This window comes from Erinaceus europaeus, chromosome 21 (assembly GCF_950295315.1).
Source record: "Erinaceus europaeus chromosome 21, mEriEur2.1, whole genome shotgun sequence".
Lineage (NCBI taxonomy): Eukaryota > Metazoa > Chordata > Mammalia > Eulipotyphla > Erinaceidae > Erinaceus > Erinaceus europaeus.
In genome coordinates this window covers 7,396,303-7,833,648 of record NC_080182.1, presented here as the reverse complement: position 1 = coordinate 7,833,648, position 437,346 = coordinate 7,396,303, and the positions used below count along the sequence as shown (strand labels likewise).

Sequence of the window (437,346 nt, the reverse complement as noted above, 5' to 3'; positions counted from 1 at the left end):
AAAATACTGGTAGATGTCAAGTTTCAGATTCTGAGTTTTCCAGTAATTAATTATCTGCCAACTAATGTCATTACCTGTAAATATTTTAAGGAAAGTGTACACAAATAAGCTACACGTTAATAAAAATAAGTATTATATACAGATTAGCTAGATATTATGCAAAGCACAGTGGGCCAGATGTGCTATTACCAGTTATCTTTAGATTGAGATGTAGATGCTTAGTCAGCCTAGGAATGGAGTGGAACTGGTGTCCTGAAGAAGCTGTCTAGAAAGCCCCTTGGAAAATGAATTCTCAGGGGGAGCAGGCCCACTGTGCATTCCCAGCAGCCATGTCACTGCCATAACATAATGAAACTGAGTCTTCTCTGGTCAATGTAGCAGTCTTATCCTAGAATTAAGAAACAAGTGGGCAAAAATATATAGAGATAGATAGTTGTATAAATAATAGCCAAGCCGTTTCTATGACCTTGGAAGAAACACCACTGTTTCCAGTGGCAGGGAACTTTGGTGGTGGGAGAAGTGTGGAATTATTGCCTTGTTATTTTGTAAATCACAAATAATATAAAAAAGAAAGTGTATATATAACACATGCAAAGAACCTTTGGCCTACAAAAAACAAACAGTGAAAATATGTATAACAAGAGAATATAATACAAAATGGCACTTTGGATAACACACTTCAGAGATCCTTTCACATTAAATATGGAGGTGTGTCTCATAAAGAAATATAATCCAAATAAATGTGAGAAAAATTTCACTAGGCACAGTAAGGAGGGCCAGTACACTGGAGTTGTAAATATATGTTCTTGAAAATCTGCAATCATTGGCATTTAAAAATGTACTAACCAGAGATCCTGCTTAAATAAAGTGTGTGTGTGCGTGTGCGTGTGTGTATCTGATTTGTATCCCTCACAAAAGAGACCTGCAAGGTATACTTTGTATAGTGTTAGAACTCATACCAGGAAATAGTTTGGTGACGTTAAGTCAGCCCAGTACTTTGTAAGTTTGGGGAATAATCCTCCAGCTTCAGTTTTCTCACACATAAAATGGCATATATAACAGTGTGTTGTTTATTTAAAAATGATTTAAGTATCATGTTGGTTGTGAATATAAGCACTGTTTGTAAAGTGTGTTTATTGTGCCATAACTTCTCTTGTAACTTTTTCATAGGTAGATTTGAATAGAGACACAAAACAACATGGTTTCAACTAATCTTTTCTGAATAAAAATGGTAATATTTCTAGTCAGTTTTGTCTCAGATGCTAAACCAGTTGTATTCAGAGGATTTAAAATTATGATAAGCATTTTCCAGTTAATCCTAGTCACAAATAATTTAGATGTTAATCACTTTTATTGTAAAATCATTTCTGTTACAGCATGCTAATTGAAAAATTACTGAATATATATATGAATATATATTATTTGTAAATACAACAAAAATATAGATTAAGGAGATGTATTAAATGCACTTGAGTCATTAAACATATTTTCTCTGAGAGAGGGATACTGTAAAACAATCAGATTCTCATTTCAAAGGACTATCCATATATTCTCCTTGTAAATGTATCCATTATATAATTTAACAATATGTTTAAAAAGATAAACTCAAACTGTTGATTGGTTTAGGAATAATTGGTTATTTGCCATGTATTTCCCAGGGGGAAAGCATTACTGAAGTAACTGGTATTTTAATTTATTCCAATTTTCATGCCCATATTCATAAAACATTTTGTAGGATGACCACAGAAAACACCTACATCTTTTAGTTCCATTAAAATATTATTTTTGAAACTATTTATTTATTTATTTTCACTTTTGTTGCCCTTGTTTTTTTATTGTTGTTGTAGTTATTGCTGTTATTGATGTCATCGTTGTTAGGACAGAGAGAAATGGAGAGAAGAGGGGAAGACATGTGAGTTTAACCTGCTGTGTTACCACCTGACTCACCCCATTAAAATATTCTTAATGGATAAAAGAAGTCACTTAAATGTGGATTGTCATGCCCAGAAAATATAAAATTGAAGTAAATAGTAAAAGCAGATTAATGTTTCCGTAAGCACGTGTGTGTGTTTGGATTTAATACATAACTGTACTCAGTTTCAAAGTAGCATTTCAGTTCTGCAAGGGCTAGGGCTGTGTTTACTTAGTTTGCCATTCCATCCCACAGTTCAGAGGATTGCTGGGTATGTAACAGGTACTTAAAGATATTTTTTCACTAAGCTCCACGATTGATAGTGCCCTGGCGTCTGACAGAAGCAAATAAAAATCTGGAAGACTATAACATCATCCAACTTCTCAGATTATTTCTACAAATATTATTTCAAATACATGTCACCAGAACATGAATAAAAGATCCCCAGGCTGGGGAAGGAGCTGGTGATATAAACAACAGATGGGAGAAGCTGCCAATGCTGTGTGGGACAGGTGCTCCTGATCCAGGAAAAGAGAACGTCGCAGAGAATGAAAAAGACAAGCTGCAGCCTGGGAGGAAGCATTCGCAAAAGACACGTATGACAAAGGACTAGTGTACAAAATATAGAGAGTACGATTTTTAAGGAAACTTAGCTATCCCAGAATAATGTAAGGAATTATTAGTTTTTAAGCTAGAAAAACATGTGTTCTATTTTATGGGGGGGCAGGTATTAATGGGTTTACAGTACAGTTATCAACACATTGATTGGTCCAACCACTCATCTCATGATAATAGGAGTCCACAAGACAATCTCTCCCACCAATTAGATCATTTTCCATCATATTAAACCAGGACCTCAGCCCTTTCTATCCCTCCCTCACTCGCCTTCCATATTTTTCTAAGTTTTGGTGCAATATGCCACACCCAGTAAGGTATTAACTTCGTGTTTTCCCTTTCTTCTTTGTTTGATAAGTTCCACCTGTAAGTGAAATCATCTGGTATTGTCTTCCTCTTCTTTGACTTATCTCACTAAACATAATTCTTTCAAGTTCCATCCAAGATGTGGCAAAGGAGATGATTTCATCATTTTTAATATTTTTTTAATTTTATTTCTATCATTGTATTTATGTTTATTTACATTTTTTCTTTTGTTGTCCTTATTGTTTATCATCGTTATTGTTGTTGTTGTTGGATAGGACAGAGAGAAATGGAGAGAGGAGGGGAAGACAGGGGGAGAGAAAGATAGACACCTGCAGACCTGTTTGACAACCTGTGAAGCGAACACCCTGCAGGTGGGGATCTGGGGACTTGAGCTGGGATCCTTACACTGGTCCTTGAGCTTTGCACCATGTGTGCTCAACCTGCTGTGCCACCGCCTGGCTCCTTATTTCATCATTTTTATCAGGTGAGTAGTATTCTAATGTACAGCAGCTTTGTTAGCCAGTAGTTTGCCTTTGGGCATCTGGGTTTCTTCCAAATTTAGACTATTTCAGATTGTGCTGCTCTGAACATAGGCACATAGATTTCCTTGAGTAGGTGTTTTTGTTTCCTTTGAAAAAAATCCACAGGACAGAAATTGCTGGGTCATAGGGTAGGTCCATTCCCAGTGTTCTGAGAAATTTCCAGACTGTCTTCCAAAGAGGTCGGGCAAGCTTCCATTCCCACCAACAGTAAAGAAGGAAGAACCTTTTTTTCCTTAGTTGCTTCCAGGGTTATGACTGAGGTTTAGTGCTTGCATGACAAATGCACAAGTCTGCCAGCAGCCTTCCCTTTTTGTCCTCTTCCCTTTTTTTTCTTTTCTCTTCTTTCTTTATTCCTTTCTCTCTTTTTTTTGATAAAGACACAGAGAAATTGAGAGAATGGGGGAGAGATAAAGAGCAACACCTGCAGCGCTGCTCACCTCTACGTGTAGCTTCCACCCCCTGCCCCAGTGCAGGTAGTGACTCTAGAAGAAGAGCTTAACAGAAGTTGCAGCCCCACGCCAGATTTAGCTGAATGGAGTTTATTTATTAAACGATGTTAGTAAGCCGAGGAAAATGTTGCAAGAGGTAACCCCCCCCCCAAAAAAAAAGAAAGTCAAAAGAATCAGATATAGAAAATGTTGAAGTGGGGAGTTGGGCGGTAGTGCAGTGAGTTAAGCGCACATGGCGCAAAACACAAGGACCAGGGGAAGGATCCCGGTTCGAGCCCCTGGCTCCCCACCTGCAGGGGAGTCACTTCACAGGCAGTGAAGCAGCGCTGTAGGTGTCTGTCTTTCTCTCCCCCTCTCTGTTTCCCCCTCCTCTCTCCATTTCTCTCTGTCCTTTCCAGCAACAACGACATCAATAACTAAAACAGTAAAACAACAAGGGCAATAAAAGGGAATAAAGAAAGAAAGAAAGAAAAAAATGTTGAAGTGAAAATGAGATATAATGAGAAGATCTAAGGTAGGGATTGGGCAGTCCCCTGACCCTTGGTCATATATCCAGCCTGTGAACTCCTTTGGTCTGATCCTGCAAGGAAACTGCAGGCTGAATTCAAAATCCAGTAAATCTAGGAATTTTTCTCACAGCAACATGAGTTTTTAACTGCTAAGTCAGTCATTTGTATGGCCTGTGAATGATATTACAAATACCCAAATGGCCCTTGGCAGAAGATAATGTTCCCTACCCCTGCCTAATGCTAGAGTCTTGGGGGAAGAGGAGAAAGAGCATGGAGAGAAACAATGTTTGTGTGATCAACAGCAATGATCACTCATAGGTAATAAAAAAACATCCACAGGATCCTCAGGCCTGGCAAGCATCAATCAGTATACAAAGTTATCTCTGACTTGAAAAATACATGTAAGTGACTCTAGGAGAAGACAAAAGTAACTATATAGCATGTCTCCAAAGGAGCAACAGCTGGAATGATTGCCAACTTCTGGAAAGTAACACAGCAAGTAAAAGATACTGGAGCGATATTGTCATTGTGTTGAAAGCAATTAATTTGAAGCCTTGAAATATATATATTTCCAATGTTGTATAGAAAGAGAATGAGAGAGAATAATAGATGCAGGGCAGGGGCCGAACTTGGGTCCTCAGGTAAACCATCAGGTGCAATTTTAGCTCAAAATCTTTCCTACTCCTGTGTAGGTTGTTTGGTTGTTAGAGGACATGTATCTGTGATCTATGTGTGGATTCTGGACAACAGCTTCTTACAGAGTACTTAGTTCCTGCATTGACTTGCTGTTTTTAAAAATCAACTTATGGGCAACCAGGCAATGGCACACCCTACTGAGTGCATACATTATCATGCACAAGGGTCCACATTTAAGCCCCTGCACTCCTTCCCACACCTACAGGAGCGAAACTTCAGGAGTGGTTAAGCAGTACTGCAGGTATCTCTCTCTCTGCCCACTCTTCCTCCCTCCCTTCTCAATTTCTCCCTATACTTTCAAATAAAAAAAAAAAGAAAGGAAAAATCCTGGGAGCCATGAATATTTTTTATAGGCACCAAACCCCAGTGATGATACAGGTGGTAAAAAAAAAAAATTAAAAGAAAAGAGAAAGGAAGAAGAGAAAGACCTGTGAAAAAGTTACTAGTTTCGAGTTAAGCTAGTTTTTTTGTTGTTTGTTTGTTTTGCAATATTAGCATCCATTCTGAGTTGGGAGCTGTGGGTGTAATCATAGTAACTAGTGTAGATTTTGGTACCACTAGTAGGGTGCTACATAGCACTTATCTTCAGCCGTGACTCTGGCTCACAGGCAGATATAATTTAGAGGGGTTTGGATAGAGCTGGTGGGAGCCTGGTGTCCTCTGAGGAGGTGTGGGTGAGAATCCAAAGGAGGAGATGTGAAACAGAAAGAAAGCGTGATGGCTATGTGCAGGTGGAAGGAAGGCTTAGCAACACCACACTTTGCTAAAGCAGCAAGTAGAAGAGGAACCTGGCGGAATGGATAATTTATCTGAGGAGATTTCGCAGCAGAGTATGGAAGATGCCTCTTGGCTTTTTGCTGCTTATAATAAAATGCTAGGGAAGAGGATTAGCTGGGGGAAGGCTTGTTAAATTAAACAGAGCTGAGGCTGGCTAGATTCACAAAGAAAATTGCCTCTCTTCTAGGCATTTCCAGGATCCTCAGACTTAAGAGTGTGTTTTAGGATGAAGTCAGATCCTTTGGGAAGGTCCCCAAATTTCAAGGCAGTGCCTGCGAGAATTGTTTCATGAGAATGGAAATAATTTCTTTATGAACTTCGAAAGTGTGTTGTACTGTTTAAAAAATACTTGAAAAAATAGGTTTCAAATTCAAAACTACTAATTCTTAGAGCATGACTTTTACAGTCATGGGAAGGTTTTTTACAACATTGTATAAACTCACAATTGCAAAACTGTAAAAGATGTTTCAGTGTCCAACAATGGCCTAAACTCATTATTTTTCTCTTCCTAGCATGTACCATTTGGTTTATTTCATCTTCTTCTGGTCCTTAGTGTCCATTTTACAACCAAATTAAATCTGAACTCATGTTAATATAATCTCTCAAATAAAGAGTAACTTATTTGGGCATGGAGGACTACCTCGCCAGGTCGGATGTCTGCCTTTCCATGCAAGTACTCAGGTCCAAGTCCTAGCTCTACATGGTACTTCCACAGAACCAGGGAAATCTCTGGCTTGTGGTGTCTCTCTCTGTGTCTGTATCTCTCACTACCTGCCTTGATATCTGACAGAAAAAGTGGCCTTATGTACGGTGGGTGAGACAGCATGATGCTATGTCTTTCCTCAGAACTGCATATTGTGTAACTGTACCTCTAACCTCCTTGCCCTGCTCTGGCTGCCAAGCTGTCCTCTCCTTCCTGTCATCTTGGTTATTCTCTGTTTTCACAGATGTTTTGTCTTATTTTTATAGATCTCAGATGTAGACCAGGCAGTGGTCACAAAGATTCACCCAGTTAGTTAAGCATACACATTACAGTGCATAAGAACCTGGGTTCACAGCTCATGGTCCCCACCTGCAGGGGAAAACTTCATGAGCAGTCAAACAGTGCTGGTGGTGTTATTCTCCCTCTGTTTCCATCTCCCTCTCCCCTCTTGAGTTATCTCTGTCTCTGTCCAGTAGATAAATAAACTATTTAGATTCCAGATGTATGCAAGATCAAATGGCATCCGTATTATTCTGACTTACTTCCTTTACCATAGTGAACCTCCAGGTCTATCTATATTGTCACTAATGGCAGTATGTGTATGTGTTTGTGATGTGATGTGAGGTGAGGTACATGTGTGTTAAGTGATGTGCTGTGCATGTGTGTGGTGGTGTGTCCTGCATATCTATGGCTGCACCCAGTTCTGAGGCTGTCCTTTCGATGTCCAAGCTGCTGTAGTCCATTCAGCAAAGCAGGTTATCGCCCCTCTGTCTCCAGGATGCTTAAGGCACCATTCTCCTTACCAGACAGTAGCAACTGAGTGTTTTGAGACATTCTTGGAGCTCAGAGTTCTTCTCCAGAATTCTCAAGTGGCAAGCTCATGTTGTGTCCGGGCTGCTGGTGGACATGCCAGCTGTACTTCCTGTCTGCGAACAGCCTTATGCCATGGAGTGGAGTGGAGATATGGGTGTCTCCAGCTCAGCCAAGTTCCACTGCAATCTGCACTGCCTGGCGCTGCTGTCAGTGCATATTGGTCTCCACTTAGAGGGACCTAGCCAGTCCATTGGCTTTCTTAGGGGAGCCCAGAGGAACATTCTAGGGCATGTGAGTGGATGGATTATCCCTCTAAGCAGCACTGCCAAGTCACAGCAGAGTCTTTATAAATGAGAGAACAGATCCTGTCTAACTGAGGCCTTGAATGCAGTGAGACACAGTAGAGGCTGCTTCCTCTGCCTCTCAGGCACTCAGGGTCATGGCAGGGAGCCCATGCTGTGGGTCTGCAGATTTGAGAAAGCACCCCGGCCCACTTAGTCTGCAGTAGTGAAAATGTTGTTCTTAGTACTTGGGTTCTCCACATTTATAAATGGTGCCAGGCAGGTCAGATAAGTGCAGGGAAGGGACATCTCTCTCAGGACTTTCCTAAGCTCATTTAAAAGTCTATAGCTTCCTTGATGGGCAGACACAGGAGCCATCCCTGATGGCAGATCTTCTGTACCCCAAACCATCACAGACCTATACTTGTGTCCTGGAAACTCTGCCAGCCTTGGCTAATCACTCTGGTTCCCAACCAAGTGCAGCTTCCAAAAGCCAAGTGCTCCAGAATTTATAGAGCCAGACATTGCTTTTAAAAATGTGTTTAGCTCACATTAGCCCTGAAAGTCCTTCTCTTGCTAAGAGACTTATAATGCATTTCTACTGATAGCTCACTATTTCTGAAATATGTCATTTGTATCTGCAATCTGCTATTAAGACCCATCTATATGTATATGATCATTTGCAATCTGCGAATAGATATAATTAAATGTAGCCAAGCAAAGGCATGATGAGATTTGTGACATCTGCAAATTTCTCTTAAAACCACATATAATCGCCACTGATTAGCTAGTTATCAGATTTTTTCCCGCTTGTTCATACCCATACTTTAATATCCACAAATGTAGATTTTAAACACCCACAGTATGTTTTTTTTCCAATGCAACTCCACTAATATTTTGGGATGGGCCCAGTGAGTGAAATTGCTCATGTGTAAGCTGTGTTTAGTTTATCTTCTGACCAGTAATGTATTCCTGTTTTGATATTTATGACCAAATATGAAAACATATATGTGATATGGTTCCAATAATGTGTGTGAGGTACCAGGTGAAAGAGACTTGCAGGGACTCTGGGGTGAGCCAGGCTTTACACGTGGATGCAGGATGCAACGAGGGAAGCAGAGTACCTGTTTTCAGGAGCAAGGGGGTGCTCATATGTGTTCCTTAAAATACAGTGTGGAACATGCACAACTTAGGAGGCTTGCCTGCACTTACTTCTGTGGGAGAAGCAGTGTTTGCAGTGAGTCTCCAGGTACTGGCTGCATAGCCCTCTCCTCCCCAGCTCCTCTTCCTATCCATGGTAGTAGCTCAGAAAACCTATGCACAGCTCTTCTGATATGATCTTCAAAAACAATTTGGGAGCCAGGCGGCGGCACACCTGGTTGAGAGTACATGTTTCCACGTGTAAGGACCTGGGTTCAAACTCCTGGTCCCCACCTAAAAAGGGAAGCTTCAGGAGCCACCACTGATGAAGTGTTGCAGGTGTCTGTCTGTCTGTCTCTCCCCCTCCATCCCTCTGCCCTCTCAATTTCTATCTCTATAAAAATAAGTAAATAGTATTAAGTAATATTCATTTATTTTCAACAGAGAGAGAGCAAGAGAGACAACAGCAGTGCTCAGCTCTTGGCTTCTGAGGCCTCACCTCAGGAATATGGGTTTCACTACCTCTTGTCCCTGGTCTTTAACTCCTATAAAGATTTTTTTAATGTAAGAGGGAGTTTTGTAGGAGAGACAGAGAGAGGAGAGAAGTCTAATAACAGCATGGAAGGAGCAGTCCATAACAGCGTGGGAAGAGCAGGCAGTGTGAAGAGTCTAGGATCTGCATTGGCATCAGCCACATGACACTCTTTTTGACAAAATGGTTCAACAGCCAGAGTAGGGCCCAGGGCAAAGGATCACTGGACCCTGGTGGAAAAAAGTGTCATTAACAGGACAAAGAGATCATGCTCTTAACCAGTTTGGCAGCAGAAATCAAAATGCTGTGAAGGTGGCAGAGAAAGTCTTTCGAGATAAACCAGAGTGCAAAATGGATGGAAGTAGAGGTGATTGTGCTAAGTTAATTAAGTAGGAAAGTGAAAGACAATTACCTAATGCCTTCACTCACATGTAGACACAGATGATTTAAGGAAATGAACCTGCAAATAAATTGATAGTAACCAAATTTATTGATAAACTCTGAAAACTGTTGGCTTGGGTGGCGAAACTGCTGAATTGTACACCCCCAGGCATAGATGTGAAGCTAGGTCCCTGGAACCTTACAGTTCTGTAAATTAATGTCCTTTGGATAAAAACAAACAAAGGAATGAAAAAGAGATAACAGTGAAACTAAGGCCAAGAGTTAACTGACTATTATGTATATAGCAATAACACACACACACACACACACACACACCCCTTAGCTTGTGAAGAAATAAAACAAAAATTCTAGTAACAAAAGAAGCAAATTTTATTCCATGAAAAATTTTCAAATTTTAATTTATATGAAATGTTAACAATCAAGAAATGAGGTAAAGAAAACTGTCCCTTAATTGATGAACTGATCATATTTGATGTAGTTTATGTTAATGTGTAGAGAGGTTCATATTTATCTATGACTTGGCTTAAGGATCAAATGTAGATCCAAACTACAATGTTGTATACATGCTAGACAAACTTAGTAAAGACTATCGTGGGTCGAGCCAGGCAGATAGTATTATGGTTTTTACAAAGTCTCTTGCCTGAGGCTCTGAGATTGCAGGTTCCATCCCCATCATCACCATAAACCAGTGCTTAGCAGTGGTCTAGTCTGTAGTTTTCCCCTGTCTCATTGTATTTTTCATTAAAATTAAGTGGCTGACTGTTGGGACATCCTGTTGAACACACACATAACCACGCAAAGGACCCAGGTTCTAGCTCCTGGTCCCCACTTTGAGGAGGGAAGTTTCAGGAGTGGTGATTAAATGCTGCTGCAGGTATCTCTGTGTCCCTCTGTCCCACCCTCCTTCACCCACCATTCCCTCTAAACCTTTCTTTGTCCTATAAGAAAGAGAGAGAGAGCGCTATCAGGAGTAGTGAGTTTATTGTTCAGGCAACTCAGTCCCAGCAGTAACCCTGTTGGCAATATAAATAAATAAATATCTTTTAAAGAATGTCACGGGATATAAAATCACACCATTTATAATGTTTAAAAAAAAACTATAATTTTCAGATTAACTACTTGTTTAAATCATCTTCTCTTTCAGAATTTATTTTAAAAAACGTTTTGACAATCTAAACATAAGAAAATGACCAAATCAAGGATTATGTCAATACAAAAATAAAAACAAATGGTAGTTAACTTTCACTTGAAATTATTCAGTAATGTGGTGGACATGTAAATAGCATTTGGCTGTCTTGAAAGAATCGGAAAGGTTACCTGGTTCATTTTTCTGACTTTGAATGGAATGCTCCTCTTACAGAGTTTTATATTTAGAAACATGCTTAGACTATGTACACAAAGCAACCAGAGACAGTCTTTTGCCAGAGATAGCATAAAGGTTATACAAAAATATTTCAGCCTGAGGCTCCAAGGTTCCTAGGCTCTCCAGCACCACCAAAAGCTAGAGCTCAGCACTTTTGTGGTTAAAATAAAGTAGATAAAGTAAAATGTGGGTATAAGTTAAAATTTAAGCATGATATATTCAAGGAGGAGCACTGGAGTCAGTTCAGCTCTCCTGCACCTTGTCCCTCTGAGGAGGTAGCTCGGGCACAGACACGTGGCATTTGATGCGCCTGATCTAATTTTCTATTTTGTGAGTGGCAGAAACACTCTGTTAAAGTTGCTGCTCCATGTGATTTTATGTAAGAACCTAGCAGTATAGATGTTAAGTAGGGATTAACACACTGGCCTTCAAAATTCACTGTTGGACTGTCCAGTCCTGAAGCTTGATCAGCTTCATCTCTCCGTGTGTAGGGGACGGATGATGGCACCTCCCTAAGTTCCTGTAAAGATGAGAAATGGGGAATGTGTGATGTGATTCCATTTCAGATCTGAACACTTGGGAAGTGTTTCTACATGAGCATCTGATGAGTGAACAGTGAACGGATTGTGGGATACCTCAGTTTCCAATTTTCCATGACTATGAAATAGTTAATGAGGTTGGTAGGAAGGTCAGAGCTCAGGGCACTAATGTCTGAGCTGAACCAAAGGGACCATGCCCTGGCCCTGAGTACTTCATTTGACTGCAAATCTCATTTGGTCTCATTTTCTATTTTGTGAGTGGCAAAATGGAAATACAAAATAGAAAATGAGACCAGATCAGTATCAAATGAAAGTACCCTGGACATGGCATTACAATGTAAAGCAAACAAGATTCTTTTAGAAGGGCTTTTGACAAATCATGAGTGTTTTGTTGAAAATGGATTCCAGAAGAATTTAAAGATGGGTGCTGTCTTTGTTGATCTCACAGCAGCCTATGACACGGTCTGGCACCGTGGTCTCCTAGTCAAGACCTCAAGATGCCTGCCTCCATGGGTGGCCAACACTATATCGTTTCTTCTCCAAAATAGAAGATTCCGGGTGCATCTGGGTGACAAGTCTAGCAGATGGAGACTTGTCTCAAGTGGCCTCCCCCAGGGCTCTGTTCTGGCTCCTACGCTATTTAATATTAACATCAATGACCTCCCAGAAACTTCTTCAAGGAAGTTCATCTATGCCGATGACATCTGCTGTGCAACTCAGGCATCCAAGTTCGACATCCTCGAGGAAACACTCACGAAAGACATGTCTCTGATATCTGATTACTGTAAAAAATGGCGACTAATCCCTAGCACTGCAAAAATGGTATCATCTGTTTTCCATCTACACCATGCCTCGGCCTCGCGTGAGCTTAATGTGCAGCTTGGCGATACGAGAATCTGGCATGAAGCCCAGCCAGTCTATCTTGGCATTACTCTCGATCGCACTCTGTCATTTCACGAACTTCTCATAAAAACTGCAGCAAAGGTGGGCGCAAGGAATAATATCATTGCAAGACTGGCCAACTCCTCATGGGGCGCGAGCGCTTCCACACTACGATCATCATCTCTGGTATTATGGTATTCTACTACAGGATACTGTGCCCCAGTATGGTTCCATAGCCCCCCTGTCCACTTGGTTGATTCCAAATTATATTCCTCCATGAGGATAATTTCTGGAACCATCCATTGCACCCCGGTTCCATGGCTGCCAGTTCTTAGCAACATCGCCCGCCAGATATTCGTCGGGATGCGGCATCATCTAAGTTCATTTCCCACTTCTACGCTCGACCGGACCTGCCAATATACGCAGATATCTTCGCCCACCCTGTCCAACGCTTGACATCTCGTCACCCAATCTGGTCCCCTATGCCTACACTGAACTTCTCTGTTCCAGTCTCTTGGAAACAGAGTTGGCTGTCAGCTGAGGTAAAGAACAAACACCTCATCACAGACCCCTGCAAGCGTCAACCCGGCTTTGACCTAGCACGTTATGATTGGGCCCTCCTCAATCGCTATCGAACAGGCCATGGCCGGTGCGCCGCTATGTTCCATCGCTGGGGAGCCAGAGATGACCCGAACTGCCCCTGCGGCTACAGACAGACTATGACCCACATAGTCAACGACTGCCACCTCTCCAGATTCAAAGGAGGTCTCGAAACTTTACATCAGGCTCAACCTGATGCTGTTGACTGGCTACGGAAGAAGGGCAAACGCTAGAAGAAGAAAGTGTTTTGTTTGTTTTGATGATAATTTGTGACTTTCCAATTGATTTTTTTGATTACTAAGACCATTCTGTGTCTCTCTCTCTCTTTTTGCCTTTATTTTTCAAATTTATTACAAGCAATAGAATAGTATGATATGTCTATTTATTAAACCTTAGTTTTTCTACTTTAATTCTAGACAGGAAGACTGAACAATCTAATATTTTATATCTGTCTGACAGTCATCTAAAATATGCAAAACTTACCTCATTTTCCCCACTGCCCATGATACGATTTAACTCCTCCTCAGAGATATAACTGATACATATTTTTTTACTTTAATGGAAAATTAGTCCATGACTGTAAACTGAGTTTATGAAGGCAGGTATAGATGGGGCTTGTAGGCAGCAGGCACTGTGTGGCATGTGTGCCTGTGTTTGCATTTGCTCACAGTCAGATAGGTCTCACCCTTGAGCAAATGAAGAAGCCTCAATCTCTGTGCCCCTCCAGCAAAATGTACTGCTCATGTAGCCCCCAGATTTGTGAGGGGGTGTCTAGACCCACAGAAGGCCTTGGAGCCTCTGAGAGCAGCCCCTTCCTTTATCATGTAAGTCAGAGTAAGGGACTTCCCATGGCTGATAAGCTGTGGCTAGCTGTGGAGGAGCAGGAGGCTGCTGACCTCTAATCTAGTACTTTTTTTCTAGAGATGTGGATATGAAGCAGACTCACCAGTGGGAAGCCTTGTCCTCTCTGTGGTCATCAGCCAAGCACCTGGGGATGTACTGTTGTGCTCACTTGAGCATGGAGTGGGGCAGTGATGGAGGAGAAGCTCCAGGGGACCTGCCAAACACCTCACTATCATACAGAATCGCATCTAAGAAAAACAGCAGGAAGTTCTGGTCATTATCCCTGTTTACATTTCAGATTTCAGGAAAGTTCCTCTGTAGGACAGACTTAACTGGTGACTGTTTGAGGATACAAGTTCTGGAGATAGAGTTTCAAGCCAGCCATGTTTCAAAGAAAACCACCACAGACAGCATCTAAAAGTGAATGGTTCTGGTATCCCTCTGCTCAAGTTACAGCAGCAATCTTTAAAGGTGAATAAAGTGAGATCTAAGGTATTCAGGAATTTTTTTTCATATTATAATATCCTGAGAATCTCTTGCAACTCAGTTCCTTTCTTTACTGACTCCTATCAACCAAACCACTTGAAAACACGCAATTCTCCTTACTGTCAAGGTATTTGTAGAACAGTTGTTTAGAAAACTCTGTTTTTGTCTCTGTATTCCTGTCTTTCTCATTTTCTCTCTGTAAATCCCAGTTGAGATGGATGGATGGATGGATGGATGGATGGATGGATGGATGGATGGATGGATAGATGGACGAATAGATGGGTTTATGGACAGGTGAATGGGAAGATGACTGGATAGGTAAATATTAAGCTGCTTTATTGTATAAGTAGCACATTAAAGTTATGATCATAGATTTTTCTGTAGATTATAGAAACATTCATTCTTTGATTTCTCACTGAGTCAAGTTTGGTTCTGTCTTGGCACAATTATTAAAAGTTCACCCTTTACAGCATGTTTTCTTCACAAGCATTCCCGGATGCATGTCAAAGTCTTCATAGGTAAAGTAGACTCTCAACTACATTGCATACATTGACACCTAGGGGAAGCACTGATACACTAAACACAGATAAAAGATGGATAGGGGCTTGGAAATAGTGAGCCTGCTCAATTTAAGCAATGCCTACTGAGTAATACAGGCAAAAGTACCCCAGTAATTGCCTCCTTATTCCATGGTAGACATGACTGGAAAGTTCACTTTAGTTAATGTCTCTCTCTCCTTGTCCCAGATACAATAGTGAGATCCTGCTCAGAGAATTTTTATTGGACTCTGTTTGGGGTCTTTTAGGAACTCAATCTTGGTGGAGCAAGGTGTACCTGTCAGGGCAGAGGAACTTCTGCTTCCAATTATTTTTACCCTGCAGGCACTTCTCACAAAGGCACTTTCTTTTCCAAGTTCTAGTCATTTACCCAAGCTTATTTTTCCCCCTTTCCAAGATACCTCTTGAGACCAAACTTCTGACAGAATTGCAACTTGGTGACACTTGATATTACAAGAATCTCTCATTATTTTGGCTTTTTTCACTTCCTGACTTTTTTACACACTTATAATTGCATGCTTTGCAGTCTTTCTATTTAGATTAAAGCAATGTCCTTTAAGGTTTTTGGCCTCTCCTTTATGTCTGTGCTGATTATCAGGAAGAGAGGCTGCTGGTGTCTTGCTCATTTTTCATGTTGTCTTAAATTTAATCTTTTCTCTCTGCATTCGCTGTGTTCTGAATGCCACACAGGTTTCTGAGGACAATATGATGGCAGAGCATCCCCTTCTCTGCACATTTGTCGACAATTGCGTTTAAAGGGAAACTTTCCAGGGACAAGAGTGTGGGTGTGGATCGTACTTCATCTGTTCTCACTAGTATGTCTAAACAAAGCAAGAAATATTGCTTAGAGAGAGAATATTCAAAGGGATGCAAGTTCCAGATATGCCAACATTTTTGCATGATTCTGGAAACACTTTCCAGTTATATGTTTCAGCCAAATCAGTGAGAAAGTTAATCATACTGCAATATAATCAGCAAATCTACAATTTCTCTTGGGTCATATAGAAGGAAAATATATCTGGTTGGGATGGCAGTAAGAATCTGATTAGTTCTAAGACTCTCTTTATGATTGAGGATCTACTTAATCTTAAGACAGCTCTGCAAAGCTGGCTATCTGAAGATCAGGCCAGTAATACGTGTAACTTAAAATCATCCCTCCAAAGAGATATGTCTGCGCATACCTGGGCAGTGAAAAATTGACTAATTACAAGATTAACCAAAATTTGAATGTTTTAATTATCCAAAATAATGGTACAACTTCAAGCCATTTGAAAAGACCACTGGGATATGAATAATTTCAGCCTGGACTTAGAAGCTTTAGTCATAACATATACTAATTAAATATTATTTTTTAATCTTTAAATAAATGGAAATTTGATGTTAATTAAAGATCAGACTGTGAACCTAGAGATAGCACATATGGCCAAAGGACTTATCATGCATGGAAATCTGGACTTGAGCCCCACTGCCATGTGGAAGTACCACAGAATCGGGGGAAGCTCCATGAATGATGGAGCAGTCATGTACAAAAAAAAAAGAAAAAGGAAAATAAAAAAATGAAGAACACAATAAACTTTCAATGTCAACTAATACCACATAAGTCAGATTTTTTCAACATGAGATAAGGGAGACATTACAAAATGAAAATCATAGAGAAACCTTGAGAGCACTTGATAAGACATTTTTTTTTTGCCTCCAGGGTTATTGCTGGGGCTCAGTGCCTGCACCATGAGTCCACTGCTTCTGGAGGCCATTTTTCCCCCTTTTGTTGCCTTTGTTGTTGTTGTCTTGTTGTGGTTATTATTGTTATTGTTGATGTTGTTCGTTGTTGGACAGGACAGAGAGAAATGGAGAGAGAAGGGGAAGACAGAGAGGGGAGCGAAAGACAGACACCTGCAGACGTGCTTCACTGCCTGTGAAGTGACTCCCCTGCAGGTGGGGAGCCGGGGGCTCGAACTGGGATCCTTATGCTAGTCCTTGCACTTTGCTCCATGTGTGCTTAACCTGTTGTGCTACCACCCAGCCCCCCGATAAGATATTTTTACAACTTGAAATAAGTATAAAATATTCAGGCACTACCTATTTGCCCGAAACACAGAGAAATATTGCAGAAGTCACTTCATAAAGAACCATAAGAGTCTGGAGTGCAGAGACATCTGCTCAAGTTGTAACCTTCAGATGCTCCTTGGGTCTGAATTCCATTTTTTGCTTGCTGATCAGAATTAGAGTCAGTATAATCCTTGTTCTATAGCTGAGCAAAGATAGTGCTCTACAGTGTCCATTCAGGAACATGCTGACACCAGTGGGAGGAGAAAAAGACGGTAGATATAGGGTTGTTAGACAAGTCATGGTGTATTTTTTTTTTCTATGCAGAAATGTGTCAGGACTTTTCCAACAGCCTAGTAGCATCATCTTGGGACCAGGGCACATAGGACGTGGCTCTGTCATCATCTACATCTGACATAAATCCGGTCTGGATCCCAGTTTCTGTCAATCATGTGAAGACATGGCATCTAAGGTAGTACTCTAAAGATGGCATCTGCAGAGAGGTGCAGACTTAGATTAAAGGTCACTTAGATTAAAGACTTCCATCCTGGGTCCATGCTTCCAGAGGGATAAAGAATAGGAAAGCTTCCAATGGAGGGGATGGCATATGGAACTCTGGTGGTGGAAACTGTATGGAATTGTACTCCTCTTTTTTTTTTTTTTTCCTCCAGGGTTATTGCTGGGCTCAGTGCCTACACCATGAATCTACCACTCCTGGAGGCCGTTTTCCCCCCTTCTTGTTGCCCTTGTTGTTGTAGCCTCATTGTGGTTATTACTATTGCCATCATTGACGTCATTCGTTGTTGGATAGGACAGAGAGAAATGGAGAGAGGAGGGGAAGACAGGGGGAGAGGAAGATAGACACCTGCAGACCTGCTTCACCGCCTGTGAAGCAACTCCCCCGCTGGGGAGCCGGGGGCTTGAACCTGGATCCTTACGCCGTTCCCTGTACTCTGAGCCACATGTGCTTAATCCACTGCGCCACAGCCCGACCCCCACTGTACTTCTCTTATTCTATGGTCTTGTCGATCATTATTAAGTCAATTTAAAAAAAAGATTATACAGGTCCATGAAGGATGATAAATGACATAGTGGGGGTTGTATTGTTAAGTGGGAAACTGGGGAATGTTATGTATGTATAAACTATTGTATTTACTATTGAATGTAAAACGTTAATTCCCCAATAAAGAAATAAATTTAAAAAAAGATTAAAGGCTTTCTACTAGGTCTGACTTACAGATGTTGACACAGTTGCATGTCTTGTCTCATATTCCAATTCTCTGACACAGTTTGTCAGGGAATACCTGGTTTGTCCAGGATTCTTCTATTACAGAATCTCTGAGACATAAATGTTGACTTTCTTGCCCTTTTGTATCAAAGACAGCAGAGACAGGAAGTCATAGAGAAACATCTCTTGTGGCAAATGTGTGTGCTCTGAAAGGTGTCTCCAGGCACCTGAATAGGCCAGAGATAAGGACTCATGAGGACTTCCATTGCTAACCAATGTTACTGACTGAGCTAGATCTTCCCAACTAGTTGTTAGAACTAGTTATTAATAGTCCCTTTGTCTGTGGCTACAGTGGCACCCATGACCAGCAGCATTTGGCAGACAAATCTGTGGTTTCCTGTTCTTGGCATCCTCTCCACCCAGGATCCACCTAATATCCAAGAGGTATGATGACATGGCTCAACTTAAAGATGCTATTTATCATGAAATTCCAACTCTGCTGACAGATAGGATGATGGTCTTCTGCAGCTGCACCCCCATTGCCTTTTAACCAGGGTTCTGTCTCCGGGATGCAGGCCACCACCAACTGCCAGCCTGCCAACAAGTGATTAAGGGGCGTTGCGTAGAGGCGGTTTTCTCAAGGAAAATCAATACTGTCCTAGCCTCTGCATGAATGATATCTCAGGAAGCATCACAGACACCATCAAGAAATTCCACAGCCACCTTCCCCCTCACCTGCAGCTGAACTGGAATGTGAGTGTAGAAACGGGTCTGTGGCCATGGATGTTAGGGTGCAGGGGCTGCCCTTGTGGTGAAGTGCAGCATCCCTCCTTGGCTGTAGGGGAGCACAGTAAATGTCTCTTGTCACCTACTAGGAAAGGTACAATTCACAGCCTGACTCTGGGCTTTGGTCACAGACCTGTCACCTTGACCACTAGAGGTAGATAGTATCTTGGGACTCTAGAGGGAAGGAGTTAGACTAAATACTGGGAGAGAAGGTATTACCAGGGCCTTGCTTTTGGATGACTTTTTTTCTTTTCATTTTTCTTTTCATGAGAGATAGATGATAGATAAATAGATAGATAGATAGATAGATAGATGATAGATAGATAGATAGATAGATAGATGATAGATAGATAGATAGGTAGGGCGAGCACAGTATGGGAGCTCCCACCAGTACTGTGGAATTTTCATGTGGTATCAGGACTCAAATCTGGCCTGTTAGTATGTAAGGACATGCACTCTGTCTGATGAACCACATTCTGCCTCCCACCCCAACCCCCCACCCATTACTTAAAACCCTTTCATCTAATTTTCTGACATCATCCTTCAACTCAGCACGGGGCACAGCTATCTCAAATCCCCACTCACAACAAATGCTTAAGTCAGTGCTTGATTTTGTGTAGCACCAGAGATCAACCCCCAGGACCTCAGGCATGTGCATTCTCACTGGGTCACCTCTCCGGCTTAACATTTTTGTAATGTGAGAGAGACTTGCCAAGCAAGGGGCAGAGACAGTGGCATCTATGGAATTCTCCCCATGCCCATGGGTACCATGATGGAACCCAGAGTTCCAGACAGGGGAGGCAGCTCCTTGGCCACTGAGCCACCTCCCACAGGGAGGTGCTTTATTTTGATACTGTAATTCATTTATGTAAAGCACTTACCTTGGACACCTGTTACATACCAGACATAGTATGTAATCTGGGGGTGAAACTGTGATAAGAAAAATGAATACCAGAAAGGACCTAGGCTCTGAAACTTTTACCTGATCTCCCCCTTTTTCTAAGATTCCTTTTTTACTGGGGGAGGTTGGGAGAAACGTGGGGGGAGAGACTGACTCAGAACAGTGCTCTGGCACATTCAGTGCCCGTGGTGATTGAACTCAGAGTCCTTGGCTTGAAAGTTCAATGATCTGCCTATTGTCTCACCTCTCAGAACATTTCCTCTATGCTTTATTTGAATACGGGGGCCCTAGTTCTGTTTTTTTTTCTTTTTTAAATATTTATTTTTTAATGAGAAAGATAGGAGGAAAGATAGAAAGAACTAGATTATTACTCTGGTGCATGTGCTGCCAGGGATTGAACTCAGGACCTCAAGCTTGAGAGTCCAGCACTTTATCCTCCTGGACCACTATTTTTTTCCTGTTGTTTTTTTGTTTTTTTTTTGTTTGTTTTTTACTGGAGCAGTGATCAGCTCTGGTTTATGATAGTGTGGAGGGAATTGAGCCTGGGCCTCTGGAGACTCAGGCATGACAGTTTTTGTTGTTGTTGTTTGCATAATCACTGTGATATCTTCTCTAGCCAGTGACTCTGTTTTTCTAAAGAAACAATTTAATAATAATCTGTTGGACGAGTCTGGGTTAATGCACTTTGTTTCTTAGGATATAAATTACTGAGAAATTGTGGTCTCTTATTTTAAGTAAAAAGAAAACTATTTAGTCAAATAGAATAAAGTTATTGAGATAATTTTACAGCTAGTTAGTTTAAACACTCTTTTGATTATATAAAAATTATCTTTTAATAAAGAAGTATAAACAGTAATTTATGTGCTCCGGATTAAAATTATTTGGTATTGTAATAGTTATTATATATTCATTAGAATTTCCAAATGTTAGATGCACATAGTTTTGGTGAATTCGTTGAGAGCTTTTGGGGCCAGGTGGTGGCACACCTGGTTAAGCGCACATACTACAGTGCACAAGGACTGAATTCCAAGCCTCTAGTCCTCACCTACATGGGGGAAAGTTTCACAAGTGGTAAAGCAAGGCTGCAGGTGTCTCTCTGTCTCTCCCCATCTCTATCTTCTCCTCCCTCAATTTCTCTGTCTCTATCCAATAATAAATAAACAAATAATTTCCCCAGAGTTTTTCATTTGTGTGCTAAGTAGGGGTTTTTTAATGATTTTTTTTATTTATTTAAGAAAGGAGACATTAACAAAACCATAGAATAAGAAGGGTACAATTCCGCACAATTCCCATAACCCAGTCTCCACATCCCATCCCCTCCTCTGATAGCCTTCCCATTCTCTGTCTCTCTGGGAGTTTGGATCCAGGGTTGCTGTGGGTTGCAGAGGGTGGAAGGTCTGGCTTCTGTAATTGCTTCCCCGCTGAACATGGGTGTTGACTGGTCGATCCATACTCCCAGTCTGCCTCTCTCTTTCCCTAGTAGGGTGGGGCTCTGAGGAAGTGGCGCTCCAGTACACATTGATGGGGTCGTCTGTCCAGGGAAGTCTGGTCAGCATCCGGAACCTGGTGACTGAAAAGAGAGTTAACATACAAAGCCAAACAAATTTTTGAACAATCATGGACCTAAAGACTGGAATAGTGCAGATGTAGTGTTGGGGGTATTCCCTGCAGACTCTTGTGTACTTCTGCTTTCAGGTATATATTTTTCCCCTAGTTTATGGGCATGTGTGAACCTATGCTCTATCTCAGGGGACCTGGACTATATCTAGGTTTGGGGACTTTATTGGCGAGTGGAACACCTGGGATGGAATTAGAGAATACTATGAAAGGGAAGGTCTCACCCGAGTGATGAAGCTGAAGGGTTGTCATTCCACACCTGAAGTCTATGGACACAGTCTGAAGTGCAGCATGCTGGGGTGGCACTCGTTGTGTTGATTAGGTTGCGATCCGCGGACGCAATATTATTTGATTTGAATTGAGAGCAGCAAGACGAAAAGTGGGCCCCACCCTAAGGTTCCAGGACTGGGGGAAATATAGGCTCTATAGTGGAAATGTGAGGTTCCTGTTGTCTTAGGGTTCAAGAAGACAATGAATAGTTATTGCTATCATCACATTATTTGGTGATAGGGTTAACTTTGGAAAGTCCCTTTGATAGGGTTTGGGGTATAGTACCCAGCATCTTGTATATAGCTGTGCTGTTGGTTGCTTCTGTTCTCCCTGGTCTAGGCTTTTGGGAGAGAACATATCAAAGACTCAGCCTATGTATTAAAAAGACTCAGTCTGTGCTTTAAGAAGTTCTAGACATATCATCAGTTTTTTGCCTCTCATATTAATTAAATAGTGGTTTATATAATGTTTACACTTTAATAGGATTGTACATAAACACCACTCCCACCACCAAAAGACTGTGTCCCATCCCCCCCACCCACACCCACTCCCCCACCCTCCACAGTGCCGGGAAGCCCAATGGCCACCCTCCCCTTCACCACAGTGTTTTTACATTGGTGCCCTGCTCTCGATTTAATCAGATCCTGCTTTTAGTTTCCCTTTCTGTTCTTCTTTCTCAACTTCTGTTGATGAGTGGGGACATCCCATACTCATCTTTATCTTTCTGACTTAGCTCACTTAACATAATTCCTTCTAGCTCCATCCAAGATGGGTCAGAGGAGGTGGGTTCATTGTTCTTAATAGCTGCATAGTATTCCATTGTGTATATGTACCACAGCTTTCTCAGCCGCTCATCTGCTGTTGGGCACCTGGGCTCCTTCCAGGTTTTAGCTATTATGAATTGTGCTGCTATGAATATAGATGTACACACATCTTTTTGGTTGGGCATTATGGAATCCTTGGGGTATATCCCCAGGAGAGGAATTACTGGGTCATATGGAAGGTCTATGTCTAGCCTTGTAAGAGTTCTCCAGACTGCTGTCCAGAGAGGCTGGACCAATTTACATTCCCACCAGCAGTGCAGAAGGGTTCCTCTGTCCCCACAGCCTCTCCAACATTTGTTGCTGCTGTCCTTTTTGATGTTTGCCATTCTTACAGGAGTGAGGTAGTATCTTAGTGTTGTCTTTATTTGCATCTCTCTGACAATCAGTGACCTAGAGCAGTATTTCATATGTTTGTTAGCCTTTTGGATCTCCTCTGAAGTGAATGTCCTGTTCATATCCTCTGCCCATTTTTGGATGGAGTCATTTGCTTTTTTTGGTGCTAAGTTTCCTGAGTTCTTTGTATATTTTGGTGATTAGTCTCTTGTCTGATGTTTGGCATGTGAAGATCTTCTCCCATTCTGTGAGGGGTCTCTTTGTTTGTATGATAGTTTCTTTGGCTGTGCAGAAGATTTTCAATGTGATGTAATCCCATTGGTTTGTTTCTGCTTTAGTCTTCCTTGCAATTGGGTTTGTTTCATCAAAGATGTCCTTGAGGTTTAGGTGGGAAAGTGTTTCACCAATGTTTTCCTCTAAGTATTTGATAGTTTCCGGTCTGACATCCAGGTCTTTGATCCATTTGGAGTTGATTTTTATTTCTGGTGAGATAAGGTAGTTCAATTTCATTCTTCTGCATGTTACAACCCAGTTTTCCCAGCACCATTTATTGAAGAGAGCCTCCTTCTTCCATTTAATACTTTGGGGCCCCTTATCAAAGATTAGATGTATATAGGTGTGGGGGCTTATTTCTGGGCTTTCAATTCTGTTCCACGGGTCTGTGTGCCTATTTTTGTTCCAGTACTAGGCTGTTTTGATGATGATGGCATTATAATATAGTTTGACATCTGGGAGTGTGATGCCTCCATTTCTGTTTCTTTTCCTCAAGATAGTTTTGGCAATTCTAGGTGTTTTCTGGTTCCAGATAAATGAATGTAGTTTTTGTTCTATTTTCTTAAAGAAGCTTGGTGGAACTTTGATGGGTATCGCATTAAATTTGTATATGGCTCTGGAGAGAATATTCATTTTGATGATATTTATTCTTCCGATCCATGAGCATGGGATGTCTTTCCATTTCTTGGTATCAGTTTCTATTTCCTTGAAGAGTGACTTATAGTTTTCAGTATACAAGTCTTTCACTTCTTTGGTCAGCTTTACTCCTAGGTATTTTATTAATTTTGTTGCAACAGTGAATGGGAGTGATTTCTGGATGTCTTCTTCTTCAGTTTTAGTGTTTGCATAAAGAAATGCCACTGATTTTTGTACATTGATTTTGTAGCCTGATACCTTGCTATATTGCCTAATAACTTCCAGTAGTTTTCTACTGGATTCTTTAGGTTTTTCTATGTATACTATCATGTCATCTGCAAATAGTGAGAGTTTGACTTCTTCCCTTCCAGTCTATATTCCTTTGATTTCTTTCTCTTGCCTGATTGGAAGTTGGCAAGAACTTCCAATACTATGTTAAACAGTAATGGTGATAGTGGGCAGCCCTGTCTAGTCCCTGATCTGAGGGGAAATGCTTTCAACTTCTGTCCATTGAGTATGATGTTGGCTGTTGGTTTGCTATATATGGATTCCACTATCTTTAGGAATTTCCCATCTATTCCCATTTTTTGTAGAGTTTTGAGCATGAATGGGTGTTGGATTTTGTCAAAGGCTTTCTCTGCATCTATTGAGATAATCATTTGGCACACCTGGTTAAGTGCACATACTATAGTGCACAAGGACTGGATTCAAGCCTCTAGTCCCCACCTGCATGGGGGAAAGTTTCACAAGTGGTAAAGCAAGGCTGCCGGTTTCTGTCTGTCTCTCCCCATCTCTATCTTCCCCTCCCTCAATTTCTCTCTGTCTCTATCCAATAATAAATAAATAAAGAAAGAAAGCATTTCCCCAGAGTTTTTCATTTGTGTGCTAAGTAGGGTTTATTAAGACCTGGGATTCATAATGGAATGAATGTACAAGGTAATTTTTATGATCTGGTTTTGAGCCCCCTCTCCCTACCCACAATGGGGATGTTTCATGAGCGGTGAAGCAGATCTGTAGGTATCTGTCATTGTCTTCCCCTCATCGTCTTCCCTCCCTTCTCAATTTCTTTCTGTCCTGTCAAATAAAAATAGGAAAACAAAAAGGATTCATGATAACATTGGCGGTGAAAAAAAAAAAAAGGAGAAGAGGAGGAGGAGGAAAGGAACAGCATAAGAGTGTTGAGAAGCTGAATACAAAAGTAATTATTCCAAATTGTGCTGCCAAGAACATATGTGTACACAGATCTTTTTGGATGGATGTGTTGGGTTCCTTAGGATATATCCCCAGGAGGGGAATTGCAGGGTCATAGGGTAGGTCCATTTCTAGCCTTCTGAGAGTCATCCATCCAAAAAGATCTGTGTACACGTATGTTCTTGGCAGCACAATTTGTAATAGCCAAAACCTGGAAGCAACCCAGGTGTCCAACAACAGATGAGTGGCTGAGCAAGTTGTGGTATATATACACAATGGAATACTACTCAGCTGTAAAAAATGGTGACTTCACCGTTTTCAGCCGATCTTGGATGGACCTTGAAAAAATCATGTTGAGTGAAATAAGTCAGAAACAGAAGGATGAATATGGGATGATCTCACTCTCAGGCAGAAGTTGAAAAACAAGATTAGAAAAGAAAACACAAGTCGAACCTGAAATGGAATTGGAGTATTACACCAAAGTAAAAGACTCTGGGGTGGGTGGGTGGGTGGGGAGAATACAGGTCCATGAAAAATGATGAATGAAATAGTGGGGGTTGTATTGCTAAATGGGAATCTGGGGAATGTTATGCATGTAAAAAAAAAAAAAGAAGTAGAAACGCAAAGCAGAAATTGACTGAGTTTGGAGTATGGCACCAAAGTAAGAAAGCAGAAGTATACTATAGTTTGCAGTGAGTACCTCCCTAATACTTCCTCTCCACTTTTCCAAGCTTTGGGTCCATGATTGCTCAACAATTTGTTTGGCTTTGTATGTTAACTCTCTTTTCAGTCACCAGGTTCCAGGTGTCATCAGGATGCCGGCCAGACTTCCCTGGATTGAAGACACCACCAATGTGTCCTGGAGCTCAGCTTCCCCAGAGACCCATCCTACTAGGGAAAGAGAGAGGCAGACTGGAAGTATGGACCGACCAGTCAACGCCCATGTTCAGCGAGGAAGCAATTACAGAAGCCAGACCTTCTACCTTCTGCAACCCTCAATGATCCTGGGTCCATGCTCCCAGAGGGATAGAGAATGGGAAAGCTATCGGGGGAGGGGGTGGGATATGGAGATTGGGCGGTGGGAATTGTGTGGAGTTGTACCCCTCCTACCCTATGGTTTTGTTAATTAATCCTTTCTTTAATAAAAAAATAAATAAAAAAAAATAAAAAAAAAACAAAAGTAATTATTCAACACGAGTGCCATGTAACTGAAGAAATCAGTCTCCTTTGTAAACCACTGTAGCAAAATAATGGACGTCTTCTCTAAAAGGCCCTAGGAAGTGCAGGACTCTACTCCAGTGGAGCTCACTACATCAAGCAGCCAAATTGTTTGCAGCCTCATAACTCTCAAATATTCAAATTAAACATGAAGTGTTTTATGCTTGACTGAAACAGCTGTAATTAAAAAGAAAGAAAGAAAGAAAAGGAAGGAAGGAAGGAAGGAAGGAAGGAAGGAAGGAAGGAAAAGAAAGGAAAACCTGGAAAAGATTTCTAGTAAAGTAGCCAGTGGTGCTTTCTGTAGCAGTAGGTAACTTTGATGTGTCCAGGTATTCATGTTAGCTGCAAAGAATGCCACCCAGGGAAGATGATTCTCCTCCTAGAGGTACAGGAACAGTAAGGTTCCTGCTTTTTCTTTTTTCATGTGGTTCACAGGCCTTTTTGCAGCTGCAGCCTGAAGATTTCTAGAGTCAAATGAAGGCTTCATAACAGGCTGTTCAAAGTATTATTCATCTTGAGGGAATAGAGTTGTTTATGGTATCTGCCTATTTTAAACCCAATTATCTTAGGCTACACCAGGAATTAATAAGCCAATAAAATCCTGCCTGGAAATGTATTTTCCTAGCTTAATTCTAATTTGTAGGCTACCAGATCATATTTCTTTTAGCTGGATTCAAAAGCAGTCTTTAATGAAATAGAATAGAAAATTGGTGGGAACTTAAAACACTGGAGTCATGAGAAACAGATCCAGGGACCCTGCACTGTAAGATGGAAATAAGTTCCATAAAAGTAAACAGAATCTTTGTGAGAAGCCCCTACAGAATGGTAATATTTGTTATGGGGGGCATTGGAGTTGTAGCTTGTAAAATACATCTCCTAAATGTAGAAGCAGCCCATTAACTTCTTCTTATACCCTACTTCCATTTTCTGTTCTAAATAAGCAACTCTATTTGAGTCACTCAAATAAGCTGGTGTTCAAGAAGTAAGATGATTCTGTATCAACCAAACGATTGTTACAGGAATTAAAATGGCAACGGAAAAAAAAACATATAAAGCCAAGAACTACAACATTTTTCTTTCTTTTTGTTTTTGCCAAGCATTCCCTGGAGAGCATCCTTCCTGCGCACTGTTCTCACTACACAGAAGGACTTTAGGCTGAGCATCTAGGATAAAAAGCAAATGAAATGGGTCTATTGGTTTGACTTACTGTGGGCCCATGCTTTCACCCTCAGAAAGAGTAAAGGTGGATCAGGAAGGATACTGGTGGGAAGTTGGAGTCTTTACTCTTTGGCTGTCCCTGTCACAGCTTCCCAGCACCTGTGAGGCCAGAACCTTTCCACAGAATGCATCTTAGCATTTTGTGGAGGACTAGATTTGATCACATGTGGGTCTCTTCATCCCCACATCAGCACCTAGTTCTTGAATGCCTTTAAGCCCAGAGTCGAATTATCAAATACAAAGAGAAACCAGATTGTAGAGTCAGTCCTTGGGAGAAGGTAAGGGGGAACTAGACAGAGACAGAGAGGCCTGGCATTACCTGAGTGAAGCATGAGATACACTGTGTGTAGACAGTATCGGAACATGTGTTACAACCTAATTTAGGTTTCCTGCAGGAAGAAGTCTCTGCACTGTGTGCAGGAGGACATTTATTAATTAGAAACCAAAAGGTAATGATTGAGTGTGATGAAGACATTGAACTCAATGAAATATTAATGTGTCCCAGTGCCACACACATTCACCATGGTATAAAAATATGATTAACACTTGACCTGCTCTATTTACCGAACTCCTGAACTTCTTAAAGTCAATCAAAAGTGGTCCTTTAACATAATTGTTTTCAAAGCTTAAAGGGGACTATTGCCATTTCCACATGTCAGTGCCTTTCAGAAAGTGCTTTGTGTTGAAATTAGAATCTATTCAATTACAAAGCTAATCACATTTGACAAGGAAATGGATCACATAACTAAGTGAAAAGAATTGTGTCCCCTTACATAGGCTTGTGAATTTTTGAATAATATTTTGATTTTAAAACAAGCATTTCAATTTGAATAAAAGAATTGCATAATGGAATATAAGTAATTAAACCATAGAAAATGGTTTTCTTTACTTACTTTAATATCTTTTTTTGTGGGATCAATTAGATTTTGGAATGGAATTTAGTTCTGATTACAAAGTTGGTCAATTGGTCCACTGAAACAGCTCACTTGAATGGGATACTCCACCTCTCTGCTTCTATCTAAATAAGTAAATAAAATCTGATGTGCCTCCAAACATATCTGTTACTCCTAATGTTATTGCAGACCTTAGATTCTATGCATTTTATAGTATAAATGTGAAAGTACATACAGCAGTATAACAGCTCAGCTGATGTTGATGGATACCCTATGCACCAACAGCACATAGACATTCTAGATAAAATATAACAGTTTCATCATATAGATAATAGCATTGTCCATCTGGAAAGGAGAGGAAAAGAAAGAAAATTTCAAAATCCAGCAACAGACAAATTATTACAAAATTATTCCAGGTGGTAGAATATTACAAAATATTAATGATATTAATGAATATTAATGATACTCTATGTTTTCCCATAGGAAAACTAACGAGATCCCAGCGAGGATGAGCTCACAGGGAGATGTAACCTAGAAGGACCTAGAAGGACAAAGTGAAGTGAGTCCTCATAAGTGACAGAACATGGCCCCTGACCAGCAATGTGCTCTTCCCATCTTAAGGCATGCCATATATTTTTGCTACTTCTACAAACTAGTGAATATTTAATAAGGGCTCAATTGACTCAGCACTACCAAATTTACTCGAAGCAGATTTATATCACTAAGGAAAATGGGACATACCTGTCATTCTCCACAAGTAAAAGTGAACCCTTCAATATATCTTCAATGAAGGGACAATAAAATGGTAAATTTTTAAATATTTATTTTATTTTTCCCTTTTGTTGCCCTTGTTTTATTGTTGTAGTTATTATTGTTGTTGTTGTTGTTGGATAGGACAGAGAGAAATGGAGAGAGGGAGGGGAAGACAGAGAGGAGGAGAGAAAGATAGACACCTGCAGACCTGCTTCACCACCTGTGAAGCGACTCCCCTGCAAGTGGGGAGCCGGGGTTCGAACCGGGATCCTTATGCAGGTCTTTGTGCTTTGCGCCACCTGCGCTTAGCCCGCTGTACTACAGCCCAACTCCCAAAATGGTGATTTTTAATAAAGATTGCAGAATATCAATAAGTCAATGGAAGTTTAAAAATCAAATTTATAAGTATTGTATCTGAAAAAAAACTCCCCAATGAGAAAACTATAATCAATACATCACATATACTGCTCCTAGCTTAAGAAAATGAAGGGGTTCAGGGAGTTGGGCAGTAGTGCAGCGGGTTAAGCGCAGGTGGTGCAAAGTGCAGGGACCAGCAGAAGGATCCTGGTTTGAGCCCCCGGCTCTCCACCTGCAGGGGAGTTGCTTCACAAGCGATGAAGCAGGTCTGCAGGTGTCTGTCTTTCTCTCCCCTTTTTTGTCTTCCCCTCCTCTCTCCATTTCTCTCTGTTCTATCCAACAACAATGACATCCGTAACAACAACAATAATAACTACAACAATAAAACAACCAGGACAACAAAAGGGAATAAATAATTAAATATTTTAAAAAAAGAAAATGAAGGGGTTCAGAGGGATAGCCTACCATGGAGGGCAAGGGCACTCCAAGTTTTATCCCCTGTAGTACTCTTGGGAGTATGGTACCTGTGTATGATACCTCCCTTCTCTGTCCCTCTATGTTTTGTTTAAGTAAGAGCTATGCTTTGCATTTGTCTTGGCACAAATTAACACTAAGATTATCTTCCAAGGTCATAATTAAATACAACAGTTCTTCACAGTAAAAATATATAACCCCATGTTGTTGGCACAGCTGGTTGATTGTACATGTTACAATGTGTAAGGATCCATCATCGAGTCCCGGGCTCCCACCTGCAGGGGCAAAGCTTCAGGAGTGGTGAAGCAGTGTTGCAGGTGTCTCTCTGTCTTTCCGTCTTGATTTCTGGCTGTCTCTATCTAATAACTAGATAAGGATAATAAAAAAATGAAAAAAATACAGACCCACTGCCTTAGTTTGTTAAAATTAGATGAACATACAGGTCAGTTATGAATATGTCTTGAAGGCAAAAAGGACATGATTAATATACAACTAGGATTTCAGAAGCTAGTTCAAGATGACAAAGGGAGATGATTAAAATATAATTCATATTCAGTGAAATGGTCAATGCATTTCAGGATTTTTAAAAATTTTATTAATCACTTAATATTGATTTATAAAATTATAATATAACTGTGATATAATCCTGTACCGTTCCCACCACCAAAGTTTTATATCCCTATTCCCTCCTTTGGAAGCTACAATAGTTTTCCCTAGGCTGCAGATATGAGTTAACCATGTTTTTCTTTTTTAAAAAATTTTGATTATCTTTATTTATTTATTAGATAGAGACAGAAATTGAGAGGGAAGGAAGGTATAGAGAGGGTGAGAGACAGAGAGACACCTGCAGCACTGTTTCACCACTTGTGAAGCTTTCCCCCTGCAGGTAGGGACTGGGGGCTCGAACCTGGGTCCTTGCGCATTGTAACGTGTGCTCAACCAGGTGTGCCACCACCTGGCCCCAACTATGTATTTCTATAACTATCTATCTATATATACATTTGACAATTCTTTTCTATCATTCTGCCTTCTCTTCCTAAGCCATACTTATGCCTATTACTAATTATAAATGTCCTTTCTTTTTTCTCTTCTCTCTTAGGATTCTGTGCAGTTGGAGTTCAGAGCCCTCTGGTCATCTTTTCCTATCATTTATCCTCCTCTGGGAGTATGTAGCAAAATTATTTATGAAGTACAGAAGGTAGGAGTTCTGGCTTCTATAATTGCTTCTCCACTGGACATGGGTGTTGATGGGTCGATCCGTAGTCCCACCTGTTTCTATCTATTCCTTGTGGAGTAGAGCTCTGGAAAGGTGATATTCTGGGATACATTGGTGAGCTCATCTGCCCCTGGAAGTTAGGATGGAATCATGGTAGCATCTACATTTTGGTAGCTGAAAGGTGCTAAAATATAAAGCAGGACAAAATTATTCATGAACATGAACCAAAAAGTAGGAATAGAGCAGATGAGAATAGAAATATTAGTGTGAAAAGAAGTAAGGAAGTCCATATGTTCTTAGGGGCCTATGACTTTCATAATTTTTGCTTGAGTTTGATAGCTAACTTGGAGATGGAAAATATATTGTCTGAGAAGATGGTGTCAGAGTTGAGAATAAGGCTAGAAAGTTGGATTAGGGCAGAGAGTAGCTCCCAAACTTGAAGGAAATCTATAGATAAAATTAACTGTTTACCCCATCAATCTGACCCAGGGCCCATATATATTCATACTTAGCACAGAAACCTATATAACATCTGAGTCTCTGCTGGTCTTAGCTCACAGTTCATGGTTACAGCTGGGAAAATTGTATGCTACACTAATTTCAGGACCAGTCTTCCTGGAATGGCAGAGTGGAATGACCAAGCCTCCCTTCAGAGAGTAGGGCAGTCCCTACCATTGTCAAGCTACTGGATTGGCTTATAAGAGGGATTATGATGCTGTTCCTGACAGAACTGACCAGTGATGGTGGAGAGAGGGATCCATTCAAGGTCTAGGACCATCATATCTTTGTGGGAATCAAAGGATTCACTAACTGGGAGCCATTTCTGGATTTGTTTCTAAGAGAAGTTGTCAGGAGATGTGTGTGTGTGTGTGTGTGTGTGTGTGTGTGTGTGTCACTGGGGGATATGATTAAATAAATAGATTGATAGATGTGTATCAGGTCTGTGTATAATATATAGACACAATAATTACTATCTATGGAGTGATGCAAAGGTTTATACCCTCCATTTCTTACAAAAGGCATTTTATATTTGAAACAATGTAAAATCTGATTTTCCTTCAAACTTGTCAAGTTTGAAAAGATTTTTTTTTTCTTCGAGTGATGGGAAAAGTATATTTTGTCTGTTCACTGCTGTCATTCAGATTGGGAAAGAATGTCAAAAGGAACATGCAGGACTATAAGATTTGCAAGTTAATTGAGTGAAGGGTTTCTGGTGACCAGAGCAGCAGAATTCACTTTGATCTAGCTTTGGAAGGCTGAGCTCTGTTTCTTTAGTTCACTGTGTCCTAGGCATTGAGGCTGACCACTTCCTTTGTACAGATGAGTATGAGTTGTTCAAATGAGAATATGTGCCAATTAAATACATTCCATGAAATATTCAGTCCCACAGCAAATAATGATTCTCCAAAAGACACTATTAATTAGAACTATTCTATGTGATGGCCAGTTACTTGTAACATGAAAAGTTAGCGTTGCCAATAAAACTCTCCATGAGGTTGATGTTGGTGGGGTAATGATTCAGTTCCTTCCTGTTAGTGATGCTGATAGCTGCATTATGTGCCTATGCATCTCCATTTGTTGAGGACCAGGGAGGGGATTTCTTAGCAACACAAAAGTGTTTTGAACTGGGTATTAGTGCAAGTAGTAATTGTGAATAAGTCCATATATCCACAGATAGAAAACTGTGTCTTTATCCATTTATTCTTTTTGTGTGGCACTGGGATTCTCTGTGTGAATTCTCTGCTTATTGGCTTACTTTTTTATCCTTTTTATTTTAGGTAGAAAGGTCCACTGAAACAGCTCACTTAGATAGTATCTGCTTTGTCATGTGCATAACTCAGGATCAAGTCAGGCCCCCACCACATCTAAGAAAGTTTTTGGTGCTATGGCATCTCTCTCTCTCTCAGTCTCTTCTTTCCCTTCTTCTTATTTAAATTTTTATTCTCTTTATTTACCAGATAGAGACATAGAGACATCCAGAAATCAAGAAGGAAGGGAGAAATGGAGAAGGAGACAGAGAGACACCTGGAGCACTGCTTTGCCTCTTGCAAAGCTTCCCCCCTGCAGGTGACTGGGGGGCTCAAACCTGGGTCCTTGTGCATTGTATATGTGCACCACCTAGACCTGTCTTTTTCTCCTTCTTATTTTCTTCTCCTCCTCCTTCTTCTTCTTCTTCTTCTCCTTCTCCTTCTTTCCTCCTCCTCCTTCTTCTCCTTCTTCTTCTCCTCCTCCTCCTTCTTCTTCTTCTCCTCCTCCTCTTCATCCTCCTTCTTCTCCTTCTTCTCCCTTCTTTCTTCTCCTCCTCCTCCTTCTCCTTCTTCTCCTCCTTCTTCTCCTCCCCTCCTCCTCCTTCTTCTTCTTCTTCATCCTCTTTTTCTCCTCTGTCTAAAAAGAAAGAAAAACAGAGAGACTTCAGTATCAGAGTATCCCTCGTGCTTCTGCACTCCCATGTAGTGTCAGTGATTAAATCTGAGAGGCAAGCATGGCAATACATATGCTCCCATGTGAGCTATCTTCCCCCTCCACACCTTTATTTTTAAATGTTTTTATTTATTTATCATTGGATAGAGACAGAAATTGAGAGGAGAGAAGGAGATAGGTAGAGAGACAGAGAGACAACTGCAGCCTTACTTACCACTTGTAAAGCTTTCCCCCTGCAAGCAGGGACCAGTGGCTTGAATTTGTGTCCGTGTGCACTGTAACATGTGCATGTAACCATGTGTGCCACCTCCTGGACTCTCCCCACCTTTATTTTTTATTTTTGAAATTCTCTGGAAGCCAACCCCAAGACAATATGAAAGCAACTACCTAATCTGGCAGGTGCCATGAATACTGGTGGGATGATTAGGATGTGATGCAGGAGAAAATGGAAGCAAATTCAAGAAAACACCTGAGTTTCAGACCTTTCGTTCTACAATCCAACTCTTTAACTTGTGTAGTCCTTAAAATAATTCTCTTGTGGGAGGATGAAAGTGAGGTGTCTTGTCCATCATGCCTGGCCCATAACAGTGCATTCTACAAAGAGAAGGGGAGGCTGTATTAATATACTCTATTTAGGAAAATGTGTGGGCAATTTGGACAAAATGGTGCACATTGGTTCAGATTTGGCTCTTTAGTTCAGAAATTTCCACCTGTAATTAATTTCCCTTTGGTCTGTTAAATGCCTTGACTCTTCTATTGATCCTGTTCTTCAAGTAAGACTTCTTAAGTCCTCCTCCTCACCTTCTGCTTCCTTTCTTTCTTTTTCTTTTCCCCTCCAGGGTTATTGCTGGGCTTGGTGAATCCATGAATCCACCGCTCCTGGAGGCCATTTTTCCCCCCTTTTTGTTGCCCTTGTTGTTATAGCCCCATTGTGGTTATTATTATTGTCATTGTTAATGTTGTTTGTTGTTGGATAGGACAGAGATAAATGGAGAGAGGAGGGGAAGACAGAGAGGGGGAGAGAAAGATAGACACCTGCAGACCTGCTTCATCACTTGTGAAGCAACTTCCCTGCAGGTGGGGAGCCGGGGGCTCAAACCGGGATCCTTACGCCGGTCCCTGCGCTTTGCGCCACGTGCACTTAACCCACTGCACCAGCGCTCGACCCCCCTGCTTCCTTTCTAAATCATGCCTACATCTGTTACTAGGTGCCCTTTCCTCTCTTCCCTCAGTGACACAAAAAGAGGGTCCCAATCATAAAGATTTCAGTCTTGTGTATTCCTGATGAATCTGGGGTTCAGGGCCCCTGACCCTAATCTCCCCCTAACAATTCTGCCAGCAAGGAAAGTGCACCATGTGTTTATGGGTGAATTTCCTAAACCCTTTCTGAGATGATGCAAAGACCCAGTGTTCTGGATCTCTGGTCCAGCACAAAGCATTGGAAAACACGTGATATTGTTTTCCAATATGAAAAAAAAATGCCTTTAACTCAGAGGTGCATTTACTTGTTGCTGGCAATTTCTGGGATCATACCAAGATAGGAAGATCTGAGGAGTATTGATGGGGCATTGGCAGCGTCTACAACAAATAGCACATGCTTTAGGAATCTAATGCTTTTTTAATTAGTGATATAATAATGATCAACAAGATTGAGGGATAAGAAAGGTACAATTCCATACAATTTCCACCACAGAGTCCTGTATATCATCCCCCCCATTGGAAGCTTCCCTGTTCTTTATCCCTCTGGGAGTATGGACCAAAGATCTTCATGGGGGTGTAGAAAGTAGGAAGTCTGGCTTCTATAATTGCTTCTCCTCTGGACATGAGTATCGACAAGTCGATCCATACCCCCAGCCTATCTCTCTCGTTTCCTAGTGGGGTAGAGATCTGGAGAGGTGGGGTCCCAGCACACATTGGTGAGGTCATCTACTCAGGGAAGTCAGGTTGGCGTCATGGTAGTATCTGCAACTTGGTGGATGAAAAACATTAAGATACAAAGCAGAACAAACTGTTTAATAATCAGGACCCTAAAGGTAAGAAGATAGCAGATGAGATTTAGGGACTTCTTGCTGGAAGAAGCTAGGAATTCTATTTCAGGTATATTCCAAGGGGCCCATGACTATACTAATTTTTGACTGAACTTTTAAAGGACTATTCTGTGATAAATTTCAAAGGCAAAATAACATAGGTACAGAATTAGTTCACAATTTTATTTATATACATTCTGTTGATAGTGATATATATATATATATATATATATATTGCCTCCAGGGTTATTGTTGCACCATGAATCTACTGCTCCTGGAGGCCTCCCCCCCCCTTTTGTTGCCCTTGTTGTTGTGGCCTTGTTGTGGTTATTGCTGTTGTTGTTGATGTCATTTGTTGTTGGATAGGACAGAGAGAAATGGAGAGAGGAGGGGAAGACAGAGGGGGGAGAGAAAGATAGACACCTGCAGACCTGCTTGACAACCTGTGAAGTGAACACCCTGCAGGTGGGGATCTGGGGACTTGAACCCCATGGGATCCTTACGCTGGTCCTTGAGCTTTGCACCATGTGTGCTCAACCTGCTGTGCTACCGCCTGACTCCTTATTTCATCATTTTTATCAGGTGAGTAGTATTCTAATGTACAGCAGCTTTGTTAGCCAGTAGTTTGCCTTTGGGCATCTGGGCATCTTCACTGCCTGTGCGACTCCCCTGCAGGTGGGGAGCCGGGGGCTCGAACTGGGATCCTTATGCCAGTCCTTTTATATTCTGTATGTTAGAATGTGCAGGCTGCAGCATGCATACTATACTATTGAGTATCTACTGGGGTGAGCTACTTTATATCCACTGTCTGTACTTCTTAATTCATACTTGGTTCTTTCTGGCTGGCTGCAAATAGCTAAAAACCTGAAGGTACTTACGCCCAAAGAAATCTTACTGCCTCATATAAAAAGTGTTTCTGACATCTGCTGGACATGTACAAAGGCTTTCAAGCCCATGAATATGTTGACATTTGCAATCATTCATTCATACATTTATTCGTACATCAAAGTCATCTTTCTACCAGCAGAGTTTTAGTTTCATGGTGGTAGAGAAAATTCTGCTATTTTAAGAATAGGAAATGGAAATGCAACCTCTGGCCTAAGGGAATCTAAGATAATATGTTTCTTCACCTCATAATGTGAAATGTAGTGAGTTGGAGATGCCTGCTCTCCATGATAGAGTAAAAATACTAATTTGAAAGCCAAGTCCACAGAATTCATAGGAGGTAGAAATGATTATGACACATGCATTGGTTAAGTTTGGATATGCTCTCTGAAACTCTACATGTGCATCAAGAAGCATCCAGTTTCCAGTCGGTGAGCAAAACTTCTTAGGTTTCTGCACACAAGAGGTCTATCCTTTGCAGTAATCACCTTAGTTTCTCTCCACTCTAACATCTCTGGAAGACAGGACTCTATGCTCTGCTGGATTGTGGGTCCTGAGGTTCTCATTCACTTTTTATCTTTATAAAACTGAGAGAGAGGCTGAGGACCTTCAGTGAGAGACAAAGGAGCACCTTTTCTAGTAAGCAGATGAAGAGGTGACAGCAGTGATAGTGATGACATCACTAATGAGTCAAGGAAAGCATTCATCCTCCCTAAAGAATCTGCAGTAGGGGGCTGGGTGGTAGCACAGCAGATTAAGTGCTCATAGCACAAAGAACAAGGATCGGCATAAGGATCCCAGTTCAAGCCCTCAGCTCCCCACCTGCAGGGGGATCACTTTACAAGCAGTGAAGCAGGCCTGCAGGTGTCTATCTTTCTCTCCTCCTCTCTGTCTTCCCTTCCTCTCTCGATTTCTCTCTGTCCTATCCAAAATCAATAGCTATCACAACAATAACAACCACAATAAGAACAACAAAATGGGAAAAATAGCTTCCAGGAGCAGTGGATTTGTAGTGCTGGCACCAAGCCCTAGCGATAACCCTGGAGGCAAAAAAAAAAAAAGAATGAAGTAAATGCTAAATAATAAAAATTCAGAAAAAGAAACCGACTGTATCCCTTGTTCCCTCATCAGATTCCAACACAGATTGTCATATTTTTCGTCATCAAACTGACTACATGAAGAAACACTTTCTTAAGGACAAACAATTCAAGTCATCCTAGTAAATTGAAACTGGGGTTATTTAGGGCATATATTTTTGTAATCCTTCCTCATTATCACTGAATTCTGTTTATAATTGCATGTTTTTCAGTACTGTCGCCTCTAGTGTATTTAGAAAGATGGAAGTCTACTTAGAGTCAAAGGAAAATGTATGCATGAAAGACAGACAGAATTAAGGGGAATGGGATGATCCCACAAAATATGGCTTGCATGATGAGGGGAGACTTACAAGTGAGCAGATAAATTATCTGATGTCACCACATTTTTCACAAAACATTAAAGAAAGGGTGAAAGGTTGAAAATTAATGATTCTTTGTCTAGTGCTATCTTGCCTTTGTCATTTTGAATAATGCTATTTTGAAGGGACACTACTATTTTACGGCCATGGATTTACAGGAAAAGTGATACTGACACTTAGCTTCTGAGTCTTATGCTAAATTATGAAATGCCAAGAGAGGCATTAGTAGCACACAGTGCTTTTTTTTAGATATTGTTTCTGATTTGAACATTTTTTAACAATTAGTTTTAATCATTCACAGAGTATGGTCTCAATGTTGCAGTAAGCCAACTGAAGTGGGAAATTCTCTGTCATGGTTTAGTTTTGTCTCTTTAACCTAATGTGTGCACATCTCTGTGAGGGTAGATGAGAGGCATGTCCGATGTTTTGCATGTTTCCAGCTTCCTGTTGCCTTATTTATTGACTAAATGACACTTAAGGAAATCAGCCTTAATCCTACACTAAGCCAGGTGTGTAATCAATTTAGTCAATGATTCCCCCTCTGCCTTGCCCTCCCTCAGGTCGCTCTACTGTTGACAAGACTTGATTCAAAGTCTGTGCTTCAGTGTTGCCGACAGGTGGGTAAGCTTGTCCCATGTAATAGAAGCATCCGCTTAGGCACTTAGTCAATACTGTGACCTTGAAAACCTTCCAGCTCATTCACTGTCCGTAGTCGAAACAGGGTTACTTCTTCATTGTCTGACAGAGCCCTAACATACCTGGTTTCCTGGCTTCTCTTTAAGAGTGATTCGACACAGACAGACTTGGAATTCATTTTCCCAGTGCCAGTGTATCACAATCCAACTAGCACAGTATCTGTTAGTTTGTCTCCCTTCGCTGGTTTATACCACCTCTGGTAATGAACTTCATGCCATCATATTTTTAATTTTAATTTTTTTATTTTATTTATTCCCTTTTGTTGCCCTTGTTGTTTTATTGTTGTAATTATTATTGTTGTTGTCGTCGTTGTTGGATAGGACAGAGAGAAACGGAGAGAGGAGGGGAAGACAGAGAGGGGGAGAGAAAGATAGACACCTGCAGACCTGCTTCACCGCCTGTGAAGTGACTCCCCTGCAGGTGGGGAGCCGGGGTTCGAACCGGGATCCTTATGCCGGTCCTTGTGCTTTGTGCCACCTGCGCTTAACCCACTGCACTACAGCCCGACTCCCCCCCATCATATATATATATATATATATATATTTTTAATTCAACATGAAAGATAGCATAGAACTAATACTAATACACATGAAGCTTCTTTTTTTAAGTGGTAGTAATATTAAGAACTTGATAATTATGTGGCTTGGGGAGTGACATAGTGGTGGAGCTCTGGATTTGCAAGCACAAAGTCCCTCTTTTGATCCCTGCATTGGCTGCGTCAAATTGGTGCTCTGGTTCTCTCCTTTCTCTCTTAATAAATGCATGTGAAAAACGTAGCAGTTCTGGGGCTGAGCAGTGGCACACCTGGTTAATCACACACATTAGCATGTACAAGGACCCAGGTCCAAGCCCTGGTCCCCACCTGCAGGGGGGGAACTTCACAAGCAGTGAAGCAGATGCCTCTCTTTCTCTTCCTCCTTTCTATCTCCCCTTTCCCTCTAGATTTATCTGTCTCTATCCAATACAATTAAAAATATATTTTTAAAAAGATATAGTAAATATTAAAAAAATAAACCTAACAATTCTATCAGTTAGGTACTTAGGTATAATATACTACCCACGATTGTGAAGTGAAGATTTTGTTATGGTGGTGATTTTTATATAAGTTACTGATCATAAAACTGCCCACAAATTGTTCTCTGATGTGTCCTGGGTAGATTTTGCAGTGATTCTGGAAGGCTCAGACCTTTGTTGTATATTGAATTTAGAATTGCAAAGACTTGTTTCTCAGAAGTGGTGAGAGGATTGTAACTACAGTTCTGCCAACTCACCAGGCATGTCAACCCCCATGTCTACATGATAATAAACAAATGCTTGGAAGGAAATAGCCTAGTGCATAGGGTGCAGAGGAGTGCCGGTGCAAGAAAATGGAATTCCTCTCATAAAATCTTGCATTCTAGGGCTTCTTTAGAGTGTTGTCAAAATTCTTTCTGGCAAGGAGTCGGGCGGTAGCATATCAGGCTAAGCACATGTGACGCAAAGCACAAGGACCTGCGTAAGATTACCGGTTCGAGCCCCCGCCCCGGCTCCCTACATGCAGGGAGTCTCTCCGCAAGTGGTGAAGCAGGTCTGCAGGTGTCTGTCTTTCTCTCCACCCTCTGTCTTCCCCTCCTCTCTCCATTTCTCTCTGTCCTATCCAACAACGACAACAACAATAAAACAAGGACAACAAAAGATATTAAGTAAATAAATAAATATTTAAAAAAATCTTTCTAGCTATGGTATTCCTTGTTCCCCTGAAGGCAGCTAGACAATTTACTTATGGAGATTAGAAGCTAAACAATTTTCTTATGAAGATTGGAATTAGGTTCTAGGTTCATACTCCTGCCATTTGGAGAGCTGATCCTAGGTGAATCTGCAGTTACCAAGCACTGATGTCCTGTGACTGAGCCTAGGGTGTAAGGGTAGTGACACTTTGCGCTGCAGATTCAGGGTGACACCATGAGAAAACAAGAGTCCAGGCTCAACACGTTCAGTGGTTATACCTTTCTTTCAGTTGCAGGAAAGAGACCTGACTCAGAATTCAAAGAGAAATGAATGTGGAGAATTCTGAAACTGTAAGACAATTCTGTTGTGCAGTGAAATTGTACCATTATAAGACAATAATAGTTTTGTAAATCAAATTCCCTATATGAAGTAATCTATAGAAAAATATATGTTGACTCATAGTCAGAGGGATTTGAGGACAGTACATAGAATTGGACAGAGAACCCAGGAAATGAAGGGTTCACTGAGAACCTGAAGCTCAGTGACTCCAGGATTCTCTGTCTCTGACCTCTTATTCCTCTTTGTTTTGTATAATAGCTCAGACTCCTTCTGAACAGATGTTAAGGGCAACAACTTATTAGTGTCTTACTTGGAAAAGCACAAAAGGCCTCTAGTGAGTGTGATTTTATACCAAGGGAGAACTATGATGGGTCCATCCTTTGGGCCAATCCATATTATCTGGGAAGTAGAGTTTAACATTTTTAAGTCCTCCTCTCTATGACTAAGGGAAGCCTGTGTTGGTTCAGGGAGAAGGATAGGAAGAACTACGTGTGCAAAAAGAATACCAGAGTAAATTTCCAAGGAATGGTTCTTGGAATCACCCCCCAGCATCATTTTGAAGCACCAGGTGTGGAGAAGAGATTGGGACGTTGGGCACCAGGGACTTCTGGCATCATGAAAATCTCTCCCCCACCCTTTTCCTTTTCTCTTCTTTCCTCTTCTTTTCCTTTCTTCCTTTGTTTATTAGATAGCATAGAGAGAAAGTGAGAGGTGTGAGGAGATAGTGATGATTTCGAAAGAGAAACATTTGTAGACCTGCTTTACAGACCCTGAAGCTTCCCTCCTGCAGGTGGGTACCGACTGGGGGCTAGAATCCAGCTCCATGTGCATGGTGATGTGTAAGTTCAACTAATGGGGTGTGCCACCATCCAGTCTCCTATCATGGAAATCTCACGGTGCAGCTATGGACTTCAAACTCGTTTTTTTCTCAAATAAATTCCACGTCTATGAATTGAAGTGACTGACAGCTCATCTGTGAGAGGGGACCTCAGATAAAGTTGTGGAGGCTGCTTTTGCCTCTTCAGCAAAAGGAATGCTCTTAAGTCAATCAGCCCTGAGTTTGAATCTTGATCTCACAGGCTGAGATACTTACAGAGGCTTTCTATGTTTCCATTTCATCCTGACTGAAGGCATGGAAGGACATGGCTTTATTTAGAAATAAATACATTTAGGGGCTAGGCAGTGGAGCACCTAGTTAAGCATTCATTACATTGCACAAGGACACAGGATCAAGCCCTTGCTCCCCACCTACAAGGGAAAAGATTTACAAATGGTCAAACAGGACTACAGGTGTCTTTCTGTCTCTTCCCTTCTCTATCTCCCCCTCCTCTCTCAATTTCTCTCTGTCTTTATCCAATAATAAAGGAAGAAAGAAAGAGGAAAGAAATACATTTAATTCAAGTGTATACAAAGTGTTTGGCTGAGTATTTGATCCATATGAGCACTGAATAAATGTTAGTCACTACTTCCATTATTCACACAATATTCACTAATTCAAAGAATCCGGCAGTTGATGCCAGTCCTGTACTCTAGAGTCACGCAGAATTAGAAATCATCTCTCTCTCAAGACACTTCTGTCTCCCCACCTTCTTACCCAACACAATTCTATATTCCTTCATAGTTATTAGTGGTTCCTTTAGCTCTCTCTCTACAAGGTACAAAAGAAACATTTCTACCTGTCCAGGCTCAGAGATTAAGTGCCCTGCCATCTTAATTGCATTTTGAATAATTCCTAATAAGAAGAGACTGCAGTAGAGCAATGTGTTAAAAAAAAGTGGTGGCAGAAGGCAGAAGGGGAGCAGGGATGCAGGGCAGGCAGCTCTCAAAGCAACTGGAACATCAAAAGTAGTTATTGGGGAGCTGACCTGAGTTTTTCCTTTACCTGTGTGGTGAAAAATGAGTATCTGAAAATATCATCCCAAAGTGATGAATCCTTGGTGGGGGGTGGAGAAAGAGAATGTAAAATCAGGAGAAGAAGGAGGAGGAGGAAGAAAGAGGAGAAGGAGGAGAAAAAAGAAGGGAGGGAAGGGGAGGGGAAGGGAAGGGAAGGGAAAGGAAAGGAAGGGAAGGGAGTGAACTGATTCACCAATTAAAATAAAGCCTGCATTCATTCAGCTGAGACAGCTCAGCATCAAGTAGGCAAATGTATTTGTTGGATTGGTGTTTTTGACTGAATGTACCAAACAGATCGGCTACACAGCTGCTATTTTTTTCTGTCTCAATCTTATACACTATCATGAAGAATGACATCTCAAATTCATTTTAAATGGACATTTCAGAAATCCTTGGTTGACTAGCCTGACACTGTGGAAGAATTGCCAAGGTGGGAATTTTAATCATTGCCTTCATTCAGTTAAGGCATTTTCCAAGTCTCCTAGCCTGTAGACTTGCCCACAGCAAAACTCCAAGCAGTGTTTCTAAAGCAGTGGCAGTGGTGTGCCTGTGTATTTGTTCTATTCTTCAGCGTTGCTTGAGACTCTTTAAACAAATCATCAGTGTTAATGTTGTGCATAAATGCATCTGAAGATCAGTGGAATTAAGTTGGGACAATTTGAAAATGAAAACCCAAGTGATGCTATCCCCAGAGCTCAATTATCTGAGTTAGAAGTGTCTGTAATTGTAGAGCTTGGCACACAGCTGGCACGGGGCTCTGCTGTGCTACCACTCTCTCTGTCACCTTTCAGTTTCTATTACAATGCCTTCCGGGACACAGCTAATAAATTAATTATTGCAAAAGCATAGATAGCCTCCAGGCTTCATGGACCCGTGGACATTAGCCACAGTACTTCTGGAATAGATGTGTCATTTCCCCAAGGAAGCACTAACCATGTAGAGCTAAATGAGCCGTGTTCAGAGGACAGGCAGGGAAACAGGAGGGTGTGGGCATATTTCCTGGGGACAGTTTACTCCAGGAAGCACATTTAACTTAAGAGAAGGAGTCCAGGCAGGAACTACACTCAGCTGGAGAGAACCACCCTCCTAAGTAAGAGGCTGGTCTTTTTTTTTTTTTTTTTAAATAAATGTAGGGGGCAGCCTCACTCAGTAAACTCCTTTTAATAGCTGCATTTTAGGCAGTTAATCCACAGAAGGAAGTAATTAAATTTAATAGACGCAATCCTCATTTTGAGGATACCCTCCATTTGAAGTAGCAGGGGAGCATAATGAAGTCTCCTGCAGAGTAGGACTCCTGGAGAGAATGAAGGTGCCTTATCAAGCAAGCACAGACCCCGTCTACACAGTAACAATTACCTGGTCAGCCAGGGTTGCACACCATGTTTATTTCACATTATTCAATCAAAGCAGAGCATAAGGGTTAAGACTTGTTTATTTAGCTTGAATTGCAGTTGTAATTGGAATTGAATGACCATAGACCGTAAAGTTCACATGTGCCCAGAACAAAGTGAAAAAGTGGAATGATTGAATAGGTACTTCTAGAGGAAACTATTCTGAACTATACAGATATCTGAATTAGCAAGTATGTAGTATAAACTGTCACAATAAGGTTCTGTGTTCCCCTCATCAGTCTCATACAGTTAATCTACACTTCCTCTTTTTTATCCTTTTATTGGGGGGGATTAATGTATTACAGTACAGTCATTGACACATGGGTACATTTTTTTTTTAATTTTGTTAGTGACTTAATAACAACAACAAGAGCAACAAGGACTACAAAAATGGGGAAAAATGGCTTCCTAGAGCAGTGGATTCATAGTGTAGGCACTGAGCCCCAGCAACAACCCTGGAGGCAAAAAATAAAATAAAATAAAATGAATCACTAGGGACTGGGCGGTAGTTACCAGGTTAAGCATACATGGCATGAAGCACAATGACCACATAAGGATCCCAGTTAGAGCGCCAAGCTCCACAGGTCTGCAGGTGTCTTTTTTTCTCTCCCTGTCTTCTCTTCCTCTCTCTACTTCTGTCTGTCCTATTCAACGACAACAACACCAATAACAACAACAGGAACAACAACAAATGTAATAAATGGCTACCTCCAGCAACAGTGGATTCAGGCACAGAGTACAGGCACAGAGCCCCAGGGATAACCCTGGAGGCAATAAATAAATAAGTAAGTAAATAAATACATAAACAAACAATCCACTAAAGAAGTTAGTCATTTAAATCAAGGAGTTGTTTATATTCTCTTTTCTACTCTTACTTGAATTGTGAGCTCATGACACACTAACTTTCCGTCCAAGCTGTGTCCAGTTCATTATGTATCGAGCAAATGTGAATGAGAAAATAACTGGTCCCAATCTGGGGTCCATTTGGTGTTATCGTTTTAAATTCCCAACTGTAAGAGGATTGAAAGGATTATATGTCTGCCGAATGTGTCAGTCAGCGGTCTCCCTGGAATGTCTTCATGCTCAGATAAAACACCATAAGTATGAAGATGGGGTCAAGTGTACAGTTCAAGACATAGCTCCTGTTTGACCAGAACAGCTGAACAGAGGTGGGTCAGAACCAGACAGCACATTGAGGAGAAGCAAGAGGAAGAAGTGTCAAGTCAAGTTCAACCTCTGAACCAGTCACAGCCAGACTGTGAGGTCTGTCCTGGCATTTCAAGTCTCTATGCTTTATCCAGGCATTCTGCAAAATGCCCGTGAACTTATCTTTTGCTTGAGACACTGGGACGGAATGCAATGACAGAGAAAGGTCTTGCCCAAGTTGATCTCCTATTTAGTGAGCTAAGTCAGCAAGAATTTCTGGAGCACAAGTGACAGAAACAGCAGCTCCAAATGACTTGCTTAAAAGGGCCCAGAACAGTTGACATTGGGAGGAAAAATTGGGAAGTCAGACCATGGAAGGGACAGTGAGTTCCAGAAAGCTAGACTAAGGTCCAGAGAGAATGGTCTGTGAGTTGTGTCTTCCTGGGAGAAAGGCATCTGCAAAGGAGAACTGAGTTATCACTAACAGAAAAGATACTGAATGCTGGATAGGCAAAAGAAATGTTTATCAAAACGCACCTCTTACTCCTAGTGGTTTTTCATGCCTCCTCTGGTTGTAAAAATTTTATAGATATAAGATTATGATTTGGTGTCTAAAATTTTGTAGGTGTGCTTTTCTCCTTTAACATATATCCCTGTCTTACATGAATAAGATCTCATAAAAAGGAAGATAATTTTAATTTCAAAGTGAAATGAAAAAAAAAATTAGTGAAAGCATGTTTTCTTTTTTCCCAAAAGAAGAGGCCATGATTGTATTTAAAGTAGTTCTATAAATAAGTGTTCAGCAGTCATATGCAGAGCACTTTAGGGAAAGAGCAAGGTTCAATCCTATAGCTCATTCAGAAATAGCATTCTTGGATTGAGATGGCCCCAGAGAGGTTTATTTTCATAGATTTCTGTGCTCAGAGGAACAGCAGCTTTGACATAGGCTGGCAAAGAGACATTTAATTACTGAGTTTGGGCACTGAGGCTGTGGTGTTTTCCTTTTAGTTAAAGAAAACAACCATGAGATCTAACCAACCTACAAAGCTTTATTAAAACACTTTTGGATGGCAGTAGCCTCTTTTAGAAAGCATGGCTTTTGATTAGACCTTGAGTGTGAAATCAAAAGGGTCATGATTTTTTTTTTTTAATCTTACCCCAGCTACTCTGCTACATCTTTACAAAATTCAATTATTTCTACCCAGTGTGGCATAAGAAACATTTGGCAACTGATTAAAACAATTCTTAAAGCAAATTATAGTACTGTCAGAAAACAAGAAATCAGAATGTCAAAACACAAGGACATTTCTCTGCAAAATGTCTTGCTAGTGTCTTTGACAGACGATTTCTGTCTTCTTGTTATATTAGTTTCATTAATTTGGTCCACATCAAGCAAAAGAAAAAGAAAGACTCTTCATACATTTGCTATTTGCAATGAAAAAACCTTAAATGAATAATATTCCCAGAGATAACCAAATAGCCATGCAGAGAAATTTTATGCTTTAATTTTATCCAAGCTTACTCAGCACTGTAAAAATCTATGTACAGGTTTATGGCCATAGAGATCCCAAAATAACTGCAAATTTTTTTTTTTTTGCAGTAAAGCAGCATCTATAAAATTTCAGCTACTACTAATATGTAAATGTCCTTACTTGTATATTTTATTTATTGCTTGCTGGGCACAGGCAAATGTAACAATATGTAATTTGTAATATTTCCAATGCACATTCTATAAAGTGAGATTGTGAGTTGCATAGATATGACCCTATGTGTCTTAAAATTGTATTGTTATTTTGACTTTAATTTATATGTTATTTATACTTTGTTCATAGAAGGCTACATATTTGTCTCCTTTTAAAGCTAAAGAGAAACTCAAAGTCATATGTTATAAAAATGTGAAACTGAAGGCTAAAAGTGAGATAAAAATTACACATAAGAAATTTGGTTTCTTTTTTATCTTTACTTTTTATCTGTTTATCTTTACTTGTTATTTTTATCTACTAATGAGGGAAAGAGAGAGTAAGAGAGAGAGAGAGAAAAATATAGACAATAAGCCAGCCCATCTCTCTGGCATATGTAGTGTCAGAGGTAGAATTTGAGATCTCAAACATTTAAGTCCAAAGTTTTATCCACTGAACAAGGTCCCTGGCATTGGAAATTTATTTTTATTTATTTTATTTTTCCAGCCAAGGTTATCTCTGGGGCTCAGTGCAGGCACTAGGAACCCACTACTTTCAGGGTCTACATTTTACTTTTTTTTTTTTTTTGATAGGGCAGAGATAAATTTTAGGGGTGGGGAGACAGAGGCAGAGAGAGACAGAGAGAGAAAGAGAGAGAGAGAGAGAGAGAGAGCAAGCTATAGATATGCTTCACTGCTTGTTAAACCCCCCCCAACACACAAACACACATTGCACATGGGGAGTGGGAACTGGAACCTAGGTTCTTGCCCATGGTAATGTGTGCACTCAACCCTAAAATTTAGTTTAATATTGATATATTCTCTATCCCGCATTAAAATCCATCATGGAAGTCCTGTGATCAGGCCAAAGAAATCCACTAACAACTTGGGCTCCAACTTTGCACATATAGCAGCACTGGTTTCAATGACACAGAACCATGAGGGCAGTAACAGTAATCACTCCACATGGTAGAGAGAAACACAGAGAGAGGAAGAAAAACAGGGAGTCAGTCGTCATTGGGACCTTGGTATTGCTGTTGACAGGTCTCTGTCTCGTTGTTCATTACTTGTGTTGGACTGAGTATTTACCTGAAATAGAGAAAGATTATTAATTATGAGGCATTACTGTCATACCTATTAAGTTGATAAGCTTGTAAGTCAGGTCGTTTCTGAATAATGAAACTGCAGTTGAGAAAGCTGAATAGAGCAATGAATGTCATACTTCTGAACCAGGCTCAAGCCTGCCCACCATTGCACTGGGGCAAGCTTCATACTATGGTGTATTTCTCTCTTTCTTTTTCTCTATCTCTCCCTTTCTATCTGAAAAGGTTAGCCTCAGGGGCCAGGAGGTGACACACCTGGTTAAGCACACACATTACAGTGCACAAGGATGCAGGTTCAAGTCCCCGTTTCCCAGCTGCAGTGGGAAAACTTCAAGAGTGGTGAAGCAGTGCTGCAGGTGTACCTCTATTGCTCTCCCTCACTGTCACCCCCTCCCCTCTCAATTTCTCCTCATCTCTGTCCAATAATAAATAAATAGATAAATAAATAAATAAGTAATTTTTAAAAAATTTAAAAATAATGTATGGCTTTAATGAAAAGGTTAGGCTGGACTGATGAGGCCCTGTTGACAACAAAAACCAATAAATCAATGATATATAAATAGATGTATAATATTTATATAGATGTATAAAATATAGGTAGATATAAAGACAGATGTCCGGATGTATTGATGTGTGGATGGATGGATGGATAGATGGATGGATGGGTGGGTGGATGGATCCATTGATCCATGAATTTTTTGGAGGTTGTATGCATAGATAAATGAATTGGTAGATAGGTTAGTAAGTAGGTAGCAAGAAAGGAAGGAAAAGAATAGGTAGATAAGAGGTGGTTTCGGGTGGGGTTCAGAAGTGAAGTTTCAGGAATTTGGCCTTGATTCAGGTTCCAGTGATGTAATCGATGTGAAGTGACACCACACACACACACACACACACACACACACACACACACACACACACACACACACACACACACACCACACCTCCTTCCTTTGGAGTTGACTTTATTCCTTAATAGTTCACTTAGTCTATATGGTTACCCCAAATAATCTAGTGGTTTAATAGTGCTTTACGAGATTATAAGATAATAGAGGTATTAATTTCACACCACTTCCAGCACCCAAGTTCTGTGCCCCCACTTCCCCTTCAGAGGTAATTGCCATAGTTCAAATATAGTCAATCCATAGGCTTACATATTTATATCTTAATCCATAGGCTTACATATTTATATCTTAATCCATAGGCTTACATATTTATATCTTAGTTAGTATCTCTATTGGTAGATCTTCTTTGTGTGAGTAGCTACACAGAGCTCCAAGAATGAAGTTTTTTGTCTTAACTCACCTGTTCTCCCTTCCTATGGCTTCCAGGGTGAATTGGCCTGGCTAGTATCATATATCTGTCTCTGATCTCAGGGTTAAAGTTGGTCCTTTCTAAACCAAGTGGAATGAAAGCAGAGAGATGGCTCATCCCAGGAGACAGAAGGAGGTGCAGAACTTATATAATAACCAAATGCAGCCAGTTCCCACAACTGATTTGAAACATAGTAGTGGCAAAGCATGAGGGACTTAGATAGATAGTTCTTTCTCCCTTCCTTAGTCTTTATTACTGCCCCCGAGCTTCAGCTTTCATGTCAGAGAATATGAAAATTGTCGTCCACAATTTCCTAGTGGCCATCAGGCCCACCTCTCATAGACATAGCATCAGGGTTTACAATGGTTATTGGTCATTTTTAATAGATTCTTACCATTTAATGAGTGACTTAAGATTTCTTTACAGACTTAGGTCTTCAGGGATGTAGCCTCAGAGTTGTGCATGTGTGTATACAACTCACTGCATCCACCCCAAAGTTCTGACGTGTCCCTCTACTTTTATAACCACCATAGTCTTCATAAAGTCTAAGAGATAGTTTGCCTACATTTTTTGCAAGTTTATTTGCTTTATTCATCATATTCCACATGAATTGTTTTTTGCTTCTTATTTCACTTAGCATCATAACTTCCAACTTGATCCAGTTCATCTCAAAATATATATAATTTCATCCTTTAAAAAAATTTTATTGCCACCAATGTTATTGTTGGGCCCTGGAGCTCAGAGCTCCTGACAGCCATTATTTCACTTTTTTCTTCTTTCTTTCTTTCTTTCTTTCTTTCTTTCTTTCTTTCTTTCTTTCTTCCTTTCTTCCTTCCTTTCTTTCTTTCCTTCCTTCCTTCTTTCCTTCCTTCTTTTTTTCTTTCTATTTTATTTCACAGGGCAGATATTAAGGGGAGAGAGGAGAGAGAGAGAGAGAAAGAGAGACACCTGCAGACTTGCTTCACTTCTCCTGAAGCATCCCCCCTGCAGGTGGGGAAGTGAGAACTTGAACTTGGATCCTTGTGCATGGTAATATGTACACTCAACTGGGTGTGCCACTTCCTGACCCCCAAAATCTCATATTTCTTTTTAAATTGAAGAGTAGTATCCCATTAATTATATATCCCATAGCTTCTTTACAAGTTATTTTTGTGGCTATTTAGGCTGACTCCCTATTTTGACTATTGTAAATAGTTCACTTGTAAACACAAGGGTTCAGATGTCCTTTAGAGTTAGTTTCCTTGTGTCATTTGCCTGCATATCTCAGAGTAGTCTATTTCATAAGGCACTTCCAATTATATTTGCTTAAGGACTCCATACTATTTTTCATATGGGTTGTTCCAGTTTGTATGTGAGATGGGGCCACATAAAACAGGCTGGCAGAAGTGTGGCATAGGAATAGCTTAATGTTATATGTAGCTGAAAATATCAGGTCGGTTTTTATGAAATTTTAATTTGACATTTTAATTATATCTTTCCTACTCTAAGATTATTAAGAAACAATGTAAGCTAAAAAAACCCTACTGTGCTGTCTACCACTTTTATAATTACACTACAGTGATTCTTAAATTCTTTTATTAGGCTTATCTTGTCCTTTGTCTCTCCTTCCTGATAAACTATACATTTCTCCATGCTTATAGTCTCATGATGCCTATTACCTAGTCTCTCACAGGCACAATACAATACATTTTGCTTCAATGGAAACAAATTGTAAGCTGGTCCTTTCAAATCTCTACAGGAGTGCAACTAATGCAAGTGGTAATCTCGCTTGTGCACATTTAATTAACAGCCGTTCTTCATAGAGTCATTTTAGGTGAAAATTAATATTTGCGACTAGGGATCTTTTTGATTATGAGCTGTGGAAAATGTTTATCATGATAAGGTAAGCACAGTGACCTACTTTTGAATGGAAAGAGTATATAGATGGAAGGGATTCTCAGGTAAGAGAGTGGTTGTGAATCCAGATAAGTAAATCCCTAAGTTTCTGTTACATAGAGCGAGGTTATATGAACCTTCCCAGCTTCCAGTAAGGTGTGTGGTGACCTGGGTGAAGAAACTGAGGTAGAGACAGCTTCACAAACTACTATGTCACAAACTACTAGGTCTATTTTACCATGAGCCTATCCTATCTATTCTTGCAATTGAAATCAGGCAAGAAATAGATACTAGAAGAATCCAAATTGGATAGGAAGAAATTAAACTATCACTATTTGCAGATGGCATGACAGTTTATTTGGAGAACTTTAAATACTCTACCAAAACCATACTAAAATCATCAATATCTTCAGTTAAGTATCAGGATGCAAAAAATCACTATAAATGAATCTCTTTTGTTTTTATTAATAAATTATGAGCCAAATGAAAAGTGATTAAAATAAGCAATTCTAGTTTCAATTGAACCTAAAATTTTAACATATTTTGGAGTGAATCTAGCAAAGGAAGTGAAGGACACAAGGAAAATTGCAGGATGGTGTTAAAGGAAATAGGAGGTAGTATAAAGAAATATAAGAGGATCCCTTGTTCATGGGTTGAAAGAATAAAAATTGTCAGAATGACAGGGCCTGGGCGGTAGTGCAGCAGGTTAAGCGCACATGGCACAAAATACAGGGACAGCCACAAGGATCCTGCTTCGATTTCTGGCTCCTCACCTGCAAGGCAGTCAATTCACTGGCAATTTCTCTCTGTCCTATCCAACAACAACGACAGCAATAACAACAATAACAAAGACAACAAGGGAAAAATTGCCAAATGGTCATTTCTCCTAGATCAATGTATGAATTTAGTGAAATACCTATCATGATTTCAGTGATAATTTTCAGGGAAATTCAAGAATGTATGCAAAAATTTCCATGGTGTCACAGAAAAAAATCCATAAATATCCAAAGCACTTCTGAGATGTAATAGGGGAACTGGCGGTATCATACTCCATGACTATGATTTGTACTAGAAAGCAATAATAATTAAAATAGTGTAGTACTGAAAAAAATGGGTATTCTGACCAATGAAACAGAATAAAGAACCAGAAATAAACCCATACATATATGAATATCAAACAGAGGGACCAAAATAATTTAATGAGGCGGAGACCTTTGTGACAGTGCTGAAACTTCCAGGAAATATGTTCATGGAGTATTGCAGACACAAAGTTACTCCCTCAAAAAATAATAATTGACAACTATATCTGATATTTGAAGAAGCACTTTAGCCTCAGGTAGGTGCCCGCACATGTGTGGCTGGGGGTGATGGGGGTGAGAAGGGTCACACTGTGTGGAGTTGTACCCCTCTTATCCTATGATCTTGTCAATCATTATCAAATCAATTAAAAAAAAAACAATGACAGCCTCAGCAACCAAAAACACCATATTGGCAGCTACACAGTGGAACACAGAGATGGCTTTGAAAGAGGAGAACCTCTGGGTGTTTAAGGCTTCCACATGACTTCTGGGGCATGTGGAACTGCTGGCAAGAACTCATCATAGTTGCAGGGAAAATATATGGTAGAGAAGCTATGTGATCTGTTCCTGCAGTAAGGTAGACTCACAGAAAGGTGAACATGTCCCTGGTGGTTTGAGGCTGGCAGCTGACTGGGACAACAGGCCATGCTTCTTCAGATACACAAGAGAAGCAACCACTAGACAGCTAGCTCCCTGAGGTCTGAGTACAGGCTGAAAGTCTACAGAGAGACCCTATACCACCCCACAAGGACTTGAGAAACAACTGAAGGAAATAACAGGAAACACACTCCCACTCTTTACCAACTCCCTCCCCATCTAATATATAAACAAAGCAAAACCTGATCAATAATAACACCTTCTGGAACAACAACCAAAAGTATGCTAAATGTGCAAATAGGGACAGATTTCCAAAAACCAGAGCCCACAGAGTAAAACTTTAAAGGTAGAATCCAACAGATGAACTTCAGAAAATTATAGACATGGAGGACTTACCAGAGAAAGACTTTTTAAAAAGTCTTTAGGAGAGTTATCCAAGAATAAGCTTATCATGCAGAAAAGAATTATATTCAAGAATTGAAAGAATATTTAACTAAGGAGTTAGAAAATGCAAAAAAAATATTTCAATAAATGTTGCTGAGAAAACTGGACACACACACGTAGGGAAGTGAAACTAGGCAATCACTAAAACTTAACTCAAAATGGATCAAAAACCTGAATAGTAGATCTGAAACTATAAAATACATAAAGGAAAACATAGGTATCACACATCAGGGCTTTAACAAGAGAAAGTAAAACATGATTAAATGGAACTATGTCAAATTGAATTGCTTCTGTACATCAAAAGAAAATTCCACAAGTATAGAAATATAACCAAGCTATTGGTAGGAGGTATTTGCAAATCACACATAGATTGATATCAGACATCTGTATGAACTATATGGCTCAACAACAACAAAAAAAACTCAATAGAAAGTGGGTATAAAATCTGAATAGACAGTTTTCTAAAAAGATACAAAGATGACCCACACAATTTCCAGAGTTCCTCCTTGAAATCTCATAGGTGAATGAATATAGCCTCCCAACACCCACTCAACAAGACCTTTGTGGTTTTCATCCTTCGAGAATATCCCCTGTTGGTGGAAGTGATGAAGATCCAGCAGCTCCTTGCCTCAGAGATGGAAACATTTGAAAAGTTCATCAGGATTGTTAGCAGTTAGGAGCAGCACAGTTAAGAGAGCTGGGCCCACAAAATGAGAGTCTTTTCTTCAACTTAAAGGGGACTCTAAGCCAAATCACAAACTGCTCAATTTGATAGCGTTGCAGGGAGTTCAGAGTGTCCTGTAAGACTAGTTTGCAGCACACTAATATAAATGTTCACTTATTAAATTTAAGTGCATGTGTGTGCATATGCATGAGTGTGTGCATGTGTGTATGTTTATATGTGTATCTATGTGTCAATGTGTGTGTTGTGGTCATACCTTGAATGACGTTTCTGATGATCTGCAGCTATTTCCATTAAGCCTCCTTCGGAAATTGTAGAAAAGTACCAGAAAGTGTGCTGTCGGGAAGGGCTGGGCAGTTTTTCAGAATTCACTTGGCCAGTTAACCAAGTATGGACTATAAAGTCATATATCTCAGAAGAAGATATCATGAGACAGGTTAGTTCTGTTTTCGGGACTTGGCTGTGTGTGCTCTCTGCTTTGTTTCTGCACAGAAAGCATCTCTTGGGTTTTCAGAATCAGGTACAGATGCTCAGGTTTGAACCTCACCCTTCCCTGGTCATTACTCAGTGGAGAGCTAGCTTCTGCACTGTCCATAGCACTGGAGAGTCTGTCTCTGTGCAGCTAATGTGTTTCTATTCCCATGTGGCACTGACATTTGACTAAGTCAGCAGTCCATCCCTGGATATGGATTTGCCTGATCTCCTACTCCTGGGACCTCCTCACTCCTCTCCTCTCTCTACCAGTAGCTCCAGGAACCCCAGACTCAACTGCAAACAGAAGTTTAGCCAGGCTTCTGTAAATCAGGCTTTATAAGACCAAAACACTGATGAACAAGCTGCCATTTTATTGTAAGAATGTTAAGGTTTTTACTGTATACAAATTTGTGGGCACAGAGTGTCTACTGCATTTAGTGTTAGTTCTTTTCTGGAAAATGGAATTTTCCAATTGAATGAAGACTGCAACTGTTCTTCTCTGAGGGAACCACAGTAACTTAGTTAGTTGTTTTCATTGCTGTAGCTCAATTGTGAGTCATCTGTAATGTTCCTACCCCTGAGACATACCTTTGCGCTAGTTTTCAGCTGTAAAAAATAGGCTGTAAAATTACAGTGGTTTTGTCTATGCAGGTGTACCTTGCCTTAAGCAAACTGTCTTTATAAAAATAAGCATTTGTGCAAGAAAGTGTCTGGGCCCATTGTTTGCTTTCTAATTAGAATCTTTAGCTGAAGAAACAGTGTAGGTCCTCATCTGTAGGAGAGAAGTTTCATGAGCATTGAGACAATTCTGCAGGTGTCTCTCTTCCTCTCTCCTTCTCTTTTCCTTTATATTTTCTCCTGTCTCTGCAAGGAAAAGAAGAAGAGGAAAAAAAAAACAACAGACAAATGACTACCAGGAATGGTGGCTAGTCATGCTGTCACTAAACCCAGCGATAGTCATAGTGACAAATTAAAAAACAAAACAAAACAAACAACAACAAAAGAACATGAAAGGCTGCTAAAAAATTCAAAGTCTGGTACTTTTATATAGCTTGATTCAGCTTCTATATTAGGAGAGAAATAAGTATTAATCAAAAAATAGCAGTTAATTGGTCATTTAAATAACTTTATTTTCTGTCAGTACTGTTCTTGTGACATACACATACACACACACACACACACACACACACACGTTTTTTTTTTTTTTTTCTTTTTACCAGAGCACTGCTTAGATCTATCTTATCGTGCTGGGAACTTGGGGCCTCAGGCAGGAAAGTCCTTTGCATAGCCACCATGAACTTTATAACTTGTTACTATGTCCATAAAACAGTTCAAAAAGATGTTATTGTTCCTGTCTACACTGCATCATTCTTATATGAAGTACTGCCTAAGGTAAGATATTTTCTTTTCCTCTAAGACTGGGCATTTTTTTTTCTACTAGGATTATAGCTAGGGCTAGGTGCCAGCACTATGAATCCACTGCTCCTGGCAGCCATTTTTTTCTTTTCTTTCTTTTTTTTATTTGACAGGGCTGGGAGAAATTAAGAAGATGAGTAAACAAATTAAGCAGAGACTATTTCTAGAGAGGTACTTTATTTTTTAATGTCAAAAACAGTTTATTGTCTTTATAATATCAAAGTACCCACTGTTTATAGTGTGTTTAATATGTTCTTTATTATTCTCACTAAATATTAAAGTCCTTTCCAAAGCAAAAAAAAGAAGAGGAAGAGGAGTAAAAGAGAGGAGAGACACCTGCAGACCTGCTTCACCACTTATGAAGCCCCCCTTCCCCTGCAGGTGGGGAGTGGGGTCTCAAATTTGGGCCCATTAAACATGGACATGGTGATATGTTTGCTTATCCACTTGGGTCACTTCCCAGCCCCCTAAATAGAAGCTTTAATGTTAATCCAACTAGGAGGTTTACATACAATGATACATTCTGTTAGGGGGTATGTGCAATCTATATTGAGAACCAAAAGAAAAATTAGAAATGTACCATTGAACTTAAATCCAACAGAAAATCCTAGGGATTATTTTCAAAATTTCTTAAAAGCTCACACTTCATTTATTTACTAATATTGCTATCTATTCTATATCTAGAACCTTCCAGAATTAGTGCATGTCCAAGTCTTGTGCTATCGAGAGGCATTTTATTGGTTTAGTGATGCATTAATTGATTTTATGAAAGAGAAAGCAGAACACTTCTCCATGTTCTATGCTGGGTTTGAACTTGAACCCTCTTTCATGCAAGGTTTTTATTGAAGATTGCAGACTTAATTCATTTAGTTTAAAATATATTAATTTTGTATATTTTTAGATACAGAGATAAATTGAGTGGGTTGGGAGGAGAACTTGAACATGGGTCCTTGTGCACTGTGACATAGATGCCCTACCAGGTGTGCCATTGCATCCCCACCCCAAAGATGGAAGATTTTAAATCAGATGTTTTAAATTCCTCTCATCCTGAAGCTTGTAGGGAGGGAGCGTGGGAAAGGTCAGTTTGTTTGGTGAGAAGAGGTCTATGAAGCAAAGGATAACTGTTCGCTGGTCCAAGGATGAGGGCTGTTGGAAACCTCCTAGAAGAAGAAGGGATAGCTTTTCCAGACCTCTAGAATAAAAGACAGCATAAGACTTCCCAAGAGGTGCTCTTAAAAGTATCAAGTCCACTTCTGTCTCTAATGTTCTTCACTTATGCTCTAATCTTAACTCATTTAGAGATTCATGGGAAGCCTCCACTTACAGTAGAGTCCAGAAGCCAGAATAAAATAGATACAAGGACACTCAGTAAAAATAGCCACTACCCAAAACTGAACCAATAATAGAATCTGCACAATGGAATTTCACCATTTTCCACAAACCAAGTATATCTTTTGACAAAGGTCTAGATACAAATAAAATTCCAAAATCTGTCAACTGTACTGCACTGTAGAATGGCCAGCCCGCTCTGTATCTCATGAGTCCTTAAGATAGGAACAGTAATATCTGCCTTTAGGATTATGTTTTGCTCTCTCAAAACAATCTCTGTAATTTCTTTTCTTTCCGCCTTCCTGTCACTGGGTTATGTCAGTGGATCTTGGTGTCGGCGTGGCCCCACTATTCCTATTTTGCTCTTTATTACTTTTTGATAGAGTGTGTCCTGTTATGTCCAGAGCTGCAGAATACCCAAAAGATTACTCAGAGGGAGTCCTAACTAAGAGCCTGGAAGTCACCATCCCTGATCCCACACCATAATTGGCCAGTAAAATCCCCTCTCCTTAGGACAAGGGCCTTTTTACTAATAAGGTTTACTGAACATCAGGTGGACTTAAACTCAGCATATGAATAACTACTATTTATCAGAATCTTACTGATAGCCTCTTCATTGTCAAAGATTAAGGAAGGCATTAAATATCCAGGAGCTGTGGCTACCCAGTTGCTCCCCACCTCCCATGACCCAGCAATATCTGAGGAATATTCAGGTAGCTTTCTGGAAGCAGTCTTTCAGGTACTGGGTTAGATAGTAAATCTGGACTTGTAGACATCTGATATGAATGCTCTCCAACAATAGAAAGTTGGAGACAACTACACCACTGATTCACCACTTCTGAAGCTTTCCTTTTGTAGTTGAGGACCAAGGATGAACCCAGGTCCTCGTTCATGGTAGCATGTATGCTCCCCCTCATGTACCACTACCCAGACCCCTTTGTTTGTGGTTTCTAGGTCTAGTAAGTCTATAAACAATGATAATTTGATTTTGCTCCTAACTGTAAAAAATTGGTCATCATTCTTAAAAAACAAAAGTTCTCACACCAAATTCATGTTTGTAAGTTAACTGATAACTTTATCTATATGTGAAAATGTACTTTCTGTGCAAAACACTATACATGACATAATTATTATTAAAGGAAAATAATTTTCAAATACAATGTGGTAAGATAGAGTGACAGACCTGAATTAGATTTCTCCTATTGAAATATGGATATGAAATACTTAAACACAAGGTAGTTGAACACTTCAAAAATGGAAGCAGAGTAATGAGCAGTGATGAATGTGATATTTTCACAGCAGCATACAACATGGAAAGCAACATCTCCTTTTTCAGTCAAAGGCCTTGTAGTTGGTTGAAAAATGGGGCCCACAAAATATCCATGTCCAGGTTTCACTGACCAGGTCAGTATGTTAACCCATGTATTAACAAGATGTCACATAGTTTAGTGAGATGCAGTGATTGCTTTGTATTATCTGGGTGAACCCAATGTGAACTCATCACATGGTTCTCATGAAAAGGGGGGAAGGAAGGTTAAAATTTAGGGGAAGGATGTGGGATTGGCATTGAGAAGTTGTGGTAGACAGAGGCAAGGCTGGAACCTACGGCCAAAAAGCTGGAGAGACTAGAAATGAATTCTCTCCATAAGCTTCAGGACAGATGTGACCTTACAACGTCTTGTGTTCAGACTTGTGACCTCAGAACTGTGATAGGGGGTCAATACATGCTACATAAACTCTGGGGCATGCAGCTTTTGTTACAACTGTGATAGACACAAAGCAGGTCTGCTGTCCCCAGGTTTTGAGATGATCTCATGAAGGAAAAGACTGAAAAAGGCAAATAATGACACTAGATTGAGAAAGCCCAGGGCTGGAATGTGATATATATATGGTTGCAAGAGTAAGGCAGTTGATTATCTTTTTTAAATTTATTTATTTATTTTTTATTTTATTTAAGAAAGGATTAATTAACAAAACCATAAGGTAGGAGGGGTATAACTCCACACAATTCCCACCACCCAATCTCCATAACCCACCCCCTTCCCTGATAGCTTTCCCATTCTCTATCCCTCTGGGAGCATGGACCCAGGGTCATTGAGGGTTGCAGAAGGTAGAAGGTCTGGCTTCTGTAATTGCTTTCCCGCTGAACATGGGCGTTGACTGGTCAGGCCATACTCCCAGTCTGCCTCTCTCTTTCCCTAGTAGGGTGTGTCTCTGGGGAAGCTGAGCTCCAGGACACATTGGTGCAGTCTTCAATCCAGGGAAGCCTGGCCAGCATCCTGGTGGCATCTGGAACCTGGTGATTGAAAAGAGAGTTAACATACGAGGCCAAACAAATTGTTGAGCAATCATGGACCCAAAGCTTGGAATAGTGGAGAGGAAGTGTTAGGGAGGTACTCACTGCAAACTCTAATGTACTTCTGCTTTCAGGTATATATTTTGCAGTAGTTTATGGATACGTGTGAACATAAGCTCTCTCTCACAGAAACTGGTGTATATCTAGGTTATGGGACTTTGTTAGAAAGTGAACTACCTGAGATGAAATTAGAGTGTACTATAAAAGGAAAGGTCTCACCCGAGTAATGAAGCTGAAGGGTTGTCATTCCACACGTGAAGTCTCTGGACACAGTCTGAGGTGAAGCATCTTGAGGTGGCAATCGTTGCGTTGGTTAGGTTGTGATCGGCGGATGCATTATTATTTGGTATGGATTGGGAGAGGCATACGGGAAAGTGGGCCCTATCCAAGGGTTCCAGGACTGGGGGAAGTAGGGGCTCTCTAGTGGAGATGTGAGGTTCCCGCTGTCTTAGGGTTCAAAAAGACAGTCGATAGTTAATGTTATCATCACATTATTTGTTAATTGGGTTAACTTTGAAAAGTCCTTTTGTTACGGTTTGCTGTACAGTATCCTTTTTTAAATTTTTTAAAAATTTATTTATTACCTTTTGTTGCCCTTATAGTTATTATTGTTGTTGATGTTGTTGTTGTTGTTGGATAGGACAGAGAGAAGTGGAGAGAGGAGGGAAAGACAGGATAGAGAAAGATAGACACCTGCAGACCTCCTTCACCACTTCTGAAGTGACTCCCCTGCAGGTGGGGAGCTGGGGGCTCGAACTGGGATCCTTACATTGGTCCTTGCACTTGGTGCCACCTGCGCTTAACTCGCTGTGCTACCACCGGACTAGCAGTTGATTGATCATCTTATTACACATACAGAATCAGTACATAATTGTCAAAACCTACTGAATTCCTTTTGCAATAACATGAGATGAGCCTATAGTTTTGTGTACACAGGTTTTCTGAGATATTCGTAACACAATGTGTAATTCTCACAGAGAGGCCGCCTTCTTCATCGAGAGGCTGATCTGTCATTTTGTTTGTCAGGAAAGTCTTTCTTTTCTGTCAAAATGCCAGGTCATCTGGAAGTTAAGTCTTTATTCTCTGTTGGTTATTCTGGAATTAGTGGTTGGTATTAGTGCTGTTCAGTGTTGCATATTAAGTAAGTTGTAGTGAAGCCTCGCCTGGCTTCACAGAACTCAGTGAGATTGGCTGCATCCCAGAACAGTTTCTCTGTGTGTAGTTAGTAGTCTTCTGGTACTCATGGAATCTTCTTCTAAGGTGCTGAGCAGACTCAATATTTACCTTGTTGTCTGTGATTACACAGGGAAGACATGGTAAAAAAAAAAAAAATCTCTCCCCTGATTGGTGGTGTACTGTCATGTGATTTCACTGCACAGGAACAGACCTTATGGTTGAAATGGCTCCCTCTGAACCTCAGGTGGAGCACTGAGTGACAAGTCAGTGTAGAAAAGGTAAAAACAACTTTGTCCAGAAAGCTCGTTGCTTTGGGGAAAGAGAGAGATGTATCTTGGCTTCAGAGAAATCAGTGTGTGAACCACAGTGCTTTGTGGGGTGGGGGATTTCTGCTGCATTTTTAATTCTCTGACCTGGGTGGCTCCAATCAAACAGAATTTCATTCTTTTCTCTTGTGCTCCAGATGGGAAAAAATGTAAACAGCTGTCCAAGTGGTGACAGAGCCTTTCCTTCCACATTCTTGCATGTCATTATGTTGGAGATTTACTTTTTCAGCAAATTGAAACCTCTAAACCCAGTAATCAAAATTTCTCCCTCTCCCTCACTTTGTATTTCACCTCTCATCAATCGCTTACTTCAGAAATAGTTTTCCAGAGCTGAAGCAAGATGAGGAAGTGTAGTCATTATCTTATTTGCTGTTGCCAGAACCATCTAGCATTATGCTGTTTCCCATAATTAGCTCAGGGTACAGGCATGTAAACACACAGCCTGATGGGCAGCGTGTTGAAAAGCGGCATATTTTGGGTGGGGGGAGGCATGAGCTGTTTGGGCTTCTTGGACTGTGAGTTTTGGTCATGAGGACACTGCCAACATCTAGAGGAACCAGTGGTGGCCTTCTCAAGGAGATGCACATCTGTGATAGAAAAAGAGATTGAGGGGATGTAGACTTTTTTTTTTCTTCCAGGGTTATCACTGGGGCTTGGTGCCTGCACTATGAATCCACTGCTCCTGGAGGCCACCCCCTTTTTTTTGTTGTTGCCCTTGTTATTAGTGTTGTAGGATAGGACAGAGAAATTGACAGAGAAAGGAAAAACAAACAGGGTGGGGGGGAGAAAGACACCTGCAGACCTGTTTCACTGCTTGTGCTGCTTGTGAAGCAATCCCCTGCAGGTGTGGAGCCAGGAAACAGGATCCTTAGGCAGGTCCTTGGGCTTTGAGCCATGGGAGCTACTGCCCCGCACCCAGGAATGTAGACTTTGATTAAAACCAGCGGTAGGTTCTGCAGTAGAGAGATCACAGGACTTGCAGATGGGGAAGGTACTGGTTTGATCCCTAGCATTGCATATGACAGAGTGATATTATGTTTTTTTTCTCTCTATCCCCCCCCAAACTAATATTACAAATATGTTTAACATTGAAGATTTTAAGCCAAAGGGAGGTGGGTCTCCCCTTCGAGATAATGAGCTAGCTACACTTTCTTGAGAAGCAATACAGGGCTGGAAAGATAGCTCAATCATGGGTAGAGCACATGTTTTGCCATGAACACCCGAAAGCAGTGGTGCAGTCACACAACACCACCCCTGGCTTTAGAAACCCTCTGAAAGCATTCACAAGGCTTGTCTCCTCCTGAGAAGGAGGAAAAGTAACAGGTGTTGTCTGAGTGGACATCAGGTGGGCAGTGCTAGGACTAATAGGTGGGCAGGGTCACTGTGAGGCAGAGACGAATATTGAAGAGGCTGGGTGTCTGGCAGCAGACACAAAGCAGCCTGCTGCTTCACGGGAGTGTGAAAGCTCTCAATGGAACATTCTAGCTCAGGGAACCCTTACCTGGTTTCTGACCCTTAGCACCTAACTGCTTTGGAAAATAGTGACTTTGCTCTATTTTCCAAATAGAAAAAAAAAAGGGGGAAAGCACAGAGAGCAGTCCCACTCCTCCTGCAGCTGTCTGTCTCAGTGTTTCGACTCAGACAGGACAGTGGGTCTGATTATAGCCAGGAAACCAGCAGCACGCTAGAAAGCACGGGCATAACAAGAAAGGAGAAGAAGGGGTCAGGCGGTGGCGCTTCGCACGTGGTGAAGTAGGTCTGCAGGTGTCTATTGTTCTCTCTCTCCCTCTCTATCTCCCCATCCCTCTCAATTTCTCTCTGTCCTATCCAATAAAATAGAAAGAAAGGGGGGGAAAAGGGAGAAAAGGAAAGAGCCGTTATGATTCCCCTGTGGAAACACAGAGTGGAGCTTTAGCCTTTTCTTGTGCTCCCTGAATCACTGGAAGAAGCTGATGATTTGCATTAGAAGATGAATGGGGCATGTTTGTATCTGTGTTCCTGTGCTGGGAGGAATAAAAAGAGTATGTTCTGACTTTGTGCTTCTGTGTTCCACTAGCAACACAGAGAAATTAGATTGTGGAAGTTGTTCCAGGAGGCCATCCCCTGTGAAATGAGATGCTGTACCCGAGAGGGTGTTCCCACAGCCAGGTCTGATTCTCCCAGGGACTAGAGTCCACTCTGGGTGCCATCTACACACCTGACCCTTCTGGTGGGAATTAGCTACCATCCTCTTAGTTGTTTTCTTCTCTCCTCACCTGGTTTTTTCATGGCTGTTATCCAGAGAAGACTTAGTCCACTGATGCTTTGAACCACAATTCTTTTTTTTTTAATTTCTTTATTGGGGAATTAATGTTTTACATTCGACAGTAAATACAATAGTTTGTACATGCATAACATTTCCCAGTTTTCATATAACAATACAACCCCCACTAGGTCCTCTATCATCTTTTTCCATGACCAGTACTCTCCCCCAACCCACCCGTTCCAGAGTCTTTTACTTTGGTGCAATATGTCGATTTCAGTTCAGGTTCTACTTGTGTTTTCTCTTCTAATCTTGTTTTTCAACTTCTGCCTGAGAGTGAGATCATCCCATATTCATCCTTCTGTTTCTGACTTATTTCACTTAACATGAATTTTTCAAGGCCCATCCAAGATCGGCTGAAAATGGTGAATTCAACATTTTTTATAGCTGAGTAGTATTCCATTGTGTATATATACCACAACTTGCTCAGCCACTATCTGTTGTTGGACACCTGGGTTGCTTCAAGGTTTTGGCTATTACAAATTGTGCTACTAAGAACATATGTGTACACAGATCTTTTTGGATGTGGGTATGTTGGATTCCTTAGGATATATCCCCAGGAGAGGAATTACAGGATCATAGGGTAGGTCCATTTCTAGCCTCCTGAGAGTTCTCCAGACTGGCCTTGAACCACAATTCTTAACACTGACTTTCTTCTTGGAATCCTAAACTCACTAGTTGTCTTTGTTTCTGTCTTCCCACCACTCAGCCCCACCTGGCACATTAAATTTAGTGAATGTTGACTAAAGATTGGATGTTTGCTTTAACGATATATGGCATTCAGGATATCAGGATACCTTCCTCCCATGTGGGTGTAGATCTGAAAGCTCCTCCCCACCCCCACCAACAACCAGAAAGGAAGTCTCTTCAAGTGACCAGCATGCAGAATTGCCCATTATAATTTCTGCCTCTACTTAAGAAAGTTGATTGAGGGACTAGGCAGTGGTGTACCCAGTTAAGCACACATAATACCATTCGTAAGGACCTGGGTTCAAGCCCCTGCTTCCCACTTGTAAGGGGGACAGTTTACGAGTAGCAAAGCAGGTCTGCAGGTGATGCAGGTGATTCCCTATCTGTCTATCTGTCTGTCTGTCTATCTGTCTATCTATCCCTCCTCTCTCAATTTCTCTGTCCTATCCAATTAAAAAGAAATAGAAAGAAGAAAAAGAAGGAAAAAAATGTCCACCAGTAGTGGTGGATTCTTATTGCTGACACTGAGCCCCAGTGATAACCACAGTGGTAGAGAAAAGGAGGTGCTGGGTGGTGGTACACCTGGTTAAGTGTACATGTTAGAATGTGCAAAGACCAGGGTTCAAGCCCCCGGTCCCCACCTGCAGGGGGAAAGCTTTGGGAGTAGTGAAGCAGGCTGCAGGTGTCTCTCTGTCTCTCTCCCTTTTTATCTCCCCCATCCTTTTGAATTCTGGCTGTCTCTATCCAGTAAATAAAAAAATTAAAAGAAGAAAAAAAAACTGATTGACAGTTTAGTCAACTTACACAGTATTAGATTTGGTCATATTGAAATAAAAGCAGTCACACACAGGAAAAAAAATCTGGACTGGACTTAAAAGCCACACGTTCTGTTCAGATTGTTAAAAAAATATGCAAAGTACATGTTGTGACTAAATTGAAAAGAGACTAGTTATAAGGCTCCTCTAAAGATACTGAAGACACATGAGGAAGATGCAGGTGCGTGAGAGTATATGGTTATGAATTGGAGACCACCCCAGAAACTAGAGCCTTCTACATGATTATCAGAGCTTCCCATTCCCCATCTTCCCCAAACATGTCCAATTATCTCCCATCACTCCTGACAACGAGTTGTCTTGTTAAAGAGCTTGCAATTCCATTATAGATAAGCTCCAAATATTGATTTGTGCCTTTTATTTCCTGAGTCTGAGATATCATGGTAGGGCTAAAAATGTTCCAATCTCCTGATGCATGGCAGAAGAAAAAAAAATGGCCCCAGGGAAAGGCAAACCTCAGACACACACATGAAAGAGTGGCTGGATTCTGCTTCCCAAGTCATCCTGTGTCTAAGCAAGAGGGTTCTGTGTCTGAGCAAGAATGCAGGAGGTGCAGAAGTGTGCACAGTGAAAGGGCAGACACTGGGAAGCAGCGCTGGCTGATTAATATGCACGTGGGGGTGGTGATCATGTTGGTTCTCTTGCAAGAGGCCTCTAGAGCCAGACTGAGAAGTCACCTGGGGAGGGAGGAAAGCCATGCAAGTGTATGCATCCTGGTGTGTGTGTGTGTGTGTGTGTGTGTGTGTGTGTGTGTGTATGTGTGTGTGTGTTTCAGTGTGAGCTCCTGGGGTAGAACCAACAACTGTGAGTGAGGAATCCTCCTTTCTTACCTCTGTGCCTTAAGAAAGCTGAATCATGATGAGTTGCAAAGAGCAGACGCAGGCTGAATCCAGGAGGAGTGAGTGTGAGCAGGTCAGTTTAAATGGCCGCTGTGTATGCACTTGGCACCAGTGAAGCTCCTGTGGCAGGGGCCCTGCCCTGCCTCTGCCTGGCTCCTCAGAGCCTCCTGCCATTCTGATGGGGCTTTGTCTCCACTGTACCCCATGCTGGTCCGGAGTTTTTGTTTTGTTTTGTCTTAATTTTATATTTAAATATTTTTTATTTATTTATTGGACAGAAACAGAGAAATCAAGAGTGAAGGGGGAGATGGAGAAAGAGAGATACCAGCATCTCTGCTTCACCATGTGGAGATGGGTGAGGGTGGCTTGAACCTGGGTCCTTGTGCATGGTAACATATGAGCTCAACCCGTTGTACCACCACCTCGCCCCTCCTTTGGTCCAGGTAATGATAGCCTGCTTCTTAGCTCTTGGGTCAGGCATTTTTAACTTTGGAGTATTTTCCTTAAGTTCAGGTTTCCATAATCACTTTGTTCATTTTTCTACCAATGTTTTATATTTGATTTTAGAAAATGTTATTTTTATTTGAAAAGAAATTGTGGACACATTTAGGTTGTATTCTTCAACAGTATTAGCAATAAAGTTGAAGTGGAATAATCATCCAATAAGTGCAAGTGTGAATGACTTATTTAAATCACTGCTATGAAGTCATTTATATTTTTTCTCTAGAAATAAATATTTTTGGCCAACTTTTTTCATTATAGCTTTAATTTGAGTATAAAGAGACAGAAGTGAAAGAGAGACACCACACACTACTGGTTTATCATATGTGTTGTTGAAATGAGTATCGCGCAATATTGGGGCTTCTTCTGGTGCCTTGGCCATTCCCATGTTATGCTAGGGCTCAAACCCAGGCTGTGAACTTGGCAACGCGTGAACCCCTCCCCAGTGAACTTGTCATTAGAAGATCACTTTAACTTAATTTCTCCAAATGGCTCTTCTACCCAACCTATGCAGACTAGTAAGAGTATTGGCTGTCTTGGGCAATCAGATATTCTAGGATGTTTCCAATAACTGTGCTTAGTTAAGGTAGGTCTCTGATCTCTGATGGTGTTTTAAAGCTGGTGTTTTCTCACAAGAAAATCATGTAGTTAGTGTCACTGCTCCATTTCTTCCGCTTTCAGATTTGCACTAGAGTATTTTAGATCACTGAATAAGAAAAACAGTGTTAGAGAGGGGCCAGGTTGTGGCCCACCTGGCTGAGTGCGCACATTACCATGTGCAAGGACCTGGTCCCTACCAAGCTTCAGTGCAGTGAAGCAGGTCCGCGGGTGTTTCTCTGTTTCTTTCTCTTTCTATATCTGCATTTCTCTATCTATCTATCTATCTATCTATCTATCTATCTATCTATCTATCTACTTATCTATCTATCTATCTTTCCCTCTCCTCTCAATTTCTCTGTCCTATCCAATTAAAGGGAAAATTGTGTTATAAAATCCATAGGAGGCAGATAACACTGCGTTCATGGTAGAATTCACCTGAGCAGAAGTGCAGTCACTGTCTCCTTGCTCCAACCCACCCTGTCCCCAGGGCATCAGGGGTGGGGCAGACTCCAACTCTGGAGATAGTGAGGTGCTGTGCAGTAAGACCCCGTTGCCATGCATTAGAGCAGTAACTGTCCCCTCCGCATGCCTGGTGCAGTCCCATGGGCCCATGTGACTTGCTCTCTTGTGAAGAGGGAGCCCAGGTGCTGCCCTGATGGCTGGAATTGGTGTGTGGGTAATATCCTCCCCTGTCCTCTACTCAGCTCCTCAGCACACACCAGGCAGGGACCCACAGTGCAGGGATGAGGTGGAAGGACTTGGGCCAGCAGTGCAGTAACAGTGAGCAAGCACGGCCTTCCTTCCTCACCAGCTCCTCTCTGGCTGCTGCAGCTCTTAAAATCCTCCTGACTGGGGGCTGGGCAGTAGTGCAGCAGATTAAGCACACGTAGCATGAAGCACAAGGACTAGTGTAGGGATGCTGGTTTGAACCCCCAGCTCCCCACCCATGGGAGGGGGGTGTTGCTTCACAGGCAGTGAAGCAGGTCTGCAGGTGTCTATCTTTCTCTCCCCCTCTCTGTCTTCTCCTCCTCTCTCAAGTGCTCTCTGTCCTATCCAACAACAATAATGACAACAATAATAACAACAACAACAAAGTGGAGAAAATGGCCTCTAGGAGCAGTGGATTCGTAGTGCAGGCACTGAGCCCTACCAATAACCCTGGAGGCAAAAAAAAAAAAAAATCCTCATGACCACCAGCATCCTGTGTGCTCAGCAATCACTCAGGCAGAATTCCACAACATGGCCAAGCAGTCTATACATGCAGGGAGGAGACAGACGGAATACCCTTTCTCTCTGGGACCAAGTAGCATGGCGGGGGAAGGATGGCTTTAAGAATCAATAAGCAAGTGTTGTTTACCATCATGATTAAAAAGCAAGCAGGTGATTGACAGCTGGGGCTGCCAAAGCAGAGGCCACAGACCAGGAGACTTAGGCCTCATATTTCTGGGTGGTGAAGTCCCAAAACAGGTGCCCTTGTGCTTGGGTTCTGTCAAAGGCTTTTGTGTCCTGTCATGTTCTGCAGGCTTCCTGTGTCCTCCGGTGGCAGATGCAAAAGAGAGGGCAGGAGGGGGCTGAAGGAGCATTTTCTCTTTTTATGAAATCACCTTTGTGGTCTCAAATCTCTCCAATTCTTCCCTAAGGAAGGCCCTCCCCCAGGACCTCTCCTTTCTGGGGTTAGGGCTTCCACACACTGCTTTTGTGAGACACACAATTCAGTTCATCCTATTTCCCAACACTTAGGCATTAAATATATACTTAACAAACACAATCACGTAAAGAGAACAATTCAGCGGAAGAGGTGGTGGGACTTCTCAGCCACATGTTTTGGTTACCTATGAAATAAAATGCAGTAAATTGAAAATGTTATTATACAGATAAACACATGTAGGCATACATAAATATCAAGTGGAACAACTAGGAAATAAGTACGCACGCACGCACGCACACGCACACGCACGCACGCACACGCACACGCACACAGTATAAAAACATACTAAAGAGATAGCTCAGCATGAGAACATCAGCTTACATGCCCAGAGCCTCAGCACACTCGTTCATTTATTCCCGGGCACTATCTTAAGCCAGAGCCGGACAGTTTTCTGGTTCTTGTTCTCTTCATTCTCTCTCTTACAAAGTAATTAAATATCTTTAAAACATAAAAACTGTCCAGGAGGTAGATATTTATACGAAAAAAAGATGAAAACTCTAAGATCAACCCACAAAAGCCGGGCATATCATAATTTTTGGAAATAAAAACAATAAAAGGATACATTATCACAAAAGACAAAAATCCACCACACCTGAGATGCTTTTAGAGACTAGAAAGATGTAATGAAAATATAAAGGAAATATTTCAAAGGGAGCACCTGCACTCATCATGGTATGCTCTCCAAAAACCAGGAAAAAGTTCTAACAATTTCAGAAATATATATATAATCTAGTGAAATATTGAGAATCAGGCTGCCATGAGCTGTTGCCCCAATGAAACCAGTGTCTAGAAGATAATGCTTTCCAAGTCTGGCAGAAATTACTTTGACTATAAATCCTCTGCCAGTTCAAGAGCCAGTGCCAAATTAATATTTCTCAGACAAGAAGACTCACAGGATATATATGGCTATGTGTTGGGGGAAAAAAATGAAGGTGAAACCAAGAGAAAAGAGGATTTAAGATATGAGAATGAATGGAAATAATTTTAAAGTGCAATGAAAATAAGTCGCAGCTGATGGACAAGTTTAATTTAGGAAATGAAATTCTACAAGGATCTAAATTGAATGTCTTCACAACATAGAATGATGAAAGAATGAATTAGAATCTCAAAATGATAGTTACACAGTAACTGTCAATTGAAAAAAATGATATTTTTCTTTTCAGTAAGAAAAAAAATTAGTCATAAAAACACTTAAGAGTTCAAGATTCAAGTAAAAAGTAAAATAAAACTCACGTGTTTCTAAATAATTAGTGAGTTCACAAAAGAAAGGGATTTGTTTCCAAAAATACAGGAATTAGTGTTATTGAATGTCCTAGAAGCAGTGGACTTTGGAACCACAGGGGATAAGTGTCAGCTTTAACCAGTCAGATGGCTCTAATAGTTTCCAGTGTTTTAAATTAATTGATAGAAATCTCACAAAAAGTCTTAACTCTGTGTATTGAACAACAACAACAACATAAAAATATTACCATAAATGGCAAATGGGATAGCCTAGCTGAAGAAGGGAGCGTTGGAGAAAGTGAGAGAGACACAGTAAACCGTGACTAATCTTCTGCTTTGAGACTATCAGAGTAACATTTAAAACATGAAACCAAGTAATAAAACTTAGATTCATTTTATCTCCATTTCTTTTCCCACATGTTACTCTTTGGGTAGACAAGGCTTCAGATCCTTTGGCCCTTAACTCTCCAGTCCATTGACCATGTGCATTTCTGGACAGATTCATGCAGATGCCATTTTACAGCATTTGCCTTGGATGGAGAAGCACATTCTCAGCTGACTTTCTATTCCGGGTCCCATGGTCCTTTGGCTGTGGGGCATACATGAACACCTGTCCCACATTCACATATACACAGTTCAGAAGTGCGGAGGAGTACAGGTCCTCATGAGATAGGTTTTGAGAAGGAACTGATGGGTAAATGCTTATGAGACATTATTTCAACCTCAGGGTGCAGTAGGTCCAGAACCAATCCCTCTCAGACAACTCAATGACCCCTTGTTTCTACTCTTCATCCCCTACCCCTACTCCTCGAGTTCATATTTCTGGTTTAAGTCATTGTCATTGGTTTTGTTCTAGAGGAAGTCAAGGATAAGATGCTGGACATACAAAGTACAAAGGGAAAATGAACTATCAAGGGGGATTGCTAATCAAAATTGTGAGGAGGACATTTGAAATTCTCTAATACTCTTTATATAGCTCCAAGAAAATCAGCCGCGCTGATAGGTATAGGAAATGAGGTTAGCAGATAAAAGTACCTCATGATTGTACTCAGCAAAGTGATAAAATGAAAATGTATTACGCAGTGCAAGACAGACTGCCCTCCCTTACCATATTCTTGAGAGGACCAAGATGAGAATCCACTCACAAAAGATAGCCAAGGAAAGTCAGATGAAAGGGCAATCTACGTGGATGTGCTCTGTAGACCAGATTTGACAGTATTCCCTATGATGAAAGAAGACTTCTCAGTATCAACAGAAGTGATGGTATTCCAGAATGGCAGCAATTTCTGGCAGCAGTTTACTTATAAAGGCAAGTTAGATGCAATTATTAAGATTGGCAGCACACTGGAGTGACAGTCAAAATTTGTGAACTATAAGGATGAGTGGCAGTGACTTGCTGTACTCTTTCTGTAGTTTAAAAATTATAGGGAGGTAAAGATTGATGTTAGAGACGAGAGTAGTGGAGAAAACACATTCTAAGTTTGGATTCAAGCTTCCAGATGTCAGTTTCATTTAATGAGGTAATATTGGCTCACAGGACTTTTATTACTTTTACTCGTTAACTTATTTGATGGGCCAGAGAAAAATTGTAATGGAAAGGGGGGATAGAGAATGAGAGAGATAGACACCTACAACACTGCTTAGCTGTTCATGAAGCTTCTCCCCTACAGGTGGGGACCAGGGACTTGAATCTGAATCCTTGCATAATGGTAACATATGTACTCAATCATGTACACTACCACCTGGCCCCCACAAGACTGCGTGAGGTGTACAGTTTCATCTCTCTTCAGCTTGAAGCCACATTAGACCAGCCATCAAAGTACAAAAAGGTTGACCTAAGCCTGTGTGACCAGTGTATATATGGAATAGTTATATGGCTATTTCCCCATCTCCAACTGTGAAATTAGAGACATGGTCAGAAGATACTCTAATTTCTTTCCTATTCTTTATCTGAAGAATTATTATGGTGGAATACCCCAACTAGAAGATCCCTGAATATCCTAAACCCTAACAAAAATAAGAAACAGGAATCTGCACAGCACTTCAAAAGGGATTGTCAAAATTAACACTGCGTTCCAGGACTTAACGAATATAGCAGTGGTCATTCTGTTATTGTCTTCACGACCCCTGTATGACTTTCTCTACAAGAAAATCACACATGGACTAGAGAGTCTGTGGACTCGTGTATAGAATTGCAAGTACTCACCAAAAATTTAGCCTTTAAAATAATTTAAGTGTGTTATCTTTTCTGAAAAACTTCAACACAGCTTCTGACACTTAGACTACTGTTGGTCTCTTTTCATTTGAAGGATAGTTATGGAGACACACTGTGTCATCATAGGCTATGTGAACCTTCCATGATGTCTCATGTTATAGCCTTAGTCTACTTTTATTTTCTTGGAACCATGTAGGGTATAACAATAGTGCACTATAGTTTGATTATCATGATTGATACAATCAATGAAAAGGAGTAGTAGTTTATACCACCTTATGGTGGGGACTAAGCCCACAGCTCTACAACAGCTATGCTGACATCTTTAGGCTTCAATATACTGGCAACTTCTAAAGATATCTCTTTGGGGATTACGTATTTCACCTTCTCCTCTTATGAAGAGTCAGACCACTTGGTGCTTCTGGAATTTTGTGCTAATGTTTTATTGTCCCTGGAAAACAAACCAGCTGAAGGAAAAAGGAAAATATTTCACAAGCTTACACAACCATTCTGAGAATGTGAAATATTCGTGAGAGCTCAGACTACACCACAGTCTTATGTCCAATTTCAAGGGTGGTTTTAAATGGAGTGGTGAATGGGAGTATCTCTGGGGAAGCAATGGTGAGTTTATATAATCATTGTTCTTTGTATAAGAAGGGAGATGGGAACCTAAGTAATGAGTACATGAACTTCTGACATTAGTGAATGACTTATCTAAATAATAGTCTGCAAAGAATGAGAATAGAACATCAGGTACAAATCACAAAGAGTCTAGATATCAGACTCAGGGGAATCAGTTTGTCCAGAGAGAAAGGGGAGGGAGGGAAGGAGGGAAGGAGAGAGAGAGAGAGAGAGAGAGAGAGAGAGAGAGAGAGAGATTGATTCCTAAGAGGACAGATGCCTATGAGAAACACTGGGCACCCAGGTGAAGAAGATAGTGTTTTCTCCAACGTCAGTCATTATTTCTCTTTGACCACACAAGAGCTGATGTGGTGAGCCTTATGATCGCAGTGACCCTGACCATGTGGAAAGGAGATCATGCATGAACTCAACAGCAAGGACTTTCTCAACATGTTGTGACTTTCTCAACATATTGATGCCACTGTTGAGAGCTAGTCTGACTCAGCAGAGATCATTCATGCTGGTCTCCCCAATATGGCCCCATTTTTCAAGAAACCCAGACACCTATCTGATGGCAAGTTGATTCAAATGGACTTTATTCACCCTGAAGGAACGTGATTTATTCTTATCAGAATTGAAAGCTACTCAGGATATAGATTTTCCTTCCCAGCTGCAGTTCCTCAGCCAGCGTCACCATCTGTGGACATACAGAATGCCTAATCTATCATTATGGTATCCTATAGATCATTGCTTAAGCCCATCTCTTTGTATGCCAAAAGATGAGTGACAAAGGATGGATGGCAATGAAATTGTCAGCATTCTTCCCCATGATCCCTCATCATTCAGAAGCAGTTGGTCAAGTATGATGGAATGAGCCACTCAAGACTCAGCTCATGTGACAATTGCAGCAACATTCTTTGTAGAGTAGAGCCTACCCAGACTTCTCTACACTCAGAACCTCATGTGATATGCTGTAGTGTCCACAAAAAGAGACACTTAAGTCCAGGTAATGAGGGCTAAGTGATTCACTTCATTATTCTTACCATCATGTCCACAGTCCATTTACAGAATTTCTGCCTCTTCCCTTGCAACTTGAGACCCACTGACTTAGAAGATTTGAATTATAAATGAAGACTAAGGAACACAAAATAGTTATTTCTTTTTAAGTTGTTTTATGGAAAAATAAAAATATATAATGCAGTCATTGTCGCATGCCTACGATTCCATGTCTTCCAGACAGGTGCCTGCACACTGTTCCCACAAAATAAATATACTGACTCAAGTTTCATATCTTTAACTATTTCATTTTAGTAGACCCTTCCATGGAGGCCACAGTCATCATATTACTGAGACAGTTCAGCCCTCAGTTCCATCATGAGTGACATTTTATTCTCCAGGAAGGGGTCTTCAGGAAGCGCAACTCTCATGCCAGACTCATTCATGATACTATCTCACAGGTGTCACTATGAAGTAGTAGTTGTGATAAGGCACATGTATCAGTGAATGTCGACAAGGTAGGGAGTCCAGGTTTTGGTTTCCCTAGGGAAGAAAACCTGGGTCAGCTAACAGACAACCTTAGTAGCCAAGTGTCTGGGTAAAGGGGTGTGACATCTAGACTGGCCAGAGAAGGAAGGAGATGACAGACACACTCCCATCTCCAAGACTAGTTTTAAGAGGGATATGGATTTTTCCAGAGCCTCTTGTCTTTAAATGTTTACAAGACAACTATTTCATTCAATACCTAAACCGACTATGTCATTGATTAGACTTCATAAAATTTTGGAATAGATTTGGAATAGAACAAAATAGATACTATAGTTAATACATTTTCCAAGACCATTTCCGACCTTCTTGAACTGATGAAATATTCAGCCCAAAGATTCTTCTGCCCTAAAACAGATGCTTCCTAAAGTCTATTCTCTCACACACTCTAACTTCCAGCTGGGGTCCTCTGAGACTGTGGTGTTGAGGAGTGTGTGTGTGTGTGTGTGTGTGTGTGTGTGTGTGTGTGTGTGTGTGTGTGTGTACACCACAGATGTGGTAAATGTGTAGGAGAATTAAAGTCTACAACAGTCTTGGACCCACAGCAAATAGATGACTCCCCATTGGTACAGGATGGAGTTGAATGATCCCTGCTATGCCAACCTGACCACTAACATTTTCCCCTTAGTTCATCTTGTTTTTTAAAAAGAATTTTTAAAAATATTTATTTATTTATTTATTCCCCTTTGTTGCCCTTGTTGTTTCATTGTTGTAGTTGTTGTTATTGATGTCATCATTGTTGGATAGGAAAGAGAGAAATGGAGAGGGGAGGGGAAGACAGAGAGGGGGAGAGAAAGACACCTACAGACCTGCTTCACCACCTGTGAAGCAACTCCCCTGAAGGTAGGGAACCAGGGACTTGAACCAGGATCCTTATGCCGGTCCTTGCACTTTGTGCCACGTGCTTAACTGTGGGGAGGTGACTTCAGTAAGAGAAAACATCTGTATTTTCCAGGCCTTGTGGCATGATAAACCACCCCCAGACTTAGTAGTTGCAAAGGCTAATACTTGATTTTAATTCTTGTGTCTGAAAAAGTAGTTCAGTTTTTCTAGGCTGCTGTACCTTGGCCTGTGGATCTGCAGAAGTGACTCTACTCCAAGGCTAGCCAAAACAGGTTTGCCTATGAAAAACCCAGAAGAACAGGACAATGAGTGATAGAAGCTTTGAAGCTTAGACTATGCCATTAGACAAAACAAGCCACATGTCGGGTCCAAAATCTAGGGACCACCCTCACCCTCCAGTGAAACAAAGGCAAGAGTGACAAGGACTAAGAATAATAATATTACAGTCCACCACATGCTTATGAAGCAACACCAAGCACATTATCTGTGAAAGACAAGACCTGTGTAACATTTCCAGTAATGGTGCCTGTGGGACAAAAAAATAGACTCTACTGAATGCAAACTCCTCTCTGTGTCTAAACATCTTTACAACTTAATGCAGGATTTGTACCTTTCATACAAAAAGAAGACATAAAGAGAACAGGAGCTAAACTCCGAGTGATCAGCCAAGCTCTAGAGTTTGTATGCTATAGCCTCTTGCTTGAGTGTCAGAAACAGGATGCACTCATAATTACCATGCATGGAAGATCCTCTCAATCTCTAGAGTTAGAGAGAAAGAGGGGGGGAGGGAGGGAGAGAGAGAGAGAGAAAGAAGGGAGAATTGTATTAATAAAATACATTTATTTTTGGTGGGGCCCAAGCAATTTGCTCTGTAATTTAAAAAGATCTGGGTCTGGTGGCAGGTAATCCTCCTGAAATAGGGAAAGCCAGGGAGAGAGACTGGTGTGCCTTAGGATTCAGTGTTGGTGCAGCTGGTAGCAGGCGGTTCTAGAGGACTGGGTGGTTTTGCTGTGTCCTTCTACAGGCAAGGCACAATTCATGTCACCAGACACCAGGTCTAACCCACTCCCTGTTGTAAGTTGTCACTATGCAACAATTCCTCTATTTTTATATGGATATATTCAAGGACTTGAGCTGAATTATTGCAGTAGCTCTCTGAAATATACATTTCCTTACCCTGTGAAAGCAAGAGAATATATGTATTCCTCTCTGAAAATCCTCCCTTTGAAAGGAAATACATTTCATGGCGAAATGTTACTCTTTATTTTCCAGAGGGAAGTGACTTTTTGAATGTCTGTAGAATTATACACATGTAAAACAAGAAGATAATTTTTCATTGGTTCAAAATACTAACAAAATTCCTGTCACCCTTTCTTCAATGTTTTTTTTCCTGAGAGAATATGATGTGTTGTGAGCAATAGCTTCCCCTCCTGGCTCTGGAAGCTCCCCTACCCCCTGACCAAAAAGGAAAAACAAAAAAAAAGGTAAACCATTGAATGCTGCCATTTATTTTCTCAAAAAAAAAAAAAAGAATGGAAATTTGAGCTTCAGCTTTACATTCAAGACATTTTTTGAAAAAAAAATAATAGTTCAATTAGGACAACAGAGTTTATCCATCTTGTTAACCATCAGGGTCTGCAAGTATATCTTAGCTGTATTTTCTAGAGAACTCTTATAGGTGCTATTGATAAAGAAAGTGTTGCTGTAAAATTTCTTCATGTTGAAATGAAGTGAACTAATAATATATATATATATATATATTATATATATATATATATATCCCTGTTAATTTATATGGAGACATCTCCTAGTGTTCCCTGATCCTTAAACTAACCTACACACTCATCTATGCAGTCACCCCCAAATAAAGCATCAGACCTAAGCTCATTCTCCCAGGGAGTGAAGGTAGGCACACTGGGGTAAACCCTCTATTTGGAAAGGCCCCTCCGGGAGGGAGTTGGATATGCTTCTGCCTATCAGACCAGCTGTTGCACCAGCATTTACTGTCCTGCTGGTTGTAAAAGCAGACCCTTCTATGGGCTGAGCAATAGTGCATCTGGTGGAACACACACTTTAACAAGTGCAGGGACCCAGGTTCAAGCCCCCAGTCTCTGCCTGCAGAAGAGAGCCTCATAAATGGTGAAACAGCGCTACAGAAATTTTTCTTTCTCTCCTCCTCTCTACTCCCCTTTCCCTATCAGTTTCTCTGTCTCTATCCAACAGATGGATTAACTAACTAATTAATTAATCAAATGTTTTTTATGTAGGGATTTCCTAAAATTTAAAGGACTTCATGCAAACTTTACAAAGTGAGAGAATGCCTGAATTATGCTGAGGAGTAGAAGTCACCATGAATATTGTACCAATATTGCTTCCATTTGGTCTGTCAGCAGCTGTGTGTGTGTGTGGGGGGGGTTGGGCGAAGGTGGTGAGGCCTCAGATGATGAGGTGCAAGAACCTGGACCTCAGGGCCGGGCAGTAGGTCAGCGGGTTGAGTACACATGGCTCAAAGCTCAAGGACCTGCGGAAGGATCCTGGTTCGAGCCCCTGGCCTCAGAATTCTGTTCAGATGTTTTGGAAAGAAGAGAGACTTTGGGTTTTCTATGGTCTTTGGAACCAGGAACCAGGAGAGCAAAGGAAGCTGGAGCTGAGTGATGAAGGGATTCTCTAAAGTGCTGAGGAAAGAGTTTTGGTTCCTTTGGTGGGACTCAGTGCTGAGGCAATTTGGAAACAACTCCTGCGTTACCACCTGTGAGGTGGAGGGGCCTATGGGTCCTGCTGAGAGATGCCATTCCATCCAAGAACCAATTGAAAAGGGATCTGTGGCTTTGGTGTCTCAGAGACCTCACAGCAAGTGAGTCCTGCTTCACCCAGGGAGACGTAGTTCAGCAGAACTAAGTAGGAAGAAACGCTATACAGCTCCCCTGTCAGAAAGCACACTGCGTCCACAGGCTCTGGGCTGGCCTACCAGAGAGAAAGGTCAGACTAATCACAGGAAATATGCTGTGAGCAAACTGACAGAGTAAAATATCTCTCAGGATGCAGGCATATTTAGGAAAACACAAACCAGAAACCAAAAGTAGAAATGTCAAATATAATTCCAGTCTACAAGTCTAAGGGATATAAACAAATTTACAAGGGATTCAAGTTTGTCATTAAAACACACAGGTGTGCACATCATACAAATGCAGCTCAGAATGTGTGTGTTGCATATAATAAGACAGATAATTATAGACACACTTGCCTGTTCATTGGTGATTTTTATTGGTCACTAAAATCAATAACAACAATGAAATCTGGGTTTAATGTATGATAGACTTATCAACTTCTATTTTTTCCCAATGCCTGTGGTTTTTTCCAGTGCTTCCTTTTTATAAATAAAAAGAAAAAAGAAAAAAAATATGTATATAAATATATATATTAAAAGAAAAAAGACTACTTCTATCATCCTTATTTATTGTTTTTTTATGCCAAATTGGCATTACAAGTGTTCCCAGCTCTGAGCAGATTGCTTCAATAGAAAGAGAGAGAGAGAGAAGGAAAGAAGAAAATACACCATAGCACTGAATCTTTCCCCAGTTTAGTGGGCCCCAAGTTCAAATCTGGGTCTCACACATGGTAAATCAGGAACCTTCCAAGGTGAGCTATCATGCTGGCCTGTCATTTAGTTTATTAAACTCAATTTTATATGGTGTGCTTATAAGGAAAAATATAGAAGAGAAATAAGCTTGTTTGTATAGGTTGAAAGATTCTTTAAATACATCATTGTCACAATATAATTTTTAATATTTTCATCAGTTTCTAATCAAGTAATTTTTATTCATGATTACTTGTGATATTTAAAAATATAGCTCCACACTGCACCCACCACCAAAGACCTCCGCCTGCACCCTCCAATGAGAGCCACCATAGTTCTCACAAATTCTTAGAGACTATTTGCTTTGTCTTTGCTTTCCCTTTTTCAATTTCATGTGTTTCAGTTCTGTAGATTCCACATATGACTGAAGCCACCTGGGAGTTTTCATTTACCTCTTTAATTCACTAGGTATAATTGCTTTAATTCCCATTCATTTTTTGTCACAAAGAACACAATGTCATATTTTTGTTGCGAGTCGTACTCCATAAAGTATATATTCCATAGCTTCTTGTAAATATGTTTTTATTTTATGCATGTTTTTGAATAGAGATAGAGAGAAACTGAGAAGGAAGATGTAGACAGGGAGAGAGAAATATGCCTACAGCACTGTTGTAGTATTTCTGAAGCTTACTGCCTGCAGGTGAGGACATGGAGCTTGAACTCAGATCCTTGAGCATTGTAGCATGTACCCTCTACCAGACGCAACACAGTCCAACCCCTCCCATAACTCTGCACCCACTCATCAGTCAATGAGAGTTTAGACTGCTTTCACTCATTCACTACTGTGAATAATACATTTGTGAACATATGGGTCAATGTTTCCCTTTGAATAAGTGTTTTTATGTCTTTTAGATGCCTAAGAGTGTTACTGATGGATCATAAGGAAATTCCTTTTTTTTTTTTTTTTTTAACCAGAACACTGTTTAGCTTTGGCTTATGGTGGTGTGGGGAATTGAACCTGGGACTTAGGAGTCTCAGGCATGAGAATCTGTTTGCATAACCATTATGCTATCTACCCTCCCTCCTCCTGGTAATTCCATTTTTATTTGTTTAAGGACTCTGCATATATTCTTACAAAGGGTCTTCAGCAGTTTCTATTCCCACCAGTGTAATATAGTCTTTTTTCTTCACAACTTTGCCAACACCTATCATTTTCCGTTTTGTTGATGGAGGAAAATTCTCACAGGTGTAAGATGGAATCTCAGTGTAGTTTCAGTTTGCAGTTATCTAATCATAAGTGAAGTGGGACAGTCAAGTGGTTATAGATGGTAAGATCCCAGTGTATAATCCACACTGTGCCTGTCACCGAAGTCTGCACCCCACCCTCTAACCTTGCAAAGACAGCTACTCTAGAGTACTCACAGAGTCTTAGAAACAATTTGCTTTTTCCTCGTCTTCTTCTCCATCTCTTTTTCTTCTTCATCTTCTTTTTCTCCTTCTTCCTCTTCTTCTCTCTTTTCTTCTCCTCCTCCTCCTTCTCCTTCTCCCTCTCTCTCTGTCTTTCTTCCCCCCCTTTCCTTCCTCTTTTTTTTTCTTTCCTTATATTGCAAGTTCATGTGCTCTCTAGATTCCACATATGAATAAAACCATCCTCGGGAGTTGGGTGGAAGCGCAGCGGGTTAAGCGCAGGTGGTGCAAAGTGCAAGGACCTGTGTAAGGATCCCGTTTGGAGCCCCCATCTCCCCACCTGAAGGGGAGTCGCTTCACAGGCAGTGAAGCAGGTCTGCAGCTGTCTGTCTTCCTCTCCAGCTTCCTGTCTTCCCCTCCACTCTCTCTTTCTCTCTGTCCTATCCAACAACAATGACATCAATAATTACAACAATAAAACAAGGGCAACAAAATAGAATAAATAAATAGATAAAATTAAAAAAACATCCTGTAGTTGTCTTTCATTTCTTTACTTATCTCTCTAAGCATAGTCACCTCTTAGTTATATCCATTTTGTCCTAAAAGGCACAATATTGTTCTTTTTGATTGCAGAGTAGTATTCTATGGAGTAAATGGCCCACAACTTCTTTAGCCTGTCATCTGTTGACGGACATTTAGGTGCTTCCACTCTTTGGCTATTGGGAATAATGCAGCTATGAATGTAGAGTTGCATATGTCTGTTTAAATTAGTGTTGAGTGCCCTTTGGATAAAAGCCCAAGAGTGGCATTACTGGATCATAAGGTGTTTCCATTTCTATTTGCTTAAGGACTATCCATACAATTTTACAAAAGAGCTTTAGGAATGTACACTCCCACAAACAGTGTAGCAGAGTCCCTTTTCTTCCATAACCCTTCCAACCCTGTCATTTCCTGTTTTGTTGATATAAGCTGTTTATATATGTGGTACAATCTTAGTGCAGTTTTAATCTGAATTCCTCTAATGATATATGAAATAAAGACATTTCTTTATTTGTCTATGGGGCATGTGTATCTCTTCTTTAGCAAACTTCAATTATTTGGCCAACTTTTATTTATTTATTTATTTATTCCCTTTTGTTGCCCTTGTTGTTTTATTGTTGTAGTTATTATTATTGTTGTTGTCATTGTTGGATAGGACAGAGAGAAATGGAGAGAGGAGGGGAAGACAGAGAGAAGGAGAGAAAGATAGACACCTGCAGACCTGCTTCACCGCCTGTGAAGCGACTCCCCTGCAGGTGGGGAGCCGGGGTTCGAACCGGGATCCTTAGGCCGGTCCTTGTGCTTTGCGCCACCTGCGCTTAACCCGCTGCGCTACAGCCCGACTCCCATATTTGGCCAACTTTTAAATTTAATTTATTTTTTATTAGTGATTTACAAAATTCTAAGATAATAGTGGTATAATTCCATGCCAATCCAGCTACTAAAGTTCCTTAGCCCGCCCCCCCCCACACCCTTTTAGTGGTAACTGCCATAGTTCTGCCAATCCCATATATATGGGTTGGCTATATCTATGTCCCATTTTTACTCACTTCTACAGCCCTGTCTTCACTTCCTTTCTGAGACACGCCTACACATATTACAACTTCTGGGTGGCTTTCCTTTTTCCTCTTCACAGATACGTGAAACAGTTCCAGAGTTTTTCCAGTGTTCTCCAGATTCTCTTCCCTTTCAGTGATGTTATAATAACAAAGATTCCTGGTGACAGATTTTTAGGAGTCACAGTGGAATTGGGGTTTAGTGTCCTTTATCTTCCCCTAACATTTCCCTCTTCTAAGAGTATGGACCAAAATTATTTTTGGGGTGCAGAAGGAAGGAGTTCTGGCTTCTGTAACTGTTTTCCACTAGGAATGTACATTGGTGGGTCAATCCGTAGCCCTAGCCAGTCTTGTCATTCTTCCCCTAGTGGGGAAGGGCTATGAATAGTTGAAGTTTTGGGGACATGTTTGACCCATTTTTATTTGGTTATTTTTTTTCTTTTGGTGAGCTATATGATTTCTTTATAGATGTTTGGTATCAGTTGCTTGTCAGATATATGATAGGCAAGTATTTTCTTCCAGTGGCCTGTTTATCCTCATGTGGTTTGCTTTCAATGTTCAAAAGCTTTTTAGTTTGATGTAGTCTCTTGTTTTCATTTCATATGCCCATGGGACTGAGACTCCAAATACATCTTTGATGTTATGGTCCTGCAGTGCTTGATCAGTGTTTTCTTCCATGTATTTTATGGTCTTAGTCTAAGAGTTTGATCCATTATGACCTAATTTTAGTGTGTGGTGTTAAGTGATGGTCTAATCTCATTTTTATACATGTAAATGTTCACTTTTCTCAGCACCATTTGTTGAAGAGACCTTGTTTTCACCACTGAATATTTTTGATCCCTCTGCCATATATAGGTGAACATATATGTATGTGTTTGTTTATATGTTTTTGACTTTGTTTCATTGGTCCAAGTATTTTTTTTATTCCAGTACCACACTGTGTTGATTATACCAGAGCTTTGTAGTATAAACTGAAGTTGGAGAGCATGATATCTGCCCTGGACTGTTAGTGCAAATCTCTGTGTGAATACTTTCTTTTGGGAAAATACATATGTGTAGGGTACCTTGATAATAACATTTTAGAAAACTTCTAAATTGGTTTTTCAAAGTCATTTTAACACTTGATCCCTCTACCAGCCAAGTCTAAGAACCTCTTGTATTTTCTGTGTGCTTATTTCAATCATTTTAATGGGTTTACAATGGGCTATCTTAGTAGCTTTATTTTGTGTTATCCTGATGGATAATGACCTTATACACTTTTAATCTGCTTAAATTTCATCCAGATATCTTTGGCAAAATGTTGGTTTATATATTTTGCTAAATTTTACTGAGCTGTTTGTCTTCTTGTCAAGCTGTATAACTTACTTAGTAATGCATTTCGATGCCCCATCCTTTTTCATTTTGATGAAGCTCAATATTTGTATGTCTTTATTATACATTTTGGTAAATGAATATTGTCCTAAGAAATACTTGCCTATTACAAGGTCTTGTCTATTTCTTCTAAAAATTGCAAAATTTTATCTTTAGCTTTGTGCTGCCTTCCAAACTAGACTATTTGTGATATGAGGTGAGGGTCAAGGTTAATCTCTTCCAAATGAATATCCATTTGTTCAATTACTATTTACTGAAAAATGATGAACTTATAATAAACTTATCTTGACATCTTTGTCTAAGATAAACTGATTCTTCATGTGTGGATCTTAGATTCTGCTACATTCTTTACTCAGTTTTGCTGAGTAAACCACACAGGGTAATCAGCTTAGGTTGGCATCAATTTGTAAAATCAGAACCTTTATCAATTTTATTTTTCCTTTCTTGGTAATTTTGAATTCAATATAGATTTTACAGGCAATTGACATTTGCTACAAGAAAGCCTACTGATAATTTAATTGGAATCACTTCAAACCTAAATACCCTTTGGAGATAATTGATCTCTTAAGTTTTGTGTTCCATGAACATGATATGGTATATCCTGTTTCATTTTTTTCATTCAGTCCATACACACACACACACACACATACACACACACACACACACACACACACACACACATACACACACACACACTTTAGTGAGCTAATATTATTTTAGAAACTTGTTTTATCTCAGAGACTAAAGATTGAGAGAAAGAAAGGATACCAGCCAAAAGGTTTACGAAGGAATAGCTAGTGCGATGGAAAGAAAAAATCAACATGAAGAGGCAGTACTTCAGTGAGAGAAGCAGTAACTGCTAAACTGTGTGAACACTACTGAAATGGCAAGTCAACTGAGGACTATGTGTTGAACATTGGATCTTTCTGTGGGTAATCCAGTGTTTACTAGGACAAGATAAACCTCCCTGTGAATGAGGATAAGAAAGACAATCCGGGGCGGAGGGTAGATAGCATAATGGTTATGCAAAGAGACTCTCATGCCTGAGGCCCCAAAGTCCCAGGTTCAATCCCCCACACCACCATAAACCAGAGCTGAGCAGTGCTCTGGTAAAAAATAATAATAAAATTAAAAAATTTTAAAAAGAAAGACAATCCAATTAGTTTCTCAATGAATAAGAAAGGACGAATTGAGGATGTTGTGTATAGACCATTATTTCTAGGTATTTTACCATACAATGAAGCTGGCAGTGGAGTAGTAGCTGGAAGAAGATATGATGTGAAAATAGTTGTTGACTTTTGAAATGGGAAAAGAGCAGCCACTCTGTGCTGCAACGACACAAGAGAGGAAGCACTGGACTCAGGAGTGGCAAGCCTGGCTGCCTATAGGCTTTTGATGTGCAAGAGAGAGGTCTTGGCCTAGAAAGGACCTCTTGCCTTCCAGAGCAGCAGGGGAGAAGGCAGTCCTAACAGCTGTGTGAGTGGGGTTCACATGACGGGAGGATTTGAGATTTAAGTAAATGGGTGCTTTTTATATAGATGTTTCCTCTTTATGCATTATGATCATTTTTTCTCACTTCTTAACAGCAAAATGCATCCTGTTAGGTTTTTTTGTTTGTTTTACAAATAAAGAATAGCTTGCTTTCAAGAACAATTGTACATTTAAGTTTAAAACAAGATCTCAATGTTCAATTAAAATAAATACCCTCCCTATAAAATAAACTACTTTGTTTCTAGTCCATGAGTTACAAGGCAGAGTAGCATAGCCCTTTTTTTAGCTGACTTATGTTGATAAGCATCCTTTCTTTTCTCAGACTCCCTGAGGAGAAGCAAAGGAGTGACTGGTCTTTACCATAATATCTATCACAGAAGACTATAGGGTGTACCATAAATGTAGTCCTAAAAACCTGGCTCAGTAGATACAGCTTGTAAACTGAATCCAAAGATACCTTTTGAGGGGCTGGAGAAAGGGCAGCATGATTATACAAAAGACTTTCATGTCTGAGGCTCTGAGGTCCTAGGTTCAATCCCTAACACCACTAGAAACTAGAGCTGAGCAGAGTGCTTACTTTTCTCTCTACCTGTCTTTCTCTCTCTATCTCTCTCATTAAAAATAAAGACTATAACTCTTCTTCAAAAAAAGGTATCTTCTGACTTTTCCACATTTAATTTGTGGGTTTTGTTTACCTACTCTCCATTTACTTCATTGTATTATTTAATTTATATCATATATTCAATTTATTATTTAATTTACCTGATACATTTAATACATTATTCAGTTTACTATTTTAAATAGCTTATTCAGAACTTCTGTTAAATTACTTTTCATAATATATTGTTAAAATTTCGGAAGGCTCTTGTCGGCCGGTCTAGCTTCACGGGCAGGTAACAGAGACGCGGAGACAACGGCTGGGCAGGGAAGCTGTATTTCTTTATTCAGGAACAAGGATTCATAAACTAAGACAAACTAATCACCAAACAGAACTCTGCTATCTCTTTGCGGTGGCACAAGCACTCTCTCTTACTCTGGAACTCAGGAACTCTCTCTTACTCTGGAACTCAGGAACTCTCCAACTCTGGAACTCTGTCACTCTGGAACTCTTGAACTCTCGTACTCGGGAACCCTCTGAAACTCTCGCACTCTCGAACTCAGGAACCCTCTCTCGGGGTTCCTTGGGGCGGGGCCAAGCGGCCCACGAAATTAACTGGACTGATCCAATTCTCTTGGCGGGGGAGGGCTAGAACAAACCAATGTAAAGCATACGACAATTCCCCCTTTTCTTTTAACTAAATGGCTACAGTATCAAGGGTGTGGGGTGAACAGAAACATGTATCATACAGGCATTTTTAAAAAAGAAACTGGCACAAACATGGAGAAACATGTAAACAACAAGAACCAGTGTACTGTTAAGGGAAGGCCTGAGGGGGCCATATCTGCCTCTGTGGGCTAAACTTTATCAGCTTAAAAAAAAAAACATTTCTTGCCTCTGGGGGGTGTACTTTCTTGAACTCTCAAACTCTTCCACTGTGGAACTCTCTCTTACTCTGTAACTCTGAAACTCTCGAACTCTGGGGGGTTTCCTTTGGAGCAGGGCCAAGCGGGCCGCAAAATTTAACTGGACTGATCTAATTCTCTCGGTGGGGGAGAACTAGAACCCAATGTAAAGCATACAACAATAATAAGTTATACAAATTTTTAAAAAGCTAGTGGGAAAAATATTTTTCAAAATGTTTGTGTCTTAAGGATATATCTTCTTATCTCCCCAAAGAATGTGCCAGAACGCTTCATACACCAGCAAAGTGTTTTCTCTCCACCTTAAAGTGCAGAGCCACCAATCTCCATTTATTCCTCTCCACTTATGCCCTTAGATCAGTTGATTTAGAGTAGATGGAGACTTTACTAATATTTTACCTAGTCTTTTTTTTTTTTTTTGTCTCCAGGGTTATTGCTGGGGCTCAGTGCCTGCACCTTGAATCCACTGCTCCTGGAGGCCATTTTTACCCCTTTTTGTTGCCCTTGTTGTTGTAGCCTTGTTGTGTTTATTATTGTTATTTTTGATGTCATTCATTGTTGGATAGGACAGAGAGAAATGGAGAGAGGAAGGGAAGACAGAGAGGGGGAGAGAAAGACAGACACCTGCAGACCTGCTTCACCGCCTGTGAAGCGACTCCCCTGCAGGTGGGGAGCCAGGGACTCGAACTGGGATCCTTACGCCGGTCCTTGTGCTTTGCACCATGTGCACTTAACCCACTGCGCTACCACCCGACCCCCTACCTAATCTTTTTGTTTTGTTTCTCTAATCCTACCTATGAGTGAGATCATCTGGTATGCATATTCTCCTGGTTTATTCTACCTGGTATGACTCCCTCTAGTAATATCCATGTTGCAGCAATAGAGAATATCTCATCTTTTCTTATAGCTGAGTAGCACTTCATCATGTACAGTAGCACTTCATCATGTACCACATAGTACACAGCATCTTCTTTATTCATGCCTTTGCCTCTGGGCACTCGTCACAATTCCAGTTCTTGTTTCTAGTATATGACACTGCAGTGAGCATATGCGTGCATATATCTCTTCATGTAAGTATTTTTATATCCTTCAGATAGAAACTAAAAAGGTTTTCTATAACAAAAGAAAAAAAATAACAAAAAAAAACTATACTAAGTGAATGATCTTTGCATGCCATGCATCAGAAAAAGGACTAGTGACCAAGCTACATAAAGAACTCACACAACTCATCATCAACAACAACATCCAAAAATGGAGAGGACATGAGAACAGACATTTCATAAAAGAATGCATAATGGATGTCCAACAGGCACATACAAGTTCCTACCATCGTTGATGATGAGATAAATACAGACCACTATGGCATGAGATACCATTTTTCTCATCAACAAGTATGGAAACTAGCAGGTGCTCATGAGGATTTGGGGAAAACAAGATCCTTCTGCACTGCAGGTGGGGATGTAACTGGTCCTGCCCCTGTGGGCAACAATATGGGGGTCTCCCAGAATATTAACAAAAAAGAACACACCCTAGGATCCAACACTTCCTCTCTTGGAACATGAAAACACGCATCCAGTTGCTCTTAGATGCTCAGTGTATTTGCTCTTGATTACGTGACTGATGACGGGGCAGATGCTTGTGTTCTCTTGCTGTAGCCATGTCTGTCTGCGTCATTGCTTTCATAAGTCTTTAGCTTTTGTTCTATTACCAGTTTGTCCCTTCAGAACTTGTGATAAAACCCAAATGTAGTTTAAAAGTTTGGTCAAATTGGCTGTGCAGCCCAGACTGCTTTCTTTTCCTGACAGAGCTGGTTTGCAAACACATACCCTCTTGTCTTGGCCTCTGGAGATGACTGAATGCCTTCCTTGTGAGAGCAGCAGCAGTAGTAATTTGGACTTCTTAGATGCCACTTTCTTACACAGTTCCCATCTCTTAGAACTCTCATGCACGTATTTTACAAATACACTTAAGGAAGGATTTCACAGCAGTGCTGCAGACCCTTTGATTTTATTTCCCTTTTCTCCTGGCCCCAGCTAGGAGCAGAGCCTCCTCGCATGCTTCTGAAAGCTTGTGTTTAAATACAGTCCCAACCAGAGCAAACCCTTGACCAGTTTTATCTTTGCTTGCAAATGATAATGCAGTGGGACTAGGGAAAGAATTTTTTTTTTACTTCTTTCCTGTTGGAATCCTAATTAAGTAGTTAGTCTGACCCAGTTTTCAATGAGAGAGATTTCTCGATGACCCCACAGGACAGAGAGACCATCTCTAGTCAAAGAAAGGGGCGGGCAGACTGGGGGTTGGACCCTTCCAGCCAGTGACTGTCAGCTGCTCTCATTCCCTCTGCTTCTGCAAAGGATGATGAAGCCAGAACTGACTTTCCAGTGCCAGGACTATTCTTCCTTTTGCATATTCCAAACGGGAGCTTTGCACATGTGCCTCCAGAACTAATTGTCTGGGATCTGTCAGGAATGCTGCAGGAGAGGGGCGTATTTCATGCTGAAACCCAGAGAAGAGCCACGCAGTCCTCGGTGGGTGAAGGTTGGCAGTCCCAGCTGGGAGAGAGAGTCCCATTATTTCCCAGCTATAGAGACATCCCTGCCGTTCGCTTGTTCTGCCTGGATGCACGGCACGCCTGGCTGAGAGCTCCAGACAGAGTTCTGCAGGAAAATTGTCAAGAGCCTGAGACATTTCCCTGTAAGAGCTGTAAGTACAAAATTGTGCTGTCTGCTGCAACGAGATTGTTGCTGGGGGAGCTGCAGCTTTTCTTCCTTGCTATGTCTTTGTATTAACATAACAGGTAAAATCTGGGCTTGGGGGAGAAACCACTGCTTTCTGCCTGCTGTATTTCTAGGATTTTGATGCTTAAAGATGCATTTATTCTCTGGGAGAGGCAGTACACTGAATCTGTATTCAGGGGAGCTGAGGATCATGCCAGGGAGAAACTACAGGTACATTTTTCAGTGTTTCACTAGTCTTTGCTGCAGTAAAACTAATGTGCAAGATGAGATGACAGTGCTAATTCTGCTACTTTCCCAGGGCTGCCTGCCTTTTCTGAAGGGGCAGTTGGAAAAATGTGATTTCTTGGTGCTTTCTATCAAAGGGTGGGTGGGGGGTTGGGGTGGTGATTACAATGTCCAAGTGATGCTTTAAAGGATTGGTTATACAAAGTTTCCTTGGGAGAGGCGACAGAGGGGGTATGTGGAGAGGAGGGCTTGGTGTGAGGACTAAGCAAGCCTGAGATCATGGGAGCCCCAGGTTTTGGTCTGGCCTTTTACTTCTCTTCCGCCTTGTAGAGAATGGCTTCTGGAGTACCCATGGGCAGTAAGTAGTTTAGTTTGTCGGCATTAGGTACCTGTAATACTCTGGGACGTTACACAAGTTGATGGTTTGGAAATGAAACTTTTCAGAGCTCCTAGATTACCCAATACACTCCATTGTGTTAATGGGTGCTGTCAGCCTCAGGGGCTTGGGGGGGAACATGGGAATTCATGCTCTTCAGTATCTAATCGAAACTACTTATGTTTAAATAATCAACATCCTAACTCAGTCCTCCAAGAAACATTGAGAAAATGCCTAAACAGAAGCTAGACTGACAGAAAAGACAGGAAAGGCAGTATAATTAGACTGATTCAGTTGGAAAATTAAGTATCATAATTGTCCCTACAGTGGTATTGCTGTGAACAGATCTTTAAGACAGGAAGATATGTTAACTAAGGAATTGCTTCTTCTAAGCAATTTTTATTTATCTTATATCTTATGAGGTTATTTATCACCTTTTTTTTTTTGCAGTTGAAGATCCCACCAAATTGAATTTTTAGGAAAATATCTGAGCAGAATCCATCCCTTACTCATACAAGTATAAATGCACACAAGTTCTCAAAACATAACATATATGTACTGTCAGGCTTTATATAGCAAAGAGAAATAAAGCCATTTAGTCTTTGATGCATCTGTGATTTTTTTATTAACAATTATAGCTATGCATTCAAAAAATTTCAAATACCTAAATCTGTAAACTTTTCCACATGGTCATATAAATGCATAACTTACCATCTTTGCAAAATAAACCATCATCTATAGACTTCTGCTTTACATTCTACCACTGAACATTTCTAGTGAATAGCCAGAAAAAGCTCCTTTATATATTTTTTAGCATTCTCCATGTAACTTCCTCTAACAAAAACAAATTTAATTTGTCATGTAGAAAATCGTTACATATTTAGTCTGAGCTTAGACCAAAAAATAAATAATCAATTATCCTGTGAAAAGAATGGGAAAGAATTAAGTTATTTTCATACTTTTTTTTGACAAATGAATGTGCTCAATAGTGAAAAATGGAAATTTGTACCTTCTGCATTTTTAATAGGGAGAAGGGCATAAAATGTGTACTGATTTATCCACTTATGTACTTAATTTAATATCACCTTAATTACAATGCAGTACATAATATATACTCATTAAAATTAACTCAAGTTTAAAATTTTAATTAAAAAATTTAAAACTCAGAAAGAAGTCTTATCACACATGAATAAAGGTCAAGGGTTGTGGAGAATATCGCTGGAGATACCCATGTTTGGATTCAAGTGAAAATAGGAGAAAGAAACTTTACTAAGAAAGGAAACTTACTACATATTTTAATATTTATTTATTTATTTATTATGTATTTGTTTTTGCCTCCAGGGTTATTGCTGGGCTCCTTGTCTTCCACTGCTCCTAGCAGCCATTTTATTCCATTTTTGTTGTTGTTGGATAGGACAAAGAGAAACTGAGAGGGGAAGGAAGATACAGAGGGAGAGAGAAAGACAGACACCTGCAGGCCTGCTTCACAGCTTGTGAAGCGACCGCCCTGCAGGTGGGAACCTGGGGGCTTGAACTGGGATCCTTGAGCTGGTCCTTGTACTTTGCAACATGTGAGCTTAACCCAGTGTGCCACTGCCGGGCCCCCTTATTTTAATCTTTTATAGTCAAGTGTTTAGATGATATGATCAATGACACATAGACATTTTTAAAGAATGTTATCTTCCTTACAGAAAAGGAACTGTTGGTTTCATTTTTAATTTTTGAGTTAGATTAAGCAGTCAGTATAAAGGGAAGAAAAGGAAAATTAAAGGCATCTCCAAATTTCAGATATTTATTCTCCAAAGGAGAAAAATGGCTTTGTTTTATATAATCATATGAAACTATATACAATATAGATGTACCACATATGCAAGATATATTTTATATGTAATTATATGAAGCTATAACATTTTCAGAGAAATAAACCAGGAGTGAGCAACAACTGTGAAGCTAATAATAGTTTGAATTCATCTTTTAATTTTTGTATTTGTGAATAACAGTAGGCTACACGATTGTAGGATGACAGGGTATATATAGTTCCACACCACATCAACCACCAAAGCTCTGTATTTCCACCTTCCCACCTCCAAAGGTAACCACCATAGTACTTGCACGTCTTAGAAATAGTTTGCTTGCTTCATTGTTTTTTTTTCAAGCTTATGTGTATCATATCTCTAGATTCCACATATGAGTGAAACATCTGGCAGTAGTCCTTTCATCTCTTTACTTAATTAGCTAATTATAATCACCTCTAGTTCCATCCATTTTGTACCAAAGGACAGAATATCATCTTTTTTTAATCGCAGAGAAGTATTCCATGAAGTATATATCCCATAACTTTTTTAGCCAGTCATTTGTTGATGGACATTTAAGCTGCTTCGACTCTTTGGCTATTGTAAATGATGCAGCTATGAACATAGGGGTGCATATGTCCCGTCAAATTAGTGTTTCAGTGTCCTTTGGACAAATGCCTAAGAGTAGTATCACTGGATCATAAGGTATTTCTATTTTTATTTGTTTAAATACTTTCCATAATATCTTCCACCAGCAGTGTAGCAGACTTCCTTTTTCTCCACAACCTTGCCAATACCTGTCATCTACTGTTTGTTGATATAAGCCATTCTGTTAGATGTGAGGTATCTCAGTGTAGTTTAAATTTAATTTCTCTAATGCTAAGTGAAGTGAAGCATTTCTTTATGTGTCTGTGGGCCATGTGTATCTCTTCTTTAGAAAACAGTCTGTTGAGTTCTTTGGCTCACTATTTTATTGGGTTATTTCTATGCAGTAATTTTTTAGCACGTGAATTTAAATAAATGTCACATAATTCCTTGCTGTGGGTTAAAGAAAATAGCACATGCACTGTATGTATCACTTTCTCTATTCATTTACTACTGAAATTTTAAATATATTAGTAGTTTTACATTATTAAGATTTATAGTATTTGGATTCTGGCTTGATTCCCACAGTAGTCTACTTCAAATTGAAAATTATTCAGTCCAACTGGTCTTTGCCACTCAATACATCATTCCCTTCTTTTTTGCTGGGCTACCGTGTGGGTGCTTCTTCCTGGGAACGTACTCTGGGTTGGAGAAAACTTGACCGGAGCTAGCCTGGGCTGCTACTCATTCAGTGATGCGAGGGAGATGACTCAGGAACCAAACACATGGTGCCAGGAAATGCAATACCTTTATTGATCAGAGAGCCAAGGCTTTTAAAAGGCAGACCTGGAAGTGGCAAGTCAGAAATGGAAATGGCTAGGAAAGGGAGGCAAAAGGGGCTGGGAAGGTAGAAACTTTCTTAGCAATTGTTGCGAGGGTTTTAACTGGTAAGATTATTACTACCCCACAGGCAGGGAGGGTCTTGAGTGTAGAAAGAAGATAGATCAAAGGAATGGAATGGGTGGGGATCTTTCAGGTAAAACAGTGATTATGTAGATAGGCCATAGTATCAGGAATGTAAGGTGCTTTGTGAGGCTCCTCACAATTTCCCAACATCTCCCCTTTTTTATCTAATGGCCATAATATCAGGAATGTGGGGTGCTTTGTGAGACAGGGAGTCTTATAAGATGAAGCACACCTTTGGGGTTACTCCTGTCCCTCCTTGCTCAACCTCTCGGTAGAGAGAGAGACTGACAGGATAGACACACTCCTCAGGTCAAGCCCTGCCAAGCTCAACCACATCCTCAGAATTTCCTGACACTCTTTATTCTGAGGTATTTCTCAGATGGTCAGTTTCATAGTAAAATAGCACCCTACCAAATAAAAAGAACAATACCATCTAGATTTTCTGTGAACACATTTTTGTTTTTGTTTTTTGCTTTTATATGGGAGACAAGTTACATTTTTTGAATCAAACTAATTTTTCTCTCAAAAGGTTGATAAATGTTTGTAAGCAGTGAAGGGACTTTCCATTGTAAACTGCAAAGTAGGTTTTGTCTAAAATATCCACCCATGAATGTATTGTCTTCTGGAGAGCAACAGTAGTTTTTCAATGTTATCATTTTCCAAAATATGTCTTAGTGTTGTTCAATCTACATCTTTAATGAATATTGCTTATGGCACTGATTCGAGATTCTTATTATTTCAGGACTTATTTTTGTCCATGAATGGAGATGTATTGATTTTTGTTTCTCCTCAGTACCACCAATTATGAACATATTGGATCCCATTCTTCTTTCTCCCACATCTCTCATAGTATCCAAGTTTGTTTTCCATTCTATAATTTTAATTTCAATTCTTTGTTTGCCTGGAGTTCAATATTAAAGTTAAAGTTACCAGCCATCTAAAGGTGATTTTCAGTTGTATGTATTACATTGCATCTGATGTAGCTTTCAACTTTTATCATACTTTTTTTCTCTCTGTGTAATTTTACTTCTGTTATTCTCCTTTTTCCTTTTTTAGTATAAGAATTCTGCTTTATACAGGTTAAATCAGTGTGCAAGTATAATTTAAGCTTTTTCCCAAATCTATATGTGGATTTTCTTGAGATATCTATTTTTCAATCATATTTTTCCCAGTCTTTCCATTTGAACTTTCCCTTTCTTTTGCGATGAATAGGCAAAGCATAGAAGATTTTGCATGTGCTGAGATAATTCACTATGAAATTGTCGTTATGTATTTGCCAAACCCCATAGACAGAATACCACCCTGAGTCAACACTCCTATAAACTATAGTTTTGGAGTGTCAGTGAAACATCAGTATTGGTTTATAGATGGGAGCAAATTTTCAACCATGCATCTCGAGCTAGGGGTGGTGATAGTAGGGGAGGCCATGTGCCTGGGAAGAGGATATATGAAAAGCAGGGTTTTGGAATAGTCGAATTCTCCCCAATGGCAGGAATTTAAAGGGCTTCTCAGATTTCTTTGCTGTGAAGGATTCTGCAGTAATAGGATGTGCTTTTAGTATTGTGCTCTGGTTCTGTGCCCATTCATACAACTTATTTATGTGCACCACCACTACATTTTCCCCTTCCAATTGTTTCTGCAGAACATGAGAGAAATAAAAATCTAATGAGTTTTAAGTGGAAATCCTTCCATTTGGAAGAGTTCTCTTAAATGAAATTTTCATTAGAATGGTAAGTTTCATTATTCTTACTGACAAGAGCTGATCTACTTATTTGACTTTTTGTGCACTGTTACTTGAGGCCTGAATATTTCTTATGGTGAAAGCAGATCAGGGGATATGCTAGAGGGAAAAAAAAGTCACTGGGCATTCCTTCACTCTATTTTAGGTCTCATTAAGAAAGCCTTTGACCTCCTCAGTGTTTAACAATGAATCCTAAGGTAAATGAAAGTGAAATTTGGGTCCTAGTAAGTACATTAAAATGAGTGAGTGGTTTCAATTATTTTATGCCAGTAAGATGATAGTAAAACTTATACAAAATAGGTCTACTAAATGAATGAAATTACATAGACATCAAGAGTTCTCAAAAGGGAGTCGGGCTGTAGCGCAGCGGGTTAAGCGCAGGTGGCGCAAAGCACAAGGACCGGCATAAGGATCCCGGTTCGAACCCTGGCTCCCCACCTGCAGGGGAGTTGCTTCACAGGCGGTGAAGCAGGTCTGCAGGTGTCTATCTTTCTCTCCCCCTCTCTGTCTTCCCCTCCTCTCTCCGTTTCTCTCTGTCCTATCCAACAACGACGACAACAATAATAACTACAACAATAAAACAACAAGGGCAACAAAAGGGAATAAATAAATTAAATTAAATATTTTTTTAAAAAAAGAGTTCTCAAAGAAGCAATGACATACTCAGCCTGTGTATCCTCAGTTTCCCTATCATCGATGGAGATAATATCTCTCTTGATTTCATAGTGCTAACAAGAAGATTAAATGGTTAAACATGAGGAAGCATTGTGTGAGAAAGTCTTGAAATTAATTAGCACTCTTTGTATTGGCTACTTAATCATGTCACAGTATTATTAATATTATAACATGTATGTATGAGTTTGTGGGATCAATTAGGAAAAATAGTATCAGTGAAGAGCATTATAAACATCATCTAATCAATGATATTTGGTATCTAGTAGGGAATTAAGTTTGGAGGTGTAAATCATAATTGGATAAGAACATTTTGTTCAGAGAACATTTTACGAAGGTCTAGAGATAGTGCTCTTTGAATCCTTGAAGATTAGACATAGAAGTGGTATTCCAGCAATCAGACCTGCCCAAAAAAAAGGTGTAGTTATTGTTCTGACCATCAAGTATTGTATACACCGACACAGGAAAAAAAAAGTGTAATTTCTTCCATTAAAGAAACTAACCACAAAAAAGACCAGTGCACTTCTTCCCTGTACCTCCTAAGTTTTTCTTTCCATTTTTCAAATGAAAATGTTCATGTCTTACTGAGAGGAATGCCTGCACCTGGAAACATCAATAATAACATTTGAAACTACAGGAAAGAAACTGATCTAAAAAAATTATATCCTCCCACACATGTGGAGTCACACCTCCCAGAGAACCTCTCTCCAATTTCTTTCTTTGCATTGCTGCTTACTACCTTCCATTAAAGTGAATAGACGTTCTCCATCACCCTTACGCTTGCTTCCTCCTCCTGTGTGTTAGTTGAGCCTCAAATTAGATACCCTTTGCATCACATTTCAGAGAACATGAATGTCTTCACATAAAGCACAGAATAGCTCTGACCTGGGACTTTACTGTGCCAGTAATTCCTTTGTCCAAAGTAGCCTGATGGAGTCAGGGAGCAAAACTCCATAAGTTACAGTGCTGTCACTTCTTTGTGTAGGAATTACAGCTCTGAATCACGGGAGTTTTTCACAATCCTCTGGCTCTCCTCTCCCCTTCCCAGGTGAAGTACAGTCATGTCACCTGCACAGGTGAGTCAGAACAAACTCAGAGCCCTGGTCCCTGACCTTGATGGCAGCTCTGCTCTCATGGTGGGGTCATTGTCATTGCCTAAAACCCCTCTCTCTACATGCTCTGAAACTGAGTCTCTCCTGGTTGTCTTGCAAGGCATAGTCTCCACAGAGCTCTCCTTTCTCCTGGGTTCACTAATTCGGAAAACATTTCTGCCACACACCAAGGGGCTCTTGAAAATAGCTAAATGTGAATGAATATTGACTATCTTTATGCATGGAACAACTTTGGATAGAAATGTTCATGTTTCCTCTAAGAGCATGATCCCATGTCTTTATTCTTGCAGTTCAGTTTTCACTTTATTTTTAAACTGTCCACAATACTTATTTTGTCAATATTTACATTTATCATTATCCTGAACTATTTACACTTCAGTTCTTCTTGTGTACCTCTTGGGTTTGAGTAGTACAGTCATTTGAGGGCCATTCTAGAATCATTATAAATTGATTTTGGTCACGTTCTGAAATAATAGTAGTTTAGGTTATAGGACACTATGCTCTCTTTTTCTGTTTATTTTTTAATTGGGGTGGGGTTTAATGGTTTATGGTACAGTTGTTGATACATGGCTATAATTTCACATTTATCCATGATAAGTATCTCCATAGCACTCAGCTCCAGCCTCGGTTCTTTCCACCATCATGTACAAGGACCTCAAATCCCTCACACAACCTCAGTCCCCTTCTTTCCCAGAGTTCTTTGATTTGGTGCAAAACACCAAACAAAATCCAAAATCCAAGTTTTACTTTGTGTTTCCTTTTTCTTTCTTTTTTTCTTCTTCTTCTTCACGGGGGCTCAGTGCCTGCACTATGAATCCACTGATCCTGGAGGGCATTTTTTCCATTTTATTGGATAAGAGAGAGAGAAATTGGAGATGGAGAAGGAGAGAGAACGATAGACACCAGCAGACTTCCTTCACCACTTGCTAAGAGGGGCTTGAACCAAGATCCTTGGGCAGATTCTTGCAGTGCTCCCCTTTTCTATTCTTGTTTCTTAACTTCTGCCCATGAGTGAGATCACCCCATATTCATCATTCTCTTTCTCGATTATGATTCCTTCAAACTCTTTCCAAGATGAGGTGAAATGGTGACATCATCATTCTCAGTAGCTGATATAGATCTCAGAGCTTTCTTAGCCACTCATCTCTTGTTAGACATCTAGGTTGCTTTCAGATGTTAGCTATTACAAATTATGCTGCTATGAACATATGTATACATAGATTTCTTTGGATGGATTTCTTTGGTTCTATAGGGTATATCTCCAGGAGAGGAACTGCAGGATCATAGGATAGGTCCATTTCTCGCCTTCTGAGAGTTCTCCAGACTGCTCTCCACAGCAGTTGGACCAATTTAGATTCTTACCATCACTGCAGAAAAGTTCCTTTACCCCTGCAGCCTCTCCATTGGTTGTTGTTACTATCCTTTCTAACGTATGGCATGCTACAGAACTGAAATGGCATTTATTGTTGTTTTCATTTGCATTTCTCAGTAACTTTGAACATTTTTTCATATGTCTGTTAACCCTTTAAATTTATTATTTGGTGAATATTCTCTCCATATTTTCTCCCCACTTTTGAATTTTTCTTTTTTTGCTGAGCTTTGTGGGATCTTTATATATTGGATTGTCAGAAAATTTATAATGTATTGTATATAGAAATACATAAAGAAAATACTTTATGACTCTGAAATATGTCATGACTCTGAAAACCCAATATATTTGTTATTAACCATTTGTCTGATGTATGGCCTAAAAAGATCCCCCATTCCATAAGGAGTCTCCCTATTTTGATGGTAATTTGTTTTTTTAGAGATATCGTATGTGTTTGTTCACTGGATAGAGACAGAGAGAAACTGATATGGAAAGGAGAGATAGGGAGAGAGAAAGAAGACACCTGCAGACTTGATACATGCACACACACACACACACACACACACACAAACACACACACACACACACACACACACACACCTCCCCTCCCCACCGAGGGTGGGTACCAGGCTCTTGAACCCAATTCCTTACTTTGTAACACACATGCTTAAATTAACCAGGTATACCACTATCCAATCCCTGGTGGTGATTTCTTTTGTTGTGCAGAAGCTTTTTAATTTAATGTAGCCCCATTGGTTTTTTTTTTTTTTTGGTTTTGTCTTTCTTGTAAGTTGACTTAAATCATTGAAGGTGCTCTTAATTATTTTCTTCATATTCTATTTCATAATTGGGTAGATGTAGGTTTGCTTAGAGAAGATGACTTGTAGTTGAGTTACATCATCTTGAGCATAAGTACGTCTTACATTGTGGTATATTTTAAGGATTTCTTTTGACATTCATGTTGGTGGATTCCTTATAATACACACATATATGTGTGAATTTATTTTTAATTTTTCTCCACTTAGATTTTACAAGTATATGGTCTGTCTATCTTCAATTCTGGAAAATTCTCAATTTTCTTAATTATGTCTCAAAATTCTCAATTGTGCCTCCTTCTGCCCTTCATTTTCCTCTTCTGGATTATATTTGAATTTTCTTGTATTTGTCTCTGACTACATTTTTTTCCACCAGGGCTATCAGTGAAACGTGGTGGCAGCATGAGTCTACTTCTCCTGGCATCCTTTTTTCCTTGATCAGAGTGTCTATTTTTGTTTCAATACCAGGTCATTTTGATTACAGTGGTCCCATAATATAGTTTGAGATCTGGGAGTTTGATGCCTCCAGTTCTGTTTTTTTTTTTCCTTCTTAACATTGTTTTGGCAATTCTAGGTATTTTCTGGTTCTAGATAATTTTTTCTAACTTTTATTATATTTTATTTTTTGAAATTTGGCACGTTTTATACAGGATCTTAGTGTTCTGGGCATGGAGGCATGCACTTTTTCCATAATCTTAATTTAAATATTTGAAATAATATTTTCACGGAAATCAAGGATGGCTGCTCTTCTTCCTTAATCATCTTTTGGGACGTCACCAAGTCCTCTATGACATTACCTAATAAGAAATAGTTAGAAACTAGTTGTCGGGGGTCAGGCGGTAGCATAGCTGGTTGGGTTGTTTCATGAAGTGCAAGGACCGGCGTGAGTATCCCTGTTCAAGCCCCCAGCTCCCCACCTGCAGGGGGTTACCTTACAAGCAGTGAAGCAGGTCTGCAGGTGTCTTTCTCTCCTCCTTCCTCTCTACATATCTGTCCTATTCAACAACAACGACACCAACACCAATAAAAATAACCACAATAACGATTAAAACAACAAGGGCAACAAAAAGGGAAAAAAATAGCCTCCAGGAGCAGTGGATTCCTGGTGCAGGCACCAAGCCCCAGCAATAACCCTGGAGGAAAATAAAAAAAGTAGTTCTCTATCTTATTCATTGATTCTACAATGTTTACACTTAATAAAAATGCCATATTTAGTCCAAAAGGGCAGTTCATCCAATGAGAGAATGTGCTGGAAAACACACAGACTTTAGTTTAAAAGCTGGTTGGAGGATGCCATTAGTTTATATATACTTTGCAAATCCCAGCTAAGTTTAATGTGATGCAAATTCTTAATAAAACAGGGACAATGATTTGGAGAATTTGTTAGCTTAGCAATTCCTAGTGACAGGAAAAGCTAACTGCTGAACAGAACACTCTTCATATGACTTATGCTAAATCAATGTTGGTTTGTAATGTTTTCTTATAAGACAGGGCAAAAAGACTCAAATACAGTATTGTGGAAAGTTGCACATGATTGATCACTATTGTGTATCAGAAGTAAATCTAGACAGGCTCTCAGAAGAATCTGACATTTTATCTTTAACACTTATATATGTGTATTATTTCCAGACTTTATTTATTTGGTACCTGCTGCATTTGGATAACTACAGGTTCACCTTGGCAACTTAATGAACATCAGCGGTGCAAAGTGCTTGCTAGAAGAGAGCTCTTAGCGGAAGGTGTTTTTCCACCCAGGCATTTTTCAGAACTACCCATTGATGAAAACAGGAAGTGGGAGAGGTCACATAATAGTCACACTGCTCATGTCCTGTAGGCTGATACCACAGCAAATGAAAGAAAGGCCTTAACATTTTGTTGGTATGAAAATATGGCAACTACTCCGGGGTTGATGGAAGGTAGTTATTTGCCTATTTGTTTGTTATTATGCAATATCTTCTAGGCATTTTATGTTAATGAACAAGTTTTTTTTTCTAATTTGCTTTCCCCCCTTTTTGTTGCCCTTTTTATTGTTGTTGTATTGTTATTGTTATTGTTATTGATGTTGACATTGTTGGATAGGAGAGAGAGAAATTGGGAGAGGAGGGGAAGACCAGAGAGGAGGATAGAAAGACACCTGCAGACCTGCTTCACCACTTGTGAAGCGACTCCCCTGCAGGTGGGGGCTCGAACCGGGATCCTTACTCTGGTCCTTGTGCTTCGTGCCATGTGCGCTTAACCAGCTGTGTTACCTCCAGACCCCCAGTGAATAAATTTTTAAGAACAGTTCATTGTCAGTCTGTGGTGCTGAAATGCTAATTCTGATATCCCTATATGTCAGTTAACATAAAAGCAAAAAATGAACTCAACAGAGTTCTCTTGGGATTAGCACAATCAAACCAGCATGCAGCCTTTCTCAGAGATACTGTTCTTATACTGCTATATTTTTTGCACATTTTAATTAGTTTATTTATATTGTATAGATACAGAGAAATTGAAAAGGAAAGGGGAGTGGGAGAGAGAGAGAGAGAATGAGAGAAAGAGAGACTTGCAGCATTGCTTCACTATTTATGAAGCCTCCTCACCTTCAAGATGTGAACCAGAGACTTACAACCAGGTTCTTGAGCTAAAGTGTGCACTCTTCGGGGTGTGTCACTGCCAGGCCCCTGCTACTATTTTGTGCAAATAAAGTCTGTTTGCAACATCTCAAATGCTTTGTATGAATATGCAATGACAGAAAACAGAAAAACAGGTTGGGTTTGAAAAGTAAAACAACCTAGGCTTGAAGGATTGTTTATATTATAGGTAGTGACCCTGCTTTGTCATACAGAGGTCCTAGGTTCCAGCCAGTCCCCCAGGATACTGGGGAAGCTTCAGTGCTTTGGTGTCTTTTCATTCGCTCCTTCTGTGTCTCTCTTTCTGCCTGAAATCAAAGTCGACTTGGAGCAGTGTCTAGAAAATGTTTTAGGCAACTGCTTTGACCATTGTAGTTTCTTTATTTCATAAGTAAATATCCCTATTTTCACAGAGAAACAGGGAGCAACCACCAAAAAAATCACTTAGGCCATTGGAAACTCAAGACTCATAAATATGGTTTTGGAAGTCCTAAAATATATATTACTCTCAGTTTTTTAGCCCCTGGATATAACTTTCATTCATGCTTTCATTTCTATATAATATTATCGTCAGTTTGTTTTAAAATTCTGGTTAGTCTCGATTAATAATTTAATATGTAGAATTAGCAATATTATGATTTAGTGAAATGTGATCCATAAAATTAATTTTTAAGTTTAACTAAATAATTCATTAGAACACTGAGATTTCTCAGTTGCATCTTTGGAAATGATTTAAAAATAATGAGCAATGAGGGGGAGAGTGAAACCAGAGCACTGCTCAGCTCCAGCATATGGTGGTACTCAGGATTGGTGCTGTGACCTCTACATGCTGCGGTCTGACAGCCTGAACTATCTCCTATGCTAAATATAGCCTTAAAGCTATTCCAAACACTGCATTCCTGGGAATATGGGAACATTTCAGTGTGTCTTGTTACTAACTGATCGCATTCTCCTCCATGCTTGTTCTGAAGTCTTGGACCCTTACTCAGTCTTGTCTATATAGTTAGTGTCTGACTCATAAAGGGCTATTATTTTCACGAACATACTTATTCCACAAATATTCCATCGATGCTTCCTGTTGGATTGATAGCTGTACTAGGCATGTATTAACGGCTATGAACAAGACAGAGAAAAGTTCTATTGCTGTGAAATTAAATCTCTGATACACATGCTTAAATAAATAAAGTATTTCATGTGGCAATAAAGAAATAAAAAAAAAATAAGGGGCCGGGTGATAGTGCACCTGGTTGAGTGTACATATTACAATGCGAAAAGACCCATGTTTACGCCTCCGGTTCCCACCTGCAGGAAGAAAGTTTCACAAGTGGTGAAGCAGTGTTGCAAATGTCTCTCTGTCTCTCTCCCTCTCTATAACTCCCTTCCTTTTAATTTCTGTCCAATAAATAAATATAATAAAATTTAGAAAGAAATAAAATAATAAATATATAAAATATTTCTTTGTTCATAATTTTATATCTTATTTGAGAAGCAGGGATTGATTTTATAAATTAATTATAAATCACCTATCATGAGCACCAAAAGGGCCACAAAGAGTTAAATACAGAGTTTGTCATTAGACAGTTATCCCCTTGTTATCAATTATCTCATTTTGTGTCATATGTTTTAGAATCTGCCTAAAATTATAAAATAAACAAGAACCATGTACATATCATCTACCTATTCACATATCTTTCTAATTTCATACCCTGACTCTTTTACCTAAATGCTACTCGTTTTCATCAAGCAAATGGCACTTGTGGACTTGTGGATATGATAAAATGTGTTCAAAATTTGTAAACTGCATCAATTTTTTATTTTTAGTGACTGCAGTAAGTTACATAGCAATCAATGGGAGATAAAAAACAAACAGAATACCATTTAATTATTTTTACTTTTTATACTAGTCATATATTTGTAATACAAAAATCTTAAATGCAGAGAAATATGCATTAGTGACAATTCTGTGGGTCCAGACATGGTTCCCTTGTGGTCAGTACATGTGTGTGTTGATAAAATGCAACACTGAGATGAGCCTGTGTGTTCTGTTTTATAATCTGTTGTGTTAATTATCAGTGTCTGAGCATCTTCAAATATCATTAAGCATCTCCCTAAATGGGAGGACTATTCTCTCAGACAGGTGTGCCATATGTTTACCCAAACCAGTAATCAATCATCAGACCTTTAGTGTTCTCCACCTCTAACTCCTCCTGAAAAATGTTCTGATGTGTCCCCCTGCATCTGAATTTCCTGTACCCTTCTCTCATTGTTTCTTAAAGCTTAACTCCTACTGTTGCAATAATCATGTCAGAGACTTAGCTTTTTGCAGTTGTCAGTGTGCATATCACTAGATTGTCCTTCAGGAAAATCGACCAGCAGAGCATCCAAAATGGAGACCTTTTACCCACACCGGGAAGATACTGCTCCCTGACTAGATTTTCACAGCAGACACATAAATACACTATGTCAATATCAATCTACACTGGCTTTACCCACATTAGTACAAAGCCAAATACGCTTTGGTTTTCATTATTTATTTGTAATGAACAGTGGGTTACGAGAATATGAGATTACAGTATATAGATTTATACCGCACCCACCACTGAAGTTCTGTGCCCCCACCCTCACACCTCCCAAAGACAATCAACACAGTTCTTACAAAGTCTTAGAAATTGGTTTTTTTTTGGTGTGTGTGTGTGTCAAGTTCATGTATATCAGTTCTCTATTGATAGATTTCACATGAGTGAAACCATCCAATAGTTGTCTTTCATCTCTTATTTTGCAAATCATCATCACCTCCAAAGGACGTAGTGTCATCTATTATGGTTTCAGAGTAGTATTCCATCATGTATATATCCCATAACTTCTCTAGCTAGTCATCTCCTGATGGACATATAGGCTGCTTCCACTCTTTGGCTGCTGTGAATAATGCAGCTGTGAACATAGGGGTGCACATGTCCTCTTGAATTTGTGTTTTCATGTATTTGGTTAAATGCCTAAGAGTAGTGTATTGCTGGATTATAAGGTCATTCCACTGCTGTTAGTTTAGGGACACGCTATACAATCTTCCAAAGAAGCTAAAGCCAGATATGTTCTTAGACAGATAATGAGATAAGAGGGGCCAGGCAGTGGCACAACTGGTTAAACGTACACATTACAGTGCACAGGGACCCAGGTTCAAGCCTCTGGTCTCCAGTTGTAGGAGGCAAGTTTCATGAGTGGTGAAGTAGGGCTGCAGGTGTCTCTCTGTTTTTTTTATTCTCTATCTCCCCTATCAATTTCTTTGTCTCTGTCCAATAATAAATGAATAAATAAATAAATTTATAAAAGAAAGAAATTAAAAAGAGAGAATAAGAGAAGAGGGAGACAAAGAAAGATGGAGATATATATCATCACTGGTCTACCATTGATGAGACATACCCCCTGCAGGTGCTGCCATGTGGGTGGCAGGAGCTCGAACCTGGAACCTCAGGCATGGCGTAGTATGCGCCCTATCTCGTAAGCCAATTGCCCATCCCACAGGGTCAGATATTACATGGGTATTCGTACCATTTGTATCCACTGCGTTTGCTAAATCAGCCCATGTTACTTGTCTACGTTATCCACTGAGATTTTATGTCTTCTTCTTTTGCTCAAGAACTTTTTTTTTCTTTTGGCAAAATAACTAGTTTAGATATTACTGCTTTGCCATGTATGCAACCCAGGTGCGAGCCCAGCCCCCTGCACATTGAAGGACGTTTTGGTGCTGTAGTGTCTTTTACTTTCTCTCTGCCTCTCTGTCTCTTATCTATAAATTTGTTAAAAACTTCACCTTATATCAAGGGGACAACCCTTTTTATTCATGTCTCAAACTTTACCCCAGGATTATTATGTATGTCTGACTGCATTTTAGATGTGCAAACATGAAAATGTGCGGGCCCGTGTGAACTCAGTGTCCGCATGGACAGGGTGTAACAGATCACAGCTGTCCTGATCTCTACATACACAAAGTGAAACAGCCATGAGAACGACGTGAGCTAATGTTCCCCAGTAAACTTTTACATCTGCAAGTGCTCAGCAATCATTGTTCTGTGTCTGACTGAGATTAAATCAGTATTTTCCCTACATTTCCCATTTTCCCATCAGGTCACTAACAAGTCTAAATCAGTAATTATGACTTCTACTAAGTGTCCAGACTCTACTTTCCACTTTTCGCTCTGAGTTTTGTCTGATTTGTGTAGGTCCTCCTTCAAAGCCTGCCTCATGGGTGTAGGCAGCAGATATGTGAGAGAGACATACGTCTCAGTACATCTGCGCTCTCTGCAAACTTGCTGTTAAAATACCATCTGCATCCAGTGCTGTGAAATAGTGCCAGATTAAAATGATGACTAAGCTGACCTGGACTATATATATATAACTGCCCTTGGCACTCAGGAAGTTTCACAAGGAAGCAGTAAGGGGGGTTTTGTGGTCAGGATGCCATGGAAAAAGTTTTGAGACCATATTTTGGGATGCATGCCTAGGCTAGATATTTCAAGGACTTCATATAGCAGCAAGGTTCAGAAGAGCAGAGCAGTTGTAGGGGGGGTAGGCTTGGGAAAAAACCTATAATACCAGACACCAATGGGAATAGAAGCCATGTAAATTTTTCGGGAACATGGAGAATGTGCAGGGTGCATGATGACTTCTGCTTGAGATAGCTCAGACCATGTGAGGTTTGCTTGCTTCTCAAGTTGCACAGGAGAACTCCTGACACTTCTTGTTATGTTAGTTTAGCTGCATTTCATTAGTATGTCTTGCTACGTTTGCATAGGATGCCATTTTAGTTTCAAAGAAAATAATGATATGAGGCATTTGACTTTGCTAAACAGCATTTGGTGAGAAAGGTTTTGTTTTAGACCTGAGTAGATTCACACTTTGTTTGGCATATCCATAAAAAGGTTTTGAGCAAACATTTCACTATTAGTTTAGATTCATGGGATGTTTAATTAATCAAGTTACATTGTAGTAACACACACACACACACACACACACACACATACACATCCTGAATCTTTTTTTTAATAGAACCTCTTGCCCATTTTACACTGTGACTTATACTCACAAATCTCAATATATATGGGATTGGGTGGTGGCACACCTGGTTGAGTGCACATGTTGCGGTGCTCAAGGACCCAGGTTCAAATCCAAGTTCCCACCTGCAGAGGGAAAGCTTTGCAACTGGTGAAGCAGGTCTGCAGGTGTCTCTCTTTCTCTGTCCCTCTCTTTCTCCCCCTACCTTCTCATTTTCTAGCAGTCTCTGTCAGTCCCTGTTCAGGGCACCATTGGCTGGGCTGGGCTAGCTTCACGGGTGGTAGAGAGAGATGATCAGGGACTCATGGCTGAGTGGTACGCAGTTCAGTCTTTATTCATGTGGAATGCAGCGCAATCTAAGCTATCTCTAATCACAATCCTGTCCTTATATATCCTGAGGCAGAAGTGTCAGGTCCGAAGAGGATTACTTAGGATAGGGGTGGGGAGAAGGAAAAAGCGTGTAAGACAGTGAGGATTAAACCAATGCCCTGGAGGCAGGGCGGTGCTTAGTTAGCAGTGGTTATGTAAATAGAATACAGTGTTAAGCAGGGGGGATTAAACCAATAAAACAGAGGGGGTCTTAGAAGCAGAATTTAGAAGCATACCAACATCTATCCAATAAATAAAGATAATAAAAATAAATAAATAAATAAATCTTAATATATCTAAGTGGAGACAGCAGAAACACAGAGAAGAATGCATAGACCATCACACATGTGGACTGCTATGTTCGCAGTCTTATGTTTTGTGCCCCCCCTCTAGTGAAATATAATAGGGAAATCACACCATATGTGTGGAAGGTGTACACTGTAATGATTTGATACATATATGTCATGTATGTGTATGTCAAGCATGTTTCCTGTCCCCTTGCCCATTTCTGTGTGTTCTTCTGCTGGTGGCCACTTACTCGATATTGTTTGCTGTTGTGAATAATTTTGCAGCACTGACTCCTTGAGGTAGCAATCATTTTTTCAGATAGAAGCCCAAAAGGAGAATTGCTGAGTCACATGGTTGTCCTATTTCTGATTTTTTTTGAGGAGCCTCCACACTACTCCCCATCTTGACTGCACCATTTCACATTCCATAGAAGCCACATCTTTTCTGGGGAATGTGAGTCAACAAAGGCATCCATCTCCTCTGAGTGCATCCATCTCATAACCAACTGCCTGCTTTGGAAATGCTCATAGGAACAAGTGTTTCTACAAATTAAGGGAATCTTGCAGTGGCAATTAGGTACATCCCCCAGGAGTGATTTGAATCACTTGAGTTCACATTTCATTGGTTGAAGCAAAGTGCTCAAGGGATGAGGAAGTGAAATTTCTTACGTGTCTGAAAAGTGAGGATGGAACACTTGGGTGAGAAGCATCAATGTCCACTGCTCTGAGTTTCTCTTTTTAATATTTTATTTCTTTAATGGCAGAGAGGCAGGGGGGAGAAGAGAAGGAAAGCGAGAGAGAAAGAGAGAGAGAGAGAGAGAGAGAGGGGCAGAGAGAGGCAGGAAGAGAGTGTTTCTAGAACACTGCTCAGGGTTGGTTTATGGTGGTAGTGTTGGGGATTGAATGTGGGACCACAGAGCCTCAGGCATGGAAGTTCTTTGCAGAAACATTGTTGTCTCCCCAGCCTGCTTTGAGTTTCTAAGGAGGATTACTTAAACCACCCTTTTGCTCACTAATAAATCTGCTGCTAATGCAAGGCAGTGGCACAGTTGGTAGAGTGCACATGTTACCATGAACAAGAACCCAGGTTCAAGTCCCTGGTCCCCCCATGCAGGTAGCAAGGTTCACAAGAGGGGAAGCAATGCTGCAGGTGTCTCTCATTCTCTCTCTCTGTATCTCCCCTCCCTTCTCAAATTCTCTCTGACCTGTCAGAATACAATTAAAATAAGAAGTAAAAAATAAAAATAAAATAATCTGCTGTGTATTGAACTGTTTCATAGACTCTCCAGTAATTTTGTTTTATTGTGGTGTATATTCATTCCTTTGTACTTACTAAGAAGTGTGTATAAGTCATCAGCAACTGTTCTGCCTGCTGTGCATCTCACACTTTGCATATTTTTTCTTTTCATTTATATTGTGATTGATAGTAGGCTGTAAGATTGTCAGATTGTAGTGTATCATTCCATAGGATAGACAGCACCAAATTTCTGTGTTCTCTCCTTCCCACCTCCCAAAAATAACCAACATAGTTCTCACAAGTCTTAGAATTTATTTTCTTGCTTCTCCTTTTTTACAAGTTCATGTATACCAATTCTCTAAATTCCACATAAGAATGAAACCTTCCAGTAGTTATCCTTTCACGTCTTTACCTATTTCAGTAAGCATAATCACCTCCAGTTCTTCCCAGTTTATTCCAAAGAGCACAATATCATTTTTTATTACAGAGTACTATTCTAACTAATTGTACTCATTGATTGGCAGATTCATCTAGTTGGCGAGTTACCTGGATCCTTTAGCCACCCATGTCCATGACACTGCGGTCTTGGGGCTCAGAAAGATGTGTCTGGTCCTTAGGAATCTAGAGCAATTTTTTTTTTTTGTTATATTATTAAACCAGCACATCAATATCACCCATGGTCAGTGCCTCATGAAAAGCTCTGTGGTGCTGCAAGAAATGAAAGGATTGTATGCAGAAAGTAGGTGGAGGGTGTGTAGAGATGTGTAACTGGGTGCTGTGAAGTGACACGAGGAAATACATCCCTATGGAAGCAAGAGCAGAAGTTCAGGTGGACTTGACTTGAGCAGGGCTAGAGAAGGTTAGCACCTGACCTAGAGATGCCCGTGTCTCCTGTTCAGACTTTGTGTTTGAACTTAAGAAACTAGAGAAGGTGCTGAAGACACTTGAGAATAAAGGGGTTTGATTTGCTTGAGGTATTGAAATGCCTATCCTGTCCACAAGGTGGAAGCTTCATCTTCCCTTATTCAGTTGGTATCAGACTTGGCATCAGAAAGGAAAGATAAAAGGAAGGAGAGAGCAGTTCTCTCTCTCTCTCTCTCTCTCTCTCTCTCTCTCTCTCTCTCTCTGTGTGTGTGTGTGTGTGTGTGTGTGGTTTCTTCTCTGTAAACAAGGAAAGCTTGCTTACATATCACAAGTTGTGGATTTCTGTTGCTTATTCCACATAAAAATATCCACACAATGTTCAGGGAAAACATTTGGGGAAAAAATAATCAGGTATAACTATATTTTTTTAAACCAGAGAACTGTTCGGCTATGGCCTATAGTGATGCCTGGGATTGAACCTGGGACCTTGGAACCTCATGCATGGAAATTTTCTGTACCATCATATTCTCTTTCCCTGGCTCTGAAAACATTTTTAATGTTTTATTTACTATGTTAATTTTTATTGGGGGTAATGGTTTACATTAAATATAGCTATTGGTAAATGTGAAAAACATTCTCTTCCCCCAGCCTACGTCCTCCTCTACCCTCATGCACCAGGACCTGACTCTGGGTGGAACAGTCATTTAGATGATGTTAATTCTTTCAATCCATGAACATGGGATGTCTTTCCGCTTCTTTGTGTCTTTTTCTACTTCCTTGAAACTTCCTTTTTCCTACTCATTATTATCAGTATACAAGTCTTTCACTTCCTTTGTTTAGAATATCCAGGGAGTGGACTCTTTTATTTCATGCATTTCTCTATGCCTATTACAATTACGAGGTAAAGATGTACATAAATAGACTTACTTTTTTTTAGTGTAACTTCATGATTACAATGAACATTAGCTACCATGTAGATATTGTTTAGCCTGATTATTTCATTTTTTCTGACATGCAGTCTTCTAGCCCCTAATGATTATAATGATCTAAAAACAATACTGAGCCCCCTGGGTGTTGTGGTATTAGCAGTTGAGAAAAACAGTTAACCTGATTGATAAGCAGGTACTTTTCAGAGGGAAGTTACAGAAATACCTGTCAAATATACTAAATTATTTCAAACTATAATTATTCTAAACTATTTTTCTAAGCACTCCATTGTTACTTTGAAGACTAAATTTTAAACTGACTCAACTCCCTGTATAATTATGGTTTGAGTGCATATTTATTTGTAGCATAGTTAAGAATACTCATTTACAACTGCCATTCACATAGATGCCACAAATGCCACTTTTTATTGTGTATACTGGGAGAGGGTAAAATGCATAACCTTTCCTGCTCAAAATTAGATTGCTTTTAAAATGTACCATTAATCATATTTTAGACTTCCTCAAAGATCAAAATGAAGTGTCCCGGAATTTCATATGCTTCATGGCAGCAGCCAGCCAGTAGGTTGGCAACCTGCTTCTTTCCTAAAGTCCTGCAGCCTTGAATTTAGTGCCCTTGTGTGTGATTATCTGGCTTTCAGAGGTGTCACCCCAAGATAGGCAAATATAAGAGTTGTGGCCTGGCTGCTGAGAATAATGTGGATTGTGTGTAGAATTATTGAGCTGCAAATAGCTTGCTTCAAGAAGTTAGCTTTACCCTGGGTGAGGTTTGCTATTGTTAAGGAAATATTAGAAGTAAATAAAATAGCTGGGAAATGTGGAGGGAGTGGATCAAACACCTAAAAGCCATTGGGGAGCTTTCCATCTCAAGGGAACCTGCCAAAGAGAGGAGACCTCCTGTGGCTTCTCCCTGCTAGAATCTACTTCAACTCTGAGAAGAGCAAAGCTCAGCTGAATGCAGTGTCCTTGAGCCCTTCCTCTTGTCTTCTTTTGTGTTGGGAAATAACCTCTGGATTTCGGGGTAAGCTTATTTGATGGTTGAGTTGTTACTGAATCAGAAAACTAAATTGCTTATTGTGCCTATAAAAAAATAGCTTTCAGTTAAAATTTAGTACTGGAAAAAAATTAAAATTGGTTTTAAAAAATACCATGTCTTAACTAGCCTCAAGGAAGTTTCTAAGTGGAAAGTAAAGTCTGTGTCATACGAAAGAATGGCCTTGACAAGTACCAGATGGCTTAGTTCATTCATGTGGTATTAGATGACTACAGCAAACAAACTTACAAAAAAAAAAAAATAGCAAAACAGTAACCAAGCTGTCTTTTCAAATCTGTGAAAACTAAGGTGGTTGGGGTGGGGGGGGACTGGAACTTTGGCGGTGGGTACAGAGTTCAAATACACACACACACACACACACACACACACACACACGGAACTATATATCTCTGATTTTTCTTGGTGCTCATGGGACCTTACACATTTCACCACTCCAGTTTTTTGTGGTGGAATCAGTATGCAGATATCTGTCACGGAAAGGGGAAAGACTGTACCCATGTAACAATAGCTTTTTTTTTTTTTGTGAATCATTATTTCCCTAATAAAGGCATTAAATAAAGAGAAGAGGAAGAGGAGGGATCTCAGTCTAACCCTTTCCTCTTTTCTCTCTTTCCTTATGTTTCTTTACTGTCTGTGTATTGTATTCCTCCTAAGAAAGGATATTACAAAATTGAAAGAGAATTGTCTTTCCCTTGTCAATGTGAGACCTAGACATGGTGGCCTCAAACTGTGACTGAACAAAGAAAAAGGTTTAACTGTTGACAGCCCTCAAGGCTTTCTAAGAAAACCCTCAAGGTTTTCTTTGTCATTAGAATGTATTTAGCCTTGAGGTTTGAGAAGTTTTAGGGGAATGGGACACACATTTTAAAAGAAAAAATATTTTAACATCAGAGGCCTGACATTAAACTCACTTGGTTAGTGTACTTGCTTTGCTAGGTCCAGCACCCAGGGTCAAACCTGGTGGCCACCACAATGGAGGACCTATGGAGTCTTTGGTGTCTTGAAGTACTATGGAGTCTTCCCCTCTCACATTCTATCTCCATCTAAAAAAGTCAGCTCAGAAAAGTGGAGCCTCGTCAAGGTTATAAGAATTAATAAATAATTAAAAATAAATCTTGACTTCTATCTGGTATTGCAAATCTCCCTAGTATGAAAGTACATAAGGGAAAAAAATTATATATTTAGAATGGATGTGAATTTGATAGTGTGATGACTACAACTCTCATTTTTTGAGGGATTAGCCTAACTTGGTTTTTACAAGTAATAGTCCTTATCAAAGCAATGACTCCAGGGATAATTCAGAGTCCTTTCACCCTACATCTCTTCTTGGCACTGAAGAAATAACCTGTTTGGCCTTAAAAAGCTGGAGTCTGCCTCTGTGAAGCAACTTTTCTTTCTTTCTTTTTTTTTTTTTTTAATTTCTTTATTGGGCGATAAATGTTTTACAGTTGAAATAAACACAATACTTTGTACATGCATAACATTTCCCAGTTTCCCACATAACAATACAACCCCCACTAGGTCCTCTGCCATCATATTCCAGGACCCCCCCCCCCCAGAGTCTTTTACTTTAGCGCAAAACACCAGCTTCATTCAGAGTTCTGCTTAGTCTTTTCTCTTCTGATCTTGTTTTTCAGCATCTGCCTGTGAGTGAGATCATCCCATATTCATTCGTCTGCTTCTGACTTATTTCACTCAACATGATTTCTTCAAGCTCCATCCAGGATGGGCTGAAAACAGTGAAATCACCATTTTTTCTTTTTCTAATATTTATTTATTCATTGATTAGTTCATTATGAAAATTGCTTTGCATCACAAGAATGCTCTCTCTCTCTAACCCTATCTTTTTAAAATTTTTAAATATTTTGTTTATTTATTTAATTTTTATTTATAAAATGGAAACATGAATAAGACCATAGGATAAGAGGGGGGAAATCACCATGTTTAATAGCTGAGTAGTATTCCATTGTGTATCTGTACCACAACTTGCTCAGCCACTCACCTGTTGTTGGGCACCTCAAACTTTTTTTTCCCTCTTTAAAATCAGAATCATTCTTTGAAATGCAGATTCCAGTTGTAAGAAAAGGAAAAGCAGTACTTGTGGGTTGGATTAATAAACATTTCTCTGTACAAATACTGGTAGCCCAACTGTTATTTCTTTAAAACTAACAAACTTGGCTGAAATTCTGAATAAAAGATAAGAGACGTGTGTCTGTCTGTATGTTTGTGTGTCTTCTCCCTTATGTCTGAGGCTGCCTCTGGATGGTATAATTAGAATTAATTTGTTTATAATTAGCCTACAAGTGATCCTACCTAATTAGTTCTGAACTCAGAAAAATGATAGAAAAACTCAAATATTTTTTCTAGATCAAATGATCTAGAAAAAAAAAGTAGTAAAAATCAAATTACATTTTAGTTTTGATAAAAAATAGACATGTTTTAAGAACTAACAGGCATGCTGCTTTATACTACTTGGATTTATTAATCAGATAAGAATGCACTGTCTCTATTATTATACAATTCATCAGCAAGAAAAATAGCTTACATGTAAGATTTAGAAAGATGCAAATGTGATTAAAAACTTTTTAGGTAAGTGCCCAAGCAATAGTTTTATTTATAGTCTCCAAAATAGCTTTCCAAGTATTGTTAACTAATACTTTATCTTTTCAGAGTTTTTGGCTGTTTGATGATGCACATCTTTTAATACCTAGCTGAGATCCGAACAAGGTTTATCTTTTCTCAACTTATTATAAGGGTTTGTAAGTAAATGTCTTGTTACACCTGAAAATGAAGAGGCATATGTTGCAGAAGTTGTGATAATTTTCTTGGAAGAGAAAAGCTATAGAAAGAACTAAGAGGTTTGTCTACCCTACTATGGGAAGATAGTTACAGGCTGAGAGTATGGATTGACTTGCCAATTATATGTCCAGCAGAGAAGCAATTATAGAAGCAAGAACTCCCACCTAATGTACCCCATAAAGAATTTTGCTCCACACTCTCAGAGGGTATACGACAGGGGAAGTAAACCAGGACTCTGTTCTCCCATTCTACCAGGACCCTAAGCATTTGTTACCAGGAATCTTGTTTGTTTTGTTTTGTTTTTAATCATGATCTACAAGACCATAGGATATGAGGAGTATAATTCTACACAGTTCACACTACCAGAGTTCTACATCCCATCACCTCTGTTGGAAGCTTTCCTACTCTTTATCCATGTGGAAGTAAGGACCCAAGATCTTTATGGAGCACAGAAGATGGAAGGTCTGGTATCTGTAATTGCTTCTCCACTGGACATGGGCATTGACAGTTCGATTCATATTATCAGCCTGTTTCTGTCTTTCCTTAGGCTTTGGAGAGGTGAGGTTCCAAAACACATTAGTGAGGTCCTCTGCCCAGGGAAGTCAGGAAGGTATCATGGTAGCATCTGCAACTTGTTTTTATACCACCAATGAATGGGAAATGAATCTGGAAAACACCAGAGGAAGCCAGACACCAGTTCACTTATCTGTGAGAGGAGGCAAAAAGGAAAGACATTTGAAAGTATTAACAGCTGTAGGGGTGAACTAGAAAGGGAGTGAAGGCAGGACCTTTGCAAAAATGGAGGAGATAGATAGATAGATAGATAGATAGATAGATAGATAGATAGATAGATAGATAGGTATAAAGTCAGGCCATACTGGTGACCTTGGGAGAACTACTTCCTTTTCCAATTGAGGAGATGGGGCACAGAACTCATGTTGTGTGAACTGTATGGATTTATACACCTATTATCTTACAATTTTGTAAACCAGTATTGAAACACTAGTAAATAAAATGTAAAATGAGGTTTGTTTTCAGTAGGGGACAGTATAAGCCATGAAGTTTAGTTTGTTTATTAGGGAAAAGTAACCTTAAGTTGTTACTTGTTTGGGACTATGAGAAAAGAAATATGTAAGACAAAAGCAAAAATAAAAATATAGCTATAGAAGGCTTGTGAGCCAGGAGTATATCTCACTGGGTAGAGCCTGTTTCTTGGTATGTACAGGTCCAAGTTCAAATTCTAGCTCTACTTGGGAGGTACTGTGGTCTCTCTCCTTTTTCTGTTGGCTTCTGTCTCTCTATTCAAATAAAAAAGCATCGAAATCATACATACAGGAGGCCCAAGCTCTGCCTAACTAAGTAAATACGTGGAAGAAGAAAGTTTCTAAAAAGCAATCTTGACAAACTAATTTTATATGTGATATTATAAATAAGTGTAAGAATATTGCACCAAAGTAAAAGACTCTAGGGTGCGGGGGGGAGAATACAGGTCCAAGAAGGGTGACAGAGGACCTAGTGGGGGTTGTATTGTTATATGGAAAACTGAGAAATGTCATGCATGTACAAACTATTGCATTTACTGTTGAATGTAAAACATTAATTCCCCAATAAAGAAAAATAAGTAAATAAATACATGTAAGAAAATTAATCACAGTGAAGGAATATCCCTCTCTTATTTTAGAGGGATCTGTCTCTAATTCTTTGCAGGACAGATGGCCAAGCTTTTGTTTAGAGCTCATTGCCTGGAACTTCCATGACTGGTCTTTCCATACACAGGCCATTTAAAATGACCTAACTAGGAAATAAAGGCAAAGCTAGCAAGGTGGCATACTGGTTGTGCAAAAGTACTCTCATGCCTGAGACTCCAAATAAATCAAAGTTGAGCAGACTTTGAGTTATTCTTCTCATTCTCTCACCCTATCTCATTAAAATAAATTAAAATTTTTTAAATATTTATTTAGTTTCCCTTTTGTTGCCCTTTTTTTTTTTTTACTGTTGTTGTAGTTGTTGTTGTTATTGATGTTGTTGGATAGGACAGAGAGAAATGGAGAGAGGAGGGGAAGACAGAGAGGGGGAGAGAAAGACAGACACCTGCAGGCCTGCTGCACCAGTTGTGAAGCAACTCCCCTGCAGGCGGGGAACCAGGGGCTCGAACCGGGATCCTTACACTGGTCCTTGTGCTTTGTGCCACGTGCGCTTGACCTGCTGCACCACCACCTGACTCCCCAAATGTTTTTTTCTAAAAGAAACAAAGGAGTTATATGTTACTTAAAAATATAGTGTGACTCAGTCTGCTTAAATATAGTCTGTTGAAAGGTTCTAACCTGCGTCTCCAGTTGGTGTGACATTATTGTAATTAAGGGGCAGCATGTCTGTGAATAGTATGACAAAGTTGCCTGCAGGCATCATTAGCTCACAGCACCTACATCCTATCTTCAATTTCTGTCCAAAAAGGTTTTAAGTCTTTCCAGGTGGTAGACTCCTTCAAGGATAAATGTCTTTGAAACCTGGGATTTTTTAGGATGAGACACACAGATAATAAGGACATAAGCCAAGCCCTTGCTATAAGCAACTTGTTTTGTATGAAAGTCTTCAATTTCTGTCCAAAAAGGTTTTAAGTCTTTCCAGGTGGTAGACTCCTTCAAGGATAAATGTCTTTGAAACCTGGGATATTTTAGGATGAGACACACAGATAATAAGGACATAAGCCAAGCCCTTGCTGTAAGCAACTTGTTTTGTATGAAGTTTGTGTTAATTATACTATGTGTGTTAGATGTATTAAGTACTTGAGATGCTTAAATTCTCAGTATCTACCAGATTAGTTTTTTTGTACCTTTCAGTTTGAAATTTTTGAGGCATTTTATTTTTTATAATTTTAGTTATTATTTATTGAATAGAAATGGAAAAATTGAGAGGAGAGGGTGAGTTAAGCGGGAGAGGTGGAAAGAGAGACACATCTGCAGCACAACTTTACCACTTGTGTAGCTTTCCTCCTGCAGGTGGGGATTAGGAGCTTGAATCTGGGTCCTCGTGAATTCTAACCTGTGAGAGTCACCAGGTGAAGCTACCTGCCTCCTTAACTTTGTAATTAGTAACTGATTTTAATTGTGTTAGTAGAGGGAGTCGGGCAGTAGCACAGCCAGTTAAGCGCACAGGGCTCAAAACACAAGGACTGGCGTAAGGCTCCAGGTTTGAGCCCCCTGCTCCCCACCTGCAGGGGAGTGGCTTCACAAGTGGTGAAGCAGGTCTGCAGGTGTCTATCATTCTCTCCCCCTCTCTGTCTTCCCCTCCTCTCTCAGTTTCTCTTGGTCCTATCCAACAACAACGACATCAATAACAACAAAAATAATAACTACAACAATAAAACAACAAGGGCAACAAAAGGGAATAAATAATTTTTTTTAATGTGGAAGTAGAATGACTACTTCAGTTGGATGAAAGATATTTCACTTGGATAGTCCATTTGCTTAGTTATACATATAACCCAGGTTTCTATTATTAGAAATTTAATATTGATTTATAAAATTATACGATAGTAGGGATATAATACCATATGGTTTCCACCTCCAGAGTTCTGTGTCACTGATATGGGCTGATTCTACATCTATATCCATAGATATATATGTATATACATTTTCCCCATTTTTCAAAGGTCCTAGCTTCACTTACCTTTTTTTTTTTCCCTCCAAGATTATCACTGTGGTTTGGTGCCAGCACTAAGTATCAACTGCTCCTTGTCGCAATCCCCCCCCCCCATTTTATTGGATAGGACAGAGAGAAATTGAGAAAGGGTGGGGATAGAGAGTGGGAGAGAAGAATTGACACCCCACAGACCTGCTTCACCACTTGTGAAGCATTCCTCCTGCTGGTGAGGACCAGAATTCTTGTGTGGGCAGGTCCTTGTACTTAGTGCTGTGTACATTTAACCTGTTGAGCTACTGTCTGTCCCTGTCTTCACCTCCTTTCTAAAGTCACCCCCACACCTATCACTAATTCCACTTGTCTTTTTTTTTCTTTCTTTCTTTTTTCTCTTCTAAGAGAATAGTGTCTGGCTTCCTCTGGTGCATAACCCAGGTTTAACTCTGACCACTAAGTAGCTAAAGGAAGCTTCACTGCTGTGGTTTCTTTCTATCTCTGTCTCTGAAATAGTTGGCCTGGAGCAGTGAAGCCTTCGTGATGAACAAAAGGGAAAAGAAAAACTACTCCTTTTCTTAATGTTTTTATTTATCTTATTTTATTTTGTTTTATTTTACTTTATTTTATTTGCCTCCAGGGTTATTGCTAGGGCCCAGTACCTGCATTATGGATCCACTGCACCTGGAAACTATTTTTTCCCTTTTGTTGCTCTTGTTGTTGTTGTTATTATTATTGTCATTGCTGTCATTGTTGTTGGATAGGACAGAGAGAAATGGAGAGTGGAGAGGAGACAGACACCTGCACAACTTCTTCACTGCTTATGAAGTGACCCCCCTGTCGGGGGCTCAGACTGGGATCCTTTCGCTGGTCCTTGCGCTTCGCACTGTGTGCACTTAATCCACTGAGCTACTGCCCAACCCCTGTCTTTAACATTTTAAAATAAAATAAGTTAACATTTACTATTTTGTGAGCTTAATATAAAAGATCTGCATAGTAAGAAAGGCTGTCCTTGCTAATGTCCTAATGCTGATCAGTCAGAACTTTAAGGCAAGGAACACACTATATCAATTTAATAAATGTCATCAAAAAGAAAAATTGTAACACACCAAGTTATCAACAAACCTAATCATTTAACCTTGTTTAGTCTATTGATCTTGAAATAATGGGACATTCACTGTGGTGAAAGTCAAGATTTTTCTTATTTTACTAAGATTATAAAAAGGACAATAGCTATGGCTAAGTTAAACTTGACTGCTTAATGCTTTAAGAGAAACACAGTGTTTGTATCTGCACCACTGAAAATCTGATAGCTGTTTGCCATCCACAGTAAGCTCTGACCTGAGTTATTGGAAGAGAGCCTTTCCGTGGTTCTGGAGGAAAGCGCAGATCCTGATGTGGGAAGGCAGGGCCCTATCATGTTCTTAACAAGCAAGTTAGCTTTTTATTAATGGGGGCAAAAATTTAGAGCACAATAATGTAATCTTTTGAATATACTCTGGAACCTTTCATTGCTAATTTTGTTGTTTGAAACAAATGAAAGCTAAAAGGAAAACAACAACCATAATAGATAAAGAAAATGTCAAAGTAAAGCAAATGAGATCTTATCTGTCATTGACTTTTCTCTCCCTCCCATTTTAAAGGAGCTTATCTTTGTGCCTGTGATTTTTTTTTTTCTTTCTGTAAGCAGGGCAGGAGGTACCCAGCTGCTGTTGACTTTTGAGAAGGTAGAGTTATTTTGAGCCCATATTTGCACTGGATTCTTATTTAGAATACATAATATTTCACTTTACATTATTTATTGACTCTGAAAAGATCTGAAAGGGGGATGGATGTAAGATCTACAGAAATGTCATTTTTCTCATTCTCTCTCTTTGTATTTATTTATTTATTTATTTTACCAATTTGAGGATGATCCTCTGAGATAAATCTAAAGGGACAGCCACTAGGCCCATTTTTCTATTTATATGCATACACATGCTCTCTCTGTGTGTACAGCTCTATCAGCATTGGACAAAGGACACAAACAGACTCACATTTTCAATACCTCTGCTCATTCTGCCCTTTTATGATAATGTGTTAAATGTTTAGTTATTGTTATGTGTTTTTATTCCCCAGAATGTTCTTTTAGAGCTGTTTTGATAGCTGATCAATTTTAAGCTACCAGTGGATAGTGTTTTTAAATTACATTCCAGTATCGAAGCATTCATTTATCAATTGTGTGTCACTCTCAAGTATTTCAAATGGCCAGAATTGTTCCAGATCAGAGTCCATCAGAAAAAGCAGTTTCTAGTCCTTAGCACTGAGATTTACAGTAGAGACTCTAAAAAATTATGACCTAGGTCTTTTTTATTTTATTTTATTTTATTTTTATTTCTTTATTGGGGGAATAATGTTTTACATTTGACAGCAAATACAATAGTTTGTACATGCATAACATTTCTGTTTTCCACTTAACAATACAACCGGCACTAGGTCCTCTGCCATTCTTTTTGGACCTGTACTCTCCCCACCCAAGTCTTTTGATAAGAATGGGAAGAATAATATTTTTAGGTAATAATGTCAGAAAAGCAGAATTGCTTTGTGATTTAGGATATGCAAATATACATTCATATTAAAAGATTGACTTTGTAAGGTAATTCAGCTTAAAGTAATAGGAGAACCTTTAATTTTTATTAAGGAAACTACATTGAAGCAGGTATAACGTAGTGAGAGAAGTAGGTACTTTTTGTATTATTGTCAAAAAAAAAAATGCTTCTTGATCTAGGCTCCCATAAACTCATATAGAGCATGAGTGGCTGGGGGAAATCAGTGTTGTCATTGTTCCTTGGATGGTGGGCTGTGCACACATTCTAGCCTACCAGCATTTTTTAATAGCCTCTCACAGTTTGAGGAAAATAATTGCATTTGTAAATGAATCCCTCAGGAAGGTGATTGCCTTACAACGCATCCATTAAGATTCCCACTTCACCTACATCTCTAACAGATCCCTCTTTCCACCACTGTGGATCATCTTCATCAGGAACATCATTCTCGATCCACTTGTGGGCCTCTACAGAACCTTGCCCTCAGTGTGGAACAACAATGGTAGGGACGGCCCCACTCTCCAAAGGTAGTCTGGGTCAGCATACTCTGCCACTTGAGGAAGACTGGTCCTGAAATGAGTGCAGCCTAGAATGTTCCAAATTATGATCATGGAATGCGAGCTCAGACCTACAGAGATGCAGAGGTTACACAGACTCTTGTGTAACATATGGGCCCCAGATCAAATTGATGGGATTTACACTTAATGGTATTTTTAACTTTTCCCATATTTGGGAGCTACTCTCTTCCCTGATCCAGCTTTCTAGTCCTATTTTGAACTGTGACACCATCTACCCAGACAATACCTTTAGCCCACCCGCCTGTTAGTTGTCGGTCTCAGCCAAAAATTAGTAAAGTCATGGACCCCTTGGGATACTATCTTTTTCCAAAATGGAGACTCCAAATCTCATCTGATATGTTCTTGTCTTTGGGTTCTGTGTTATTAAACTATTTACATCTTAATGCTTTTCAGCCACCAAGTTGCAGATACTACCACGACATCAACCTGACTTCCCTAGGCAGACGACATAGGGGACCTGGAACTTCACTTTTCCAGAACACTGCTCCACTAGGGAAAGATAGAAATAGGCTGGGAATATGGATCAACCTGCCAACACCCATGTCCAGAGGAGAAGCAATCACAGAAGCCAGAACTCCTATCTTCTGCACCTCATAATGAGCCTGAGTCCCAGAGGGATAAAGAATAGGAAAGCTTCCAGTGGAGGTGATGGCATGTGGAACTCTGATGGTGGGAATTGTGTGGAATTGTACCCCTCTTATCCAATGGACTTGTTGATTATAATTAGATCAATAAAAAAGATGCCCATTTCATAGTCAGTATCCCCAAATACTTCTAAGTGTCCCCAGCTCATCCAGGGGAAAGTGGATAAAGGGAGAGAGGTAGCTGGCGTTGTGAATGATGAGATATTGGTCCTCCCACCCCTGACCCAAACCAGCACCAGGTTCTACCTCCCTGCTTCATCCTTCAGTCACTGTGACTTAGTTGGTTGAGATCCTCCCCTCCCTAGCCCATCTTCAGCAGACAAGAACTGGGCATATTTAATGGGCCAAGCTGGAACATTTATTTGAAAGTGACATGTCTCAACACCACCCTCAACCCCCACCCGTTTTGTAAAACTGGGAACTGGCAGTCCTACTTCCTGTGGTTGTTTGGAGTACTGTAATGGATATTAATGAATCTGGAAGTCCTAGCAAGTACCCCATAGATCATGCTTACTTGGTGAGGTGAAAGCAGTTAACTTGAGCAGGGTGTTGTTGAATTTGTTATGAGTGAGAGCTGGTTGTAGGTGGCAGAGAGAAAGTGTTGGCCCCTTAATGAGTCTAGTGACCCCATACAGTATTTGTCTTGACACCTATTAGAAATGCATGATATTCAGGTCAGACTCCTAATCTTTACAACAAGAAAAGCCACACATTTTAGCCGTAAAAGCACTTTCCTAATATTTTTATAGACCATCATATTTAAAAAATCTCTAACACATATATGGTATCATGCCACCCTTTTTTAAACAGGACTTGTCATGTTTTTTTTTTTTTACCACTGATTTAATAATGATCAACAAGACTATAGGATAAGAGGGATTACATATAATTGTCACCACCAGATTTCTATAACCCTCCCCTCTGGAAAACTTCCTTATGCTTTATCCCTCTGGGAGTATGGACCAAAGTTCTTTATGGGGTGACCTTCCAGAAAAGTAAGACCTTCCAATGGAAGGTCTTACTTCTGTCATTGTTTCTCTGCTAAGCATGGTTTTTGGCAGCTCAGTCCCATACCCCCAGCCTATTTCTGTCTTTCCCTAGTGTAGTCGAGCTCTGAGGAGCAGAACACATTGGTGAGGTCATCTGCTCAGGGAAGCATCTGCAACTTGGTCATGCCATCTTTTAAAGACTAATAAAATGGTGTTATGGTGGAATAGTGAAGCCTAATAGTGATTACTGTAAAAAATGGTGACTAATCCCTAGCACTGCAAAAACGGTATCATCTGTTTTCCATCTACGCCATGCCTCGGCCTCGTGTGAGCTTAATGTGCAACTTGACGATACGAGAATCCAGCATGAAGCCCAGCCAGTCTATCTTGGCGTTACTCTCGATAGCACTCTGTCATTTCACGAACATCTCATAAAAACTGCAGCAAAGGTGGGCACGAGGAATAACATCATTGCAAGACTGGCCAGCTCCTCATGGGGCGCAAACGCTTCCACACTACAATCATCATCTCTGGCATTATGGTATTCCACTGCAGAATACTGTGCCTCAGTATGGTTCCGTAGCCCCCATGTCCACTTGGTCGATTCCAAATTATATTCCTCCATGAGGATAATTTCTGGAACCATCCGTTCCACCCCGATTCCATGGCTGCCAGTTCTTAGCAACATCGCCCCGCCAGATATTCGTCGGGATGCAGCATCATCTAAGTTCATTTCCCACATCTACGCTTGACCGGACCTGCCAATATACGCGGATATCTTCGCCCACCCTGTTCAACGCTTGACGTCTCGTCATCCAATCTGGTCTCCTACGCCTACACTGAACTTCTCTGTTCCAGACTCTTGGAAACAGAGTTGGCAGTCAGCTGAGGTAAAGAACAAACACCTCATCACAGACCCCTGCAAGCGTCAACCCGGCTTTGGCCTAGCACATTATGATTGGGCCCTCCTCAATCGCTATCGAACAGGCCATGGCCGGTGCGGCACTATGTTCCATCGCTGGGGAGCCAGAGATTACCCGAACTGCCCCTGTGGCTACAGACAGACTATGACCCACATAGTCAACGACTGCCACCTCTCCAGATTCAAAGGAGGTCTTGAAACTTTACATCAGGCTCAACCTGACGCTGTTGACTGGCTACGGAAGAAGGGCAAACGCTAGAAGAAGAAGTGAAGCCTGTTAGAGCACAGGACTTCCATCCCTGTGGCCCAAGAGGTTACAGGTTCAAGCCCCAGCACCAGATCTGGTGGCAGTGAGCACTATGCTGATGTCTCTCTCAGAAAAAAAAATCTTAAGAACTAAAGGTAAATAAAAAGGAGATCCAGAGAGATAAATTGTTCAGAGTCAAACAGCTGTCAGCCAGTGAGTAGATTGAGGGCTCAAAAGCAACCAAGTTCTCCCCAGAACTCTCATCATTTCTAATCTGAGCACTGAGGCACCCCAGGGCACCCCTGTGACCTCCAGGGGCACTGTGCCTGTGAAGCCATGTACAGAGACACAGATGGGGAGGCTTATGCCCTCTGCTGCCTGGGCTGCTGCTTTGAAGAGATGTTGGTTTGACAGTAAGTCACTCTACACTCCTTTCCAGACTGCAGCTGTGTTGAGGTTGGATTAGCTGTGGTTGGCCATAATTGCAGTAGCTACCCTGCTAGATGGGAGATATGGAGCAGAAAAATAGTTAGTGGTACCCTCCAGGGATGGAGACCCAGGACCACATGGGAGGTGCAAATGCTGTGGTGTCTCTCTCTGAATTCAAAGTCTTCCCTGGAGCAATGAAACTGCACATGCACAGGACCTAGTCACACACACACACATATGCTTTTTTCCTTCAGGATATGCCTATCATATCCCTAAAATGTCAGAAAGAAAGTCCTTTGAGCCACACTACTTCATACATGATGCCCTCTGTGTTGATTTGGGTCTAGGATCGTGACAAAGGGCAAGTGAGCAGAAGTCTAGAACCTCCACCCCCAGCCCCCTTTGTCAGCCCCTGGGGATGAATGAGTCTTACAGTACAGGGTTCATTTTATCAACCCTCATCAGTACAGACAGACTATGACCCACATAGTCAACGACTGCCACCTCTCCAGATTCAAAGGAGGTCTCGAAACTTTACATCAGGCTCAACCTGACACTGTTGACCGGCTATGGAAAAAGGGCAAACGATAGAAGAAGAAGAAGTGTCTCTCATATCCAGATAGTTGAGACTTCTTGCAGGGCGAGTACCACACCGCTTCTAGGAGGAAGCATTGTTTGAACCAAGTATCCTAGGGATTCAAAGTCAGAGTAACAAGTGGGAACCAGGTCCCCGAGAGATTCAGAAAGCCCTCAGCCCTGAGGAGTGGTGGGAGTCTCAGAGGGAAAAATCAGGCAGGGATGAATGGGTGAGAAGGCCAGATGCACAGCACAAGTGAATAGTGAGTGCAGTGACAATGTGCCATGGCTCAGTAAGCGAACACACATTCACTGAGAAAGCACCTGTCTGCCCATGCAGCAGGCAGCAAGGGCTTCCAGGCTCCCAGACAGACAACACAACCTCCTTCAGACACTGGCAAGAGATGAGACTGGAAAGGAAGAGTCCGGTGAAGTCATATATCACCTTCGACTTCTAAAGAGGCAGGAGACGTTCATAATAATAAAATTCACAGTCTAATTACTGTGGATAACTTAGGAGCCAACTGCATTCACAAATATTGATATTATTCAAATGAGGTTCATCTTCTGGAAAGATACTGAATTGTTGTCCACTCCTGCTGAATAAATGAGAGTCATATGTGTGTTTTTTTTCCAGAATCGTAACTTATTCAGTTTATAGTCTAATTATTGGTTGAGAAGATAAGTAAATACCAAATTATTATAAGAAAAATGTAAGCCTGGGAGTAATTAATGCAATAAAATAGATTGCTCAATATTTGAGCAAATTCTTTGTAAATTTGAGGAAAAGGGCTTGATTTCTGAAGAAAGATAATAACAAATTTAGAAGGATGGAATTAAGAGATGATGGAAAATATTTGCAAGATATGGTTTTCAGATCAGTGATGGTGGCATGGAAACCCAGTTCTGCCTCAAGGATAGACTTGGGCACATGATTCTGTGTTTTCCAGAGGATGGACTTGGGGTATGGGCAAAGTAGGAGCTCTCCCATGCCCCTGGACTCATCCTAAATGGTGTAGATGTTTCTTTTGTATTATTTTTATTGATTTTAATTATGAATGACAACTCTGTTGGGTTAGAGGGGTACAATTCCACATAGTTCCCACCATCAGAGTTCTGTATCCCATCTCCTCTATTAGGGGCTTTTCTATTCTTTATCCTTCTGGGAGTATGGACCTAGGATCATTATGGGGTGCAGAAGGTGGGAGATCTGGCTTCTGAAATTGCTTCTCCGCTAAACATGGTCACTGGCAGGTTGATCCATACTCCCAGCCTATTTCTGTCTTTCCCTAGTGTGGCAGGGCTCTGGAGAAGTGGGGTTCCAGGACACACTGGTGAGGTCATCTGTCTAGGGAAGTCAAGTTGGCGTCATGGTAGCATCTGCAACTTGATGGCTGATAAATGTTAAGATATAAAGCAGAACAAACTGTTTAGTAATCAGGAACCTAAAGGTAAGAATCTAGAAGATGAGATTTTGGTTCTCTATTTTAGGAAAAGTTAGGAAGTCTGTTTTAGGTATATTCCAAGTAGTTGCCAATCATTTTCAGGTCATAAATATTTACACAGGGGACTGGGCAATAGTACAGTGGGTTGTGCACATGGCACAACACAGAGACCAGTGCAAAGATCCCAGTATGATCCCAGTATGAGGGGTCGCTTCATAGGCAGTGAAGCAGGTCTGCAGGTGTCTTTCTTTCTCTCTGTCTTCCTGCCCTCTCTTGATTTCTCTGTCCTATCCAACAACTACAGCAATAACAACAATAAACAACAAGGGCAACAAAAGGGAAAAATATTTACACATAATGGTACCTTATTACTAAATACACTCCAGAGTGACCTTGTAGCGCCATGCTCCTAACAGCTGTCAAGAGTGGCGGGGCAGGAACTGAGTTGGGCCACATGGTCCTCACCTGTAGTCCCCACTCACCCATCTGCCCTCCAGTAGAGATCTGCATGCTCACAGCCAGCCGCCTCTGCCCTGGGGAGCTGTAAGAGATGGTGTCCAGTTGGGCAACAGGGCATCTTTTAGAATTTTTGGGGGGGAGGGAGATTAATGGTTTGCAGTCAACAGTAAATACAGTTGTTGGTGCATGTGTAACATTTCTCAGTTTTTTGCAAACACTTTCACCCCCAGCCTAGGTCCTCCACCACCATCATGTACCAGGATCTGTCCCGCGCTCCCTCCACCCCTCCCCACCCTGCTAGAGTCCTTTACTTTGGTACAGTACAGCAAAACCAGTCCAAGAGATACTACTTGGTGTTTTCCCTTTCTGTTCTTCTTTCTCAACTTCTGTCTGTGTGTCAGAGCATCCCATCGTCAGCCTTCTCTTTCTGGGTTATCTCATTCAGCATAATTCCTTCAAGCTCCAGCCACATTGAAGTGAAGAAGGTGACTTTATCATTTTTTTAAAAATATTTATTTATTCCCTTTTGTTGCCCTTGTTCTATTGTTGTAGTTATTATTGTCGTCGTTGTCGGATAGGACAGAGAAGAATGGAGAGAGGAAGGGAAGACAGAGAGGGGGAAAGAAAGATAGACAGACACCTGCAGACCTGCTTCACTGCTTGTGAAGCGACTCCCCTATAAGTGGGGAGCCAGGGGCTTGAACTTGGATCCTTATGCTGGTCCTTTTGCTTCATGCCATGTGTGCTTAACCGACTTTATCATTTTAATAGCTGAGTTGTATTCCATTATGTATATAATGGAATTTTCTCAGTCAATCATCTGTTGTTGGACACCTACCTGGGTTGCTTCCAGATTTGGGCTATGACACATTATGCTGCTATGAACATAGGGATACACACATTTTTTGGATGGATGTGTTTAATTCCTTAAGATATATCCCCAGGAGAGGAACTACAGGGTCATAGGGTAGGGGCATTTCTAGCCTTCTGAGAGTTCTCCAGACCATTCTCCACAGGGGTTGGACCAATTTACATTCCCACCAGCAATGCAGGAGGGTTCCTTTACCCCACACCCTCTCCAGCATTTGTTGTTGCTATTGTTTCTGATGTGTGACATTCTCACAGGGTGAAGTGGTATCTCGTTGTCTTTATTTGCATTTTTCTGACAGTACCTTTGAGCATTTTTTTTCATGTGTCTGTTGCCTTTTTGGATCTCTTCTTTGGTGAATATTCTGTTCATTTCCTTTCTCCACTTTTAGATGGAGTTCTTGTTGTTGTTGTTGCTATTGTTGTTGCTGCTGCTGCTGAGTTTGGTGAGCTCTTTATATATTTTAGTTATTAGCCTCTTGTCTGATGTATGGCCTGTAAAGATCTTCTCCCATTCTGTAAGGGGTCTCTTTGTTTGAGCAGTGGTTTCTTTTGCTGTGCAGCAACTTTTTAAATTTGATGTAGTCCCATTTTTTTTTATATTAGTCTTCCTTACAAGTGGATTTGTAACATTGCAGATGCCTGTAAGATTTAGATGGAAATGAGTTATACCAATATTTACCTCTAAGTATTTGATCGTTTCTGGTATAGCATCCAAGTTGGCAAAGCCATGGTTTATACTACTGGTCAGATTTTCCCCCTCTATCTGGTTCTAACACTTCTGCCATGGCAGTCACAAGAAGGACGGAAGGTGCAAAGAGGAGAGTGGTGACAGTGAAAGTAAATGGTGGTGGTGTGGATGGAAGAGCTCTGTTCTTGTGTCCACTCTAATGAGCCTCTTTTATGTAGATATCTGAAAATTCAAGTGCAGCATATTACTGGCTGCTGCTTTTCTCAGCCAGGAAATTAAACCTTGGAAGAGAGAGAGAGAGAGAGAGAGAGAGAGAGAGAAAGGGAGAGAGAATGCAGAGTTTAGGATATAGAACATCTTCTCACCACCTCTATTATTATTACTGTTATTATTATTTATGATTACTATTGCCACCAGGGATATTACTAGATGTCAGTGCCTGCACCAAGCCTCAGGGATAACCCTGGGGGCAAAAAAAAAAAGTAAAAAGTCCAGGAAAGCAAAACAGAAGGGGTACACAGTAAATAAAATGCAGAGAGGAAAAACATCACACCAAGTGTTTTTACAGAATAAGCTCTAAGAAGGAAGAGACTCACCTTTCAGATCCCAGAGGACAGTGGTTGAGCTACTATGTGTCCTGGGAGGCAGAGATGCTGGGCCTGAAAGGAAGGTGACTTTACACCCTTTGGGCAGGAGTCCCAGCTCTACACCTTCTCCATGTGGTTCTGTCTCTGTCTCTGTCTCTCTCTCTCTCTCTCTCTCATAGAACCAAGAGAGACTGTGGAAATGCTTGTAGAGAATTCAATCTCGGGGACTTTCAAATTCTGGTCTTAAGATGGAAAAGAAAGTAGCATGAGTCTTGAGATACAAAACTGAGAGTTTAGATGGTCAGTCGTTGGAGAAATTGGAACAACCAAGTATTGTATGAAAAAACCCAAACCTAGAGTAGTCTTGATCACCTAAGAATCAAGGTCACCTGTCACAAATCATACCTGTAGTTCCAGATAAATGAATAAATACTTGGCCTTTCCAGACATCATAAGAGAGAAAGGATCTCCAAATAATTCATCACTATAAAAATATTAAAAAGCAATAAAATAAAACACCAATATGATCATAGAGATTATAAAATATTCTTCACGCATGCAAAGGAGGTTAAAGAACAAAAGAAGGTTGTGAGGAAAGTTATTACCTTGAAAAGGTTTGGACCAGGTTTGAGTCCCTACTGCACTGTAGAAAGCTTTGATGCCATATATGTATGTTGCGGTAATCATCCCAAAACACTAGACTAGAGCCGATCTTGGTGAAAGAGGGGGGTTTATTACACAGGTGTATAAGAGATCACTCCGGGAATTTTTCCCCACACCTTGGACAAGCACACAGTTTTATTCTCGTTACATTGCAGCCTCCCCCCAACACACACACACCCCAAAGGGGCAGAAGGAACAGACCAGATGGACTTATTTCATTATTTCAAAGTAAGCAGGAAACAGACAAAGGGGATCTTTCACATAATTGCTATACATGCTTCCAGTCTGTGGCCTTGGTGCAGGCAGAGATGGGGAGGCCTAGTATGTATCAGTCCTAAGCCAGCTGGATTCCTCCCTAGTCATCTTTATCTTCTATCGCTGTTTCTTGGTCTTCTGGCTTAGGAATGTCAGGGGAGGAGGGGCAGCAACTGCAGCCACTGTTTTAATTGCTGTGAAGACAAGCACATAGAAAATGCAGACTTACGCTAGATGTCCCGATATCACAGAGGAAATACAGTTCTTTACCAGGCACATAGCTCAAAATACCTACAAAGGGTGAATCAGGAGAGTATGCACTCTGCATTCATGTTTTCCATTTCATATATATATATATGAAAACAATCAGCCTGGAGCAGTGAAGCCATGGTAATGACAAGCAAGCAAGCAGACAAGCAAGCAAACCAGCTATCAAATAAATGGATTCAAGCTATATATAAATTAAAAATCCTTTTTGGATGCTTGGATTATGATAGTTAAAATAAAAGCTATTGCAGTAGTTAACTATGGTAGATTCTGTGTAAGAGTTACAGGAGTGGTGGAGGAGATTATGCGGAAAGAAGAGAAGTAAAAATGCGTTAAGAATGGCAGCAATAAGTCAAATGATTAGTGTGTGATCACAGTATCCTAGGGATTTTCTGAAGTATGGATGAGAAGAAATGTGAAAATGGTATAAAATGCTACCCAAGATTATCTTGAATATGAAGGCATCCTCCCAGAGTTCACAAGACACTGTCAGTGCTCTGTACAATAAATATACAAGATCCAGACAGGCTTATCCTAAACAATATTAGGGTAAGATGAAATCATCTTACACTCTGAAATTATTGAAAATGCATCTACAGTAATGAGACATGCAAGGGTGTGCTACTGTAACCAGTGAATGAACCCAGAGAGTCAGAAACATGTGGGAGCTGAGTGACAGGACAGACAGAAGCCAGCAAACAAACAAACAAACAAACAAAACAAAACAGGTAGTGAGGACAGTGCTTTGAAGGAATGGGTCCAAGGACAGCAAGGAGGGGCAGACCATTGGAAAGGATGGTCCATGAGGACAACTGTAGCAAGAGCCCTTGACAAATCAGGAAAGACTCATCTTAGATACTAAAACAACAGAGAAAGTGAAGAGCTGTGGAGAATTTAACTCGTGAAACATAGAAAGCTATTAAATAACGGAAATGAGGTCATATTACCTGGGTCTGCAGTAGACCATGATTACATAATCGTAATCATGAAAGTTCTCAATATAGATTGAAAATAAAAAAACCAGGACTAGAATCATGCTGTGAGATTTGAGGAGGACAGTAGGGATATGAATTATGTTGCCTCCTGCTGTGCCTGGGCATCAGATCTGTGATTCCGGTTGCTATTGTACGTGGGCAGTATTTATAGATATGGAGACCAGTGTCTGCGGAACCGCCAGGAGATTAAAGGTGCCTATAGATAGGGCAAGGAGACTTACAGTTGCTTACAAAAAGCAAGCTGCAATATCAGAGGAAGGAGATTCCTAATTTTTTTTTTTTAAATTGCGTTATCATTTTATTAATGATTACTTTTGGTGTACAGAAACATTTTTTTTTTCCTTTTCCTCCAGGGTTATTGCTGGGCTCGGTGCCTGCACCATGAATCCACCGCTCCTGGAGGCCATTTTTCCCCCTTTTTGTTGCCCTAGTTGTTGCAGCCTTGTTGCGGTTATTATTCCCATTGTTGATGTTGCTTTGTTGTTGGATAGGACAGAGAGAAATGGAGAGAGGAGGGGAAGACAGAGAAAGAGGGGGGGAGAAAGATAGACACCTGCAGACCTGCTTCACCGCCTGTGAAGCGACTCCCCTGCAGGTGGGGAGCCGGGGGCTCGAACCGGGATCCTTACGCCGGTCCCTGCACTTTGCGCCACATGCGCTTAACCCACTGCGCCACCGCCCGACCCCCGGAGATTCCTAATTTTTTGTTTTGTTTTCTTTTTTGCTGTTGTTCACAATCTTCTTGTAAGACTTGACATATATATATATATATATATATATATATATATATATATATATATATATGTATGTATATGTATAGATATATAAACTTTTAATGAGAATAAAATGCATTACTGTATGACTATTATTCTATCTTTCCAGCCCTAAAATACATTTTTACATAAAATAAAAGGATCTCTGACATTTTAAGAGTATAAATCGCTGTTTTGTTTTGTTTTTAATTATGAGTCCTGTAGTTGTTGTCTCCTGAAGTTGTTGACTTCACCACTTCAAGTCACCCTTTTCTGATAGAAAGAGAGGGAGACAGAGAAAGAAAGAGGAGGAGAGACACCAGTTCACTGAAGCCTCTTTCCCAGTTTTGTAGTACTTCCATGTGTACTTCCAACCAGGACTTGAACCTGGGTCGGGCCTATGGCAAAGCAGGGTCACTCCTGGTGACCCACCCCACTCTGTCTCTTACTCCACAATATTGTGTTTAAGAAGTACCTAAGAATATAGTAGCCAGAGAGATACAGAAGGTTAAAATCAGAGACAAAAATAGTGAATTTCTTTACAGGGAACTGGACACAGTTTCATTGGGACTGAGAATTAAGAGGCAGAGGTGCAGAGTCATGTGACTTGATGGTTAAGTACTCAAGTGGATATACAGTTTATCTAGCCTCTCTCTGTTTCTCTGTCAAGTTCCACAGTGAGGACATGAATGTGTGCAATGGGAGATTAATCCACTTCCTGTCAGCATCCCCCTAAAGTCACCTGCCCATAGGACTCATTGGAGAGCCCCAGCTTCCCACTTCAAAGATCTGTGTGGCTTCTTTATCTGCGAGTCCCCAGAACATTGCTCCTCAGGGCAGCAGAGAGATTGGAAATGCTACTTAAGCTGCCAGAGCATTTGCTGTTCTCAGAGGTGTTCTTTCAGCCTGTGGGCCACGCCACCTCCCACCACCCTCCTGCATCTTTGGGGGGTTCTACAGCCCCCAGTGCATGCTGCACTGTTTCTTGGAGGACCTTCAAGGGGCTCTGTGACTCCTTGTATCGTGCACACTTTGCCTCACTCATCCTGCTTCCTGTGACCATTCCCCAAATCCTTGTTGCAGAGTCACCTGTTGAGGAAAGCCAGTCTAAACCAGTACGTTCCACATTTTCAGGATTAAAGGATTAAGTGGTAGCACCCACACTGAGGAGCACTGAGAATGTAACAGAGTTCCAGGCACATGGGCATGCTTGATAAATATTAATTTTAAATTATGCTCATTGTACTTTAAAGGCAGAAAACTAGAGGAATCCTCTTGTATTGTCCTGATGAGAAAGAGAAGCCCTGGTGGAGTAGCAGTAATTCCCCAGAGCTCAGAGACTCAGTGAATCTACAGGATGTGGAGGGGAGCAGAGGCTTTGGTTTGAGGGACTCTCAGGACCTCTGTTGTATGACAGTAAGCAGTATGTCTGCAAATAAAGAATGGAGCACTTGTTTAATTTCAGACAAACACCAATTATTGGAGAGGCTGTGGGACTCTCCTACATTGCTAGTGAGAATGTAAATTGGTCCCACCACTATGGAAAGCTAGCAATAGACCTACTTTACAACCCTTCAATCCCTCTCCTAGGGATATACCCAGGGGAAGCAAAGTTGCCCATCTGAAGAGACCTATGCACATCTATGTTAACAGCAGTACTGTTTCTAATAGTCTACACTTGGAATCAATCCAGATGCCCAATGACAGATTAAGTGACTAAGTAGATGTGGCATATATACACAATGGAATATTATGCAGCTGTTTAAAATGTTGAAGTCACTTCTTTTGGTCAGAACTTGAAGGTATCATGTTGAGTGAGAGAAGTCAGAAAGAGAAAGATCAAACAATCTCACTCATAGGTGTACCTTAAGGCAAAAAATACAGCAAGGGAAAACATAGGGTGAAACTTGGACTGGATGTGGTATATTGCACCAAAGCAAGGCATTCTGGGGAAGAGGGAGAGGGATGAGCTGAAGGGGTGTTGGGGCCTCGGCTTGGCGGAGGGAGTGTCTTCAAGACACCTAGACACCTATCATGGGAGATAAAGGTTTGCACCTGTGTATAATAACTAAACTATAAATCACTAACCCCCGATAAAATATAATTAAAAATTCTTTTATTTCAATATTTATATGATAGAGATTTTTAGTAACAAAAAATGATAAAACTTGGGCCTGTGAAATAGCTCACTTGGTTAATGCGCTGCTCCGCCTTGCGCTTGATCCAGGTTCCAGTACGTCCCTTACCGTGAAACCTCAGTACTGTGATCTCTTTCACTGTTTCTCTGCCTCTCAGCACCTATCCGAAAAAATTTAAAACATGATGAAAGTGGGTCAAAGTATTATAGTGAGCACTGACTCCAAATGAAACAAAGAAGAGGCTTTAGTCTGTCTTAGTTCATCAGTGCATAAAATAGACCCACATAAGTCACTTGCCCCCACCCCCAGTGCATAACTCACTGACTCTCAGGTCTAAAGAAAGAACCCAGCCATGTCCCTTCCCCATCTTTTTCCAGCCTGAATTCTCTGTTTTCATTCTTTGCTCTCCTTGTGGTTATGATGACTAACACACATGCTGACATGAAAGGGAGGGACTTGTGTCCCAAACCAATTCAAGGCATGTTGCTTTCTGCACTGAACTGCTGACCACAGGGTATTTTTATACAGTCATGTCTATCTCATTTGTAATTTAATGGAAATGTTTGTTGCAACTCTAAAAGACATGGGTGAGTTAAGTTTAGCATTTAGGTTGCTAATGTTTCCTGCCAGACTGGTGACCTTGGTGTTAATAAGATGGCTGAATTCCAGTTCTTCCACAGAAAAGATAATTTTCCTCTTGCCCCTTTTTTCTTTTGTTTACAAATGTAATCTCTGACCTGTAAATTCATAAGGTGAGTACGGTCAGTAGCAATATTTGTATAAGCTCGGACAGAGAGGGTAAAACTCACCAACCCATCACCACACTTCCCCACTTTATCACTCATCCCACCCACCCAAGGAGGATTTTGTGAAGAAGCCCCTGTGACAGAGATGAGGGAGTTAGCTGACAGAGGGGTGTCCTCTCTGACAGATAGTGACAGGATGAATTCCCAAGGTGAATACTTAGTAAAGCGTCCATTTAAAGTAGATGCAAAACATAGTGAGACTTACTTTTGGAAGGTCTGATTTTAACTCTTAGGCTATTAATGACTAATTACATTTGAACAAGAGAAGCAATGTGTTAGAAAAACTGTATCTGTGAGAGAGAGACAGAAACAAGAGAGAGAGGAAGAGAGAGAGAATGTGTGTGTGTGTGTGCAGTAAGAAATGTCAGAATCTAAGGGGAATACACTCTTAGCCCCATTTGATTCTTATGGCACTTTCAAATTTAAAAGCTTTATTGACCACATCCTTGTAAACACTTCTTGTTATTTACATATGTTGTTATTCATAATTACTTAAAGCTGAGTTGTCTTTATCTCTGATTCTGAGGAACTTTGAGAGAGTGTCAGTAGAAGAATAGGTTGAAAACCTTGGAGCTTCGTATAGATGGAATGATACCATGTGGTACTGCTTTATGCCAGTGGCATTTTTGATTTGTCCATGTAATCCGTTACCTACTCCTAGGTACATCTATCATTAGTTTTTTTACACACTATTTCTGAATGTTTCAAAAAAAAATGAATAGGCCATAATTTGGTTATCCATTCACAAACACTTGGGTTGCTTCCAGTTCTCAACTATTGTGAATAAAGCCACATTTAACATTTTTCTTAGTATAATTAGGTAAACGTGTTCTTTGCATATACTTCCTATAATACCTAAAAGTGAATTCAAGCGCTATGTATTGTGTTTAATTTAATACATTTTTTCCAACTACCTTTGAAAACCATTGTGCCATTTTACACCTCGGTCAGAATATATGTGTTCACATTGCTACCAAAAAAGTTCATTGCGCAATGCTGACAAGATTTGCTTGTAACTCGTAGGTCATCTTGGATAGTTGAACTTAACATCTTAATATGCTTACGTTTTCCAGTCCATGAACAGGAGATATTTTCTATTTGTGTAGTTCTTTATTAGATTGATTTTCACACTTTGAGTATACAAGTTCTTACTCCTTTGGTTAAGTTTATTCACAGGCATTATCTTCCTTTGAATGCTACAGTGAATAGAATAGTTGTACTGTACTCATCTACAGACATATGATTCTTGACAAAGGGGCTCAAAACACCAAATGGAGAAATAAAAGCGTTTTTTAAAAATAAAAAGTTTATTTTTTACCTTTTGTTGCCCTTGTTGTCTATTGCCATTGTTGTTATTGTTTTTATTATTTCTGTCTTTATTGTTGGATAGGACAGAGAGAAATGAGAAATAGGCCAGAGAGGAGGGGAAGACAGAGAGGGGGAGAGAAAGATAAGACACCTGCAGACCTGCTTCACCACTTGTGAAGTGACCTCCCTGCAGGTGGGGAGCTGGGGGCTCAAATCAGGATCCTGATGCTGGTCCGTGAGCTTTCTGCCATGTGCGCTTAACACGCGGCACCACCACCCAGCTCCCCAAAAGTAACTTTAATAAATACTGCTGGGAAAATTGAGTATAAATGTACAGAAGAAAGAAACGGGACTATCACATTTAAAAAATCCTCCAAGTCATTGATCATCAAATAAATACACCAACCAGATACTACTTCATAGCCTGTGAGGATGTCCTACATTAGAAAGGACAGGAACAGTCAAGTGTTGGCAGAACATGGGGAGAAAAGAACCCTTCTACACTGCTAGTGGGTGTGTGTGGATTGTCCCAGACCCTGTGGAAAGCAGGAGACTTCAGAAAATTAGAAATGGACCTCCCCCAACATACCCCCTCCCTCATTTAGAGGAAAGAAGAGAAAATAAAATGCTTTTTAGGAGTGGTGGAGTCATATAGGTACTTAGGCCCTGAGACCCAGGATAACCATGGTGGCACAAAGAAAAAAAAAAAGGAAAGAGAGAGGGAAAGGGAGAGAGAGGGAGAGTGATAGAGAGAGGGGGGAGAGAGGGAGAGAAGGGAGGAGGACAGACAGACAGAGAGAGAGAGAGAGTGAGAGAAAGAAAGGAAGACAGGCAGTAGCACATGTGGCACAAACTGCAAGGACCGGCATAAGGATCCTGGTTCTTGCCCTGGCTCCCCACATGCAGGGGAGTCGCTTCACAAACAGTAAAACAGGTCTGCAGGTGTCTTTCTCTCCCCCTCTGTCTTCCCCTCCTCTATCCATTTCTCTCTGTCATGTAGGTACTATCCAACAATGACGATATCAACAATAATAACAATAACAACAACACGGGCAACAAAAAATGGGCAACAAAAATGGCCTCCAGGAGCAGTGGATTTGTAGTGCAGGTACAGAGTCCCAGAGATAACCCTGGAGGCAAAAACAAATGGAAGGAAGGAAGGAAGGAAGGAAGGAAGGAAGGAAAGGAGGGAGGGAGGAAGGGAAGGAGGAAGGAAGGGGAAAAGAAAAGAAATGTAAGTTACGGAATACAAAATAGTTAACCTGGATATTATGCTGCTTGTGTGCCATATTCAAGTCTGTTTCATGTGCTGCTTGTGTGCCATGTTCAAGTCTGGCTCCCACTGTGTTGGAAGAAGCTTTGTTGCTATGTGGCCCTTCCTGTCACTTGTCTCTGTCACTCTTTCTCTTTCTGAAAAAATCAGCTGGGAGCTATAACACCCTGGCTTCATACACAACTTGAGAGTTTTGAAGGGCCAGTATTTTAGCACGGGCTTTGAAATAAATCACCAGATGCACAAACAGGATTCAAAAGAAGAATCTGGGAGGATGGACCAAAGATCTCTATGGAGTATAATTATTTCTCTGCTGGACATGGGCATTGACAGGTCCATCTATACTCCCAGCCGGTTTCTATCTCTCCCTAGTGGGGCAGGTGCAGTTGCAGAGGGATAAAGAATAGGGAAGCTTCCAATGGAGGGGATGGGGTATGAATGGAACTCTGGTGGTGGGAATTGTGTGCAATTGTACCCCTTCTTATCCCAGAATGTTGTTGATCAGTATTAAATCACTAAAACAAAAAGATATGACTAATGATCCAAAGAAATGAAAAGGATATTTTTATGTCAACAATGTCAAGAAATTGAAAAAAATAAAGGTAAATAAAAAAATAGAATCTGGAGCTAGAGAAAGCAGCTCATTTCAGCCTCTTATGTCCGTAACTTTGGAGCAAGATTTTCTGAGAAGGTCTGTTTATCCCAGGCAGTGTCCAATTTCTGGAGAAAGAAACAAAATGCAGCCCACACACAGTCAGATGCCAGAGGCAGAGTGACTATTGTGCAAGTTCAGAGCAGGTCAGAATAGAAATGACAGCTAACCAGCCATACACCTTGTAAAATGATCTAAGAACTCGCTTGTACTTATTGCCCTTTGCAAATATTAAACAATAAGTCACAGTGGCAGCCAGGAGTTTTAAGTTTCAGTATTGCTTTATGGCTAGCAATGTTTCCAGAAGTTAGTTGGCTATGGTGTGAGTTTCTGTAAATCAAAGCCTTCTTTTCCATTCAATGTAATCAAAGTCTTGATCACCTATCCTAATGGTCTTTTGACCACCCCCATGCTCTGAGGTGGTATCTGCTTAGGAGAAAAGATTGAGGACCTAGGCTAGCCCCATATTATTATGTTGAACCAGATGTATTCTGCCTTTGGGGGTTATAATTTTTAGTTTGCTTGTTTTTCTATGTCCTGATACTCTTCAAATTATATTATTTCCTTTTACCCTTAGCTGCACTCCCAGCTAAGTAACTGGAATTAAAATTCCCTGGACTTGACTTTTTTTAAAATCAGTGTTGTGATTCTTGCTTAAGATATTTGTCTAATGTTCAGATGGAGAAGTGTTTAGAAAAGTTACAGATTTCATTAGGATAATTTGCTTGAAAGACTTTTTAAGCTGTTATGTAGAGCTAGCTGTCTGTCAGCACTTGGCGTTTCTAAAAGTATAGACATGTGCTCTGTTAACGACAGATAACTCATTCAGATAAATCTGGTCCCGGACTCACCACCTTTTCTGTCACTGTGTATTATGAAAGGAAGGGTTCTGTCTGCAAGGAATTTCAGGGTGGCACTCTTCTCTCTTTTTTTTTATTGGGGGGATTAATGGTTTACAATAAATACAGTTATTGATACATGTGTACAATTTCTCTGCAAAACACTCTCACCTCCACTATCGCGCACCAGGACCTGAAAACCCCCAATCCTTCTTCCCAGAGCCCTTCCCTTTGGTGCAATACCCCAAACCCAGTGCAAATTCTCCTTAGTGTTCCCCCTTTTTGTTCTCAACTTCTGTCCGTGAATGAAATCGTCCCACAGTCATCCTTCTCTTTCTGGCTTATCTCACCTAACATGAGTCCTTCAAGCTCCACCCAAGATGAGGGGAAGAATGTGAATTCATCATTCTTTTTTTTTTTTTAAAGAATTTATTTATTCATGAGAAAGATAGGATGAGAGAAAGAACCAGCCATCACTCTGGTACATGTGCTGCCAGGGATCGAACGCAGGACCTCATGCTTGAGAGTCTAGTGCCTTAGCCACTGCGCCACCTCCTGGACCACGAATTCATCATTCTTAAGAGCTGAGGTATATTGTATTGTTTATATAGACCTCAACTTTCTCAGCCACTCCATTCATCTGTTGTTGGGCACCTAGATTGCTTCCAGGTTTTGGCAGTTAAGAATTGTGCTTCTATGAATATAGGTATACACAGATCATTTTTCTTAAGCAGTGGATCTGATCAGCAGAAATGTCTGCCTATGTACTCTGTCCTAGGTCACTCAGTGTCTTGTCCTTTATTTCCTCCTTCACAATTATCACTTTATTATAATGACTCTTCTGTTTCCCTGTTTTCCTTAGCATCCATACCTTGGAAGTGGAATCCCCAGGAGGGTGGGACCATGTCTGCTCATTCATCTGAAGGAAGGGACTCCCACAGCAGGTCACAGGCCCCTCTGTGCGTGTGTGTGTTTGTAGCCAGAGGTTTTTGGTTGCAGACATTACAGTGCTGTGGGTATCTTTCTTTCTTTCTCTTTCTCTATATTCCACTTACCTCTCTTGGTTTCTCTCTGTTTCTTTTTTTTAAAATCATATTACTTTATTTATGTACTATTAAAAGGAACAGACTGAGAGAAGCACCAGAGTACCAGTTACTTTGGGACTGAGGGTTGTGCTAAAGGGGAAAGATGTTAACTTAAGGTTTGGGATTGATCAAGAGACATGAGAAGATCTACATGAGAAGAATGATGAAAATTTCCAGTGTTTTGACCTAAATTATGATTACACGGTGTATTCATGTGTCAGTTTCTCTCTGTTTCTATCCAATAAATAAGTAAGTAAACACAATATTAATTGAACGTAAGTAAACATAATATTCACTCTATTATTATTATTGCTATTGTTGTTATTTTTACCAGAGCACTGCTCAACTCTGGTTTATGGTGGTACAGGGAATTGAACATGAGACCTTGGAGCCTCAGGTATGAGAGTCTCTTTGCATAAACAGTATGCTATCTACCCCACCATATTCATACTTTATATATGATATATAAACTTTGAGTGTACTTTCTTTTAATTTTTCTAATTTATTTTTCCCTTTTGTTGTCCTTGTTATTTATCGTCATCATTGTTAATATTGTTGTTATTGCTGTCATTGTTGTTGGATAGGACAGAGAGAAGTCAAGAGAGGAGGAGAAGACAGAGAGGGGAGAGAAAGACACCTATATACCTGCTTCACCACCTGTGAAGTGAACCCCCTGCAGGTGGGAGTCAGTGGCTTGAACCGGGATCTTTACACCAATTCTTGCGCTTCACGCCATGTGCACTTAAACCACTGTGCCACTGCCTGGCTCTCGAGTCTACTTTTTTTGAAGTTATTTATCTGCATGTAAAACAGGAAAGTTGCAAATATCTGTTGTTTTTACTGATTGCTTAAAATACATGTCTGTGTCTGACAGAATAGTGTGCTGGTAAAGTGCTCTGTGTGTAACCCAAGTCTCAGCCTAGCCCCACCACACTGAAAAAAAACTTCGTCACTGTGGTGTCTCCCTCTTTCTTCTCCTGTGTCTATCTGAAAATGTTAGCTCAGTTAGGAAGCCCTGGAGAGAATCAAAAAGGAAGGGGAAAAGTTCACGTTTTAGCACAGCTTTATATGATCACGTAATTACCCTCCCCCCAAAACAGAAAATTATTGGGGACCAGGTGGTGACAGACCTGGTAGCACACATAGCGCTGGGCACTGCTGTATGGAAGGAACCGGTTCACACATAGCGCTGGGCACTGCTGTATGGAAGGAACCGGTTCACACATAGCGCTGGGCACTGCTGTATGGAAGGAACCGGTTCACACATAGCGCTGGGCACTGCTGTATGGAAGGAACCGGTTCACACATAGCGCTGGCACTGCTGTATGGAAGGAACCGGTTCACACATAGCGCTGGGCACTGCTGTATGGAAGGAACCGGTTCACACATAGTGTTGGCACTGCTGTATGGAAGGAACCGGTTCACACATAGCGCTGGGCACTGCTGTATGGAAGGAACCGGTTCACACATAGCGCTGGCACTGCTGTATGGAAGGAACCGGTTCACACATAGCGCTGGGCACTGCTGTATGGAAGGAACCGGTTCACACATAGCGCTGGGCACTGCTGTATGGAAGGAACCGGTTCACACATAGCGCTGGGCACTGCTGTATGGAAGGAACCGGTTCACACATAGCGCTGGCACTGCTGTATGGAAGGAACCGGTTCAAGCCCCTGCTCCCAACCTGCAGCAGGGACACTTCACAAGCGGTGAAGCAGGTCTGTAAATGTCTCTATTTTCTATTTCTCTCCCTCTTTATCTACCCTTCCCCTCTGAATTTCTTTCTGCCCTATCGAATAAAATAGAAAAAGGAATGTGGGGCCAGGTGGTGGCGCACCTGGTTGAGCACACATTACAGTGCACAAGAACCCAGGTTCAAGCCCCCGGCCCCCAGCTGCATGGGCAGAGCTTCATGAGTGGTGAAGCAGTACTGCATGTCTGTCTCTCTTCCTCTCTATCTGACCCCTCTTCTCAATTTCTGTCTGTCTCTATCCAATAAGCAAATAAAGATAATAGAAAGAAATAAAATAAAACTATAAAAAGAAGACAAAGAAATGCCTCCAGGTGGATTCATAGTGCTGGCAGTCCGGCCCCAGCAATCACACTGGTGGCAAAAAATATTTTCCTTGAGATCAATTTCTATTTTATTTAAATATATCTATTGTATAGCCACAGCATTATATAATGGACACAAGGAGAATATTTCATAATTTTGTGTAAGCCAAATTAAGTCTCAATCACAGAAATTAGTTGACTTCTAAACTTTGCAAGTCAGATTTGTTTATCGTGTTACTCACTGTCAAAAAAAATCATGTCCAATTTTATCTTTCTCTAATCAAGAAATTCATTTAGGACCATGACTAAATAACACTAACCAATAATTTGATTCACCTAAAAGAGAAGTTTGTGAAGTCTTGTCAGTTTCATTTGTTGTACACACACACAAACAAAATAATAGGCTGATTAAGTTCTCAACTTTGAATCTGCTACTTTGATGTGATGTATTCACTATAGATATTTGTTAATTGAATTCACATCTGCTAGAGGAAAAACAATAAAGTGTATAATCAGGGAGACTTTTGTGTTTTTCCAGAAATGTTTGGTGCAATAGCGGAAGTGATTGTCTCAGGGAGTATAATTTCGGCATTTGATATAGACATTCCTTTTCTTTGGTTGTATATATACTGGGCACAAAAACAAATGGCTCAAGTTCTATTGTGAGATACAGCAGCTGATATGTCATTAAAAATGAATGAGAGCCCACTCCCAGGGTCTCGAGGTGGACAAGTTGTATGGTTCAAAATAGATGTCTATGAGAATTATTCTATATGAATCACAGATTTATTTAACTAGTTCCCCTTTAGCTAACTCCAGTCTCTATCTTGATTTGTTATAACCTTCTCATTGGTTAAATTATAAAGAGAACTGATTTCTCTGAGTCAATTTCCTTCCTCTTGTATGAAATTAAAACTTTATTTTTATATGCTAGAGTTAGGATAAAGAGACAAGTGGAGAAGCAGAGAGAATTAGAACTTTGTTCAACTCTGGCATATGGTGGTGCTATGGGGGATTGAACCCGAGACCTGAGGCATGAAAGTCTAGTGAGCTATGTCTGCATACTCTTCCCAAACCATGCCTTATCTTTATTAAATAGGTCTGTTTCTTACATCTGAGAGCATTGTTTTTTTGACCTCAGCCTTACACCCAGTGTATCCTGAGTACTGTGCTAGGTACTGCTTATTCTGCTGCACTGATACCCAGAAGGAGAGACTCAGGAAGGTAATGAGGTAGATTGTGGGGTCACAGTGCAGAGTGTCCATCCTTCATTAATCCAGGAGCAGTGGTTCTGTGAAACTGCTCTGATTCTTTTCTAGACTATTTGGAAAACCTCCTGCTTACTGCCTCCTCTCTTTGAAACTCATCACACAACTGGTGTTCACACAGGCCAAAAGTGGTCACACAGAGAATCAGGGTTTGTCACAAAACCAAATCCCAGGGTTGTGGTAGAAGTTCTGCAGAAGCTTCTAGGGCTGGGGTCTTTGAGATTAGCAGTCACAGATTCTGCTGTGTTGCCTGCAAGGAGACAAACTCACTAGCTAAGGGACCTGATTCTTTTTCCTTTTGAATGTCAGCTACCTCCCACAGATACACAGAATACTAGAGAGTAAGATGTATTTGGTGTTTACTTCTAGAGTTTTTGATCCAATAAGCACAAGAACGTCTGATTTTTCCCTTGAGCAACCCAAACATACTCCAATTCTAAACTGAAAGATATTGCACTTTTAATAATTCAAGCTAGAAGTACTGTTAAGTTCCATAAAGCTATTTTTGAACAGGTTTTTTCATTTCTTATCTTGCACAGTCTTCATATCAGTGTAATAATAAGGAGGTTATGCCTTCTTTTATTTTCATGACTTTCTTTGTTGGATTTATGTAAATAAATAGAAGTGAAGACTGAATCAGATGCATTTCAGGAAGGATATTAGAATATTAATGCAGCTAGCATTCTTCCTGGGAACCAGTTGGGGAAAACTGTGTAAGCTTTAAAAGGGGGGAGACATGAATATACTGTCTTAAATATCTTCGGTGTGCCAGGTGTAGCACTCACTTCAGGGAACAGCTACAGAGAAGTGGGTGCCTGGGATCTCAGCACATGCTTCCATGGTTAAGAACCAATTAGAGGGGGGCCAGGTGGTGGCACACTTGGTTAAGCGCACACATTACAGTGTGCAAGGAACTAGGTTCAAGCCCCTGGCCCCCCACCTGCAGGGGGAAAGCTTCATGAGTGGTGAAGCAGGGCTGCAGGTATCTCTCTGTCTCTCTTCCTCTCTATCTTCCCCTCTCAATTTCTCTGTCTGTATACAATAATAAATAAAACATTAAAAAAAAAAGAACCAATTAGAGACTCAATGTCTATGTTCCTGGCTATAGATAGAACTCAAAATAGCGAATCCCAGGAAGCCTTCCATTGTGGCCTTACTCAAAATAATGGTGCACACAAACTGACCCAAAGTGGCAGATAAATTGGGATCTTTTCCCCTTCAGACAGGCAGGTACAAGCTGGGGGGGGGGGGGATGGTGTGAGCTTGTTTGGGGCTTCAGACTCTCTTGGCTCACTGAGTCAAGGCCTTTGGTCTTTATCTTTCCACTTTTTGTAAAATGTGGGCAATACTCTTTGCAAACATATTTACAGGATTTAAGTCAAAAGGTGAATGTTCAATGTACTCTGATATTCAACATATTATAGGACGTTGGGCTTTTTCTTTATCAATCGGTGTTGAGCTTTTCATTGTTTTTGTTTTTGTTTTAATTCTGGCAACAGTGTTGGTGAGCAAACCTGCATCTCAGAGGCAGGAGGATGAGTGTCACGTGATTGTTTCCTGAATGTGGATTGATCTTAGGTTTTTTTTTAATTTCTTTATTGGGGAATTAATGTTTTACAGTCGACAGTAAATACAATAGTTTGTACATGCATAACATTTCCCAGTTTTCCACACAACAACACAACCCCCACTAGGTCCCTTCCATCCTGTTCCAGGACCTGAACTCTCCCTGCCACCTACCCTAGAGTCTTTTACTTTGGTACAGTACCCCAACTTCATTCCAAGTTCTGCATAGTGTTTTCTCTTCTGATCTTCTTTTTCAACTTCTGCCTGTGAGTGAGATCCTCCCATATTCATCCGTCTGTTTCTGACTTATTTCACTCAACATGATTTCTTCAAGCTCCATACAAGATGGGCTGAAAACAGTGAAAACATCATTTTTAATAGCTGAGTAGTATTCTATGTGATATATATATATCACAACTTTCTTAGCCACTGTCTGCTGTTGAACACCAGAATTTGACTACTACAGTTTGCACTGCTGTAAACATAGGTATACACAGATCTCTTTGGATGGGTGTGTTTGGTTCCTTAGAATATATCTCCAGGAAAGGAATTTCAGGTTTATTGGGTAGGTCCATTTCTAGCCTTCTGAGAGTTCTCCAGACTGCTCTCCACAGAGGTGATGAGACCAATTTACATTCCAACCAGCAGTGCAGGAGGGTTCCTTAGTCTCTAGAACCCTTAGTCCCCACAACCTGCATTTGTTGCTGTGATCTTTTCTGGTGTATGACATTCTCACAGGAGTGAAATAGTATCTCATTGTGGATTTTATTTGCATTTCTCTTACAATCAATGACTTGGAGCATTTTTTTCATATGTTTGTCAGCCTTTGGATCTCTCCTATGGTGAATATTCTGTCCATGTCCTGTCCTCATTTTTGGATGGAGTCATTTGGTTTTTTTGTTGTTGTTGAGTTTGGCAGGCTCTTTATATATTTTGGTTTTAGCCTCTTTTCAGATATATGGCATGCCAAGATCTTCCATTTTGTGAGGTGTCTCTTTGTTTGGATAGTAGTTTCTTTAGATGTGCAAAAGCTTTTTAATTTGATATAGTCCTGTTGGTTTATTCTTGCCTTAGCCTTCTTTGTAATTGGATTCGTTTTATTGAAGACATCTTTAAAATTTATACAGAAAAGATTCCTGCTAATCTTTTCCTCTAAGTATCTGGTAGTTTCTGGCCTAAAATCCAAGTCCTTGATTATCTTGGAATTTATTTTTGTGTTTGGTGAAATATAGTGTTTCAGTTTCATTCTTCTGCACATTTCAACTCATTTTTTTTTCCAACACCATTTGTTGAAGAGACTCTCCCCATTTAATAGTCTGGGAACCTTTGTCAAAGATTAGATGTCCATAGGAAAATATTTTATTTATTTTATTTTATTGAGAGAGATGCAGAGAGAGAGAAACACCAGAGCACTGTTCAGCTCTGGCTTATGGTGGTTCAAGGGATTGAACCTGGGACTTTGGAGCCTCAGACAAGAGAGTATCTTGGCATAACCATTATAATATTTACCCCCTGCCTGACCTTAGATATTAATTCCTACATATTAACCAGTAGTTACTGAGGTCAAGTTCCAGTTCACACTTTTGAACAATTGTTAGGTAACAATTGTTACCAATCCATCCTGTGTTCATTTTTTTTTTTTTTTTTGGCCTCCAGGGTTATCTGCTCCTGGAGGCTATTTTTTCCCCTTTTGTTCCTAGTTGTTTATCATTATTATTTTGTTATTGTCATTGTTGTCGGATAGGACAGAGAGGAGGAAAGATAGAGAGCAGGAGAGAAAGGTGGACACCTGCAGACCTGCTTCACAGCTTATGAAGCGGCTCCCCTGCAGGTGGGAAGCTGGGAACCTTATGCCGGTCTTTGCGCTTCACGCCTTGTGCACTTAACCTGCTGCACTACTGCCCAACTCCCCTGCGTTCATTTTTATACCATAACTTTCTTTAATAATGACATCTGAATTTTATTCATTTTTATTGAGATGACGTTGGTACCCGTGTTCTCAGGGTATAGGTTCACACCTCTTCCTAATGTGTGTCACCATACCATGCCCACCACCAAGTGCCAATCTTCCTCCACCAGAGTCCCCACTGGGTCCCTTCCCCTAACAGCACTCTTCCACGTCCGGTGGCCTTAGCTCTGTGGAGTCTAAGTACTTATTTCCCTTTTACTTTGTCCTTTTGTTTTGCTTCTCCACGTCCTACATATGAGCGATCTCACCTGGCACTTGTGCTTGTTCTTCTAACTTATTTCCCTCAGCATCAGCCCCTCTAGTCCCATAGTCCCATCCATCCTCTAGCAAAGAGCATGATTTTATCTTTCTTGTGACTAACTAGTATTCTGTAGTGTTTATAGACTTCAGTGTCTTTTTTTAATTATTATTATTGTTAGTAGGGTTATCACTGGGACTCGGTGCCAGCACTACAGATCCACCGCACCTGCTGAACATCCCCCAACACCCCTTTTTTTTTTTCCTCCTCCAGGGTTATTGCTGGGCTCGGTGCCTGCACCATGAATCCACCACTCCTGGAGGCCATTTTTCCCCCCTTTTGTTGCCCTTGTTGTAGCTTCGTCGTGGCTATTATTATTGCCCTTGTTGATGCAATTCGTTGTTGGATAGGACAGAGATAAATGGAGAGAGGAGGGGAAGACAGAGAAGGGGAGAGAAAGATAGACACCTGCAGACCTGCTTCACCGCCTGTGAAGCGATTCCCCTGCAGGTGGGAGCCGGGGGCTCGAACCGGGATCCTTACGCCGGTCCCTGCGCTTTGCGCCACATGCGCTTAATCCACTGCGCCACCGCCCGACCTCCCCAACACCCCATTTTTTACTAGATATGAAAGAGAGAAATTGAGAGGGGAGGGCGGATATAGAGGAAGAGAGAAAAAGAGACACCTGCAGACCTGCTTCACTGCTTGCAAGCATCTGTCCTCACCCCCCAACCCCCCCCCCCCCCACACACAGGTAGAAGACAGGGGCTCAAACCCAGGTCCTTGTGTATGGTAATGTGCACTCAACCATGTGCACCACTGTCCAGCCAGATCCCAATGTTTTGATGCATCTATGTGTCATTAGTCACCTGAGTTGATACCAATATCACAGCTAGTATAAATTTTGACATCATAAACCTGTGTGTTGCATGAACTCATGTTTCTGCATTCTTTAGACATTTACTTACAGGAAAAGAATTACCAGCTCACTTAAATTGGGAGGGAGAGTGTTTTTCAGGCAGCTGTCATGGGGAGATGAAAAAGAAAAAAAACAGTTTTACCCATGTGTCAACAACTGTACTACAAACCATTAACTTCCAATAAAACAATTAAAAATGGTTTGTATTGCTACCAGCTATACAGAAGTGTCCTTGTTTCTACACATCTTTACCAGCACTTACTTCCCAGGAAGCCCTCCTCCCATGTGGCTCAGGGAATCTGGTGCTCCTCATCTGAGCAAAGGTCCAGTGCAGTAGTGTTGTTTTCCCTTCACGCAGGCAGACAGACACAGCTGGAGAAAGGTCTGAACTAATTTGGGGCTTCAACCGTCCCAAGTTTTGTGACCCAAAGCAATTGTTTTAGGACAGGTCAGTTGTTTCTGGCGTTTTTGATGTTGGGTATTCTCTCAGGGGTGAGGTGCTATCTCACTGTTCTCTTTGACTTGCATTGCCCCGTCAATAAATGATAGTTGTTTATCATTACTTCTATTAGCTTTGAAAACCAGGCCAGCAAAGTAGCTCAGCTGCAGAGTGTACCTACTTTTCCCTGCTCCTAACCCAAGCTTGAGACCAGTCCCCACTGCAATAGAGGGAGTTCTGACTATGTGGCGTATTCCCCACCCCATGACCCGTCACTCCTTTATTCATTTTGGACAGAGAGAAATGAAGAAGCAAGGGGGAGATAGATTCATCTGGGGCTTGGGAAACAGCATAATGGTTATGCAAAAGACTCTCCTGCCTGAGGCTCCTAGGTTCAATCCCCAGCATCACTAGCAGTATGCTAGCATCTCTCTCTCTCTCCTCTCTGCCTCTCTCTTATCTGTCATTAAAATTATACATATATATATATTTATATATATGAGAGATTCATCTTCAGCATTGCTTCACTGTTTGTGAAGCTTCCCTCCTGCAGATAGGGACCCAGGGCTTGAACTTGGATCCTTGTGCATTCTACCAGATGTGCCACAGTCTGGCCTCTGTTCTTTTTTTTTTTTTTTTCTAATTTGCAATAGTCAGCCAGGAATGGCGACCCTGGTTACAACAACAGAAAAGTTGAAATCCTTTTTAATATGGACATAGCTATATCTCTACCTATGCTTAAGTAGATATAGATATATCTCCTTAATGTGGAGCTTCATAATTAGTTGGAAAGGTCAAAGCTTAATTTTCAATATGGCTTATCTATTAAAAGCTTTGTCTTCTCTTTACTTAATGCAAAGGCCAATTGCAAAATAAGAAGATTAATTGGTAACACTGATCTCGGAACTCTGCTCGTGAATTCTCGGCTTCAGTCTAGTATTGATGAAAGGTGTGGGCTGGGTTCTTAGGTGTGTTCTTCACCCTATGTGCTGACAGACTGGAGGAGTTTTCCTCACTGCAAAAGAAAGCTGTCAGGCTTTCCAGCACTGTCTAACTCACTCCAGCAGGAGTCACAGGCATCCCTAGAGACTCCCCATACTGAGATTTGACCCAATTCCCACACTCACAATTGGGCTTATGCAAGCCTTCAGTGGTTTTATTCTCAGTCTGAATACCCAGTTCCCTTCTTGGAACTTGGTATTTCTTGGGATAGTCCCCCCATGATATGTTTTTTCTTTAAGAGAATGTGGGATCTTCCAGCCCTAATGGAGACCATTTTCAACCCAGAAAGTATATTTTCTTCAGGTGTGATGATCCTCTATTTGTCAAAGATCTGGGGTTCCTCTCAGCAGGCCCAGGCCAGTAATCAGCCAGAAACTGCTAGGTAAATGCAGTAAATGTAGGGTCCCTGGGGGGTTGGGTCTAGTTCCCACACTCACAATTGAGCTTATGCAAACCTTCAGTGGTTTTATTCTCAGTCTGAATAACCAATTCCCTTCTGATGATTTTTGGAATGATCTCTCAATGACACGTTTTTCTTTTAAGAGAGAGAGCAAGAGAGATAGGGGAAGGCCAGAGCAACACTCCAGGGCATACAGGACTAGAGACTAAACCTGAAACCCCAGACTTGCAAGTCTTGTGCTCCCAAAGCCAAATGTTTTCCTTCCATTCTACTATTGATACATTTCTTGCACCTAAACCCATGTGTCAGTCTCCTCTGGGGGGCACTGAAAGAGGAAGGCAATGTTTGGCTAACAGACTGAAGCACAGTATGCAGACAAGCGTCGTCTCCACTGTCTACACAAACATCATTCCATCCTTCTGTCTGCTGACTTACAACAGCCGGTACCTCCACTAAGAGCTGGGGAGGGCTTTTGTAATTAAGATGGAACTTACTATTTTTCTTTGTCTGTGGGGCTTCTTTGAAAGCAAGTAATAAAGCTGAAATCACAGCCCTCAAAGAACAGCCAGGGAGCTGAGAACTCCTGTTCTTCCATCGGGAGGCTGATCCTTGAACTTGAGAGGTAAATGGAATGGAGTCACAGAGCTGGAAGCTGTTCTGATCACCTCAGAGCTCATTCTTGACTTCCTAAAGGAGCTGAAGGTTTTTGTTCAACCTGTGCCTGTAGGTGTGTATCAAGTGTCCTAGAAGCTAGCACATGTGCTTGGGAGGGAGAGGGTAAGTGCTCAACTGCAGGGCACATGTTGCCTCTGGCCTTGTGGTACCCAGTGAGGTGGGCAGAGAAAGAATGGTCCCCATCAGTGCTGTGAGATATTTCCAGAAGAGCAATTTGGGGGAGGGGGGAGATTAATGGCTTACAGTTGTTGGTAAGTGTGTAAATTTTCTCAGTTTTCTGCAAAACTCTCATGTCCAGTGTAGGCTCTCTTCCACTATCATGCACCAGGACCTGAAACCTCCTCCCCCCCCTTTCCCAGAGTCCTTTACTTTGGTGCAATACCCCAAACCCAGTCCAAGTTCTCCTCTGTATTTCCCTTTCTGTTCTTATTTCTCAACTTCTGCCCATGAGTGAAATCATCCCACATCCATCCTTCTCTTTCTGATTTATCTCACTTCACACAATTCCTTCAAGTTCCATGCAAGATGAGGTGAAGAAGGGGAATTCATCATTCTTAATAGCTGAGTAGTATTCCATTGTGTTTATAGACCTCAACTTTCTCATCTGTTGTTGGAAACCTGGGTTGCTTCCCACTTCTGCCTATTGCAAATTGTGCTTTGTGGATGGATGTGTTTGGTTCCTCAGGGTATATCTCCAGGACAGGAATTGCAGGGTCATAGGGTAGGTTCATTTCTGGCCTGCTGAGAGTCCTCCAGATTGCTATCCACAGGAGGTGGACTAGTTTATATTCCCACCAGCAGTCTGAACATATTCTTGACTTCCTGCAGGAGCTGAAGGCTTTTGTTCTACCTGTGCTCTGTTGGTCTGCATCAGCATCCTGGAAGCCAGCCCCTGCAGTTGGAAGGGAGAGGATAAATGTTCGGCTGTTGGGCATGTGTTGCCTCCAGCATTGTGGTGCCCAGAAAGATGGGCACAGGAAGCCAGGTCCCCTCACTGCTGATGTGGTACTTATGGAGAAGCAATTCTTCCTGCAGCGTTTGCTCCAAAGTCTGCGTTGTGGGCTGGAGCTGTTCTCCTTGAGCTCGTGGTCCCAGGAGTGCTTCACAGAGGGGAACAGCCCCAGAAGGGAAAACCAATTAAGCATTTACACTTGGCTTTCAGCTAGGAGTACAGTCATCACAGCTCACTTAACTCCACTGAGCCAACCTAGAGAGGGAATGAGAGCGAACTCTCTGTGTGGCAGGGAAGCCCTAGAGCACATTGCCCTGCTCCCTCCTGGGGCTGAGTAAAGCCTGAGTTGGCCAGGAACTTTCAGTAAATGCTGTATCCCTACAGCAAGACCTTTGCACCAAAGTCAGAGTACCTTTGGCCTTCTCTCTCTCTCTCTCTCTCTCTCTCTCTCTCTCTCCTCTCCCTCCCCCCTCTCTTTTTTTTTCTCTCTCTCTCTGATGGGTAGTGACTGCTGGTCATTGTGCTAGGAATGTCCTGGACATAGTCATGGGGTGCTGGGAGTGACTTGGAAAGGAATGCTTCAGGAGAAAATGAGGGAGCCTAGCATCGGCATTCATGAGGAAGTTTGCATTCCCTATTTGAAAGGCAAGTCCCCGAGGCAATAGAAAAATCACCAACAATATCAGACCAGAAATGCCAACTCTTTTCTTTTTATTTCTTTCTTTTGTTTATTTATTAGATAGAGACAGCCAGAAATTGAGAGGGAGAGAGATAGAGAGGGGGAGAAGGAGAGAGACACCTGCAGCCCTGCTTCCCCACTCGTGAAGCTTCTCCCCTGCAGGGGGGGACCAGGGGCTTGAACCCGCATCCTTGGGCACTATAACAGGTGCGCTTAACCAGGTGCGCCACTACCCGGCCCCCCAACTTTTCCCTTTTTTATTAGTGATTTAACATTATTTACAAAATTATAAGATGATGGGGTCTAATTCCATATAGTTCCCACCATCAGAGTTCTGTCTCCCCATTCTCTCTGCTGGAAACTGCAATAGTTCTCCCACAGAGATATCTATCTATCTATATGTATATTTAGCATACACACACACCACACACACACACACACACACACACACACACACACACACACACACACATCACCCATTTTTCCTATGGTCCTGCCTACCCTTCCTTTCTAAGTCACCCCTATACCTATTACTACTTTTAGGAGTCTTTCTTTTTTCCTCTTCTCTCTCAAGTGAGAGAAACCATGCCTGACTTCTGGTATTTTCCAGATTTGTTTCCCTTTCAGTGACAGTATAAAAACAAGATTCCTGGTGACAGAGGCTTTGTGTCCTGGTGGACTACGGATACAGAGGTGTAGACATACAGACCTGAGATCAGGTGGCGTGAAGGAAAAGTACTGGGGAAAAACAGGTGTGTGTGTGTGTGTGTGTGTGTGTGTGTGTGTGTGTGTGTGTGTATTGTTGGGTGCAGGCTTGGCTGACTGGTTTGTGTGCATTCTGGGAGCTGGTGGGCAGGCTGGTCTGAAGCTGCAGACACACAGCCATGTGTACACTTCCTTCACTGGAAAACTGCCTAGCCCATCACCACCGGGTCAGGGCACTTACAGACTCCTGCCCTCAGAAAATCTCTTTGCCAATCTAAGAAGCCAAGAGTATTCACCCCAATGCCATTTCACACTTGAAGGTGAAGTTTAAGCCATCAGAGATCTAAACCTTGTTGTTTTCTAAATACACATTCTGGGTGTGAAGAATGACTTTCTGAGTAGGGTGTGTGTGCCTCACCTTGTGCTTGGCCCAGGTTAGAGCTCTGGAACTTCCTGGGGAGTGCTATGACATGAGGCAGATCTGGTGCCGTGACTTCTCTCTCTCAATGGAAATACACATGAAGACCCTGGGTCTTTTCTTCACCTGATCTTTGATGGAGCTTGAAGGAATCATGTTAACTAAGATAATCCAGAAAGAGAGGAATGTACACACGGTGATCTCACTTGTAGGCAAAAATTGAGAAACAAGAACAGAAAAGGGAAATGCAAAGTAAAACTTGGATTGGCTTTGGTGTATTGCAGCAAAGCAAAGGATTTTGAGAAGCTGAGAAGGGAGTGGGGAGGGAAAGTAAGGCGTTGGGGAAGAGGGGCTTTAAGATCCTGGTTCAAATTGATGGGAAGGAGCCAAGTTGGAGGTGAGAATGTTTTGCCGACACTTCTCATGAAGAGATGATAAATTGAGTTCACGCATCAACAACTGTACTATAAACCATTAACCTCCCCAATATAATTTCTTAAAACGAACAACTCTGTATGTTTTCCTGAAAATGAGTACTCCCATACCTGCCATGAAGGTGAAGGACAGGTACAGAGGTACGTGTGTGACTCCTTCCTTTCCTAGAGACAGCTTAATTCAGGGAGAATTCCTTCACCACGTATATTCTTACTCTTTGCTATTTGGATAATAGTCACAGGAAGGCAGCTGTTCCAGGTTAAGCCTCCCTAGTTCTCCTCCCCCAGCTTCAAAGATGGGGTGTGTCACCTCCCAAGGAGATAGTGGTCAGTTCTCTCAGGACTACAGAGAGGATGGCCGCTTTCAAAATAATGGACACCCCTGGACTGATTTCTTCATAGTAGCCCTGGAAGAAATGCAAGTCCCCCCACAGGTAAGATCCACTCACTCACAGTTTGGATTTCTCCTGTGTACAAAGACAGCACACACAGTTCTGAACATCAGAACAAGCAAAACACCACTGTGAACAAGCAAGCGTGCTGTGAAGACTGCATTCATCTCTTCATTAAGGATGCATTGATTAGTTGAAGGAAAGTGCAGAAATTTCCAAACAAAGGTCTAATAAAAATCTTTATGAAGAAAGGTTGTCAAAACCAAGAGAATGTTAAGATTAGATAAGTCCAGAAAAAAAAAATTGACAGCGGAAGCAAAGTGTCTCTGACATGTGGCTGTTTGGTCCTCTGTGAGCAAGGATACTGAAGACAGATATGATGGCCGCCACCTTTGAACCTGACTCTATTTCTTTATGTTTTATTTATTTGTTTATTAGAGACAGAGAGAATTGGAGAGGGGAAAGGGAGATAGAGAGGAAGAGAGACACCTGCAGCCTTGCTTCACCATTCCTAAGGCTTTCCCCCCGCAGGTGCTTGAACCTGGGTGCTTGCACACTGTAATGTGCGTGCTTAACCAGGTGCACTCCCGCCTAACTTCTGCACCTGAATTTAGAGAAGCTACTGTGAGCAGTGTATGGGAGTCAGCTTTTGCTCACTGTGACCAAGCTTCTGTCTTATTTCCATTCTACTAATGAGGAAACTAGGACTTAGGAGAGCTGAGGACCTGAGCTAAGCTGGCACACAGGTGGACAGAAAAGCGGGCAGTTGGCCGCAGAGCAGGGCATAGCTGCTGTGGCCTCTCAGAACAAGATTCTCCAACCCACAGAGGGAGGCAGCTGTTAGGCTAGTGATGAGGCTGTGCCCTGTGCCTTCTCAGTGCCATTGGGATGGGAGAAGGACAGAGTGTCTTCTGATTTGCTGGAGCCTTTGGAGCACTGGAAGCTGGAATCTCATGGAGAAACTCCTGCTCTTCTGTCTGGAAAGTTCTATCATAGAGTTCTCATGCAAACACCTTGCTTCTGAGACTGTTTCTTCTCTGATTATCACATAACCAAGGCTCTGAGTGGTGCTGTCACATGTGGGGAAGTAACTAAGCTGTTCTGTGCCAGCACGTTTTCTGAGAAAACCCTCGACCAGGCAGGTCCAGAGTCCATGCACTTTACCACTGGCGAATGGTTCTCCTTGTCGAAATGCTCTGGGCTGGTATTAAGCTGAAATTTGCTGCCCTGAAATCTTGCTCCTTTGGTCCCAGTTCTGCTCCCCCGAGACACCAATAATAAGTCTAATCCTTCTTCCATAAGACAGCCCTTCAAATATTTGAAGAGGGCCCTCCTTGGCTGCTCAGGCCTTTCCTCCTCAGGCTAAACACACTCATTTCTTTCCACTGACCCTCACATGCTCCCAGACACTTCATCATCCAGGCCCTGCTCCCCTGGAGAGAACTTCAATTTGTCAAAATCCCTTTAAACCATCATGTGTAGACGAGAAGCACAAATCCTTCACGCCACTGCACAAGTTCAGGAGGAAAAGCAGCACCTCCTTGATTTCGGCCGCTATGCTTTTATTTAAGCAGCCTGAGTTACCTCAGTGTTTGGGGCAACTGTGTCAGAAGATCGGCACGTTGGTTGTCTACCTTGTGTCTTGTCATCTTTGCTGTTGTTTCATTTTTGTTGTTATCACTTTGTATTGGCTTCACTGCTCAAAGCTTACTTTATTATTTTTTAAAATAGTTTCATTCTCTTTTGTCTAACATTTTATGAGTGATTTAATTCTAATTCACAAAATTACAAGATAACAGGGGAACAATTCCACAGTATTCCCACCATCAGAGTTCTGTGTCCCCATTCCCTTCATTGGTATCTGTAGTAGTTTCCCCAGAGTCACAGATGTGGGCTATTAGCTCTATAACTGTCTGCCTGTCTGTCCATTATCTATCTGTCACAGATATAGGTTGCCTATTATTTCTAGCACTATATATATTTATATACATTTGCTCACTTTTCCCCTATGGCCCTGCCTTCTGTAAGTCACACCTACAGCTGTTATTACTTATGAATGTCCTTCCTTTTATCATATTCTTTCTCTTTGGTCCTGATAGAACCGGGTTTCAGAGCTCTGGGCTGACTTTTTCAGTTGAAAAGAGAGCCAGAGAGAAGGGCTTGGGAGAGAGACACCACAGAGCGCCTAGCCTCCCCATCCCCCACCAATGCCAAAGTGCTCCCATGCCATGTACAGGCTGCTCAGATCAGATCATCTGCCTGAGAAGGCAGGTGCCCTCCCCGGTGAGCTGCCTCCCAGCCCCTTCTTGCTGTGTTCGTGTCTCACTTGAATTGCTGGGAACCACTTTCTTCACCCAGTGAGGTTGTGAATAATCTGACTGTATCACTTTCCTAAGAACGTGAGTGGAAGGCTGAAAGCACACTCACCTTCAACGCCACCTTATTAGACGCGGGTGCTTCTCTGGCCTCTGCTGATCCTGTTCATTTTTTTTTTTTTAATTTGGCCAATGTAGCAAAGCAGGAAAGAAGAAAAACTTCCTGAGTTATGAGAACTTTCCCTTAGGTTCATAAAAAGATTTTTTTTGTCTTTTAATGCTCCCAAATTAGTCTAGGTTACTTCCACAAACCAGAACCTAAACATGGAATATATGAAGAGCCAAAAATAGTATGTGAAAAATAATGTGCTTCTTGTTCTATACTTAAAAAGCTTATGCTAATTTAATGTTTAAATATTTACTTTGAGAGAGAAAAAGAGAAATGAGGAGGGGGAGAGAGGGAGAGACAGAGAGTGTTGCTCACCTGTTGGTATGGACCCACCTGACAACACCCTTGTCCAGTAAAGAAGCAATTACAGAAACCAGAACTCTCACCTTTTTTACCCTCAAAAGAAATTTGATCCATATTCCCAGAAAAGTAAACAAGTGGGGAAGTTGACCAGAAGGCTCTGAACCTCAATTCCGTTAGGATGCCAAGGGTCTATCACCAGGATTATAATATATATATGTATAATAAATATAATATAATAAATAATATATTCATATATAAATATTAAATATATAATATATATTTTAATATATATTAAAAGTGAGACAAGGGCAGGGGTAGATAGCATAATGGTTACGCAAAGATACACTTGTGCCTAAGGCTCCAAAGTCCAGGTTTAATCCCCTGTACCACCATAAGCCAGGGCTGAGCAGTGCTCTGGTAAAAAATTTTTAAAAAGTGAGAAAATGGGAATCGGGCGGTGGTGCAGTGGGTTAAGCGCACATGGCGCAAAGCGCAGAGACCGGCGTAAGGATCCCGGTTCGAGCCCCCGGCTCCTCACCTGCAGGGGAGTCGCTTCACGGGCGGTGAAGCAGGTCTGCAGGTGTCTATCTTTCTCTCCCCTCTCTCTCTGTCTTCCCCTCCTCTCTCCATTTCTCTCTGTCCTATCCAACAACAAAGCAACGTCAACAATGGCAATAATAACCACAACGAGGCTGCAACAACTAGGGCAACAAAAAGTGGGAAAAATGGCCTCCAGGAGCGGTGGATTCATGGTGCAGGCACCGAGCCCAGCAATAACCCTGGAGGAAAAAAAAAATTGAGAAAATACCAGAGGAATTCAGGCACTATTACACTTATCTGAGATATATATCCCAGTTCTGACACAGAGTGGTACCAGGGATTGAACTTGCAGCCTATGGTGTCTCATGAATGCAAGTCTTTTTATTTATTTATTTATTTATTTATTTATTTATTTATTTATTTATTTATTTATTTTTGCCTCCAGGGTTATCACTGGGGCTAAGTGTCTGTGCCATGAATCCACTGCTCTTGGAGGCTAATTTTTTTCCCTTTTGTTGTCCTTGTTGTTTTATCATTGTTGTGGTTATTATTATTGTTGTATTTGTTGTTGGATAGGACAGAGAGAAGTGGAGAGAGGAGGGGAAGACAGAGAGGGGGAGAGAAAGAGAGACACCTGCAGACCTGCTTCACCACCTGTGAAGCGACTCCCCTGCAGGTGGGGAACTGGTAGCTCCAACCAGGATCTTTACACCAGCCCTTGTGCTTCTCACCATGTGTACTTAACTCACTGCACCACTGCCCGATCCCCAGAGATAGACACCTGCAGACTTGCTTCACCGCCTGTGAAAGGACCTCCCTGCAGGTGGGGAGCTGGGGGCTTGTACTGGGATCCTTACACCAGTCCTTGCACTTAGCACTGTACCATGTGCTTAACCGCCTGAATCCTACATGCAAGTCTTATGTTCTAGTGGGTTGAGCTAACTTCCTGACCCAGTGAATATACAGTTTCACCACAATTGCAATTTTTTTTTCTGCTGTACTTTCTCCCACACACCCACCAATGGCTTTCAGTTATTCCAATGATTGATCAAAGGATCCATGGGATAGGGCTGAAAGGTAACTAGAGAAACTTCCCTCCAAGCCATTCTTTTTTCTCCCCAGGGGAACAAGTGATTTACTGACCAGTCCAGCCATGGGAGAGAACATAATGGTTCTGCAAAATATTTTCATTGCCAGGTGGAGGGTAGATGGCATAATGGTTATACAAAGAGACTCTCATGCCTCAGTCTAGAAAGTCTCAGGTTCAGTCCCCTGGACTACGACCAGCCAGAGCTGAGCAGTGTGCCCTGTTAAATAATAATATTAATTATTAAATATTTTCATTGCCTGAGATTCTGAAATCCCTTTTTAATCGCCAGCACCATCATCAGTCAGATCTGAGCAGTACTCTGGTTAAAATAATAATAACAATAGTAATACTAATTCTATATATGTTTTCTTTCGTGATTGACATTTTTATTAGTGATTTATAGAATTGACAGAAAAGTCATGACACATTTTTGCATAGGAAAACATAGAAAAATACATCATGCTCTTTCCAGCAATCCAATAATAATACTTTATAAAATTATATTCTTACAGTGGAATAGGTTCACTACCAAAATTCTGGGAACTACATTGGCCTGCTATGAGAAAATCATGACCTTGGTTTAATCCCTGTCCTCAATCTTTTTTTGTAAATAAAGTTCTGTTAAAACAGGCATTACACCTATTGATGCCTTCTTCACAGATGCCTTGTTGCCACCATAGTCACTTCAGTGTTGGTGACAGAGGCCAGGTGTCCTGCAGTGCTGTGAACACTATCTGACGCTTCATAGACTTGTTTCCCATGAGGCCAGGAGGTTTCTCAGAGGGTAGAGCACAAGACTTGCATGTCTGTGGCTTCCAACTTAGTCCCAAGTGCTGCATTTACAGGATTGGTGCTCTGTCTATCTTATGTGAAATAAGTTCAATACATCTTTAAAACAACAAGTGTGCAAATGTTCAGCATCTGTTTCTCAGCCTGGGCTGCAGAGGTTGGTTAGTTGTCCATCTATTCAGTTCCTCAGTCCTGATGGAAACGAGCGTGATTCCCCACCCCGTGTTAGAGGACACTAAACATAAAACAGCTGAGCTGGTGGCTGGAGCAAATCTTTGCTTCCATGAGTTAAAAGCCTAGGCTTCATGATCGACATGGAGACTTAGCCTGGAGCCTCACTGGGTGGCGGTTCCTGTTGAGGAGGAGGGAGCAGCTAACTGGGACTGTTCCCAGTCTCTTCCGGTGGGGTTCTAGACTGACTCCTACATGGAAGAATCACAAAGAGAGATGGTCATGTTTCAGGGAGAAGATCAGCATTTATTGGAAGAAAGTAAAGACAAAAAAGGAGAAGTTAGTATAAGCCATGTAGGCTTGTTGAGGGGTTGGGGTTGTAGAAAACATAATGATTATGCAAAGAAGCTCACATGCCTGAGGCTCCAAAGCCTGGCACCACCATAAACCAGAGGTGAGCAGTGCTCTGGTAAAAATAAAATAAAATAAAATAAAATAAAATAAAATAAAAAAGACAGGAGAGGGGGGTGGGAGAGAGACCCAGAGCCCTCTGGTCTTCCCGGCTTTCTAGTCCCCTCAGAGGAAGGGCAGGACCCTCAGGGGATGAGCTCCAGCCTTTGTCTCCAGGGGTCTCATCTGCCTCCATCTGCATGTTGTGGCCTTTGCAGTCAGGGAGGGAGGGAGCTGGGGCAGGAGATGCAGACACACTGGGCTGCTGGCTCTGCCTCTGGGCCTTCTCCTGGCTGCCTGCAGGAAGCAGGGAAGGGGCTGCTTTCTCTAAGCTGCCCTCCAACAGTCCTCATCACCCTAAAGCCAAAAGCACACAGACTGGACCCAAACCCCCTCAAAAGATACCCAGTGTAGGCTGTAAAAGCCCTCTGCTGCTCTCCCTAAATTCTGTCCTGAGACAGGAGGCAGCCCTTGTTTGGCTTGTTTGCTGACCAGTAAGGTGGTTCTTCCTGCCATTTTAGAGTGGAGCCTGACATGACAGAGCACCAGACCAGGGCCAGGGAAATGCCTCAGCAGCAGTGCACAGAATTTGCATGTCTGAGATCCCAGCAGATTGATTCCCAACATTGTCTATGCCAGAGCCCAGTACTGTTCTGGTCTCTCTTATAATAAATGGTGGGAGGGTGGGTTGATGGGGAGGGGAAGCAGTAGCAGCAGTAAGGACCCAGGTTAGGTTTAAGCCCCCTGCTCCCACCTATAATGTGAGTGCTTCAGGAGCTGTCTGCAGGTGTCTATCTCTCTCCTTCTCTATCTCCCTCTCCTCTCTCAATTTCTCAGTTCTATCCAATTAAAAACTAGGATAAAAAAAAAGGAAGGAAGGAAGAGAGGGAGTGTTGGTATGCTTCTAAAAACCCCTTCTGTTTCATTTGGTTTAATCCCCCGTTTAACACTGTAGTCTATTTACATAGCCACTGTTAACTAAGCACTGGCATAAAGGGCATAAAGGGCCTGAAGGGCATTGGTTTAATCCCCACTGGTTCATGATGTCTTTTTGCTCTGCCCCCTCTTGTAGTACACCCTGATTTGCACCAGTCACTTTTTGCTCCACCCTCTCTATGTCACATCCTGTTTCCACCCTACTTGGCGAGTTATATATACGATTGTGTTTTTAGTTTAGTTTAGTTTAGTTTTAGCTTAGCTTGGCTTAGATTGTGCTGCGTTCCGCATGAATAAAGAATGATCTCCGCTGTACCACTCAGCCATGAGTCCCTGGTCGTCTGTCTCCCATCAGTGAAGCTTAGCCCGACAAGGGAGGGAGGGAAGAGAAAAAGAAAAAATGGCAACTGGAAGTGGTAGATTTATATAACCCTGGTGGCAGAAAAAATAAATTAGTAAATACATAAGATATACTCTTTTAGGGGGTCGGGTGGTAGCGCAGTGGGTTAAGCACACATGGCATGAAGCTCAGGACCAGTGTCAGGATCCGGGTTCGAACCCCCGGCTCCCCACCTGCAGCAGAGTCGCTTCACAGGTGGTGAAGCAGGTCTGCAGGTGTCTATCTTTCTCTCCCCCTCTCTGTCTTCCCCTCCTCTCTCCATTTCTCTCTGTCCTCCCTAACAATGATGACATCAACAACAACAACAATAACTATAACAATTGAAAAGGGCAACAAAAGGGAAAATAAATAATATAGAAAAATTTAAAGAGATAGACTCTTTCAGATGACAGAGAGCACTGCACAGTCTCCATCCTCTCACTCTACTGGCTGTCACTATGAAGGACATTTCTAGGAGACTGTGTTGCCTGTCTTTGCCAGTTGGGCAAAACTGTGCTGGTGACAAAGCACAGGGTACACCTCCACTTGGCTGCACGGGGACTGCCCACAAGAGCCTGGTCATCAGCTGAAGGGGCATCAGCACGTAGCTCCGCTAGACCTCACTCTCCTCGGTTATGAAAGCAAACGCCACCTCGTATTCTCCACCTAATTTTTTTCCAATTTTGAAATTCCCTGAAAGTAGAGTGTTTCAGCAGTTCGAAAGTCAATTTCTTCTTCGTGCTGGTCTCCCTTCCTTCTGGAGCCAGAGGCATCTGACATAGACCTTTATTGATGCTGAGGAGATCTATAGCTTGGTCGAGCTGCTAATAAAAAAAAATGTAGACATGATTCTAACGATTTTCATAACACACATATTTGCATTTATTTCATGCTGTTAACAACTTAACATGTAATCATGCTTCCACGGAGGAGAGAGGCGATGCTTCTTCTGTGATTGCATTAAACACGCTGTGTTCTGTCTCCCTGCTAATCTGTCATCTATTATGACTGCCTATTTTGAGAGCTGGCATACCAATTATCACAAGTGATCGCGTTCTACTCTGAAAACAAAGAGTGTGATGGCACGATTCATCTTGCTACTTTGCCCAGCTTAATGGCAGTTGGGGGTTCTCAGTCTAAACCAGATTTTTTTCAGATCATAAATATTTCATTTTTTAATTTATTATTGATCCAGCTTGATAGTAAATAACTCCACAAATGCTGAGACTGAGAATCTAATATATATATTACAAAGCATTTTTTTTTCTCTTCAGTCAGGGTCTGGATTGGTATTGCACTAAAAGGAAGCAGTGCAGGCTACCTGAAGAAAATGGATTTGGGATTTTTAATTTATCTGATGCACTTAATTAACTGGTCAATTAAAAACAAAAGGGCAATTAGTGCCGGGCACATTTGTTCTGATGATGAACGTGGCATTTGAAGAGAGATCTTGATCTCGGCTAGGAAATTCTTTAATGTCAAAGCAGTACAACAGTAAGGAAAGGAGTAATAAGGTCCATTAAGACCTTTTCAAAACCATGGCACTCCCATGACACAGACAAGATGGCTAATGCTTTGGGGTCTCTCCCTCCACTAGGTCCCTTACCCTGTGTTCTGTTACCACCACCACCAAACGATCTAGTAGGAGCCTTTTTCTGAGCATCAAAGAGAGAAAATCTTCTCAGAAATCCAGAGGGGACAGGAGGGGTTCTCACTTCCCTGAGAGCTATAGCCTGGATGTGTTCATGAACCCAGTCACCCACACCGAGTCTTATCCAGGTAGCTACAGGTGTTTGAGGCATCAGGTGAGAGGGTGGGAAAGTGTGAACCAGGGGCCAGGACAGTCGGTGGCACACCTGACTGAGTGTACATGTTACCATGTGCAAGGACCCAGGTTGGAGCCCCCATTCCCCACCTGTCAAGGGGCTGCTTCACAGTGGTGAAGCAGGTCTGCAGGTATCTGTTTCTCTCTCTCTCTTCCTCTGTCTCTCTCTCTCTCCCCCTCTCAATTTCCCTTTGTCCTATCAAACAAAGTAGAAAGAAAAAAAAAAAGGAAGAAGTGGCTGCTGGAAGTGGTGGATTTGTAATTCTGATACTAAGTCCCAATGATCATGCTAGCAGCAATTAGACTAAATAAACAAATTAATTAATTTTTTTTTTAAAAAAGGCGATCCTCTTGCTTGTCTTCTGTCCTTTCCCAAGAAGCCAGAACATCTCCTGCATTTTGGAGCCTGTCTGTGTATGGTAACACCAGCTAGTCATCCTCCTGAGCCCCTTCAAGGGTCAGTTTCAGGTCACACCTGCCTCCCTCTCCTTCATTTGTATTCAATCAGATGTTCTCAGTCCCCAGGGCATAGAAAAGAGGAAACTCCCTCCTTAAAATACAATGAAACAATATTCTTTCTCTGATCACTCCCATGCTACCTGTGCCCCAGGTAAACATAGCAAGGGGTCTTCAAGATCCACCTGGACTTGTCCAAAGCACAGCCAACACCTACTGTCTCCCATCACTCCTGGACTGCTGGCGTCTGAGCTGGCCAGTGGTCTCATGGCCTGGGGCTAGACTGAATGCGGACATCTCACCTCTAAACACTCACTTATTCTGAACCAGAGGAAGAAACTGATTAGTTATCTGGGTTAAGAATAATGAGTATGGGGTGTGATCAGTTGATCCTATAAACCACACCCAAGTTGCACTCACCTATCTTCTGGGGTCAGGTGAGAGTGCAATACACACAAGGAGTGGTTATTTAAGATAGGGAAATGAATGACACAGGGCCCATGTCTTCTGCTATAAACATGGTGTTGGTATGCATGAGACCCCTTCTGTTTCATTTGGTTTAAATCCCCCCTGCTTAACACTATTCTATTTACATAACCACTTCATTCTATTTACATAACCGCTGTTAACAAGCACCACCCTCCCTCCAGGGCATTAGTGGTTCAGTGATAGAATTCTCGCCTGCTCCACCACCTCTCCTTGTCACACCCTGATCCTCTCCTTGTCACACTCTGATTTTCACCAGTCACTTTTCTCTCCACCCTCTCTATGTCACATCCTGTTTCCATCCTACTTGGCAAGTATATATAAAGACAGCATTGTGAGTTTAGCTTAGCTTGGCTTAGATTGTGCTGCGTCCTGCATGAATAAAGAGATACTGCCTACAGCTCAAACATGAGTCCCTCAAGCAGGTCGTCTGTTACCTGCCCGTGAAGCCAGCCCGGCGAAAACAACATAGCCCGGTGAAAACAACAACATGGTATTTTTTACTGAGCATGCATAATTGGGATTAGAGAAAACTAGAGTTCCACGTCCTTCACCTGAAATTCTTACAGCCCAGTGTGTTGAGAAATTCAGAAAGTATAAGAGCAGAGGGGCTGGGTAGTAGCACACCTGGTTGAGCCACCTAGTACTATGTGTAAAGGCCCACACTGAACCCCCCAGACCCACCTGCAGGGGGGAACATTTCACAAGTGCTGAAAAAGATCTGCAGGTGTCTTTCTCCTTCTCTATCCCCCCTCAATTTTCCTCTGTCCTATTGAATAAAAATGAAAAAGAGGAAGAAAAAAAAAGGCAAAGAAAGAAAGAAAGCAATAAGGCAGACATCAGTATAAGGACTTCCAGAAGCTCCTGTTGTTCTGCTGAAGTCCAGAGAGTATGTTCCTTTTTTTTTTTTTTGGCCTCCAGGGTTATATCTGGGACTCAGTGCCTGGACTATGAATCCACTGCTCCTGTCAGCCATCTTTTTCCCGTTGTTGTTGTTGCTGTTATTACTGCTATTGCTGCTGTTATTATTGTTTTTGTTGCTGCTTTTGTTGTCTGATAGGACAGAGAGAAATCTAGAGAGGAGAGGAAGACAGGGGGAGAGAAAATAGACACCTACAGACCTGTTTCTCTTCGAGCTGTGCAGCCACCCTGCCGGTGGGGAGCCAGGGGTTCGAACCGGGATCCTTACGCCGGTCCTTGCACTTTGCACTATGTGAGAATCATATGGTTTCTGGTGTGACTATAATCTCTGCTTTTGTAGTATGGAAGCAACCTTAGACAGTGTGTAAACAAGCAGTTGTGTTGGGATCCAGCAAAGCTTTGTAAACACAGAGGACCCAATCTGGCCAGCATCCTAGTTTGCTGATCATTTTCCTCTTTTAAGAAGGGATGTGCTACTCGGGTCCAGGTTGTGGTGCATTTGCTTGAACACCCCACACATCACCACGTGCCAGGATCCAAGTTCAAGCCTCCTTTCCTCACTTGCAAGGAGGGGGAAACAGTGCTTTATGTGTCTTTCTCTCTCTCTATCTCCTCCACTCTTAGAAACATGAGACACAATGAATCAAGTAGAATCAGGTGAGCTGACAAAGTACATTTTAATCAGGCAGATTAAAAGGGACAATCCTCTGGGCTCCACTGGAGCAGCCGGGGGAGTGAGCCCTGTTAGGAGAAAGTGCCCCACCTGGGGAAGCATGAGCATCCAGACCAGCCTAGAGGAGATGAGAGTCCTGGTGGTGGTGGTGGTGGGGGGGGGGGTCATGAGAGTCCAGACATGGGGTGGGGGTGGAGGCGGGGCTGGGGAACTTGAGAGCCTGCCCTGGGACAGCCTGGAAGATTTTAGTTCAGGACTATCTTCAGCTGTGTGGGATGACTAGCGGTCTTAGTTAGATTTATTTATTTACTTACTTATTTAGTTTTAGCTCCAGGGTTATCACTGGAGCTCGGTGCCTGGACTACAAATCCACTGCTTCTGGAGGCCATTTTTTTTTCCATTTTTGTTGTTATTGTTGCTGTTGTTGTTGTGAATGTTGTTGGATAGGACAGAGAGAAGTAGAGAGAGAAGGGGAAGACAGAGGGGGAGAGGAAGCTAGACACCTGCAGACCTGCTTTACTGCTTGTGAAGCAACCCTCCTGCAGGTGGGGAGCCAGGTGCTCGAACCAGGATCCTTACTTGTGCTTCCCGCCATGTGTGCTTAACCTGGTGTACTACTGCCCAGCCCCCCTTACTTAGATTTATGATGCTTTCAGGAATATTTCTAGTTGCCTGGGAAGACTGAGACTCAAGGAAGTCTCTCAAATATGTCTGATGAATGCAGGTAGAAGCAAAATAGCTTTCTCCTGTAATGTAGGAGAGCAGTTCTCCAGCATGTCCCCTTCAGTCTGGGGGAGAGAAGTTTTTTTTTTTTTCCTGTGTGGGTAGGGGGTCAGGTCTCAGTAATGCTGGCTTCATCTACCACTCTCAAATTCTCACTTTATTTTTATTTCATTTCATTTTATTTTATTTTATTTATAAAAAGGAAATACTGAAAGAACCATAGGATAGGAGCAGTACAACTCCACACAATTCCTACCACCAGAACTCAGTATTCCATCCCTCCTTTGATAACTTTCCTATTCTTTAACCCTCTGGGATGAAGGGAGGATGGACAATATACTCTATGCTCCACCAAAGGAAGATGGGTCCTGATATTGGGGCAGCTTGGAATTTTCCTACTCATGACCACAGAATGTGAGCTCAGATCTAAAGGGATGCAAAGGTCACATAGGCTCCTAAGCTGAATATGAGCCCCAGGTCACATATTGATGGGGTTCACAGTCAACAGTATTTATATACCTTTCCCATATTTGGGAGCTACTCTCTTCCCTGATCCAGCTTTCTGGTCCTTTTTCCAGCCATGACATCATCTCCCCAGACAATAACTTGGATCCACCTGCCTATCAGATTTCAGGTGCAGGGAAAAACAAAACAAATTAGTGTAGCCACAGGCCCTTTGGAATGTAACTAAAATATGCCTACTAGCTATCTACAAAATGGAGGACCCCCCCAAACTCTTCATCTCCACTATTCCAGCCTTTAGGTTCATGATTAGTCAACAACTTGTTTGGCTTTATATGTTAACTCTCTTTTCAGCCACCAGGTTTCAGATGCTAGCATGATGCCAACCTGACTTCCCTGGACAGACAATCCCATCAATGTGTCCTAGAGCTCCACTTCCCCAGAACCCTGCCCCACTAGGGAAAGAGAGGAAGGCTGGGAGTATAGATTGACCTGTCTCTCTTTCCTTTTAAATAAAATAAAAATAAAATGAAAAAGATAAAAAAAAACACTAAACTTGGATGTACTGCAACTGAGAGAGAGAGAAAGTTTATAACCTGGGAGAGTGGGGATTGGTCTGTCATCAATTCCATTTCTTTTTTAGCATACTTATACAAAGTTGAATTGAAGGACTTAAGGAACCTCACATTTAATCAGAGAGGTTCCCACATCCAGATATTGTTTTTATTTAAAAAGAAACATAAATTGGACCTGGTGCACCTGGCAGGACAGACATGTTCCCATATGGAAGGGCCATGCTTCAAGCCCTAGGTCCCTACCTGCAAGGGGGAGGCTTCACAAGTGAAGCAGTGCTGTAGGTGCTCACTTCCTCTCCACCCCTCTATTTCCCTAGTAATTTCTCTTTTTCTCTATCAAATAAATAAACAAACACACAATTGAAAAAAAAAACACCTAGTATTGGAATTTGGAAGGAAATTAACATGGTCCTGTGTGTAGCCTGCTGTTGGGGTGTCTGAAGTGGCTCATCTTGTTCAGGAAGGTTGTTTGGACAGGAGAAAGAGTCCTTCTGCCTTGCAGTCCCTATGAGGCAGGCAGCCTCAGCCAGCTGAGTCTTGAGCAGGACTCCAGCCTCAGGCCAGAGGGTGTTTGCAAGCACTCACACTCTCACTTGTTTACCTACTTTATTTATTTACCACCACTGCACTCAGCTCTGTCATCTGCAATGGCAACGCTGGAACTCCCAGTCCTTTGTGTCAGCACTTCACTACTTCCCCAGCCCCAGAAATGTGTCTGTAAAAACTTTGTAGAGCTTCACAGAGTTCTATGCACTTCAGCTGCGATACCTACACATACCTCCTCTGTTTTGCCTCAGGTGATCTGAGGCTTCCAGCCTCGGCCTAGAAATAATTCGAGGCGCTCTGTTGCCTGCTGGTGACCAGCATAAATCTACCGCTGAATACCTCTCCCCTGCTTTGCCAGTATATAACTACCTATCTTATCTGGATTGTTCTCCCTGAGCCAGAGTCTTCCCCCTTCTCAGGCAATTTCAACTCTTACAAATGGAACTTCCGCAAATGGCAACTGATGCATAAATATCAGCTGTTTAGGTTCTCGTGCAGAGCGTTGCCTGGGAAAACGTCTCTTGGGTTTCGCCCTCATTACTGGGCGCTGAGCAGAGATCAGCTGAGAAAGGGCAGTGTTTGCTGAGAAATCATGCATGAGGCAGAAGCAGACTGGCCAGAATATGTGAGCTGGAAGAAATGCAAAGGTGAGCTGCAGGTCAGAACTTGCATTTTCGTAGCAGGAGAATGAGGGTCAGTGTGACTATGAATGAATCCTCTAGGGCTCCTCAGCTGCTTAATAGAAATGAGGGCAGCAACACAATCACAGCCCCTGGGATGCCAGGCTTGACGCAGGAGGGAGAAGGTGTCCAGGGCTGGACATGATGGAGGTGGATGGGAGTTCAGTTGACTCAGTAGGAGAGATGACCTAGGAAGCAGGGAGACTCAGCCCCCACTCTCCCTTCCCAGGATCCCCCCTTCTTCTCTAGCCTCTTTTCTACCTGCATAGAGGTGCCCCAAGACCAGTGCCAGGGCTCAGTTGGAGAATTTTTCTGGTTTCCATTCACATCTGAACGACAATAATTGAAACTTCATGTGTGCCGGAGTGTGGCTTTCCACGGCACTGGGCAGCAGACTCTCATTCAATTTCAGCAGAGGCAAAAATGTCTACTTCCCCACTTCATTTTTTTTCTTGCCTCCAGGCTTCTTTCTGGGGCTTGTTGCCTAAACCACAAATCCACTGCTCCTGGTGGCCATCATTTTTTTCCATTGTTGTTGCCATTGCTGCTGTTGGTGGCCAGGACAGAGAGAAATCGAGAGGAGGGGAAGACTGAGAGGGAGAGAGAAGGATAGACACCTGCAGACCTGCTTCACCACCACCCTTGCAGGTGGGGAGCTGGGGGCTCGAACCCAAATCCTTGCGCTCTGTACTATGTGCACTTAACCCGATGTGCTATCATCTGCCCCCCCCACACACACACCCCTTCATTCTTTTTATCCCAAAGACCAGATTGTTTGGCTGCATACCTATGTTTACGCAGAAGCTACTGAGTAGCTGGAAAGTCTGCAGCCCATAGCACTGCAGTCTCCTGGGCAGGTAGGAGTTGAGGATGGTGTTTCTCTTCAAGCAGAACCTGAGAGCTCAGCAACATGAAGAGCTTTTGATGACGATGAGCCCCAAGGGTCGACATCGTGTTGATTTCTCTGGATTCCTGACAAAAAAATAAAAAGTCTTATAGATTCAGGATGAAGAGCGGTTGTCCTAGTCAGATTGAGTAGGTTTCAGGAGACAGCAGTGCATCCCAAAGTGGATTAGGAGACAGTCTGGTTTTATTAGCTCACCTCTGGGAGTTCTGGGTTTTAAGCATGGGGAGGAATGCACGATTTCCTGACTTTGGGGGGTGTTCATGGTTCTTTGGGTGGAAGCACAGCTTGGTGACACTCGGTTGCAAAGAGTCAGAGGTAGGAGAGCGAGCTTTTGTTTCTTAGAGAAACAGGAGAGAGGACCGCACTGGCGTGTTCCTGGGACAGCGTGTCATCCAGCTGGACCAGTGAGGAGCTGTAGGCCAGCTGGACAGATTAGCCAGACTTCTGAGAGACTGAGTATGTTGATTTACCCCATCAGCCCAAGAGAGCAGGGGCCACTCCAAGGTTTGTGTGCAGAGGCCTGGGGAGAACTGGGAACTCCTCAGAGTATCCACCAAGGGCCATGGAGAGACTTCAGTCATGGCTACAAAATGGGTCACGATGGTGGAGTTGAGTCCTGGTTCTTTTAATTCCTTCTTTCTTTACCTCTACACAATAGCTACAGCTATTGGTTCTTTGTTGACTGATCTCTTACATCAGCTGCACACACCCCAGCCCTAGTTATGGATGATGCCAAGAAGTCTGGTTATGCAGGATAATACACGAATGGGAAAAACAATGCAGATTTCTTTTTGTCTCTCCCTAACATTCTCCTCCTGTCCAGCATGACCTTTCTTCTCCCAGGTGGGACAAATCTGAGACACCCTGCACTCCTGTTTTCACTCTAAATCAGCCAGGTCTCTCTCTCCAGACAAGAGGTTCGCTGGGTCTGATTTCAGCTGTCTGTCAGTGCAGGGGTGGGGGGTGGGGAGATCCCCAAACCACAGCTTTTATAAGATACTGTGTTATACCAAGTCTTGGGGTTTAACTTAATCATCCTAGCAACACTGGCAGAGGTGCTGCCTTTGAATGCTTGGTTTGGCTTACAGCACATATTTATACCTTGACAAATTTCTGTATCATGGATGGGTTACTGGTAGACAAGGCCTTGGGTATGCCCACCACTGAGCCAGGAGGTGGAGCCAGCCCTGCTGGCTGTCTGACTAACAATGTGCAGGGAGTCAGCTCTGCATATGGAATCCCATTTTCTGGGGAGAGGGAGGTCCTCTTCATCAAGTACTTGACCATGAATGAACACTTTGCAGGAAGGGAAGCTGTCACTGACTATGCCATGGCATTTGGCTAAATAGACACTGTCCTGGGAAACTGAGGATGTAAACCCTGAGGAAGAGTCCCATGAAAGTCCATGGAGGATGTGGCAAGATGGGCATGCTATGTATGTGGAGAAGGGCTGTCTGTGCTGAGATACCTGGTTGGAAAAAGTCCATTGCATAATGACCTCGATATCTTTCCAAACAAAGATGTCTATGCAGTGAGACTGAGCAAAGGTTTCTAACTTCTGGAAGAATCACACCAAGTCTTTCCTTTGAAAAGATAAGTCTGGTGGTAATATTCAAGTGAGTGAAAAGGATAAGAGATCTGAGACAGAATAATCAGAGATCCTTTTTTTTAAATCTTAAAATCAAGAGAATCATCTTTCCTACCGAAGTGCAATGGTAACATCTTCATTTATCTCTGTAATTCCAGTTTTTTTCCTCTATCCTTCCATGGTGTACATCAGCCTGAGTGATGTTTATAAGATGTAAATTAAATTGATTCTGTCCTACTTGAAATCCTCCATTACCATCTGGAAGTACATTAACTCTCCCACATGGTTTCTCCACTTGCATATTGAAATTTCCCCTCTCCAGTCCTGTCTGAAGTTGTTGTCTCCTGTGAGGGGGTTCTGATCCACATCTTAAAAGCTGGTTACTTGGGGCCAGGGAGATAGCACAATGATTAGCCAAAAGACTTGCTGCCTGAATCTTCCAAGTCCCTGATGTAATTGCCTGTACCACATAAGCCAGAGCAGAGCAGTGCTCTGGAAATATAAATAAATTAATTGACTTAGTCAATTGATTAACTTCATTAGAGCTGCCTCAGGGCCCTAGCACCATCTTTCTCTACTAAAAGGCCTTTGTGTCCCCAATTCCCACTTTCTTAATCCCTAAAGTCCTGTATCCATCCCCCAGAACTTGATCTGTGCTTATAAACACACACCTTTACACCCTCAGCTCAAAAATGCTGATGAACCCTCTATGAGATAGATCTCATACTGCTCACTTCCTTCTCAAAAAATGACAATATTTACTACACACCACTCTTTATCAATGCATGTGTGTGTGGCTGAGTCTCTCAAAGATGACGAGCTCCTAGGGTAGGAAGCAAAGTTTTGGGTCAACACTAAGTGTTCACTGTCTTCTGTACAATGGATATAAACTAGTAAATACTTGGTGAGCAATTGATAAGTAAATTAATATGTAATCTGACTTCAAATAAATTTGAGAAATTGTGGTATATATACACAATGGAATACGACTCAGCTATTAAGAATAATGAACCCACCTTCTGTGACTCAGCTTGGATGGAGCTAGAGGGAATTATATTAAGTGAGTTAAGTCAGAAAGAAAAAGATGAGTATGGGATGATCCCACTCATATGCAGAAGTTGAAAAAGAAGAACAGAAAGGGAAACTCAAAACAATCTGAGTATGAGTTTGGAGTATGACACCAAAGTAAAAAGCTCTTGGTGGAGGGTGAGGGTAGATGGTTCAGCTTCACTGTGGGGGGAGGGGGAGAGTCACAGATCTTTGGTGGTGAGATGGTGTTAATTTACACTCCTATTAACTTATAATCAAATAAATCACTACTTAATAAATATGAGAAGGGAAAAAATTGAGGAGTCAAAGCTAATCAATGTTGTATCGACAAGAACAGAAAGATGATATAAGATGTAAGAAAATTGGGGGGGGGGACCTTGTAAGTTTATTATAGAATAGTGTTCATGCTCCTTTAATTCTGATTCCTTGATTAAACTCAGAAACATTTAACTTGGGCTTTGAAAATATGTAAAGCTAATATGGTTGATGTTTTTGGTTTAAGTTGAATAAGTAACATAAATAAATGTGCATTCCTTAGAATTTAAAAATACTTCTATAAATCATCAATAATTCTTGATTTGCATGGTTCACACTAACAAGTACTTCCAAAAGGTATTTGGAATTGTAAGAAAAATACGTTCTCACACAGTTAAAAGTTTTCAAGGGCTTATGTCATTTAAAATGTAATCATTTTATCAAATTGTGGCCTCTGTGAGTTTATTCTGAATTTATTGTATACTTTTTTGAGATTGAGTTTTATGAGAGTCTTATTAGATTTCTCTCAGAGTAAATGCTAAACAAACACTTTATCTTGATTTTATTTATTATTGGATGGATAGCTTAAATGTCAAGATAAATTAGATAAATTATGAGGTAACCCCAAAGGTAAAATTTGCCTCACACTTGAAAGATAACAGTTCCAGAAACTGATTTCTTCTGTATAGAACAATATTATCTTTAGTCTTAAACATTATGATAGATAATGTCACCTAAAATATAGTCTGAACAATACTGATAAAAGCACTGAGAAAAGCTATGAAATGTATGAAATCATGGTATGTATGGCTACGATAGAATAATCATTTATCCTACTGCTATTGCTGTTGAATCCAAAATAAAAGCCCACAGCAGAATTAATTGCAGCAGATTCTTTGTTATATATTTGAACCTCTTTAACATTTTCGGAACAACTAAATTAGAATTATATTCATGTGGGACCCAAGAGATGACTCCCTTATAGAGCTTGTACCTTACCATGCATGAAGTCCCAGGTTGGATTTGGCAGCACATAGGTGCACCATGTCCAGCACTAGGGTGACATCTGTGATGGTGAAGCAGAGTTGTGGTGTCCTCTCTCTCTCTCTCTCTCTCTCTCTCTGTATGTGTGTGTCTTCTTTGTCTCTACCTTTTGTCTGAGTTGGAGTAGGAATGGTGCAGTCAGTCACCCATGTAAGACCCAAGGTAGACAAAAAAGAATTATACTAATGAATGTTTGAATCCACATGAAATACATTCAATTGAATTTCACTCCAATCCATTAACTGCTACAGCAGATTTCGTAGCAAATGATATATATATCTGAGGTATGAACTGAAATTATGAAAGCATGAACTAGAATTATAGAAACTTTCCAAATATGTAAAATTTAGACATTTAGATTGCTTTACTTTTTATAAAAATATTTGCATATTAATGTGAATCAATATGCAACAGTTCAAATACATTTTAGAATATTCATGTTTGCATATTTTGTCATCCCATGATCATTAATTTTTTTTCTTTATAGAATCTTGAAATACTGACTGGAAGAAAGACACTTTTGCCTGTTGTTTGTATGGGAGAAATTTTGACCTTAGAAAGTGGAAATGAGGTTGCTATGGAAACTGGTAATTCTGCTGCCACTCACACAGGCTTGTGCAGGTAAGTGTTCTATTATTATAGGTTTTGATTGATAATTTATTGGCATTTCATATTTTTTACAAGTGAAATAATTTTTACGTGCACAGAAATAGTTTGACCTACAGAATTATTTGGGCGGTCAAATGATACACAAAACTTTAAATAAAATCTGTCTGGCTAACCTAAGGGAGTTTCATACTTACAATATTTCAAGCATTACTCTTGATCAGCACTAACTTTATTTTATTTGTTAATTATCTGATGTGAAATTTAATAGCAAAAGAATATGATTATACTATTTTGTCACCAACTAACAGTGAAGAAAAATTCTTACTTCCTATATAGTGAAGGTTTTAAAAAACTAAAGTTGAAATATATGGCTTTCTTCAAATACAGGATTTAGCATGGAAAGCAGAGCTATATTGAAAGAGAAGACAAAGCGATACCAAATGTTACATGATCATTAGAAATATCAGAAATGTTTGCAGTGATGTAAAGTTTCATCTATTTCGAGTATGTTATAGTCTGTGCATCAGAAAACATCCCCAGGCCCATGATCAGCTTAGATTTTAGGAGTGTGGAATGTACTTCATCATGACTCAGAGAAAGAACTGACTACAGAGCCACACCATAAACAGGGACGGATCTAAGGAAGGGATGAAAGTGGTCATATTGGTAATTAGCATCTCCAGTCTAAGGTTACAGTTTTCTGCTGTTAGTTGCCAATATTGCATATTTAAGGTATCACAGACCATGGGTACCAACTAGACATCTGACTTTCGGAGAAGTTTCTTGTGTCATAATGTGACACCTCACACCAAGTGATGGGTATGTGTGTGTGTGTGTGTGTATGTTGTGCATATATATATTTATAATAAAGCATTGTTATGAAATGGGAGTGTCCAGGGGAGAAAGAATCAATATGCTCCCATGTGCATTCTTCCAAAGCCAGACAAATAAACAAGCACAAGGCAGATTGATAGGAGAAAACCTGAGGGAAAATAAGCTAGCAGTATGTGTTCCCCCTGGACATGGGAGAGCCTGAGAGAAGCTAAATGACTGCCCAGAAGGTCTTAGATGCTTTCTTTAAACAGCTGTGTCAATGCAGGGACTTTGGCAAGGAGAGAGGGTGGTTATCTTGGCAAAGAAGATTCAGCAAAACAGCTTTTTTTGGGTCTTTGCCATTGACTAGGTCTTCTTTGGGAGAGGCCCTGAAGGGAGATGTTTACGTATCAATATCTCTTTCCAGAGTAGCCTTCTTCCTGCTCCCCACCTCCACCCCCACCCCAAGAAATTACCTTTCCCCAAGACACATTTCTGGTGGCCAGTCATTCCTATTCTACAAGAGAAATACACAAAAAGCTATGACTTTTAAGCCAGACATGCATACTTGTAAGATAGAATTATAGCAATTTAAGGAAATGGAAAGATATACTCATCTTAAAAGCTTTGAGAATATTAAAGTATGCAGAATCATAATCCCCAATTAGAATCAGATCATCCTATAAATAATGATATTTTTACTACAAGAGTATCCAGTGATTAGAAGTACTACTTATATTTATTCAAAGTGATAACACCATTGTGATTTGTATCACTTCTAACTGTACCATTAAATAATAATGCCTTTATTTTACTGAAAAAGAAAAAGAGTGAAATCATCAAGGTATCCCTAAATTATACAGACACATGAATAAGAAATTGATTCCTCTGTAAGTCATTAATCCTCCAATAAAGAAATAAAAAAATAATTTGATTCCTCCTTTCAGGTTTTAGCTTCCTGTCAACATTTAACATTTAGCCCTTTAAATATGTATATTGAATCAGCATAGTATCTCTAAGCGACCTTTTGTGTTAAATTAAAATAAATTATTAGTCTCAGAGCACATATTAGATCCGAAAAATCCTCCAGTCCTTCTATTAGCTTTTATTTATCCAAATTGGAGATGAGTCGACGTGTCCTTTTGCTCTAGTCTCAAGGGACAAGTAATTGTGTCCTTAATGCACAATATTCTTATTAATTAAGAGATTTTATTTAAAATATATATACATATATATATTCATTTTCTTGAGGCAGATAGAGAGTGATACAGTGCTTAGCTCTGACAGATGACGAAGCCAAGGGTTGATCCTGAGGCCTTAAGTTCTCAAGCCAAGCATACTGCCCCTGTATGATCTCCCAGCCCCAAATTAGATTTTATAAAGCTATAGTTACTTAAATAAGATAATCTGAGCTAAACATTACCCCCAGCGGTAAGGGTGCTGATAATGAAGTAGAGAAGACAGCTTCCCTATAAATTAGTTTCTTATTTTGAAAATATCCTGGTGTGTCTCCCAGCATGCAGGTACAATGTTAACAGAAAAATGAGATTAACTGACAATGGACTGATATTTTAAAAAATATGTATTTTATTTATTTATTCCCTTTTGTTGCTCTTGTTGTTTTATTGTTGTAGCTATTATTGTTGTCGTTGCTGTTGGATAGGACAGAGAGAAATGGAGAGAGGAGGGGAAGACAGAGAGGGGGAGAGAAAGATAGACGCCTGCAGACCTGCTTCACCGCTTATGAAGAGGAACTGGGGCTCGAACTGGGATCCTTACTCCAGTCCTTGTGCTTTGCGCCACCTGCTGGACTGATATTTGTATGTATGTAGACTTTAAAAAAAAAATTTCCCCAAATTTGTATTGACCTGGAAAGGTCAGCAGATCTTTCACAATTATTTGACATATCCTTCCCATTTGCACTGTTGCAATCTTATCAAATGTCTACACTTAAAATCTCCCCCAGATTCTAAATTCCATCCTATTTTGTTGTTTCCAAATATTTCCCTGTTTTATTATTATTACTGTTTGATTTCATTGCCCTGTGCTGCTTTTTCACTGAGAGAGAAGGAGAGGCAGGGGGAGAGAGAAGAGAGACACTGACACCGTAGCTCCAGAGTTTGCCCTCATGCTTTGCCTCTTCCAGTGGTTCCAGTGCTTGGACTCGAACCCTAATCTTTTGTGTTGCAAGTAACAATTCCTGTCCACCTATGTCTACAGTCCCTCCAGTTTCTTGTTCTTATATTTTATTACCTGTATGTCTTGTAGCACCTTTAATTCAGGACACAACCTTTAATTAAGCCTTTGTGTGAATTGTAATTTTTCCCAGGGTACTCTTATGATTTTGGACCATTCATGAAATTGTGAGTGTTTAAATGAATGAGATTGTGAGGGTTAAAAGAGCTATTGATGCATTTCAGTATTATAAAAATATTATGAGAAAACCAATGCTTTTTAAATTAGGGAACATAATTGCTAATTACATACTTAAAATCACTTCATTCATGTGTGTGGTAGTCTACAGAATGGTCCCTAAGGGTATCAAGGTCCTAATTTCTGGAAGCTGAGAACACCACACTATAGAGCAAAGTCAGTTTTGAAGATGTGATTACATTTAGACCTCTGATATTGGTAGATGGCTCTGGAATTGCTGGGTGGGAAGTCTCAAGGGTCCTGCCTAGAACAACAGGGGTTTGACACAAAGCAAAAGGATGCAAGGCGATAGCAGATTGAACTCAGAAGAGGGAGAAGCCAGGAGGTGAGGAGAGGGAGCTCTGGGAACTCAAAAAAGAAGGATAGCACATCCCCGTGCAACTCTGGAGGAAGCATGGCTTGCAGATACCTGGTTTCTGCTCTGTGGAGCCATTTGGACCTCCCATGTCCAGAACTGTGAGAAAATGAGCATGTATTGTCTTGAGCCAGCAGGTGCTGGCAATTTATTGCAGAAACCTGAGGCAGTCGATCCACTAAGTCTTCCCCTCATCAGACTTCAAGTTATAGGAATACAGAGGCTATATATCTCTGGCACTTGGTAGGGCTACAGTAAATCTTATTTAGGAGCCAGGCAGTAGCCTACCTGGTTGAGTACTTTTGTTAGAAATGCACAAGGACCTGGGTTCAAGCCCCTAGACTCCACCTGCAGGGGGAAAGCTTCATGAGTGGTGAAGCAGGACTGAAGATCTCTCTCTGTTTCTCTCCTTATTCATCTCCCCTTTCCTCTGGGATTTCTCTCTGTTTCTACCCAATAAATTATATTAAATAATAGTGAAATGAACCTACATTTTTTTAAAAGCAAATGCTATTTGAATGATTGAATTGGATGCAACACCATTGGTCCTAGTTCAGTTATCAAGTAGAATAAGTTGTCAGATTATTTTATTGAAGGAACAAGGGTTCCAGTCTGGTCCTATTATATCATTACTCTGGTAGGTGCTATAGTATTTTATTTTCCTTAGGATTTTAGAGGAAGAATTCCAGTTGCCTTCATAGGATTCAAACTGAGTCCTGTTTGTGTGTTAAGTCCACAAGGGCAGGGATTTCCACCTGCATTGCTCTCCACTGTTCCTTCCTCACCTACCAGAGTGTTGTAAATATCTATCTAATGAATGAAGAAAGCATTCCCACTCAGCTCAGTGAGCATGTATTAGAATTCAGCACTGAGCCTGAAGTCCCCCAGCAATGATGGGCCCATGGTCCCTGCCTCTCAGCCAGCAGCCAGCATGCACACTGCAAACGGATCGATGCCTGCAACATGGAAAGTTGACAGTTGTGTGTCAGGTGACTAACATGGGATCTACTAAAGGAGACCATGGCTGTTTCTATCAGTCCATTACCATGCTGCATCCTCTGATAGGAATACTACCTCTTCTTTGGAGCCCCTTTGTGCCATTAGATTTCTGGTTTGAATGAAGCTACTGGGCCTGCTGGCCACTCTCCCACCTACCCCTCTATGTTCATTATATCCATGTGTCGAGCAGACCCGGAGTGCCACTGAAATGCAAGAGAGAAGGCACCCCAAGTCCCCCATTTGGACTGCGTGGACCATGCCAGCACTGCTCTGCAGGGGGAAAAGGTCCACCAGAAAATGAAGCCTACCCAGAAACAGGATGATTGAGGAAGATGGGCACTGATCCTTGAAGTTTCAGATACATAAACCAATAAGGAACCCTTTCTACCGAATTTAGAAGAATTTCAGTTGAGATTCTGTCCCTGTGGTTGAAAGCATTCTTGTCTGAGGTCAGAACATTTGTTTTGATGTAAATGACTGAGGCTGCAGCCTTTGGGTTAGAAATAGAACTCTCCTTGAGGGAGGAATGTCTGCTCACTGCAGGGGGTGGGGGTGGGTGGGTGAAAGAGACAAAAAGGGTGAAAAGTATGGTTCTTCTTGGGAGGAGAAAAGATGGTGGAAGGTCTAAAAAAGACTCGGGGGGGTGGTCTGGCGGTAGCACAGTGAGTTAAGCGCACATGGCACAAAGCACAAGGACCAGCACAAGGATCCTGATTCGAGCCCCCGGCTCCCCACCTGCAGGGGGGTCGCTTCACAAGTGGTGAAGCAGGTCTGCAGGTGTCTCTCTTTCTCTTCCTCTCTCTGTCTTCCCTCCTCTCTCGATATCTCTCGATTTCTCTCTGTCCTGTCTAACAACAATGACAACAGCAATAACAACAATAATAATAACCACAACAGTGATAAACAAGGGCAACAAAAAGGGGGGGGGGTGGAAGCCTCCAGGAGCAGTGGATTTGTAGTGCAGGCACTGAGCCCAAGCAATCACCCTGGAGGCAAAAAAAAAGACTCAGAAGGCTGTTCTTTTACCCCTGAATTATGTTACCACCTGCAACATTTTAACTAGGGAGACACTGGAGTGGTGTGCAACCCTTCAGGTGTTCTGTAGTGCTGGGCCCTTGTGCATGAATGATCACACTGCCCCTGGACCCATTTTTCATTTGAAGAGAGAAAGACAGCACAGCACCTTCACCAAGAGACTGAGCTTTTCTTGGGCCCAGGACTTCAAGTCCTAGTGCCTCTGAGCCAGGGCACCTCCTCACAGAGCATGCAGTGACCTTCTTCATGAAGTCTTGACTTTTTTTTTTTTTTTTTAAGATTCTCAACATTTTAAAGATTTAAGTCTGAATTTCCAAATCTACCTGAAAGTTTATAAAAATTACAGAAAACCAGGAGTTGGGCGGTAGCACAGCAGGTTAAACATAGGTGGTGCAAAGTGCAAGGACTGGCGTAAGCATCCCCTTTGGAGCCCCTGGCTCCCCTCCTGCAGGGGAGTCACTTCACAAGTGGTGAAGCAGGTCTGCAGGTGTCTATCTTTCTCTCCCCCTCTCTGTCTTCCCCTCCTCTCTATATTTCTCTCTGTCCTATCCAACAACAATGACACCAGCTACAACAATAAAGCAACAAGGCAACAAAAGGGAATAAATAAATAAATTTTTTTAATTACAGAAAACATAGTAAGAGAAGGGACTAATGGTTAAGAGCACCTAGAATATTCTGAGATTTTCTCTGCTGCTGGCGACTGTCAAAGCAAATGCACTGGTGAAGAAGGCCCCAGGCTGGAGTTCTAGACTTACACCTGATCAGTGACAGCAAACACCTCTCATTACAGGGCATTTTATTTCTGTGGCATGTGTTTTTCTATCATCTTGAGAAAACCCCTCTGTTTTCTTTTAATGTTGTTATGTTAACAAAATAACATTCTCTCAAGATGATAGAACATTCTCTCAATGTTCATTTTTCTCTTTGCATGTAACCTGCTCAAGTGGGGAGGTGACTCGGGTTGAGTGTTGGCCTTCCATGTGTAAAACCCTGGTTTTGAGCCCAGTACCAGAGAGCACGAAAGACTGAAGCAGAATGCTGTAGATGGCAGAGTGACACATTGTCTCTCTCCAGGTCAAAACTAATGTCTGGAGCAATCTGTATTATTATCTCCCAACAGTGTAAGAGGGCTCCCTTTTCTCTCAGATCTCACTGGCCTCATTGTTTCTGTCCTGGTTGGTGCAGGCCACTCTCACAGCATGATACACTATCACATGGAGTACTGGTTTGTTTGTTTGTTAGTAATTCAGCATGGCTTTACATAACTTTTCAGGAGCATTTTCATAGTAGCATTTATTTGGTGTATGGTGTCTTGATTTCTTATCCTACTCAGTAAGTGCAACAGGCTGTGGAGGTGGGAGTGGACACTTCAGTGGTTGGCATGGTGTGGAAACTCACATCTTGCAGATTTGTCTGTTTATTTACATGAGACACCAGAGACCCAAAATCAGATCCTCAGGACAGCAAGTCTACAGCTCAACCATCTGATCTGTTTCCCTGGTTCTTGTACAAGAACATATTCAGGGCTTGTACCACAAAGAAAATAATCTACTTGCCCTCATCCCTCCCCTCTTCCCCCGCTCCCTTCCACTTTCCCAGAGTCCTTTGCTTTGGTGCAATACTCCGATACTTTGCTTCTTCTTTCTGTCCTTGTTTCTTAAGTTCTTCCTGTGAGTAATTCCCACCATATTCATTCTTCTTTTTCTAGCTTATTTCACTTAACCTCCCAATAAAAAAAATCCACTTTCCTATAGTTTTACTTTGTCACAATTTTACTTTTAAAGGTTTGCTTCTTCATTATAGTGAGAGAGGGGCAGGTAGAAAGGAGAAAACAGAGCATCATTTTGGCATATTGGAAGCTTTATGCGTATAAGACCAGAATGCATCCACCGCACTATCTCCCAAATTGTAACAGGTGGCATTTAACAAGTGGTCTGACCTGAAAGTGTTTCCAGGGGAAACCTGCCCCCAAACACTCACACCAAGGCCTCTGCCAAGGGGACACTCAACTTCAACACAGCCTCCTATTGAACTGAGAGCAGAGGAAATGAACTACCTGAGGGAGGAAACCACACAAATGAAATAGGCACTGTGACCAAGGTCCCCCTCAAAAAGGAGATAGATCACACCGCAGATCCATGGAAATTGGCAGGTGTAATAAACCTGCTTTGCTCCAGGATCCCAGAAGTACATAACAGATGCTCCTCTGGGTCAGAGTGTGATGAATATTGAGTGCATCACAAACCACACTCTGCCTCCAGTCCTGCTCAGATTTATTGTTAGCATAATAGCGCCTTTAGGAATGGAACGCCAGGCGATATGTTCAAGCCAAGTGACATCTTTGCGATTTCTAATAGAGATGGCCCAATTTAGAAATGCTGAAAGTGCCATTTTTTACGCATTGCCTACTGATAAGGTGGTTATATGATTATCAAATCTCCCTCCAAAGCAATTGATTCTTAAGCCCTAAATGAAAATGTTCTGTAGGACTGATAACAGTATGGGGAAAAAAATCTGTTTTGTCAGCATGTGAAGAAGGTGATTGGTACAGAGAATTTCTGCAGGAAAAGGAAGTTGTCAGGCTAAGGGTATGGGTGGAAGTGTGTGTTTAGCCTTCAGTCTATGAAGGAGAAAGTCAAGTTTTCTATAGAGACAGTCATCTCACATCATGTCTTTATTTTAAAAGTTGCCATGACAGCTATACTACAAATCAGAGAAAAAGCACGGGGGTATGAATAGAATTTTTTCTTCTACATAAGGCCTTCCTAAAATCTAGGGTCAAACTGTTTGCTGTGGCTGGGAAGACACTAGACAACTTGATTTAACCAATCTTTTGCATCTGAACTTATGCTAAAATGCCCTCTGCTAGTACCCCATAGCCTTTGTTTTCATAGTCCCAAAATACCATGTTTCCTGCTCTCGTCTTTGTTTCTGTTACATTGCTTGGAATGCTCTCCTCTAAGTCTCTGTCTGAGACTGTGTAAACTGCACCCTCGCAGATCAGTCCCCTTCATCACGCCTTCTCTTTGAACCCACAGAGGTCCTGCACACACCCTGCCACCTGCCATCTTTCTTACACCTTCAAGGCTTATGCCACTATCTGGAAATAACTCCCTTTCACATTTGTCTATGTGTCTGTTTTCTGTATGTCTATATTCTCTCTCTCTTTCTCTCTCTGTCTCTCTCTCTCTCTCTCTCTCAGAGAGAGAGAGAGAGAAGTATAAGCAGAGAGAGAGAGAAAGAGAACCAGAACATAACTTTGGTACATGTGTTGCCTCTTATTGAACTCTAGATATCATGCTTGAAAGTCCAGTGCTTTATCTAGTATTGCCACTTCCTGGCCCACAAAGTTTTTGTCTTTATTACCAGAGTACTATTCAACTCTAGTTTATGGTGGTGTGGAGAATTAAACCTGGGGCCTTGAAGCTTCAGCCTTGAAATCCTATTTTGTGTAACTACTATGTTATTTCTCTGTTCCTCTTATATGTTTCTATATTTGACACTGCTATGCCCTTTCTATAGTCTGTATTTCCCATTTGTAGAGCTAGTGGGTAAGTGTGTGCAGGTGAAAACATCCCTTCTCTTGTATGAGACTTCATCTCTCATGACAAGTACACGGCCTGACACAAAGTAAACCCTCAGTAATTATTTTACAGAGATGGAAAAATAATTTTCTCCTCAATCGAAATTCCCAAGACTATCCTGGGCTAGTCCAGTATTCCCAAACATTATTTTACTGAGCACTGTTAGAACCCATTTGGGGGCATAAGTTTCATAATCTCACACTATATGATTTGGTCTTAGACACTTAAAATATCTTTAGAGTTGAGCATAATCATTATTAAATCACTAATAATAGAATAAAAAGAAAAATATTTTGTTGTTAAAATTCGGAGGCTCCAGCTGGCCGGGCTAGCTTCACAGGCGGGTAACAGAGACGACCAGAGACGTACGGCTGGTCAGGGAAGCTGTATTTCTTTATTCAGGAACAACGATTCATAAACTAACCCAAACTAATCACCAAACAGAACTCTGTTGCCTCTTTCCCCCACGGCGGCACCAAGCACTCTCGAACTCTGAAAACTCTCCAACTCTGGAACTCTCGAACTCTGGAACTCTCTCAGGGTTCCTTGGGGCGGGGACAAGCGGACCCGCGAAAACTAGCAGGACTGAACCAATTTTCTTGGCAGGGGGAGAGCTAGAACAACCCAATGTAAAGCATACAACAATATTTATGCAATATCATGGTATGTATTGAAATCACAGAGTCAGGATTGTGTTTTGTGCCTGGTACTATTTGCATAGACGCAGTGACCACAGCAGGAATGATTCTGGCTGTGTTGACTCATCCGCTAGCCTATCCATATCAGTTGCAGCTCTCAGTAGTATTGGCTAGGAGATACCCTTGACAGGGTGTCCCAGTAATTAAAACCTCTGGGATGTGTTGCACCTCAGGATGCATACTCATACCTGTCCAATTTTAAGATGATTACCATTTGCTCTACCAGAATTAAAAAATAACACTTCACTTTGTTCACATGCACTGTTGGCGAATGTACTTAGTACCTCATGCATGCGCTGAGCAGATTCCAGGACCTGAGTTTTTTTCCCATTGGTTGGCGAGAGGGAGAGAGAGAGGAGAGACACTAAAGTACTGCTCCACCATCCGTGGAGGTCCCCCAAGTGCTGCCCATGGTGCTCCCATGTGGTGCCTAGGTCTGAACCCTGACTCTCACACATGGCGAGGTGTGTGTGCTCTACTAGGTGAGCTATCTCCCTGCCCCACCCTGCCCCAGACTTTCGTAGTTGCCTCCTAAGTGTGTCATATTTCCTGGTCTCTTCTGCCTCCTTTCCAAGGCCACACACTTGGCACACACCTTGCAAAGACGGACCCCTAACAGGCTCAGATGACTTGATTTACCATTTCTCTGAGCTGAGTCCTTCACTGATCCTGTTCCCTGGGAAGTTCAGATCATCAAATCAGAAATTGACATTCAGTTTCCTTCCATAAATATTGAAATGTCTCCAATTAATCCGATTCCACCTGGGTGCTGAGCTGTGTCTCCTCTTCCTCACCTTCACACACCCTTCATTCCATGGAGGGGTGAGGGGGGTGAGCAGCTCAACGCTTTCTGTAAGTGTCTTGTCCTCTAGTCTGTCCTCAGCCTAGAGCCTCTTTGCTGTCCTCCCACAGACCCACTGTCTCCTCACAGGACCACACTGAGCCAATCTCAGCCAAGCTCAGAGGCTACCCTACTTCCACTTTGAACAACCTGTGAATTACAGATACCCCCGCTCCCCCCATTGTTAAGCTGCACCATATGCACATGTGCGCACACACACAAATGCACATGCTAACCCAGCTCTCATCCGGAGAAATCAGTAATATTTACTCTTGTTGCAAATAAAATTGCAATCATGAAATGTTCCTTTTGAAGTGAAAATTAAGGCTCACTTCTAAGATTAATGACTTGTCCCCCTACCTCCCCCAACCCCTGCTTAGTGGTATATAAAATGCCTTCTGCCTTCTGCATGTTGTCTCAGGAGAGACCAAAATTCAGAAATACTAGGCTTACAGAGGACCCCAAGGCAAGAAAATGCAGCATTTATGATGAGAATCCAATACTCCAGTGAAAACTCAGTTCAGTATTTATTCAGGACATTGCTCCTGGACACAGAGCTCCACTTTTGTAACAGCTGGCTTCTTAAAGTCGGTGTCAGCTATGTTTGAAGGCCTGTTCCTTCCTGCTCAGAGTAGACAAGATTTAAAGAGGTTGTATTCAAAATCATATTAATAAGTCCTGGAGTCACAGTGAAGCCTTCAAACCAACCCAGCATGTTGTGAACTGGGTGCATAGCTGAGCACTGGAGCAAGGGGTGTGCTTGTCTGAGGCCTTGGAGGCCCCAGGTTCAATCTGTGATGCCGCCATGTATCAGAGATAAGCTGTGTTCTACTCTTTTATGAAAACAGATCTTTGAGGGGCCAGGTGGTGTCACGCCAAGTTGAGTGCACACGTTGAAGTGCTCAAGGACTCTGGTTCAAGTCCCTGGGCCCCATCTGCAGGGGAGAAGCTTCACTCACAATGAAGCAGGGCTACAGGTGTCTTTCTCGCTCTCTGCTCCCCTCTTCCCCCCTCAGTTTCTGTCTGTTTCTACCCAGAATAAATAAATAAATGAAAATGAATCCTAAAAAAATAATCCAACCTGTCTTTATTTGTAATGTACATTACAAGACAGCTAGAACATCAATTAGCAAAACTATGAACAGAATCCACAGCTGCAGAATGTTGGCAGTTTACTGGTATCCTCTCTGGGAGTTCACAGATTATAAGATGAGCAGAGCTGTGTCCCATGTGGAGAGGACCAGGAAGCATAAAGCCACCTGCGTGGACAGCCATCCCCAGCTCACCAGAATAATAAGGGGGTTCAGGGCAGTGATGCAGTCAGGCTGGCAAAGTCATGTTTCATGCAAACATCAGTAAAGCTGGAGGGATGGATGGAATGAATGCATCCGAAGCAAAAGAAGGGGAAACTAGGGGAAGAGCATGAATGCAGGTGGTAAAAGTAGCATGAAACTCTTCAGTACATCTTGGCAATTCCACCAGCATCGCCAAGCCTCACAGATACATCCAGCAGTCGCCAAGAACTGTAACTCGCACCCTCCTCCCAACCACCAACCCCCCCCCCCCCAAGCCAGTGCTTTTAAACATCAGTTCACTATTTTTTAAAGATGCTGCAGGCAAATGTATTTTCCCTGTTGGCTTCACGTGATCTCCGTCAGCTGGCTTTCCTCCAGAGTTGCAACCAGAGAGGAATACAGAAACTGAGAGGAAGAGAGGGGCTTGATTACCCAGCCCCTACTCCCCCCAAGTCATGATACACCTCAAAATACTTCTTAGCTATAGGGATCTTTTGTGGTCATTTGGTCATGGTCATTTGTCTCATTGATTTTTAAAATGAATACCTTTGTATTTTCAAAACGAGTGAGAATTAATAGGCCAATGAATCTACTTGGAAATGATCTGGTTTCCCAAATTAAACATGATGGAAATGTGTGAAGGGTCTTCCAGAGACTGTACCAGAGCCTAGCTCAGGAGTTCAGGCTTCACTGTGCCCAGTGTGGACCTCAGGAAAATTGCCTTTCCAACAAATGGGCACAAATCCCAGCCTCCCAGTGTGACTGGTTCACACAGGAGCTCCTCCCCCCCCCCAGGAATCCTCCAAAGACAGAGCTGAAACCCAGCAGTGAACCCTGCTAAAGGCAAACCACAGACCAGGGTTTTCATTGTGCATCTGAATCATATGATATAGCCAGTATCACAGGCACAAGTGGTGTGGTGTGAAACAAGCATAATGCAGAACTCCCTCACATCAGGTCCACTTACAGCCGTGCAAATACATATATGATTATAATCTATGTAGTTCTCGCTTTCCTACCTCATTTTGTCTGTTTATTTTATTTTTAAATATTTTGGACTTTATGTTTCTGATTTTTTTATTTTAATTTTCTTTCCTTTTTTAAATTGTATTTATTTATTATAGAGAAATTGAGAAGGGAGAGGGAAAGAGAGAAAGGGACAGAGAACCACCTGAAGCCGTTCTTCATGACTCATGAGAAACTCTCCCTGCAGATGGGAAAGGTCCTTATGCACTGCAAGAATGAATGTGCATCCTTGGGTTATGAATGTGTTATATTGGAGGCTGCAGAAACTGTATTCTGTAGACTCACTGTGGAGTGGAGACATTGTCCTGGAGATACACTATGGGATGGAGACACTGTGATGAAGACACACTGCAAATTGTCTTGTGGATAACACACTGCAGGATGGAGACACTGTGTTGTGAATAACAACTGTCCCTCTCTTCCCTGATTCCATTTTAATGTCATGCTGTAAGCTTGAAGCCAGCCATGGATTCTCTAGACTATAGGAACTGGCAGATATAACCAAGTCTGACTTAGTTACTCCTAATTCAATGGCAATTTTCCACAAGGAAGTAATATTTTTATAGATTTAATAATGATCACAAGACCATAGGATAAGAGAAGTACAGGTCCATATGATTCCCACCATGAGAGTCCTGTATCCCACCCCCTCCATAGGAAGTTTTCCTATTCTTTACCCCTCTAGGAACGTGGACCCAGGATCTTGATGGAGTGCAGAAAGTGGAAGGTCTGGCTTCTGTAATTGCTTCTCTGATGAACATGGACATTAACAGGTCAATTAGTACCCCAAGCCTGCCTCTCTCTTTCCCTAGTGGGGCACAGCTCTGGGGCTATGGGGTTCCAGGAACATTGGTGAGGTCCTGTACCCAGGGAAGTCAGGTTGGCATCATGGTAGCATCTGCTGCCACCTGGAGTATATGGCGTCTGAACCTGTTGTCTGAAAAGGCATTAAGATATAAATCAGGACAAATTGTTTAATAATCAGGAACCTAAAGATAAGAATATAGCAGATTTATGAGATTTAGGGTCTCCATTTTGGAAAAAGGTAGTAGGTCTATTTTAAATATATTCCAAGGGGCCCATGACTTTACTATTTTTTGCCTGAGCCCAATAGCTAACATGCAGGTGTGCAAAAGGCATTACTGGGGAGATAGTGTCAGAGCTGAAAATAGGACAAGAAAGCTGTATCTGGGTAGAAAGTAATTTTCAAATATAGGAAAAGTATATAAATATTGTTTACTATAAATCCCATCAATTTGAGTTGGGGCCCATATTCAGCACAGGAGCCTGTGTAACTTCTGCATCCCTATAGGTTTGAGATCACATTTTATGGTCATAGCTAGGAACATTCTAGGCTGCACTCATTGCTAAACTTGTCTTCTTCAAGTGGCAGAGTATGTTAACCAACCTTCCTTTGGAGGCTAGGGCAGTCCCTACCAGTGTTGGCCCACATTGAGGGCAAGGTCCTGTAGAGACCCACAAGAGGTTCCACTATGTTGTTCTTAATGGAAATGACCACTGACAGTGGCGAGAAGGATCTGCTAGAAGTCTAGGCCCATCATGTCTGTGTGGGAACCCCATGACTCCCTGACTAGGGCCCCAGGTGATGGGGTGGCCGGCCTGGTAGTGACCAAAAGAGCCATCATTAAAGTGTGTCAGTCTCTTGCCTTTATCCAGCTTTTGTAGTCCTTACCTTGTCTGACAAGGTTAGCCTTGGAGTGACTGAGGGAAATGAAATAGGATGTAGGTGAGGAGGCTATATAAGTCTAAGTAGAAACTATTTTGATTAAGTACAATACTTAATTTTATAAGTGTCTTTTTTAGGTCTTTTTCCCTGCTTGCTGCACTTACTGAGTCACCACAAGCTATTGTGCACTTCTCTTGTAAAGTTATGAGCTGCAGAGTCTCTGTTAATAACCAGAGTGTAAGTATGTGCATGTATTACCTGTGCACATGCCTGTAGGGATTTCAGAGGGACAGTAGTTCCCTGTGATGAAGTGTCTCTGTCCTGAAGTGAGTTCTTCGTGACACACACACATATGCATGTGCACATGCATACTCATGGCTGCACACGTGTGCATCTAGAACATACATAGATACAGATCAATCTGCCAACATTCATGTCCAGTGGAGAAGCAGTTACAGAAGCCAGACCTTCCACGTTCTGCACCCCATAAATAATTTTGGGCCAGGGGCATGTTTAAGCATGCACATTACGGTGAGCAAGAACCTGGGTTCAAGCCCCTCCTCCCCACCTCCAAGGGGAAAACTTCATGAGTGGAGAAGCAGGGCGTCAGGTGTCTCTCTGTCTCTCTCCCCCTTTATCTTTCATCCCCTCTCAGTTTCTGTTTGTCTCTATGCAATAGTAAGTAAAAGTAAAAAATATATATATAAAAAAAAAAGAATTTTGGTCCAGAGGGAGATAAAGAATAGGAAGCTTCCAATACAAGGGATGGGACACAGGATTCTGGTGGTAGGAACTGTGTGGAATTGTACCCCTGTTATCTTACAATGTTGTTAATCATTATTAAATCACTAACAAGGAAACATATACATTTACACAAGCATAGGCATGCAGTCACATAGCTATGCACACAGACGCTTTTTTCTGAGAAGTGTTGTGAAACATTCACTAGGTTGATGCTCTTTTCACTTCTGTTTATAACATTGTTTAGCTAACTGGAAGAAAAAGGCAAAATAATGCGTTATCTCACTCAGTTACGGGATTTAAGAACTAAACCAAGAGGAAAGGCCAAGTGAAATGTGTAGAAAGCTCAGGTCTGTGTCAGCTGATCTGAGAACACTAGTAGGGAAAGGGGGAGAAACTGGGATGGAGTGAGGGGCTCTGAGCCCCAAGGGAGATGGGCCTATGGTGGCAAGCAAGTTGTGCTCTAGGGAGCTGTGAAAATGTGATCCTGTCACATGAAATGACCGTCCCCAGTCAATCACTACAAGTGTTAGGCAGTTACTAATGCGAATAAGTCCTCTTTACAGATTTTCTGGGTATAGAAGAGAAGGTGAGGAATTTGGAGCTCAGGTTGTGGTGGCTGCAAGAATGTGGTTGTGTGTGAATATGCATAATATTATATATAATTATATATCATAAAGAGGAGGAGAAAGAGCTGAGATGCTATCATAACCTTTAATCTCACTTTGTATTATTTTAGAATTTGATAATTTGTTTATCAAAAGTTGGTATTAATTTTAGCAATAAAGATAAAAGATTTTGACTTTGTTTCAAAAAGAGAGAGAGGTTTAAACCTGAAAGCGTACCTAGTAGGTGACCAGAGAAGCAGGTGGGGAGAGTTTCTTCTTTCCCTCATTATTCCAGACATAAAATTTGCATTTCCTGGAGCTTGCAGCTAACAACAGGTGTTGCCTGCACATCTTCTCCATCTTACAATGGAGAAAAATTGGTCCACACAGAACTGCAAACAGCATTTGAATAAAAATCACTCTCTTCCAAATGTTCTGCCTAGCCAGAGACAATGACAATTTCTTGTGTCAGAAAGGGACAGAGAGATGTGTCTGTTTGTGATTGTGTGTTTTCCCCCTCATAGAAATTATTTTTTAAAAAGCACTTATAATCAAAGAAAACAAAAGTGACACATTTGCTGCTGGGATTGTGTGAAGCTTTATTGAACAGCTGGAGAGGGTAGGGAGGAGGGATGGGGGAGGGAGAGAAGTGCTTCCCAGTTCTGCATTTCAGTCCAGTGCAGATCCAGCGGTCACTGAAGGGAGAATGTTTTCATGGAGCCAATGATGGAGGGTCAGCATATGGTCACATTTCCACTAGCCGCCAGGTCCTATCTACCTTGCCCTCAGCTGGCTGCCCCCCAGTTGAAGATGAGGGTGTGACTTCATTAAGTTCAAGGCCACGGTTTTGTTCTGTGCACTTAGACTCTTAAATAGAAGCTGACAGTTCTTGAGGTTTATTGTTACATGATACAGTGACTATGGAAGCAGGAGCTCTCCTTGGGTTTGGGAATATCTCAGAGTCCAGAGCTCCCAGGAGAGTTTTGGATGTAGATGAGCCATCCACTGGGAACTGGTTGCAGGAAATCAACTACTACTCAAAGGCCTGTGGAAGCATGCATCTGCTTCTTAGCCGCTGCCCCTGGACTTTCACAGCCAAAGCTTCCAGATGAGACTGCCAGAATAAACAGGATGCTGCAGGGATAGATGCTGGTGTCTAGATAGATCTTCTCTGAGGATTTCCTATCCCCCTGTGACATGGAGTCTAAATGAAGACTTCCTGTCCTGCCTGTCATAGAGTCTGAATAGAAGCTTCTTGCCCTACCTGTGTCATGGAGTCTGAATGGAGACTTCCTGTCTCACCTAAGAGATGGAGTTTCACTGGGGACTTCTTCTCCCACCTGTGACACGAGTTCTTGAATGGGGATTTTCTGCCCTGTGACATGGTATCTGAAATCTTCTACCTGGAGGCATCCACGTTCCAGTGTTCCTGCTCCTGTGTGACTTTAAATGAAAAGCATTGTGCAATTTCAGTTTCTTAATATTCTTTCTTTAAAAATATATTTTATTTATTCCTTATTGCTGTAGTTGTTGTTGTTATTGATGTCATTGTTGTTGCATAGGACAGAGATAAATGGAGAGAGGAGGGGAAGACAGAGGGGAGAGAAAGACAGACACCTGCAGACCTGCTTCACTACTTGTGAAGCGACTCCCCTGCAGGTGGGGAGCTGGGGGCTCTAACCAGCTTACGCTGGTCCTTTAGGTTTGCGCCACCTGTGCTTAACCCACTGCGCTACCGCCCAACTCCCAGTTTCTTCATATTCTAATGAGAGAGTATTGAAGGACAGAATAACTGTCTTCAGCTAAAAGTCACTCTGGGACTCAGTTTTATTTCCCGCCTCTGTTATTCCTTGAGCAATTAGAGTGAATTGTTCTATGCTCTCCTTTTCCTCAAGTGTTTTCTGATTGTTAGTTTTAAATGATTTTTATGAGCATCCGCAGAAGGCTTTGGAGGCTCTGGTGCTGGGATGTGAAGGGTGTAGCCTGTGCTCCCTGAGTGGAGGTGACATTGTGTCCTCAGCATTCCAGCTTGCTTACTTAGGCAGCATGCTTATCAGGGTCAGTCGCTAATTCAGGTGATGCTCAGATGCTGCAAAGAGATCCTGTGTGATGGGAGCACAGCTGAGCCTCCAAGTATTAGCAAGGAGACTGCTGAGTGAACCTGTAACCCTCACACTCCCTTGGCTCAGCAACCTGTCCCTGAAGGCCCTGCAGTTTCCTGCAAAGTGTGCAGCAGGCCAGAGCAATGAGCACCTGAGGGAACTTCCTGCCCCTCATGCTGCCGGGAAGTCTTGTCCTTACTCTCTAGCTCCCAGGACCCACCTTCTGTCCTTAGGAAATTTTTCTGAAATTTTCAGGATGTGAAGGGCCAGCCTGGGCCCTCTTCCTGTGCTGGGCTTGACCTGGATGTCTCCTGTCTCCTGACTCACTCAGGAATGAAGCACTCAGAAACAGGGGCTAAAGGCATTGGGGTGACTTTTTGTGGTTTGAACAGCTATATTCCTTGTAGGAGAAATAGTACACACACACACACACACACACACACACACACAATAGTACACACACACACACAAGTTCTGCTTATTGCTACCTTCTCTTGGGCTGCACTTGGGGCCTGGCCCTTCTGTTCATTTTGTGAGGTCTCCTGGTCATGTGTATAACCCCCACTCCCTCTTTCCTTCTCTCTTACTTTATTTTATTAGTGACTTAATATGGATTTACAAAATTATAAGGTAAGAAGGGGGTATAATTCTGCACTGTCAGAGTGCTTTGTCCCTGTTCCCTCCATTAGAAACTACAGTAGTTCTCCCAAGATCACAAATATGAGTTGACTATTATTTCTATAATCTATATGTTTATATATTGTCCATTTTTTCTTTTTTATAATTGTTTTAGTGACTTAATATTAATTTACAAAAGTATAAGGTAACAGGGGTATAATTTACTATACCGTTCCCACCACCAGAGTTCTGAATCCCCATTTCCTCCCCTGGAAGCTACAGTACTTCTCCCAAGCAAGATTGCAATATGGGTTGACTATTATTTCTGGATATGTGTATATATATATATATATATATATATATATATATATATATATATATATCCATTTTTTTCTATGGCCCTGCCTTCTCTTCCTTTCCAAGTCACAACCTTGGACTATTTCTAAATGTCTTTTTTTTCCTCTTCTCTCTCTGGTTCCTGATGGAATTGTAGTTCAGAGCCTTCTGGTCATCTTCCCCTAATTTTTCTCCCCCTCTGGAAGCATGGACCAAAGTTCTTTTGGGAATTCTGAAAGTGGGAGTTCTAGATTCTGTAACTGCTTCTCAGCTGGGCATGGGCATTGGCAGGTGGATCCATACTCCCAACCTGTTTTTATTTTTCCCTAGTAGGGTAGGGCTCTGGAGAGGTGAGGTTCTAGGACACATTGGTGAGGTCATCTGCCCAGGTAATTCAGGTTGGGATCGTAGTAGCATCTGCAACTTGGTGGCTGAAAGGCAGTGAGATAAAAAGCAGGACAAAATGATTACTGAATTTGCCCATTTTTTCTATGGTCCTGCCTTTCCTTTCTTTCTAAATCACACCTACACCTACTGCTACTTCTGAATGTCCTTCCTTTCTCTCTCTCTCTCTCTCTCTCTCTCTCTCTCTCTGGCTCCTGATAGAGTTGGAGTTCAGAGAGCCCTCTGGTCATCTTCCCTCATAATTTCTCCCCCTCTGGGAGTATGGACCAACATTCATCAGAGGGAGCAGAAGGTGGGCTTTTTTGGGCTCAGAAGCCTTCTTTGAAGAACCCCTCACCACACCCCCATGATGGGTGCTATGCTGAGCAGCCATAGGAACAACTCTCTGGCTTCCCAGAGCCTGATGGAGGACAGCAAAGGGGAGGCATCCATAAGGGAGCTGTCCAGCATCACATCCATGGTGGGTGACACTGGAGGATATGGAACCCAGTTAAGACACAAACTCCAGGGCTGATCCCCATAGCACCATGAGGCTTCCCCGTAAGACTTGTTGGAGATATTTTGCTTTGTTTATTTATTTATTTTTGCAATGAGCTAAGAATGAGCTTAGCATGACACATTTGAGAGATCTTCAGAATCTAATTCTTAAAAAGTTTTTGCTGAGAGAGGGCAAAGTGGAGAGAGAAAGAGAGAGAGAGAGAGAGAGAGAGAGGAGAAAACTGTGGAACCATTCTGCCACCCAAGGAGCTCCCTTAGCAGTACCCATGATGATGCCATGAGATACCAGGGTTTGAACCCAAGCCTCACACAGTAGGGCAGGTACATGCTGTCCTGGGAGAGCCATCTCCTGGCCCCTGGAGTTTTCATATATTTGCCGACAGACCATATGATTTTCCTGCTTCAGTTCATGTTAGATTGACAAAACACATGCATTCCTGTAATCCTTTAAATCATGGGATTTGGATGATAAAGAAAGAGATCTCTAGAAAACTCCATTTCTAAGCACTGGCCTGATTGAAGGGACCTGGCATTGCAGTCTGTAACACAGCCCAACCTGGGGGCCCCTCTTCTACTCTCTGAAGCCCCTGCCTCCCTAGACTTGTGTTCATTTGTAAACCACTGGGGCTGAGTCATACACTTTTCCTTTCTCCCTCCCTCTGGCAGGATGCGCAGTGATTCCACTTCACAAAGGCCTCCCTGGATGCACAGGGGAAAACCCCAGTCCCAGGAATCCTGTCTTTGCCATTAGCTCTGTTCTCATGCAGGTTCCCCACCACAGCCCCTAGCTCCTCAGCACTTACTTAATTCAATACCGCCCTTTATCAAATGGGTCCACTCGTCTCAGCTCAGCTCAGCTCAGCTCAGCTGCAGGCGTTTCTCTGGGACCCACACAATACATTCTCTTCCACAGAAGCATCCCCTGCCTCCCCAAGAGCCCCCTGTTCATTTAGTTACAGCCAGAGGGGAAGCTCAGATTTGTATGTCTCTTCAGAGACACCTGATTCACTAAATGTCTTCTAATTGGCATGGGGGCCCATGAGACGCCCTGAGAGAGGCACTCCAAGAATGATTTTCTTAAACACAGAGCAAGAAAGGACAGACTGAGTCTGCTCCCAGGCAGTGGTGTGGAACCACATGCTCCAGACTGAGCCAAAGTAGCTGCATCTCTGAAGCCTTTCTAAGTTTCCTCCACCAATGCTCTGCTGTCAGGCTTCCTGCTCTCACTGTGACCCTGCAGATGGAGCAGTGGTGATGACAGCCCTCCCCTTCTCCCTGCTGTCCTTTTATTGTGGTTGGGAAGGAAAGAGAGCAGCAACCATTATGATGAACTTTGTCCCCTCTCAGCCATGCGTTCAACAGCCATTAGCTGCATCTTCTGCTCTTTTCATCTAACCCCGTGTGCCTAAGCCAGCCAGGGATACGGTGATAACTGAGTTAAGGTGTATGGATTCTGCTGCAAACCACCGAGCAGATTGACATGGTTCAGCTCTTACACAGCAAAGTCCAATGAGCACAGGCACAGGCATACACACACCCTGCGTCTTGTGCATTGAAACACCCATGTGTTTAATAGCTCTAACAGGGGAATCTCATTTCAGCTGGGGAATTCAAAGACAGCAACCTTGAGGAATTGACTTTCTAAACTTTGAAGAGTCATTGATCAGTAGTTAGACACAGTACAGAAAAGGCATTAACAACAAAGGCACAGAGGAGCAAAAGCAAAGAAATCTAGGCATGCAAGGCTAGTGGGGAAGGGGTCTAGGTAGCTGTAGGGGCCAAACCATGTGAAGTGTTTCAAGTTCTTTTAGAAGTTACTAGGGTCCTTCTCTTTTTCCTTAACTCAAAATAATCATATAGTCACAAAAGTACTTGTGACTAGAAGGGCAGGGAGAAGGAAGAACAAGGCTGTGAACAAGAGAACTCCAAGGCAATCCTAGTCATCAATGATCTGGGTTAAGGATCTGGCCACAGCAGTAGAAGGATTTGGATATACATGACTCAGTTGAAGGGTTGAGTTGTATCTATCCAGAGAAATGGGAGGGAGGATGTTACGGGGGCTGGCTCCCAGGTGTGTGATGGAGCACCAGATTCAGAGAGATGGGGTCATTTCCTGAAACAGGGAAGAGAGGCAGGCAGATCTAAGTTCAGTCAAGACTTCCTTCTTCTATAGAGGTATATAATTCCTGTAGAAGTGTGAGTACAAATGTGAACCCTAGGGGAACAAAGGGAATAAAGCTTTAAGTGGGAACCATGGTGAGTCTGAGAATGACACCCCAGGAATGAATGAAATACAGCAGGAGGGGTGAGAGAAGAAGCTCTATGACCAAATACCATGAAGTATATTGATTCCCCTGGTCCACTGCAGGACATCTGATAGAGAATGAGTAATAAGCAGAGATGATGGGAAAGTAGCAGCCAGAGGACAGGAAGCCGGACAGAGATTGTGGGAGCACAGTAAGCAAAGCATGAACAGTAAAGTATTTGGAGGTTTCCTGTTGGTCTGTAGGTTTTATGACAATATGTCTCTTGTCACCTCAGCTAGGGGGTGTCTGTTCATTGAAGACACACATAAACTTGAGTTTAGTCCATAGAAATATGGAAATAGAAGCATGTAGTAGATTGAGTCACTGGATAGATGTTTGGCTCAGATGGCAGATAAAATAGTTATCATCTGTTAGGAAAAGAGAGGCTAGAGCTGATGTCATCTCCTTGCAGATAGATCTCCTTGTCCTCATAGAGCAAGAGCCTTTACTTGTTTCCTGAAACTAAGCATTGTGTTTTGCTCCTGTCAGCAAAGTTCAGTCTGAACCTCATCTGTGGGAAATAGCCGAAGAGTTCAGAACAGCCTAGTCTTCAAATATATCAAGATGATAAAAGTAATAAATGTGGGAGAACCCTCCCACATTTAAAGAACTGAAGAGAGGGGCTGGGTGGTTGAGCACACATGTTACAATGAGTAAGGACCCAGGTTGTGCAAGGACCCAGGTTCAAGCAACCAGTCCCCACCTCCAGGGAGAAAGTTTTGCAAGGGATGAGGCAGTGTTGCAGGTGTTTCTCTTTTTCTTTTTCTTTTTTTGCAGGTGTTTTTCTATCTCTCTTCATCCCTATCTCCCCCTTCCCTCTCCATTTCTGGCTATCTCTATCCAATTAATAAATAAAGAATACCCAAAAAAAATTTTTAAAAGAAGCTGAAGAGATTATTTTGAAAGTGCAGTCTTGATCATGAAGAACTTTTTAAAAATCAGATATAAAATACAGTTTAATTGATGAATTTGATTCATTTAAAGGTAGACCAAAATGCTGAATTTATGCTTATTTTTTCACTTGTGATGCTTGTTTAGAAGGGAAATCAATGTCTTTTCCATAAGAAATAATGCTGTGGTATCTAAAGGCAAAATGTGAGACTCCACAACTTCCTTTCAGAGCAATTGAAAGTAAGAAGACCTTAATTATATTTTTGCCTTCGTTTATTCTTTTTCCAGAACACTTAATTTGCTCGTCTAGGTTCAGAATTCTGTCTAGTTTCACATTTCCTTCTGCCTGAAGAGTTTGCTTTAATAATTATTGTAGTGCAGGTCTGCTAACAATATATTTGAGATTTTTTGTTTGTCTAAAGGAAATCTCTATTTCATTTGTGGAAGGTAGTTTCGCTGGATATAGATTTTTTTCTTTCATCTTTATAAAAATACCACTCATTGTTGTTGTTGTTGTTGTTGTTGTAGGGGTGCTGTATGCTTTCTGAAGCTAAGTCTTTTGGCATTTGCTTGTTTGTCTGTGTGTGTTTCTTAACTGTCTTTCAGATTGTGCTTGCCTTGACTTTTTTGCTTAATTATACCTCCCTAGTTATTCTTAATTTCAAGTAGTTTTTCTCCCATCCTGGTTTCAGATTCTCTTCTTTCTGGGATTCCAGTCACGTGGCATGAGGTTGCTGTTTCTGTGTTCATGGAGTCTCAGCTATGCTTTGCTTACCCTTTGTCTCTGTGTATTAACCTAGGGATTCCTGGTGACTCATTTTCAGTTTCTTTGAATCTTTCTCAGGTGTGTTGAGTCTAGTAATAGAGTTGATGAAAGATTCCCCATCACGGCCTCTGTCCCCATGCCTTTCTTCCCCATACCTACAACAGTCTTCCTTGTCTGTCTGATGAAGTTACTCTGATGCTATAAAGGATGTGTTCCATCAGCTCCTGTGTACAGTAGTCACAGTAACTGACCTCTGTGTGATTGTCCCCAAACCTGTGTGATGTCTGCATCTGCTTCTATTGATTGGTTTACCCCTAGTTAAATTGCTTGTTTGCTTGTTCCTCTGCTTTTGAGTTGTTGAGCATTGAACATCTTATACTGACTCACAGAAACAGCATGGTTTCTATTCCTGGGTGAGGTGGTTTTTTACCTCTGCTGGGCTTTCAGGCTTAGACTGAGTCAGTTCAGGAGTGATGCCAGGTTTAGATGGGTGTTTAGTTGGGAAGGGCGACACCTTGTTCTGATTCAGTCTCGACTTCACGCAGACATGGTGTCCTAGGTTTCTGTGGTGGCTCCACCTCCCCATCCTCCCCAGCTGTGATCTGGGGAAGAAGAGGTGGTGTTGTTTTGTTTTGTGTTCTTCAGCTAGATTGAACTATTTTCCCATTCTCTAAGGAACTCCTCCATACAGTTAGAAATATTTCTTTTAAAGTAGATATAGGGAGGCAGTACCCTTTCCACAACTAATATGCCCCCCTTTGTCCTGGACAGCGAGGATGACTGCACATTACTTGTTGTGAGCTACTAGTGCAGTTCTTGGTAGGAGCCACCATGTGCATGCCCACACCCCTGCATCTCTGCCCTAGAGTTCCCATAGCAGGAGTTGAAAGTGAGCAAGAATTCCTTCACCTACAGCCTCCAGATCTGAGCTCCTTGTATTGGTTCCTAAGTGAGTTTCTTCTTGCCCTCTATCCTACAGCTTATCTTTAGAGGTGGGAGGGGGTGAGTTGTTATTTATGTCATCTCAATTCTGATAACTTCAAGAAAAAGTTGTAAGTTTTCAGTTTCTCCAACTCTATTTTTCCTTTTATCCCCCCCCCATAGCCATTATTTTTCCTTTTCATTTAATAGGACAAAGAGCAATTGAGAGGGGAGAGGGAGAGGGAGACATCTGAACACCGGATGCTTCACTGTTAGTGAAGACTCTCTCCTGCAGATGGGGAGCTGGGGCTCAAACCCTGGTCATTGTGCGTATCCTTGCACATAGTACTATGTGGACTTAATCAGGTGAACCACTGCCTGCCCTCCTCCATTTTTTTTAAAATTTAATTTTAAGAGTGAGTATTGGACTTTTCAGAATGTTCATTCCAAGCAGAAATTGGAGGTTATTGTAACTTCATTTCAGATAATTCAACAAAAGAATGGAAAGGAAGACAAGAGATGGGGGTAGAGAAGGCAGAAGAGAGAGAAGGGGAGAAACAGAGGGAAAGGGAAAAGAGAAAGAAAGAGGGAGTTGTGAGAGAGTGCAAATGTGGCCAGACTTCAGTAGCTGTAACTCTGGGAGCACTGAGTGCACGTTTTCACAGACTGAACTCGTCCACTTTATCTGTGGTCATACAGGAAGTAGTCAGTCAGTTGTCTGCAAAGTAACGCAGGCACAATATGTCAGTGGTAGTTCTGTGACAGAATTAGCAGTCTGAACCAGATGAGTGACTCCTCTTTTTTTTAATCCTAGTTTGACATTGTCACTCTAACCATCACTCCTATTACATGTATTATATTGTATTATGATGTTACGGAAGAAGGGCAAACGCTAGAAGAAGAAGAAGATGATGTTAAATCTATCCTCCATTGTGCTGTTTTCAGCGCGATATAGAAGCAAGATTCTTATTCTGAATTCATAGTATCACTAGCATTTGATTTACAGGTTTTACAAAACTATATCTCAATAAGGCTGTCATATTGCTGATTACTTCTTTAAGTTGTATAAATCACCAAATAAAATCAGAATATATATTAGAAAATAAAATTATTCTCTTTCATTTTCTTTTATTTCTTTCATTTTCTTTTTGACTTTCTCTCCTTATATGATACAAAGATAGTTTGTTCCAATTGCCTTTTTTCCAGAATATCTCTTTATATAACACATTAACATACATTTAAGCTCATGTTGATATATATATATATATATATATATATATGTATATATATGTAATCTGACTTCAAATAAATTTGAGAAATTGTGGTATATATATATATATATATCCTTTTAATAATGAAAACTTAGTCTATATTATCAGATTTCATGAAGTATTTGTCTAAGTATGATTCTTTTATGTATTTTTTATTTTTTAACTTTTTATATTTATTTTATTTTCCCTTTTGTTGCCTTTGTTGTTTCTTCATTGTTGCTGTATTTATCGTTGTTGTTTTTGATTTTTGTCGTTGTTAGATAGGACAGAGAGAAATGGAGAGAGGAAGGGAAGACAGAGAGCGGGAGAGAAAGATAGACACTTGCAGACCTGCTTCACCGCCTGTGAAGAGACTCCCCTGAAGGTGGGGAGTGAGGGGCTCGAACCGGGATCATTATGCTGGTCCTTGCACTTCATGCCATGGGCGCTTAACCTGTTGCACTACCGCCCAACTCCCTGATTCTTTTATATTTTTACGTATTGGTGTCAGTTTATTTCCAATTGTTAGCTGTTTTAAGATAGACATTGACTGAATATTTCATCTACTGATCTCTCTCACTGTTTCAAATAGAATGGAAACAGCTCACTGGAAAGAATTGTGATTTGCATAGGGCTATCTATAAGCTTATTTATTCAACAATTATTTATGGAGATCCTACCTGTTCTATTGACTGCCTTGGGGGCAGAGCTCTTTCGTCTACTAGTTCATTGAACCTGCACAACTTGATACCATCTTAACCATAGTCTCCATCTCTGTGAGGTATGACTGACAGCCCCAACCTCACTTATAAATACCCTGCTATGCATTAATGCATTTTGTTAGCAATAAACAAGTCACCCCAAAGCATATTATTATCCTTCTGTTTTAGCTATTTATCTTCCTTTACTTGTTAACATAACTCTGTTGACTTTTTCTTCTGCATTTCTACAATGTCCTTGGCCTTTGTTTCTTACTTTTTATTATGAGTGCTTCCATTGTTACAGACATTTACAACTTTATGTTAATCAAAGCCAAAGCTCTCAGCAAAGGCAACAATTCCTGCATAGTCTGTGACCTTTTTTCCCTTTGATCCTGGCATCTGAAACATTTATACATTCTAATTCTCTTCTATTTTAATAGCTCTGTGAAGCAATCCGATTTTTTTTTTTACCGATAAGATCTTGAAGGTGACCTGATTTTCTCCAGAGATGCACATTGAATAACATTCCCTCGCGCACACACTCTGTTAGAGATATCACAAAGCAGGGACTGGGAGCTGGGGTCTGCTTTCTCTGTGCAGAGGTCATCTCTCTCAAGAGAAACTGAGTCCTCATGTCTGTGATTATATATGCATCACTGATTTATGAAAGTGGCTGTTTTCTTGTACTCTGAATTTTATTTCTTGAAATTTCATCTTGTTTTACAAAAAAAAAAATGAGTAAAATGCTCTTGGAACAAAAGATAATTTGTCTTTGTAAAAAAAATGTTTTTGTACTTTTTAAAAAATTTTTTTTTAATTTTATTTATTTATTCCCTTTTGTTGCCCTTGTTGTTTTATTGTTGTAGTTATTATTGATGTCATTGTTGTTGGATAGGACAGAGAGAAATGGAGAGAGGAGGGGGAGACAGAGAGGGGGAGAGAAAGACAGACACCTGCAGACCTACTTCACCGCTTGTGAAGGGGCCTGCCTGCAGGTGGGGAGCCCAGGGTTTGAACCGGGATCCTGACGCCGGTCCTTGAGCTTAGTGCCACCTGTCCTTAACCCACTGCGCTACAGCCTGACTCCCGTTTTTGTACTTTTAACCTGCTCTGAAAATACCCACATTTAAATTTTGGGGGGTCCATTGAGCTGAGAAAGGAAGTCATTTTCTTTTTTTTTTCTAGGAGTCTCTCTCTCTCTCTCTCTCTGTGTGTGTGTGTGTGTGTATGTATTTCTGTTCTGAGCTGGCAAGGTGACTCTCTTCTCTGGTTATATGCCTTGCACACTGGGTCTTCTCCTATGATTAGTTTGTGTCATGTTAATGACTCATGGCTTAAACAGCCAGGTTATTCATGGGTGTGGAAAATTGGTATTTGAGAGCACTTTATTCTGCTCAGTCAGGCTTACTCTTTATAAAGAACTCGAACAACAATAACATTTACAAACTGAATAGAAAACTCGATGCATTTCTATTATTCACATCTGGGTCCTCCCCATATACCTCTGACTACTGTCAGCTACCCCTAGCACCCCCAGGTAGAGGCCCCCAAACCACAGCATCTATCCTGCACTCCCCAAATCATCAGATCACAATGGCATCACCCTAGCATCCCTAAAGTACTTCCATCACCATGACCACCACCCCAACATATCATATACTCTAGACACTCAATATATATAAAATGACTCCAAGACATTTTGGGTTAGTTGATGTTGCTAATTTCATGATTCTAGTATCTCTCTGAGCTTTGTGGTCAGGGAGGGGAGAATGCCTACTTCGGGTGTAACCTCTGTACCTGAGAGACAGAGCTAGCCGGCATATCCATCTCCTTCCTGGCTGGAGTCTGAGGGCAACCTTCATCTTACTCCCTGTCCCTCCAGTGACGAGACTCTGCAAGGGGGAAGGTGAGAGCCACTGATTCTGTCCTCTGGATACTGGGAGGCTGTAGTTTCTCTGCAGTTCATTCAAAGCAGGTCTCCAGGACTTTTCTCCTTCAAAATAGCATCATCGTCTTGGAGAAGGAAGCCAACATTTGCTATGTGGAGCTTCTCTGAGCTCTGCACAGAGGAAAGCAGGCAGCAGCCATTGGCCACTGCTACTTTCTCTGGCTCTTTTGTTTCCAGCTTCAAAAGTGTAACTCACATAGACAAAGCATGCATACATTTATGTCATATATCACACACTTCATATGGATAAGGGAAGAGAAAATTGATGAAACATGCATGAATGCTTATGGCATAAAATTATATTTCAGTTTCAGCTATGAAAGTGCAATAAAATTGGAATGTTTATCATGCATCTATGAATATTTTTTCTTGCATGTGTAATGGTTTTGCATGGACAATTTAGTCTCTTTCTTTAAAAGTAATCCTGGAGAAATCTTGTCTACAGCTTCTCAAAAGATATAATGCACAACTGAAGATCATTTCTACAAGAGTCCAAGGTGAACACGTAGAGGGTATTGTCTTAAATAATTATTTATTTTATTTGAATTTTACCATTGATTTAGCTTGTTGAGAAGCAGTGGTGTGAATATCACAGGTGTGAACCTTTCTTTTTGTCTTATTTATGTGAAAAAGGCGTGATCTTTAATAGGTCATGATTAAATACCTTACAGGCACAGATACGGAATTTAAGTTAGTATACGCCTCTGACTTCATACTGAAATGCATAGTTCTCAGGGGGTAGAATCAGTGCAGCATTGAGATTGTCATCAGAAACCAAACATTGTGAAATGAACTCAGGGAAGGGCAGGCAGCTGTGAGGCTGAAAGTGTAAAGCGCCATATTCTTCCATCAAAAGATGTGTGAACTTATTCCAGAAGATATTTTGGGTTCACATCAATTATCAGTGAATTGATAATTCTGTCTATTATTCACTTTCATTATTGTAATTTATGAATATCTATTTTGTTGTTTTAAGTTTCATCATATTTAGTATCTATGTATTTACTACAGAATTATTTATTTACTAGAGAGAGAGAGAGAACAGATCACTGCTGCCAGAGATTAAACAAGGGACCTTTAAAGCCAGCAGCAGTTAAGTCCTGTGCTCTAATACTGAGCTAGTGGACCAATTAGTAACTTGAAATGATATATAAACGATAAATATAAACATTTAAGTTAGGAAGAGGGGGCTGGTTGATCAGAAGCTGCAGCCCCCATGCTTGCACATGAACAAACTTATTCCATCAGCTGTAGTTCACACCAAGCCTTCACAAGGACCAGGGCTCTACTGATCGTACAGGACTTTGTGTCTGTGTAATTGTCAGGGACACTGCCCCAGACAATTGCATATCAGCACTCCATATTATCCTGAAGGAATGTACCGGCTCAATGGACAGTCTTTTCAGTTGATCACTGTTCTGGAGCTGCATAAAAGTAGGTAGGACCCCTAAGTGGCTTAAAACAGCTCACACAGAGCCCTCATGGAGGCAGCGAGTCCGTCTCCTTAGGGGTATCACCTGACTTCTTTGATTCAAGGCCCTTTAAAGCACCTGCCTTGACTGGGCTTCATTTGAAGCTGCCGTGCAAGTCCTGGAGGGAGAAAGGGAGTCTTTTTCGTGAAACAGAAGTTGCCGTCCAGTCATAGCAGTGCCAGCTGGTCCCCTTGATGTCTGTGTTCCATAGTTAGAAGCACGCCACTCACCCCATTCACTGTCAGGCTTGAGCACAGCAGGCGGCCCCTTGGGGGCATCCCAGCACCTGTGGTTGGCACTTGGACAGTTTTGCCAAATGAGTGTGATGAACATCAGTAGAAGAGAATCTGACACTGAGTGCAGGTCTGACTCAGAAGTTTCTGGGGACCAGGTTGTGATGCAGCAGATTGAGTGCACATAGTCCCATGTACACGGACCTGGGTTCAAGCTCTGCCTGCGCAAGGGATAGGTGGGTGGGTTCACAAGTGGTTCTTCTTCTAGCGTTTGCCCTTCTTCTGTAGCCAGTCAACAGCATCAGGTTGAGCCTGATGTAAAGTTTTGAGACCTCCTTTGAATCTGGAGAGGTGGCAGTCGTTGACTATGTGGGTCATAGTCTGTCTGTAGCCGCAGGGGCAGTTCGGGTCGTCTCTGGCTCCCCAGCGATGGAACATAGTGGCGCACCGGCCATGGCCTGTTCGATAGCAATTGAGGAGGGCCCAATCATAACGTGCCAGGTCAAAGCCGGGTTGACGCTCGCAGGGGTCTGTGATGAGGTGTTTGTTCTTTACCTCAGCTGACTGCCAACTCTGTTTCCAAGAGTCTGGAACAGAGAAATTCAGTGTAGGCATAGGGGACCAGATTGGGTGATGAGACGTCAAGCGTTGGACAGGGTGGGCGAAGATATCCACGTATATTGGCAGGTCCGGTCGAGCGTAGACGTGGGAAATGAACTTAGATGATGCCGCATCCCGACGAATATCTGGCGGGGCGATGTTGCTAAGAACTGGCAGCCTTGGAACTGGGGTGGAACGGATGGTTCCAGAAATTACCCTCATGGAGGAATATAATTTGGAATCGACCAAGTGGACATGGGGGCTACGGAACCATACTGGGGCACAGTATTCTGCAGTGGAGTAGCATAATGCCAGAGATGATGATCATAGTATGGAAGCGCTCGCGCCCCATGAGGAGCTGGCCAGTCTTGCAATGATGTTATTCCTCGCGCCCACCTTTGCTGCAGTTTTTATGAGATGTTTGTGAAATGACAAGTGGTGAATCAGTGCTGCAGGTATCTCTGACTTTCTCCCTTTCTAATTCTCCCTTCCCTTTCAAGTTCTCTTTGTCTCTATAAAAAAAATAATGGACAATTAAAAGGGAAAAGAGGGGAAATGGGGGCCTGGAACAGTGGATTCATTGTTCAGGTTCTAAGCCCAGTGTAACCCTGGTGGCAATAAGAATAAAAAGGGGGGGGAGGGAGGGAAGAAGGGAGGGAGGGAGGGAGGAAGGAAGGAAGGAAGGAAGGAAAGAAGGAAGGAAGGAAAGAAGGAAGGAAGAATAGTTTCTGTAAAGACTGTTCGCACATGATGGGGTGGGGAGGTTCTGTCCCTCCTGTCTCCCCAAAGTTCTCAGAATGTTATCTGGGAAAGAATATGCTTCGGGATTAATGTCTGTCATAAAGGTGTGTGCCTGCTTGTTTTAATTTGTTTGTGGATTTTGGTCTACAAAGTCAGGTGCTTGCTGAATAGTCTTGCCATATCTAAAGGAGACACAAATTCATGTTAAATTATAAAAAGGTACAAACAAGGCTTATGCTTAGAATCAGTCTTAGCATAGTACCGTGATGGACAAATCCACTAGGATATAAGAATAACTTTCCATGAAGATACCTGAAATAAGTGATCATTATTCCAATGGTCCTGGGATATGATTACACCGGCTCACAACATGCTGCGTGGTATGTGAGACATTAAACACATGAGTGAGCAGCAAATCTCAGGAAACGATGTATTATTTATCATAGCAGTTTTGTTCTTGGAATTTTTTTTTCTAGAAATTCAAATTAGGGAATCACTCAGGGGTGTAAAATGAAATACCAGTGTGACGGTTGTGTTTGAAGCATTAGGAACAACAAGTGCTTGTGTTAGGATAATAGTAATAAATTCCATTGTCAGAAAAGTCATGACACATTTTTGCATAGAAAAAAATATATGTCATGACTTTTCCAACAACCCCTATACTTTTGGCGTGGATGATATAAATTAGCAGCTCTGAGAAAGACAGAGGAAGATGTGATCTATCAATCTAACAATATTGTCATTCCATTAAGAAACAGTAAAAAAAAAATCAACCATTCCTGAAATTTGGGGCAGAATCACTGCATATTACATCTCTATCCGGTAGGAATGTCATATGACTCCACAGCTAACAGAACCAAGTCTTCAGCCCTAGCGTGGTACAGCTATAGAGCAAAAGACATATATGGGTGAGACCAGAGTCCTACTCCCAAACACTACATATGAGATACTTTTCTTTTCTTTGTTAATAAAGAAATCTTGTTCTGTTTAAAGGGTTATTCATTACACATGAGAAAGAGAGTCCTTCACAGGGGGCACACACAAATAGACACACACACACACACACACACACACACACACACACACACGGGGAGAGGGGAGGGGGAAATGGAGAGGGAGAGGGAGAGGCAGAGGCAGAGGCAGAGGCAGAGGCAGAGGCAGAGGCAGAGGGAGAACCAAAATAGAGCAGCACATGGAACTGGAAACCTCAGATTTACAAGACTTATGCTTTCCCCAGCCACTTTTTTTTATTGTGATCAATGGTTAATGGAGTTAACCATTAGTGTACATGTGTAAAATTTTTCAGTTCTCTGCAAAATATCTCACCCCCAGCCTAAGTCCTCCTCCACTATCATGCACCAAGATTTGAAAACCCCAGAGTCCCTTACTTTGATGCAATATATCAAACCCATTCTATTTTGTGTTTCCCCCTTTCTGTCTTTATTTCTCAACTTCTGTCCATGAGTGAAATCATTCATCCTTTCTAGCTTATCTCAATATTATTCCTTCATATTGAAGGTGATAACCCTGGAGGCAAAAAAAAAAAAAAGAATCAAAAAGACTCATCCAAAAAGATCTATGTATACCTGTATTCATAGCAGGACAATTTGCAATAACTTTTCTTTATCAACCTTATGGAGTGCAAGTACCTCAGCATCTTTCTCTACTCATCAAAATTATTGAATTTAAGAAACTGGCCTCTGATTCCTTTTTATCTGTTTTTATATATTGTATATTTTACATTTATGAGTTCTTAGCTCTTCTGCAATGGAAATGATTTGTTTGTAGTGAGTGTTTATAAATGCTGCAAAGAGAAAAAAAGGACATATTTACTTTGCCTTCCAAAAGAGCTTTAATTGTCCAAGCATCTAAAAGGCATTGAGAACCCCTGGGGTTCTGATAACCACCAAGTTAGAATAAAACCAGGGAAGGAGAGAATTCACAGTCTGTGTCTGACACAGTGGACGTGCTAATACAGCTATCCGGGAGGAGAGCCAGCTTCTGGAAATAGAATTCAGGATGCGAATGGATTAGTGCATGCTCTGCACTCACGAAGACTCGGATAATATCACCTGTTCAAAAAGCTAGATATAGCAGAGCAATTAAGAGCAGGCTGGAGGCTGCTCTGTGGCCCTGCATCCATTACTTAATGCCTGCACCTCACTCACCTTATTGGTTACCCTGAGATGCTGATAGTGACAGCTCAGGAAGTTCTGTGAGGATTACATAAATCCACAATACGGTGCCTTATGCAGATTAATAACTAGGTCATTTTGCTATCATTATTACCTAGCTTTTAAAGACAGATCTAAGGCAATCAATAAATTTCTGGGCATTTGTTACTTGCATTCATCTAACAACTAAGAATTGATTCAACCAATTTCAAGACAGTGCATCTAACACCAGAGGAGGATAAATGGACATGAGATGTTGTTTTATAATGGAAGTTCTTATCAGCGCATTTATACATACGTTTATAGCATAGTAAAGAAAATGAAATGGGATAAGATGTTCACTTCTCCAAATATAAGGTAGCTCTCCCTATGTGCTTGTGAAATAAATCACTATGAGCTGTGCTTAGAGGGTGTCAGGACTAACCCACAGCAGTGACTGATGCTTCGAAAAGGCCTTCCATTTGAAGAGAGGTTTGTAGACAATCTTTAAGTATGAAAATATGACAGACCTCAGACATCCTCAGGAACACAGCTCCAATTGTTACAGATCACCTCACAAATTCCAGTTACTTTCCAGTTCCTTAAGAGAACATTGCCCCTTTCGTTAGGATCAGTTTTTGAACCTGTGTCAAAGACCTCTTCCATTTAAGGGGACCTCATGTCCAGTCTTACTGACTGACCAGCAAAATAACATCCCAAGGCTAGACACTTAGCTGTTCTGCTTGCCATTTAACAGAATTTCCTTTCTTTCCAATTTCCTGTGAGTGAGGGCTCTTTGGTCTCTTATTTGTGGCACAGAAGCTAAGTTGGCCTCTCTGAGCTCCTCATTGAGCTTGCTGAGTGGAAAGGGACTCCTTTCACGTGGCTCCAGGTGAGGGCTGCTGTGTCTGAATGTAAACACATCACACCACCCTGCTTCTCTGAAATCCCTCAGCTGTGCTCTTCTTGCTGCCATGAGAAGCAAAGAGTTCTAGTGATTGTCCTGAACAGCTGATTTCTTCTGTGGTGCACATGGTTGAGCACACAAGTTACAATGTGCAAGGACCCAGATTTGAGTCCCCAGCTCCACCTGCAGGGGGAAAAGCTTTGTGAGCGATGAAGCAGCATTGCATGTGTGTCTCTGTCTCTCTCCCTTTCTATCATCCCCTTCCCTCTCTGTATCTATCCAATAATAAATATATTAATATATATATATGTATATATATATATCTATTTTTAAGTTCCATATGATTTCTTCCTTTTCTTCTTGCCCAGAAAAGGGTTGTCTCTGTTCTCCTCCTTTGGGATGGCTTATTAGAAGGCTAAAAGTGGATCTAGCGTGTGGTCCTGCAATTCTTCTCCTGGGGATATATCCTAAGTAATCAAACACACTCATCCAAAAATATCTGTGTCTACCTATGTTCATAGCAGCACAATCTGTAATAGCCAAAACTTGGAAGCAACCAAGTTCCAAAACTTGGAAGCAGGCTGTTTGGTTGAGTAAGTTGATGAGTGGCTAAGCTGTGATCTATATACACAATAGAATACTACTCAGCTGTTTAACTTCTTCACCTCAACATGCATAGAGCTTGAAGGAGTCACGTTGTGAGATAAGTCTGAAAGAGAACGATGAGTCTGGAATGATCTCATTCATGGACAGAAGTTGAGAACTAAGAGCAGAAGGTAGAACACAAAGTCGAACTTGGACTGGGTTTGGTGTATTGCATTGATGCTGGAGAAAACCCATCTCTGACCCTACTGGCTCATTCTGCATGGCCAACAGTCCAAGTGTGGTGCTGTGGGAGTAGACAGCCTGCTGGGGGACCAGATGGATCTGGCTCAAATTCCATGAGGTTCCTTTCCCCATGCAGGCTCTCTCTCAAGCTTCCTTGAGGAGCCGGCTTTGTGCCCATCCCCTGAGGGGATATCTTTAGTCTCTCATGGTCTCTGCCCATTCCAATTCTTCTTTCCTCTTCCATTTCTGCTCAGGTCCCCACCCACAGAGAAAAGGCCTCTTCGTGTGTTAGTCTCGAAACTGGAAGTGCTGCTTTTATTTCTTCATCAGTAACACACACCCCCTCTTCCCCAGACTGGATGGAAAGATTTATTATCAGCCGCCACTTCTTACAAATCATCCATGGGAAAAAAAAAAAAAAAAGAAATCATCTAACAAAAAAAGTAGCGAACATTCCTCTTGGGGAACTAGCAAGAATTTTATCCCTTTGAAATTTGCAAGAGTTGATTATATAATAAAGTTTTTACAGTTTGTCTGTTAATCACAACATTTTGAATAGATTACTGGATGTGCAGAATTAGTTACTTAATTGTACATCTGGGTTTTTTTCTAAGTTTTTAGAGGGCTGAATGTTATTTTAATTTTACTTTTTAGTTTTGTTCATGACTTAATATTGATCTGCAAAATTACAAGGTAACAGGGGTACAACTCCACACTGCTCCCGCTACCAGAGTTCTGAATCCCTAATCCCTCCATTGTATGCTACAGCAGTTCTCCTAAGGTTGCATATATAGGTTAACTAGTATTATCTGTCTATATCTGTATATATCTGACTCCCCCTTTTTTATTTTACTATGGTCCCGTGTTTCTCCTCCTTTCCAAGTCAAACATTCCCTTATTACTATATTCAGATGCCCCTCTCTTTTGCCTCTTCTCTTCCCAAGTCCTGTTGGAGTTGGAGTTCAGAGCCCTCTGGTCATCTTCCCCCTATCATGGCTTCCCAACTGAAGTATAGACCAAAATTATTTTGGGGGTACAGAAGGTGGGAGTAATTGCTGTAACTCGAGTCCTTGTACATAGTAACACAGGCACTTAACCAGGTACACAACCACCTGGCCCCTCCTGATTTGATACTTTAACTCCAAATAATCCTGGCTTCTATAATTGCTTCTTTTTTTTTCTCTAAGTTCTTAGAGGGATGAATTTTTTTAAAGTATAAATTGAGAAATTTTATTTATTTATTTACTTATTTTTGCCTCCAGGGTTATTACTGGGGCTCAGTGCCTGTACCATGAATCCATTGCTCCTGGAGGCCATTCCCCCCTTTTGTTGCCCTTGTGGTTACTGTTGTTATTGTTGATGTCGTTTATTGTTGGATAGGACAGAGAGAAATGGAGAGAGGAGGGGAAGACAGAGAGGAGTAGAGAAAGACAGACACCTGCAGACTTGCTTCACTGCGTATGAAGCGACGCCCCTGCAGGTGGCAGCCAAGAGCTCGAACCGGGATCCTTACGCCGGTCCTTGCACTTTGCACCACGTGCACTTTACCTGCTGCGCCACTGCCCGACCCCAATCAGTTGAGAAATTTAACACCACCTCTAAAAATTTTATTTATTTGTTGCATAGGAGGTAAATAGAGATAGAGATGGGAGTCAGGCGGTAGCACAGCAGGTTAAGTGCAGGTGGGAGCAAGGACTGGCTTAAGGATACTGGTTTGAGCCCCCAGCTCCCTACCTGCAGGGGAGTCACTTCACAAGTGATGAAGCAGGTCTGCAGGTGTCTATTTTTCTCTTCTCTTCTCTGTCTTTCCCTCCTCTATCCATTAAAAGAGAGAGAGATACAGATAGAGATAGAAATAAAGAGATTGAGGCCAGATCCCCACTCTAGTACATAGAGGACTTTGGGAGGGGCAGTGCCTGTGATAAAACTGTAAGCTTCAACATACAAGCCTGAGACTCTACCAGTTGGATGGGTTATCTCTCCAACAGCTAAGACACTTTCTGTTTCAATAAACTAAAAGATGAAAAATGAAAAAAAATGGCTATATATTATAATAACTAAAATGAATATTGCCAGTATTCAAGATAAACAAGAGCCAAAAATAAAGTTCTTGAATTAGATGAAGAGAAAGGACCATTCAGCTACCTTCTGAGAACAGTGGCCTACCCTCTCCCATTCCCACTCCACAGCCTCTGCAGGCACATGGGATGGGAATTACTGCAACTGCTGCGCTGCTTGGGATCTTGAAATTCAGATCCTCGCCTGCTCAGTTCCCTCGCACTTGAGAGTAGGCTGGATTTTTGTTTCTTATTGATTTAACGTGGGTTTTTCAATGCCACAAGATTGAGGAGTACTAGTTTTACACACACACACACACACACACACACACACACACACACACACACACACACACACACACAGCAAAGTGCCTTCACACTAGCAGGGAATCTCTGACTACCTATCCTCCCTACTCCTCCCCTCTCCTCAACATCTGCTCCATTGAAAAACCACCATAATCTTTACAGCATCTAAGAGCCAGTCATCATCATCTCCAGGGCGTCAGTGATCCAGGCTGACCTTTCTCAGACAGAAAGAGACAAAGGAAGAGAGGAAATAAAACCACAGCCCTGACGCTTCCTCCAGTGTGGTTGGGGCCAGGCTCACACCTGGGTCTTGTCAGTAAGAAAGCAGAGGCACACTATTCAGATGAGCTATCTCACCAGCATTATTGCTATTACTGTTATTAATACTGCTGCAAGTATGTCTGCTTTAGCTGTCTATAGTGAAACCATTGAGTAGCTGCCTTTCATCTCCTTACTTTTTTCACTTAGCAGAATCACCATAGAGAAGCCAATTTAGCCCCCAAAGAATGCAATCTATCTTTTAAATGGCTGAGTAGTACTCCACAGGGTATCTGCCCCACAGCTTCATGATCCAGTCATTTATTGATAGATATTCCTGTTGAGAACAGTGCAGCTATGGCGATATTTCAGATTAGAGCTTTCATGTCCTTTGGGCAAATGCCTGGGCATGGTAGTACAAGCACATAAGCTGTTTCTTTTTTTATTTTCTCTCTTTTCCTTTCCTTTCCTTTCCTTTCCTTTCCTTTCCTTTCCTTTCCTTTCCTTTCCTTTCCTTTCCTTTTCTTTTCTTCTCTTCTCTTCCCTCCTCTCCCCTCCCCTCCCCTCCCCTCCCCTCCCCTCCCCTTCCCTTCTCTCTTCTCCTCTCCTCTCTCCCTCTCTCTCTCTCTCTCTCTCTCTCTCTCTCTCTCTCTCTCTCTTCTCCACTTGTTTATCAGCCTAAAGCAGGCTGAACTTAGATGGGTGGAGCAGAGGTTTACCAGAGCTCCAGCTATGGGACACAGTGTCCTCAGGTATGTGGGAAGTCACATCGGCTGCAAAAAAAAAAAAAAAAAAAGAATAAGAATAGTGGCCACAAAGTCAGGGGAGCTAGATTTGACACGTCATACCAGAATCTCCTCTCCTCTCTTCACCTTCTGGTGTCAGTATAGTCATGCAAAACATGTTTCATGGTTCTGGGTGTCATGAGAAAAAAAGAGAATTATCCTGAATTACAGTTTATTACAGAGCCAGTCAGTGGTGTGCTTGGTTAAATGCACATGTTACTGTGTGAAAGGATCCAGGTTCAAGCCCCTAGTCCCCATCTGCGGTGGGAAAGCTTCATGAGTGGTGAAGCAGGGCTGCAGATGTCTGTATCTTTTCCTTTCTATCTCCCCCTCTATCTAATAATAGATCTTATCTCTGTCTCTATCTAATAATAAATTTCCAAAAATTACAGTTTAGTGTGAACTCACATCCCAGACGCAATCTTATTTCTGAGCATAGGTCTCAGCATTGTCCTTGGTAATGGTTTATGCATGTGGAAGCAGAGGTATCCTAGCTGTGCTGATATCATCATCTGCCCCCACAGTGCCCTCTGCACTGACTTGTCCATCCAGAACACTTACAGTGTTTGACAAATCATTAATCCCCCAATGAAGAAATTTTTAAAAGATCAGGTCCACGACTTTTACTGTTGGGAAGTGTCTTGATAACTGTTTCAATTTCTTTAGCTGCGATTGGCCTCTTCATATTTTCTAGTTCCTTTTTGTTTAATTTTGGAAGTTTGTATGTATCTATGAACTCTTCCATTTCTTCAAGATTCTCTAGCATGGTGGCATATAGCTCTTCATAGAAGCCTCTCAGTATATGTTGGATTCCTTGTGATATCTCCTCTTTCATTTATAATCCTATTTATTTGAGTCTTCTCCCTCTTTCTTTAAATTGAGTCTCAGTAAGAGTTTGTCAATTTTGTTCACTCTTTCAATGAACCAACATTTAGCTTCATTGAGCTTTTGTATGGTTTTATTATTTTCAGTGTTATTTATTTCTTCCATAATTTTATTTATTTCAGTCCTCCTGGATGCTTTAGGATTCCATTATTTCTCTTCTTCTAAGTCTTTAATGTGTACAACCAGGTTGTTTACTTGAGGTTTTTCTTATCTCCTAATGTGTGTCTGTTTGGCTATGAACTCCCACCTCAGTACAGCCTTAGCTGTATCCCAGATATGTTGATAGCTCATGTCTTCATTTTCACTGGTTTCTCAAAACATTTTGTTTTCTTCCTTAGTTTCCTCTTTGATTTCCTCTTAATTTCCTCTTCCTTAATTTCTTTAATTTTCCTCTTTGTTGTTATGTCGTATCCTGGGGCTTCCATATTTTGGGACTTTTACCAGTTTTTTTGTTTTGTTTGTTTGTTGTTAAATGTTCATTTAGTTTAATTCCACTGTGGTCTGAGATGCCTGGGATGATTTCAGTGCTCTTAAATTTGTTGGCACTCTCTTTGTGGCCTACCCTATGGTGTGTCTTTGAGAATTTCCTATGTGTACTTGAATAGAATGTGTATTCCAGTTTCTTGGGGTGAATGGCTCTGAAATGTCCTATAGTTCCAATCTATTTATCTCTTCATTTAATTCCCTCATTTCTTTATTAATTCTTTCCTAGATTATCTTTCAAATTGAAAGAGTGGGGTCTTGAAGCTTCCTATAATTACTGTGTTGTTATTGATATATTGTTGTAGCTCTTCCAATAGATATTTGCCGTATTTAGATGGCCCCTCATTGAGTTCATATATGTTAATAATTGTTAAGTCCTTTTGGATGCAAAATACTCTGAGCATTAAGTAGTGTCCATTCCTATCTTTTATAATTTTATTTATTTTAAAGTCTGTTTTGTCAGATATAAGAATAGCTGCCCCTTCCCTTTTTGCAGCACATTAGCTTGTATAAAGTTTTCCATCCTTTCACTTTGAGTTTGTGTTTGTCCTGTAGATTTAGGTTGGATTCCAGAAGACAATATATGGTTAGGTTGGGTTTTCTGATTCACCTTCTTACTCTGTGCCTATTATTGGGTGAATTCAGGCTATTGACATTTACTGATATTATATATTTAAGATATTTTAATGTCATTATTCTAAAATTTTAGTGTTTGTATATATGGCATGTTTTGGGTGATGTTTCCATTGTTTATAGGAGAGCTTTCAGAACTTCTTGCAGCATAGCCTTGGTGATAGTTGATTCCTTCAACTGTTTACTGTCTAAGAAGTTTTTTATTTCTCCATCTAACCTGATGACAGTTGGGCCAGATACAATAGTCTTGGTTGAAACACTTTCTCATTGAGCACTCAGTGATATATGTTTTGCTATTCTCTTCTGGCCTTCAAAGTTTGTGTGGAGAAATCTGATGATAATCATATGGGTTTGCATCTATATGTAACTCTTTGTTTTTCTCTTGCAGCTTTCACAATCCATTCTTTATACTTATTCCTCTTCATTCTAAATATGATTTCTCATGGTGTTTTTATGTCTGGGCCTCTTGAATCTTTATATCCTTTATGTTGCTTAGAGCAGGGAAGTTCGTTATCTCTTGTAGAATGGTTTCTTTCCCTTCTCCTCTTTCTTCCTCGGCATTACAATAATATATATGTTACTTATTTTGAAGTCATCCCATATGTCTCTGTTGTTGTGTTCAGCAACTCTTAGTCTCTTTTTCAGTACTGTTACTTCTTTCTTAATTTTCTGTAATTCATCCTCGATCTTGCTAATTCTGTTCTCAGCCTCAGTTATTCTGTTCTCACTTTCCTCAGCTGTTTTCTGTAGCAAAATAGTTGACTATTTTGTTATCCTGTTCAGATTTAGTATTGTCTTTTTCAGCTAGTCATGTTTTTAATTTAGCTACTTCAGCTTTCAGCTCTCTAATTACCTCGAGATAGTTGGTGCTTTCTTTCAGAGTCTCATTCGTTGTCTCCTCATTTCTGATATTACCTTCAAAAGCTTTTCTCACTTCTGTGATAATTGCATTAATTAGTATTTGGATGTTTTCCTCATTCTTATTTGCTTCTATATGTTTGGCATTTTTTTTACTGGGCTTTTGTCTTTATCCATTTCTCCAATGTTTCTATTTAGTCCGACCATTATATCGGTGCAATATGAAATTTACACAAATTTCCTGGGTGCTGCTGTTTATATATGAGGGGTGATTTCTGGCCAGTTGATTCCTGGATCCCTGAAGCTTTTGGTAATTGGTGGGTGGAGCTGTTAGTTTAATGTTAATACAGATGCTTTTGGAAGATGGAAGGTTTGGTCTCTTGTGTTCAAATTGAAGAGAGAAGTGGATGATTATAACAGCAAGACAGTATCTTCTTATGCTGAGTACAGCTTCTACAGTCTTGGAGGGTCCCTCCCTCACCACTTTAAAATCCACTGATCATACTTGTCTGGATTGACTTGTGTCTAAATAAAGTACTTTAGAGTTCAAAGTTGCAAATCTTAACTGTTTATTTTTTTTCTCTCAATCACAGAGGTGAAGTACAGTGGCTGTTAAAGCTCTGTTATGTTCACAGTGGATTGACAGTCATTTATCTTCCCTGCATGCTATGTGAGCTTGAGCCAATCAGAGAGGGTTTTTAACTATAAGCATATAGATAATATGTATATATATACATATTATCTATATGCTTATAGTTAAATATATATATATATATATATTATCTTAATCACTCACAGGTGACCAAGAGACAAAACAGGAGGATAGATAGCACAGTGGTTACTATGCCTGAGGGTCCGAAGTTCCAGGCCCAATCCCCTACTCCACTGCCAGCCAGAGCCGAGCAGCTCTGAGTGGCCTAGCAAGTCCCCAAAGAAACCCCAGTTGCACTCTATTGAGTCCTCAAGTGATTCTTCCCCATCCTTCTTGTCTATCAATAGAGCTATGTGAAAAGGTTCCTCCTCTACATTCACACCTCTGGATCACTGGGAGGGTAGATTTTTGTCCTGAGTCATTAGCCAGTGCTGTGCCTTTGATGTCAATATAGGGTTTCCCTGAGGCTGTTCCAGCCTTAGAGGAGCAACAGCAATGGAGATTTAGAACCTACTGTTGTAAATAGTTGAGTCTTGGGGTGATTTTCTCCCTTTTTTTAATAGTCTATTTGTTGCTAAAACTCAAACCTGGAAGTGATGTGTCTCAGGTGGCAAACTTCCAAACCTGCACTAGCCATTGCCAGGTAAGGTCTTTTAGCCCTAGCAATCTCTCCTTTAAGCCCCTTTCAGTCCACAAGCCACATGTGTTTGTATTCATCTTTGACTTGGTAAGTTCTGATCGTAATTGTTGAACCTTCAGGTGATAATTGTTGCCCTTTGTAGTCGATCAGGTAGAGCCAAGCACAGCTGCTGCTACTCCCTAGCCACTCCTCTGGAAGTCCCTGATAGTAAAAATAAATAAATAAATAAATAAATAAATAAACAAATAAATAATAAAGAAATAATTTAAAAATAAAAAAGAGTGAGACTCTCAAACTTATGAGTTGAGAGAGAGGCCTTGTGCATTGAACGCACCCCTGACTTTATGTCCTTTGGGACAAAATGGATAGAGCTGGAGTTCCAGTTAGCAAAGTGAGTGAGGAAGTGAAAGACAACTTCCAGATGGTTTCACTCATAAGTGGAATATAGAGAATTAAAGCAAATGAACTTGAAAAATGAAGTAGTCAACCCATCTCTAAGACTTTGGGAAAACCAGTAGTTAGCACTGAGGAGGTGGGAGCACAGAACATCAGTGGTAGGAGTGGTATGGAGTGCCACTACCACTTTATAAACTCATACAGTATTATTAAATCACTAATTTTTTAAAATCAGTGATAAAATACAACACAAAAAAGAAATTCGACACATGTGGCAGTAATTGTCTTCTTTTCTCACTTTGCCACCTCAAACTCCAATTCCATCCATTTTATCCCAAAGGCCAGAATATCACTTTTCTTCATTGCTGAGTAGTAAGTCATATGACTGTTAATTTTCATCTGTGGGATCTGGTTAAGTCAGGGTAGGTGTTTTCAATGCAAAGAGCCTACATGCTTATTTTATCCAATAGAGATATTTTTAAAAGTTAAAGAAAATAATCAATAGTCATCAACAGAACACCACGTTAATCTTTTTTTTTTTTTTCCTAATTGCCACCAGAGTTATCACAGGGACTCAGGGACTCAGTGATGGCACTATGAATCCACTCCTCTCCATGGCCATTTTCCCCCCTTTTTTTTTTTCTAATTAGATAGGACAGAGAGAAATTGAAAGAGGATGGAGAGGTAGAAAGAAAGGGGGGAGGGGAAGGGAAAGGGAAAGGGGGAAGGGAAAGGGGAAGGGGCAGGGTGGTGGTGCATCTGCTTAAGTGCACCCATTACACTGTGCAAGGACCCAGGTTCGAGTCACCAGTCCCCACCTACAGGGGAAAAGTTTTGTGAGTGGTGAAGCAGAGTTTCAGGTGTCTGTGTGTCCCTTCCCCTTTCTATAGCCCCCTTCCCTTCTAATGTCTGGCTTTCTCTATCCAATAAATAAAGATAATAAAAATTTTAATAATAAAAGAAAGAAATGGGGGAGGAAAGATAGACACTGGAAGACCTGCTTCGCTGCTCAAACCCAAGTACTCGTGCTCAGTAACATGTGTGCTTGACTGGGTATGTCACCACCCAGCTCCCCACATGCTAATTATTATAGGGTCGCAGATTCTGCTTCCGGGAAATTGCTAAAGGAGTAATTATAAATATAGCAAGGCACTTGATCACTACATTATGTGTAACATAAAACCAAACTGTGGTACTATGTAAACCTTTTCATTTAAACAACAAAAAAAAAGCTCCGTGACAGATTATTATGAGGTCTTCCAAGTCTACAGTTCCTTTAAAAGTAAAATTTCACTAGTGGCAGTTAGTAGCTCGAGTTGTCTTTTTAACTGAATGAGCTAAGCGATTATAAGTTGACAGCCTAGCATTAAAAAAAGAGGGGAGGGCGATGTGTAAGGACAGGTTCAAGCCCCTGCTCCCCCGACAGGAGAAAGGTTCACAAGTGGTGAAACAGTTCTGCAGGTGTCTCTCTTTCTCTCTCTGCCTTCCCCTCCCTTCTCAATTTCTCTCTGACTCTATAATAACAACAACAACAGTAATAATAATAATAGACTGGAATTACCAATTATAGGCACTACTCTTGCTGGTAGTTGTTATTTTTTGGAAGAGATTTTTTTGCATTATATGAATGCATTTTATAAACATTTCATAATGAGAGCTATTATTTTTGCATGGGCATAAATGATAAACTTAAATTAAGGAGATAATTTTTTTCCTGTGTCCTGGCCAGTGCAGGCTACAATGTGGCATGAGCCACAGATTCCTGCTGTGTCATTGCTCCGTGTGATGAACATCTCAGGCTGAGCGAGAGTATAGAGAGAAGCATGAACAGAATGAGGGGAGAGAGCACAGTGGGTAAAGTGTCTGTAAGGTAATATCACTGGAGAAAGGATGCGCAAAGATGACAGCAGAGAAGAAAAGCAGGGCCCCAAATTCAGTGCTGGTGGAATCTTGAAAGGATCAACAGAACATGTCAGGGGCTTCTCTCACACAGGGAATCAAGGTGTTTCCTCGTTCACACAACAAACAAGCAAAAGTCCTGTCAATTAGAGTGTGAAAGACAGAGAGAGATCTTGCATTTGCTATCTCCCTAAGTTCCCCCTGTCTTGGGAGGAAGACAATCCAGAAAAATCAGGCCACGGTTCCATTTCCTTCCCTTATATTCGACTTGAGACGGGTGTGATCACAGTGTGTCAGAAATTTCACGCTGATTCGGGAAGAGAGACCTAGACAGGAATGTTTTTTCCATACCGGTGATCTGAGAAGAGAGATCCCCCTTTGATGAGAGATTGTATCCTGCCACAAGGCAGGTGAGGTTGTTATCCACCAACTGTCCTAATTTATAAGAAACCTTCCTAGACTTTGTGGTGGTGCACCTGGTTGAGCACACAAGGTACAATGCACAAGGACTCAGGTTTGAGACCCCGGATCCCACCTGCAGGGGGAAAGCTTTGCAAGTGGTGAAGCAATGCTGCAGGTGTCTCTCTGTCTCTCTTTGTTAATACTTTTATTTATTTCCTAATGAGAGAGATAGGAGAGGAGAGAAAGGTCCAGACATCACTCTGGTACATGTGCTGCCAGGGATGGAACTCAGGACCTCATGCTTGAGAGTTCAACCTTTTATCTGTGCCATCTCCCAGACCATTCTCTCTCTCTCTCTCTAACTCCCCTTTCCCACTCAATCTGGTTATCTCTATCCAACAAATAAATAAATAAGGATTCAGAAATTTTTTTAATTTAAAAAAAAAGAAACTTTCCCTGTGAAAAGTTGGGGAAAAATAGAACTATCTATCTAAATGAGTTTTAAATGGGCACAAGAAAAACAATAGCTAAAAAAAAAAAGTTTCAGAGTTGCCGACAGACAGAAGCAAAAAATACAAACACAGGCCTGAGAGGAGAGAAAGAAGCAGGAAATCATAAGGGAAGGGGAGGAGGCGTGGCCCCATGGCTGCAGGCTAGATCTTCGCAGACAGTAATAAGGAGCGAGAGATATGAGCTGATAAAACTTCATCAAACTGGTCTCAGAAAGGGCAAGCCTTTTCTGACAAATCGAGTGGCATTTTTGCCCGGCACAGAGTTCAGCCAAGAGACGTGGCTGGAATCTGAGATGGAAGTCAAGCCTCGAGAGCAGAAGGCAGAGACAAGTTGCTGGGAAGGGGGTATCCTATCCACCGAGTGTTCCATACCAGGCCCCCATGACACTTATTCCATGCTGCCAATTCCATGAAGACACCCAGATTGACAGAAGCATAGAGCATAGAGCAGGGCTGAGCCGCCTGCCTTGTGTGACCTCATGACACCTTGGCCATATCCTTTCTCATCAGAGACTTTTCTGTGGGGCTGTCTGAGTTTACCATTTGCATACACATTTTGTTTTCTTTTTTCTTTCCCCTTGGTTATTTATTTTCTTTTTCCAAACATTCTTTTGGTTTCTTGTGGATATACATATACAAGAAACCCAATGCAGTGTTATCTCACACACCCCCATCACCCCATTTCCTCCTCCACACCACCCCAACCCCTGTCAGCTTGATAGACCCATAGTAATAATAGGCTTCTAGGGTTTTCTCCCATCTCTGCTCTGGGACTTTTAGGAGAATACTTTTAGGGGCTTTTGTGTACTTTGACAGTAGGCTGGTCTTTCTGAAAGATCAAAGTTGAAATGTTCTAAATTGAGAGGGAGGGAGAGGGTGCTTATGGAGTCAAAAACCCAGGGATTTTAAAGAGAAGATGTGAGTTCACCTGGCAGCTGGCCCAGAAGCAAACAGCAGAGTGTCTTTCACCCTAAAAGACAGAAACAGACACACAGAGACTACATATCTGGGTACTGCCCCATCAATCCTGTTCTCCATCTCTCTGTCTCTGCACTCTGACTTCTCGTGATTCTGCTCCTCAGTTTAGCTTTGGAATGTATTGGATCGACCTTCCTGTGGTGCATCCCGTGAGTACCCATTCGTTGGGGAAACTGACGATCCTTCCTAGCTGACTGAATCCACATGGATCCCAGTCACTTTCAAAGCCAGCAACAAGCAGCTCCTGACAGCTTTCAAGCTGTTGGTCCTGCTCTTCGAGTCCTCCAACTTAATGTTGAGGGGCTGTCCTTTGCCAAACACGTTCTTATTGGTCAATTGGCGATACAGCATCAGGCAGATGTTATTTGCCTACAAGAAACACATATAGCAGTCGATGAAGCTGCTCGATTCACCATCAGTGGATTCGATTTAATATGCTATAATCTCCATCCTAAACACGGGCGAGCCATCTACGCCAAATTGTATCTTGCGGACGTTTACCATACGGCCTCTTCGACCTTCTACGACTCCATTACTATTGGAACTATTCAGCTTGTCAACATATATAAGCCTCCCAGTGCCTCATGGGATAATGAGGTCCTGCCTAGCCCGAATCACCCAGCTGTTTACGTTGGAGACTTTAATAGTCATCACCAAGACTGGGGATATTCCTCCACTCGTGCTGACGGCTCTATCTTAGCCGACTGGGCTTCAGCGAATGACCTCTCCCTATTATAGGACCCCAAACAGCCAGGCTCTTTTCACAGTGCTAGATGGAATAAAGACTCGTCACCCAACCTGTGCTGGATTAGCACAGTCAACGGCCAACCCTTTCCTGCTACGAGACAAGTTCTCAAGATCTTCCCACACAGTCATCACTGCCCAGCTATCATCCACATTGGTCTCCAGCTCCCACTGATTCTGTGCTCGGAGAAACTAAGATGGAACTTTAGGAAAGCCAACTGGCGTCTGTTCAGTGATCTTACCAACAAATCCATTCCTGCAATTCCAATTAACTCTATCCCCTCTGAAGATTCCTACAGGTGCTTCTGCCAAAGCAGCTTCCCAAGCTATTCCTCATGGGAGACGTGCTAACTATATGCCTTGTCTTGATGCTGAATGCGAGCAACTACTAAAGCAGTATGATGAGTCGGGCGACCCAGATGTGGCCGACCATCTTTGCCTCCCTGGATGCAACACGCCAAGCCCACTGGCAAAAACTCACGGAAAGTCTGAACTTCACCCACTCAAGTAGGAAGGCCTGGAAGCTTCTTCATAGTCTGGGTGCCAGTAGCCAACCCTCTCCTGTCTCCCATCCTCCCGTATCTCCAAACTCAGTGGCCAGTCACCTAACTCAAGTTGGACGTGCTAAGATCGACCCAGTCTGGAAAAGAGAAATTTCCCATGAGTGGTCATCCCACTTCCGTTTATCTTGTCCATCTCCAAAACTCTCTCCCTTTACACTGTCTGAACTGGAAGACGCTTTGAAGAGGGTTAAACCAGGAACGGCTGCTGGCTATGATAACATCACCCCAGAACTCATTCTTAACTTGGGCACCGCGGCAAAGAAGTGGCTCACTACATTCCTGTCCCACATCTTGGACTCCGAATCTATGCCCAAAATTTGGCGTCTTGTGAAGATAATAGCAGTTTTGAAACCAAAGAAAGACCCAACACTGGCCGCCAGCTATAGACTAATTTCTCTCCTCTCCGTGTGTTACAAACTCCTTGAGAGGCTGCTTCTGTCACGTATTTCTCCTCTTACAGAGAAATTCCTATCACCCGCCCAAGCTGGTTTCCGCCCAGGAAGATCTACCTGCGAACAAGCCCTGGCCCTCTCAACTTACATTGAAAATGGATTCCAGAAGAATTTAAAGACGGGTGCTATCTTTGTTGATCTCACAGCAGCCTATGACACGGTCTGGCACCGTGGTCTCCTAGTCAAGACCTCAAGATGCCTGCCTCCATGGGTGGCCAACACTATATCGTTTCTTCTCCAAAACAGAAGATTCCAGGTGCATCTGGGTGACAAGTCTAGCAGATGGAGACTTGTCTCAAGTGGCCTCCCCCAGGGCTCTGTTCTGGCTCCTACGCTATTTAATATTAACATCAATGACCTCCCAGAAACTTCTTCAAGGAAGTTCATCTATGCCGATGACATCTGCTGTGCAACTCAGGCATCCAAGTTTGACATCCTCGAGGAAACACTCACGAAAGACATGTCTCTGATATCTGATTACTGTAAAAAATGGCGACTAATCCCTAGCACTGCAAAAACGGCATCATCTGTTTTCCATCTACACCATGCCTCAGCCTCGCGTGAGCTTAATGTGCAGCTTGGTGATACGAGAATCCGGCATGAAGCCCAGCCAGTCTATCTTGGCGTTACTCGTTATCGCACCCTGTCATTTCACGAACATCTCATAAAAACTGCAGCAACGGTGGGGGCGAGGAATAACATCATTGCAAGACTGGCCAGCTCCTCATGGGGCACGAGTGCTTCCACACTACGATCATCATCTCTGGCATTATGCTATTCCACTGCAGAATACTGTGCCCCAGTATGGTTCTGTAGCCCCCATGTCCACTTGGTCGATTCCAAATTATATTCCTCCATGAGGGTAATTTCTGGAACCATCCGTTCCACCCCGGTTCCATGGCTGCCAGTTCTTAGCAACATTGCCCTGCCAGATATTCGTCGGGATGTGGCATCATCTAAATTCATTTCCCACGTCTACACTCGACCAGACCTGCCAATATACCCGGATATCTTCGCCCACCCTGTCCAATGTTTGACGTCTCGTCACCCAATCTGGTCCCCTACACCTACACTGAACTTCTCTGTTCCAGACTCTTGGAAACAGAGTTGGCAGTCAGCTGAGGTAAAGAACAAACACCTCATCACAGACCCCTGCAAGCGTCAACCCGGCTTTGACCTGGCACGTTATGATTGGGCCCTCCTCAATCGCTATCGAACAGGCCATGGCCGGTGCGCCGCTATGTTCCATCGCTGGGGAGCCAGAGACGACCCGAACTGCCCCTGCGTCTACAGACAGACTATGACCCACATAGTCAACGACTGCCACCTCTCCAGATTCAAAGGAGGTCTTGAAACTTTACATCAGGCTCAACCTGATGCTGTTGACTGGCTTCGGAAGAAGGGCAAACGCTAGAAGAAGTTTAGCTTCATTGTGACTTTGAGAAGAAACTTTCTCAGAATGAGGAAAGGGTGCTCTCTGACCTTCTGGCCAGCATTCTATCACTGTTCTGGTTTCTCGATGTTACTCCGTAACACATGGTCACCCTAACTATCTCCTCCGCTAACACTGCTTTCCTGAGCTCCAGGCTTGCAGGTGTGATGAGCAGACCCGTGAACCCAAAGATGACCACATCCTGCTCTCAGGGACATGGGACAAAGTCAGTTTTGTGGGAATTGGATTTCATCTTCCTCATCAGAAGTTTTTGTTTGTTTCCTTGTTTCTTTGTGCTTATTATTGGCATTCAAATCTCATGTCTGCATGACACCACTGCCCCAGGCAGGTCCTTTTTACTTTTTGTTGATAATTCCATATACAAAGACACAGAGAAAGAGTCTAGGGGGTAGCACATCAAGTTAAGCACACATAGTACCAAACACAAGGACCCGGGTTCAAGCCCCTGCTCCCCACTTGCAGAGAGGACACTTCATGAGTGGAGAAGCAGGTTTGCAGGTAGACATCTTTCTATCTCCATCTCTTGGTTCAATTTCTATCTGTCCTAGCTAATAAAATAGAAAAAAAAAAGGGGGGGGGATGGCCACCAAAAGTGATGGATTCGTAGTGCTTCTGAGTCTACCACCCCCACCACTGCCAGACCTCTCATTTTTATAAAGTTACTCAAGATATTTCTAGAATCTGTCTACTCTGTGCTCTCCTCTCCTCATTTCTCCAACAGAGCTCAAAGGCTCTGTCTCTTGTCACTCTGCCACTACCTGTACGTAGAGTTAATTATTTCCTTCTCTGTTCCCTGCTAAGTTTATCTGTCTGCTTTGGGTGTGAAATGGGATGTGGGAACCAAATGTTGGATACTGCCTTTCATTTGGACTATGTATCCTTGTGACTGAGAATATGGGCTCTACAGTGGGATTGGCGGGATTCAAAATTAGATCCCGCACCCTCTGGCTGTTTGATATTGAGTGAATTACTTAAGTTCTCTAAAGCTCAATTTCTTTATATTCACGTTTGTGTTATTAAAATCTACTTCACAGGGCTCCTGCAGGGATAAAATAAGACAATTCATATACCAGTCCAACTTTATCCTTGGCACATAGTGTGTACCAACGTTGCTCTTATTTGATGATGAGTTTCTTGAAGGTGTTTGGTGTATTTACTTGGCTTTATCAGTGAGTGAAGAGAGCCCAGCAGAATGAGGGCTGATACAAGTGAGTTGACTATCCTTATGTTGGACTTTATCACAGCTAAACAAGTGACTTGTGGAGCTTATATTGTCATCACCATGGCTTCACCGCTCCACACTGACTTTGTGATGGAGAGATACAGAGACAGAGGGTGATAGGTTGAAAATCACCACAGCGTGAAGCTTCCCCAGTGTGATGGAGGCTAGACTGAAGCCTGTGTTGCAGGCATGACAAAACTGGCACCCTCCCAGGTGAGCTCTCTCACCTGCCCTTACTTGGTTTGGCTTTAAACTGGGAGTCCCACGGCATGATGCAGAAGGCAGTGAACACTCTCTGGATCACTTGCATGCATTACAGCTTGTGTGCTGCTGAGCCTGTCCCTGCTAACTTGGGGTTTGTCTGCAGATCACCAAGTTGCTGACAGGCGTGAAACAACTGAATCTTATCAGTGCCTTCAGAGTTCCTCATGCATCCACCATCCATGCATTCTACTTTGGCCACTTGCACAAAAATAGCTGGGAGTCCACTGTGTTCCAAGGAGCTTCCTAGTAGGAACTGTCCAGTGGGGCCTGGGAGACAGCATTGTGGTCATGCAGAAGACCCATGAGTCTTAGAGTTACTAGGTTCAATCCCCAGTGCCACCATAAGCCAGAACTGAGCAGTGCTATGGAAAAAAATAAGTACCAGTGTTTTCGTTTTTAGTCACCCTAACTTGATGTTTACCTGAATGAGAAGCCACCCATCACCCAGCTTTACTCTATAGCTACACCCTAATTAGTGCTGTGAATTAAAGCTATTTCCACAGGAATGCAAATTCATCCAACCCCTATGACAGACAGTCTGGAGACTTCTCAGAAAGCTAGAAATGGACCTATCCCATAGCCTAACAATTCATTTCCTGGGGATCTAGCCTAAGGATATATAATTGCAGCAAGATTTGTAATAGACAGCACCTGGAAGCAGCCCAGGTGCCCAACAACAAAGGAGTGGCTAAGAAAGTTGTGGTAGGTATATAGCTGTTAAAATGATGTTTAAAAAAACACAGGAAATAATCTCCTTTGACTAATTTTGGATGGAAACTTGAAGAAGGGATTATGCTAAATAAGAAAAGGCAAAATGAGAAGGATAAATATTGGATGATCTCCTTTATAATTTTAAGTGAAAATAAGGGCAGGAAAGGGCAATACAAAGTAAACTTGGACAGGGTTTGGTGCATTGCACCAAAGCAAAGGATATGGGGAATTCAGTCAGGGAGAATGTTTGGGGCTGGGAGGGGGGCTTTAAGAAAATTTTATTATTGACTTATAAAATTCTAAGATGACAGGTGTATAATTCCCCATTTTTCCCACTAGAGTTCTGTGTCTCCATTCCCTCACTGGAAACTGCATTAGTTCTCCCAAGATCACAGATATGGATTGACTATTATTTCTACAGCTATCTACCTATATTTACATATATTTGCTCATTTTCCTATGGTCCTGTCTTCTCTTTCTTTCTAAGTCACACCCACTACTTCTGAGAGTCCTTCCATTTTTTTTTTTTTCTTTTCTCTTTGGGTTCTGATAGAAATGGTCATTTTCCCTTAACATTTACTCCTCTTCTGTGTAAACCAAAAGTTTTTATGAGGTGCAGATGGTGGAAGGTCTTGCTTCTATAATTGCTTCTCCGCTGGATATAGGCGTTGGTGGGTGGATCCCTACTCCCAGCCTGTTTCTATCTTTCCCTAGTGGGCTAGGGCTCTGGAGAGGTGAGGTTCTAAGACACACTGGTGAGGTCCTCTGCCCATGGAATTCAGGATGGAATCATAGTAGTATCTACGGTTTGGTGGCTTTGGCTTAGTGAATTTCTGGAGAGTTCCTGGTTTTATTTTGTTGAGTTTGCAGGTGATTTTTTTGTTGTATTTTTTAGTTTATCAGGAATGTGATCTGAAATGGCTCCTCCTCCATAGCCACACCTTGAGGTTGGGAGCTTTGAGGTCGAGGTGCATGATGGTGGAAAAGGAAGTAAGTTGAGGTGAGATGTTTTGTATACACCTATCACAGGGTATCTGCAAATTGATGAAAAACTGTACCCATGTGTCAGCAGCTGTACTGCAACTCATTAAAGCCCTCAATAAAGTGATAAAACATGGATCTATTTCCACCTACACTCTTGACCACTTTTAATTGCTATAAAACATATATAAACTTAAGGGGAACAGCACAGTGATTTGATTTATCTTCAGATATTTAAAAGTGATTATCAGGTAGATGAGCTAACACATCCTTCACCTTGCATAGTTACAGGTATGTGTGTGTGTGTGTGTGTGTGTGTGTGTGTGTGTGAGAGAGAGAGAGAGAGAGAGAGAGAATGTGTGTGTGTATATGTGAGTGTGTGTGTGTGCTGGAGCAAACCATGACCTCTCATCAGGACATGTGCACCCTTTGACCTCCTTCCTCTCCTTCTCCCACTTCTCTTGGCCTCTGCAACAACCAATTTGTCCTGTACCCTCGAGCTTGTGCCCTTTCCCATCCTCATATAAGTGTGGTCATACAGTGTTTGTCCTTTTTCCTTTGCCATCTTCCTTCTTTTTACGACGGAACAATGCTCTGTTGTGTGTGTATTCACACACGCATTTTCTTTAGCCCTCTGTTTTGTGATAGACCCTTGGGTTGTTTCCTTGCCTTGTCTCTTGTAGGTGATGTTGCAATAAACATGGGGGTTGACATCCGTGAAACAATCTCACACACGTCTGTAGGGTATTCTCGTCAAACCACCACCACAACTAAATCCTCTTTGATTAGAATTGAAAGGCCACAATTAGTCAGATACTGTCTCTGTCTCCCTCACTTCTGAGTTCTGTTGTTGCATTAACTATGCTGGCTGTTAAGCCCCAAGAGACCTGTAAAATAAGTAACTGTGCCATCTGAAAGGGAGAGAGGTCATGAGGGGTGGGGGACGGGTGAGAGATGGCCTCTTGTTGGTGGGTTCAGTAACACAGCTGTGGAAGAAGCGAAGTGGTGCAGCCAAAATGCTTGTAAGCCAATATTACCTTTAAAAAGTCAAATAAATAAACGCACAAAACTAAAATCAATACCTGTGTACATGAGTACTTTTAAGCTATGGACCACCACCACTTCCCTTTTCTTTTTCCCTCCATTTTTTAAAACAGCAACTCTGAGCATTTGTGAATGTTTTCTTTCCCCTTCACCATCCTCCCAGGTTCATTAGTTGAGACGTCACCCTTTTCTTTATGCCTTCTCACTCTCATCACCTCTGTCTCTGATGTAGCATCCTCTTAGACGGCTGCAATCATCCTGCAATGATTCTTACATGCTAGCATTATCCACTTCATATTCCAATATGCTGATATGTTACCCTCCCCTGCCCCTCTGATGATGACGACGATGACGATGATGATGATGATGGTGATAATTTTGCCTTGGCCTCCCTGTATCAGCTCTCCAGGTGGTGGGAATCCAGTTCTGAGCTCCACAATCAGATTTAGGACTTGCCATCTCATGCCTGGAACCCACAGACCTCCAACCCTATGTAAATTGGCAGGAGAGTTCCCTAAAATCTTTTTTCTTTCACTCCTGAAAAGTTGTGCTACTTGGAATATCAAGGGAATCTAGCAAAGAAGAAGAGGAGTGAGAGATGAGCAAGGTAGGAGGAGAGAGAGAGTTTAATAGCAGCTGAGTTCTTCTGGGGAAGGCACACCCAACCTCAGTCTAGCATCAGCCCAAGAGGAGGAGAGGTACTCAGAGCAGGTTCTGAGAGCCTGCTCCTCAGGGGAAGAGCTGGTCTCCACCAGGACTCTTGTGATCTACTCAGAAAATCCAGGACAGACTGCCTTAGATGTCACCAGTCTTCTCCTTATTCAGGGTTGATCCTGAACCTCTTAGAAAATGGCACATTTTCTCCTACATTCGAGAAATGTAAGAGAACTCCACACTCTGATATTTATTGGAAGGTAAGAGAGGAAGGGATGTGGGACAGAGACTCTTTGAATGTCTAATTCTCTTAATGGTCATTCAGGAGATCTGTTTTTCAGCATGCATCTACTGAAAGTTTCCCACTTCACTGCCAAGTAAAACATTTGTTGTAAAGTAGTGGTATTGTCATCAGAGGTGTTTTATAGTGGTAGGTGTTGTCAATACAATTATTTAATCACTGATTGTGAGAGTTGCCAGGTGCCAACACTCTTACTGACCCCCTGATCCTCCTTAAAGGAAAAGCATTTGAGAAAGCATTTGGTCCCTTAGATCACTTTGTCACATCTTTTCAGCTCTTCTGGTAGAGAAAAGCCACGTTGTCCTTGACTTGTGAAGTACAAAAAAAGTTAACAGAGGAGTGCTGTGACTTCCACATTTCACTACAGGATGAAAAATAATTACAATTTGCCTGGAGACAAAACAATTAGTTATAAGCTAAGCATTTTTACAAGCTTGAAACACTAGAGTTCTTCTAGCTCTTACAATTTGATGATAACAAATAAAAATGAATAAATAAGGTGCATAATGTGCCCATGCCAAGCATCCTGTCTTTCAACACAAGCTAAATTTCCTTTGGTTTTATTATTATTTTATTCTCATCTTACTGGGGGGTGGTGGATTGATGGTTTACAGTACAGTTCCTGGCACCTGGGTGAAATTTCTCATCTTACTAGGACAAGTGTCTACAGAGCACTCTTACCTCCAACTGTGGTCCTTTCCCACCAGCATGCACTAGGACCCCAAAGCCCCTCATCCCTTTCTTCTGTCCTTCTTTCTGCCCTCCCATCCCAGAGTTCTTTGCTTTGGTGTCAAACCCAGTACAAGTTTTACTCTGTGCTTCCTCTTTCTGCTTTTGTTTTTCAAGTTCTGCCTATGAGTGAGATGGTCTCATATCCATCCTTCTCTTTCTGCATTATCTCACTTCACATGATTGTTTCAAGTTCCATCCAAGATGAGGTGTCAAAGGAGACTTCACCAGAACTCCCACCTTCTACACCCCAGAAAGAATTTTGGTCCATACTCCCAGAGGGACCAAAAAATTTAAATGATAGGGTAAATAAACCAATACCCCATTCCAACAGGACCTGAAGCATTTGTCACCAGGAGTCTTGTTTTTATACCATCAATGAAAGGGAAGTAAATCTGAAAAACACCAGAGGAAGCCAGCCTGTTTCTCTTTTCTGAGAGAGAAGAGGAAAAAAGGAAAGATACCAGGAAGTAGTAATAGGTGTAAGGATGACTTAGAAAGGAAGTGAAGACAGGACCATTGAAAAAGGGGGTGGGGGTGATGTATATACACAAAGATATATATAGATAGTTAATAGCATCAGCCCATATCAGTGACCTTGGGAGAACTACAATAGTTTCCAATGGAGGAGTCACAGAACTCTAATGGTGGGAACTGAATGAAATTATACACCCATTATCTCATAGTTTTGTAAATCAGTATTAAAGCAATATAAAAAATTAAACAAAAAAAGAAGGTGGCTTCGTCATTTTTAATTTCTACCCAGTGGGGAGAGTATGTGCTTCATAGAAAATATCTCTGAGGAAGTCAGGCTGTAGCGCAGCGGGTTAAGCGCAGGTGGCGCAAAGCACAAGGACCGGCATAAGGATCCCGGTTCGAGCCCCGGCTCCCCACCTGCAGGGCAGTCACTTCACAGGCGGTGAAGCAGGTCTGCAGGTGTCTATTTTTCTCTCTCCTCCTCTCTGTCTTCCCCTCCTCTCTCCATTTCTCTCTGTCCTATCCAACAACAACAACAACGATAATAACTACAACAATAAAAACAACAAGGGCAACAAAAGGGAATAAATAAATAAAAATAAATATTAAAAAAAGAAAAAAATAACATTAAAAAATATATATATATATATATCTGAGATTTAATTAGTTCACTGATATATGCAAAGGTTCCCAGAATTAATATCACAATCTCTCTCTTAAATATCAAAGTCACTAAGCCAAGTCACAACACAATTGTAGGGCTACATGAAATCCTTTTCTCTGAGTGACAAGAAAAGAAGGAGTATGCACTATTGTAGTAAGGTTTTCTTTTGTTGGGTTAGGAAGGTGAAGGAATTTTAAATTTCTCTTTCTCTTTTGACCAGACTACTGCTCAACTCAGGCTTGTAGTGGTGCTGGGGATTGAACCCTAGACCTCCCACACTTAGGCTTGAAAGTCTGTTCTACAAACCACTGTGATATTTCGCTGGAATTTTTAACTTGTAAAAATTTACAGAAATAAATAGAAAGAGCTCTCATAATTTACCACCAGCTCTCTCAGTTTATCTGCTTCATGTCTCTTTTCTTCATTAAACAAATCAGTTAATCCTCTTTTCACACAGTGCATGCATAATTTCAAGAATCAGAATGTAAATATTATGCAAAGAAAATGAAAATTTATAATCAAAATGAAATTCTCTCCCAAATTAAAATTTGCTGAAATTTCAGTCATTCTTCCATACATTTAAGTAGAGAGAAGATAAATTAATATGCAGATAGAGAGATTAACAAATTTTTCAAATTTTGTAATTAGTATTTAGTAGTATTTTACAAGATTGTAAGATTACAATATCTAGTTCCACACCACACCACCACAAATTTCTGTGTCCTCACCCTCCCACCTCCCAGTGATAACCACCATAGTTCTCAGAAGTCTCAGAAATAATTGACTTGCTTCTGTTTTTGCATTTTTGTTTGTTTGTCTGCAAGTTCATGTGAATCGAATCTCTAGATGCCACATACAAGTGAAACCATCTGGTAGTTGCTTTCACATGGATGCTACATTTAATATGATACTTTTCTTTTTTAGTTTAGCAATAAGAAAGTTAAAATAAAGATAATTTTGAGATTTTGAGACAGTAGAGGCTTGTTTTTTTTTCCCCCCAATTTTTTTACTATGTTTCTCTAAGGGTGAAAAATGCCACTCACTACTACTGTGATTTAAGAAAGAGTGAGCTTATCAACAGAATAGCTTATCAAAGAGTGCAGTGCTTTGTCCTGGATGTGACCCAGGTTCCAGTCCCTCCCCCATTGCACTAAAGTAATATTCAGTGCTGCTGTTTCTTTTCCCCTCTGTCTGCTTCTCTGTCTCATTCTCATCTGAAAAAGTTATCCTAGAGTGATGAAGCAATAAGTAAATGAATAAATACAAAATTCCTTTCAGGGCGAAGAATAAAACATTCTACAAAAAGAAGAGCATGATTTTTATGATATATATTTACTCTGAATTGAATAATTTAAATGAATAATATGAATAAAAAATAGGAGTGAAGAAATTGAAATGTGTAAGTGCTAATATACATATTTATTTATATGTATCTGTAAACAAATATATATAGTCTATTGCCTTTATAGCTATAAAAGCACATATTTCCAGGAATCGGGTGGTAGTGCAGCGGGTTAAGCACACGTGGCACAAAGCACAAGGACCAATGTGAAAATCCCAGTTCGAGCCCCTGGCTCCCCACCTGCAGGAGAGTCACTTCACAAGCAGGAAGCAGGTCTGCAGGTGTCTGTCTTCCTCTCCTCATCTCTGTCTTCTCCTCCTCTTTCCATTTCTCTCTGTCCTATCCAACAACGACGACATCAATAACAACAACAACAATAAAAACAACAAGGGCAACAAAAAGGAAATAAATATTTTTTGACAATCTTTTTAAAAAGAATCACATATTTCCAACTGTATTTTCTCACTCCTAAATTTTCTGTTTATGCTGTTAATTTTTATATTATCCAAACCTATGACCTTGTATTCTGTCTGTAACTACAATTGGCATAAGTCTTAGTTATTAGTTTTATACTTAATGGCTTTATTGTATATTATGCTATTTTTTTATTCTTTCATTTTACTTTTAACTTTCTTTTATGAGAGAGAAAGAGAGAGAGAGAATAAGAACAGCTCACTGCTCAGCTCAGGCATATGTGGTGATGGGATTGAACCTATGACATCATGCATTTACATCTGTGCTCCACCTTCAAGAAATCCCCCCCCTTTTTTAAATCCATGAGCTCTGTATGTTGGTCCAACTTTAACTGCATAATTTTAATTATTTTGTTAAGATTAATCAAACTATGTTATTTACTCCTTGAAGTTTGTTCTTCCTTCCTTTTTTTATGGCAAAAGGTGTTGAAAGCCAGGAAGTCTTTCAAATATAAACATCTCTGAGGGGGCCAGGCTGTAGCAAGGCGAGTTAAAGGCACATGTAGCAGGAAGCACAAGGCTCCCCATCTGCAAGGTGGGTCACTTCACAAGTGGTGAAGCAGGTCTGCAAGTATTTTCCTCTCCCACTCTGTCTTCCCTTCCTCTCTTTATTTCTCTCTTTCCTATCCAATAACAACAACAGTAATAACAACAACAAGGGCAACAAAAATGGGAAAAATGGCCTCCAGGAGCAGTGAATTTGTAGTGCAGGCACCAAGCCCCAGCCATTACCCTAGAGGCAAAAAAATAAATAAATGAACATCCCTGTCCTGTAAGTGATTTACCCTTCGGCCTGCTTGAATATTCAGTCTTTCTTTGACTTGGAAAGTCAGCAGGTAACTAATAACCTCTTAACACCTGCCTGGGTGTTGAGGGGTCTGGATATGGGGTATTTTTCCACTTCACAGGTGGTATCTTCTCATACACTTAAGTGAATCAGTTTCAGAAACATCTGTGTGTGCGTATGTGTGTGCGTGCGTGCGTGCGTGTGTGTGTGTGTGTGTGATCATCTTTATCCACCTTTCTTACCCAGTGCCTTTGTTTCAATTACCTTATTATCTGTGCTTTTCCAGCTGTATTAGTTATCATTATCTCAATCCTTCCCTTTATGTAGTCATTTGACTTAAAGTAGTGTCTGTTTTCCCTCTTCCCTGTTCTAATGGATCTATTAGCTCTTCAGTAATGCTGTCTTGGTTGTCATTTGTAACCTGAAAATTGTAACCCAATTTCTCTGGTTCTATTATTTATGTTTTCTGTCTTACCATTCACTTTTTTTTAATTCATGTCTTTATTCTACAATTTTGAGAGATGGTCGGGCTTGAGTTATATTTTCTCTTGAATTGTATCTTTCATAACGCCCTGGTATTCATTGACTTTGTTTTTATTGTTAATATATTTGTATAGTTACCCTTAATTCCTTTTTGTGTTCTCAGGCTTGAGGAACTGCATAGAGAAGCAGCCTCAGTGTCTGTGCAGAGAGGGATATGTCAGGACCCTCTCATCAGCTGTCAGGCCAGGCTAATCATTTCTGCAGATTGGAGGTGAACATGCCCTAAGTCTCTTTGTTTTGTAAGCTGAGGAAGTGCTGGAGGAGAGATATTCTGATCCTTATCTCAACACCCAGTGTTTCTCTCTCTTTGCTTTTGGTTTCTATTTCAGTGGAAAGGAGGGATCTAGGGTGAGGGCTTGATCCTGAGGAAGGTGAGATGTCTCTCTTCTGAAACAGACAGTGTTCAATGTCCGAGGCTCCAGCAGGGTGAGCAGATCCTCACACAAGACACTCCCAAGGATGCGCAGCTGACAGGCAATGGGGAGCCAGCAGTTGGGCATGTGTGGGGGAGACACAGGCTCAGAACCTGTGCAGGTAAAAAGGGTGTTCATGTGTGAGAGGCAAAGCAGCTGAGGTCTGTGCCAGGACATGGCCAAGCATGTTCACGCAGAGAGGACGGGACTGGGGTCTCAGCTGAGCAGATGGTGGAAGAAGCTGGGCTCAACCCACCTTTCGTCTCTGCAGGGAGTGGGAGGGCAGGGCTAGAAACACAATGACAATGTAAAGCCTGCACAGGCACACGTGAAACACAGATTTTAATAATTTTAATATAAGCAGATAACTATGGGGGCTGAGTGGTGGTACACACGGTTGAGAGCACATATTACCGTGCACAAGGACCTGGGTTCAAGCCCTGATCCTCACCTGCAAGAGGGAAGCTTGATGAGCAGAGAAGCAGGTCTACAGGTATCTATCTCTCTCCCTCCTTGTATCCCTCTTGACCCTCAACTTTTCTCATCCTATCAAATAAAATAGAAAGAAAGAAAAAGAAGACTGCTGGAAGAGGCATATTTCCAGTGCTTGCACAGAGTCCCAGTAATAACCTTGTGGCGATTTAAAAAAATAAAGATAATTATAGCAGCCAAGAGGTAGCACAGTTGTAGAGTACAAGACTTATATGGGTGAGGTCCTGAATTCAATTCCTGGTACTGCATAGACAAGAATGATGCTTTGGTTCTTTCTCTGTTATCAATCAATTATATCTTTTAAAAAGAAAATATATAATTATAGGTATTCATATGTATACAATCTATACACAGTACAGGTAGAAGTATAGAATAGAAATGTATGTACATATAATTATATTTATTTATAGATATAAAACACACACACACACACAAACAGGAGGATCTCAGAAGAGGAATAATGAGCAATTTAACATGCAGATAGTTCTAAACACCATTCCTCAATTAGAGGAAACATGTTTTCATAGAAAGAGTACCACTTCCAGGACTTGGGCAAGGCCCATACAAGATGTTTCTAGAAACATTTCCACACCAGAAAATCTGGAAGAGTTCTGGCAATGAGAGAGATGTTTTGATTGAACAAGACAAACCACTTATAAGGTCTCTGTGACCATTTCAGCAACAGCTTGGCCATCAAAGGTATATTGTCCTGCTCTCCTGAAATAAGAAGCTGTAACTCTCCACACTGACAGGAACATGTGCAAGTGACACCTGAGTTCAGTGTCTCAAAGTCCCTGCCCACAGGATGCAGAGTCATCAGGAACAAAAGCAAGAGAGTCTGGTGGGCAGCTCCACAGCCAACTTCAGACAAGGCTGAGAAGACGTGGCTGTCAAATGATATCCGGGTTCATAGGCCAAAGAGCTTTTGATAGGAAAATGGTGGCATGGGATTGCGAATCAGCTTTTAGCACTAAAGCAGGGTGCGCCTGCTGGCCTTGGTGGAATTGCTGTGGCTAGACAGAGAATGCCCGTCACAGGGAAGACACACTCCATGTCATTTGGGGGTGAGTCTCACCAGTTTGCAACCTTATTCTAAATAATTTGAAGGCACGGACCTTTCTGCACTGTTCTTGAAGAATTCAGTGTCTGATCGATACTGTTCTGGCTGACAATGTTTACGCACAGGATCCAGGGTCTGGGAGACTGATGCCCACTCCCTTCTGCAGCAGGCTGTCTATTTCACAGGTGACACTGTTCTTTCCTCTTTCCAGGTGAGGGTCCTCTGAGCCCCCCTACTTTCACCCAGGAGCCACAGGATGTCATCTTCCCCCTGGATTCATCCCAGTCTGAAGTCATCTTGAACTGTGCTGCCCACGGCTCCCCTCTACCTCACTATAGGTAAGGGTGCAGCCTGCTGTCTTTGAGGCAGATCTCATGCAGGCTACTGGGCCTGAGGATACAGATTCTCAGTGGTGCACGCAGGGATGTGCCCACTACTCAGATGGAGATAAACACACATGTGGCCCCCAAGTACGTTCTTATGAAACATTCCAGCAAAACAGCCCACCCCCACCCCCAGGGCTAACACTCACAATGCTGCCCTGTTTATTATGCTAGAGATTGGAGGTGGGCAGAGAGAGGAAGAGGGTGGGGGAGAGAATAAAAGGACAATAGAGGAAGGGAGGAAAGAAAGAAGGGAGGGGTAAATGGAAGGAGGGAGGAAAGAAGGAAGGAAAAACAGGAAGGGAGAAAAAAGCACAGAAGAAAGGGAAAGATTGAAGAGAGGGAGGGAGGAGGGAATAAAGATAAACGAGGATAAAGGAAAAGCATAAGAAATGAAAATATTCATTTTTTAAAATTTGAAAGACTATAAAACACAAGCTCCTTGGGCGCCAGCCAGTGTACACACAGTTAAGTATACATATTACCAAGCATGCAAGGGCCCTGGTTCGAGCCCCTGCTTCCCACCTGTCGGAGGTCCACTTCTCCAGTGGTGAAGCAGGTCTGTAGGTGTCTGTCTTTCTCTCCCTCTCTATTTCCACACCATCCCGTCTCAATTTCTTTCTGTCCTACCAAATAAAAAAAAAATTAGAAAGAGAAAAATATGGCTGCCCAAAGCAGATGACTAATAGGTAGTGCCAGCACCTGACCCCAGCATAACCCTGGTGGCAATAAAAAATAAATAAAATAAAATACAAGCTTCTTGATCTTTTCTTTTTATTTCTTTGGTTATTTATTTATTGTTGGATATAGAGAGCAATGGAGAGAGGCAGGGGAAATAGATAGGGAGAGAGGTAAGAGAGACACATGCAGCCTTACTTCACCACTCTGAAGCATTCCCCCTGCAGGTGGGGACCAGGGCCTTGAACCTGGATCCTTGGCCACTGTAATATGTATGCGTAACCAGTTGTGCCACTGCTTGACTCCTTAAGACACTACATCTCCAAAACAAAAACAAATACATTTTTTCTACATACCCCAAATAAAAGTTCTTTTTCTTACATATCAGATATGAATTGGCTTGGAGCAAAGGTTGGTAATGGTTTTGTTCTTATAAGATTGCAGTGAAGTCATATTTTGAAACATATTGTGGGTGGAATTCACAATTTTTATATGTCTATTTCTTATGTGTAAATGTAAGTACATTTTGTTGGTACATATTATACCTGCAGTGTGAATATAAGAAAAGGCAAAATGTATTCAAATTACTAATGTAGATTTAAGCTTTAAAAATGTCTTAAAATGGGGGTCGGGCAGCAGCGCAGTGGGTTAAGTGCACATGGCGCAAAGCGCAAGGACCGGCAGAAAGCTCCCGGTTCGAGCCCCCGGCTCCCCACCTGCAGGGGAGTCGCTTCACAGGCGGTGAAGCAGGTCTGCAGGTGTCTCTCTTTCTCTCCCTCTATCTTCCCCTCCTCTCTCCATTTCTCTCTGTCCTATCCAACAACAATGACATCAATAACAATGATAATAATAACCACAACAATGGTAAAACGAGAGTAACAAAAGGAAAAAAATGGCCTCCAGGAGCAGTGGATTCGTGGTGCAGTCACCGAGCCCTGGCAATAACCCTGGAGGCAAAAAAAAAAATGTTTTAAAATTAGTTCTTATCACTGAAATTGAGTCTTTTCACAAAAGAAGTAATGTTGGTTCCTATTGGCAAAACAAGCTGATTTTCCCTAGTTTTCTATTGCATTAAAATATTGTACTAGAAGCATAATTACCATGATCTTAAACTTACCTCCATTAATTAGTAAAATGACTTGAAAGCTAAAGGTAACTTTCCCTAATCTGGTATTTTGGCACACCAAATCTAGCATCTTTTATTTATTTATTATTTTTTTTATATAGCAAAAGTTAAAAAAAAAAGTGTCTTCTTGTTTCTCTACTAATGCTTTCTAGGAAGTTTACACCAGAGAAACTCCTGTTAGAGGATGCCATGCACTTTATAAATGCTCCACTCAACTGAGTTTGCATGTTCATTTATTTCTCCTAAAAATGAGCTTCCTTGTATCATTTACATATCATCAAATACATAAAAATTGGGTTACAAAATATTTAATTCAGTACTTGACGTCATTGGCTTTATTTCTGAGAGTCAATTGGAACATACAAGGTGGTGAGATCATTTAGCAGAAAGGAAGAATATATAAATCCATATAGATGAAGAAACTTCTGCAAGCTTTAAGTGAGATCACTCAGTCAACCACGTAAAAGATCGACTGCTTTATAAAGACAGAGAAATAGAAAACCTGATGAAAAAGTATGTTGGTAAGGGACACGATCCCAGTGATACTAAATGGACTTTGTCTTCACAGTGCTTGTAAATTGGGTTAAAGAGGGGTGAATCAGCTTCTTACTCCAACTCCTAGAACCTTGCTAAACTAATATGAAAGCACTGAGTCCTCATAGGCAAATCTCTGGAAATAGAATGAGAGTTCAGTTTTGAATGCTTAAATGTCAGACTCTAACCCAATTTCCTCGATAATAAAGCAAAGGGCAGAGGTATTTCCAACCTGCAAATGAACCACAAAATGGGAAAATTTTAGTTTTAATATGATCTTTTCTAGGAACTTAAATTTTATTTAAAAAACCCAGACTGACTTTAAGTTTGTGTGTGTGTGTGTGTGTGTGTGTGTGTGTGTGTGCGCGCGCGCGCATAGGTGAAATAAAGGAACATTTTAAGAATTGGCATTTGGGGGCTGGGTGGTGGCACACCTGGTAGAGCACACATGTTACAATGTACAAGGACCTGTGTTCAAGTCCCTGGTCCCCACGAGCAGGGGAAAGCTTCTCACAAGTGATGAAGCAGGGCTATAGGTGTCTCCCTTTTTCTTTCCCTCTGTCTCCCTTTCCTTTCTCAGTTTCTTTTTGTCTCCAATACATAAGTAAACATTTTAATTAAAAAAAGAATTGGGATTCTAACATCACTGGGTTCTTGAGATACAATGTCACTCTTCTGCCTGGTGCTGGTTGGACAGTGTGGACCATAGAAAAAAGACCTGGCCTTACAGCTCTGATTGTCACTTCAAGCCACAGGCCTCTCCCTGGGTGACTTGGGATAATCATCTCTTTCTCCACATCAGTTTCTTCAGCCAGCAAGTGAAAGTGTGGCTTATTTTTATGACGTGTACGCTTTCTCTTGGTAAATTCTGTTTCCATGTGAACTCTCCTGAAAGAAAAATAACTGATATTTAAAACTGAGGTTTTGGTTGTTTTTTTATTTTTAATTGTAAACTATCAGAGGACTGGTAGTTTACAGTAAATATAATTGTCGGTACTTGGGTAAAATTTCTCAATTTTCTGAAAGACACTGTTATTCCTAGCCTAGGTCCTTTTCCACCATCATGCACCACGACCTGAAAGCCACCACCACCCCACCAACTTTGCTTTGGGGCCGTACACCAAACCCAATCAAGTGTTACTTCCTGTTTCTCCTTTCTGTTCTTATTTCTCAACTTCTGTCCGTGAGTGAGATAATCTGAAAACAGTTTAAATAAAAGCAGATTCAGGTGGAGAACCTTCCACTTTCTGCACCTTCATGAGAAGAATTTTGGTAAAAAGAGAAGATTTAGAAATGTTAGGGAAAGGATCAGTCTTGATTCTTTCAAAGATTAGTCACTCATGAGAATTAAATTCTAGCCAGAAATATTCCTGAATGGAAGGAAAATGGGTAACCTAACAAAAAGATGGTCTTTGGGTAGGGTTGCTCATACCTGAAAAGTTGATAATCACTAAATATCAGTGAGCTTAGTCCCAACTCTGACTATGGATTTTAATTTGGAGAATGAAGTGATATACCCTAGATCTTTTTTCCCTAGGATACCAAAAAAAAAGGGGGGGATTTGAAATTTTAGAGATTTTTGACACCTCTCTGGATTACAGGAAGGGTCTCTGTTCTCCTCCATCTGAGTCGTGAATTTTTTCTTCTATGTAGGGACATGTTCTTGAATAAAACTCCTAACAGTCAAGTAGTCACTTTTGCCCTTTTCCCTTTTCACTCATTTCCTCATTTGTTCTTAACAATCCACAGGGGTAAAGATCTATACTGTTATGCAAATGGTTGCTGGCAAAATGCAGGGCTAAGGACTGTCAAATTCAGGTCTTAGACACTGGCATCACAGTGCACACATGGGGCCAGAGAGATAGGCTAGCTGTTTGTGCAACAGACTCTCATGCCTGAGGCTCTGAGGTCCCAGGTTCAATCCCTGGCACTACCATAAGCCAGAGTTGATCAGGACTCTAGTTTAAAACAAACAAACATTTATAAAATTAGTACCCATTTCAGTCATCCAGTAGAATGTCAGAAATTTGGAGTTTGGGATTTTCCTTGTAAGTATAGGGATAAATCTAGAAGCAAGCCCTTTTAAGAAACAACACACACACACACACACACACACCTGCCAAGATCCAAGAACATCAAGCATGCCCCCCAGTGGTAATAATCTTGACACAAGACTTAAATACTTCATAGTGAATAATTTCTATAGCAAAAGGTCAAGATTTTAGTTCAAATCCATTGTTTCCTAGAATTAATATGATATTGATTCATATGCTTAAAATGACCATTTTAAACATATTTCTTGGTTTACATTATTGGAAACTCCTTGTGGGTATGCACTCCCAACAGCGCCATGTGTCTGACAATCACTTTGAACTCATAAATACCATTTCTCCACTGATTTAAACATACTCATTAGGACAAAGCCCACACCAAGAGCTGACCCCCTATTCTATATGTGCCGTTTAATAATCAGTATACCACAGTCATTAGAATGATTACAGGGATACTGTGAAAAATTCATTTACTTCAGCTAAGCCAACAACTTTGAATTTGTGTTGAAAAACAATTACCAAGCTTAATTAGAAGCATGTAATGATGACAGCAGTTATTTCAGTGATTGATTCCAAAATTAAGGAGAGCTGGCAAGCTAAGAGCGGTGTATCCTCTGCTTTGAAAATGAAAGGGAACACGGAGGTCTAGAGATCGTGCCCTGCGAGCAAATTGTGAGAGTCGGAAAGTTTTCCAGTGCTGGCAAGAACAATACTGCTGTCTTCAAAGAAGCCAAGAGAAAGAAGAGATGTCTATGTTTTCTTCTCCACATTTACCAGAAACTACATATTTCTCTAGGGGAAAAAAAAATTCCAGAAAATTCAGGCAGAAAAAAAAAGCATACTATTATTACCTGCTGTCTTTCAGCTTCCTTTTATTAAAAATAAGTTGAGGAGAACATAAATTGCGTAAGTATTCAAATAGCATAGTTGGTTTAGACTGATTTGATAATTACTCCTTGTCATCTTTGGTTACAGGCAAAGTTAAGTCCATCTTTCTTTCCTCTGTCATAGATACTTGGCATGTTCTCTCCACATATATAAGAATGTCTTAAAGTCACTAATAATACTGGCAATGTTTTTGTACAGTGTTGTTCTTCCTCACAATTAGCCACTACCATCAAAATAAGGTTACTGTCCTCTCAGTATGAAGGGAGAGTCATAGTAAAACTGTTATACACCCTAAAATTAGTGACTTGTGAATCATCTATATTTCATAAGAACTAGTCAGTCATTCACTTAATTTTCTCAAAAAATGTTAAATTCAATATTTCTAAATGTATATTTTCCTACCATCCACAAAGATTGGCAGGGAGACATATATTGGAAAACAAACAACAAAAAATAGCCAGAATATACAGTGAGGAAATTCAGTAAATAAACCATATATATCAATAATCACAATATATGCTAATGGTCTAAGTTAAGCAATGAAAATATACAGGATGGCTGGAGAAATTAAGGGGGGAGGGGAAAGGACCAGAATCCATTGACTCTATGTCTACAGGAAATTCACATCTGAAACAAAGATAAATATTAACTCATAGTAAAAGGCTGGTGCAAAGTATTCCAAGCCAGTAATCATAAAGAAGGGCAGGAACAGCTCTTCTTATATGAGATAAGGTAGACTTTTAGGTAAAAAGTGTAATCAAAGGCAAGGAGGGATAGTATATAGCAATAAAAGCATCGAAGCTGTAATTATTATCAGTATATATGCTGCCAATACGGAGGACAGCCAAGTATACAAAGCAAGTTGTAAATGACCTTATGGAATACAGTGATAGTAGCACAATGATAATAAGAGTTCTCAGCACACCACTAAGGGCAAGAGATAGATCATCAAAACAAAAATCAACAATGAAATAGTGGCTTTAAGTGAAATAGAGGAAATGGACTTGGCCAATATATACAGAATATGCCACCCCCCCAAAAAAATTCACACACATTCTTCTCAAATGAAGTGGAACAATCTCATCACAGCTTTTAACATACTCCAAAAGGTTCATGTAAGAATAATTAGGCAAGAAGAGGATACTAAAGAATCCAAATTGGTTCAATCCCTGGCAGCACATGTACCAAAGTGATATCTGGTTCTTTCTCTCTCCTCCTCCTATCTTTCTCGTGAATAAATAAATAAAATCTTTTAAATAAATAAAAAGAATGTATTGCATAAAGTAAGCAGTATTCATCCTTCAAATTATCTACAAGTTAGGGTTGCAAAGGAATGGTGAGAAAATTGTTTGGGTTAGAATGATCAAATGCAATTTCCAAATCATCTGCTTTCTTAAAGTAAGTGTGACTATAAGTCTTGCTGTTACATCATTCATCTGGTGAAGGATAGCTGACTAGGAGGTAAGTAGTCCAGAGACTTTAAGTTGCCTAAATTAAAAACCACCCCAGTGGCATTTGTTTTGCTAAAGCATAATTTTAGTTTGGCATTTCCAAATACCATAGAAATATTTTCAGCATGATTAATGTTCCAAAATAGAGACAAACAGAGATGATCATGTTCTGAAGTCATCAGCTTATTATTGTCTTGTTATCAGACTCAAATTGGCATTGTTATGTCTTAGCTAGCTTTCTTTGTCATATATTCTTCATGAATTTCCATCTCTAAATCATTTTTGACGTTCAATTCTGTAGCATCAGTCGTGGGTGTTCAGGCCGGGTCTGTGATGTGTGAAGCATTGCTCAGGGGTTATTGACAACATATCTAATTTTATTCTTTTCTCATAAATTGTGTTCCCTCTCTGTATGTATCTGGATGAATGTTTGTAATCTGAAAAGACAAGTAAGCTATTTCTTGAGATCATCAAACTCAGGAAGACAATTATCCATAGAGAAAATAGTAGGATTATTCTTTTTTTTAAAAAAATGGTTCCAAGTATGACAATGGCTATTTAAGACAAATGGCAGTCCACTATGTGTGTTGTGACCAGGTTTTATTTCTTCCTTCAAGGTGGAAGCAGGACGGCACTGATATTGATTTTACCAGGAGTTACCGCCATAGACTGGACGGGGGCCACCTGGTGATAAGCAGTCCCCACACGGACCGAGATCTGGGCACGTACCAGTGTCTGGCCACCAACCTTCTGGGGACCATCCTGAGTCGAAAGGCCAGGCTCCAATTTGCATGTGAGTTCCTGGGAGAACTCCCACAAGGGCTGCATTTCTGAAGACATAGTATTCTTTTCCTCATACTAGACAGCCATCTGGCTTCACCAATCATCAGCTCTTCTCTTCTCGGGGAATGTGATCTGACTGGGATGCCTCTTTAGAGCACTCAGGGTCATCAGAGCCCATTTCAGGGGTAGGAGACAATGCCAGTGTCATCAGTTCTGTGGGCTGTATGTCAAAGCAGCTCAGCATTCCAGATGTGGACGCTGAGATGAAGATGTGTGGCCCTAGGTTCTGTGTCTCTTTTTCTGGCAGTGTCTCAGCTGTGCCAAGGCCTGGGAGGGAGAACGGAGTCTGAGATGTGTCTGGGGAGGTGGTGTTCTCCCAGGAAAAAGCAATACCATATCCCCAACTGGATGTAAGTGGAAATGAAACGGTTGCCAAAGGCAGACTTTATAGGAGCCAGAACAATGTCCAGCTGTGTCACATAAATGTCATCTAAGTAATTACCTCCGTGACATTTGGGGACGATAGCTGATGAACAATAGATGAACTGCCTCTCACATCCTTTATACATAGCGTTTCCTGGGCTGGAACATCTCATAGTGGGCCCAGGGAAAGGCTTGTTTGAGAACCGTTAGATTCGTGGATGGGGAGCAAAGAGAAGGTTTCTTTGCCCTGCCCCTGCCCCCACAGGGCCCCTCCTAGCAGAGCCTGCTGCCACCACTTCACACACCTGAGTAAAAGACCTGTGCTGTCTCTTACTTTGAAAAGGTGATGTTCAGGAATTGTATTAATTGGGGGGGGGATGTATCCGGAACCCCTTTGAGGTCTTCTATTAGTCAACTGACGACATGCAGATTGACTGTTGTTGTGACTCTCCTATTGCAATGAGCATCAAAGTCAAAGCCAGAGACCTGCTTCTCTTCACACAATTCCTCCTGTGTTGGTGATTCAGGGAAGACAGGTGCACACAACATGTCTGTGTCCACACTGGGACATGTGTGCACACATCCCCACAGTGTGTACCTGCACATGTGTGTGGATGCTGCCTGTGTTTCCAGCTGTGGGAGCAGGTGATGCAGAGGCTCGTGGTGCTAAGGGGAACATGGACAACGTCATTTGATTTATGGCATTGTTCTTGTTTTACAATTGAGTCAAGATTGTCACGGAGAGGTTAAGGCATAGCTCAACAGGTAGAGCACATGCCTTATATGTATGGGGCCCTGGGACTGAGCAGCCCCTGCTCCACACGGGAGCACCATGCATGTCATCAGCGGGAGCTCCAAGAAGGGTGGGGAGGTGCTTTGGTCTTTCCTTCTCTTGTTTTCTTTCTCCCTTGTGCTTTTATGCTAAAAAAAAAAAAAGTAAGCTAGACAGAGAGCCACATCAGTGGCAAGGCAGGACATGGATGTTTTAGGCCTTTCAAAGGAAAAAAAGAAAGTTCCCCAGGACACTGGAACTGGGTATGCTTGAAGTCAGCTGCCCCGTCAATAAAGATTACACCTGGGTGGGGGGTGCGGTCAGGCGGTAGCTTAGCTGGTTTAGTGCACATGGCGTGAAGCTCAAGGACCAGCGCAAGGATCCCAGTTCGAGCTCCCGGCTCCCCACCTGCAGGGGGATTGCTTCACAGGCGGTAAAGCAGGCCTGCAGGTGTCTGTTGTTCTCTCCCCCTCTCTGTCTTCCCCGCCCCTCTCCATTTCTCTCTGCCCTATCCAACAACAATGATGTCAATAACAATAATAATAATAACCACAACAATGATTTAAAAAAAAAGGGCAACAAAAGGGAAAAAATATAGCCTCCAGGAGCAGTGAATTAGTGGTGAGGCACTGAGCCCCAGAGATAACCCTGTGTTGGGACCATGTGTAAGCTTGATAGAGCTTAGGGAGAATTACCCCCATCCTGGATGGAGGTCTGAGAAGATAACCTCTTGGTTAGTCTCTCTCAACTGAGGTGAGCATAAGGGGAGAAGCTCAGACTTAGTTCTTTCCTTCTTGACTCTCAGGCCCACAGAAACCCCAATACTTCTCCCCATTAACTGCAGGCCACATGGCCACCTACTTTAAGATTCACTTTCTCAAAGTCACCTTACCTTCTGATCACAGAAGAACACACCTTATCACACACTCCATCATATACGTCAGACCCCAGACAAGAGAGATTCCAAACTGTATGGCCTTTTGATATCCATCTTCTCTCTGTCTCACCCTACGGGTTTAACCCCTATGCTTCTCTCAAATACCTTTGGATAATTAAGTTGCTTGCGTCATGGAGAATAACTGTCTTGTATCTCATCAATTCCTGTCATAACAGCCCCCTACCATAAGGGCAAGCTGATCTTTAAGAAACCTGTAATTTCTGACATAGTTCAATAATGTTCTTTGTTTGGTTTTCTACTTAAACCTTGCCCACCTGCTAATAAACGAGACCTGAGACCTGAGACTTGAGATCTGAGGTCTGAGCACGCTGCAGGTCTCCCCAGTGTCTTTTACTTTGTGTTGTCCTCTTGCGTGAGTGAGAAAGAACCGGTCTGTTACCTTTCCCCTGGAGATCACCCCTCCAGAGACCCCGACAACCCTAGAGGCAAAAAATAAAAAATTACACCTGGGTGGTGGCTCAGTGGGTAGGTAGAGGCCTTAGCTTGAGGCCCCACTTCTACGCCTGCATCACATGGAGCACCGTGGAGCACACCAAGGTCATAGGGCAGGTAGTGGAGAAGTGCTTTGGAGTCCTTGTCTTTCTCTCAGGAGACAGAGAATAAAATTTCTTGGAGTCTAGTCAGTGGAATTGACCACCCATAAATAAGATTCGGGATCACTCCACAGAACTACGTTGAAAAATCCTCATCTGAAAAAGTAATAGGGAGCAAAATACAGATCAGAAACTAGTTTTACAGGGCCTGGACAGCAGTGAACCTGGCTGAGTGCACAGGTTACCCGGGTTCAAGCCCTTGGTCCCCATGTGCAGGGATAAGCTTCACCAGCAGTGAAGCAGTGCTGCAGGTGTATCTCTGTCTATCTCTATCTCTGTCTTTGTCTGCCCCACCCCCTCTCAGTTTTCTCTGTCTCTATCAAATATAGAAAGAAGCATGGGGGCATGCTCATTGGAACCAGTGGATTCATTGTGCAGACACCAAGCCCCAATAATTAACCCTGGTGGCAATAAAAAAAAATAAGTAAGATACTTATTTGACAGAAATAAATTCCCAAGAAATGTAAAGGAATTTTGCCATAATATGCAATGCTGTCTGGAAGGAGGTGACTCTAAAGATAAACAATATAAACCTAATTTGAGTCAGGTTCTATGATATTCCGTCTGAATTCTCAGTAAAGGCAAATTCCTAGGGTGCATGTATTAGCCCGCTATGCTTTGGAATGTCTCTGGAATTATGTGTTCTCTCTATTTTTGAAAATAGCTAAATACCTATCTCTAAAACTGATTCATTGAATTTCTGAAGCCACACATTTTTGTCTCTTCTGTGTCCACCACCTTTTGTCATTTTTTGATTTCTCTATTCTTTCTTACCCTTTCTTCTGTGAAAATCTGTGCAAGTCAAAGCTGTTCTGAGCTAATGTGAGTTTTCCTTGCTTAGAAGCAGGCAGTGTTTATGTTTAGAAAGCCCTAAGGGCTTTGCTTTCGGGGTCAGGGAAGGTGGCTCTCCTGTCTTGCTCAGGCCCACCTCCCCCATCAGACTTCTGGGAGAGAGGTTCTGTTGCCATGTCTGCATCATTCTGCCTCACACTAGGGATTTGAGGTTCCAAGCCCACTTTTGTAAAACAGAAACAAACAGCCCAGCCTTACTTCCCCTCATGGTCAGAGTCGGAGTCCTTGCCTGCAAGCCCTCCCTCAATCCAGAAAAGATTCTCCTGAGTGTAGCCATAGCGTTGAATCAAAGGTAAACATCACTGGAACTTTTTAATTATGAAAAAACTGTGTCCCTAACCTCCCTGCGTGTTATAGGAGCCCACATCTATAGCTTCTTTGAAGGGCTGTAACAACCGAGTCCTGCCTTTCTGCCATGTGCCTCTCTCTCTAGCTTACTTTTTTAAGTAAACAAACACAAAGACTTAAATGTGAATCAGAAGTGACCCTTGTTTTTGGTGCAAAAGTCTAGATCCTAAATCCTTTCTTTTTCAAATTGATTGTTCATTTATTGGATAGAGACAGAGAGAAATTTAGAGGAAAGGGGAAGATAGGAAAGAAGACAGAGAGACACCTGCAGCACTGCTTCACCTCTTGAGAAGCTTTTCCCTGCAGGTGGGGACCAGGGCCTTGAGTCTTTGGACTTGTAGAGTGCTATGTCTGCACTCAACCTGCTGCACCACCACCTGGCCCCTTCTAAGTCCTTTTTTCTGAGCTAATTTAAAAAACACAAGAACAAAGTGGATATCTGAAATTTCATCCAAACAATTACATTCATATGCATTTACAAATATATGCATAATTTCAAAAATAAGACGACTCTCCCAGAAAGATGAATAAGATATATATGCCATGTATATATGGCATAAAGAAAGGACATAAAAAGGGGATATTTCTTTTTTCATCACTTTCTTGAAGATCAGGGGCTTTACACATGTGTGATTTCAACTCTCCCAGTCTACTTTTCCATTAAGACCAAGAGACAATGACAGGGAGACTCACCACAGCCCCAAATTTAAACCCTGGTCCCATGGCACTTCCCACATGGTACTAAGTCTCCAACTTGAGCTGCAGGCATGGAAAGGAAGGCACTCTACCCAGTGAACTCTCTCTCTTTCCCTGAAAGGAATTATTTAATCAAAAAAAAGGTCCTTGCTCTTTGCGCCATCTGCGCTTAACCTGCTGTACTACCATCCGGCCCTTTTCATGGTGGGTGCAGTACATTATAGTGTATACTATACACTATAATGATAAATTCTTATAAACCACTATTAAATCACTAACAACAACAACAACAACAAAAAAGAATAAGTTCTCTTCAGTGTCTGTGTGTGTGTGCATATACCATATTCCAACTCTCTTTTTACTACAGTTGTGACGTAAGGATCATTTAGAAATGATAGTTATATTATTTGTTTTGTTTTTGTTTTTACCAGAACACTGCTCAGTTCTGGTTTATGGTGGTGCAGGGGATTGAACCTGAGATATTGGATGCTCAGGTATGAGAGTCACTTTGCTTGCTATCAGTACTACTTATGAAAATATAGATGAAACCCACAGTGCTTGACACTCCCTAAGATGGCTATTACTATAACATGACATGAAATAAAGTAAAATAAAATGGCAGAAGACGGGCCTGGGATGTGGTGCAGTAGTTGAGCTCTGAACTTATAAACGGGAGGTGAATTTGAGCCCATTATCACATGTGCCAGAGTGCTGCTCTGGTCTCTTTGTCTCTCTCTGTTCTCTCTATCTGCCTCTTGTGAGAGTGTTAGAATAAATCTTGATGCATACAGAATACAGATGTTAGTAAGGAAGTGGGGAGACTGGGGTGAGTATGAAATGGTGCAGCTGCTGAGGACGCATCCTGAGGCCCTAGGATTGACCAGATACTGACCATTTGGCATGGTCACTCCACTTCTAAGTATATGCCCAGGAGATCGGGTGCAGAGGGCATCAAACACCTGCATTCAGGCAATGCTGTTCACAGCAGCCAGAAGTTGGAGCCAACCCAGATGCCCATCAACAGATAAGCAGGCCCACAGAAATCTCCTCCACATTGTCATAAGATTGAGAATCTGATACATGGTACAGCATGTGTGAACTGTGAAGTTCGTCTCCTAGGTGACATGGCCGGGCACAAAGGACAGATGCTGCGTGGTATACAGGGTTGTGAGAAAGAGTGGATGCACAGAGGCAGGAAGTTGGGGCTCAGTGCTTGGGTGGGGAGAGAATGTTTGATGGACACAGAGCATCAGTCTAGGAAGAAGAAGAAGAAGTGAGGAGATGGATGGTGAAATGGTTTACACAGTGGTTTGAATGCACTTAATGTCACTGACCTGAATGCTTGAAATGGTCAAGATGTTGAATATATATCATGTCGACTTTACTATGGTTTCTAAAATAAAATTACATCAGAGCAACCAGAAAGGAGACCACAGTAATGTACAGGGTACAAACATGAGGCCACAAGTTTAGGCCTGATACAAACTACATGTGCCTGAGTCCTATTTCTTGCTCTCTCTTTAATAATAATAATTATTATTATTATTACTATTGTTAATATTATAATAATGTGGCATTATCAGAATTTGTCAGAGTAAAATGTAATCATTCCATTATTTCTTCTCTATGGTATTTATTTTTACCAAAAATAGTAAGTTGGCCTCATTAATCAATGATTCTGCTCACATAGAATCCTCTCTCCATTAACCAGTCTAAATTGCAGCGCATGTGTGAAACTAGCTACCTGTTAGGAAAGAGGCCACTTTGGAGGGTGGCACACCCAACCGAACGCACACATTACCATGCACGGCGACCCAAGTTCGAGCCCTGGCTTCCCACCTGCAGGGAGATACTTCACAAGCAGTGAAACAGGTGTCTCTCTTTTTCTTTCCCTCTCTATATCCTTTTCTCTTCTCAGTTTCACTCTGTCCTATCAAATAAAATAGAATGAAAGACACAGAGAGAAAGAAGGAAAGAGAAAAGGAAAGTAAGAAAGGAGAAAAAAGAGAGGAGAATTGGCTAATGGCTTCATAGCGCCAGCATCAAGCCCCAGAGGTAAAGCTGTTGGCAATTAAAAAAACAACAACAACTAATAAAACCTACAAACAAAGAATAAAAGAACTTAAAGAGAACCCCACTTTCAATCCTTGGAACACCACAGGCTAGTGCTGAGCAGTGCTCTGGTCTCTTCTCTCTATCTCCATCTCTCTCTGTCTCTGGTTCAAGCTCTTTCTCCCCATCTGTGTGTGGTGGGAAGGGGGCTTCACAAGCAGTAAGGCAGGTCTGAAAGTGTCTCTCTTTCTCTCTCTCTCTCTCTCTCACTCCCACCCCTCCTCCAATTCTCTCTGTCTTATCTAAGGGGGAATAAAAGGAAAGAAAGAAAAAAGGAAAAAAAATGGCTGCTGAGCACTGTGGAGTTGTAGTGCATGCACTGAGCCCTAGTGATAACCCTGGGGGCAATGAAAAAAAATAATTGTTATTATTATTGTTATTAATAATAACAAGACCTTATAAGAGGAAAATAATTTTTTAAAAAATAACACCTAATATTTCACTGAGATACATTTTTAAAGAAGCACAAGACAAGAAATCGTTGGTGTAGAAGTTAGTACTCATAGATAGGACCCCGCCACATACACACACACTGCATGGATTACTACTGAATCACAAATACCACTGAGAATGCGACTGTTCCATTCGTAGAGAGCATCGGCCCATGCTGGTGCCCCCTAGTGGCGTCTTCATTTAGTCATCCACCAGGAAATGCCTTACTTTGGTTCTTCACTGTGTCAAGTCCTGAGGATTAAGTGACAGATGAGGAAGAGCTACTTCCTGCTTTCACAGGAAAGACAGATGGAACCTTAAATGCAATTAGAAAATAAAAATAAAAATTCACAGAGTATATGTTATATAGATGACATTACTGTAAGTTCTCTGCAAAGTAACTTCAGTGAACTTAAAAAAAAAAAAAAACATAGAAAGTGACCATGAATCACATTTTCACTTGAACAGAGAATGGTAGGGAAGAATAAACTTCCCTCCCAACAAACAAATTTTTGGCAGTTAGAATTCTGAGTCAGGGAGTAGGTGTGTGGGGTGTGTGCTTCATTATTCTGGGCACCACTGAAGAGACACGCCTGAAAAGTGAGAGAGATACTCTTACCCTGTGATGAGGCTGGAGCAGGAGGCTCCCGGTTGCCTGGGCTGGAGGGCTGGGCACTGGAACTCTTAGAGATGGCATACAGCTTGAGCCGGGACTCCAAATGCTAACTGGAGTTCCAGGTAGGAGGAAATGTTCAAATTCTGAGCACAACTAGAACCAGCTCAAGTCCTGGAGACATGTAAGGAGCACGGCCAGTGGCCAGGTTGGTTACATGGAATGCAGAAACTATGCCTCGGAGGGACTGTCTGTCTTCTGTTGGAGCTGGGGCTTCCCGAAGTAGGAAGAAGCTGTCCATGCCCAGGTTTACGTGGAGACTGTGGGGTAGTGGATAGCAGTGTGAGATGGATGACAAGGAAACTCAAGGGCACTCATCATGCTAGAAAGCCTCTAGGTATAAGGTCTAGATATTCAGTGCCAGTTTTTGGAGGCCATTCCTGTTCCATGTGACACTGTGCCTGAGTTGTAACTCCCAGTGAGCCTTGTGACATACTCCCTACGTCAGGGAGGATTGGCAGGAGACCATCCATAGATCATCGAGGGAGCCGACAGGTTGCTGAGTTGTGATGCCTCAGCAGAATCCAGACCTTGCCAACTTTTTATCAGTTTATTTACTGAGGAAATGTTGATTTTTTAAAAATTTTATTTTGCCTCCAGGGTTATCTCTGGGGCTCAGTGCCTGCAACATGAATCCACCGCTCCTGGAGGCCATTTTTTTCTCTTTTGTTGCCCTAGTTGTTTATTGGTGTTGTTGTTGTTACTATTATTGTTGTCATCATTGTTGGATAGGATAGAGAGAAATTGAGATGGGAGGGGAAGACAGAGAGAGGGAGAGAAAGACAGACACCTGTAGACCTGCTTCACTGCCTGTGAAGCAACTCCCCTGCAGGTAGGGAACCTGGGGCTCAAACCAGGATCCTTATGTGGTCCTTGCGCTTTGCACCATGTGTGCTTAACCCGCTGTGCTACCGCCCAGCCCCCAGAGATGTTGATTTTTTAAATGTCTGTCCTGGTCACATATATGTACTTCCTAATCTCCTGCGGAGAAAGTTCATCACACCCCACCCTTCTCTTAGTAGTTACCTTCCTTTGCCATAGGACACTGAATCCCAAAGCCCCTTCCACCCCCCTCTGACTTCCCACTTTTGAGTCTTTTTATCCACCGAAATGGATCACAGTTTATTACTGCTTTACCCTCCATTGTCCTTTGCTTTGTTTCTGAAATCCCACATATGAGAGAGATCATCTGATATCCACCCCCTTTCTGGTTTACTTAAATTAACATGACTCTTTCCAGTCCCATCTGAGCAAAATTTCAGTGTGTAGGTAGACCACAACTTACTTAACCTTTTGTCTGCCATTACATATCTTATTAAACCATTTTGGGACTTCAGAATTCACCCAGAGAATAATTGATATATTCTAAATAGTGTTAAAGATTTTGAAGTGACTATAAAATATAATTTAAAAAAAATATATATATATATTTCTAAAAAAAGAATATATCACTTATTCTTTCCTTAAAAGGATCAGTCTACAAGTGGAATTTATCCCAAGGATGCAAGGATGAATCAACCTGTATAAATTAATTGACGTAATTCACCATATCATCAGTAGGAAAATTTTTAAAAAACACATGGTTATTTCTGTAGTTGCTGAGAAAGTCTTTGACAAAATACAATATTCTTTTCTGATTAGTACTATCAAAAAAAGATGGAAATTGAGGGAATAAACTTCAGTCTAGTAATAGATGTACACACACAGCCAGCATCATATTCAATGGTGAGAAACAAAAACTTTCCCTCTTAGATGAGAAAAAAAAGGAAAGATATGTTCACTGTTAGAACTGCTTTGACAATTTTCAGTCTTATGGTTCCAGATAAACTTCTGGAGAATTTGTTCTATTCATTTGAAAAATAGAATACCTAGTTAAAAGCGCCATAGTTTTTCTATTTAATAATTTCACTGCACGGAATTTAAATTGTTTACTACCTTAAGTTTAACACTCAGAGAATTGATTAGATTGTGTAGCTCCTCTCTTGAATGAAAATAGTAATCTTCAGAGCAATGTCAACTACCTCAAGACTCTGCAGACATTTCCAAACCAGATACCATGTATCTGCCAATGTTTTTCTTCTGTGCATTTGTAGTTTCTGATCAATCATGTCCTTGATCCATTTTGAGTGTACCTTTGTGCGCAAGAACATGCAGTGCTCCTGTTTCATTCTTCTGCATACGACCGCTTTTTCACAGGTCAACTGTCTATAAATGTGAGAGCTTACTTTTGAACTTTCAACTCTATTCCATTGATCTGCATGTTCTGCTATCATAGTTTTGAATACAGTAGCCCTGGAGTATCGTTGTAAGTCAAGGAGTGTGATGATAATAACCTCCTCCGTATTACTAAAGCCAAAATGCAAGGGCTGGGAGACAGGTCACCTATAGAGCACATACCTTGTCATGTGTGAGACCCTAGGCTTGAGCCCCAGAACTTGACAGAAGCTCTATTGATGGTGGAAAGTTATTGTGGCATCTCTTTGTCTCTCTCTGCATCCTCTTCTCTCTCTCTCTCTCTGTCTCTTGCTGTCCCATTCTCTTACTCTGTACCTCTCCTCCATCTTTCAAAAAGTAAGAAATAAGAGTGGGGCCAGAGAGGCCTCTCAGCAGTACCATGCATGTGTAAGGGTCTGGGCATACTCTCTAGCATTACAAATAGTAAAATGAAAATAAAATTGCAGTCAACATATCTAGGGGTGCTCAAACTCCAGCTCTTAAACTTATAAGACTGAGTTAATAGGTTCTTGCTCCAAGTCATAGTGTTGATGTTAGATAACTCAAGAAGATTATAGTGCAATGATGTTTCACTTTCTTTTTTTAATATTTATTTATTTATCCCCTTTTTGTTGTCCTTGTTGTTTTATTGTTGTAGTTATTGTTGATGTTGACGTTGTTAGATAGGACAGAGGAAGAGAAGACAGAGAGGGGGAGAGAAAGACAGACACCTGCAGACCTGCTTCACCGCCTGTGAAGCGACTCCCCTGCAGGTGTGGAGCCGGGGGGCTTGAACCGGGATCCTTATGCCGGTCCTTGTGCTTTACACCATGTGCACTTAACCCGCCGGACTCCCGCTTTTTCGCTTTCAAGGGCTTTAAGCATGTAGGCATTTTCAATCATTGTTTTGTTTTTTTTTTCTCCAGAGGTGGGGGGAGGATTTCAAGCTCTATCCTGTACTGTAATATGTTTTACATATGGAGAAATTCAAGGCAGGTACCCATGTTACTTGGTCACCTAAAATGCAGTAAATCCATCATTGCCCACACCCCCATCTCAAAATAATTTAAGTGTGTATTTATTTCTAGATGTGAGTAAAGCTGATTCACAGGAATCAAAAATCACATAGCAAGAGGTGTCTCCCCATAAATGTCTTTGACTCTCTAGAGAGGATTTTCTAAGATGTTTGAAGGTGATAGTTATTTTTGTGTCTCTTTTCTCCAGGATCTGTATAGGCAAGGGGGAAAATAAAAGCTCCCTCAAATGTGGAAATCAGCTTTAAAAGCTGTGTCTGATTAGCTGAGAATTTCTTTAAACTTCTTCCCTGTGGAAGAAATGCAAAAACATATTCTAATAGGGTGATAAAGTGCATTTATAGGAAGGAAAAAAATCAAGACCCAGGAGAAGTTTTAAAATCAGCATTTCAACACACACTTGAAAACAGAAAAAACGGTGAAGTGTGTGTTGAGTGGATAATGTATACCTAAATTACATGTGAGAATGCTGGATGGCTTTTAACCTTCTTTTTTCTTTTTTTTTTTAATATTTATTATTTCTTTTTTGTTGTTAATATTTATTTCCTTTTGTTGTCCTTGTTGTTTTATTGTTGTAGTTATTATTATTGTTATGAATGTCGACATTGTTGGATAGGACAGAGAGAAATGGAGAGAGGGGGAGAGAAAGATAGACACCTGCAGACCTGCTTCACCGCCTGTGAAGTGACTCCCCTGCAGGTGGGGAGCCGGGGGCTCAAACCGGGATCCTTACACAAACCTTGTGTTTTGCGCCACATGCGCTTAAACACATGGTTTAAGCTGTGCTACCACCCGACTCCCTTAACCTTCTTTTTGCAATATTAAAAAAGAAATAGCTAAACACAAGGCGCAAAAAAATGCTTTTTAATTTCTTAAAAGAAAGAACGTTGATAAATTAGCATTGGTTTGTCATTATCCTTTTGGAAATAACACTAAATAATGTTGTGATGGATTTAATATTCTGAATTTGTCTTCACGTAATTGCATAATCTCTAGTCGGCATTATACCGGGAAATAAAAAACTTTGCCTTTGCTTTTAAAATTAATTCACGCCTTTGAAGAAAAAAAAGGGCTTGGAGCTGTTGTATGGCTGAATTAGAGTAAGCCATTATTACATTTATTTTAAAAATCAACAGGGAAGTAGATTATCCAGTGTTTTAGCTTCATTCTCCTGCCATCATCACGGCTGGGCATCTGTTTATGTATCTTATCAGAAATGATACTCTTTTGAAATTGAGGCCTGTTCTTTCTTTCCTTCCCACCTCTACTTATATTCAGCAGGGCCTATTCTTTTGGGTTCATTTAAATAAAATTACATATTCAAGCTGCAGGGACAGAGTTGAGCATGAGTATTGGATTCATCAAAACTGAGAGTTTCAGATTGGTAAAAAGTGATAGTTAAACCCCAAAACTGCAATGGCACTTGGGTACAAACAGCTGTCCATTATTCTTGTTCTGTTTGACAGGTGATTTTTAATAAAGTTCTAAATATGAAGCCCATAGAGATTTTGGTTTTGAGTTTTGTAAACTGGATTGGGGAGTACAGTACAACTCTAAGGAGTCAAACAGGGTGGTTTTCTTGTGTTTATTGTTAGTATATCCTCAGCGTCACTTCAGTAGCAGATTAGAATCAAGTACTTAAAATATAGACAAAAGTGTAGAGGCTTGATGGCAAGCTCTGCAAACATGCACTTGTTGTAAGGCATTCATTAATATGCTTTCTGTGCCAAGAAGAATAGCACAGACTATCACTAGCTGTTCAGTGAAGCTCTCCTCACTAGGTCCCCAAATGGGCTTTCACAAAGAGTACCTTAGATGTGCCCTCTGTCAGCTTCTCCTTCCTCCCTCCCTTTCTTCCATCTTACCTGAAAATTTAGGGATATATGTCACCTTTTAGAACTTTATACAGCACATAATCTTTCAAGTCTGGGTTTATAAACAATAGAATCTGTTGTGGTCCATTCCTATTTCCTCTCTATCCCATTGAGTGGACAAATTACAGTATGTGTGTAAATTCTACTGTTGAAAATTAATGTTCACAAGAGGCTGGGCAATGTTGCATCAGGTCAAGTACACATAGTGTGAAGCGCAAGGACATGTACAAGGATCCTGGTTCAAGCCCCTGGCTCCCCACCTGCAGGGGGATCGCTCCACAGGTGGTGAAGCAGTTCTGCAGGTGTCTGTCTTTCTGTCCCCCTCTCTATCTTCCCTTCATCTCTTAATTTCTCTCTAAAAAATAGCCTCAGGATCAGTGGATTTTAGTGCCGGCACCAAACCCCAGCGATAACCCTTGAGGCCGAAGGAAGGAAGGAAAGAAGGAAGGAATGGAAAAAAAGAACAAATATTTTGAGTCCTCTTATCTGTGGGACCATGCATGGGTTGTGCAGTGCTGGAGGAAAAAAAAAAAAGTAAGCTGTCCAGTAAACCTCCAGCATGGCAGACGCCAGGCACACATGTTCTTGGACTTGCTCAGAGCCTCCCCAGCATGTGACTGAGCAAGTTCCCTCCAGATGCTGAGTGACAGAGTCCCCCTCTTAACCCCTGCCTCTGGCCCATCCTCCTGCAGACCACAGCGGCTGTATGCATGTGTGATTATCTGGAAAGAAAACCTGTCACTCCTGGCAGCTAGATGTGAGACCTCCCTCTCACACACCCCCAGACACGTCCCCACCTCCAGTGGCCCAGAAAGCATCACCTACCCTGGTTTGGTGTGGTCTCTTTTTTTGTCTTCAAATTTCGTTTTTCTTACTTTAGTCCACCATCTCACTTCATGCTGATTCTGTTTGCACTGCCGATGGATATTCCTTGCGGGGGTTCTCACATAGCTGGACTGCAATTGCTTTCTTCTTGTTGTTGAGGTATGACTGACACGTAACAGGACGTACCTTTCAGAGCTACAGCATAGTTGTTTGATGTGTATATATAGGATAAGATCCTGAGTCTAGTTAATATCCACCACAAAAATGTTCAGATATTTTTGTTTGTCTGTTTGCTTGTTTTTGTTTTTTAAATCTGGATGAAGGCTTGTAGGATGGACTCTCTCAGGCCAGTGAGGTAACTCACCACCTTGGGGACCCAGAATGGAATGCCTACACCAGCCCATGTTTGAACCCTGGTGTCCATGGGAGGTGACACAGAAATGGAGGCAGATCTGGTTCTGTGGTGCCTCTTCTGGTCTCCATGACTGTTTCTTGGAGTGGAGGAATCATTCAAATGGATGCCTGGGGGCCACAGAAGAGGGTCCACTAGAAGCTTTCACACTGCAGTGCCTGTGCTGTGGTGTGAACGGCCCTGGACTTAGCTGGTTTTTTTTTTAGAGGAACTTTGCACCTTCTGAGCCCTTCAGCTATAACCCCCCACCCCAGTTTTGACCACCATTAATCTATATTTATGAATTAGTTGGGTTTTTTTTATAATTAGGGAAACATTCCCTTTTAAAGTTTTATTTTATTTTTTAAAATATTTTATTTCTTTATTGAATGGTAACAGAGAAAAAAATCATTGGGGAAGGGGGAGGTAGAGAGAAAAAGAAAAGAGGAACACTTGGAGCACTGTTTCAGGTTGCCACCCCCTGGCCCCATGAATTGTTTTTTCTTAATTTTATTTTTACTGGTGATTTAATAGTGATTTACGGCATTATAAGATAATAGGGGTTTAATTACAAACTGTTCCTACCACCAGAATTCTGTGTCCCATCCGCCTTCAGTGAAATTTCAATAGTCAGTGCAAGGTTACCCTTATGGGCTGACTATATATATATCTGTTGTTTGTCCTATTTTTCTGTGACCCTGCCATCACTTCTTCTCTAAGTCACACTTATACCTATTACTACTTTTAAGTATTCTTTTTTTCCCCCTCTTATCTCTTGATAAGGGAAACAGTGCCTGATTCCCTCTGGTGTTTTCCAGATTTGCTTCCATTTCAGTTGGTATAAAAAAATAAATATTCCGGGGACCTGGCTGTAATGCAGCAGGTTAAGTGCACATGGCACAAAACGCAAGTACCAACCTAAGGATCCTGGTTCAAGCCTCCAGCTCCCCAGCTGCAGGGGGGTCGCTTCACAAGTGTGAAGCAGGTCTGCAAGTGTCTATCTTTCTCTCCCCCCTCTCTGTCTTCCCCTCCTCTCTAGATTTCTCTCTGTCCTATCCAACAACAGTGACAGCAATAACAACAGCAATGACAAATAACAAGGACAGCAAAAGGGAAAATAATAGCTTCAGGAGCAGTGGTTTCGTAGTGCAGGCACTGAGCCCCAGCAGTAACCCTGGAGACAATCAGTCAATCAACCAATCAATAAATAAATACTCCTGGTGACAAACGTTTCAGGTCCCAGTGAAAAATTATTATTTGGGAGTCAGGCGGTAGCACAGTGGGTTAAGAGCATGTGGCGCAAAGCACAAGGACCGGCGTAAGAATCCTGGTTCGAGTCCCTGACTACCCACCTGCAGGGGAGGCGCTTCATAGGCGGTGAAGCAGGTCTGCAGGTGTCTGTCTTTCTCTCCCCCTCTCTGTCTTCTCCTCCTCTCTCCATTTCTCTCTGTCCTATCCAATAACAACATCACTAATAAGTACAACAATAAAACAAGGGCAACAAAAGGGAATAAATAAATAAATAAATATTAAAAATTTAAAAGATAAATTATTATTTAAGGATTTGAAAAGCTTTTACAGTGTTTTCCAAGGTAGCAGTGTCATTGTACACTTCTGCAGGCACTAAAATAGTATTCTCTCCTCTCAACATCCTTACTAACCCTTGTTCTGCTCTTCTGGAAAAGTGCGAGGAAGGAGGTGTTCAATCACTGTGTTCCTTTTTTAAGGCATTTTTTTTTGTGATTAATAGTGACTTATAAAATTCTAAGATTAGAGATTATAGTTCCGCAGCACACCTCTCACATAAATTCTGTGCCACACCCTCTTAACAAAACCTCCAGAGACGTCACAAAGTCTGAGACACTTTGTTTCTAGTGTTTGTTTTTGCAAGTTCATGTGCTTCAATTCTCTCAGTTCCACATAGGAGTGAAAGCATCTGGTAGTTGTTGTCTCTCATCTCTCTTTTGTTTTAATTGTTATTGTTTGTTACAGGATTGTAAGATTACACTTTACAATTCCACACCACACTCACCACCAAAGTTCCATAACCCCACCCTCTCACCTCCCAAAGATAACCACCATAGTTCCATAGGTCTTACAGTTTGCTTGTTTTTTGTTAAGTTTGTTTGTTTTGGGCAAGTTCATGTAAATTAGATCTCTAGACTCTACATATGAGTGAAACCATCTGGAAGTTATCTTTCATCTATTTACTTATTGTATTAAGCGTAATCACCTCTAGTTCTTACCCATTTTATCTCAAAAGACACAGTGTCATCTTCCTGCTTGCAGAGTGGCATTCCATGGAGTATCTGTCCCATAACTTCTTTAGCCAGGCATATGGTGATGGGCATTTAGGCTGCTTCCACTCTTTGGCTATTGTGAATAATGCAGCTATGAACATAGGGGTGCATTTGTCCTTTCTAATTACCATTTAAGTGTCAACTGGATAAATGCCTGAGAGCGGTATTGCTGGCTTATAAGGTAATCCTATTTTTATTTGTTTAAGGACTGTCCATATATCTTCCAAAGGTGATGTACTAGTTTGCATACCCACCAGAAGTAAAGCAAAGTTCCTTTTTCCCCCACAACCACTCCCACACCTGCTATTTCCTGCTTTGTTGATGTAGGCCATCCTCTCAGGTGTGAAGTGAGATGGTACCACAGTGTAGTTTTAATTTGCATTTCTCTAATGAGAAATGAAATGGAGCATTTCTTCATGTGTCTATGAGCCATGTGTATCTCTTCTTTAGAAAAATGTTTATTTCTTTGGCCTCTTTTTTTTCCTTTATTTCTTTTTTCCTTGTTTTTTTTATTGATTTAATAATGATAGACAAGACTGTGGGATAAGAGGGGTCTAACTCACACAGTTTCCAACAACAGAGCTGCATATTCCATCCCCTCCATTGGAAGGTTCCCTATCCTCTATCCCTCTGGGAGTATGGACCAAAGATTGTTATGGGGTGCAGAAGGTGGGAGGTCTGGCCTCTGTAATTTCTTCTCCACTGAACATGGGTATTGACAGGTCGATCCATACCCCCAGTCTGTTTCTGTCTTTCCCTAGCGAGGTAGGGCTCTGGGAAGGTTCCAGGACTCATTGGTGAGGTCATCTGTCCAGGGAAGTCATGTTGGCGTCATGGTAGCATCTGGGAACTTGGTAGTTGAAAAGCAGTAAGATACAAAACAGAAAAAATTATTTAATAATCAGGAACAAAAAAATTAAGAATATAGCAGATGAGATTTGGGGTCTTCATGTGGGAAGAAGCTGAGTCTATTTTAGGTATATTCCAAGGGAGCCATGCATTTACTAATTTTGTCCAAAGCCCAACAGCTAACCTACTTTCAGCAGGTGGGGCCTAAAAGTATTGTCTGGGAAGATGGCATCAGAGTTGGGAATAAGACTAGAAAGCTGAATCAGGACAGAGAGTAGCTCCCAAATATGGTGAAAGTATATAAATACCATTAACTGTGAACTCCATCAGTCTGACCTAGGGCCCATTTCTATTCATATTTAGCACAGTAGCCTATGTAACTAACTCTGGATCCCTGTCAGTCTGAGCTCACAGTCCATGGTTAGAGCTAGGAGCATTCTAGGCTGCACTCATTTCAGAACCAGTCTTCCTCCAGTGGCAGAGTATATTGACCCAGTCTTCTTTCAAAGAGTGGGGCAGTTTCTACCATTGTTGTTCTACATTAAGGGCAAGGTCCTGTAGAGGCCCACAAGGGGGCTTATGATATTGTTCCTGATTAGAAAACTGATTGAGGGAGTCGGGCAGTAGCACAGCAGGTTAAGCGCACATGGCGCAAAGCACAAGGACTGGCATAAGGATCCCAGTTCGAGCCCCCAGCTCCCCACCTGCAGGGAAGTCACTTCATAGGTGGTGAAACAGGTCTGCAGGTGTCTGTCTTTCTCCGCCCCCCCCTGTCTTCCCCTCCTCTTTCCATTTCTCTCTGTCCTATCTAACAATGATGACATCAATAACAACAACAATTAATAACTACAACAATAAAAACAAGGGCAGCAAAAGGGAACATAAATAAATAAATGAATATTTTTTAAAAAATTTAAAAGAAAACTTATTGAATTTTAACACTGGGCTCAAATTCTAAAGTATTTATAATAATAATTTTATATTGCCTATAATCTTAGACCAGGGAGACCAGAACTGTTCTTGTCTGAATATTGGATCTAGTTATTTGCAAATAGCGTTTAATGAAGTAAATCATGGTAAGGTCTTGTATGGTACCGTAAATCCTAACCATGGGATTTTCAAATTAGACCAAGTTCCCAAATAACTTGGTTATAATAATTATCTCTTGACTTGTTAAATGCTAAGACAGCCAGGAACCTTCCTCATTTTCTATAAAACCCATATTTCTCCCAGTCCTGGAGCCTCTGGGGCTTTGCACCTTTTCCTTCATGCGTCACCACACCATTTGATCCTGCATCTACTGACCTCAACCAAATCAATGTATCCAGTGCCTCCTGAACATGTTTCATTTCGGACTGTGTCCAGAAACAATAGGCCTGGGGTGTCAACCCTCCAGCTCTAATACTCCACTGAGACTTTTCCTAGCTCATAGGATTCCTAGTTCCATTCCAGGTGGCGCACTTCTTAACAAAGCCTCAGAACCTAGATACAGCCCAGGGTCCATGAGATAGGGCACATGTAACCCTAAGTTAGGGGAAAATATATACCTTAAAGTAAAAGGGTCTAATAGTCTATAGTGACTTACTGAGTGCAGCAAGAAAATAGAACGACCTAGCAGGGTTAGGTAGCATAATGGTGATGCAAAGACACTCTCATGCCTGAGGCTCCAAAGTCCCAGGTTCAATACCCTGCACCTCCATAAGCCAGAACTGAACAGTGCTCTGGTAAAAAAAAGAAAGAAAGAAGGAAAGAAGAAAGAAAGAAAAAGAAAAGAAAAGAAAGAAAGAATAGAACAACCTAAAAAAAGTCATAATAAAGTAATTTATTAAATACTTTCTACTTAGACCTACTACTTAGACCTCGCCTACTTCCTATCTCACTTCCTTCTGTCATTCTAAGGACAAGCAGATGAAGTAAGGACAACAAAAGCCGAATTAGGGCAAGAGACCGGCACAGCCTAATGAAGGCCCACTTTTTTTTATTGGATTATTTTTCCTGCTTTTTTAGATGTTTGATATAAGTCTTTTGTCTGATGTGTGATGTGCAAATATTTTCTCCCATTGACTTGGTTGCCTAGTTATCCTTGGTCCTTTCACCACTTTACTTATTTTATTAAGCATACTTACCTCCAGTTCCATCCCTTTTGTATCCATGGATGCAGTGTCAATTTCGATTGCAGAGTTCTCACTATGGGTTTACCTCGTGTTCCCCTGCTGGTTATGCTGAGCACCTTTCCATGTCTGTACATGCTCTTTGGGAAAATGTATAGTAAGATATTCTGCTCATTAGTAGTAGCAGTGTTTATTTTCTTACCTAACTTGACTTATTCGACACAAACTTGATATCTTAGCAGATATCTAAGTCTATCACTTTCTTCTTGCTATAAATAGATGTGGTACACCCTCTCTGTAATTATTATATGCTGATAGTGATATATTAGCCGCAGGCCAGGAGGGAAATTCTCTCCTGTAATTTACTGCCCATGCTCCATGAATCGCTTAAGTAGCCATGCATATTGGAGACATGATTTTAACCTGATTTAGACCAGTTAGACATTGTGAGCATTTAACTGGTGAACTAGGAGTGGTGTTTATCTCCATCTTACTCTCTCTTAAAATGAAGATGCCCATCTATTATAATTTTTCAGAAATCAGTGCTTATATTGAAGGCAATTTAAAGAGATTAGGAAAGTGTGAGAAAAAGCACAAGACAGATCGTCCTTCAGCAAGATGCACTTACATACCAATGGCATACAGATTCACTACACATGCATTTGTACAGAATGGATAATTCTGGGCTGAGGAGACAGCTCAGCCCGCTAGAACACCAATTAATTTCCATCCCTCACACCACCTATAACAGTGCTCTTGTCTCTGTCTCTCCTCCTTGATAATAAATAAGTAAATAGTTGATTAAAATGTCCATTCTAAGTAGGTAAGTTTTTTCTTTAACATTTTTTAAATGAAAAAAAAAATCTCTGGAAATATCCAGAAAATCATCATAATCACGTTTGTCTTTTAAGTACCTATGCATTGTTGCCATTCTCTCTCTAGATCTTTATTGAAAGAGATAGTGTGTTGGGGGTGAATGGTGGCACACCTGGTTGAGCACACACATGACTTTGTACAGGAATTAGGTTCAAGTCCCTGGCTTCCACCTGCAGGAGGGAAGCTTCATAGGCTATATAGTCACCCTGTAAGTGTCACTCTTCCTCCTTATCTCCCTCTCCCTTCTCAATTTCTCTCTGTCCTATCAAATAAAAGAAGAAAACTTTAAAAAAAAATGTCACTCTGGGGCCGGGCAGTCCTGCAGCGGATTAAGCGCACTCGATGCAAAGCGCAAGAACCAGCATGAGAATGCTGGTTCGAGCCCCCGGGCTCCTCACCTACAGGGGCCGGGGGGGGGGGGTCACTTCACAGGTGGTGAAGCAGGTCTGCAGGTGTCTATCTTTCTCTCCCCCTCTCTGACTTCCCCTCCTCTCTCCATTTCTCTCTGTCCTATCCAGCAACAATGACAGCAATAAAAACAGTAATAGTAACAACAACAATGATAAACAACAAGAGCAACAAAAAGGGAAAAAATAGCCTTCAGGAGCAGTGGATTGGTAGTGCAGGCACCGAGCCCCAGTGATAACCCTGGAGGCAATTAATTAATTAATTAATTAAAAAATGGTCATTCATGGTAGTGGATTCATAGTGCAGACACTGTGTCCCAGCTATAACCCTGGTCGCAGTAAGAAGAACAAGATAGTGTGTTGTGGAAACCACAACTTCCCATCTCCTCATTTCCACTTCTTTCTCCAGATGTAACTACGTTCCTAAAGCTGGTGGAAGTATTTTCAGGGATGATTTTCTGACTTCATTTGTTTTTATTATCCTTTAGTTATGTGATATTAGGATGCAATCCCCTTTGCAACTTTCTTTTCACTTTATATGAGTTGTTGAGGTTTATTCATGGTTTGGCATGTTGATTTACTTTTTTTCCTTTTAACTTTCCTGTTACATTTGACTCATGGAACAATTAAGATGAATGCTGTTCTCTTTCAACACAGGGATAATACCAACAGCATTTAGTTTTGTTTCTGTTTAAGGACAACACAGTAAGGATATCAGCCTAATATGTTTACACATTCACTCCACTTGTTTTGTTGTGGTCCCTGTTCTGTCTCAGACACTCTGACCTTGAAGGTATAGTGTCTGACAGATCTGCCATGCCACTGGTCACCAAGAATCCATGAGTATAGAAGGAATGAGATTATGCAAATAATCACAGCATAAATCATGCTAAGACACAGTTAAGGAACTCTGAGAGGTGAAATGGTACAATTACTTATTGGGAGACATGGATTCAATTGAATGAAATCTCTAGTGGATGAATATTGGACTTGACCTTAAATCAGGTCCCCACAGTGGGTTTTGTACCCTGTGTCATAATAAAGTTGTAAAACAAAGGTGCCCACAGTATGCCTGGTGACAGCAGTAAATGATAGTTTGGTCATGAGCTCGGATATCACTGGAAGGTGGTTCTAGTTGTGTGTGTGTGTGTGTGTGTGTGTGTGTTGTGTGCCTTCTTTTTTTTCTTTATTGGTGGATTAATGTTTTACAGTCAACAGTAAATAAAATAGTTTGTACATGCATAACATTTCTCAGTTTTCCACATAACAATGCAACCCCCACTAGGTCCTCTGTCATCCTTTTCCAGCACCTTTTTCTCCCACCCTCCCACCCCAGAGTCTTTTACTTTGGTGCAATACACCAACTCCAGTGGTGGTTCTAATTTTGACCAAGCTCTCCTATATCTGGTGGTAAGGTCATCTTGTCTGAGTTCACCTGTGCCTGGTGGTCAGATGCACTGCTGTTCTGATGTATTGCAGGAGTTTTGGCCCAGCATGAGTCTGCAGGATCAGCTTAGGGTTGCAGGGACCCCTTGCTCCCAGGCTGGTCCAAGATATTCCCTGGTGGTCAGGTGGAGTTCCCAGGGATGAAAGGAAACACAAAACAAAGGCTGTTTGGAAACATCAGTTCAGAATTGACAAGTTGTCACTGTGTGCACTTGGTTCAGAAGAGCAGACAATTAGTGGTAGGTGCTGCAGTCACATCCAGATGTTGATGGAGTCAGAACCTGGGGACCTGGATTGGTTTATAATCAGTTCTCCCACAAATTTTGGGAGGATTGAACCTGAAGAACATCCCATAGTGAAGATGCCACAAGAAGGCTGAGGGACTGAGGGAGCCAAGATAATCAGAACCCAGAACCCAAGCCATCATGGAGCTCAGTGAGGACATGAAGTGAGAGGAAGGTAGACACCACCAGCCCTGCCTCTACGACTGCCCACATTCTGGGATATTAATGATTCTGAGAACAGTAGGGCCCTATGATTTTACGGAATCCATTGTATGACCTCCTTTTTAATTGCTTGCATGATCTAATTAAAGTAGTGGCATAACCTAGTACACACAAAGTCTAGTTTCAGTGCAAACCCTTTGTCTGGTAACAATGTGGAGAGTGTGGTCATGTGAGTGGTGACCTTGTTAGGGGCTGCAGTCCTGCAAACGTCAGATGATGGAGCCCTGTGTGGACATGGAGCCTGGAAGGGGAGGAGTGCAGAGACAGTGGAGAAATGCTGGGTGTTGCTTGGCCTCATTCGCTGCTAGATGAGATGTAGGTTTTCAGCGAGAGGTGGAGCTCAGAGAACAACAGATGGAAACTTGAAGTTTCTAATTACTTTGATGAGGAAGATATAAAGAATTGTAAAAATTCCACTTCAGAGCTGCTGGGCCAGGAACAATACACAAGCATTCAGCAAGCTGGGGCCCCTCCCCAGCTCTGCCAACTAGCTACTCCTAAGTCTTAGCCCTTAGTAAGAAAGCAGCAATCAGGAAGCCTGAGTTCACTTGCAGGTCTGCACTGCAGAGGAGAGAGCTGAGCTGAGCTGAGCTGAGCTGACCACAGAAATTTGAGCATGGTCTGTCTACAGCATTACTCAAAGCTGTAGGAGTACTCAGTCACTAAACATACATTTTCAAAGGAAAGGAGAGGATGATGGAGTGAATCCAAAACAATTCCAATCCCTAAGCATCAGAGAATAGAATTACCTTCATGTTTTTAAATGGCTCCATACTATCTGCCTACATGACTTTACCTTATTGTTTTTACAAAACAGGCTATTCATGGGCTTCCTTAGACTCAATAGACAGTGATATATTAACTGTCTCGATTCATGTAACCAGCTATGTCCTTAGAATAGAGATAGGGAAGGTGGCTGCTAAGGAAAATAGGTTCTACCTTCTAAATGTGGGTGTGTTTTGATTAACACTCTTTGAAAAAAAATGCATCTATGAGAACATACATACAGCACTGTCTGTGCATGCTGTTTTCTTAACCCAGCTCAGAGTCACGTACAGCCTGTTTTTATGATATTATAACATAGGTATAGTTCTACACCACTCCCACCAACAAAGTTCTTTTTTTACATTTTGTATTAGTGATTTAATAGTGATTAACAGGATTGTAAGATAACAGAGGTACAATTCCATACAGTTCCTACCACCAGAGTTCCATGTCCCATCCCCTCCATTAGAAACTTCCCTATTTTTTTAAAATTCCTCTAGGAGTGTGACCCAAAATTATTTATGGTGCAGAGGTGGAATGTCTGGCTTCTGTAATGGCTTCTCTGCTGGACATGGACGTTGGCAGGTCGATCCACACCCCCAGCCTGTTTCCATCTTTCCCTACTGGGGGGTAGGACTCTGGAGAGGTGAGATCTGGGGACACATTGGTGAGGCTGTCTGCCCAGAGAATCAGGAAGGGATCATAGTAGTATCTCCAACTTGGTGACTGAAAGGTTGCTTATATAAAGCAGGACAAATTATTTAATAAACAGGGACCCAAAGGTAGAGATAAAGCTGATGAAATTAGGGGTCTTCGTGTGAAAAGAAACTAAGAAGTCTATTTTAGGTATTTTCCAAGGGTCCCAGGCTTTAGTGATTTTTGCCTGAGCCTTATAGCCAATATGCATGCCTGGGAAGATGTTGTCAGAATTTAGAATAGGCCTAGAAAGCTGGATTAGAGAAGAGAGATAAGAGAAAATATAAAAATACCATTGACTGCTTACCCCATTGATCTGAGGTAAGGCCCATATATTTAGCACAGGAGCCTGTGTGACCTCTGAATCCCTGTCTGAGCTCGAAGTTCATGGTCACAAGTAGGAAACCACCAAAATTCTATGCTCTCTCCTCACACACCCTTCACCCAAGGATAAGCACTATAACCACCATCAGTCATCCAGCGGTCTCTCTCTCCCTCTTCCTCTCCCCTCCTCTCCTCTCCCCTCCTCTCCTCTCCTCTCCTCTCTCTCTCTCTCTCTCTCTCTCTCTCTCTCTCTCTCTCACCTCCAGGGTTATTACTGGGGATTGGTGCTAGCACTACAGATCCACTGCTCCTGGTGGCCATTTTTTTCCTTTTTTTTTTTTATACGAAAGGACAGCAAGAAAATGAGAGAGGAGGGTAAGATAGAGAGGGAGAGTCTACGGCCATACCATACTGAACACGCCAGATCTTGTCTGATCTTGAGAGGGAGAGAAAAAGACACCTGCAGACCTGCCTCACCACTTACAAAGCAACCCCCTCCCAAAAGGTGGGGAACCAGGAGCTTGAACTGGGATCCTTGAGTGAGCACTTGTGCGTCATAGTACTATGTGCCCTTAACCTGGTGCATAACCACACAGCCCTTGGAAGGTCTTTAAAAATGAGTTGGTCATGTTTTTTTTTTTTTTTTTGCAAGTTCATGGGTTTCAATTACTTTCATTCCACCTATGATTGAAATCATCCCATAGTTGTCTCTCACTTCTGTATTTACTTCACTAAGGAAAATCACCTCCAGTTCTACCCATTTTTGTCCCAAAGGACACCATGTCATCTTTTTTAGTTAATGAGTAGTACTTCATTGAGTACCTGTACAGTAACTCTTTTATCCAGTCATCTGTCAATGGGTATTTAACTTGCTTTCATAGTTTGGCTATTGTGAGCAACACAGCTATGAGCATTACTTTTATAATGCTTGTTTTCATGATCTCTGGATAAATGCAGGGGGCTTAATTTTTACCCTAGCAGCTAGAAGAGATAAAACAATGGTTGATTTAATTTGAATTTCTTGGCTTAATAATAAAATTGAATTTTTTGCAGGTCACCGGCCACTTTGAATTCCTTTGCAAATTTCTCCTACATGAACCTTTGCCTGGTTTTATATTGAGAAGTTCATACTTACCTTACTAGTTTTAGGATGGTTTGCCTTAAGTGAATGAACATTTTATTATAAACCATGTGAACTCTTTGCATGTTTCATTCCTTCAGATACATGGGTTTTATATAATTAAGTTCTCAAGTTCTCAGATTATGAAACTATTCCGTAGCAGTGATCTTGCAATTTTTCTTATTATATCTATATTTTGATGCATATATTGGGATGTCGGAAAAGCTATGGTATATTTTGTCTATGGTTTTCTATGCAAAAACACATCACCCCTTCCTTACAACCCAATCCACTACTTTTGTAATGAGGTTGAGTTAACATCCACTTCCAGCCTGAGTTTCCATTTCTTCTTGAACAGCACAGTGTAGAGAAGCCATTTCCCACTTACACTCCAAATAATACTTTGTTGCAGATGTTGTACAGTGCAACAGTTGGAAATTTAGTCTCCATATAACTTCAAAACCACTCCCTTCCTAAGGCACCTGCCAGACAGGATGTTCCTGTGGCTGGTGACAGCTGTTCTGCATGCCACCACTTTCCACAGGAGCTAGCTTGCTTTGGTCAGAAGCCCATTTAGCTAAAAACAAGCCTATAAATGGACAGTGCTGCCTATAGGCTTGTAGCTTCTGTGCGTCATCTACCCTGTGAATACTCTGATAGGAAGGTACCACACAGAGCAAATGTAGCATCTAAACTAGAAAACTTGAAGGAAGACCTTGGGAGGTGGCTCAGTGGGTGCAGCACCCACCTTGCATGCGTCTGAGCAAGCAGCCTTCGATGGGCCTGTGCCATGGAATCATGTGGAAACTCTGTGGACAGCACCCAGTGCTCTCCTGGGGTGGGGGAGTGGTGCTTTGCTCCCTCTATCTCCCTTCCTAAACAAAAAGAAATAAGCAAAGAAGTCTTACACTTGACAAACTTGCCTTGGCGTCTGTCCCGTTCATTTGGTCTGAGCCTGTTCCCTCTGCATTCCACTATCAACAATCACAAATCAGTGCCCCATGGCTGGTATTGGAAAAGCTATATGTGTGATTGAGATATTGTTAGCAATGAGGCATGGTCTGCTCCCAGAGCTGTTAGATTCTGATTGATAAAATTTAATATTTGAAGGGAGAAAAAAGACTATTATCCCCATCCCTTTATTTGTGGTGTGGGTGATGTTCCTTTTATCTCTGTGTTGTTGTACTAGCAGTGTGACTGAGAATCCCATAAATTACTGAATGCAATATCCAGATGTCGGGATGATTGCTTGGTGCTGCTGCTGTTGCTTTGTGGGTAACAAGAAAGATCATAGAGGCCCTGGACAAAGTGTTGAAGCTGAGCAATAAAATAAGGATTTCATTGCACAGAAGCTAATGAAATCACCCAATTCATTTGCCTCCCCGTGTGATAATGCAGGTAGGTCTTGCTTCCTCCAAGTCACAGAGCTTGGGAGCACAGGTTCAGGCTCTGCTAGTGCATGGCTTATGTGTGAAGGATTGCAAGAACACGCAGAAAGACCTCTAATAAAAGAACATGGGTTCTGGAAACTTTGTTTTTCAAGTGAAAAAAAAAATGTTTTGCCATAGTGGCTCCTAACTATCATGAGTTGCTTTCTCTACTTTTTCTCTGGCTGGAATCAGAGGATGCGCTTCCACTCACCTTATCTGCAGGCATACCTGAATACCTCAGTCCCCCCTCTCTAAGGGATATTCACACATCAGGCAGGCAGGTTCAGTGGAGGTATTGTCAGGTGGGGAGTGAGGGGGAGGGACCGCAGGTAAGAAAATCACTCTCAGAAGAGCCACAACTCAGATGCAGAAGGTGAAAGAGACCCAGGATTTTACTGACATTAACTGTTAGCTTTGTAAAAAGTTAAATTTCGTGTGTGTGTGTGTGTGTGTGTGTGTGTGTGTGTACCATTGCACACCCATGTGTTTATGTGCATGTGACTCACCACACCAACAGGCACACTTCCAAGACCATCAAGACCATCACACCACAGCACTCCTCTACTTTATCAACCCTCTTTCTCTTCCACTGACCCTTACCTCCAATAACCAGCATAGTTTTCACAGAATCTACGAGTCAATATGGTAGCTGTTATGTTTTGCAAGTTGGCTGGTTTTTGTAATTTTACCCCACAGGTAAGTGAAACCATCCAATAGTTGTCTTCTCCTTCTCCTCCTTCTCCTCCTTCTCCTCCTTCTCCTCCTTCTCCTCCTTCTCCTTCTCCTCCTTCTCCTCCTTCTCCTCCTTCTCCTCCTCCTCCTCCTCCTCCTCCTCCTCCTCCTTCTCCTCCTTCTCCTCCTTCTCCTCCTTCTCCTCCTTCTCCTCCTTCTCCTCCTTCTCCTCCTTCTCCTCCTTCTCCTTCTCCTCCTTCTCCTCCTTCTCCTCCTTCTCCTCCTTCTCCTCCTTCTCCTCCTTCTCCTCCTTCTCCTCCATCTCCTTCTCCTCCTTCTCCTCCTTCTCCTCCTTCTCCTCCTTCTCCTCCTTCTCCTTCTTCTCCTTCTCCCCTCCTCCTCCTCCTCCTTTTTCTTCATACATAGGTATACACAGATCTTTTTGAATATGTGTGTTTGTTTCCTTAGGATATATCCCCAGGAGAGAAATTGCAGCGTCAAAGGGCAGTTCCATATCTGGCCTTCTGAGAGTTCCCCCGGACTGTTTGTCAAAGGGGTTAGACAAGTTTACATTTTCACCAGCAATGCAGGAGGGTTCTTTTGCCCCCATATCTTTTCTTATAGCATCATCACCTCCAGTCCCTTGCATCTTATCCCACAGACATGATGCCATCTTTTAAGTGACTGGATAATGTTTCATTGAGTATATGTCCTACAGCTTTTCTTTTCTTTTTTATTCCTACCAGAGTGTTGCTCACCTCTGACATATGGTGTTAAGGGTACTGAACCTGGGACTTGGGAGCCTTAGGTATGAATGTCTTTGCATAAACATCATACTATCGCCTCCACCCACTCTGCAGTTAGCCAGTCAAATGTTGATGGATATTTAGGTTGGTTCTGTATATCATAAAGAGTGAAGCTATGATTATAATGCTGCAGGCAACCTTTTGAATTAGTGCTTCCAGGTATTTTGGGTGTATCTCTAGGAATGGCATTGCCAGAAGATAAGGTATTTCCATTTCTGTTTGTTTAAAAATTCTCTTTACTGTTTCTCTTGGGAATGGCACCAGTTTGCAGTCCCACCAACACCTTCACCAGCACTTGGTGTTTCCAGTCATTTTGATATGTCGGTCCTCATCCTTCATGCTATTGTAATTAATCAGCAGGAAAGTAACTGTCATGACAGCCCATTTTGGTGAGATGTTTCGATGTGTGAATCACTACTTTGAAACATTTTTTTAACAAGTGAAGTACCACATGTTTTAGCTGATTATTCACAGAATACTTGACTGATAGTAGAAATTAAACTGTGTACATTTTTATTCAGAGAAAGTTAGCCATGCATTTATTGATAGAGAAAAATGCAGACTAAAGGCAAGGTGAGATATTGGAAGGAGACAGGGATCTGAAGTCTAGAGATGTGAGGATAGATTATTTGGGCAGATTACAACCTGAGCCTAATGGTACCATCTTTGTAACTAGAGAAACACCAGCTTTACAACGATAGTACTGTTATTTTGAAGGGTCCATACATTTCATGTTTGAGGCTGTATTTTGATCCCTAGTAGTTTGGTAGAATACCAGGGAAGCTTTGTGGATGGATTGTTAAAACAATCAAAGCAGGAAGGTCTTGCCTTTGAAGTCACTGTTAGAAAGTCAACAGTTGGAATCGGGCAGTAGCACAGTGAGTTAAGCACAGGTGGTACAAAGCACAGGAACTGGTGTAAGGATGCTGGCTCAAGCCCCCGGCTCCTCACCTGCAGGGGAGTCACTTCACAAGCGGTGAAGCAGGTCTGCAGGTGTCTATCTTTCTCTCCCCCCTGCCTTCCCCTCCTCTCTCCATTTCTGTCTGTCCTATCCAACAATAGCAACAGCAATAAAAGTAACAATAATAACTACAACGATAAAAAACAAAGGCAACAAAAGGGAATAAATAAATATTTTTTAAAAAGAAAGTAAACAATTTCAACACACTTGATGAGCTGTGCATTGGAGTCTCCTCCTTGCCTTCTCTCTCTTTCTTAAAATATAGAATAAAAATTGAGCCTAGGAGGCCAGGTGATGGCATACCTAGTTGAATACACTTGTTACCATGGACAAGGATCTGGATTCAAGTTCCATATCCCCACCTGCAGGGGGGACATTTCACAAGTAGTGAAGCAGTGTTCCAGGTATCTATCTTCCCCCCAACTTCCATCTCAATTTCTTTCTTTCACTATCTAATAAATAAATTTAAAAAATAATTAATTAAACTTTAAGAAGATTGAGCCAGAGAATCCACTCAGTAATACTGTGCACGTTTGAGGTCCTAGGTTAATCCTCCAGCACCATATAAAATTTTTTTGAGGAGCCACTGAATTGGCAAATGGAATTCTTAAATAAATATATCAGTATATAATAAGTATGTTTGAGCTCCAAGCTTCCCACCTGCAGGGGAGATGCTTCACAAGCAGCAAAGTAGGTCTGCAGGTTTCTGTCTTTCTCTCTCTTTTATCTTTCCCTCCCTTCTCTATTTCTCTCTGTCCTATCCAATAAAATGAAAAATAATGGCCACCAGGAGCAGTGGATTCATAGTGCCAGTACTGAGTCCCAACAATAACCCTGGAGGCAACATAGTAGTAGTAATAATAATAATAATGAAAGATACCTGCAGACCTACTTTACCACTCATGAGGCTCCCACCTGCAGGTGGGGAACAGGGACTGGAATACCAGGTCCCAAAGCATCACCAACTAGCCCCCTTATTCATTTTTTTAAAAATAAACGACCTCCCTCATTGAGACAGGGAGGCAAGATCTCCTTGTTTATCCATTATACTGAAGATAGTGCTTACCCTCTTTTTGAATGTTTTTATATTTATTATTGGATAGAGACAGAGAGGAATTGAGAGGGGAGGAGAGATAGAGAGGGAGAGAGACAGAGAGACACCTGCAACCCTGCTGCACCACTTGTGAAGCTGTTCCCCTGCGGGTAGGCACCTGGGACTTGAACCTTCAGCCTTGCGTACTGTAATGTGTGCACTTAACCAGGTGCACCACTGCTCAGCCCCATGATTCCCCTCCCTGTTGGTCTTATAAAATACATGCCGGGGAGGCTGGGAAATAACTCAACCTGTAGAACACATGCCTTCCCATGTATGAACTGTGTTTCAGTTCTGATACCACATAGGATCATCATACACAGAACTAAGGAAGTCCATGGATGGTGGAGCAGTGCTGTGCTGTCTCCTCCTTTCCTCTCTCTCTCTTCTTGGCCTCCAGGGTTATCACTGGGATCAGTGCCTGCTCTGTGAATCCACTGCTCCTGGTGGCCATCCCTTCTCCACTATTGTTGGTGTTGTTGCTGCTGTCATCACTGTTGTTGGATAGGACAGAGAGAAACTGAGAGATGAGGGGAAAACAGAGAGAGGGAGAGAAAGATAGACACCTGCAGACCTGCTTCACTTCTTGTGAAGCAACCCCTCTGCAGGTGGTGAACTGGAGGCTCAAACCGGCATCCTTGTGCTGGTCCTTACGTTTCCTGCCACGTGCGCTTAACCCGTGGTGTCCCGCACAGCCCCCAACCCACTCTTCCTGTCTATCACAGTAGCACTAATTCTGTTGATTAGATGCTTGGCTCTCTGCAAACTTTGGTGCCTGTCTGATAGGAAACCGTCGACCTCCCCTTCCTCACCATTATCCACCATCATTACTTCTTAGACTGCGGAAAAAAACAGCACTCAGCAAATTCATTATTCCCAAGAAGCAACTCATTTACTCTGCACTTATTTATGAATTTTTATAAAAATCCTCTTACACTAAAAAAAAAAAGAGAGAAATTTTAAATTGGATTTTAAATGGATTTGACACCAGAAACTCTTAAAATACCTCCTTGCTTCCTGCTTGGATATTAGTATTCCACATTTTCGTCCAATATCTAGACTTAACTATCGCCTCCCTTACAGGATCTGACAATAGCATTGTGCTTTATTAGGTTATGTCATGTAATGTTACTGAGTTAAGCTCGGAAATACAATCATATCATGAACACTGCAACTGAGCTCAAGTCACTCGAGGAAGGAACTGGTCTAAGGAGAGAGAGTTATGTGCCACTCCATAAAGGCCCAGGGGGATTAACCACAGCCCCAGCAACTTCAGTAAAGGCAAGACTTCCAAGATCAGAACTACTCAGAGTAACACTGAGTATTCTCCAGGCCTGATCCTCTTCTGTGGAGGCTATGGTGGCAGCTTAGTGGGTAGAGTACATATGTCCCGGGGAGGAAACTGTGGAGAGATGTGGGTGTAGAAGATCTGAACTGTAGTGTCTCTGGGCTTCTCAGGAGCAATTTGATTTTGAAGATCATGTCACTTCCACCAGGAGTTCTTTGAGCCCTGCAGAAATAAACAAAAACATGTCTTTGGCTATTCCTTCATTCCTTTTAGGTGTGCGTGTGTGTGTGTGTGTGTGTGTGTGTGTGTGTGTGTGTGTGTGTGTGTTGGGGGATGTCAGCATTTCCTGTAGCAGCATCAGTGCCAGGGACAAAGGAGTACTCACAGAAGGCCCCAGCAAAGGTGCACCCCAAGGGAGTCGGGCAGTAGAGCGGTGGGTTAAGCACACATGTCACAAAGTGTAAGGATCTCAGTTTGAGCCTCCAGCTCCCCACCTGCAGGAGGTTGATTCACAGGCAGTGAAGCATGTCTGCAGGTGTCTGTCTTTCTCTCCTCCTCTCTGTCTTCCCCTCCTCTCTCCATTTCTCTCTGTCCTACCCAACAACAACAACAGCTATGACAACAATAACAACTACAAAAAGCACAACAGCAAGGGCAACAAAATGGGAAAAATAGCCTCCAGGAGCAGTGGATTTGTAGTGCAGGCACTGAGCCCCAGCAATATATCTGGACATAAAAAAAAAGTGCACCCCACATGGAACCCCAAAAATTCATGGGGACCTCACACAAAATACAAGGCTTCCTCTTGCTATTCCATAACAACCGTCATATCTGAAACTCCTTCACAAGGACTCCTGAAAGGAGAGATAGCAGAGGACCATGGGAAACAGAGGTGGGTGAGAGACATCCTTGAATTTAAAGTCACTGTCGGTGTCCTCAAAGTGGCAAGCGACAGCAGTTGTATTTGGGGGAAAAAGGGTGCTGCCTCTGGTTTGTGGGCAACAGGTCCCATGCTGGTGGTGCTCTAGCCTGAGAGACAGGCTGGTCAGGAGAAGCCTGGGAGTGAAGTCAAGCTTCCTGATGCACTAATGTGGCTCCACTGATGTGTGAGTGTGGGAGCGGGAGCTGAGGGGGCACCCTGCCAATGCAGAGTGTAGGGCTGGGATCTCAGCTTATGTACCCTGCAAGGCAGTTCTACAGCAAAGAGAAAAGCCAGGCAGGGCAGAAGGGTGAGAATCACCCATGTACTGTTCACCTGTCTGGTGTTTGGATCTTGTCTTCCTGAATCAGGAAGGTTGGTACTGCCCAGACCACGGTCACAGTAGCGTGTGTGCTGCTGCATGCATGTGTGTCTCTGTATGCACATCCTGTGTACGTGTGCACCTTGTATGTGGGTCAAGATAGGACCAGAGTTCTGGGTTTAGAGACAAGAAGATGCATATTGGGAGTCGGCGGTAGTGTAGCGGGTTAAGGGCACGTGGTGCAAAGTGCAAGGACAAGTAGAAGGAAGGATCCCGGTTCGAGCCCCCAGCTCCACACCTGCAGGGGAGTGGCTTCACAGGCGGTGAAGCAGGTCTGCAGGTGTCTATCTTTCTCTCCCCCTCTCTGTCTTCCCCTCCTGTCTCCATTTCTGTCCTATCCAACAACGACGACATCAATAACAACAATAATAACTGCAACAATAAAACAACAAGGGCAACAAAAGGGAATAAATAAATAAATAAATAAATAAATAAAATTTTAAAAAGATACATATATAAAATAGACAGTCTCTCAACATTAACCACCAAAGTTCTCACAGTCTTAGAGTCTGTTTACTTCTGTTTTGCTTGTTTGCTTTTGCAAGTTCCTGTGTTTCAGTTCTCTAGATTTCACTTAGGAGTGAAACCAACCTCTGGGTCAGCCTCTATGGGGAAAAAGCATGGAGCTTTCACAGAATATTAAAAGTCCCCACCCTGGAGCCACCTCCCTCTGTGTAATTTGTCCCCAACTGGAACCTTGTGGCTAGGGTTGGTGCCAGCCTGTAGAAGCCTCAGCTTCTTCCATTGTCGAATGAACATGACTGAGTCCCAGTAGTCCTGAGAACTGAGTGGAGATCTTACATGAGGGCCTGACAGGCACTGAAAGAGAGACAGATTCATGATAAAAGGGAGTCACTGACACCCAACCAGTGGGGAGAGGTCCCAGGAAGCCCCTCCTGCAGAGTCTGAATATCACCTATTTCCTTTGGTGCCTTTTCCAGGGGAATGTTCCCTCTCAGGCTTCCCTGGTCATTGAACCTGCATCTCTGTGCCCTCCTCCAGCTGGCATGATTGGCAAACCCCAATTTCCTTCTGTCCTGAGCTGGCTTGACTGGGAATCTCCTCCGATGCTGTCCTCATCTTGGCAGCAAACACAGACACAGACACACACACACACACACACACACACACACACACACACACACACCTCTACCTTAATTGGTCAGGGAGATACTCCCGTATTTAGAGATGGAAAGACATGCCCTTACAAGATGGTACCACATGCCTTAGCACAGTGTGGGTTTAATTTGGAGCTATTTCTCTGGCCCTGGCTCCCTTCACACCTGGATGGCTGTAGGAGGGAGCATATGGCTCTGCCGTCCCCTCCAGCCCTGCTATGGGTCATTCTCAGGCATGTCCCACTGGCCTTTGAAAATGAGCCTTGTCTGCCTGCATTTTTTTTTTTTCTGATGTTTCTGCCAAGCATGTCCTCCAGACCCAGCAATCAAACCACAGGTGCCAAAGAGCCCTGGTCATCACAATGGATTGATGAGGGTCATTGGGGCTGCGATGTGGCACCTGGAGCATAAGGGCAGCCGGAAAAGGGGGGGAGTCATCTCTGTGGCTTATGGGAAGTTTTCCAAATAGCACACAGAAGGCAAGGCCACCTTGTGGAGTGATAACACACATACCTACTTTCTCTCCAGTAGAAATGGTTAGGAAAATAGAAGCAGGTTGCTGTTTCTGGCCTCCCCTTTATTGAAAAACAAATCTAGACCTTCTAAAGGTCTTGCAGACCCAAAGAAATTTCATGGGATGGTCACAGGGCCAGCGGATTCATTGACTCTTAAACAGTCTGAATGGCATGTTTCTGACAAGTAGGAAGGACCTAGAAATACAGGTGAATAGAGCTGTCATTCAAGGCAGATTCCCATGAGCTGACATCTCATTTAAAGAAGGCAAAACAATCTCTTGTCTCGGATCTGCGTGCTCCTCATCACACTCCTGTCAGCTGAATTATTAATTAAAACCTATGAACTGGTAACATTTTGGAACAACTGTGTTTTGATAGCTGGGAGGACGCGTGTGACTTTGAGGGAAGCAGATTTCCTTTGATGTCAGCTAATAGAAACCCCGTTGTAATCCTAAAAGGCACAGGGAAATTATGTTACAAGATAATGTGGTTTACGTGGAAGTGACTGTATTCAGTGTCAGCACTGAGGCACGATGGCTTCCCAGGTGCACTGAAGACATCATCTGTGTCACAGACCTGGAGCACTGGCAGTGTGACAATGACATACCATCCAAAGCTTGTGAGTCTCACAGACTCACTCTATGTCTCAGGACTCCTGGTGGACAGCTTCTGTGTTTGTGACCACTAAAAACCAGTGACCATTGAATGAGACCTTTCAATCATAATCATAAGAAAAAAAATACTGAATATTTTCACCTGTTAGTGTTATTTGAGAGGCAGACACTGGGGATTTGGTTCTTATTTACAATATGGTTTAGTGGCCTATTGTTTCTTCTTAATGAGGAAATTTTTTGTTGTCTCAGGGGTATAGTTTCACATTCCTGCCAGATTTGTGCCAGCCTACCTCAGCTACCTACTGACAATATGCCATCTCTGTCCACACAGGACAATACCCCATGCTCTCTAGTGAACTTGTATCTATAGACATACAATGGGATTGATATGTTTTCACCCTGTTTATTTTCTCAGTTAGTTTCTTAAATCCCCACATGAAGCCAGGGGGTGGTTCAGTGATGACTGAAGAATTTGCATGCAGGAGGTTCCAAGTTTGACCCTACCCCACCCTCCACCCCCCTATACCACATGCACCAGTGATGCTCTGCTTCTTTCTCTCTCTCTCTCTCTCTCTCTCTCTCATTAGTAAATGAATAATTATTTTATGATATGCATCAAAATTGTTGAAACTAAAACTTAAAAGGGGTTTTGGTTGTGTCATAATGGATTTGGCTGAGAGATGGCTTGGAGTAGGTTTAAGCAATTCAAGGCTTATTCAAATGATGCGAGGGCAAAAGGCAAATATCTAGGTACTGCAAAATAAGCACTTGTCAGCAAGGATTAAGAATATGCTAGGTCCATAAAGTCCATGAATAGTTATCAAAAGTTCAGTCCCATTTGATAATCAATTATCAGCTAAGGTATAGGTAATCAATTATCAGCTAAGGTATAGGTTACTCATGGCTCAAGAGGTGTCTTAAGAGTTTACTGGCTAGCAGAATGGCTCATGTTCAGTTCCCATGGCGGACACCTCGAGCCCCTCAGCCGAGATCCATCTGATCAGGAGAAGAAGCAGCAGCCAAAGAGATCGGACTTCCCGCTGCTGTGCTTTTGAGTCTATTCAGTCCACCCACAATGCCTTGTACATCTGTACAGACCAGATCTACCCACAGTCCACTGTGCACCTGCACAGATCACTGCATGTGCTGTCGCCAAGGCTGACGTCAGCCGAGCTTTGTGCCGGACTTCCTGTGGTCTCCAGTATACTACGTGACAACAAGAAATCACTTTATTGGGGGAAATTATGATTCAAAGGACAGTTGTTGTCACATGACTACAGTTTCTCATTGCCTTGTGGAGGTGTCTGTGAAGCACCACCCTTCCCCACCAGCACCACGTGGGGTTAGTGCAGAATTTGGAGCTGCACTGAGGCTGTGGTGGCTCTGTCCCTCTCTGTGTGTCTCTATCTGATTGAATAAGTAGCCCAGAACAGTGAAAGCATGCATGCACAAGATCCTGGACCCACACAGAGAGGAAGGAAGGAAGGAAGGAAGGAAGGAAGGAAGGAAGGAAAGAAGGAAGATGGAGGGGGGAAGGAAGGGAAGGAGAAAGAGGAAAAGGAAGAAGAGTGAATAACATAGCTTATTGGATAGTGCATTGCTTTGCTCTGTACATGACCCTGGTTTGAGCCCATCCCTGTGGTTTCTTTCCTTGTGCTATGCCTCTCCTCTCTGTCTGGAAAAATTATCCTGTAGAAGATGCCACCCTCCCAAAGAGAGAAACGGGGACAGAGACAAGAAAGGAAAGCACGGTGTGCCTGGACAAAGTATCTCTTACCTGGAAGATGCAGAGGTGTTGGTAGACACCTAGCAGCCTCCACCCCGTACTGCTTAGCACAGACCATAAGCGACGTTTCCATTTGTCTGTGGATTTCACCATTAGACAGTGAGCACAGCCAAGGGTGATCTGCCCGTCTGCCTTCCTTACCAGTTTATCTTTGATTCCCTCTTTGTTTTAGTAGAGGTTAAATATAAATTTGTTCAATGAGTGGATGAATGGATGACTGCATGAATAAATGGGTGATTGAGGAGGTGGGTAGATGGATGGGTGGATGGCTGGATGGCTGGATGGATGGATGGATGGATGGATGGGTGGATGGATGGATGGATGAAAGGGTAAAGAAATGGATCGGTGAGTGGTTGGGTGAGTAGTTGGATAGATGGGTAGATGAGAGATGTTGCAGGTCAGAGCTGAGAGAAGTTCAGCACTGTCCCCATTCCTAGGGGCCTATGGCCACCTCCCCACCCCCGAGAGTGTGGAAAGACCCACGCACAGAGGGATGGCTTCTGCAGGCTTCCGGTAAGCACTCTGCTGCTGGGCTGAGTCTTTGAGACTGTGGAGTTTCTGAAGCTCAGCCTACTTTCTTTCCTGGAAGGGAAGCTCTCACAGCAGCCTGGGATCTGAGGAACAGTGGAAATGCTGTGTCTCTTTCCTCCTCATTCATTGCCTCAGGGAGCTCACTCCTGGACATCCTCCCTCCTACACTCTCACAGACCAGAAAACACTCAGCAGCATGACTACAACCCTCTGTCTTTTTTTTTTTTCCTTCAACTTCAGATAAAGTAGATTTTAGTTTATTTAGAGCTTTATTGAGCCATTATCTACAGTATCTTTTTCTTCACCCCTCCTGTCACCAAAGGTCTGTATCCCCATCCCCACCTGCACTCTCGTTCTCCCACAGTCTTAGATATAGGTTGGCATATTTTCTCTATATTTGAACACTCTGTCTTCAGCTCTGCCCTGGACTGTGAAAGAGACTCTGAAGTGGGTATTTGACTGCTATTCTGAACGCGGCTGCTTGGAGGAGAATTAGCAGACAGTGGTGTGAGTGCCTGTGTCAGGGTCAGGAGATGGCCCACCAGACAGAGCCACACACTTTACCATGCTCAAGAACCAGGGTTCAAGCGCTGGCACCACATGGGAGCACCTGCATGGTGCCAGGGAAAATTAATGTTGGAGTGTTTCTCCTTCTCCCTCTGCTTCCCTGATTTTCTTTTTTACGTCTGAAACAAACAAAAAGTGCCATAAACAGTGGAAGCTCATGGAAGCCTGTTGTCAAAAGTCAAACTTATAGACAGTTGTGTTTATCATCTGCTCTGTGTGGTTTTATTTAAAAAGAAGAAGGAAGGAAGAAGCCAAGCAGGATGGAGTGGAGTGGGGGGGGGAGGCGTCCATTACCCATAGCAGGTTTGAAGCAGCTCTGTATCCGGTTTGTTTTTTGTTTTTTGTTTTTTCCTGGAAAACTGTTCATACTAATCTGCTTTTCTTTGCTCCCCAAGATCTTGAAGACTTTGAATCGAGAAGCAGAAGCATGGTGTCAGTGCGGGAAGGCCAAGGTGTGGTACTCCTCTGTGGTCCTCCATCCCACTTTGGAGGTACGTGGATGTGTGTGGGGGGTTAACACACAGGCTACATGGTCACCTGGGATCAATGGGGGGGGAGAGAACACACAGGCTACATGATCACCTGGGATCAATGGGGGGGGGAGAGAGAACACACAGGCTACATGGTTACCTGGGCTCAATGAGGGGGGAGAGAACACACAGGCTACATGGTCACCTGGGCTCAATGAGCGGGGAGAGAACACACAGGCTACATGGTCACCTGGGTTCAATGGGGGGTTCGGATAACACACAGGCTACATAGTCACCTGGGCTCAAGTGCACATAGGGTTCCAGATGGCAGAGTGGCACTTTGGAGGACACAGTGGTCAGTGCAAGCACAAAAGCAGGAACTCCATGATTGTCACAGAGCTTCCAGAGTGCAGAAGGATGCCAGCACTCCTTATGTAGTCCCGTTGATTCGGGGAGGGAACTAGCAGGCTCAGTGGGAGTGTGTTTGGAAGGTGTAGAGTCAGACTCTGGAGGGTTAGAAAGACTTGGGGGTCTCCATGGAGACTGGCCAGTGTCCTGGTCTGCTGCTCAGGACTCCCCATGCATTTCTCCTCCTCCTACGTTTGTGCTTTCTTAGAACCCAGGGGATTTGGTAAAATGCACCAGACTCATCACTGAGAACACATCTGCAGGAGGCAGTGTGACTGTTTGTGGAGGCATTGTAGTTGGACAGTTCTGCATCATGTCAATTATAGGACGTCATATCATATAGGTTCTGTTCCGTAACTTGACAAGCATGCATGACATTTGATTTAAAAAAAAAAAAAGGCAAGATCAGGACTGGGCAGTGACCCACCCAGCTAAATGCACAAGGACCTGGGTTCAGACTCCTGTTCCCAACATATATAGGGGAAGCTTCACAAGTGGTGAAGCAGTACTGCAGAGGTCTCTCCTTCTCTCCCCCTTCCACCTCAGTTTCTCCCTGTCTCTCTCCAATTACAATAAAAGGCGAGAGCTGGCACATTAGAGCTCTATTCAGTTCCCACATATTGACTTTTATAAAATATTCATAAAGGAGATCATGTTGTAATTCTTTTGTTTATTTATATATTTTTATTGGCTAGAGACATAGAAAATTGAAAGGGGAGAGGGAGATAGAGAGGGGAAGAGATAGAGAGATACCTGCAGCCCTGCTTCACCACTTATGAAACTTTTCCCCTGCAGGTGAGAACCAGAGGCTTGAACCTGGGTCCTTGTACACTATAATGTGTGCACTTAACCAGGTGCACCAGAACTTGCCCCCTTGTAATTCCTTTAAAGATATTTTAATTTAGATACTCACTTTTATTAAGAGAGAAGGAGAATTTAGTGGGTCTGAGCAGCACTTTCGCAGGGCAGACAGCACCACTAGTCTGTGCTCAGTTCCTTACATTCCAGTTCCAGCTCTCACCACACTGGAGAAGCTTCAGTGCTGCGATGCCTTTCCCTCTCTCCCTCAGACTCTGTCCTTCTTTCTCCCACACTCACTTTGTTTGAAAGGGGAAAAAATGACACAGAGTAGTGAAGCCCCAGCACCATTATCAAAATTACATTGAAAAATAGAAAGAGGAGGATGAATTTGGTGTGATTTCACTCATCAGCAGCACTTAAGAAGCAAGAGCAGAAAGGGAAAACACAAAGTCAGACTTGGACTGGGTTTGTTGTATTGCACCAAAGCAAAGGACTCTGGGGGCGGAGGGAAGGAAGGGAGCTGGGGGGAAGGAGGTAGCTCTCGGGTCCTGGTACAGGATGTTGGGCCTAATTTGGGATGAAAGTGTTTTGGAGACACCTATCTTGGTGAGATGAGAAATGCTGTCAGCAACTGTACTGTAAACGATTATCCTCTGGATTAAAGAAGAAGAAGAAGAAGAAGAAGAAGAAGAAGAAGAAGAAGAAGAAGAAGAAGAAGAAGAAGAAGAAGAAGAAGAAGAAGAAGAAGAAGAAGAAGAAGACAGTGGCACATCTAGTTGAGTGGTCACATTACTGTGATCAAGGACCCAAGTTCAAGTGCCTGGTCCCCACCTGCAGGAGGGGTGCTTCATGAGTGGTGAAGCAGGACTGTTGGTGTCTCTCTGTTTCCATCTACCTTCCCCTCCCCTTCAATTTCTCTCTATCAAATGAAAAATAATAGACTTTTTTTGCCTCCAGGGTTATTGCTGAGGTTCAGTGCCTGCATCATGAATCCACTGCTCCTGGAGGCCATTTTTTCCCCTTTTGTTGCTCTTGTTGTTGTAGCCTTGTTGTGGTTATTATTATTGTTGATGTCATGCATTGTTGGATAGGACAGAGAGAAATGGAGATAGGAGGGGAAGACAGAGAGGGAGAGATAAAGATAGACACCTGCAGACCTGCTTCATCGCCTATGAAGTGACTCCCCTGCAGATGGGGAGCCAGGGGCTCGAACCGGGGGCGTTATGCCGGTCCTGGCGCTTTGCACCATGTGTGCTTAACCCGTTGCTCTACCACCCAACCCCAAAGTAATAGATTTAAAAAAAAATTGTTAGAAAAAACATTAGACCCCAAGTTGAGAGTCTGAATGGATAAAATGCCTACATGAACCATGGACCCTCTGGTTGTTTCCGTTGGACACCATGAGTCCAGCTTCCAGGGGGGAACCCAGTGCTCAGGGCCTAATCAGAGCATCTTCACTTCTCTGTGTTTTCCATCTGGTGTGTCACAGGGACTGCCCAGGTGGTGCCTGGCAGCAGACCTGGCAAACGCACAGCAGTGAGCTCCAGCCTTTCTTCCTTTCTTTGTCTTGACACCACATAGTGAGATCAGGGCCTCAGGCATTCAAGTTACTGCCCAGACACCTCTCCATCCCAGCCCCTTCAATCTGTATGCTGAGAGGTAAAGAACGGAGAGAGAAGAGTGGATAGAAGAACACCCTGGGAGTTGGGCAGTAGCTCAGCGGGTTAAGCGCACTTGGCGCAAAGCCCAAGGACCAGTATAAGGACCCTGGTTTGAGCCCCTGGCTCCCGACCTGCAGGGGAGTCGCTTCACAGGTGGTGAAGCAGGTCTGTAGGTGTCCGTCTTTCTCTCCCCCTCTCTGTCTCCCCTCCTCTCTCCATTTCTCTCTGTCCTATCCAACAAAGACGACATCAATAACAACAATAACAACTACAACAATAAAACAACAAGGGCAACAAAAGGGAATAAATAAATTAATTTTAAAAAAAGAATACCCCAACACCACTCCATCACCCATGGTGCTCTGCCTATGCCATCCAGCATGCCCCCATGGGGTGCCAACCCTTGAACCCAGGACCTTGTGAATAATAAAGCGCACACTCTAATGGGCAAACCACTAAGTCGCCTCTTGGGATGTTTTATTAGGAAAGTAAGGAAATTAGACTGAATCCAATGAATGTGCAGAAAATGGTCCATTGACACACTCATAAATACATCCACACTTTAGCTCACATAGGTACCCATGCGGAAGCTCACAGGTGCCTGTGGAATTCCATCTTGGGTGGCCACAGAGCTAGTGACATAGGAAAAGCAGGGCTGGTACAGGAACTCCCTTTCTCCTGCGCACCACAACAGACACCTGACTGCAGGAGAACTCCTTCCCAGATCCAGGGCACCGAGAAATGCATGTGCTTCTCTCTCAGGGGAGAAGAGCTGACCACGAGGTGACTCTGGGAAAGAAAGGTCCTCTGAGTGAAAGAGCTCAGCATAGCACTGAGGCTCACTGCACTTGGTACATTCTCTCTGACCTGTATGGTACTAGAGGGTTTGGAGAAAGTTCACTGGGCAGTTTGTGTGCCCTGCCCTGCACTCAGCCCTGCTTTAAGCCCTGGCACCATATGAAAAGTACTATCACACCAGGAGAAGCTCTGACATGATAGCATCTCTCAAACTGTCTAAATAAAAAGCAGCCCAGGAGTATGGCCCCTACAGTCTGGAGAAAGAAGCAGACCTGCTCCCTCAGTGCCCTCCTCAGAGACAGGGTGTACAGAGAGGCTGCAGACACAAAGCCAGCCTTCCTGGTACCTGAGCCCCACGGGAGTTCAGAGACCTGATGTGCACCCTCCTCTTCCAGACAGTGTGCGGCTCCTCTCCCAGGCATGCTCTGGGCACCCTCCACTGGCTGGCCCAACCTTCCTCCTTGATTTCTGTGTTGGTCTCAGAAAAAGCACTGTCCAGCTTGTCACTCTCTGGAGCTCAGAACAGCGTGATGTGGTCTTGGTGACATGAAAGCCTTGCTTTCCTCCAGGATGCTCTTGAAAAGTCTGGGTCACACACATGCACACACACAGACACACACACACACACGAATAGGATGTCCACCTCACCTTGCCACTGGAGAGGATCCCCATGGCCTGAGCAGGTCTCCAGCCTGTGTGCAGATAGTTCTCCCACCTCAGGGGTGAGCTATGGCTAAGAGCCTCAGTCCCATAGAGCAAACATTCTGCAGGCGTCACTTGAAGCAGAACAGAAAGCTGACTTATCCCTAAGTTTTAGAAATGAACATAAGAGCCCAGGGCCTAGACTGCTGGATGGATGTGAAGATGCACACTGAGTGGATCTTCACGTGCGCAGCAACTTGGCCCAGCCTCGTGCAAAAATTTATTTTAAAATAGCAGAGCAAAGCAATGATACGTGGTGTCTAAAATCATTAAGATCACCAGCAGTGTGAAAGAGGAGCTTCACTGCATCCAAAAGACACAGCACATTTTTTTCCTTTATTATCTGGGTATAAAGCTCTCAGTCCCAGGCTCATAAAAACCAGAGGTTGAAAATTTGTTTGAGAGGAAATGTTCCGTTCTCTCCTCAGATACGACTTTCAGGTTGGTAGGACAGTTGAATTTATGCCTGTAGTCTGAGCATCCACCCTGTGGCAGGAAGATAGCTCTGTTGTCTGAGCTCCCTGTTTGTATTGGCATTAATAAAAAATGTTAACAATTTGACTTAAACTGAAAATCATTCTAGTGAAGAGTCAAAAATGGGGCTGTAGAAGAGGAAAATGATATGGAGAAAAAGTGTTCAGTTTCCATAGCTCCCTCCTCCCTGTCCATCTGATGACTGTTTCTTCAGTGAGTGGGAGGGCTGTTTGCTACATGAGGCGTCCAGCTGGGAATGGAAGCTTCTTCGGGAGCCATTTGAATGTGTGCTTGTTGGTGTGATAATAACATCAGTGAGAGTAGCCTTCAGTATCCCAGTCAGACCATCCATTCACTCAGCAGATATTAATTGTGTGCCCATTAAGTGCACTCATTTTATTATTCTTAGGGTTAGAATAGAGAACAAAACTCCAGGAATCTTACAATAAGCAGAATAAACAAATATGACCTGCCAGTTAGTAAGGGAAGCTGGGGGCACTTTGCAATCACTTTGCTATTGTGATTTCTAACCCCAGAAGCATGCACTGACTTTGCAGTAGAGGAGGATGGAGAGTTGGGAATGGTGTACGGGTCCAAGTAGCAGAGACAGCTTGTGCAAAGGGCCTGTGGTCAATCATGTCCATATTGGAAGGAAAGCAGTAAGGCCAGGTGTACACAGCAGGTGAGCAGATGAGAAGAGGGATGTGAGGCACCCCCTTGAGAAGTTCTCCAGCTCTGGCTTCCCCTGAGAGTACATCCTGCTAAGCCAAGCAGAAGGCTGACCAGACTTCTGACCATGAAGATGTGAGTGCAAGTAGTCCAGGTGATCACAGTGGCTCAGGTGGGCTATGGTGGCTGCTGGGACCTGCCCATTTTGAGATCTGGCCTACAAAACACTTAGAAGTTCTTGGTGTCTCTGTGTGTGTCACTGCTGCTGGTCTGCCTCAGGAGATTCCTCCCTCATGAAAACAATAGCCCGGAGAATGGGTCTGATTGTCTCTGTCTTCTGTGTTTATGCTTTAAATAGAGCAGTACAAGTGTCAGGGCTGCAGAAGATATCAAAACCCTCAAGGGGTTGGGGAGCAGACTCGGCTGCATGCTTGGGATAGCAATAGGCAGAGTCCCCCCACTGCTAGCGATGATGGAATCAGAGGGGACATTGTCTTTGCGAATCCACAGATGCTTCCAGAAGACTGACTCTTCTCGCTCTCGTGTGCCCACTGAACCATCCCACCATCATTAATAACAGACGTGTCATCAGGGATGGAGAGAATACTGAAAGAATCAGTGGCTTCAACTTAAGTGGCTCATGAATTATACATTTAATTAAAAAAGCCAAATGAGAAGGGTTTGAAATGCCCCATTTATAAGGTTTTTTTTTTCTTTCCCCATTAAAAAAATACACACTAAGCCTGCCAGAGGCCAATGACTGGGCAGAAGAATGTAGGCCCCTGTCTGTGGGAAAGGCTGGGAAAAGAGGAAGACAGCAAAGAGAAGGGATCACAGCCCAGCGTCTTTACCAGCTCACAGAGGCCAAAGGCACATGGACACCGATAGCAGAGCTGGGGCAGAGTGGGGACAAACCTTCCCTCGGATTCTTCAGCTGTTTACCCCACAAATGGTGTGACCCTGTGAATGAAGTTGCTGTGACCCCCAACCCCTCCAGCCTTGGCCACTAGATGATGGGGTAAAAAGAGGCAGAGGAGCCGACATGATTCCCCTAGTCACCCCAGGACCCCTTTGTCAGAATCTGTGGTGCTTTGTCCACTTCTGACACACACACCCCCAGAGTTTGGGAAGAACAGAAGTGGGGCCAGAGTTGGCATTTCACCCATTCTACAGGTGGCTCTGGCATATGCTGGAATTTGAGATCTCTGCTCCGGGAGGAAGAATGATTTCCTCAAGCTTTGAAATTTGCATTCTATTCTCAGCTGAGAATACCCCTGGTTTCAAAATGGCAGACTTGCCCTCATTTGCCAACAAGAAAGCAGAAGAGATGCACAAGGACATCACAGACAGGAACTCTGGGCCAAGAACATTTATAGTTTGTTGGTGGAGCAAAATGAGAACAAGCCAGCCCCCTTTGCTACTAATTCCCCAGACTGACCAGCAGTGATTGGTCCTTCTAGGATACCTCATTTGGCCTCCAGGAGAAGTGGATTCATGGTGCAGGCACTGAGCCCCAGCAATAACCCTGGAGGCCAAAAAAAATTATTTGCAGAGTAGATTTGGAGAGAAAGCCCCAGAATTTACTCCTTGCTTTCTGTATACCTCTTATTGACTAGGGCCATATAGTATAGAAACAGAGAAATTGATAAAGAAGTGGGAGATGGAGAGAGAAAGAGACACCTGCGACACTGCTCTACTTCCCCCAACACACACACACACACACACACACACACACACACACACACACACACAGAGGTAGGGATTGGAGGGTTGAATTGAATGCAGGTCCTTGTGCATAGTAGCATGTGCATTCTACCAGGTGCTCCACCACCCAGCCCCAGAAAGCTTATCTTTCTACTCACAGTCCCAATATACTTGTCCATCCAAGGACTGTGTTGGCAAAGGCCAGGTCACCTCACAAAAACACTTGTTGTCCTGTGGACACGGATGAGAAATGAAAGGGCTCCTGGCATGGTCAGTCACTCTTTACATCACTTTCCGTACTCCCTGGCTGGAGTCTTCCATCAGCTTCAAATTGCTCCACTCTTGCACAAAGATACACCGGCACACCGCAGGTAGAAACATATCAGGAACTTCTAGCAGCTCAGGTAAGATGAATTTGCCAAGGGAGAGATGGTAATTACAGCTTCAGCTTCCATGATTATAGGGGGAAAAGTACAAAGATCTGAGCATCAAGGCAGCCTGCAATTTCTGTGAAATGGAAGGGGTTCCCTTGGACACCAGGGGACCAGAGTTTCTGCCTCCCCTCAGGTAGGTCTCCCCAAATCCAGGGCCCTTGAGTGGAGGCCTGGGTGTGAGAATCTGTTCCAGATTGTCTTTGTTTCCCTAAAAGCTTCACAAGAGGAGCCAGTGATCACAGGGGCATCTGAACTGCATTTTCTGCTTCCTTTTATATTGAAGGGGAAAAAAAAACTACCTAGATGGCTCTCTGGTTTCAGACAAAAAGTCTTTGAGCATCTCTTTGGCAGAGACAGAGCAGCAGGATTAGAAGTGAGACAGAAAAGGACATTGGGAAGGAAATTTAGAAGCCTGAGACCACCTGGAATGATAAAAGCCTCCAGTGGGGGGTCGCCAAAAGCCAGGAGCCTATGCCTGAGACAGGAATGTCAAAGCCTGATTCCAAGAACAAAAAGTGACTTGCATGCATGCATACTTGATCTAAAAGCAGGGATTCCAGAGGAGTTTAAACAAGACCAGAGTGAACCACTCAAAGAAGCAAAGGCCAAGGGGGGCGGGCTGTGGCATGGTGAGAAGCCTGCAAGGACCAGAGTAAGGATCCCGGTTTGAGCCCCTAGCTCCCCATCTGCAGGAGGGTCACTTCACAAGTGGTAAAACAGGTCTGCGGGTGTCTATCTTTCTTGCTCCCTCTCTGTCTTCCCCTCCTCCCTCAGTTTCTCTCTGTCCTATCCAACAACAACAGCAGCAGTAGCAGCAGCAACAACAACAATAACAGCAACAACAAAAGCAATGGAAAAAAAAAAAAGATGGCCACCAGGAGCAGTGGATTCATAGTGCAAGGACGGAGCCCCAGTGATAACCCTGGAGGCAAAAAAAAAGCAAAGACCCAGCTTCCTCTTCAGTGTGGAGATGAATGCTGCCTGCCACAGCTCAGGCATGGCCCCTGCCCTCTGCTGTGGGGTGCTGATGGAGAAGAGCTCATTTGCTACCAGGTCTCTAGTTCAGGCTGCTCCTTAGGGCACAGGCAGCACCTGAGTCCCCTACCTGCCTCCAAGCCTCCTCTGCTTCTGAATATCAACAGAAAGGGATTTATTTAACTCCTTACATACACAACAACAGCTCAGCCTATGAAGTACATCTTCTTCCTCTCTCCTGCCTCAGGCTCAGGACTCTATATCCTCACTACTGTCTTTCAGAACTTCATTTCAGGCATCTGTGTGGTTCTCTCTCTCCCTCTCCCTCTCCCCCGGCCTCTCTCTCTCTCTCTCTTGCTATACTGAGATTTTTCCATTCCACCCTTAGCCGGGTGGCTCAGAAGATAATGTTCCAGTTCCCTCAATAAGTCATCAAGGGCCTGTTCACACAAACTCGGCGACACCTTCATCCATATCCCTGCAGAAGTGGGATGAGCTCTCTGGATAGGACAGACCTTCTCAGTGATTCTAAGGGGCGGACGCCTGGAGTCAGTACTCTGAATAAAATACCGCAGTCCAGAGTCTTCATCCCAGCTGCCAGTGAACAGAAGCCAGTGCCCATCGTGTTCATTCCAGGCTTGGTTTTCCAGGTTTGCTCTTCAGCCTGCTGTTGCCTTTTTTTCCCCCTGTTTTAATAAATACCACATATAATTACAAAGTCTAGCATGTTGCACAAGGATCCAGGGTCCAATCCCTGTTCCCATCCTGTTGTAGGGACACATTATGGATGGTGAAGCAGGTCTGCCAGTGTCTGTCTTTGTCCATCTCTCTTTTATTAAAAAAAAAATTATTTATCTATTTTGGATAGAGATAGAGACAAATTGAGGGGAGTGAAGCTTCCCTCTTGTAGACCCCCAGTACCAAGAGCTTGAAACAGGGTCCTGTACATTGTGATGTGTGCTGTGCTTGACCAAGTGCATCACTACCAAGCCTTTTTTCGCTCGCTCCCTCTTTATCTTCCCCCCCCAATTCTCTGTCTTATCAGATAAGTTAAAAGAAAGAAAGAAAGAAAGAAAGAAAGAAAGAAAGAAAGAAAGAAAGAAAGAAAAATGGCCACCATGAGCATTAGATTTGCAGTGTCAGCACTGAGCCACAGAGGTAACCCTGGTAGCAAAATTTTTTAAAAAGTTAAATTAAGTACTTAATTAATTTTCAAAATTCCAGTGTGATAGAAATGGACTATGAGTGAAAATATCTTGAATTTTTCCCCTCACCTGGAATAGACTATGATGTCTATTCCTAGGTTGAAATGTGATGCCTTAGAGCTGGGGACACAGCATAATGGTTTTACAGAAAGACTTTTATACCTGAGGCCCGGAGGTCTCATGTTTAATCCTCAGCATCACTATAAACTAGAGCTGAGCAGTGTCTGGTCTCTCAGTGTATATTTCTCTCATTAAAGTGAATAAATGAAATGTTTTCTTCAATGTGAAACCTTAGCACATGCACACACATACTCCCACAGGGAAATAAATACACTTTGGTTGTCAAACCAAACCAAGGCCTCCTTGTGTGAGATTTCACCATTCTGGATGGACATCCATCCTTTTTACTTCAGATGATGATGGGGGGGGGGGAGGCATAGTACTAAAACTTTTTTCTTTTTTTCATAAATTTTTATCTTATTTGTTTATTTATTTATTGGATAGGGACAGTCAGAAACCAAGAAGGAAGAGGGAGATAGAGAGGGAGAGAGACAGAGAGACACCTGCAGCCCTGCTTCACCACTTATGAAGCTTTCTCTCTGCAGGTGGGGAATGGGGGCTCGAACTTGGGTCCTTGTGCATGGTAACCTGTGTATCCAACCAGGTTCACCACCAACCGGCCCCCAGTACTGAAACTTTCCTTGTGAGTTGGCAGGATAGCTCACCTGAGAAGGCACCTGCTTGTCTTTCTTTTGCCACCGGATTTATCTCTGGTACTGGGTTCCTGCACTACAAATCCACTTCTCCTGGCAGCCATCTTTTCTTTTTTTTTTTTTTTCTATTTTTTATTAGATAGGACAGATAAAAATTGAGAGGGGAGGGAGTTGAGCTGTAGCGCAGCGCGTTAAGCACTCATGGCACAAAGTGCAAGGACCAGAGTAAGGATCCCAGGTCAAGCCCCCAGCTCCCCAGCTACAGGGGAGTCGCTTCACAGGTGGTGAAGCAGGTCTGCAGATGTCTATCTTTCTCTCCCCCTCTCTGTCTTCCCCTCCTTTCTCCATTTCTCTCTGTCCTATCCAACAACAATGACATCAATCACAATAACAATAAAACAACAAGGGCAACAAAAGGGAATAAATAAATAGATAAATATTTGAAAAAATAAAAAAATTGAGAGGGGAGAAGGAGAGAGAAATAGAGACACCTGCAAACCTGCCTCACAGCTCATAATGCATCCCTCCTGTAAGTGGGGAGTGAGGGCTCAAACTCAGCTCCTTGTGCAGGGTAATGTGTGCTCTTAACTGGGTGTGCCACTACCGGATCCCCTGCTTGTCCTTTAATTTATATTTCTTATTTTTATTTTTTTTTATTTTGTTTTATTTATAAAATGGAAATACTGACAAGACCAAAGGATAAGAGGGGTACAATTCCACACAGTTCTCACCACCAGAACTCTGTATCCCATCCCCTCCCCTGATAGCTTTCCTATTCTCTACCCCTCTGGGAGGATGGACCCAGGGTCATTATGGGGTGCAGAAGGGGGGAGTTCTGGCTTCTGTAATTGCTTCTCTGCTAAACATTGACATTGACAGGTTGATCCATATCCCCAGCCTGTTTCTATCTTTCCTTAGTGGGGCAGAGCTCTGGGGAAACAGGGCTCCAGGATGCATTGGATCGACCTTCCCGTGGTGCATCCCGTGAGTACCCATTCATTGGGAAAACTGACGATCCTTCCTAGCCGACTGAATCGACATGGATCCCAGTCACATTCAAAGCCAGCAACAAGCAGCAACCTGACGCTGTTGACTGGCTATGGAAGAAGGGCAAACGCTAGAAGAAGAAGGGCTCCAGGACACATTGGTGGGGTTGTCTGCCCAGGGAAGTTTGGTTGGCATCATGGTAGCATCTGGAGTCTGGTGGCTGAAGAAGAGTTAAGATACAAGCAGTAATATTTTTTTATTGCTGTAACTCTTGTTTACAACATTATAGTGTTTTAGGAGTACAAAAATATACACATAGAGAAACACACACACACACACACACACACACACACCCCTAGTAAAATTCACACCAGCCACCAAAGTTCAAGCAACATCACAGCTCAGAGATCCCTTATCCACCACTTCCCCCTCCCTGCTCTCTCCACTAAGCACCAAAAGCCAGTTGAGTTCTGATTATTTCTTTTGCTATGGGCTTAGATCTTTAAGCAAAGATTCTAACAAGTAAGTACTTTCACTTGCCTGTGGCATCTCTCTGACCCTGCTGCATTTCCGTGAGCATCGTTGGAGAACTGCATGTACTTTGTGAACCCATGTTGTATGTATCTTGGCTTTTTCACAGGAAGTCCACCTACTTAATTCCTGAACATCTTACCAGATGTTATAATTAATCCCTCAAAGTCTGTGATATGGGCCAACAGGTAGTTCAGTGGGTAGAATGAACACCTTACTGTGTGGGAGACTCTTGTGTTTGAGCTCTGGCAATGCATGGAATCGCCATGGACAATGGGGCCACCCCATGGATGGTGGGCTGGTGATGTGTGTCTCTCCTTTCTCTATAACAGTCAAGGGACTGGCTGTGGGAGGCCACTGAGTAGCACTGTGCATGCCAAAGTGATTTAAAATCTACTGTTGTTGGTGTTGAGGGATTAATGGTTTACAGTCAACATTAAATACATTTGTTGGTATGTGTGTAAAATTTCTCAGTTTTCTGCAAAGCACGCTCACCCCCCATCTAGGTTCTTCTCCACCATCGTGCACCAAGACCTGGTCACCCCCTACACCCAAGCCCTTGACTTTGATTCAATGCACCACAGACAGTCCAACTTCTATTTTGTTTCCCTTTCCGTTCTCTTGTCTCAACTTCTGTCCATGAGTGAGATCATCCCATATTCATCCTTCTCTTTCTGGCTTATCCTACTTCACATGATTCCTTCACACTCCATCCAAGATGAGGTGAAGAAGGTGAATTCATCATTCCTAACAGTTGAATACTATTCCATTATGTATATAGACCACAGCGTTCTCAGCCACTCATCTGTTGTAGGACACCTAAGTTACTTCCAGGTCTTGGCTACTACAAATTTTGCTGCTATGGACATAGGTGTACACAGATCTTTCTGGATGGGTGTGTTTGATTCCTTAGGATCTATCCCCAGGAGAGGTATCATAGGGTCATAGAGTAGGTCCACTTCTAGCCAGAAGGAACTTTTTAATAAAGGAGAAAAACTGGGTGGTTGTACTCCTGGTTAGATGGACCGGGGTTCAAATTCCCATTCCAGACCTTCAGGTCGGAAGCTTCCTGAGTGATGAAACAATGCTGCAGGTGCCTCTCTTTCTCTTTCCCTTTCCCTCTCTGTCTCCTCCTTTCCTCTCAATTCTCTCTTTCTCTATCTAATAAATAAATAAATAAATAAATATTTGTAAATAAAGGTTTACCCTCCTGACTTGGCTACATTTGAGTCCAAGCATAAAGCGAACAGAGAAAGGGCACATCCACCCCTGAGTGTGAAGAGACGGTACTCTTCTGAGGAGGGCAGCAGGGATGCTGATGCTGACCCTCTTCTTTCAGAAGTAACTTATGCGTGGACCTTCAACGAGAGTCCCCTGCACGTTCAGGAGGACAAGCGACGCTTTGTGTCCCAGCAGACAGGGAACCTCTACATCGCCAAGGTGGAGCCCTCGGACGTGGGCAACTACACCTGCTTTGTCACCAACGAGGACGCACAGAGGACCGTGCAGGGGCCCCCCACGCCGCTAGTGCAGCGCACTGATGGTAAGGGGAGGCTCGTGCTGGGGTGGATGCTGTCTGCAGCTTGAGAGCTGTCTGCCTCCCTGTGTTGAATGGGGGCACACATGCCCTGAGGCTAACACCCAGCCCACGAATACCATCCACTGGGTGTCATCTACAGCCAAGTGGAACATTCTTGTGTCTTAACCCTGACAGTCAGTCTGCTGACTCTGGGTCACCTTTGCTTGGAGTGTTTTAGACTGGCTGTGTGTCTGGGGGGGTGGGGGGGGAGTGGTGTGTGCAAGTGTGGGTGCTGGCAGACGTGCTGAGTGCATTCACAAAAATTTCATGAGCCCTGACAGAGCTCCACTCTGGGGTCCCTGTTCCCCATTGATTTTATTCACCCTCTATTAGCTGCTGACAAAAAGAAGGTAGACACAGCACACCCAGGAAAGAGAGTCATGAGGGCTAATTGTGCCTTTCCAGAGAGGAAGAAGACTCAAAGCTGGTGCTGATTCTCCTCCTCCAGAGCACCAGGAAGATTGTTCCAGAAGCATCATAGTGAGTCCTGGCTGGGATGAGATCAGAGGGCTGGGAGGCTTCAGGAAGGTCCCTGCAGAAAACAAACAAACAAACAAAAAACTCTCTGGTAGATTCTTTAATGGAATCGTCACAGCAGGGAGTGAGGAGGTAGGGACCCAGTGGGTATGTTTTAGGATCAGGCCCTGGACTTGGAGCCCATGTCCTTCTACTGTCTTTCTCCCCTCAGAGGACTTGAAGGAAAGAAGGATGTAGTGCTAGAAGGCTGGCAGGATTCTGGACTAGCCCCACCCCACCCAAGAATTCTTAGCATAGATCCTTTGGGATGACCAAGACCCAATGTATTTACATGGCCCTGACAGTTGCCCACAGTGCTCAAAAGTCCAAATTCACCCCTTCAACTACTCATGGCTGCCAAATGATATGTGTAGTGACTTTATCATATTTCCATATTTTCCTGTCTACTCTTTATTTCTTCTATTTTCCTTTATGCTATCATGCCCTCTGTTAACTTGAATACATTTATGGTAAAATAAATAAAGAGAGAGAGAAAAGAAAAAACAGAGAGAGAGAAACCAGAAGGAATATATGTACTATTAGGAAAATAAATATAGTTTTAATAGTCACACAAGAAATATCAAAAGTCAAAAAAAAAAAACCTACCCATTTTCATTGAGTAAATCCATACTTTCTACATTCTCCACCACAACCTCTTTGAATGTTTTTGAAAGATCCAGTTCTTTGAAAAAGTGATATTTTTACTTTCTGTACATTTTACAAATTTCAACTAGCATGTAACTATACTGGACACACAAAAATAATTTAACTTAGGGAGGTATTGCACTAATGTTTGACATGTAAGAAGAAAATGATTAAAATTTCATAAAACTAAGTTGGAGTGGTCGCATGAATTAAGTTAATGAAGATAAACTAGCATGGCGACATTTCTGCCAGCTCCTCTGGCAGTAGCATATTTAAGTACATGAGAGTTTATGCTTCAAAAAAACATTTCTTTGTTCTACTTTAACAAAACATACTGAGAGAAATGTACAGAGAGAGAGAGAGAGAGAGAGACCTATGGTGGTACAAGGGATTGAACCTGGGACTTTGGAGCCTCAGGCATGAGAGTCTTTTTCCATAACTATGATGTTGTCTCCCCTGCCCAAAACTTTTTTTCTTATGCTTAGCTCATGTCCACAAATCCATGTGGAACAGAGATGTGTCTTGTAAAAGTACAGCAAATCCATTTTGCAGCAGAAGTTCATGGAACTGACACGACAGTGTTATGTCTTTATCCCAATCAGTGTAATTGCTTTACAGGTTTGGGTGTAGGACACTGATTTGGTTTCAGAGGTTGCACCAGGCTTTTTGCAGGCTCCACTGAAAACAGCCTTGTTCCCACAGAGTTGAGGCCCCATGAGTCCTGTGAAGAGATCACACCTCTGAGTCTGGAGAAGAAGCCTTTCTTTTTAATAACTCAGAAGCAGCTTAGGATCTAGGTGTGTCCAGTTCTCAATTGGAAACACTAATTCTTCCAAAAGGTATTAATTTGGAATATAGGAGAGGGTTCCATTCTGATACTTTGCTCTATGTTCCAGATTTTTCTTTATAGGGGAGAGAAGAGTGAGCTAATTCCTCTAATCCACCGCGACATCTCCTTGCCCTCTGTCACTTGCAAAACTGTAGAAAAATATTGTTAATTGGTCAGCTGAAATGATCCGACTTTGGTTAACGAAGCATTTACTTCATAGAAAACGTCTCTTGTCTAGAAATGCTGCTAGCTTTTTTGATATTTAACAGGTGTGATGGGGGCATATGAACCAAAGATTGAAGTGCGTTTTCCTGAAACTAGACAAGCTGCAAAGGATTCATCTGTAAAACTGGAATGCTTTGCCCTTGGAAAGTAAGGTTGTTTTGTTTTTGTTTGGCTTTTTTTTTCTGATTGTTTTTTTTAATACTTTTTACTATTCAAACATTGCTTTAAAAGAAATGACCAAAAAATTTAAAATGCTGGGTGAAAGTAAACCTTTCTGATTGGAATAGAGACACCTGTGCTGAAATCTTTGGAAAGGGAGGGGAGGGTTCCCCCTGAAGCATGCTGTGTTTTTCTCTAGTTGGAGAGCTGGGAGGATCCCAGGTAGCATATTCTGAAGGAGAAAGGGACTGGTATAATGGTATAAGCCCAGAAACATCCCCTTCACTCTGTCTTCTCCATGGGATGCCTACAGTATGTCACTCTCAGTGTTGATTTCTGAGCTCCACTCCCAGTGTGGTCAACACACTTAGACAGAATGACTTAAATTCCAACTATAGGAAACATATTTAATAATCTCCACCTTGGGTCAGTAAAAAAGCTCAGTTGGGTAGTACGTTGCTTCACCATGTGTGTCAGGCTCAGGTTCAGGCCCAGCCTCCACTGCATTGAAGGAAGTCTCAGAGCTTAGGCTTCAATCACTGTCTCTCTCTGTGTCATCTCTGTTGGTATCTGAAAGAAGGAGAGAGAGAAAGAGAGACAAAGAGCTAGACAAGAGTCAGCACCTTGCTGTTATGTTACATTAGCATCCTAGACAATTTAAATAATGCTAGTTACTATCAATAAATCTTTCAGTTTCCTGTCTATATGTGAAATGCTTAGAACTCTAATTTTTTAAAAGTTATTTATTTCTCATACTGAAAGATTGCATTTTGTTTTATACAATATTGGCACTATATTCCTTTGCCAATCAATAATTTTTGGTTGATTAAATGGTTCTTGAGGAAGTGACAAATGGGGACTTGGAGTCATCTTTTTTTATTTGTTAGCCTACCTTTTCAGATATGATGGGTAGTCACTATTGTGAAAGTGGCTCAGAAATTAAAGTTTACAGAAAGCATAAAATATTTGTCAGCAGAATATGCTGAGGAGTAGATAATCTATTTCAGAGAAAGCCAATGGAAGATGGTATTTAAGAAAAATTGCTTATCCTATTAGGTTTGGCTCCCAGGAATATGGATTCCTATGATTTAAAACATACTCTTACATAATAAATAACTCGGAAGAAAATCAAGGTCAGTTTTCAAGAATCTCATGTACATGCACTGTAACATCAGTTCTCAAGAACAGCAGATAAATTCATTTTGTTTGTAAAACATTTGTGACCACGGCTTTATGGTGAGATGTTCTAGTTTTATGGTGTGTGAGGAGATTGAGGTTCATGTTAACTCTGCCACCTGACTGATTTCATGCCTCTGTGGAACAGGCAAGGCCAGCTCAAACCCAGTACTGCTACTTGGGGCTTAAAAACAGAAGTAACTACTGATGTGAACTGCTCTCCAAGTCAATGGGATCAGGTTCCCCAGCTATGTGATTCTGCTGATTCACTTGACTATCTCTTTAAAAGTGAACAGAAAGCACTGTTTTTTACCTTTGGGAATGTCTATCTTCTCTTGCAAAAGGATTTAAGGAGGCCCATCCCTTCTGTGTTTGTCTTGAGGACAGGAAAGGATAACATGCATAACAGCACTGACCACTGGCTGGACCTACAAGCAGCCAATGTTCCTTGAAGGATTCTGAATTCAGCATGAAAACTCAGTTCTCTTTGTGAGTGCCTGAGTTAGTGGGGCTGGTCTCAGTAGAGAGAGTGGTGTCCCTGTGACTCTGTAATGATTCCTTTCCCCAGGGCCATGATCCCGGGAGAAGAGAATGCCATCAGAGGCAGCTCTGGAGTCAAACAGAGGAACAGGTGTATAGACTGATCTGCAGTTCAGGCAGCCTTTGAATGACACACATCTTGGGTTTTTACTTTTCTTTATTTCTATATCTCATATATGAAGAAAAGAACAAAAAAATAACTGATAGAAATGTTGAAAAAGTAACACCTGGACAGTTGTGTCCCTTTTGCCTGCATGGGCCAAGTGGGTCTCTGTGCAGGGCCTCTCCATACTCTCACCTTCTCTTTGCTTGCTCTCTCTCTCTCTCTACACACACACACACACACACACACACACACACACACACACACACGCCAAGTGGGTCTGTGCAAGGCCTCTCCATACTCACCTTCTCTTTGCTCATTCTCTCTTTCTACACACACACACACACACACACACACACACACACACACACACACACACACACACACACACACACTGTTTACATTCAGGCTGACCCCAGCCATGGGATGAGTCATAACTGGCCTGCCCATGGAAGGCATGCTAATCCCACTCCAAGTGAGTTGAGAATATACATTCACATCCACTCCAGCTTGTGTGCCACTGAGAGTAGAGACAGGATGAAGGCAGACCCTCAGCCTAAAGGGTCACTGACACCACAGCCTCTGTCCCATGCTGAGCAATTCACCAGGAAGTGTGAAAGAAAGGGGCAGAGGTCCAGTGTGGACTAGTGAAACCTGCAGATGTGTGAAAGAAATTGTTGAGAATGAAGTAATTTAGAAATAAATAGACAAATATCTGATTACTATTGTTTTGCTAACTTCATGTCCATGGGAGAAAAAAACTAGATGTTAAAAGCCAGTGACTTAGGAAACTGCATAGGTAATATGTAACACCTTCACAAAGCAAAGAAGCTCCTATATTCTCTGGCAGAATTTCAGCCTAACATCTAACCCAGGAGAATCTGAGTTGCAGAAATAAATACTAAGTATGCGTGTGTATGTGTGTGTGTGTGTGTGTGTGTGTCTGTGTGTGTGTGTGTATGTGTGTGTGTGTAATATTTTTATTATTCTTAAAAGCACTCAAAATGGCAGATCTCATTGGGATTGACTAATGACTGACACTTTCTTTGTCTATGCAAAGAAGAGCTGTTGAATGTTGAAGTAAATTAAGAATGAAGAGAGTTGCTTAGCTTCACTTCACAAAAGACTGCCAGGGAAGCAATTGATTTAATGGCCTGGGCTCTGTACCATTTTATCTGACCAAGTGAACGTTGAGATTATGTTTTGCAAATTCAGTTATTCACGGCGACTTGAAATTCCTTGGGATTCAAATGTAAAGTCTAGAGTACTTATGGGGTCAGAGGATGATGTTCAGATGTCCTGGGGAAGGAATATTTGTTCTGTGTCACAGGAGCACAGATCATTTCTCACCCCCTGAAATGAACGTGTGTGTGTGTGTGTGTGTGTGTGTGTGTGTGTGTACATTCTCCCCTGATAGGAGCTACCAGCAAAAGGAGCTTTTACACGTGCCTGCCAATAGTTTGCATGACACAAACTGCATTGTAGTGAAAACATTACAAACACAGTAACATTGCTTTTCAGTCCATAATAAAATCTGACATTTATCAAATACCAACTTTTCTAAATCTGCAAAATTAACAAACAGCAAACAACACTGCCTAGAAAATTAATTATGTGATAGGCATAATTAGCAATCTGAAAAGAACAAAATCAAACTTTTTGCTTTGTAAATTATAAGTCTACACTTGTAGGTGTATTGCCAAGTGTTTTCATAAACTACTGAGTGGTAATTATAAATCATGTTCTCTGCATCTCTTCAGAAATTACCACTGTGCAGTGTTTGGTTTTAGTCATGTATTATTATTTTGTTTTAACAAATATGGAGGCTGCTTTGTACAAATCCACTTTAATTGTTCAGCTTTTTGTTTACTGTGGAGATAGTAAATCATCTCGTAAAATGTTTGACAAAACTGAAACTGAGCAAAACGAATTAATTCGGGGAGAAATCAAATCAAAGCTCTTTTCCTTATGAACCATGTTTCTAATTACTCTCATTTTAGAGTTACTAAATGTTGTCAACTATACATTCTTTACATTCTTTCAGCTGGTGGTTGTATCTTTTGAAGGAGCAAAGTGGGAGGAGGAAATCAGCTGGTGAAACAGGCAAACAGAATTTTAAAAATTTAAAGGGGAAGAGGCACGGGACAAAAACAGGTTTCAGTGCCAGATCCTGTTAACTTGATTTCTAACATTAATTTCAAGACAGTTCCTGAGCGTGTGTGAAATGTCACAGAAATCTACATTCACATAGTCACTCAGGAGTGCCACGGCTGCTATTCCTTCTCTTGATGGTGTAGAGGATTTGGGTGTTAATGCTGACTTCTTCCTTGAACTGTTGCTTCTGATTTTGTTATTGTTTGTTGTTGTTGTTGTTGTTGTTGTTGTTGGTTTGTGTTTTTCCTCTGTGCATTTTAGTTGGGGTTATTTTTTCTCACTTTATTTTTTTTTCCATTGGAGGGATTGATTAATGGTTTACAGTAAAAATAAAAAATAAAGTTGTTGGCATATGTGTAAAATTTCTCAGTTTTCTGCCTAGGTCCTCCTCCATCATTATGCACCAGGACCTGAAAGTACCCCCACTCTTACCCCAGTCCTTTATAGTACAGCAAACCCAGTCCAAGTTCTGCTCTGTGTTTCCTCCTCCTGTTCTTATTTCTCAGCTTCTGCCTGTGAGTGACATCATCCCATACTCATCCTTCTCTTTCTGGCTTATCTTGCTTGACATGATTCCTTCAAGCTCCATCCAAGATGAGGTAAAGAAGGTGGCTTCCTCTTTCTTCACAGCTGAGTACTATTCCATTATGTATATAGACTACAATTTTCTTTCTTTCTATTTATTTATTTATTTTTATTAGTGATTTACTATTGATTTATAAAATTGTAAGCTAATAGGGATATAATTCCATACTGTTCCTACCACCAGAGTTTTGTGCCCCATTCCCTCCACTGAAAACTGCAGTAGTTCTACCAAGGCCACCAGTACGGGCTGATTCTATAACTGTACACATAGATATATGTATTTATCCCATTTTTTTTCAATGATCCTACCTTTACTTCATTTCTAGTTTACCCCTACACCTATTACTACTTCTACATGTCTTTCTCTTTTTTTTTTTTCCCTCTTCTCTCTCTCAGATAAGTGAATGGTTCCTGGCTTCCTCTATAGACCACAGATATCTTAGCCACTCATCTGTTGTCGGACACCTAGGTTGCTTCCAGGTTTTCTCTCACCTAGTTTTTACGTCCCTCCCCTATTCATGATCTTTCAGTCTACACTGAAGACCAGTCTCTGCAGGCACACTTCATGGGAACCACAACATGATTTTCCTTTCTAGGACTTCCATTTTTTTAATTTATTTTTTTACTGTTGTTGTAATTATTATTGTTGTCGTTATTGATGTCGTCGTTGTTAGATAGGACAGAGAGAAATGGAGAGAGGAGGGGAAGACAGAGGGAGAGAAAGACAGACACCTGCAGACCTACTTCACTGCCTGTGAAGTGACTCCCCTGCAGGTGGGGAGCGGGCGGCTCGAACTGGGATCCTTCTGCTGGTCCTTGCGCTTTGCACCACATGCGCTTAACCTGCTGCGCTACCTCCTGACTCCCTAGGACTTCCATTTTTTTCAACCTTAGAATTCTCATTTCTGTTTATACAACTCCTCTGTTCTTCCGTGGTAGTCAGTTTTGTTGTTATTCTTTTCTTTTTGTTTGTTTGTTTGTTTTTTCCCATTGGAGCCCAGACAAAATCAGTTCAGCAATTTTCTATCCCCATGGCCATGCCGATAATTTAGCTAGTAGAACACAGGATTTGCATGCTTGAGGCTCCTGGTTCCAGTCCAAGTGCTGCATGGTCCAGAGAGGTGTTCTGCCTTCTCTCCCTGTCCCATGAAATAAGTAAAACAAATCTTTATATGTATGTATTTTATTGATTATTTTGGTGATACCAAGGCCTTGCACATATATTATTTCCTTCCTCCTGGACTTTTTGAGAGACAGCACAGCACAGAAGCTGCCCCTGGTGCGCAGGCATGCCCCACATGCTACAAGCTCTCATACCCATGCCGTATGCACAGGCATGCCCCACATGCTACAAGTTCTCATACCCATGCCGTATGCGCAGGCATGCCCCACATGCTACAAGCTCTCATACCCGTGCCGTATGCATAACAAGACAAGCATGCTCCCTGGTGACATCTCATCTCCTTGTGCTTTCAGGGTCCTGAAAATGTTAGATCTGGGGAGATTGCTCACCAGGTGAGGCACCTGACTCACCTTGTTAAAGACCCAGGTGGGAGTCCTGGCACCGCATAGAAGTCGTCATGACACAGCACCTCTGGTGCTCAGGTGTCTCTTCTCTCACTGTCTCTCGCTTTCTGAGTTGAAAAGTGATGCTGGAATGTTGAAATCCCACACGTACAAGGCCCTGGCTCAAAATAAGACAAAACTAAACTAAACAAATTCTTATTTTAGATTACAGATATCATAACAAAAATTATGTTAAGAAAATGCTGGGTTGCAGTATTTTTTTTCTTTGCCTCCAGGGTTATCACTGGGGCTCAGTGCCTGCACCAGGAATCCACTGCTCCTGGAGGCGGTTTTTTCCCTTTTGTTTATCATTGTTGTGATTGTTATTGTTGTCATTGCTGCCATTGTTGGATAGGACAGAGAGAGATGGAGAAGACAGGGAGAGAGAAAGACAAACACCTGCAGTCCTGCTTCACGGCTTGTGAAGCGACCCTCCTGCAGGTAGGGAGCTAGAGGCTCGAACTGGCATCTTTAAGCTGGTCCTTGCATTTTGCACCATGTGTGCTTAACATTCTGCAGTACCACCCAACCCCCTGCATTATTTTTTTTTTTTCAGATTTTTTCAGATCAGGAGTCAGGCCAGAGCTCAGTGGCTAGAGCAGCACCTTACCGTACTTAACTTGGCCAATTCCCAATGTGACAGACACAGATACACACACAGCGATTCACCAGCTAGGGGGATCATTCCTTATCTTTAGGAGTCAGTGTGGCTTTTTTTTTAGGGGGGGAGTTGCTTTTTATTAGCCCCTTGGAAATGAAGAAGGGAGGGGGAGACTATGGTTCTCTGTTTTCTGAGACACCTTTGTTGCTTCTGCATGCCAGCAAGTGACATCCTTTCTCCTTCCTGGTGGGAGGCTCTGCCTTTGCCCTGCCTGACTTCTTCCTCTACCCTGCCTAACCTCTATCCTGTCTTACCTCTCTTCCTACCCTGCTTGACCCCTGCCCCTGCCCTGCCTGACCTCTGCCCCATCTGACCTCTGCCCCACATGACCTCTGCCCCTGCCAGTTGCTCTATGGTGCTTCCTGTCAGAGGAGTGTCTGCGCTGCACCTCTACCCTCCTATATCCCCAGCTTCTGATCCATGACCCCCATCCCACTCATGGAGCCACTATGCACAACTGTCTTTTTACTTCCTTTTCTCTAGACAGGGTTCAAGAACTGCAGGCACGCCACACTGATTCCCTGCCCTTTGGGCTTCCCAGGGCCGTATTTCTGCTCCCCTACCCCTATGACCAGTCCCTCCTTGTCCGCAGCAGGAAAGGAAATGAGGCCCAGGGAACCCGTGGAGCCAGAGGCCAGCCAGTGTTTGAGTTGGTGTCTGGAAATCAATAAAAGGGATTCCCAGAGGAAATAGGTGTCAGCCACGTCCTTGATCTTCTCTGAGCAGTGTGGGTTGAAGACCTGGGGTCCAGTGAGCCTCTCACTGCTTTGGATTTGAAAACCCACACTCGTGCCTGGGGATATTTGCATCAAATTGTCTTTTTGCCCCCGTGATTCATTCACCTTGGGCAGGTGCCGCTAACCCTCCATTCTGTAAATGTCTTCACACAAAAGGAGATTGGAAAATTTCAGCAAAAGCATTCAAAAGATCTCACCTGGGGAGTGAAATTATGGAACTATTTCCCATTTAGATCCTCTGTAATTAACTAATATTTCAGCCACGAATCAGTGTTAATTCTATGTAGTTGAAAATTTTAAATTTTCAAAAGGTGACCTTTTTAAAATGCAGGCTTTTTTTTTTCTTAATTGAGAAGAAATAGTGTTTTCCAAGTTCTCAAAGGACCAATGAGGAGTACACAGCCCAGAGTGGGAGTATGAGGGGGCACAGTGGCTTCTGTTTCTAGAAACCCAGGAGAAATCCTGAGTGGAGCAGGAAGGCAGAGTTCAATTTGGGGGCTGCCCACCCTGGACAGAAGGACAGAGACCAAGAGCAGCAGATTCCGGGAGGCCTCCCTACCCAGCCCGGCAGAGTGACCAGCTATTGTCCCAAGGCCACTGAGGCTGTGGTCATAAACTTGACCTGTTGAGGCTTCAGAGCTGTCATGGGTACAGATTTCTCTCTCTTCTTTTCTCTTCTCTTTTCTCTCTTCTCTCCATTTTTTTCCTCCAGGGTTATTGCTGGGGCTCCTGGAGATCATTTTTTCCCCTTTTGTTGCCCTTGTTGTTTTTATCATTGTTGTGGTTATTATTACTGTTGTTGTTGTTGATGTCGTTGGATAGGACAGAGAGAAATGGAGAGAGGAGGGGAAGACAGAGAGGGGGAGAGAAAGACAGACACCTGCAGACCTGCTTCACCACCTGTGAAGAAACTCCCCTGAAGCGACCGGGATTCTAATGCCGGTCCTTGTGCTTTGTGCCACATGCGCTTAACCCACTAAAATTTCTCATCTCACCATAATAGTTGTCTGCAAAACACTTTGACCTCCAAGGGAGATCCTTTACCACTATCACACACCAGAACCCCAGAGTCCTCCTGCCTGCCCTCTTTCCCCGGAATCCTTTGTTTTGGTGCAATATACCAATACAGGCCAAGTGTTACTTAGTGTTTCCCCTTTCTATTCTCATTTCTTTCTTTCTTCCTTTCTTTCCACCATAGCTCTCTCACGGTCTAGATAGGGGTTGACTTATTTTCCAAACACACCTGTGCTCAATTCTCTGTATTCTGCATATTAGTGAAAGCATGTCATCTTTTTAATTTTTTTAAATATTCTATTAGTATATTAGAAAGATAGAAGAAGGGAACCGGGCAGTAGCACACTGGATTAAAAGCACATGGTGCAAAGTGCAAGGTCCGGCGTACAGACCCCAGTTCAAGCCTCCAGCCCCCTACCTGCAGGGGGGTCACTTCACAAGCAGTGAAGCAGGTCTGCAGGTATCTTTCTCTATCTCTCGATTTCTTTCTATCCTATCCAACAACAGTGACAGCAATAACAATAATAACAACAAGGGCAACAAATTGGAAAAAAAATTGGCCTCCAGGAGCAGTGGATTCATAATGCAGACACCAAGTCCCATCGATAACCCTGGAGGCAAAAAAAAAAAAAAAAAGAAAGAAAAGAAAGAAGGAAGGAAGGAAGGAAGGAAGGAAGGAAGGAAGGAAGGAAGGAAGGAAGGAAGGAAGGAAGGAAGGAAGGAGGGAAGGAAGGAAGAGAGAAAGAATAAGACATCACTTTGGACTCTGGTGTATGTGCTGCCAAGGATTGAACTCTGGGCCTGATGTTAGAGAGTCCAATGCTCTTTCCACTGTGCCGTCTCCCAGACCACTTGACCAGCAGCAAGGCAAGACCCCTTCCCACCACCACCTGCGGTCCCAACAGCCGCAGCGTCAGGCTTGGGGTATCTGGGGTCCTGCGGATTTTTTCCATAGCGTCTGTTTTTATTGCTGAATAATACTCCACTGTGTATGTGTCCTATAACTCCTTTCAGTCTAGCCATCTGTCAGAGGGCACTTTGGTTGTTTCCAAATTATTACTATTGTGAATCAAGCCCCTATGAACATGGGGGTACATCCCTCTGTGTCAGTCTCATATCTTCTGGCTGTATGCCTCGTAATGGAATTGCTGTACCATAAGGTTTTTCCTGCTTAAGGATTCTCCGTAATATCCTCCATAGTGGGGGTGCAGCTTTGCAGGCTCAGCTTTGTCTGTGTTGCCCAGCATGGCAGGTTCTGAGTAATGAGAGCTGCAAATGACTGTCTTGCAAGAAACTCTACACACCAGATTCTGAGGGGTCCCTCAGAACTGCTCTTGTTCACAGCCGTCGTGTACACACACCTCCTCTTTTTGCTTTTCTTCATTTAGATCTTGAATCTTGCTCTGGTGACTCCGATGGCATTGCTCTGGAGTGTCATTAAAACTCAGAGCTGTGGGGATGTTGCTCCCTGCCCCTAAGCCTCCCTGCAGAAGCTCATGTTTACGAGTACCTGTATATATTAGTTAGTCTTTCTACTTTATGGAGGGTCTGTTCAGCCTGGCTGTTCACGTTGGGCAGTAAATTTGGGATCTCCGCAGGATGTTCATGGCAGTGGAGCTCTCCAGGCAGCTGCCCGGATATGCCTTACTGCTCACAGTTCCTGGGTCCCTCCCAGAACCACACCCAAAGGTACGTTCACTCTGCTGCTAGCAGCCTACACTAGATCCCACACCTCTCAAATTTTCAGGCATTTATTCATCTATTTCTAGTTTTCAAAAGAGCACTTTGGTAATGTAATAATTTCCCAACTGGCTGTCTGTTAAGCAATTTGAGTTTGTTCCTGATTAAGTGGACTAGAATATCTTCCTGTGTACTTTGTCCTCTGTGCCCTAGAATGGATAGAGAGACTTTACTGGTAGATTCTTGCTAATTACTTCATGTTGTATTATCATGGTGTGTTGCTTGGCGTCAGATAATGTGGTGAGCTCCAAAGGAGTCTTTGTACACTGATCTGAGAATAGGCAGATCTCTTTAAGTGGAGCTTGGAGACATCAGAAGGTCTTGACCTTCAGACCCTACACAGATACTCGCACTCACCACTGAAGTGTGATCTGTAGGTGGACTACTCACATTTTGAGGCAATGGTGCATTCAGGAAAGAGTATGAACATTGGATTCAAGAAAGAGAACAGAATTTGAGTTCTAAGCTTCCCTGTCAGTAGTTGGGTGAGCATGCTTAGTTTTCGATAGATAGATAGATAGATAGATAGATAGATAGATAGATAGATAGATACACAAAGGATACTTCAATGGATGGATACGTACATGGATGGGTAGATAGATGATAAATGCATAGATGGATGGATAGATGAACAATCGATGGATGGATGGATGGATGGATGGATAAATGGATAAAGCAGATAGATGGTATTTGGATATATTAATAGAAAATTAAAAGGATAAAGGGGGGAGTTGGGCGGTGGCGCAGCAGGTTAAGCGCACGTGGCGCAAAGCACAAGGACCTGCATAAGGACCCCAGTTTGAGCCCCCAGCTCCCCACCTGTAGGGGGGGTCGCTTCACAAGTGGTGAAGCAAGTCTGTAGGTGTCTATCTTTCTCTCCCCCTCTCTGTCTTCCCCTCCTCTCTTGATTTCTCTCTGTCCTATCCAACGACATCAATAACAGCAATAACTACAACAATAAAACAACAACGGCAACAAAAGGGAATAAATAAATAAAAATTTTTTTAAAAAAGGATAAATGGATAGAAAGAAGTAAGCAGATGGGTGCATAGAGAGATAAATGAATAGGCAGAGGGATGGATGGATGGATGGAGAAATAGATGGATATAAATATTTAACTTAAATATTTACCAACCAGACATTTCCAATCATAATAATCCATAGACTCTACTGATTTTATTAATCATATTAACCATCAAAGCTGTTTAGACTGAGGACTTGAAAGAAGTGCCAGGAGAGTGACAAGGCCTGCATGCCAATGGTGTGCTCCCACAGTCCTCAAGGGCTTTCTCAGTACCACACATTGACCAAGTCATACTCCTGTGTTTAATCTTCACAAGGACTATTAACCTGCCCTCACTCACTCAGTCGGCAAATTGAGCGCCGGCCCAAGTTAGCTCAGGGAACATGCCATGAAGGCCTCATCCTATCATCCGCTCCTGCTTCTACCTTTCCTGAGTCAGAAGGGGACCTGCAGGGACAGAGTCCTAAGGAGGCCCTAAGAAAATACAGCAATGGCATCCCTCCCTCAGGGAGATCACAGCCTTCACGAAATAGGACTGATGGGAGGCATGACCACACATTTTTCTTGGAGTCTGCTTTGTTCATGCAAACTTTCTGTTAGGGTGGGGTGCAGACTGTTCACTCTGGGAGCACCTTGTGTTGTCTTTGTTAAGTGACATTCCAAGGGGCCGCTCTCAGTTCTTCTGAGTGAATTTTAAGCCTTTCTGTCTTGCTTTCTCTTCTCCCTTTACCAATTCTTTTATTATTATTATTAATTGACTTAAACAAAAAGCAGTCATACTTGAAGTTTTCAGTGAATTCACACAGAACCCCGCACAATAATAATGTCTTGCTAATAGCTTATGTCTGTATGTATGTTTGGTGCATTGAACTGTGTGCATATTAAGTGAAGTTTATACTTCATCAGATCTCCTGTTTCCCTTAGTGTCCTTGTCTTTTTATTCTAAAATTTCACCCTGGGTCCTACACAATATTGAGCTTTCTTGTATCCTGAGGTATGGCTTTTGCCATATCTTAGACTCTTCTTGTTTTGAAGAACACAACAGTTTGGGGGTGGGGAGGTGGTCAGTTCTATTGATAGATGACCCTCTGCTGGGATCTGCCTAACATTTTTGTCCTACTGAGTCTGAGGTTGTGTACTTGGGGGAGGAAGAATACAGAGATGAAGAGCCCTTTTCATGGCATGGCATCAAGGTTGCAACTCTCTCAGGATGATTGATGGCGCCATTGCTGGCTTATAGACCAGACTGCAGTAGTTTTTGAGATTTCCTCCCTTCCCACCTTCACTCTTTTCATTTGAAGTGGGTCACTTTATTTTCTTTTCCACTTCAATTTCACTGAATTGTGGAAATGTTAATTTGCAGGGTTATTATTGTCACTGGGATATATACCTACATTTCTGTAGGACAGGTCTCAGCACACCACACCTTCCACCAAACTATCATCCTCGTGCACCGTAGCACTAAGGATCCCCAGCCCCATTAGTACCCCTTATGTCTCTCTACTGAGTTCCTCCACCCATCTACTGTGGTTGGCCATATACACTCTTTCCAAAGAGACCACCATGAGGGGGGGCAGGTAGTATCACACCTGGTTGCGTGCACATGTTATATCATGCACAAGGACCTTGGTTCAAACCCCCACTCCCCACCTGTAGGGGGGACAGTTCACTAGCGGTGAAGCAGGTCTTCAGGTCTTTCTCTCTTATTCTCTATCTCCCCCTCCTGTCTCAATTTCTCTCTATCCTATCAAATTATCCTGGCGGTAACTAAGAAAGAGAGAGAGAATGAAGAAAGAGAGGAGGAGAAAGAGAGAGAAAGAGATACCATGTGCTGGCCACAGTTGGTGAGTAGGGAGCAGTGCTTCTCTTGGGGAGTAAAACGACATCCATTAATTTGCAATTCTTCCGCATGAAGATTTGTCATAGACATCCTCGCCCATCTGTGAGCTGATTTAACCATTTGCTTATATCAGTATGAACTTATCTATGTTGGTTTACACTTCAGGTACAGTTGAGTACTGCTTTATGCATTTTCCCACATACATGCTTTCTTCCAGCTTTGCCACTGGGGCTCTTCTTTTGATAAGATCCTTCACCTCATGGGGATGTTGGGTTCTGTTGTTTTTCTTTTGGAGAATTTGGCTTTTCTTTTCATAATACATTCTAATTTTTGGCATTTCAAGATGACTTGAGTTCATCTCATCTATCTTCCTGTCCTTGTTCTGGAATTAGTTTTATTCCAAGTAGTTCTAGTTCTTATTGAAAAGTGACATTATAGGTCAAACATTGCATATTGGGTATATTTAATGATACTGGCATGATATTTATTTGAGATATCAAAGATGATGATGTAAAGAAATAGATGTCTGTGTAAATCCATATACACACAATTATAAAGACAGAAATCTTTAACCATCTGTGCTACAATAGGTTAAGCATGAGTTCTGTATCAATGAATGGAGATGTCAGTCTTCTCTCCCCCCCTCCCAGGCCAGTATATTTTCACTCCCACACCACTGCACCATTTTGTATTTGTCATTCTAATGGCTGCCTAGTGACATCTCATTATAATTTCTGATTCTTTCATGGAAAAAGACATTGAACACCTTCTCCTTTACAATTTGTGCATCAGTATGATATGTCCTCTCAGAATTTTTTTCACTTTTGTTTCTGTATTTGAACTTTTACTAATTGCAATTTATCATTTCAATTTTTTTTATAAATTAATGTGATCTTGTTACTTTTCAGCTCAAGTGTGTGTGTGTGTGTGTGTGTGTGTGTGTGTGTGTGTGTGTGTGTGTGTGTGGTTTATAGAGTCTTATGTAAGTTTTGGATGTGAGTTCTCCATCAAATACTTATTTTACAAGTATGTTCTCCCAGTCTGAAGCTTGTCTTTTCATTTTCTTAACAGGAACTTTCACACAGTGCAGAGTTTTTATGTTTGTTTCTTTGTTTTTCATTTTAATGATATCCAGCTAGTCTTTTTTTCACTATAGGATCATGTTTTTGTCATTACAGCTAATATTTCATTGCTAGTCCCAATTCTGCCACCTAGATTTTTCTTCTGTGTTCTCTTCTAGAGGCTTTCCAACTATGTGTTTTAAATTTTGGTTTTGAAGTATTTTTGAAACATGTAGTAGCTCCATTTATTTTGCTTCTATAAGTGTACAAAAGTTCTAGCATTTGTCAAAGAGACAATGCTTTCTCTACTGTATTTATTTTTTTCTTTGCAAAGTGCTATGACAGGGCCGGGTGGTGGTGCACCTGGCTAAGGCACACGTCGTAATGCTCAAGGACCTGGGTTTGAGCCCCCCGCTCTCTACCTGCAGAGGGAACCCTTTGTGACTGGCGAAGCAGGGCTGCAGGTGTCTCTCTGTCTCCCTCCCTCCCTCTCTCCCCCTTTCTCTCAATTTCGGGCTGCCTCTATCCACTAAATAAAAAAAAATTTTTTTTTAAATGATATAGCCATTTTATTTAAAAATAGTGACTTACACAACACAGTCACACATACTTTGTGGTTGTTTAAATAATGGTGAAAATGTTTGTCTGAACTGAAGGCACACACAGATAAAAATCCTTTAGGGGATGCAGTACATTAGCAAAATAATAATGATGACGATGATGCCTTAACTGTAAGTTGTGATTTCCCCAGTGATCCTCACATTGAGGTCACTGACCAATATAGATGAGCTGTTCACGGCAAAATGAAAAGTGAAGAAAGACAGTTTACGTCTGTGTTTCTACTTGCCTTCTTTGCCAAAGGAATTGTCATTGTATAACTGTAGGCCCGTTCCTTGACTCTATTTTTTTATCTTTATTTATTTACTGAATAGAGATTGCCAGAAATTGAGAGGGAAGGGGTGATAGAGAGGGAAAGACAGAGGGACACCTACAGGACTGCTTCACTACTCACAAAGCTTTCCCCCTGCAGTTGGAGAGTGGGAGGCTCAAACCCAGGTCCTTGCGGATTGTAGCATGTGCGCTCAATCAGGTGCACCACCAGCTGGCCCCCCTTGACTCTGTTCTTCCCAACTGTGTGTCTATTCGTTTGCCAGTCCCATCACATCATAATTACTACAACTTCATTGTAAGACTTAAGAATCCTCTAACCTTGTTCTTCTTTAATATAATCTCAGCACAATTTCCTTTCCTTTACTAGTTTTACCTTATCTGCTTTTTAATCAGATTGTCTATATCCACAAAGCAACTTCATAGGTGGGTTTTTTTTTTTTTTTTTTTTGCCTCCAGGGTTATTGATGGGGCTCAGTTCCTGTAATATGAATCCACTGCTCCTGGAGACCATTTTTTTCCTTTTTTTTTTTTTTGTTGCCCTTGTTGTTATTGCTGCTGTTGTTGGATAGGACAGAGAGAAATGGAGAGAGGAGGGGAAGACAGAGAGGGGGAGAGAAAGACAGACACCTGCAGACCTGCTTCATTGCCTATGAAGAGTCTCCCCTGCAGGTGGGGAGCCAGGGGCTCAAACTGGGATCATTACTCACATTCTTGCACTTCCAGCTATGTTCACTTAACCCGCTGTGCTACCGCCTGGCCCCCACTTCCAATGGCTCAGTTAGTCAAGTTAAGAAGATTTAACAAACCCACAAAACTGAGCCTTCTCTTCCACAAGCAAAGACTACCTCTCTGCTCACTTAGTTCTTTCGTGAGTACTTTGCACTTTTTTTTCTTCATATAGATCCTGTCCATATATACTAGATTTAAGCATAAGTCTTTCATTATTTGGTGCTAAAGCAAATGACAAACTGTATCTTAAATTGTATTTTAATTCAATTTCCGATTGTTCGTTGTTGGTCAAAAGGAAAGTAATTGATTTTGTCATGTTATTCTTTATTCTTGCTAGCCTGCTTTTTTAGTTCTGAGATATAGTTTGCCAGATTTGGAGATATTTTACTTTGTCATTGGTAAGCAATCACAGTTTGTTTCTTCCTTCTCAATCTATGTATCTGGACTTATTTTTTTTCCTTGTGTTATTATTATTTTTTGCTGCTGTTGTTGTTATTATTATTGCTTGGACTTCACCATTCCAGGCCAGCTATTTCAAACAGAGGCAGGGAGAAACAGAGAGAGAATGATATCACAGCATCAAAGAGTCCTCTAATATAGTGGGGACCAGACTGTAGTGAAATCATCCATATGGCCAAGCAGGCACACTATCCAGGTGGGTCCGCTCAACTCCCTCCTACGGAATTTTTTAACGTTCATGGGAGTGGTCCTGATGCCCCATTTTAATCTCTGAGGTCAGTTAGCTGTCTCTCTCTCATCCTCTCTCTCTCTCTCTCCCCCCTGTTTATTTCTCTAGAGATGTGTACGCTTCATTGAGTCTTCTAAGAACCATGTTTTGGTTTTACTGTGGTTCTCTGTCTCCTGTCCTCAATCACAACTGCTCTTCAACTACATTTTTCCCCCTCCCGTAGCAGGTGAAGCTAGATGTGGTAGCAACAATGAGCCTGGAAGGAGAAAGACTCTGCTGTGTCAACACCTTGTCTGTTGGAGAGAGGGATGTATACAAGACATTCAGAGACAGAAAGTACTCTCTCTGCGACAAAGACAAGCCCCTCCTTGTGTAGGAGAGCCAGAGTCCCAGGAATAGAATTGTAAAGAGGGTTCTCTTTCTTGGGACAAAAGACTCAACAGGAGTTTCTTTGACCTTGGTTTACTCCACCCCCATCCTACCTCCACCCCCCCAAAAAAAACAGGAAGTACTTAGGAAGGTGAGTTTTTACTGTTTTATTAATCAAGCATGTTGATCTAGGAAAACAATAAAAATACAAGCAAGCAGAAAGAAGAAAATAAAATCAGTGCTTCTTTGGCCCTTTGATTCCTTTGCATTCTTCCTTCCTTCTGTTTTTGATGTAGGCATTCTCATGCAGTGGGCATTGTAAGAATCCTTTTTCTTGTTGTTGCTCAATCCTCCTATGTCACCAGGTCCTTGCTCAGTGCTTTGTGCTATGTGCTCTGCTGTCAAGGCACCACCCAAATATGTGGTCTGTGTGAGCTTCTCCTACTGGATCTTCAGTTTTCTTTTGTTTCTGCTTCTTGATGTCTGTTCTCATGATGTAATGGATACAAATATTCTCAGTATAGTTTGAGAAAAAAATCGCAACAGTTGAGTAAGAGGAGTGGTGTGGTGTGGAGGGCTTTCTTCCACATGCTCTGCCAAGTCAGGGCGCTCAATTGCAGAGCAGCCCTTAGCAGAGTCCAGGATCCCTCAGCTTTCCCCTACCCACCCCGGGGGGACTTTTTGATTTCACAGACATGCTCTGAATCCAGCCTGACATACTCCTTTCACTTTCCCAAAAATGAAATAGGATTTTTGCAGAGGCATTTCTAAAATTAAACTAATGTAAAGGCTGTAAAGCTCATCCAAGAGGAACACATGGACTTCCAGAGGGAGAGTCCTTCATTCTCACTGTCCCCATTATCTGTCAGTCTCCTCCTCCCTGGAGCCCGTGCTTCTAGCCTAAATGACTGGCAGCTGCAGGAGAGAAAGACAGCAGATCCAAGTTGGAGCTGAAGGAAAGGAAGGTACTGTGTTCCCTTCCTTTCCTCAACTGATCTGGAGCTGGCCTGGGAAACCTGTACTGGCATTTAGGTGCATCATAATGTGAAGGGAAAAAAAGAAAGAAAAAAGAAAAAGCATTGACTTCACTTCCTGGCCTTTGCACCAAGAGCATCTTATTGTGTAAAAAAGCATGTTTCAAATCACTGATCATTCACATATCTGAATCACTAGCCATTCACACACCCTGGCTAGCAGGTCACAGCTCCATTGAGGCTGCTCATTTGCACAGGAGCTCCAAAGCACAAGGGCTTAGTGCTCAGTCTCTTCTGGTCCCCTTTGCAGTCCCTTGAATTGGCCCTGTGGTCATGGATGTGTTACCCTGCCTGAGCTAGTCCTGCTGTTAGTGACAGAAGTTGCATTGCTGCAGTGCCTGAAGATTCCCTGCCTGAAAGCCACCTCTAGGGAGACAGGAAACAGGAAGAGGAGAGAAGGTTCTAGTCAGAGGCCAGCAGCCCTGAGAAGATGGCAGGCTCAAGTCTCCCAAAAATCAGTCACCACCCAGGCAGGGGCTGTGAGGTGGAGGTTGGGGAGGGCTACAGTGGGCAGAAGTGGAGCCCAGATTCCATGGGGGTACTGACTAGGCAGGGAGGGTCTGATGGGGCAGGCTCTGGCTTTCCCAGGAATCAGCTGTAACTATCAGGGGAGGTATAGCTAGAGAGAGGAGCAGAGAACTGTGGTGTAACCCAAGGGAGTTTCTGCAGGTGCCCTGGGGCATATGACCTCTGCGCCAGACAGTCGTTCTGGCAACCTGTCACCTTCCTCAAGGCCAGCTCTGGTTCTCCTTAGCAAGCAAGATGATTCCTGTGCCAGTTGAACCGTGTGTGAACTTGACGAGTTATAGCAAAGCAGCACTCACGCTCAGGTGCCAGCTACAGAGCTTGATTGTGTGACCAGAGGCAATTGGCTCAGTGCCTGGCTTTCTGAGAAGATTCGACCTGTTGATAAACCAACGTCTCTCGGCATCTCTAAGAGACAGTAGATGAAGGTGTTGGGTATCTGAAGGAACGTAGCATCTGGACCCTCTCCTTGACTCCCATCATCATCCCTTCCACTGAGAGGGGTGGAGCACGTCCTGGAGGAGAGCTTCTTTGGGGAGAGTGTTCACAGGGCATCCTGGACACACTCTCCACTCTGCGCTCTCCTGCGCTCTGCCAGGGCGTGCTCAGTTGATGCCTCATGGAGCAGTTAATTCTTGATGCACTTTACTTTTATTTTAACTATTTAAACTTTATTTATTTTATAGAACAGAGAGAAATTGAGAAGGGGAGGGGTAGAGAGGGAGAGAGGCAGAGACACCTGCAGCACTGCTTCACTGCACATGAAGTTTTCCCCCCTGCAGGTGGAACCCAGGTCCTTGTGCACTGTAATGTGTGCACTTAACCAGGTGCTTCACTACCCGGCCCCATGATGCACTTTAAAGGAGCAGAAAATGGGGGGGGGGGGCAGGGCAGAGAGATATAGCTCACCAGATAAGGCACCTGCCTTGCCTTATGCTCAGCGCAGCATCAAGCCCCCTGGCTGCACATGGAAGGGGCATGGTACCCAAGTAATCTCTCTCTCCACAAATCTCTGAATGAAAAAGCAGACCGGAGTCATAAAATTCACATGTGCAAGGCCCCAGCTTCCAAAAGTTAATTAATCAATGGAAGATAAAATGGCAATACATGTTTTTTGTTTGTTTTTGCCACTAGGGTTATTGCTGAGACTCTGTGCCTGCCCCATTCCTCCCCTCCCAGCAGACTCTTTTGTTTGTTTGTCTTTTAAATAGAGAGGAAGAGAGAGACTGAGAAAGGAGAGCCACCACACCACCACTCCAAAAACTACCCTGTGCAGGTGCTGCCATATGGTGGCTGGGACTTGAACTCAAGTCCTTGAGCATGATGAAGTGGAGGCTCCATCTGCCCAGTGAGTCATCTCCCAACTCAGACAGTCCACTTCTTAGGGAGGTTTTGGCCAACAGGAACTCTCTGCCCTAGAGTGCTAATTCTGCTTGGAGGGCAGTGTCTTGAGCTTTATTTACGGATCCCAGTTTATGTTTCAGGCTGGGTCACAATGACATGCCCTCCCTGAAGCTCAGGATGCCTCTTCCTGCCCCACTGCTGACTGGCTTCTAGGAGGAGGATCTGAGGTCACGGGGCTCAGCACCTGGCAGGTGCTGCTATCACACCCTGGAAGTGCATGGGGGGTGGCGTTCTGTCTCATGGGTGCCAGTAGCTGTACTGTCAGGTTTGCTTTGAGGCCCCACCCCTTCCTGGGGTGTAGACTCTGGCTGTGCAGGGGATCCTGACCAGATTGAGAGAGAGGAGGGTCTCCGCCTCCCCAGCACCCTGACAGACCCCTTCTTCTTCTTCTAGCATTTGCCCTTATTCTGTAGCCAGTCAACAGCGTCAGGTTGAGCCTGATGTAAAGTTTCGAGACAGACCCCTGAGGCAGAAGTGAGTCAGGACTGGGCTTGAGAGCAGCTCACTGAACCTGACAAAGGCGCTCTCTGCTGACATGTTATTCTGCTTCACTCGCTTCCATTAAAACCGGCGAATGACAGGATTTTCTGAAATGAGCTTTGAGTTAAGAATAATCCCAAATATAAGCATCTTAGGAAACGGGTTCTGTGTACTAGTTTCTAGTCAAAAACCCAGAAGAGCCCGGATTTAAGCTGCAGATAATGTGGTCGAAGAAATTCAGGGAAGAAATATAAGCCTTCTCCATTAGCCCAGTAATGAAAATACCGCAGACAGGCTCAGGGCACAGAATCCAAGCAGGCTTCACACCAGTGTGTGGAGAGCTTTCATTCCACTCCCGATTCAGCTCAGACTAGGCCAGACAGTTAACAAATGTATCCTGTGTCTCCAGAAAAAAAAAGAAGTGAATGCTTGCTTACGGAAGATGTAATGGTGAGAAGAGAGCGAGTAGGAGTCCTCATTGATGGCTTTCAAAAACTTGAAGAGAGAGAGGGAGGGAGGGCAGAGTGGGTGGAAGGCATTGCTCCTCTCCTCTGATAGGAGGACACACATTTCAGGCAAAATTGGAGCGAAATAGTGAAAGTCGTCTACAGTGCTCCTTCTGAAATCACAAGATCCCTGGACCCCTCCTGTCCAGTCTCAGCAATCTTCAGGGAGCAGATACTTTGCTGGACAGGGAGCGGTCACTTTGCTTTAGATTAGTCTGTTGGTTAAGAATAAGTCTCCAAGCTTAGTCTCTATGTATTTGTGAAGAAAGAAGGTGGAGGGATGCAGATACAGCTGGCAGATGGCTGAGGGTGACAAAGGCGTCATTTGCCTTCTAGAACTCCAGTGTTTCAAGAGAAGAGGGGGCAGGAGATCGCTCACCTGCTAGAGCACACAGTGCCCTGGGGGGTAAGCCTTGGCATCACATAAGAGTAGTCTGCAGGACACCTGGGAGTGCTAGCGTTGATGGATGGGGGCTGTGGTATCTCTCTCTCTGTGTCTCTTCCCCATCTCTCTACAACAAAGGGTCAGCTGGAGGTGGTGCTATCTATCCCTTGGGTGAGGTGCCAAAGACACATTAGAGAGTATGATAGAAAAAGACCTAAGTTGGGGGTGAGAATGTTTTTGTAGACACCTATCATGGGAAGATGAGGAATTGTACTCATGTGTCAAGAACTGTGTTATGAACTGTTAATCACTAGTAAAAGGGGGAAATAAAGGATATTTCACGGGGATTTCATTCTAATGAACTGAATAGATCTCCTTGTTCTGTCTTCACATGTGAATATGTGACATATGACCGTAGCATTTTATATAGAACACTCATTTTTAAAAGATTTATTTATAGGGTGGATGGAGGGTAGATAGCACAATGGTTATGCAAACAGACTCTCATGCCTAAGGCTCCAGAGTCCCAGGTTCAGTCCCCCGGGCACCACCATAAGCCAGATCTGAACAGTGCTCTTGTTAGAAAAAAAAAAAGATTTATTTATGTAATGAGGGAGGATTAGATCACGCTCAGCTCTGACTTATGGTGAAGCTAGGATTGAACTTGGTACCTCAAGGCCAGGTGGTGGCATACCAGATTGAGTGCACATAGTAGTAAGTGCAAGGACCTGAAAAAGGATCCGGGTTCAAGCCAGGGGGATGCTTCACAAGTGGTGAGACAAGTCTGCAGGTGTCTGGCTTTCTCTCTTCCTTTCTATCTCCCCCCTCTTTCAATTTCTCTCTGTCCTAGCCAATTAAAAATAAAAAAGAACCTGGAACCTCAGACATGAAAGGCTGACACACTACTTTGCTGTCTCCCCAGCCACAGACCACTTGTTTTCAGCTAGAAGGAACAACTCCCAGGTAGAGAGAGCATCACCAATGTCATCAGCAGGGAGGAGGCATCCCGGGAAAAGAACGGAGAGACCAGGAGGAGAAGGAGACCACCTGTGCTTGAAATTGAGTGGGTGGTGACCCACAGTTGGGGAGGTGGAGCCCAATAAATTAGCCCACACCAGAACTCAAAGCAGAGGAGAAATGGCAGGTAATAATTTAGCAGAAATTACCTGTCTCAACGTGAGCCCCATGCCAAAGAGGTAATTAGGATCTTTAGCAGCTGCCAGCTGAGTATTTAGCTCTGGTGACAGATGGAAGCCATCTGTCACTGTGCCGGGTATGTAGTAAGCTCTCAATTAATGGTTATTAATATTTGTGAAAAAAATGCTCAGGGTTCTTCTGTAAAACTGTGTTTTCTTCTTTGGGAAGCTCATTCTTTCTCTCTGACCCTGCCTGGCTAAGAGGGGTAGAGTAGTCTCTCCCTGCCAAGCAGGTGAGCCAAGGAGGGGAGAGGGAGAGCCACAGGGCAGCATCCCCCAGCCCACCATGAAACAGCAAGAAGCAGGCAACCCATGCGAGTAGCAGATGTGTGTCCTTCTGATCCATTTCATTCGCAGGCTGGAGATCTGATTTGAGAAGAAATGATTCATAAACCAATTTATGTCAAATGCCTGGTTCATAAGGTGGACCTATATGGGATCTTGAAGAAAACCAACAGATATAAACTAGCCTCTTGCTGTTGGCATGCCAGCAATGGCATGATAAGATTGTATTATTATGCTCGTGTGTTAACATCCAAAGTTTGTGTCTACAGTGTGCAAGGCATGTGGTGTGTGTTTTGGTCTGTTAGCATTTGTGGTTAAATGCACATAGTACAAAGTGCAAGGACCCATGCAAGAATCTGGGCTGCAGCCCCTGCTCCCCATCTGTAGGGGGGACACTTCACCAGCTGTTTCTCTCTCTCTATCTCCTTTGTTTCTCTCTCCCTCTCTATCTCTTGCTCCTCTCTCAACTTCTCTCTGTCCTATCCAATAAAATGGAAAAAATGGCCCCCAGGAGCAATGAATCCATAGTGTGGGCACCAAGCCCCAGTGATAACCCTGGAGGCAAGGGGAAAAAAAGCAACAGAGAACAGCTAAGAAGTATAAGGGCCATGTTCTACTCTGTGTGAATAAATATTATTAATAATTATTACTGAATAATTTCAGCCCACATAGAATGAGATGACTTGAAAATAGTAACATTGAAAAAAAAAAACTAAACTAAAGCTCACTACAAAAATATGCTCATGAGACTTCCGGAAGCGGGGCTACGAGCAGCAGCAGATCTCTTTCTCTCCTGTCCTCTCCTCTCCTGGATCAACTAGGAATACCAAAGGAGACCACCTGGGACTGAAACGAGACAGAACTGGAATGACTATAGGAACTCACCAGGTCACAGGTGAGTGCAAACACCTGTGGCTGGTGACAGAGAGGAGTGATTAAGAGGCTGGTAACAGCCCGGCAGTTTGTCAGTTGAGACACCACCTCCAGTCTGTTCCACCAACAAGGGGACAGCTGAGGGGAGGAGAGGACTCCCCGGAGACTCACCAAGTGCAACACTGGGTCTCCATTGCTACTGCCCTCAGAGTCTGGAGCAGCAGCAGGGAGGGACACCAGGGGACAGAGATCTAGCCAGGAAACTCAGGAGAAGGCCTATACCTCTACCTCGGTGGCATAGTGGTGGGGCTGTGAAAGTCTCTTTGCATAACCACTAGAGTATCTCTGCCACACCCTGCTTTATCTCTTGATCACGAGTCAGTGATTAAGCTAAGAAGCCTACTTGTAGTTTTAAAGCCCTCAGGCTCCCATAGCCTACAAGGAAGAAAAAGAAAAAGAGGCTTTTAAACCACTGAGCTCCAACTCAGGGATTAAAATACTATTGAAACAACTGTTAACTTCCACCACTGTGAACCCTTTAATTACCTTACTTAGACACAAGTCAATCCAGGCAATAGTGATCAGTAATTTGAAAAGTAGAGAGAGTGAACTCATAACATAATATATAAAATGGTTAAACCAACAAGAAGAAATAATGGAGACACAAACCAGGACAAGAGTCCATCTAAAAGCCCCCCCAAAGGGTGAAGAACAAAATAACGAGTTTAACATCCAAACTAAGTGAGTAAAGAGTTTGAAAGAATTGTAATCAGAAATACAGGAACAACAAATAAGACTCTGGAAGAAAACACTAATTATCTCAAGGTTATTAGAGAGCTGAAAGCTGAAATAGCTGAGCTAAGAACACAACTAGCTAAACAAGCTAAAACAGTATCAGAACAGGGTGACAAAATAGATGAACTCCAGAAAACCGTAGAGGGCAGAGAGAATAGAATCAATGAGGCTGAAGACAGAATTAGCAAGATCGAGGAAGAATTAGAGACAACTAAAGAAGAAGTAAGAGATCTCAAAAAGAGATTAAGAGATGCTGAAAACAACAACAGAGTCCTATGGGATGACTTCAAAAGAAACAATATATGCATTATTGGCTTACCAGAGGAAGAAAGAGAGGGAGAGGAAGAAAGCATTCTTCAGGCCATAATAGCTGAAAACTTCTCTAGTCTAGACAACATCAAAGACATAAAGATTCAAGAAGCCCAGAGGGTCCCAAACAGAATTAACCCAGACTTAAAGACACCAAGACACATCATACTTAGAATGGAAAGGAATAAGGATAAAGAAAGGATCCTGAAGGCTGCAAGAGAAAAAACAAAGTCAACTACAGAGGAAAACCCTTAAGATTAGCAGCAGACTTCTCCACACAAACACTACAGACCAGAAGAGAATGGCAAGATATCTATTGAGTGCTCAATGAGAAAGGCTTTCAATGAAGAATACTGTATCCTGCTAGACTGTCATTCAGAATAGATGGAGCCATCAAAACCTTCTCAAACAAGCAACAGTGAAGGAATCAACTATCAACAAGCCTGCCCTGAAAGAAGTTCTGAAAGGTCTTCTATAAACAGTCAGACCACCCTGTCGTTGGGGGCCATATGTTGTTAAAGTTTGGAGCTTCAGCAGGCCGGGCTAGCTTCGCGGCAGTATACAGAGATGACCAGAGACACACAGCTGAGCTGAGAAGCTATCTTTCTTTATTCAAGAACAACGATTCATAAACTAACCCAAACCAATCACCACACAGATCTGTCCTGCATCCTTCTCTTCCGGCCGCCGTGGCCAGAACCCTGGAACTACGTAACATAGGGGGCGGGGAGAAAGAGAGGCGCAAAAGAAGTAAGGGCCAAACCAATTCTCCTGGTGGGGGGAGAGCGAGACCAGACCAATATGAAGCATAGCAACACCACCCTAAATAGGTCATATATCAGAACACTCTAAAACTCTAAAAGAATGGTGTTAAAATATCTTCAATCTTTGATATCAATAAATGTCAATGGCCTGAATTCACCTATTAAAAGACACAGAGTAGGAAGATGGATCAGAAAATACAACCCAACAATATGCTGTCTACAGGAAATCCACCTAACTCATCAAGACAAATGCAGACTTAAAGTGAAAGGATGGAAAACTATCATAAAAGCCAATGGCCCACAAAAAAGGGCAGGAACAGCTATTCTCATATCTGACACGATAGACTGATAGACTTTAAAATAGATAAGATTTAAAAAGATAGGAAAGGACACTACTTAATTCTCAGAGGATCAGTCAATCAAGAGGACTTAACAATTATTAACATCTATGCACCCAATGAGAAGCCATCTAAATACATCAAATGTCTACTGAAAGAGCTACAGCAATATATTAACAACAACACAGTCATAGTAGGGGACTTCAACACCCCACTCTCTCAACTTGACAGATCATCCAGGCAGAAAATAAATAAAGACATAAGGGAGCTAAATGAAGAGATATATAAACTAGAACTGTTGGACATTTTCAGAGTCATTCATCCCAAGAAACTGGAATACACATTTTACTCAAATCCACATGGGTCATCCTCAAGGACAGAAGAGACCCCTCACAGAATGGGAGAAGACCTTTACATGCCATACATCAGACAAGAGTTTAATAACCAACATATATAAAGAGCTTGCCAAACTCAACAACAAGACAACAAATAACCCCATCCAAAAATGGGGGGAGGACATGGGCAGAATATTCAACACAGAAGAGATCCAAAAGTCTGAGAAACACATGAAAAAATGCTCCAAGTCTCTGATTGTAAGAGAAATGCAAATAAAGACAACAATGAGATACCACTTCACTCCTGTGAGAATGTCATACATCAGAAAAGGTAACAGCAGCAAATGCTGGAGAGGGTTTGGGGTCAAAGGAACCCTCCTACACTGCTGGTGGGAATGTCAGTTGGTCCAACCTCTGTGGAGAACAGTCTGGAGAACTCTCCGAAGGCTAGAAATGGACCTACCCTATGATCCTGCAATTTCTTTCCTGGAGATATATCCTAAGGAACCCAACACATCCATCCAAAAAGATCTATGTACACATATGTTCTTAGCAACACAATTTGTCATAGCCAAAACCTGGAAGCAACCCAGGTGTCCAACAACAGATGAGTGGCTGAGCACGTTGTGGTATATATACACAATGGAATACTACTCAGCTGTAAAAAATGGTGACTTCACCGTTTTCAGCCGATCTTGGATGGACCTTGAAAAATTCATGTTAAGTGAAATAAGTCAGAAACAGAAGGATAAACATGGGATGATCTCACTCTCAGGCAGAAGTTTGAAAACAAGATCAGAAGAAAAAAAAAAAAAGTAGAACCTGAAATGGAATTGGCATATCACACCAAACTAAAAGACTCTGGGGTGGGGGTGGGTGGGTGGGGAGAATACAGGTCCAAGAAGGATGACAGAGGACCTAGTGGGGGTTGTATTATTATATGGGAAACTGGGGAATGTTATGCATGTACAAACTATTGTATTTACTGTTGAATGTAAAACATTAATTCCCCAATAAAGAAATAATAATAATAAAGAAAATATGCTCATTTTTGTCAATTTCCATTCTTTCCATCCAATGTCTATTTGGGATGGCTTCAGAAAGGAGATGGGGTGTGAAATCCAAAGCAGTTCTCTTAGTGTCTTCCAAAGATGGCCTGGAATGAAAGTTTTCATTTAACTACATACACGTTGTTATCTGAGTCTTTCTCTAACAGTTCATGACATTCATGAGGACAGGACACTCATACTCAATGGTGATGTAGCAGGCCTGAGAAAACCCAGAGTTTAATTAGCAGCTGAGAAATCATACAAAACGGCTTGATTTTCATCCAGTTAGAAACGGAGCTTATACTAAATGTCATCATAAATTGCACTTGATGAGACTCTTAATGTTTTTTGTAATGTTGATATTTTTAAAATATCATTTGTGATAGCTCCAATGCTCTGGGAATTCTAAAGCATCTAGAGAACAAAATGCCAGAAGAGTGTCACCATGTCATCTAATTCAGTCAAACAGATACAAAGTAAGCAAGCAAGCCTTTGAACCCAGGCATTGAGTATGTCAAGTTTGTGTCTCTGTGTTGTTGAGAACAATGAACATATGACTCAAATAGGTTTAAGTCAAAAAGAGAATGTGTGGGGGTTGGGCGGTGGCACAGTGGGTTAAGCGCATGTGGCGCAAAGTGCAGGGACCGGCGTAAGGATCCCGGTTCGAGCCCCCGGCTCCCCACCTGCAGGGGAGTCGCTTCACAGGCGGTGAAGCAGGTCTGCAGGTGTCTTTCTCTCCCCCTCTCTCTCTGTCTTCCCCTCCTCTCTCCATTTCTCTCTGTCCTGTCCAACAACGAATTGTGTCAACAAGGGCAATAATAATAACCACAACGAAGTTACAACAAGGGCAACAAAAGGGGGGGGGGAAAGCAACCAAAAAAAAAAAAAAGAGAATGTGTTTTGTTAACTGAAATGTATTATTAGCATCAAGTATGGCTTGATCTAGTTGTCTGTTGTTTCATTCTGTGTTAGGGTTAACTTGCAAAGAGACTTTATGCCTTTGATAAACATCTTGATACTTGGAAATGGCCAAGTGTCTGTCCTACTGTCTGAGCAATTCTCAGACAAAAACAAACAAACAAAACCCTTTTAAACTGTTCTTCCAGAATCAGCTCCTAGTGCGGGTCTGTCCATGACCATGTGTTTCAGGTCCTCAAGGCTGACCCACCATGGTGACCATAAGGCATCAGCCTCTGGTGGTGAGCCCAGATCATGTCCCCTGTCTTGAAGCCAGATATATGTCAATTTATTTCAGATCTAATCCAAACTGCAGATGTGAAGTCCTGGACTCTGCCATGGTTCCTAATTGAAAGTCTCCTCTTAGGCTCCAGCACACTGATGGGTCATTCTTCTCATAACTGACTAGCTCTTGGGAGAAGACCTACCATTCCAGTCCCCAGTGAGCCAAAGGAAACTAGCCCAGAGGTTGTTCTTTCCTGAGTGGGAGCTTAGTCTGTCTCTCTCTTTCTAGCCTGTCTCTTAAATCTCTCACCATTCATCTTTATTCTGGCCTACCTCACTGAGAAGCTATTACTGGTTTCTGACAGTTGATATAGCAATTAAGGTAGAACATGATCAGAACATATGGAGATCCTAGTAAATGAGATTTTCAAGAAGCAGGCCATGAAAGGATGGCTTTAAAAATGTGGCTCATTAGCAAGTTCTAGGCAGGAGCTATGAAAAATGAAGGGATGAGCCAGGGATGAGGTGAGAGCCTCAGAGTATGCTCACAAAATAGCTCCACAGAAGGGGAAGGGTCCCTGGAGAGATCACGGGTCTCCTCTGAGGACGTATCTAACAGGTGGGGAGGTGGGCTCATACCCCAGCTATTGGCCAGGAGCTAGCTATCCATTGCAATTTCCATTGCATGGAAATCCTGAAATCTCCCAGAACCTCCTCTGAGAAAGCAAAGTTGGCTACAGCAGTTTGAGGTGGTGTCAGTAGCCACTGCCTGATGGGGGGAAGCACACACAGCAGGTTTCACAGTGCGTGCAAGGGAGGGGAGGTTTTGCCGACAGGATTTCTGTGGGAAAGATGTGCACTTGTTGCATACATGCCACCTGTCCATAGGAATGACTTATCCAGAGGATTTGAGTGCTATCCCTGAGCCATTCAGTTCAAGTTGAAATTGGAAGAACTGGGTTTTTATTGTTGTTTTTTTTTTTTTTTTTTTGCCCCCACCTTGTTGAGTCATGTAACAGGACGATCTCGTGTGAAATCAGAGGCACCACACACCTCAGGGAGCAAAGAAGGTTCTCACAGCAGCCCAGGAGTCTGAGCTGTTTGGGTGTGATTCAACATATACTCTAAAGGCAGAGAACCCAGAAATAAGCCCTGGCTCTGCCTGGTTCATGCTCATTGCAGGAAATGATAAGCTCTAGAAAAAGGAGGTGAAATGAGATGTGTCTTTTACGTATATAGAACCTGAGCATAGTTACTGACTGATAAACAGCCATTTACTGTGCTCTTGTTAACAGTTACTATTAAAAGTGTCAAAGTGTTAATCATTGGTGCAGAGACTGACTTAGTTATGCTAAAAAAAAAATGACTTCAGTCCTCACAACGAAATCAAAAACAGGGACACGACTATAGCAGAATCCTCAAGTATTTCCTGAAATACATTTTCCCAAATGCTTTAGATGATATGTCCAGAACCGCAGACAAAAATTGTCTTAAAAAGTAACAAAGGATCATGAATTCAAACAAGACTCAGAGTTTCTACTTAGTTTTTTCTTTGCAAATAAATTTTCTAAGAATTGTTCACTGCACATATTTATGCCCACTGAAGGGGACAGTGGGAAGTAGAGATAAGCAGAAAGAAGAAAATAAAAGGCCTGGAGACCCACAGATAACAACTTCTTTTGCTCACCCATACATGTTCAACAATCAGCTAATACTGCAATCACTATAAAATGCTCCAGACGTGGTGAAGATCCTTCTATGGGAATCTTTTATTTTTTCCAGCACCTGATTTCTGCTTGTTTGTCATGCCATAAAATGAATGAACAAGAAAACCAGTTATCTGAGGTTAATTGTTGGCAACAAAATGCCATTTTCCTCAAATGTCAAATCTAAAATCCATGCTAAGTGGTGAGGCTTTTTTTTTTAAGGGATAAAGACCAAATTTATCATAATAATGATTTAATTTTGCATGTAACCATTCAAGTTATATTTGAATCCTATGCTAATTCTGAGAAAGAGGAATCAAACTAGATGCGGACTGGGGGAATGTCTTCTCTTGGATTTCCACACCTCTGTAGACACAGGATAATCATCATTATCTGCCCACTTTTTCCTAGGACCTCCTCAGTTGTCTTCCTTTACGTGAAGCCTCTCTTGAGTCACCAGTGGGTTCTGCAGCTGTTAGCTGTGTGTTCAAACTCTCACATAGATTTAACTTTTCCAAATTCTACGTCTCCTACTAAGCTAACAATTTGACTTTGCAAAATGATTGCTCTCACTACTAATTTGAAATTTGAATTGAGAGTAGGACATTATAAACCATCTGAGAATCTATAAGGGGAAAAAGAATAGCTGGATGTTAAGAAAAACGAGTTATCAGGGGTCAGGTCAGGAGATAGCTTACCCAGTATAGTGCACACCTCGCCACTTGCAATTAATTACCCAGGTTCGAGTCCCCAGCCACCACATGGAGCAAAATACAAAGGGTATGCTTCATGAGTGGTGCTGTGATGTCTCCCTTTTCTGTGTCTCTCTTTTTTTCTCTGTCTGGAAGGAAAAATAATAATTTTTAAAGGCGATTGTGGATTAAATTTTGTATTTGATTTTTTTTAGTAGGAGTTTTTTTCCCTTTGTGGGTTCATTTATAATCAGCATGTCTTTGTATTATATCTGTTAAAGTGAGACCTTCCTCACCAAATCTCTAAATTCCTCCCTTATTGTTAGAATTTTAGTCTTAGAGCATCAAATGTATTCTTTGCTGTTTTGAAAGATACTCTCATTTCCCTAAGGGCATTAGCTGTGAGATGTTAAACTCAATGTCCATTAACAAAAGAGGTTTTTACAAATCAAATAGAAGACAGGAGACAATGCTCTTTTGTATTAATTTTGGAGAGCATTCTTTTGAGGATCACAGATCCAGCACCACCAGTTCTGCCTGTAGCACTGAATCCCCCTGAAAATGAATGGACACTGCAGGTTTTGTCTTTGAATTGATGATCAAAGACAGAGAGCTCCCAACTGTCACTTGTCACACCCTCACAGAGACTTCCTGAGACCATAAATTATGTGTTGTTTTCCTCTCTGCACCCTGTCTCCTTCCTTTCAATTGTTGCAATCTCCAAATGTATTTGTTTTGTGTTACTTGTGTCTTGTATATGCTTCCACTAACTAGTCTGTAAGGTGCTTAAGGGCTGGGATCATGGCTGTGTTGTTCTACTGCTTGATTCTCTGATTCTAGCTTTGTGACTGCCACAGGGAAGGTACCATGGACAGTGTTAGAAATTACTGGATGAATGAATGTTGAATGTGTGCAGGCTCTGAAAGCTAGTCACAATAAAACAGGTGGGACACCCCTCCCCCCTCCCCACCCCCGAGATTTATTTTTTTAAGGATCTTCTGATTTACTCCTGCTGTTACAAAGACTGGAGCATCTTCTCTTCTAATGAGGTATAACTGTTCAGTCCAGTCCCCGACATTAGCTGGCGGAGGTTGGATGGAAGCCCGCTACCAGGGAAAGTCCAGTACAGCAAATCCCAAGCTACCCTTGAAATCCCGAACTTTCAACAGGAAGATGAAGGCTTCTATGAGTGCACGGCAGGCAACCTCCGAGGACGGAACCAGGCCAAGGGGCAACTTGTCTTCTATGGTGAGCTGAGAGGATGTCCACAGGTCTGTGAAACTCTGGGTCCCCCTATGCAGGAAGTGGTAGAGAGAGCATCACTGTCATGTCCTAGAAAAGTGTTCTGGGGGAGACAGGGAAGGGCAATTTGCAGGTTAGGGTGATGGAGACAGTGATTGGCAGGTGGGAATGACCGTGGAAACCCATTTTTCACTTCCTCATGATGGAGGCATGCTCTCATGTACTGCAGTAGCCTTCATAATATCCACCACCCTATGCTGAAGCTGTAAAAGTTCACAGCCTACAGTAGCATGGAACCTGCTTCCCATGAGACATGCAGCCACAGCATGTGAGTACTGTAATTTAGAGTAGGAGTTACGAATGAAAGAGAAAATTAAAGGGGGGAGGGGAATATTAGTTTGCTGGTTATTCAGTGTTTGTCTCTATTTCTTAGATAGCTCCTACTCCTTTTTAGGTAGTAGAAAAATAAAGTCTTTAATGTATGCATGTTTGTGTATGCCTCTATTACCTAGACTTGAGAAAGATGATAAAAGCATGTGTTCTAGAAATATGTTTTCTCTAAGATAAGCATATATACATACATATATACGTATATATTAATTAATGCGAGAGATACAGAGAAAGATACACAGGGAGAGACCAAACCCCTGCTCAGCTCTAGCATCTGATGGTACTGGAGATTGACCTGGGACTTTTGTTGCCCCAGGCATGAAAGTCTTTGCATAACCATTATGTTATGCAAATAAATGTTTTCTTCATGCCTACTCTCATCCAAACCAAAACACAAACTCATGTGAAATTTACTTTTTTCTTTTACATCAAATAAACCATAAAATATAACCTTGTATTGTCAGACTTTTTGCTGTTTGTAAGATACTTATAACATCCTTGCTAAATTTAATTAGTTACACCAGAGTACTTTTAAAAACTGGGTCTATACATAGTGAAATATACTTTTCTGTAAGACATACCTATAATCAATGATAAAGCAATTGGAGTAAACAAATTTTGATAACTAGAAATGTCTAAGTGATTGTAATCATCTCCTAGGAATTCCAGTTTAGTATCCTGTAGTAAGGATATATTGAACCCTAGTTATATTCCTTTCCATTTCCTTTACAATTTCCAATTTTAACTCGGAATGAAAACTGTTGTTTTATATTATAGAATATGACTTCTTACTGATTATCCCTCTAGAGTTGTAGCAATGCTGATTATGTATATACATATATAGGCTAATATATATATGTACCAGTGATTCCTGATTTTTTAAAGAAAGTCTTTGGCATCTAACATCTTTTCTAAATAAAATAGTAAGGAAATGATTTTGAGGATTTTACAAGCTAGCACCAACAAGCTAAAAACTTTTGAGTGATTGGGAGTCGAATGTTGGCACATCTGCTTGAGCGCACACGTTGCAATACACAAGGACCCAGGTTCAAGTCCCTTATCCCCACCTGCAGGGGGAAGCTTTGCAAGTGGTGAAGCAGGGCTGCAGGTGTCTCTCTGTCTCTCTCCTTCTGTCACCCCCTTCCTTCTTGATTTCTGTCTCTATCCAATAAATAAATGAAAATAATAACAAAATTTTAAATTTGGAGTGATTTAAAATAGATATCTCCTTTATCTGTTAAATACACTAAGATTTGGGAGTCGGGCAGTAACGCAGCAGGTTAAGCACATGTGGCACAAAGTGCTAGGGCCGGTGTAAGGATCCTGGTTCAAGCCCCCTCTCCCCACCTGCAGGGGAATCACTTCACAAGCGGTGAAGCAGGTCTGCAGGTGTCTGTCTTTCTCTCCCCTTCTCTGTCTTCCCCTCCTCTCTCCATTTCTCTCTGTCTTATCCAACAAAAACAACAATAATAACTATAACAATAAAACAAGGGCAACAAAAGGGAATAAGAAAAAGTTTTAAAAACACACTAAGATTTCCCCACCTGCAGGGGAGTCGCTTCACAGGCGGTGAAGCAGGTCTGCAGGTGTCTATCTTTCTCTCCTCCTCTCTGTCTTCCCCTCCCTCTCTCCATTTCTCTCTGTCCTATCCAACAACGACAACAACAATAGTAACTACAACAATAAAACAACAAGGGCAACAAAAGGGAATAAGTAAATAAAATAAATATATAAAAATAAAATAAAATAAAATAAAGTATTTATTAAAAAAAAAAAGAACACACTAAGATTTAATTAAGAAACTTAGGAGAGGGGGCCAGGCAGTAGTGCAGCAGGTTAAGCACACATGGCGTGAAGCACAAGGACCAGTGTAAGGATCCTGGTTCAATCCACACCTGCAGGGGTGTTACTTCACGGTTGTGAAGCAGGTCTGCAGGTGTCTGTCTTTCTCTCCCCTTCTCTGTCTTCCCTGCCTCTCTAGATTTCTCTCTGTCCTATCCAACAACAATGACAGCAATAAGAACAATAATAAAACAACAATGATAAACAACAAGGGCAACAAAAAGGGAAAAAATAGCCTCCAGGAGCAGTGGATTGGTAGTGCAGGCACTGAGCCCCAGCAATAACCCTGGAGGCACAAAAAAGAAAGAAAGAAACTTAGGAGACAGAAGTCACTAAAAACTGGAAATCAGAAGTCTGCAGTGTTACAGCAACTGTTAGCTTCCTCTGAAAATTTTACAAATGGTAATTTATATAACTCTGTTATTCAAAATGAGAAATAACTTTCATTGATATTATTATAAGTAAGAAAACATAAATACTGCCCTGAAAGGTGGCACAGTGGCTAGAGCACTGAACTCTCAAGCATGAAATTCCAGGTTCAATTCCCAACGTCCCATGTGGCAGAGTAATTCTCTAGTATCCTCTCTCTCTCTCTCTCTCTCTCTCTCCCTCTCTCCCTCTCCCTCTCTCCCTCCTTCCCTCCTCTCATTCTCTTTGTATTTAGCTAATAAATAAATAAACTCTTTTTGAAACCTGAAGCTTTTTTTTTTCTATATTAAAGCTTAGCTAAACTGAGCTCATCTTATGGATATATTTATCAGATCCAAGGGGAGCTCCTTGAGCAGACTTCTGAGAGCAGACACCCCTGGCCACTTAGCCCATCTCCAAGCATCCCTGGGACCTCCACAACCCAGTGAGCCACTGAGATGCTCCAAGTGGTCCCTGTGGAGAATTAATGGATAATAGCCAATAAGACAAATATTAAGATTTTTTTGTTATCTGCTAGAGTATACATCCGTGTGTTTCCAAAGGAACAAAGAACAGATTGATGTACCTAAGAATTGAGTAATACCTGAAATTTTCAAGAAAAGAATCTCTCAACACCCTTACATGACTGTGCTTAAATTAATAATTTGCAGCCTTTTCCAATAAGTTAAATGACTTTACACATCCAATCTATGGGGGTAGGGGGGACGGGGACACTGAAACCCCAGGGTAAGACCTGAAATCCTAACTCTTTCATGTATTTTCATTATAGTTCAAAGTTCTTGCTTTTTGGAGTCTTCACCATCCAAAGAAAGTACACATTAAATAGATGTTTTAAAGTTACATTTTTCCCATTGAATAATAGACCAGGATCCATCTTAAAAACTTGGTAAGCTAGGTAGAATATATATGATTAATTCTTTCATATCCCTGATCAAAAGCACCTCTGAATAATTTATTTGCAAAACATGAAATATGCTTGAAATGTGTAGAAACCTGATTCAGTTTAGCCTGTACACACCGTTCTTCTTAGACTTGCTTTGTGTTGGCCTCCTGATGAAAAGAAGATGGACATGCTACTTGTTCCATGCACCAAGAAGGGCCAGTGACCACGACTGAGAGTAGTGGGCAGCTTAGTAACTCACCCTACCTGCCCCCCTGCCCCTCTCCACCCAGCACCTTCCTATTTGGTTAGCATCCCAGAATATCCTGAGCAGTAGTCCTGCTTCAAGTCCACATTGTGGCATCTCTGTTTTCTAACTGTGTCTTCTGGTACAGTCTATTACTGTCTCTGCAGAAACCCACTAGAAAAGATTTTGGAGGGAGAACTGAGTATATTTTACACATGTAAAACATCTGGCTCATGATCACCTGTGAGTCTCAGGGAAGAGTCTTCTGTATATTCAAAGACAGACCTCAGGAAAAAGAAGAAGAAGGAGAAGGAGGAGGAAGAGGAGAAGGTGGAGAAGAAGAAGGAGAAGGTGGAGAAGAAGAAGAAGAAGAAGAAGAAGAAGAAGAAGAAGAAGAAGAAGAAGAAGAAGAAGAAGAAGAAGAAGAAGGAGAAAAATGACTCCTCCCTGTCATTGCGTGTCATCTCTCTGGAAGAAATGCTCATTATAACACATTTAATTCATACCCACCAGCTTCCATGAGTGATTGCCAGGCTAATACTACCTAGCACCTGAAGAACACTTTGATATCAATTATGCCAGCTGATATTGGCTAGATGCTGCTGAGAATTTTTTTTAGAGTATGAGTTATAAAAAAAAAAAGAAAGACAGAAAAAAGTCATGCCTCCCCCCAGCATTAAAGTTAAAACACTGAATTGACATTAGCTGTGAATGCAGTCACTCTTGTCAAGAGTCTTATCTAGATTGTCGTCCTACTAACAGGTGATGAGGCTCATTTTGTGTGTGTGTGTACTTCAAGCTCTGGAGCTGTAATTGTGACTAAACAGAGATACGCTTACTTTTAGTTAGCTTAGACCAGGCATTATTTCCAGAGGACTGGAAATTGTGCATGTTCTAACATGACCTCTGTCCCAGTAGTTGGCCTGGAGTTATAATAAGGTCTTGTTCAGTGCTTGGACGCTTTCCCACAATTCCCAACTTGTTATGTAGGCACAGCAAAGTGGCAAATGACATTATTCAATTGCTAGGGGGGTCCACTGGCATTTGTAACCAGACACTCACTGCCTACCCCCACCTCCACCCCCCTAAGCCCCAGCCCCAGCACTCACTCTGCGGGCAGTGGAAGGTAGCCTGGTGCCGCATTGGATAACTGACTTGCCAAATAGCTGCTCTTGTCTCTCTTTGAAACAGCCCCTCCAGAATGGGAGCAAACAATCCAGAACACATACCTGTCTATCTACGACAGCTTGTTTTGGGAATGCAAAGCGAGGGGCAAACCCAGCCCATGGTACACTTGGTTAAAGAATGGTGAACGCCTCAGTCCAGAGGTAAGCGGCTTTAGGGGACCTCTTATCAACAGCAGCACCCAGCGTCTGTGGGATGTTTATTAGGAGTTAGGAAACGAGGCATGCTCTTTAGACATTCTGTCATCGCTGTTGCAAATCAGAAGAGAGAGCTTACCTGGTAGGGTGCCTGCACAGCCAAGTGTGTAGCCCAGGAACCACATCGGAGATGCTATAGCAGTGGAGGAAACCTCAGTGTTGTGGCGCATCTCCTGTTCTCTGTCTCTCAATCGATGTGAAAAGAGTAGCCCAGAGGGCCCGGTGGGTGGCGGCACACTTGGTTGGGTTCATACGTTACAAGGCACAAGGACCCAGGTTCAAGCCTCCAGTCTCCACCAGCAGGAGGACAGCTTCACAAGTGGTGAAACTGTGCTGCAGGTGTCTCTCTGTCTCCTTCTCTGTCACCCCCTTCCCTCTTGATTTCTGGCTGTCTCTATCCAATAAATAAATAAATAAAAATAATTTTTAAAAAATTAAAAAAGAATAGCCCAGAGCTGTGAAACCACACAGCTGCTGAGGCCACAGTTTCATGAAAAGAGAGAGAGAGAGAGAGAGAGAGAGAGAGAGAGAGAAGATCAAAGAAGAATGGAGAAGACTGCTTTTGGAAATCCCCATACTTGTCAACCATAGATCTGCTTTCACATCCCATCTTCAGCACCATCACAGTATCACCCCCGCCCCCATCCCATCATCATCACCATCACTGTGGCCCAGCATAATTCCCAGAGTTAGTATCTACTATGCTCTCAGGTGAGCCAGGTCTTGGCTTACATATTCTCCCAGGTACTGTCTTCTTATATAATCATTACAACCTTCGAAGAGATACAAAGTATAATTTCTTGGCAACAATGAAGAGAATTATTTTCAGAAGGGTGAGTTCACTCCGCAACTAGTAAATGTCAGAATCAGGATTCTTAACTTGGTCGGGTTACAAGACCCAGGCTCTCACAATCATTGCCTAGCTCCCTGCTTTTATGAAAACGAATTTTTGTGTCTGAGCCCAGAGGAAGATGGTGGACTGGTGCACTTATCAGCATTTTTTTTTTCAATCTAAAGCATAATTCCTTCTACAATGTACTGAAAATGAGATGTTGTCTTCCCCATCACATTATCCAAATAATCGTCTTGATTCTCCATTTCCTTTTACTCGAGTAGCACAGCCAGAGACCCAGCGAACATCTGTTGTTTAGAAGCAAAACGCAGTGTTGCTCTTTGTGTTTCAGCCCTAGTGGCATTTTCGTCCAGTATGCTTCTCCCTGTAAAGCTTCCTGTTTTCCCACAGCCTAGTGTTGTCCTCAGAGACTACCAGCAGGCACCTTGAGATAGTTCATCTTTGCACTGTTAAATGATTTCATTGTGTGTGCTCCAAAGTGTGTTCCTAAACTCCAAGATGGGTCTCTGCAACAGATCTGGGCTGCTGGAGCATTCTTTATAGTCAGCTGCAGAAAAGAATAGCTGAGTGCCTGCAGCTTAATGACTCAATTACAACATTATCAAGTCATCCAGACCCGATGACGGAAAGCCGAGGAAGCATTCTAATCATGATATCCATGTCTGATAGGATTGTCAACCATGTTTTCTGGAGTCATTGGACCAGTACAGTGTTCCAAATAATTTTGTATACTGTCTAAGCAGAAGTGAGCATACATACAATGCAGACACTGTCAAAAGGACAAGATACAAGGACCGGCGCAAGGATCTCCGTTCGAGCCCCGGCTCCCCACCTGCAGGGGAGTCGCTTCACAAGTGGTGAAGCAGGTCTACAGGTGTCTGTCTTTCTCTCCCCCTCTCTGTCTTCCCCTCCTCTCTCCATTTCTCTCTGTCCTATCCAACAACAAAGACATCAATAATAATAATAATAACTACAACAATAAAACACTAGGGCAACAAAAAGGAATAAATAAATATTTTTTAAAAGGCCAAGATAACATGAAATCTGCTACTCACTGACTTTGTTCTTGGCTTTGTTCCATGTATCCTTTAAGTTCAGAAAGCTGCCTGGGCACCTGCCGTTTCTTGTAAAGCTGATCTTCTTGAACATCAGTTCTCTGTCATCAAAGTACCAGGTCTCCTGGCTGTGCACACATGTTTAATAACCTAGCTAGTTCAAAGGATGTATTATTAGCAAAGTAGCATCTCAGTGTGACTTCCTTTTTTATCAGGAGAGAATTCAGATAGAAAACGGAACCCTGACCATCCCCACCCTGAATGTGTCCGACTCTGGGGTCTACCAGTGCACCGCAGAGAATAAACATCGGGTCATCTATGCTAATGCAGAGCTGAGAGTGCTAGGTAAGTCACTCATTCCTTCAGCTATTCATAGCACCCAGATTCCTAAGGACAGCTTAGTAAGCTATGAGCAGGCATCAGCAAAACCCAGTTTTTCTGAAAATTAGAAATCACTTCCTTTGACATAAAGGCAAAGTCTAAATTAGCTTTTAAAAACAAAAACTGCAAGGGGCCGGGTGGTGGCACACCTGGTTGAGCACATGTATTACAATGCCCAAGGAAGTGGGTTCAAGGCTTCGGTCCCCACCTGCAGGGGGAAAGCTTTGCAAGTGGAGAAACAGGGCTGCAAGTGTCTCTCTATTTCTCTCCCTCTTTATCACCCCCTTCCCTCTTGATTTCTGGCTGTCCTTACCCAATTAAAAGAAAATTAAAAAAAAAATACAAGGTAAAAATTAGCATCCTGTCTGGACAAAGCCCGAGGAGCCCTGAGGAGGCCACCAGCAGAGGTACTGCCAGAACCTGACCCCAGCCTGGGGTCAGACGTAAACAGTAGCCCTCCTGAACCTCAGTCTAGGACTTTTGCTGCTTTAGATATGAAAAGCAGAAGTGGGCCGGGTGGGTGGTGGTGCACCTGTATGATTCTTCTTTCAGTCACTTCCTTCTATGGACATTTAAGTTGAGTCTTTTTTTAAAAAAGAATCTATTCATTTATTTATTTATTTATGAGAAAAATAGGAGAGAGAGAAAGAACGAGACATGACTCTGGTACATGTGTTGCCGGGGATCGAACTCAAGACCTCATGCTTGAGAGTCCGATGAAATCATAATCCACTGCGCCATCTCCCGGACCACAGACATTTAAGTTAAGTCTTTATCTTTGAGTTCTGTGAACACAGAGTTGAAGATCCTTTCAAAGTTGTATTTCCCTGACTTTCACTTAAGTCTGAGGAGTGGTACCACAGGCTCCTAAGATCTGTACAATTTTATTTGCACGAGGACTATGCATACTGTTTCCCACGAGGGCTGCAGCCTTTCACACCCCACCCTCACTGCCCCAGAGCTCTCTTTCTCCATAGACTAGGTGACCTTTTGTTTCCTGGGCTTTCAGTGTGGCCACAAATGTTACCCACTTGGGTTTGGCTTTTCATTTCTTGAATAGTAACCGGTGTGGGCCCAGGCGGTGGCACGACTGGTTGAGCGGGGGCATTACAGTGAGCAGGGACAGGGGTTCAATCCCCGGGACCCCACCTGTAGGGGGAAAGCTTCACGAGTGGTAACACAGCACTGCAGGTATCTTTCTCCCTCGAGCTCTCTCTTTCTCTCCCCCCTCCTTGCTCTCTGTCTCATCCCCTCTCAATTTCTCTCTGTCCTATCAAAATAAAATTAATTAAATAAGATAATTAAAATATAACCAATGTGGGAGTCGGGCGGTAGCACAGCAAGTTAAGCACAAGTTAAGCGCAAGGACCAGCTTAAGGATCCTGGTAGGAGCCTCTGGCTCCCCACCTGCAGGGGAGTCGCTTCACAGGCAGTAAAGCAGGTCTGCAGGTTTCTATCTTTCTCTCCCTCTCTCTGTCTTCCCCTCCTCTCTCCATTTCTCTCTGTCCTATCCAACAACAAAGACATCAATAACAACAACAATAATAACTACAACAATAAAACAAGGGCAACAAAATGGAATAAATATTAATAAATAAATATTAACATATATATATCCATCCAATGTAGCACACTGTTTCATGTGCCTGTGGACCCCTCACTAACTCTGGCCTGATATTGCCACCTTTACATCACAAGTTCTCACAAGTTCAGGCATTTCTGACTACCTTGAGCACAGCAGAAGGTGACCTTGGATCCCTCCACTGACCACACTACCCTCTTGTGTGGCTCAGTTTTCACAGACCAAGCTCACAGTTGTCTTTGTCATTTGGTCTTTAGCCTCAGCTCCCAGCTTCTCCAAACGCCCAGTGAGGAGAGTGTCTGTGGTCCAGGTGGGGGGGGACATCGAGATCCCATGCCAGCCCAGCGCCTTCCCTGCAGCAGCCATCACCTGGAAGAGGGGCCCCGAGCCATTGAGACCCAGCAGCAGGTTAGTGCATGCTCTCTTTGTACTATGATGTGTTCTGTAACATGGTGTCTATCGGATCTCCAGGAGTCCCAGGCTGTTCTAAAGTGTTCTCCTTTGCAATGAGCCAAGGACAACATGTGGACAGCCAGCCTGTCCACAGTGGGACGATGGCAGGTGACCTCAGTTTGCAGATGGCTCTGGCCTGGGAAGGCAAGGGTGCTATACTAGGTTTGTCCTTAGAACCCCCAGAACCATTACTGTTTTTTATTGTATGAATTTTTATAAGTTATTAATGATTTAATATTGACTTACAAGGTTGTAAGATAACAGGGGTGTAATTCCATACAGTTCCTGCCAACAGAGTTCTATGTCCCACCCCCCTCCACTGGAAACTTCCCTATTGTTTACCCCACTGATAGTATGGACCAAAATTCTTTTGGGGGTATAGAAGGTAGGAGTTCTGGCAGGTGGATCCATACCTCCAGCCAGAGCCATTTATGTGTTTGGCTCAGAGATCTTTTCTTATCCGACCTGCTGAGAAATCATGAAGCCATCCCAGACAGGAGAGGGGCTCTTTAGCATGACCGACTCACCTGGCATTGGATCTGTATCCCCAGTGACAGAGGAAGCCATTTCTGCAGGGCAGGTGGAGGGGGATCTCTTGGGGAGGCGGGGAGTCCTTTCTCCTGGGGTGGGCATGAGGCCATGGTGCTGGAGAATCTGGCCTGGCCAAGTAGTCAAGTTCTGCCCAGACTGCACCTGTTGGGGGCCCAGCTGGGAGTGCTTCTGTGAGTAGAGCTGCAAGGAGGGCCAGGGCAGGTCTCTGTCCTGGGTGATGGGAGCACAGTCACACACCCTCCAGCAGGGCACAGATACAGGAGAGGGGCAGGGACAGGGAAGGCTATGAGATTGATGGGAAGGCGGGAGCCGGGAGCAGAGCTGGAGGAAGCTGGGTAGAGAAAGGCCTTGAGCACGTTGAGGGATGCTGTTGTCAGCATGAAGTCAGCTTCCCAGGGCCGGAGGCAGGATGCACACAGTCCTTCCTGTGTCCACAGCCCATCTTCCAGTATGGCTGCTGCATTTGAGGTGCCCTGACCTCAGAGCAAACTCCAGAACAGTCTCTCCTTCTCTGTGTGTATCTCTGTCTGATTTTAAAATCTGCCCCAAAGCAGAAAATTGCATGTATGTGTGCAGCCCCAGCTCCACAAACAGAGGAAGGGAAGGAGGTAGGCAGGCCTCAAGGTTTTTGTTTTCTCATGTTTCGTCCCCTTCAGAATGACTCTTGACTCTTTCCAGCCTCAGGAGTGTCTCTTTGAATCCCCCCAGCATCCACAGTGTCTCTGTGACAGAGAAGTGACTATGGGTGTGTTCCTATGCAGAACTTCTCTCAGCTTTACACACGCTTCGCTTCCCATCAAGCATGATGTCAGGAAGTGAGGCTACAGGTGCACCTCTGCCAGGTATCCATACATCCATGCCCTGGGGCCACATCTGCAGTGGTGGCACAGAGCTGGGCCACATGGTGCTGGCTGGCATTCCCTGAGTGTGTGGCCTCACAGTCAGCTCAATGGCCTCTTGCAACGTTGTGGTGATTTTCAGCCAGAGTGAGCTAAAGGTGAGGGGGCTGGCAAGATGGTTCACTTGCAGAGTGTACCTGCTTCACCAGGCACCTGGCCCAGGTTCAAGCCCAGCCTCCAGTGCACAGGGAGAAGTTTCAGAGCTTGGTGCCTCTCTTCCTCTCTCCCTGTCTGTCTTTGTCTCTATCTGAAAAAGTCAGCTTGGAGCAGTGATGTTCCAGCAATGACTAATAAAGTTAAAAAAAAAAAACTAGAGAAATGAGGAAAGAAGGTGTGGAGGGAGAAAAGAGAAGCAAGGAAGGAAAGAGTGAGGAGGAAAGAGATGAGGGAAATTAGAAAGAACAGTGGAGAACAGAAAGGGAAACAGAAAAGCATGAAGGAAGATGGGAACTAGGAAGAAAGGGGTGGGGGGAGGAAGAGGGAGGTTGGTGGGGAAAAGGGAAGATGGAATGGAGGAAGAGAAGAGGAAACACGGATGAGAGGAATGATAGAGGGGTGAGGAGGGTGAGGCCATGTCCTCCCTCCCTCACCTCTATCAGAGTCTAGCAGGACTGTTCATGGAGGGCGATGAAGCGTCAGCTCGAGAACAGTTTAAAGTTTTTACGATCCCAAATAGGAGTAGTTTTTAGTTGTTGACCTTGGGAATACCTCTGTGGGAAATGTCTTTTTTTAGTCTTTGTTATAAAACTTCTATATGGCCCTTTCTACCCTGAAATTCCACCGTCACTAACTCTTGCTTCCAATAAAGTATAACAACCTGGCGATGGTTGAAAGAGCTCTAAAGAAGCCTCTTCTGTCGCCGCTCTCTATTGCCTACTTACAGAATGTGGTGGCCACTTATGTATTTCAGCCTTTCCTTCCATCTCCTTCATGAATCAGCCCACAGACTCGCACGTACACGGGCAGGTGGTGAGACTCAGACTCCAGGTAGACAACTGGGGAGACAACGCAGGGTCTGGGCACCAACTTGAATCCCGTGATCCCAGTGTGTACCAGGGCTGAAGGGTGCTCTGCTTCTCTCTCCTCTTCTCCTTTCTCTTTCTTTCTCTTGTAAACATAAACAGCAACACGTGGCTGGGCAAGTAGTGCTACACTGGCAGAGTACACAAGTAGTGAAGCATATCTGCAAGTATGATGTTCTAAGTCTGGCCCCTGGAACTGCAGGAGCCATAGTGATAGCCTCTGTTTTTCTCTCTCCCCCTCTTCCTCTCTCCTTCTCAGTCTCCTTTTCCCTCTATCCCTTTCCCTCTCCCTCTCTCCCCCTCACCCCCTCTCCTCTCACTCTTTTAAATAAATATTTCTTAAAATGCAGGTAGATGGAATCTGAGCCCCAAAACGCATGCTTTCCTCCAGGAATATGGAGTCAGACCTCCTTCTTCTTGCTATTTCCACTTGATGAGGATGACAGTTGTTTGGGGACCTGGTGCAGGATGATGGAAAAGGAGCTGAGTTGTGGATGAGAGTGTTCTGCAGACAACTTTCATGAGGTGATGAGAGATTATACTCACATGTCAACAGTGGTACTGAAAACCATTAATCCCCACCCCCAGTACAAATAATAGAACATAATATAAATAGGACTCAGTGGTGCACCTGGTTGAGTGCACATATTAAAGTATGCAAGGACTGGGGTTCAAGTCCTCAGTCCCCACCTGTAGGGGGAAAGCTTTACAAGTGGTAAGTCAGGGCTGCAGGTGTCTCTCTGCTTCTCTCCCCTCTCTATCTCCCCCCCCCTCCTCTCAATTTCTGGCTGTCTCTATCCAATAAATAAAGATATAAAATAAGTTTTTTTTAAAAAAACCTATTTAAAAAAAAGAAAATAATAAATAGAAAAAAAGAAATGATAGTTAAAAATGGCATTTACGGGGGGCAAGGCAGTAGCACAGTGGGTTAAGCGCACATAGTGTGAAGCGCAAGGACCCGCTCAAGGATCCTGGTTCGAGCTCCCAACTCCCCACCTGCAGGGGGGGGTCCCTTAACAAGCGGTGAAGCAGGTCTGCAGGTGTCTGTCTTTCTCTCCCCCTCTCTCTCTTCCCCTCCTCTCTCCATTTCTCTCTGTCCTATCCAGGAGCAATACAAACAGCAACAACAAGGGCAACCATAAAAAGGTGGGGGACTGGCTTCCGGGAGCAATGGGTTCGTAGTGCAGGCACTGAGCCCTTGCGATAACCCTGAAGGCAAAATAAATAGATAAAATAACAATAATAAATAAATAAACAAACAAATAATGGCATCTACTTAGGAAGGCAATGGGTGTCGCCTCTCTTCAGGAAAAGCCAGGGCATTTGTGAAGACCCCACACTGAACACCAAGACTGTGGTCCCGCAGGCTGTGAGCTCTGTTAAAACCACTAGTGCTCTCTTGTGTCCGAGTTCACTGTTTCTTGGATGCCTTCACTATGGAAACAGAGAAAGACATCTCAGGAATATTAGTCACACAGTGCCTGCCAGAACAGCTCCTGGCTAAGCCAAGGGAAACCTAGGAGGGCTGGACACCAGTTTCTATGGTTGTGGTCACCTCCACGTGTTACATGCCAGGCTCAGGTGACCAGTGAGTGAATCCCACATGGTCATTTCTGGGACTATCATGTAATCAGTAGGTCCAGTTCTAGACATCCATCTTGAGGAGACTGTGCCCTCACTTCCTACCGTGGTCTGAGCAAAGCAGACACCCTGCTAATCACTCCCCTAAAACTATGAAGCTAAAGCTGATTGTTTCATTTGTTATCGCCTGAGGAGAGATTGCTTACAGCTTGTATCAACATGAGGAAAACCTGACTGTATCTACCTGTGAAGGACTAGCTGTATGATGCATTTAATCGTCAGGAGACACCTCTGAGGGGCTCTAGCTGCTCATAGTTGAGGGTGGAAGCATGATTCTTAGGAAGGTAAAAAAATGTCCTATCATCACACAGCATTCACAGACAGGTAGATTTGTTCCAGGTAGCTTCACCCCTACACCTGGAACTCCGCCCAGTGGCCTTAGGTGAGGGTCCCCTGGAAGCCAGCATCCTCTGTGCCCTGGACAATTAAGGTCCCTTAACAACTTCACTTCAGTGATAGCTCTTCTGACAGCAGTGAAGGGTACAGTCAGGGTCCCCTTTCATGTCAACAGAAGCTGTGGAGCAAGTGGCTGTGTTGTCCAGAGACTGAGGGGAGGTCGGTCTGCATGAAGATCCTGCATCCTCAGTGCTGGAAGGACCAGTTGCCTTTTGTATCTTTTTTGTTTTCTAGACCACTGCTGAGCTCTGGTTTACAGTGGTGTAGGAAATGAAACCCGAAACTTTGGAGCCTCAAGCATGACGATCTTTTGCAGAACCATTATGCTGTCTCCTCAGTCCAGATCTGACTATGAGTATTTATATAATTTATTTTATATTAATCAGACAGATAGAGAAGGAAGCACCACAGCAAGGCTCACTCAGCTCAGGCTTATGGTGGTGCTGGGCACTGAACCTGGTACCTCAGAGCCTCAGGCATGAAAGTGTTTTGCAAAACCATGGTGCTATCTCCCTAGCCTGATTATTTATGTAAAGATCCATTCCACTTGTTTCACATGAGAGGAGACATCATAGCAGAGACAGAGGTCAGAGCTCCGGCCCTGCACATGGAGCCCATGGCTCAATATAGAAATCTCAGGTGTTTGAGTTTACCAGTTGATCTTTTCCCCTAGCTGCCTCATTGTATTTTTATGTAACATCCAACACCAACGATAAGGATAACTCCCTAAGCCACCTAAAAGCTTGGATCTAGATAGGAATTTGTGCATAATAATCAAGAAAAGGCTCCGAACTTGCAGATGGAATTATACCCCCAGCTAGTCTTCTTCTCAGTCACTTTTGAGGGCTCTGTTGTGCACACTTTGGGAACAGTGACTCCCTGGGAGAGGGGGCCAAAGATGGAACTCTCAGCAACATCTTTCACATGTCCCAGAGAACAGAGGGGATGCTTCCCAGAATGCCGTATTCTGAAAGCACCAGATTGCCAAGCACTGGAGTGAAAGGATCCCTGATTTGCTGGTCCAGTTCTTCATCCCTCTACACCTGAGGGAACTGAAGGACCTGGGCTGAAACCTCCCAATTTCCACTCACCTCTCAGCAATCGGATCTTCTGACGGTGTCAGAGTTGACTGCAGATCTGGCTGGCATCTCCCTCACACAGTTTGGAGGTGTGGAGGGAGTCTCAGGATAGGCTCCCCTTCCGCTGTGATGTGAGGAAGAGAGCAGCCAGCATCCTCTGAGGCTCACCTCTCCCTGTTCTGTTCTGCACATACTCTTCCGCTGTACCTTTCATCTATTCTCTTCTGTTTATTTGGGAGGGTTTTTTTTTTTTTTTTAAAGAATATCCTATTCATTTGTTTGCTTAGACAGACAGACAGACAGAAAAAGGGAGTCAAAGAGATCCGGGCACTGAAGCTTCCTGGAATGCAGTGAAGGCTGGACGCAAATCATGTCCCCCACATTGTAAAGTAGCTACTATTCAAGTAAGCTATTGCACCAGCCCCTAAAGAAATGTCTTTTAAGTCACAAACTTATCTTTGTCCCTGGACAACTTATGTAACACCCTGTGGTTTTCCTTTCATTTGCTTTGGGGCTACAAGGCATATTGGCATAAGCATCAGTGTAGGAATCTTCTTGGTGTCCCCTTAGGCTTCCCAAAATACTGCTGCAAAGGGAGACCTTTACTTGACTTCCTCTTCTTCCACTGAACATCTAACTGTGCCTCTTCTCTCCTTTCCCTGCTTTACTGAGCTAAGCTCTCAGGGACTCTCCTCTGCCACTGATGTCACAATCCAGCCTCCCCCCCTCTCAACTTACATTGAAAATGGATTCCAGAAGAATTTAAAGACGGGTGCTGTCTTTGTTGATCTCACAGCAGCCTATGACACGGTCTGGCATCGTGGTCTTCTAGTCAAGATCTCAAGATGCCTGCCTCCATGGGTGGCCAACACTATATCGTTTCTTCTCCAAAACAGAAGATTCCGGGTGCATCTGGGTGACAAGTCTAGCAGATGGAGACTTGTCTCAAGTGGCCTCCCCCAGGGCTCTGTTCTGGCTCCTACGCTATTTAATATTTACATCAATGACCTCCCAGAAACTTCTTCAAGGAAGTTCATCTACGCTGATGACATCTGCTGTGCAATTCAGGCATCCAAGTTCGACATCCTCGAGGAAACACTCACAAAAGACATGTCTCTGATATCTGATTACTGTAAAAAATGGCGACTAATCCCTAGCACTGCAAAAACGGCATCATCTGTTTTCCATCTACACCATGCCTCGGCCTCGCGTGAGCTTAATGTGCAGCTTAATGATATGAGAATCCGGCATGAAGCCAAGCCAGTCTATCTTGGCGTTACTCTCGATCGCACCCTGTCATTTCATGAACATCTCATAAAAACTGCAGCAAAGGTGGGCGCGAGGAATAACATCATTGCAAGACTGGCCAGCTCCTCATGGGGCGCGAGCGCTTCCACACTACGATCATCATCTCTGGCATTATGCTATTCCACTGCAGAATACTGTGCCCCAGTATGGTTCCGTAGCCCCCATGTCCACTTGGTCGATTCCAAATTATATTCCTCCATGAGGATCATTTCTGGAACCATCCGTTCTACCCCGGTTCCATGGCTGCCAGTTCTTAGTAACATCACCCCGCCAGATATTCGTCGGGATGCGGCATCATCTAAGTTCATTTCCCACGTCTACGCTTGACTGGACCTGCCAATATACGTGGATATCTTCGCCCACCCACCCTGTCCACCGCTTGACGTCTCATCATCCAATCTAGTCCCCTATGCCTACACTGAACTTCTCTGTTTCATACTCTTGGAAACAGAGTTGGCAGTCAGCTGAGGTAAAGAAAAAAAAACACCTCATCACAGACCCCTGCAAGCTTCAACCCGGCTTTGACCTAGCACGTTATGATTGGGCCCTCCTCAATCGCTATCGAACAGGCCATGGCCGGTGCGCCACTATGTTCCATCGCTGGGGAGCCAGAGATGACCCGAACTGCCCCTGCGGCTCCAGACAGACTATGACCCACATAGTCAACGACTGCCACCTCTCCAGATTCAAAGGAGGTCTCGAAACTTGACATCAGGCTCCACCTGACGCTGTTGACTGGCTATGGAAGAAGGGCAAACGCTAGAAGAAGAAGCCTCCCCCCCCCCCCACTTATTCAAGGAGTGTCACCGCAGCATGCGGCTTAAACAAAGGAGCAGGCAGTATAGGTGATTCTAAAATCTGGATCTCATGTCTCTGCTCTGGAAAGGAAGACGGCCAGACCAAAGGCGGCACTGTAAAGCATCTGGCTGTCAGGATGCCATAGAATTGCAGAAGCCGAGGAGTCGAGCAGTAGTGCAGTGGGTTAAGCATAGGTGGCACAAAGTGTAAGGATCCTGGTTTGGGCCCCCGGCTCCCCACCTGCAGGGGAGTCGCTTCACAGGCGGTGACGTAGGTCTGCAAGTGTCTATCTTTCTCTCCCCCTCTCTGTCTTCCCCTCCTCTCTCCATTTCTCTCTGTCCTACCAACAACAACAACATCAGTAATAACTACAACAACAAAACAACAAGGACAGCAAAAGGGAATAAATAAATACAAAAAATTTTTAAAAAAAAGAATTGCAGAAGCCAGGGACTTGGGGAAGTTAAAAACCAAGAGCGGCAGTGTTTCCATTTCCTTAGAAATTAAATGTGTCCAGTTTATTTCTAATCTCTAGGTAGTTAAAATCTTTTGTTTAACTATATAGTAATCCCAAGCCACATTTAAAAAAAAATTATTTTCCCTTTTGTTACCAATGTTGTTTATCGTTGTTGTTATTGATGCTGTCGTTGCTGTATAGGACAGAGAGAAATGGAGAGAGATGGGGAAGACAGAGAAGGGGAGAGAAAGATAGACACCTGCAGACCTGCTTCACTGCCTGTGAAGTGAACCTCCTGCAGGTGGGGAGCTGGAGGCTCCAACCGGGATCCTTACGCCAGTCCTTGCGCTTTGTGCCACGTGTGCTTAACCCGCCCAAGCCACACTGAGAGAGAGAGCAGCACTGAAGCTTTCTCTAATCCAGTGTGGGTCAGACATGAACCTGGGTTGCATACATGGTAAAGCAGCTCACTATCCAAATGAGCTCTTTCGCCATCCCCCAAGCCACTTCTGAACAATCATGTCATAGGGAGCATGTTTTTCTGTTTAACATGATATGTAGACTTTTATATATGTAGATATGTAGTTAGATACAGACAGACAGGCAGATGACAATATTGCCAGGTACATACTTAGATACATATATGACAATATTGCCAAGTATATACTTAGATGCATATATGACAATATTGCCAGATATATATCCATATAGCTAAGATAGGCATTTCTCTTATCTGTTCCCAATAGTGAAAGAAAGGCAACTTAAGCCCCACCTGCATGCCTGTTTCTCCCCCAGGCACCCAACACAAAAGTACTTTCTGACAGAACACAGCCAATATGGAATTCCTTTGGGATGGCTCAGTGGCTAATTATCTCAAGACAGGAGCCCTAGGCAAGGTCAGCATTTGTTGGGGAAGAGCAGAGAAGCTAAGAAGGTGCTGTTGCCATTGCACTGTGTTTCTTGTGGATCAAGGGAAGTACAGGGAACTCCCATAAGGCCTTTATTAGCATAAGGATTTGAAAAGATTGCATCATGGTCTGTAGTGTAACTTTTAGTTTCAGGAGAGAAACTGTAGAAAAGCTTACTTAAGTAAGACCTGCTCTGTGCACTCAAGTCTAATAAGCCCAATTTGGCTGTGTCTGCCTTGGTCACTGCCTCGCTTTATGCGACAACAACAAACTGACAGAAATTCACTCAGCCAAGTCATCACTTGGCCTGTGCCTCAATTAGCTTTCATCTTTATTTTTATTCACTCATTCATTTTTTCATAGAGGCAGAGAGTGAGAGTGAGAGAGTGTATGTGTATGAGGGAGACCGCAGCACTGTGGGAAATAGTGCAAAGCTCACTCTGTCTATGCCTTAAAGCATGCACTGAGACACCGAGAGTCACGAGCAAAGGAAAGGCTTTCCATATATTTATGTGCAAGGGTATAAACCAGCACGCACACCAAAGGCAATCTGCAGAGCCTTTTTATACATTACTGGACGTGGAACAACCTGTCCTCTTCCCCTTTGGAGAGAGGGAATTGGCTCACAATCTAACCATATTCAGGAAAAGGGGATGGGGGCGGATATTAGGAAGGACAATAGTGGGAAAGGAAGTGCAAGGAAGGGGGTTTTGGCCAGGACAATGTGGCTATACTGAAAAAGACAGATGGAGGAAGGGGCTTTGGGCCAGGAAGTCTGAGTTACAATGTAGCTCTAATGGGAATGGGAGATTTAGGAAGGGGCTGGGAAGTCTAAGCTAATTTTGAAGAAAAACAAGGCATGGTTGTAGTCACTTAGACATGGAAAAGTCAGGGGTCTGTAGTCAGACTGCATTGATAGACACCAATGAAAAGGCTACAACCAACTGGGCTATTTCTCACATCACCAATACTTCCTTCAATAAGGCCAGGGCCAGGCTCGAACTTGAGTCATACCCATGGCAGAGCAGCACTCTATCCAAGTAAGCTATTTCCCCATCCCTAATTTTTATTTTTGTACAAATAGATAATCTTGTAAGAGGTAGAGTTGTGCTAAGTTTCCTTTCACAGATCCAATGCAAAATATGCTTGAAAGAATTACAAGGGAACATGCATGATAGGTATGTGATTTCCAAATCTTCCTGTACTAAGTTATGAGGTAGGATTCATGCAGAAGTGAAATTAGAGGGAAGAGAAAACTTGAGCACAGGCAGGCACTAGAGGGCTGTGGAGAAGTTCCCAGAAACCCCTCCATGTGTAACAGCCCTCTCTTAAACCTTACACACATCATACCTGGGTCAGTCTTTTATTGGCCAGCTTACCCAAGCTCCTTCCACAGTGGGCATCTTTTTGTGTTCAAGTTCCCACTTGCCATGTGCTCCTGCAATATGCTTGAGCCCCAATTCTCATGTCCCTGGTGTGCAAACACAGAGCAAGGAAGTGTCTGTGATCTCCAGAGTCCCATTATCCCCCGTCCCCAATATCTGACTGACTTTCTGTTAATTTACTGAATTTACTGTTAATATTAGTAAATGTACTTCTGGGCCTAGAAATAAAGAGCTAAAAACTTGGGAGGAGATAAAATTGAAAACCTATATGTATTAAGCACCTATTAATTGTAGATATCCTCCAAGACTGTGAAGAACTAGAGAAAAATACCTACCATCTGGGGCAGTCAGTACCCTCTAATAGGCTTATGCTCAGCCATGTAAACAGATTTTAATTCAGTTCTCAAAAAAAAAAAAAAAATGATGGTGGTGGTACCACAGTTCTCCCCATTTTACTTACAAAGTTTAGATCAAAATCAAGCAAATTTTCCCAAAAGTAGCATCATGAGAATTGAGGCCCCACAACACCAAGCAAAAGGAATCTTTTCATGGTCTTAAACGCCTCTATTCCTTGCCTCCAAAACAAATTTAGCTTTTACTGTTTAGAGAGCAAAGAAAATAACAGAGGTGATATAATAGAACCAAGGTGGCCTTTCAGCACACAGTGCTGAAACAACTGAATATCCCCACACAAGAAAAAGACAAAAAAGAAACAACGAATGGAGCCATAGCAGATCTTAGACTTACCACACAGATGAACTCAAAGTGGATCCCAGACTAAGTACAGAAAAGAAAGCTGCAGAGATCCCAGGATTCCACACAGAACAAAAGGAAGAGGACCTTGGGGTGGACATGGCTTGTTAGCTACAGCACCAAGTCTATGAAAGACAGACATGAGATGCAGGACTTAGTTGCAATTAAGAAGTTCTGCTCTGGGAGTCGGGCGATAGCACATCGGGTTAAGCGTACGTGGCACCAAGCACAAGGACTGGCATAAGGACCCGGGTTAGAGCCCCCGGCTCCCCACCTGCAGGGGAGTCACTTCACAGACAGTGAAGCAGGTCTGCAGGTGTTTATCTTTCTCTCCTCCTCTCTGTCTCCTCCTCTCTCCATTTCTCTTTGTCCTATCCAACAACACTGACAGCAATAATAACAACAATAATAACTACAACAATAAAACAACAAAGGCAACAAAAGGGAATAAATAAATAAATATTTTTTAAAATCTTAAGAAAAAAAAAGAAGTTCTGCTCTGTCAACAGAGTAAGTTGCGGGGTTCCTGGAACTGTGGGTCCTTTGAACTGTATCTTCCACTAGGGACAGGCAGGGTGAAGAGCAGAGCAAGAAAGGTTTTTATTGAATCAAAGTATAGATCAGTAATGTAAACGGGAGAGAGCACTGGGGTCCCCTCAGCTCACCTGTCCGCACTGCCTCACGCAGGGGGTTTGCTGGCCCACCTGTGTGTGTGCTCTCCACAGCTTCAGATACACCCTAGCCTGGAGTCAGCCACTGGGCAGCTCCCTCTGCCCTGTCTCCCTCCTTATCAGGGGTATTCTTAGCCCCCAGTCCCTGTTCTGCACTGACTGTACAGGCCTCTCACATTCTCTGGGTGGTCCTAAGGTAGGGTTTTGTTGCTAATTACAATCATGGAATTCTCTCTCTCAATGTCTTATTATTTATTTATTTTGATAGATACAGAGTGAAATCAAGAGGGAAGGGGCAGATAGAAAAGGAGAGAGAAAGATACCCACAGCCCTGCTTCACAGCTTCTGAAGCTTTTCCTCTACAGATGGGGAACTGGGGTTGGAACCTGAATTCTTGTGCATTGTAATACGTACTTTCTACTGGGGGTGCCAGCACCTAGCCCCCAATCATGGAATTATCCATTTAAACTTCCCCATTCTGCTTGTGCCTGGGTTGGTGCCTACAGCAATGCGAAAAGATTTGCCAAAGACACATCTATGTAGAAGTCTGAAAAGAGTTCACCAGGTACGGGGACTATCTTGTCATGCTCTTATACAGCCCAGGTACAGAAAATGAGGAGAAACCTCACCCATGAGACAGAAAAAGGACAGTGAGGCAGGCCAGGAGAGGGAACCCAGGCAGAAGGCCAAGAGCTTTTTGCTCCCCATGTCACCGTGCTCGAGAAAGGTTCCCGTGAGCCAAGCAGGTAACATTCATGAACAGTTGTGGAATCTGCCACATGGCCAGCTGTGCAGAGGACAAGATTCCCACCCAGCCACTAGAGGGAGCAGATCAGGAGCTGACTGGGTGAATATGGGCTCAGCCTGTGAAGCCTCCACCACACTGAAGAGATAAGGGAGCTCTTTATAAAGACCCCAGTTTCTGCCCAAACTGGGCACCTCATTCGAGGTCCCCCTCCTGTTTCTCTGCAGGAGCCTCTCTTCTCCTCCCCTCCTGTCCTTTCCCCATAATAAACATGTCCTGTAAAACCTCAACTCCTGTTCTCTCTCTCTCTTTCCCTTTGTTTACCTTAGTGACTGCCACCCACTCTTGGGTTCAGGGATTACAGGAACCAGAGAAATTGGCAACACCAGGGGCGTGCACCCTGGGCCAGGGAGGGCTCCACTGTGCAACCTCCCCTGCCCCATTCTGCTCAGCCTGGGATCTGGATCCTTCCCAATCAGGTTTTTGTCCTGGGCCCATCACAGGTAAAAGAATGTGACAGTGTGGCTGCTGCCAAAGAGAGATTGTCACTCTCTCCAAACTGTCAGCCTCAGGCTGTGTTTTGCTTTTCTGCACCCCAGATTTCAGTTTTACTCAGGAAAGGCTGGAACAGAGTAGCAAACAGCTTTGACAAGTGCTGTAAAGAAATGAGCTGCCGTGGGGCCGGGTGGTGGCACACCTGGTTAAGTGCATGTATTACAATGTGCAAGGACCCAGGTTTGAGCCCCCGGTCCCCACCTGCAGGGGGAAAGCTTTACAAGTGGTGAAGCAGGGCTGCAGGTGTCTCTCTGTCTCTCTCCCTTTTTATCACCCCCTTCCCTCTTGATTTCTGGCTGTCTCTATCCAATAAATAAAGATAATAAAAAAAAAAAAAAGAAAGAAAGAAATGAGCTGCCAAGTCATGGAAAGACAAAGAGGAGCCTGAAATGCTTCTTATGCTGTGAAAGAAGACCATCTGAAAAGGCCACACATGGTGTGATTCCAACCTTAGAGCACTCAGTGTGGGAAAGGTCAGCTTGTGGAGGTGGTGGATTCCCCCAAGGAGGTGGCTCAGCAGTAGGAGCACAGGACTTGCATCGCAGGAGTTTCTAAGTTTGATCCTTACAACTGTATGTGCCAGTGGGACTCCATGGTTTTCTCTCTCATTTAATAAATATTTTTTAAAAGTATATTTTATTGATAGGAAGGAAGGGAGGGAGGGAGGGAGGGAGGGAGGGAGGGAGGGAGGGAGGGAGGGAGGGAGGGAGACTGGGAGACCAGAGCACTGTTCAACTTTGGCTTATGGTGGGGGAGGGATTGAACCTGGGACTTTGGAGCCTCAGACCTGAAATTCTTTTTACATAACCATGATGCTGTCTCCCCCATCCTATAAATCTTTTAGAAAATGACCAGGGTGTGGGGGAGGGAAGGGTGGCCAGAGAGAACAGGATGGATTTTTAGAGCAGGCTAAGAAACTGTCCTAGGGTACTGTTAAGGATGGACTGGGTAGTTCACAGCCTGTGTTGCACCTTCCAGGTTCTTTCTGGCAAAAAGTGCAGGAAACCATTAGTGTGTTAAGAAAATTTATTAGGAGAAGAATTATAAGTAAGCTAATGGTCTCCTTTAGCCCCACCCCTGATCGCTTGTGATTGGTCAAATTGTCAATGTTGGAGACTTTTTTTTTCTTTCCCTAATTGGCTCATCTGGTGCAGCTCAGGGGTGGTGGGCAGTCCCATGATGCTTTCCTCTGGTGAACTCCATCTGCCTGTCTTGTCCTGTGTGCATCTATGCGACACCCAGAACATATGTCTCTGACAGTGCTACAGCGGTGCATGTAGTGTTCTGTATGCTTGTGTAAACCCTGGGTGTGTTTACACCAAGGGACACTCCAGATGCACCTAACACCTGTGAGGCTGTAGTCCGTAAGCTCCCCTGTGACAGCTCCCTTCTGCTCTGGAGCATTGATAATGGAGGTTCTACCTGTTGGGAGACACAGGAGGTTATCGCCTTAGTTTTTCATTCAATCTTGCTGTGAGCTTAAAACTGGCCTTTTATTTTGGTTGTGGAAGCAGCTAACTGGGAGCATTCCCCAGTTCCCTTCCCTGGGGTTCTAGACTGACTCCTACATGGAAGAATCACAAAGAGATCCAGTCCTGTTTCAGGGAGAAGATGAGCATTTATTGGGAGAAAGTAAGGACAGAAAAGGAGAAGGCCATCTGGGCATGCAGACCCTCCAAGTTAGGGAGAGACTGAGAGACAGGTCTTCCCAGCTTTCTAGTCCCTTCAGAAGAAGGGGATGAGCTTCAGCCTCTGTCTCCAGGGGTCTCATCTGCCTCCATCTGCATGCTGGGGCCTTTGCAGTCAGGGAGGGAGGGAGCTGGGGCAGGAGCTGCAGACACACTGGGCTGCTGGCTCTGCCTCTGGGCCTTCTCCTGGCTGCCTGCAGGGAGCAGGGGGAAGGTGCTGCTTTCCCTAAGCTGACTTAATTTTTTAAAAAGAGGTCTTAGAAAAGGGGGCCTGGTGGTGGCACACCTCAGTTTAACACATGTCACCATGTGCAAAGATCTAGGTTTAAGCTCCTAATCCCACCTGTAGATTGGAAGCTTCTATAGCTCTGAAACAGTGCTGCAGGCAGCTCTGTTTCTCTCACCTTCTCTATCTCCCCATCCACCTCTGTTTCTCTCTGTCTGTATCTAGTAAATGAGTAAATAAAAATACAGAAATCAGGGGAAGAAATTACAGAAGCCAGACCTTCCACCTTCTGCAACCCACAATGACCCTGGGTCCATGCTCCCAGAGGGATAGAGAGTGGTAAAGCTATCAGGGGAAGGAGTGGGATATGGAGATTGGGTGTTGGGAATTGTGTGGAGTTGTACCCCTCCTACCCTATAGTTTTGTTAATTTATCCTTTCTTAAATAAAAGTTAAATTAAATTAAATTTAAAAAATACAAAAATCTGGGAGTCGGGTGGTAGTGCAGCGGGTTAAGCACACACGTGTTGGATAGTATGCCAGCTCCCCCTGGCTTCTGCTTAACCATATGCCTATATAGGGATAGATTTAATCCCATTCAAAGCTTTGGTCTATTTACATAAATCACTTTTACATTTACATAAAGCACTCCAGGACATTGGTGGTTCAGTGATAGGGTTCTCACCTGCTCCACCCCCTCCTTGTCACACTCTGATTTTCACCAGTCACTTTTCTCTCCACCCTCTCTATGTCACATCCTGTTTCCACCCTACTTGGCAAGTATATATAAAGACAGCATTGTGAGTTTTAGGGTACTTGAGTTTAGCTTAGCTCGTCTTAGATTGTGCTGCGTCCTGCATGAATAAAGAGATACTGCCTACAGCTCAACCATGAGTCCCTGGTCGTCTGTTACCTGCCTGTGAAGCCAGCCCGGCGAAAACAACATAGCCCGGAGAAAACAACATAACCCGTTGAAAACAACACACACGTGATGCAAAGCGCAAAGACAGGTCTGCAGGTGTCTGTCTTTCTCTCCTCCTCTCTGTCTCCCACTCCTCTCTCCATTTCTCTCTGTTCTATCCAACAATGACGACATCAATAACAACAACAATAATAACTACGACAAAAAAAACAACAACAAGGGCAACAAAAGGGAATAAATAAATATGAAAAAAATAAAACTCTTAGATAAATACAATTCAGATGACAAGGTAATGGGGTGACTCAGGCAGCATGGGGCAGGAAAAGCAGGGGCTCGCCTGTGCAAGTATGTGGTGCCATGGCAAAACAGAGCCATCTTTACTATTGGGAAGCAGTCTGAGCTGTGCTGGCCCCATCTGCATCTCAGTCCAAGGACAGCAAGCTGGGGGTTGGGGAAGGGAGGGTGGGCAGTTGTTCTGGGGCTGCTTAGGGAAAGACTATGCCTACACTGAACTTCTCTGTTCCAGACTCTTGGAAACAGAGTTGGCAGTCAGCTGAGGTAAAGAACAAACACCTCATCACATACCCCTGCAAGCGTCAACCCGGCTTTGACCTGGCACATTATGATTGGGCCCTCCTCAATCGCTATCGAACAGGCCATGGCCAGTGCGCCGCTATGTTCCACCGCTGGGGGGCCAGAGACGACCCGAACTGCCCCTGCGGCTCCAGACAGACTATGACCCACATAGTCAACGACTGCCACCTCTCCAGATTCAAAGGAGGTCTCGAAACTTGACATCAGGCTCAACCTGACGCTGTTGACTGGCTACGGAAGAAGGGCAAACGCTAGAAGAAGAAGGGAAAGACTGCTCTGGAAGAAGGACATGAGCAGGCCTTCACTCTGTACCTTGCAGGCAGCCAGGAAGAGAGGCCAGTAGCCCCAGTGTGTGTGCATCCCACACCAGCACCCCCCCTCTCCCTGACTGCTGTGGCCTTAAATGCAGAGGTATGCAGACCTGCAGCACCTGGAGACAAAGGCTGGAGTTAGTCCTGGAGGCTCCTGCTGAAGCCACTGTAAGTTAGGAGACAGGGGAACTTAGGCTTCACTCTCTTTCCCTCCTCTCTCACACCGCCACACACTTTCTCCTCCAGCCCTGCTTTGTCTCATAAATGCCCCCCCCCCAAAAAAAAAAAACACGGCTGTCTCTCTTTTGATTCTTCCCTGCAGGTGCCAGTCTAGAACCCCGACTAGCTGAACTGAAAGGGGACATGGTGCCCATTGTCCTGTTCCCCGTCACTCCCCAGCAACACGCAGCAACACGCAGACTTGAGGTCTTCCTTCACTGGCCTGACTCACCTGGTGTCTAGACCCAGGGAGCCACACTGGCTGGCTGTCTCCATGCTGAAGCTAACAGGGCGCAAAGAGAAAAGGAGGTGGCCACTGCTGAGGGCGGGGGGGGGTGGGGGGCTTTGTCCTCTGACAGCCCAGGGTAGAGGAGAGTAGGGAAGGGGTGTTGAGGTTCCTAAACTATAGGAAGTACCCAGGGGAACACAATAGACACTGCACCAGGCCAGAACACTCCCCCAGGGAAATGGGAGTGGTAGCAGGTTTGGGTGTGGCTTCAAAAGGAAGAGAAAGAAAATGTGTGTTTATATAAGCTAGTGCTATGGGAGTGCTTTTCTCTCTCTCTCTCTCTCTCTTTCTCTGGACATGGGCCTGCCAATATGTAAGTAAATGACTCTTGCTCATTCTCCCTCTCTCTCTCTCTCTCTCTTTCTCCCTCACTCATGGACCACATGCACTCCAATTTATGGGTGTTCTCAGTAATCCTGACTAAAGATGAAAATTTCTGAAAATCATACTTTCTCCTCAACGCCTCCTTGGGTTTATGTGTGACGAATTTTGAAACGTGTTGGGGGGGGAGCAATCTCTGGGCCTGATCCACCACCCCACCCCCCCGATACAGGGACATGAGTTGCATCTGAATCCCTGGCGCCAGGGTCAGTTTAGCAGGCTTTAGGTAATCCCACTGGAATACAGTCCCACCCTGTCCCCCACCCCCAATCCCTGGAGGAGGCAGGCTTTGCTTTAAGAAAGAGTTGCAAATGATGTTCAGTGGGATTGTTCTAAAACAAAATCCATCCAAATAAGTTGAGAGACCCTATTGGCTTTCTAATACCTGCCAGAATTGCCAGGGATCTGAGAGGGTGGTTCTGAGAGAGGCTGGAAGGCAGAACAAGGTCATTAGCAAAAGAAAAGAAAGTTTCAGGCTCAAACCTCTCCCCTCAGGGCAGGGGGTATCTTATGCTGATAACCTCACTCAAAAGACCTCCTGGAGGGGTGTCAAACCCCACTTGGGGACCTGCTGAAACCCAGGTTATGTGTGACAACTTCTTGGGAAGCCAGCAGGAGGACTGTGCTCTGGGCCTGCCATTTCCTGTTCCTATCAGGACTTGGCTCTTCCTGAGCAGAATATGCTGGCCCTTCCCCAAAAGACAGACAAAATGAAATGAAAGAATAACAACACCTTATGTAGCCCCTTCCTTCCTTTTTTTTTTTCTTCCTTTCGTTCTTCTTCCTTCCTTCATTCCTCTTTTTCTTTCTCTCCCTTTATTTTTTCATTCTTTCCTTCCTTCCTTCCTCCCATCCATCCTTCTTTTTCTTTTTATCCCTTTCTGTCTTCTTTCTTTCTTCCTTCCTTCCTTCCTTCCCTCCTTCCTTCCTTCCTTCCTTCCCTCCTTCCTTCCTTCCCTCCTTCCTTCCTTCCCTCCTTCCCTCCTTCCTTCCTTCCTTCCTTCTTTCCCTCCTTCCTTCCTTCCTTCCTTCCCTCCTTCCTTCCTTCCTTCCTTCCCTCCTTCCCTCCTTCCTTCCTTCCTTCCTTCCCTCCCTCCTTCCTTCCTTCCTTCCCTCCCTCCTTCCTTCCTTCCCTCCCTCCCTCCTTCCTTCCTTCCCTCCCTCCTTCCTTCCTTCCTTCCTTCCTTCCCTCCCTCCTTCCTTCCTTCTTTCCCTCCTTCCTTCCTTCCCTCCCTCCCTCCCTCCTTCCTTCCTTCCTTCCTTCCTTCCCTCCCTCCTTCCTTCCTTCCCTCCCTCCTTCCTTCCTTCCTTCCTTCCTTCCTTCCCTCCCTCCCTCCTTCCCTCCCTCCCTCCCTCCTTCCTTCCTTCCTTCCTTCCTTCCTTCCTTCCTTCCTTCCTTTCTTTCTTTCCTCCTCTTCCTTTCTTCCTCTCTCTCTTATAAGAGCACTACTCAGCTATGTCTTGTGGTGAGGAGGACCTAGTGATTGAATTTGGGGTTTTGGAGCCTTAGGCATGAGAATCTGCACAGCCATTATGCTATCTTTCCCACCCTCCCTGACTAGTTTCTTCCAGGAAATGTTTTGAGTTTTCCAGTGTTTATCTCCTCCAGCTCTGGAGACAGGAAGTGTATTCTTCCTTGCTGAGGAAGGTCTCCATCCATCAGTGGATTGGCTGGACTTTATTTCTGGGGTCAGCCAGTCTCCCTCTTTGAAAAGGCACTTGGTTCTGACTCTGATGCTGGCAGCTGGCTCATTTGTTGGTGGGAGATTAGAGGCATCTATCAGATTCTTACTTGCTGTGATGAGTTTGTAAGGCCTGATAAAAATAGTTTTCCATGAATTTGTTGATTAGATTTTAAAAATTGTGACTCTTTATTGGATAGAGACAGAAATTAAGCGGGGAGGGGGAGACAGAGGGAAAAAGATAGAGATACACCTGCAGCCCCAGGGGTTTGAACCTGGGCCCTTGCACACTGTAATGTGAGCAGTTAACCATGTGTGCCACCTCCCGGCCCCTTGAGTTACATCTTTTAATTTGTCCTGGACAGAACTATGGGGGACTTTCTGTGCCTAATGTTATTGGAACCACTTAGAGTCAGTGACTTAAAGGGAGTGAAAGGTAAACTTCCATTTTCCATGAACAGGTTCAGGTATTTATTTGTATAGTAACTGAGTCTTTATTTTTGTTTAAAACAATTTAAGAGGGAACATTAGTGTAGCACTTCCACCTGAACCATGCTAACAGGTGCTAAAATTGTGAAAATATAATATCAACGTTTGGTCTAAAACGTGTTCCAGGGAGACCATTTCACCTAAAACCTAAATTGTGAGGAGCCAGAATTTATCCACACTTTCCCCACATCTTATCTAATTCATTTCAGCCCAATCTATTTTACATTTTCTAGATATCAGTAAAATTAGACAGTCAATTAAAATTTCATGGTCTACGGTATTATCTTTAGACAGAACTGGAAGCAATATCCCAGTTAATAATCTAACTGTAAAAATAGCAGCATTGCTCTAGTTTCAGCAGTAAGAAATTGAAATTGCCCAGTGTCCCAATTTTTCTTTGTTTAAGGAATTTAGCAGTTGCTGATCTTCTGTGTCCTCAAATGTCATTACAGGCTATGTGGTGTTGAAAGAGGATCTACTACCCAGGGCCACAGGAAGGCAAACTGCTCACACCAGCTTTTACAGCAAGGGAAAACCTTTTATTACTCTTAGAACCTGCAATCATAGGCTAGAGGTTTTTGCTAAAATCCACCTCTCACCTTTTAAAAGTCAACCTCTTTATCCAGGTGAAAGGGGTGTGGAGCTGGTGTGGATGTGGAAGCCAAGAGTGGGATTTTAAATCAAACTGAAAGGGTCCTAGGCCCCCAGAATATTTGGCCTTGGGCTTCTCAGATTTCCTGCTAGAACAAAGTCTAAAAATTGGTCTTAACTTTTACTTCAGTATTTCAAGAGGGAGAGGCCAGTGGAAAGAGGGTGTCTGTTGGTGTGAGAGCCTGAGGCTGTCCTTTTGTTTCCAGATTGTGTCTTGAGCATGGTGACTGTTCCTTTGTAAAAGAGTTCCTGTAAATTGGTCCAGTCACCTGCCCCACCCTCACCCCAGGGGCCTCACCACAGCCAGTCCTTCTGGCCCAGTGTTTGTTGTTTCTGAAATCAGATAATATCTGAATCCACCATATCTCCTGTATCTACACATACAGACCTGTAGTTCCTCTCTTTCCTTCCTTCCTTCCTTCCTTCCTTCCTTCCTTCCTTCCTTCCTTCCTTTTTTTTTAAAAAAGTATTTATTTATTTATTTATTTATTCATGAGAAAGATAGGAGGAGAGAAAGAACCAGACCTAATCACTCTGGTACATGTGCTGCGGGGGATTGAACTCGGGACCTCATGCCTGAGTGTCCGATGCTTTATCCACTGCACCACCTCCCACACCACTCTCCACTCTTTCTTCCTTTTTTCCTTCCTTTCTTTCACTTTTTCATTATCTTTTTTTATTAAATAGAGACAGCCAGAAATCAAGAGGGTAGGTAGGGGGGAGATAGAAAGGGAGAGAGAACCCTGCTTCAGGGCTTGCAAAGCTTTCCCCTACAGGTGGGGATGGGGGATTAAACCCAGGTCCTTGTGCACGCAGCCAGGTGTGTCACCACCAAGTCCTGTCAGACCTGTAATTTCTGCGTGGTCAGTTAAAGATTGGATCTGTATCATCAACTTGGGTGATAGTAGATAAGAAAGCTAATTTCTGGTACATCCTTTATAAAGTTGTCCATGCATCATATCTTTTATCAGACTTGGTTTTCTAAGCCAGGTGACAACAGACGTCTTTCCTACCTGACACTGCCGGAATTTGACACGTTCTGGAATGTGAGCTGAACAAGTTCATTTGTCAGAGTTGTCTATCTTCCTGGTATTTCTTCACAAAAGCGAATCACGTGGGAGGCAAAGAATGTATAAAATCTGGCAAATGGGTTGGGCGGACGTCTGTTCCTTTTGCTTTGCTTTTCTGAAGCTTACATTCCCTGATGTGTGATGATTGCAATTCTGGATGTTCAGTCTCGCTGCAGAGTCTGCCATCCACTTCTCAGTTAACCTTGAAATGTTTACACGGGCCCCTGGCTCAGTTTTCTACATTTGCTATTTTCTGCTGCCGGTAGAACAATCTGCCAATGTCATGAGATTGTCAAGCTGAACTCAGAGTTCTGAGTGTCTACCCTTTTTTTTTTTTTTTCTCTCTCTTTTTTTTTTCCTCCTCCAGGGTTATTGCTGGGCTCGGTGCCTGCACCATGAATCCACCGCTCCTGGAGGCCATTTTTTTTCCCCCTTTTGTTGCCCTTGTTGTAGCTTCGTTGTGGTTATTATTATTGCCCTTGTTGATGCAATTCGTTGTTGGATAGGACAGAGAGAAATGGAGAGAGGAGGGGAAGACAGAGAAGGGGAGAGAAAGATAGACACCTGCAGATCTGCTTCACCGCCTGTGAAGTGACTCCCCTGCAGATGGGGAGCCGGGGGGCTCGAACCGGGATCCTTACGCTGGTCCCTGCACTTTGCGCCACATGCGCTTAACCCACTGCGCCACCGCCCGACCCCCGTGTCTACCCTTTATGCTCACAACTATTTGACAAATGATGTGGCACATTGCAAGTCCCAGGCATTAATTTTTCCATTGTTGAATGGTCATGATACACGGACACATGGAAATGCCTTTCCTTTCTCATTTCTACAGAACGTTTTAAATGCAGATGCCTTAATTTGTGATTTCATCATCTAAGTAGACTATTAATCCTTGTTAATTAAGGAGGGGATTTTCCTATTTGATTTGTGTGAAGAGTAGGTGTCGTGAGCAAGGAATTAGAGCAAGGACTTACTTGGAGAGCATGTCGGGGTTAAGCAATAATTTAAAAAAAATTTTATTATCTTTATTTATTGGATAGAGACAGCCAGAAATCAAGAGGGTAGGGGAGATAGAGAGGGAGAGAGAAAGAGAGATACCTGCAGCTCTGCTTCACCACTTGCAAAGCTTTCCCTCTGCAGGTAGGGACCAGAGGTTTGAACCTGGGCCCTTGTACACTGTAACATGTACGCCACCACCAGGTCCTTTTTAAGCAATAATTCTTTACTTATTTTAGATGCCAGAGAAAGGTCACACAATTCACACAACACACAGTCAACCTGATACCTCTCCTTAAATAGCTGTTTGCAGGTAAGGCTCATGATATGGTCACCAGCTGGACTGGAGGTCCTTTGTCCGCTGGTGTGGCCAGATGAGCGGGGGTCCCTGGAAGCTGGGGAAGCGGTTACTTAGCCTCGCCGCGTGTACTTTAAGTTTTTAGCAGCTCTGGCAGCATCCCTGTCAGTAATGGTGGAAGTGCTTCATCCTGCTGGTTTCTGAGTCTTTACTTATACTCAGCTTGGCTCTGGTTTTAAGTTTACATCTCCATTGGCCAATCAGGTTGGAGTTGACGTCTTATCCTATGTATACATCTGTCTCTGTCTTTATCACACTATACAGGCACACTATGGTTACTTTAGTTATTAGGGTTACATGTTCACTACAGTAGGAATAGTCCAATTAAGTGGACATTTGAGAGTAGAGACTTTGAGAGGAAGGCAGTTTGCACTGAACTATGAGATGAGATGATTGTAGTGGAAGAATTAAGGAGAAAACACATACTGTACATCAACTATCAGAACTCAGGGCCTTCAAAACCAGGCTAACCCAAGGACTGATGTCACCTGTTCATCAAAGCAACAGAATGTGCAGCTGAGACCAGATGGGCACCAGGGTGTAAGATAAGGGATATGGGTGTATGTCACAAATATTAGCAGTGTCGCAAATATTAACCCCGTGAGGAAGAGCAAAGGCCAGGTATGAGCATCCGCAGTGAACAAGGATGAGGTGGTTGGCTAGCATTTTGTTAGCTCAATTCTCATCATCCTCTTCTCACAAAAGTGAACGTTATGGATTGTTTGTTAAGGTTACACAACACCCTGGAATCCCGAGAAAATGGTCTGTGCACACATGTGCACACATGTTCCGTCACATGGCAGGACATTTGGGGGTTCCTAAAGGTCAGGTTAAATCCTTTTTTTCTTTAGGGCTGGGGAGACAGAGTAAAGATTATACAAAAATACTTTCATACCTGAACTTCCAAAGTCCCAGGTTCAATCCCCAGCACCAACATAAGCCAAAGCTGAGCAGGGCTCTGCTTTAAAAAAATAATTTTTTATTTATATCCATCATATATGTATTATTCTTTTGATATTTTTATATTTATTTATTCTGTGATAAAGCAGAGAAATTGAGAGGGGAAAGTGGAGTTCGGTTAGGAGAGAGAGAGAGAGACACCTGCAGCCAGCACTGCTTCACAGCTGTGAAGCCTCCCCTCTGAAGGTGGGGACAGGGGACTTAAACCCAGGACCATGCACATTGAAGGGTATGTGCTCAACCAGGTGTACTACCACCCAGTCTTTTTATTATTTGTACCAATATTTGAATAAAAATAAATGCTTGGATGAGAGGGTGTGCAGAGAGAGATAGAAGGTTGGATGGATAAAGATAAGTAGGTAGAGCTCAAGGTTGTGTGCTGAGCAAGTACACTGATAACTGCTTTCAGGACTTGAAGAGAATGCACACTTGCTGAAATAAGTACTTACTGGTATAAAGAAACAGGGCTAGACCTTGGCCCTGTCTCCTCAGTGGGACCTTGAGTCAGTGGCTGCTTCTTCCTGTGGGTGTGGAAACTACTGAATCCACTTAGCAGTCTAACTTTGTGACAGGGCAGGTGACACTTACTGTGCTCAGAGAAAAGGACCTGGGTACAGTCAGCTTGGATTCCCAAAGTGCTGAGAGTTGCATCAGTGAGCTTGGTCCTGAGATTCTACCTCTGCTGTAACCACCCTTTGTTTCTCAGGTTACTGTTGTAGCGTCTAACAGAGTGCCCTGGAATAAGGCAGTTATTTAGTATGTTGTGACTTTGATACTGACAAATAAATTGAAACTTCAATACTCAAAAGGACTTAGCACTGCTCCACTTCCAATCCAGCCTTTCAATTGCTATTGAACTTTTGCCAAACTTCCTATTCCTCCAGGCTCACTTACCTGCACACATACTTCATAACCAATAGCTTATGGCGCATAGACTCTTAGAATTAGGTTCAGATGGTTTTATGCGTATTGATTACTATAGACCATGAGCCTGGAAAGGGTTCTAGAAACCACTGTTGACAGGAAGGTTAAGTAAAAATCATATAACGTAAATACTTACATAGCTGTCTAGGAAAATTGTCTGCTAGCCTTTCAGACAGCAGCAGACTTTTTTTTTTTTTTAATCGGTTGCTAATGTTTTCTCATTTTTGAAAATTCTCAGTGTTTCCACAATTTTAGAGAGAGATAATGGACTGTGGTGCTTCTTGCATTGACCTCTCCTAATCAAATCAGATAAAAAATTGTATTTGGCCAGAAGTTTGCTGCACTCTTTGAAATAGCTTTGTTATTGAGTTAATGTTATGATTTAATAGTCATTGTAAATCGGGATCAGGAAATCTAGACATTTCGGAAATTAAGTAAGTTATGAGAGGGCTGCAGTTGGGGAATACTTCAAGATGACTCTTTGAAACAATCTGATTATGGGCCCGGGAACATTCTTAACCCAGATGTGGCCCATGCCACTCACTTAACAACAGAGTGCACACTTGGTCACTAACAATAAACCCGACATCAGATGTTGGCCTCAGACAAATCGTAGTTGGCTGGTATTCTCTGTGCTTCAAATTGTATAATTAATTGTATTAGCTACATTTCATGTAGTCCACAAGGAAGAAATAATGCTGTTTGCAATGCAACAAACACAGCTCTTTATTGTTCAGGGATGTGACTTGCATGCCAGCAGTCTTGTCTCTTGTTCATTTACACTTTTCCCTGGGTCAGGAGGCAGTTCTGACAGAGCACACATGTTGCCGCATGTGAGGACCCGAATTTGAGCTCCTGAAACACCTGAGAGCACCATGCATGGCACCAGGAAACACTTGAGAAATGAGGAGGCAGTGCTGTAATGTCTCTCTAATGTAAAAAACAAACAAACAAATAAATATGGAGAATATATCTTCAGGGCACAGTGAGGTTTTTCTGCAATCTTGACTATCTAATAAGGTTTTATTTTCATTATCAGCATCTGATTTTATTTATTTATTTATTTATAATTTTCTTTTTTCCCTTTTTGTAGTTATTACTGTTGTTATTGATGTCGTTGTTGTTGGATAGGACAGCGAGAAATGAAGAGAGGAGGGGAAGACGGGGGAGAGAAAGATAGACACCTGCAGACCTGCTTCACTGCTTGTGAAGCGACCGCCCTGCAAGTGGGGAGCAGAGGGCTCGAACAGGGATCCTTACCCTGGTCCTTGCACTTTGCACCACATGTGCTTAACCCGCTGTGCTACCGCCCAGCCCACTCCCCCCTCCAGTTTTATTTATTTTAAAGAAAGAGACATGCAGAGAGAAAGACACAGAATGAGAAAGACCAGAGCCCTGCTCAGCTCTGCCTTATGGTGTTGCTGGGGATTGAACCCGGAACCTCAAAACCTCAGGCATGGGCATCGTTTGTATAACCATTATACTGTCTCCTCAACCCTTCATTAATGTTTCAGAATATTCTTTTAATCTTTATTTATTTATTCAATAGAGACAGCCAGAAATCAAGAGGGAAAGGGGTGGTCCAGAAGAAGAGAACCAGAGAGACATCTGCAGTACTGCTTCACCACTCGCAAAGCTTTCTCCTTGAAGGTGGGGACCCGGGGCTTGAACCCAGGTCCTTACGTATTGTAATGTGCTCTCAACCAGGTGCGCCACCACCTGACCCCAGAATGAATTTTTTTTTTTAAGTTGCTAATCAAATGTATAAGACATCAAATTGGGGACATACTTTGATTTTTCTAGTTTTCTTTCCTTAGTAAGCTGTGCACGTGAGCCAGATTTCAGCCTTGTCCAGGAGTGGTGAAATGTGAAGCTCCAGCCCCAATAAACATATTGTTAGTGATTTTGCTACCAAACTCAGTGAGGGGACTCCACTCCATTACAACATTCCCATGTTTGCTTCTATTTCTTAAGTTTCCTAGGACTAACTTTATTTATTTATTTATTTGCCTCCAACTAAGTTATTGCCAGCACTATCCATTCACTGCTCTTGGCAGCCATTCTTTTTTTTTTTTTTTTCTGTTTTATTCAACAGGACAGAGAGAAACTGAGAGAGGAAGGGGAGATAGAGAGGGAGAGAGAAAGATACCTACAAACCAGTTACACCACTTATGAAGTATCCCCCCTGCAGGTACGGGCTCGAACCCAGGTCCTTGGGCATGGTAATCTATGAGCTTAAACTGGGTGTGCTACCACCCTGTTCCCTAAAATAATTAATACATATGTATTTTAATTTTTATTGTGAGGTTAAGGGTTTATAGTACAGTTGTTGACACATGGGTACAATCTCTCATCTCCCTATAAAAGTTCTCTGCAGGACAACTCTGCTTCACAACTTAGATCCTTTTCTGTCATCAGGCAGCAGAACTCCAAGGTCCTTTTCATCCCCAATCTCCCCTCCGTCTCCACAATCCTTGCTTTGGTGCAATATGCTAAACCCAGTCCTAGTAGATTTTTGACATATCGCTTATAGGAGCATAGAATGCTGTCCCTCCGTTGTGTGTTGTGTGAGGAGTTCAGGCAGGAACATTTCACCCAGTCTGACCCACAAAGCCTTATCTCCGCGCCCCCCCCCCCCCCTTTTTTTGAAGGGACAGGTGTGGCCCTTTAGTTCTGTGTCCAGACAGAGTTCCTTCAGATGCCACCATGGGGAAGAGCTCTGGTGACTGAAGGCATGGAAGATTAACAAGTTCATGAAACCACAGAGGAGAAACACAGAGTAGAAACGGGGGGGCAGTTGGGGGGGGTGTTGGGTGGTAGCATAGTGGGTTAAGTACACATATCACAAGGTGCAAGGACCGGCGCAGGGATCCCAGTTCAAGCCCCCAGCTTCCCACCTATAAGCGGGGGTCACTTCATGAGCAGTGAAGCAGGTCTGCAGATGTCTTTCTCTTCCCCTCTCTGTCTTCGCCTCCTCTCTGCATTTCTCTCTGTCCTATCCAACAATGACCAGTAACAACAGTGATAATGACCACAACAAAGATGGGTCAACGGGGGCAAGAAAAGTGTTGTAAATGACATCCAATTAAAATGACTTGTCAAGGCAAAAAATAAGGAGTTGAAGCAAGGCAATTATTCTTTTGCAAAAGGGTGTGCCTCCAACAGAGGCCTTCAGGCAGCAGCTCCCCACCCCACCCCCCCTCACCCTTCTCCCCTCTGTTATACCTGGAGCAGAACTGTCTCCTCCACCTTTCACCCCTCTCCTATCTGTTATACCTGACGTAGAACTGTCTCCTCCACCCATGGGCTGGGATTCAGAGCTCATAGTCTCCCCCGTTGCCTAAATAAGGAAAGGAGGGAGAGAGTCTGAGGGTCTCTGCTGGAGGATTAGCAAGCACTGCCAGGAGCTGACCTAAAGAATACAAAACTACTGGCCACAGATGGTCATAGAGAACAATTTATAAAAAGAATTTTTGTTATATCCATGTTCTTTTGAAGAGAAGACCTAACCATGTCTCATAAAAAGGGGAAAAAATAGACTCCAGGAGCAGTGGATTTTTGGTGCAGGTACAGAGTCCCAGCAGTAATCCTAGAGGCAAAACAAACAAACAAATAATAATAAATAAATAAATAAATAAATAACCAAAGTAGAAACTGGCCCCTATGTCTCCAAGGCCAGGTTCGCTTGTCACCAGGGAGAGGACTTTTCAGAACTCAGTGTATGGGCTTATCTCTTATCAACTAGGAAGTTGGACATTGTGACATCAGATTACTTTTCTCTTTATATCTCCTGTGAGAATGGCATACATCAGAAAAGGTAGCAGCTTCAAATGCTGGATAGGTTGTGGGGTCAAAGGAGCCCTCCTGCACTGCTGGTAGGAATGTCAGTTGGTCCAACCTCTGTGGAGAACAGTCTGGAGAACTCTCTGAAGGCTAGAAATGGACCCACCCTATGACCCTGCAATTCCTCTCCTGGAGATATATCCTAAGGAACCCAACACATCCATCCAAAAAGATCTGTGTACATATATGTTCTTGGCAGCACAATTTGTAATAGCCAAAACCTGGAAGCAATCCAGGTGTCCAACAACAGATGAGTGGCTGAGCAAGTTGTGGTCTAGATACACAATGGAATACTACTCAGCTGTAAAAAATGGTGACTTCACCGTTTTCAGCCGATCTTGGATGGACCTTGAAAAAATCATGTTGAGTGAAATGAGTCAGAAACAGAAGGATGAATATGGGATGATCTCACTCTCAGGCAGAAGTTGAAAAACAAGATCAGAAAAGAAAACACAAGTAGAACAAATGGAATTGGAGTATTGTACTAAAAATAAAAGATTCTAGGGTGGGGGTGGGTGGGGAGAATACAGGTCCATGAAGGATGATAAATGACATAGTGGGGGTTATATTGTTAAATGGGAAACTGGGGAATGTTATGCATGTACAAACTATTGTATTTACTGTTGAATGTAAAACATGAATTCCCCAATAAAGAAATAAATTTAAAAAAAAAGAAACAGGCTAGGGATATAGATTGACACATCAATATCCATGCACAGCAGAGAAGCCAATTACAGAAGCCAGATCTTCCACCTTCTGCACCCCATAGAGAATTTTGGTTTCTCCTCCCAGAGGGATAAAGAATAGGGAAGTCCCCAATGGAGGGGATGGGACACGAAACTCTGGTGGTGGGAACTGTATGGAACTGTACCACTGTTAACTTACAATCTTGTTAATTATTATTAAATCACTAATAAAAAAACTAAAAGATAAAATATTTCTGCATAATCATTATGCTGTCTCTCCAGCCAAGCCATCTATTTTTAAAAATTTATTCCCTTTTGTTGCCCTTGTTGTTTTTTTTATTGTTGTAGTTATTATTGATGTCGTTGTTGTTGGATAGGACAGAGAGAAATGGAGAGAGGAGGGGAAGACAGAGAGGGGGAGAGAAAGACAGACACCTGCAGGCCTGCTTTACCGCCTGTGAAGGGACCTGCCTGCAGGTGGGGAGCCTGGGGTTCGAACAGGGATCCTGATGCCGGTCCTTGAGCTTAGTGCCACCTGTGCTTAACCCACTGCTCTACAGCCCGACTCCCCAAGCCATCTATTTTTAAGGTACCTAGAAATCAGCAGTTATAATTCCCAGCACAGTATAATTACCAATTCTGTATCTGAAGAAAAGCAAATGTGGGGGCAGTGCACCCAGTTATGTGCACATAGTACTAAGCACAGGGACTCCGCCCCACATCTGCAGAGGGAATGCTTCACAAGTGGTAAAGTAGGTCTGCAGAGGTGTCGTTCTTCCTATCTAGCTCCCCTTTTCAGTTCCTCTGAGTTTCTCTCTGTCCTATCATAAAGCGGTTGCCAATAGCAGTGGATTCATAGTGCTGGTACCAAGCCCCAGTGACTGGAGGCAAAAAAAGGCAAAGCAAAGCAAAGCAAAAGTCACTTTACTCCAACTAGTTAGAGACAAGAACAAAATGTTAGGAGGAGAACGCGGTCCTTCATTCCTTTGGCAGTTCTGTGAAAACATTAGGTCAACTGGCTCCCAGCCCTTACACACCCTGTGTTTGCTCTGTAGGGTGCAGCTAGTGGGGGACGGCTGCCTCAAGATCCACAACATCACCAGGTCTGATGCCGGGTCCTACACATGTGTCGCCACCAACCAGTTTGGCGTTGGGAAGAGCACTGGAATCCTTGTCGTAAAAGGTACTTCTTTGGCTATCTTCCTCACACTGCTCTGTCTGGGGGTTTTGATTGTATTTATTTATTTCACTATTGGTTTGCCATGGGTTAAGAGAGTTATAAGATTCTAGGAGTGTGTAAAGGAGTTATGGGATATATGTCTAGGCAATACTGCTGGACCACTGCTCAGGACAGCATGGGTAGAACTGGAGGATGGTCCTCAGGGAAACAGTGCGGAGGTAAAGGACAGCCAGCAGATGGTTTCATTCCTAGGTGGAGCAGAGGTGACCAGAGGTGACCAGAGCAAGCAAACTTGCAATAACAAGGGTGACCACACTGTTGGCATGCTTCTAATTCTGCTTCTAAACACCCCTTCTGTTTCATTTGGTTTAATCCCCTCTGCTTAACACTGTATTCTATTTACATAAACCACTGTTAACTAAGCACCACCCTCCCTCCAGGGCATTGGTGGTTCAGTGGTAGAATTCTCGCCTGCTCCGCCCCCTCTCCTTGTCACACCCTGATTTTCACCAATCTCTTTTTGCTCCACCCTCTCTATATCACATCCTGTTTACACCCTACTTGGCGAGTATATTAGTTTAGTTTAGCTTGACTTGGCTTAGATTGTGCTGTGTTCCGCATGAATAAAGACTGAAATGCGTACCACCGAGCCGTGAGTCTCTGGTCGAGCCATGAGTCTCTGGTCGTCAGTCTCCCGCCCGCAAAGCTAGTCCGGCACCACACTGTCTCTTGGACTCTGAAAAACTGTGGTGGTTATTGGGGATGGGGTACAGGAATGTTGGCAGTAGGTGTGATGAGCTGTACATAGAGAAAGAGAGACAGAGAGAGAGAGAGAGAGAGAGAGAGAGAACTCTTGGGCTTCATAAAAAAAGGGAAGGAAACAAGCAAACAGTAGCTTCTGGTGAGAAAGTGGAGACAAAATGAGCTCCTCCGATAATACTTCCTGGGAATGCAAAGCGGTGCAGCTTCTGTGAGGCACAGTAGAAGGAAGAGTCCTCAAATAGAAATGGACGTAGCTGTGATCCAGTAATATCACTCCTAGGCATATACCAAGAGGACAGGAAAACACTGACTGGAAAGGATATGTGCACCCCTGTGCTCTTAGCTGCACTGTTCACAGTGGCTTAGACAGTGGGATCCACCTGACTGCCCATCTTTCTTGTTTTTATTATTATTTAATTATTTTATTGCTACCAGGGTTACTGTTGGAATTTAGTGCCTGCACAAGGAGTCTACCACTCCCAGAAACCTTTTTCTTTTTCTTTTCTATTTTATTTGACAGCTCAGGAGAAATTGAGAGGGAAGGGGGAGATAGAGAAAGAGAGAAAAAGAGACACCTGCATACCTACTTCTTTTTCTTTTTTAATTTTTAAAAAATATTTATTTATTCCCTTTTTTGCCCTTATTGCTTTATTGTTGTAGTTATTATTGTCATTGTTGGATAGGACAGAGAGAAATGGAGAGAGGAGGGGAAAACAGAGAGGGAGAGAGAAAGATAGACACTTGCAGACCAGCTTCACTGCCTGTGAAGAGATTCCCCTGCAGGTGGGGAGCCGGGGACTGGTACCGGGATCCTTGAGCCTGTCCGTGCGCTTTGTGCCACCTGTGCTTAACCCGCTGTGCTACCACCTGACTCCCTGTCCACCTGCTTCTACCTACCTCTCTTGAGTCATCCCTTGCAGGTGGGGAGTGAGGGTTCAAACCCAGGTCCTCCCACATGGTTGTGTACTCTACCAGTTCACCACCATCAGGCTCTCACCATATTGTTTTGTTGTTGTTTGTTTTTTAAGCTTTTTTAAAAATTATTTGTTTACTAACATGAGAGAGTAAGAAAGAGAAGCAGAGCATTATTCTAACACATGAGGTGGCAGAGATCAAACTCATGATCTCATGGTTTTGAGTCCACTGCTCAGCCTTCTGGGCTGCCCTACAGAACTCACTAGGCATCAGGGAGTCATCAGGATTCACCTGGGTCGTGTCCCTTAGCTCCCACCCCAGCGGGAAAACTCTACCAGGACAGTGAAGCCATGGGTAGTGGGGCAGTGGAAGCGCTGTCCAGTGGATCACTGGAATTGAAATTAGCCCCTACACCATCTGGATTGTCACCGATATTTGGCGGGGAGGGAGGCTCGTGGACCATTTGATCCAGTCTGTCGTAGCTTTCTTGGTGAATTTTCCTTCAGAATGGCTTATTAAATATGAGATGCTGGCTGATGCTTTTACGAGACAGCTGAGTACAAAGCAGTTTATTTATGCCTCTGTCTGTGGGTAGGCAGCCTGTGCACTGCAGAACCCCCAGCTTACATTTTATTCAGCCGTTCTTCTCAAGGAGGGGATGCCACCATCCCAGTGTGCCTAGGATTGGGGAGTATGCACGCACAACAGAGCCACACTCCTCTGATTGGAATGGCAGCCACACTGTTCCTCAGTGGAGAGGCAGCACTTAGACCATCAGGGACATCATTAGTGCTATGAGGACCTCATCTCCATCCCTGCTACTTTCTTTTATGGAATCTCAGCTCATAAAACGAGTATGTTTACGGGAATTCGTGTCACTTCCATCATTTTATTGCCTCTACGATGATAAAAGTGACTGTCTCAAGAAAGTCTGAGCAGCTAATTAAGTCCAAATGATTAAATTTGGCAATTAGTGCTTTGTCATCATTTCTATTAAATAAAATACATACATTCAATCGGAAGTGGTTAACTGCTGCCCTTGAACAATCTTTTAAAGTAACTTGAGGAAAACAAACTCCATCTTTTTCCCTTGAAGTTAATCCTGGCACCTTGGTCCCCGGCATCTTCCATTATGCCATGTGACAGTGCTGGAGATGCTCCGGGGACTTGACTAGCTGATGGAAGCCCTGTCAGGATCCAGCAGTGCGGCACATTTTGAAAAACTTCATTTCCTTAAGATTGGACTGTCATCAGATCTTAAGATAGAGACGGACTTAATGTCTCAAGGAATGTGCTATAATTCTCCTTAATGTTGGGATATTTCTCCCAACAAATTGTTGGTAAGACCCATAGACTGAAAAGTGTGACTGCTTTATGTCTGCAGAAATAACACGTCCATTAAGGGAAGGAAAGATGAGATTGATTACCTCATTCTGAATTAGGAAGGTGGAGGCAGTGGGCTTTCATGTTCTCCTAGCAGAAGATTAGAATATGGTGGAGGATAAAAAGGCACGGCAGTTAGTTTTCAGAGAGTGGAGAATTCTGGGACGTGGGAGTGGTGATTGGAGTGAGAAACAGACAGGGCCAAAGGCATCCACTATAGAATTGAGTCTTCCCAAAGAAAGTTTGATGACAGATGGCCTGGGCCAGGAGTTCTCCTGATAAAGCACATTGATGAGGCCCCTTCATCCCTGAGACCAAGACAGAAATGGCTGGTGGAGTGATTGAGAGGAATCAATAGTTTCGCTCTTGCTCTCTTTCTCTCTCTCTCTCTTAAGTTTAAAATATTTTGTTTTTTCATTAGTTATTTGATATTTATTTACAAGGTTGTAAGGTAAGAAAATAATTCAAAACCTTTTCCATCACAAAAGTTCTGTGTCTCCATCCCCTGCATTGGAAAACTGCCTTAGTTCTCTCAAGGTCACAGGTACGGCTTGGCCTTATATCTCTGTCTCTGTATTCATCTATATCTTCACCCATCTTTTTTTTTTTTTTTTTGCCTCCAGGGTTATTGCCGGGGCTCGGTGCCTGTACCAAAAATCCATTGCTCCTGGAGGCCATTTTTTCCATTTTAATTACCCTGGTTGTTTTACCATTGTTGTGCTCATTATTATCGTTGTTTTTGATGTCGTTGTTCTTGGACAGGACAGAGAGAAATGGAGAGAGGAGGGGAAGACAGAGAAGGGGAGAGAAAGATAGACACCTGCACACCTGTTTCACCACCTATGAAGCGACTCCCCTGCAGGTGGGGAGCTGGGGGCTTGAACCAGGGTCCTTCTGCCCGTCCTTGTACTTTGTGCCACGTGCGCTTAACCTGCTGCACTACCGCTCAACCCCCTATCTTCACCCATCTTTTTGACAGTGCTGCTTCACTTCCTTTCTGCGTCACACCTACATCTACTATTACTTCTTTTTTAAAAAATATTTATTTATTTATTCCCTTTTGTTGCCCATGTTGCTTTTTTTTATTGATGTAGTTATTATTGTTGTTGTTATTGACGTTGTTCATTATTGGATAGGACAGAGAGAAATGGAGAGAGGAGGGGAAGACAAAGACAGACACCTGCAGACCTGCTTCACTGCCTGTGAAGCGACTCCTCTGCTGGTGGGGAGTTGGGGGCTCGAACCAGGATCCTTAAGCCCGTCCTTGTGCTTTGCGCCATGTGCACTTAACCCGCTGCACTACTGCCCAGCCCCCCTCTTTTCCTTTCTAATATTGAGGTGGAAGGCGTGTGTGTGTGTGTGCGTGTGTGCGTGTGTGCGTGTGTGTGTGCGTGTGTGTGTGCGTGTGTGTGTGTGCGCGTGCGTGTGTGCGTGTGCGTGTGTGAGTGTGTGTGCGTGCGTGTGTGTGCGTGCGTGTGTGTGTGCGTGTGCATGCATGTGCATGTGTGTGTGCGTGTGCGTGTGTGTGTGTGTTACCCTTCAATGTCAGCTCTTTTTTTAAAAAAAAATATTGGTGATGTAAGTGTTTTTCAAAATTATGAGAAGGATGTAGCTAGCATACTGATTATACAAATAGACTCATGCCTGAAGCTTCAAAGTCTCAGGTTCGATCTCCAGCACCACCATAAGCCAGAGGTGATCAGTGCTCTCGTGAACAATAAAATGAAATAAATAAATAAATCATTAGAGTTCAGGGATACAGTTTCATACCAGCATATGATTTGGATCAATCTCTACACCTTCCAACAAAGTTCTGTGCTCCCCGCCCCCCTTTCGCACAGCCACCAGAGTCCTGACAAAGTCTAAGAGAAATGGCAAAACAGAACCACAGTGAGATTCCACCTCACACTGGAGAGACTGGTCCAGGCAAACAAACCAACAAAAACAGGATGTGACAGGTGCTTATGAGGATGTGAGGGGGAAAGAACTGTGGTGCTCTGCTGAGTAGAATGCAAAGGGACGTCAGGATTGGTCCAGGAGGTAGAGCAGTGGCTAAGGAACTAGACTCTCACACATGAGGTCCTGAGTTCAATCCCCGGCAGCACGTATACCAGAGTGATGTCTAGCTCTAACTCTCTCTCCTCCTATCTTTCTCCTTAATAAAATAAACAAAGTGGCATCATGACATAGTGACATAGGAACAGTGTGCCATGAGTGAGCAGGACAAACAGGACAAGCAGGACCTCACCCTCACCTGCTAGCCTTGGAGGAGTGTGGTAGGAGAATTCTTAGGCCACTGTCTGCAACTCGTTAAGCTGAAAGAGGAGGATAACATCGTGCTTGCATTAACCACCCTCTTGACTATTAACAGTACAGCAGGGGACTCGGGCAGTAACGCAGCAGGTTAAGAGCGGGTGGCACAAAGCGCAAGGACCAGCATAAGAATCCCGGTTGGAGCCCCCGGATCCCCACCTGCAGGGGGAGTCGCTTCACAAGCTGCAAAGCAGGTGTGCAGGTGTCTGTCTTTCTCTCCCCCTCTCTGTCTTCTCCTCCTCTCTCCATTTCTCTCTGCCCTATCCAACAACGACAACAATAATAGCTACAACAACAACAAACCAACAAGGGCAACAAAAGGGCATAAATAAATATTAAAACAAAACAAAACAAACAATGTAGCAGCCCAGGAGGTGGCGCAGTGGTTAGATCACTGGACTTGCAAGAATGAGGTCTCAAGTTTCATCCCCAGCTTTGAATGTGCCAGAGTGGTGGTACTCTGCTTCTTTGTCTCTCTCACTAGTACATTTAAAAGATTATAGTGGGGCTGGGTGGTAGTGTACCTGATAGAGTGCACATGTTACAGTGCTCAAGGTTCTAGGTTTGAGTCCTCAGTCCCCACTTGTAGGGGGAGACCTTCATGAGCAGTGAAGCAGTGCTATAGACACATCTCTCTCTCTCCATATATATTTATATATATATTAAGCAAAGCACTTCTTTTTAGATTTATTGATATATTTTATTTATTATAGAGAGGGAATTGGGAGATAGAAGCACCCCCCTACCATAATTGGGGACAAAGGGTTTAAACTTTGGGTTCTTGTGCACTGTAACATTTGCACTTAACCAGGTGTGCCAACATCTGGCCTCCCATCTTTAATCCCACCTTTGTACCTGTCCCTGCCCTTGTCTCCATTTCCCTTTCCCCATTTCTCTCTGTCTCTACCTAATAAAAAATATAAAAAAGATTACAGTGACCTGGCTGATTGTAAAGTGGTGTGTGTGTGTGTGTGTGTGTGTGTGTGTGTGTGTGTGTGTGTATTACCTCTGATGTCTACCTCATGGCCATCCTCAAGTCAAACCCAATTTGATTCCTTGAACCAGAATCCGCATGGGGTGACCTCCTGGTGACAGGGCAGTCAGGAGCAAATAAGAAATGTCAGTAAAGCTGATAAAAACAATCCTCCCTCTTTGAGTTTACTTATCAGCCTCAGCCATGCAAGAAATGCTGTTGTTAGATAACATGTAAAAAGATAATCATTGGAGCAGGCAGATATTTCCAGCTTAGTTTTCAGCTGATAGAGCTTATCTGTGCTAAGAAGATTCTGAATGGTGTGCTGCATTTATAGCCATGTAGCCCGGGAAGGCAGTTCTCTGCTCGCCAACAATGCAGGTACAATTAGTGCGGGGCTGGCCAGAACCCTAAAGATGCCTGGTGCTACTTGAGGACACACCCCATTGCCACAGACAAGGTATCTGGAGCAGAGAGGGTCCGAAGCTTTCAGCTTGGAGGACTTGGATGGACATGACCACCATGTGTCCGTGCACTGAGTTCTATGGAAGCCACATGGAAGGGCGAATGAGTTGATCTGGCATTTAGAAAATTATTTAAAAAAAAAAAAAGCAGGGTAACAGCAGGCTATAAAAATGATCTTGTTTGCGGGCAACATTTGTTTGCGTTCCCCTCTGGAGAAGTTTTGGATGTTCAATTATAGGCCTCATTGCTTCAGCATTATTTTCAACTGAAATGTCGGAACTTGGAAAAGCATAGCTAATGTGCAAATTAAGTCTATTGCCGCTCATTTAGTTGTTTATTCTTTGTGATAGAAGTCTTTATTACAGAAGCAGACAAAGTGGCCTCTTGGCATCGTCCTGCCACAGCAGGGTGATGGCTGGTATGCTCCTGCTTCCTCCATAAGGAAGCTGGAGAGGCAATAGTCATGGGGGCTCATTGGCTCCAAGGGCCGTGGAAGGGATCTGGAGAATCGAGTCCATTTTACTGAGTGAACCAGAGTCGCATTCAGGAGAAATGACAAGACCTCTAGGGCTGAGGCTATCACAGTGCTTTGATCACAAGTGCCACTGCAGAAGAGGCCCCTCGCTGCTGTTGTCTCTCCCAATTGCTGCTCCGGGCACCCCTATGATCTGCAAGGAATGCTGTAAAGCTTTTTAGTAGGAGGAGACTTTGGCTTTTTAAATTTAATTTTGTGAGAGAGCAAGTCAGGACAGAGCACTGCTTAGCTTTGGCATGTTGTGGTGCCTGGGATTGAGCCTGGGTCTTCTGCAGCCTCAGGATCCAAATCCTGTGCTCTAATGGTGAGTGATCTCCCTGACTTTAGAAACTGTCAGTGACTGGAGTCGGGCGGTAGCGCAGCGGGTTAAGCACACATGGTGCAAAACACAAGGACCAGCGTAAGGATCCCGGTTCGGATCCCGGTTCGAGTCCCCGGCTCCCACCTGCAGGGGGGTCATTTCACAGGCAGTGAAGCAGGTCTGCAGCTGTCTTATCTTTCTCTCCCCCTCTCTGTCTTCCCCTCCTCTCTCCATTTTTCCCTGTCCTATCCAACAACAATGACATCAATAACAACAACAATAATAACTACAACAATAAAACAACAAGGACAACAAAAGGAAACAAAATAAATATCAAAAAATAAAAAAAGAAATTATCAGTGAAAGCAATTTTCAAAGTGAAAAAAAAAAGAAAACATTCTATGGTGACAAATGGAATTGCCCCCTTTTCAGCACTGAAAATAATACTGAGTGAATGAGACTTGAATGCCAATATCTCTTCAGGTATCTCTTCAGCCTGCTGTTTTCTTGAACTACAATTATTTTTGCCTTCAGTTTTCCTTCAAACCTGCAAGATGTGTGCTCTGAACATCTGGTCAGGATTTGGAAGCTTGGTTGTTTCTCCTTTACTCCCATCCTTTTTTTCTTTTTTTTACCAGAGCACTACAGAGCTCTGGCTTATGGTGATGCTGTGGATTGAACTTGGGACTTCAGGAGCCTCAGGCACAAAAGTCTCTTTGCATAACCATTATGCTAGCATAACCATTATCCCACCTTTTACTCCATCCTAATGTAGGCAGTTGGGCTTCTGTTCAGCTGCCCTGGGGGGGGGGGGGGTCCTGTGTCTTTGAGGTCACTTTGAGGGGATGGATGACTTAGAAGAAAACCACTAGAGTGTTACCACAGGGGTTCAGTTTCCATTTCCCCTGGACAGGTGTTACCACAACTCAGCCTCCACCAACATCTTCTTTTCCCATCTTAGGACACTGGCTCCCAACCTCATTTCAGTCCTCTCCTGTCTCCCCACTTTGGAATCCTCAGACCTGCTATAATATATTAAAGCTTCAACCTGTTGTTTTCCTCCCACTGGTTTATGAAGTTCTTTGAGTGAGATCATCTGACCTTAGCTTTTCTCTGTCTGACTAATTCACATAACAGAATTGCTTCAAGTTCCATCCTAGCTATGAGAATGAAGATTTCCTCATGTTTTAGAGCTACGCAGTGCTTCACTGTGAATACTTTCCATGACTTCCTTAACCTCTCATCTCTGCTTGGATAGGTGGGTTGTTTTCAAACGTGGATTTTGTCATAGTGCTGCTGTGAACACTTACCTTCAGACAAGTGCTTTTTGTGTTCTTTTAATAGAGCTCTAAGAGAGAAATTGCTAGATCATATAGTAGGACCCCCCCCTTTTAAAAATATTTTGAGGAATCTCTATATATTAAAAAAGACTATTTTCCCTAGGGCCTGGACCTGTTTTTCTCAGGGATTCCCACCAAGAGTGTAACAGGGTTCATTTTTCCCCACATTCTCACCAACGTTTGTAGTTTCTGTCATTTTTCATCTATGATGTCCTCACAAGTGTGGATTGCTATCTCCTTATCTCCTTGTTATCTTGATTTGCATTTCATGTGCCTGTTGGCCCTCTGTAAAAAAAAAAAAAATAGACATTCAGAGTCTATTCCCATGTTATTGGACTTTTGTGGGCTTTTTGTTTGTTTGTTTTGGAATTCTGTATTTTAAAAAATGTAAAGGTAGAGAGGGAACTCAGGATCATGCATGTGTGCTTCTGATAGAAGACCATGACTCAATTTCCCATTTATTTATGTGAGAGAGAGAGAGAGAGAGAGAGAGAGAGAGAAAGAGAACATAGCACAGTTTCACCATCCATCATGCTCTCTTGTTTTGTCTTAGTTGTTCTCATATGGTGCTGCTGGGGATTAAACTCAGGGACTTGACACCTTGAAATGTGATTGAGTGGCATGCTCTGCTTCTCCAGAACCAGAAATTCTGCTTCTGAGCACAGTGGATAAAGCATTGGACTCTCAAGCATGAGGTCCTGAGTTCAATCCCCAGCAGCACATGTACCAGAGTGATGTCTGGTTCTCTCTCTCTCTACCTATCTTTCTCATTAATACATAAATAAAATCTTTTAAAAAGAAAAGACTTAAATACCCTCAATGCAGACTGTTTTCAATTTGTGAGTCATCACTTTTTAAAAAGTAATCAGCAAAACCTTCTAAGCCTCAAAGAAGAATGGAATGGAAGGGTATTTGGAGAATGGAGAAAAAAATAATTGAGTGGATCCAGTTCATCCATGTTCTCCTCTTGTAGCTTTTAAAAAATAAAGATTAAACATTTTTCCCAATACTAATATCACTTTTCTAAAAATGTTTTAAGAATTCAAGATTTATATATTTAATTCATGAGAAAGAAGCCAGAATGCTGCTCTGCTCTGACATACAGTGATGCTGGGGATTGAACCTGGGACCTCTGCAGCCTCAGGCATGAATATCTGGTGCACTACCAATCTTTAAGCTCCCTGGTGCCTCTGGCTTTCATTTTTCTCCTCATATTTATTTTCCCTCAAGCTCACACAAATGTTCACAAGAAATCATCTTAATATGTTTTCTATCAAGCAAAATAAAATGTCCAATTTCATCTCCCATAAAACTATAGAAACTGGGAGTCGGGCAGGTAGCGCAGTAGGTTAAGCGCACGTGGCACTAAGCACAAGGACCCGCATAAGGATCCTTTTTCAAGCCCCTGGCTCCCCACCTGCAAGGGAGTCGCTTCACAGTCATTGAAGCAGGTCTGCAGGTGTCTGTCTTTCTCTTCCTCTCTCTGTCTTCCCCTCCTCTCTCCATTTCTCTCTGTCCTATCTAACAATGATGACATCAATACCAACAGCAATAATAACTACAGCAATAAAAAACAACAAAGGCAACAAAAGAGAAAATAAATGAATATAATTAAAAAAAACTATAGAAACCTTCAGCCTGGTTCTTTACTAAAGACCAGCAGAAAGTAAGAATTGGAGAACTGATAGGACATTATCTAGTTAGAGAAACATAAACATGATGCCGTAAATAGCCATTGGCTTCTAGAAAGTAATAGCTTTGGAAACTGAGTAGCTGGCATATCAAATTCATTAAGCAGAATTCACAGTGCCTGCCCTTTCTAAATAAATGTCAGGCCCTGTTCAGATTATTTGTTAATAGAGAAGATCTGTGTTTACATTTCACTTTATTACTTGCTGGGGAATTTTTCAGTGTTGCCTTACATGATACAGAGACACATCCTCTTATTTAGACATTTTGGATTAGAGTCAATTGCTTCCATTTGACTCGAAGTTCATTTATTTCTTTTACTCTGGGGTTCTTGGTAGTCTTTTCATATTTTGGTATAAAGTATTTAAATATTGAAGTAGAAGATAAGTGGGTGAGAGTAGCTACAGGATGCAAGGATTCATAGGCCATGATTTCTGTGTGCTCTAAATTACATTATTCTCTGCCTGTGGTTGAATACGAGTGCGAATGCAGATTTTCATTTATAATCTGTAAAATCCGTGTCGTAGTGGATAATCTTGCACTTGGCTAAAGGGATATAAAACCTCCTAGTCTTAACACATGTCTGTGTACCAGAGGAAACGTGAATTAAACGAAGATTAAAAGCTCCTATACTTCTGACTTGCTGATGGTGGAGAATTAAAAGACTCCATCACCCACTTCTCGCTCAGGTAAGAGAAACAGTACCTGGCTTTCTCTGGTGTTTTCCAGATTTGCTTCTCTTTCAGTGATGGTATAAAAACAAGATTCCTAGGGGCAACCATTTTGGGTGCTGGTGTAATTGGGATCCAGAGATACGTCTGTTTTCTTTTCTTTTTAAAAAGATTTTATTTCCTTTTGTTGCCCTTGTTGTTTTATTGTTGTAGTTATTGTTATTATTGATGTCGTTGTTGTTAGATCGGACAGAGAGAAATGGAGAGAGGAAGGGAAGACAGAGAGGGGGAGAGAAAGATAGACACCTGCTGACGTGCTTCACTGGCTGTGAAGTGACTCCCCTGCAGGTGGGGAGCCCGGGGTTGAACTGGCTTTGCGCCATGTGTGCTTAACCATCTGTGTTACTGTCCTACTCCAAATATGTCTGTTTTCTATCAAATGGATGCCAACATCCTTGACCCTACCATTCCAGTGAACCACTTGTAGATGACTGGTACCCTCACTGTCCTTGCCTAAGGTCCAGGTCTCAGTCTTCACTTTGAGCAATAGATTGCTGTGTAGACCACACAGTTCCTGGAATGCTTCCATTAACAGCTTACCAGGCATGGTACTCTTAAATGTTTCCTCTTCACAACACGCCACTCCTTTTCAGCTTTCTTTATAGGCTCCTCTTAATCTTAATTCTTTTTAAACTTGGGGTGCTGTATAATGGATGGGTTTAATTTGCCCTTAAATATGCTATCCATTGTGAACCCCCACTCATTTAGTACTTTGGATTTCAAATACCGCCTATGAGCCAATCATATATGCACACACCCAGCTCAAATATGTACCTGAATCCCCAAGTGCAACCACCAGTCTGTCATAGTCACTTATTGACCATATTGTGCCTTTGTAATAGTCACCTCTGAGCTCACACTCCTCATACTGCTTCCTCCTGTAGTTTTCTCTGAAGTTTTAATAATTCTCTGTGTTTATAGTAGCTCAGACCAAAGCCTGGTGGCCACTCCCCTACCCCTTCTCTCTCTCTCTCTCTCTCTCTCTCTCTCTCTCTCATTGCCACCGGTTTTTATTGGTTTTTATTAGGCTTCAGTGCTGGCACTATGAATCCACTGCTCCCAGCAGCCATTTGTTTTTTCCTTTCTATTTTATTTGATAGCAGAGAGAAATTGAGAGGGGAGAGGGAGGTAGACAGGGAGAGAGAAAGAGAGACACCTGCAGACCTGCTTCACCACTCATGAAGTGCCCCTCTCCCTGAGGTGGGGAGCAGGGGCTTGACCTTCATGTTTGTGCTACTGGGGGATCACTCTCTTCTTGCTCTCATGTTCCTCATCTAAATGTTCCACAAATGACCTCAATGCCAAGATACCCAGAATCTTAAGCACTTCCTGCCTTGCCTGTGACCACACTTGAACAACTAAGATCTGCTACCCAGAGTCATGCTCTAGCATCAATGTGATGCTCTCGTCTCACCAAGGTGATAGTGTCTCAGAGTCTTTGTTGTGACATAGGAGGATGCATGTCATCAAGTAGGCAGGAGCCACAGATGCTGCTGAACTGACCTTAGCACCGAACTTGCCCCTCCCTCTGAATCTGCCAGTGCTCAACTGTAGCTGGTACCCAGCCACAGATGTTCACAGTACTGAGAGGCTCAGGAACCCGGCCCTCACGTCAAAAGGACTGGACTTACTTCCAACTATGTTCCTCTTCTAGAAGCCTGAGACTTCTCACTAATAGTCATTGGCTCCAAGTGTGAATAACCAAAACATGGAGAAAAGGCAGATAGCAGCAACAAGTCACAGCTGTTGGGGGAAAAGGTGATGATTGGGCAAGGACTTTATGATTAGTATAATTGATGGGTTCTAAAAATTGATGAAAAGATGAAGGTTAACAGAAAATAAGCAACACTTGTTAAAAACCAGTGACCAAAAAAGATATAAACTGATATTAAGAATATGATACATTGGTGTAGAACTAGATTAGAGACAGCAGAGAAGAGTACTGTGGAAAATGTGTGAATAAAAATGTAATGTAGGCTCAAAGAGAAATCTCACTGAGTCATGCATGCAGCCAAGGTTTGAGCCCCAGCACTATGTGGGAGTGGCCGTAGCACCAGGGGACGCTCTGGTACTGTACTTTATTTCATGGAATAAAAGCAGGCTGGATATAGTAATAATCTACATGTGCAAGCCCAGAGGTCCACAAAAAATAAAATAAATAAAAGTTGCTGACTATACCATGGAGAGAAAAGGAAATGGAAAAGTGAACAGCCCCAATATATGTTGCTTGTTGCTCCAGTGTATTGACACAGAGGAATGAGGCAAGAGCACACTGTGAAGGGATGCTTTCCAGAGGGTTTTATGTAAGAATTAATTATTTCATATGAGATAGAAAGTTTCACCCAAGACGAGGAAAAGCCAGAGCACCACCCTAGTTTATGTGGTATCAGTGATCCAACTAGGAGCCTCAGCCAGGCAAGTCTCTCCTATTCCACCATTGAGCTATTTTGTAGATCACTGCCAGAGTTTTTTGAAATATGAAGTTGAGAGCAGCCATCTGGTTAAGGAAACAGTTGGGGCCCCAGTTACACTGAATTCAAAGGCAAGCTTACATAAGTATGCAGTAGTGAAACCAAAGGAAATAAAAACCCTAATGAACTGCAGGAAAATAGGTGGTTGATTGAGCAGCATAAGAGAGGTGTAGAGAAGATGGTGAAATGCCAACACAAATTCTATTCCCAGCAAAAATATCCTCCCAAAATGAAGACAAAATAGAGGTGTCTTTTCACAAGCATCACTTCTGAGAGTCCATGAATTTCAGATCTGCAGATGGGAGGAAGATGAACCCAGACTGAGTACCTTCAGGGAGGAAGAAACACAGAACCTCCCCTGGGAAAAGTTGATTGTGAGGAGACTATGAGGATAAGGAGGGCAGCATTTCAAGTATTTGCTTCAAGTATGCACTAGTGAAGTTGTGAGAAAACATGAGAGGGTTTTGTCACCTGTTGGAATACTGTTTATGCACTTGATGTGGGGGTCCAAATTTTTCTTAGACAGTTTGGGGGAGAAATGGAGGTGAAATCTTTTATTTGTACAAGGGAGACAGACATCATGACCTGCCGTAAGCATGTGTCCAGTCCTGAGGGGAGTTTATCAATGGAAAAACATTTACTCTCTCCTTACTCTGAACAATGACTGGGAAAAACATTCACTCTCGGAGATTTCAACGGAGTAGGAGGCATAAAAGAAATAGATGCGGGAGTCGGGCTGTAGCACAGCGGGTTAAGCGCAGGTGGCGCAAAGCACAAGGACTGGCATAAGGATCCCGGTTCGAACCCCGGCTCCCCACCTGCAGGGGAGTCGCTTCACAGGCGGTGAAGCAGGTCTGCAGGTGTCTATCTTTCTCTCCTCCTCTCTGTCTTCCCCCTCCCCTCTCCATTTCTCTCTGTCCTATCCAACAATAATAACTATAACAATAAAACAACAAGGGCAACAAAAGGGAATAAATTAAAAAAAAAAGAAATAGATGCAAAGTGACCCATAAGGACATTTTCTGGATGGTCAAGTCAGACGAATATACATAATTGTCACACCCTGGCTTCCAGAATGAAGTGAGGATCTATGATATGTAGAGCACTGCTGGTGCTCATGTGGGTGGCCTCGTAACCGAGGTAGCCGCTGGCCTCCCCGTCACCGATTCAAGAGATGCACGTGATGCAGGAGGGACAGCCAGGAGAAATTCAGGTATGAACTTCCAATTTTATTCAGAAAAGAGAGGGCTTATATAGCAAAGTGGAACAAAGAACATTTTTCACAGATGTCAGTAATCATAGGTTTCCAAAAGGTCAGTACCCCTATGGTGGGGAGGGCTAAGGAATGACAAGAATTGATGAAATACCAAAAGGTCAAGACAATTAGTTACCATGAAGCAAGAGATGTTAATTATCTAAAGGTATTAAGAAAATCATGGTGGTTAAACCAGCAGAGTGAGATAAAGCAGAGAAGGACAGAGCATTGATGTAAGGAATGGCGATCAAAGAATGGAGAGATGAGGTGTGTGGGAGTCTCATTGTTAAGTTACTGGCAAGGCAGGATGATGGAGTGTATTTTGTATGTGATCAAAGATGGTGAACCTATAGTGAACTTTAAGTGAACTTTCAAGCAGGCAACCATTTGGTTTGCAGCAGGGGAATGAGTTAAGTGTTAGAGGTTGCAGGCCACTGTGAAGCCTGGGAGACTGACAAGGGTGATCTGAGTCAGGAAAGCATTTCCCTCCAAGCTCTATCCTTGAAAGGTAGAGACTGACAGGTGGAGTGTCTGTTTAGACCTCCATCCCAAGGATAGGGGAGTTCCCCTATGCTCTGCCGTGCTTTCACATAATCCTACAGAGCACACACGACCATTGGTGTCATAAATAGGTCTAATTTATGCGTGAAGAAATTGTGCTAACAACTGTGACAGGAGTTCCATCACATTTAGTTTTCACACCTCCTGAGGTGCCTGTAGAGATGTGGTCTGGAGACATCTATGGATCCTTGGAAAATGTGGTTTTGAGGAAGGCTGGTCATCAAAAGCATCCTGTGTCTTTCTTATTAACCTAGGTCATGTATATCTTATACTGCATAAGGACGAGGCTGTTAGACCAGCTGTTCCTGTGATTTTCATCTTACTGTAAAGGATTGATAAATTGTAAATAGTACAGTTCTGAGAGTTTTAGGTTCTGAAAGATTGCTCATCAAGTAGTCCATGTGTGTAGCCCTGGCTCAAGCCCTGGTTACCACCTGGGGGACATTATGGTATCAGAGAAACCTCTGGTGTTGTGGTGTCTCTCTGTTCCTCTCTACTTATCTGAATGAGGAAAGCCTCATTCATATGCTTGAGACCCCACCATACACACACACACACACACACACACACACACACGTTTGAAATTTTATCAAGTCCCATGAAATGTTTTCCTTTTTTAAAATTTTTAACCTTTATTTATTTATTTTGACTAGAGACAGAGAGAAATTGTGAGGGAAGGGGGAAATAGAGTGGGAGAGAAACAGAGAGACACCTGCAGACCTGCTTCACCACTCATGAAGCTTTCCCCCCTGCAGGTAGGGACTAGGGGCTTGAATCCAGATCCTTGCACACTGTAATGTGTGCGCTTAATCAGGTGCACCACCCACCACCTGGCCCTGAAATGTTTTTATTTCTATTGAGTTTCTTCACAAAGCAGTCAATTCCTAAATTAGAAGCTAAATGAGAAGATAATTCCTTGCTCTGTATATAAATACCCACAATCATTCATCACTTTCTGTCTTCCTTTTCTCATGGTGGAAAATGATGAGTACACGGAGAGCTGGAGAATGCAGCATGAGGAAGTCCCATGCATACTTAAATGGGACCGAATGGTCGCCATCTTGTCTGGTTTTGCTGATGCATGTCCTCTCAGGAATACCAACTCCAAACCCTCTTATCTAGAGGAAAACGTCATCTACTTCCATCCATCTTTCAGAAAGGGAAAAAATAAGGCAATCTTTTTTAATCGATTTGACATCTTTCCACAATATTCTTTATCTATGTTTTTGCCTCCATTGTTATCATTGGGGCTTGGCGCCTGCAGTACGAAGCCACTGCTCCTGGCGGCCATTTTCCCCTTTTATTCTCTTCGTTTGGTAGGACACAGAGAAATTGAGCAGGGAGGTGAGATAGGGAGAGAGACACTTGCAGACCTGCTTCATGGTTTGTGAAGCGTCTCCACTGGTGGGGAGCAGTGTAATACATGTAATACATGTTACATGTAATACACGTAACATAATACATGGTTCGTGTTACATGTAATACATGTTACATGTAACATAATACATGGTACATGTAACATGTATTACAATTTTTGGGCTTGTAGTTTCACACCCATATACACGTATGTATAAAACTCACCACACCCACCAGTCCAATTCCTGGGCCATAACGCTAAACTAACTGGAGTGCTCCCTCCAGCCCTACATTCTTCTGATAACCACCCGTTTTCAGAATAAGTTTGATTACTATTATCTGCCTTGAAACTTCATTTGTTTTGGGTAGTTATGTTTCAGCTATAAATGAAACCATCCTGTAGCTGTCTTCCACTTCTTTTAGTTGTATTTCTTAGCACAATCACTGTCAGGAGGGGCTTTTAAGCATACGAACACCATCTTTTCCCTTATCTTAAACATTAACTAGAGTCCCTACATTAGTGAGTGTAAAATTGCAGGACAGTATCACAGAGATGTACTTAGATTTGTGAATGTGTGTTGTTAAGTCAGATTGATATAGGTTGGTGTCAATCCTCTTCAACTCTGGAAGCAGTATTTCCAGACATTTTAAGAAGTACTAACATCTCACGATGTATTAAGAGATCTTACATGGATTACATCCCCCCCCCACATTCTAGTATGTATTAGGGAACAAAGAAACTTTAAAGTTTCCTGTCAGTCTAGAAACTCTCAGAGCTTTTACTGTGCCCAAAATGCTGTGACGCTCTAGAAACAGACACAGTTTTGAGAATTCATGACAGCGAAATGAACTTTGAAGTTCATCCTTATTTTTCTGAGGCATTACTAACCAGTATCATCTTACTGGATATGCCATTTTCCCAGATCGAAAGCATCGGAGGCTCTCTGACATTGTATTTTTACATTGCTTGGATTTTCATTAAGTAGAAATTTCAGGTTCCAATTTCAAAACCTGACGAAATGCTTCTCAGAACCTGTCCCTAAACTAAATGCATGTGAGTCAAGTGGAGAGAGAGAGACAGACTGCCACCAGTCCAGACTGCAGACTCCCCATCTGAGCATTCTGCTAGAGACAGATTCACATGTTAAACCTGTTTACCAGGAGATTCTTGTGCAAGATTCTTAAATGAGGGCCAGGTGGTAACACAACTGGCAGTTTGCATGTTACCGTACCTAGGGATTGAGGTTCAAGCCCCTGCCTTCCATCTACAGGGGTAAATTTCAAGAGAGATAAGACAGTGCTGCAGGTGTCTCTCCCCTCTTCCTCATGGCCACCGGGAACAGTGGATTCATGGTGGAGGCCCCGAGCCCCAGTGATAACTCTGGTGGCAATTAAAATATAAATTAAAAGAAACTTTAAGCAATAGTACAAGAATTTCTGCCAGTACTTAGTATATAAGATGAATAAAAGTCTGTGAAATGGAAAGGAAGAACTATCCTCTATATTATTTCAAAAGAAATAGATTTAATGACTCTCAAAGTCTTCCAGATGATAGTCTGGTGTCTCGGACGACCCTCCTCATACTGGGATGTGGTTTCAGTCTTGCTCTCACATCATCCTGCATATGACAGTAGTTCTGTACAGTATCCCTCCTCCACTCCTTGGAATTTACTGGGCAGCTTACAACAGATCTCTGAGATATTAGCATTGCTTGAAAAGTGCATGGAAAGGAGGCCTCTGAACTGGCTAATGGACTAAAATCCAGTCCTTATTCTTTGCCTAAAATAGCATCAAAGGCTTTGTACATTTCTGCTCCTTGAAACCTGCTTAGACTCTGTGGGGTGTGACACCTTCTCCACAGGAGCCACTCCCTCTGTGCTTGTGACAATTCCTGGGACCTCAGAGCCACCACAGGGAACAAGGGCAGGTGTGTGAGTTCTGGGAGAGGAAGATCTGCTACAGTGGTCCTTGTCACACAGTCCCTCTCTGAGCCACCCTGGTAACTGCTCATAGGGAAAAGGGGAGGAGCTAAGATAACTGGTCTGCCTGCTTAGGGACGACTATAAAAAACTACATTTCATCTTGATATTAATTAGGATATATTCACTTTTTAATGAATGAGAAATACAAAGAGAAAGAGATAGATGATAGATGGACAGACAGACAGATAGGGAACATAGCACTGATCATCTCTTGCTTATGAAGGTTATGGGAATTGAACATGAGTACTCTGAGCATCAAGCATTTTAGCCTTTTGTATAATCATTATGATGTCTCCCCAGCCCCAAATATTTCTCACAGCTGAGCACTATAGACCACAGTTTCTTTATCCTCTTCTCTGTCACTGAAAGCCTCGCTCCACAGATGATCTACAGAGTGAGGGTTACCTGTCCTTACCTTATGCCTCCACCTAGTTGCCATTTTGTCCTTTATTCTCAGCTAAAAGGGAATGATAAACTGACCCCTCAAGATGCACAGGTTAGACATTTTTAAAAATTTTATTGGGAGGGGGTTAATGGTTTACAACATAGTCTTTTTAAATATTTAATTTATTTATTAGATAGAGACAGAGAGCAATTGCGAGGGGGAGGGGGTGGTAGAGAGGGAGACAGGTGGGGACCAGGGGCTTGAACCTTGCACATCCTTGCACATTGTAATCTGTGCATTTAGCCAGGTGTGCCACTGCCTGGCCCCCAGTATGGTCTTTAACACATAGACACAACCTTTCATATCTTTTTGTTTGGTGTCTAAGAGACATACCAGGACTCCAATGCCCCTTCATCCTGTACTTCTCCCTCTTTCCCAGAGTCCTTTGCTTTGATGCAATATGCCGCCCCCAGTCCAAGCTTCACCTTATGTCCTCCATTACTGTCTATTATTCAAAAGTTCCACCTGTACGTGAGATCATTCGGTATTGGCCTTTCTCTTTCTGCCATGTCACATTTTTTTAAAAAAAATTAATTAGTGATTTAAGAATGATTAACAAGATTATAAGATGACAGGGGTACAATTCTGCCCAGTCCCACCACCAGAGTTCGATGTCCCATCCCCTTCATTGAAGTTTCCCTATTCTTCGTGCCACCTGCCCTTAACCCACTGCGCTACCGCCTGACTCCCAAGCTTCCCTATTCTTTATCCCTCTGGGAGTATGGGCCAAAGACCTTTATGGGGTACAAAAGGTGGATGGCATGACTTTTGTAATTGCTTCTGTCTTTTTTTTTTAATTATCTTTATTTAATAGAGATAGTCAGAAACCAAGAGGAAGGGAGATATGGAGAAGCAGAGGCAGAGAGACATCTGCAGCCCTGCTTCACCACTCATGAAGCTTTTCCCCTGCAGGTGGGGACCAGAGGCGTGAACCTGGGTCCTTGTACATTGTAACATGTTTGCTCAACCAGGTACACTACCACCTGGTCCCTGTAATTGCTTATTCAGTGAACATGGATGTTGGCAGGTCAATCCATATCCCCACTCTGCTTCTGTCTTTCCCTAGTGGGGCAGGGCTCTGGAGAGGTGAGGTTCTGGGACATATTGATGAGGCTGTCTGCCTGGGGAGGTCAGGATGGTGTCATGGCAGTATCTGCAACTTGATGGTTGAAGGGCTGTAAGATATAAATTGTTCAATCAACATAAATCTAAAGGTAAGACTAGAGCAAATGAAACTAGGGATCTTCCGGTGGAAAGAAACTTGGAAGTCTGTCTTAGGTATATTCCATCTATGTGGCCATGACTTTAGTAATTTTTGCCTGAGCCTGATAGCATAATATGCAGATGAACTGAAAGTATTGTCTGGGATGATGGTGTCAGAGTTGAGAATAGGACTAGAAAGCTAGGCTTTTCACATTTAAGAGAATCTTCTACTTCTGATAAACAGCCCTCATCACAGTGATACCAGTAATACCTACACCCATGATTTGATTTACATAGCCTTCCTCCTTTGGCTGAGATCTCTGTGAAGGCATGCGATGTACCGAAATTATCTGCTGCGTTTTGCTTTGCTTTCTTTTTTCTTTTTCTTTTTTTTTTTGCCTCCAGGGTTATTGCTGGGGCTCAGTGCCTGCACTACGAATCCACTGCTCCTAGAGGCTATTTTTCTCATTTTGTTGCCCTTGTTGTTGTGTTTGTTGTAGTTGTTATTATTGTCATAGCTGTTGTTGTTGAATAGGACAGAGAGAAATGGTGAGAGGAGGGGATGACAGAGAGGAGGAGAGAAAGATAGACAACTGCAGACCGGCTTCACCACTTGTGAAGTGACCTCCTGCCGGTGGGGAGCCGCTGGCTCGAACCGGGAACCTTATGCCAGCCCTTGCACTTTGTGCCACGTGCGCTTAACCCACTGGACTCCCTGCGTTTTGCTTTCTTCTCCTTTCTTTGCATCTCCAGTCATTATCAGACAGCTAGGACTAGGCAAAGCCCCCATGGATTGTATTCTGTGAATGAGTTCAGCATTCACATGTGAACACATGCAAAGCAGTAGGTTGTGACAGCCGCATTTTCATCATGGCTGCTGTATTGGCAAAGAGCTGTGGGTGTGGTGTTGGTTAGTTCTTGCCACTGTGCAGTGTCATAAATGGGAAGAGTGGCTGTCATATTTAATGCTTGAAAATTGCTTTAATTGCATGATTTGAAACTTTAAATCGGGGCACTTGCTCTACCAACACATCCAATTAGCCAGCTTATTCTCTCTAACATGTAAATAAGACATTAGTGATATGCTTTTACAGAGATGCTCCAAGAAGAAAAATACTTTCTCTAGACCTGAAAGGTCGAAGCCCTGGTTATCATTTGCCCCCATTTTCAGGGAGTGAGGGAGAGAAGACTTGGAATGAACAGTGGCTCAGGTGGGCAGGGGAATGGTGCAGAAGAAGGAGGACAAGATTTTCATGCCCAAGATGCAGGCTTTGGCCCCTGACAACACCCATGCCAGAGCAGAGTGGTGCTCCAGCTTCTTTCTCTCTCACCCAATAAGTACTAGAAATAGAAATAAAAATAAGTTAGCCTACAAAACCCTTCTGAAAACTTTCCCCCAGAAATAGAGTGAAAAAACTGTAAGCATTTAATAGAATGATGGAAAAAGATTATTTTAATATGAAACCCTAAAGACACATCTGATGTTGACTGTTTTGTGATAGATCATTCTTGACTTTTTGGAATTAATTAATTAACTTACAGAGGAAGAGGGATAAGTAGAAGGAGATGGAGAGAGACAGGGAGAGGGGAAGGGGGAAAGGGATAGAGAGAGAGAGAAGAAAAGAGGTAAGGAGAGGGGGAGGGAGAGGGAAGAGGGAGGAGGAGCTACTATTCAAAAATAAAATTTTCACCGTGGTCTTTTTATTGCCATACACCTTAAAATGTAGACTTATTACTCTCTCCTTAAAACATAGACTTATTACTCTCTCCTTTACATTCCAAAGCTTTATTAAGGAAATTATTGCATTTTTAAAAAAAAAAACTTAAGAATAATACAAAGATACCTTAATGATGAAATACAGTGCTAATCTATCTAAACAGATAAATTTAGTCTCAATATTAGTTAGATTTCTTGACCAGCTCAAAGAAGTGAAGAATAGGGGTAGGAGCAGAGGGAAGATTTTATTTTATCATTCCCATAGTTGTTATTATATCTCGTGAAGAATCTTTAGAGAAAGAGATTTCCCAGAGTCTCTAGTCACTGTTTTGAAACTTCATATATTCATATATTTTTTATTATAATTTGTTCAAAGCTCTAATTCCTAGATGAGAAGCTCTTACAACATATCCTACTTTGGTAAGACAGGGATTCCAGAGTGCAAACCTTCGTGTGGGCCCTTTGTGTTCAGTACATAGCTGGATAGAGGTGCAGCACCAGTGCACAGGATTTGCACACCAGGGACTCCCGACTTGGTTCCTGGACCACCAACAGTCAGAGCTTAGTGGGTCTCTGGTGGAAAGAAAATATGATTAGAATAGTGGTTTTGTTCAAATTATACCATTCTAAATTTTAAAAAAAACTACTTGTTAATTAAAAAAAATCAAGGGGCTGTGGAGTGACAGCATATAGAGTATGGGGATTAAAAGCTTGAGGTTCTGAAGCCAGTCTCCCAACACTGCATGTGCTAGAGTGATAAGCTTTTCCCTCTCTCCCTCCCTTCTCTCTCCTCTCTGCTTCTCTTTTCCTTCACCATCCCTCTCTCTTCCCCTTAGCCCCTCCTCCCCCTCCCCTCTCCCTTACCCTCTCCCTGTCTCTCCTTCTCCTTCTCCCTCTTCCTCTGTAAGTTAACTAATTAATTCCAAAAAGTCAAGAATGACGGCATTATGAATCTCTTTTGAACAGAAAAATAAAAGATTCACAAGCCCAACATGGACTTATTCTTTGAAATATTGGTGAATGAAATGCTGGGATTTGCAAAACAAGCATTGGCACTGTGATTGATGTTTCTACAAGGACTTTTTTTTTTTTTTAATATGGTGAATGTTGACTACTAACTGCAAAAACTGGATCACAAAAAAGGAAAAACTTACACTTTTTTTCTGTTGCATTTTTAACTAAGATAGAAAATTATTATTCCAGAAATAGAATAAATATATTGCACTTGATCTTGTAAATATAAGCTTGGAAGTATAAATCTCAGCACCAGCTACTGTAGTTATGACCTGGGGGACATAGCTGGTCTCCGAGTAGCTGAAATTAACATAGATTATTTAGAGCTATAGCCAGCATGTGGATTAGAACATTCTGACTGGAGTTCTAGAAAATAAATAAAAATAAAGCAAAGTGATGCCATGCGGTCTCTCCGTGTGGAATGCTAGTCTTTGAAGATCCACAGTTTTCCGGGATTTATTTTCACATAAAGGATGAATAGAGCTTGGTCTTTACTTTTATGGAAAGTCATAAGCTACCTCAATTAATGTATAAATATTTGGGGAAAAAAAGGGACTGGAGCTCTCTTATATCGAATATAAAGCTCCATGTCATATTCAGACTCTCCCAAACAATTGCAAAACCACTTGTGATGTGTTTTATAGATAGATGGCCGAGAGCTATAAGCTCTCCTCATGATGTGCTTGTTCTCCACAGAGCGAACTGTGGTCACGGTTCCACCTTCCAATGTGGATGCCACAGTTGGAGAGAGCATTGTGCTTCCCTGCCAGGTGTCCCGGGACCCCTCCATAGAGGTGGCCTTTGGATGGTCTTTCAACGGGCATGCCATCGACTTAAGGAAAGGAGGGGCTCACTTTGAGAGGATTGGAGGAGTAAGTTGCTGAAGTTCCTAAGTGCTTAATAAAATAAATCGGGTCTTTTCTGAGAGCCAACATCTTCCGTAATTACCCTCCCCATCTTTATTTGCTGGGAAAAGCACTGTCTGTTTATGAAGCTGCATCTGTTCCCGTTTGTTTCATTCTGTTTGTGCCTCTTGCCTAGAAATGCCTGTGATCTCCATGAAGTTGTAATAAAGGGAATGATGATGGGCTCAAATATGAGAAGCAATAATGATGCTAGACTCTCCCCTCCTGAGTTCAGAGTTGTCTCCCATTTACTATGTACCCGGCTGGGTGGCATTACATCTCTCCCCTTCTTCGCTTCCTTCCTGCAGGAATCTGTTGGGGATTTGATGATAAGAAATATTCAGTTAAATCATTCTGGAAGATACGTGTGCTCAGTGAAAACAACACTAGAAAGCCTCTCTGTGGCCGCTGATATCATTGTCAGAGGTAAGCAGCATTGGTAAGAGCATGTGAGCATGTGGCTTTAGCTACTGTCAAACATATCAGTCACTGCTTTGAGGAGCTTAGCTAGGCTGCTAAGAGCAGGGGACCTGCTTGCCTGAGGTGACAACTTAGAATCCCAGAGCACCACGGGTACAGAGTGAGCTTCTGGTTCTCTCTCTCTCTCTCTCTCTCTCTCTTTCTCTCTCTCCCTCCCTCCCTCCCTCCCTCTCTATTCTATCTAGATGAAATGAATAATTCCTGCTCTAGAGCACTGCATAGCTCTGGCTTATTGTGGTAGGAGGGATTGAACCTGGAACCTCCTAGGAATAACCACTGTGCTATACCCCTCAACCCAAAGAAAGTCACTTATTTATTTCTTTTTTTAATTCTGGTGTCTGGATCATAGGTCTTTGAGTCACCACAGCATGATAAACAAGAGATAAATAGCGATGTGCGTTTTCAATTTAATTTTTTTTAAATTATCGATTGATTTTATTTGATAGGACAGAGAGGAATTGAGTGGGAAGGGGAATAGAGAGGGAGAGAGACACACACACAGAAGCCTCCTTTCTGTAGATGAGGGCTGGGGGCTTGAACCTGAGTCCTTGCACATGGTAACACATGCACCTTAACCAGGTGCACAACCATCTGGCCCTCTAGTTTCTGTTTTCTCCCTCCCTTCCTTCCTTCCTTCCTTCCTTCCTTCCTTCCTTCCTTCCTTCCTTTCTGATTTCTTTCTTTCTTCCTTAATATCCTTATGTATTTATTATTGGATAGAGAAAGAAATTGAGAGGGAAGGTGGAGATAGAATGGGAGAAAGACAGAGAAGCACCTGCTTAACCCCTCCTGAAACTTTCCCCATGCAAGTGAGGACCAGGGGATTGAACCCGGGTCCTTATGTACTGTGATGTGTGCCCTTAACCAGATGAGCCACCACCTGGCCCCTCTAGTTTCCTTTTCCTAAGCCTGAGGCACTGGCCTGGGTGAGGTGGCTGCAGGGATAGACTGGTGTCAGGAGGCTCCAGGGGAAGCAGAGTGAGCCCCAGAGATCCAGGTGGTTCTCCACTTGAGTTGCATTGACCAGGCTTGGCATGTCAACATTGTTGGCACTTTCTGATCTCCACAGAAACATTCCTAAATGCATTTCTCCCTCTGTGGGTGAATGGGGCTGGCCCTTAAGGAATGTGCTTCCAAGTGCAAGAGGTGCATTCTTTGGTGTGGCCAGCCTAGGGGGGGCAAAAATAATTAAGTAAGTTAATAAATAAGCCAGTTCTGTCAGTCCCCCTGCGTGCAACAGAGCCTTTACACGACTTGCTTTCCCAGGTCCACCCAGCCCCCCCCAGGGTGTGAAGGTGGAGCGTGTGTCCAGCACCACCTCAGAGCTGAGCTGGAGGCCCGGCCCTGACAACAACAGCCCAGTCCAGATCTTCACGGTGCAGGCGAGGACGCCCTTCTCTGTGGGCTGGCAGGCTGTACCCACAGGTAAGTAGGGAGGTGACTGGTGCCCTTCTGGCCTGTGCTCCCAGAGACACCTGAGTGTCCTCCCTCCCTCTCAGTTCCAGAAATTCTCAACGGCAAGACGTACAATGCCACCGTGGTTGGCCTGAGCCCCTGGGTGGAGTATGAATTCCGTGTCCTTGCTGGGAACAGCATCGGAATTGGAGAGCCCAGCAAACCATCGGAATTGCTCCGAACCAGAGCATCAGGTGAGAAAGCCAGAGCACGTTCTAAGAAACCTGTCACATCCTTCCTGGTGGAGTTATGAAAGAAAACAAGGCAGAAGCGTGTTTTAGGAGCCTTGTCCCCAAATTGGAGACCTTGAACCGGTGACTCGCACATTCGTGTCATTATGTGTACACACAGTGCGTTCTCTGCCAAGTTGGAGTGAGAGAGGCTTATATCTCAGCAGGCATGTAAAACTGAGAGGCTTTCTGGGCTGTCCTCTCCTTATCTGTTTCCAGCCATAATCCAGAAGAGAATCTATGGATCTGTAAATGCAGATGAGCTGCTGCTCCTTTCATTAAAATAGTGTAGCCGAGAATTAATGGAGAGACTGTGCTTTCCGCCGGCCAGGACAGCCTGTCTGTTTCTCATCTCTGACCTAGTTGCTGCTCATTGAGCAAGTGTCTGAATTCTCCACAGCCCCCCACCAAAAACAAACTGAGAAACAAGGAAGTCCTTCACTTGCTGAGTACAGTGACCAGCTGACACTTTGATGAGCCTGCAGAATCCAAATGAAATCTTCTTATTGCAGGTGGGACCCGGGGGCTTGAACCTGGGTCCTTGTGCATCGTAACATGTGCACTCAAGGAACTGTGCCACCACCCCGCCCCTCTAGTAAGTCTTTCTTTAAGCTAAGGAGGATGTTGACGTTTACATGATGATGGGGTCTAGTCCATTTAGAATATTTTGTAAAGATCTGTTAAAGATTTCTTTTTGCTTATTAAACATGACAGAGAGAGTTTGAAGTGAGACTAAGAGCCAGGGAGAGGGAGAAACCAGAGAACACTGGTACATCCAGTGCTAGTGACAGGGCCTCAGACATGCAAGTCAGCCAAGGCTCTAGCAGTTGAGTTATTTTCTTGACAACTGAAAAAAAAAAGTCACACACACAACTCACTCACATGAACACACATGCAATATAATTAGTGACTTCACATTGTTTGTACAATTACAAGATTTCACACACCTGTCTGTGTGCACACACCCACCTCCAAAATTCCTGTGCCCACCCCATCCCCTTGCCTTCGTAACCACCATAGTTTTTCACAGAATCTAAGAGACCTTTTGATTATACTTTTTTTTCTCTTCCAGTTGTCTTAATTTCACACCAGAGTGAAATAATTTAATATAGGTAATGATATATTTTTTTTGACTGTGACTTCTTATATCAAGTCCTCGATATATAAAAGGGAAAGAAGATGTACTGCCCCTTCATCTTACTGGGGAGCAGGGCTCGGGCAGGATGTTAACTGAGTGTTTCTGTGAGGGTCAAGAGTTGAACCCAAACTTCCAGGTTTCTTGCACCCACTTTTTCTGTAAGATGAGACTTTAGATGTGCCAAAGACTGGAGTAATGAAACAATGGCATCTGGAAGTTCCCAAGCCCTTCACAGAGGACTAGGTGGGAATCACCAAGTGTTTTCCTTTGCGGCCTTTGTGACCTGGTGACATCAGGTATCATTAGATGGGGAGGACGCTGGCTTCAAGTTCTCAGCCGGAGGTTTGCCTCTCTCCTTCCTTAACCATAGACATACCCACTAAGGCAACATAACGAGACTGGGTGCTAATAGAGAATTCCCCAGGGCTTCCAGTCTTGCTGGAGCGTGTCCTCTTTAAGTGTCATCAAAGACAATTCTTCTCAGGATGGTTGAGGTTTAGCATGGTTCATTTGAAAATTGAATCAAGGAAGGAGCTTTATTACCCAGAATATTGGAAATTTTGTAAGGAGTAAATTAAAGTGTAATTTAAAATAATTTCCATATGCATTTGAACTACTTAATGGTCCTGAATTAGTGTCACTGGAAGCATAACAGAAACCTGCAACTGTGGGCTCCACTCCGGTTCCCGTGACTTTTTGGTCAAAGGCATCAGCAAGTTTAGAAAGCAGGATAGAGGGGGGCTGGGCGTTAGCACAGTGGGTTAAGTGCACGTGGTGCAAAGCCCAAGCACCAGAGTTAAGGATCCTGGTTTGAGCCCCAGCTGCCCACCTGTTAAGGATCCTGGTTTGAGCCCCAGCTGCCCACCTGTTAAGGATCCTGGTTTGAGCCCCTGGCTGCCCACCTGTTAAGGATCCTGGTTTGAACCCCAGCTGCCCACCTGTTAAGGATCCTGGTTTGAACCCCAGCTGCCCACCTGTTAAGGATCCTGGTTTGAGCCCCTGGGTGCCCACCTGTTAAGGATCCTGGTTTGAGCCCCTGGCTGCCCACCTGATAAGGATCCTGGTTTGAGCCCCTGGCTGCCCACCTGCAGGGGTTCACTTCATGGACAGGGAAGCAGGTCTGCAGGTGCTGCTATCTTTCTCTCCCCCTCTTTGTCTTCCCCTCCTCTCTGTCCTTTCCAACAACAGCAATGGCAACAATAACAACAAGAGCAACAAAATGGGAAAATGGCCTCCAGGAGCAGTGGATTCGTAGTGCAGGCACCCAGCCCCAGCGATAACCCTGGAGGCAATAAATAAATAAATAAATAAATAAATAGGACAAAGGAAAACAGGATAGGAGTACAAGATAATCCTTACATCAGTTCTGACAATCAAAGCAGAATTCAGAGGAATGTGGAAATGGAAGCTGTCTGACAAATGTTAAAGAAAGAACAGGTTACTGTATCACCATGCCATCTGTCACATTGCACACCTACATGGAACAGGAATAAATACATATCTAGACTTATCCAGATGCTCTCCATGGGCAGCATAAAATGTTGAAATGGACAAATAAGTGTCAGTTATTTTAATCTCTGCAGCAAGGAGTCATGTGCTAGTTACATCACCTAGAGCACGTATGTCACCGCGTGTAAGCACTCATTTAGTTCAAGCCTCTGGTCCATACCTGCAGGGGGAAGCCTCATGAGTGGTGCTATAGGTGCCTCTCTCCCTCCATCTCCTCTGTCCCCCTCCTGTCTCAATTTCTCTCCTATCAGAGAGAGAATAGGCACTGGGAGCAGCAGGTTTGCTGTGCATTCTGGAGCTCCAGTCTTCACCCTATAGCAATAAAAATGCAATTTTTAAATCTTTTTTTTTTTCTTATCAGAGCACTGATCAGCTCTGGCTTTTGATGGTGCAGGAGACTGAACCAGGGACTTCAGAGCCCCAGGCATGAGAGTCTCTTTGTGTAACCATTATGCTATCTACCTCCACCAATTTTTTAAAAAAAATTTTGCAGCAGGGAGTCAGGTGGTAGCACAGCAGGTTAAGCACACATGGTGCAAAGCACAAGGACCAGCATAAGGATCCAAGTTCGAGCCCCCGGCTCCCCACCTGCAGGGGAGTCGCTTCACAGGTGGTGAAGCAGGTCTGCAGGTGTCTGTCTTTCTCTCCCCCTCTCTGTCTTCCCCTCCTCTCTCCATTTCTCTCTGTCCTATCCAACAACAACAACATCAACAACAACAATGATAACTACAACAACAAGGGCAACAAAAGGGAATAAATCAATAAATATTTTTTAAAAAATACTTTGTCTGGAATGTTCTAGAGTCTGAAGAGTTCTAAAGCAAAATGGAGGAAGGGAGCACTCATCATGTCAGAACTGCTTCTTCCTTTGTGAAGACAAAGTCAGAGAAACACTTCTCCCATTCTTTCCGTACAGTGAGATTTGAGAACCAAGCGTGGATTGCTAATGTGAGAATTTTTATCCATAGATGTTTCAGAATTTCTTTCTTTCTTTCTTTCTTTCTTTCTTTCTTTCTTTCTTTCTTTCTTTCTTCCTTCCTTTCTTTTTTTTTTTTTTTTTTTGAGAGTATATAGATTTGCCACTGACTTACAATACTCAGTCCATTTCTGGAGTAAGCATCACAACTCTCTATGTGCATAAAGATTTGTTCTTAAAGGTTAACATATCCTGATGACTAGCCAAGGAAAGGTGATTTCACTTTGCTTACTGAGGAGGATGAAATCATAGTAGCCAGTGCAGGTCAGCTGTTTACAGCACAGCGGTGTGATTAGGCCACCCTGTCACCTTCTGTGGGGAGCAGCATCTTGCCAATTAGCAGATGATGCGTCATCATGTCAGAAACACAGTGTTGCTCAGTTCTTAATTAATTTTGAAGCCAGGATGCTCCTGGGTCAGGCACTGCTGTCTCCTCCCCCCTGGAAGATTGGATACCTTGAACATCACTTATGTTCTTTAGAAATGTGAGTCCACCCCCCCCCCCCACACACACAGTTGTAGTGTGTCTGTGTGAGATCTGGAGAGTTAACAGCCCAAACCAGATGCCTGGCTGTCTAGTAACTGTCACAACCTCTCTCTGTCTCTCTCTCTGCTGCTCCCAGTCCCTGCTGTGCCACCAACGAACATTCAGGGAGGAGGAGGAAGCCGCTCAGAGCTGGTTGTCACCTGGGAGGTAACTTGCTGCCCAAATGACTAATTTTGGAGGTGAAAGGTATATCCAGGAAGAGCAGTTGGGAAAGCAACATATGGTGGTTTGATCCTGGTTGAGACAGGCAGAAATCCTTGGTGGGCGGAGTTGGGTGGTAGCACAGTGGGTTAAGCGCATGACCTGTGGAAGGGTCCCGGTTCGAGCCCCCGGCTCCCCACCTGTGGGGGAGTCGCTTCACAGGTGGTGAAGCAGGTCTGCAGGTGTCTGTCTTTCTCTCCCCCCTCTGTCTTCCCCTCCTCTCTCCATTTCTCTCTGTCCTATCTAACAATGACAACATCAGTAACAACAACAATAATAACTAGAACAAAGAAAAACAAAAAGGGCAAGAAAAGGGGAAATAAATAAATATTTAAAAAATCATGTCAAAAAAAAAATCCTTGGTGGGGAAGACTCCATGGTGCATGATGGAGGAGAGGTCTGGGAATATTATTCCTTTCGACTAAGGAGAGAGTTTGACAGCACAGATCCCTCCCAGATGTGAGAGCAACCACCCCACCGTCTAGGGGAGGTGTGGGCTAGTAAAATCTTCATTATTTTAAAAATGTTATTTGTTTACCAATATTATATTTTATTTATTTTGGATAGAGAAAGAGGGAACTTGAGAGGGGAGAGGGAGATGGGGCAAGAAAGAGAGACACCTGCAGCACTATTTCACTGCTTGTGAAGCTAGAACCATGTGGATGGGAACCAGAAGCTAGAACCTGGGTCCTTGTGCATTGTAACATGCATTCTCCCAGGCTGTGCAACTCCCTGGGTTATACTTACTTTAAGAGTGAGAGGGAGTGGGGAGAGAGAGAGAGAGAGAGAGAGAGAGAGAGAGGCAAAACTTTGTAGTTCAAGCTTATGCTGGCACTGAGGATAGAATCTGGAACCTTTGGAACCTCAGACATGCAAATTCTGTGCTCAAAGATGCAGAGATGTCTCCCTGACCCCAGAATGGTCGTTATTGCCGATGAACTCGAAGTCATTCCACTTACCAGTAAGTCTGTCCTGCTGTGCCCGAGTCACACTCTGTAACCTGCAGGCAGAGGCTAGTCATCCAGCCGCCATTGCTCTTCCAAGCTGGAAGCAGGAAGTGAGATCACTGCTAGAGCACAAACCTTGCCAGGTGTGAGGTCCTGGGTTTAAGCCCCAGCTCCTCACCAGAGCACCATAGACAGATTCTGGGAGCTCCATAGATGATGGAGTGGTACAGTACTGTCTTTGTGCTTGCTTGCGCTCTCCCTGAAAAGAAAAAAAATGAATGAAAACTTGGACCTGGAAATCTAGCCACTGTTATCAAGTCTGCACGATGCTGACATGCGTTCATTTGTCAGAAACATACTTGGAAGTCCTTTCAGCTTTACGGTTTACATAGTATTGATTTATGTTAAAGTAAACGTTACCACACCATAGTTGCATGACCTGAATCTTATAAGAATCTGTTGAAAAATGTATTGAAACAATGTTGGGGAAGGAACGCACACTCACTACCCTTGAGACAGTTTATAAGTTAACTGTTCACTGAGTTTAAAAATCCTCGTCAGAATTATGTTTCAACATGTAACAAACTTGCAATTTCCGAAGACATTTCCTTATTACAACTTATGACTAACCATGGGAAGAGCTAGCCAAGTGCAAAACCCAGCCTCTGTTTCAGTTTCAAAAATCCCATTTATTTTCCTGAGTACTTTTAATTGGGGATCATTTTCCTAATTGGTATCTTGAAGGAAAGCATTGTTTTCTTCAGTGCTTCATTAAGTGGGGTAAACACTCGCAGGAAATGCCAGGCACTAAGCAGACAGCATAATGGTTCTGCAGTGGACTCTCATGACATTCCAAAGTCCCAGGTTCAGTCCCTAGCATCACTATAAGCCAGAGCTGAGCAGTGCTTTAGTCTGTGTCTCTCTATCTCTGTTTAAAATATTTTTAAGAAGACACATCAGGGAGTTGGGCGGTAGCGCAGTGGGTTAAGCACACGTGGCGTGAAGCGCAAGGACCAGTGTGTAAGGATCCCGGTTTGAGTCCTTGGCTCCCCACCTGCAGGGGAGTCGCTTCACAGGTGGCGGTGAATCAGGTCTGCAGGTGTCTCTCTTTCTCTCCTGCTCTCTGTCTTCCCCTCCTCTCTCCATTTCTCTCTGTCCTGTCCAACAGCGAGGGCATCAATAACAACAACAATAATAACTACAATAAGAAAAAAAAAGACATACCAGATAGTTAGTCCTGTGTGGGTGGTGCTCTGACTGCTGCTATAGCTCTCAGTGTCTCAGTGGCTGTCCCCTTCTGCCCAAGCCCGTCCCAGAGGAGCTGCAGAATGGAGAGGGCTTCGGCTACCTCCTCGTGTTCCGCCCTGTGGGCTCTGTCTTGTGGACCAGGGAGCGGGTGCCTTTGGCGGAGTCCTCCAAGTTCGTGTACCAGAATGAGAGCGTCACTCCGCTGTCCCCCTTCGAAGTCAAGGTGGGGGTGTACAACCAGGAAGGAGAGGGTCCCCTGAGCACCGTGTGCATTGTTTACTCCGGCGAGGACGGTGAGTGTCCACAGTTCTGGAGACTTCTCTGAGCAGCCCCTCCTGCCTGTACTGTTCTGCTGATCCTGGGGTGTCTCTCTTCCCTCTGGCAGAGCCTCGGCTGGCCCCCAGGGGGACGTCTGTCCAGAGTTTCTCTGCGTCTGAGGTGGAGGTGTCCTGGGAAGCCATTGCGTGGAACAGGAACACTGGCCGTGTGCTGGGCTACGAGGTAACACAGTGGCCCCTGAACCCAGGTGTCTGTGCGCTGTCCAGCCCCCCCCCCCGCCCCCTTGGCACACAGCAATGTGGGAATAGTTTAGAGTATTGTGAGGACACAGATCCCAGGGAGAGGCAGGCAGGCCTCAGCACACCACAGCCCTGGGTGCCTGCTCTGGGCATGGGAGCATGGCTTCTGTGAATGGATTTGTCCCTCATGAGTCAGTGAGGTGACAGAAAAAGACCTAGATCCTTTGGGGACTGGTGAGATAGTTTATCTGGTAGGGCTCCTGCTTTGCTTTAAGTGCACAGCATAGGCTCCAGCCTCTGGCACCAGATGGACATACTCCAGTCCCAGTGAAAGGTTAAGCACTGCAGTGTCTCTCCTCTCTGTCTCTCTTTCTCTAGCTGAGGTTAGTGACACTGAGCATGCACGAGACCGTGACACAAGAAATGGGAGCAAACCCCGGAGGTTTTCCTAAACATGGTTCCTTCGTGGCCTATGAAGGAATGAGACAAATCACTTCATTGCCTCCCAGTTGAAGGATGAGACTTGGTGATATACTGTCCTTTCATGTCAAGCCCAGTGACTCACCTAGTGGCTGCCAGGTCTAACTGTGCATCAGAGTCAGAATGACAGAATAATTCTAAGCTTAATTTCCAGGGATGCTGGTTCCTGGTGTGGGTGCTACACCTTGATGATGCCACCTGCTGCCCTGTGTCTTGAATTCTCAGATCCACATTGAGGGTTCGGCCCCATGAGAGCTCCACTGTTGGAACAGCCCCTTCCTCTCTGAGTCCTGTGGGCTTCTGCTCACCATTCTCTACGTTGGTTTTTGCTTCTTCATATCTGATCCTGTTATTGAGAGAGATCAGAGTACCCCTATACACTTGATGTGTTGCTTGGGGCCTACCACCAGGCCCCACTCTCCTGCTGAGTCAACTCCTCTACCCTTGCCTGGTCTCTGAGCTGGGATCCTGTAGATATGGGATCGCACCACTCTTGGGAGGTATTTCTTTTTTCTTTTTTTTTTATGTAGACAGATGTACTGAGAACCAATACAGCACCAGAATCATAGTATCTTCCATATGGTGCCACTCAGTCCTACTCAGCACATGGCAAGAACAAGACCCTCCCCAGTGAGCAGTCTCACCTGCCTTCTTCAAGTGTTTAGACATTGCTTTTTCTTTATCATTTCTAAGGAACTTGCAATCTGCACTTCTTTTCTTTGACATTCATACTTATATGTCATGTCTTGCTGTCTCTCTCCCACTCTATCTCCAACTTTCCTATCAACTTCTCTCTGTTTCCAATAATAATTAAATTGAGAGAGAGAGAGAGAGAGAGAGAGAGAGAGAGAGAGAGAGCTGCAGCATTGCTTCAACACTGGTGAGGCTTCCTTCCTCCCTGCAAGTGGGGACCTGAGACCTGAACCTAGGTCCTTGCACATGGCAGCATGTGTGTTCAAATAGGTCCACCATCACACGGCCCTCTTGACATATAACTTCTAATTTGCTAACTACAGGGCCGTGGAGGTAGGCAGAAGGCTTTATTTTCTTCTGACTTTTTTCAGCATGCCTACAGTGGTGCCGATGCCCAGGAAAGAACACACACCGAGTTATCCACTATCTTGTCATTCAAACCTCAGGGAGACCCATGGGTAGCAGAGCATCACAGCTGAAGTTGTAGACTGATGGTGCGACTCTGGTTTTAGTCTCAGGTCCCACAGTCTCTAACTAGCTTACTCCAGAGCACTTTAGATGGTAATCTAAGACTACCCCCGGCTCTCTAGCTTCTGTTGTGCATGTGGATGTTGGATATAGCCCCTGTGCAACCCTGTTTATTCTGGCCACGTGTGTCAGTTAGAGGTCACTCTGCCACTTGTGCCCTCATCTCCCCCACCCGCCCCCCCAAGCCCCTGACGGAGGCTGGCAGTTGCTGGGACACAGAGGATTGCTGTTGTTTGTTTTTCATGAGCAGGTCTTGTACTGGACAGATGACCCCAGGGAGTCTGTGGTTGGGAAGAGCAGGGTCAGCGGTAATATCACCACTAAAAACATCACGGGACTGCGAGCCAACACTGTCTACTTTGCCTCCGTGCGCGCCTACAACACAGCCGGCACAGGACCCGCCAGCACCCCCGTCAACGTCACCACCAAGAAGTCCCGTGAGTACAGGTTCTGTTGTTGGGATGTGGCACCTGTGAGTCCATGCCCCCTTCCCAATGAGAACAGATAACCTGAAAGTCTACCTCCTCCCGTGTGGACAGGTCACCTGTGAATCCACATCCCCATGGGGAGAAATCACCTGAGAATCTGTATCCTCTATGGGAACAGGTCACCTCTGAGTCCACATCCTTCCTTATGGACAAGTGACTAGTGAGCCCACAACCCCTCCATGGGGATACAGCACCTGAGTCCACAACCCTTTGAGGGGATCAGGGTCACCTGCCAGCAGACTGCCACACCTGGGCTGAGTCTGCCTCTTCTTGTCCTTCTGCCTCATCTGGTCCATTGCCCTATCCCTCTACTAAAGGCCATTTTGGTAACATGGTGCAGGTATGCAAGTCCTATGCTCTATCACTGAACAATCTCCCCAGCTTCATGAGTGCTTCTTTTTTTGAGTTTGCTGGCTTCTAGAGACCATATCCACCCCCCACTTCTGGACACTTCCTCTCTCAGCCTGTCTGTCCCTATGCCACACATTCTTGGGGCTGCTTCTTCTGTCCTGCTTACTTCCTTCCTTTCTGTTTTTTTTTTTCCCCTTCTGAAAGATCCTCCTGATATCATTGGACCCACCTAGTACCTCCCAGCTAGCTTCTCTCACCCTCCTCTAGAACCTTAACTTGATCACATTTGTAAAAAAAAATAAATAAATAATATATATCCCCTTTTCCATACCGATTAACATCTACAGATGTTAACCTGAAAGATGGGGCATTAAGACAGGTTTGTTTTTGTTTGTTTGTTTTGGAGAGGGAGGGGGCATGCTGTTTTGGGGGTGTTTCTGGTTGGACTACTTTTTTTTTTTTAATGGAGAGATACCACAGTACTGAAGCTTGTCCTAGTGTTGTAGGATCAGCGGTGGAACATTCTTAGGTGAGCTTTTGCTGGGCCTGGAAAGGGGCTTCTTCTTCTGCCACCATAGTTAACAAAATGTTGTGTGTGCATCAGTGATGCAAACGCTGTATCATCCATTCTGTAAGTGCATTTTCATTCTTCATTATTACAACAAGCGAAAGACTTCAGGGTTTTATTTCCTGGACAGAAGAAAACATATTCTTCGAAAGGTTTGTTGAGGCATCTGTTAGGTTCTGTTGTTGCTTGTGAGTGAGGCAGGGAATGAACCGAGGCATCTGTTAGATTGACACACCAAAAACCTGAATTCTCTAAGTCTTCATTTCAAGAAAACTACCAGCTCTTACGGTCTCTAATTCTTTTCCTCCAGGCTCTCAATTCTTCTTGAAAACCTCAAAGAACCTGTAGAGTTTTCTTTCTTTCTTTTTTTTTTTTTTTTCAATTTTTTTTTATTTATTTATTTTCCCTTTTGTTGCCCTTGTTGTTGTAGATATTATTGTTGTTGTTACTGATGTCGTCATTGTTAGATAGGACAGAGAGAAATGGAGAGAGGAGGAGAAGACAGAGAGGGGGAGAGAAAGACAGACATCTGCAGACCTGCTTCACAGCCTGTGAAGCGACTCCCCTGCAGGTGGGGAACCGGGGACTCAAACCGGGATCCTTACGCTGCCACTTGCGCTTTGCGCCATGTGCGTTTAACCCACTGCACTACTACCTGACTCCCTAGAGTTTCCTTTCTAAGATGGAATCCTACCCTCTTCTCTTTGCAAAATGTCCTTGTTACCTCTCTTCCAGAGGACAAAACACCAAATATTTGGTGATCTGTCCAATCCTCCTTCCATCCCATTTCTTCCTCATCCTGGTATCTTCAGACGTAACTGATCTTCACTTACTTAGCCTCTGGGATCTGTTTGAGGTGCCCCTTCATCCCTTCAATAGCCCTGATCTGTAAGCGTCTTCATTGTTGACTTGGCCTTTTTCTGGGTTATCCCAGAGAAAGCTATCCCCTGATAGCTTTCCTATTCTTTATCCCTCTGGGAGTATGGACCCAGGGTCATTATAGGATGCGGAAGGTGGAAGGTTTGGCTTCTATAATTGCTTCCCCGCTGAACATGGGTGTTGACAGGTCGATCCATACTCCCAGCCTGCCTCTCTCTTTGCCTAGTAGGTTGGGGTTCTGGGGAAGTGGAGCTCTAGGACGCATTGGTGGGGTCATCTGTCCTGGGAAGTCTGGTTGGCATCATGCTGGCATCTGGAACCTGGTGGTGGAAAAAAGAGTTAACATACAAAGCCAAACAAATTGTTGAGAGCAATCATGGACCTAAAGGCTGGAATAGTGCAGATGAAGTGTTGGGAGCGGGGTACTCACTGCAGACTATTGTGTACTTTTGCTTTCAGGTATATATATTTACCCTAGTTTATGCATACGTGTGAACGTATGCTCTATCTTACGGGACCTGGTCTATATCTAGATTTTGGGACTTTGTTAGGAAGTGAACCGCCTGGAATGGAATTAGAGAATCCTATGAAAGGAAAGGTCTCACCCGAGTAATGAAGCTGAAGGGCTGTCATTCCACACCTGAAGTCTCTGGACACAGTCTGAAGTGAAGTATGCTGAGGTGGTCCCCGTTTTGTTGATTAGCTTTTTTTTTCTATGGTTCTGCCTTTTTCTCCCTTTCTAAGTTACACCTACACCTACTAATACTTCTAAGTGTCCTTCCTTTTTTCTTCTTTCTCTGGGAGTATGGACCAAAATTCTTTATGGGGTGCAGAAGGTGGTAGGTCTGGCTTCTGTAATTGCTTCTCCACTGGATACGGGCATTGGCAGGTGGATTAATACCCCAAGCCTGTTTCTGTTTTTTCCTAGTTGGGTAGGATTCTGGAGACCTGAGTCTTCAGGACAAAAGTGCAGCTACTTTCTCCTTTCTCTGTATAAGTTCATTTCCAAAATGTCCTTCAAGGTCACGGAAGGGCATCCAGAAAGGTGGCTTTAATGAAGCTGGAAGCAGCCCTGATTCTACCTATGGGCCACCCCCTCGATCTCATATTGATTCCCCACGTCCTTGAGATGACCTTAAGATTCCCTCTGAGCCACAGGAGCAGCAGGCAGGCATTCTGCACCCATCTCCTGTCCCTGCTGTCACCATCCAGATTGCCAGCCTGACATGTGACCATCCATCTTACATTCTGAGTGAGCAGAGCTCATATCTACCCAATTCTCTGCCTGCCTTGATTGGCTAAGCTGAGCAGAAGACAGAGCCACTTTCTGGAAGCAGGATGATTCAATCACTCAAGGAAATAGGGACTCACAGCAGGGAGGTACCTGATGGGGAGGGAGAAGGAAGAGCCCAGCTTTCTTGCAAATTCTCTTTAAGGAAGTACCTCCCTGCTAAAAGAGAGAGAGAAAGAGATAGAGATAGAGATAGAGATAGATAGAGAGAGAGAGAGAGAGAGAGAGAGAGAGAGAGAGAGACTGAGGAATTGTAGAGATGAAAATAGCAGACCTAGGAAGACACACCTGTCTAGGGAAGGCTGTGTGTTGTTACAAGCGGTACAGAATTAAAAGGGCCTGGTAGACAGAGGGGGAGCCACACAGAAGACACAGAAGACAACGCAGCTTCTGCAGTCTTGAGTGTTGATGATGATAATAGCCTTGCAGCCTTTTAAAGTCAATATCAGTGTTTAACAGTAAGTGCCACGACACAGCAGAAATGAAGTTTTTCCAAAAGACAGCAGAAGGGCACTGTGCATATATCATGATCCACACAAACATCACTTCAGTGGAGTTTAGATTTGCAACTAAAAGGAGAACAATATTTACACCGACTCCAAGAAAAAGGTGGGGGTACTGCTGACAGAGATAGAAGTATTCAGCCCCAGTAACAGAAAGTGTTTGCAAATTTTGGTGCAGTCTGGCCCCTGTCTTTTGAGTGACTTGCACACGGCTGGATTTTTCTTGCTGTAAATATGCAATCAATCCGATTTAGACGTGAAAGAAGCATTAAGCTTTTATTTCATCTTGCACTTATGTTCTTTCTCTCTTGCCCAAATGTCAGCCTCATGCTGTTCCTTAGAAGTGTAACAGAAGAAGTTGTTTTGAATTGAGTTCCCAGTGTGAACCACAGTTGAATATAAATGCCATCTAGAGAAAAATTGATCATAGGGAAACCATTAGAGCAGTGGAGGGCTAGTCTACTGTTGCTCTGTCATTTGATTAATAGAATATGACTTACTCTTTGGAAGTTGCTTCAAAAGGTTTTTAAAAAGCGGAAGAGAAGAGCTTATAGGTTGAGTTGGTGCCACAAAATCATGGTGTGAGCTTCTTATCATCCACAGGACCATGTTTTGGTTTTTCTGTGTCATAAGAATTTCATTTCCTGGGAGTCAGGTGGTAGCGCAGCCGGTTAAGTACACGTGGTGTGATGCGCAAGGATGGCCCCTGGCTCCCCACCTGCAGGGGAGTCGCTTCACAGGTGGTGAAGCAGGTCTGCAGGTGTCTGTCTTTCTCTCCCCCTCTCTGTCTTCCCCTCCTCTCTCCATTTCTCTCTGTTCTATCCAACAACAATGACATCAATAACAACAACAATAAAACAACAAGGGCAACAAAAAGCAAATAAATGAATAAGAACTACAAAAAAAGAATTTCATTTCCTTAGGTTAGGGAGATGGCTCTGTGGGTAAAGTATTGGACTCTCAAGCATAAGAATTTCATTTCCATCAGAGGTTATCTATGGTTCATATAAGGTAGCACATCCAACTCCTGAAACCCAACTAGAAATTAAGACCTTGGAGTTGCAACTATGAATGAGACAGGAAAGACTCTGAAAACTGCCCTAATCATATGCTGAGATGCAACAGCTTTATCTACCTTTCAGAAAGAACCCCTAAGAGAGTGTTATTACTAAGATGAAATCTTGAGCATATGGTAATTATATTTAAGAAGTGAGTCAGTGGCACACTGTGGAATTGTACTGTTGGTAACAAACCACTTTGGACACAGTTGAAAAACTGATCATGTCATAATGGACTCCATGGAAAAGGGCTAGTCTCAGAAAAGAGAAGTAACAGCTGATTTTTTTTTTTTTTTAAATAAGGGAAAATTTCACATTATAGTGTATCTAAGGTAAAAATTCCTGTGAACCTTAGGGTCACTGGTCTCTTTCCAAAGATGGGAAACTCTGGACTCATGGAGAGACTGGATATGGCCTCTTCTCTCTGACTTCAAACCTAACTCTTTCCACTTTCTATAGAAGGAGAGGGAGAAAGCAATCTCTGTGAGCCATGTAACTGGCCATCCACACCTAGAGCTCATTGCTGCTGATCCTCTTGTTGTTTTCTGTCCCTGGAGTGTCTTCCTCCAGCTTGTTAGAGGAAGAAACAAAGGCAGACCTTTCAGAATCATCTCCACACTGCTGGTACAAGTCAGTTTCTTGAGCCCGGTGGTGGCACACATTGGTAAGCGCACACTGCCAAGCACAAGGTCCCAGGGTCAATCTCTTGCTCTCCACTTGTAGGAGAGGAGCTTCATGAGTAGTGAAGCAAGTCCTACAGAAGTCTCTCTCTCTGTCTCTGTCCCCCCTCAGAATTTCTCTCTATCCTGTCAAATAAAGGTGGTGGTGGTGGGGTTATGGCCACCAATAATAGTGGATTCATCATGTAGGCACCGAGACCCAGTGATAAGTCTGGTGGCAATATATTTTTTTTTCCAAAAAGGGGGCCAGGCAGTACTGCACACATAGTACTAAGCACAAGGACCTGTGTAAGGATCCAAGTTCGAGCCCCTAATGCCTACCTGTAGGGGGCGACACTTCGCAAGCAGCAAAGCAGGTCTACAGGTGTCTTTCTCCCTCTCTATCTCGTTCTCCTCTCTCAATTTCTCTCTGTTCTATCCAATAAAATGGGGAAAATGGCTGTCAGGAGCAGTGGATTCATAGTGCAGGCACCGAGCCTCTGCTATAACCCTGGAGGCAAAATAAAATAATAATAAAATTAAAAAAATTTAAAAAGAACAAATCAGTTTCTCTCTCCCAGCCTGAAGCTTCAAGCCTGTACTCAGTATGTTGAAGACAGTGTAATTCCTCTCAGCCAGCAGGCAAACAAAGCAGACACAGCACTAATGAGGCCTTCTAACTCTGTTACCGCCATTAGAGGAGTGAATTTGTATTTGCTCTGTATTGATTGTATGGTGCCCTTAATGTAGGTGCTGCATTTGAAAGAACACAGATGAAAGAAATGTGTCACAAAAGTATATTCGATAGTAAAACTGTGATGTCTTGTGAGAATTTTGATATTATCTCCTTCAGAGCTGAGGAAAAAAAATTAGAAAGGTCACATTGGGACAAGTTGAGGAGAAAGGATTACAAAGCTATAATTGTTGCCATGTGGCCTTTCAGAAATGCATTGACAGGCACATGTGGAGTGCTTGGTAAGTCTAAACGCTGACCTTTAAATATGAGTGTGTTTATAATGTCAAGAAATGTATATAGGTGATCCAATCCAATTAGCTTGTTCATCTTGTAAATTCATATAGATTGCTGTGGTTTGACCATGGTCAGTGGTCTTCATTAGGGGACAGTGTGATGGGGACCAGGAGGTAGCACACCTGGTAGAGTGTGTGCCTTGCCAAGCACAAGGCCCTGGGTTTAAGCCCCAGCTCCACAGCATTGTGAATGGTATTGGGGAGCACCCCTGGATGGTGGAGTAGTGCTGTGCTGTCTCTCTGGCTCTGACCTCTCTCTGTCTCTTTCTTCTCTCTTTCTGAAATAAGGAGGGAGATTTCTGAATGGATGAGTATGCATGCACACACTCAAGGCCCAGAGTTAATTTCATGGTACCACAAAAAATAATAGTAATAAGATAAAATGTAGGCTTGGCCATACTGTGTTATCTCTGCTTCTGCTTTACAACTGGACTGTTAGTAATCTCTTTGCATGTCAGAAATATCTATGTGGACTCTAGTGTTTGACAAGTGGCACAAGGTGGTGAGGGCACTAGCCTGGGAATGGAGAGTCTGGAGAGTCTCTGGACACTAGACTGGGAATGGAGAGTCAGTTCTCTGACTTAGACACTCTGCAGCCACATATGTGGGGATATCCTAGTGTGACCCCAGCCTGGCTTCTTGGGGACAGTTCCCCACTCAGCTATGCTCCTTCTCTTCAAAGAGTAGATTCTAAACCCTTCTTCCGTGCCCTCTTCTCTTTTTTTTCCTAGATGAGCTTAATTTCAGGGAAGTCAGAGCACCATCCAGAAGTAGAAAGATCATGTTATATGACCACTGATTTTGCAGTGACTTCCCTCCCTCTTCTGTGTTCCCAACAGCTTTCTCCTGGGCACTCCAACTAGGCCTCCATCTGCCAGGCGGTGGCTTCAGACATCAGGTCTGGTGGGCAGTCAGATTCCTGCCACACACACTGGGTGTGGGGACGAGGCACTCAAGATGAGCAGAGTGCTGAGCTTCCGTAGAGTCTTCATGGTCTATTCCTTATACTTTGCTGAAATATCATGAGTTGCAGCTATTAATTGCAGTCAAAAAGGACTGACAGATAACATGTTATAAAGATAGAATACTGGGGAGTCGGGCTGTAGCGCAGCAGGTTAAGCGCAGGTGGCGCTAAGCACAAGGACCCGCATAAGGATCCTGGTTCAAGCCCCGGCTCCCCACCTGCAGGGGTGTCGCTTCATAAGCGGTGAAACAGGTCTGCAGGTGTCTATCTTTCTCTCCCTCTCTCTGTCTTCCCCCTCCCCTCTCTATTTCTCTCTGTCCTATCCAACAACAATGACAACAATAATAACTACAACAATAAAACAACAAGGGCAACAAAAGGGAATAAATAAATAAAAATAAATTAAAAAAAAAAGATAGAATACTGGGTTGGCAATATTGCTCACATGGTAGCACACCTGCTTGGTCATGCATGTACCCAGGTCGCAGTCCAATATCCACCACACTGGGAGGAACTTCACTGCTGTGGTGTCTTCTCTCATTTCTCCCTCTTTCTATCTCTATCCGGAAAACTCAGTCCAGTAGATGTGAAGCCCAGGCAACAACAACAGAACAAAATAAGACTCACAGGAATGAACACCACTCAATGACTGATAATCAGTATGGTCTGCAGCCTGGATTTTCTTGACAGGCTCTTGAATTGATGTCCAAATGGAGCTCTGGATCATGGAGAGCCTCATCTGCTTGCACATGACAAAGCAAACTAGCTCGGCTGCCATGATTAATAAATTAGTACTGGACAGACAATAAGCCATTACTCATTCATAAATTTGTCTCAGAGATATTCCTGAATGACCAGAATTTGAATGCCTCGGCTTCATCTGGTTAAAATTAATGGAATATTTAGATAACACCAAGCACCTTTGCTGCTTCTGCGTGAGCCCTCCCACACTTGCCTGCCCTTTCCCCGCCCCTGGGTCACAACGGCATCACAGATTCATTCATATTCCTCACAATCTCTGACTGTGTCTTCAAAGCTCCAAGCCAACCGCCAGCTAATATTGCCTGGAAGCTGACGAACTCTAAGTTGTGTCTGAATTGGGAGCATGTCAAAACCATGGAAAATGAGTCGGAAGTGCTGGGCTACAAGGTGGGTCTCAGCTTTCTCTTTAATATGAGCAATGAAGTGACTGGGAAGCCACACATGTCCCACCTAGAAAGAAGTACATGAATGTGGAAGATGGAGGAGATGTAAACCCCCCTTGAAAATATTTACACTTACAGTTTCAAATTCTCCCTTGACTTGTATTCTGAGGCCATCAATGCTTGGGTGCCTTGAGTTCAGACTCATGTACCACATGGGAGTACCAGAGACAGCGTCCATGGAGCTCTATGGATGGTGGAGCAGTGGTATAGTGTTTCCCCTCTCACTGTTTCTTTTAGGAAAAAAAATTTTTTTTTAATTGAGCCTGAGGCCACCCAGCCTTATTATGCATGTGCAAGATCATTGGCTCATTCCCCAGAGATGTGTGAAAAAGGGTTGGCAGTAGGGAAAGAAGGGAAGCTCATTTGTTGTTGTTGTTGTTGTTCAGTCAAGGAAGGTAATGATGCAAGGAGAAGCAATTGGGGTCGGGGTATAAGAGGTCAAGAATAGATTGAGGAAACACTAGGTACAAGGAAGTTGTAAGGGAGGGAAGGAAGGAGGGGAAGAGGAAGGGATAAAGGAAGCAATGGAAATAAGATGAAGGGATGGGAGTAGAATAGAAAGGAAAGAGAGAGGGAAGGAGGGAGGGAGGGAAGGGGAGAGGATAGAAACAACAGGATTAGGAAAGAAAAAGGGGGAGAGGAGGAAAAAAGGAAGCAGAGGGAATGAAGGGAAAAAATGGAGGGGGAAAAGGCAGAAAGATGGAAGGTAAGGAAAGAAAGCAGAGACACTGTAGTATGCAGTGTTTCTCCGAAAGGGGCTCCTTTAACAGCCGCAACAGTGGAGGTGCATAGTGCAGGCGAGATGAGTGAGGCTGGAGCATAGACTGAGAGTTTTTAGAAGCAAAGATGCAGCGGGGTGCCCCCTTCTTCCAGCATGAGAGGAACCCCCCAAGGAATGCAGACCTCCTGGCTCAGAGGGGATGCACATCCCTGCCCAGCAAACTACAGCTCTGTCATCTGAACTGGGTCCAGGTCACCCAGTGACTTCTCCCAGCAAGCTCCAAAGATAACAGCCTCAGGCCATCACATTAATAGAGATAAATCGACTGTCATTGCAGAAGCATTGAGTAAAAAGGAAGCCTTCTTCTTTCTTAATCGCCAGATTCAAAGGAAAGGAAGAGACTGGGAGATCCCATCTGAGGAGGGTGGCACCCCTGATGCTCTGACTGTGGGCCCTCACTGTAACCCCATTCCCTCTCCACGCAGATTCTCTACCGGCAAAACAGGCAGAGCAAAACACACATCCTGGAAACTAACAACACCTCCGCCGAGCTCCTGGTCCCCTTCGAAGAAGACTACCTAATCGAGATCAGGACCGTGAGTGATGGCGGGGATGGGAGCAGCAGCCAGGAAATCCGGATCCCCAAAATGTCAAGTGAGTGGTTCACAGTGAGCTGGGCTGACACTCAGGGCTCTAGGTCCTCCCCAGCCTGGAGCTGAAGTCTGGAGCTGAAGCAGACACCCTGCCTGGGTTCTAGGTCTTCCCCTCCCCAGTCTGGAGCTACAGCAAACACCCCGGATTCTAGATCTCCTCTACTCTGGAGCTGCAGCAGGCACCCTAGACTCTGGGGTTTGACATTCTGTCTCCAGTGCAAGAAGGGGAGTGAAAGGGCTGTGCTTCTCAGTGGGACAAAAGTCATGAGTCAGGTTTTCTTTAAACAACTTCAGCATGACTGCAAGTTACACACAGACTTGCAATCCACATTTGGATGTGAATACTATTTTTTAAAATCAGTTTATTTATTTGAACAGAGACAGAAATTGAAAGGGAAGGGAGAGATAATGAGGGAGAAAGCAAGGGGTCTGGGCAGTGGAGGACCCAGTTACACACACATAGTACAAAGCTCAAGGACCTGTATAAGGATCCTGTTTGGAGTCCTGGCTCCCCAGCTGCAGGAAGGGCACTTCACAAGAGGCAAAGCAGTCCTGCAGGTGTCTGTCTTTCTCTCTCCCTCTCTGTCTTCCTCCCCCTCTCAGTTTCTCTCTGTCTTAGCCAATAAAATGGGGGAAATTGATGACCAGGAGCAGTGGATTTGTAGTGCCAGCACCAAGAAGCCCCAGTGATAATCCTGGAACTAAGAAAAAGGGGGGGGGGTGGAGAGAGACCTGTAATGTTGCTTCACTGCTCATGAAGTTTCCCCTGCAGATAGGGACCAGGGGCTTGAACCTGGGTCCTTGTGTACTGGAATGTGTGTGCTCAACCAGGAGCCACCACCTGGCCCCTAAAGGATTTAAAGAGCAGTCAGACAGCTCACCTGTAGGGAGCATGTGCTTCCATTTGTGGAGATTGACTTCCAGCCCTGATACCACCTGAGGTACCACGATAATAGGGGAAGTTCTTTCTCTACCCATAAATCTAAACTTCTTCTTCTAGCGTTTGCCCTTCTTCCGTAGCCAGTCAACAGCGTCAGGTTGAGCCTGATGTCTGCTTGTTGCTGGCTTTGAAAGTGACTGGGATCCATGTGGATTCAGTCGGCTAGGGAGGATCGTCAGTTTCCCCAATAAATGGGTACTCACGGGATGCACCACGAGAAGGTCGATCCAATGCATCCCAAATCTAAACTAAAAAGAATCAAGAGATCATCCTAGTAGCAGTGGGTGATACAAGCAAGGGAGCTCCTGGATGCTGCCCTTCTCCCCAAATAAAAGCCCATACTATTTGTCACTTAGGCTCGAGTCACTGGGCACAGAGGTCAGATCATTCCCCTGGGGTGCACCCAGTCTTCAGAGAGCAGGGACCAAAAGTGGGAAGCACATGTGCATAGGTCCCTAGCCCCAAATTCACAGTAACAGAACTCATTAAAAAGAAAAAAAAAGTTTAGGACTGAGGTTTAAAAACACCCCGGGGCTGAGTGGTGGTATGCCTGGTTGAGTGCACATTACAATGTACAAGGACCCAGGTTCAAGCCCCCAGTCCCCATCTGCAAGAGAAAAGCTTCACAAGTGGTGAAGCAGGGCTGCAGGTGTCTCTCTGTCTCTCTCCCTCTCCGTCTCCCTCTCCATTTCTGGCTGTCTCTATCAAATAAATAAAGATAATAAAAAAATAAAAACATATCCCCAAATGAAATGTCAATGAAACCAGTGCACTAAAGTAAATCCTCAGGAGACAAACACTGGCATGCATTCGGGTCATAAAGAAATAGCACACCTGGGAGTCGGGCGATAGCACAGCGGGTTAAGCGCACGTGGCACCAAGCGCAAGGACTGACATGAGGATCCTGGTTCAAGCCCCCGGCTTCCCACCTGCAGGGGAGTCACTTCACAGACGGTGAAGCAGGTCTGTAGGTGTCTATCTTTCTCTCCCTCTTTCTCTCTTCCCCTCCTCTCTCCATTTCTCTCTGTCCTATCCAACAACGATGACAACAATAATAACTACTACAACAATGAAAAGCAACAAAGGCAACAAAAGGGAAAATAAATAAATAAATATAATTTCTTTAAAAAAAAAGAAATAGTGCACCTGGTTGAGTGTGCATAAATTGCAATGCACAAGGATCTGGGTTCGAGTCCCCTGTCCCCTGTGTGCAGGAAGAAAGCTTTGTGAGTGGTGAAGCAGTGTTGCAGGTGTCTCTTGGCTCTCTCCTCTATCACCCCCTTCCTTCTCAATCTCTGGTTGTCTCTGTTCAATAAGTAAATAAAGATAAATTTTTAAAAAAAGAAGTAGTGCAGCCAGATTTGCAGCTTCCATTTTGCTCACCGTCTTTAGTTCCTTGTTTCTGTTTTGCAGGTTTGAGTTCCAGAGGCAGCGGAGGCCTTCCGGCCCTGGAAGCCAGCACCTGCTCTCTTTTCATTGCCATGCTGATTTTTTACCGTTTTGTTATCTGGCTGCTCATATGATGAATCAGACCATCAATCTTGAGACATTTTTTTTTTAAAGCAAACCATTCTGTAAATATGTTCTCCAGCCATACTGCAAAGTACATTCTTAATACAGACTTGTTTGGAAAGAAAATAATGTATATTATTAAGATCTTGTAAATACCTACGGTACGTTAATAAAAACAATTTTAAACACTTTTGAATTCTAAAGTTCACATGTGATTAACTATAGGCAGAAGGTGCCGTTTTAGTCAGTGGGGTGGTGGCGGTTGTGTTTGAGAGACTTGTAAGAAGGTTATAAATCACTCCCCTTGATAATGATGATATGTATGAAGTAGTTTGCACTCAATCTAACTGAGATGTGTGGTTTTCTTATGTTCCAGGCTATTTATACCAGCATTAAAAGTTCTCACCCTGCTTGGAAATAAAATACGATTCTTTGGTTAAGGTTTGGGTGTTTTTAAAATATAAGCTATTTCCAAAGCATGAAGTGTTTTCATCTCTGAATCAAGTTGGGACAGGAAGTGTTTTCATGCAGTAATGTATCCATATATAATATGCTCCTCTTAAGTCACTTTTCTAAAAAAAAAAAAAAAGTCCAGTAAGAATAGTGAGAGAAAAATGCTTTATGGCAAAGAAAGTGAAAAGCGGGGACATAAGTGACCACCTAGACTAACCTAACAACTCGAGTAGGCAGTGAGCAACACCTCATCACTTGATTTATTCCAATCAATTCTATAAGCTGCTTGAGCAAGTGTCAGGTCATCACTGAGGTGGGTAATAGTGAGCGAGGGCTTATTTCACAGACTGACTTAATATGGAGGCAGAACGTTTACCCGGGTTTTTGACATTTTTGTTGGAATATATTTACCTATTCCCAGTCTTATCTGCAGCTCCAAAAGGAATCCCGTGCTGAACAAGGCTTAGGACAATTCTTGTGTGCTGACTCTGTTCTAGGAGGACTTGTCCCTCCTCTGGGATTGTAGTGTGGAAGAAGGTAAGTGAGGGGCCCTGACAGTCTCCTTTTCAATGAGAAAAAGGTAGCAGGAAGGGTGTGTCGTGGCAGCCTGGAGTTGCCCCAAGAGTTGTGAGGGAGAAATATTCATGCCTTCTGAACATGGCATGCCCACTTAATTAGGCTGAAAATGCCTGAGCTCCCTTCATAGCCCTCCCATCACACAAAGACGGAAGTCCTAGTGTTCATTGAGGAAGTGTGTGACTGCTTCTTAATATGCCCCATGGAGTCACCAAGACAATGATGTTTAGAAGCTCTAAACTTAAACTTACCTGAGCTGTAAGTCAACACATGATACCCAGATGTGAGCTGGGTTCTCGCCCGTGACTTGAGATCATACTGAGCTCTTATGGGACTAGGAATCTGGGCCAGTATTAGAGGCACACAGGCTAAGGGCTGCCTGGCCATGGCACAACTATGTGGTCAGAGATGAGCCTTCTGAGGGTTTTCTCAGACTGAAGAGAGACAAAGCTGATTTCCTCCTCCCCAAAGTGGAGACTGGGGATTTTTGTTGTTTGCATGGATGAAGCGATGTATTAATCGATTGTATGTGTGTGTTTGTGTGTCTGAATTCACATGCCACACTCTCTCAGTGAAACTTTTTCTTTTTTTTTTGGCCTCCAAAGTTATCTCTGGGGCTCAGTGCCTATGCTATGAATTTACTGTTCCTGTGGCCATTTTTTGATTATTTGGGTAGAACACAGATACATTGAGAGGGAAGGGGAAGGTAGGGATGAGAAGAGAAGGTTAGACACCTGCAGACCTGCTTCATTGCTTATGAAGTGACACCCTCCCCCCCGCAGGTGGGAAGCCGGGGGCTTTGAACAGGATCCTTGCACAGGAACTTGGACTTCGCACTATTTGCGCTTAACCTGGTGCACTACTGCCCAGCCTCCTCTCTCAGTAACTCTTATGTGATTACAGGGATGCTGGAATTCATGTCCACCAGAATACAAAATGTCTGTGTTACTCAGTATCTTGCATATCATTTATATCTTCATCAATCTATACCGATTCTTTATGGAATATCATTGGGCATTAGCTTAGGCAGCATGTGCTCAGGAATGAAATGAGTGAATTTGCCTTGAGTTTGGATTCTATAAAATGCAAGTGATACCCCCACCATAGAATGATTTTATCTCTGAGTCAAGTTGGGGCAAGAAATAAGTGCACCCAACGATATACCCACATACACTCCACTCTTCTTAACTCACATTTCTAAGAGGTTCAGTAAGAACAGTGGACTTGAAATTTGAATTTCCTCCCAGTGAAGTCACAGGCATGTCTTCTATCATCCGTTTTCCACTGCTATTAGGATTAAAAGACACAGTATACATGGACATTTAGCATGGCACACATGGGACCTCATGAGTTGTCAGTAATTGGGACAGTGGCTTTCTGCCCCTATGAAGTGAATTCCTGATAAAATAAATGACTAAACCCCATTAAGTGACCAAGATATTCTGAAAACAGATCAACTTGTGTTTCTGTCAAAGCTGGCTTCAAAGAGAATATATGCAGCCCAGGACATCAAGGGATGCAGCCCATAGCCAGGAAAGCCTGGTCCAGGAAAAGCCTGTGTGGTGGATGTGCTCTGGAGGAATTTCATTTTCACATTTCTCACAGAACAGAGGGTTGGTATGACTGCATCTGGGAAAAAACTAGGAAAGTAAGGAACTGGGTTCAGTAATCCTGACAAGGAGAAATGCCACTCTGGGCTCCCTGGATCTTGTGACCTTCAAGTTCAGCTCCCTTTTTCATTTCATGCTCACCCTTCCACAGTAGTGTCCTCTCTAATGCCGAGTGAGAGAAAGAGAGAGATTGAGCAAAAGGAGTTCCACCGGTGCAAAGATGCAGACTAAGAATCCCAAACTCACAAGAGACAAAGGTATGGTTCTGATCCATGTCTGGAAACCAGGATTTGTTGGTGTAATTTCTATTCCCAATCTGAGTGCAAAGGCAGAAGATCCTGGTCCCAGCTTGTAGCTCCCCAAGAAGAAAGAATTCTTTCCTCCACAGCAAGACTTTGCTTCCATTCTAACCCATTAGGGTTTGAGGTGGAGTCACTGAAATTCTTTTTCTGTCCCTTCATCAGTGAAATGAGATGTAGGGATTTCAATATCTTCTTGTACTTTTAAGGTCTTTATTCCTATATCCATCTCCCTTGGATGACAACTGAAGGTACAAGACAGTGCTCCCTACACATTCTGCAAAACTCCTCCAGCTTTCCCTATGTTTTCCATAAACCTATATGAAAGTGTGTAGTCTTTGTGATTGGGCTTTATTAAAACAATAGGTAAATGGAGTTTGCTTTTCAGATCACAAAGAACCCGAGAGATTCTGAGCCGTCTGCCTCCACACACAATTGAGAACCACTGGGTCCCCCAAGTGCAAGGCATTGATAAAGTTTTCATTGTTCAGTGAAAAAAGGAGAAAAATTCAAACATGGTGGTGAAATTTTAATAAGGAATTATTTTTTCTATTATCTGGGATATTACCATTTTCCCTCTGCTTTTTCTGTGGTGAAATGTCTGGTCTTGGGTGAAATCAAATTATGAATATCTATTTGCTTCATGCGTGTGGTTTTAACTATTGTTCCTTGATAGGAGAACAGGTCCCTTTGTGAAAATCAGTGTAGTCACTATGATTTATACTTTTTTTTTTTTAGAAAAGGCTGAATATTCCTATAGCTTGGTTTATGTCTTTACAGTTTTATTCTTTTATTTCATCACCATTAATTTAGTAAGTTCAACACTATTGACCTAAACTTTGTGTATCAAGATCTTTCTTGTATCTCAGGAACACCAGTGTTCTGTATTTATGGATTTTTAAAAAATTTTACTTATGAAAAAGGAAACACTGACAAAACCATAGGATAAGAGGGGTCCAACTCCACACAGTTCCCACCACCAGAACTCCGTATCCCATCCCCTCTCCTGACAGCTTTCCTATTCTTTATCCCTCTGGGAGTATGAACCCAAGGCCATTGTAGGATGCAGAAGGTGGAAGGTCTAGCTTGCTTCCCTGCTGGACATGGGCATTGACAGGTTATGGAATTTTTTAGATAAACATCAGTGGACATGCAAATTTAGGAAATAGGGGTACCTTTTTATGACAAGCTACAGCTATAGCTAAGATACAAAAAAGAAAGGAAGGAAGGAAGAAAGAGAAAGAAAGCCTGAATTTCTTCTTTATCTTAATACTTGGAAATTATTTCTCTCTCTTTTTTTTTTATCTCTGGGGCTTCACTGCTCTGAGATGACTATATATGGTCTTTTTATTTGTTACTAATAGTTTACAAGATTGTAATCGTAGAATGTATAATTCCACACCAAACCCACCAACAAAGTTCCATATCCCCACCCTCCAACCTCCCAAAGGTAACTGCCATAGTTCTCAAAATACTGAATTTGCTTGCTTCTGTTTTATTTTGATTTTGTGAATAATGCAGCTATGAACATAGTAGGCCATATGTCTCTTCTGATTAGTGTTTGTCTGCTGGATCATAATGATACTTCCAATTGAATTTGTTTAAAGATTGCCTTTACAATCATCCAAAGGGACCATACCAGTTTGTAGTCCCATCAGCAATGTTGCAGAGTTCCCTTTTCTCCCTAACCTCCACAGCACCTGGTTTGTTGAGGAAGCTCTTCTCTCAGGTTTGAGATGGCATCGCCATGTCATTTTAATTTGCATTTCTCTAATGATAAGTGAAGTGAAACATTTCTTCACGTGTTTGTGGGGCATGTGTGTCTCTTCTTTAGGAAACTATCTGTTCAGTTTTTTAGCCCACATTTTTAGTGGGTATTTTTTTGCTTCTTTTGTACATCAGTTCCAATTCTGTATAGATGCTTGATATCAGTCGACTGTATGATGTGTGGTGTGCAACTATCGTTTCCCACTTGTGTTCCTCGTGTAGTTTGTTTTTGATGTACAGAAACTTTTTAGTTTCATGTAATCCTATTTATTTACTCTTATTTTCATTTCCCATGCTCAGGGAGTTGAGTCTTCAAGTACATATTTGATTTGAAGGTCCTGCAAAGGTCCATCAATATTTTCTTGAATAAATTTGACTTTCTGGTCTAATTTATATATATTTAATCCATTTTTATTTGATTTTGGTGGATGATGTTAGGTGGTGGTCTAGTTTCACTTTTCTACATGTGGTGGTCCAATTTTTCCACCACTATCTGTTGAAGAGATTTTTTTTTGTTTGTTTTTATTTATAAAATGGAAACACTGACAAGACCATAGGATAAGAGGGGGTACAATTCCACACAGTTCCAACCACCAGAACTCCGTATCCCATCCCCTCCCCTGACAGCTTTCCTAGTCTTTATCCCTCTGGGAGCGTGGACCTGGATCATTATGGGATGCAGAAGATGGAAGGTCTGGCTTCTGTAATTGCTTCTCCGCTGAACATGGGCTTTGACAGATCAATCCATACTCCCAGCCTGTCTTGAAGAGACCTTCTTTACCCCTTTGAATGGTTTTGGCCCCTTTGTCGTATATTTGGTGGTTGAATTATGTGTGGGCTTATTTTTAGGCTTTCAATTCTGTGTCCATTTTTATCTCAGCACCATGCTGTTTTGATTAATATTGTTTTACAGAATAGAATGAAGTTGGGGAGCATGATACCATTATATTTTTCCTTTTTTTCTCAGAAGTACTTTGGCAACTTGTAACCTTCTGTGGTTCCTCACAAGTTTTTGGACAAGTTGTACGATTAGCTTAAAACATGTCATTGGAAATTTGAAAGAGATTTCACTGAATTTGTAGACTGCTTCTGATAGTATGATCATTTTAATAACAATTATTTTTCCAGTCCAGGAACAAGAAATGCTCTTCCACTTCTGTGTGTCTTTCTTTTAGCAGTGTTCTATAGTTCTCATTATAAAGGTCCTTCACCTCCTTCATGAGATTCACCCCAAGGTATTTTATCTTTTGGGGTTCAGTTGTAAACAGGATTGAGTCTTTTCTTTCCCATGCCTCTGATGCCCTGTTTGTATACAGAAACACCACAGATTTCTATGTACTGATTTTGTATCCTGCTAGTCTATTGAATTTAGGATTTCCAGTAGTTTTTCTTTTGGTGGAGTCTTTGGTGTTCTGTAGGTCATCATGTCATCAGCAAAGAGTGATTGATAGTTTGATTTTTTTATTTTCCCAAACTATATGCTTTTGATATCTCTTTCTAGCCTGGTAGTGGTGAGGACCTCAAAAACTATGTTGAATAACAGTGGAGATAATGGACATCCTGCTCAGGTTCCTGATTTTAGAGGGAAAGATGTAGCTTCTCCCCATTGAGAATAATGTTAGTTCTGGGTTTGTTATAAGTGGCCTTTATTATTTTGAGGAATGGTCCTTGTGTTCCCACTTTCTGGAGGGTCTTTATCATAAATGGGCATTGGATCTTGTTGAATTAATATACAACACTGGCGATATGGGAGAAAACAGAAATGCTCAGTTATGGTTCTACTTTCTAAAGCATACATCTCACAGTGGGACCAGACATTACTGCAGTAGATGCTTCTGTGGCCCAGGGGCAGCACAGCAGAGGAGCAAACTTGGAGATGTTGTAAGTGAAGTCAGCGAGTGGCAGGTCAGTGAGAACAGAAATTGGGATGCGTGAAGTGTTCTGACCCTCATCCAAACCTGAGAGCTCCAGCCTTCATTCCCAGGTCTGCTGGCTGGACAGAGTAAGGATTGCCACTTGGACAGGGATGAGGTCCCATCTGAAAATGAACAGAAGTTGAAAGACACCTCCAAAGTTGTAATACTTTGTATTATAATATTTTTTTTTCCATAAGTGTTGACAATTTAGAGTGCCAGCTGGAAAGTCATGCACTGGAAGCTGAGGCCAGGGAAGTTGAGTGGAGAAGAGTGGTCAGCAGCAGGTGTGAAAGGTAATGATTGGGGAGTCGGGCAATAGCGCAGGGGGTTAAGCGCACATGGCGCCAAGCGCTAGGACCAGTGTAAGGATCTCCTTCGAGCCCCTGGCTTCCCACCTGCAGTGGAGTCACTTCACAGGCGGTGAAGCAGGTCTGCAGGTGTCTCTCTTTCTCTCCCCCTCTCTGTCTTCCCCTCCTCCCTCCATTTCTTTCTGTCCTATCTAACAACAATGACATCAAGAACAACAATAATAACTACAACAATAAAACAACAAGGGCAGCAAAAGGGAATAAATAAATATTTTTTAAAAAAGCAGTTAGATACCTGTAACAGAGCGCCTTTAACCTATGGATCTAAGCTGACAGATGTCTGGATGTTCCTGTCACAGCTGTCTAAAACAGTGAGAAGGGTAAAACAGCCCACATGTCTAACAGGCTAACAGCTGAAAACACTCCAGCACAGCCACACAGTGGGACGGAAAAATTTGGGGCAGGGTAGATAGCATAATAACTAGAGACTCGGAGTCGGGTGGTAGTGCAGCGGGTTAAGCGCACGTGGCACAAAGTGCAAGGACCAGCGTAATGATCCTATTTGGAGCCCCTGGTTCCCCACTTGCAGGGAGTCACTTCAGAAGCAGTGAAGCAGGTCTGCAGGTGTCTGTCTTTCTCTCCCGCTCTCTGTCTTCCCCTCCTCTCTCCATTTTTCTCTGTCCTATCCAACAATGATGACATCAATAGCAACAACAATAATAACTACACCAACAATAAAAAACAACAAGGGCAACAAAAGGGAAAATAAAAAATATATTTTTTAAAAAAAGAAAGGTAGTGATTTTGAGGGCTAGGGGAACAGCATAATGGTTCTGCAAAAGACTTTCATGTGTGAGACTCTGAAGTCACATGTTCAGTCTCTACCATCATCATAAGTCAGAGCTGAGCAGTGCTCTAGTCTCCATCTCTCTCCCTTTCTCTCTCTCTCTCTCTCTCTCTCTCATTAAAATTAAATAAGTAGGTGACTGGGCAGTAGCACAGTGGGCTCAGCACACATGGTGTGAAGCGCAAAGACCAGCTTAAGGATCCCAGTTCGAGCCCCTGGCTCCCCACCTGCAGTGAGGTCACTTCACAAGTGGTGAAGCAGGTCTGCAGGTGTCTGTCTTTCTCTCCCCATCTCTGTCTTCTCCTCCTCTCTCCATTTCTCTCTGTCCTGTCCAACAACAATAACAGCAGTAACAACAACAATAACAATAACATAAGGGCAACAAAAATGGAAAAAATGGAACAGTGGATTCCTAGTGCAGGCACCGAACCCTAGCGATAACCCTGGAGGCAATTAGTAAATAATAAAATATTTCTAAACAAAGGTAATAATGTCAAGATCTTGAAATCCTAGGGAGTTTGTGATAGCCTGAGTGGACTAACTAATTTGAATTCAAACATGTAATAACCTCCCTCTATGCAAGACTGAGCTCTCAGCTTGGGAATTTCATGTGACAGCCACAGAATTTCCTCCTGGAATGATTTTCGCTCTTCCCACCACCCCCCTCCCAGTCGCTTTTCCAGCCCCTACTCCCCACCCCTTGCATTTGCTAGGACTTCATGACATCAGGATAATGGGGGTGGGCACTTTTGATGCCTTCACATTTGATGGTTATAACATCGCCCCAATGGACTTTGAGCAGATTAATCCCAGCCCTTCTCTTTACTGACAGCAAAGCATAATTTAATACATTACTGGTCTTCTAAATTAGATCATTTTCTTTATCTGTTTAAAAGTGAAAGAGTTGTCATCCTAAATTACTGTGCTATATAGACTTGCAACCTCCTGGGGAGAGGTTTTCATCCCTGTCAATTCTTCAGAGAGTACAGCCTTCAGAAGTTTCTGAGATTATTTAAAGGCAAGGACCTGAGTCAAATTATCTAGAAAACATATTTGGAGTCCCTTGAAACTTCATCCTAAATGATTGCTGAAGAAGGAGTAGTATGTAGTTGAAGATCATCTGACAAATGGACAGTCTGTTGTGGATGACTAGAGAGAAGAGTGGTACTCATTCTATACCTATCTATGGTGGAGGAAGGTGAGGAGTGGTTGGAGCCTCAGGTGTGCCAGTGCCTATCACCGGCAGATAAGAAACCACCCCTGTGATAACAACAGTCTTATAAGTCATCAACCCCCCCCCCGCCCCCAGTAAAGTGATTTGCAAACAGATCAGCTTATCTCCCCTATTAGATCTCCCCACCTTTCAGCATTTAAATGTGTCACTGCTCAACCCCAAAGCATCTCATGGAATCTCCATCTTAAGTGACATCCTTATGTAGCAAGTTTTTATTTATTTATTGCTGATTTTCAAATTCTCTATTCTTTTTTGAGCTTTAGTTTCTGAAAATCTGATTACTCTATATCTTGGTGTAAATTATCTTACTTAGAACTCTGTTTCCCACACCTTCATTTCTGTTTCCTTCCCCAGTCTGGGGGAGTTTTCAAAAATTATTTCTTTAGATAAGTTTTCTTTTTTATCCATTTCTCTCTCTCTCTCCTTATCCTCTTATATTTCTCTGTTTACTGCTGTAATTTAGAACACTAAATTACACTAAATTTTAGGTTACTTCCTCTTTTTTCATGCTATTATTTTCCTTTTTGTTGCTCTATTTAGACAAGTACCACTATCCAGGCATTACTGACCTGATCTTTGAACTTGTTTGACCTACTGCATAACTGTTTTTGCTATGCAACCCTTTTGTTGTCTTAAACTCTGTGCTTTCTGTATGGTAGGTTTAAAATATTTCCTCCTTTAAAAGCTATTTATTTTAATGAGAAAAAGCACTGCTTAGCCTTGTCTTCTGGTGGTGCTGGGAATTGAACCTAGGGCCTCAGAGAATACTTCCTACGTCTTACTAAATTTCTCGCTTTGTCAGCTCAGCTCATTCTTGTAGCAGGTTCTGAGAGCATTTTTATCAGCATAACTTTGAATTCTTTTTTATTTGTTTTTTAACCAGAGCACTGTTCAGCTCTGGCTTGTGGTGGTGGTGGTGGGGGGGGTCTTTGAATCTGAGACTTTGGAGCCTCAGGCATGAGAGGCTATTTGCATAACCATTATGCTATCTACCCTCTGCCCTGAATTCTTTATCTCTTCTTTCATTGAACTCTCCCCCCCCCCTCATTTATCTGTTTCCCTCTTTGGCATTCTTCTTGTTTCTACATGGTAGGGGAGACAACTGCCTCCCCAGCCTTGAGAGGGTGACCTGATCATTCAGTTCAGACCCACCTTTATTTTGGTTCTCTATCCCTTGTGGTGGTCTGGGGTAGGGGGTGACTGACCTTTAGCAGGTCCTTGTATGAGCTTGCTAATATTCCAAGGGAGGGATGCTCTTTTAAACCCTAATCTCAGGCTGGTTGGCAGTCCAGCCCTCACGTGTCACCTCCTAATGTGTGCTGGTGTTTGTTGTCCTCTTGGCTTTCAGACTAGCCAGATGAAGGAGGTCCTCCTTGGGGCAAGGAGCTACTGTAGGAATCAGTGTGCTCAACAACTTCACAGCAAGATTTTGGTTTCTCAAATGGTCTTTTATTTTTTTTACTGGGGCAGGGGGAGTGAGATTATGGTTTCATGGTTTATAGCTTAGTTTTTGACACATGCACAGCTTCTCATTTCTGTCTTGATTGATGTCTAAGAGACATACCAGGACCTCAAGGTCCCCCCATCCTGTCCCCTTCCCTTTCCCTCCTTTCCCAGAGTCCTTTGCTTTGGTGAACATGCCACTCCCAGTCCAACCTTCACCTCATGTCCTCCCTTATTGTCCTTTATTCTCAAGTTCCACCTTCAAGTGAGATCATTCAATATAGGCCTCTCTCTTTTCTGGCTAGTCTTACTCTACATGGTGTCTTTAAATTCTGACCACAATATTGTGATTGAGATGACATCTTCATTTTAAACATTTGTATCATGCCCTATTGTGGTAGGAATGTAAATTGGTTCAATTCCCACAGAAAACTGGGGATTCAGAAAGTCTGGGGATTCATTGGAACTCTAGAAATGGACCTACCTTATGATCCAACAATCCCTCTCCTAGGAATTTACCCAGAGAAAATTAAAAGACCCATCCACAAAGACTTGTGCACATCAATGTTCATAGCAGCACCGTTACAAACTAACTCACAGGTACAAATAGCCCAAAGTTGGAAGCAACCGAGATGTCTAAGGACAGATGAATGGCTCAATTTGTCTTTAAGCAGATCCAGCTCATTATGGAGCAGTGGTTTAAGCAGAAATATCAAGAATTCCAAATACTGCTCAGGGGGTCCCACTTCCTTCCTTGGGAGGTACTGGCCTGCTGTAGGGAGGCCACCAGCAGGTGCACCATGGCAGTCCTTGCTAATGTTCTAAACAGCCCCTCTGGCTTCAGGCAGTTTCAAGGGAGGTGGGGTGAGGTGGAGGGAGGGGGCTGGCTCCAGGGACACAGGGAGTCAGGTCTGGCTGAGAAACCAAATGAGTGGAGCTGTGTTCACCTGACCTCCTGGTCACCAGCCCAGTTTAGTGGTGTCACTCTGAGAGCTGCTCGGGTGGGGGACATGTACTGAACCAGTAGGCTCTTGAGAGAAAAGCTTGGGCAGGAACGCCACCTCCTAAGCTGTCTTCAAAGATTCTCCTCCTTTAGATCATTTTGCAAGATGCCACTTCTGTCCCCAAAGGAGTTCCAAGACACCTCGCCCTCAGCAAATGTGTGAAAACTGGCTACTTTGACTTCCTCCAGTAGACTGGGGGCTTTGTACTTTCCTGATTGTAGGCTGGGGCAGGGAAGGTGTGAATCTTCACCGGTCCTTTAAGAGCTGCTACCCACAGCTCCAGGGACCCTAGGGCACAAGCTCTCCTTTTGCGGAGCTCTATGTCTGGGGGTCGCCTCTTTCATCTGTTTATCCCTCTCACAGTCCACCCCTCGGGCTGCAGAGAGCCTGTCATTCAGAAGCTGCACCCAGAATAGACTTTGGATCAATAAACAGCCAAGAGGACAGTTTGGGTAGACTGAGAATGTCTTTGCTGCTCTCACCAAGCAGCAAATGTTCCTTCTTAGCGTGTTGTCCCTTAGCACAGCTTCTCTGTCACTTTGTGGCGATTCAGTTGGATGCATCATGGATACAGCTCTGTCTGCATGCACTATCTGGATTTTTTTTTTTTTTTGGCCTCCAGGGTTATTGCTGGGGCTCAGTGGCTGCACCATGAATCCCCTGCTCCTGGAGGCCATTTTTCCCCCTTTTGTTGCCCTTGTTGTTGTAGCCTCATTGTGGTTATTGTTGTTGATGTCACTCATTGTTGCATTGGACAGAGAGGAATGGAGAGAGGAGGGGAAGACAGAGAGGGGGAGAGAAAGATAGACACCTGCAGACCTGCCCCACCGCCTGTGAAGCGACTCCCCTGCAGGTGGGGAGCCGGGGGCTCAAAGTGGGGTCCCTACGCTGGTCCTTGCGCTTTGCGCCATGTGTGCTTAACCTGCTGCACTACCGCCCGACCCCCTGGATTTGTTTTTAATCTTCTAGCCCTGAAAAGATAGCTCATTTGATAAAAGGTATGCTCTTCCATATGTGAGATGTAGGTTCAGCCCCTGGCACCGGAAGGGAGTTGTGTCATTTTATAGGAAGTTCAGGTGCTATGATGTCTCTGCCCCTCTGGTTGTCTATCTGTGTCTCTGTGTGTCTCTGTGTCTGGATGAAAACACTGACTTGGGAGAGGTGAGTTCATGTACATATGAGACTCTGGCCCAACAAAGAAATGCTTTTTATTCTTTTCATCTCCAGAGTTTTACTGCTTTGGGCAGACTTTTTATTCAGACTGAAAAAATGAGAGAGATGGTAGAGAGAGAGAGAAAGGGAGAGAGGGAAAGGGAGAGATAGAGAGAGAGAGAGACAGAGAGAGAGAGAGAGAGAGAGACGGCGCTAAACTGGGGCTGGATGGTGGGACACTGGGTTAAGCACACATAGTACAAAGCATAAGGACCAGCACAAGGATCCTGGTTTGAGCTCCCACTCTCCATCTGCAGGGGGTTGCTTCACAATCGGTGAAGCAGGTCTGCAGGTGTCTGTCTTTCCCCCTCTCTATCTTCCCCTCACCTCTCAATTTTTCTCCGAACTAGACCGACCACTCCATAGCACTAAAATTTCTTTCAGTGTTATGGGGTCCAGGCTCAAATATAACAAAGAAGCTCACTACCCAAGTGAGCTATTTTTCTAGCTCCCTCCACCCAAAGAACAAATTTTGGGGCCAGTGGTAGCACACAAGGCTGAGCACACACATTGTCCTGAGCAAAGACCCAGGTCCAAACCCTTGCTCCCCACCTACAAAGTGGGGGGGTAGTCATGCTTCACAAGATGTAAAGCAGGTCTGTCTGTCTTTCTCTCTACCTCTTCCTTCCCTCTGTCTCTATCCACAATAAATAAAAATAATTTAAAATATTATAAACATTAAAAAAGAACAACTTTTAAGGAGAATATATTTAACAGGCAACCCCATGTAACTATAGAGAATTTTGTCCTTTCCCTGGATGACTTTTAGTGGGCAAAAGCTCTGAGGGTGGCTGCAGAGACTCACAGAGCACAGCCAGCCAGGGAGGAACTCAGCTCAGAGGCCACAGACATCCTCCCAAGATCTAAGTCCTAGTCATTGCCCTGTAGCCACAGGAGCCAGCATCCCTGCACTTGACCGCACTCCAAGGTGAGGAGTGAGCACCTTGTCACATAGCAATATTAAATCCATACATCCAGCCTTAGCCAAGGTGCTTTCTCCCTCGGCGCCTCCTCATCAGCCCACAGTGCAAGATGTACTGAGCTTTATTTCCACAGCTCTGAAAATTGTTTTCTTTCTTTCTTTTTTATAGTTCCCAGGCATTAAAGAGGGCATGCACTTGAAGCTCAAGGTCAAAGCCAACCCTAGGTAGGTTAAACAGATGTCTCGATGCAGATGCATGAGACACTCACTAGGAATGGGGAGGATTCATGTGAATTCTGCTTTCCTGGGGGGACTCTGGGCCTATCTTCCTGCAGCACTAGCTCCTGAGTGTGGGGGGGCGGGGTCTTCTCCCAAAGACACTGTGCTCCCTCCCTTCCTCAGATTTCATAATCTATTCCTCTCTTAGCCAGTCTCTTTAGACACCTGAGTTTGGAGTTCTGCTGTACAGGATACCATCCATTTAGAACACAACATTTTATGGGGGAAGAACTTGGATAAGCAAACTCTCATCTAATGCTCTTCATAAGTCTTTCTTCACTCTAAATATCAGATTTTTCTCCTTTTAATTTTTTAGAAAATTATCTTTATTTATTTGATAGAGACAGCCAGCAATCAACAGGGAAGGTAGAGATAGAGAGGGAGAGAGAGAGAGAGAAAGACACATGCAGCACTGTTTCACCACTCACAAAGCTTCCACCTTGCAGGTGGGGACCAGGGGCTCAAACCTGGGTCCTTAGGCACTATAACATGTGTGCCCAATCAGGTGTGCCACTACCCGACCCCAGCTTCAGATTTTTCTAGCATCAAGTGATCAGTAAGTATGTCTCCGCTGGATCAGGGTAACTTAACTGTCTACAGGTAGCTCATCAAAGTTGCCTGTGTAAGGCCCCAGAAGACTGAAGTTCAGTCCTCAACTCTGCCGTATCCCAGAGCCAAGAAGTGCTGTGGGCTCTGTCCTCATGAACATAAATAAATCTTTAAAAGAAATAAACACATATTTCTCCATCTACATTAGGGGCTGGTATGATGAGTGCAAACAGTAGGGTTGGAGGAGTACTTTGTAGATTTGGAAGTATGACCCCATTTTATGGAGCACCAGTGGCTAAAACACTCTCTGAATTTGGTGTGTTTGATGAAGTGTAATTAGTCCTGGAGAACAGCAGACATGGCTTTACATTAGGCTGTGGGAATAGTTTCTTTCTTGTTATCCTCTTCATTAGGTTAATCCCTGGTTTACGGCCTGTTTTTGTAAGCTTAGTACTAAGCAGTGCTATTGTTTTTATAGCATAAACTCCTTATTTATTACAGGGACACTTCACTTTAGCCCTCATCAGCTGCATTTAGTATATGCAAATTGGACATCTATGGAAAAGGAAAATAGAAAGGGAGACTTCTTTGTTTTTTAGAATATATCTTTTAATTTATTTATTCCCTTTTGTTGCCTTTGTTATTTTTAATTGTTGTAATTATTGTTGTTATTGATGTCGTCATTGTTGGATAGGACAGAGAGAAATGGAGAGAGGAGGGGAAGACAGAGAAGGGGAGAGAAAGACAGACACCTGCAGATCTGCTTCACTGCCTTTGAAGTGACTCCCCTGCAGGTGGGGAGCCAGGAGCTCGAACCGGGATCCTTACGCCGGTCCTCGTGCTTTGTACCATGTACGCTTAACCTGCTGCGCTACTGCCAGACTCCCAGAAAGTGAGACTTCTAAGTCACACATTATTGACCTCTCAGAAACCCTCCTTTAGGGGTCAGCTGGTGGCTGACACTCAGTTAAGCGCACACATTACCATGTGCAAGGATCTGGGTTTGAGCCCCCACACCCCATGCTTCACGAGTTGGGGAAACAGTTCTGCGGGTACCTCTTTCCCTCTCTTCCTTACCTCTCCACTGTCTCAATTTCTCTCTGTACTATCAAATACAATAGAAAGGGGGAAAACAAATCTTTTGGGTTGGGGAAGATGGCACAGCGGTTGTGCATAGAATTTCATGCCTGAGGTCTCTAGAGATTGAGGCATCAAAGAGGAAATGCAACTAGGCACATAGACTAGGAGAAAGGGCGTCCCTAATAGAGAAAAATAACAGATCTTTCAAATGCCTCGAGGCGAGGGGGGAGGGACTTTTGTGTTCTAGTTCCTTTTAGAACTAGGTGGGGCAAAAGAGCCAAGGAGAGACATAAGGGACAACCTGAGTCACGCATCCTGGACTCATCTTGCTCCTGGAGGAGCAGCAGGGCTGGGGCTTGAAGTACCAGAGATGCTTTAGGAAGATTCTGCTGGATGTAGTGTGGAAGATGTTTTTCTAGGAGTTAGAATGGGACCAGGTGCTAATGGCTGACCTAGGATAGATAATAGTATCTCTTATCATCTCTGGCATTCTGCTATTCCACTGCAGAATACTGTACCCCAGTATGGGTCTGTAGCCCCCATGTTCACTTGGTCGATTCCAAATTATATTCCTCCATGAGGGTCATTTCTGGAACCATCCATTCCACCCCGGTTCCATGGCTGCCAGTTCTTAGCAACATTGCCTCGCCAGATATTCGTCGGGATGCGGCATCATCTAAGTTCATTTCCCACGTCTACGCTCGACCGGACCTGCCAATATACGCGGATATCTTCGCCCACCCTGTCCAACGCTTGACGTCTCGTCACCCAATCTGGTCCCCTATGCCTACACTGAATTTCTCTGTTCCAGACTCTTGGAAACAGAGCTGGCAGTCGGCTGAGGTAAAGAACAAACACCTCATCACAGACCCCTGCAAGCGTCAACCCGGCTTTGACCTAGCACGTTATGATTGGGCCCTCCTCAATCGCTATCGAACATAGCGGCCGGTGCGCCGCTATGTTCCATCGCTGGGGAGCCAGAGACGACCCGAACTGCCCCTGCGGCTCCAGACAGACTAGGACCCACACAGTCAACGACTGCCACCTCTCCAGATTCAAAGGAGGTCTTGAGACTTTACATCAGGCTCCACCTGACGCTGTTGACTGGCTACGGAAGAAGGGCAAACGCTAGAAGAAGTGGGCTGGTAATTGGATGGGTTCCTGTGGACTTGTCCAGACTTTTGGATTGATTTGCCACAAGGAGCCTAAATAATGCCTTCTGGGGGGTGGCTGGTGGTACCCGGTAGAACACACATATTACAAAGCATGAGGACCCAGGTTCAAGCCTTTGATGTCCACCTGCAGCAAGGAGGCTTCATGAGTGGTGGAACAGTGTTGCAGGCGGTTCTCTTTCTTCTCTGTCACTCTTTCCTCTTAATTTCTCTCTGTCTCTAGCCAACAGACAAATAAAATATTAAAAAATGATGTCTTTGAATTTCTTTGCTATTTTATCAGAGGGAGAAGACAAGGAGCATACCTAGGAATACAGGTATATAATCAAGACAGCCATCAGTCTCATGTTGGGGTGGGGTAAGTCACAGAGTTGTCGCCTGCTGGAAATGCCACTAGGACACAGTACTGAGAGGAAGGGGTCAGGGAAAACCAAGTTTCCCCAGAGTGTCCAGTTCTTCATTAACCTCTGAAGCAGCCCTCTTCATTTTGAGAGTCTCTAGTTTCTCCCCATAGTGGCCATTGTTCTGTGCAGAGACACAGCATGACAAAGTTGTGCTCAAGTGGCATAATTGTCCTTAGCCTTATTTTTTAAAAAAGATTTATCTATTATGAGAGAGAGAGAATGAGGTGGGGGAGGGAGAGAATGAAGAGAAAAGGAAAGAGAGACGAGAGCCCTGATCCTTTCTGGCATAAGGCATTGCTTGGATAAATTCTGTGACCTCAACACAAACACCCTGGGTCCATACTCCCAGAGGGATAAAGAATAGGAAAGCTATCAGAGGAGGGGATTGGATACGGAGTTCTGGTGGTGGGAATTGTGTGATGTACCCCTCTTATCCTATGGTTTTGTTAATGTCTCCTTTTTTTTTCTTTTTTTTTTCCTCCAGGGTTATTGCTGGGCTCGGTGCCTGCACCATGAATCCACCGCTCCTGGAGGCCATTTTTTCCCCCTTTTGTTGCCCTTGTTGTTGTAGCCTCGTTGTGGTTATTATTATTGCCATTGTTGATGTCATTCGTTGTTGGATAGGACAGAGAGAAATGGAGAGAGGAGGGAAAGACAGAGAGGGGGAGGGGAAGACAGAGAGGGGGAGAGAAAGACAGACACCTGCAGACCTGCCCCACCGCCTGTGAAGCGACTCCCCTGCAGGTGGGGAGCCAGGGGCTCAAACCGGGATCCTTACGCCGGTCCCTGCGCTTTGCGCCACATGCGCTTAACCCACTGCGCCACTGCCTGACCCCCAAATTTCTCCTTTTTTAAATAAGTAAAAGAAATATTTGGCCTCAAGCATGCAAGTCCCTGCTCTCACAGGTGAAGCCTTTTAACTCCGTTTTATCATGAGAACTGCCAAGTACTTCAAGATGAACTAGCGTCCAAGCAGGTGCATTCAGTCTTCCTATTTGATTTTGCTAAGCTTGATACTGTGTCTCTCCCTGACTTTAGTGTTTTTGTTTTTTTTTTTTAAGTGGAGAGTTTGATCTTCGCATTCCATATTCTTATATTAAGATTATTTTTCCTCTAAAAGAGATAACTGTTAAAATACATCCAAATCTGTTTTAAAAACACATAGACATTTTTCTCCCTGTCTTCTTATTCCTTGGACAATTCTCAAAGACCCACTCAGTGCTGTTCAAATTGGAAAGGCCTAGAGAATTCCCTTTTTTCAAGTCATCTGTTATCATCTAAGAGATAAGTAAGACATTGA

General features: G+C 42.6%; 1 protein-coding gene across 5 annotated transcripts; it reads left to right on the top strand.

Annotated features, from left to right (window-relative positions):
• Nucleotides 1–88,161: 88,161 nt before the first annotated feature.
• On the top strand, nt 88,162–419,167 carry CNTN6 (contactin 6). Of its 5 annotated transcripts, XM_016190506.2 has the most exons (23): nt 88,162–88,565; nt 173,086–173,219; nt 236,326–236,452; nt 243,843–244,018; nt 282,683–282,778; nt 296,159–296,362; nt 298,658–298,760; nt 330,572–330,756; nt 335,730–335,866; nt 338,044–338,173; nt 340,049–340,199; nt 370,760–370,887; nt 394,992–395,167; nt 395,509–395,626; nt 396,947–397,105; nt 397,180–397,329; nt 401,612–401,682; nt 403,990–404,224; nt 404,317–404,432; nt 406,401–406,587; nt 414,977–415,089; nt 416,352–416,520; nt 418,873–419,167. In XM_016190506.2, the coding sequence occupies exons 2-23, from the start codon at nt 173,165–173,167 to the stop codon at nt 418,980–418,982; spliced, it is 3,096 nt and encodes a 1,031-aa protein (XP_016045992.1). In that variant the 5' UTR covers nt 88,162–88,565; nt 173,086–173,164; the 3' UTR covers nt 418,983–419,167. The 5 variants fall into 5 exon arrangements, with proteins under 5 accessions (XP_016045992.1, XP_060036325.1, XP_060036327.1 ...); XM_060180342.1 differs by lacking the exons at nt 298,658–298,760; nt 330,572–330,756 and having other exon boundaries at nt 88,163–88,565; XM_060180344.1 differs by lacking the exons at nt 88,162–88,565; nt 173,086–173,219; nt 236,326–236,452; ... (1 more) ...; nt 282,683–282,778; nt 298,658–298,760 and having other exon boundaries at nt 296,293–296,362; nt 330,678–330,756.
• Nucleotides 419,168–437,346: the final 18,179 nt, after the last annotated feature.

Bases quoted from the DNA above. Each gene is read 5' to 3' on its own strand.
- CNTN6 (XM_016190506.2), top strand. From the start codon at position 173,165: ATGAGGTTGCTATGGAAACTGGTAATTCTGCTGCCACTCACACAGGCT. The intron at 340,200-370,759 runs GTTAGTGCATGC...TTTGCTCTGTAG, and splicing joins CCATTGAGACCCAGCAGCAG to GGTGCAGCTAGTGGGGGACG. The intron at 395,627-396,946 runs GTAAGCAGCATT...TTGCTTTCCCAG, and splicing joins CGCTGATATCATTGTCAGAG to GTCCACCCAGCCCCCCCCAG.